The sequence below is a fragment of the Dromiciops gliroides genome, chromosome 4 (genome assembly GCF_019393635.1).
Source record: "Dromiciops gliroides isolate mDroGli1 chromosome 4, mDroGli1.pri, whole genome shotgun sequence".
NCBI classification, from domain to species: Eukaryota; Metazoa; Chordata; class Mammalia; order Microbiotheria; family Microbiotheriidae; genus Dromiciops; species Dromiciops gliroides.
Window position 1 is genome coordinate 387,940,802 of NC_057864.1, and position 564,962 is coordinate 388,505,763.

At 38.8% G+C, this 564,962-nt stretch overlaps 2 protein-coding genes and 1 non-coding gene across 8 annotated transcripts; 2 read left to right on the plus strand and 1 right to left on the minus strand.

The window, feature by feature from the left end:
* The first annotated feature begins 229,004 nt into the window (after positions 1-229,004).
* On the plus strand, positions 229,005-465,757 carry SASH1 (SAM and SH3 domain containing 1). Of its 6 annotated transcripts, none has more exons than XM_044000447.1 (20): positions 229,005-229,909; positions 289,802-289,930; positions 343,594-343,644; positions 343,771-343,820; positions 375,087-375,127; positions 376,950-377,036; positions 381,512-381,624; positions 383,814-383,915; positions 413,262-413,394; positions 420,830-421,665; positions 428,187-428,261; positions 430,484-430,627; positions 436,199-436,334; positions 438,757-438,926; positions 439,890-440,099; positions 441,440-441,590; positions 451,215-451,328; positions 456,081-457,210; positions 459,034-459,165; positions 462,146-465,757. In XM_044000447.1, the coding sequence occupies exons 1-20, from the start codon at positions 229,802-229,804 to the stop codon at positions 462,407-462,409; spliced, it is 4,176 nt and encodes a 1,391-aa protein (XP_043856382.1). In that variant the 5' UTR covers positions 229,005-229,801; the 3' UTR covers positions 462,410-465,757. The 6 variants fall into 6 exon arrangements, with proteins under 6 accessions (XP_043856382.1, XP_043856385.1, XP_043856383.1 ...); XM_044000450.1 differs by having other exon boundaries at positions 420,830-421,176; XM_044000448.1 differs by lacking the exon at positions 229,005-229,909 and adding an exon at positions 288,478-288,592.
* Positions 308,562-309,331, minus strand: LOC122753210 (myosin light chain 1/3, skeletal muscle isoform-like). Its single transcript, XM_044000454.1, has one exon. It carries the CDS (start codon positions 309,278-309,280, stop codon positions 308,828-308,830), a length of 453 nt encoding a protein of 150 aa, XP_043856389.1. The 5' UTR covers positions 309,281-309,331; the 3' UTR covers positions 308,562-308,827.
* LOC122727116 lies at positions 444,635-444,775 on the plus strand. The gene has a single exon (XR_006353070.1). It is a non-coding gene; the product is annotated as a small nucleolar RNA SNORA42/SNORA80 family (small nucleolar RNA).
* Positions 465,758-564,962: the final 99,205 nt, after the last annotated feature.

The window sequence follows — 564,962 nt, forward strand, 5'->3', positions numbered from 1 at the left end:
AACTAGATCTCCTTTCACATTTGAAGAATACATGCATACAAATACACGTACATTTATGGATGGATATGCATATATATGTATGTATATATTATGTATTACAAATATTTATACTTATTTATGTAAACAGCTTGGTCCTGTATCCTTTGTTCTCACCAAATCTCCTTTTTAGATTCTATATTTTCTCGATATTTTCATGACACTTCTTACCTACAAATCATCCTCTGGTAATATACCTTCTTACTCCCACACTTTCCCTTTGAGGCATCCAAAACTGTGGTCTTTTATTGATTATGGTATTTCATGATTCACAGCCTCAGATTATCACTTGGAAGTTATAGATGTTTAACATGACAAACAAAACATTTCTTGTTTTATACTTTGCCTGATATTGTTCATAAGGATCACTAAACAGTTTATCTATAATCTATGTATCTGTTTATATACATACATACATACATACATACATACATACATATATATAAAGGAATCTCATATGATCTCTACATATGCATGGGAGACATATTACTGGAAGACAGCCTTTAAGGTTATGGTTTACTCTATTGAGTCAAGTACTTTTGGTGCAAATGTGATTCCAATGACATCACTGACAAAAATAGATTGCTAAAGAAACTCTGGCAAAGCAATTCCATTTTCTGTCTTGCATCTCAGGCCTAGCTTTCCAAAGACTTGGTTTTACCTTTATTGTTTCTGAAGTTTTGTCCATCAATCAATAAGCATTTATTAATCTCCTACTGCATGGCAGGCACTGTGCTAAGCGATGAGGTTACAAAAAGAGGCAAAGACAGTCCCTGTCCTCAAGGAATTCACAATCTAGTGATTTGGGAAGGTTTGACCTTTGTTACAGTGGAAACAAGTAATATGACTATCTGTATAACCTTAGGTAAATCACCCGACTTCTCTATTCTTCAGTTTCCTCATCTGTCAAATAGGAAGTTGGACTAGATGTCTTCTGAGGTCACATCCAGTTCTAAATCGGTGGCCCTAATGTTCCACAATATTTCTCTATAATTAGTTGCAAATTAGGTTGTATTCTAAACTATTATTATCATTGACCACCACATCTCTCCCTGGCAAGATGATTAAGTGTTTGCTGGTTGAGGCAGTGTCTGGGCCGTTTTGGCCTCCACATTGTGGATTTTTTTTTATGTTCATTAAACTTCTCTTACTAAAGTAATATATCCAGTATTGGATACATACTTTTTATCCATTTTTCAAGATTTTTTTCAAGATTATCAACATATTTTAATAAGCTAAGTTGCAGCAGCATTTTCTAATCTTCACCCTTTGTTCTGATTTGATAAAGATTTTGGCTTTGTGCTTATGGTCTGATTGTACACACAGAAACTAATTCAGCAATGACTCCTAAGTAATCTCTTGTTCCTATCTATTAAGATATAATCACTTTCATTTTTCCCTGATGTTGTTTGGTCTTTATCATGCCCAGTTCCTTCCAGCTCTCTTCTTAAAGAGAACATTCCTGACATGCAAATTTGAGAGTTCTCAGTAGTTGCTAAGCCATTTGACCTTTTCAGATTTCTTTATTCTAAACCATATTTCCCGACCTGTTTTACCATCTCAGCTGTGCCCCTTTTGCTGTGAAGTCACCAAATACTGAGGTATATGTTGATTTTGTTTGGAGGCTCTTGTCAGTTTCTCCATAGAATTTCAAGGTATAAGAGCCGTGCTTCTGTGGAACTTGAATCTCCTGTTGTCTTTTTGGATTGACCTAAATATGAATGTATATATCTAGTAAAATTGGGGAGGACAAGGGGACACTGTGGTACTGGCTATAAAATGCCAGCACTAGGATCCAACACCTCATTATGTAGCCCCTGCCATACTGACACAGTTGGACCCCTCTGCCTGTGGATTTAAGAAATTGCAGATGTGGGAACAGTACATTCTTAAGTAAATGTATTTGGATGACATGCTTTATCATAAAACACATCTGTCATTCACAATTTTTAGGGCCTGTTTTACTGGTCTTCTGGAACCCCAAATTCAGAATTGCATTCTTACTGTGAACGTTTTAGAGACAATAATTTCATGTAATACAATCCTGACTCTGCCTTCTTGTGTGAGATCTCAATAGCCCTGGAAGCAGAGAGAGATGCAGTTCTTCCATTTTAAGGATTTGAAAGGTAATTAAAGAACCTTTTTAGACACTTGGTCTTAAAATATTTTATTGTAATTTATTTTATAACTGAAGATAAAACAGTAGGCCAGATGCTGTGGGAAATAAATTATATGGTAGCATGGAATTGAGGACAAGACAGGTCTGCCTCCAACCTCATCCACAGCGGTTTATTACAGACTTGTTTTAGTAGTTTAACTGTTTCATAGGTTCAAACTTAAGAAGAATGCTATAGGAAGTGATAATCTGAAAGCCCATGTAGCCTTCTCAAAAGGGTTTATTTCATAACTTTATACCTACTCACAATCTACAAATAAAAATTTCAGAATTTTCTTTCAAATAAATGTTATTTTAAGATAAATATATTAACCCTCAGTATATGTTATTAATCCCCCCCAAAAAAGAGTTCTTTCTTTAATAGGCAGCTAGATGGTACAGGGTGGAGATTAATATCAGGCAGCCTGAGTTTGAATTATGGCCTTACATACTTACCATCTGTATGTTCTTGGGCAAATCACTTTAACTTTTGGCCTCAATTTCTTCATCTGTAAAACAGAGGCAGTAGAGACCCAAATCCATAGGGCTATTGTGAGAATCAAATGAAATAACCTTGGGCAAGTTACTTCGATTCTCTAAGCTTCAGATTCTTTGTCTGCAAAATAAAGAACTATACTAGATGACTTTTAAGGTCCTTTCCATCTCCAAATCTATGATCATTCACTGCATTGAGTATGTCTTGTTGTTCTTGTTGTTCTTGTTGTTGCTGAATTGCGTCCAACTCTTCATGACCCCATGGATCACAGCAAGCCAGGCCTTTCTATCCTTCATTATTTCTAGAGGTCTGTCCAAGTTCCTGTTCATTGATTCCAGGACACCCATCTCATTCCCTGCTGTCCCCTTTTCCTTTTGCCTTCAATCTTTCCCAACATCAAGGTCTTTTCCAATGAGTCCAGTCTTCTCATTATGTGGCCAAAGTATTTGAGCGTCAACTTCCATATTTGTCCATCCAGTGAATAGTCTGAATTGATTTCTTTAAGTATTGACTCATTTGATTGCCTTGCTGCTCAAAAGGGACTCTCAGAAGTCTGGCAGTACCACAATTTGAAAGCATCAATTCTGTGGTGCTCAGCTTTCCAACTCTCACACCCATACACCACTACTGGAAAAACCATAGCTTTGACTCCAAGGACCTTTATTGGCAAGGTGATGTCTCTGCATTTCAGTACGCTGTAGTAAGAGCTTACTATTTGCCAAATGCTATTGTAGGTGCTGGAGAAACACACACACACAAAAATAGAAGTCCCAGTCCTTTAAGGCTCTTAGTACATTCTCCCTGGGTAGAACGGTATTTATTTAGACTTGGTCTAAAGTGATTGAATTGATTGTTTTTAAATGTCTTCTGCAGTGTTTTAAGTGTTAACTAATATGAAGTCCAATGTACTCTGAACATGTTTTGATTAAAAATGAAAAATTTGTGTTGTTTTCTTAGATTAAAGAAAGCCAGAGAACTGTGCTTGATGTGAGGAGGGCAGTTTTTAACTTTTAGTATCTATATGTTTAAAGAATAATTCATATATTAAAAATCTAAGATTCTACTATTTGTATTTCATCATGTGGATTTTGCTGAAAAAATTAAGGATATCAATCCATAGCTTCCCTCTCATATCTTAGGATCCTATTGTTTATAGATAGTGATCAGGAAGAGAATAGCATGAAATTCTCTTAACATCATTGTTATTCTCTGTTTTGAATAAACTTTGTGACAGATAATAAATATGCAGGAAATTTGATGTCTTTAAATTTCATTTCCTCTCCCTCTTCCTCCTAACTTTCTTAATGGAAGTGCAAAGGGAACAGAAATGAAGTAAAAGTACCACCAATTCTTGCTTCTAAAACTGAGAGTGAAACACATCCCCCTCCTCTTGGCATAGGGGAAAGAGCACTGGATTTGGATTCAAGGGACATAGATTCAAATTCCAGCTCTGACACTAACTACCACTGTTACCAGAACAAGCTATGTGTCATCTCTGTGCCTCAGTTTCCCCAATTGTAAAGTGAGAAGATGGGGACAGACTATTTCAAAGGTCCCTTCTAACTCAAAATCTATGATTCCATGATTCAGGTGAGACCTGGGTCCTAATGCTGCCTCAGATACTTATGACTCTCTCAGCCTCAGTTTCTTCATTTATCAAAATGGGTATAATGCTTCTTTTATAAGCCTGTTTGGAGGATCAAATGAGGCAGTATATGTGAAATTCTATGAAGTTGTGAGCTATTATTACCCCTGCTTTGGAGGTAAATCAAATTCTCGACTACTGAAGCAATAGATAAATGTGCTAGTATTGAAGAGTTTATATATATATATATATATATATATATATATATATATATCTTAAAATAACATTTATTTGAAAGAAAATTCTGAAATTTTTATTTGTAGATTGTATATTTATGTATATGTATGTATGTAGTTATTATTGTATTAGTGTTTATTAGTATGTATATTAGTGTTTGCAAAAGTTTCTAATAATAAACTTTCAAGACTTTCAAAATGTTTTTACACATATTAACTCATTTAATTCTTATGACCACTCTGTGAGATGGGTACTTTTATTAACTTTATTTTACATGTGAAGAAACTGAGGCACAGAGAAGTCAAGTGACTTTCCTAGGGTCATACAACTTGGGAGTGACTGAATCAGAATCTGATCTCAGGTCTTCTTGATTCCTATGACTGTACTCTATTTGATGAACTACCTAGCTCCTTTCAATAAAAAATAAATAAATAAAATTTACTTTAAAAAGAAGAAACACTATGGTTCCAGATTACTTATTATATGACCTCTATCACTTTGGGCCAATCACACCCTCTCTGGGCTTTCAGTTCCTCATTTGTAAAAAGAAGCATTTCAAATTGATGGTTTCTAAGGGCTGTTCTAGCTCCAGATTCTATGGTTGGACAGTCAACTCCAAGGCTTGTTTATGAATGATAATAGGCAAATATTTCCATTGCCATTTTTAAAGCTAGGAAGGATTCTTTGTTGCTAATTTTCTAACTGAATGGTTACTAAGCTTTTTGGCCTGGGGATTATTTTTGTCATGTGACAAAATTTTGTTGATGCCTTTGCATTTATTTTCAACAGTCTTACTCTCCTCTCTTATGCATTAGGCCAGTGTCTCAATATCTTCACCCTCTCCTTTACTTTCATTACACCTTGGACAAGTCATTTATCTCTTCTAGGCTTCAATTTCCTTCAATACAATAAAATGAGGTCAGTCTTAAGTGATCTCTTCAGTCCCTTTGGCTCTAAAGGTTATGATCCCATGATTATGTCGTGACTTATGAATGGAAACCATAATGTATATATGCACACCTTTGTTTCAGAATGATTATATTGGCAGTGTGTCTTTTTTGTATCATATTTCTATTTCTAATTGGGTTTTTTTTCCCTGAAACTCATTTTAACAAATAATTTGCTTTTTTGGAGCACATACAGAACAGAGGAAGATGAAGAGAGAAGGTAATTAGCTCAAAGTTAGGTTGAATGAATAGCTGGGAGAAACCAATCCAAGATTAAAACTTTGCTTCAGTTCCCCATGCAAATAACTGAGCTAATTCCAGACATCCATTTGTCTCCTTAACTTCTCTCCCAAGAAACAACTTTCTTGGGCTGCTTTCCCTATGGAATATTCATTACCCTTCCTTACTTCACCTAACTTGAATACCTCATCAGCATCTATAATACAAGAACATCATTTATTATTATACAACCCATAGCTCTAGGGTTAGTACTGATAGATGAAATTGGACTGAATTTCAGTGAGTTAAAACGAGAAATCCTCAAGGTTGTCTTTTTGAAAACAGCCCCTGATATCATCTTGTTCACTTGGCAAACAATATTCGTTCACAGTATCATAGATTTAGAGCTGCTGGGCTATCAAATCTAACCCCCTCATTTTACAGATAAGGAAACCAAGGTTGAAAATAAGGAAGTGGTTTGCCAATGGGATTAGTGGCAGAACCAGGTTTCAAACTGAGGTCCTTTTATTCCAAATCCAATACCCTTGCCTCTCTCTTTTGTCATTTCTCAGTAAAGGAGAGGGGAGAGTGTAGATAGAAGGAAGAGGAAAAGAAAGATTGGGAGTTCTCGTTATTTGAGCCATATTCTTGTGTGAAAACCCTAGAATTGTCTGTATCTTTCAATAAGATCAGTTACACATGCATGATACGTTCCTTTGTCTGCCTTTTTAAGGGAGATTGAGAAAGCACTGGGAGATGAGCACTGATCCATCACCAATACTAGGCAAACAAATCCAAAAATATCTGCCCTGATCCTGATGAGTCAGAAACAGTATCTTTGTATGTAGGGGGCATATGTTTCATCTTAGTTACTGGTGTTACATTTAATAAACCTCTTCCAACACCTCTTAATAATGTCACACATGCAGAACACCACATACTTCAGAGAAAAGAGAAAATATCATGGCAATATCATGGTCGATGTTGAGATAATTGAGCTAAACCTTTAAAATAAATGTCAACATTCCTGTTAAATTGGTGGCTAAAAAAATTGAAATTGTTTTAAAAACACAACATGTTTTGGGGTAATTATTAGACAGGGAATCTAATATTCTGTCTACCTCTCCTGACTAACCATGTCGATTTTTAGGTGAGCCATTTTGTCCTATGCAATAGGACCAAATCTTATCAACAGAGATGATATAGTCCATGCTAACATATATCGTCATTAATACTTAGTTTAAAATATTCCAAATGACTCTAATAATCCTGAATTTGTTTGTAAATATAAGTGTAAAATCTACATTCAAAAAGAATAGGAATTAGCAAATGGTTTTTTTTTTTTTTGCCTGCATTTATTTATTCACAACAAATAGCTTCAGGTTAATATGGTAGAAACTCATCAAACTTTGACTGCCATCTAGTGGACAGACACAAAGTAGCCCTAAGAGGAACAAGAGTTTTGAGTGCCTCTCTGAGCATGCTCTTCCCAAAAGTGGCATGATTAACCCAAAGGAAATGGCTCATTCATTAATTAAGCTACATACTAGGGAAGTGGTCAGCCACAGTCAGTCAAGCCTCAGTTAATTGTTCTTTATCTTTGCAGAGCACTAAAATGCTTGTCAGAATTATGCATATAAATGATCTTAATTTTCTCCTTCCTAATACCCGGGGTGGGTTATGTCAGAGAAAATTGCCTGGGTGGTTTTAAAAAGCTCTGTCTCCTGAAGTGTAAAAATCTAAGAGCTGTTTTAATTAATGCACTGGCAATTAGCAGTTTATCCCCAAAGTACACAATTTTCTGTTGACAGCAGCCCACTGTATTGCTCAGAAATAAGGTGCCAGTTCTGTAGGTGTATATCTATTTTTGTGCATTATTATATAGTTAGTATGACAAAGGAGAAAATTGCCCAAAGATCATCTCATTTTCACTTAAATATTTGGATGTAGATTAGGCGATATGAAATCAAGTCAAGAAGTAGGGGGAGGGAAATAAAACACAAAGCAGAATGAATCTCCTCGAATTCCTTCAGAGAAGAACATCCCTCTGCATGGCATCCTTTCTATTTTCTTTTTTATACTGTGTTAAACCCAGTGAAATGAACTCCCACTTCAGATTTAGAATGCATACAATCTGAATCATATAAGCACTCAAAAGATTTCCCTTCTCTATAGAGCCCCATCCTTATTCAAACAGCTCTGCTGTCACTGAACCTGGCATGCAAGCATAAGCACACTGTGTTGTTCTTGACCAATACTCCCATCTTGCCTGTTAATACAGAACCATAAAGAAATGGAGTGTACAAAAGACATCACACTATGGGATGGACCTGTCTTAACAATCAGACATTTTGAAGCAAGCTTGTCCTGGTAACATCAAGTCCATGGTAATAAATATAATAAATATATGTTGGATAGATGGATGGATGGATGGAAGGAAGGAAAGAAAGAAGGAAAGATGGATGAATGGATGGAAGGAAAGAAGGAAGGATGGATGGATGGATGGATGGATGGATGGATGGATGGATGGATGGATGGATGGATGGATGGATAGAAGGAAGAAAGGAAGGATGGAAGGAAGGATGGAAGGGTGGGTGGGTGGATGGATGGATGGATGGGATGGGATGGGATGGGATGGATGGATAAATGATAATTCAGGAAGCCAGGATAAGCCACAGAACAAGTCTGATTCCTGTTGGTGACATTTTTGCAGTTCATTTCTACCTCTATTCTCTCCCCATCTTAACTCTCTAGGTCTTCCTAATTTCCTCTTAAATTCATTCCCCTCCCCTTTTTCTAGTCTGCCTGTCTCTGTTAGCCCCTGTGCAAAGCTTCTATTTGGAAAAAGCAGCCAGATCTGGGCATGCCCAGTAGCTATGAAAGAAACTACAACTCCCCCACTTATAGTCTCTTCATTATCAACATGACAGTAATTAAATGCATCTGCAAGCAGATCAGGTAGAAATCTCCCCTGCTGTGCATTAACAGACATTTAAAAAACACATTCCAAGGGAACCTTACAAATTCCTCTTCCTATCATTTCTTTTCTGCTGTTGCCATTACGTCTCAACTTGAGTCATTCTATCAGAGATGACCCCAAACTCTCGTAGACTGTGGCCAATCAATCAGCAAGCATTTGTTCAGTGTTTGCCACTTATAAGGCATGATGGTAGGCACTGGGCAAACAAAGACAAAATATTAAAGTCCTTGCCTTCAAGGAGCTTATGTCATGTGATGGAAGACAATGTGTGCACATATAAGTAAATGTAAAATAAATAAAGGGTAATTAGGGGGAGGCAGTAGCAGTTGGGCAAATCAAGAAGAGGTTCATGTAGGAGGTAGCCCTTGAACTAAGCTTTGAAAGAAATTAAGGATTACAAATGGCATTGAAACAAGGGGTATAGATGGTACAAAGATTGCAGATGGAGAAGTGGGTCCAGAACAGTTTAGGTTCCCATCTACAGTTAGGGGCATGATATGGGTGATAAGTAAAGGAAACTGAAAAGAAGCAGTCAGGAAGATTGAAGAAAACCAAGAGATCCCTGTGTTACAAAAACATAGAATTGGTTTCTCCCAGTGGATTGCAAGACAAATAAGAGAGACCCATAGAAATGTATCAGATTCCCCCTCTCCTTTATGCTACCCCTTTCATTGCTATTATAACTAATCAGTCAAGGAATGTGCCAGGCATTGTGCTGAGTGATAGAAATACAAAGAAAGGCAAAAACAGTCCTTTGTTTTCAAGGAGCTTACATTCTAATGGAAGGGGAAGGACAGTATATAAATAGATAGGTAATACTATATGGATGGAAGGTCACCTTAGAGGGAAAGGCTCAAAAAATATTCACATATGGAAAGCGTTTCAAGTATGGTATAAAGAAACTTTGACAGACCCCTGTACTCCAAGATCTTATGATTTGTCAGAAGACAAAGATTGAAATGAAGAACTCTTATTTCAAAGAGCATTAAACAGGGGCAGCTAGGTGGCGCAGTGGATAGAGCACCGGCCCTGGAGTCAGGAGTACCTGAGTTCAAATCCAGCTTCAGACACTTAACACTTACTAGCTGTGTGAGCCTGGGCAAATCACTTAACCCCAATCGCCTCACTAAAAAGACAAAAAAAAAAACAAAAAAAAAACCAAAGAGCATTAAACAATGGAGTCTTTCTTAAGCCCTGTCTAATGATGACATATAGTAAATATCTTCACAATATCTCTTGCATCTATCCCTTGTTGCAATAGAAAAACTACTAAACTTGTAGGGCAAAACTGGACATCATTTTACCTAAGTCTAAATCCCAGCTCTTCCGCTTACTACTTGTGTTCCTTGAACAAGTCATGTAACCATTCTTGGCCTCCATCTCTTCATCTGTAAAATGACAGGGCTAGGCCATATGGCCTCTAAATTCCCTTCTATCTCTAGATCCATGATGCCCTTCTCTACATTCCCACAGCCACTGCTCTAGTTGAAGCTGTAATGACCATTCACATGGACTATTGCATTAGCCTAATTAATTTTTCCAGCCTCTAACCTTTCCCCACTGCACAGCTGCCAGAGATTTTCCAAAAGCACTAGTCTGATCATGTTACTCCTTTGCTGAAGAATCTTCCATGGCTCCCTATTGCCTAAAATATTGATTCTGTTGCCATTCCAAGCCCTTCAGTCTGCCTTGATGGATTTAGTGCATGTTATTCTGTTTCACATACTCTACTTTCCAGTCTAACTAGGACTTCTTCCTCATGCATAGGATTCTATCACTGTCTTTGTCTAAGCTCTCATTCTTTCCTGGGTTGCATGCCCCTCATCTCATCTCTCCCTCTTAGGATCAACTCAAGCACTATCCTCCAATAAGAAGCCCATTTGTTAGTACCCTTCCCAACCCTAAAATGACTTTGTATTTATGGAGGATGCATTTTTTGTGCCTGTGTACATATTTCCCCTCTAGTAGAATATACATTCTTTGAATGGAGATGGTTTCATTTTGGTCTTTGTATCTCCAGTACCTAACACAGTACCTGGTATAACACAGGCACTTAATAAATGCTCATGGGATTAAATAAATTATGTTATCTATGGCTGGCTATTGTCTGAGACCAGCCTAAATAAGTTTGTAGGGAATTATCACTAGGTTGGCCACAGGGTGATCAGTTTTTTCAATCATACCAACTCTTGAAGATGATGTGCTAAATCAAAGAAGAAGATGAATAGGTGGCATTTATATAGCACTTTAAGGTTTGCAATACACTTTACAAATATTACTTCATTTTACCCTCACAACCATATGTCATGAGCCATAATATTGGTGCCATTATTATCCCCTTCTTTTTGTTTTTGTTCAGTCATTTCAGTCATATCTGACTCTTCCTGACCCCCACTTGGGATTTTCTTGCCAAAGATCCTGTAATGGTTTGCCATTTCCTTCTCCAGCTCACCTGATATAAGAGGAAAATGAGCCAAACAGGGTTAAGGGACTTGCTCAGGGTCACACAACTAATAAGGGTCCAAAGGCAGATTTAAACTCAGATCTTCTGGCTCTGGGCCTGGTGCTCTACCCACTGCGCTACCTATCTGTTCCTTCCCCCCATCTTACAGATAAGGAAAATGAGGTAGACAGTGGCTAAGTAACTTGACCAGGGTCACACAATGTGTGCGTCTAAAATAGAATTGAACTGAGGTCTTCCTGACACCTGTGACAACACTTTATCCACTGTACCACCTAGCTACTTTAGAAGAAGACGTGGAGGCTATATCATTGGAGTAAGTTCTAATATGGAGGAAATTTCATATCTTTGAAGTACTGAAGTGAAAATGAGCATCCTAGAGAGAAATAGCAAGAAGCAGTCAGCAGAGTACAGGATTTAGAGTGAGGAAAGAACATTGTCTATGACTCTTGCTAATTTCATGACCATTTCTAAGCCAGTTAACTTAAGTCTCAGTGTCTTCATCTAAACAATAAGTAATAATATTAGTACCTGTAGTTCCTAAGTCAGAAAGACACAATGCATATAAAGTGATTATGAGAGTCTCAGATCCCTATATAAATATCAACTATTATTTCATTTCTTATTAGTTACTTCTTAGCTTACACACACAAATTCTACAGAGCTCACTGGTGGGCTTTGTCATACCTTTTGTCAAATGGCAGTTTGGTTCAGACTTAGTGATTGCATCGCTTCTTATGGGATAACAGCATGATTCATCTACTGCCAACACTATCTGGAAATCAGTGGCTAGGCTGGATTTTAAAAAAAAATTTGCAGCATGATAAGCACATAGCATTCCTCCAGTTTAAATTGCTTGTCAAACTTTAGCTCACCATGATATAAAAGTCATTTAGGCATTGTGTTGTCTCCGGTCACTTTCATGTTTCTAGTAAAAGTAAGTTATGACAAGCAGCATTTCAGTTCTACTGGTGTGACTCTCCAAGATCTCAGTATCAGTGACCTGGGCTTATCCCACATAAACTGTGTTTATTTGCTGTAGACTAAGAATTAACTCAGTGCTTTGCCTTTTTCTGGCTTAACCAAGGCATCTCTTATAACTTGTGTATAAAGGAGGACAATATAGACATGTAAGTGGGTCTCACATAGTCTACAACCCACTGGAGTATGGTTTAATTGTTTTATAGTCTTAGAATTAGGTTGAGAAAACAAAGGAGGAATTGGTAATGATATAGAGTTGAAAGGTGAATAGGGAAGTAAAAAGTAAGGAAAATGCTGAAGGTATAGATAGCAATACTTACTGATCGAGTGTTATTAGAACATTCTAGAAACAAGTAGAACAAGTGGAGCAAAAGCACTTTCCATTGTCCTAGCTAGAGACAGCATTATTTCCCACAGGAACACATTTCCCCATTGTTTCTTTATATAAGAAATACCTCACCTATTCATAGGCCTTTGCAACAATGTCAAGCTTTCTAGACGAGTAAGAAAATAAAACAGGTCCAAGTATCTTGATTCTACTCTGTTTTTTTTTTATTTTGTTGGAGATCGAATTAGAAAATGATGATGATGATGGTGATAAATACTGTATCATTCCTGATGATATGTTGAAGATAGAGTCCACTGCTAATTATAATTATTGTATTTTGAAGAATCACAAAATCATAGAAATTCAGAGTTGAAAGGATCCTCAGTTCCCATGTAGTACATACTCCAGCCCCCCAGATAACTCCCACTACAACAGACTCAACAAACGTTTATTTAGCCTCTGCTCAGAGACCGGCTTTAAGACACCTACTACCTGCCCAGGCTGCCCATTTGACTTTTGAATGGCTATAATTGATAGGAAGTTTTTTCCTTATAGTAAGCCTAAATTTGTATCTTTTCAATTTCCACAGATTATTCCTGATTCTGTCCCATGGGGCCAAAATAGAATGAATCAAATTCCTCTTCAATTGGTATCTTCTTCAAATACTTGAAGACACTTTACATATCCATCCCCTACCCCCAAGTTTCCTCTTCTCCACTCTAAATATCCCCCAGTTATTGGACTGATACTCATATAGCATCAATTCAAGTTCCTAGACCACTCTTGTGTACTCTCCCCTGGACATTATCCATTTTATCAACATTCTTCCTCAACTGTGGGTCCCAGACTGGATGTAATACTTCAGATGGGACCTAACCAGGGCAAAGTACATGAAGACTATCACATCCTTATTGCTGGAACCTGTGCTTCCCTTAATGCAGTCCAAGATGACATTAGCTTTTTGAGCTACCTGATTCATATAGTTTCCATTCCATTAACACCCCTAGCTCTTTTTTAGATGAACTTGTGTCTAAGTAAACTTCTGTCCTCTTTCTTCCCCAAGTTGTTTTTTTTTTTAGCCAAAGAGAAATGTTTTATATTTATCCAAGTTGAAATTCATCTTATTAGATTTTGTCCAATGATCTAACCCATCAAAGCATTTGAGTTGTTTTGTTTTGTTTTGGGTTTTTTGAGGGGGCAATGAGGGTTAACTGATTTGCCCCAGATCACACAGCTAGTAAGTGTCAAGTGTCTGAAGCCGGATTTGAACTCAAGTCCTCCTGAATCCATGGTCGGTGCTTTATCCACTGCACCACATAGCTGCCCCCAAATTGTTTTCCAATTTGATAGCATGCCTTCCTAGTCATTATTCAAAAATGTCAAACAGTACCCAACCAAGTACAGACTGATCCTTGAGACACTCACTGGAGAATGCCTTCCAAGCTGGCATCTGAGACTACCCTCAGTCAGGCCAGTGAACTAGTTTTTGAATTCATCTATCTGTGCTCTCATTTTACCCATATTTCTTCATCCTTTCCATAAAAAATAACATGACATTTATCAAATGTTTGCCTTCAGGGTAGAGAAGCCAAATCCACAGCAATCTCCTGGTCTGTCAGTTTAATAACCTTGTTCAAAAAAAGAAATAAAGTAGTCTGAGAGGATATGTTGAATTTTTTTATATCAAATCTTTGATTTAGTTGATAGAGTGAACACCCAGTGAAGAAACACCACCTACCAGTGATGGTTGGTACCTGCTCTCCAACTTTAGTGTCTTAAACAGTTGTCTGAGCCACAGAAAAGTTGCATGACTTACCCAGGATCACACACCCAAAATATATCAGGAGTGAACTTGAACCAGGTCTTCCTGACTCTGAGGATGACTCTCTATCCTTTCTAGGGGTTTTTAACCAGGTGACTATAAATTGGTTTTGTTTTAATACATTGATCGCTGTATTTCAATAGAATTGGTCTTCTTTTTAATCTTATGTAGTTTACTGTATACATTTCAAGTAGTATTCTGAAAAGGAATCCATAGGCTTCATTAACCTGCCAAAGGAATCGATAACACACACATACACACACACACACACACACACACACACACACACACACACACACACACTCAAAAGCAATAGGCACCCTGCTGCCTCCCCATGTTGAAAGCCAAAATAAAATTTTTGACATGTTCTCTAGTCTTTTGCTGTAGTAGAAAGAACATTAGATTTGGGGGCAGCTAGGTGGCGCAGTGAATAGAGCACCAGCCCTGGATTCAGGAGTACCTGAGTTCAAATCCGGCCTCAGACACTTGACACTTACTAGCTGTGTGACCTTGGGCAAGTCACTTAACCCCCATTGCCCCGCAAACAAAACAAAACAAAACAAAAAAAGAACATTAGATTTGATATGAGGACCTTATTCAAATCCCAGCTTGGCCACTTGCTAACCCGTGTGACTATGAAAGTCCTTTCCTCTTTGGGGACCTCAGTTTCCTCATTTATAAAATTGGGGGGGTGGTTAAAGTACAATATAAGTTTTCTTTCAGCTTAAATATAAAATCCTATGTTCTCTAAGGTTTTTTCCAGTTTTAAATTTTATAAAAAATCATTTATACAAAGGAAAATGTGTAGCAGTCCATTAAGCAGGATTTTTGCCACATTTTCTTTGTATAAAAGTCCTGGACAATATCTTGAAGTTTCAAAGTAACAAGCAGTCTTGCATAGATATGCTAAATTAGTTATTTAAAAATTAATCCCATAAACCAAAACCATTTTCTTTGGGTAAAAGTAGTGGGAAGAGAGCAATCATAGTAGCAGTCAAGAACAGTGGTTTAGAGATTTGTTTATTTATAATGGGAAACTATTTTATTCTTCAGGGCTTCATGTATTATCAACTGTTACTCCTTCATAGAACTCATAATAAGCCAGCTTAGTCTAAGCTTTACCAGAGTGTAATATGCCTATTGCATAGAGGTCACCTTTAGGGGTGAGTGGATGGTTCATGTGAGATGGCCTATTCGTTCTGTCTTTAGCACAGATGCTGTGATTGCTAATTATTTTGATGCTAATATATATGTATATCCCTTTTAATGTAGATGCCAGATTATGAAAAATTGGATAGAGACCAATAACCAACAGATGGCAGTGATTTCAAACCACAACCATCCTGGGCCAAATTTTCACCAGTAGCCAAAAATATAAATGCTCAATTTACCTAGTACCTCCACCTCTTCCCCAAAATCATCCCTCATCCTCTCCCCAAATCTCTTATGTATTGTCTATAATCACTTTTTCTACATGGGAAAACATTTCCCAATTTGCTTCATATCACTATCTCAAAGCAAAGAAAGAATAGACTCAGTATATAGTTTTAAAATTTTTATGGCAATTCCTGTATTTAAGTCAATTCTTAGATGATAATAATAGAATTTAGATAAGCATTTAGGATGCTTCTGGGGAGAAGAGTTGGGAAGAAGGACACCAGATCTCTGATTTAATTGGTAGGAGGAACTCTCTGTGAGTAAATTCTTCCTATCAATGGAGATTATGGCTTGCTCTGTGACTTATATCCTTAGAAAGTTGCCTAGGGGGGCAGCTAGGTGGTGGATAGAGCACCAGCCCTGGAGTCAGGAGGACCTGAGTTCAAATCTGGCCTCAGACATTTAACACTTACTAGCTGTGTGACCCTGGGCAAGTCACTTAACCCCAATTGCCTCACCAAAAAAAGAAAGAAAGTTGCCTAGGACACTGAGAGTTACTTGCTCAGAAGTCAGATAGTATGTGTCAAGTGGGACTTGAACTGTGGTCTTCCTAACTTTAATGCCAACTTTCCATCTATCACATTACTCTGCTTCTAAGTCCTCTAAGGATCACAATGCACTTTATATACACTACCTTATTTTAAGCTCACAAAAAACCTCTGAAGAAGGAAGGAATGGAGAGAGGGAGGGAGGGAGGGAGCAAGGAAGGAAGGAAGGAAGGAAGGAAGGAAGGAAGGAAGGAAGGAAGGAAGGAAGGAAGGAAGGAAGGAAGGAAGGAAGGAAGGAAGGAAGGAAGGAAAGAAAGAGAAAGGAAGAAAGAAAGAGAAAGAAAGGAGGAAGGGAAGGAAGGAAGGAAAGAAGGAAGGAAGGAAGGAAGGAAGGAAGGAAGGAAGGAAGGAAGGAAGGAAGGAAAGAAGGAGAGAAAAAGGAAAGGAGGAAAAGAGGAAGGAAAGAAGGAATAAACATTTATCAAGCACCTATTCTTTGCCAGGCACTATGCTAAGTGCTTTGCAAATATTATCTCATTATACAAGTATAATTTTCCCCATTCTACAGATGAGGAAACTAATACTCAAAGATGGTAAATGAATTGTTCAGGGTCATACAACTTGCAGATGTTGTCAACAAGGTTGAAAATCACATCTTCCCAACTAAAAGACGACACAGTCCTTTTTTTCATAACTGAAGAACCACTGTAGATGAGTCTATATTCAATTCACCAACCCACAGGATCTTATGGTTTGCATTCAAACTTTCCAGCTTGGTAAAACCTTCCAGAACTTGTCTTCCTCTTGGAATAGCCCTTAAGAACCCAGAATCATCTTGGAGGAGACACCCAGTCAGTCAGTGGAAGGCTATTGCATCTATATCCTGATGTATACTTATATATATACATGTATAGGTATGTTGATAGATGCCTAAGTCGACTATGAATCCACTTTTCCTTTGGGGCAGACATTTGTGTCATTTACTTCTTGTTTCTGTAGGATAAACACTGCATTTCATTGATTGTTGTGTAGGAGACAGGCTGGTATTTTGCCAGCTTTCTAACTGTTGGTGGGTTTCTGTAATAGCACCTTGGTGAGAGGCTTTTTAGAATCCAGAAACTCCAGCCTCAACCCCTGTCTATTAACTACCAAACCCTGAATAACCCTCCATATGGTGCTGCCCCAGAGTTTGATAAATATCTTGCTGATTATTTATATGACTTTCAGCATATTTTGACAGGTTGATCACATTAGTCCCTCCTGTAAACCTGCAGCTTTTGTTGTCACTATTTTCCCATGGTTCTCTATTGCCACGTTAAGTGATCACACTGAGTTTCTGCCACAGTGGATTGAGGAAAGGGGGGGAAATGAAAGTAATAGAAAAAACAATGCTCAAAGGCAGGAAAGGGGCAAAACCTCTATTTAGTAGAGATCTCCGTGAATGTGTTTATGCCTTCTGTCAGCATGCTGCCTGACTGTAAACTGCCTGACTACTTAGATCAATAAAGGGCAGAGCCTAGGGATAGTAATTATGCTAATTGGTAGGAGTGACTAGAAACCAGGCACTGCACTGGATAAGCAGTGTCTCAGTCTTAACAGGCACATTCCTGAAGGTGGCTGAGGGCTGATACCAGCACTAGAGCTGTTCATATTAGCATGATTCTGAGAAATGTCAAAAGGGCTGGTGGACAGTCTTTGAGAGGTAGTGGGGAGGAGCAGGAAGAGCATTAATCTGAAGAGCTGGGTTTGAATACTGGTGTCTACACAGTAGTAGGTAATTATGGATCCCAAAGAGTTGCTGGGAGGTACGTGCTTTTTGAACCTTAAAGCATTAGATGAATATACTGCTGGCTTATTATTATTATTGTTGTTGTTGCTATTATTATTATTATTAATCAGTTTATTGACTTAGTTATTCATTCATTCATTCACTCTTTGTTTTGTTGTTTTTTTTTTTTATTGCAGGTAAGTGACACATTGGCTAGAGTTCTAGACCTGGAGTCAGAAAGACCTAAGTTCAAATTTGGCCTCAGATACTATCTAGCTGTGGGACTCTGGGCAAGTCAAATTACTTAATTGCTATCTGACTCAGTCTCCTCATCCATAAAATAGGGATCAAAATAGCACCTACCTCCCAGGATTCTGGTGAGAATCAAATGGGATAATATTTTTAAAGTGCTTCGTATAGTGCCTAGCACTTAGTAGGCACTTCATAGCTTGTTTCCTTTCTTCTTTATGATATTATAATAACATTACTACGGGTAAAGACAAGTGAAAATCAATTCCATTTATTCGGTTAAGACTTGCTGTATTTGGTAAAAGAAGAAATGCAGAGGGCAGCTAGGTAGCACAGTAGATAAAGCACTGGCCCTGGATTCAAGAGGACCTGAGTTCAAATCTGACTTCAGACACTTGACATTTACTAGTGTAAAGAATTAATTGTTATTTAAGGTTTTTATGACCCCATATTTTGGCTAGAATTTTTTTAAAAAGCCTAGGTGTGCACTGGCCTGGGGCTCCACAAACAGCACGGTGTTCCACCCACTGGTTGTAGCCATCACCATGGCGCTGGCACCTCATGTGATCACCACTCGCCTACACCTACATGGGCCTAGCAAAATTATAATGATTGGAAGCCTAGTGAGGGCAGTCATGTGACTGTCAGAGCAGCCAGCCAGTTGGTTGGGGGCTGCTGGGGTTTGCTAGGAGTGGGGAGGAGAATTCACCATTTTAGCTTGAAGCTGGAAGGCGACAGGAGCGGGGCTGTGTATTCTCAACTGATTCCTGGGTGGTGGTATTTTTTCAGGTTGTATAATTTCCCTTTCCCCATTTTATTTCCTTTCCCTTGATCCTACTGATCCTGTTTGTGTTTTGGTTTTTTTTAAGTTCATTCTTGTCAAAATAAATCCTGTTCTGTTTTGAGGGAGGCTGCAGGTCTCCTTCCTTTCCCCAATATTGCAGTGAGCCACTTAGCTAACACTCCCCAATTAAAAATTGTTCCCCACACTAGCCTTGTGACCCTGGGCAAGTCACTTAACCCAAAACAAAAAACAAAAGAAAAGAAAAAGAAGAAGAAGAAACATAATTCCCCTCCAAAAACAAAACAAAACAAAACACTTTTGTACCTGAATCAAGCTTACAACCTGTAGAAAGAACAAAGGCACAAACTTAAAAAAAAAAAAAAAGCTGAAGACGAAAGCAGCTAGGTGATTCAGTGGATAAAGCATCAGACCTGGATTCAGGAGGACCTGAGTTCAAATCCGGCCTCAGACACTTGACACTTACTAGCTGTGTGACCTTGTACAAGTCACTTAACCCTCATTGCCCCACACAAAAAAACAAACAAAAAAAACCCCTGAAGAGCAGTTCCCAGTGGAAAATGTCACCAAGCACAAATCCATTTAGTGCACATTGACAACAAAAAATTCTGAAGTGGAGGCAAGTCAAGGAGTGAGCAGTCAGATGGAGGCTGTCACAGGAATTTCCTTTGGGGCATTTATTCGATGGCTAGAAAGGCAAGAGAGATTGAACTGACCACAAGAGAAATAATGAATTACAGGTAGAAAAACATTGCTTCATATCAATGGAAACTAAGAATTCATGTCAAAATATTTCATTTGAAAATATAAAATAACTCTCAAAAATCGGTTTCAGGAAAAACAGGTCACAGGGGATGTCTCCAGAGGCCCTGAACCTGTCCTCAAACTTGAAAAGAAAAAGGAAGGAAGGAAGGAAGGAAGGGAAAGAGAGAGAGAGAAACTATATAAACAGCTTTTGATAAAAACAAAAACAAAATACCAGCTGAGGCATTTTATTTATCATAGGATATGAGAGCTAGAAGAGACCTTTGATATTACCTAGAACAGATTCATCATTTTACAAATAAGAAAACAGAGGCCCAGGGAGATAGTGACTTGCCCACATCATACAGTGGCAAAGCCAGTATCCAATTGCATGCCCTGTAAATCCAAATATAGGGTTATTTGTTGTTGTTTTTGCCACTTCGCTATCAATCCCTCCTCTTTAGTCATACATAGTCTGATAAGTACATTGTATTTAATCTAGACCATGCAGCCTTTATTTTTTAAATTTTATTTTTATTTGTGATATATAATTATATTTATACATATATCAAATATAGATATAATATATACATACACACATCGATGACATATATAATAATAACAAACACCAATTATAGAAAGCAGCTTCCATCTGGAGTGAGGAAATACCTTCAAATCCTAGTTGTAGCCTTATTATACAAGTCACTTTCTCTGGGTCTATTTCCCCAGAGGAGTTATATTAATTTATCTCTAAGTCTCTAATAACATCATCCCCAGCTTTTCTCTCCTTTCAGTCATCTCCCATATCTAAGGTTCAATCAGGTTTAAATTAGGCAGGTATCATAGTGGATAGAGTATAAGGCATAAATAGAATCAAGAAGACCTGAGTCCAAACCCTACCTCAGATGCTTACTTGGTTCTGTGACCCTGGATAAATCACTTCATCTTTTTCCACCTCAGTTTCCTCATATGAAAAAATGAGGAGAATAATAACACCTATTTGGGTTATTGTGAGGATCAAATAAGCAAACAGCTGTTGAGTGCTTTGCTTAAAGTGCTATATAAATGCTAGCTATTGTGTAATTTAAGATTCTAAATGTGGATTCTAATCTGTTCCCCCAGTTTGGGGGAAACTGACTAAAAATCACTGATAAAACGAGTTTAGGTTTTTAAGGGTTTATTGGAAAATAGAAAGAAAAAGATTGAGAACAGAATTTTAACAGCCTGGCATTCCTATCTTTCCTCAAATTTCCTGTGAAGGCCTCTGCCACCACCACCATCAAGTCAGGAAGCCCCAAAAGCCCCAGCGCTCTCTGCGCAGGCTCCCTTTCCTCCTTCCTGTCTCCTCCCAGACCATAGGAGGCTCCTCAAGTTGATTGGCTGGTAGCCTTGATAGACAGCACCCATGAGCAAACATCATTTCCTGACGCCAAGGAAAAGCCACAATGCCTCTGAGGCATTTTCCTCATGGCGGAGCTTTCCCACAGCAAGTCTCCAGTAGGTGGCGTCATTCCAATCATTACACTATTAATAAAAATGATAACAATTACCTAAGTACATAAACAAATCAATATATAGAGATGTTGTTGATGTTGTTGTTGTTGTGTCTGAATCTTCATGACCCCATTTGGGGATTTCTTGGCAGAGATACTAGAGTGGTTTGCCATTTCCTTCTCCAACTCATTTTCCAGAAGAGGAAATTGAGGCAAACAGGATTAAATGACTTGTCCAGGGTCACACAGCTAGTGTTTAAGGCCAGTTTTCAACTCCAGACTTCCTGACTCCAAGCCATAATCTACTCTGCTTCCTAGCTGCCTCTATAGGGATCATGGAACCCTGGAAAATTACCACATCTCACAAAAAGGCCTTGTCTGACTCCTCCAGTTAGTGATTTCAGCTTTTCTTTTTCTTTTTTCTTTGTATATTTGCGAGGCAGCTAGGCGACACAGTGGATAGAGTACTGGCCCTGGATTCAGGAGGACCTGAGTTCAAATCCGGCCTCAGACACTTAACACTAGCTGTGTGACCTTGGGCAAGTCACTTAACCCCAATTGCCTCACAAAAAAATAAAAATTGTATATTTGCATTTGAAGTGTGTTACAATATAAGTCTATAAAATATATAATTGCCTAACTAATAAATAAAATTAAGAGAGCTGGACTAGATAATCTTTAAATTCCTTTTGGGCTTTAAAGTACTGTTTGAAATAGGAGCTTCTAAGTTATCAGGTTTCCTGGGTTGTATATCTCTCTGTTACAGAAGCCCCATACTGGTTAGATAAAAACTAATTCTTGCATTTTCTTTCTTTTCTTATTGTTCAGTCATTTCAGTCACATCTGACTATTTGTGACCCCATTTGGAGTTTTCTTGGTAAAGATACTGAAGTATTTTGCCATTTCCTTTTCCAGCTCCTTTTACAGATAAGGAACTGAGGCCAACAGGGTCAAGTGACTTTCCCAGGGTCACATAGCTAGTAAGTATGTGAGGCCAGATTTGAACTCAGTAAGATGACTCTTCCTGACTTTGGGCCTAGCACTCTATCTACTGTACCACCAAGCTTCTTACTAATATGAATAAGAGAAGAAAGCCAAAGTACCAAAAACCATATAGGACATATATTATAAAAACATTTGTACATACATATGACTCTATTTATAGGTACATCTATACATTGGTCTATATGTGTAGATAGATAGATGGATGGATGGATGGATAGATAGATGATAGATGGACACTTACTCCACAACCTTCTTACATCTCTGATCCTCAATTTCTTTATCTCTCGAGTGAAAGCTTGATAGTATCTTTAATAGTATCTAAGATCCTTTCCATTTCTAAATCCTGTGATCATATACTTCACAGATACATTTATTGGCTATATTTTAAAGTTTCCTTTAACTGTTGTTGTTATTGTTTTGTCTTAATGTTCTGATTTTTCTAGTTTGGGGAAGAACAACTTTGTATGATAGTTTGAGAAATCTGACAGTACTGGCACATGAATCTGTCATGAGGTAGAATTTAAAATGGAAAGAAGAAGTCCTGGACTGTAACTGTAAGGTACTAAGAGTTTTTCTTTCTGAGTGCTTACCAGAGAACATAAAGCAGCCTAATTGTTAAAAGGTTATATTTCTGTATTTCCCTTAATGTCTACCATGGATGGAGAACATAACGCATGAATAGCCCCAGCTCCTCACCTCATTTTATAGCCCCATATCAGAAAGCACGATTAATTTTTAGAACGGTTTCATACTTGCTTAATTGAAAAAAATGATGGGAAGACTTTCATTCATTTAAATAGTATTTGTGTTTGCCCGAGATAAATATAAACATTTAATTCAGATTATACTTTGGACTTTTGTGTTGGAAATAAATATTTGTCTGAAAACTAAAGATCACTTTTACACATAATAAAATATTTAGAGGAGTTTCTAACTAGAATTGCATAATCTAATTAACAAAGAGGGCTGTTTCCCAGGTCCTGCAGCAATCCTGGAGGTGGGAACTACTTGTAGGAAAAGTGTCTTCCTCCCTTCTCCTTCTCTTTTCTGCCCTTTACCTGCTCTTGCTCCTTCTTTTTGCCATTGCTGCCTCCTCAGTACGCATCCTTTGAATCATAGAATCTAGATATAAAACTGGAAGGGCGACCAATGACATTTAATTTTCTGCCTTCATTTTACAGATGAGGAAATAGAGGCCAAAAGAAGTTAGCCACTATAAGGGGCTAAAATTCTAGCTAGTCTGTCTAAAATATCTAATGAGTAGTCGCCAATAAATTATAAGCTTTAGCAAGAGTTAGACTTTTAAGCGTTTATTAAGGAGAATAAGAATTTGGTGAAGAGAAAGAGAAAGGCCTAGATTCATCTATCTATCAAAGGGAGAGCGCATTCCTAGCTCCACTCTCCACCAGAGTCCTGACGAAAGAGAGTGAGAGAGCCAGCCTCACCCCTTCTTCCTTCCACAAGCAAATGTCACTTCCTGACGCCAAAGAAAAGCCACATGGCTTGCCCTCAGGCACCTTCTCCTCCTGGTGGAGCTTTCCTACAGTAGCTCTCCAGCAAGTGGTGTCATTCCAATCGTTACAACACCTTGCCCAAGGTCACAAGGTGATAAGTAGCAAAATCAGGATTAGAACTCAAGTTGTCTGACTTCAGATACATCACTTTCTCTATTATACCATTCCTTGTGTCTTCTAACTCATAAAAGCAGTAGTTACAAGCTTGATCTGCCAGAGGAAATCGTGACGATCATGATTTTCCCTCTGCTGCTTTATTCAGGGAGAAGGAATCAGAGCCGAGAGCTTTTCCCATACCCTTCTGTCTCTTCAGTTCCTTAGAAGGATGGAGGTGGGATAAGAAGAATTTGATGAGGTGCAATAATCAATCAATTATTATTTTTGACTATCAATCTGTCAAGTATTCATTATATATCTGCTATGTGCCTGATGCTATCCTAAGTGCCAGGGATGCAAGGAGAAACAATGATAGTCCCTACTTAAGATGAGCTTACATTCTAATTGAAGAGATAAGTGCCCATATAACGATATGCTGCATAAACATAAAATTAATAAATATATACATATATGTGTATATTTACATACAAGGTAGTTGAGGAAGAACAACACTAATTGCTGGAGGGGATCAGGAAAGGTTTCGTGCAGATGATGGTACTGGTTCCTGAGCTACTTCTTTTTTTTGTTTGGTTTTTTGGTTTTTTGGGGTTTTTTGCAGGCAATGGGGGTTAAGTGACTTGCCCAGGGTCACACAGCTAGTAAGTGTCAAGTGTCTGAGGACGGATTTGAACTCAGGTACTCCTGAATTCAGGGCCAGTGCTTTAACCACTGCGCCATCTAGCTGCCCCCCTGAGCTACTTCTTAAAGGAAAAGAGGGACTTTATAAGGTGGTAATGCATTCCAAAGATGTAGGATGGCAAGTGCAAAGGCATGGAGATAGGATATCAAGTGTCACATGTGAGGAACATAGAGATGGCTAGTTTAACTGTATCACAGAATATGGGTACCAGGTTGTTTCTGGATTTAAAAACTAAGCAGGAGATTTTGTATTTTATACTAGAGGGAACAGGAAACTACAAGAGTTAGTGAATAGAGGAAGTGAAATAGATCTGTGCTTAATGAAACTTTGGTAACAGTATATAGGATGGAATGATTAGTAAGACACTTGAGGCAAAGAGACTGATTTAGGAAGTGGCTACAATCACTGTGGTAATAGATTATGAGAACTTCAACTAAGGAGGTAATTGTGTGTGTGGAGAGGATAGATGCTAGAGTTTTGTGAATATGGGGATGGCAAGATTTGGAAACTTGTTGGCAATGTAGAGTAAGATACAGTGAGAAGTCCAAGATATCAAGATTGAATACCTGGGAGACTGGAAGAATGGTGATGCCCTAAACAGAAAAAGAGAAAATTGGAAGAGAAATAAATTAGAGGGAAAGATAATTAGTTCAGTTTTAGAAATGTTGACTTTAAGATCTCTCTTAGTCATCCAGTATGAGATGTCCAAAAGGCAACTGGGGATGCAGGCTTGAAACTCAGGGGACAGTCTGGGGATCAATAAATATGATCTCCAAGTCATCTGCATAGAGAAAATACCCAATAAACCCATGGAAGCTGGTGAGGTTACCAAGAGAGAAAGTGTAGAGGACAAAGTAAAGAAGGTACAAAATGGAAGCTTGGGGGAACTCCCGCACTTAGGGGTCATAATGTGGATGATGAGCCTGCAAAGGAGACTGAGAAGGAGCAATCAGGTGGTTGTTAATGACCAGGAAAGGGTAGAGTTCCATCTATACTTGAGTCACTATGAAATGCAAAAGAAATATGACAAATATGACAAATCCTTGCCTAAGAGGAGCTTACCATCTGGCTGGGGAGATGAGATATATGCATGTAAAATAATTACTGGACAAGAATGCTTCCTTACATACAACTTGTCCCACATATTGCCCAGGAAACGTAATTCTGTTGAAGATTCATTTTTTTCTTTTTTTTTTCTTTTTACGAGGCAATGAGGGTTATGTGACTTGCCCAGGGTTACACAGCTAGTAAGTGTCAAATGTGTGAGGACAGATTTGAACTCAGGTCCTCCTGAATTCAGGGCTGGTGTTTTATTCACTGTGTCACCTAGCTGCCCCCTGTTGTAAGATTCTTAATACATAATATCTAATCCCTATTGTAGCATCCCACAGCAAATGACCTATTCATAAAATAGTTCATATAAAATGGACTGCACCCTGTGACATTATTGTACTTAATACAACAGTTTTCAGAACTAATTAACAATATCAACTGGAATATGCCTCCGATGAAATTATGTCAATATGTGATAAAGTTCTAAATTGTGGAATGTCAAAAGTAAATGTGAAAGGAATTAGAAAAGAGAGATTCACGAAGGTCAGTGTCAACAAGGAAGGTTTTGTAGAAGGGATGGGACTCAAGTTGGGCTTTGAGTAATGGGATATAAATAAGTGAAAAGGTAGAAGACAGGCATTCCATAGAGGGAATGGAGTATGAAATAAGGCATTCAGATGGGAGTACACAATAATGGAAGACTTGTGGAGAGTAGTAAGTAAAAGATGGTGAATGGAGATTTCATGTTGATAATTAGAAGGTAGCTTAATGGAGCCAAATTGTGGAGGCTTTGAAAACCATGCAAATTCAAGCTTAATTCAATAGAGTAGCTGTGATCTGGGTTTTTAAGAGAATTTTCTTCCTCCTGAGATCTTTTGTGGTTGTGGTCTTTTTTTTTCCCTTATATTCCCATGTGATTCATTTTTTTTACTCCACCTCCTTTGATGTTAGATTCACCCCTGGGGCTGGACCTCAATGCTGTTTCAGCTGACTATGACATTGGGGAATTTATTCTCTTTTTTGTATTTTAAAAAAGTTAACAATGTCCTTATTATATCAGGACATAATTTATTTTATCTCCCTTCCACTCCCCTTACCCCATTGGGAAAAAAAGAAAAGAAAAGAAAAACAAAATCCTCAGAACAATTATGAGGTTAAGCAAAACCAATTCATGGCTTGCCAAAAATATGCCTCATCTGCACTCTGAGTATGTGACCATTTTGGTAAAGAGGTGAGTAAGTAGTAGGCATCATCATTGGTCCTTGGAATTGTAGTTGGTCATTGTGGTGATCAAAGTTAAGTTTTTCAAAGCTATTTCTCTTTCAACGTTGTTGTTCATGTATAAATTATTCTTCTAATCTTTCTCACTTTTCCTAGCTTAACTTCATGCTGGTTTTCCCAGGCATCTCTGAAATTATCCCTTTTATCATTTCTTCTAGCACAATAGTATTGCATTACATTATTATACCATAATTTGTTTAGCTATTCCCTACTTAATGGGTACTCCTTTAATTCCAGTTCTGTGTCACCACAGAAGAAGAGCTGCTATGAATATTTTTGTTCAAATGGGTCTTTTTCCTCTTTCTTTAATCTCACCGAGGTATGGGCCTAGTAGTAACACCACTCCATCAAAGAGTACAGGGATTTGGCAATTAAGAGATTATTGGCAACTTTAGAGGGAGCAGTTTCAGTTAAATAATAAGGCAAGAAGCTGGACTGTAGGGAGTTAAGAAGAGAATGAGGAGAAAGGAAGTGGAGGCGTCAATTGTAGATGGCCTTCCAAAGGAATTTAGCTATAAAAGGGACGAGAGATATGGATTGATAGCTGGTGGTGATGAATGGATCAAGTGAGGAGTTTTTGAGGATGTGGAAGATATGAACGTATTTGGAAGCAATAGGGAAGCAGGCAATAGACTGAGATCAAAGATAAGTGAGAGAGCATAGATGATAGACGGAGCAATTTGTTAGAAAAGACAAGATGGAAATGGGATCATTCATGTATGCAGAGGGTTTTGCCTTGGCAGGGAAAAAGACCACCTTATCACATGCAACAGGGATGAAGAATGGTAGAAGGCATCTGAGTAATATGAAATACAGAGAAGGTGAGAAGAGGAAGCTCACGGTGAATGGCCTCAATTTTTCAGTGAAATTTGAAGCAAGGTTCTTTACTGAGAGAGTGATAGAAGAGAGACGCTATGGGAGGTTAGGGAAAGGATGAAAAAGTTTAGAAAAGCCAATGTGGTGAGTGAAATAGTGAGTCAATTAGGGACATGTAGAAGAATTGCTTTGCTGCAGTGAGCACCCAATTGAGATTGTACAAAACAAATCTGTAGTGAAGCCAGTCAGCACAGTTTTGTGATTTTTTTCCAGCTCTATTTAGTAGCACATGAGTCAGTGCAAAGGCAGTGGATATTGGGAATAATTCCAAGCTCAGGCTCATCAGAGCAAGATCAGTGATAGGATCAGGGAACATAGGATAGGATGGAATTGTGGCATATGGGAAGAGTATACAAACATGTTCGAAGGAATGGGAGAGTGGGCAGCAGATGAACCTCACTCTTGTCCGAAGTGAACAGAAGAGAGTTAGATGCACACATTTTGTCGTAGCAGTACATCAAACTCAACAGGAAAATAGTCATGCATAAGAAGAAGTAAGGTAAAAAAAGGAGGAAAGAAAACTAAGAAAATACCAAAGAAGGAAAAGTCCAAACCAACACAAACTTCCTCATCTTGTAGGGTGCATTAAAATAGAAAATCAAAGAATTATAACATAAGGGGGTAGTAATCCCTTGGGGAATGATTTAACAAATTATGGCATATTTAAAGAATGGAGAAAATGAGGAAGAAATAATTTCAGAGAATCCTGGGTAATATGAATAGATGCAGGATGAAATGAGCAAACACAGGATAATCATTCATACAAGGACAGCAAAATTGCATAAAAAAACTTTCAAGATGTGAGAAATGATCAACACAATAAATAACTATATCTCCAAAGGACCTATATGGAGAATGTTACCTACTTCCCTACAGAGAAGTGAGGTAGAGAGGCATATATATTTTTTTTAGACTTGGCCATTCTATGTATTAATTTTTTTTTTTGGTGGGGCAATGAGAGTTAAGTGACTTGAGGGTCGCACAGCTAGTGTCAAGTGCCTGAGGTCGGATTTGAACTCAGGTCCTCTTGAATCCAGGACCAATGCTTTATCCACTGCTCCACCTAGCTGCCCCCCTCTATGTATTAATTTTGCTTGACTGTGCTTCAAGATTCCTCCCCTTTTCACACTTCACTTTGGGAGGGGGAGGTTAATAATAGTAATGTCCCCCAAAAGACTACTGAAAGATTTTTAAAATACAGAAGGGAATGAAAGGAGCCTTTCCAGATCCTCTCTAATCCTAATACTTTCACTTTGATGATCATCCCCAATTTATTTCATATAAATGTTCTGTCTATACCGAAGTACTTTTTTATATCCTTAACACTTTGCACAGTTTCTGGAACATAATAGGTCCTTAATCAATACTAGTTGACTGAACAGAAGGAAATTCAGAAGAAAGCACAGATAAGAAGACATTTTTGAGAACATATGGAAATACATCAATGAACATATAGGTGCATATATATACATACTTTAGAAAGCAATCAGTATGAAATACAGCTCATTTTCCTTATAATACTCTGAAAGCAATGTATATGGAAATGTTCTTTTTTGGTGTTTCAGTTTAGAATAAAAATTTAAAATTAAGTTAAAAAGATTTAGTTTGAATTCAGATGTTGAATTTTAGACAGCAGTTCTGCAAAGTAGAAATATGCTACTGGAAATTGGAAGTGGAGAACTGAAGCTCAAATGAGAGATTGAAGCTATACATTTAAAGCAGTGAGTCATCAGTGTGGCCTTTATGGGAGGAATCAAGAAAAAGGGTAATTTTCTCAATGGAATGAGTGTAGGAAGATGAAAAATAAAGTCTGAGGTGTAGGAGAATTGAATGAATTGGTGAAGAGGAGCAAGCAAATGAAACAAGAAGAGTAAGAGGCAAACTATATAGTATCTATAATATCACTGAGAAAAGGCCTTTGGGTTTGGCCAGCAGGTGGCTTATTAGTAGCCTACAAGTACAATTTTCATATAGTGGTAAAGACAGAAGCAAATTTTTTGAAGTGTTCCAAAGGAAATGGATGTAATAGGTACAGTAGGAAATATAGGATGGTTTTTTATTTGCTTGGTTTGGGGGTGGGGCGAGGATGGTGGTGGTGGTTTTTGGATAGGTAGAAAACTTAGCATGGTGGTATGCCCATAATATGGATGGGGAGGATAAGAGCACCTACCTCTTTCCAGGGTTGCTATGAGGACCAATCGTTTTTACACAGAGCTTGGCATATAGCAGCAATAAATGCTTGTTTCCTCCCTTCTTTAAAATAGGAGGTATGGCTCTGCTGACATTAAGGATCAGAAAGGCAACATATTACTTGTCATGGTCTAACCTCTTCTTAATACATGATTGTGAACTAAGGCTTAGGGCTGAGATTTCTGTGTCAGAATGTAAATATAGACCATAAGTATTTTAAATGTCTGAAGGGAAAACACTGGGAACTTTCCAGGTTTGCTTGATTCAACTCTTGTTAATTTAATATGTCCTGATTCAGCCAAGTAAGCAGATGATGTGCCAGGAATGGAAAATTAAGATTAAATAGCAAAAGGATAGACAGGAAAACAGAAGAAAATATTGAGTGCAAGGTCTTGGAAAGATCTTGAGGGCAGAGCCCAGATGCAGTTGTGGGGCCAAGTTAACACGTCAATAATTACCATAACAACCTTTTTTAAAAATTGCTCTTTTTCTTTTTTGCATGTGAAGTTCACAACCTCTAATGACTGCAAACATTTCGATACACTAAAAAAATAAGAAAAATGTTTGCATTAGAAAGCATATACTTCTGTCGTGAACAGTTTATATTTTGAGAAGTATAAATTTATTAAATTGAATAGGGCAATAGTGACAACATATTTAACTAAAACAACATGGAGCCAATCCTGGGATGGAAATTGAAAAGAACTTTGCAGCTCAGTGAACAAGAGAGTCCTAAATGAAATAGCTTATCCTAAAAAAAGAAGTATAACAAAGATTTTTTTAAAAGAGTAGACTAATAGGAAGAGCCATGGTTTTGATGGTTGGGGAATTTGGGAGGGTCCAAATCTATGATTTCCTACATATCAGGAATTCAAGGTTTGTCCACACATATCACTAGCAGTTCTGCAACTTCTCATCTTAGCCTGGTACAGAGAAGTTTTATTATTTGTCCAGGGACATATAGCTAGTGCATTTCAGACATGGATTATTCATACCTGACCAGTGGTAGAGCCTTCTGAACTAGCATAGGTCTGATCAGTCACAGCTGGACACACTGTACCTTGACCCCAACATAGTGATGTCATTTTGGTCCTCTTTCAATATGAAGGATAACATCCAACATGTCAGGGACAAGATTTGAACACAGGTCTTCCTGGCTTTGAGAATAACCTTCTTACCACTACACCATGCTGCCACTCTCTAATAGAAATATTGGTTATTAATCTGGAGAAGAAAATGACAGGTCACTCTGGGATCTTTGTCAAGAAAACCACAAAGAGTTGGACACAACTGAAAACAACTGAACAACAAGAACTTAGTAATTATAGCAATAATATTATGGTATTAGTTCCTGACAGAGTGAAGACTTGAACACAGCTCTTCTTGACTTCTGGGTTGGCACTCTACTGCATCAGTTTTGAAGTTTAAAGCCAAGAATAAAGATCTAAGGCCCCAAATGTAAATATGATGGGAAGCGTGAGAAGAGAGGTTTACTTAAAACTTGCGCTAGCTACAGAAGAAACCTGGGCCTGCTTGTGAATTACCCGAATGGTCTGCACCCCCATTTTCCCTCACAATTGGGATAACACTTAGTTGTGTGACTCATTAGGTTCTGACCTGTGTTGTGACTTCCAGTTTGACATTAGCCTTTGCTCATCCAGACCCTGGGCCAGCCAAACCCTGGGAGCCCATCCTTAACTTCTGCCACAGCAGAAAGAAATATCCCCTTTTCTCTCAGAAGCAGACTTTTTCTCTGGTCCAAGGTTCTGTTGTATCTTGTTCCTTCTCCCCCTGTTATCCTGGCTGTTTGCTTGGCTCCTACGTCCACGCTCACTTCCTGCACAGTCCCTAATTCTTGGATGCCTGCTCCATTCTCTGCCTCCACCTTGGCCTGACAGCTCCCAAAGTCCTGGGCTTTGAACTTGAAGGGCTTCTATAGATGGCTCTGGTGATTATCAAATCTTCAACATGGGCTACACTGCAGAGGACAGAAATGGGAAAGAGATGCTATTCAGATTAGGGGACTGATGGAAAGCAAAGTCCATTAAGCCTCTCCTAAAGCCCCAGCTTCTAGTGTCTCCACAAAAAGAGCCCACATTCATTGTGTCTGTATTCTTTATATACTTACAGATGCGTGTGTCTTCTCCTCCATTGGACAATAAGTTCCTTGATGGAAGGAGCTGTTTCCCTTTGTCTTTGTATTTCCAGCACTTTAACATAGTGTCTAGTATATAATAGATATTTAATAAATGTTTGTTGATTGACTGGAGATAGATAATCAACTACAGTGTAATATGTGGGTACAATGAGTAACATCATTAATATGAGTTTTGTTTAATATTATATTTATTTAATGGCAAAAATTCTACTTTTCACATCACACAGGTAATTTATTTTATGATGCCTTTCCTGACTACCCTAGTCATTAGATCTTTTTCTTGGCCCAGAAATTTTTATTTATTTTGAATACATTTTATATTTCCTTATTTGTTCCCCCCGCCCCCAAATGTAAATTCCTAGAGGTCAAGGATTGCTTTTTGTTTTGGCATCCTCAGCACCTAGCACAGCCCTTGTCACACTAGAGGCACTAAATAAATGCTTGTTGAATTTGTTGGGTGTGACTGAATGCATACTAGATCTGGAGTCGAGATGTCAGTTCAAATCTCGTTTCTTCCACTTACTACTTATAAAATCTTCTCTAGACTTCAGCTTCCTCTACTCTAAAATGAGGGCCTTGAACCAGGTAACTTCAAGACCTCTTCTAGTTCTAAATCTATGATCCTTTGCATAATAAATCATGCATGCTATGTATGGTAGGCATGGGGCAGCTAGGTGGGGCAACGGATAGAGTGCCTGGACTAGACTCAGGAAGACTTCCTGGGTTCAAATTTGGCCTCAGACACTTAATTAGTCATATGGCCCTGGACAAGTCACTTCATCCTGTTTGATTCAGTTTCCTCATCTGTAAAATGAGCCAGAGAAGGAAATGGTGAACCACTCCAGTATGCTTGCCAAGAAACCCCAAATGTAGTCACAAAGAGTCAGACACAAAAGAAACAGCCCAGCAATAGAGAATAATGAAATCTCAAATGCAGAGTAAAAAAACTTCCTTTTTTGGAGGAAAATTGCGTTTGTATTTTTCAGCATCTGCCTAATGCATCCACATTTCTCCTCCTTGTTCTGATATTTTAAAATTATTTCTCTCCTTTTTTCTTCCTTCCATAAGTTTTTTTTTAATGTGAAAAACAAAATAAAATTTTTAAAAACTGGTACAGGTACAGGGAAAGACAAGCACAGAAGAAAGGGTGGATGCCAGCATTAAAATTGCCATCAATTCTACTCTTAGGTATCAAGAGCAAAGATGGCAATTGAACTCTTTCTCTGGATGGGATAGGATAGAGACTAGCCCATTTGGTCACAGTATGTCCTCCCCGTCCCCCGCCAACTGAAGATTCTGTGTCTGCCCAGGAACCACAAAGTCAGGTGACAAGAGTGAGAAACAACCATGATGAGGAATGACCAAGTGAAGAGGCAAGCCTTCATCAGGAGCTGGAGGTCCACATCTAGCATCTCAGGAGACCTTCTAGGCTCACACCCTGGGCTGATCCATTCTGTGGGATACTGGTACATGACTGAGAGAAAGGAGTAGGAGAAGGGGCACTGATAACAGAGGCTAATCAGTCTCTGCCCCTCCATTTTGTAGGGAAGAGTGTAGAGCATCTATTATTTTTATCAAATTCTACCCCTCTCATACATCTTAGGGAAGGAACATCTGCCCTTAGGTTTGACAGCAAAAACAAACAAACAAACAAAAAACTTACTAATAAGAGTAAAAACACATTACAGCAGGAATCTCTCACCTTTTTTGCATCATGGATCTCCTGGGCAGTTTGATGAAGCCTATGATTCCCTTCTCAGGAAAAGCTTTCAAATATATAAAATAATATTCGGAGGATGATGAAGGAAACCAATGATATCAAAATACAGTTTGTCAAAACATTTTTAAACAAGATCAAAACCCCCTGCTACATGGATAGTACTTTATTCTTCAAAGTATCTTTACACATCTGGAATGAGGTTCAGGACTGTTCCATGAGAGATAAGATAGTACAGCTTGCTTTATCCTCATTTCACAGATGAGAAAACTGAAACAGACACAGAGAAATTACTAGTCTTGCCTGTGGTTATGTGACTTACTACAACTCCCAAAGCTAAAACCAGAATCCACACCTCCTGACTTATTTACTAATCCGATGACCCCCTCCACTACACTGCATGGCCAGCTCCATTTTATTTTTTACCTAAGACCCGCCATTGTTTTCAGGAGGCCCCAAAACATTAAAGTTTGTGCTTCTGTTCTTTAAAGATACTTTGAAAAAGTGAAGACAAGTCTCTGTTGGCAATAATGATACAAATTTTCATTCTGGAACACAGCATGTCTATCACTGAAATAATTCAAAAAGCTATTTTTGTGGGTATCTTTTTGTGTGGTAAAAACAGTCATTTTGGCTGACTTTAAAGGATGCATCCCTTTCTAAATTCATGCAGTATGTTGTATCATACTAGTTAGATTTTATGTCTTCTACCCAGAATATATAGATGACCCTGATTCAGGCTAGAGGAAGAACAAATAAATAAAGTTACCATTTTATAGAAGAGATCTTCATTATTAAATTATTTTGGTAGGTTTTGTAACTGCGAAAAACCAATTTGCAACTAATACCCCTCCTGTGTCACTTATCCTATATTTATCTCCTCAAGCTGACTATGAGAGAATAAGAAAGCCGAGGTTTACATCCCTACCATCAATTTAAAGAATAAGCTTTTTTTGCCTTACTGTGAAATTACTTTTCTTATAAATTGCCTAGGGTTGATGCCTCATGGAGGAAGTATCAAAATTCTTGATGCATAGGTGTCTGCCTGGGTCAACAAATGATTCTCTCCTTTTGATTTTCTTAAGGAACAATACATGTGGTGTCACAATGGTAGGGAGAGGGAAAGAAGGCAGGAAGGCAGGAAGAGTGGGAGGAAGAGAGGGAGAAAGAGTGGGAGGAAAATAGGGAGAAAGAAAGGGAGGAGGAGAGGGAGGAAAGAATAAAGGAAAGGAAAGAAGGAAAGGTAATAAGGAAGGGAAGGAAAGGAAAGAAATAAGGAAGGAAAGATCAGGAGGAAGAAAAGCAAAGAAGAAATGAAAGCAGGGAAGGAAAGAAAGGAAAGAAGGAAAAAGGAAGGAAGAAAGGAAAGAAGGAAAAAGGAAGGGAGTAAAGGAAGGAATAGATGGAGGCTGGAAGAAAAGGAAATAAAAAGAAGGAAGGAAAGGAAGGAAGAAAGAGTGGGAGGAAGAGAAGGAGGAAGGGAGGAAGGAAAGTAAGAAGGAAAGGTAATAAGGAAGGGAATGAGGAAAATAAGGAAGGGAAGGAAGAAAGAAGGAAGGAAGGAAAGGAAGGAAGAGCAGGAAGAAGAAAAGCAAAGAAGAAAGGAAAGAAAGGAAAGAAGTAAAAAGGCAGGAAAGCAGTAAGGAAGAAAATAAGGAAGAAAGAAAGGGAAGGAAAGGAAGAGTGGAAGGAAGAGATAGAGAAAGAAAGGTAGGAAGAGAGGGAGGGAGGGAGGGAGGAAGGGAAAGAGGGAAATAAGGAAGGAAAGGAAAAAAGGAAATAAATAAGGAAGGAAGGAAGAGTGGGAGGAAGAGAGGGAGAAAGAAAGGGAGGAGAGGGAGGAAAGAAAGAAGGAAAGGGAATAAGGAAGGGAATGAAGGAAATAAGGAAGAGAAGGAAAAAGGAAAGAAATAAGGAAGGAAGAAAGAACAGGAGGAAGAAAAGGGAAGGAAAGAGGGAAAATGAAGGAAGAAGGGAAAGAAGGATGGAAGAAAGGAAGAAAAGGAAGGGAGTAAAGGAAGAGAGGGAGGCTGGAAGAAAAGGAAAAAAAGAAGGAAGGAAGAGTGGGAAGAAGAGAGGGAGGAAGGAAGGAAAGGAAAGAAGGAAAGGTAATAAGGAAGGGAATGAAGGAAATAAGGAAGAGAAGGAAAAAAGGAAAGAAATAAGGAAAGGAAGGAAGGAAGAGCAGGAGGAAGAAAAGCAAAGAAGAAAGGAAAGCAAGGAAGGAAAGAAAGGAAAGAAGTAAAAAGGAAGGAAGGAAGGAAGGAAGGAAGGAAGGAAGGAAGGAAGGAAGGAAGGAAGGAAGGAAGGAAGGAAGGAAGGAAGGAAGGAAGGAAGGAAGGGAGGGAGGGAGGGAGGAAGGGAGGGAGGGAGGGCAGGGAGGGAAGGGAGTACCAGAGCAAATATACTTTATTACTAATACTGCTAATTCATGCTCCAGCTTAGCAGTTGTGCTCAATAGGTCACTTAGCTTGCAAGTAGATGAAGCCAGACTATTTTTTTTGCCAGTCTCCAGATAAATGTTGTTATGGAACCTGTTCAGTAAGAAAGTTCTGCTGTCCCGCTTGCAGCACAGATGGCTGAAGAGCTGGCATCCACACCAAGAGAACGCTGCGCTCAGCGACAAGGTCAGAAGGAGCCATTATCATCCGCTTCCAGAGATACCTCGCTCCCCAGCTGGATAAGAGCCCTTGAGCTTAAACTCACTGAATTCTCTGGAACTTTTCACTTGAGTCACTTGGCTTAGTAGAACTAGTCCACTGCATACATCCTCAAGTCCTGGAGGGATTAAATGTGTGTGTGTGTGTTACCTATGACTCATTGACTGGATTGTTCAAAGAGTTGTGATTTTACTAGAAATCTTTTAAGTTAGAAATCTAATCGAATCACCTGAAAATTTTACCAACGATGCTAAAGAAGAAGTGCTAAAGTACCATCATCTTAGCTAATTTTCAATTTATCACCACGTTATGCTACAAAAATAAATATACAGATAATCCATGTATTTTGTTCATTGAATGCTAAAGTTACTATAGACTAGACCAACCACAAGATCATAAATTTAGAGTTGGCGTGGATCTCAGAGGCCATTTACTGTAAATCCCCTCACTTTACTGTTTAGGAAACTGAGGCCCAGGGCGCTTAAGTTACTTTCTCAAGGTCACGCAAGGCAAGATCCATGTGTGTAGTTTTTTTTCTTTTTTTTTTTTTTACTGAGGCAATTGGGGTTAAGTGACTTGCCCAGGGTCACACAGCTAGTAATTGTCAAGTGTCTGAGGCCGGATTTGAACTCAGGTACTCCTGAATCCAGGGCCGGTGCTCTATCCACTGTGCCACCTAGCTGCCCCTGTGTAGTTTTATTATATACTCAATTTGCCCTGTATATGTTCTATATGAGATAATTCTTAATGCCACTTTTTATATACCATAAACATTTTTGGCCTCAGTTTCTTCATCTTTAATATGAGGAGGTTGGATTCAATGACTTCCAAGATGACAGACATAGCAAAACAACAACCTGAATGCTAGACTTGAAGTCAAGAAAATTTGGGTTTGAATCTTGCTTCAGCTATGTATTATGTGACCATGAGCAAGAGACCCAATCCCTCGAAGTCTGTTTTCTCATCTATAAATGGGGGATAATAACAACTGTAGCACTTATATTAATAAGGTTCAAACAAACATAATAATTTTAAAGTGTTTTCTACCAGTAGTTACTGTATTAATATTATAACTCTAATACAGCTAAAGTTCTTTTTTTTTAATTGGCAACAAATTCCTACAGTTCCAAGCTATCTAGAACCACGCAAAATGACTAACTTTGCTTCTTTATTTTATTTCATTTTTTTGCAGGGCAATGGGGGTTAAGTGACTTGCCCAGGGCCACACAGCTAGTATGTGTCAAGTGTCTGAAGCCAGATTTGAACTTAGGTCCTCCTGAATCCAGGACTGGTGCTCTATCCATTGCACCACCTAGCTGCCCCTGCTTTATTTTTATTTATGCTCCCTGGTTTTACTAGAAAAATGTCCTTTTTTCACACAACGAAACACAGAAAATAGTATCAACCCAAATAACCCAGTTATGGGTAAGAAATACTGAATTAGCTGTCAGGTCAAAATGTTTAAATGACCATTTCCTGGAGGATCAATATAAAGATACTTTATGACCAGTGCATATAGATGATTTAGCCTTCACCTTTTCTTGGTTTTCCACCCCCCCCCAAAAAATGTAATTGAACTTCAAACTGTTCTCTGAATTATTTGGCTTCTTGCTAAGCTCAGAGAGAAAGAGAGAGATTTTGATGGATGTTGATTATTATAGGCCTGATAGAAGATCCGGGTGCCTCATCATGAAACTTCAGGTTATGAGGCTTTGGAAGTATTACAATAGTTTTTCATGGGCAGGCTTGGTTTTGCCTTCCTTGGTGCAGCTGGGTTGCTGAAGGTGTCATTGTGAAGTTACAGGTTGAATGTCTCCAATTTAGTTTCTCTCCCTTTGACAGGGAACCTGAGTGAGTTAGTGGACACCACAGACAAAACTTTGATTTTGCCCTATGGTCTAGAGGTATCAACAACTTTACAAGGAAAGAATTCATGACAATTCATTCACTTTATTCTCCATTCTCTAACCCTGTTGTTGTTGTTGTTGTTGAGTCATTTCAGTTGTGTCTGACTCTTTGTGATCCCATTTTGAGGTTTTCTTGGCAAAGGTACTGGAGGGATTTGCCATTTCCTTCTCCAGCTCATCTTACAGATGAGGAAAGTGAAGCAAATGGGATTAAGTGACTCATCCAGGGTAACACAGCTAGTTAAGTATCTGAGATCAGATTTGAATTTATGAAGATCAGTCTTCATGATTCTAAGCCCAGTGCTCCATCAACTGCACCACCTCACTACCCCTTCTCTAACCTAGGTTGTTCCTAATGTAGGTTGATGAAGTATCTACTTGATCATTTTTCCAAAAAAGGAAAAGTGTTTTTGTTTTGTTTATATAATTAGGCCTGGTATATTTTTATACTTTTTTCTTTTAAAAAAAAAATCTTTTGGGGCGGCTAGGTGGCATGGTGGATAAAGCACCGACCCTGGAGTCAGGAGTACTTGAGTTCAAATCCGGCCTCAGACACTTAACACTTACTAGCTGTGTGACCCTGGGCGAGTCACTTAACCCCAATTGCCTCACTAAAAAAAAAAAATCTTTTTCAATTAACAAAAATCTATTTTCTTTCTCTCCTACCACAACCTTTATATTTACACTTTTTCCAAGGCCTAAATATCCCCCAAACAGTTGTCTAGGCCTCCTAAACTTCACAAAATTGGTAGTTGAATTGCAAACACCCTGGTAACCATATTCAAGTGTTTGTATGAGTGGATTAAAGGCAACCAGGGCTCAGTGGATAGAGCACTGAGACTGGAGTCAGGAAGACCTGAGTTCAAATCCAGATTCAGACATTTCCTAGCTGTGTGACCCTGGGCAACTTGTTTAACCTGTTTGCCTTAACCCTCTGGAGAAAGAAGTGGCAAACCACTTCAGTATCTTTGCATATTGGGGGGGGGTTGGATTTTTTTGGGGGGGGGAATGAGAGTTGAGTAACTTATCCAGGGTCACACAGCTAGTAAGTATCAAGTGCCTGAGTCCAGATTTGAATTCGGGTCCTCCTGAATCTAGGGCTGGTGTTTTATCCACTGTGCCTAGCTGTTCCCTGGATATTTTGTTTTTTAATATTTTAATTAATATTAATTAATTAAAATATTAATAAATTAATGATATTAGTGAATATAATTATTAATTAACCATTAATATTTTAATATTTTAAAAATTATTTTTCCAATTACATGTAAAGATTTTTTTTGAGTTCCAGATTTTTCTCCAACCCTTCCTTCTCTCCCCTCTCCCAAGGACAGAAAGCACTTTGATATAGATTATACATTACAATCATGTTAAGCATATTTCCACATTAGTCATGTTGTAAGAGAAGAATCAGAACAAAAGGGAAAAACACAAGAAAGAATAAACAAGAACAATAACAAAAAAGTAACAACAAAAGTGAAAATAGTACACTTCAATCTGCATTCAGACTTCATAGTTCTTTTTCTGAATGTGGAGAGCATTTTCTACCAGAAGCCCTTTGTCATTGTCTTGGATCATTGCATTGCTGAGAAGAGTTAAGTCTATCATAGATGATCATCACACAATGTTGTTGATACTGTGTACAATGTTCTCTTGGCTCTACTCATTTCACTTAGTCTCAATTCATGTGAGTCCAGGTTTTTCTGAAATCCATCTGCTTATCATTTCTTACAGCACAATAGTATTCCATTAAATTCATATACAGCAACTTGTTTAGCCATTCCCCAATTAATGGGCATCCCCTCAATTTCCAATTCTTTGCTCCTACAAAAAGAGCTGCTATAAATATTTTTGTATATGTGGGTCCTTTTCCCTTTTTATGATCTCTTTGTGATATAGACCTAGTAGTGGTATTGCTGGGTCAAAAAGTATACACAATTTTATCAAAATGGATGGATCAGTTCACAGCTCTACCAGCAGTGCATTAGTGTTCCAATTTGCCCACATGGAGGTGGTAGGAGAGTCAAGACTCCTTCCAGGACCATGAAGCAAATTAGTAATGACCAAGATATGATGTTCAGTTGTTTCAGTTGTGTCCAACTCTTCATGATCCCATTTGTTGTTTCCTTGGTAAAAACACTGGAGTGATTTGTCATTTCCTTCTCCAGTTCATTTTACAGATGAGGAAACTGAGGCAAAGAAGGTTAAATGACTTGCCCTGGGTCACACAGCTAATAAGTGCCTGAGATTGGATTTGAACTCAGGTTTTCCTGATTACAGGCCCAGTAATCTATATACTGTGCCACCTAGTTTCTCAGTAACCAATATATGATATATAATAATCAATAAATACACACACATGTATGTATATATACACACAAATGTATGTATACATATACATACAAAAGCCATTCCAGTAGTCTTAATGCAGTTTTAATCTATTAAAACTTAAAGCTTAAAATGTAATTTTGTTCAGTTGTTTTCAGTTGTGTCTGACTCTTCATGAACCCATGTACAGTTTTCTTGGCAAAGATATTAGAGTGGTTTGCCATTTCCTTCTCCAACTCATTTTACAGATGAGGAAACTGAGACAAACAGCATTAAATGACTTTCCCAAGGTCACACAATAGTAAGTATCTGAGGCCAGATTTGAACTCAGAAAGAGGAATCTTTTGACACCAAGCCCGACACTTTATCTAATGTACCACCTCACTGCCCAAGCTTAAACACATATGGGTATTTCTCTGTGTGTGCATGTATGGGTGTATTATACATATACTTATATTTATATTTATACATATACATGTGTATAAATATATGCCTATATACTTATATGTATGTGTATATATGTATGAGTGTGTATATACATATATATACATATACATGCACATGTATATACTATGTGTGTAAATGTATTGACACATGTGAATGCATAGCACTTTAAAATTTACCCAACTGGGTGGGGGGGCAGGGCAATGAGGGTTAAGTGACTTGCCCAGGGTCACATAGCCAGTAAGTGTCAAGTGTCTGAGGCCAGATTTGAACTCAGTTCCATGTGAATCCAGGGCCAGTGCTTTATCCACTGTGCCACCTAACTGCCCCCATATGAGTTTGCCCCCTTGCCCAATTTTTTCTGCATATTTTCTCAACTAAGGCTCACAGAAATCTTTGAAGTAGTCACTACCAATATTATTATTCCCCTTTTATAGATGAGAAAATGAAGGCTCAGAGAGGTTAGATTATTTATTTATGGACATCCAGAAAGTATGTGTCACAACCAAGATTTCAGCCTGTGTCTCCCTGATTCAAAGCCCACTACTCTATCCACTCACTCTACCATAGTGCCTCTTTGTAGCATGCAATGTAAGGAAAGAAAACAATGGTTTGTTCCTCTGCAATTCCAGTTCAAATGCTGGTACAAGCTGAGGAAAATCTGCTTCAACCTCACAGTATACATGCTGGATACAGAGCCAGAGGACCTGGCATCAAATGCTGGCTCTACCACTTACCACCTGTGTGACCTTTAGCAAGTCACTCTTGGTTCCTCATCTGTAAAATGAACCAAATGGTCCCTTGTATCTCTAAATCTATGACTATGGGAAATAGTGGGTGAGCTAGGACATCTGGAATAGCTCTGGGCTGTCCCTATTCAAAGGACACTGTGATATTTGCTGCTACTTTTATAGGTATAGATTCTTAAGGTCCCCAAGACTATTTCCTCCTAAAGTGTATGCAAACCAAGGAAAGCCACCTCAAAGTGGGTTATGGAACCTGAATTGGCATCCAGGGGTTTTATAGGAATCAATAACAGAGTGAGGATTTCAAACAATTCCCTACTCATGCATAATTTTTAAAAGGGGAAAGGAAGCAGTGTCTATTAAAATGATTGAATGTAACAAAAAGCTCATTGTATATTTTTAAAGATAATGCACAATTTAAAGACAGTGTGACCTAGATGATAGAGTTCCAGGATTGAAGTAAGGGTGGACTGGGCCAGCCTCTCTCACACACTGACTGTGTGAGTCTGGACAAATCACTTAAACTCTTAGTTCTTCAGGTAGGTTAGACTCTACGTTACCAAGAACCTTGGCAGAGCTCTCTTACTCACCACAGAGTTCACTATACCACTGAAATCACAGCTCCTAACCCTTCAAAAGAATATAAACCAGTAACTACACTTTGTTAGCTTTCTCAGTCATCTTCAACTATTATCTACTACTGCATAATTTAACCATCATCCTGTCTTCTGGATTTCCTGGGACGATCTGCCCTGATTTGTTATTTCTTGAACCCAGAATCTCTGAGGCTTATTCACGGTTCCCGGATACTCTGAGGCTTCAGGGTATCTTCCTATCAAAAGCCTTTTGAAAATATCACTTCTTCAGTCTTTAATATTCAATATGAGGAAAGAGACCAGATTATTCCCAATTTAATTAGAGAAAAGGACCTTAAATTGCCTTGCTTGGCCATTCTAGTTTGTCTTCTTTAAGCACAACCTCTGGGGACCTTGCTTCATTCCTTTCTCCGATGTAAATCTGCTGACCACCCCAGAAGTTCCTCAGGGGTTTTCTTCCAATTCATGCTAAAGAGTTAAAAGGGTTTCTTCTTCCTCCTGTAGCTGTGCCTCACAACTTATCATCTCCCACTGTAGAGAGAAAGACTTTCTGGGCTTGTTGTGATGCCAATAAGAACAGCTCTGGGAAAGAGGGCAGAAATATTTTTGTCAGTAGAAGCATTAAGTTTCCCATAGACAGACTGAAACAGGACACAAGTCTCTTTCCAGCAGAAGCATAGCAATTGTGGTTTTCTACCCATATTTAGAAATGAGCAAAAAAGAATCCATGAAAATGAATGGACAGATCACTGCCTTATCCATTTTTACTCTTCCAAGAGCCATCTTTGCCACATATTATCCTCCCTGAGAGTCAACGTATTTTCTTTGTGTTCTAAGTACCTTCTTCCCAGGGAGCAAAATAATTTGCCACTTCTGACAACCTATGTGTATTTGGCTGCAGGGCCGGGTTTTTTATATTTTATATCAGATTGTTTGTGTTCATTAAATGATTGCTATGTTTTATCCATGCATGTATCCATAGATCATTTTAGGGAAAGATGGAGAATGTTTTGTTTTATTTTGTTAGCTAGGTTTCAAACCATAATGGCAGAGGCTAGCTTATTTTGTAAATATTATATCTGTAATTGGGCCCAGAAGCTATTTGGTGATGGGTACTTGCAGTAAATATAATGACTATCCGGTGGCTGTTATCCTTACGTTGGAAAAGCACAGACAAGTCCAAATTTATGACTGGGGCAACTGCCCCAGGTCTATAGTCTCGAGGGAGACTTGGATCATTGATGGATCTCTTCCTCTGCCCATAGAATTTTATTTGATCAGAAAGTACCCTATATCTTTTATAGCCCCAAAAGCTAAAATTATGCTTTGAACACTGGTCATGTTCAACTATAACTACACATATTTTAGAAATTCTACCATCTGTTGTTTCACTCAGTGTCCCACATGTTACATTCTAGCTTCCCCAGTCACGTTCTGTCCCTCCTTTCGTGCCTTTTTACAGAACATTGCCCATCTCTGCAAAGGATTCCTTCGACATTCCCAATTTCCTTTCATTGTAGAATCTGTTCAGGGGTTACCATTTCCATGTATTCCCTGATTCCTCTGACCATAAGAGATCCTTTCATCCCCAATGGGTCACACTTTTTCCGTGGGTTATTTTTTCTATCCTTTAGTCTCATTTGAATTTTCATTTGTGTATTTATCTAATTCTCCTGGTAAATTGGGGGCTCTGAGAGCAGAGGCTGCATAACTTTCCACAAATATTTATTGGATGAATGAATAAGTGAGCATCACATTTTGGAATACCAATTCCTATAGAAGCAAAAAAAAAAAATTGAAACAGTGATTTCCTGCTGACTTTGTGTTCCAAAAGGCAGAATGATAAACAATTTTAGACCCCCCCCCCTCAATTAGAGTCTAGGAATATACTTTCTATGAGCTAAATATAAGATGAGTTAAGAGATGGCTTTTCTGGTCATGTGGTGAAGTGAGTGATGTCTGAAAGATAAGACTGAATAAAGCTAGGTCCCAGTAAGTATAAATAATGAATTCCCTGAACACTATTTGAAATTGTGAAGATATGGTTATGGGTTCCAACCCAATGGAAACATCTTATGTAAATTTGAATAAAGGCACCCAATCCAGGTAATACATTATTCACATTAATCTGAACGCGGCTTTATTGCCTTAGCATGCTTTTGATGTCAAGAGAACTTGAGGAAAGTGTTTAGGACATTAGATGTAATGAACTCCTCTGATAAACTTACAACAAGAAGGACAAATGCCAAATAGTGGATGATGAGCTGTGCCATGGAAGACATTACTATGGTAGTCTCTGAGATCAGAGATTCACTGAATTATTTTGAGTATCCCCAGGACCAGTACAATTCCTTGCATGCAGTATATTCTTAAGAAATGTTCCTCATGGGGCAGCTAAGTAGCACAGTGGATAAAGCATTGGCCCTGGATTCAGGAGGACCTGAGTTCAAATCTGACCTCAGACATTTGATACTTACTAACCGTGTGACCCTGGGCAAGTCACTTAACCCCAATTTCCTCACCCCCCCAAAAAATGTTCCTCAAATTTCATTCAAATTGAATAAAATCAAGTTAGTTGACATAGATGGAAATGATTATTTTATTATATATTTCAAAGGAATAAAAAGTTGCATATAATTTGCAGTTTCATGCACATTCATCTTTTCTTATACTAAGGAAATGCTTTATTTATTTCACAAATTTAAAACAAAATAAATATTTTGTTTAAATAAAGAAAGAAAGGGGGCAGCTAGGTGGCGCAGTGGATAAAGCACCAGCCCTGGATTCAGGAGGACCTAAGTTCAAATCTGGCCTCAGACACTTGACACTTACTAGCTGTGTGACCCTGGGCAAGTCACTTAACCCTCATTGCCCCTCAAAAACAAAAGAAAGAAAGAAGGAAAGAAAGAAAGAAAGAAAGAAAGAAAGAAAGAAAGAAAGAAAGAAAGAAAGAAAGAAAGAAAGAAAGAAAGAAAGAAAGAAAGAAAGAAAGAAAAATGCTAGCCGCTCATGAATCTCCAAACCCTTTATTTCTACAGACAGGGACTTCATACTAAAATGTGCTAGATAAAAAATAAACATATTAATAATCCTGGATTCAATGTAAAGTTCTTACCTTCTCTTCATGGTCCTACAAAGAAAATTCACTCAGATCTTTCTACTCCTCCACCAAACCGATTCTTCTCCTTAGTTTCCTTCAGAGATTTCTAGCTGGCTCGGTAGATACAGTGCTAGACTGTGGCAGGAAGGTCTGAGTTCAGTTTCAGGAACTTACTAGCTGTATGTCCCTGGACAAATCACTTAACCTTTCCATGCTTCAGTTTCCATGTCAGTTTTTCAAGTCTTCAATTTCCATTAGCATTTCCCATATTAAATCTGTATCCAGTAAAATAGATTTAATAATAGCACCTGCCTCATGGGGTTGTTGTGAGGATCAAATGAGATTAAAGTAAAGCCCTTTGCAAGCCCCTAACTGCTACATAGCTACTAGCTATTATTATGTTTTCGGGATCTTGGTGCTTTTGTTCCACTAATTGATTTTTGACCTCCTAACCTTAAAATCATTTTACTCTGAGTGGAGATTTTGTTATTTAATCATGTCCTTTTCTTCCTATAATTTATTCCATAATTGAAAGAAATACTTTCATAGTACCACAAAATGCTTTCATAATTTCACTCCAAAGAGAGCTGAAGTTTATCAACAAAATGAGCTTAGTGCTCTAATGACACCATTTGAGACTCTTGGCAAACCAAAATGTGATTTCCCCATGCTTCCCTGTAAGGAAATCCAATGAATGAATCAATTTAACAAAATAGTTTCTTCAGACAGTAGGTTTTTCAAAAGTATTCATTGCTTTAGAGAGACTGCACATGGTAGTAGAAAGAGGCAAGGGTGTGCTGGTATATATTTAACAACCAGGTCTCAGGAGGAAAAAAAAAAAACCTACACATGACACACTTTTAGATTTAATTATTTAAATTTACTTAATTATTAACATTTTCTCCATCACTTTCTTAAGTGTAGACAATCAACATAACAATAAATCAAACCCTGGATTGTAGCATTTTCCCATTTCTGAGGTGTGAATGCTCACACTGAAAATTTAACAAGTGGGTCTTCTGATCTAGTATGAACTGGCCCCAACAGATTCCAAAATAGAGGCCTGGCCTTTAAGTAAGGAACATCTAGTTTTGGATACTTCTTTTGGTACATATTTGTTGGATGACTAGGGATCATAAATTTAAAGTTGGAAGGAATCCAGGTAATGTAATCCAACCTCATTCATTTTACAGATAAGGAAACTGAGTCCCAGAGAAGAGAAGTGACTTGCCCTAGGTCACACAGGTAGTATGTAAAGAACTCAAATTCAAACCCAAATGCATTGACTTCAGATGCTACACTCTCTCCTCCATACTTCACTGTCTCCATGAGCAACTCACTTAACCTCTGAGTGTGAGGTATTTTTACACAGGAATTGTGCCACACAGATGAAATCACAAGTTGTCATAGTAGCAATATTTCCAACCCCTTCCTCCGTGTAAGGTAGCCTGTTTTCCTCAAAACATATTGAAACTATCCTCAATATTTGATTGTTTCTGGATACTAAAGGGTCAGGCTGTTGACATCACTTTCTGGTTGCCTTAGCACAAATAGCCGTGAGAAGCTTCAGACATTCTGATGCTTGTCTGTGGCTCCCTCAAGCCAGGGAACTTCATTCACTTGAATTGACTTGAAGTATCCTCAGTGCACCTCCTTAGTGAATATCCTACTCCTTCCATGACTATGTAATTCTCCTTTTGTTAACTGTTGAAAGATGAAAAGGCCAAACCAACACGAGTCTCTTTGCCAAGAAAACCCCAAATGGGATCATGAAGAAGCAGACATGACTGAAACAATTGAACAAGAAGAACAAGAATGACCTTTAAGTGTCTCATTTCATTCCAATATTGAGTAGAGGAGGCCAGGGGACTGGCCTGAGCCAATTTCAGCTCAGAATACAGATCCAGACCCAAAAAACAAAACCAAATCCACAAACCAATAAATTCTACTGAATTATTACAAAGCCTCATCATGGTTTGAAAGTGACCCCTGGGGGGCAGCTAGGTGGCACAGTGGATAGAGCACCAGCCCTGGATTCAGGAGGACCTGAGTTCAAATCCAGCCTCAGACACTTGACACTTACTAGCTGTATGACCTTGGGCAAGTCACTTAACCCTCATTGTCCTGCAAAAAACAACAAAAAAAGAAAGAAAAGAAAGTTACCCCTGCATTCACAACATGGCTCTGACTTGCCTTTCCAGCCTTAATATGTGTTACTCTCCTTCATAAATTTTTTAGACTAGCCAAACTGGCTTTTTGTTCTTCCTTATGCACAACATTCCATCTCCTATCTGTGGGTCCTTGTACAAGCTTTCCCACATGCCTAAATTGCACTCTCTCCTCACCTCTACTTCTGAGGAACTCTATTATCCATAAAAGTTCATCTTCCTATATGAAATCTTCCCCGGTCTTCCCAGCTGCTAATGCACTCTTGAAAATTATCTTATTTTTTTGTATGTATTTTGAATATATAGTTAGGGCTCAGTTGGTACAAATAATGAATCCTATAAAGTGTTGGTATTATTAGAATTCAAACTGCATATTTCCAGTGGGATGGAACCAATTTCCTATTTTACATAATTATAACTTTAAATAATATGAATTTGAATATATGAATATTGAATCTATTCAGCATATTCAATCTGTGAATATAAGTGACCACTTTCCAGGATTAATTGTTCAAACTTATTGGGATTTGTATTGGTTGTTTAATATAAATTATTTTGTATATACTTATACATCTATATATTATCTCCCAATAGAGTATAAGCTCAAAAAGCAAGAGCTTTTTTTCCTTTTTAATCCTCAGAGCCTAACACATTCTAGGTGCTTAATAAATGCTTGTTGATTGAATGACCAATTCTTGAGGTCTGTGCTAGCAGAGAACAAGCTGTGTCAGATCTTACCAATCTTCAACGGCATGGACTCATGTCAGGCTTCTCCCAGAGGACCAGCAAGGCTAAAAGTATATAAATTCAATCATGGGAAGTTAGTCCACCAGGTGATGAATTCTTTGGCCATGGTAACCCATAAAACCGACTCGTAAGCCATGGAGGAGTCCCTCTCTACGTCAGTGGAAAGAAGAGAATGCATGCCTATCAAATTGTAACCCTCTTGAAGGAATGAAGTACTCTTTACTTTCTAAAAGGATTCACTTCAGAGATCCTTTAAGGGCCAAGATCTCCCAAGCACATTTGAAAGATGGCCTAGGTGAGGAGAATTGGATTTTGACACAGCTTTTCCAAACCTCATCTCTTGTGTGAAGATGTTCTCTAAATAAACAGCACAACAGTGAGTTGGGAATTTTAAGATTTCTCTAGCACATGAGAGAGTGAAGCTATCAGGAGACATTAAATATTTCCTTCAAAGGGTTGCATAGTATGAAAAGCCAATGACTCACTCTTTTGACTCACCACGACAACAGCAGCCTGCGTCGGGGAGCAGGTAGCACATGCCCAACAGGTTCTGAAGCCTCAAAGTGGTTAATTGTGTGATGATACTAAGCATAGTTGTGATCACAGCTCCTGGGGAAGAAAAGCAGATATCCACTTTAGTTTCCCTTTACCTTCCCCCACCGAAAAAAAAGAGTTTTATTCTAAAAACTTATTCTTGTCTTTGATCAAGCTTCTCTTTATCTACCATCCCTCCTGGTGGATTTGTTGGCTTTCAGCATTATTCTTGGTAAGCTCGAGCTCAATGTGGAGTGACCCCACTGTGGGGGGAGAAATGCATCAGACATAAATATCTGCATTCTGTGGCATGGCTTTCTAAAACTTAGCATTGTGGGAAACCAAGCCATATTTAGCTGGACAGGGACCACTGGCACTAATATTTTCTGAAGGGAAATACTTGTGGAAGAAAATCCTTTCAAACTAGAGTACTATCCCATCAACTTCCCATGTTCCAGGCATGATTTGTGAGGCTAACTTAGGTGTATCAGGAGGGAGACTTACAATTATATTTTCAATAAAGACCCCTCATTCAGCCCTGTGCAATTAAAAGAGGACAAAGCAAAGGAAACATCACCAGATCACTTCAGGCAGTATTTATTAAAGAATATGTGTAAATACACATCTGTCTTGACTTTGAATGTGATTTCTCATCTGGTGTCTGTTAGGCTTTGACAGCTTCACTGGCTCTGAACATAAGGGCAGTTGACTGAAAGCTTCAAAGGTCATGTAAGCGCAAGAAAGAAATTACCAATATTCCTTTGGGACTCTCTACCAGCAGCCTCTAACTAGATTGCCTCTAAAACTATGCTCCTCTGTCCTTTCATCTGTCTCTAAGATTGAACTCTGAAACCAATTCCCTAAGATATATTTAACAAGAGTGTATTAAGTTCCTACTATGTGCCAACCATTGTACTTGGTTCTGGGGATACAGAGACCAAAATGAAAACGTCCCTGCGCTCAAGGAGCTTACATTCTATTAGGAGGAGAGGAGAGGACAACTTATTCCTAGATAAGTCAAGTTTGAAACCATACAAAATAATTTGAGTGGGAGTCAGGGGACACTAGGAACTGGAGCAAGGTTCAGGAAAGTCCTGGGGGTGTGGGAATGTGGTTGCATGAGCTAGGAATTCTAAGAGGTGGCGGAGAGGAGGTGCTGTATTCCCAGTGTGAGAAGCAAAGTCCCAGAGATAAGAGATGAAGTTTCAAGTAGAAGGAACAGCAGGTAAGCCAAACTGGCCAGAGTACATAAAGGGGATGAATAAGCAATAAACCTGCAAAGGTAGTCAAAAGCCAGATGTGTTGTGTACCATATTTCTTCTTTCTCTCATTAGAATGCTGTTTGTGATCAGTCAGCAGCAATAATCAGTAGGCATTTGTGGCACTGTGCTGAAGTATCTCTCGACCTCAGAAGTTCAGCTCTGGTTTTAGCATCGTCTATCCACAGTGCCACAAACAGGATGGGTAATTTGGTGGCAGTCTTAGCAAATGTTGTAGGTGGGAATGCCAGAAGTTATTTTCTTACACTTGAAACTCTATACAGCATTTCCATTCCAGATGTCTATTTGTGTGTCGCTGCACACACCTTAAAGTAAAGAGAGAGGTTTGTAATTACAAGAGTCAGCCCTGAAAAGGAGCCCGAAGGTGCACACGCCTCCCACAACAAGATTGTTCTTGGCATCATTTGCAAGGTGGGGCTCAGCTGTACAGGGGAACAGGAGTTGTCATTTCATAAATGGTAATAATGCTAGAGGACACTCGAGTTCTTTGAGTTATGTTATTATCTCCTTGAATGAGACATATCTCAGTTTTGAATCATGAGTGTGGGAAATGCCACCACCCAGCTCACTCTAAAGTATGCAAATTCCATTTTGGCCCAGACTCTTGGCTATAGGAGAAGCCACAACATTCAATATCATGGAAGCTGCTGGTTTGGAAATGTTTTCCTTTCTGTGCTCAGTCAGTTGAACAGTTCAAGTGACATATTTGACAAGGCAGAACAAGGAATTTATCTCTTCAGTGGCTATGGAACATTTTGCCAGCGAGGAGGAGTTTTGGAAAAAACTAATGGTAAGTGGAATGAAGAATTTAAATATAGAGGCTATCTTTCTGTGATTTTTCCTCAAGGCTTTTTATAAAATTAAGATGAAAGTGGAATAGATATCCAAAGATTACAGAATTGCTCATGACTTTGCAGTGAAACATACCTGCTACCTACAAAAGGGTATTAGTGACAAGTCTCTTTGAATGTAAATTCTCTGAATTTCACTGACAGAGCAATATTGCACTCTTCACTGGCTTGCCAACCATTTATGTCCTTGTTAAAGTAAAATGTGTAACTAATGAATGAAAAAGATTTTAAAATTTCAGCTAGATTTGTATCACAAGTGAGGGCATATTTTCCCAAGCTTTTACAGCCTTCCTTTGTAATTTTAAAAGATTCCTTTTCTAAGATTTGTCAAAATTCTGTTTTAACCTCTAGATAAAACAATATTGTCCCTGTGGTCAAATAGGCACAAGAAATATTTGTATGTATAATTAATGACTTTCTAGGATGCCTCATATAAAAATTTTGCTTTGGAATTGTGTAGAGGTGCCATTTCACTGATGTACCAGAGGGTTTAGGATAGATTGTCAATTTCAACTGAAATTAGAATCATTGGATTCAGTCTGAGAGACACCATCTAGTACAACCTCCCCATTTTATAGATGAGGGAAGTACCAGGAGCTTGGAATGCTGCTGAAGTGGGGGTGGGGAAGAGATAGATAGAGTTGTTGGCCCTTCTAAGGATAGAGTCCTCCCCCATTTCCCACAGTTGCCGAGGAAGCTTTCTCTGATTTGAGTTCTGGCTGAAGTGTTTAGGAGTGTTAGGAAATAGGTGGAGATGGGTATACTTGTATGTGATTTTGAAGGCTTAGAAGCTAGTCTAAGCATGATGAATGTCGAAATGTGTGGAAGGAGAGAAGTAGTGGTGTCCTGGCTCGACCTGGGAGGAGAAAAGTGAGTGGAGCTGAGTTCAGGATCTGTGCGTGTGCAGGAGGGAGCGGAGTGTAGGGGTGTGTCTGGAGCTTGTAACCTGCGTTCTTGTTGCTAGCATCCCCTAAATAGTATATACCAATCTGGAACAAATGGTAATGAAAACAGAAAGATTGAGTTTTACCTCATACAACATACAAGCAACTCTTTGACCCTAGGGAAAGGAAACCCTGTTAGACTGAACTTTTCAATTCAGACCTCTACCTCCACTGCTAAGACCTTTTCAAGAACAGAGAATGAACAAAATACTGATTGGGCTGGCTCTCTGCATGATTTAATCTTCTAAAAAGGAGAGCAGAGAGGATGACCAACAGAAAGGATATCAGGAAGGTGGTGTCCAAGAAAGATCTCAAGAAAACAAACAACAAAAACAAAAAATCTTTTCTATGGAGACCCATCATTTCTCCAGAAAATATCAAAAACAGATACCTGGTTCTCTTAGTGAGAAGGGAACTTTGAAAGGGATAAACAGCTTCATCTTTGGTCATATAGAAAAGCAGGATCACTTCCTTATTTCCCATGGAGAAGAGGATAAGAATGTGTCTTGAGTGGAATGGTGCCTAACACATAGTAGATGACTAATAAATGCTTATTGAGTGAATGAATGAATGAATGAATGAATGAATGAATGAATGAATGAATGAATGAATGAATATCCAAAGCTTGGGGCAAGAAGGACAGAGAGGGACAGACATAGTTATGTCCCCTTCCACAATAACATTTTCTTTCTATCTGGAAGGGTCCTGTTCTTTCCTAATTTAAATTTTAGCTCTGTTAGAGATTGTAGAGGGAAACATAAAATAAAATGATATACTACTATCTTCTCTTTAAGGAGCAAGGATTAGACTCACATGTCCTATTTCTATAATCTCAAGGCTAGACCTTCTTTGGGTTAGAGGGTTTGGGGGTAGGTTGGTCTGGATCATTGGTATATGGAACTCATGGTGGATAGAGGGATGGCCTTGGGGTCAGAACGAAATGAGTTCAAGTCTCTTCCTATCACTTGTGTGACCCTGGGTCAGTTGACCTTTTGGTGCTCCAGGTGGTTCTCTTAAATGAGGAATTGAATAAAAAAGTTACTAATCTACATTGGTAGAAAATCATGGGATAATAAATAAAATCATAAGATGAAGGAAGATTTCAGAGAAAATTTAAATGGTCTTTTTAGAGATGAATTTTTATGCATTGAAGAATATTCAGCATTTAGATATTCTGTAAGTCTTCATATGTTCTATCTGTGCTTGTGAGGCAAGGTACCATGAACATTCATTCTTAAGAGAAGAGGTAAAACCAATGGGATATGCCAAAACAATTAAACATAATTTTCAAGGTTGTCCAAAAGTCAAAGAATCAGATACTGTCAGAGCTTTCAATAAGCTGAAGACCTGAATCAGACACAAAATTGCCTTATTATGGGATCCTTTGGGTTCCATAAGTAACTAAATCCTTAAAAGTAAAGTAGAAGATACATCTTATGCTGTATTCGGTATGCTCCTCTACAGAAAACAAATGGAATACAATGACTAGGAGATTTTCTTTCTTTAGAAGCCTTTAAGCAGATGTTAGATAGACAGGTATTCTGTGTCATAGTGAGTTATAATGAAATAACTTTCCTATTCCCTTGGCAACAACAATAGCAAACAGCATTTTAACACAGTAGTAGAAATTGTGTCTACTAGATATTACTGTAAATTTAAGGCATTTTGTTATTATAAGGCTACAATGATAGGATTTTGGAAAACCACTGCAACAGGCTTGGGGAGGTAGGGCCTAGAGTGGTAAGTCATCAGAGAAAACCTGGAGAAGGGGGAAAGCCTAGTAATCTAAACTGAGAAAGACTTGATTAGTTATTAGGTTAAGAGTCATTGCTATGGTGCTAGTGAGAGACTCAGACAGAAAACAAAAATTAAATGGGTGGTCCAAATGGGAACCCGGACTTTAAAATAGAAGGGGGGCAGCTAGGTGGCACAGTGGATAAAGCACCAGCCCTGGATTCAGGAGGACCTGAGTTCAAATCCAGCCTCAGACACTTGATACTTACTAGCTGTGTGACTCTGGGCAAGTCACTTAACCCCCATTGCCCTGCAAAAATAAAATAAATAAATGAAATAAAATAAAATGGAAGGGGCCAAAGAACTTGCTTCTGAACTCTAGAAAGACCAAGACAGTACAGAAGTTATTTAGGTAGAGATGATCTCCATTATCCAGGCCAAATGACTACAAGCAATGCTAGCACAAAACAACAGGTCTTCATTTCCACCTAACCTCACTGAAAGAGAAAACAGTCTTAGCACCTAGTAAGGAAGGAAGTAAACTTCATTAAGTGCCTAGTATGTGTCAGGCACCGTGATAAACATTTTACAAATATCTATTATCTCAACTATCTTGGGAATATGCTTCAGACCAATAGAAGCAGGTCAAAGAGAACCAGATTAGGAGTATTTATACAACTTCCTGGGAGCTGAAGCCATATAAAGCTTGAGGAATAGGGAGAAGAAGATAACCAGAAAACCAATGAAAGATGGACTGAAGCCCATGGGAGGACTCTTCAAGGCTTGTGCCTTCCTCCTTCAGGGAGCCAGGGATTCAAATGTTGTTTCCAGGTTTATACAAAAACATGAGGGAATTTGATTGACTAGAATAGAAAAAAAAATCCGACACCAAGACTAACTTTTTATACTTATTTCATATAACTCTCCTTCACACACTACATGTTCCAGACAAACTGAACCTTTCAAGATCTGGCCTCCATCATACCTAAGCAGCTCTATTGCCCACTACTCTCCAACATGTATTCTCTGCTTTATTCAGGATCCATATGTTTATCACCCTTTCACACAGGTTCATTTTATACATTCTACTCATTTCTGCCTTGTTCTCTTCTCATCCAGAATCTTCTCTCTCCCTATCCAAATCCTCCTTATCCTTCAATACCCAGTTTAAGCTCTACTGTTGAAGCCTTTCCTTACTAAGTCAAACTTCTCAACATTTCTCTCCTCTGAGCTATAGCACTGATCTGTGCCACCCAGCTTTAGCATCAAAGTACACATAATCTCACATAGTCCTTTAATTATTTCCTTTGTGTCCATTTATTTTTCCAATTAGAATGTGAACTTCTTGAGGGCAGAGACCACATCATCTACTGATTCTCTCAATTCTAAAGCACTTGGCCCAATGAGGAGCATATAGTCAATGCTCCTATACATGTTATTGTTGTTAATCGATTGTAGTCTAAACATCCGACTGAGTGACAGGTCAGGTGGTTCACTATAGTAGAAGAGCATTGAGGGGAGCTAGGGAAAGATCTGCATTCTCAAGGCAGCTGCAAAAGGGAGGAAGCCCCTGTTTAACAATGTTTGGACAGTGGCATCAGACAAAACCAGTGATGAATGTTGGGATTCTTTTCTTTATACATAACTCTGGCCATATATTATATACAAGCTATTCCATGATATGTATTTATCCCTGAGTTTGTTATATCATTAAAGGCACACATTTAACCAATGGTTCTTCCCAGAACAATCAAAACATCATGATATAAACAAAGACCAGTAGTACAATATACTGGAATTTAACAGAAAAACTGATCTTGACCTCAACTACTCAGATAAAGATGGAGCGTGGCTCATTTTGTTGGATGAATTCCTTTGTTGTCAATCTTAGACTATAAGTTCCCACTGGGCACATACCAGGTGTGTATAGGCTTATTATGCATTGAAACATAGATATGGAACTCAGAGAGATCTGAGTAGTCATCTGATCCAAATCCCTCATTTTGCAGATCATAGAAACTGAGGTTCTGCCCAAGGTCACACAGATAGTAAACATCAGAGGCAGGATTTGAGCCTAGGGCAATGCTTTTTCCAATGTACTCTACTCCCTGTGTACAGTACATTCCACAGTGACATGTGCATATCAGTACTGAATAATTAATTTTTATAATGATTAATTGATCCAAAATGGCAGTCACCCAGGTAATGTATTTGAATCAAGAATTTGGATTTTTAATGCATTGGTGCCACTGCTATTTTACTTGGCAAGGGATCATTCTATACACCCATTCTTCCCCAGATAAAGTACAGAATCCTAAGTTCTACTGTCATAGACCCAATACCCTTTCCCCTTAACTCACTGGGTTGCCCCAAGCTAGTCACTTAACTTCTGTGTCTGATAAGCCTCATCAATATAATTAAGATAACAGCACTGATGACTGTAGTTTATTGTTGCATGGAGTAATTTTAAAAGGATTGCTGGATTATTATTGCTTCTCACAGGCCACCTAGCAACAATCATACCATAATTTGTTTTAGTCACTTCTGACCTGGGTTGCACTCAACCCTGAAGATTGAAGGTGACAGGTGGTACAAATAGCTTCAAAAACACCTGATTTCTCTCTTTAGTTCTACTCTCTTTCTGCCCTAATCCCTAGCTAAACTCATTCTTTCCCAACCCCTCCTTAGTTTTTTTTTTTAACATTCTTTTTTGGGGGGCAGAGGGAATAGGGCAAAGAGGGTTAAGTGACTAGCCTAGGGTCACACAGCTAGTAAGTGTTCAGTGTCTGAGGCCGTATTTGAACTCAGGTCTTCCTGAATCCAGGGCTGGTGCTTTATCCACTGTACCACCTACCTGCCCCCTGCCCTCCCTAGTTCTTGAGTCAAGCAACTCCTTTCTGAAAAGTTCTCCAGGCATATCTACCACCAAAACTACTCTCCCAAGCAGCATTCTTGAAATCAAGAGCCAGGCACTGTCTCAGAAAAACTCCTCACTTGTTTCTGGTTACTTGATTACACAGATAACCTTCTAGCTTCTCTCTCACCTCCTTAATTCTATTCTCATTCAATACCCTCTCACCTTCCAGACCCCTTTGTCATATGATCAAAAAAGATTTCTGCCCCATTTTTGTTTTGTCAGCTGTCTTTCCATCCCTAATTCATTATAAATTAGAGATAGTATAGTTATACACTCACATTTCACATTTGGCTCCTGTCTATACACAAGAGATACTCATAATTAACATTTAGTTAAGAAGGGGATGACTTATCAAAAAGTTGAGGGATTGATGGTACTTGGTATATGATTGGACAGAATGAAGGTAAGGGTTAAGTCGAGGCACTCCCCAAATGAAAGAAGAGAGGTTAGCAGCCTGAAAAGAGGGGATAATATTTAAATTGTAGGCCTATAATGTGGGAACATAGTGATCAAACACAAAGAGAATTAAATAGGTTTTCCTGCAAGTGTGAACATCACGCAATTTAAGCCAATTAATCCAGAGATACATGTCACCGACCTGGAGGGAAAATTGTATTTCTCAGTTAGGAACCGCAGATTTATTTTCCTACATCCATTTGATATTTAGTCATTAATAATTCTCCAAAAGAATTTATGGGAAGGAAAAAATCTTTGCTAACTTAAAAAATATAATCAGCTTATGGAATTTGGGGGATCAATTGAGAAAAGGAGAATCAATTTTTAATTTGTTTTTCCCATAATTTGGAAGGAGAATGAGACGGTAGGTGTCAGAAGGTATCCCAGCAAATATGGCTCTTACTGGGTGACATATTTGGGGCCAGTGGAATTTATCCTAAGATTGTCCAAACCTAGATGCAAAATGTAGGGATGGAAATTTCCGTCTCCTTTCTCTTTCCCATTTACTTCTTCATTACTTAGTTTCATCCTTTCCCCCACAGGCCTGGCCTGTTAGCTTAGGTACAGTCTCATTCTCAAATACATTTGCATGACATTTGCATTTGGCACAGAGCCCTGTGACAGCGCCTCTTCCCACTAACCCAGCAGGTTCTGAGATGCCAGCCAGCTCAGAGTGAGAAGAGGGGACATGATGAAGCTGCTCACAATCCCTGATGCTGTCTCAGTGACCTCTGCTGTATCTCTGTCCAGTGTGGTTTTGGAAGCTATTCAAAAACCACCTGCTGAAATACTTGCAAGAGGCCCATGTGCTATGCCAACTTGAAGTGATTGGCATCACTCTGAAAGAACATGAAGGTCACCCTTTTGCCTTGTATTTTATTTCTTTTTGTTTCATTTCATACAAGAGCAAGAACTCTGAAATTTTATAGAGAGCAGGTCCAAGTTGGCAATGGAGTTTACTGCCTACATTCCTTTATTGTTACCTGCTATCCAAATAACCTTTTATCTAAAAAAAGAAAAGTTTGTGGGTGACTTGGAGGCGAAGGATAATCACTAGAGGTCGTGAGTTCTGTGACTTTAAAAAACACAACTTTTTTATTCTTCTTTTCTCATTTCTTATGTGAGTTCAGTGCAAATCCAGTCCCCAGGTTCATATTTCTTTTTTCAAAAGTTTTAATTGATTCTGGCCTCGGAAACACGATCCATTTGCTCTCAGTGGGACTTGGATGAAACTATTTCAACAAAGCTACTCTTGGTACTGTTCTCTTTTGATTCTTGGGTCTTCCTGCTAAGCTTAAAATATATGCAAACAGTTGGGAATAAAGAGAAGAGCCAAGAGATGTATCTATATCCAGGAGAACTCGAAGTCCTAAAAATAAATCTGAACAGTGTTCAAATTGAACAAACATTTGTTAAGCACCTGCTCTGTGCAAAGCACTGTGCTAGACAGTGGAGGAAATATGAAGTTAGATAAGGCACAGCCCTTTTCCTCATAGAGCTTACAGTATAATAGCCTAGGTACAAAGAGATAAGCATAAAACACACTGTTATATGATAAGTGAATTTGAGAACTATGGAAGAAGATGAAGGAAGAGAAGGAGAGGGAGGAGAAGGAAGGAAGAGGAGAATGAGGTGGAGGAGGTGGAGGAGGAAGAGGAGGAGAAGAAGAAGAAGAAGAAGAAGAAGAAGAAGAAGAAGAAGAAGAAGAAGAAGAAGAAGAGGAGGAGGAGGAGGAGGAGGAGGAAGAAGAAGAAGAATGTATAAACTATAGGGGCAGCTAGGTGGCACAGTGGATAAAGCACCGGTCCTGGATTCAGGAGGACCTGAGTTCAAATTTGGCCTCAGACACTTGACATTTACTAGCTGTGTGACCCTGGGCAAGTCACTTACCCTCATTGCCCCACAAAAAACCCAAACCATATAGTCATCACAAATAAATAATAAAGAAACATGTATAAACTATATCAAATTGCTTGCCTTCTCAATGAGGGGGTAAGGAGAGAGGAAGGGAAAGAATTTGGAACACAAAGTTTTAAAGATAAATGTTAAAAATTGTTTTTACATGTAATTGGGGAGAAAATAAAATATAAATAAGAAGGAGGAAGAGGAAGAGGAGGAGGAAGAAGAAGAAAGAAGCAGGAGAGGATGATAGTGAAGATTCAAGGAGAAAGTGATTACCCACTGGGGCAGAGGGGGGGAGGGGTGGAATTCAAAAATGCTTCATTTAGGAGGCAAAATTTTAGAAGAGCTTTGAAAGATGGGCAAGAATTTAACAGAATGCAATTATAATGATGAATATTGACCCCAAAGAAGAGATGAGAAAACGTACCTCCCTCCCTTCTTTACAGAAGATGTGGTGCTATAGCTGTGCGATGTCACATGTACTTGTCAGATTCAGTTGATGTGTTTACTGAACTGTTTTTTCTTTCTTTCTTATTCTTTGTTACCAGAGATGGCTTTCTGGGTAGGGAAGGAGGAGGGATATATCTGGAAACCAGGAGGATGTAAAAACAAAATAAATCAAGTTTTTTTTAATTAACAGAGAATAGGAAACAATGTGAGCAATGTGTCCTTTTTTCCAAGTCTCCCTCAACAAAACACAGAAATATTTTTCAGAGTCAGAGAGGGGCAAATCATCTTTTCTTCATCAGTTTTACAAGTTCTTCAGTTAGACTTGTACCTGACTGCCTCCTGATAATTCAATGATGACCACCATGAGGCTAACTGCATCACTGTGCTCCTTGGTCTATGTTGGCCAAACAGAGGCTTTTCTCCAGATACTGAAACCTATGGCTAGCCATAAAGCGGAGTGAGGAGCTAGTCATATTACCAATGCTGTCTTCTCCCTCCTCCCTCCGCAGTGAACCAGGCATTTTCTGATATAAGAAGTTTCCCAAGGAGAAGGACATTCAAGGAGAATGACTGATCACAGGGCTCCTCTGCTGACCCATAGCTGAAAGATCCTTTCCTTTTTCCACTTCTCTTTCTTCCCCTCCAAAGTCGAGAGTACTTCTTTCCCTGAATTTGTAATAGCCTCCTCTGCTCTGCCTGTGGGGAAGAGTTGAGCTCAATATTAAGTGTGTTTATTAAGCTTATCCAGTGCTGGACATTGACAGAGCTGCTGGGGACTCAGGAAGCTTAGCAAAAATTTGAAAGTTTTAGTTGCTTGGAGGGGAGAGATGATTTAACAAGATTTAGCAAGAGGGAAGAACAGGGAAAGATGGCACAGATACAAAGAAGTAATGAGATGGAATTAAGGAAAGGGAAATCTAGTCTGAAGATCAGGAGAACTTCTCTGACAGTGATGGAAGCCCTGTCCTTGAGATATTTCATGCGAGACTAAAGCAGGGATTAGAAAGGATGCTGGAGTAAGGAAATCCTTCACTGACAGAGCTCAATGGCATGACTGGGTTTTTTCCATCTCTAATTTCAGTGATTAGTTTGTATCCATGTGACATTATTGATCCTTCTTCAGGCACACAGCAGCCTCACATATCAAGAGCTCTGGAGGGGATTGATATCTATCAGTACAGTTAAGAGCAGCATTCTTCTCCCCTACCCCCCCCACACACACACCTTCTTTATATCCTCCTTTTTGTGCATCTTTGTATTTGTCCTTTATCTCATTGCAGTGGTGCCAAGCACAGATACAGAAATAGAATTTGGAGGATAGATGGGGTATATGGCTGCTTATTCTTGTAATAACATTGGCAGGTAATTTTCCACATCTTAGAGTAAGTCGTTTTCTTATAGCTGAGATTGAAAGTTCTTCTCTTCCCAAGAGAAAAGACACTTATATTGACATGTTTATGCTTTGGAATAATAATATTTGTCCATGTGAAAATATGTGTGATTCCTTTCTGCCACACCATATGGCTTATTACTATTCATAATCCAAACAGTAGCAGCTGCTGCAGAGTGTGCGAATGAGTTTCCTTAAAGTAGGAATGGGCTGGTCATTGGATACCAGATGTAGTTTCTGCAGCATCACAAAGTTACCCACAAACAACTTTAGATATCAGGCCTTTGGGTTAACCCCTTCACCCCTTCGGTAATACTATCTGAGGAACTAACTGATTGTCCTCTTCTTTCTAACTAAGTCTTGCAGGAAGCATCCCCCCGAAAGGTCACTCATTCTACATGAGTAGGATAAACCATCTTTTCCAAAACAGTTGGCAACAAAAGCCAGTTTTTTAGACCAATGACAGATGGCAGAAAATTACACTGAATTTTTGTCCTAATTCCCTGTTGTGACTTTTTTCCAGTCTTGATCTGCCTTACATATTTTTATCTAACTATACACATGAGGGTAATGTATCAGCTAATGATTCACCCTAGACTCCTTTGTAAGAAGCTAAGGACTATCTGGTGACTCTGATAGTAAATTAGAAGATACTGTGAACCTTCCTTATGGGGTGACCATGGTACAATTTGCAGAGACCTCCTGTGACTTCAGTACATAAGGATTTGAAGAAAAACTACCAAATGCCATATTTATTCATATGTATTCAGCAATATTTACCTAAATAGCATATTTCAGGAGCAGAGAAGCATCCCTTATGCCATGTCTTCCACGTACCAAGTTGAACATTTCCACATGTTATGATCCTCTGAAAGCTGTCACGTTTAATTACTTTGATATTTACTGAACTTGAAATCATGAAGTTCTAGCCTTTGATCTAACTTCATATACTAATTCAGCTCTGAGGAAAAATAAGTCCTGATTTCTTCATAAGTGGGTTTATTAAGATCTCCCTCACAAGTCTACGATCAGCCTCAAATGTGATATGCATATAAAATATTACATAAATGTCAGCTATTATTATTATACTTTGATGGATATGCGATGTCATTAGTAATAATAATAGCTAGAATTAATATAATACTTTTAAAAGTATCTCATTTGATCCTCACTACACTGAGAGTTAGTTTCTATTATCATCCCCATTTTTTAGATGAAGAAACTCATGAACAGACATTTTAAGTGACTTGCCCAGGATCAAACAACTAGTAAGCATATAAGGTTAGATTTGAACTCAGGGTTTCCTGACTCCAAGTCTAATGCTCTATCACTATGAAAATGGAAATCCTTGTGTAATATTTCATTCTACTCAATGATCTTCTACATCTTTCTTCTATAGATGGTCCATCCAAAACACCTTCCTTGAGTTTCTTTCTCATATATGTGTGTGTATTATATGTATGGTATATATGTGTATGAATGTATATATCTATATTTGTATGTGTGTACATGTGTATGTGTATGGTTTGTATTGTGTATTTATGTATGTTTATATGTATATGTGTATGCATACATATACACACACATATATCACTAGAGGACCTATGTAGCATTTAGACCATCCATCCGTTAACTCTCATTGTCTCTAAATGATTGATACCTCTCCTTTTCCAGTCATACATGCCCTGGACAATTTTCCTTTACACTATTTTAGGGAGCAAAATAAGATATTTTGTCCAACACAATGGAAATTATAGAATATTCTGTCCATCGCAATAGAAATTATCAGTTCCCAAAGTGTTTTTTACCATATGATCAGATATTTTTCCTTCTTTGAATCATAGAGACAATTCCCTCCATTTCCTAGTTCAGTTTGTATGATCAGAATGATATCTTATATTTATATAATACTTGTACTAGTTTTCAATGTGCTTTATATAGGGCAGGGATTCTTAACCCAGAAAGGAAGGGAGAAGGAAACAAGCATTGACTAAGCCCCTGTTATGTCCCAGATGTTACACTAAATGCTTTACAAATAATCTCATCTGATCCTCACAGCAATAATGGGGGGGGGAGGTTCTATTATGATGCAGACATAAGTTAAGTCATTTGCCCAGGATTGTTCAGGTAGGAAATATGTGAAAATAGAGTTCAACTTAGATCTTCCTGACTCCAGGCCCAGTGTTCTATTCAAGGTACTACCTATCTGCTCAGGATATATTATTTTTGAATGATAATTGTATTTCAAAAAAATTATTTCCTTTGAAATCCTAATTTATTTTCTGCATTTAGAAACATTATTCTGGGAAAGGATCCTTAAGAGTCACCAGACTTCCAAACTGGTCAATTTCACAGACACACAGACACAAACACACGATTAATCCGTGATATAGAGTCTTTGTAACTGAGACCTTTTTTAAAAAAAGTAGATCGTCTGGTGACCTATCAATGAACACACATGAAATCTGGGGTATTGTCACTGTGATTCTTGGGTGTCTGATACACTCTGTCCTTCTCTCCTCACAAATGGTCTCACTAATTTCCAACTTTGGGTCCACTGTTTCCTTGAAGCTATCTGTCTTTTTCAGATGTCTATTGGTCACTTCTCTAAGTACCTGCTGCTTTTATCACAAGTTATAATAGGATGATTTATCAATGTCAGTCACCTTATTCAGTAGCAAGAATCCAACTACACGATATTAAAGAATCCGCCCGTATACCTGGCCTTTAGTCGCTCTTCTCTGATTCAAAATGGCATTTATACCTTTGTCATCCCAACACTTGTCAAGAGGTCTTGGGAGCCAATCTTCGCTAGTGTGAGAGCTTAGTTACTCCTATGTGTTCCCTTTCAAGATGAATTAGACAATTGCTTTGTAAACTTTCTTTTTCCTGGAAAAAAAAAAACCCTTTTAAACATCTGACAATGCCAGGGCACCTCTTTAGGTATCTAACTATATTTGTTACTAGGGACAAAGAAGGTGCTTTTCCATTTGGATGCCTACATCCCTGCTTCCTTTATATGAACCCAAGACCTGGTTCTACACAGGGCCAGAGATTTAGAACTGAACAGGGTCACAAGGTTTATCTCATTCAATAGATCTCATTTTACAGATGCCTGAGACCCAAAGAAATCAAGAGATTTGTCCAAGGCCACATTTGTAATGTGTCAGAGTTGAGACTTGAACCCCTGTTCTCTAACTCTAAATCCCAAACTCCTTCCACTTTCACACATTAGCTCAGATAAGTAGTACTTTTCTTTTAATACTGGTTGTCATAAATGTATCTGTGAATTACCTTACGTGTTTTCTACCAACCTATACAGGTACATTTTGTCTTTCTTAGCTACATTGTAAGCGTCTTGAGGTCAAGGACCACATTACTTTTGACCGTATGTTCTCAGTGCCCGGCACAGTGCCTAATAGATGCTTGTGGAATGGTTTATTGATGATTAATTAATTGATGATTATAGCTATCATTTATATAGCACTTACTATGTGCCTGACACAGTACCAAGCACTTGACATATATTATCTCATTTGATCTCCACAATAACCCTGGGAGGTAGATGTTATTAATATCCTAATTTTATAGTCCAGGAAACTGAGGCAAATGGAGGTTAAGGGACTTGTCCAAGGGTTACCTAGCTAGTAAGTATCTGTAGTCAATTTTTTTTTAATTTTTTTTTTAGTGAGGCGATTGGGGTTAAGTGACTTGCCCAAGGTCACACAGCTAGTGTTAAGTGTCTGAGGCCGGATTTGAACTCAGGTATTCCTGACTCCAGGGCCGGTGCTCTATCCACTTCGCCACCTAGCTGCCCCTGTAGTCAATTTTGAACTCAGAGATTCCTGACTCCAGGCCTGGCATTCTATGCACTGTGCCACCTAGCTTCCTAGAGTGATTTTAAACCAGGAAAGTTCCTTCAAAATACCCTCTCCATTCAACATTACCCCCTCTTTCTTTGTTAGGGGCAGCTAGGTGGCACAGTGGATAGAATGCTAAGCCTAGAGTCAGGAAGACACTGACTAGCTATGTGACCCTAGGCAAGTCACTTGATCCCACTTACTTCCATTTTCTCATCTGTAAAATGAACTGGAGAAGGAAACAGCAACTCAGTCCAGAATCTTTGCCAAGAAAATCCCAAATTGGGTCACAAAGAGTCAGACATGATTGAATCAACTGAACATGCTATGTTAGCTGATGTCTGAAATTCTACAATCAGTGCTTCAGCCCTTGTTATTGTCAGGCCCAGATTCTTATCAAAAATATATCCCTGGTGGGGCTGCTAAATAGCTCAGTAGATAAAGCACTGGCCCTGAATTCAGGAGGACCTGAGTTCAAATTTGGCCTCAGACACTTGACACTTACTAGCTGTGTGACCCTGGGCAAGTCACTTTTTTTTTTTTAATTTTAGTAAATAAGGGACCAAGAATAGGTTTCAATCATGAGAAAAGGGGGAAATAGTACTAAGCCTAATGCACAAAAGAGGGAAATGGAAAATATCACAAGTAGGAAAGTTAACTGCCCAACTCTTCCTTACATCATCATTTTAATAAGGGTCACCTTGGCCTATAGGCAGATTTTTGTTTAGATTTTTACTGTCATAACTATCAGTTGCTTTTCCACCTTCCTTTTCTCCCTTGAAAAATAATTCCTGGGGCAGCTAGGTGGTGCAGTGGATAAAGCACCGGCCCTGGATTCAGGAGTACCTGAGTTCAAATCCGGCCTCAGACACTTAACACTTACTAGCTGTGTGACCCTGGGCAAGTCACTTAACCCCAATTGCCTTACCAAAAAAAAGAAAAATAATTCCTAATTAGAATGAATGCCTCTGATTCCATTCTGTCTGCCTGATCACTATATAAATTAATTACAACTCGGTGGCCCAGAAACAACCAGAGAACCAGCCTTAGAAGCAGCCCCTCACAGGCCACAGAGAACTCTAATTGGCAGGCTGATTCTAAACCACAGAGATCCCATTCAGAATAGACAAAGCCCCAGATGCTCCAGTGAATTCCTAGGAAGCTTTGGATAGCACTGAATTAGATCTCTGGGGATTGTGCTTGTGTGTATTTGAATTTACCTGTGAATACCAGGTTTAAAAAATAAATGTGGAAGATGGTTTGTATACATAACAGCACATTTCAATTGTAGCATGCACCTTGCCTCCTAATTGGACCTGATGCTCTTGTCCTTTATAATTCTTTGCCAGAATATGAGGTCAACCAAGTTTACTGTTCTCTTGTGGATACAAGAAATTATGCCCCTTGACGCATATTATTGTGTGAACTTCTGTGGTACCTCAGCTTTCCTTAGCTTTCTGAGTAATTTTGGGCAAACCAAATAACCCTTCTTGCCTACTTCCTCACTTGAGATATTGGGGGGGGGGGAAATAATGGCCACTTGTTTTTGTTTTTTGGTATTTTTTTTCAAATGATATGATACAGTTTACCCATGATAAATGACTAAAAAATAGTTGCATGGAAAAATAAGTAAATAATAACAATACTATGATCAATTTCTGGTGTTTTGTTGTTATTGATATTGGATTCAGAGTCTGAAGAAAATGTGTAGGTCATCAAATCTAACCCTCCCATTTTACAGTTGAGAAAAACTGAGGCCTATAGAGATTCTAAGAGACAGTTTCTCAGGGTCACACATAAGTATTAAGTGACAAAAGTGGGATTTGAACCAACACCATCTCACTCTACATCAGGGTTCTTTCCACTGTGCCACACTTCTTAAAGTGTCTTTAGCTAAAACTATGAAATTTCATAAAGTTTATTTTTGCATTCCCAATGCATAGTACCCAGAAAGTGTTTAATAAGTGCTTAATGAACTGAATTAAATTAAACATATTATTTAATAAGCAATATCCTGCTTCTCTTGAGGACATCTAAAATAATAATTGTCTTATCCCTAAAACAGAGACCTTTTGTGAGCTTCACTCTACTAATGTGCAGTGTTGAGATACATGAATAATTCCCATTAATGCTAATAGGACTTAATGTGCTTATATAAATCACCTGGATTTTGATGATAGAATATACTCAGGATAAATCTGATGGTTGATGAATAGACATAGACTCACAAAGGACATTTGGCTGGAAGCAGTTTATTAATATGACTTCATCCCAGTGCTGAATTCCTATCATGTGTCTGAAATATTCATAAAAAGTCATTTCTTCCTGCAATCTCTATGCCACCTCCCATCCATCAACAGAGATGAAGTAGATGTGGATCGTATGTGTGTTTGTATTTGATGGTGCACGTCTATCTGGTTTAAATTTCAAAGTTGGGTTTGAAAAAATACAAAATATTATGGAAGGGAGAACAGTTGTACAAAACGGAGAGGAGCCATACAATGGCTACCCATTTTCTCATGTTTCATGCCTGTCGGGTCATCTTTATCAGCTGCAGCCATGGGGTCAAGTAGGCCAAGTATAAGAAATTCAGCGATCCTCATTCCCCTCCCTCATTGTTCGTAGAAATTGTCTGCTGAATTGGGTAAAAATTGCATTCCATTACCCATCTAAATATCACAGCACAAGACAGCCATTCTGACTTTTACCTTTAGGGCAATTCTGTGTAACACATAAGATCAGTGGAAGAATTGCATTAGAATACTTATCAAAGTCACTAAATCACTTTCCAAGTAAGATTTCCTGCTCCCTACACTTATCCAACATCTTGGAGTGCTATTCTCATTACACTTCAGGTGGCCTGTACTTTTCAACTTTCTGCTGCTCTTCAGGAAAATAATTTTTTCACAAAATTGCCTTTGCTCATCCTATGGTGAAAATCGGGGGATTTAGCAAAAAAATAGATAGGAAAACTAAGGTGGAGTTTTTTGTTGGTTTTGTTGTTGTTTTGATAGAAAGCTTGATGGGGCAGGGTTGATAAAAAAGTTATTTTTCCCCTGTCATTACAAATAAAAAAAGGGAGAATGTAGATAATAAACTAATCCCCATGTTCCTCTCATTTTATTGCTAGGCTGATGAATCTTTTATTCCTTGGAACAGCTTATATTTGCTATATTACTTTATTGAATATCATGTTTTCTTAAAGCTCATTTTAAACAAAAATAAACAATAAGAACAAAAACATCAATTGTTTAAAGAACAAGAAAAAATTCTGTTTTTTGATTTTGTGTCACCAATGATTATTGCAGTCATTTTTTTTTTTGGATCTTCATAATTTCCTTTCTCGTTGTTCAGTCATTTCAGTTATGTCTGATTCTTTGTGACCTCATTTGGAGTTTTCTTTGCAAAGATCCTGGAATGGTTTGCCATTTCCTTCTCTAGCTCATTTTACAGATGAGGAAACTGAGGCAAACAGGGTTAAGTGACTTACTCAAGGTCACATAGCTAGGAAGTGTCTGAAGCCACATTTGAACTCTTATCTTCTTCAATCCAGGCCCAGCATTCTATCCACTGTGCCACATAGCTGCCCCTCTCTTGGGAGAAGGGAGTTGTGAAAAGATGAAAGATGAGCAGTGGGTTAGAGAACAGAGCAGCTTGATTTTTGAAAAGAAGACAAAGTGAGGGGTTACAAGGGAACCAGGTTTCTCATATTCTTTCCAACCACTCAAAAATATTGAGAGAAATCCCTGAAAAGAATCCTATTTCTAGAAGTATTTTGAGAAAAGTTTTTTTTTAAGACTCTAAGGGCATTCTGAAGAGCAGTTCCAATACAGTGGGATGATGATTGATTGATTGATTGATTGATTGGTGATGGTGACGATCATATAAAGACGAGAAAAACCTGGGAGGAAACCAAGAATGTTAAAGTGGCAAAGAAACAAAATGGAAAAATCAGTGGAAGATAGTACTCAAATGGATCATACATAAATTGAAGAAATTAGAGAGAAAAACAGAAAAACAAAGTCACAAGAGTCATTAAGTAAAGACATTAAAATACCTAAGAAATTCTGAAACAAAGAAAGAAATATCAGAAGGCAATAATAGGGAAATTTAATAGAAAGGAAAGGCGCCTAGAAAATGTGAAAATTTAATAATATATAACCCATACCATGATTTATGCAATGGAACACAAAACAACAGGTAACTCAACTCAAGTGAAAACAGGTTCAGAAAATTGCCCAGCTGGAAAAAATATTTGGAAGCAATGCAGATAAAAAAAATGGGGGAGAGATCAAGAAGAGGAAACCTCAGTATTACTGAGGCCCTGGGAAATAGAAAAAGAGACAATAACCTGATCACCCTATTTTAAGGAAATTATTCAAGAGAAATTCCCAATGCTAACAGTCAAAAATAAATTGTACTACAGAAGTAGAAAATGCACAGAGAATTCTAATGTGGAGAAATTTAAAATTTAACTTACTCAGATTTTAAAACCACAATGATAAATGTTAAATGCTTCAAATCATCATAAATAAAAGAGAATACATGTCAAAAAAACATTCAACCAGAAACTCCAATGGATTTTTCTACATAAACCAGAAACGACTGACTATAGCTTATTAAAAACTTAAGCATGGGCTTCAATCCTAGAATTAGTTTCTCAGATAATCTCAACAGTCACTTTGAATATCAATCCAAAATGAACATTTAAAAACTAAAATGACCTCAAAGATTCCATGGAGAAAAACCTGACTTTAATAGGTTTTTGGAGGGGGCAGCTAGGTGCTACAGTGGATAGAGCACTGGCCCTGGAGTCAGGAGGACCTGAGTTCAAATCCGGCCTCAAAAATTTGGCACTTACTAGCTGTGTAACCCTGGGCAAGTCACTTAACCCTCATAGCCCTGAAAAAAAAAAAAAGAGGTCTTTGGAATTGAGCTAGAAAATTACCCCCAGACAGTTAACTGTTTAGAACTGATACTTTCCAACTGCAATTAACTAGTTATCTTCATTTAAAACCCTACATTGAGAGAGAAAAACAACTGTAGTATAATATTAAAATAACATTTAGTTTAATAATAGTCAGACCTGAAAAGGAGTACAAAATGATGACTGAAAGGCAAAAGAAAACTAATGAAATGAGTATCAGTCAATAAACATTTACTAAGTACCTACTATGTGCTAATCACAGTGCTAAACGCTGGCAGAACACACACACACACACACACACACACACACACACACACGAAAAAGACTGTCCCTGCCCGGAAGGAGCTTCCAATCTATTGCATATATCATTAAAAGGATATAATTAAGTATATAAGCTCTCATTCTTCCTCCAAAAGAGAAAAATAACAGGACAAAGATGGTCAGAGGAATTATTATCATCAATCCCAAAGGAAAATTCCAATCCATAACAGAAAGAGGTTTCAAATTTTATAGTTATTTGTAGATATTATAGCCTAAAATATAGGAATTGTTTTGGGGGTTATGTTTGAATTAGTTATAAAAATAATAAATGGATAACACTTTAACAAAGAACAGAAAAAAGTCAGATCAAACTAATATTCAATGTAAATTAATTACATCACAAAAAGACAAAGAAGCTAACAATGGATTTTTTTTAAAAAGATCTAATATTATATTGTCATAATATTTTGTGAAGATATGAATACATTTAACTGAAAGGGTGGGTAAAAGCTATCATACTCAAGAAAACCTCAGTTTGCTTCAATGATATCTGAAAAAGTGAAATTTGAACCAGAAATCCTTGAAAGATCAACAATGCAAAATATGTGTGTATGTTTAAAGATAGAGGAAATAATCAAGTTTCTAGGTATGCCTTATAATATTTAGTTATAAAGTTATATTTAGTTATATTTAGTTATAAAGGGGAAGCTCAACTTTGTTAAAGACATAGAAAATTCATGAGTAGATTTCAGCTATCAGAATGTGATAAATCAATTTTTTAAAAAATTAAATAGAAATATTTTATATACCTGAACAGTGTTGGGTGAAAAAAAAACACACCTGGATTAGGCAAATATATGGAAAGAGTTTGAAGGCTGGGATAGTAGGGTTACATAGGAGAACTGGCCCTGGAGTCAGAAAGATTACAGTTCTAGTCCTAACTCTGACACATAACTACCTTTAGGCCATTCAAGAAGCCACTTTACTTCCCAGTGCTCCCAATAATTCTGCCAAACTATAAATTCAAGGTGAATCACCAGTCTGCATGAGGGAGAGGGCATAGTTTTCCCACAACCTATTCCCTATTCAAATGAAATTATAGATCCATACCTCCAAAAAAAGAAAGAACTTAATGAGAAAAAGTCATCTTGGTACAGAAACAAAAACTGAGTCTCTTCTTGGTCATAGAAAAGATCTAGGTAAATTCAGGAAGCCAAGAATTCTCTATGTTCTGCTTATAGACTACATCAGAATAAAGCTAAAGTTTAAAAATAATAATATGAAAAAATAATATTATGATTAAAATGTGCAGGTTTATATTGACCTGTTAGTTTAACAATGCCTAGACTAAAGAAGGGGGCAGCTAGGTGGTTCAGTGGGCAGAGCTCCAGGCCTTGAGTCAGGAAAACCTGAGCTCAAATCTGGCCTCAGACACTTGCTAGCTGTGTGACCCTGGGCAAGTCACTTAACCCTGTTTGCCTCAGTTTCCTCACCTGTAAAATGAGCTGGAGAAGGAAACGGCAAACCACTCCTGTATCTTTGCCAACAAAACCCCAAATGGGGATCACAAAAGCTTGGCTATGACCAAAACAACTGAACAATAACAACAAAGCTAAGGAAGAAAATGCAAAATTGCAGAAATTTAAATAAATATAAATCTATAAAATAGAGCTACACATATACTCAGAGACAAATTTATTGTGAAGGATGCCTATATTAATACATTTAAAGAAATTAGACAAGAACAAAGTAACATAGTAATGGAATGAAGTCAAAAAAATAAAATAAAATAGAAAGCAAAAGAACAGTTGAAATTATAAACAAAATGAAAGCTTGTCTCTTAAGGCCCAATAAAGCTGATAAATGGAGATTGTAATCTTTAAAAGGACAGAGAAAAATACAAATTAATAAAATACAAATGAGAGAGGATAGATCCTAATGGATACAAAAAAGAAAAGAACATTAACAACAATTTAATAGAATTGTAGAGCTGGAAAGGGCAATCCATCATCTAGTCCCCATCTCAAAACACAGCTTTATGGTAATGAAATTCAAAACTTAAAAGACATGAATTAATATCTATAAAAATATAAAACTGAAAAATATATAAACTGAAGAGAAACAGAAAATCGATTTCCTACATAGACCAATCTCAGAGAAAATAAGACAGGCAATGAATAACCTGCTCTGTAAAGGTACACAGGAAGCAGATGGACAAATAAGTGATTTTTTTTTCAAAATTTCAAAGAACAGGTACCATGTAGTCCCAGAGAAACAGTGTGGGCTAGTTGTCAAAGTGCTAGGCTTTGATACCTGGATTTCAATAAGAGCCCTCACTCATTTTAGCTATTTAACCCTAGACAAGTCACTCTTCTGAGATTCAATTCCTTCACCCATGACCCTCTTTTTAAGCCCGTTGGATCACCTGATTGATTGATAAGCATTCAGGTTCCAATTACAAGATGCCATATAGTGACCCTGGGCAAGTCACTTAACCCCAATTGCCTCACTAAAAAAAAAAAAAAAAAAATGCCATATAAAAGGTAGACACAATTATAAGACTAGGGATATTTATGAAATGATCATAAGAGCATGGATTCAGAGCTGGAAGATACGTCAGAGGCCATTTTGTTCAACCTTTTCATTTTACAGATGAAGAAACTGTGGACCAGGAAAACTGGACCACTTGACCAAGGTCCATGAGTAGTATCAGAGGTAGGATTTAAATCTAGGCTGTAAATCTCAGGATTCCAGCAACATAATTACCAGCCTATATCAGATTTCTACTACCTCAATCCCTGAGATAGAAATTAGCCTGGCTGGCTACATGCCTCCAGCTTCCAGCACGCTGGGGCTCAGTAGAGTCCTGCCTCACTAGTCAAAGTTATATGGCAACAAGTTGACATTACCCCAACTCTTTTTTTTGGTGTTAGAGAGGTTTTATGTTCCAAATACAGGTTTCTTAAGCTATTAAACTCTTCAAGAGCAAGGATAGCCTTTATTCCATAATTATAGTCATAATCATGATAATAACTGACATTTCTATAGGGAGTTAAAGTCTGCAAAGCCCTTGACATACTCTATATCACTATAGCCTTATGAAGTCAGTATTATAGATACTTTCCTCATTTTGCAGATGAAAAAACTGTGGCTCCAAGAAGTTAAGTAAGTTGTCTTTGTGTTCCTAGTGTCCATTCTTGGCACGTATCATAAACACAAGTATTTAACTGGTGATTGTTGATTGATTGATTGATTGATTGCCCACAGCAATATAGTTAATAAAAATAGAAGATGCATTGAATTCAAATCTTCCTGATTTTTATGGAGGAAAGGAGAAAGTAGCTTTAAAACTCTTGTTTAATAAAGACTGAGAAGTTATTGCACTTTTGATAGAAATATAGGTTGTTGTGATCTTTTTGGAGAACAATCTAGCAACAAAATGCAATTTAAAATTTGATCTTATCCTTTGATACAGTGAGCCTACTGCTGAACTGCTAGAATATCCCTAAGGATATTATTGAAAGGGGAAATAGACATAACTAACTCATTTATGGATTAAATGGAGAAACAGCTTAAATTTTAAGAAATTATCTAATCTTATAATTTATTTATATCAAAAGAAAGGATGTAGTCAGGACAGGTGCCAGTCTATGACTCAGCCACCTTGAATCTCATTTGTCTTGATCTTGAGCTATACCACAGTATATATATTTAATCTAGTATCCACCCAGCTGTTCTCAGACAGAAAAATACTAGTGGCCCATTACAGCCACTCCCTACAACTCTAGCCCTAGAAGTATATTCTAGGCAATCAACATACTGATAAATGCACCAACTAAAAGTAAGGCACATAAGAATGCCTACCTGGGTTGGTAACAGTTTCTTTGGTGGTTAAATAGATTCATCAGTCTCTTTTGTTCTTTCTGTCATTATGTTCCAACTCAGCAACATTCCCCTATGAGAAAAAGGTCAAGTCTGACCAGCCTGTCAATGAAAAGAGTTTCCACACTTCACTTCCCCTATAGTGATAAAAATCACAGTTCCTTTGTCTATTTTGAGTATTTTTTAAATTGATACACTAGACTACAATAATGATTATTAAATGAGGAATCTTCCTATGATAAACTAGGTTTATATCACTTTTTTAAGTTCAAGATAGTTCTGAAAAGCTATCTCTGCTTCTAAATGCTGTAAAAAATGTTTTTTGTGGGTGGTGTTGTGGTGCAAAGCAAAGCATGGTTGGGAAAGAAGAGTTAATAAATAGATTAATTTTATACAGATTTAAGAAAAATATCTTCTTGAGAATTTGAAGCTTAGAGCCAGTTAGAAGTTGACTATTTGGGGAAACATTTATTGGGAAAATAAAGTCATCATGCTATATTTTAATTTTCCCATTAATACCTGCTTACAAGGAATCATATAAAAGTCAGCTACAATACGAATTGTGAGTGCTAAGAAAGCAAATTCATTACATTTTCTTTCTGATTAAATTGGAAATAGTTGTGTCTCTTTCTTACTATACAAAAAATACAAAGCCAAATAGAAGGCTGTATGAAATTTCTTTTGATGCCAAGAAGCTCTGGAACCTAGCAGCTACATATATGCTCTGCATAGGGTTTGTTGCACTGAAAATTTTCAAAGTGAGTTAGATAATTGTATGATATTCAGTCTCCTACTCCTCCTCCCCTCCAAAAGCCAGGATTAAATTAAGCAAAGATTAGTAGCCATTGAGGATTGTTGTGAAAGATCCTGAATTATGTATCCAGCTAATTTTTTTATTGTCCGATTTTTATCTTCAATTGTATGGGATGATGTGAACAAGAATATTATAAGATAAAAAGGCATCAATTTTTAAATTTTAATATTTTAAAAAAGAAAGGGCATGTATGAGTTGTATTCTGTATCTACTGAAGTGAGAACATAGATTCACTGAAATGTTAAATACATTTAAATCACATGATCCTTTTAAATATAATGTAATGGTAATCCTGGCTATTTGGTTCTGTTGAACATTCTTTCAAAAATTTGGTAAGCATTTGTTAAGTTCCTAGCACAATTTCTATAAAACAAAAGCTTTATTGATTTATTTCAAGATTGTATGCATTTATTACACATGCCTATGAAAGGCATAACCATTGGAACACAGTATTATAGATAGATCAGTCACCATGAGCTGCTTGGTGGTAGTGCAATTTAATGGCTTGTACCTGGAATTTAGGGAGACTAAACAGCTTCATTCCTTTTAGTCTTGAAAACCCAAATTTATCAAGATGATGATAAATATTACAATACCCATCCATAATACCCAAATTTTGTGATATTGATGGATTGTGACAGCTGTGTATTAACTCTGACAGTTAAGAACCCATTTCTATTATTTACCTTGCCTTTTATGTTGCTCTTGGACTACAAATTCTCAGAATACTATGATACAGAAGAGGTTAGCAAAAGGAAGGATTCCTAACTCATGGGCAGTGAAAGGTACTCCTGAAATGGAGCTAAGGAATTTCTCCTCTTACTTGTGGGTGAAGAACAATTCTCACCAATGAGCTAAATATCTTGTCTGTTAGCAATTCTGGTTTTTCTTTGAAGAAAATGATTGAGGAGATTAGCTAAACAGAGCCAGGCACTGGAAACAGAAAGTTGTGGCAAGAGGGAGCTCCTCCTCCGGTTTCAGCAATATACAAATTACTCCCCAACAAAAGGGGGGAAATTGGCCAGAGAGACAGTTTAGGAAGTGAAATACATTGCTAAACTGAGAGCTAATCAAATGAACTTGAAGGGAGAAGAAATTGGTGACTTGTATTATTTCAGTTAGACTGTGGATGTCAGCAGAGATGCTGTGAGAACATTGTTAAAAGGATGAGCCAAAGTCGTTGGCTCAGAACACAACTTGATGTGCTCGAGACATCACTGAAAGTGGTAACTGGCAAGTCTACGGAAAACTGATACTCCAGTTCTCATCTCTGTACTTTTGTGCTGGCTTTTCCCCATGGCTAAAAGGTTCTCCCTCTTCTCCGCCACCTCTTGAGACCCCTGGCTTTCTTCAAAATTAATCTCTAAAACCGCCTCCAATATCAGAAGTTTTTAAACTGAGGTATATGAAATTGCATGATTTTCTTTAATATTTTTGATAACTATTTCAATGTTATAGCTTTCCTTTGTCATCCTGTTATTTAATTTTTATGCATTAAAAACATTATTCTGAGAAAGAGTCCAATAGACTTCACCAGACCACCAAAGGAGCCCATAACACACATACACACACACACACACACACACACACACACACACACAGAGTTAAGAACCCTAATTCTATATAAAGCTTTTAATGATACCCGACCCCTACCCAAGCTGCTAAGGCCCCCCTTCCAAAACTACCTTGGAATTGTCTCATTTAATAGCAATTTTGTATATATTTACATGCTGTCTCCTTAAGAATGTAACCTCAAGAGCAGAAATTATTTGATTTTTGTCTTTGTCCTTTGCCAAGCAAAATTCTTGGCACAGGGTAGGTAGGTAGATAGGTAGACCATTAATAAATGCTTGTTTGCTGGCTGATTAATTGCTTAGGTTATAAGATAGCAGTTTCCAAGGAATCCAGCCCTGTTGCCAAAGTTCCTCTGGAAATATGATAGCTCCCCTGACTCATCTCCTGCGTGTGTCCTTGCCATCAGAGCAATTCAAGAGATAGCAGCAAGAGCTGTCCAGCCACCACAGATTTCAAAGGGTCTAGATGGCAAAGCCAACCTCACAGAACCAGGCATAAAGACAAGTGTTTGTGAGAAGAACACCGTAGACAGCAAGTTGAATATAGTTTCTTGAATGCTCCCCTTTTGTTTAACTTGGTAGTTCCATCATTTGAAGAGATATGTAATCTAGCATTTTCCAGAATTCTCGACCACTTTTGTTTGTCATCTCATCTTGATTACAAAATTTTTGTTTCAACTCTGGACACTGTTATCCCCTGCTAGCCTCTTTGCTCAGCGACTTCCCTTCTCCGGTTTGCCACGTGGTACTTCTGGCCCAGACGATGTGGAACCATCCCAACTGTTGCCTTATTCCCAATGGAGGAGTTTCAACCTCCTCCTTGGACAAAGGTTCCACTCAGCATCATTTGATGGTAGGTCCCTTCCTCAACCCCACTCAGCTTCTTCAAACTGTCCCTTGGACTCTGCACCTGTGACCATGGACAGTGGTAGATAAGCTTTCACCTTATGTTGCCCACAACCATGTCCCTATATCATCTCCATGCCATTTCCAAGCCAGCCTGCCTTGTGCTTCCTCCCCATTCCTCCTTTTGTAGTTAGTTATCCATCATATGGTGATCTTCCCCTATTAAAATACTCTTCAAGGGCAGGATTTTACTTGCTTGAATTTGCACCATGCCTCATGCCTCAAACATAACAAGCATTCAATAAGTGACATATCATTTATTCACATCCAAAGTTGTTGGGTTTTTGTTAGCAAATTCCTCCTGGCCTTGAGCTTATGATCAGCATAGATTCAAGCGTTCTTGAAAGCAGAAAGATGCATTAAGATTCTTCTTGAACCCATGCTTCCTCCAGCTAGATTAAAGAACATTTGTGGTTAGAGAAAAATGTATATATCTTTTTATCATGAAAATAATAAGAAGCAGCCAACTTCAAATACAGTAGTTCCTATGCTGGGTTACAGGGTTTTCATTTCATTGTTATTCAGCTTTGTGAAACAGCCAAGTTGTGATAATTTAAAGAAAACTGAGTCTTCAAAACCAAAGAGAAGATAAACTGAACTTTCTTCCCAGGACTGTTATTGAAACATGTATTCTAGATCTTTCTGTATTGACTTTACTGTCCTTAACTGTAGAATAACTGACAGGAGTCTAAAAACATCACCCATTTCACATTGCCTGAAAAGTCGTGCCTACAAACTTGCGGTTGGATTAGATCACCTCTTGAGGATCCTCTGGTTCTAGGACACTCTAAGATTTATTGTTTTCGTTGTTGATGTTGTTGTTGTTGTTTGTTTGTTTGTTTGTTTGTTTTGTCTGTTATGGTCTATTTTTAAGGTATTGGACAAACTTACTTTCATCATCCCCAAAACTAATCATGCAGAGCACTGTGGACACCCAAGTCTAAAAGCATTTCCACCAGGTGCATTAAGTTTCTAGTTTATGTTTCCCCTTGTTCTGATGATTTACTAGGTTTCTGAACCATTATTTTCCAAAACTAAATGTTTCCTACTTTTAAAAATATCTATCTTGGGTATAGTAGCTAATGATCAATGACTCCCAAGAGTCAGAAAGTGAAAATGATGAATAGGAGAAATGTGTTGGTTATTAGTCATTGCAGGAGATGATTTTCTCTCAGAAATTCAGGAAGTCGATGATGGCAGATTTTGGTTTTTTAGATGATTACCCTCATGACAGATCTGTCACTGTATCACAAGTACAATGCATTCTGCCTTATTTTTTTCTTTGACAGGAGAACTCATAGCTCATGCCACTAAGTTGGAAAGTATTTCTGATTTGCAAATTTGGTAATTGATGTAAATTGACAGTGCATTTATTTCCAGGTGGTATATATTTTTTAAAGGAAGCCACTAGGTATGTCTTGACATGTAAAAAGCTTGCAAGGATATCACTGTTCCCCATTTTTTGATAAACCAGGTGAAAAAGCAAGGTGAATGTGCCATTTACAATCTTTTTTGTTGTTCTTTGTATATTGAAATGCTCATATTTATTGCTAAATTCATAATCAAAAACAATTTTTAAAAAATCAAATTGAAGAATATAGCAGTTTTCTTATTTACCTGAATTGATTATATCCAGTTGTCCTTGGACCTAAATGCTATCTAGTCCTAAAAATGGTTAATCTAGATATCTGTTCATTCTTCCCAACTTTGAGTAGTCAAACAAGTAATGGGAATATAGGAGAAAGATTAGAAGGGAGGAAAACAGAGGCTCTGCTTATCTAATCTACCAAATCTATGTCTCTTTAAGATATATATATATAGAGAGAGAGACAGAGACAGAGAGACAGAGAGGCAGAGAAAATATTTAGTTCCTTGGCCAGAAAAATATTTTCACCTGAAAGTGAGAGAAAAACTCCTTAGTGTTCTTTAATTTGATGTAGTAGCTGGAAAGTTGAACTTGGAATCAGGAAGCCTTGGGTTCAAGTCCTGCCCTTCCCCACTAAATGTTAGTGTATGACTTGGCAAGTTCCTTAACTTGTCTATGCTTCAAACAACTCTCTAAAATTATACATTAAAGAAAATATGCTGCATTATTAGAGAGGATTTCCATAAATAGGCATTCCTTCCAACTCTTCATGACCCCACTTGGGGTTTTCTTGGACACTGGAATGGTTTGCCTTCTCCCGCTCATTTTACAAATGAGGAAACTGAGTCAAATAGGGTTAAGTGACTTGCTCAGGGTCACACAGCTAGTAAGTATCTGAGGTCAGATTTGAACTCAGGAAGATGAATCTTCTGGATTCCAAGCCCAGTGGAATCCAGTGGAATCCAAGCACCACCTAGCTGCCTGTATTGAAAGACACAGATGATCACAATTAATATGAAAAAAATCCTCTAGTCAGGGATGAAGTAGTCTTGGCAAGGAAATGCAAGCCCAAAGGGAAATCTCTTTCTTTTTATCTCCACCTGCTGGTGTTTTGTTTCCCCAAGTTACAAAGTATTAGAGCCACTGGTATTCTAATCTAATTTTTTAAAATTAACATTCCCTTCTGCCAAAAATGATATTTATAGATTTCTGCCATTTAATACCTTCATGCTCTCATCCCTCTGAACAAGGAATAACCTACTTTTGCAAAGGCCTCAGCAATATCAACTTGCTCAGTTCCAAATTTGTTGTGTATGGTATGACCATCTGCGGTAATGTGTTAACATGCTGTTTGTCACCAGCTCTTTTTTTCCCCTTCCTCTTTAAATTTTTGCCTGCCAGAAGTGTTTGGTAGGGAGTTTGGATGTAGCAAAACAAAGAAATTTCAAACAGATGTTTTCAAAAGGCTCCTTCCCACTTGATTGTTGAATAGAGTGTGCATGGCATTCTCTCAGTGCTGCCATGATCATGAGACCAGCTTGCTCCATAGCGTTGGCTGTTGTCCTAAATGAAATAAACTGGGAAAAGTTTTCTCATAAGAGATTTTTTAATCCATTCCTGATTTTTTTATTATATACTAATTAGAGGGAATGTGGAATAATGAGAAAAAAAGTACTAGGCTTGGAATCAAGAATCTAGTTTCTGGCTCAATTCATCCACTTGCCTGAGACCTCCAACTGAACCACACTGGGCCCAAATTTGGTTCTATAAAATGAGGGGTTAGCCTAGATGAGACATCCACATTTAGTGTATAATGTCCTACCTGAGTCTAGGACTCTGTGACCCATACATAGCATCACTGAATGTATCTTAGAAGGATTCAAAATAAATATATAGTATCCTTAAGGAAAACTGAGTTCAATTTATTCTTAAATTTGTGTCGGTTTTGTCTCTCTCTTAATATGTTTGTTGAAAGGAATTATGTCCTTTAGAATCTTGTATCTCCCACAGCTGTCCCTTTCTAGTCTAATCTCCCACTATTCATCCACCTAAACAGCCCAAAGAGCACTGACTCTAAAAGTCAAGGTCATGGGTTCAAGTCCTGACTCTTGGGCATAGTATCTGTGTAACCCTGGGCAAAATCATCCAACCTCCCTCTGTCTCATGTTTGCTTACCTATAATTTGACTAAAGGATCTCTTTTATCTCTTTAAAGCTCTTGCTTTCTGGTCCTTTAACTTGACATGATTCCTCACACTCCAGGACCTGGACACAGGGGAGACAACCTGAGTTGAAATCTCACCTTAGACACTAGCTGTGTGACCATAGACAAGTCACTTAATCTCACAGAGATTCTGTTTACCTATTTCTAAAATGGAAATAGTAATACCTAGAGCACCCATCTTACAGGCAAGGATCAAATTAAAGTTATTTCTAGCCCTTAAAGCATTTATTAAATGTCCACTATTATATGGGTGCTCAGTAAAAATTGACGTTGGATCAATAAATAAATGAATCAATAAATAAGTCTTCTTAAAAAAAGGTCCTAGGCTAGAAGTGTTTTAAAAAATGGGTTTGCATATTGCTTTTTAAAAAATGTTTTAGCTATACATGAGAAATCATGCAAAACATTTCCACATTAGCCAGGTTGTGAAAGAAAACAGACAAAAACAAAACTTCAGATAAAGGAACTAAAAACAAAAACAAAAAAATGCTTCAATCTGTATTCAGACACCATCAGATCTCTCTCTGTAGATGGACTGCATTTTTCATATGACCTTCAGAGTTGTCTTGGATCATTGCATTGCCGAAAATACGCAAGTCATTCACAGCAGATCATCTTACAGTATTGCTGTTATTTTGTATATTGGATATTGCTTTTTAAAGGAACTACATTTCTTCATATTTGAAAAAAACCAAGAATAATTGTAGGGAATTTTTTTTCAGATAGAAGTTGGGCCAAATACCATCTAAGACAGTGGTGTGGAATTCACAATTGCTTCAAAACTCCCAACTGTTGCTAGATTAAAATGTAATTGAAAAATGGTTATCAAAATAAATTAAAACATAATACAACATAAATAATGTTACTTTGTGGTTTTCTAAGTCAATCTGTATCCCATAGGCAGGATTGCTATTTGAGTTTGACACCACTGATTTGGCACAACCCAAATCTGAGACTCTGATTCTGTGGAAGCATCCTACTTGTACTTGGCTCCTCCCACTCCACTCCTCATGTCCATTTACCAAATTATTGGATCATAGACTTAGAGCTGGAGGGGAATCTAAAGTCCATCAAATCCAATCCCCACCCCCCATTTTACAGATGAGAAAAAGATTAAGTTACTGGTCCAAGGTCCCACAGCTGGTAAATGTAAGGGGTTTGAACTAAGGTCTCCCTGACTCAAAGTCCAGTGCTCTATCTACTGTGCCACCCAGATGCCTCTATTCCTCTCAAGTCTTCCCTGACCCCAACTGCACCTTCCTTTCCTTTTCCATTGCTGATGACTTTCTTCAGTCTCTAATTACCTCATTCTTGGAGTAGACTCCTAATCAATCTCCCTGACTATAGTTAAATCAAATAGTATTCAATGAACACCTACTATGTGCCAGGCACTGAACTAAACATTAGACTCTCAGCAATGGTATATCCTGTACATTATTCTTATATTAACATTCCTAAAGATCACTCTAACCTTATGACTCCCCCTATTCAAAACTTTTCTGCATCTCTCCACTGCCTGTTCAGATTCCTTTGGCCGACAAACATGAGCCCTGGCAGTGTAGTCCCAAACTACCTTTCTAGCCTCATCCCCCACTATTATTAACATACACAAACCCTCTACTCCAGCCAAGCCAGTGTCCCCTGAACATATCTCATGCTTTCTCGTCTCTGTACCATTTCCCTAGCCTGGAAAATATTCAGCCTATTGAAATTCTACTCAGGCTCCAAAGCCAAGTTTAAATCACACCTCCTTCCTCCTTGGAGGCTTTCCTAATCCTTCCAGCCGGAACAGACCCTTCCTTCTGCTGAACTCCTATAGCATTTTCTGACTATAACATTCATAAGAAACATGATATCTTTTAGTTTTTTGTGTGCAAGTCTCATAAACTCACCTAAATTGTAAACTACTGGAGGGTGAGGACCAGGTCACCTGCTTTTTTGTATGTCTTGGCCTCTAGAAGTTATGGGTGGCATCCCAAGAATACTCTTCATTCAGTCAGTCAATAAACATTTATAAAATGCCTACTATATGTCAGACCCTATGCTAAATGCTGAAGATAAGACAAAAGCCAGTTCCTCTTCTCAAGGAACCCACGATCTAATGAGAGAGGCAACATGAAAACAACCATGGACAAAGACTGATACAGGATCAATTGGAAACAATCAATAAATGGAAGGTACTAACATTAAGGGAGATCAGGAAAGGCTTCCTACAGAAGATGTTATTTTAGCTGGAACTCAAAGAAAGCCAGGGAAACCAGCAGTTAGAGATAAGGAGAGCTTTCTATATACAGGGAACAGCCAATGGGGATGCCCAGAGTCTGAAGATAGTGATGAACAACACGGAGACCACTTAGAATCAGAAGACCTACATTAAAGTCATGGCTTTAATAACTTGCTACCTATGTGATCCTGAGAAAGTCTGTACCTCAGTTTCCACGTTTGGGAAAATAGAATGAATCATACTTAGACTATCTAAACTATAGAGATGTTATAAAAAATCTGAAAATCTTAAAACTGTATAAATGCAGGGGGACTAGGTGATGCAGTGGATAAAGCACTAGCCCTGAAGTCAGGAGGACCTGAGTTCAAATCCAGCCTCAGACATTTGACATTTACTAGCTGTGTGACCCTGGGCAAGTCACTTAACCCCAACTGCCTCACCAAAAGAATTTTTTTAATTAAATTAATTTTTTTAAAAAACTATGTAAATGGGGCAGCTAGGTGGCACAGTGGATAGAGCACTGGCCCTGGAGTCTGGAGGACCTGAGTTCAAATCCGGCCTCAGACACTTAACACTTACTGCCTGTGTGACCCTGCGCAAGTCACTTAACCCCAATTGCCTCACTAAAAAACAACAACAACAACAACAAAATAAAACTGTGTAAATGATTATTTTTAGAATGAAAGACAGTCCATGTAGACAGAAGAATAGAAGAAGCTACTGAACAGAAAGAAATCAAGATAGATCATTCTTGCAAGGTGTTATATTTCTTTAAAAGAGTCAACCCATTTCCAAGGAAGAATGTGCAAATGCTTCAAAAAGCACTTTTGCATTGCCCTCAGATTTTACTTACATGTAGGATCAAGGATTTTAAACTCTTGAAGGAACAGGATTATTTTGATCTTCTCAACTTAAAGCAAGGCAGGAACTTGCCTCAATTTTACAGATGTACTGAGTAATATCCCTCATAACAGTATTATTACAGTTGTCATTGTTGTTGGAAACCCTGGTGTCCTTCAGTACTCTGTGTAAAGGAGTGAAATGCTCCTATTTATTGATGTTTGTCATGTTCGCAATAACATAAATGGAAAAAATTTAAACTGCTCATCACACCTACTATGGAGCACTTTCTGACTGTCCCCCATTGCTAGGATACCCCAAATTACCTTGGATTTATTTTGTCCATGTTTTCTCTACACTAATTTATGTAAATATTGCTGATTTAGTCAAATGAATGCTCCTTGAAGGCAGGGGCAGCTAGGGGGCACAGTGGATAGAGTGCTAGATCAGGAATCAGGAAGACCTGAATTCAAATTTGACCTCAGATACTCTCTTGCTGTGTGACCCTGGACAAGTCACTTAACCTCTGTCTTTCTCATCTTCCTCATAATATTAGATCTACCTCTCGGAGTTGTTTTGAAGATGAAATGATATAATATTTGTAAAGCGCTTTGCAAACTTCTAAGTGCTATGTAAATATTAGCTATCATTATTATTGTATTTATATTTCCATTGCTCGGCTAACTAGTGCAAATTAGGTATTTAATAAATATTTGTTTATTGATTGTCTGATTGAACTTATGCTCATCTCTATCGCTATTATCACAGTGCTGATTGGATGGAAAAAAGAAATACATATGTCTTTCCAGTGTTTAAATTTAAAAGTTTGTCCCTAAAGCAAAGTCATCACAGATAGAATGAATTGGCAAGATTAGGATGAAGTCATCAAGCTTCATTGTATTTGGGTCAGTTGCTTTAAAAATGCCCACTAGAAATGATATCATAAGGAAATCATTTTTAAAGAAAATATTTCTATTTTTGATTCAGTAACACAGGAGTCTTCCCAACATGTGAATTTAATTTTCTTTTTAGTTAAGGAACTACTTTCCAGTCTTTGAATAGGCTTTTCAAGTGTTCATTCCATTTTTATATTCTCAATCAATTTCATCCAGCATTCCCCAAAGCCTCCCTATAGATTGAATGGCTTGCTAAACTTGAAAGAGATCGATAAATAGCAGCAAAAACTACAGACAGTCATTTAAATGATTATTTTATTAGCAGACCCAATAAATCTGAGCCCATTTTATTCAAATAAATCAGCTGGAAATCAAAAATTGCTTTTGGGTGAAGAAACCAATTTAGTGGACCCAACCTAAAAATAAACTTTTCTTTTCATCTTCAACTGGCATTAACATGACAAAGCCTCAACAAAGCTTGCTTAATACAAGCTATATTGTTGCCATTTACCCACATTATCTTTCTGCATGGTTATGGAAAAGTGAAGGTATGGAATTTGTAACTATGGACCCGGTGAAACTGAGAAGCTCATTGCGTTCGAAGGTTGTGAGCCACACATTAAAATTCTGATTTCAGATGAAATCTTCATATTGGCATTTCGGGTTTTTTTTTCTGCCTGCAAATGATCTGAGTCTCACAGTATTCACCTAGCCTACCTAAGGCAAAAGGACGGTGCCCCCAGCCCCTGGGCCTGATCTAGCTTGAATTCATCCAGCCATGGGGTGATATTACTTTGGTCACACACCAGAAAGTAATTTTCCACTTTGTGGGCTACTGTGGTTACTGCATGCAGAGCAGAGTCTCTGAGCTGTAGATAGTGGTTAGTCAGCTAATCAGAATTGCAAAGGGCAGAATAACCAGTGAACAGAAGCAGGTGACAAGAACAGTTTTCTTCCATTAAAACTCATTTCAGAACCTACTCAGCCCTCTCTCTCCTGGACTTCCTTCCCTTCCTCTCCCCCCCCCCCACTTCTTTCAAATGCCTTTCTCTCTCTGCCTCCATCCTTTGTGTATTTCTCCTTCCTCTATAATATCTGTTTATGTCTGCCGTCTTTGGATAAGCTCTCTCATCTTCCTGCTGTTTCTTCTCCCCTATCTTGGCTTTTCCTTCCTTTAAAATGCTTTTCCTCTTTCACTTCCTCTCCCTTTCCACAAATCTCCTGAAAGGAATCATTCTAGAAGGCTGATATTTATTTTTAGCATGTCTTCTATTTATTGAATCAAGCCTCGTGTTTTCTCTTCTTAAATCTGAAAACAGTTGAATTAAACTTTTTTTCTCCTAAAAAAACCCACCACAATATAAACTAAATTCAGTTGCTTTTTACTTGTTCGAAGACCTGAATTGATTTTTCCCCCTTCCATCTGGGTTATTGGCCTACAATAAGAAAACAAAAAAGATTACCTACCTTTAACCAAAGGGACTAGGAAGCTTGGAGTGGAGATATTTCACACACATAAAATCATCCATAAAATTTCATAAGATTTTGCTTTTTTAGCATGATGAAAAATAGCAGATATTTTTTTATTTTGATGGAAGTTAGTGAAAGGCAGTATGTGATGATGAATTTATATTCAGAGGACCAGGATTCTAGTCCTTACTTTGTCACTTCTGTGTAATTTTGAATAATAGCAGCAGCAGTAGCAGCAGCAGCTGTAGTACTAGTAATAGTACTGGTAGTAATAGCTCACATTTATATAGCACTTACAGTGTTCCAGGCACTGTGCTAAGCATTTTACAATTATTATCCCATTTGAGGTGAGTGCTGTTATTATCCTCATTTTACAGATGAGGAAACTGAGACAAGCAGAGGTTAGTGACTTGATTAGGAGCACTCAGCTTATACATAAGGAAGAATGAGCCACGGAACCCAAACTAGATGTCATTTTCATCTGCAAAATGAGGGGGTTAGACCAGATAATCTCTAAGGTCCCTTCTGGGTCTAAATCTTAAGAATGACATTTCTAAATGATTCTAGTACTTTTAAAAATCTACATGTTAGGGACACAGTAATTTGTCAGCAAATAAAGTTGCGAGCACAAAACCAGGTGGGCTTCATATCATTTGGAGCTACTTAACTTGCAAGGGGGAAAAATAATATGTTTCATGCCTTTGATGAGAGGTGCCAAGGCCACTTGACTCTTAATATACACTTAAACTTGTTTGGTCCTGCAGAGCAGCAAGGTACAAGATGATGCGCCAAGTGGAGCCCCATTAACTGATAGTTTATTGAAAGATTTGCAACTGGTTTGTCAAGTAAGAAACTGGCCTCAAGGCCAGACTTGAACTAGAACCATCACTGATACCTCTTTTACAAAAGCAAAAAATATAAATCCAATAAAATAAACTTATACCTGGGTTTAGAGCTAACACTTAGGGATGATCCATGTTCTCAATGACACTGACATTATGAAGTTTTAGACCATCCAGATTCAACATAGCTTTGTCCTCTAGCACCATAGACATGTTCATTCATTACCCTTCACATTTTAAGGAAAGACTAGCCACGTTTTTTTCTCTCTGGGCCTCAGTTTCCTAAACTGTAAAATGGCATTGGGAAAAGTGTTGGCCTAGAAAGTACTGTCTTTGGAATCAGAGAAACTGGGTTCAAATCGTAATTTTGACACTTATGTGACATAAAGCAACTTGCTTAAGTAGTTACCTAATTAGGCCTGTTTCCTCATATTTGAAATTGAGGAATTTTGACTAAATGGCCTCCAGGATCCGTTCCAGATTTAAATCTGGACCATCCATTCACAGATTTTGATTTGGAAGGGACCTTAAAAACCGTCTATCCCAACCCCTTTATTTTACAGATGAAGAAACTGAGGCCCACAAAAGTTGACTTGCCCAGAGTCAAACACATGTATGTATGTATGTATGTATGTATGTATGTATGTATGTATGTATGTGTATGTATGTGTATGTATGTGTATATGTATGCATATAACACATATGAAGATATGTAGCTATTTTGTCTATATGGAATCTTTCATTTTTACATCATCTCCATTTCCAATGGTAATTCAATGGTAATAAATAAATAGAATAACAAATAAGACTCCAAACCCAGCACACATTCCATGTCCTATTGCTTCCTTGATTCTATGTTCTCTGTGGTTCTTTCCAGATCTAATATTCTATGATGCTATGATAATACCTATACCCCTTTTCTTCCTCAGCCTCCGCAGTTCACTGGTAGCGAACCAATAGAGTATAGGCTTGGCGATGTTTATTTACTTTTTCTTGTTTTATTTTTCCCCTCCCTCCATAAAATTAATGTCATCTGCTCAGATCTCTTTTGCGATATGAATCATCATAGGGCAGTAGCCCTGTCTTGTAATTAGAACACAGAGCTAGGGGCTTCCTCTTCCAACTTTATCTCTGATACCTTGTATGATATGGACTCCCACTTACCTACCTGCTTTGTTCCTCCTTGCCCTATCTACACAATAGACATAATAATACTGTTGTACGCAAACAGATCATTAGATGAAAAGTGGTATGTGAGTCCTAGATGTTATGTCATCACCATCATCAAGAAATGAGCACTGAACATTTGCTGAGAATGCTGCTTCAAAGAAGCAAGCACCAATATAAGTCCAGTAGTACTGAATAATCAATCATCTTCCCCATCCCCACTCCCCCACCCTTAAAGACTTGAGTTTCTAAAAGACAACTTCTTGGTCATTTATTGTTTCTGGAACATTCCCCTCTTTCTACAAGGATTTTGCTACAACTCTTGGCAAGGGTAAACATGGGCAACTATGGACCCAGAACCACAGAAAGTCAGAGGGACCTTAGAGTCCCAGCTAAAATCCCACCTTTTCAGGAAGCCTTTCTCAATCTCTCTTAATTTTACTGTCTCCCCTGTTGCTTTTTTCCTGTTTATCTAGTATGTTTAGCTTGTTTGCACATAGTTGTTCCCATGTTTTCTCCCTCATTAGATTGTAAACTCCTTGAGGGCAGGGACTGTCTTTGGCCCTTCTTTGTATCCTCAGTGCTTAGCACAGCATCTGGCACATAGTAGACACTTAATAAATGTTTATTGATTAACTGATGAATGTTGGGGGTTCATAGGATCGTAGCATCCTAAGATCTTGTAGGCCATCTTACCCAACTTTCCCAAGTTACAGATAAGAAAAGTCAGACCCAGCACTCTCTCTCTTTCCCATCTAAGCTCACCAAATGTAAATAGAAGGAATCCTCTCCTACTGGCTCCTATCTCTTTTTCTTCCTCCTCAGAGCTAGAAAATGGGTATAGGCTCCCACTGTGGGTGGGGATTTAAAAATGTAGGCAGGATTGCCATGAACAGAACAGAGTAAAAGAGAACAGGAAGAAATGGATGGGAAAGAATGTATGGAGAAAAACGTAGAGCCCGTGGGTCCCCTTCTGTGGACCCAAATGAACTCAGGTTTGGGTCATGGGAACTTTAATATATAGAGATAGAGATGTTTGACATCTTTTTTTATATCACTTCTATTTCCAAATCTTTTTCAATGTCCTGTCCTCTTCACCCCCAACGAACCATCCCTTATAACAAAAAATAAAAAGAGATAGTTAAACCCTAACTAAAATGCCAGCCTAGACTAACCAAAAAGCAATATTGTGCATCCATAGTTGTCTCCCACCCTTAACCCACCTCTGCAAAGAAAAACAGGTACATGTCCTCCTCTTCTCATAAGTACCAGGCTTGATCATAATAATTTTGTAGTATCAGATTTTTTTTGTTCTTTACATTTACACTGTTTTCATCATTGTGTATAGATTGTTTTCCTGGTTCTACTTATGTCGCTTTGTATCACTTCATGAAATTCTTTTCAATGGTAATTGTCTTCATGGATCCACCCAATCTCCAAATTGGCGACTTCTTAAATTAACATTGGCCTAGGTTTTCAACAGCTGATTGAACTGGCAGATCCAGGCAAACCAGAGACAGCAAGGATTTAATCAACATAGAAACAAATAGTAAAGTTAACAAAATAGTATCAGTCACATTCCTGAGTGTTTCCACTCCTCCCTCTCCAGCCAGCCCTACTCCATTCCTCCAAAATGGTTTGTAAACTGTACAGGAGGTGGATAGAACTGATAAGCTTATACTCCTCCAAACTCACTATTTTTTTTTTTGCGGGGCAGTGGGGGTTAAGTGACTTGCCCAGGGTCACACAGCTAGTAAGTGTTGAGTGTCTGAGGCTGGATTTGAACTCAGGTACTCCTGACTACAGGGCCAGTGCTTTATCCACTACGCCACCTAGCCACCCCTAAACTCACTATTTTGAAAGGTAAAAGTATAGGCTTTTCCCTTGTTGCTGTTTTTCAGTCAATTAGTTATGTCTGACTCTGTGTGACCCCATTTGGAGATTTCTTGCCAAAGATACTAGAGTCATTTGCCATTTCCTTCTTCAGCTCATTTCACAGATGAGAAAACTGAGTTAAGTAACATAGCCAGGGTCACACACAGCTAGTAAGTGCCTGAAGCTAGATTTGAACTCAGGTCATTCTGATTCCCAGGGTGACACTCTATCCACTGCACCACTCTGCCATCTGGTTTAGTCTCTACATCCCATCTATTTCCACATAGCTTCTAGTTGTGCCATCCTTATATGGTCTCGGGCTCGTATCTTTTCCCCCTATGTCCATTACTCCTACCACATGGCTGGCAAAATTTCCTCCTTTTATTTCATCAAGGGGAGAGCCAAAAGCAAAGTCTCTTCAGTATTGGTGGGAAAGGCTAGTTCAATACCCTCTCCCCACATCTTCCACCATTCATGCATGGTGAACTCTATCCCTCCAGACAGAAATGGAGAAATGAGAGAAAAAGTGAGCTATACTTAATCTGGCCCAACAAGGGAGCCAACAGGTACATTGGAGAGTGAATAGTACAAAGAACAAAGATAATCATCCTTTGTGCTCAGCATCAGTCAGAAACCTCTGGAGTATTTTGTTCAGTTCTGAATGCTATATTTTAAGATAGATATTGATAAACTGTCAAGGAGTTTGACTGGAAAGATAGGGTCTAGAACATGAGTCAGAGAAGGAAAAATCAGCTGTGTTTAAGTGGACCGGGCTAGAGAATTCATTCTAAAGAATGGAAGACTTAGGGTAGATATGTAGGATTGGTTTTCAAATAGTTGAAGGTGACAACAGATTGGAGTTATTCTATGATGATCCAGGGGACAGAACTAAAGACGAGTAGGGGGTAGATTTCAGATCAATGCAAGGAACTTTCTAATACTTAGAGCTAAGACTGAATGGGTTGCCTCATGACATGGTGAGTAAGCTCTGGAAGATTTCAGGCAAAGACTGACATTTCATGAAAGCTGACACTGGGTCTCAGGTGCCTCATGAAGAGTATCCCTGCTTTGGAGAGGTAATGGGTTGCACCCTCTGACCTCTAAGATCATGCCTAATCATTAAGAAGCTAGGGTCTAAGACAACAGCAAAACCAATGGCCTGAGGGTCCTTAAAGTTCCAGTAGGGCTGTTGTCACAAATCTTGTACTCTGTTGTGTTTTTGTAGTGTGGACATTCAAAGACTCTGTGATCTATGCATTCTGCTCACTTGCTGTTAGTAGAATATGACACTTCCATCTCCTGACTCAATGCCTTGGCACTGTCTGTCCTACATGCCTATAATGTTCTCTCTCCTCACATCTGCCTTAGTTTCCCTGGCTTCCTTCAAGTCAGCTCAAAACTCACCTTCTACAAGATGCTGTTCCTAGTCCCTTCAACTTACTAGCCCATTCTACACCCTGATTTTACCTTCCATCTATTTCATATACTATCTCATATATACCTAGTTATTTACTTATTGTCTCCATCATTAGAATATGATTTTAGATATGTTTTAGCTTTCTTTTTATGCCTAGCATTTAGCACAGTGCCTGGCACCTGTGGTTGTTGTTCAGTCATTTTCAGTTGTGCCCAACTCTTTGCGACCCTATTTGGGGTTTTCTTGGAAAAGATACTGGAATGGTTTGTCATTTCCTTCTCCAGCTCATTTTACAGATGAGGAACTGAGGCAAACAGGGTTAAGTGATTTGCCCAGGGTCACACATCTAGTATCTCATACAAGATTTGAACCCATAAACATGAGTATTCCTCATTCCAAGTCCAGCGCTCTGTCTGCTGGTCCACCTAGCCACCCCATTGCCTTAGCTACATAGGTGGCTTATTCAATGTGCTCACACATGTTCACTGTCTTTTGAATAAAAGTTATATCTCTTCTCCCAGCAGAAATATACTAAAGGTTACTAATCAAGCACTTTTAGTAGGAACTTTATGAAGGCCATATTTCAGGATTATTACAGATGTATGGCCTTTCCAGGCTTACATTAAAAATGTGAGAATTACAACACTTAAAAATATTGCCCAATGAGCTTGATTGCTGCTTTTGTGATCTTCCTGAATAGCAGATTTTGAAAATATTCCAAAGATTCCCCCCGCCTATTTATGTGGAAGTGACTGATAGGCCATTGCAGATGAAAAATAGAAAAGCGTCAAAGGCCTATTGGCATTTCATTTCAAGGAAAGCTATTTTCTGCCAACAGCATTTTAGCTACTTTATTTTCATTTTCCCTCTAAGTGGAGGGCCTAGGAAAATTACATTTTAGAAGGAAGAACTGTATGAAAGGGAGTCCAGCCCCCACCCCAAATCTCTCCTCCATACATAATGTATGCCTCTTGCAGCATTCTCTGGGGAACAAATGGGCGATTGATTTCAATGACTTCTCCATTTGTTCAAGTGATAAAGTGAAAAACTGAACTTTATGTCAGATGTTATAGTGAAGCACTCAAAGCACCCCTTGGTGTCACTTTTTAACAGTTGAAGAAAAGTCTTGCATTTATATAGTTTTATGCAAAAACATGGGATTATTTTTAAATAGATCTCTTTTTGTCACAATAAAATTTAGCACACCGATTTGTATCCCTCAAAATAATGGTTGACTGATGTGCCCTTTTAATTGACAATGTATACATGTATACCATACAGAGAATCATAGAACAGAGAGACAAAACAGACCTTAGGAATTATTTGAGAGAGAGAGAGATCATTTGTTCCTGCTCCTTCATTTTCAAGATGGGGAAATCGGGGCTCAGAAAAACTTATGATGTATGACAAACTAGTCAATAGCAATGGCTATTAACTAGACCTGAATTTTGATTCTGAATCCAGTTTGCTTTCTACTTCCTGAGATGGAAAAAATGGCTCTCTTACATTTTGCCAAATAGTCTTTGAATGCCCACTCTATGAAAATACAACTAACTCTGTGTACTTGTGAACCTTTATCTAAAGCTGATATATTCCTTACAGAGAAATCTGGTTTTTGTTGTTGTTGTTTCAGCTGTGCCTGACTCTTTATGACCCCGTTTAGGGTTTTCTTGGCAAAGATAGTGGAGAGGTTTGCCATTTCTGTCTCCAGTTCATTTTAAAAACTAAAGCAAACAGGGTTAAGTGACTTGCCCACACAGTCACACAGCTAGGAAGTGTTTGAGGCCAGATTTAAACTCAGGAAGATGAGTCTTTCTGACTCCAGGCTTAGCACTCTATCCACTGTGCCACCTAGCTACCCTGATAAAATGAGTATAGACATATGTGAAATAAATATATACAAAATAAATTCAAAGTAATTTAGGAATGGGACACTAGCAGATCAGGAAAGGCTTTATCTAGGAGTAAGTATTCAAACTGAGCTTTAAAAGAAATTGTGGAATCTAAGATCCTAAGAAGTTAAAGTAGATTTGTTCATTGAATTAATGTTTATTGAACACCTTTTAAAGAATCATTTTGGTATAAGGGAAAGAGTACTTAAGCATTAGGCAGGATTCAGGTGTAAATACTCTGGGGCTGGATGTACAAACTTGGGTCAGTGATTCACCACCCCTGAGCCTCTACTTCCTCATCTGTAAAATGGAAAGAATGATACTGGTTTGGGGTTAGGTAAACTGAGCAGCTGACATGGGTCTTCTCCTTGAGAAGACACACCTTGAAGCAAGAGAGATAAGTCCATTAGGCATAGCTGCTGCCTTTGTGGCACCAGAGGGAAGGAGATGGGAGCTGCCTCTCGTCCAACTTCCCCCAGCTACCACCAGTGGGGGATGATACTACCTCGGGTGATCACCCCCAACAAGGAAACTTTCCACTGTCAGATGATCACCCCATCTAGTCCCTCTACCATTGGTCCTCTATACAAGTATTTATCTTTCTCCTGCTCAAGGAGATTGGTATCTCAGAGAACCACCTCTTTGGAACTATCTCCCCTTGAGAAGAAGTCCAAGGACTTCTCTCTTGGTTTCCTTTCTCTAACGCCCAAATAAAATATTATTTTATTCTAATTGGATCTGTGTGTGAGAGGGTGTAATTCTTTAAAGAGGAATTCCTAAGGAACCCCACACCCCTACCCCAAACCCCACACCAACCATTACCCCCATAGCATAATTGGTGCCCAATGTAGGGCATCAGTAAGATATGCAGCACCCATCCACATCTTGTATATCATCTTGAAGACCTTGATATTGCTTATCAGCATTCTGGGGTTATGTCCTGCCATACCTCATACCTGAGGTGCTTTTTCCTCAGAAAAGTTTTAAGGATTTCTTGGGGGTCGGGATCTTTAGGTTTCTTGGGGTTCCACTGCATTCCCATAATAATACTACTTGTACCTTTATGAATCTCCAATGAAATAAGGGCCTTAACAGATTTTGAAAACCTTCAGATCCTTAAGTCTTTCATTCTAGGTGTGAGCAAGGAGGATATAACCATCTATAGGATCATTTCTACTCCAAAGGATATACTTGGGAGAGAAGCCACATATTTAAGCATCTACTAGGTACCAAGCACTCAGCTAGGCAATGGTCATATAAGTATAATGAATGAAACAATCCCTACCTACAATGAGCTTACATTCTAATGAAGGAGAAGAGTATATATAAAAATATTAACATCATCCATATAAAGTTAATGAATAAATATATATGTCAGGGTACTTTAAAACAAGATAGATTGGTAGAGAGGGTCCTAGCAGTTGGTTTGATATTTTTAATAGATTCATGCAGAAAATGATACCTGAATTACATTTAAAGGAAGAGATGGATTCTATAAAGCAGAAGTAGGGAGAGAGTACACTCCAAACATTGTGAATGAACTGTACAAAGGTGTGTAGGTAAGAGATGAGGCATCATAATTGAAGAAACAAAGAGGAAGTGAGTTTGACTAGATTATAGAATATGAAAGGAGGAGTAATGTTTAATGAGTTTGTGTAAGGGGCTAAAATTCTAGCTAGTCTGTCTAAAATATCTAACGAGTGGTCAACAATAAATCATAAGCTTTAGCAAGAGTTTAGACTTTTAAGCATTTATTAAGGAGAATAAGAATTTGGTGAAGAGAGAGAGAAAGGCCTAGATTCATCTATCTATCTCAGGGAGCTACAGTTCTCCTGCTCCACTCTCCACAAGAGTCCTGGCGAAAAAGAGAGAGAGAACCAGCCTCGCCCCCTCTTCCTCCCACAAGCAAACATCGCTTCCTGATGCCAAAGAAAAGCTGCATGGCTTGCCCTCAGATGCCTTCTCCTCATGGTGGAGCTTTCCTACAGTAAGTCTCCAGCAGGTGGCATCATTCCAATCATTACATTTGGAAAGGTAGGTTGGGGTCCAATTTATATAACTTTAAAATCTAAGCACAGAAATTTACATTTTATTCTAGAATCAATAGAAAATCACTAGAGTTGGTTAAGTAAATTAGTCACATGGACTCAAGAGTGTGCTCAAGCCAGCTCCTCTTGGGAACTGATTGTTAAATTTTCAGTGCAAGTATTTACACCTTTAAAATTGGAAATTGCTATAAATCAAGGTTTGGTATATTGTCTTGATGCTTTCTAGACCTAAGATAGTGATGAAGGAAATGTTGATAATGTAGATTAACCTTAAAAGCATGTTGTTCATACATTCCTCCCCCCCCCAAGATTCAATTATTAAATATTTCCAGGAGCATGTAGGAGATGCAGTGGATAGATCACTAGCCCTGAAGTCAGGAGGACCTCAGATCAAATCCAGTCTCAGACACTTACTAGCTGTGTGACCTTGGGCAAGTAACTTAATCCTGATTGCCTCTAAATGAATGAATGAATGAATATAAATTAAACATTTGCAGCATACCTTTGCACATGGTCCTTTCTGTGCTTAAGGGAAAATATTTTGGCATTTCAATTTATTTAGATAAAAGACTACTACACGTGACACTATTTAGGGTAATTGTGGGACACGAACTACCAGGATTCTGGGAATCATGATGGAGGGATGGGGAATGGAGAACATCAGGAAGGTCTAGATAAGACTTCTTCAAAGAGGTAGGTTTTAAATATGTAGGCTATGGATAAATGAAAGGGAGAAGAAAGACAATCTTGGACAGGGATGGAGAAACATGAGGAATGGGAGAGGCAGGAATGAGCCAGGCAACAGAGAGAGAAGTAGCTTGACTTCAACAGTGCTGGAATGCAGTAGTGGATATAAGTCTTGATGGGAAAAGTGAAGCAAAATCACTTTGAAAGTCAGGCAGAGGGGCAGCTAGGTGGCACAGTAGATAGAGCAATGGCCCTGGAGTCATGAGGACCCGAGTTCAAATTTGACCTCAGACACTTAACACTTACTAGCTGTGTGACCCTGGGCAAGTCACTTAACCCCAATTGCCTCACCAAAAAAAAAAAAAAAAAGAAAGAAAGTCAGGCAGAGAATTTCAGACTAGATATGATGGGAACTAGGAAAACACTGAAGGTTCTTCTTGGGTGAGGTTGGTGAAAGCAATATTTAAATACAATTGGACTGTCAGAGGTAAATACTATATGGGAAACTAGGTTTAGGAAAGGATACTAGCAAGGATCGATGATGGTAATCTGGGCATGACATAATAATGGCCAGGACTACATAGCCAGAGATAAGAATGGGAAAAGAGTGAATACAAAAGACATGGGGGAGAGGGAAGAAGAAAAAATGCGGCAACTGAATGATGAATTCTGGCAAGGAATAGGGTCAAAGAATTCTCCACAATTTCTGACCTGTGTGAATGCAAGGTTGGTGATGCCATGGGGAGGTGGAGAGAGGAAGAGAAAAAGGAGAGCTGCTTGGAATATGCTCAATGTGAGGTGATACTTCCAAGTGGATATGACCATTGAAGAGTTAAAGCATAGGAACAGATCTCAGATTAGGGTGTGGGATTGAATGTATGGGTGATTAAAAAATCCTCAAGGAAAGACAGTTGAAGATGAGAATTTCTAAGCTTTCTGAGGGAGAAGGAGGAGAGTACAGGAGAGAGACAGAAAGACAGAGAGAGACAGAGACAGAGGGACAGAAACAGAGACAACAGAGAGAGAGAGAGAGACAGAGAGACAGAGACAGAGACAGAGACAGAGACAGACAGAGAGACAGAACAGAGAAAGACAACAGAGATCCCAGAACTGAGCATGGGCTCACAGTAACTTGACTGAAGTTCAGAGAACGCCCAGGCATTAGAGGTATGTACACGAATAAGTGAAGCAAGCTTCCAGGGCACTCCTTTGTAAGAGTGCAATCTTCCTGAAGAAGTGAATAGAAATGAAGGGCCTTCTCTGAACCTCACCCCACTCCCAAGATGCATTTTTTTAAAAATCAGAGCATTAGCATTGGTGGAACAAAGTAAAACAGAAAACCAACCTGTCACAGCAAGGATTTTTGTTTTTAAGAACCAATAAATCCAGTGAGACCAACTAGATTTCTCTTTGAAATTATCGTTCTGTAAAACAACCCCTTAAAAAAGGCTCCGAAACCCACACCAAATCTTTTATTTTGACTGACTCATGGTGCTTGTGGGTCTGGATTTCATTGTCTTGTTTATTTCAAAATTTTTGGCACTCCATTATTGCCTTCTTACCAGCTAAGATTTTTTAAGGTTTGAGGGTTTTATATAATAACTTTTCTTTTCTAAAGTGTTTTAGAAATAAGTGAGTTTGGGTCTCAAATAAACTTGTGTATCAGTGTTGGTGAAAGGTATAAGAGCATAATTAATCTTCGGAAGTGGAGGTTAAGTAAATATCACATTAGCCTGTGTTTCCTCACCTAACTCCTCCATAACCTGTGTTTTAGACCCTATCCTATAGATAGGAATGTAGTTCTAACCTCAGGGGCCATTATGCTGATGAGACATAGGTTAGTTTCAATTGGAAGGGACAAGTCCTATGATTTTGCTGGTTCAGGGAGCATCCATTGAGGAAGCTCCCTTTTATTTATGGGCTTTGGCACCTTTTCTGTAATTTATGGTCCTAGGCAGTTGACTGGTACATTGAGAGATCAAGTGACTTGCTTAGCATTCCACAGTTAGTATAAGAGACAGGACTTTTCCCCAGGTCATCCTGGCTCTGGGAATGGCTCTCTAGCCTTTACACCATGAGGCTTCTCATCATTTTCACTGCTTTAGTGAAGGCATTTACCATCGGGCAGAAAAATAATATCCAACAGTGGTAGAATTCAATTGAAGACAAATAAATAGGATCTGGATGCTAACCTTAGGTTATCATGTGCCCCATTCTAGCAAATGCAAGCAAATCAGTGGGAGGGGGATAAAAGCAGATTCAGAAAGAACCTAAAAGGTTTAACTTAGAATGTGGTTCTTCCTATGCATCTGTTTTTTCTCTTTTATTCTTACTGACATATGTTCATGACGAAGAATTTATTACTATTATTATTTCCCCAGTCAGATTATTTTCCATGCAACATCCCATGTTAAATTGATTAGGTACTGTATAATTTTAAAAGTAGGCATTAGTACTTGGTTTTATATATCTAGGTTGTACACTAACTCAGCAATTTCCAGGATATAATAACATGTCCCAAAACCCCATGGTCGGCTCTTTTATATTGTAATGAGTCAACTTCACAACTGCTCATTTTCAGCCCACTTATCCAAAGGGACTAGTACAAACATATGTTTCTAGCAATTACAATCAGTAAAGAATGATAAATGCAAATGGTAAGAAGAAAAATCAAGAGTCAAGGGTTGAACTGCAGAAGAACTCATCATCTTTGTCGACCCAGTCAGAAAGGGGTCTTGGCTTTCCTTACTAATCTTGTTACAGAGTTGTGCCAGACACTCTATCTTAAATTAGCAGATAGATTGAGTCAGGCAAAATCTGAAATGGCTCCTAGCCAGACTCAGTGAAAACGTGAGAGATATACTGTGAGGCTCTCCTTGCTTTTCCTATTTTAAGATTCCATTCGTGAAGACAGAAGCTGTGGAAGACATAGTGCAAACATTGTGAATACCAAAGTTCATGGAATGAGGTGCCTTCTGGGATGGCCAAATATTTAAGATAATTGGCACCTGAATGGTACTTTGAGCTTCACACTTGCGTGGCATGAGTTTGGAGAGAGTATACAGTGTCATTTCTGGCCCGAACTCTGATTTCCACACTTAGCAAGGCAATGGAAAACCACAGAATCCCATAACGTAAAAGTTGGAAGAGACCTTAGAATAGCAGCATGAGATATCAGGCATGGAATCAGAAAAACCTTGGCTCAAATCCTTCTTTAAACTAACTAGCTGCATGACTATGGATAAGTCACTTATTTTCTTCAAACCTCAGTTTCCTTTTCTGTAAAAGGAGAATGATAATAGCACCTACATCATATGGTTGTGAGGACCAAATGCAATAATATATATATGCAGGGGGCAGCTAGGTGGTGCAGTGGATAAAGCACCGGCCTTGGATTCAGGAGGACCTGAGTTCAAATCCAGCCTCAGAAATTTAACAGTTACTAGTTGTGTGACCTTGAACAAGTCACTTAACCTCATTGCCTAGTAATAATAATAATAATAGTCTGCAAAGGGCTTTGGGAACCTTAAAGGTGTTATTGTTTAATGATAATAATAGCTAACATTTACATGACACTTACTATATGCCAAGCACTCTGAAAAGAAGGTGCTATTATTATCCCCACTTTACATATAAGGAAACTGAGGCAAACAGAGGTTAGATGACTTGCCCCAGGTCACATAGCTAATAAATATCTGAGGTCAGATTTGAGAAGTCTTCCCGACTTCAGGCTCTGCAATCTATCCATTGCACCATCTGGCTGCCCCCTAGAATCCCTTCAGTTTCCAGAAATGAAAAATTTATGAAACTGAGGAAACTGAGACCAAAGGAGGTAAGATGACTTGAACAAGATCATACAGCTAACAGAAGACCAGACTGTGAAATAAATATACAATTTTCTATCTCCTGGCTATCAAACCCAAATAATAAAGGGAGAATCTACCACCAACATGAAAACAGTAAAATAGTCTTGTCAAAGTTTGTGGCCTTGTCCATACAAGAAGTTAATAGTGCCTATTAATTAAAGACTGGGCCTAACTGAAAATTGCTTGTATCATTGAAATAGCCTGATGGACTCTCCTTACCTTTCTATACAGCTGCTTTACCACCAGCCTTTTCATCCTCTGCCCACCTGATTGTGATGTCACCAACCAACCAGGCTTTCTTAGCTTCTGTCCTGGCCCCTGGCATGTGCCAACAGGTTGAAGACAAACAATTCAACAGCTGACAGTGAGGAGAGGGGCAGAATTCAAAAAGATTAGACAGAAACAACAGTGCAAATCAAAATTCCATAATACAGGTTTGGAGACCGATGGATTTGGGGTCCCCAGTGATAGCACACTGGCTGTTACTATTGGGTTTACATCATTCACTCAACAAGCAATTATAGGGGCAGCTAGATGGCGCAGTGGATAGAGCACCGGCCCTGGAGTCAGGAGTACCTGAGTTCAAATTCGACCTCAGACACTTAACACTTACTAGCTGTGTGACCCTGGGCAAGTCACTTAACTCCAACTGCCTCACTAAAAAAAAAAAAAAAAAAAAAAAACCAAGCAATTATAAAGAATCCATTAGGTACTATGTGCCGCTGGAAGTGATGAGGATACAAAATCAAAACCAAAATAACCCATGTCTTAAAAGAACTTACATTTTGCAGGAGGAAAATAACATATACACAGGCAAAGACAATACAAAATAAATGCAAGTTCCCTTTACTGCCTGAGTCACCTTGGATAAGTCACTTATAATCTCTGGGCCTCAGTTTCCTCCCTTACAAAATGAGAGGGTCGGACTACATGATCTCAAAGGTTCCTTGTATCTCTTAATCTATCACCTTATAATTGTGGTCAATTAGAATCCAGAGGAAGGTTGCTCTCCACTTGGGGGGAATCAAGAAAGGACTTGTATAAGAGTTGGCAATCGACTTGAACCTTAAAGGAAGCTAAGGATTCTAAAAGATGGAAATAAGGAAGGAGTAAACCTCAGGAATGAGGCATAGCAGATGCAAAGGCATGGAGGTGGGAAGCAGAATTTCATTTACAGGGCATCCCAAGAAAACTAGTTTGCCTGTAACACCAAGGACATGAGGAGTAACTGATTGCAACAACATATTTCTATATTCATGGGTTAGAATGGTAAAAAAAAAATCATCATCTAACGAGCTGCCCTCTTGTAATCTTTGTCATTCAGAGATGAAAAGAATGGATCAGGGAGAAGTGTGTAACGAATCTTTTTTTTCCACCTGATCCTCCTTTGATTATCTCAGATCTTTGGAACAGCTTGACACTCTGCTTCTCAGTTGACTTCCTGAAGTAGCCTTTGCTGACCAAGGCAAGCAGGGTGCTCAGATGGTATATCTGGTTGAGGGTGGAGTGTTTTTGCAAGAGGGAGAGAGAAAGGCAATACATCTGTCCTCGTCTACAACAGAACAGAATGATTAGATAAAGCTGGAGTGACCTTTTTCAGTGCCCTTGTCACACTGACACTGAGAAGCAACAACAACAACATGCTATCATTGAACTATGAAGGCAATGCTGCTGAGCCAAGCAGTGTGGAATGTACTTGGAGTTGTTTCTCCAGTAACAGTGATGGCTCAAATCCAGACTACCCAGTATCTCTTGTGCAGGCCCCAGGAAGACCAGGGACAAGCATTTTCAAGAAAGCTGGCTATCTAGGTAATCCTACTTCAGTAACATAATCTTCACAGCAACTAATTGTGGCACAGTGGGAAAAAGTCAATGGCACCAGAGTCTAAGGGGCAGCTAGGTGGCACCACAGTGCATAGAACACTGGGCCTGGTGTCAGGAAGACTCGTCTTCCTGAGTTCAAATCTGGCCTCGGACACTTACAAGTTGTATAATCCTGGGCAAGTCACTTAACCCTGTTTGCCTCAGTTTCCTCACCTGAAAAACAACCTGGAGAAGGAAATGGCAAACCACTTCAGTTATCTCTGCCAAGAAAACTCCAAATGGAGTCACAGAGAATCAGACATGACTGAAATAACCAAAAACAGAGGACTGGGGTACAGATCTCACCTTGCTACCTTACCTTTACCTTGGGTGAACCACTTAACATTCCTCCATCTCAGTTTCCCTGTCTGTAAGCTAAGGTGGTTGGACTAGGCGGTTTGTATGGATCCTTCTAGGTCTAGTCCTAGGATCTTCCCTACTGAGTGTTGCTGGTACATCTTCTCATCAGGTGGGGAGACATTTGCTAACTGCCCCTCCTGAGGGCAAAGCAGAAAGAAAAGCAGGATTGACAGAGGAGCTTTTAGGACAAGAAGAATTACAGGAGCAAACATACAATATCCCCCCTCTTCTGCTTCCTTTCTGACAGCAGCTCTCCTCAGGTGATGGTGGTCTTTCTCACACAAGGTCTCCCAAGGCTTGCATATGAATGCATAGGCTCCCAATCTGAAAGGTGGCTGGCTGGCTGATGCCTAGGAATGATCAACTGAAAATCATATTCAACCTTTATTTTGACTGTGCTGGCCAGAGCTCCAACTTGAGGGTACAGGGGGAGCGGAGAAAGAGAGAGACAGACAGAGAGACAGACACAGAGAGACAGAGGTGGGGGAGACAGAGAGACAAACTATCTCTTAAGCAAAATATTAATTTTTGCTAATTGTGAGACATGAGAGACAGTATGGCATAGCAGATAGAGTACCAAGCTTAGAGTCAAGATGACCTGGGTTCTAGTTTCACCTCTGCATGATTATGGTCAATTTGATTGAACTCTCAGTGTCCTAGGCAGCTTCCTAAGAAGAGCAATCACAGAGGAGTTGTCGGTTTAGACTGGATAGAGGGAATTCCTATATGGTAAACTCTTTGAATGGTTCTGTGGTTGGAGAGAGAAACAGGGAGACAGAGAGAGAGAGAGAGGGAGAGAGAGAGAGAGAGGGAGAGAGAGAGAGAGGGAGAGAGAGAGAGAGAGAGAGAGAGAGAGAGAGAGAGAGAGAGAGAGAGAGAGAGATTATAGCTAAGCTATGTGGGATGCTTTCAGGCTATGTGATTTGCCTAGAATTGCATAGTCAGTATGTGTCAGAGGTAAGACTTAAAGCCAGGTTAACCTGACTCCGAGGGCAGTTTACTATCCACTAGCCTATGCTACTATCTATCTATCTATCTATCTATCTATCTATCTATCTATCTATCTATCTATCTTTTACCTATTTATCTATCTTATCTATCATCTATCTATCCACACATATATATACATATAGGCACATATATTTAAAGAGGAGAGAAGGAAGAAAGAACAGCATATATATTTTTATTCCATATATATGCATATAAAGATAAATATACAAATGTATATATAATTTTTTTCTAGGCCCAAATCCATTAGTGAGAAAGATACATAGATATACAGTGTGTCACAAAAGTTTTAACACAGTTTAAAGCTCAAGACTTTTGGGATACCCTGTATATTGTACCTATCTATGGTTCTCACTAACGGAACTTAGAATTGCATATTAGCTTTTCTCACACACACACAAATATACCTAATGCATGACAATGTACAGCTTAAGTGATTTGAAGACCTAGACAAAACTAGCAACGTAGAAGCAACATCATAGAGCAGAAAAGGCCACTGCCCTTGTAGTGGAAAGATTTGGGTTTGTTTCTTGGTTTCCATGACTTACTAACTGTATGACCTTGGACAAGTCATTGATAATTACTGCTGATGATTCTCAGATCTCCGTCTCTCCTACTCCAATCCATCCTCCAACCAAACCAGAGTGGTTTTCCTAAAGCACAGGTCCAACCATATCACCCCTACCCCAAACACACAGACACACACACACACACACACATACACACACACACACACACACACACACACACACGCATTCTCTCTCTCTCTCTCTCTCTCTCTCTCTCTCTCTCTCTCTCTCTCTCTCTCTCTCTCTCTCTCTCTCTCTCTCTCTCTCCAAACTCCAGTGGCTCCCTATTACCTCCTGGATCAGTTAGAAAACCTCTGGTGTTCAAAGCCCTTCATAACCTAGCACCTACCCAACCTTCTCAGCCTTCTTACACCTTAATCTCCAAGGGTCAGTGACACTGGTCTCCTGGCTGCTCCACAAACAAGACTCTTCCATCTCTCAGCTCTGGGCATTTTCTCTGGCTTTCTCCCTGCCTGGAGTGCTCTCCTTCAACTCTGCCTACTGCCTTCCCTGGCTTCCCTTCAAGTCCCAAATGAAATCCAGTTTTCTACAGGAAGCCCTTCTGACCTGCCCCCTCACCCTAGTGCTTCCCTTTTTAAAATTATCCCCCATTTATACTTCTTATACTTTTGTGTAGATATTCTTTGCTATTAGGTCAGGAGCCCCTTCAGGATAGGCACTGTCTTTTGTCTCTTTTTGTATCCCTAGAACTTAGCACAGTGCCTGGCTCATAGTAGGAACTTGATGAAAGTTTATTGACTGACTGGCTACAACAAAGTAACCCCTACAGGGTTCTAAGGAAAGTCCTTTGGAAAATGTTAAGCACTCCATAAAATGAGCCATATTAAAAATTCTCAGAGTGAGTTAAAGCTAGAATGGAGATATGTGGCATAGTGGCTAGAGACTTGACCTCAAAGCCAGGATAACTGAGTTCAAGCCCTGTCTCTGAGATATACTGCTCATGTGACTCTGGACAACCTTAACCTTTCAATGCTCTAGTCTAGGTTAGCTCTTTGAGACTCTTTAAGTTTCAGGAAAGGTACCCACCTGTGCTGGTAGGGCAGGTTCCTAGGTGGGGGAGGGGGAGGAAAAGGATGTCCCAATACTAACAAAACCGCAAATCCACTCCTATCCCTATCCTAAGCATAGGATCAAGTCCAATCCATAAGTAATGTTTTCATATAGTAATTGCTCATTAAGATAATCATGTTCAAATGTAATTTGCTTCATTTACAAGCTGGCAGGGATGAAGAAAGCAAATTTTTCTTGGAATGGGCTAGAACATGGTTATTAGGGTGAGGTCATTGATTTACAGTTAAGTCATGTTTTTTGCAGTTATAATAATAAGGGAACACAGAATCTTGTAGCTGACTCTTTGGCAACAAGGAGACTGGACAGATTCTCAGGGTTTAAGACTCTTTTCCTTGTCCCAGGAACACTTTCCCACACCAGAGGCCACCAGTGGGTGATGGCCTTCTTCATACCATATGCATTACTCCTTGAGTCAGGGCTTCAGATCCTGGAAAAATCTTCCAGAATGTCAGCCTCTCCCTTAGAAGTGGCCTTCCAATGTGACTGAAGGGGAAAGTATGTAAATTCAAATCCTAGGTTGGATGCTGGCTCAATTGATCTTCCCTGGGATAACAGGAGGAGAAACCAGCCTTCAAAGGAAGAAGGAAAGGCAACCAGCTAGTTGTGCTGTTGGAGGGGGTCAGGAAAAACTACCTGCTTCATACCCCTGGGTGTAAAGTTTAATTACCCATATCATTATATTGCTTGTATAGGTGCACTTTTGGGGGGTTCCCTTTTTATCTTCCTTCTTCCTCTTGCAGACACAGCAAATAAGAGTCTTTAAGATATTTCCTTGCTGAGCTTAAAAGCAAGCAAACCTTCAAATATATAGAAACTGTGACAAAAATGAAATCCTTTACTTCGATAAAAAATCCTATTTAAGTTCTTATTATGTGCAGCAGGGGCAACTAGGTGGCATAGTGGATAGAGCTTCTGGCCTGGAGTCAGGAAGACCTGAGTTCAAATCTGGAATCAGATCTTTCCTAACTGTGTGACTCTGGGAAAATCACTTAACCCTGTTTGCCTCAGTTTCCTCATCTGTAAAATGAGTTAGAGAAGGAAATGGTAAACCACTCCAGTATCTTTGCTGAGAAAACCCCAAATGGGGTCACATAGAGTCAGACACAGCTAATCAACTAAACAATAGCATAGAATGCTTAGTGGAGAATAATGTATAATGTGTTAAAGGTTAAGATTAGGATGGAGGTCAGGGTTAAAATCCCAACATTTTAGGTGATCATGAAAATTCTCTTGTGCCTTTCAATTGCTTTCTCTCTGTTCTTGTTCAGGAAGATAAAGAAATAGATGGTTGCATATGCGCTTGTATTCACAGGCATGTTGGCTCCCTCTCTTAATTTGCCTCAGGTGCATTTCTTCATTTCTGCCAAAGGGAGGAAACATATTGCACCTTCTACTTTAGAGGAAGCTCAATGGCTTCCTGGATCTATTTGACTTTCAGCTAAGTCTTAGAAATGTGCCCCATGTAAGGTCTCAATGTATACAGCATGCTGTAAGATCCTTGAGGCAAGGGGCTGTTTTTCCTCATGTCATTGTATGGGGAAATGGAGGTTTTTCAGTTGTCGAAATACAATGTCATAGGTGTTCTGTCTCCATCACCCAGCAACTAACAGAGTGTCTGATTTTTATTCCACAAGCATCCATTGTATGCCAAACACTGTGCAAGGTACAGGGACTACAAAGACAAAAATTAAACAGCCAATACCTTCAAGGAGCTTACCTTCTGCTAGAGAAAAGCACATGTATGCAGACATATAAATATAGAATATATTTTCAAAATCAAAGGAATATAATTTCAGGTGTGGGGAGCACTAATGAGGCAGGGATGTGGGGGAGGGAGTTCATGCCTGTCAAAAAAAATTGTTTAAATTTTTTCAACATAAACTTTTCTTCAAGAAAACCAAGATATTCTTCCAAAAAGATACTAAATTAAAATGTCTCACACACCGCCTTAAATATTACTAAACAGAGATTTGGGCATAAGATGAAGAGAAGCAATATCTTCCCCTGGAATAAAATCTTGAATATTTCTCCTTTCATCTCAGATCAGATAGGAAGAATTTAATGAAATAGCTGTACCCTAGCAACCATTTATTCCTATAACTTTGACTCTCAAAATGCCTTAGTCCCTTTTACAGAGAGAGATTTTTGACAGTGCATGACAATCAATAATTAAGTATAAGAATGCAAAGTGATGCCCAGTCATCACTGTGCAATTAATCAGCAAGTGAATGATGGGGCCTGGTCAGAGATCAATGATTAATGGAGAAAGAAAAAAAAATTGCACATCTCTTTTTTTCCCCCAAGGCTTCTCCCTGATCTGTGGCCATCTGAACTACTAGCTTCCCATGTGAATTTCCAGCTGAAATTAAAGTCACTCCAGTTAGTAGCTCATTTCCTATGCCTAAATAAAGCATATGTGTATATGTTCATCTCTCTCTCTCTCTCTCTCCCCCCACCCCTAACAAGGTCCAATAGTTATTTTCTATTTTGCAATACTTTCATCTGCAAGGTGATCCACAAGTTAAGAGATCCCAATACCACAAGTCATTTCTCTGAAAAGTAGTACATGTCACAATTTAGAATTTGCATTAAATTTCAGTCTTGGATTTTTTTTCATTTTGGTCACCTCTTTCAATTTCAGTCTGATATTTCCCATCTTGGGTGTGTATGTATGTGTGTGTGTGTGTGTGTGTGTTTGTATGTAAAATGCCTATTTATTTTTAATATAAATTGTCTTTATTATGAACTTAATACAAACATTTCACCATACCAATAATACAAAAGAGAATTATATATAAAACAGTAAACTTCTATTCATACCATTTGAAGAATCCTAAGTGTACATTAAATCTAACACTCCAGATATTTTCAATACTGAATTCAGTTTCTATTCAGATTCAGTTCAGTTCAGTCAGTAAGGTTTAAAGATGTATTTACTATATACCAAGTTTTGAGCTAGGCACTTGAATTACAAAGACAACAACTAAACAGTTCCTGTCTTTAAAAATCTTTCATTTAAGATGTATAATGGGGGTGGGGGGATGAAGAACAGTAGAGCAAGCCAATGAGTAAATGCAAAATAAGACAAAATAAATAACAAAGTAATGGAAGAGTGAGTAATTAAAAACTGGGGGAATCAGGAAACCCTTGAAAGAGGAGAGATGTTTTTCAGCCATTTTCCAGTCATGTCTGACTCTTCATGACCCCATTTGATTTGGGGGAGTTTTTTTTTGGGGGGGCAGATACTGGAGTAGTTTGCCATTTCCTTCTCCAGTTCATTTTACAGTTGAGGAAACTAAGGCTAATGGGATTAAGTGACTTGCCCAGGGTCACACAGCTAGTGTCTGAGTTGAGTGTTAAAGAGAACTAGAGACTCCAGGAGTTAGTTGTGAGGCAAAAACATTCCAAATCTAGAAGTGGGAGAAATGTCCTAACTAGGGAATAAGAAGTAGGCTAGTTTTCTCATGAACCTGCATGAATGTGTGCACACACACACACACAGAAATGTTTGCTCTTGTAAAGAAAGACAATGGATAGGAACCAAATGTTGTATAAATGTGTTTTCTGTAGGCCTTGGGTACTCAATATATGTTACTCTTACTTTCACTGTGATCTAAATTCCTTATGACAGCTGAGCTCAAAAGACATAGCATTTCAAATACCACATGTGAAGGGAAAATCAAAGGCCTTCAAATGACTTGAGGTAACAGAGCAATTAGGACATCTTAGTTGCACAGTGGTTAGAGTTCCAGGCCTAGAGCAGAAAGACTCATCTTTCTGAGTTCAAGTCTGTGCTCAGGCACTTACTAGCTATGAAACCCTGGGCAAGTCACAACCCCATTTGCTTCAGTTTCCTCATCTGTGAAATGAGCAGGAGAAAGAAATGGCAAACCACTTCAGTATTTTTGCCAAGAAAACCCCAAATGGGGTCACAAAGAGTCAGACACAACCTGAAAAATGACTGAACAACAAATGGAGCAATTCCTGGAACACCCTGACATGTTTATGACACCCCAAAGAAGGGTTTTGATGTTTCATCTGATAAGCAGAAATGAAAACCATTTTGAGAAACTGTCAACATGTGGGAATCCACATGGGACAGAGGAAGAGACCCAATTTTTCCATGCGAACATGAGTTCAAATCCCCAAATCCCCCACTTATTCTCAGTATGACCTTGATAGAGCAAATCACTGCACCTATTTCTGCCTCAGTTTCTTCTTCTGTAAAATGAAAGGGAGTTGGAGTAGATGACCTCTAAGATCTTGTCTGCTCCTGATCCTATCACTGTAGACATCAATGTCATTATTGCTCTATTTGAGGGGATGGAATAGGGAACACAAATGAGGTACTTGGAATGGTAGTCACATACAACTGCTCCCATGGGCCTCCCAGTAACTCCAACCAGAACAAAGCAAAGTGTAGAACAGGTGGAAGACCAGATCTTAATGTGTTTGGAGCAGGTATGATTTACATGTCTTCTGGGGGTATTCCGATATTTTACTGACAGTATTTTGCAAAAAGACAAGGTTGTTGTTTTTGTTGTTGTTGTTCTTGGGGTTACATTTCTGTGGCTGTTGTTTCCAAGCAGCTGCAGCCACGGGACGATGTGTCACAGCTGTGCTCCTGCCAAGGCCTGGCCCCCTTCCACCCACTTCATATGTGCCTGCGTGGCCCCTGGAGGGGCTGCTCAGTGCAGGGCTCCACCACTTGACAGAAGGAGTCACTGTATTCCCACTTTGCCTTTCCCTAGGATGGGGGAAAAGAAAGAAAGTAGCCCAGGGTTCAGCAGCTCAAGGACTTGGAAAGTTGTTAAATAAAGGCCTGGGGGCTCTGTGTGTGTCTGTGATTACAAGCTGTGTCCTGGCATTCCTTCTGCAAGCCCACATTCCATCATCCCACATTCAGCTCAGTTGTCTTCCAGGAACCTTCCCAAGAGAAACAGCTGCCTGATGCTTTAAAGAGGAAATATTGAAAACTCTTGAGGCTTAGAATTTTAGAATCTGCAGGGTTGAGAAGTTCTTCTCCCTCCTCTCGCTTCCACAAACATTAACTCCTCTCTTTCCAAAGGCAGAGAACACAATGGAGTGGGAGGTCACTTCACAGGTACCCAAGGATCTTTCCTCTCTTCCTGGCTCAGTTTCAAGTGAGCCAATAACGATGATATCATATAGCCCCTAATTAAATAGTTGATATTGTTGTTAAAAGCCTCTCGTTTTATTAATGGGGTTGTTTATCATTGTTCCCTGTTTGCCAAGTGATCAAAGGAAAGGGAATGGATAACTCCTAAGAGAGATTGGAAAACTGAGTCTTTCACCAGAGATTCCCTGAATTCTAACTGAATCTCTTGCAGATTTGGATGTGTGAATCATGCTTTGAGAGCTATTTATTTGTCCAGGTAAAAAGAACTGGTGACATTCTCAGAATTGGCTCTATGGTAAAACAGGATCTGGGACCATGGGTACCACACCTACTAATGGAAATATGGCGCTTGTTTTTTACATAGGTCAGGGGTGGAGTGTTTTGTTTGGGGGTTGGTAACAACAGTTGAGTAACCATTGGATAATAGGGTTGCTTTCTCTCCTTTCTCCATCTCTCCCTCACCTGCTCTTCATCTTTCTCCTCTCACTTTGTCATTTAACCTTCTCCCTCTCTCAGTTTCCCTGGTTCTCCTTCACCCTTTCTCTTTTTCTCCTTCTTCTTTCCATTTCTGTTTTTCTTCCCTGTCCTCAGTCCATCTTCCTCTCTCACTTCCCCTTTCTCTACCACTCCTTTTCTCTCTCTTCCTTTCTCACTTTCTCTCCTTTTCTCTCCTCTCCCTCTGTCTGCCTTGGTCTCCCTCCTTTCCCAAATGGATTATGAAACAATAAAAAGAGCAGTAAGAAAGTTAATAAGGCTGAGTCTGTGGTCTTAGCTATGAAGAAGCAAAGCACTTTCTTTATTCCTTTCATCTTTATTCATTTTGCATATTCTCCCACTCCCTGCCATTTCCCCCTTTTTTATAATAGAAATATATTTCTATTTGGAACTTTCTTCTGAACTGGAACTTGGTATTATTTTTAATGAGAGTATGCACATTTAAAGGAAACAGTGGGTTTTTCAATTTGCAGAAAATGATCTTCAATGACATGAACATCATTTACTTGTAGTCTTCTGCATTTTCTTTAGTAAAATGATTTATCCTAATATTAGTTGGGTCTTAAAATATCTCAAGTGTCTTTTAATCTCTAGGTTTTAATCCAATGGAGGAACGATTTCTGATCCCTTCCCCACAAATAGTATTTGCATATTTAAGAGAAAGGACCTAATTAAGCACCCCCACCTCTCTATGTACACATGTACAGAGAAAATAAGCTTTCTTTGTGGAGGTGTTTTGCCATAGACTGTACAAAGTTATACTGTGTGATGTGCCATTTAGACAACTCCAGTGATAAGATTGTCTTCTCTTTGTTACCAATTACATGCTTGGTGTTCTGTGAATATGATCATACTGTTCAAGGAGGGTTTTTTTTAATACTTTTAAAATGTTTTCCATTGAAAAGAAGACAAAACTAATTAAACCTTAATTTGGTCCTCCCACTCACTTCTCAACACCTTGTAATCAAGGTTCCAGTATCATCATTGAACTAAACATGTTCCCTCTGCAGTTACCAATGATCTACTAAATTGAATCCATCATTGGAGTTTGTGAACCTCTTTTTGGGGGGCAATGAGGGTTAAGTCACTTGACCAGGGTCAAACAGCTAGTGTCAAGTGTCTTAGGTCAGATTTGAATTCAGGTCCTCTTGAATCTAGGGCTGGTGCTTTATCCACTGTGCCACCTAGCTGCCCCCAAGTTTGTGAACTTTAAAAAAAAAATTTGATAACTCTATTTCAATATCATTGGTTTCCTTTGGGATCCTATGTATTTTATTTTAAGCACTTAGAAACATCCTGAGAAAGGGTGCATTGGCTTCATCATACTTCTAAATGGATCCATGACATAGAAAAGGTTAAGAACTTCCTGCTTTAAACTCTTTCTTGGTGATATCATCAACCCCCACCCCACAGCACAACTAACTATTGGACATCACTGCCTGTATGTCCCAATGACATCTCAAACTCAGCATGTCCAAAACTGACCTTGTTCCTCATTCCATCTGCCTTTCCTCCAAACTTCCCCATTTAAGTTTGAGAGTACAGCAGCCTTCTTGTCACACAAATTCACCCCCTAGAAGACATTCTTGGTTCTTCCTTCCTTCATAGACTCCCTATGGCCAATCACCAGCTAGTTTTTGTTGATTCTACTGCCACAATATTTCACATTCAATCCTTCTCTCTGCTCACAAAACCTCTTACCCAGTTCAGGCCCTTATTACCTCTCACTTGGATTATTAAAGTAGTCTCCTAATTAGTGTCTATGCTTCCAGAGTCTCCTTTCTCTAATCTGTCCCCCATGGGGGGGGCAGAAAAAACTTTGGTGGCTTCCTGTTGCCTCTAGGATAAAATACAAATTCTTAACTTTGCCATATAAAACCCCTCACAATCTGGCTCTTGCTTTGCTTTCCAGACTTATCATACATTATTGCCTTTAATATACTCTATTTTCCAGCCAAACAGGCTATTTGTTGTTCCTAAATTCAGTGTGCCATAGCCTACCTTTATACAGGTTGTCCATCCTGTCTGGAATACATTTCTCTCTTCAGCTACACCTCTTAGATTCTCAGCTTCCCTCGAGACAGCTTAAGCATCACCTCTTATTGTTAACACTCTTTCCATTCCTAAATTATATATGTGTGTGTGTGTGTGTGTGTGTGTGTGTATGTATGTATGTATGTATCTGTCTATCTATCTATCTTATATTCCCTTATATATAAAGTCCTCAAGGGCAGAAACCATTTCATTTTTATCTCAGTTTCCCCTTCATGGAACACAGAACCTTGCACACAATGATTAATGAATCTTTGTTGAGTTGAAATGAATTGATTATCAAAGCTAGCAAAAGGTGCCAATTTGGGACAGGAATAAGTAGGCCTAGGCAGTTCAAAAGGTATTTCCATAGAGTAGTAGAAAAACCTAGAAAGGGTTTTCTCCTGGTCTTATTCAAAACAATCGTTCTTATTGAAAACCACTTAAGGTCAAAGACTTTATATTACACATGTTAGATGAATGTCCTCATAGGAGACCTCTAGTGGCCATTACCATTACAAATTTCAATTTCAGAATTCACAGACTTGAGTGACTATCCCAGAAAACCTTTCAGCATAACTGCAATATCTGACTGAGTGCCAAATTTGGCAGAGAAGCTAATGGGCAGCACCACAAAACATGGAAATGTCCACATGAGAGAGCTGTCTTTGATGACACTACCTAGGTGTCATAATAAAAGGTGGTGTTTTTTTAAATATCCCTGTCTGTGAGGTCTTTGTCCAGTCCTTGTAAGTCAAAAGGAATCATAGTCCCTCCTCCTCTTCTTCCCATGAAACATGCAAATTGGGAGACAATGTGAGAATTTGACAACCAACAATGTTGTTATGTTGTTTGTCCTTTGTTTTCAAAGAGGACCATGACATTGGGGTGATGTCATGACTTGCAGTAAATTGGATTTAAGTGAGGAAGGGCTGTGTAAGGTTACTAACCTCACTCTCTCCTCCAGAGCCATCTGTGTCCAGTGGCAAGATATATATCAGGAAGACTAGAGGTGGCTCTGGATGCTTAAGGCAATTGGGGTTAAGTGACTTGCCCAGGGTCACACAGCTAGTAAGTGTCTGAGGCAAGATTTGAACTCAGGTCCTCCCAACCTTAGGTCCAGTGCTCTATCTACTGTGCCACCTAGCTGCCCCAACCAACAATACTATGTTGTGATATGCCAACAAAGCCCATTTAAGTAGAATGGTCATAATTCAGTTTTTAAAAAATCCCACAGTTTTCACCCCATCTCATGTTAAAAAAAAGTTTTACTTCTCTATACTTTTTTACTTTATAAGACGTAAAGTTGAGGTGAATCTAAGATGGCATTTAATTCAATTCAACAAACATTTATCTCATAAAATGATATATTTGACTCAGTTCAATTCAGCAAACATTAAGTGCCTCTCTGTGGCAGGCACTAGGAATACAAAGACAAAAAATAAAATTGTTTCCTGCTCTCAAGGATCTTACATTCCACTGGAGAGAGGGGAAGTACAAGAGGTATACATACAGATCAGTAAAACACATGTGTGTGTGCATGGACGTGCGTGTGCGCACGCTCAAAGTAATGAGGCAGCTAAGTATGGATAATAATAACAAGCATCTGCCTTGCAGGGTTGTTGTAAGGATCAAAAGAGATAATATTTGTAAAACAGTTTAGCACAATGCCTGGCTCCCGTTCCTAATAAAAGTTACATTAAGGAAGTAAATAGCACTGACAACAAGAGACTATCAAGAAAACCCTTGTTTAGGGGATATCATCTGTTCTGTGTTTTAAAAAGAAGCTAAAGATGCTACCAAGTGGCAGCGAGGAGGGAGTATACCCCAGAAATGGGGTGTTCAGGCCACTGAGTTCAGTGGGGTAGCCCTGGAGTTCAAAATATCAATTATTTTTACTAAAAACATATTACATTACCCTCAATTAAAAACAATTCCAAAGGCAGTTAAAAGTAGCTTAGGAAGATCAAAACAGATAAAAACCACAGACAAAGAAATAGCAGTTAGTCAAGAGAGAGAGGTTGGCAAGAAAATTGCTTAGGGGTCTTAGGAGTTCCCCCACTAAAGTCTACAACACATATTATTTTTGCCCAAAGGGCTGACAGCTGTATTGCAGATCAGTCCACCTGGGGGTAAAATTAACCTAAATTGCCCTATATCTGTTTCACAGCTTCCTTGCTTGAAACAGTCCTGACTAGTGTGCACATTGGGTTGGGGTGGAGTGAGGGGAATTCATACCTCCTCATTTTTTTCACTATCTTCTCCCATTGCTTTGGGAATCCCTGAGACAAAGACCCAGAGGTTGGAATTGCAATATCATGGATGAGGAACAGCTCGTGGGCCAGTTTGACTAGAACAGAGAGCAAAGAACTTGAGGCAATGTGAAGAGGTTGAAGAAAGGTCAATTTAGGTTCCATTTTTGGAAAACCTTAACAATTCAAGCTATCCATAAAATATATGAGGGCAAGTCCTATAAAATAAGACTTAAAAGGTAGGTAAGACTCGTGGTGGAAAGTTTTAAATGTCAAGCTGATAAATGTATATGTTATCCTGTAAACAATAGGGAAAGAATGAAGTTTTCTAGAAATGTACTGACACATCTGTAGGGCTTTTTCTTCTTTTTTTTCCACATAAGGAATTCCTGATGAGGTACTCCATCTACTAATGCACATTGGTGGTCTCTCCAATACCTGTAGTCTTAGAGAATTTTCTAGAACACAGAGTGTTCTGTGACATACCCAGAATCACAAGGCTAGTATATGTTAGAAGTAGGATTTGCACCCAAGTCTTCCTGAGTGAGTCTAGATTTCTATCCACAGTGCAGCACTAGTTCTCTTGGTAGCTTTTGGAAGATGAGGTAGAGCTTCCTTTCCAGTCTTATTTCATATCATTCCCTTCACATACTCTCCTTTCCAGTTAAAATAGCCTGTTAGCTGTTCCCTGTACATTACATTTCATCTCTCACCTCATGCTGGGGGCCACCCAAGGGAGAATAAATGTAACATCTCACAAGAAGGTTCAATAAATCAACTTCACAAATATAAGATGGGGGTGATGTATCTAGAAAGCAGTTCCTCTAAAACAGATCTGGGCCATCTGGAGAACTGTCAGTGAAATAGGAATTAAGAATGTGACATGGTGATCAGAAAAATCTTAGAAATCAGAGGCTGCATTGATAGGGATAGTGTCTAGTAATGGTAAGATGCTGTACTGTGCAGAACTCAGGCCACGTTTAGAGTATTGCATTCATTTACAGATACCGCATTTTTGAAAGGACATTAATAATCTGAGAATGGCCAGAATGGTGAGAGAACCTGGGAAAGGAGGATGGAAAACAACATGGGGGCAGCTAGGTGGCGCAGTGGATAGAGCACTTGCCCTGGATTCAGGAGGACCTGAGTTCAAATCCAGCCTCAGACCCTTGACACTTACTAGCTGTGTGACCCTGGGCAAGTCACTTAACACCAATTGCCTTACAAAACAAAACAAAACATGGTTCCTGCCCTCAGGAGTTTACAATCTAATCAAGAAGGGACACTAGGACCCATACCCAGATAAGTGTGATACAGAGTAAAATGTGACAAGAGGCATCAAAGAAAATCTGAGGAAAGAGAGAAATAACTTTAACCTGAGATAATCAGGGAAGCCTGAAGGAAAGGATCCCCAAATTGGACCCTGAGGAAGATTTCCTTTTTACAATTAATTAATTGCTTACAATCAATTAATTGCTTATAATTAATTACAATCAATTCTTACAATCAATTGCCTACAAGTTATTTCAATTCAATTCAAAAAGTATTTGTTAAACCAATTCTCTTAAACAAACATTTGTCAAGTGCATACTCTGTGCCAGACCCTTTGGTAGTCTTCTGGGGATACAGAGACAAAAAGTCAAATAAAATAGGAGCCTCAGTTTCCTTATAAGTAAAATGGGAAGTTTGGACTAGAAGATCTTTAAGGTCCCTTAGAGCTCCAGATCTAAGATTTCATAATCCAATCTACAGACAAATAAATAAAAGCTCAGAGAGAGAAAGTGATTGACCCAAGGTCAGTGAGATCTAAATCCAGGTTTACAGTCTCCAAATCTTGTGGTCTTTCTTGAGAGAGGCTGAGATCATGGAAACTAGTTAGAAGCTATTAATAGTATAGGAAAGAGGTAGCAAGAGTCTGAAATGGTGCAGTACCATTGGGAATGGAGAGCAGGACATGAATGTTGAGATATTGACAAAGCAGAATCAATAAGACTTAGCAGTTGATTGGACATGAGGAATTGAGAGAGATTGGCGGGGGCGGGGGGGGCGCGCGGGATCTGTCTTCATGTGTGTTTTAATGACTTGGAGGCTTTGAGCTTTAAGAATGATGATGTCATATATTGAAACTGGACGGTTGGGGAGAGGAATAAGTTTAAGGGAGATTATGGTTTCAGTTATGAAAATGTCTCATTTGAGATGTCAGGCAAACTAATTAGAGAATCTAGCATGAACATAGAAATATAGGACTTGAGCCCAGGAGAGACATTAGGACAGGATATATAGATTTATAAGTCATCCATGAAGAGGTGATTACTGAAGGCATGAGGGTATCATGGGATGGTCATGGGAAATAGGTTACAATAAGAGAAGAGAGCTGAAGACAGAGGCTTAGTAGTCACTCATATTGAAGGGATGATGTACCATAAATAGGAGGCCAAAAGTGTGTAATACATGTACAAAATGATAAATAGTTCAGGTGGGCAGGAACTTAAAGTACATGGAAGTTGTGATGAAGCAGGAAAAGCAGGGTGGCCTTTTACTATGGAGTAACTGGGATATCAGACTAAAAAATGTGGATATATTTTTGCTAAGTAATGGGGAAACACTGAAAAGTTTGGAGCAGAGGAATGAAGTGACCAGATCTGTACATAAGAAAGATTAATCTAGGAGCTGCTAGGTGGCACAGTGGATAAAGCACCGGCCCTGGATTCAGGAAAACCTGAGTTCAAATCCAGCCTCAGACACTTGACACTTACTAGCTGTGTGACCCTGGGAAAGTTACTTAACCCTTATTGCCCTGCAAAAAAAAAAGGGAAGGAAGGAAGAAAAGAAGGAAGGAAGGAAGGAAGGAAGGAAGGAAGGAAGGAAGGAAGGAAGGAAGGAAGGAAGGAAGGAAGGAAGGAAGGAAGGAAGGAAGGAAGGAAGGGAAAGAAAGAAAGAGATAGATGGATAGATAGATTCGATTAGATTAGATTAATCTAGCAGCAATATGAAGGATAGGGTGGAGGATAAAGAAAGAAAAGGTAGGAACTCTGGTTAGGAATAATCTTTTCCAGTGCCCTCATTTTAAAGATGAGTAAAATGAAACCTGGGCAACTACAGTGGATAGGGTGCTGGGCCTGAAGTCAGGAACATTCATCTCCCTGAGTTCAAATCTGGCCACAGATACTGACTAGATGTGTGACCTTAGGCAAGTCACTTAACCCCATTTGCCTCAGCTTCCTCATCTACCAAATGAGCCAGAGAAGGAAATAGCAAACCACTCCAGTATCTTTGCCAAGTAAACCCCAAATGGGGTCATGAAGAGTTGAACATGAGTGAATCAAATGAACAGCAGCAGCAAAATGAGACCCAGAGAGGGATAGGGGCAAGCACAAAGTACCATAGCCAGCGGTGACCGAGTAGGTTCTAGAATGGAAGACTGTTGGCTCCCATTCAGGTATACTTCTAACAAAACTGGGGGGTGTGGGGGGGTAGATTTGACTAGCTGTTAGTAGTTTGGAACTATTTAATGAGTGGGTGGGCCTTATTTGGGTGGTTGGGGGAGTGAGGAGGACAGGAAGAGTTGAGAAAATATCTATTTTGATTCATAATTAATATATTCTGGAAATTATAGAGAATAGCAGTCCTGGAACTTGGGCCAGATTAGGAAAAGCTGGTGAAAATGTGAGCAACAAGTGACCAAGAATTGTAATTAAAATGTTGACGAGCCATCCTGCAATGGAGTGCTAATGCAGCACAGCATCATGCTAATTGCCATCGTGTGCCTTGTGCCCCTGCCACTGCCAAGAGGGCAGGACTTTGAATTTTTTTTTCCTTTGAACCTGAATTAGTATGCCTTGTGACTATGGGCTCCCATGTTGCAAGAATGGATAATGCTAATGAACTGACTCATTGCTGAATTCCATGTAGCTTTGCAGTTACTTGATGTGGCTAAACATTGGTAGAAACACTTTAAAAATTGACATATTACCCAGAATTGGGGCTGCTTCTGTAACTTCATCCCAGTTTCCAAAGGACATTTGTGTCTTCTTGTAACAAAGAATTATTCACAAAGTGTGCCCAGCATGCAGATTGCATCCTTTATTTGAAACTATGAAAGAGTCATCTACAATGGCTGGTGGAAAAAAAACTAGGCTAGCAAAATTTAAAAGGCTGGGAGGGTGGGGGTCAGAAGGAAGGGGAAGGGAGAGTCACCAGTCACCTTCTTGGTAAATAATTGCATCATTGAAACATCAAGTAAGCCTTTGGGTTTCTGTGGTTGTGCCATTGTGTTCTCTGGCTGTGGATGTACTGTAATTCATAGGAGAGCAATGACAAGATTCTGTTGGTTCTCCAAATATTGTCCACCAGACAGGGAAATGATGGCTTGCAAGCAAATGACCAAGAACTGTGGTTGCTTTCATTCTTTGTGGGAAAACTGTATTGAGAATGATTTAGCAGCTTTCCAACTTCCCCTCTACCCTTTTGCCCCCATCAGAGTTTTCCCAGTTTTTAAAATATGTTTGTAAGGTTATCATGTGTCTACTTCCAGTTTTCCTGGACTCGCAGAACCAGGTGTGTATGAATGCCTGTTTTCCAGGTCATGCCAAGGTTTCTGAGGATATGAAATTATTTATCAGGGCTCCTCCTGGGATGAGAAGATGCACTAAAGAGATTCTGGGCTTTAGTGCCCCTTGCTGGTCAGCTTGAGGAAAAACTCACATTAGTGATATAGTCTAGCCCTTGATTTGTGCTAATTGGGTAACATCTGATTCTCTATGTGTGACAAGTTCTATTTAGGTAGATTAGAAGCCAACTGATGGAGGCAGCTAGGTGGCGCAGTGGATAAAGCACTGGCCCTGGAGTCAGGAGGACCTGAGTTCAAATACGGTCTCAGACACTTAACACTTACTAGCTGTGTGACCCTGGGCAAGTCACTTAACCCCAATTGCCTCAAAAAAAAAAAAAGCCATGGGATGAATTGACACCTACCTTTAGTTTCTGAAAGAGCCTGTGTCGAAAGAGTGATTGGGAAGATGAGGTGCCATTTTAAGAAGTCCCTTGACTTCTTAGGTCTAGTTTTGTGTTTTTACTGTGCAAGGGAATTTCAGGTCGGGGAACTCTCTCCACAAATACAGATCAGCAATTTCTCTGCTACTTATTGTCTTGGAGAACTGACCAGGGTGATGAGAGACCAGGGCCACACAACCAATAGGTGTTAGAAATAGCCCTTGAACCCAGGTCTTCCTGACACTGAGACGCTATCAACTATGGCATGCTGCTTCCTGTAGGAAACAGGATCTATCTTAAAAAGTATTCGTATAAGAAGAATACTGGGGGCAGCTAGGTGGCACAGTGGATAGAGCACCGGCCCTGGATTCAGGAGGACCTGAGTTCAAATTTGACCTCAGACACTTGAAACTTACTAGCTGTGTGACCCCGGGCAAGTCACTTAACCCCAACTGCCTCACCAAGAAGAAGGAGAAGGAGGAGAAGAATACTGGGAAAACTAAAACCCAGAATGGGCTGAAGTTTGCAATAATTCCCAACAACAACAAAAAGATCTTTAAAAAAAAACTACGGTGGGGGCCAAATGAAGACAGAGGCTTGGACAGGGCCATTGTTCAGGACAGATGAGACAGTGATGAAGTTTGACAGAAAGAAAGTGTAATGACTCAACTCCAGTTTTGCTGGGTCTTTTTTTTTCTCTCTCTCTCACAAGGAAAAACTAAGACAAATATAATTGTGCTGAACACATAGAGAGTTGAGCTAAGATCTCAGTAGTCAGTCCCTTGATCAAAGTTTGAGTCTCTATGAATCATAATAACATCTGACATTTGTATTTTGCTTTACAACTTACAAATGATCTTACCTTCCTTCTTTTCTTTGATCCTCATGACAACCCTACAAGGTACGGAGTAGATGATGAAAGTGAAACACAGGTAGGTTGAATGACTTGCCCAAGGTCACATAGCTAATAAGCAGAAGAACCAGTATTTGAATCCAGACCTTCTAACTGTGAATCTGTTGTTCTTTCCATTACATCAGAAAGTCATGGAATGAATTGATCTCAGGAAAAACAGAATAATGCACAAAGCTCACACATTTTGGGGATAGTCATTTAAAAATTCTCAGATATATGCTGCTAGTCCTGTCTTAAAGCTTCACCTGAATTATTTGCAGCAGGACAGTTCCTGCCACTTTCCATGGCATTATTGAGGAAATAGCTGTCTCTAAGCACCGGAGGATAAGAGCAAAGATGTCTAATGAGGAGCTGAGCCCAAGATAAGTGAGAAGAGTAGCCAGATTCTTTAAATTCTAAGGTAATAAAATAATTGAGGGATATGATTGCTCAACTCTGTCAGTGAGGTGCCATCAGGACTAGGAGGAGCCTCACTCAGTGCTTTCCCACACTGGAGGAACTTCCACCTCAAGGCACTGATGCTCTGATTTGTGACCACTTCTCCCAGACCAATATCTCTGAAAAGCTCCAGCCATGATGTTTCACTTCACTTCCTACTCTCCAGAACTCTCTCTTATAGCTGTGGCCACCAACTTGCCATTGGGCATGTACTTTCTTTACTGCCTCCTTTTCTGAAACCATTAAACCATTTTTTAAAAATTTATTTAGTTTCCCATTTTTCAGTGATGAATTGTGTCTCTCTAATTTCCTATGGTCCTGCTCACCAACCTGTGTCTTTCTGGACCAAAATGCTCCTCCCTGGTCACCCCTTGATTATGTGTGATGTCTCTTCATTAGAGTATAAACTCCCAGGGGTCTTTCCTTCTTATCCCCAGCACTCAGTACATAGTAAGCCCTGAATAAATATTTTTTACATTCATACATCTTTGTGAAATTGTGGAAAATGGGAAAGATGGAGGACAGCAAATATTCCATTTTTCAAAAAAGAGTAAGAAAGGTAATGTTTCAAATAACAGGCGATGAGATTGAAAGCTAATTACTGGTAATTTGAGCATAGATTAATAACTAAGTGGGTTTGGAGTGCTTGAAGGGAAAGAGGTGATGACTAGGAAACAGCATGGACTCATTAAAAAAAGTTTTATGGTAAATTATTCTCATTTTCTTTCATGAAGAACCTTGAACTACAGACATGGGATACTTGTATTTCAATAATATATCACAATTTATCCTAGCTGGAAAATGTGGAGAAATGTACTGGTGTTTGGTGACTTTAGAACTGGTTTATTCACTGCACCAAAGGATATTTACTAATTGTAAAATGCCCTTAGAGCTGAAAGGAGACTGGGAGATCCTGCTTGTTTTCTTATGAAGCTACTAAGGCCAAGTATCTAATTCTAAGTTATTTAAGGAGTAAGTAGCAAAGGTAGGATTCAAACCCAGGTCTATAAGATACAAATCCAATATGCCTTACTCTGCCCTGTTACCTCTCAACAGAGAAAAAAGTCTTGGTGAGTGCTATAGGGGCCTGTCATTGAGTTGTTTCAATTGCATTCAACTCTCCATGACCCCATTTGGGGTTTTCTTGGTAAAGATACTGGAGTGAGGAGCAGCGAGGTGGAACAGGGGATAGAGCACTTGCCCTGGAGTCAGAAGGACCCAAGTTCAAATCTGGCCTCAGTCACTTACTAGCAGTGTGGCCCTAGGCAAGTCATTTAACTGAGATTGCCAATGGATGGATGGATGGATGGATGGATGGATGGATGGATGGATGGATGGATGGATGGATGGATGGATGGATGGATGGATGGATGGATGGATGGATGGATGGATGGATGGATGAGTGTGTGGGTGGGTGGATGGATGGATGGGAATAAAGATACTGGGGTGGTTTGTCATTTCTTTCTCTAGTTCATTTTATAGATAAGGAAACTGAAGCAGGTCTGGTGCTCTATCCTCTGCACCAACTAGCAGCCCCTACTACAAATATAAAATTGACTAATAATAATAGTTAGCATTTATATGTAATTTAAAGTTTGCAAAACACTTTGCATATGTTAATTCATTTGGTCTTCACAACCACCCTGTGATATAAGTGCTATTATCCCTATTTTACTAATGAAGAAACTGAGGTACAAAGAGGTTATATGACTTACAGAGGGTCACAGAGCTGGTAAGTGTCTGAATCAGGTTTAGAACTTGGGTTTCACTGGCTCCAACTTCTGTGCTTTATCCATAATACCACCTAGCTGCCTGTTCAATATAAAATAAGTCTCATTCTTTGGATGTAATTGAATTTTATTAGACTGTATTTATTGTTCCAAAAGAAGTGGTTCTGCAAAAACTTGGCTATTCTCGTGTTTGTTTTCATGGGATTCTACCTGTAATAAGAAGACAAAGGAGATGGAAGCAAAAGAGTAAAAAATGAGTGTGATATAATGACAAAATGCAATTTATTTAAATAAATACAACATTAAGGAGAAAAACAGATAAGGTAGAGACACTCATACAAAACTGACAAATAATGGTTGTTTTTGCCAAATCTTAAATCCATAATTCTAATCAGGGTATTGCTAGTGCATTTAAAATCTAACCCTTTGAATATCTTTCTAATATTGAGCAGTAAGTAGCAATTTAAGTAAACTTACTATTAAGTAGACTTTATTAAGTATTAAGTAGTACTATTAAGTAGACTATGTCTAATGTAAAGCTTGTATAAGATTTAACTAGATAGGGACATAAAATAAGACCAGAATGACCTAATGAAGGTCATGAATATAACTATGTCAACCAGAAGGTATCAAGATACAAGTTCACATCAATTAACCCTTCTAAAAAGCCTCAGGTACCTACTTTGATACTTAGGTGGACCTGTGATGTCATGTATGTGAATAATCCTTCCAAAAACGGAGATCTATCCATGAATCCAAGAACTTATTCATGATCACCCATCCTGGTGACTCTTAACTACAGTTATCTTCAACATTGCATGGATACTCATGGAACATGGATCTTGCCACTACTGAATTTCTTATATTTGCAGAATTCTTCTACCCTGGTAATATGGTAACTCTAAGTTTTTTCTCATGATTCTAGTTTATTAGTAGAGCCTACAACAATTACTTATATGTTCCATAAAGATGAAAAGTTATTGCAAACTCAAGTTTTGGCTTAAAACTCAAGATAATATAGGTAGGTCTTCATTAGTAGGAATAATGAGTCACATGGTAGTGACATGGATTCAAATTTGTTCTATTCAAAGTCAGAATGTAAAATAGGGTCATTGTTTCCAGCCCAGTGAAGATATGTGATTCAGATTCAAATAATGAGACCACTTCCTTGTTCACACTAATTGGGACCTAACTGTATTTGGCTTTAGAGCAGCATATAGCAACATAGAGGGAAAAGAGAATCTAAAGACAGGGAGAGGTCCACCACAAAGCAGACTTAGTAAACTCCCCAGATACTAAGCTGACAATTAAAATTTCTAGGAACATCCCCTGTTGCTCTCTACCTCATAACTCAGTAGCAGAGTCCTTCCTATCAGGAGTTGGGGATGATAGGCTTGTGGATAGAGAGTTCCAATTTATTTGGAATTTTTACCTCCTTATGATTTTGGTTTCAAGCTATTTCTCCATTCTGACTGGGTCACCTACCATGAGTAGGTGAACACTTTGCTTTGGCTTTTCTTAGTTTCCTTCAAAACAAACATTTTTATCTTATTTCAATTAGAAAGAATTGATTTTCTCTCCCATTTCTTCTTCTTTGATTTCTCCTGGAATTATGAGAATATTCATGGGATAATGCATGCTTTAAAAGGTTAAGGGGCAGGGGCAGCTATGTGGCACAGTAGATAGAGCACCAGCCCTGGATTCAGGAGGACCTGAGTTCAAATCCAGCCTCAGACACTTTGCACACTTACTAGCTGTGTGACCCTGGGCAAGTCACTTAACCCCCACTGCCCCACAAAAAACAAACAAACAAAACAAAAAAAAAGGTTATGGGGCAGCTAGGTGGTACAGTGGATAAAGCACCAGTCCTGGATTCAGGAGGACCTGAGTTCAAATCCGGCCTCAGACACTTGACACTTACTAGCTGTGTGACCTTGGGCAAGTCACTTAACCCACCATTGCCCCACACAAAACAAAGCAAAATCAAAAACAAACAAAAACCAAAAGGTTAAGACATTTAGCATAAAACAAATCCTTGCAAAGCTTAATTGTTCATTTTATTCTTTTCATGGTTTGCTACTGTAACTTCCGCTATAACTGCTATGCTGCTTGAATAGAGGGGGTTTGGGGGGGTTATTTCTTTGTTTTGTTGGGGTTTTTTAGGACAATGAGGGTTAAGTGACTTGCCCAGGGTTACACAGCTAGTAGGTGTCAAGTGTCTGAGTCTGGATTTGAACTCAGGTCCTCCTGAATCCAGGACTGGTGCTTTATCCACTGCACCACCTAGCTGCCCCGCTTAAGTAGAGTATTAAGAATGATAGTTTTCATTTTCTTCAAAAGATAATAAATAAGATTTGGAAATATAAGAACACAGACCACATATTCCTATCCTCATAACTTTCCTTTTAGTTTAGTTTTGCTTCCATCTTATTATTTTTGTGGTTTAAATACATTGTATTGCTATATTTTGTTTTCCCATAACCATAATTTCTCCCAATATCCCTTCCCTAACCCCTTTCACAGAACCATCCCACATAACAAATAATATTTTAAAAGAGAAAATAAGCAAAATCAATCCATCTTAAAACATGTGTGATATACCATTCCTGCCGACCTCTCACTTCTGGAAAGGAGTGTTATGAGGGCGTCTTCTCCTATCTCTTCTTTGGGGCCATGTATGTTCCTTTGTTGTTTTTCAGCCTTTGCTTTTTAATATTTTAGGGGTTTTTTATTTACATTGTTATGGGTATATTGTTAAGGGCACATGATTTCTTTTCGCGCAAAACTCACTCTACATCAGATAGTGTAAACCTTTCCATGCTTCTCTGTGATCATTAAATTTATCATTTCTTGTCAATACATTCATTTACCACAATTTGTTTAGTCATTCCCTCAATCAATGGGTATCCACTTTGTTTACAATTTTTTGCTATCACACAAAACGCTACCACAAATATTTTGGTGGATATGAGGACTTTCTTGACTTCTTTGGAGTATAAGCCTAGTGGTGGAATCTCTGAGATATTCCTCTTACTTTAAATGAAATTTTAAGCTTTTTTTTAATGAAACATTTCATTGGACAAAATGTTTATTTTAAGCCTAATATAATAACTTCAGATTTCAATAGATACTTAATTTACTCTCCTTTACCTGTTCTCTACAGAAATCTTAAGATACAGCTTACCCATTTTTTTGGATATTTATACACATTGCAATCAACTCCAAGTTTTCTGCTTGCCTTGTCTTTTGTATGAATAACATTTAGGTGAGCTTCTAAAAATGCCTCCCTAGAGATTAATGCATCGTGTACATTTTCTACCACTGAAGTTGTTGTCAGGAATCTTTCTGTCTACCATTCAGGTTAAAATAAGTCAGTAGCAACTCCCTAGATAAAAAACCAGTCCATGCATTCCTGTATTTCTTCTAACCTCAGATTCTCCTTGATATGACATGCTGAAACAACCATAGTCTTTCATGTGATCTGGTCCTTTGAGGAGTCTGGCATATCAATTTAGCATTTATTTTCTTTTATCATCTGTTTGGTCCCTTAATTTCTGGCCTTTCTCCTGCTTATAAAACATGTGTCTGTCTGCTTAGGGAAAAAAAAAACGAGAGGTGATCAGAATAGTTTAAGCATCAAAGAGAAACAAAATCAGGGCAATGTTCAGTAAGTGAAAGACATCAGGAAAGTTAAAATAGGAAGAAAAGAGGAGATTGGGCACATTTAGCAGTTAGCAAAGAATTTTCAGTTACAGGTGACTGAAGCAAATTGCCTGTCAAGAGATTCATTTCATAACTAGACCAGCCATGTAGAACAGCAGTCGCCCAGTGAACATCCATGCCGCTGGACCATATCTTGAATGGCCCCTGAGCCAGGCTTCAGGAATGACAGTATTCCACTCTCAAGCAACATTCACATCCTTTGGGAATGACAGACAAAGGAGGTTAACTCCACTTGCCACCCCTTCACATTGTCACATCCAAACCATCCGTCAAAACACTGAATTGAAAAGGAATAATGGAGGTTGGGAAGAAACTGAAGGCGGTAGCTTCTGGGGGATAATTGGGAAGGGGAGATTCGATTTATCTTCAGTATCTTTTCTGCAATAGTTGGTTAAAATCCAAATTGAGAATAATGAGAAGAAGAACTGATACAGAAACCATGAATTCATCATTCTCTACTAAGGAGTCAGCCTTTTGAATTAGGAAGTCCAAGAGAGTACCCTTGGAAAGTAAGCCACCACCATCCTTGTGAGCCCACATGAGTGGAAAACAAATATTCTGATAGTCCATCCTCTTTGTTACTTAATCAGGTTTCTACTTGATCTCTCTTTGCAGCAGCTACTATTTGAATGGTGAGCTGAACCTCACCCTAACTTAATAGTAACTCTATACATGGAATATTCTCTCAAAATCAGGATAAATTCTACATACTTTCCCTTATGCTGTTGAAGGGCCATGTCTCATTGACCCAAGGGTTCCTATGGAGCATGTCATTGTGTGATCAATGGCCCTCACAATGAGAATAGATATGGAAGTGATGTCCTTAATGGGCACTGTGAGATTAAAAGCAGAAGCAGGGTCCTTAATGGGCACTATGAACAGAAGCAAAAACCTACTAAATTTCCTGTTCCACTTGACCCTCTCCATACCACTAATAGTCTGTACCCCCCCCCCAAAACATCAAAGAGAGAATAGAAAAACCCATTTGTAAAAAATATTTATAGTATCTCTTTTTGAGGTGTCAAAGAACTGGAAACAAGGGTACCCATCAATTGGGTAATGACTAAACGAATTATGTTATATTCATTTAATGGAATATTATGACATTATAAGAAATTATGAAGGGGATAGTTTCAAAGAAACCTTGAAGGCTTATGTGAAATGATGGAGAGTGAAGTGAGCATAAAGAAAATAACACTTTTTATAATAACATTTATTAATAAGGTTTATTATTTTTTACTTTTCAAGTCATATGCATTTTTAAAAATTAATCTGTCCTTCCCATTCTCCATCCCCTCCACTGGGCAAATTTGTTTTAAAACCTTCAAAATATATACACTTAGTCTGAAAAAAAATTCCCATATTTATCATATCTGCAAATATATGTCTCTTTCTGCATCTTAAAAGCATCAACTCTATCAGGAGCTCAGGGTTATGTTTCATCTTTATTCTTTTGCACTGATGGTTTCATTGCTATGATGAGTTCTCAAGTCTTCCAAAGTTGTTTTTCTCTGTAATGTTATCATTATATAAGTTGTCCTCTTAGGTCTACTCACTTCACTCTGTATCAGTTCATAAAGTTCTCAGTTTCCTCTGAAATTTACCATTTCAACATTTCTTATTACATAATAATATTCCATTACCTCTATATTACATATTTTCTTTAGGCATTCCCCAAAAGGAGGATGCCCACATAATTTCCAGTTTGGGGATACCTTGGAAAGAACTGCTCAAAATATTTCTATACATATAGATCCTTTTCCTTTTTCAAAAAAACTTCTTTTAGCGGCAGCTAGGTGGCGCGGTGGATAAAGCACTAGCCCTGGATTCAGTAAGACCTGAATTCAAATCCCACCTCAGACACTTGACACTTGCTAGCTGTGTGACCCTGGGCAAGTCACTTAGCCCTCTTTGCCCTGCAAAAACAAAACAAAACAAACAAACAAACAAAAAAACTTCTTTGAGTCATAGGCCTACTAGTAGTGATATACTTGCATAGTCTGGTAACTTTCTGAACATAGCTCCATACTGTTTTCTAGAATGACTGTACCAATTCACAGTTCCACCAGCAATGCACTAGTTCCCAAAGCCCCTACAACATTGGTCATTGGTTTCTTCTTTCATTATTTTTGGCAGTCTGTGAGGCAGGTATGAATTGGGACCTCAAAGTGGCTTTAATTTGTATATGTCTAATTATTAGTTATTTAATGCATTTTATCATGATTTTTGATAGCTTGGATTTCTTCCTTTGAAATCTGTCTGTTTGGACAGATGTTATTGTGGCCCATTGACTATAATAACAACATTGTAAGGAAAAACAACTTTGAAAGTATTAAAACTCTGATCAGTGCAATGTCAACCATGATCCCAAAGGACTCCTGATGGGTAACTCATGTTACTAAGGGGGTAAATGAGACATATTTTTTGAACATGGATAATTTGGTAATTTTTTTTGCTTGACTGTGTATATTCATTACAAGGGTTCTATTTTTCTTTATTTCTCCTACTAATTGGAAGGATAAGGGAAATGGAAGGGGGAGAAAATAGGTTGAAAAAGGTCATTGAAAAAACATAATTTAATTTTAAGAGAATAGAGTCAAAAGCAATAGTTTTAATGAGCACTGTGATTCATTTCCAACCCAATTCTCAAACCCAGGCATTGATTCTGATATGGTCTTGCTCAGCCTAGGCCATTGTCTGGTATGGAGAGCCTAAGCCTGCAGGCTCTATGGCAAATCCAACCTCCAGCTAAATGGATTCCAGTGACAAAAACTGTCTAACAATAAGCTCAGTGAATGGTATTTGTGTGTTGCTGCGGTTGCAGGTTTGGGGGGGGGGGAATAGGAGGGACCATCCATAAGCCAGGGATGAAGTCACTGGATAAACTGCCAAGTCTATAGAAAAAAAATTAGCACTCCAACTAAGAAGGAAAGAAAGGAAAGAAAAAGTGTGGTTTTTAGAGACTAGAAAGACAAGACATGAAACAGGAGAAGAATCATTCTAAGCTCCTTCATCGCAAGGACTGTGTCTTATTCTTCTCTGTAGGATTCTCAGCACCCAGCAAAGAGTGCTTACCTACTCATGGTAGGTGTTTGCAAAGGTGTTTGAATGAATGGATGAATGAATGAAGATGCAAACAAATAAGCAAATTATCATACATCGATTTGGTCTTGTCCTGCAAAAAAAAAAAAAAAAAAGGAAGGAAGGAAGGAAGGAAGGAGGAAAGAAAGAAAGAAAGAAAGAAAGAAAGAAAGAAAGAAAGAAAGAAAGAAAGAAAGAAAGAAAGAAAGAAAGAAAGAAAGAAAGAAAGAAAGAAAGAAAGAAAGAAAGAAAGAAAGAAAGAAAGAAGAGGGAAAGAGAGGGAGAGAGGGGGGAGAGGGAGAGAAAGGGAAGGAGAGAGGGAAGAAAGGAAGGAAGGAAGGAAGGAAGGAAGGAAGGAAGGAAGGAAGGAAGGAAGGAAGGAAGGAAGGAAGGAAGGAAGGAAGAGAAAGGAAAGAAAGGACAGAAAGAAAGTTAGTTTGTTAGGTGTATTTAGGGGCTTTAAAAAAAATCATTTACCTGCCTTTGGCATGTCCAGCTTTCTTGCATTCTTAAGCTCATTTTCTAAATGGTCGTGTCCTGGGGCACCAGAAGGCAGTACTCAGGTTCACTGAACTGGAACAGCATCTTGATACAAACAGACTGGGGACCTGCTGAAAGAGTTATGCACTTGGCAATAACAACACCTCCAGTTCAGACAGAAAGCACATCTGTGCCTCATTGATAATGTAATAACCTACATTACACTTTTGGCGGAGAACACCTGTGCACAGCCCAACGCGTCAGCCCTGGGCAACCATTTTGATGGAGGTGATATTAACAGCTCTCATTAAAACTGATGACTATGGCCGTGCCCAATAGCACTGCTGTAGTGAGGCGTCTGTCAGCATTTTCATTACAGCCCTTGATTTTTAAGAGTTTATAATTCAACCATCAAAACCAGCTTTTCATTGAACTGAAACATGGGGGAGGGGGGTGAAGAACCCACCTCCTAATGTTGGGAGTTGGTTTAAGTTTTTTGAGTTATAAAACTAGGTGGTTGCATATGCACATATCTCTAATGTACATCTTTGTATGTGGGACATTATTATTTCTTGGTCCCAACTTCGACAATTTAAATTAAAATAAATGTGTCAGTGTATCCATTTTGTTAAGTTTTATTTACATTTGCTTAGCTATTCTGGAAGGTGTGGTGTAGATTGAGAAGCAACATGACTACAGGGAAGATGACTGGCCATGTTGTCAAGAAGACCTGGATTCAAATCCTTCCTTTCATACTTACTGGCTGTGTGACCTCTGGCAAATAGCATCTCAGTGTTCTCAAGCAATTCCCTAAACCTAGATTTTGGAACCTATGCCAATCTGTTTGAGTGGAGGGAGTTTCCACACTGGAAGTATTCAAGTGGGCATCTTTTTTTCTTCAAACCAGACCTGTGTTTTCATCAGTAAGTTGCTCCTGGTGAGGGGGCAGTTAGGTAGCAATGTGAATAGAACACTGGCCTTGGAGTCTGGAGGACCTGAGTTCAAATCTCCCCTCAGACACTTACTAGCTATTGTGATCATGGGCAAGTCACTTAACCCGAATCACCTTAAACAACTGAGGCCATCTCCAGTCATCCTGATGTATATCTTGCCGTTGGACCCAGATGGCTCTAGAGGAGAGAGTGAGGTTGGTGACCTTGCACAGCCCTCCCTCACTTAAATACAATTTAGTGCAAGTTATGACATCACCCTGAAGTCATGGTCTTTTAAGAGAATGAAGGACAAAGAACAGCAACTCCTGTTGAGGAATTCCATCTATTAATGCAAATCTATGCCAATTCTGAAACCTATAGTCTTAGAAAATTACCTAGAGTACCAAGAAGTTAAGTCATTTATTTGTGATCTTTCTGACTCTATTAATTCAACAATACGGTCTCTCTTTTGTCTCTTGCTTCTGCTAAACCAAAGTAAAGAGAGAGCCTAAAGTTCCTAGTGTTACAAATAGCTCTGATGAGCTCATGGCTATAAGAATTTCTCATGCTTTCCATAACACCTATATCTTGATGAAAAGAAAGATACAGGGTTGCAAATAATCTATTATCTTTGGTTTTACACAGAACCCTGATATTGTGAAATGTAGTCCTAGCACAAGCTAAGCCTGGCTGTCTACATTTCAGTAATTATTTTTCCCTTGAATATGCTTCCTCCCTTTAATTACTACTATAACCTAAATGTCTATTTCTCCCACAAGAATGCTTTGAAAAGAGGGCGGCTAGGTGGCACAGTGGATAAAGCACCAGCCCTGGATTCAGGAGTTCCTGAGTTCAAATCCGGCCTCAGACACTTGACACTTACTAGCTGTGTGACCCTGGGCAAGTCACTTAACCCCCATTGCCCTGGAAAAAAAAAAAAGAATGCTTAGAAAATACAAAACACTTTCTCTAGACTATAGCTATAACTGTTATTTGTAAGAATTCTGGTTTGGTTGGGTGTACTGGAACCAAAAAGACCTGAGTTCAAATCCTACCTCTGATGTATATTAGTTCTATGACCATTGGCAAATTACTTGGCCTTCTTCTGAGCAAAACTCAGCCAGAGAAATAGCAAAGAATAGATTGGCCTGAATTGCTGCAGGGAGGTCCTCACCAATGAAATCACATATCAGATCCGTATCTCTACTACTAGTTTGGAGAAGGATGACTCCAGTAGATCTTAGATATAAGCCTACGTGCACCTCTGAAACGTTCTTAATGGTGCTCTACAGCACAAATACTCTTTATAGAGTAGTTATGACTATTGCTTCTTAGTTCTCAAATAATGCCGTTCTTTCCAGTGTTATTCTCCTAATGATGGTCCTGGGGATAGGGCTGGTGAAGAAGAAAGTATCATTAAGGCCATAGCCCTAGAGTTGGAAGGTATTTCAGAGACCATCTCGTCAACCCCCTCATTTTTTAATAAACATTTTTATTTAAAGTTTTAAGGTTTAAGTCAATCCCCTCATTTTACAGATAAAGAAACTGAGACCCACAGTGATTAAGTGATTTGCCCAAGTTCACCCTGTTAGGAAGGTAATAGAGGCAAAATTTGAACCTGGTAAAGGAAGTAAAAAATGAAGAGAGCACACCAAGACAAATGTCACCTACTTCAAAGTTCTGAGAGTAGGCCCTGTGTGTGTGTGTGTGCGTGTGTGTGTGTGTGTGTGTGTGTACACATCTATCCATTTTAACTTACTGAATGATGTTTCTATTTAAGAAGCATTATCTATGAATTCTGTGAAAAGAAGGTGAATATATGTTAATGACTTGATGAAAAATGAACAATCAAATGAATAATTCATTAGTCAAAGAGTCAAATTCAGAATGTGTCAAGTTAATGCAATGGGGCATTATATTGTCATTAAGAATGACAAGTATGAGGAATTTGCCAAAATATAAAGAGGTCCATCCAAAGTCACTCAAAGTGAAAAGCAGATTTTAAGATTATGTGCGAACACTGAATTATGTAAAAGGTTTGTTTGCATCATAAGGATAAGAAAAGGCTGTACAGTTTGTTCGTTGATGCTTTTGATGTTTACAGATGTTTCCCTTTTGCTGATGATAATACTGATTAAATTCACACTAAAATTGCCCTTGTAAAATAGGTAAGCTTCTTTAGAGCAAAGTTGGCTTTTCCTTTTGTGTTTATATCCCCAGTGTCAAGTACCTTGCTTTGCAGCTGCTTGGTAGGATCATAGATGTAGAGATGGAAGGGCCTTCAGTGGACATCTTGTTCAATCCCCTCATTTTACAGATGGGAAAAGTGAGGCCTAAGGAAATTAAATGACTTAGCCACGACTATGCAAGTAGTGAGCACAGGCCAGAGGCAAAATGTGAGCCCACGTTCTCTGTCACTCTAGAGCCAATATTCTTTCCACTCTACCTTGATGCTTGTTAGATTTGATTCATATATAAACTAGAATCTGTCGCTTCAATTTAGGCAGTCTTCACTGATGGACCAATAACCTGAGAATAACCTTTCAATGCTTTAAAAAGAGTGGTATGCAGTTGCTTTGAGACTGAGCCATAACTAGCAAAATGTTCACCTGGGACAAGTGCTAAGGGGAAGGGAAGTCTGGAGTAGGTGCTCTTAGGAAGAAGCCCATCCCAAACTGAAATCAGTGTAGCTATAGGGACAGAGTAGACCAGGAAGAACACATATTCTGAATTTCTGGTGCTTAGGCAAAGCCCCAGTTGCTGCACCTTAGTTTTAGCTGTTTTAAAATGTTAACAGATGTTTCAGATGGACAATCAGTTGATTCACTGAAGAAGTCAATTAAAAATCATTGAAGAAAAGTTAATTATATACCTCCCCTCCCCCCCCACCAAGTGTTCTCTATAGGGCACACGCACATAAAAATCTTAATTCCCAAACCCAAAGGCATATAAAATAATTATATAAAGTCTAAGATATTCATTGCAGTCCTCATGAAAGAGTTAGGTGGATCAGATGTAATGAAAATAACATAAATAACATATGTAGTGAAAAAGGGCCTGGCGGAGAGATTGAAAAATGGATCAGCTGCTGCTTCTCTGGTTGCTAAATTTGGCCAAATTGTGGTTGTGGATGGCAGCAAATGTTTCTGTTTCCTCCTTACTAACTATTCTTCAAATCACTGATATCTATTTTCCATTGGAAAAGTCTGTCTTTGAAAAGTTGTTTCTTGAGGCCACATCACAAGATCGTTAGACCATACATTCCCTAACTGGGTGACTTGACTTGAAAAGTCTAATTCTATTTTGCTTCTTCATTATCTTGAATTCAAATCAAGATTATTCTTTTTAACTAAGGCCTCTTCTCATTTTGGTTTTGGGTCTAGACTTTGTAGTTTTTCTAAAAGCAAAATTACATCTAAACTTTCCCAGAAGAATCCTCATATGGATTAAATTCTAAAAGGATATAATTTCAGAGAAATTTCATCCTATTCACAAATGAATTTCATTTATTATGTCCTTTCATATTCTACCTAAGCCTAGTATCAGAGAAAATGTCTCGAACTTGAAGTCAGAAAAGCTGGAACTGAGTCTTAGTTAATAACATAGGAATTGTGTGACCTTGGGAAAATTGCTTAACCTGCGCTCAATTTCTTCATTTATAAAATGAGGAAAATACTTGGATTAGCTACAAGTTATTGTTTGAATCAAATGAAGTAATATGGGCAAAGCAATTGATACCCAGAAGGTTTTATTGAATAGGGAACAAAGAGAGAATCTATGGTTTTACTCATATAGAGAACTCTCTGGTGAGGAAATTGTCTCTCCCACTTCAGATTGGCATTTTCTTACAACTTACAGTCTTAGAAAATTGCTTAGGTCACTGAGAGGTTAATGAAGTAACTTTCCCATGATCACATAGCCAGTATCAGAAGTAAGACTTGGACCCAAGGTTCACCTCTAGCCATATACCATGCCTCCATTCTCTCTGAAATACAAAATGTAAGTTATAAATAATCATATTAATATCATGGCAATAATGACTGGTTTCTTTTAACATGATCCTTCCTTTGCTGAATTCTGTCCTTTAAAAATTCTCATTTAATGTCATTATTTCAGTGTTTTATAAGTTTCTTCTTTGCTTCTAACCTTTAGCATTCCCATTCATGTTTTAAAGCTTTACTTAGCCTAAATGGGATTTTCAAGAGGGAAATCTATTTGGTCTGCGGTTTTACTGTGCCGTTTTCAAGGCTTAGGATGGAAAAACAGAATTTGTAATGAAAAAGACTAGGAAAAAACAGTTCTGATGACACATGCCGGTGCTTTAAGAAAAAAAAGTTAAATCAGGTTTTGTGGTCTCATCATTATGTGAACCTCCTAGTAAGGAAACTTAATCCAGTGATGCAGGTCAGTAAAAACATAAAGTGCTAGCCTTTTCATTAGAACGATTTGGACTATGGGCATCAGTTTTCTCATCTGTAAAATGGAGATACTAATAGTACCTACTTCAAATCGTCCTGAGGATAAGCTGAGAGAATGTGTTAAAATTCTTTGTATACCCTGAAATGCCATATAAATGAGTTCGTGTCATTTATTGTTAGTTTTATTTATTTTTATTTTTTTTATTTTTTGTTTTGTTTTTTGGGGTTTTTTGTGGGGCAATGGGGGTTAAGTGACTTGCCCAGGGTCACACAGCTAGTAAGTGTCAAGTGTCTGAGGCCAGATTTGAACTCAGGTCCTCCTGAATCCAGGGCTGGTGCTTTATCTACTGCGCCACCTAGCCACCCCCTGTTAGTTTTATTAATATCATTCTTATCTTTTATCTCAATGGCATTCAGATAGAAATGCTCCAGGAAGAGTCACTAGTTGGCTGGTTTTGTTTATTTTATTTGCTTATTATGTAGATTGCAGCATATTGAATATTATATTGTATATTATTATATGCTTATTATATTTTATGTTCTATAGACTGATACATGTGGAAAAGATAACTGCCTTTTTGAAACTGAATAGAAGTATTAGAATATCTTCTGTGGGTTCCCTAGAAGCCTCTTTAAGTCAAGTCCAGTAGCAAACAATATGATGAGCTTGAATATGTACCTGATGTTGAATATGATTTTGATTTCTTCAACTATGTCTCTATTTTTTCATTAGACGAAGCTTAGAGACTATTCTGGAATAGCAATTTCTATTAAAATAGCAGATCAGACTTTATTCTTGTTGTTCTTGTTGTTTTTATACACCTTGCCCAGGATCACACTGCTTGTATGTGCTAGAAGCAGCTTTTGAACCTAGGTCTCCTTGACTCCATAACCAGCCATCTATCTATCAACTTACTTTGAATAATGCATACTTTGAAATTCAGGCGTGATACCATTATTACAAATGTCAGGAGATCCTCATATTGTTTTGTTCTAGTGAAATGTTGCTACAGTAAATTACATTGCAATACTTACCTACCTTCATTGCAGAGATGAAGACTGTGGTCACTGAATATTGCATACACTGTTAGATTCAGTCAATATATTAGGTGGCTTTGATTAAACATTTTTCTTTGTTTTTTTCATCTTTGTTACAAGGGAAAGCTCATTGAGTTTGAAGGAATAAGAATGTACTTGGTATAAATGCAAAGCTTAAAAAAGCATTCATTTGGGGCAGCTAGGTGGTGCAGTGGGTGGAGCACCGGCCCTGGAGTCAGGAGTACCTGAGTTCAAATCTGGCCTCAGACACTTACTAGCTGTGTGACCCTGGGTAAGTCACTTAATCCCAATTGCCTCACCAAAAAAACAAAAAACAAACAAACAAAAAAAAGCATTAATTTAAAATTAAAGACAATTATCACCTTGCTAATGATCACTGGAATTTATCTAGCCCTTTAACATTTATAAATAATTTCATATGCATTATTTTATTTGAACCTCACAAAACCCCATGAGAGTACTATATATTGTCCCTACCTTACAGATGTGGACTGAGGCTCAAAGAGATGAAGTCATTTGCTTCTAAGTCCACAGCTAGTAAATTTCTGAGACAAGATTTTAACTTGGGTATTCCTGCTTCAACGTCATATTCTCCTATTGGAGGACTCTAAATCTATCAGTATTGATATTCTTGAGATAAATGAAAACCAGAAGATGTAAGGAAACTGCAGCTGGATTGGATAGAAGCATATCTTACATGTTGACCTCTGTAGAAAGGCAAATAAAGGAAAGGGCAGATTTAGTTTCTTAGCATTTTCAAAGACAACAAAAAAATAACCCTTTATGGGACATTTGTTCATTTTGTCTTTGTAGTATTCACCTAGAAAAGCAAAAAGATCATCATGAAGATCATTATAGCACATACATCATCATCAACTGTTCCAAAAAGACAAAGCAGTAGAGAAAGTATATGAAGATCTTCACAAAATGCTCTGGGTAGAATTCCAACAATGTCAGAAAATATAGTTCAAGGTTAACAAAAGAAAGAGGCAAAAAAGACTCGTAACTCACTCAAAACTCTTACACCTACATCATATGTATGATTCCTTCTGGCTAAGAAGAGAGTAAAAATATGTCGAACATATTAAGCACCCATCAATAGGATACACATGCAAAAGAAATTGACTGTTTTAACAGAAAGAAAGTGACTGGTTAGCAATGTGACATTTTCCCCCAAGTCAGTTGTTTCTGTGAAGTCAGATAATCAAAGGTCAAATTCACAACCAAATTAGGATAAGCATGAGAAGATAATGGGGGCTATTAGGACAATTCCAATATGACCTATTTAATGAAGTAATTTTATATGGATAATGGAAAAAATATCTATATATGAACTATCACCATTTTTGACAACTATCAAAGATGTCACATGTAAAATGATATGTGGTTGCCCTATTATTGTCCCAAGTTTAGGGAAAATTAGCTGGAGTTTATCATATATTTGTTACTTAGAAATTAAAGGCTACTGCATCAGTTTGGGGGCATTGAGCATTTATTAAAGCATATAAAATATTAGTAAAGAGAGCATACCTGTCTCTGAAAGATAGGAAAGCCCAGCTAGGATCTAAGGGAAGAGAGAGAGAGAATGGGGAACCATAGTGGACTGCGTCAGCTCTCACCAAGCTCCAGGGCCAAGTGAGAGAGATCAGCAAGCATAATCTCTCTGAGGGAAGGATGAGAGACAGCCCTCACACACTGCTTAAAGCTAATTGGCTAGCATCATTCAAATCTATTGGTTCATTGGATTTGAGGGTGGTTCGGCACAGTCGTGCTGAGGTCAAAGTTCAGAGAACAGATCCTCTGGCAGGAACAAGGCTTTCAGGTGGGTGTGGTTTTGAATGAGGTAACTTCCTAACTCTGGGCTGGCCTTAAGAAAGGTCAGGCCAGGCTCTCTCAGTGGGGGCCTCTGGGAGTCCCAAAACCCCTATTATTAATAATTTTCTCACACAGATAAAATTTGTTATTGTTGAGTTGTGACGGACTATGACCCCATGGACTATACTGTCCATTGAGTTTTCTTGACAAAGATAATAGAGTGATTTCCATTTCCTTCTACAGTGGATTAAGGTAAACAGAGGTTAAGTGACTTGCCCAGGATCACATAGCTAGTAAGTGTCTGGGCTGGATTTGAACTCGGTTTTTCCTGACTCCAGACCCAGCACTGAGCCATCTAGCTGCCCTATCACATATATAAAGTTGTCACCAAAATGAAGAGTACAATGGAACCTAGAAAACACCTCAACTAGCAATCTTTTTGACAAGTAGAGACATGGCCAGGAAGGGCAACACAGGTTTAGAATGTAAATTCATTTGCCCCCCCAAAAAAACTGAAAAGAATGGAGGGGGGAGAGGGAGGGAGAAGAGGCAGCATAATTCAGCCACATGCATGAAAGGCTATTTTGCACTAATCATGTCACCAAAATAAGTACTTTAAGAAAAAACATTAAATCAGACTAACTAATGGATATGAACTGAAAATCATGAGGGAGAAGCACACCGGTGGGGGACTCATGAACAATAGCATTAGAAAACTACCTCGGGGGCAGCTAGGTGGCTCAGTGGATAAAGCACCGACCCTGGATTCGGGAGGACCTGAGTTCAAATTCGACCTCTGACACTTGACACTTACCAGCTGTGTGACCCTGGGCAAGTCACTTAACCCTCACTGCCCTACAAAAACCCCAAAAAACAAAAACATAAAACTGCCTCTAATCTTCCCTGGAATCCTAAAGAAAGATGTAGTAGCTACCCTCTGAGTAGCACTGAGGAACTAACGTATCAATGCAAGTAGGGCTTGGGAGAGTAGCTCCCCAGCATGTGCTATGGAAACAGTGTTTTCTTCTTTAGGAAGATGATTGGAGGATCCAATTCCTATGGATTATGTGGTTTAAAACCTGTTTTCAGAGTTATTCAATTCCATGTAATACTTTCAGCCATGGTTAGTGTTTGTTTGGGTTTTTTAATGAGTAGAATTCTGAAACAAAACTCATCTTTCTTTTTAAACTGAATATCTGAAGAATTGAAGCTAAGGCTCACTGAAAAAGGCAATGGAGAGGTGCTACCTGGACACGAACAGGCAGCCATAGCTAAACAAGGAATGGCTCAGGAAAAGGGATGATTGGGGAAAAAAAGGTTGCACCAATCACATGGTGAGAGCAAGAGATTGCTGATGGAGAGGAAGCCTGAACGCTTTGTGGCTTATTTAGTTCCAAAGGATAGCCCCCCTACATGTTGAATGGATCCCCTGTATTGGGTTTATGGGAGGATGTGGACAAGAGGTTCTTAGGATGGATGAGTTACAATTTTCCTTGTTAGAGAGAGTGTCCAAGTCAGTGAGATCAAAGTACAAACTCTCATTACATATACCAAACTTACACCGTTGATCCCAGCAGAGAAAGAACTCTTTGAGAACTGGACAGTCATGCGTTTACAAACACTAATGTAAGAACATTAGGCCTATCATGTTAAATTAGTTTCTGAACATTACTATGAGGAAGTCTTGGAATAGTCTGCCTTTAGTCCTCCTTGAGCCAAGAAAACAATGAACCAGAACAACATTATTTTAATTTGGAGACTAACTATACTCAATTAATCAAGCACACCACTGGGGCTGGTTCGGATGAAGGAAATTTTTAATCACTTCTTAACATTTTTAACAAGATTTAATTTTATTTTTAAACTCTCTGGGATGTATCTCCCAGCATTGATTTAAAGCCTGAGAACCTAAGGGGGAAAAAATGCCTTTTTCTGTCAAGGGATTATATTGTACATTAAGCATTTGGAATGAACCCCAGATAGGCCTCAGGAAGCAGTTACTGCATCTCGACTTATCATCCCAAAAGCGATTTGTTTTTAAAGTTGATAATCCCCAGGGCTATAATAGTGTCCCACATCTGCCGTGAATTGAAAACAGATCCACATTAAAAAGCATTACATCAGTATTGTAGATTCATTAGGACTGAGTCAGATGGGAAGTTGAAGTACATTTCTACGTATGGCCTGATAGCAACACAAGCGATTCATTTCATGGAGGAGCAAGATTGCCCGGTATGTCGGTTTTACATTTTCATTTTTAACACTGCTCTCTGCCTGGCCTTTTTGACATTTTAACAGGAATGTCCAGAATTGGGGCTACCCTGGGACACAGGTATGAAAGTATGCATATCTAAGGGTCTCTTTGGACCACTGATAGATCAAAATCCAGAGAGAGACAGAGACAGACACAGACACAGACACAGAGAGAGACACAGAGAGACTGACTGACTTGGTCTTAAGTCACAGTCAATCAGTGGTACCTGTTGCTGCATTATCATAATGGCTTGTAGGTTTTCAACATTCTTTGCACCCAAGAAAATGCTTATTTTAATTAATTATACAATGCATTTTCCAAGCGATGGAAATGTTCAGGTAAGCCAAGAAAAAGCATTCCATTGTTAAAGATCAAAGCTTCTATACCTTCTGCTACGTATGGACTTCTTTTAATCCATTTCCACATTTTCTAGCAACTTTGTGTGTATCTAGACCAATGAATTTAAGGACGTGAGCCAGGAGAGGAGTGGTGTTAAATGATTTGTATTCTCTATTAACCAGCAAAAATGGTTTTCTTAAATGGTTTCTGGACACTTCTGTTTGCATCTCCACCGTGTTTGAAATGTGTTTTCAAATAATACAATTACAGTGATCTATTAAAAAAAAAAAAAGGAAAAACATTTACAGAAAATTAAGTTAAAGGGACTCCTGAAGGAAATCTGGAGCCTCATAAAAGATATTAAGCAGTGTGAGCTCTAAACTAACTGAGAAAGAGTTAGTAGTTCTGGTGCCCTCTTTCCTCCAGGATACCTGTGATATTGTAGAGATTGTGCTGGACTTGGAATCTAGAAAACCTGAGTTCAAATCATGCCTCGGACATTTAGCTTTGTGATACTGAGCAGTTTATTAGTCTCACAGGGTTCTAGTTTCTTCATCTATAAAATAGAGATAGCATGCACCCCCAGGAATTGTTGAAAAGATCAGCAGAAAAAAAAAAGTATGAGCTTTGTACATATTTAATTACTACTCTATCCATTAGAGTAACTTCCAGGGCTAGGGATTAGACACACAGGTAGCTTGGCTCATTTAGAATCAAGCTGTTGTACCGGATGAGGAAGAATTTCCAACCTTAGCAATACTGTCTAAAGTTCGTCGGTCCCTTGCTGTGGTGTTAATGACAGCCAAAATATTATTCTGAAATGTGAACTTTTAGTGATAACAGGTCAGCCCAAGAGAGTCTTGAGAAATCCCAGAAAAGCTCATATAGGAAACGTATCTCCTTAATCTTTCTCAGAGCCTTTTCATTTTGTGTGGATGTGGTTATCAAAAAAAAATAAAAAATTCTAACAGCACAAAGACTGTTCTTACTACACGTGCTTCCCTTGGTTTCAGAGGGGGAAAAATACATTCAGAGTCAGAGCAGCACTTTTGGCTGGTAACATTTTCAGTCCAAGTGCCAAAATGCGGTTCTGTCTTGACTGGTTGCCCACGGTTCTTGAAAGAGGGAAGATTTTTCAGATGCCAAGATCTGACTCCACGCTGTGTCATGGGACGCTGCCCTCTTAATCCCAACAAGAAAGAGGTTTCTTTTGGAAAGGAAAGTAGCACATTTCTGTTTTCCCAGCTAGAGGATGAAATGAGATTCATTGATCGATTTAAACAGGAGAGAGAAACTGGAGACATCAACAGCCCAGGTCCTCTTAAGAATAGGACCTTGGGATATCCTGTCCTAGGTGAGATGGGTGTTTGAGTCTTGAACTCAGAAGACATAAGCATTAGTGTTGACTGGTATCCAGATTGGGAAATATGTGTAAATACATCTGTACATTACTATGGCTATAATATACCCATTACTCCTCTTTCCCTTGTCATCAGAAATGGTCTTTTCATTTAAAAAAGGCATCTTGTGCCTCTCAACAATTTTACTGCTCATTCTATTTTGTTGAATACTTATTTGGTTATGTGTTTTATGTTCCTGGCTAGATTGTAAATTCTTCTAGGTCCTGATTTTTTCTTTACCTCTGTATCTCCCTCTGTGACATACTAGCTGCTTACTTAATGCTTAATAGATTTGAATTTGGTATTTGTTGAATTTTTTATTAGTTGCAAAATAAATAGCTTTCTACTAGGGAAGAACACTCTTTCCATTCCTGAAATATTTGGGTTACTTAAACAGTTTTATATCTATGAATACTAGTGGAAAGTGAACTAGGGAGACCTAGGTTCGAATTCTACCTCAGACACTAACTTTGTGATTATGGGCAAGTCTCTGAGTCTCAGTTTCCTAATCTTTAAAATGGGATTTATAATATCTGTGTTAACAGCATAGTTATAGCTTTGTTGTCAGAATCAAATGAGGCCACTAAGTGGATAGAGCTTTAGACCTGGAATCATCAGGAAGACCTGATTTCAAATTCAGCCTCAGAGACTTGGTGGTTGTATGACCTTGGGCTAGGTCATTTAACCTCATTTCTGTCTTCTGTAAAATGAGGATAAGAATAGCACCTAGTAGGGGCAGCTAGATGGCACAGTGGATAAAGCACTGGCCCTGGATTCAGGAGGACCTGAGTTCAAATCCAGCCACAGACACTTGACACTTACTAGCTGTGTGACCCTAGGCAAGTCACTTAACCCTTATTGCCCCGCAAAAAAAAAAAAAAAAAGAAAGAAAGAATAGCAAAGAATAGCACCTACCTCTCAGAGTTGTTATCAGAACAAAATGAGAAAAGTGCTTTGGAAACTTTAAAGTGCCATATTAATGTTAGCTATATGTGAAAAATTTATCACAAGTGGTGAATAGCTACAAGTGGTAAATATCTATGTCAATGTCTACTATCAGCATTACATGATCACAGAATCGTGAATTTAAAGCCGGAGTGGGGATGGAGGGTACTAAAGGCAGTCCCAGTTCCTTTTTATACAGTTGAGAAAACAGAGTGGGGTGAGTTGACTTCCTCAATGTCATACAGGTAATAAGTGGAAAAGAAAGCTATGGAACACAGGTCGTCAAACTCCGATGCTCTTTCTACTGTACCTTGCTGCCTCCAGATATCTTATTATTGAGAGGTATCATAACATTGTTGATGGAGGGCTAGCCTTGGAGTCAGGAAACCTTTTGTTCAAGTCTTGTCTCTGACACACACTTGCTGTTGGGTGGTGATCAAATCACTTAACCTCTCAGAGCTCTAGGTAAATCTCTAAGATGGAAAAGTTGTAGTTCTAGATTCAGAAAAGGAGCTTTCATACCAGACATGCAAAAAGACAAACCAAGCCAAACCAAACAAAAGAACATTATTTCTTGGTATTAAGAAGAACACCAAAAAAAATATAAAGATGGATAGGTAGGTAGATAGATAGATAGATGAATAGATGAATAAATAAATGAATGAATAAATAAATAAATGAGTGAATGAATAAAGAGGAACACCATGATGATCCTCTTAATACTTTTCCCCATGAAAAGTTCATAATTTACCAGTGGATTATATTATAACCCAACCAAAAGATGTTACTGTGTAACATAGTAGAAATACTTTCAGTGGTAAAAAAAAAATACTGTATAATACTAGCAATTAAACAAAATAAATATTAATCATCATGTTAATGTTGTATTTATCTCTAATGCTGGTGCTTGAAGAGAAGTAGGTTTACTTTTGATGAGCAGGTGACAGATTGTTATTTTTGAGGCTAGCACAGTTTGTGGTAAAAAGTAAATAGATACTTAATAAGTGCTTATGACAAATAGTTGAAATCTATGAAGTTACTGCAGGAGATTTCTGGATTAATTTCACAGGCATCAGAGGTTGGTAACACAAAGGGCCTGAGTACAATATGTTGTATTTTTATTTATAGCTGCTCTTTTTATGGCAAATTACCAGAAAGTAAGGGGGTGCCTGTCAGTTGGGGAATTGCTGAACCAATTGTTGTGTGTAAATATGAAGAAATATTATTGTGCTGTAAAAAATGATGAAAGGGGTGGCTTCAGAAAAACCTGGGAAGGTATGCATATATGAGCTGATGAAGAATGAATTGAGCAGAATTAGGAGAACAAATTCTATAATAATACTGTAAAGACACACAACTTTGAAAGATTTAAGAACTCTGATCATCACTGTAACAACCAGCCATGATTCAAGAGGACCCATGATGAATCATGCTACCCACCATCTAACAAAGACTTGGCAAACTCAGAACAGAAAGAAACATATTTTTTTAAAAGTTAAAATGGGAAATCCTTATACTCGACAATAAGCATGTTTGTTGCAAAGGTTTTGTTTTTCTTTGTTTCTATTCCAATCAGGATAGAAGAATGCATGGAGGAAAGTAAAATATTTTTTCACTGAAAATGTAAAGATTAATTTTTTAAAATTCACAGTATTTCTCCCCTCTCTGGCCCATAGCATAATGGAGAAAATATGAAAATAGTTAAGTATTTGGCTTTACCCATTGTAATTATCACTAACAGTTCACAAAACTCAAAGAAATAGAATTCACGGGTTTCATGAAAAATAAAGATATCTTCCCAAGAGAACTCTCTCATCAGAGACTTCTCCATTGCCTTTGTCATTTGCCACTTTCCACTTAGATCAGGCATGGCTTCCCTCAGTTCCTGGGTAGGTCACTACTCTTGTTATTTCACACTGCTTCCAGCAGGGGACATTGGTATCACTATTTCTGTTGCTCTCACATAGTGTATTTCTCTCCTGAAGTAATACCATGTATGCATGATTCCTTTGCCAGGGAAAACAACTTTGCCTTCAGGCACCCTGTCCTGTTACTGAGCAGGAGAGAATTTCAGAGCTTCTCACTCTTGGCAGAACATGTGGTTCTCTCTCCTCAAGCCATATCTCTAGTCCAATGCCAGAAAAGGGACCTCTGCTACAGAGATTTCCCCTGATGTTATGGTTCTTTGGGACCTCTGGCCTCACAGAAGTTGGCCAGGGATTCAGAACATGCTGTCTCTCTTATCTCTTCAGATCACTGGTGCTACATTCCCATATGGTGATTTTACACAAAATCCGAAGTCCTCTCTTTTGGACACGGGAGGAGGTGGTCTATCTCCTGTCCAAGTCCACATGTCTCCCCAACTATGTCCCTGGAGTCAACTAGATGAGATTATTCAAATTATCCTAAACCTACATACAGGTCAGAGGCTATCTCACCTCTGTCCTTAAGAGTTCTCCACCATCCCCACCAAAGCATAGTACCATCACGTACAGATAGAGAGGATAAAGTGAACAGAAAAGAAAAAAAAACAACTATTCCTTCCTCACTGTGAAAATATTCTTTATTAAGAAAAGAAATCTATATTTTAAACTTTTTATTGATGTCTTTTGTTTTTGTTTTTTACTGTAAAATAGTTTTCTAATAAACTGCCCTACATTGAATCCTTCCCTGGAACAGAGAAAAACAGTTAAACAAAACTGACCAACAAAGGACCATATCTGATGGTATATGCAGTATTCTCCTCCAATAGTTCTTCATCCCTATCCCTATGCTCTACGGTGAGCAGGAAAGTGGGTTTTATCACCTGTTCCTTGGGACCTCCAAGATTGCCCATTGCAACTAATCTGAGTTCAGCTACACCTTAATCTTCTTTTCATTTATATTATTGTGCTCGTTGTGTTTATTATTGCTGTCTTTCATTCTAATGGCACTTTCTCAGAATTCCTCACATACATCATTTCTTATGATACAATTGTTTCCCATTACATTTGTATGCCCATTTGTTCCACCTTTCCTAATCGCTGGGCACCAATTTTGTTTCCAAATTTTTGCTATAAAAAAAATGTGCTACAAGCAATGTTTTTGTGTATGATATGTATAGACATAGATTTCTATCCATGGAGCTACAGCTATTGTTGTAAATATAAATAGAAATGACTTATTTCCCTTCCTTTGATCTCCTTGGGGAATATGGTGAATAGTAGGATCACATGGTGAAAGGATATGAACAACTTGGTGGTTTTTTCCACATTTTGAAAAAATATTTTTAAAATATATTTTTGCAATCTCGGTGCATCTCATTTTACTTGAGAGAAGGAGAATAAAGAAGTTCAAATATACCATTCATTACTCACTTCATTCCAATAAACTGTTACTAAACAACTATTGTTTACATAGCACTGTGCTAGGTGCTGGGGCAAATAGAAAATTTCTCATAGAATTTTGGAGCAGGAAGAGAATTTAAAGTTCATAGAATTATACATCTAGAGCTGGAAAGGACCTCAAAAGTCAATCAACTTTAACATTTAATATTAAGTACCTACTATGTGCCAGGAATTATGCTAGTCCAACTGCTTCATTTACAGAAGAGGAAACTGAGGATCAAAAAAGTTAAATGACTTGCCCAAAGTCACACGGTTAAGGGACAGAATTGGGATTTGAACTCAGGTTCACTGACTCCAAAGCCATTGCTTCTTCTACTACAACACTAGTCATCCAGGTATTAGAGTCTTGGGCTTTTTGATGAATGTCACAACATGATGAGGTAGCAGGACCAAGTAGAGATATATGGGCCAAACAAATAGTCCTTGGTAGTATGTAGGTAATCAGAGAGAAAAGTCATGAACTGAGACAAAAGGATTAAACCAGTAACTGGGCTTCAAGAAACCTGGAATTGCTTATAGGAACCATTGGAGGTCATTAGCAGCAAGTGCTTGAATGTTTCTCTTACCATTTATGCAGCAAAGAACGACCTGCTCTTCCCACCCTTATCTAGTCATCTCTTCTGAGTTTAGAGGGCTTTACTTTTTCTATGACTAGAAGCTCTCATTTTCTGTGTAAACTAGATATGTCCTCAAGGATGTCTGAACTACCTTGACATTTGTAGAAGGCCCTGGGCCTTCTGCTCATCCATTTCCTGTTTTTCTAAGGGCTGAACATAATTGAGGCTCAGAGAAATGAAGTGAATTATCTAATATCAAACATCTAGTGACTTGCAGTGTCAAGACCAGCATCCAGCTCAGCCTAAAGTCCTTTGTGTATAATTTTTTTTTGCAGGGGGGGGCAATGAGGGTTAAGTAACTTGCCCAGGGTCACACAGCTAGTGTCAAGTGTCTGAGGTCGGATTTGAACTCGAATTCAGGGCCGTTGCTCTATCCACTGTGCTATCTAGTTGCTCCCCCCTTTGTGTATAATTTTTAAAAATTAAATCAAATTAAATACTCTAATAGAGGTTACTTTTTGTTGCTGTTGTTGTTGTTGTCGTCGTTGTTGTTGTTGTTGTTGTTGTTTTAGAGGCAATGAGGGTTCAGTGACTTTCCCAGGGTCACACAGCTAATAAGTGTCAAGTGTCTGAGGCCAGATTTGAACTCAGATCCTCCTGAATCCAGGACTGGTGCTTTATCCACTGCACCACCTAGCTGCCCCCTGGAGGTTATTTTTTAAAGGAAGCTTGTGAAAAATAAATCCTTTGAGTAAAGCAAATATACCTTAGGATATGAATAATCAATCGCCAATGTACAGGCATACCTCATTTATATGCACTTTACTTTATTGCACTTTGCAGATATTGCATTTTTTACAAATTGGAGGTCTATGGCAACCCAGTAATGAACTAGTCTGTTGGCACCATTTTTTCCAACAGCTCACATCATGTCTCATTGTCACATTTTGGTAATTCTCACACTATTTTAAACATTTTCATTATTATTATATCTGTTGTGGTGATCTGTGATCAGTGATCTTTGATGTTATGATATTAATTGTTTTGGGACTCCACAACCACGCCCACATAAGAAAGCAAACTCAATTGATAAATGTTGTGTGTGTTCCAAATGCTCCACTAACTAGTCACCCCTCTCTCCCAGTCTCTGGGCCTTCCTATTCCCTGAAACACAATGATATTGAAATTAGGCTGGTGAATAACCCTACAATAGCCTCAAAATATTCAAGTGAAAGGCAGAGTCAACTGATGTGGCAAACTTCATTGTTGTCTTATTTTAAGAAACCGCCACAATCACCATCCTGACTAGTCAGCAGCCATCAACATCAAGGCAAGCCCCTACACCAGCAAGAAGACTACAACTTGCTGAAAGCTCAGATGATGGCTAGCATTTTTTTAGCAATAAAATATTTTTAAGTCAGGGCAGCTAGGTGGCGAAGTGGATAGAGCACTGGCCCTGGAGTCAGGAGTACCTGAGTTCAAATCTGGCATCAGACACTTAACACTTACTAGCTGTGTGACCCTGGGCAAGTCACTTAACCCCAATTGCCTCACTAAAAAAAAAAAAATTTAAGTCAAAGCATGTACTTTTTTTAGACATAACACTTAATAGACTACAGTATAGTGCAAACATTACTTTTATATGCACTGGGAAACCAAAAATTCATGTGACTTGGTTTATTGCAGCAGTCTGGAATTGAACCACCAACATCTCTGAGGTATGCCTGTAGCAGCTCTGTAGATTTCTGATTTTCTTAAAGCGAGGCACACCCATGGAACCCATAAATGCCTTGTGTCCTTGAGAGAAGCTCTGGTGGTCCCCACTGTACTGAAATAAACAAGAAGACATTTTTAGATCATGAATATTTGGAATAGGAATAATGATCCACCAAATGAAAAACTCTTTCAAGTAAGGAATGAAACAAACCAGGTAAAGAATGCCTTAAGAAATCTCATTTTAGGGCAGCTAGATGGTGCAGTGGATAGAGCACTGGCCCTGGATTCAGGAATACCTGAGTTCAAATCTGGCCTCAGACACTTAACACTTACTAGCTGTGTGACCCTCAGCAAGTCACTTAACCCCAATTGCCTCACTAAAAAAAAAAAAAAAAATCTCATTTTACAGGACTTTTACTTACCGAGTATAAAACAAAAAAATAAAACGGCATTGGATAAAAGTAGGTGCAATTCTAAGAGGAACATATAGAAATGCTTCCTGGAGATTGAATGTGATATTCCTAGGTAAAATTTGACCTTCAGTAAGCCCTCAACCTGACTTAACTTACCTGCCTCAGTTTCTTCATCATGATATTAAAATGTTAATATTTCTTTCTTTCTTTTACTAAATTCTGTAAAGAATATATGGTAAAAAATAGATTAGAGGGGCAGCTAGGTGGCGCAGTGGATAGAGCACTGGCCCTGGATTCAGGAGGACTTGAGTTCAAATCTAACTTCAGAACCTTGACACTTACTAGCTGTGTGACCCTGGGCAAGTCACTTAACCCCCATTGCCTTACCAAAAAAAAAAGATTAGACTGCCTCAACCCTGACCATATTTTCCAAACCTTTAAGCATTTCAAGCTTTGAGATAGACAGGGAAAGAGAGAGAAAAGAGAAACAGGAGAGCATTGCAGATAAATGTAGCCTGTACCTAAGTGAGGAAGTAAGAACAGGAAGAATCACTTACTTCATCTCCCTGGTCACCATTGTCTTCACCTTGCTCTTTCCCCTACTGTACTTTTCTGAACTTTTCCAGCTTCTTCAATTTAATACATGTACTTGAAATTTTCATCAGGACACCTAAACCTCTTGGTTATCTAGAAAACTTAATGAACACTTTCTCTAATCCATTTATAACATATAATTTTTTTTAAGTGTGAACTCGAATCATGTTCAGGACCAACTCTGGTTGAATTACTCTCTATGTTATTTTACAGCGCTGAATCTATGATCCTTCTATCTTCTTGGTATGCTCGCCTTCTAAGACCGACTTTAACCACTGATTCTTTGGGAATGAGCCAGTCTATTAATAATAATAATAATAGCTAGTAAATATATAGTACTTTGGGGTTTGAAAAGTGCTTTATATATTATCTCATATTAATGTGTCATGTTTTTCTTCCAGAAATATATATATATATACATATATATGTGTGTGTGTGTCTGTATGTGTCTATGTGTATACATGTTGTATATATGTGTATATATATATATGTGCATGCACAAATATATATGTGAGTGTGTGTGTACCACATCTGCTATTCTTTTTTTTTTTTAAGTGAGGCAATTGGGGTTAAGTGACTTGCCCAGGGTCACACAGCTAGTAAGTGTTAAGTGTCTGAGGCCAGATTTGAACTCAGGTACTCCTGACTCCAGGGCCGGTGCTCTATCCACTGCGCCACCTAGCTGCCCCCAACATCTGCTATTCTTAATGCTTACAAATTTTTAAAAAGATATTCCAATATTTTACAGGTATGGCAATCAATTGGAATAGAATTTTCCAGTCCATCCATTTACTCTTTTTTCAAAAGAGATATTTTGACAACTTTTCCCATTCTTGGATCCTCCATAAGTTGTCTTTTATAATTCTAGACTTTAATATCACTCTATCTTGCCTGCTCCTAATTCTAAATTTTCAGTTCTCTGAAATAGTTTGGTAGTTCTAGAGATCATTATATTTCTTCCTAGAAAAAAAAAAAAAGAAGAGAATTTCTAGGAGGCAGTGTGGCATTGTGGGAAAAGCATTACATTTGAAGCCCGGAAGTCAGATCCCAGCTCTCACACTCATTAACTGTAATTTCTTCAAGCCTCAGTTACTTCATTTGGAAAATGAGAATAACATTTATGTAACCTATTTCACAGGGCTTTCATATAAAAAAATTACTTTAAAATCTTAAAACACTTTACAGGGAATTTCAAAAGTCTTGTAGATTTAAGTTATTGTGGCTTATTTTTTATTTAATAGCTATTCAAACTGAAATCTGCAACTAGACTTTTGGAACACTCTATATGACTATGAAGTGTTTAAAACAAATTTAATGCCTTACAAAATGACAAATGCAGTTCAGTTGTACCTACTGAGTTTAAATTAATGACATGAACTCTACTATTTGTACCTCCTTGAATTAATATCAGCAGGTTGTCTTTCTTCCAAGCCAATGGATAGAAGGGGCACTAACCTTGCAAGGCAAAAATCTAAATGAGTTCAGACTTGACTTACTGTGTGATGTTGCTAGATGTGTGACCATGGATGCATTACTTAGCCTCAGTTTGCTATTCTGTAAATGAAAATAATAATATTTGTACATCCTATATCACCAGACTGTTGTAAAAAAAAAATTGTTTTACAGCCTCCAAAGGCCTTGTAATGGTGAGTTCTGTTGTCTCAGATCATTACTGCTAAGTTTGATCCCTTAGGGGGGAAAAAAGATCTACACATAGCCTTTATAAGGGGCAGTGAGGTAGGACAGTGGATAGAACACCAAGCCTGGAGTCAGGAAGACATGAATGAAAATTCAGTCTTAAACACTTACTGGCTGTGTGACCCTGGGCAAGTCCCTTAACCCTGTTTGCCTCAGTTTCCTCTTCTGTAAAATGAGCTGAAGAAAAAAAAGAGAGAGAAAGACCTGTGTGTACAAAAATATCTATAGCAGCTCTTTTTATGATAGCTAAGAAATGGAAATCAAAGGAATGCCCATCAATTGAGGAATGGCTAAACAAGCTGTGGTATATGGTGGTGATGGAATGTTATTGCGCTATAAGAAATGACAAGCAGGATGATTTCAGAAAAGCCTGGAAAGACTTGTCTGAACTGATGTATAGTGAAGTGAGCAAAACCAGGAGAACCATTGTGCACAATGACAGAAATATTGTTTGATGAAGAACTGCGAATGACTTGACTTTTCTCAACAGTACAATGATCTAAGGCAATCCCAAAGGACTATTAATAAAATATACTATCCACCTCGAAAGAAAGAACTGATATTGATGGAACAGACTGAAGCATGCTATTTTTTACTTTCTTTTTTTTCTTTTATTCAAGTTTTCTTGTACAAAATGACTAATATGGTAATGTTTTACATAATTACACATGTATAACCTATATCTGATTGCTTACCACCTCAGGAGGGGGGACGGAAAGGAGGGAAGCAAGGATAGAATTTGGAACTCAAAACTTTAAAATGTTAATTTTTTTAAAGCATTTTTAAAAAGAGAGAAAAATGAGCTGGAGAAGGAAATGGCAAACAACTCCAGTATCTTTGTCAAAAAGGGCCCAAATGAGGTCATGAAGAGTCAGACATGACTGAAACAACTGAACAACAGCAGCCTTTATAAATTCTAGGGACCCTTATCTCAACTCCCACCATTAGTGGCAAGTTGGATCACAGAGCAAGACCAGCTAGAAACTCTAGAGGGTTCTTTATCCTCACTTCCACTCTCATGGGAAAGTCTAGTTCCCAAAGGGTTGTGTTCTTAAACTTACAAAACTATGGTGACTGCCCCCTGAGGGTTTGTGTTCTCTTTCAGTTCATGCTGTCAGTTCAGGCCCCCATTCTGATATATTTTCTGCATCATCAATTATCAGTTATAGTTAGTTTCTCCCTTACACCATTGATTGACCCAGTGATAAGCAGTCCAGTGTAAGGTAACTAATTAGCATCCCTTAGCCATTGCAAAGCAATATTTACTGAGAAGATATAACAAGAATAGAAGTAAAACACAGACACGCATATTTGAACCAAGGACATACTCTCTTTTTAACACCTCTGTCCCTGAGAAGACTGATGCTACAATGCATCCATCCCTCTAATTTCATTTTTTAATTCAGCAGACCCAGTGGACCAAGTTGCTCCCTTACTTGTAGAAACCAGCTGGTCCACTGCTGGAATGGGTCAAGTAATTTATTTGCAACTTCATTGCTAACTGAGCCCAAACTGGATAGACTCTCCCAACCTTTCAAAGTTCATGAAGTCACAGCCTTGTCCATTCTATCTCTAGTCCTCCATCACCTAAAGCAGGAAAGATTAGACTCAGTAGGGACAGAATCAACAGCAGGCTGGCCATATGCTCATGGATATTGCATTGACCTGGGAGGGGAGATGTGAAACTGGCAGCAGGAAGCTGCCAATAGATGCCACCACTGCTACTACCTCTCTCTGTACAGTAGTCCTTGCCTTGTCACTGTAATGCATTCAGTAATGAAAAAGAAAAGGAGAATAAGGTTAAAACATTGGCCTTGTCTCTATACCCAGTGTGGTTCAGAAACCAATTGAAAACCCTTTCTTCACCTTTCATCAAGGGGACTAGAAACAGCCTCAGAATACCTGCTCATGCTCTGAAGTTCATTGAGAGAATGCATCAGACCAAGCAGCCTGTACCCATCCAAATGGAACCCTCATTAATAATAATGAATAATTATAGAATAATCTTGGCTCTTTCCTTACTCCCCCTCTCCTTCATCTCTTGTATTCAATATTCAAATTCTCAAATAGGTCCATGATCTTACTGATTTGGGTGTTGCCTCCAGTGATATCAACTCAAGCTATCCATGCCATGTGACTTTTGCAGATTCTCCCATATCTCTGATATGTACTCTTGAGGGTATTAATCAAGCTGTCTGGTGATCCACTTATCATCCCCTGCTCTTGCAACCTAACCAGTCCATCTTCTCTTTTTATCATCCAGTTCCTTGATAACTTCTTAACTCAGGTTCTTCAGAGACCTTCATTTTTTAAATGTGGCATCCTCTCACAGGATCACAAGATCATAAGATGCCCTTAGAGGTCATCAAATCCAACACCCTCATTTTATAGATGAGGAAACAGGGGTGATCAAATGACTTGCCCAGGGTCCCAAAGAAAGTATCTGAGATAGGTTTTGAACTCATCTCTTCCTGATCCCTAAGCCCAGAAAACTATCCATTGTGCCACGTAGCTATCTCTGTGTTACTCCATTGCTCTTTGTGTAATGCTCATGCTTTATTTCTTTTGAAATAGCACTCACTACCATACAGCAACACTGACAAAAAAAATGCCTATATTGAAAAGATGGAGAGCAGCTAGGTGGCACAGTGGATAGAGTACAGGTCCTGGATTCAGGAGGACCTAAGTTCAAATCCTGCCTCAGACACTTAACACTCACTAGCTGTGTGACCCTGGGCAAGTCACTTAACCCCAAATGCCTCACCAAAAAAGAAAGAAAGAAAGAAAGAAAGAAAGAAAGAAAGAAAGAAAGAAAGAAAGAAAGAAAGAAAGAAAAAAGGAAGGAAGGAAAAAAGAAAAGATGGTCCTTTGAAATTATGGGAGGCTTTGGAGCAGGAGAATTGCCTTGTGGTTTCCCACAATCACCCTCTTGTACAGAAATCTCATGTGTGAATAAAGAGTAGATGGTTGGGTCATGTTGGCAATGTTGGATTGATTTTAGAGTTGTCATACAACTTTGAGTATACCAAAACATTTGCTCTATCAGCCTCAGTTAGAAGGTATTCTTACCATTAGAGATATCACTTTAGCATTGAGGTCTTCTTTTAGAAATGTTTATGTTATCTAGGAGCGACATATTAACCTATTAAACACCATTAAAGCCTTTACATGGGTTCATTCATCAAGTTATCTGTCACATAGCAAAGAGTAAGGCTAGAGGAAATAGAATTCAGACTGTAGTTAGAAGACAAGGATAGAAAAGGGGAATTGGGGATAGAAAGCAAGAAAAGTCCAGAGTATGGAAGCCTGGCAAACACGGCATATTACTCTAAATGGGATACCATAAGTCCCAGGAGTGGGGGAAGAGGACAGTGAATACCTCCAGAAAGTGCACTGAACCAAAGAGGATGTGCTTAAAACATGGGATTTCCCAGTTTTACCTACAACTGACCCTGGAGGGAAATGTTGACTATATTCTGCCCTACAAATTACACGCTAAAGATCTATATCTTCTCTAGACTCTCACAGTCACAGCAGACTAAGATGGTCTGGACCTTTAAAAAAATAAAAAATAGATCTAAGACAGATGAAGTATTTGGTGACTTACTGTCCTCTCTCCCCCTCCGCCCTCTATTGCCAACTGTGGCAAGCTGCCCTGGAAGCATCTGGGGTAGCAGGAGCAGCTGGTCCTGTGGCCCCCCCTGGATTCTTGCCACATGCCTTCATTCCAGGGGGCACGTGCCAAATGGAATGTAGACAGGGACACTGTGAACGGTATGTGTGTGAGTGTGCACATATGTCCATAAAAGATGCTACTGGGGAGTAGTAAACATATCATAAGGTTGCATAATCAGGTTGGGGATGGAAGGGATCAAGATTTTCCCTTCTCAATCAAAACCGTGCGTGTGAGAGAGAGACAGAGAGAGAGGGAAACAGAGAGGGAGAGAAAGAGAGAGGAGGGAGAGAGAGAGAGAGAGAGAGAGAGAGAGAGAGAGAGAGAGAGAATAGGTATCTTCATATGGAAAAGCTGATAGAAATTCCACCTCATGTAAAGATTAAATGGGGCAATCCAAGGGTATTTTTAAAAGGGTGACTTATTCCTTATATAAGGAAGACAGGACCTCTCAAAATACAGAAACCAGTGGAAAAATGCCTTTATACACAAGAGGTACTGTTGGTCTCTGGAGGAAATGAAAGTCCCTGAATTTCCAACAGTGACTGTATTCTGGCTCAGGAAGGGCAATAGAAAACTCAGGAACTTTGGGTCAAGGGTTGAGGACGGTCACAATTATTTTTGTAAGGGATTTTCAATTTAAGCATTAAGAGTCTGATTTTTAAAAGGCAGCATTTTTGAGGGCTTGGGATCTTCCTAGGAGACAATGGAAAATTTATAGCCAATGATAAAAGATAGTGGCAATAGCAGTGGTGGAGAGCCGGAAAAGTCTTTGTAAAGTTTGACCCTGAGGTCTGGCATTTAAACAACCACTCTGAGCTGTTTTCCCTACTAGTCTGTGCTAGGCTATCCATACTCCTTTTGAGGAAGAAAGGAGTTAATCTTGTTATTTATCATAATTGGGATTTTGAGAAGAGTATGCAAATATGGAAGAAGGAATAAAGGGTGCAAGCATCAGATGAACTTTGCTCTTCTTTGAAACCAATAAAAGACAGATTAACAGACATACACATACACACACCCACACACGCAGAGGGTTTGGTGTACAAATTCACAAAATAAATTCAAGGTAAGGCATGGGTGTGGCACTAGCAGCTGATGACTCAGAAAAGACGTCCAGTGGTGACCAAGTTAAAATTTTAAGAAAGTGAGGCACTCCAAAAGGTGGAGGTGAGAAGAAGGTGCATTTCAGGTATAAGGGGGAAAAGCCTATGCAAAGAAAGAGTCAAGAGATGAAATATAATATGGGAGGATAAATATGTAGGCCAGTTTGAACTATAGAGTGTGAAGGGGAACAATATATAATAAGCTATATATACACATTGTATAATTAAGATGATATGATCTCCCAAGTAGGCAGAACACTTGAAATTTTGATTACTTGTATGAATGAGCAGGTATCTTTTTTCTTTTTTTTAATTTAATTTTTTTCAATATTCATTTTCATAAGATTTAGAGTTCCAAATTTTTCTCCCTCCCTTTCCTTCCCCCTCCACAAGATTGCAACCAGGTTATATATGTACAATCCACAAGTGCTCTTTTTATCAGTTCTTTCTATGGGGGTGCATAGTAAGCTTCCTCAATAGTTCCTTGGGATTGTCTTAGATCATTGCATTGCTGAGAGTAGTTAAGTCATTCACAATTGCTCATTGAACAATAGTGCTGTCACTATGCACAATGTCCTCCCAGCTCTGCTCACTTCACTATACATCAATGTTCATTAGTCTTTCCAGGTTTTTCGGGAATCATCCTGTTTGTCATTTCCTGTAGCACAAGACCATTCCGCTACAATCATATAACATAGCTTTTTCCATCATTTCTCAATTGGTGGACGTTCCCTTGATTCTCAATTCTTAGCCTCCACCAAGAGTTGCTATAAATATTTTTTGTACAATTTTTCCCCCTTTTCTCTTTTTCATGATTGCTATTGTTAACTGTTTCCCTTCCATCCTATTCCCTTCCCCGTGATATTTATTCTGTTATCCATCTTCTTTCATCCTAATGAGCAGGTATCTTAGACTTATCTTAGTTATACAGAATTTCCATGACTTAATCCAAACACATCATTTTATAAAAGAGGAAACTGAGGCCTAGAAAGGTTAAGAAACTTGCCCTATTTTTTAATGGTAGGTACAGGACTCGAACCTAGGTTTCTCCTGTCCACTGGGTTCTCCGCTATACTACCTACTCAATACTTGTTTTTAGTGCGCCATCTTGGAGCTAAGACAAAATTCTGACCTGACAGTAGCAGCTCTTGATTTCAAGGTCGAAACCAGTGGCTTTCTTTGCTGTTAGTGCTATAGTCCACTTTGGTATAGAGAAAAGATCTTAGATTTAGAGCTAGATGGGACCTTAACAGCAAACCAATCCAACCTTCTTTTACAAAAAGGGGACTGAGACCCAGAGAGGTCAAGTGAGATGCCCTAGGTCATAAAGGTAGTAAGTAGCAGAGTTGTAATTCTAATCTAGGTCTCTTCTAATACCTCTTCCAAAAGTCAGATTTTTCCTCCCTATTAGTTATCCAGAATGTTTATGGACTATCCCAAATGAAAACATCTTAAAAATCAGGTCACTTTATACATAAAATATAAGAGAGTTTGTTGTTGTTTGGTCATTTTTCATTTGTGTCCAACTCTCCATGACCCCATTTGGGGTTTTCTTGGCAGATACCAAAGTGGTGTTCCATTTTCCTCTCCAGCTCATTTCACAGATTATGAAACTGGGGCAAATGGACATAGCTCATGTCTGAGGCCAGATTTGAACTCAGGAAGATGAGTCTTCCTGACTCCAGGCCTGCCATCCCTGTGCCACCTAGCTGCTGGGGCCTATTTCTTAAAGTATCTTTTTTTTTTTTAACCAGACACAACTAAACTAGATTCTCTGGGGTAAACATCACTAAATAAAATAATTATTATGGATCTGGTCACATGATGCCAGTTATTACTTGAAATAGTTTGTTTCCCAGTTAGCTTGGATACCTGTGTCCTGTCTTCCCAATCTGCTTGTTTCTCTCTGGTTCCTAGCACTCTCCATGCGGCTATAGGCAGGGGGCTAGCAATAACACCCCCCAGCTCCTCCCACCACTACCACACATCAGCACCAATCTTTCCCCTTTTCCACAATGCCATCTAATGGCATTCATTAGAGACTGCTACTGAATTATAACTAGCTTCAGTCAGCAGTAATTCTAAACTAATGCTCTCTCTGAACCTCTGCATTTAAGATTTGTTTTCCTTAGGTCAATTAGCCTCTGTTTTCCGAGTTGAATCTCATTTTATTTCCTGCTTTTATTTTTAGTCGCTAGTCCCTTGAGGGTATCTTTTTTATCCTTCTCTCTTCCCTGCTGTTTGCAACACCTCCCAATTGGATATCATTTGTAAATTTAGTTAATGAGCATTTTAACACATTCCCTTTAATGAAGCTGTTAAATCTGAGCTCTGTGCTGGCATCCCACCAGATGCCTCCCTGAAATCCTAACCCATTCTTGTTTACCCTTTGTCAACCACTTATTTATGGTTCCTTATTTGTTGGCACAATATCAAGCTAACCTTTGGAACTGGCATTCTCACTAGGAAAAAAAAAGTAGGTGTCTGTGTGTTTTGTAAGCAAATGCTTGACTCTGTAGCTGAAACCAGGCTGTTTTCCTGGCAAGCTTTTTTTTGCCAAACAAAATAAATGGCAGACAGAACAAACATTTCATAATTATCCTAACTAGTCGTGCATGTGGCACCTCAACATCAGAGATGGCTGTCGGCTTCTGCGAGAACAAATACCAAGGTCCAAACCTGCTGGCTACAGCTGTCTGGGAGTTTTCCTGTGTTTAATTATAACTTGATCCCTAAAGAGGGCATAGAACTGTCAAGTGTGCTTTTCAATCACTTACTTAGAGGAAGCAGAATTTATGGTGGGATGCCCCTTAGATTTTCCTATGGGATAAGCCCCTGGTTACAATATAGTCATAGAATTTAGAGCTGAATCTAATGATCCAGCAGATTTTGAGGGAACAGTGAGGCATGAGATAGAGGGCTGGGTATAGAGACAGGAAGACCCCGAATTCAAAACTTACCTCAAAAGCTTACTAGCTTTGGGATCCTGGGCAAGTCCCTTTAACTCCCTGTGCCTCAGTTTCCTTATGTGTAAAATGAAGGGGTCTCTGAGATCCTTTTTAGTTCTAAATCTATGGTCATCTACTGTAAACCATCACTCTTGTTTCACTGACAGGAAAAGGGGGCCTACAGAAGGAGTGGCTTACCCAAGGTTGTTCAGCTTCCATCCCACCACACCTGCCTAAGTAACTAAAATCATATCAGAGTAGTAACTAGCAGGGCACTAATATGAGAGAAGGAACTAGTTTTGCCCCACTGCAGTTGTAATTCCATATTTCCTAGGCAGGTTTCTCCTCTGATTACTCTCTGGCTCCAAAGGTAGCCTCTCTGAGGGTTACCTGATGATCTCTATCCAGCCTATGACCAGACTGTGCCCTTCACCACACCCCCAAAAAGTATTCCAGGGGCTCTTATGGTTAGTTACCATTCTGAATCCCACAGATCATCAATAACGATCACCATTCACAAGAGGATAATGCACAGCCTCTCAACTCATTGTTATTCCTTTGAAGCCAAAAAGCACATCTTCCAAACAAATTCCTGTGTTTGCAATCTGTGGGTCAAACCCAAGAACCATCCCCTAGGCCTTGTGATATCTGGACTCTTCTTCCATTTTATCATCTGATGTGTGTATACTTCTCCCTCTGTTTTGTTTTTTGTTGTTGTTGTTGTTGTTGTTTTGTTTTTGCAGGGCAGTGGGGGTTAAGTGACTTGCCCAGGGTCACACAGCTATTAAGTGTCAAGCGTCTGAGGTCGGATTTGAACTCAGGTCCTCCTGAATCCAGGGCCGGTCCTTTATCCACTGCACCACCTAGCTGCTGCCTTCTCCCTCTGTTTTTCAAGGCAGCAGTCCTCATCTTTTCTTACCTCCAAAGCTAACTGCTGAAACAGAATTTGCTGCCCCTCTGGCTCCACCTTTTCTTTGGTCCCTCCCCAAACAACCACACTCTGCATGTACCCTACAAGGCCACTTCCAGGGCAGAGGAAGCATTTGTCTTGTCCTGCCATCAGGGAGATTAAGATTCTCATCCTAGTGCCCAGCAGCTGGCACCAGAAGCTATAATTTTTTTCAGTGCTAACCCATCCCACTGACCAGGTCATTGTATCCAAGTCTGGTTACAAAAAAAAGGAAGGACGAGTAAGCCCTAGCCTTCAAACCTTTTCAGTTATTAGCTGAGGGAGTAAAGACAGCAATTGTCAAACTTCATCTCACAGAGCATCTGAGGACAATGTATAATTTCTGGACAAGGTCTTTAAAATATATTTCTTTTTCCCATGGAGTAAAGGCATAATGTGAGGGCAGTCTCAAAGAATTATTTTATGTTAAGTCATTTCCTACATCATCTACATGGCAAATCCATGGGTTTTAGTTCTGTTGCTGACATCTCTTAAACATCTCTTAACTGCCTTTGAATTCTAGGAATATGTTGTTACTTTTCTTCTTCATATTAAGAGCTTAGAAGTAAAAGAGGAAAGAGAGGTTTTTTTTTTTCCAACTTTAAAATGCTTATTTAAAAGTTTAAATTTGTTTTCTTCTTTTGTGGAATATAAACTCCTTGAAGGCAGATACTGATCTTTTTTGTTTGGATCGGTTTTTTTCTTCACATCTACAGGGCTCATCATAGTGCCTGGCATATAATAGACAGTTATTAAGTATTTAATTGATAAATCTACTTTGTCTAATTCCTTCCCTATTCCACCCTCTTCATTTTTATGTTCCTCTAGGAATAAAGACAAGTATGGTATAATGGATAAAGTACCAGCTTTGTAGTCCTGGCTTCAACTATTGTTTCTAACATTTGCTAGATGTGTGATCATTGGCATGTCACTTACTGTCTCTGAATCTCAGTTTCCTCATATGTAAAATGAGGATAACCATAGCATCTACCACACAGAGTGAGGCTGCCAACCTTTGGATTTCTCCATCATGCCCCATCAACGGCTACCTTCCACGTGTAATGTACCTGTCTATGTACGTTTATCCTTTTGCACATGGATTGGACTAGAAGGTCAATGACTTCTTTTCCAGTTGTCCAATTCTCTGATTCTGTGAGTCTGTGTGGTCATGTATTTTATAAACCTTAAGGCACTATTTAAGTGTCAGTTCTTACTAAGTCCGATAGCAAAAGTATATGTCACCCACTTAAAAAAAAGTTCAGAGAGGTTATAATTTAAAGTAGGTGAAATAACCATGTCAGTAATACAGATGGTCATAGAGGGTTTTTTTACTCAAATTTTGTTCTCAGGACATCATTTGATCTATGACCTCACTCTCTAAAGGAAGGAAACAAGCATTAAGTATCTGCTAAGTGCCAGGCACCATGATTTACTAATATTGTCTCATTTGACTCAAAATGAGGCTGGAGGGGGCAGCTAGGTGGCACAGTGGATAAAGCACCCACCCTGCATTCAGGAGGACCTGAGTTCAAATTTGGCCTCAGACACTTGACACTTACTAGCTGTGTGACCCTGGGCAAGTCACTTAACCCCCATTATCCTGGAAAAAAAAATGAGGCTGGAAGGCTGGTGCTATTATCACCCCCATTTTACAGATGAGGAAACCGAGGCAAACAGAAGTAAAGTAACTTCTCCACAGTCACACAGCAAGTTGTGTCTGCAGCTGGATCTGAACTCAGGTCTTCCTGGGTAGAGGCCCTGTGTTCTATCCACTCTACCACCTGGCACTTTATGTGTTTTAAGTTGAAGGATGAACATCATAAAGATACAGATAATCTAGTTTTAGATTCTCAAGTTATCTAGCTGCAGTCTGAAGATCTTATCTTCAGAATATCCCAAAGCATCTTGGGTTTTCAGAGCTAGAAAAAAAACTAGAAAAGGTGGCTATGCCCTCCCAGGCAATTATGCAACCTACTGAAAGAAGATTGAGATTTCTTAAACTGGGGAGACTAATGTATAGAGCCATAACTAGGGTAGGTGGACAAGGCCTTTGTCCCAGGATACAGAATTTAAAGAGCTTCAAATCTAGAAGACATTAACAGCACTTGTACTCCTCCAGTTCCTTAGACTGGGGTCCTCTCCTATCCCACCTAGTTCTCCTATTCCTGATGTAGGCTTCTTCCAGAGTGGTTTCATATCTTAGAATCTTTCCCTTTACCCTACCCTTCACCAAGTTTCATGTCTCTTACCCCAGACATGGTTTCTGGTGCTTGCTGCATTTACAAAAATTACTAGCTACAACTCTTCTAATATGCCAGTGTTCACCCTGTAGTACTTGAAAAAAAAATTGTTTCTGTGCCTTTAGAGATCATTAAAGAAAACCCAAAGCTTAGACCATTTCCCATAGCATCAGCCTGAATTGTTTGGGTTTTTTTTTTTTAAGAAAAGCATGGATTACATCAAGAGAGTGAGGGAAAAAAGTGTTTTCCCCTAGAAATGTCAAGGTATTTGCTATGAATGAGAACTGATGAACACTTCATCTGTCATGGTTTATGCTTGACTTCTACTGTCTAGCTTGAAATGTAACCCAGTTGGGCAGGGATTTCAGTCTGCTGAGAATTCCCAACTAACAATAAATATTAATTAGAGGAAAACTTTGAGTTTCTTCACTAAGCTAAGAGCAAACAGATTAGTAATTAAAAAAAATGCCTTACCCGACAGTTTCCAGTAAGGTCAGTGTGTTGATCAATTTGTCTGGGGACAGATGAAAATAAACAGGACTGGCCAAAAGGAAATTTGCAAAACTTGGCCAAGTTTCTCTTTGATGTCTCCTGCCTCACCTATTGGCTCTCTTGGTTCGTGCACACCCTGCCCTGAAATGCTTTCCTGCTTTTTAGTCCCTTATCCCATCAAAGGAGAAAAGGCTGCAAGAACAAGCATTTACACTTTTACTGAAACCCATTCACACTGATGAGTTACTCCTCCCCGGGGTATTTGTAGTTTTGGTCTTTTATTTCTAATTAGCCCGCCAACAAATATTTCTTAAATGCTTACTATGTGCCAAGCTGGCTATCCAAAGAGAGGACAAAATGCTGCTCCTACTTTTGAGAAGTTCCCATTCTAATGGAGGAGAGAGCACGGATTGTACATCCAAGAGCTATCATCTAATGTAAATGGAAAGGGAATTTCTGAGGGAATGAACAGATTTCTCTGCAGATTCAGGAATTTCAGGCAAAGTCAAACAAATGAGGGGAGCTGGTGGGAGGGAAGGGAGGTTGGAGGAACCACCTCCTTGGTCCAAAAGTCTTGGTAGGTTGCCTACTTCCCCCCTCTGCATCCCTCCTCTTTCTCTTCATCCTAATCGCTAGCTCCTTTTTGAAGTCAATTTTCCTTTCCCTTGTGCAGGCAGTCCTACTTTGAGATTCTTCCTCCTTCCTATGACCTTTTCTTTGCATCCTCAACACCAGCCTGGTGATATTGCTGTTGACCTTTGGCTGGGCAATTGGCAGAGTTTCTGTTGTTTCAAGTCCTCCAACACCAAGGAAAATCCTGAATGAAGCAAAATCCAGGAATAGCTGCAGAGATGGAGGTGGTATAGAGAGTTTGTAGAGGGAAGGAGAAGAGGAAGGGGAGGGAAGAATAAAAGAATGTTGGGGTTTGGGGTTTTTTTTTCCACTTTCTTTTTCTTGTGTTTTCTTTGGCATCATGACTAATATGAAAGTATGCTTTGCATGACTTCACATGTAGAATTGATATCATATTACTAGCCTTCTCCATGGGTATAAAAGGAACTGAAGAGAAGAGAATTCTTTTTTTTTCTTTTTTTCTTTTTCTTTGGGGGGGGGGGCAGGGCAGTGAGGGTTAAGTGACTTGCCCAGGGTCACACAGCTAGTAAGTTTCAATTGTCTGAGACAGGATTTGAACTCAGATCCTCCTGAATCCATGACTGGTGTTTTATCCACTGCACCACCCAGCTGCCCCTGAGGAGAGAATCCTTAACTCAATTTTTAAAAATTTAATGTTAGAAATTAATTAATTAGGGGTAACTAGATAGAGCACCGGCCCTGGAGTCAGGGGAACTTGAGTTCAAATCCGGCCTTAGATACTTAATACTTACTACCTGTGTGACCCTAGGCAAGTCACTTAACCCCAATTGCCTCACCAAGAAAGAAAAAGAAAAAATTAATTAAAGAAAGAAAAACGTTGGAATAGGAGTCTCAGATAGGGAATGACATAGGGAATGTCAGTTCTGAGGTAGGTGGGGAGGGTGGGGCAAGGGAAACTTTTGGAGAATTGAGACTTATGAATGAAAATGTTGGTAATTTTATGCCATTCCTTTATTTATTCATTCATTCAAAAAATTGATTAATAATCTATTATTTAGTACATAATGTTTGAGAACTTGAAAGAGATATGTTGTTGTTTGTCCTTCATTCTCTCTCTTTTTTTTTTTTGCAAGGCATTGAGGGGTTAAGTGACTTTCCCAGGGTCACAAAGCTAGTAAGAGTCAAGTGTCTGAGACTGGATTTGAACTCAGGTACTTCTGAATTCAGGGCCAGTGCTTTATCCACTGTGCCACCTAGCTGCCCCATTTGTCCTTCATTCTCAAAGAGGACCATGATGTCAGGGTGATGTCATGACTTGCACTAAATTGGATTTAAGCAAGGAAGGGCTGTGAAAGGTCACCAACTTCACTCTCTTCTCCAGAGCTATCTGGGTCCAGTGGCAAGATATACATCAGGACAGCTGGAGAGGGCCCCAGATGTTTATGACAATCGGCATTAAGTGACTTGCCCAGGATCACATAGCTAATAAGTGTCTGAGATGAAATTTGAACTCATGTCCTCCTGACTTCAGGGCCAGTGCTCTATCCACTGCACCGCTTAGATGCCTGGGAAGAGATAGAAGTTTTAGAAAATACTCATAAACAGTTTAATAGTAACTACCTCTAGTAAGAGCTCATATTACGAGAGAGAGAGAGAGAGAGAGAGAGAGAGAGAGAGAGAGAGAGAGAGAGAGAGAGAGAGAGAGAGAGAGATTGGGCCTGTGATTTCAATTGGTGTAGGGAATTCTTCGATGAAGAAACTCCTTTCACCAAAACAGACTGTCACCTTGCCAGAACCTCATAGTCTCAGAGAGTTGCCTAGTGCATTGAGATGTTATGTGATGTGCCTAGGACCACACAGGCAATGTGTGTCAGAGGTAGAATTTTAATCCTGGTCTTCTCAGCCCCTAGACTAGCTCTGTCCACTCTACAATGAGGCCTCTCATTGAACAAATATAACTGAATTTTATCTCTCTTGGAAAAATTCAATTAGATCTCATATGTTAATGAGTGGCAGTCATCCAGGAATGATGTCCTACTTCTGGGCTCTTTATGTAGTACCCAGAAAGTGGGGGAGAATTTCCTTAGTTCAAAAGGGAAAGAAGGGAAATAAGAGAAGAAAAAGAAAGAGAAAAATAGTATTCTTACAGTCTTTAAAAGGGACTAGCCCAGAGTAGTGGATTGAAAACCAATCTTATAATTAAAATGACCTGGAATCAAGTCCTGTTTCTGACACAGACTTGGCTGTGTGAAACCCTAAACAAATCAATTAATTTCTCAGGGACCTAAACAACTTTCCAAAACTAAGTTTAAAAATAATCTGCAAGGGGCAGCTAGGTGGTGCAGTGGATAGAGCACCGGCCCTGAAGTCAGGAGTACCTGAGTTCAAATCTGGCCTCAGACACTTAACACTTACTAGCTGTGTGACCCTGGGCAAGTCACTTAACCCCAATTGCCTCATTTAAAAAACAAACAAACAAAACTATAAATATAAATAAAAGTAATCTACAGGGCAGGCAGCTAGGTGGATAAAGTGGATTCAGGAGGACCTGAATTAAAATTTGACCTCAGACACTTGATATTTACTAGCTGTGTGACCCTGGGCAAGTCACTTAACCCTCGTTGCCCACACACACAAAAAAATAATCTATAGGTCTGCATTACTAAAAGAAGTTGTCTTACCAGTAATTCCCTATACCAATGAAAAATAGAAACAAAAACTTAACTCTTGGAGATTTTCTTGGGACACCGAGAAGTTAAGTAACTTGAGGATAGAACATACATATGACTGATGCACAATGAGATAAGCATTTTCATCTAGAGGCACAATATCTGACTTGCAGAGTTTTAATAGAAGTGATAATAAATCTATAATTATTTCAATAAAATTTCTTATTAATGGAATTATGTGTAATTAGTGAGTAAAATGTTACCAAATGTATAGTATGTGTGTTGAGAATATTAATGTTTTACTGAACAGCTGATGCAATTTCATGAACTGTTCTGATTGTAATTAGAGTGTGATTTGGAATTTTACGAGGAAAATGTCCATTAAGGAATATGTCATCCAAAGGAAATCACATAATGTAGAAATATTACCAAAAAAATATCATCATCATTCGAAAGGTATTTTAATGGTCAGTTGTATGCCTAGCTCTAATCCCACTGCCTTTTTAGTTCAGATTTGATGTTGGGATGAAATAAGACCCTGTAGTCATTGAATGAAAGGTGTTTACTTTGTCCAAACAAGCAAGGGTACATAGCAAGAATACAGTGGCACTTTAGTTTCTCTGGACAAGGTTCCCCTTCTTCTTCAACTGGAAACTTATCTGGTCAATATGTCATTAGGCTATAGCTGCTAGAATAGTCTCAGGCACCCACCAAGTCTGAGAGACCCCAACTATACAGCATAGGCCAGGAAACTGCATCAGGGAAGTTGGGATCAATCAGGATTCCTACAGGAAGGAAATCAGGGAAATTAGGGAAACTGAGTCAGGAAAACCTTGGCCCTATCACACAATAGTAATATGTATAGCATGTAGAGAATTGATCTAGTATCATAAGATCCTAAATTTAGAGCTAGAAGGAGCCAGAGAGGTCATCTAGCTCCATCCCCATACTTTTACACATGTGGAAAGTAAGTCCAAAATAGGTCAGGTGACTTACCTAAGATCACATAAGTAGGATTGGTACCCAGGTCCTCTGACTCCCCAAACCAATTTTCTTTCCATTCTTTCATGTTGTCGATAGATACTCTTCTCTTTTTTTTTTTTTAAGGCAGTTGGGGTTAAGTGACTTGCCCAGGGTCACAGAGCTAGTAAGTGTTAAGTGTCTGAGGCTGAATCTGAACTCAGGTCCTCCTGACTCCAGGGCTGGTGCTCTATCCACTGCACCACCTAGCTGCCCCCTGATACTCTTCTCTTAAAAATATAAATCTAATAAGAAATGGGAGTAAAGAGAAGGGAAATTGTTTGATGGGCAATGCAAAGTTTTATTAAGCTTGTGTGGGAGTGAAAGAAGGGAGAAGGGACAAGATAGCCCTGCTTTTTGCTGGGAGGTTATTTGAAGTAGAGGTAAAGAAGAGCAGAAAAAGTGCTAAAAATTTGGTTGAGGACGAGGGACTAAGAGAAAATAGTCACAGAATTTCATTAAATATTTTTTGAGAATTTAGTTACCTTAAGCCCCTGACTACCAAAATAGAAGTGGCTTACCCAGTATCAAACAGCTAATAAGTATTAAGGAGAAATTTGTGTGTGTGTGTGTGTGTGTGTGTGTGTGTGAGGAATCTTTATTTTTTAAAATTCTGAATTTAATAAATACCAAATGAACTTTTTTATAAGAAAAATAGAAACAAAAATGAATTGTAGGGAGCAGCTAGGTGGCACAGTGGATAGAATACCAGCCCTGGAGTCAGGAGTACTTGAGTTCAAATCCGGCTTCAGACACTTAACAGTTACTAGCTGTGTGACCCTGGGCAAGTCACTTAACCCCAATTGCCTCACTTTAAAAAAAAAAAAAAGAATTGTACATTTACCATAATTCCTTTGTAAGCACTGCTTGACTTTCCTGTGAGGCAGAATTTAATTCTGTATCATCCCACTTCCAGCATAGTTTTTTGTACCCTATACCATTCTGCCTTGAGGAAACTGAGGCTGAAAGTGTTATGACTTGACTTACCATAGCTAATAAGTGACAGATCCAAAAAACAAAAGAAAAGAGAGTTTTGGGGTTGTTTGTTTTATCCAGTTGTTATGTCGGTGAACTTTTCTCCTGCTGAAAACTTTGGCAACTCAGAAATTCAATGCCACATCATTTCTATGTCCTCCTTTCTACAAGCAGAACAGTATGTAAGCAATATAGCATATCTGAGGAAATGCCTTCTTTACATACCAAGAAGTACATGCAATTTCTAATACTTAGTTCCAAAAACTTTCAGTGAGTAATTAGAAGAAAACCATGGAATGTATAATCTACAAACTTTTAATCTCTCCAAACTTTTAACAGAGGGGTTATTTTTTTAATCAAAACTCTGCCTTGGAAGCTCTGGTCCCTTCCCACTATATCAGTCCATTGTAACAGAGCCAAGTGTAGAAAGCTGAAGTCATTCCCTATTCATCTAACCCATCATGGGTTTAGAAGATCCTAAGCCAAGCCCAGGGAGGTCGGGTTGTATTAGGAGCAATCCTGGGCGGTATGGATCAGTGTAAGGGTACTGTACAGTGGGACTGCTGGTGTTTGCTTCCATGCCATATGCTTAGAATCGTGCTAGATCTGCCCCCCAAAAGAGATCAGGGATCTCCAGAACTGCCCTAGGAATGACCTAGGACTAGTCTAGCCCCTCAGGGTCATTTTTCTGGAAGCAAAAGAACTACAGTAGAACAGAAACCAGGCAGGACTAGCTTGGTTTTCACAGTCCTTTACATTCTGGCTCTAGACTACCTTTGAAGGCTAATTACACATATTATATGCTTTATACATGCTACAGTCCAACAATAGTGTATTTCTCACTCTTCCCCATACATGACAGTCCGTATTTCATCTTTGTGCCTTTGCGGATGCTGTTTTCCTCTGTGGCTAGAATGCACTCATTCCTCACCTCTGCCTCATAGGATTCCCAGCTTCCTTCAAAGTTCTGTTGAAGTGCTACCTCCTACAGGAAGCTTACCTTGGATCCCCAGCTGCTCTTCTACTGAAAACCACTTTTCATCTAATTTATGTGTATTTTATATTAAGTGATCCTGTGCATGTTGTGTTCTCTCCCCTCTCCCACCTTGAACATAGGGAGCTTTTGTCTTTTTTATTTGAGGGGGGGGCTTGTCCCTAGCACAGTGCCTGATACTCTCAAGGTCACCCTGAATAACTCTGAAATAGATTGTAAGACATGGGAGACATTGGCACAGGACCACCCAGCATGGCATGCCCACATCAAAGAAGGTGCTGTGCTATGTAAGCAAAGCAGAATTGTAGTAACTTAAAAGGAACAAGAGATGTACAAATTCACAAACATTTCCACTCCAAATGTTCATATGGACTATTTGTACCCAACCTGTGGTAGAGCCTTCCAAGCTCATGTTGGTCTGATCAGCCACAGTCGGACACACTGCACCTTGACCCCAACATAGTGATGCAATTTTGGTCCTCTTAGAGGACAAAAGACAAACAACCATCTAAAAGTACCTGACAAATAATAGGTATTTAATACATGCTTTTGAATGAATGAATGGCTAGTCCACTCCCAGACAGATATGCCAGTAACTTTTCATTTGATTCCCTAACACCTTACATAAAATAATGATACCTCTGAGGTCAGCAGGAAATCAGTGACCCAGGAAATGTTCTGGGTACTAAAAATCTTGGATACCAATCATGTACTCGTGGCAAAGGATGATAAAGTACTCAAGAAAGTTTGACGGCACAAACAATAGATTACTAGGCTTGGAATAAGAAAGACTTCAATTCTTGGCAAAGCATTGGAAATTAAGGGAATGCTCATCAATTGAGGAATGGCTAAACAAGTTCTAGTACATGAATGTAATGGAATGCTATTGTGCTGTAAGAAACGATGAGCAGGAGGATTTCAGGGAAACCTGGAAGGACTTACATGAACTGATGCTGATGATGAGCAGAACCAGAACATTGTACACAGTAACAGCAACATTGTGTGGTGATCAACTATGATAGACTTGGCTCTTCTCAGCAGTGCAATTATCCAAAACAATTTCAAAGAACTCATGATAGATAATGTTCTCCACATCCAGAAAAAAGAACTGTGGATTCCTGAATGCAGATTGAACCATACTGCTTCTACTTTTTTGGTTTTTTTTTTTGTTTTTTTTGAGGTTCTTACCTTGTGTTCTGCTTCTTTCAAAATATAAATAATGCAGAAATATGTGTAATGTGATTGGACGGTAATGTTTAAAAATCTAATGTGTGTCCTTACCTGCCCCCTCCCCCAGTTTGGGAGGAAGGGAACTAGCTAAGATTTACTAATAAATTCAGCAACAATTTAGGCTTTTAAGCATTTATTAAAGCATATTAGGGGTTAGCAAAGAGAGAGAGAGAAAGCCACCTTTACCTAGCTATCCAAGAGAGAAAGTTAGGAAATCTGGATACCCTGCCTGCTTCTGCCACCATGTGCTTGTTCCCAAAAGAAAGAGAGCAATCCTCCATCTCCCCAGCGGAAGCTCCCTGCCAGACAGGAAGAGGAGTAGTCCCCACACACAGCTCCAAGCTAATTGGCTGGTAGCATTCAAGTTCATTGATTGACATGACTTAAAGGTGGTCTTTGAATAGAGGCAACTTCCGGGTCACCAGGCAGCTTCCAGATGCCAGGATGTCCTTTAGAAAACGTCATCTCACAATGTCTTTCTCGGCAAGGGGGTGGCACACTGGTTCTCACAGTACATATTTAATATATATCAGATTGCTTTCTGTCTTGGGGAGGGGGGAGAGAGTGAAGGGTGGGAGAAAAAAATCCTATGAAAACAAATGTTGAAAATTATCTTTACATGTAACTGGAAAATAATAAAATACTCTTATGATCAAAAAAAATAAAAAGAAAGAAAGAAAGGAAGAGAGAGAGAAAGAAAGGAGGAAAGAAGAAAAGAAAGATAGATTTCAATTCTAACCCAGCCTTAGACATTTACTAGCTGTGTGATCCCAGGCAAGTCCTTAACCCCTCTCAGCCTTAGTTTCCTTCTGTGTAAAATGAGAATAATAATAGCACCTTCCTCAGGGTTATTATTGTGAAAAGATAAATATAAGTAAAACACTTTGTAAGCCTTTAAGCATTATATAAATGCTAGCTTTTATATTTTCTTCCCTTTTTCGAAATAGAGAAGCAGTTCTTATTATTAGAGACCTTCCAACACGGCAGTGAACTTCTATTCAGCTTATCTGGCTCTGGATACAGTGAACTACTGAGAAAGGATGCCTAGCAGTACAATGTACCCTGGCAACATAAGCCTTCCTTTGCAGCTGCTATTTACAAGACAGCATCTACAGAGAGGCAGCCCTGGAATACAGGATGGGTCTGAGAAATGTCACCACTTTCCTATGATATGAGTTGTTATTTTGCAAAAATCAATATAACTCCACCCAGCAGCCTGGCCCAAGAGTTGGAGTAGTAAAGAAACAGTTTTCTTTCTGAAGAGTTGCAAGGACTTGAAACAGAGCCATGTTCAGTATTAACACTTTATGCTTAGTACAATATCTACCCCAGGAGAAAGTAAAACTGAGTGTCAAAGACAAGGAATTAATTATACTGTTCTTTATGACTTTTAACATATACTATGTCTCTGTGAGCATTAATACCAACCACAAATAAGACAGACACTGGTTGCCATGATCATTTGGGTAACAAGGTTGTTCCTGCCACAGAGAATCCTGTGGATTTTTCTAGATCAATGATCAGGGATTTGGGCAGGCAATTGGGGAAAAGGGTTTCAACTCTTTAAACTATGACATCATATGTATTTCTAATATAGCCAAGATAGCTCAGTTCATACCAATGGGAGGACAATTGCTCATTTGATACCTATATGCCACAAAGAGCTTTGCATAGAGCATGGATGGACACCTTAAAGATATTTTACAAATGTGTCTCTTGACTACAATGTGAATTGGGAGAGACTATGATGAAAAGTTCATTGTAACTAGAAAAAGTGAATAGATGCCCCAAATCAGAGCTCAACAGAGCTTGAGTATTAAGTTATCATGAAAATGAGAAACTTTAACCTTGCCTCTCTTGAATGGGCTTTACCTCCCATGTGGGCCTCCTAAGAGTTTTCCATAACCAATGTTAGATGGGCTATAGAAAGACAGGCACTCTGATGCATTGTTGACAGAACTGTGAATGGGTACAACCATCCTGGAAAACAATTTTGAATCATACAAATAAAGTAACTAAAATGCCTAAACCCTTTGATAGAGATTCACTGATCGGTACACACATACCCCGAGGTGGGCAGTGACAAAAAGAAAGACCTGTGGAAATTTATTTTGATTTGGGGACCCTACCTTTGGGCTGATATTAGAAAGCTACAACAATTTAAAAGGAAAAAACAGCTGCCACAAAAAATTGAAAATGAATGTTGCAAAATTGAAAAGAAGCAGGGGGCAGTTAGGTGGCACAGTGGATAAAGCACAGGCCCTGGATTCAAGAATACCTAAGTTCAAATCCAGCCTCAGACACTTACTAGCTGTGTGACCTTGGGCAAGTCACTTAACTCCCATTGCCCCACCCAAAAAAATTGAAAAAGAGATAAAAGATACCTTCCCTGACTCCTTTACAGAGGTAGAGGGGTCTGCAGGTGTGGCACAGTCTATGTAATATCAGATTTATTTAAATGTATTGATACATTTAGAGGCAGCTAGGTGGCACAGTGGATAAAGCACCAGCCCTGGATTCAGGAGAACCTGAGTTCAAATCTGGCCTCAGGCACTTGACATTTACTGGCTGTATGACCCTGGGCAAGTCACTTAACCCTCATTGCCCTGCCCCCCCCCAAAAAAAAAGTATTGATACATTTTAAAAATGGTTTTTCTTTAAAAAAGTTTCTTTGCCATAAGAGATGGCTCTCTAAGAAGGGAAAGGGGAGGGATATGGGGGAAAATTTTGGTGATGTATAAAATAAAAGCTATCAATACAATTTTTAAGTCTTCCATGTCACCTACAAGATGCAAAATTGTAGGCCCAGGTTCAGGTGAGATAATCAACTGTAGGAACAAAATAATAATAACAACAAATATATATCTTGTGCTTTAAGATTTGCAAAGTGGCATACAAATATTATCTCATTCAATCCTCTTAATATCCCTGGGAGAGAGATAGTGTCACCATCTCAATCTTATGGATGAAGAAACTGAGGATCAGAGATGTAAAGTGACATCTAAAGTTAAAAACAATTTCCAAAGCCGAATTCAGACCAAGGTCTTCCTGACTTCAGGTCCAATGTTTGCCTGCTATGCTATGTATGCTACACTTCCTTGTTCCCATGTTAAATTAGAATCCCTAAAGCTCTACTACAGACAAGACATGTCCAGAAGTGTGCCAGTGAAATCACTGGCAGTAACTGATCAGCAGGATACAAGGGCAAGGCAGAATCAGCAGTCAAGAGCCAAAGCAACCGGAAACAGAGCGTGGCAGGGGAACTGTCCAAGCTTATGCAAGGAATCTGCCATAATTGGTTATGCTCAGTGAGCTGGGAACACTTGTGGGTTGAAACCTGGGATACATGGGGCTAGTTTTGCCTGCCAGATCTTCTAATGGGCTGTCACCGTCGGGGACTCAGATTCATCTCTACGTCCTCCATAATGGGAAACAGCTGTCTTGGGAATGTTCAGGAGTAATCACTACTGGTCACCATGACAACCTTACCTGATAGAAGGACATCCAATCAATCGACTAATCAATCAACAAGGATTTATAAACTACCAAACAACATCCTAGGCACTGGGGGAAAACAGCTAAAAATGAAACAGTCCCTGCCCTCAAGGAGCTTATAATCTATTAGTGGAAGCACTTAGGACACAGATAAGTGTGAAATGTATATACATACATGTATATGTGTGTGCATATAGACATGCACATGTAAGTAAATATATTTATGTATATTGTATAATTATGTGTAATATTGTATTTTGTGTATTACATTGCCTACATATTTAATACATTTAAGTAAATGTATTTTGCTTATATATCTATGTGTGTGAATACACAGAGAGAGAGTAATCGGGGAATGGTGGTATTAGCAACTGGTTTGGATCAAGGAAAACCTAGGTAGTAGGTAGCACTTGATCTAGGCTTTGATAAGAACTAGGGATTCCAAGAGGCAGCCCTAGATGAGAAAAATGAGCTTTCCAGGCAAAAGGTACGGCCCAGACAATAACACAGAAAAAGGAGATGGAATGTTACACTATATAAGATGAACAATTAGGAAGTTTGGCTGGATTATAAAGGATAGTAATGTGTAATAACAAAGTCTGGCAAGGTAGCCTGTGAAGGGCTTTAAAGGCCGAGCCAAAGAGTTTGTGTTTTTTCCTCAAGGCAGAAGGGAACCATGAAAGGTTTACAAGCAAGGCAGTGGCATGGTCAATGGTATGACTTAAGATGGTCACTTTGGCAGCTGTAGGACAGAGGGATTGGAGAGGGGAGAAACTTGAGATTGGGAGAATAATTAGGAGACCATGGCAATAATCCAGGAAGGAAATGATGAAGATATCAATTAAGGTGGTGGCCGTGGGAATTGAGAGAAGGGGAAATGTGTGAGAAATGGTATAGAGGTAGAATCAACAAGATTTAAGGATGGCTGTATATGAGAGAGAGGAAGAGTCGAAGATGATTCTGAGCCTGCACACCTGGTGTATGGCATAATACAAGTGCTCTCAACAAAAATAGGAGTACCTACTTCTTCCTGAGGCATGGTAGATGATGAAGTAGAAATAGTGGAGGTACTTCAAAGTTATACTGTCAGATAAGAGCTGAATTAACTTAGTCTGGTGAAAATCCTTGCAATACAACCAAGTCCAACTCAGCACTTTTTTCTTTCTACCTACTGATGGATACAAACATATAGCCCCTATAAAAGATCCTTGCTTTGCCAGGGAACCCCCAGATTGGACAGTGTTCCAGAAACCAAGAACTGAAGGGGAAGGTTTTAGGGAAGATACAAAAAGCCACTAAAGGAAGGGATACCAATACTACATGAAAGAAGGTTCCTGTTTCCCCATGGTTCTTTGAGCATTCCATCTGTGAAGTTCAACAACATTTCTCAACAGTCATTTGTTTTTATTACTCTTCAGAGGCATGTACTCAGGTTGATAACTAGCACTGGGGTGTTCCTGCTATTGACAAGTATATAATCGAGTGCCTTAAGGAAAAACAGGGAGAAGCAGCAAGGAAGGATAAGCTTTTTTCAAGTACTTTACTCCTATTCTTACTGTTCCTCTCATTCTTTGCCTGTATCTTTGTACTTTTTTTCATCATGCTATATTTCAACAACCTCCTGGGAACCTTTATAAGGGCTCCTGACTTCTGGTAAGCACATAGTTGTCTTTACTAACTATAAACCACTTAGGTGTCTGCATCAATGGGACATGCCAGTGATATACTCTGGCACTTAAAACTATAGAAGTTTTCTTTATACAAGCATATTCATGATTTGACAGCATATTAATAATAATAGCATCATTTGTTCAGTTGTTTTTCAGTCATGTCCAAATCTTTATGATTTCATTTGGGATTTTCTTGGCAGAGATAATGGAGTGGTTTGCCATTTCCTTCTCTAGCTTATTTTAAATATGAGGAAACTGAGGCAAACAGGGTTAAGTAATTTGCTCAGTTAGTGTCTGAGGCCAGATTTGAACTCAAGAGGATGAGTCTTCCTGACTCTAGGCTTGGCATTCTATCCACTGTACCACCTAGCCACCCCAATAGCATAATAACTAATAATGGATGCTAAGTAGGTTGTGCAGGCGGATAGAGTCCTGGGCCTTCAGTCAGGAAGACCTAAGTTCAAATCTGGCCTCAGACATTTACCATCTATGTGATTCTGGGCAAGTCACAACCTCTGTCTATCTCAGTTTCCTCATCTGTGAAAAAGGGGGGGTGATAATAGCATCTACTTCACTAGGTTGTTGTGAAATATCAATGAAATGATATTTGCAAAGAGCTTATCATTTAGTGTTTGACCAAGAGTAGGTACTTAATAAATGCTTATTTCCTTTCCTCCCTCCCCTCAAAGTAACTTTAAGCCTACAACAATGTGTATGTATAAATGAATGAATAAGTGAATGAATGAAATAGCATTGATTGAGAGTTTACTAAATGCCAAATATTGTGCGAAACTCTGGGGATACAAAGAGAAAAATCAAAACATTCCCTGGACTCAAGAAGCTCCCTCTCTAACTGGACAGAGGAGATAACATATCTAAGAAAGTTTAGTCAAAGGGTGGATGGCAAAGCTTGGGCATCTTTAGAGTACATCAGCAGGTTAGGTGACAGTGCTTGGAAGTCTGGAGGATAAAGCATCCCATCATGATGGTAAGGCCCCTAGGTTCTTAGTGGCAGGACAGTTAGTGAGGCTTGTTGGTCCCCATTCTCATTAGAAGGATTGTAGTTGGCAATTCCTGATTCATCTAAGCAATGTGAGAATCCATGCTGCTCTTGCCTCTCTGGTGACCCAAATGGCCTGGGGTTGGTGAAAAGGGAAGGAGAAGACAGAGCAGAAGAATGCTCCTGCTGGCAGTTCCCCCAGTCTCAATAGTAGTGGAAACCTATTTAGAGACTTCTCAGGATAATTAATCACCATCAATTCTGCTCTAAATAGTTCAAATTCCTGTCAATACTAAGAGTGAAGGGAAGGGGCAGCTAGATGGCGCAGTGGATAGAGCACCGGCCCTGGAGTCAGGAGTACCTGAGTTCAAATCCAGCCTCAGAGACTTAACACTTACTAGCTGTGTGACCCTGGGCAAGTCACTTAACCCCAATTGCCTCACTGAAAAAAAAAATTAAAAAAAAAAAAGAGTGAAGGGAAATGAAAATATATGGAGTACGGGAAGAAGAGGAAAATTACTTGGCATTGACCATGAGGACTTCCTCTTACATACATACAGTCATATACACATACATGCATATGCATCCACACACACATATGTGTATACATTACAAATATATTATATGTCTGTATTTAAACCCTGTATACAAACTGCCTCTTTGAGGGTTCTTTCAAAATCTTCTATGGACCCTTAGTGACCCTAATTTGGATCTCAACATAAGGTTAAAAACTAATATCTTATGGCAAAACAATGCTCTCGTTCTCTCTGTCTTTCTGATTCTGTCTCCTAGGAAAGCTTTCCATATCTGTTGCTGAAACTTTTGTTTTCAAAAGAATTTTTTTATTCAGTATATTTTAAAGTATTAGCTGCAGTCTCCTCCCACCAATGGATTACAAAAGATATAGGTCAATCCAGCAGTTTAAGTTTTCAGAGTTAGTCAACAATTTACCAGGAAGGGCATGAACACTGACTTGGTCTCCAGAATCGAAATATTGTGATTAATCTTTGCCAGGGGTCACAGCTACTAGTTCAGCCATTAGAATGAACCATCTAAAGATCTATGCCACCACTCACAAACAAGGAATGTCTAGGGCAAAGAAAATGGGCACTTTGCCTCCTAGTAGAAGGGCTGACCCCTAATCTTATGATTTCTAGTCCATTGTCCTCAATAAATCAGAGAAACACACAGGCTGTTAAAACAGAAATGAAACTTACAGGTCCAGTGTCAAACTCAAGTGGCAACAGGGTCTCTAATCCATATATAAAGATCTCTATGGACCATATATTGATTTTGCCTTAAAATGTAATATCTATGTTTTATTGTATTTTTACTTATTTTTTTTAATTCCCCAATTACATTTTTATTTGTTTCCACTGCGTTCAGGAGTGTTGCATGTTTAACATTTCTGAGACCAATCCCCTTCTTTTACAAAGGAAGGAACTAATATCCAGTAAGTCAAGGTGACTTGATTTTCTGCAGGGATGTGTTGTCTCCTGCTTTAGAATATAAGCCCCTCCAGGGTAAGGACTAATTTTTTAAATTTTCTATAGATTCTCAGTGTTTCTCACATTGCCTGGAACAAGGTAGGCATTTAATAAGTGTTCATTGATTGATCAATTGATTGCCCAAGGTCACACAGCTAGGTAGCAACTTAAGGAATACAAGAAACGGGGTCCCCTAACTCTCAGTTCAGAATTTTTTTTTTAATAGCTTAGATGCAGCTTCAAAAAAAGCTTTCTCTGCTTTGCCAGGGTTGTCAGGTATTCAGCATGACCTCAAACCTCTACTTTGCTGCTACAAAGGCAGAGAGACCCCACAGAGAAAGGAGCTCTGTGCTGTGTTCACAAGCTCTTCCCAACCTTTTGCTTTGTTCCCAGGGCTCTGATGCGAGCCCTGCAGAAGAGTAGTTGCAGTAAACAAATCAACAATCACTGCATTTTTTTTAAACAGAATAGAACCATTATTCTCTGGGTGAGCAGAATCCAGATTTTGATTTCTAGTCACAGCTCCTCTTAAAAGAGGGGAAGGGGGAGGGGTGGGGTGGGAAGGCAGACAAAAGGAGAGAGAAAAGAGAAATAAATACAGTAGGAAATTAAAACAACTAATAATAAGTGGTATTTATGTAGCACTCTACATACATTATCTCTTCATTGTTGGTGTTTAGCTGCTTTTCAGCCCTGTCTGACTTTTTGGGACCTCTTTTGGAGGATTTTCTTGGTAAAGATACTGGAGCTGGTTGACATTTCTTTCTCCAGATAGTTTTACAGAGAAGGAAACTGAGTCAAAGAGGATTAAGTGACTTGCCCCAGATCACACAGCTAGGAAGTTTCTAAGGCAAGATTTGAATTTTTTTTTGGGGGGGGGGTGAGGCAATTGGGGTTAAGTGACTTGCCTAGGGTCACACAGCTTGTAAGTATTAAGTGTCTGAGGTTGGATTTGAACTCAGGTACTCCTGACTCCAGGGCGGGTGCTCTATCCACTGCGCCACCTAGCTGCTCTGTTAAAGCAAGATTTCAGCTCAGGAAGATGAGTCATCCTGACTCCAGATCCAGCAGCCAAACCACCTAACCACCACTGTCTTATGTTATCTCCTCAACAACCCTGTAATATAAGCGAGACATGTGTCATTATTATTCCCATTCATAGATAAGGAAAATGAAGGTTAGAGAGAGTCAGTGTTCTGTTCAGGATCACACAGGTCAGTGACTGAACCAGGATTCAGGATTCAAATCTCAGTCTTCTAAAGTCAAAGCCAGTATTCTTTTACATATAAAGCAGCCGCCCAATGACAGCACTGCTGTCCTTTTTAGGAGAAAGATGCAGTGTATCACAATACCAAAGAGGTGGAACATGTCTTCCGTGGCCTGTGGCAGGTGTGGCAGGTGTGGTAGGCGTGGCAAGTGCCAGAGGTGTTTTTGTGACAAAGGTTGGCTTTGGACGGGCCGGTGAAGGAGAGTGAGCTTGAGAAAGGAGAGTTCACCACTGATCTCAGGTCCTAGCACAGTCAAGGTTCCTTGATGACCTGGGCAGTATGTGCTCACCCTCTGAGCTGTGGCAATATGATTCAGGCATGGGCCCATGTGTGTGCTAGCGGCAGCAGTAAGGCCTGAAGTGGCATTGAATTCTGATTTTCAGAGTTCACACTTTTCCAGACCAGGGAAAGGAATTCTTTTTTTTTAATCATGAAAGTATTTTATTATTTTCCAGTTACATGTAAAGATAGTTTTCAATATTTGTTTTTATAAAACTTTTAGTTCCAAATTTTCCTCCCTCCCTCCTTTCCCTTCCCCCTCTCCAAGACAGAAAGCAATTTGATATAGATTATATACGTATAGTCACATTAAACTTATTTCTGCATTAGTCATGTGAAAAAAGAATCAGAACAAAAGGGAAAAACGTCAAAAAACAAAAACAAAAAAAGAAGAAACAGTATGGCTCAATCTGCATTCAGATTCCACAGTTCTTTTTTTCTGGATGTGGACAGCATTTTCCATCAAGAGTCCTTTGGAATTATCTTGGATCATTGTATTGCTGGGAAAAGCTAAGTCTATCACAGTTGATCATTGGACAGTGTAGCTGTTACTGCGTACAATGTTCTCCTGGTTCTGCTCATTTTACTCAGCATCAGTCTAGGGAAAGGAATTCTGAGAGGAAATCCCTGCTCCTTCCTAGAGGCAGCATGGTGCAGTGACAGAAACTCTGAGGGTCTTCCTCTCCCAGACTGATTCTTTTGTGAAGGCAAACTAAGCCGTCTTCTGCCTCCATTCTTACCTAGCCTTTAACTACTGAATGGACATTGCCTCAAACAAACCGAGACCTAGGAAAGAGCTTATAAAGGCCAAGGTCTCCCCCTGAATCTGGGGCCATCTCCAGTCATCCTGACCTATGACTTGTCACTGGACTCTGATGACTCTTGAGGAGAGAATGATGCTGATGACTCTGTACCGCTCTGCCTCACTTAAATCCAATTCACTTGTAAGTCAAGACATCACCCTCATGATGTCATTGGTCCTCTTTGAGAATAAAGGATGAATAACAACAATGACACATGGGGTGTAAAGATTTCAGAACTTCAAATCCCAGTTTGCTACTTAAATTCCTTTGTGTCCTTAGGCAAGTCACCAATTTTCTGAGCCTCGGTTTCCTCATTTGTAAAATTAAGGAGTTGGACATATTTTCCCCACCTCCATACCTTTCAACTAGCTTAGCCCAGTCTCTGGCACATAATAACTATATAATAAATGTGTATCTTTGACTTTGACTTTGACTTCTTAGCTTGTCTGTCCTCCATGCCTGGAATGTACTTCCTCCCAACCTTTGCCTCATAGAATCCCAGGTTTCTTCAAGACTCAGCTCATAGATGGCGCAGTGGATAAAGCACCAGCCCTGGATTCAGGAGTACCTGAGTTCAAATTTGGCCTCAGACACTTGATACTTACTAGCTATGTGACTCTGGGCAAGTCACTTAACCCTCATTGCCCTGAAAAAAACAAAACAAAACAAAACAAAAAGACAGATCAAAAATAACCTTTTACCTAATGTATTTCTCCAGCTGTGGGTGCCCTTCTTCCCCAAAACTACCTTCTTCCTCATCCAGAAGTTCCCCATACCAATGAAATCACAAGTCTGCAGATTTCCCCTATCCTCTATGACCTAGTCCCTCTCCCTTAACCCCTTTCTTAACTCTGTTCCCACAATATACACAATTGAGAGGCAGCCTAGGATAGTCCATAGAGAACTAGCCTTGGAACCAAGAAGACCTGGGTTCAAGTCCTTCAACCTAATTATGTGACCTTGGATAAGTGATTTAACCTCCAAGTCTATAAAGTGATTTAACCTCTAAGTCTATAAATTGCAAAGATGGAGCAGACTTCCACTGGTAGGAGTTTCCTCATCTGATGGTTCTATGTAACAATGAAATCATAGACCCAGTCCCTATACCTGAATGCATCTATTTCAATATCTCCTCCATTAGAATGAACACCCCTTGAGGAATGTTTAATCTAGTGCTTAGTATAATTCCTGGCACAAAGCAAAATAAATGCTTGCTGATTTACTAATTTAAGTGACCCGCTAAGGTCATTCTCAGCTCAAAAAGAATGATCCCACGATCATATCCTCATCCTTCAAAACCTTGTGCCCACCCAATAACTGCATGGTGAGAAGCATCAAAACATATAAGAAATATTGATGAAACACCTAAATTATTGCTACTCGTTAGCTTTTTTACCTTGGGAAAGTAACTTAGGTCATTCAGTTTCCTCATCGTTTCCTAAAAATCCTTCTCTGGATCCTGCCACCACCTCAAACTATTTTCTGTCATCCCTCCCGCTTACTGCCAAAACTCCAGAAAGAATAGTTTATCCTCATTACTTCCAATTCCTTAAACACCCATGCTGTTGCAATGTAGTTGTCATCTTTGACTTCTCTCTCTCTGTCTCTCTCTGTGTCTCTGTCTCTCTCTCTCTGTCTCTCTCTCTCCCCTCTCTCTCTCCCTAGATCTAATCTTTTGCCTGATCCTGCTGGCTTTACCTCCCAACCATCTCTCCTATTTAATCCCTTTTCTCCTCTGACACTGCCACCACCCCAGTGCAGGCCCTCATCACCTCATGCTTGGATTATTGAAATGAGCCAGCTCGTTAGTGTTTCTGTCACAAGTGCCCTCACTCCATCCAGTTCACCCTTCACTGAGCTGTCAAAGTGATCTTCTTAAGGTGCAGGTCTGATCATGTCACTGTTTGACTCAGTAAACTTCAATGGCTCCTTATCACCTCCAGGATCAAATATAAAATCCTCTGCTTGACATTCAAAGCCCTTCATAAACTGGTCCCTCCCCCAGCCTTTCCAATATTACATGTTATTCCTTGCCACATACTGTGGTCTCTGATGCTTTGTGAACAAGACACTATCTCCTGGTTGTGAGCATTTTCTCTGGCTACCTCACATGCCAAGGTTGCTCTTCCCCCTCATCTTCACCTCCTGATCCCTTTAAGTCCCAGCTAAAATCCTACCTTCTACAGGAAGCCTTTGCCAGCCCCTCTTAGTTGTAATGACTTTCCTCTGTTAATTATTTCCTATTTATCTTATATGTAGTTTGTTTATTTATACTTGTTTGTTGTCTCACTTATTAGACCATGTGTTTCTTGAAAGCAAAGATTGTCTTTATCTTCTTTTAGCAAACCTCTTAGCATGGTGCCTGGCACATGGTAGGTACTTAATAACTGTTGAGATGAATAAAAAGTCTGAGAAATAGTTAATAATCACTTTATTAATTAGGCTAGCAAATAATCAGTAAATTGATCATCAGTGGCTTATCTCGGTAACTAAAGATGAACCATCAAGATCATCAAATGCTTAAATACCTTTGGAAAAGTTTATTATTGATTGTAATTGTGTTTTGCATGTCTCTACTCGACTGTATAATTTATATACATATATACATGTATACATATAACCTGTGTATTCTAGGTTAAAATGCTATCTATGATATATTAATTACAAATTCCTTGCATTGCTAGTACTGTATCTTGTTTTAGATTTCTGTATCCTAGCAATGGCCTTAATAAATATTTGTTGAACTAAATTGTTTTATTGAATGCCGATAAACTCACTAATCATCGGTTTGTTCAGAGTTCATAGATGGTTATTTATTTTTCACCACTTACTGGGACTGGGTCACAGGGAACAGCATGGGTATTTATTAAGTCCTTACTTTGTGCTAGGCACAGTGCTAAGCACATTACAAATATCTCATTTTAATCTTCACAACAACTCTTTGAAGTCAATGCAGTTATTATCTTTACTTTATAGTTGAGGGAACTGAGGTAGACAGGTAAGCTTGTAAGTGTCTGAGACCAGACCGATTCATTCTGCATCTACCTCTAGTTAAACTGTTTCTTTTTAAAAGTTCTCTATTCAGCATTTCTTCCATAATAGTCGAATTTCAGAGGCAGTCTGAAAAGAGCCCATTAAAACTGCATGGAGGGCAGCTAGGTGGCACAGTGGATAAAGCACCGACCCTGGATTCAGGAGGACCTGAGTTCAACTCTGACCTCAGACACTTGACACTTACTAGCTGTGTGATCCTAGGTAAGTCACTTAACCCTCATTGTCTCACCAAAAAAAAAAAAAGACAAGAAAACTGCATGGGAAGTCGAGGCAGAGTGGCCCACAATTTCAATCCCTACTGTTAAGGAAGCCTGAAACTGGTGGATCTCTTGACTAGAAGTTCTGAGCTGCAGTAGGGTCTTATTGTTTACACTGGCTCAAATATGTTGAGTCCCTAGCAGAGGTGAACCACTAGGCTGCCTAAGGAGAGAAAAACTAGCCTAGAATAAAGAGAGAGAGAATATTAAGCCTCCATCCCATTTTTGGGTGTTATCAGACACTTGAAAAGCCTGTACAATTCCAGCCAGGGTAAGATAGGGAAACTCAATCTCAAAACAAACAAATACTGCATGTGAATAGCCCAAGACACAAAATAGCAATTCAGGGTGTTAACTTTTATGAACTCAAAGTTTCAGTTCTTGAGTCAGAATAAATTGACTTCCTCAGTCTTTCCTTTGCCAAATGGGCGGAGGTTTAGAAGAATTTAGTTGAGATGTTCAAGCAATAGCTCTGGGCATACAGCCTGTTTCAGTGATGCATAGATATCTGTACAGCAACACCTTGTACAACTACCTCTCCACTGGAGCCGAAGTAAATTGCTTTTTTTCCCCCTCCCTCCAGGGGGAAGTGGATTAACTCTTTTGTGCCACTCTACTCCTATCTAGATACTGAAAGAGGTAATTTAGTAAAATCTTCCTGCCCTCAAGGAGTTAATACATCTCCAAGAAGGGAGTTCATGTGGTATTCCTATATGATTTCATTTACTGAGATCACCATGATCCACCTAAGCAAATGATCTTTTGGTAGTCTAAAAACCAGCCTTAGCATCTTGAAGGGACTCAGGTACCACTCAACAAACGAACTGCTCTGTCTGGCTCCTTTCTCCGATGTAGGCTCAGTATACAGGATCAGACCAGTTTTTGGCTTTGTTTTGTCCTGAATAGCCAATAGAGAATAAAGAACATTCTCTTTTCCCTGAAGGAACAGAGAAAGTCTAGTAAAAGTATGCTCTGAAGGTTTTATAGGTCTCTAAACAAATACCTGCCCTTTCAATCAGTCTTCCCAATTCAACCAGTCACTTGTCTGCCCACACATTCCTGATTAAAATAGACTTTTCATAAAAAAAAAAAAAAATAGACTTTTCAGAGTTGGAAAGTACTTCAAGGATCTGAGGCCCAGAGAGATCAAGGGACTGGCAGAATGTAGCACAGACTAAAACATGGATCTCCTTACCCCCAGTGCTGTGCATTCTTTCCTTCAATAATCTTTTGTCACCTCCAACTTGTTGAAGGTTTCCTTACCTCCAGCAGGGTATATGCTTTCAGATTTATTATTTGGGTTTTTTTTTGTTGTTGTTGAGGCAATTAGGGTTAAGTGACTTGCCTAGGGTCACACAGCTAGTAAGTGTTAAGTGTTTGAGGTCAGATTTGAACTCAGGTCCTCCTGAATCCAGGGCCAGTGCTCTATCCACTGTGCCATCTAGCTGCCCATATAGATAGATAGATACACACACACACACATGTATATTTATATACATATATATATACACACATGCATATATACATATATATGTATTGTGTATGTATATATGTATTGTGTATGTGTGTATGTATATATGTAACCTCAACCTACCACCACCTATAGCACCTAGCAGAGAGCTAAGACAACAGCAGGTGCTCTCAATTTTAATTATTCAAATAAATTAAATCTAAATTAACTAAATTGAAAACCTAATGAACTAAACACACGAGGAAGAGACCATGCAAATGAAAAGTCTCTGGTTTACTAAGGAGAAGAAGTACTACATTTTCAAGTTGAACTTTAAGGTACACACCTTCCTAAAAGTATTATTGTAGACCTTATTGTTACAGAAATACTTGAATATTTTTTCTGCTACTGACTCACTGAAGTATTTTAATTGGAGTTAGGTTAAAATGATTTTTACTTTGACAATTCTATGTGTAATTTTATCACACCCCTTGATATGACTAATGACTTTGGTGTGAGGAAGCCTGGGAAGGAAATCATCACAGCTAACCATTGCCAATGCTAGGGCCAGGTGGCAACAATGATGGCTCTCTAATGTTCCATTATGACCCAAGAACACCACCTCCTTCCTGTTAGGTATTTTACCTTTTCCCTTTATACAACTTTATACAACTTAACCTTGTACTTATTTTCCCCTGCCTGGTATTTGATTATAGAGATTTCTTACTATTTTTATTTAGATTTAATGTGGGTTTTTTTTCAAGTTTGGCTTCCTTTATAAGCTATACATGAGCATCACAATCTGCCTGCCTACCATAGATTTTAAGCTCTTCAGAGGGCAGAGACTCTCTGTGTAACTCCATACAGCACCAAACATAAGCAATTGCAATTAGGCATTTACTAAATACTTCTGATCACCCTTCTTTCTCTTTATTTTTAGTGAGTAAATAAGAAATCCAACCAATCATGATAGAGTTTTTGGGGTGTGTGTGTGTGTGTGTGTGTGTGTGTGTGTGAGAGAGAGAGAGAGAGAGAGAGAGAGAGAGAGAGAGAGAGAGAGAGAGAGAGATTTCCTATCCTGAATCTATTTTTTAGTGAAAATGCTAAAGGACCCACCAAGCTTTTTTATAGTACTTGGGGCCAGGTATGATTGTGAAAAAATACAATGGATTCTCTGTATGACTTGTGGAATTATTCTCAATACTTGATGGTTAAACCTTAGCCAGTATGATGTGGAATTTGGTGACTAACTACATAGTATGTATGGAATTAGTAAAGAAGAATAAGGGGACTGACTATAGGAAAGGGGAGAAAAGTTTCACAAGGTGTTATAAAGTCACAGCTCTGAACTAGCTACCAACAGTGGGCTTCTCTAATCTTCATATTTTAAAGAGAAACTGATGCCTTGTCTTTTTGGTCTTAGTGTTGGGATGCATAAATGAACGTGTGCTCAATAGAGTTGTCTGGACTATTTGGTGCTTTGATGTGTTACCTTTTGTTTTCCCAGGTTGCAAGTTCACATTTCTGGTGTTAGTTAAATCAAATAAACATTATTGCAAAATCAGACAAATTTAACATATATTCATTATAGACAAAGGCAATATTTGTGTGGTTTATGGCTTTGTAGGAAAGTGTGTAGGTATAAAGAGAATCCAAGAATCTAAGCACTTAGAAGGGACTTCTGAGATAATTTAGGACAAAGTGAATGAAAATCCCCTCTACAACATAACTACAAGTGGTCATACAGCCCTTTGTCTGGAGACCTCCAAGGAGAAGGGATGGATTTCTTCCTAAGGAACCCAATTCTATTTTTGACAACATGTAAGAAAATTTTTAGTTCTCTGTGCCAAATTTTATACTCTGTCTAATTCATACATCTTAACAATTAGAAGTCTTTCTTTGCATCAAGCCTGAATCTGGCCATGTTCTAATTTGTTGATATCTTTCCTAAAATGTGATGTCCTGAACTGAACAATAGTCCAGATGTGGTTTGACCACAGCAACCACAACCTTGTTAATTGTGAATGCTGTGTCTCTCTTAAAGCAGTCTGAAAGAGCATTAACTCTTTTGATTACCATGCTACTCCACTGACTCATGTATAGCCTGCAATTTATTAAAAACCCACTTCCTTTTTTAAAGGAAGTATTGCCAATTCACACCTCCCTCTTTTGTATTTATGAAACTGATTTTTTAATCTATGTAGAACTTTATATTTGTCCCTGTTAAGTCTTATTTTTTTATCCCAGTCCATAAAACTCTTTTTGCTCTGTTATTGACAATGTTAACTATTCTTCCAAGCTTCCTGTCATCTGCAAATTTGACAAGCATTTCTTCCAGATTTTCATCCAAATCACTAAGAAATATGTTAGGCAACATAGTACCAAGGACAGATCCCTGGGGCACTCATTAGAAACTTCCTCCAAGTTGACATCGGCTTTTTAATGACTACTTTTTGGATCTGATCACTCAACCATTTGCAACTCCAATCACATATACTATGTTCTATCCCTTATCCTTTCATCTCGTAAGCAGAGCATGTCATGAAGAAGTTTGCCAAATGCTTTGTTAAAATTTAAATGTGAGGGGCAACTAGGTGGTGTAATGGATAGAGCACCGGCCCTGGATTCATGAGGACCTGAGTTCAAATCTAACCTCAGACACTTGACACTTACTAGCTGTGTGACCCTGGGCAAGTCACTTAACCCCAAATTGCCTCACAATAACAAAACAAAAAATCTAAATATGCACTTCCTAGATCTACCCATCTAGAATTAGGAATTCATTTATTGATTTGTTTGTTTTATAGGGTTGTGGTTTTTTTTTTTTTTGAGACCAGACCCGTACATTTCATAGATATAGAAAATCCTGAATGAAGATTGAATTCCCTCCTACCAACACAGGTCTGCACTTCTCTGCAGTGTCTGGGGACATGGAGGAGTGAAGTGACTTGTCTGGGGCACCCAGCAAGTCTGTGTCAGAGGCAAAACTTGAACCACCTCTTCCTGACTCCAAGACCTGATCTTTTTCACTATTACTATCTCCGTCACTATCATTGGCATTTGATGATTACTGCTTTTCTTTTCAAGTACTACTAATACCAATGTGCTCAAACTCTCACACAGGACTTCACAAGTGCCCCCAGAACTAGGAGCACTTTACCACAGTCTATGGTACCAAGTGAGTATGACTGCCATTCAGTACTTCCTCCAGAATGAGAAGTTCTTATCTTTGTTGAATTGAATCTCTTAGATAATAGGACAGATCTAGGAAAAGCTTCTCCATCTCTTTCAAATCATAGGACAGAGTTCCTTTTTCTACCTCCTCCTGTTTGACTGTCAAATTTTTTACTAAAAGTTCATCAGAATTCATGGTTTTGATAATACTCTAATAAGGGACTGTGATAACTCCCGATTATATGTGGATCCCCATTCAATGTGAATTTTTTCTATAGACATAAGTTAATTTTACAGATATCATGGGCTGTATGAGGTATGACTAAAAATAATGAAGCTGTGTTTATGTGTGACTTGTAGAATGGGTCTCATTACTCTATGGTCACACTTCCTATGATGTGTGAACTTGACTTGGTATGTAATTTGGTATATAATGAGCTAGAAGTTGCCTGGCAGGGTGAGATAATAGGAGAGTGAAATGAATTGGTACCAGAAGAGCTAGAAACCAGAAAATGTTCTTCTGGCTGGGATTTGTGGGTGGGAAGAGAGGCAAAGTGAGATAAAGAATAGGATTAAAAAGAAGAGTCTTGAGATAAGATGTATTGTACCAAAAGTATTAACTAGTGAGTATCAGAAGTTGCGAAATGAATACAGACTAAAAGAAAGCTAAAGGGAACCTGTGAGAGGTGGGTAAAGGAATCATTTTGTAGAAACTAATGTAGAAAGGGAGAGCCCTAGAAAATGGACTTGGTAAAAAGATGCTATAAATATAATTCAGGAGCATAGTGTTCCCTCTGATTGTTGTTGTTTTTTCAAGTAATGAAAGGATGAGGAGAGTAGATGAACAACAAACTTTAGTGGACAAAATCATGAATAATAATAATTACATTTACATACTGCTTTAACAAATCTATTCAAAGCATAAACCAAGGCCATGTAGAATCATGGAAACACAAGACTAAAGCCAGGAGAGAGCCAGCTCCAGTTCTTACTATCAATATGACTGTAGACATGCCACTTTAACACTCTGACCCTCAGTTTCTTCCTCTAGAAATTGGTAATGGGGGGGGGGGCAGCTAGGTGGTACAGTAGATAAATCACTGGCTCTGGATTCAGGAGGACCTGAGTTCAAATCCAGCCTCAGACACTTAACACTTACTAGCTGTGTGACCCTAGGCAAGTCACTTAACCTTTATTGCCCCCCAAAAGAAAGAAAGAAAGAAAGAAAGAAAGAAAGAAAGAAAAAATTGGTAATGATGATGTTTATGTTAAATCTTCTAGCTGTTATGAGAAAAATTCTTGATAAACCTTAAAGTTCTATAGAATTGTAGCTATTATTAGTATTTTTAGTGAGAGAAGAATACTGTGTTGGTAGCCCAAGTAATTGGAATTTCCAACTCTGTTACCAAAAGACATTTGCTTTAATTTAAGGGCTACAACCCAAGATAGGGAATAGAGTCAATGATGGCTCTTCTTAGGGGAGTCCTGGTCTGGGTCACTCAACAAATTTTAGCTTCAGAAACAGCCACTGAATTGAAGATCACTAAGCTGTAAGCCAAACCCTCAGAAGTACAAAGGAAAAAGTTGAGGTTGGGTTTTAGAAAGGAAGAGTAGAGGTGGAATTATGGAAGCATTTTAAGGATGAGGTTGGAAGAGATGAGGGAATAAGGCAGAAGAGAAAGAGGCTCTGGAGACCTTCTGAAGGTCATTGTGTCTATATGCTTATCCATGTGGCCTGGGTTTCCTGCTTTTCTAGCAGGAGACATTCCTGGCTCAAATATTCTAAAATTCACTTCTCCCAGTTATTTGCTTACATACATGCACCCAAGTTTTGGAAATTAGAATGGAGTGGTGGGAACTTTGCTGGAATCCCCAGATCATTCTTGAATTATAGAAGAAGACCTTCCCCTGTGTAGTGGAAGTTGCTTCGACATATTGAGGGACAAATTAGATGAATCTGATCTTTTTTTTCTAATACTTTCTGAAATGAAAGGCATGGAAGAAATAGTTGTTATGTTGGAGCCACAGAGAGGGGAATTAGTAGAGCCTACTAAGTAGTAGACATTGTGCTTAGTACTTGGGATCCAAATACAAAGAATTGATCAATGCAGGCTCTCAAGGAGCTTACATGAATTGGATGCATGTTGGACTTGATGCAGTGGATAGCTAATTGGACTTGGAATCAGGAAAGAGCAGAGTTCAAATCATATCTCAGACATTTACTAGCTGCATGATTCCAGACAAGACACTTCCTCACCTTGGTTTCTCCAGCCATAAAATGTAAATAATAATAGCACTTACCACAGAGAGTTGTTGTGGAGATCTTCTTGTAAAGATCAAATGAAATAATATATTAAAAAAAACCCAGGGCAGCTAGGTGACACAGTGGATAGAGCACTGGCCCTGGAGTCGGGAGGACCTGAGTTCAAATCCGGCCTCAGACACTTGACACATTCTAACTGTGTGACCCTGGGCAAGTCACTTAACCCTAATTGCCTCACCCAAAAATAAATAAATACATAAATACATAAATGAATGAATTAATTAATAAATGAATGAATGAATAAATAAATAGATAAATGAATTAATTAATTAATTTATTTTATTTTATTTTAAAACCTCTGCAACTATATAAATGCTAGCTATTTTTATCAAGGAAGAAAACATGGACATATATAAATAAATGCAGAATAAATACAAACAAGATTATAATAACTACATTTACATAGAGCTTTATGGTTTGCAAAGGACTTTATATATGTGATTTTAATTACTCTTTCACCTAGCCAGCAGTCTAGGTGAGAGCTTCTTAAACTTTTTCTACTTGCCACCCCTTTTTGCCAGAGAAATTTTTACATGATCCTGGATATATATACATATATAAAATAGATATACATAACTTTTTACTGTTGCCAAATTTTTTTGTGATCCCCCACATTGAGGTACATGAGGTTGTGTACCCACAGTTTAAGTTGATCTAGGCAAGAGAGAAAAAAGTTGGAAAACTTTGGAAGAAGGCAAGGAATGACAGATGTCCACAATGGGAATCTTTGGGCAGCCAGAAGGCACTGTTGAAGACACTGAAGTCTAGAGGAGAAAAGGAAAGAAAGGAACAGAAAGAGAGGTAGATGAATGTAAATACAAAATTTGCCTCTACTGGATTTGCACTGAGGTCTGACCCTGTATATATCCTTTCATACTCCCAAAGACCAGATAGAAAAAACTGCTCTCCACCATTACTACCCCATGGTATGTGAATGCCAGCCAAGCATAGTTGTAATTGAATTCTTATTAGGTCTCTACCTACTTCTCTTTGTTGTAAATAATCAGGACCTAATATGGCCCTACCCCAACTTCCCCTCTGAGCCAATGTTTCTTCCCCTCTACTCAATCAATCAATCCACAAGCATTTTGTAAATGCTCATGTGCCAGATATTAATTCACCTTGAAAATTATCTAATCCTGCTTTCCTATTGCTTCTGCCTTTGAAGTATAAACCTGGGGGATATTTCACAAGGTTGACTTGTATATACTAGTATGTATTTTTACAGAAAATTGTGGTAAGCAGCTAGCTCAGGGCTCAGGCTTTATGAATAAACAGTTTGGGCTTTGATTATATCTGGAGCCCAGACAGAAATGTATTGGTTTAGCCAGGACCAAGGGTAAGAAGTGTCCAGGGAGCCTTAGAGATTAGAAATTAAGAAGCTAAATTTGTTTTAAAGGAAAATAAGTAGAATCTTGGCCCAAGGACAAAGAGTAAAAAATATGGGATTTGTGATGGCTTTTAAAAAACAAATCCAACCCAAAGGCCTTTTCCTTTTTATCTTTTGCAGTTGTATATCAGATAATTGAAGTGACTAGTTTGATACCCGAATAAATTGAGAAATTGCAGGTTTTTCTTGTTTGTTTGTTTGTTTGTTTGTTTGTTTGTTTAAAAATGAGTTAGTTAAGGGGCAGCTAGGTGGCACAGTGGATAAAGCACTGGCCTTGGATTCAAGAGTACTTGAATTCAAATCCGGCCTCAGACACTTGAAACTTACTAGCTGTGTGACCCTGGGCAAATCACTTAACCCCCATTGCCCCACAAAAAAAAAAAAAAGAGTTAGTCGTCTAGTAGTTACTCATTTCTGAATGCATCAATTCTGAATTCTGGAATCATTTACGAACTTTAAAGGAGGAGCATTACAAAAGCTCAAAACAACTTAATGCTTTTGTGTTACTTATTTGTGATATTTTTTAAAAGTCTATCCCCTGTATAAGATCTAAATATTACCCATCAGTAAGGATGAAATAATTTTTATTCATATAGTCAACAACTAAGTCAACAAGTCAACAACTAAGGTGAAATTTGGCTTAGTTTCTAAAATACTTTCAAAATGTGGATCAAAAATGTTGCCACTTTTCTGTTGTAGAAACTGTGGGTACTGTATATTATCGTTCAGTTGTTTTCAGTTGTGTCAAACTCTTCATGACCCTGATGTGGCCTGGAATTTGGGGGTCTAATTGATTGTGAGTTATCCCAAAAGAATTATAAGACTCAGTGACTCAGTTTCCTAAGTTTTATTGCAACACTGTGGGTAACCACAGGGAGAGAACCAGAATATTGGAAAGGTATCTCTCAATTAAGGAAAGGAAAGACAGTTATATTTATACTATGGATAAATTGATTATCAGTCTCATTATAATAATCTCCACCTTGGGGAGGTACAGGGGAGGGCCTGTCCTTCTCATTATAATATTCTCCACCTATAGGGGAGGGTTTATCTTAATTTGGAGTTCCTGGGGCCCTAAGCCAACCCCCGAGGCGGGTACCGTTTTCAGTGGAGGTGTGTTTTGGGGGTTTACATGTCATAAGGTGAATCTGGGGACAAATTTGGCCTTTTTTTGTGCATGTCCCTTTCTGATTTCCATGGCTAGTTTCAAAACATCTCCATTTTTCATTAGAATTTCTATAGGTTGTCTTTTTCCTTTATTGTTATTTTGACCTGACCTGTTCTGGTCCGATATGGATGTTGATCACTATGGGTATGAGAACCTAACATAAGTTATCCATTAACTGGGATCTGACTCCCTTTTAGAGCTAATATCTGTACTAGAGCTTGGGTCTTAGGTTTTTCTATTAACCCTTTTTTGCCTCCTACATCAACCCCATTTAGGGTTTTCTTGGCAAAGGTACTAGAGTGGTTTGCCTTTTCCTTCTCCAGCCCATTTTATAGCTGAGAAAACTGAGGCAAAGAGGGTTAAGTGACTTAGCCCTGGTCACACAGCTAGTAAGTATCTGAAACCAGATTGGAACTCAGAAAGATGAGTCTTCCTAACTCCAGGTCTGGGAGTCTCTCCACTTTGTCACCTCACTGCCCCTGTGTACTGTATAGTCAAACAAATAATTTCTGCGAAAAATAACAACTACTTGCCATTTGTTTTTCACCAGCAAAAAAGTGGGTGGGCTTCAAATAACTGCTAGAAACACTGAGTAATATTTAATTTACTGTGTCTGAGAAATCAGCAATGGAAGAGAAATGAAATGGAAGAGCCACTGGCAAGAGTCAGCATGAAGTGGTATAGATAGCTAGGTGGTCCAGTGGATAGAGTGTAGGGCTCAGAATCAGGAAGACCTGAGTTCAAATTCTGCCTTAGACCCCTGACCAAGTCACTTAACTAACTTCTCCTTGCCTCAGTTGCTTTATAATAGAACCTACCCTACAAAGTTGTTTTGAGGATCAAATGGATCAACTAACACATGTAAAAACACATTGCCAGGTTTAAATAAATGTTAGCTATTATTTGAAAGAACACTGAATTTGGAGCCTGGTGACATGAATTCAAACCCCACCTCTCTCATTTGTTATTTGTATGACACTGAACAAGTTACTTTACTCTCTGGGACTTGTAAAATGAGGAGGACTGGACTCCATGATCGTCAAGGTTTCTTCTAAATCTAAGATCCTCATGACTCCCTGAATAGCATTGTGTCCAATGGGAACCTAGAGAAAAAGGATGCACTTGGGAAGGATGGTTTTGCTTAGTTCCTCCCCCAGAATCAATCCCCTCTTAAACCAAGCACATTTAGTCTTCAGAAGAACCTCAACCTATGGTTAATCCCAAACTGGCCACTCCCTTCCAATTATCCTCTGAAAGGGTTGCAAAGGAGGTTATATTCTAAGGATGAGGAAGACTAGTTAAACTGTTCAATCCTGTTTGAACAGGATGTGTGTGAGCCCTGTTCTCTGAAGGTCTTAGAGGAGCCAAAATGCTTGCTACATTCCAGTTGAATATATTACTTAACCCACCCACTTGACTTAGATTTCATAGGCCTGTCGATGGTTTTTGCAGCCCTGCCAAAGTGGCTTGTCATCCCCTTCATGTTTCCAAGAGTGGGATGCAGTGGTCAGATGCTTTTTGTTTTGATTATTACTGAAATTCTTTGAACATTATCTTGGTCAACATATATATATTTTTAATCATACCTTTAGCAAATTCAGATTGAAAACAAATTCACAAAACATTGTTTAAATGGCCACTAACTCAGAAGTTGTCACTGTGAGGGCCAAAATTTGATATACGGAGCATTATTTGGGTGACTCACCTTAATATTGGGGTCCCGGAAATATGAGGGACCTTTTAGGTTTAACCTCCCCTCTGAACTGTCCTTTTTAGATATTTCTCCCAGGCCAATAAGAAAGGAGCCTCTAAGCTTTAGTTCACAAAAGGATCAGATTTTATTACTTGGGAATTGATTAAACAACAAAGGTGAAACTAATAAAAATCAAAGATAAGGAAATAGGAAAATAGAAATACAGATAGATATTCTTAACTCTAAGCTTTACCTATTCACTGCCCAGACCCACTACGGATCCCAACTGCTACCACCCAAGGAACTCTGTTGCCACTTAGAGAAAACAGTGACCTTAAAGAATGATTCTAATAGTATATAACATACCCAAAATAGCAACAAGGAAAACAAAAAGACAAAAAGGACCCATCTTCCTGTGTTCAAATCTGACCTTAGGTACTGATTAGCTATGTTTTCCCCTGATCAAGTCACTGAACCAGAGTCCCGAAGAGTGAGACATGACTGAACAACCACAAAACAAAAAGAATTTGCCCACACTAGCTTTTTTAGTTAGGTTGAGTCAAGTCCCGAACAAATCTCAGGTAAACTAGAATTAAATTTTTCCCTCTGCCACACATACATGCACCCACCATCTCTGACTCCAGAGAGCCTCTAGTTTATGAGCCAGGGCAGACTGGTGAATAATCACATCCCAGAACAAACAGGGCAGGCTTGTGCCATGGCCCAGAAGGTAAAAGTCATTATGTTACAGGTAGAGGGCTTACTTGTGTCATTCTGCCAACTCAGTCATTTTTGCTTCAAAAATAAGGCTAGTAAACCTTGTTTGCTTGGTACACAGGTGAGAACTAATTCAACAGCATCTATAGAACAGGGACAGACAGGTTGCTTCTCTTTTCAAAAACAAGGAAAACCCAAGTATTGATCAATTGACCAGTTTTATTATTTTATTTTCTGTTTAAACAATCGATCAGGTTTTTTTACTGATCCTGAACCAGATTAAAATGTAAATGGTAGGGGCAGCTAGGTGGCGCAGTGGATAGAGCACCAGCCCTGAAGTCAGAAGGACCTGAGTTCAAATATGGCCTCAGACACTTAACACTTACTAGCTGTGTGACCCTAGGCAAGTCACTTAACCCCAATTGTCTCTCACACACACACAAAAAATGTAATTGGTAAATGTTTAACAAAATAAATGAAAATACAATATGATGAAGATAATGTTAATTTGTAAATTTCCAAGTCAAAATGCTGCTCTCAGGGATTTGTTTCTATTTGAGTCTGATATCACTGATAGGAGATAGTTATATAGCAAGTGATCCCTGCCCTCAGGGAGCTTACCAAGCAGGTATAGAAATGAGTGCTATTACCCCTTGGAAGGTAGCTAACTGGACAAGGAAGTGATCAATGATCTCACCAGTGGAATAGTGGGACCCCAAAATCTCCAATTTTGTTTTATATTTATAGCACTCATCTTTTTAACACCCCTAGCTACATCTTTCTACTCTCAAAGATTTCTTAATGTGATTACACATATGTCTGAACAAAGGGCTAGAGGACTATACTTAGGGCAGAAGCCGGCCTTTTCTGTGGTTTTGAGATCCTTGCTAATGAAAGCTCAGTAGGTAGGAGTAATCAGGCAGTAATTCACCAAAGAAGAAGGCTATGATCAGGGCCTTGAAGGATGGCTAGAAGGAGAACAGGCAGAGTAGAAGAGAAAATACCTGAGCAAAAATTGAGATGTAGAGAGGCAAAAATGTTTTTCATAGAATTAAAATGGCATTGACAATTCTTTTTAAAGGTTAGTTCATTTCAAATTCTTTCACAGAAGGGAGTCTATGACTCCCCTCTGTCCTCTCTTCAGTGCACAAGACCTTTCACCCTGAGGAAATTAAACTTCAAGTCTACCTTAAATCTTTCATGCTTCAGTTTATCAGTTCTCTAATATTGCAAACCACTCCAGTATCTTTGCGAAGAAAACCTCAAATGCAGTCATGAAGAGTCAGCTACAACTGAAACAATTTAACAACAACAAATATTCAAGAGTTGTTGGTAATGTTGGAAGACAGCTAAAGAATGGGTTTGGACCTTTTGTTCCTATGTCTTAAAAGGTTTCTCTCCTTTCCTCTCCTTGCCATTTTTCCTCTCTCCTTTCTCCCTGCCCTTCTCCCTCTCCTCTCTTTTCCTTTGTCTTCCTCCTTCTCTCCCCCAGCCCTTTCCCCCACCCCTTCCTAACTTTCCTCTTTGCCCTCTTCCTTTTATTAATTTGCCAGTGGTTCTCAAGAGGAATGGTATTTTAAAAATTCTTTTTAACTCTCTGGGTACAAAATGTTACACCAAAACTATTCCACTGTGACAGAGATTTCTTAAGGGCGGAGACTGAGTACAGTATAGGGGAACCTAAAAACAAGTGATTCTTTGTTTTGTATATCTAAACCTATGCGGAGATGATGTATTCTACTCTACCACTCCCTCTAGACCACCCATCCCCCTAACAGGTGCCACAAATTCTTTGACATTTTTAGAGCAGATGGGGTGTCATTTTAATATGGCATCAAATTGACAAGATCCTTGGTGGTTAAGGCGTTCTCTGCTACATGTCTAGGATAGTGTGAGCAATGGAATCAGAAATCACTTCCTGCTCTTTTGGGCAGAAAAGTGGCATCAGTTATTGCGTTAACTAGTTGGAGCACATCATATTATCTTTTGACCGATGGGGCCTGTTATGCTAGTTTAATTTTCCTAAGCTTTCTAGCCTTTCTCTCTCCCACGACCACCACTGCCTTCCCCCTACTATTGCAATCCTGGATTTTGGACAATATTTGAACAAGGACCCCATAGAAAAATCCTGTGAAATTCCCTACAACACAAGCCTAATGTTTTCCTGTCCAGATTTTCATAAGCTACTCAGCTCGTGTTAGATTTACACTGGAAGAGAGACTGTGCTTGTCTAAAATAGGGCAGTGAGGAAGCCAAAATTGAGGAGAAAGTAGCTTAAGTAATCCTTAGAGTCTAACAGGTATTCTAATCAGAGTATAAACAACAGGAAAGCCAGAAGCCCTGTCCCTGAGCAGCTGTAATTTATGCGTCTCTGTTTTATAGGCCAGATGGTGAATAGATGCAGGTTTCAGACCCTCTAGTTCCTTATAAGCCTTGGAGGCCACCTCAGAAAGTAACCTACAGTGACCAAGCTAATATTACCTGTGTCCACCTTCAGAGAACTGAAGTGGTAATACAGATCCTACCTACACAGTTGGGTTTTTTTAAGTGTGAAAATTCTATTTGGCCATTTAAAGAATGAATTTTAAAAGTTCAGCATCTCCTTCTTTAACCTAGTTTTTCTTTTCTTTTCTTTTCTTTCTTTCTTTCTTGGTTAAGTGACTTGCCCAGGGTCACACAACTAGTAAGTGTGAAGTGTTTGAGGCCAAATTTGAACTCAGGCCCTCCTGAATCCAGGGCCAGTGCTTTATCCACTGTGCCACCTAGTTGCCCCCCATCTAATTTCTTAAGGGGAAAAATACTCCATTTGTTAGTCATGTCTCTTGATCACTGGCTTAGGAAAGAAATATATATTGTAGAATCTTTTTGATGATTAGCTGGGCCTAATTTTGGGGGCACTAAACTGTGGATGACTAATCTGGGAACTTTTGACTGTTTGGCTATCTGACTGCTGTTAATTTAATGTGGGCCGCTTATAAAGTTCCACCACACTGCTCCACTCCCAAATTGATAAGTAAAATATTAAGAAGCCTCTTAACTAAATAATCAAAGCAGAGTTTATTTATGAGATACTATTTAAAATTAGGAATACAGGGAAATCAAATGTACAACCTGACTGCTTTCCTGCAGTCTCTTTCTACTGAGTCTCTTTCCCACCTGCTGCACTTCACACTTTTTTAATACAATAAGGGCCTTAGCCACCTCTGGCCTCAGGCATATTACACTCTCCCTTGTTTGTAATAAGGCCTGTAACCTTTTTAATACAGTAAGGGCCTTAGCTGCACCTTGCCTCAGGGCACTACTCGGGTCCTTTATTCTAACTCCTAGCCCCTTTCACTTTGTAAATCCCCCTGCTTCTAACTTTCCTCTCCTTACTGCCACTGCTGAACCCCTGTGTTTCTCTCTCACCGACCTTCTGTCTGTCAGCTCCATCAGTCTGCCTTTTGGCCTCTCTTTTCCCTGCTCCTAGTCCTTCTTGTCTTCTCCTGCATCCTTGTAGCCCCATCTCTAGTCTCCAATCTTTGCCATCTCCTCAGCTGCCTCTTGACCTCTTCTTGTCCATTGGAACCTCTTCTCAGCCTCTCTCATCCACCCCCCACCCGACCAAACCCCCGCTGTCTAACCCCCAGGTCTATATATGCCTTTCTTATCTCCACTCAAATCTCTGGGCTTTTTGTGCCCCCAAAGACCAAGCTAATCCACCAGCTAGAGCTGCGGTGCTCGCTCGTGCCTCAGCACAGGCTATCTGGGATCTTTCGGATAGCTCTGCTCAGGTTGGAGGGAACTGGGGGCTTTTTTTCCCCCCAGCTGTCTGACCTGGCGTCTTGTACAGCCCATGGGGCTTTTTGGCTCAGCTGAAGCTGAGGAGGAGGGGCACCAGCCCCTCCCACACAGAAGAGACCCTGAGGGCCTAAGGCTTTCCAATCTCAGCCCAAAGGTAGGGTCCCCAAATCAAAATAAATTTCCACAATACCAAGGAAGACTTTTGTATATGAAGATGGTAGAGGGGTTTAGTGTGTTCTTTTATTCGGATAAAAATTGTGTTTAAGATGACTGGGCTTGTCCCTTAAAAGAAAAAAAGTAGACCTTCTGATGACTATCTAGATTGGGGCACTTTAGACATAGGGAAGAAGAAACTATAGACAAAAAGAACAGAAACAGCCTGAGTGATAGATAAATCCATAAGTACCAAAGCATTCATACCAAACTGGCTTAGTATACTCATGATTAAAGCCTGCTAATATAGCTTGTTCACTTTTAAGTAGAAAGGAATGTGGAAGAGGGGAAGAACTAGGCTTCTCATGGCCAATATTAAGTGATGGGAAGAGCTGGCCACCTCCCTGATGGAACCTCACAATGCAAGGGCATATCCCAGAATCAGGCAAAAGGTTGGGACCTAATGGTAGCTAGGTCATTGAATGCACCATATGCATTTTTATGCAGAAGCTTTATTTTAAATGTACCTTTATTTTGAGATCAGTAAATCATAGTCAAGTACTTTCCTGAATGTGAGCTTTATCTCTATCTGCAAATTTCACCAAACAGATATTCAGAAAGGGGCTTGCTTTACAGCTGCCTTCCTTTTTCTCTTTTCCACCTCAAATATCCTTACCAATAGTTAGGCAGCTAGATGGTACAATGGATAGAGCATTGGACTTGCAATGTGTGTGTGTGTGTGTGTGTGTGTGTGTGTGTGTGTGTGATGCTTGGCAAACCTTGAAAAGGTTTGCAAATAGCTAGCATTTATATAACTTTATATGGTTGGCAAAATGCTTTACAAATATTATCTCATTTTGACTTCACAACAAGCTTAGGTGATAGTTACTATTATTATTCCCATTTTATAGATGATGAAACTGGAGCTAATTACTTCAGACCTTGGGAGATAAGTTTGCTCTTGAGCTGTGATAGCCACCTGAGCCTTTAAAACCTTCTCTTATTCAATTATGTTAATTTCATAGTTGAAACAAACAAAAAAAAAGAGAGAGCTAGATTCACTGACTAAATGCATTTTTTTTTAAGGAGGAAACAGGGGTTAAGTAACTTGCCCAGGGTCACATAGCCAGTAGGTGTTTGAGGCCATATTTGAACTCAGGTCCTTCTGACCAATGAACAACATAACTGCCCCTACATGTTATTCTTTTTTTTTTAGTTTTGAACAGAATTTTATTTTCTAAAACATATGTAAAAAACAAAATTTTGACATCAATTTTTTTAAAAAGCTTTGTGTTCCAACTTCTCTTTCCCCCTCCATTTGTACTCCCCATCCACAAGAACTCAAGCAATTCAAAATAAGCTATACATGAGTAGTCATGGAAAAATTCCTATATTAGCTAGTTGTGAGAGAAAACAGTCAAAAAAACCGAAACTTCAGATTAAGGAATTGTCAAAGAAGAAAAGAAAAAAAAATTTTAAATGTGTTTCCATCTGTTTTCAGATACTATCAGTTCTTTTTCTGCAGATGGGCTGCAATCTTCATAAGTCTTTCAGGGTTATATTGGATCATTGCCTTGCTGAAAATAACCATATGCTTCCCAGCAGATCATCCCCCACTATTGCTGTTATTTTGTATACAGTACATTTCACTCTGCTTCAGTTCATGTAGGTCTTTCCAGGTTTTTCTGATAGTATCCTGTTCATCATAACCTGTATATAGTACCTTAAGCTTGACAGAGAATTTTCTTCATAAAAGCCCAGCAAAGTAGGTACCATATGTTTTGCCATTATAATCAATCATCATAACTATTTCCCTCTATCCCACTCCCTTCCCATGACATTTACTCTATCTTCTTTTTACCTATTCCTCCTCAGAAGTGTTTTACTTCTGACTGTCCTCTCGCTCATTCTGCACTCCCTTTTTTCACCCTTCCTTCCTTATCCTCTTGCCCTCCTATTTTCCTGCAGGGTTAAATAGATTACTCCTCCCAATTGGTTATGAAAGCTATTCCCTCCATGAGCCCACTCCAATGAGATCAGGGTCCCTGAGCTAATTCTGTGTTCTAAATTTTTCTTCCTCCCTCCCTCCTCAACCCTCCCTATGAGATCAAGCAATTCAATATGTCATACTGGTGCAGTAATGCAGAACATCTTCATCTTCCTTGAAAGTGTTTAGCTTTAGGGGCAGCTAGGTGGCGCAGTGGATAGAGCACTGGCCCTGGATTCAGGAGGACCTGAGTTCAAATATGACCTCAGACACTTGACACTTGCTAGCTGTGTGACCCTGGGGAGTCACTTAACCCCAGTTCCCTCACCAAAAAAAAAAAAAAAAGAAAGAAAGAAAGAACTACACTCTCTTACACAAACCAATTAGAATCAGTCATCTTTTTTGGTGCAAGGGAGAATGACCCAGTGGGAAGTCAAAGACTATCCCTGGGGAGGAAGGCTTAGAAACATTCTCATCCTTAAACAGAGGGAAGGGAAAAGCTTCTATAGAGTATAGATGGGGTGTCCACTTGAAAACCGAAAAGTTCCCTTTTAGGGTGGGGTGGGGTGGGGAAAGCCTGGATGCTTGTCATATTCCTGAGAGTAGAGGGGGATTTTTTTTTAATGATGCTCCTGACTTTTGGGATTCTATCTGTCTCCTAACTACAGTCAGGTAGTAGCCACACCTAACTGACTCTCCTGCTATAGAATTTTATCTCCCCATACTTCTTAGGTATGTCTGTCCTTATATCTAGTTGGCCAGTCTAAACTTTAATAGTTCCTTGATTCCTCCATGTCTGTCCTGTTATCTGGTCATCTTTGGTTTTGCTTCTCACAGGAGAAACTTCTGATTTATTCCAAGCCCATGTCATTAATCAATAAGCATTTATTAAAGCAAGCATTGTCCTTGGTGCTAAAGATATGAATACAAAGTGAGAGATGAATCTGCCATTTGGCACCTATTTTTGGTGTCCCAGTTTAGGAGGTCTTGGACCTCCTCCCCCATATACCCACACCCAATGCACAGCCTGACCCCACAGTGCAGCTACATACTCCTGGCCAAAGTCTCCTGTGGCTACAGACTTCCCTTTGCCAACCCAGGATAGAAAAATGATTCATTATGAATTTTTCTTGGATTTCTCCAACAAGATTCAGTCTGGTACATTTTCTAGTTCTGTTTGGAAGACTGTTGTGAATGATATTAAGTACCGCTTCCTGCCACTCCACCATCTTCTAATTTTTGTTTTTGTTTTTGTTTTTTCTAATACAGTAATGGAGGAGGGTTTTTTCAGAGTCCAAGGCACTCACCTGATCCCCTTGATAGGATACATCTGCAAAACATTTGGCTAAGGTTAGGGGCACAATCTTTGGTCGTGTAAAGCAGGATTTTTTGTTCTTGGTAGAAAGCACACTGGAACATGAATCCATTCGCTCAGTTTCATTTGCCAGCTTCAACAGCTGGGGGGGGGGGGGAGGGAGTAGGAGAGGAATTCTGTCAAAGGCACCATAAACACTAGTTCTCCAGAACTGACTTTGAATAAACTGGTAAGCAGGATCTAGCCTACTAAGGGAGAATGGGTTCTCTGGGACAGAGCAACAAGTAGTTAATGATCTGTAAACAAACTCTCAAAGGCTCAAGTGGAGCTGCTCCTGAAAGCAAACCTTTGGTGAATTTTTTTTTTTTAAACAGATGTTCTCTCATGGAAATAATAACATCCTAATTTATCTGTTTTCAAAGTTGACATTTTTTTAATATATTTCCAAGCACATTCTTTAGTCACAAAACTGAGAATAACTCAAAATCACATTGCCTTTATAATCATACTGACCTACTAAATACCTGAAGTTTAGACTTCCAGAACCGTGATGCTGATGCTAATGTTGTTATTTGGGCCAGGGCTCCAACATTCTTCCCACTCATACCACCAAGGACACAATAATCCTTCTGTTCAATGACTTCCTGAAGCATCAATTTTTAGAATAGTTTCAACAGAGCCGGAGCATCTCTTGTGCTTGTCTCGACTTGTTTTATTTTTTTTTCTTCCAGTGAAATCTTTAAAACAACTGATTTAAAACTCACTTTGACCAAAGTCTTCTCACTTTAATTGCTGAAAGACACCTGGACTTTGGGAATAAGTTTTTCCAACTGTAAGCTGTTTTTTCTAAATTACTGTCCCCCATCTCAACCCCTAACCTTCAAATGATCCCCCTCCCTAGTTTCTCTCCAATCCGATTCAAACATCCTACATAAACAACCTTTGTGCTTGATGGTGACCCACTAGAGTCAGAACAGTGGGGTTTGGGAAAGATAGACCTCTTTATTTTAAATTCACTGGATGTGAAGGAAGCTACTTTATAGCTGTTTTCAGTCTAGACAGGATATGATAATAATAGCACAAATAAAAGTTTATGTATTTTAGCCAGGAACAAATTAAGTGGGTACAAGGCATAGATATATGTCATGGTGTTGCTGTCCTATAGCACATGACCCACTTCAGGGCATGGTGCCCAGATTAATTGGCTTACTCAGAATGCAGTTCGGATTCAGAAGGAGTTCTGTACAGTGTGCATTCAGAAGAGTGACTTCACTGAGAGTACAATTGGCACAGTAGTTAACCTGGTGAACTGAGATTCAGGAAGTCCTGGATTCAAATCCTACTTCTGATATTTAATAACTATGTGACTCTGGGAAAGTCACAAACTCTCTAAGCCTCAGTTTCCTTACCTGTAAAATAGAGGTGATACTAAAACCACCATTACATAGAGTTGTTGTGGATCAAATGGGATAATATATGTAACATGCTTTAGAAATATGAGCTAATTGGGGCAGCTAGGTGGCACAGTAGATAAAGCACGGGCCCTGGATTCAGGAGGACCTGAATTCAAATCTGACCTCAGACACTTGACACTTACTACCTGTGTGACCCTGGGCAAGTCACTTAATCCTTATTGCCCCACAAAAAAAAAGAAAGGAAGGAAGGAAGGAAGAAAGAAAAGGAAATATGAGCTAATCAATTACAAACAGTTATTAAGCCTTTGGGGCTACAAATTAAAAAATGAAATAGTCCCAACCTTCAAAGAGCAGGTATTCTATTGGGAGAGATAACATGTATGCGTATAAATAAATAAACAAACAAAAGGTTATCATTCCTCAATGTGGTGATACTTTCCACTGAAGCATTAATAATGGCAATAAATATTTCTGAAGATTAACAAATTTTCATCTTTTTAGATGGTAGAGATAGTCTATTCATTGACTGATCTATCCAGTTGGTAGTGGTTTTTCCCAACTAAAATAACATTGTACTTTGTACTTTTCAGACAGTTACGGGTTTGTTTGGTTTTTGTATTATACTTATTTGTTTTTGTGTCACATCCCTCTATTAGACTAAGCAACATGAAGTTAGATATCTTGTCTTAATCTTTGTCACTTCCCTAAGACTGTGCTCTATGTGTAGTAGACTTTAATAAATGCTGGATAAATGAATTAACGAATGAGTGAATGAAGTGCTCAGCACAGTTTATAATTTTGTGATAGACATTTCAGTTTGGGGCATCTGTATAAAAGTTTAGATGGAAATTCTTTAACTTGTCTAAAGTACTGCAATAAAGTACATCCTGAGATATTTGTGGTAGAAAGGGATGTAATATGGGAGTGGAGGTGGTACCCTAGTGAACAAAAATATCACCTTCTTGACTTTGACTACTATTCTGGCTGAGCTAGGGGGTGAAATAGCAGATGGAGGAATCAAGGGCAATGGCCAAAGTGCATAGGGCAACTTCAAAAGCAGCCTCTCTGTGGGAAAGCTGGGGATCAACAGTAAAGGAGGTCAAATCTGTGTTCAAGAATAATCTAGAGAGAAAGAGAGAATGTGTGTGCTCCCACTTGCTACTGACTAAAGGCTAAATTCTTCCCTTCTTTGCATAAAAGCAGTTTGCACTGATTTCCCCAGAACCTGTGCATGCATAAATCAAAGGCAAAGTTTGGCTGAGTAAGAACTCAGGGATGTCTGTGACACTATGTTTGCATAAAGAAAGAAACGTCCAGAAAGTTAAATGTTGAGAGTTTGTCAAAAGGCAGACTACATAAACATAAAGTACTCACTGTGATTAGGGATGTTTGAGTTAAAGTTGGAGAAAAAAACATCTTTTTAAGTGGCTCCCAAATACTCTTGAAAAATATTGTAAAGATTCCACCTTTTTTGTTTTTGTTTTCGCTAGATGCTTAGACTTCAACCATTCAGCTTTCATTAGCACAATATTTGCCAGCTTCTAAACAGTACACTCCTGTTCTTTTTCTGGAAACAGCATGCAAAATCTTAGAAATACAACATTCCATCTCTAAACAACTAGGGATTGAAAAAATAGCATGTGCCTGGGCAGAAATGAACGTTCTCAAAATATGTTTGGGTTAGAACTTGTATTTTTTCTTCTGGTCTACTGACCTTAGGAAGTCAACCATTTCAATTTTGGTAATTATTTCCATAATAAGTAAAGAACCAGGGCAGCTAGATGGCACAGTGGATAAAGCACCGACCCTGGAGTCAGGAGGACCTGAGTTCAAATCCAACCTCAGAAGCTTGACACTAGCTGTGTGACCCTGGGCAAGTCACTTAACCCCAATTGCCTCACCAAAAAATGACAACAACATAAGTAAGTAAAGAACCTATATTAAGGATTAAAAAGGGCTACTTCTATGAGAAAGGTATAAGGCTATTTTATCTAAAAGTAGAATCAAAAGCATTAACAAATGCTTTTGTTAATTATTTCTCCATAGCATTTATTATTTTATTGTCATATTTATTTTGTTATTACTTTGTCATTACATTTTATTATTTATTAATAGCACTTACTAATGCTGTGTGTCAGGCACTGTGCTAAGGACTGGGAATACAAGGAAAAGCCAAAAATAATCCCACCTCTGAAAGGAACTCACAGTCAGTGTAATGAGAAAGACCATATGCAAACAACTATGTACAAACCAAATACATTTAGGATAAATTGGAGATGCTCTCAGACAGAAGGCACTAAGAGTGAGGAGAATCAGAAGGAAAAAACTCTTGAATAAGTGAGATTTTAGCTGAGACTTGGGAAGCCAAGAGATGGTAGAAATGAGGAGGGAAAGAATTCTAGGCATGAATGGAAGACAGCTAGTGAAAATGTCCAGAATTGGAAGATGGGGTGTATTATTTGAGGAGCAGCAAATAGGCCAGTGCCACTCGATTACAAAGTATGTGGAAGAGATTTAAGGTATAAAAATACTGGAGAGATAGAAAGGTGCCTATTTATAAAGGGCTTTGAATGCCAAACTTTTTTTTTTTAATCCTGGAGGTAAAGGGGAGTCACTAGAGTTTATTGAATATGATGTGTCAAGGTCGTATCTGAGCTTTAGGAAGAACAATTGGAGAGCTAAGGAGAATGGACTGGAATGGGGAGAGAATTTCGGACAGGAAGATCAACCCAATGGCTACTGAGATAGTTCAAGGATGAAGTAATGAGAACCTTCACTATGATTCAGTCAGTGTCAGAAGAGAGAAGGGAACAAATTGGAGAGATGTTATGAAGGAACCATCGATAGGACTTGTAAACTGATTTGATGGGAGTGGGAGGTGAGAGCAAAGAAAGAGTTGAGGATAACAGCTAGATTATGAGACTGAGTGAATTAGAAGATGGCCCTTAGAATGAATAGGTAAGTTGGTGGGGGGAATAGTTTAAGTAGAAAGATAAATTTCAGTTTTGAATGTTGAATTTTAGTGTATACAGGATGCCCAATAGGTAGTTAGAGATGCAAGACTGGAGGTCAATAGGGCTGGACAATACATCTGAATATCATCTGCATAAAGATAATTGAATTCATGGGAGTGGATGAGATCAAGTAAAATAGCACAGAGGGAGAATAGAAGAAGGCTTAGGACAGACTTGAAGATCCATCAAAGGAGACTGAGAAGTAGTCAGATATGTTGGAGAACCAGAAGAGAATAGTGTTGCAAAAGCTAGAGAGAAGTGAGTACAAAGAAGAGGTTAGTCACTAGTAAAAAAAAAGGCTGCAGAGAAGTCAAGTATGAGGATTGAGAAAAGTCCATTAGATTTTATAATTAAGATTTTACTAGTGTCACTGCTAAGGGTCTACCCAATTCTTCATTCATTCATTCATTAATTCATTCATTCATCTATCCATTCATTCATTTAAGAAACATTTATTGGGCAACTGCTGCATGCAAAACTATGAGCTAAGCACTGTGAAGATAAACAAAGATATATAAAACAAGGTTCCTTAATTTAGAGTTTATAATCTAGTTATAGTTGAAGTGTATGTGTGTGTTGGGGGGGGGTAATTAATCAAATTGATTGTGAGACATCCCAAAGAATTACAAGACTCAGTGACTCAGTTTCCCAAGCTTTATTGCAATACTGTGAGTGACCACAGGGAGACCACCAGGGAGGTGTCTCAAATAGGGGGAAGAAGAATAATTATATTTATAGTGAGAAAAAGTAGGTAATCTCCTCATTATCTTAATCTCCTCCTTGTGGGAGGTTCATGGGAGGATTTATCCTAATTTGGACTTCCTGGGGTCCTAAGACAACCTCCAAGGAGGATACTTTTTTCCTTGGAGGTGTGTTTTGGGGGTTTACACATCATAAGGTAAACCCAAGGACACATTTGGTCCTTTCTGCACATGTCCCTAAGGACATGCTTAAACTTGTCAAAGCCAGTTTTTGGTATCTCTTTACTTAAGATTGGGTTTCTAGGTGTCCTGTCATCTGAGAATATTAATAGCTATTAATGGTTAATGATCCCTAGTAACTGTCTCTGTTGATGATAAGGGTTGATAGGGACGAACCCTCTTGGTTATTGTAAGAACACAAACCTAAGTTTCTCTGTTAACCCTTTTAGGTACTATTAATAAGGACTCAAGCCTCAGTTTATCTGTTAACTCCTTTTTGCCTCCTCTATCATAGTGAGCTAAAATATATGTACAATATGAGGCCGAGAAGGATTCCTGGGTGACCTTGGGCAAATCACTTCTCTGGGCCTCAGTTTTTTTCCTTATTTAATGAGGGGATTGGACTAGATGACCTTTATGATTACTTCTGCTTCTTTTTTTCCCTTTTTGGTAGTATATTCTTTTTTTTTTCAAGTACTTTTTTAAGTTAACCTGTCCCCCAAAAAGAAGGAAAAAAAATTACTTGCCCCTCCCATTCTTCCTCTCCCCACAATGAGCAAATTGAAAACAACTTGAAAATCAAATCCTTCAATACATAGTTATACAGTCAAGCAAAAGAAATTTCCATGTTAGCCATGTGTGAAAATATATGTGTCTACATGTTATGAAGATCTTTACCTCTCTGTCAGGAAGTAGGTGGCATTTTTCTTCTCAGTTCTTTGGGACTCATGGTTTATCATTGAATCGATCGGTTCTTAAGTCTTCTAAAGTTCTTTTTCTCTATAATGTTGTATTTTATTCTCTTTGGTCTGATAAATCTGCTCTTCATCAGTTCATAAAGATCTTCCCAGTTTCCTCTAAAACTGTCCATTTCATCATTTCTTATGGTATGATATTCCATTATATTCACATACCACAATTTAACCATTCCCCAATAGGAGAAACCGCCCGCCCCCTTAGTTTCCAATTTCTGTCTACCATGAAAAGAAAAGTTATAAATATTTTACATACATATAGATCTTTTTCTTTTCTTTGGTCCTTTTGGGTATAAGCCCTATAATGTTAGGTTAAAGGGTATGAACAATTTGATAAGTATCTAGGTATAGTTCCAAATTGCTTTCTAAAATGTCTAAACCAATTCACAGATCCATCAACAATACCCCAGTGTTGCCATTTTACCTCAGCTCCTACATTTGTCAATTACCTTTTCTGTCATCTTTGCCAGTTTGGTAGTTGTGAGGTGTATCATTTCCATTTCTAAATTGTATGATCGTTTTTGGCTAGAGTAATCATTAAGGAAGAAAAAGATGGACAGAATTTAAAGTGGTCTAAGAGATTCCAGCCACAAGATAGAACTATATGGGGAGCACTTAAAATGAAAGAAACAGGATAAGCAAAGGTGTTAAGGTGTGGAGGCTCAACAGATGCTCAAAGAAAATCAGCCATACTAGTGTCACTGGAGCAGAGGGATTCTCTAAGGCAACAGAGCAAAATAAGGCAGGAAAGATAGTCAGAATCTAAGCTATGGAGTTTGGGCTTTTACTAAGTCTGTAATAGGAAAGAATGAATGATTCTGTTTATTTCTTGCCTTTTTTTTCACTTCATAAAAACTATTCTGGTTTCAGTATTCAGGGTAGAGGGGTTCAGTGGAGAGCCTAGAGGTAGAGATAACAGTTGGAGAGAGAACAGAACAAGAAATAAAGTTATTCCAATAATACAAGCTTTGAGCTAGGATGATGTTAGTACTGGAAAGGAGAGGATGAAAGCCAGAGAGATTAGATAGAGTAAACAGGACTTAGGACAAAGGAAAGTGAAGAATCAAAAGTATCTGAACTGAACTGACAAGAACAGACACAGGGAAGTCAAGAGAAGAAAGAGCTAGTTAGAATGGCAAGATAAGTAGCATTGTAGATAAATTGAGTTTAAAGGCAATAGGATATCCAACTGAAAATGCTTAAAAGGCAGGAGGAAAACCAAGTAAGAATTGAGCTTGAGAAAGAGAAAGAGAGAGAGAGAGAGAGAGAGGTCAGAACCTATAGGAGAGATAGGATATATCTGAGAGACATTTGAGGAAGATTTACCCCTTTCCAATTCTGGATGACTCAATTCTTTAAACTACTTTCTCCTTTTTTCTATTCATATTCTCTGATTGTCCTTTTTTATTTTATTTTTTATTTATTTAGTCGGGCAATGAGGGTTAAGTGACTTGCCCAGGGTCACACAGCTAGCAAGTGTCAAGTGTCTGAGGTCAGATTTGAACTCAGGTACTCCTGAATCCAGGGCTGGTGCTTTATCCACTACACCACCTAGCTGCCCCTGATTGTCCTTTTAAAATTGTATGATACATCCTTTTTTTTTTTTTGAAGGGTAAATCTAATATTGGATTAATTTAAATGCATTCATGTTCAGTTTTACAATGAAATTATAATTGATACTATGTTTATTTTTGCATATGTCACATCTCCTAATCTGAGGGTAAGCATCATGAGGACAAGGAGCATATTTAATATTTCAATATCTCCCAGTGCCTGCTACAATTGCCCATATTGATTAATAATAAAATGTTTTAAAATTAATTTTGTAATTAAGTATCAGAATTGTTTGTTGGTTCCTACCACTTGTTCAGTCTTCAATATCATTGTTATAAAGATAACTTTGTAATCCAGCATGGGGTAGTAGATAAAGTGTTGTGTTCAGAGTTAGGAAAACCTTTGTTCAAATCCTCCCTCAACCACTCACTATCTTTGTGACCATGAACTAGTCACATAACGCATTAAGACTTATCTACTAAGTTGTAATTACCTGAAATACATTCCCCCTTTACCTCCCTATCTCTTTCCCAAACCTCCACAACACAATCCCTGGGTATTGTTAAAGGTGCTTTATAAATCTTCATTAAAATGTTCCACTTTAATGATTTGATTTTTCTTGGACAAATATGAAACTTCTTGGGGCCTGAGGACACAGCCAAAGGATAAGGTATAATAAATTGCATGACAGAATTGGGATCCGAAAACATTTCAGCAAACTAAAATAATAAGCAATATTTCATAAGATGAAGTTCAATAGGGACAAATGTAAAAGCGTGTCCTTGAGTTAAAAAAACAATTCAAGGGGATAAGGAAATATGACTATGGTTTATTTGAAAAATACCTGTACATTTCTGTGGACAGCAAGCTTAATATGCAAAATGATATGGCAGCCTCCCCCCCCCCAAAGCCAAAATCTTAGGTTACATCAGTAGAATTATAGTATCCAGAAGGAATGAATAGATGGTTCCATACTCCTTTCCTCTGCTCTGACTACATATAGTATATTGTGGTTAATTCTCCTTGGTACAGTGCAAAGATCTTTGGAGTTGCAATCAGAGAACTTGGATTCAAAATCTGCTTCTGTCAATAACTTCCTCTGTCCCCTTTGCCAAGTTACTTAACCTCTCTGGGCCTAGCTCATGTTCCCCACTTGTAAAACAAGGAGGTTGGATTAGATGGCTTATGATTCTTGAAATTTATGATTCCATAACAATGCTAAGTTAGAGACTGTTCAGAGAAGGACCCAGTTGGGCAAGGGATTTGAAATCATGTAGTATGAAATTCAGCTGAATGAACTGGGAAAGACAAATGGGGGTTGAATGCAATCATAACTTCTTTAAAGTATCTAAAGTGCTGATATATGAAGGAGATATTAGACTTCTTTTACTCAGTTTCAAGGTAGAATTAGAAGAAATGAATGGAAGTTGCAGTGAGATAGATTTTGCCTTGATGTAAGGAAAAACTTCCTAATAAGTAGAAATGTCTCAAAGTGATGTGAGCTTGCTTACATAGGGAGTAGGTTCTCTGTCACTAGGGGTCTTTAAGCAGAGGTAGCATGACCCACTTGTTCAGTTGTAGGGGAGAGTCAGTATGGTTTGAATTAGATGATCTGACATTTTATTTCAAATTACTTAGTTTTACAAATATTTATTAGCTCATCCTTTCTCTTCCTCTTCCCCTATTGAATAGTGAAAGAAAGAAAGAAAGAAAAGAAAAGAAAAGAAAAAGAAAACCCTCATAATGAACAAAGTCCAGCCAAACAAATCCCTATGTCTAAAAATATGTCTCATTGTGCATTTTAAATTCATCATCTCTACTGTAGGAGGTGGGTGATCTGTTTCATCTTCAGTCCAATGGACATATGGTTTATCATTGCATTGATCAGAGTTCTAAAGGCTTTTCAAATGTTTTTTTCTTTATAATGTCAATGTATAAATTATTTTCCTAGTGCTGTTCTCTTCACTCTGTATCAGCTCATAGAAGTCTTCCTAGTTTACTTTGAAACTGACCATTTCAGATGACCTGAGATAATGTAATTGAGTGAGAGAAACATATAAAAGTAAAATTCCCTTCATTTGCCTTCCCTGGGTGTCAAGAGCTATGTGAAGTCCAAATTAGTTCCAGATATGGCAAGGGGCAGAGCATGGACCTCTTTCCTCTAAGGATACCTCTCTGATCATAACCTAGACTGGGTATATCTTCATTTTTTTATGATAATGCTTAACATTTTTATCAGTGACTTGAATAAAGCAAGAGGTGATATCCTTGTCGAATCTGCAAATGGCAAAGCTGTGAAGAATATTTGTCACAGTAGAGAAGAGTAGGATCCAAAAAGGACTCAACAGGATGATGTATTGAGTTGAATCCAATACGATGAAATGTATTAGGGATAAATATAAACTTAGATCTTGGGCTCAAAAAAAATCTACAAGTACAAGATGAGGGAAGCATAGTTAGATAGCACTTTTGTCTGTTAAGAGCTGGAGATTTTAGTGACTTCAAAGCTCATGATGAACCAATAGTGTGATATGACAGCCAAAAAAAAAAATCCAAAAAACAAAACAAAAAAACCACCAGGATTTGGGGATGAAAAGTGAACAGCATAGTTTCCATTAGTAGAGAAGTAATAGTTCACCTGGAATCTACCCTGGTCATGTGACATTTGAACTGTTATTCTGGAAATGATAGTTTAGGAAAGATGCTGATCAGACAGAGAATAACAACAACAACAACATTTGCTAAGCACTTCCTATGTGCCAAGTATTGTGCTAAGCACCAGGTATAGGGATAGGCAAAAGACAGTCCCTGTCCTCAATATGCTTACAATCTAATTAGGAAAGAAAAAACACAACATACAACTGAAAAGAGAAGATGGTATCAGTACTGAGGGATGATGGAGACATCTAGGAAACCCTCCTTAAAAATAGAGGTTATGAGAGGAGCTCTTCATTTCCAATCAGAGAGAGGGAAGGATTTCAGGAACAGAGGACACTGAAGAGGCGTAAGATCCAGGGCTTAAATGATCTTATAGGATGAAGAGGTTGGCACATAGTTCTGACTTAATAAGTGATGATGGATTCTTTGAAGGAACTAGGAATGTTTAATCTGGAGAGAAGACAAGGAGTGGGGGAGGGTTGGAATGATAGTTGCCTTCAAGTACATGGTTGTTTAGGGGAATAATAAAATTAGGAACACTGAGTCGAAGTTGCAAAGAGGCAACATCAGCTGAATGTAAGGAAAACCCATTAGAGTTCACTTCTAGAAGTGAAATGGGCTTGGGGAGAGAAATGATCTCCTTCATTGGAGGTCTTGAAACAATGGCTAGATGGCCATTCTTATGATATATTATAGTAAGGAATCTTTTGGGGGTTTAGACTGAATGGGTACTGAAGTCCCATTATACTCTGCAATTTTGATTCTGTGAATCTATATAAGTAAAAGATTATAGTTTTCATAGGGGAAATAATAATAATATGGATTAACAGAGAAAATAATAACTACTTTATGTACCTCATTAAGTTGTTAAAGAGATTGAAAAAATATCAAAATATATGGGGAAAATAATTTTTTTTTTTGGTGAGGCAATTGGGATTAAGTGACTTGACCAGAGTCACACAGCTAGTAAGTGTCAAGTGTCTGAGGCTGGATTTTGAACTCAGGACCTCCTAAATCCAGAGCCGGTGCTCTATCCACTTCACCACCTACCTGCCCCCAGGGAAAGGAAATTTAAAGTGATATTCAAAAATGAGGTGTCATTATTATTACTTTTCAGAAGTCTGATAAGATTATATAACAATTTAAACTTAAATCTATCTCACTATATGCTGGGATTTGCTCTTTCATTCCTGGTATGATCATAGAATCCCAAAATAATTAGAACCGAGAGGGACCTTAAGAATCACTCACTCTGGGGTCAGCTAAGTGGCACAGTGGATAAAGCACTGGCCCTGGATTCAGGAGGATCTGAGTTCAAATCCAGCTTCAGACACTTGAAACTTACTTGCTGTGTGACTCTGGGCAAGTCACTTAACCCTCATTGCCCTGCAAAAAAAGAAAAAGAAAGAAAAGAAAGAAAAGGAAAAAAGAATCACTCACTTCCAAGCCCCTTATATTTTATAGACCCAAAGAGGTTATATGAGCTGTTCATAGTCGTACAAGGCATTATGGAAACCAAGTCTTTTGGCTCAGGTTCTTGGGGTAAGTAGTTGTATTAATATCATTTTCCTTAATTTCCATATGAGGAAACTGGGGTCCAAAGAGATTAAATGCTTAAGGTCATAGAGATAGTTATTAGAACAAAATCTTTTTTTTTTTTTTGGTGGGGCAATGGGGATTAAGTGACTTGCCCAGGGTCACACAGCTAGTAAGTGTCAAGTGTCTAAGGCCAAATTTGAACTCAGGTACTCCTGAATCCAAGGCCAGTGCTTTATCCACGAAATCTTTTGAGTAGAAGTGACATGTGCTGCTATGATATATCTAGAGGGGAAAAAAGAAAGAGAGTTAGGGGCAGCTAGGTGGTGCAGTGGATAGAGCACCGGCCCTGGAGTCAGGAGTACCTGAGTTCAAATCTGGCCTCAGACACTTAACACTTAACTAGCTGTGTGACCCTGGGCAAGTCACTTAACCCCAATTGCCTCACTAAAAAAAAAAAAACCCCAAAAAAAACCTTTGGAAAAAAAAAAAGAAAGAGAGTGAGTGGTAAGGAAGGAGGATCTTTTGCCTTTAATTGATACATAAGTACAATATGATATTAATACTCATTTATATGCAAGTGGTACTAATAAATAACTCTAAAAGTTAGCTTTCTTTAGTAGGTAACCAACCATTCCTTCCCCTAGTTTTATTTATACTCCTTCATTCCAGCCTCAATTAAAATATCAAGAACTATTACATCCCTTTGTTGTCAGCCTCTTATAAGCCCCTAAAGAAAATTTAGTGTTACCATTGTGAAAAGGAGGCAAATAGTGAGCTATTGATGATTTTCTTTTAGTTATTCCCATTGCCAAGGGATTTCCTTTTGAAGGATTGATACTTGTGTATGTGTTTATATATATATATAAATTTCAGTAAAAATTTCCCCTCTTTTTAATTCTTTTTTCCTTTCATGTGTCTCCCATTAGATCAGGAAATTGACATTTCAATCTAGTAGACTCACACCAGATGTTACTCTGCTGGTTGAAAGAATGATTTCCTGCCCTAATAGGTGACCCTTATAAGCAAAATAAGCTTTTTCTTAATGGACTAGACTGTCCAAATGACCTCATCTCTAGGACAAGAGACCTTTGTGAAGGTCCCTTTTTAGTGCTGAGATCAACATCATTTCTGATTCCTGCCCTCCCCCCCCCAAAGAATCTTTACTGAATAAAGAAGGGTACCTAACTGTCTTATTCCTGAACTATGGAGGAATTGGGATTTAGAGTCTATTTGTTTGTTTTCCCCCTGGTTAGGCAGTTTATTATTTACTTCTTTCAAATGAGTGTGTTTACTTTATTTCACAGTAGGACAAGGGTAAAGTGGTCCAAATAACTTGCTTTCATTTCTTTCCTCTTTCATGACCTCAAACCTAGCATATGCCACTTGATTATGTAGCACATTATTAAGTCCTTCCTTAAGCAGCATTTACTGTACTAGGTCATTCCTACAACTATTTCAGGATGAAGCTAAGAACCTTCCAAGTCCTGCCTATCTCCACATGTAAGAATCTTATTGTGTTGTTCTCATGGTACCACCTCTCTTGATGACTTCTATACTGAGGTCATTTATTTTTGTCTCCAATTGTATAATGACAGCTCAGAAAATCCTAGATAACCGTGTCTTTGTGTTTGTGTGTGTATGTGTCACAGGAAATAAGCAATTTTAAAAAGCACCACGAAGGAAATAATTGCCTAAAGTGACTGAAAGAAGAAAGTTGCTGAAAAACATGAAAAGGGAGAAGTTAGATGACATAAGAAGGAAGATTATTAAAAAAAATATATATATATATATATGTATATGTGTGTGTGCACGTGTATTTAGGTGTGTATACACACACACACATATCCATATCCCTAGGAATATTTTAGAAGACTGGGAATGATCAGTTCAATGTGTTCTAAGTGTCCAAAGGGAGAATTGCACTTCTACAAAAATCACATTTCCACATGATTTCAAAATATTGAATCTTCTAACAGAGAGATGGAAAGGAGAGAATTGGGGATATTGTTAGGGATTATTATGTTTCCCACATTCAGGAGCCATTCTGATGTCAGAATGCAGAAAACACCCAATGCTACTGTCAGGAAGTTTGCAGAATCATTCAGTTTCAAGGTCTTTGTTCAGGGAACTGAGGATATTACCATTTCCTTTCTTTGAATGAGTAGATATTTATCTTTCCCAAAATATTACAATGGTCAGTGTGATCTTTGTATCTTTTTTTCCTCAAAGAGTGAGTCAGATGCTAGAATTTATTATTCACCAGTTAAATAAATAGATGATAGATACATACGTACATACATACATATATACATAGGGATATGAACAGATAAAACTCTTCACCAAAACTTTCTTGGCCTTAAGAGTATTCCAAATTTATGGATGCATCTGCATCATCTTATGTTTACAAATTTATTACTGTAATTTTCTAGAGTGATCTTCATGGAAAATTCTGTGTATCTAATAATATGTAAATAGAACTTTAAGGTTTGCAAAGGATTTTGCATATATTATCTCATTTGATTCTCACCAGGGTTCTATGAGATGAGTGCTATTATTAACCTGTTTACATAAGGGGAAACTGAGGCTGAGAGAAGTTAAGTGACTTGCCCAAGGGTCACCATAGCTAGTAAGTGTCTGAGCCATGAAACCTTACTTCACACCTAGGCAAGTCAGTTAACTTCTTTTTTTGGGGGGGGGGGGGTGCGGCGTTTGTTTTTTTGCACGGCAATAAGGGTTAAGTGACTTGCCCAGGGTCACACAGCTAGTAAGTGTCAAGTGTCTGAGGTCGGATTTGAACTCAGGTCTTTTTGAATCCAGAGCCGGTGCCTTATCCACTGTGCCATCTAGCTGCCCCCAAGTCAGTTAACTTCTGACCAGTTTCCTAAGCAATTAAGATGAGAATAATATCTGTCTTGAAGGTAGTTGTGAGGATCAAATGAGAGAATATATGTCAAACACTTTGCAAGTTTTTAAATGTTATATAAATGTTAAGTGACGGTGATGGTGATGATCATCATGATGATGGAGAAGAAAGAGAAGAGGGAGAAGGAGGGGAGGGTTCTGGGGAAGGAGGAAGAAGAATAGAAGGAGGAACAGGAAGAGGAGGAAAAGGAGGAGGAGGAGAAGTAGGTGGGGAAAGGGAAAAGAAAGGAGAGGAGGAGAAGGAATTTCATTGATATGTTTTGTTTTGTTTTGTTTTGTTTTGTTTTGTTTTGTTTTGTTTTGTTTTGTTTTTTAGTGGGGCAATTGGGGTTAAGTGAATTGCCCAGGGTCACACAGCTAGTAAGTGTTAAGTGTGTGAGGCGGGATTTGAATTCAGGTACTCCTGACTCCAGGGTCGGTGCTCTATCCAGGAATTTCATTGATATGTAAAACTCCCTGATAAAGTAACTCCCTCTGTTAACATAGATCATCACCTTCTCTGCAATGTAGAGACCCTCAACTTCTAACCAATCACTACGTGTGACAGCATTGCTATGTTTTATCAGGGAAGATCAGCACCTTTTCTGCAATTTAAAGAGTTGCCTACACACAAAACCCTTGAACAATGAGTGGTTAAGTGACTAGACTAGTGTGTCAGAGGCAGTACTGGAATCCGAGTACTCTGGAGTACAGTTCTCTATCTACTACCCCCCCCCTCCCCCGACATTGCCTCTCAGTTTGAATAGAATATATAGCTGTCATGCCTTCATGCTTGATGAAAGAATTTCCAGGCAAAACCACAATATTCAGTTTAGGACAGCCTTCTAAGGGCTCCTATCATTCCCTTAAGATCCAAGAGACTTCACCTGGAATTCAGAGTCAGTGAATTCCCAGGAAAGAAAGGGTAAGGAGAGCCTAGTGTCTTCCTTCCCTGTCTTGTCCTACCCCAGACAATACTTTTTCACTTCTTCCCGAAACCTACATCTTCCTTTTTCCCCCCCTTACTCTCTTTCTATCTCCCTTATCCTTGCCCCTAAATTCAGGGGCTAATGATACTAGAAATCAGGCATGTTTACTTTTGTAAACTTAATTTTTTATTTATTTATTTTTTGTGGGGCAATGAGGGTTAGGTGACTTGCCCAGGGTCACACAGCTGGTGTCAAGTGTCTGAGGCTGGATTTGAACTCGGGTCCTCCTGAATCCAAGACCAGTGCTTTATCCACTGAGCCACCTAGCTGCCCCGGAATGTTTACTTTTAAGGGAGCCACGGACATTCCAGGCTCTCTCTGTATTTGCATCCCTCTAGGCACTGTGGATTACATTCCTCCTCCCACTTTAGGTCTTCCATACTGATTCCAAGAAAGAATGAAATGGATACCTGTTTTCTTTACTCAGCCTAAGAGAGGCACACACACAATATGTCAAAAACAAATTAGAATTTGTTTTCATTTTACTCCCTATCCAGGCATATGCTATTAATTAAAATAAAGGGAAAGTGTGGTGGTACCTTTTTTCCCCCACCTTAAAGCATAATTTTAAAAAGACATATTCTAAAGAGTTATGCAATTTCTATAGCTTCTTTGTTGTCCTTACTTAATTGCTTACTGTTTCAAAAAATCTTTTATATATGATCCAGAGATCATTCAGTCACATGAACACGACTTTTTTTTTTTAAATCAACATACTCTTTATTTATTAAGTCTGCTTATTCTAACCAACCTTACCTAAGTGTGGGGATCCTTAAGTATTCATCAATAAAGAATTACACGCTCACACACACTCCAATTAGAATTAAAAAGGTCTTTTATTTGGCACTAGAGAAAGTAAGAAATCGAAGACTTTTAGAAACAACCTCCTACCAGAACAAAAGGAAGGCAAAAGCTTTTATAGAGGATAGATGGGGTGTCCTCCTGAAAAAATGGAGAGTTCCTTTTTGGGGTGGGGTGGGGAAAACCTGGATGTTTGTCATATTCCTGACTGCTGAGGGGGATTTTTTTGAAATGAAGATCCTGACCTTTAGGGTTATCTCTCTCTCCTTGCTTGGTTGAGGTGGTAGCCACACCTAATTGATTTTCCTGCTATAGAATTTTATCTCCCCTTACTTCTTAGGTGTGTCCATCCTGATATCTAGTTGGTCAATCTAAACTTTTATAATCCTTTGTTTCCGCCACGTGTCTGCCCTGTTATCTTGATGTGGGATGGAAATAGGGTCAAATTGATAGTGATAGAGGTTAATTTACTTCTCTAAGTACATATTTAATAAAGCATATGGGGCAGAGCAGAGATTTGAATCCAAATCTTGTCTCCAAATCTACTCCTCTTCCTAATATAACACATCTGCCTCCTAACTAGATGAACTGTCTTTTGAGGCACAGACTTGGGACTTTAGGATTATGAGACTAGTATATTGTTAATAACACTAAGATGATACCACTAAGTGAAGCTAAGTGGGGCAGTGGATAGAGCACTGGCCCTGAAGTAAGAAGTACCTGAGTTCAAATCTTACCTCAGACACTATTAGCTGTGTGACCCTGGACAAGTCACTTAACCCCCAATTGCCTTAACCATTCAGGGCCATCTCTAGTCATCCTGATATATATCTTGCCACTGGACCCAGATAGCTCTGGAGGAGAGAGTGAGGTTGGTGACCTTGCACACCAAGTTATGACATCACCCTGATGTCATGATCCTCTTCTAGAATGAGGGACAAACAACAAGTATATACCAAACACATGGGAATACAAATAAAGACAAAAACAAAAACAAAGGACAAACAACAAAAAGATACCATAAAATAGTATCAGTTCTAAATTATTTTCCCCTCATTCCCAGATATTTGCATTTTTGCTTGTCCTTCACTTTTTGCTCGCAGTAAAAATGACAAAGAATAGGGTTATAAGTAATGCCTAACTGCTCTAAGCCCGCCAGAATCTACTAGAATCTAACTTCCACTCTTCAGTTTTCAACAGGTCTATCCTAGGACCTTGGCAATTGTTTAATATTTTTAATTGAGTATTCCTGGTGACCTCATGTTAAACAAATACATCCTATTAAAAGCATTTAAGTTTTGTTTTAAAATAATATTTTACTGATATCCTTTGTTTTAAAATCATCTTAATTTCTAAATGCATCCCTCCAGTCTAATTAGTCATCTATTCAAACAAAGGAGAGATAGAGACAAAGAAGGAGATGGACAGACAGAGGGGATAGAGACAGAGAGACTGGGGGGAGGGGAGGAAAGAAAGAGGTATGGAGGGGAGAGAGAAGGAGGGAAGAGGAGTAAAGACAGGGAGAGAGAGAGAGGAGAGAGAGGGAGGGAGGGAGAGAGAGAGAGAGAGAGGAGAGAGAGAGAGAGAGAGAGAGAGAGAGAGAGAGAGAGAGAGAGAGAGAGAGAGAGGAAGCAGTTCAGCAAAACCAACCAATACAGTAACTATGACAGTATATGCAATATTCTATATCTATAGTCCCCTGACTCTGCAAAGAAGAGAGGGACATGTGCTTTTTCTTAACTCTTTTCCAAGCTTGTGATCCTAATTATACAGTATTCAGTTTTGTTTTGATCTTTCTGTTTGTATTGCTGTGGTCACTGTCTATGTTATTGTCCTGCTTCACTCTGTATTAGCTCATAAAAATCTTCCCATGGTTCTCTGAATTTTTCCTATTCATTGTTTCTTACCCTGAAGGAATATGCTATTAAATTTGTGGGCCACAATTTATTTATCCCATCTGTAATCAATGGCATCTACTTTAAAACAAATGCTTTCAACTGGTAATAAAAATATAATAACACCAATTAATCAGTTTATTAAAAGGTTGATTCCTGCTTATTAACATTAGGCCACAATATGTCATGCTACCTATACTGGCAATCACTTCACTATAACATCATTTTATAGTAGAATTTGTTTTAAGGTGTATTTTTGTTTCATCCAAGCTGTTGAGTTTTATTTATACTTCCATTGTCATAATTAATAATTTTTGTTTCAATTTGTCATTTGCTTTTTTATAATCACTAATGTTTATCAGCAAGAGATACCTTTGAAATTCTTTAAGGACATTAGAATTTCATACCTTTTAGATTTTTTAGCCTGGAGAGTTACTGCATCAATATTTTCATATGCAATCACAAACAATGAAGGCACCTAGTCTTAGTTAATTCCAATAGTAGTATATGAAGAAATTTGATTTATAAATTTATTAATTATCCTTATTGTGGAATTTAGCTGAAATTTCATATTTATTATCAAATTGTACATATATACACATTCATTTAACTCACACACAGAGGCTGCTCTGATAGTCTTGGTGAAGTTGTAAGCCTTTTTAACTAGTGGTTTAATGGAAGAAGTAAAAGCCTGAGAATCAATCAGAAGACCTGAGTTCAAAAACCAGCCTTGAAGCTAACTTTATGACATTATGAGCCTGGTAATAGTTGTACAATGCACTTCAAAACCTCAAAATCCATCATGATTATTTGAGAAAGGTACTTTACAAACAAAACCATAATATAAATATGAGTTATTTTTATTCTTTAGTAGATCATGGGAAGTATATAACAACAGCAACAACAATAAATTTACACATCATAGAAACTTCTGTCTCTTAAGAATCTAAACTGTGGGTAACCCAAAGAGTAATAGCAAAATGTATTGTAAAGGTAAATTGGTTGCAGAAAAAAAGAATGAAAAGAGTATCACTGAAACAATCTTGAAAAATACAGAAGAGAATACAATGATCCAATACAATTTCAAGACTCATGATGGAAAATGTTATCCATATCCAGAGAAAGAACTATGGGGGGCAGCTAGGTGGCGCAGTGGATAAAGCACCGGGCCTGGATTCAGGAGGACCTGAGTTCAAATCTGTCATCAGACACTTGATACTTACTAGCTGTGTGACCCTGGGCAAGTCACTTAACCCTCATTGCCCTGCCAAAAAAAAAGACAGAAAAAAAACCCAACTATGGAGTCTGAATGTAGATTGAGGCTTCCTATTTTCTCTTTGGGGGTGTTTTTTGTTTTTTCTTTCTTGTGGTTTTTCCCTTTCATTCTGATTTTTCTTTCACAACATGACTAATGTGGAAATATGTTTTAAAAATAATGAATAAAGGGATGAAAGGACATGAAAAAATACAGAAGAGAGCAAGAGGTGGTTCAGAATTGTATTACATGGTACTACCATGTTCAATTTTATATATACTTTAGAAAATTAGCTATATGTGGTAAATATAAAATGTGATTTTATATGCAATACTCTTTTCTGTCTTTTGTTCATTAAATGTCAGTGTTTGTTGGCTGTCAAGTTCATAAGAAAATGATTAAAAATAAATAGACTGCAGGACATCATCTAAGAGATAGTGGCTATTGGAGTAGGAAGAGCAGCCATGTATCAAGGAGGGAGATTAGCATAGACACTGCACTGATACCCAGGTAATGATAACATATCTACAAGAAGGCTTTTCCTTTCCTTTTGGAAGATTTATGGTAGGATATAGCCAAGAATTACAGAATGAGAAGGGATGGTTGGATAGTGATCTGCACTTTTGGAGACAATGCTCATATCAGTGAGATCATGGAGTTTTTGGAGTTCCGAAGTAGGTATTATATACTAAGGACTAGAAATTTTTAACATAAAGAGAATATGATTCTTTAAGCCACTTAGTTTTTTTACACTTCATTTTCTTCATCTATAAAATGAGAAGTAACCCCTTTTATGATAAAGTCATAGATTTTTTTCATTAGATGAAACTTAGGGTGGCTTCCAATTCTAACAGTATTATTCTGTGGTTCTGTATTTTATTATCATAATCATATAGGAAGAAAAATCTACAAATGACTCATTTATTTTATATATAAGCCACTGGGTTATATTCTGGGGAAATCAAAGATGACTAAGACATAGTTCTTACCTTCAAAGTTCTTAAAAATCCAGGAGGATTGAAAACCTTAAAGAAGTATCAAGAAGGGGCAGCTAGGTGGCACAGTGGATAAAGCAGTGGCCCTGGATTCAGGAGGATATGTGTTCGAATCTCACCTCAGACACTTGACACTTACTTGCTGTGTGACCCTGGGAAAGTCACTTAACCCTCATTGCCCTGCCCCCCCCCCAAAAAAAGAAGTGTCAAGTTGACATTGACTACAGAGAGACAAATCTTACATGTAGCAGAGACAAAATGATTCACTTCAGTTAAAGCATCATGCAATCCATGAGTAAAATGATGGGAGTGATAATTAAGAAGAGCCAACTAGCTTATTCATATAGCCATTGTAGAAAGGATCACATTTATATTTCAGATAGTAACCCCATAGGCATTAGTATTTTGAAATTGTATACAGTTATACCAGCTCATTAATGATTTATTAGATGATCCCAAATCACAGGTCAAGAACATAATCAGTAGATTGTCTCTGCACACCTTTCTTCTTGCCACAATCCTGCTATGATGGCCCCCACACATAATATCACTTCTAAAGAAGTAGGAGGCAATTACTTGAGCTTGCCTCATCACATAGATGGGGAAACTGGAGAACAGAAAGGTTAAATCTTTTGCCTGAGGTCACAAGAGTCAGAAAGAAGCAGAAACAGCATTAGGGTTCAGGATTTCCAAATCCCAGTTGAGTGCTCCAGACCCAGATGTTGGCACCCAGCCTATAATATGGTATTACTATATCTATGAGACTTCATCTTTGAAGTCAAACTGTTTTGCTTGCTATTTCCCCTACCTTTTATTTCCCATCTTTTTACCTCTGCTCAGGCTGCTACTCATTCCAGAAATATAGTCCCTATTCATCTCTACCTCATGGAATCTGTGGATAATTTCAAAGCTGAGCTTGTACCCCCCTCCCCATATTAGAAACTTCTCCTGCTCTCACTTCCCTCCTCCCCCAATTGCTAACACCCTTTTTCCAGAAATGATTTTGTAAATATTTTCTAATTGTTTGTCATGTAAATTTTGTTTCTGGCCAATAGAATTTAAGTTCCTTGACGACAAATGCTATATTTTTTCTCTTTGGAGCCCCAAGGTCTATTTAATGCTGGGCATATTTTAGATCATTACTGTGATTTTATTGGTAGAAGGCACTTCACCTACAAAAAAAAAAAAGAGTATCAGGGGCAGCTAGGTGGCACAGTGGATAAAGCACCGGTCTTGGATTCAGGAGGACCTGAGTTCAAATTCCGATTCAGACACTTGACACTTACTAGTTGTATGACCCTGGGCAAGTCACTTAACCCTCATCGCCCCGCCAAAAAAAAAAAAAGTATCAAATACTCTTGACACTTAGAATCTTAAGAGAATTACCAGGAAGCACTGAATGCTTAAGACCCTTGCCCAGGGTTACAAAGCTGGTATGTGTCAGGCAGGACTAAAACCTGGCTCTTCTTAGCTCCAAGTCCAACTCTATCACTATGGCAATCTGGCTATCAAGAAACATTCATCAAATATAAAATAACCTGATATTTGTAAAGTGCTTTGCAAATCTTAAGCTATATAAATGCTAGCTGCTATTATTATTTCTATTGTTATTGTTATTATTATTATATATTGTTATTATTATTATATGCAAAGTTCTGTGCTAGGATTTTGAATGGGAAATATTTCTCTTTCTCTTCCACTCCAAAATATAAGACCATATATTTCTGCCAGCAATTGCTACTGAGCCAGGGAGGAAAAACCAACTTTAATATAATGCTATAGATTTACAAAACTATTGTTTTAAATCTACATTTGATTCTTTCTTTCTTTCTTTCTTTCTTTCTTTCTTTCTTTCTTTCTTTCTTTCTTTCTTTCTTTCTTTCTTTCTTTCTTTCTTTCTTTCTTTCTTTCTTTCTTTCTTTCTTTTGTAAGGCAATTGGGGTTAAATGACTTGCCCTGGGTCACACAGCTAGTAAGTGTTGTGTCTGAGGCTGGATTTGAACTCAGGTCCTCCTGACTCCAGGGCTGGTGCTCTATCCATAGCTGCCCCCATTTGATACTTTCTTATAGAGCATTTTAAAGGTGGTGGTTTTGATAGGCCCTCTGAAGTACTAGTATCTGCTAAAGAAGTTTAGTATCTATCTTTTCATTCTTTGTTTCTAAGGGAACCATGGAAGAAGGCATGCTAAAGGAGAAAACATAACCAAAACTTTTCAGTCTTTCTGAGTTGAATCTCTGTAAAAACCCATGTTAGGATTACTGTCCACTGAAAGGCCTATAAGCATTTAAATGGTAGGAAGGCATCAAGAAGATCTTTAATACTTTGCCACCAAAAGTGGTCTTTGATAGGACCAGTGTTTACCCAGTTTCTTTTCTCCCTCCCACATTATGGCGAAGCTTCACGAAAAAGTAGACCAAGATGTTCCCAGGGCCTGATTGCCTCTGACTTCCTTGATTTAGCTTCATTCTCCTTCTACCCTAAGCCATTATGGGGTAGGACCAGGACAAGCTTGCCCCTGGGATCTGACTGGCCCTGACTTCCCCGATTCAACTTCCTGGTCATGTAAGGACATTAAAAAGTCCCAGCCATACCGTGACTGTGCCCTTCAGATGCTGCAGATTTCTGAAACCTACAAAAATCATTTTGGCTTTTCCCTGCTGATCAGATGCTTTTTCATAGTGACGGAAGGAAGGGGTTGCAGGCATAGAAGCTAAATACTTTCTTAAACTTTTGTCGCATACCTTCATGTGTTAGATAAAATAAACTTTCTAGTGTTAAATGTTCAATGATTCATTTCATCCTAACACCAAGTCTGGACTAAGAAAGTACTGCTGTTATAACTGCACCTCTGACAATTATATTTTCTTAACCCTAAAGCTCTCTTTATCTGCATTCAAGGCCCTCTACAATCTCATTGCTCCCTACCTTTTGAGCCTTAGTTCATTGTACAACTCCCTTACCTCTTGCAATCTAGCAAAATTGGACTCTCCCTATCTTAAAGGTCATGAACTTAATGGTTTTTCCTCCCATTCGCTTAAGCTGTCCTACATGTCTGAAATGTCCCCTCTCTGATTATTTATTGAATTCTTACTCATTTTTAAAAGCCTGACTCATAAGCTGCCTCCTCCAAGAAGTCTTCCTTGATCTTTTACCTCAGTAGGATGACAGTGTCTGTTCTTCCAGACTTTACATTTTTTTTGTACTTTATTTTCACCTTCCTAATGTTATGGGGGAAATTGATGGGGTGGGGGGTTGGGGTAGGGGGTTCTTAGGAATTCCTCTTTAAAGAATTACTCCCTCTTGCACACAAATCCAATTAGAATAAAATAGTTTATTTAGGCGCTAGGGAAAGGAAACCAAAAGAGAAGTCTTTGGACTTCTTCTTATGGGGAGATGGCATGGCACAGAGGTGTGGCTCTCCAGAGATACCTTACTCCTTGAGCAGGAGACAGGCAGATACTTTTTTTTTTTTTGGGCAAGGCAATGAGGATTAAGTGACTTGCTCAGGGTCACACAGCTAGTAAGTGTCAAGTGTCTGAGGCCCAAATTTGAACTCAGGTCCTCTTGAATCCAGGGCTGGTGCTTTATCCACTGTGCTACCAAGCTGCCCCCAGGCAGATTCTTTTATAGAGGATTGATGGTGGCCCAAGGAGTGATCATCTGACTGTGGAAAATCCCCTTATTGGATGGTGGGTTGGAAGCAGTCTGGTGAGCAGTGGTTATTCTGTCCCCTCCTGCTATTTTGGCAGCAGCCATGCCTGCCTGATAGGATTATCTCCTCAAGGGGTGGGGGAGACTGGAATAAAGGGTGATGTCCTGGAGCTAACTCAGTCCTGATCTGGTGCCACTTATGTCTTTAGATGTTTCTGTCCTTTGGTTTAGTTTCTCAAGGAGAAGGTTCTTTGATTTACCCCCAGAAAATTTCTGAGGTACTTCGGGCCCATAATACTAAGCACCTATAATAATTTTAATTTCAGGGCAGCTAGGTGGTGCAGTGGGTGGAGCACCAGCCCTGGATTCAGGAGGACCTGAGTTCAAATATGGCCTCACACACTTGACACTTACTAGCTGTGTGACCCTGGGCAAGTCACTTAACCCCAATTGCCTCACCAAAAAAATAAATAATTTTAATTTCCCTACAATATGCTTAATAAATGCTTGTTTCCATTTTCATAAACATACTATGAGATTGGGAAGAATGACTAGGTTTTGTTGCAGAATATAAGATTCTAGAAGAAAGGGACTGTCTCCTTTTTTTTTTCTTTTGTACCGTACTGTCAGGGCCTAGCATAGTACTGAGCACACAGTAGGCTCTTAGTAAGACTTGAACTGAGCTTTTGCTAATTGTGGCTCCTCTTGTTCCTCCTCATCTTCCCCTGCTAGTAGCATCCCTAGTTGTTTTTTGTTTTTTTTTCAAAGCCCTGCTCAGGTGTGACCTCTTAAGAGCTCTTTCTTCATTCCCCCAGTTGTTAATGGGTGTGTCCTCCTCTGGAAATTACTTTGCATTTACTTACTTTCTAGCATGTTGTAGCCTGTCAGTAGAGTGTACATTCCTTGAGGGCAGAGACGGTTTCTTTTTGAATCCCCAGGGCCTAGCAAGGTGCTGGCAACAAAATAAATGCTTGTTAAATTGAATTGGTCCTCTGCATCAAAGGTAATAATACTCTTGGGAGGCCAGTTAAGTGCCCCCCCCCCAATTCATTTTTACTTTTCAAAGAATCACGAAGAAACAAATCTTTCTCTAGGGTTCCTCCCTGGCTAAAACCGATCAGTCACGAATCCTTCCCCTTTGGAAAACCCGTACAGGTGTGTCTGTCGACTGTGTTACCATCATAACACGTGGTGTTAAAACAGCCGGTCCTCCTGCTACTTAATATAAAGGCACCACAGATATCCCAAAGTCCTTTTCCTGCCGGGGTTAGGGGCTTGGAGACGTAGTGGTGGAGGCTTGGGTGGTAGCGCTACTACGAACGAAAAGGGAGGGCTCATGCCCAAGCTTTTTCCACTTGTTTTTATTCCCAAGTCTTGCCCAACAGGGGCAGGGCTGAAATTCCTCAAGTTGTTGGGCTCCGCCGCGGAAAGGTAGAGAGACTAAAGACCCTTGAAGCCCTGGTCAAGTCCGCAGGCAGGGCTAGTTTAAAGATTAACTTTCTCCAGGTTCGGGCAAGCAAAGCAGAGAAGCGGGTTTTGGTTTTTTTTTCCTCCCCCTCCCCCTCCCAAGAAGAAGAGCAGGCTTGGGAAGTTGAGGGCAGCCTAGCAGCAGCAGTAGCCTTGGCGCCGGGAGCTCCGCGGGGCCGCTCTTTCAACAGGCGGTTTGTTCTCCCTTTTGGTGGCTCATTTCCATGCGAAGAGCCTGACATCAGAGCACCTTTTGTTGCTAAAAAGCTTTCTTAGGCTTGGGGGGTGGGAGGGAAGATAGACTGAGCGAGCAGTCATGTGAAACTGGAAGAGCTCATTCGGGACAGAGGGGGCCTGGGGTTTGCCTGCAAACTTGAACGAGAGCGGGCCAACTCCGACCGGGCCGGGGCTGGCCGGACGGGCGGAAGAGAGGAGGCGCGGGCCGGACAGGGCGCGGGCTGGTCTCCGGCTCCGGGAGAAACGCCTTCTCCATCGGGCGGATTGCGTCGGTGCTGGAGGGAATCCCCATTGGGACGCCCAGTGGTGTGAGCGAGCTGAGCCTTGGGCTCCCCTGGGGCTGGCTGGAGCTCCCGCAGGAAAGTTTGCGGAGGCATGTCCGCGCTCCAGCCCTGCCTGGTGCCGGGAAGAGTTGTGCACCGGGACCGACTGGAGCGAGGGGAGAGCTGCAGATCTTAAGCACGGTTTGGGCATCGGATCTGGCTGGGAGGACGCTGCCCCCGCCCCCTCTTCCTCCTTGGGGCATGCACTGAGGAAGCTGTCTGTACTCCACACTGGTGACCAGGAGGAAGGCATGGTGAAGCAGTTCGGCCGGGCTGGAGAAGTGTTTACTGTTGGAGTCGTGTGGTGGAGGGCAGGCGCATCGCCACCCACCAGTGGCTCTGGTGAAGCTCGGGTGAGGTAGAGGGCACGGCCATGGAGCAGGATCAAGCCGCGTGTCCCGAGCCAGAGGCAGAAGCGGAGCCAGACAGCATCATGTCTGATGCTTTCTCCAGGCTCTGGACAGATGTCATGGGGATACTGGTGAGTTACCTGGGAAACTTAGAGAGGAAGGATGAGTGAAGACCTTCGAGAGCAGATCGGAGCCCATCTGTGAAAGTGGTGCTCGAGCTTAATACTCTCCGTTGGGCATCCTCATTCAGAGGTGTAGCCATTGTCTTGTTCTATTTATAAAAGTAGATCTGTTGCTTGGGGGTTAAACACACTTGGGAATCGGGTTTCACTCCCCCTATGAAAATGGATCGCCATCACATCAGTTCCTTGGTCTCTGGAGATTATTGTTTGGAAAAGTTTTCTCTTGGGCACCTGCTGAAAAGTTGGTGGAGAGAAGGCAAAGGTGTCACTGAGAGAGATTGAGTGCCAAGGAAGAGTGCTTCCTGTTGGATCCAATAGAACATTTGTTTGTGGCCCCTGCTTGTATTTGTCTCTTTGTTGTCTGACCTTCATAGGAACACAACCATTACTTTACTCAGAATTGCCTCAAAGTAGATTACACTGTTTTCGGTTTTTTCAGCTTGTAGGTTGGTTGCTCAGATTTTTATGGACCCAAATGCAATTTTTGTTGTGAATTCTACGTTGCCATGCCATTTAAAATGTTTGATAACAAAATATCTCTTGGACTGGGTATTATGAAGCTTTCCCCAAGTATGCAGAGGATTAGGCTTCAACCTGAACCAATCTTTAATAACTCTGGGAATGAGTAGGGTTTTTTGTTTGTTTTTAGAGTGGGTTAGTGTGTGTGTGTGTGTGTGTGTGTGTGTGTGTGTGTGTGTGTGTGTGAGAGAGAGAGAGAGAGAGAGAGAGAGAGAGAGAGAGAGAGAGAGAGAGATGGAGATGGAGAGAGAGATGGAGGCAGGCAAGATAGAGGTTATCTCAATCCATGTCCAAAATATAGTAGCAGATCCAGAAAATTATGCATTGCTTCTATCATACAGTACATCTGTAGTGTTGTATTCATTCATAAGACTTGTTTGAAAAGACTGATTGGATGATGATTGATACACAGTAGACATTTTTCAAGTAGACAAATTACTCTTCTTCCCTGTCCTTCCCCCTAATTCATCCACCAGTTATTCAATTTGTTTCTATTGGTTGTTTTGTCACTGGTGTTGCATCTAAAGAATTAGGAAAAGATAAGTAATAGATTTCTTATTTTTCCTCTTATATTTTAAGAATCTTAATTTTGGACTGGAAGAAACACCTGTTTTGGGGTTCGTTGGTTTTTTAAAACTGTTTTACATTAATGTTCATGGTTTTTCCCTAAGAACTTTTTTCAAGTGCCATTAGATTGGTTGAACTATGTTGGTAGGTTGTTTTGAAAACTTCTCTAAAACAGGAAAAATGCCTTATAATTTCTACTTCCCCCAAAATATTCATTCCTACTTAGAAACTTACAAAAATGGGAAATTCAGTTCTGTAACATCCTATTATAGCCACTATATTTTGATTAATGCCTCCAATGAAAGAATGGGATCAGAGTTAATGGGGTTGGAGGTAGGGGAAGAAAGGGGAGGAGATAGGAGGGCGGCAGGAAGGGAGCTGGTCATGAAGTAGGCTGGCATTTACTGAAGAGCTGTTTTCTCTCCCCTGGCAGGTTTTAGCACTGTGTTTGGCCAGTTACAGCAAAGTCTTGTTTGGCTGACTTAGAGATGGGTGGGGCAGAAGGAGATCAAACCTGTTATTCAATGGGCAGATTCAGGAGGGAAGAAAACATGTACTTCTTTCAAAACTAATAGCATGGGCTAAGGTTGGAAAGTATGGAAAGTCTGCCATAAACAGGTTGTTTTCACATGTGTTTTACCACCCTTCTATAGCTTGTCTTCCTTTAGGGTACATTTAGCTCGTTGAATGCTTTCCTTAGCAAAACTATGTAGTAATTTAACCTAGAAAGGACATGTCTTACCCCTTTTGTGAACATGCCTACAGGAAAGAGTCCAGATTTAGAGCAGAAGAGTATGACATTTCACCTTGACTGCAAAAATGTAAAACCTTATAATGGAGTTATTGCTGTTCTGAATGTCAGAAACTTATTCTACTTACTTTGAGTCTCTTTTCTAGTGCTGCTTCTGGGATATTATCAAAGAACAGAGAATGTCATGTTTTTCACCTACAGCTGAGTTAACTTTTCTTGTTAAGTGATTTGCACAGGGTCATACAGCTAGTATGTCCGAATTTGAATTCAGGTCTTACTGACTCCAGGCCCAGCTTGCTATCCATGGAGCCATCTACCTGCCAAGCTTTTCTTATTCGTATTGGGGGGTGGGGGGGAGAGAGAAGCCTTTTAACTCCTTTATTTTATACTGATAGTGAAATCTGAGCATGGCTATATTATAATGATAGTGGTTTTCTGTCCTTGTTTCAACTGATCCTGGCAAAATATTGTGAAGCAGACTGAATATGTTTTATTGTTGCCACTTCACAGATAAGGAAGCTGAGGTGTCTGGTCCAAGGTAATAGAACTGGAGAGTGGAACCCAGATTTTTAGTGCTGTTTCCATTTCAGCAGGACTATCCTTCTAATACTTGCCACCTCAAATTAACTTGATAGCAATGTGAAAAGATTCTTTTTTAATCTTAGAACAACTCATATTAGCACCTAACATTTAGGTAATCTAAATATTAGATTTTTAAGCTAAAAATCTAACTTCAAAGTTAACAGATAACAATAACACATTTATTAGGTGTGTTTAGGTTTACAAAACACTATTACACCACAAGTTTGTAAGTTAGGTAGTACAAAGTATAATTTATTTCCCTTTTCAGATAAGGAAACCAAGGTTGAGAGAGGTTCATAATATAGTCCTACAATTCTCAGAGTTAGGATTTGAAAATTGCTTACAGAATAATTCCATGGGAATATTAAAGTGAAATAGCAATATGATATTATTGGCCATGGTAGAATGTCAGGGCCTTCAATGCTGATAACTTGCATAAATCCTTTCTAATGGGAGTCTACCCAGAATGCTTGAGTTTTTTGATACCGAGGGCCTACTTCCTTTTCCATTCATAACCGCTTTTTTTTTTGGGGGGGGGGTGAGGCAATTGGGGTTAAGTGACTTGCCCAGGGTCACACAGCTAGTAAGTGTTAAGTGTCTGAGTCTGGATTTGAACTCAGGTCCTCCTGACTCCAGGACCAGTGCTCTATCCACTGTGCCACCTAGCTGCCCCTGTTTGATAGAGATTTAAAAAAAACTTATTTGTTAGCAAGGTAGCCAATTCAACCCCACCATCCATGGCTCCATTGACTTTAGTTAATAGGCATCGAATAAATATGTAATCATTTACATATTTGAATGAGTCCTTGAATTCAATGGTAGGTGAAAAATACATGCTCATAGCATGAAGTAGGCACACTAATAAATATTTGTGAGCAAATGGATCTGTACTAGCACAGAATAGTTGTACCGGTGCCCAATTAGTTGTTAAATAAAGGATTTTTGGTTATGACTTTACCACTGTAATTTTAAAGAAATGACACAATTCATGTTTTCATCAAAAAGACCCCTTCATCCTGAGCTCTGCTCAGCTTCTAATAAATTTTTGGTTTTTTACCATAAATGCTAAAAATAAAAGTAATAATAGAAGTGTAAATGGAGAGAAATGGAAAGTCCAAGAGGAAACTAAGCTTCTTGAGGGGCAGGGGGCAGATCTAAATCTATCTGCAAATACTTGTGGACTTATTAACCAAATGTTGTGGGGTTTTTTTTTGGTTGCTGGTGTTTTTTTTCCTCTCAGGGTAATGAGGGGTAAGTGACTTGCCCAGGGTCACACAGCTAGTAAGTGTCTGAGATCAGATTTGAATTCAGGTCACCTGAATCCATAGGTGGTGCTTTATCCACTGCACCACCTAGCTGCCCCCCAAATGCTGTTTTAATAGATTCTTGATGCCAACTGAAACATGTTTGCGACTTATGAAATCACTGTAAGGTTTGTATAATTAAAACTTCTTCATAGGAAGCATGCTATGCAATAACTCTGAAACATTCACTCTGAGTTCCTAAGAGTACATGGCATTTTCCATTATGGAATGAGGCTTCTGCTGAGAAGTATTATGAAAGTGAGAATAGTGTGTGATTTTAGCCCTTTACTACCTTTCATTCAGTAGGTAAATGGTTCCAGATGTTCCTTATTCTTTGGGCAGTCACTTTGAAAATAGTATTAGCTGGTAAATATTTGGTTTGTTATAAATAGCGGACCCTTAATTACTCATGATCTTATTATCCAGTGAGTGGATTATCAATATGGTGAGTCTGTTTCTCAATGCAAAAATTAGGGTTCATGCTTTAAAAATGTAATTTTCTTTTGTTTCCTTTAAAAATAAACCTCCTTTTAGGGGCAGCTAGATGGCGCAGTGGATAAAGCACCGGCCTTGTATTCAGGAGTACCCGAGTTCAAGTCTGGCTTCAGACACTTGACACTTACTAGCTGTGTAACTAGGCAAGTCACTTTACCCTCATCGCCCCACAATAAATAAATAAATAAACAAACGTCCTTTCCTTGGTGTCTTGAGGAGAATCATGGTCACAGTAAGCATTGAAGGTCTCTATCTAGACTAGAGTTTTCCCTTTCCCCTTTTGGGCCTGCTAGAATATGGGAAGGGGGAAAAATTCAACTACCCTCAGTTTTGCCACTTTAGCAGCTTGTGTTTGGGAAGAAAGTTATAAGCAGTTCTCATTGACCTTATCTTTGAATTTCTGTCACTTCCCCTCCACACTTTACTGTTACTCGTATGCTGGTTCCTGCAATTTACACCCAGCAGTTAGAAAAACTTAGTAAATAGCTGCCCCCCCCCAATGAATTTATGTAGGATAGAAGTGTGCTCTAGTTGGGGGGAGGGGTAATGAAATTAATGCTATCTGGTTATATCTCAGATTCTCCTGCCCTGACTTGATAAGTGGGATAATTGTAAAGGATTGTCTTATCATTCTAGGTAAAGTAAGCCATTTCCCTCCCTATGAGAGAATCAGCTAAAGATCAAGAGATCTACACTGTCTTTCACAGGGATCACCCACCTTTCAGAGACCTTGAGCCTTGTTCATTTATTCACCCTCAGTATCTGGAGTGAGTCACTCAAATTTCCCTATTATCCCTCTTTATAGTTCAAGTAGATGGGGGAAGGGCTGTTTGAGTTGGCTTTGAGTTCTATGGAAATCTTAGTTTTCTTTAAAATGCTAGTACATGTAGGTTGAGCTCAAGGTTTCCAAAGGCTGAAGAGTCATACTGTAAGCCTGGGGTTGGCTTACAGGGACCATCCTAATTCTTTCTTAACCTTTTAAGTCTTTCCCAGCATGCTCTATGTGAGGTGAAGGTAAGGTATTTGGAAGGAGAAAAGAAAGCATTATTGATATCACTTAGAACTGGATAAAGACAATTAGTACTTTTGCCCATCCCTTACCAAGATCTATCCTAGTTTACAAAGCAGAAGGTGACAGAATAGAGCCCAAGTCAAACATCTCTCCTGCCAAAGGTTCTACTCCTCTCAGCCTTGCTTTAACGGCCTTAACAGTGATTGATAATATGTCTGCCTTTTCTTTTCTGCTGTTCTCTACCTGCCCTACTTAGGTCCCAGAATCCTCTTTTCACCTTCTCTCTCTGATTGACTCCAATGACTCTCAACCTTCCCTAGTCCTTCCTTTGCAACTCCCATTTGACCTTCCCCAACTACCTCTTTGTCTTTTTTTTTAACTTTTTTTAAATTTTTAGTGAGGCAATTGGGGGTTAAGTGACTTGCCCAGGGTCACACAGCTAGTAAGTGTTAAGTGTCTGAGACCGGATTTGAACTCAGGTACTCCTGACTCCAGGGTCGGTGCTCTATTCACTGCGCCACCTAGCTGCCCCTACCTCTTTGTCTTTTGCTTTTATTAGATAGAAGTCTCTTAGTCCATGTTTTCTTCTTTTTCTTTATATAAGCTTGATGACGTCACGGCCTGTATCTCTTATTCAAATCCCACGTACATGTTTCCTAAGTATTATCAGTTGTTTGTCCTTTCTATTTCCTGTCCCTTGCCCACTGCCCCAACCTTTTCTCCTTGCCTCAAATAATCTGAGGGCTAGGGCTATATTATACTTTCCCACTTAAATTTTTTCTTTCAGCTTTGGGGACATATTGCTTAACTCTACCTCGACTATTTCTAGGAAGTTTAAGGATGTCAGACTTTTAGAACAAGGTATTCTAAGATTACATGTTAACAAAGGACACATAAACACTCATAACACATATGAACACTTTAAAACAGCTGTTTTCGGGGCAGCTAGGTGGCGCAGTGGATAAAGCACCGGCCCTGGAGTCAGGAGTACCTGAGTTCAAATGTGGCCTCAGACACTTACTAACACTTACTAGCTGTGTGACCCTGGGCAAGTCACTTAACCCCAATTGCCTCACTTAAAAAAAACAAACAAACAAAACAAAACAGCTGTTTTCCTCCAAAGAAAACTAAATGACTTTGCAATTTATCTATTAAAAGCTTTTTGTAATCTTGGGCAATTAACTTCTGTATTCTGGGCCTCAGTTTCTTTATTTGCAAAAAGAGATCACACTAGATCATCATCTTTTAGAGAACTAAATCCTGTGATCCTATAAACTATGATTTAGAATGAAGTGAAGCTAGAAGTAACTATTTAAATCCTTAAGCAGGTCAGTAATAGAAAACATAATAAAAATAATGGAATTATGTTTCTTGAAAGGTAAAATGTATGATGTAGATAAAGAACTATATTTAGCTTTTTTTTCCCCTATGGATATAATAATCATAGAGAACTTAAAGGCCGCTAGTTATTTATAGTCAAAGTTTATCTCATCAGCCAAAGGTTGAATCAGATTTTTGGTGTTTAATGAAGAAGAAATGGCTACTACAAATTCATGAAGTTTCTCTATAAAGGCAGTAAGTAGTTGCAATCTGAATTGGATATTAATGAAATTACAGAACATGATGGACAGCTAGGTGTTGCCGTGGCTAGAGTGAAGGCCTGGAGTCAGGAAGGCTTATCTTTCTGAGTTCAGATCCAGTCTCAGACGCTTCCTACCTCTGTGAACCTGGACAAGTCACTTAAGCCTGTTTGCCTCAGTTTCCTCATTTGTAAAATTAACTGGAGAAGAAAATGGCACTCCAGTATCATTGCCATGAAAACCCCAATGGAATTGAAAAGTTGGAAATGACTGAACAACAACAAATTGTATTTTTATTTATTTAGTCAAACATTTTCCAATTATAGGAGGGGTCCCTATTATATTGCAGGCCACAAGTCCCAGATTGCTATTTTGGCACTCTGTTTTAGATTATATAATATGTAGTATGTTTGTGTAGTAATACTATGTAGCAAAGATCATTGGATTTTAAAACTAGAAAGGAATTTAGAGGAGGAACATGCAAATTTATAGATGGTGATCTAGCATCTAGTTTGGTTATCTAGTTGTAGTGATGTAAAATGGTATTTTTGAAAATCATATAGGGAAACCTCACTTGGCAAATTTTTTCCCCTTTCAATAATTGACCAAAATGGTGATCAGTGTAGAGGTGAGTAACAAAGCTTCTTCTGTGTATCTTAGCTATTTGGTATCCTTTCTGTTTCTTAAGTGTTACACAGGGGAACAATTCTTTATCAAGAAAGTAGACTCAGAGTATCTTTTTGTTACACACCAGAGCCCTCAATATAGATGTCTTTTTCAAAGGGTCAATGTTTTGAAGAATCTTGGTATTTAGGAGATCCGCAGACAAAAACTCCTAAGACTGGTAGTCTCTCTTCTCTGTTCAATGTATTGTTTAAAGATATTGACTTCTCAAATGTCTTTTCTTATTTCCAGATTATTTATACATTTCTATTTCTTTTCTTTTCTTTTCTTTTTTGTGGAATATGGGGGTTAAGTTATTTGCCCAGGGTCACACAGCTAGTAAGTGTCAAGTGTCTGAGGCTGGATTTGAACTCAGGTACTCCTGAATCCAGGGCTGGTGCTTTATCCACTGTGCCACCTAGGTGCCCCAACATTTCTATTTTTAATGAAATATAAATTAGCTTTATGACCTTAGGAAAATCACTTAACCTTTCTCAAATTTCTTTTCAGCATCTGTAAAATGAGGATAATAATAGCACTTACCTCCTAGGGTTGTTGTAAGACACATGTATGCACATGCCTGCACATGCACATACACAAGTATACACACACACACATACATATGAGAGAGTATTGTCTAGTTTGTTTCAATCCTGTCTGACCCTTTGTGACCCCATTTGGGGTTTTCATGGGGAAAGATACTGTAGTGGTTTGCACTTCCCTTCTCCAACTCATTTTATGAATGAGGAAACTGAAGCAATTAGGGTTATGTTACTTGTCCATGGTCATGAGGACTATTAACTGTCTGCGGCCAGATTTGAACTCAGGAAGATGTCTTTACTGCAGGTTCATTTTCTCTACCTACTGTACCATCTAGGTGCCTCTTAAACCTTAAAGCGCTACATAAATGCTGGCTATCACAAACAACAATAATTAGAAGAATAAATAATGATAATGTAGTATATAGTGTTCTAATTGTCCTCTTGGACATTTTGGCTGCAGACCATAACTTTAATTGTCCTTGAGGCCAACCCTTTTTCTTCTTTAAAAAGTCCTTTTTTAATGAGGTTCTTTGGCAACTCTCATATCAAGACAGCCCATATCTTATACCAAATGTTTGTTTTCTAGCCAACAGTAGTGTTTGAAATTCCAGTGGAACTGTTTGATTCTTTCCACCCATCTCTTTTTAGTCTTTCACTAGACTAGTCAAGTCCTGCTTTCTATGGTAAGGCAGTGAAAGTAAAGGAGTAAAAAGAAATGTAAATTACAACTTTATGAGGATAAGTCTGGCACCAGTAAGCAGCCAAGGTCATATATGCAAATTCAATGGGTATGCTAATATAAATAAGTGTTAATGAAAAATACAAATAGGTATCTATAATCCTTGATTTATTTTTTAATAAACCCTTGGAAACCACCAAAACCATAGCTCTTTTCTTTTCTCAGCATGGTATTACCTTATGGGAATTAATAGAGACAAAGCAAGTAGTATATATTTTTTTCTTGCTACAGTTACATAAGACTGGGTTTTCCTACGTAATATGCACACATATACATATGTGTGTATAAACACATTTATTGTTGTTGTTTTAATTATTATTGTTATTGTTACTGTTATACCATCTGTGGTATAAGAGGAATATCCCAAACTAAGAATAAGATTTTGTGGAGAGAACTGTAGGAAATTGCATATGGTTCCTAAAATTCTTTCACCTAATTTATAAAATAAACATGAGAGGAAAACACCCTTGCAGTTTCCTTTGATTGGATCGATATCAAAGCTAAAGATCCTAAGTTTAGAAGGGACAAGAGTATTAGATTTTAGAAACTTGGCTGCTTAAAATTTTGATTTGAAAATCAAAGTACAGAATTTAAACTCTGGACAAATATATATACTTTGCAAGGCAGTGTTTATTTGAAATATGTTAGTTCTAAAAAATTATCTTTTTTCAGAAACTGTAATTTCTTTTCACTTTGTGTTTTAAAATATAGGATTGGTATCTGCTTTTGGCTTCTCAGCCAAGGGGTCACTTAATTTTGAATATGTACATCTAATTTTATTTTGGCTCTTTGCCTTTTAAAAAAATCTTTCAAATAACACTTATGTTGGAGGATATGTGCAAGAGAAGTTTTTCTCACTCCTAGAGATAGGCAGAATTAATCATTTAAAACACCCAAGCTCTTCACGGTAGAGGAAGGATCAAGAAGGTATTTGGGGATTTTTTTTTTGTTTGTTTATTTGTTGTATTTTGCCTGCAAGGAGGGTTAAGTAACTTGCCCAGGGTCACACAGCTAGGAATTGTCAAGTGTCTGAGGCTGGATTTGAATTCAGGTCCTCCTGAATCCAGGGCCAGTGCTTTATCCACTGCACCACCTAGTTGCCCCCTAAGAAGGTATTTGTAATGGAACATCATTTCCCATTAAAAATGCTATCTAAATTGTTACCTAAAATGTTATTTGAGCCTAAAAATTCAGTGTATTTAGTGGAACCATGGTAATTAAGAGTTTGTTTTGGATTATTTTTTTCATCTTCCAATTAACAAGAATTTATTTTGTCTAACTCATGCCTCCCTCAATCTCAGAAGAAAAAAAAAAACCTCGATACAAATATGCATGCATAATTCAAGCAAACAAATTTCCACATTCTCCATGTCCTGAAACATATCTTTGTATCATAAGTTCATCCCCTACCAGGAGGTTGGTAGCATGCTTTATCTGTGGTTCTCTGGAATCATGGTTAGTCATTGCTTTGATCAGAATTCTTAAGTTTCAAAGTTGATGGTCTTTAACAAGGTTGCTGTTATGTAAATTATCCCCCTGGTTCTGCTCACTTCAGTCTGCATCAGTTCTTACAAGTCTTCCCAGTCTACACCAAACTATCAATTTTTCATTTCTTATGGCACAATGATTTTCTATTTCATTACATTCATATGCCATGATTTGTTCAGTCATTCCTCACTTTATGAGCACCCCCCTTAAGTTTCCAGTTGCTTTCCACTGTTAAAAAATAAAGTTACTATAAATATTTCTGTATGTTGATTTGCTAGTAAATATCAAAGTAGCACTCAAACTGATGATTCCAGTTTTATAATTTTATCCATTCTTTGTGAACATACTGTCTAGTTTGGTTTTCTTAAATTTTGCCTGTAAAATTTCCCATGTTTTGTTAATAGCTGTTTCTTTAAAAGCTCCAAATCATTTTGATTTTTGAATTCTAGTGAGGGAAGTTCTAGTCACCAAATGGGAAGTAATTAGCCCTAAAACAAGGAAAAGTTGCTTTCGGTCCTATTTCAAGTCTAAAGAAGCAGAAAATTTAACTCATTTGCTTGTTTTTGCAATGTTATTGACAGGCTGGTAAATGGAAACCACCCCCTCATTAGTGGGGTGGTGTCTTGAAAGAATTATGAATAGGGTATTAGACAGGTTCAAATTCTGGCTTTTCTACTTACTACCTGTGGGGAGCAGGTAGTTACCTCACTCAGATCCTCTGTTTCCTCTTTATAAAAATGAGGAGTTTGGATTAGATGAACTCTAAGGTCTCATTCAACTCCACCATTGAATAAATCTATGAAATTGCTGTGTCTAGTCATTGAAAAGGAATGAGATGTCATGATTATTATTCATCTAGTCCAAGGGTTCTTAACCATTTTGTGTATGTGTTGTTGATCATTTTGGCATCTCCTGGTGAAACCTATGAACCCCTTCTTAGAATTTTTGTTGTTGCTGCTCAGTGACCCTATTTGGAGTTTTTTTTGGCAGAGATACTGTAGTGGTTTGCCATTTCCTTTGCCAGCTCATTTTACAGATGAGGAAACTGAGGCAGACAGGATTAAGTGACTTCCCTGGGGTCACCCAGCTAGTTAGTGTCCGAGACCAAATTTGAACTCAGGAAGAATGATTCTTCTGACTGAGCCACCTAGCTTTCCCCCATCCTGCACTATTACCAAAGAATAAAAAGCTAGGTTGTACCAAAATCCACACCACATCTATGCAACCAGAATTAGCAAACACAGGACTCCTCAGCCTCTTGCTTCACTTCAGTGAGGGGAGGTTGGGAAGTGGTGCAATCCTAGCTGGTGTTTCTTTGTAATAAAGCCCTTAGAGGAACAGGGACCATAGAAAGAGTTGAGATGGTATGGAGATAAATAGCCTTAATATTCTTGATATCATCAAGGCTCATCTCTTTGAAATATAAGTGATTTTATTGAACATGTTCTATTTCTGGTTCTGTAGAATGAGCTCTTCTTTTAAGGGGTGGGGTGGTAGGGGGAGGGCACTGAGGAGTAAGAGAACCTCTCAAGGAATTCTCAGCACTGTCTCCATCCTCCCTACCCCTATAACCACTCTTGATAATGGTCACCTATTCTTCATCAACTCTTTGTAATTTGAGATTTGTGTTCCATGGCTCAAACCTGCATCCCTGGCATATTTTAACTTCACTAGTTGTGTGCTGGGGACTGCAAATTCCAGACTGCCAGCCTAGTTTATTCAGGTTCATTTACTTGAGTTCAAGGTGAAGTAAGGACATGCACTTAGAAAGTATTTCACCCGGAGGAAGCACCTCTGTCTCATAGTCCGGGGCTGGCGTCTGCTTTAACCAAGGGCATGTGGAAAGATGGGGGTTGATGAGAGGTTGCTCTCTGTGAGAACCCTCCTTATCATGAAGATACTCAATACCATGCTTACTGAATCTGACTAGTTGGAATTATAAAATTTAAAAGGGGAAGGTACTTAGAAGCCACCTAGTCTAAAACGGAAGCCTAGAGAGGTGAAATGAAGTATTATTCACTACATTGGTAGTAAATAACAGTGCTGAGGTTTGAACGAGATTGCTGATTCAAATCTAGTGCCTTTTCCTTTTGGCTATGAGTCCTTTATAAGTCTGCTACTTCCTTCATACCCTGGTGGAGTTCAGTATGATGGAACCCCAAAATACAGTTCAGTCACCATTTAGTGATCATCTCTCCTTGAAAGGCACTGTGTTAGGTTCTGGGTGCAAAGAAATAAAAAGTGGAGCAGCTAGGTGGCGCAGTGGATAAAGCACCAGCCCTGGATTCAGGAGTACCTGAGTTCAAATCTGGCCTCAGACACTTGACACTTACTAGTTGTGTGACCCTGGCAAGTCACTTAACCCACAATGCCTACACAAAAAAACCTCCAAATACAAAACCTAATACAAAAAAAAAAACCAAAAACAAAGGTATTGATGGAAATCTAATACTGTATATTGAGAATAGCTAGTGGGTTTGACTAGTATCATTTGTTTGTTTTGGTCTTTTTTTTGGGGGGGGGGCAATGAGGGTTAAGTGACTTGCCCAGGGTCACACAGCTAGTAAGTGTCAAGTGTCTGAGGTTCAAATTTGAACTCTGGGTCCTCCTGAATCCAGGTGCCAGTTGCTTTAGCCACTGCGTCACCTAGCTGCCCCCTGCCATTTTGAATAGTATGGAGAGTAAATGAAGAGGATTAACAAGAACTATAACTGGAAAAGTAGATGTGAATTGTATTATGAAAGGGTTTACTAATATTTACTATTATAAAGATAAAAGAACAGTCTCTGGCCATAGGGAGCTTAAATATTATTGGAGGCAAACATCCACATAGTTAAGTATATAAAAAAATAAGGAGAAAGTCAAACTGGGGAGAAGGCACTAACATCTATGGTAATCTGCAGAAGTCTCACATAGGAGATGGTCATTGGGATTTTAAGAGTTGGTGGGGAGGAGGAAGTACAATCCAGGTATGAATGAATAGTCTATACAAAGACACTGTTGGAATGTCACCTGTGAGGATGAGCAAGCAGGCAGCCTTGCTGCACCCTAGAATTAATGGGGGAGTGTCATATGCTGTAAGCCTGGAAAATTAGGCTGAGGAAAGATTGTGCAAGTTTTCAAGTACCAAAGAAAGTATTTTATATCTTAAATCCTAGAAAATTACTCCATGTTTTTGAACCAGGGGAATGAAGGGATGAATGTGGTCATCAACAAAGATGGGGAAATCATCAAAGAGGGAGTTTTATTTATATGATATGAGTTTTATTTTGGACAATTTTGAGTTTAAGGTGCCTGTGGGAAATCCCAGTGGAATGACCAGTAGGCAGTTGATACGTAGTGTGGAAATCAGGAGAAAGATTAGAGTCAGAATATCAATTTGGAAACCATGCACACATATGATAATTGAATCTGTGGAACCCAAGAGATCACAAAAGGAGAAAGTATAAAGAAGAGAAGATGACCTTGGACAATAGAATTGAAGGCAACTTACACATGTGGACATGAGGTAAAGATGATTTTCACAAAGATTGAGGAGGAAATCAGACAAGATGGAGAATCAACGAGAAGGCATTGTCACACAAGCGGAGGGAAGCAAGAACGTTTAGGAGGAAGATGTGGTTTTGACTGCCAGAAAGCTCAAGGGGTAGAACTGAGGAAGTCATTGGATTTTTTACAATTAAAGGTCCCGCGATAATTTGAAAAGAGTATTTTCAGTTGAGTGGTGGAGGTGAAACGTATTGTGTAAATGGGTGGGAGATGCACAAGGGATGTAGATAATGCTTTGAAATGGAATTTGACTGTTAAAGGAAAAAGACCCAGTGAGTGATGACTTAAGGAAGAAGAGCTAGGGAGTGATGGCATGAGGGTGGCCTCAGGCTCAAATAAAAAGGTTTTTTTGGTTTTGGTTTTGTTCTTAGAATGGGGGACACCTGATTGTGTTGTAAATAGAATGTGAGAACCACTAGACACAGATTGAAGGTGATAAAGTCATGGTTCAGGGAGATGAGATGGGAAGAAGGTATTGGATCAAGAGGTCAAATGGAGGAATTAGCACTCGCATGGAGAAGGATCACCTCTTTCTCCTTGACACTGGATAAAAAGAGCGAGATGATGAAGGAAGATTTTAAGGTATGGAGCGAAGGGGAAATGGGAGTTTTCTCCTCTGTTTCTCAATACAGTGGGAAGCACAGGCCTAGGCTGAGATGGAATAAGGAAGAAATGGTATAAGAGGTGTGAGGAAACGGATTTGGAGCCAACACTGTTTACAGTCTGTCAGGCAAGAATCAAAGGATTAATGGATAGCACTGAGGGCACAACCGAGGTGACCCAGCTGGCATGGTTGTGCTTTTTTTTTCCCCATGAGCATTCAATTCTGTAAACATTTAAGCAGCATTATGGACAGACAGTACTTAAGGACGCAAAAGGACAAATCCGCCCACAAGAAGTTCACATTCTAATGAGAGACAACAAGCAAACAAATCTATAAAGAAGTTATCCACAGGAAAATCTAAGAAATAATAAAAAGATGATTAAGTCACTTGAGAGGTTTAGAGAAGGCTTTCTTTAAAGATGAATATTTAATTAGATCTTGAAGGAAGTCGGTAGGCAGAGATGAGGAGGGAGAGCATTCCAGGCATGAAAGAAAGGCAAGAAAAAAAAAATGCCCAGAGACTAGAGGCAGCTAGGTGGTGTAGTGGATAAAGCACCAGCCCTGGATTCAGGAGGACCTGAGTTCAAATCTGGCCTCAGACACTTGACCCTTACTAGCTGTGTGACCCTGGGCAAGTCACTTAACCCTCATTGCCCCACAAAACCAAACATAAAAAACCCAAATATACAAAAAACAAACAAATAAACAAATGACCACAATCCCTCCCCCCCCCCCCCATCCTTCTGAGTTCTGTATCATAGAGGTGGAACAGTCATCAATGATGATACTCAGATCCAGTATATGATCCTTCCTGTGTAGGATTAAAAAGGAGTAGAGGGATACTGGGAGTTTTGGAGGTTGAATTAATGAATGAATAAAGCATTTGTTAATCTCTTCATATAGACTAAGCACTGTGCTGAGCTTGAGGAATATTAATATAAAAGTCAAGGCAGAATGGAAGCTTACATTCTAATGGGGGAAACAAGGCACAGAAATGTGGTGATTCAGGAACTGGAAGCGAATGGGAGTGGGAGGGTGGTAAGGAGGAATTGTTGGGGAGACACTGAAAAGGTGTCCCAAGGGAAAGGACTGAACTAAGGCATGGCTGGAACTTTCCTAAAATACTGTCGGGGGAAGGGGTAGGGGAAGTCACAAGAAGGGCCAGGGCTTGGTCTCTGGAGGTAGCAGCAAGCCACATGGTGTGTAGGATGTGGCCAGAGAAGAGGAAGATGCTCCAATTATCTCCCACTTCTGTGGTTTTTAAAGAGGTAGATGTGGTTTTTGGAGCACAGAATTTCCTTGGCTATTGCTTCCACAGGGAAGAATGGATGCTACCTAGCTTCATTTATTTATTTATTCTTAAAGATGAAAGCACATGAGCTTTTCCAGTCCTTTTAGAAAAGGCAAAAATACTTGCCCAGGACCAATCAATTTGTCAGTTAATATTTATTAAGCACCTACTCTGTACCAGGCACTCTGCTAAGCAATTGGGATACAAATAATGAAAAAAAAGAAACATTCCCTCAGGGAGGTATCTTTTAAATAGGAAATTGACAATTTGTGTTGAATTCTTCTGTATAATGGCAGGGATTGGGGTGGAGAGGACTGAGAGCCAAGGACTGACCTCATTGAGAAAGGAGAATGAATGACCTGGATAAAAGTAGCTGACTGGGACAAGGACAACTGAGGTGAACCCAGCTGGCATGGTTGTGGACTGCGTGATACATTTAGTACAACTCAAGAGAGGTTGTTTGTTTACTGATGGCAAAGTTTTGAAGGTGAAGTTATCCTTTTCCTCTGCTTGGCCCTGTGTTTGGTTGAGGTTGGATGGTCATCAGGGAAAGAGCATCTAGTACATGATAGGGTGGCTAGGAATGTTGTTTTCTGGCATGGACTATGTTTTCCTTTGTCATAAGAATATTAAAGATAGTCCTGAGGCAAATGGAAGATTGAGTTCCTATAAGCCTTCACATTGGTAGCTAGGTGGTACACTGGATAGGGTGCCAGGTTTGGAGTCAGGAAGGCTCATCTTCCTGAGTTCAATTCTGACCTTAGTCACTTAGTAGATGTGTGACCCTGGGCAAGTCATTTAGCCCTGTTTGCCTCAGTTTCCTCATCAGTCAAATGAGCTGGAGAAAGAAATGGCAAACCACTCAAGTTATCTTTACCAAGAAAACTGTAAGGGCCTAAAATTCTAGCTATGATGTCTAAAATCTAATGAGTGGTCACCTTAAATTAGAAGCTTTAGCAACAGTTAGACTTTTAAGTATTTATTAAAGTGCATCAGAAGTTAGTGAAGAGAGAGAGGGGGGGCGGGAGGGTAAAAAGCAAACTTCATCTAACTATCTAAGAGACCCCAGCATCTCACCCGCCAAGCCCAAGTCAGGAATGGAAAAGGCCTCGCTCCTCCCTCCTTCTCCCAGAAGCCTCCTGTCAAAAAGGAAGCCAGGCCATCCTCACACACAGCTCCAAGCTAATTGGCTGGTAACTTCCAGACACTAAGTCACACATGGATGCCAAGTCACATGCTTTTTCTCATGGCCTGAGCTTCCCTGCAATTTCTTTTTTCAGCAAGTTGGTAGCACTCTAATTTCTCACAGCCCCCCCGCCCCCTCCTCCCTCCCCGGTGCTTCATGTAAAGAAACAGCGTTTCCTCATGTGAAGCAATAACATTACAGAAACTTATGACTAGTAAAGGGAATGAAAGAGAAAAAAAAGAACTCAAGCAACGCATTGACAAAGGCTAAAGGGGGCACTCTCCTATTTTCAGGTGGACATTACAAACAGAAAACCTAAAGGGGGCACTCCCCTTTAGTAAGTGGACATTATGAAGTGTAAGGGGCTAAAATTCTAGCTAGTCTGTCTAAAATATCTAATGAGTGGTCGCCAATAAATTAGAAGCGTTAGCAAGAGTTTAGACTTTTAAGCATTTATTAAGGAGAATAAAGAATTTGGTGAAGAGAGAGAGAGAGGCCTAGATTCCTATCTATTAAAGGGAGAGTGCATTTCTAGCTCCCTTCTCCACCCGAGTCCTCAGGAAAGAGTGAGAGCGCCAGCCTTGCCCCCTCTTCTTCCCACAAGCAAATGTCGCGCCAAAGAGCAACATCTTGCCTCAGGCGCCTTCCCCTCATGGCAGAGCTTTGCTACAGTAAGTCTCCAGCCAGGTGGCGTCATTCCAATTGTTACAAAACAGGTGTATACAATGTGGAAAAGGAAAACAGGAAAATGTCCACTTAAGTCTTTGGAAGTCTTTTCTCAGATGATTCTTGAGATGTCCTCTGGTGTAGTCATAGAATGCCAGTCTTTTCAGGTGTTCAGACAGATGAATAGAACAAAATACACATGGAAGAATAAAGACAATGAAATTCAAACTGTAGAAAATCTAAATGAATATGAACTTAATATTAATGAGTATTACAAAATATAAATTTAATCACATGAATATAAAATGCTTTTGCAAATATTCCTCTTTTTTAAAGCTAAGTATAAAACGCAATCTTAAAAGCATGAAAATCTCTATGAAAATAAACCCATACTATTAATTTCAAAATGTAGATGTCATAGCATAGAAATCCTTATATAACCATTGAACTAACATTATTTCTCTGATGTGATTTTGAACATTTTTGATTTCTATATCTAAAATCCCCAACTCTCACATTAATACCTAGCAGTTTACTTCTACATTTCTGTAAAAATATGTCCCTGTTTATGGCAGCAGAAGCAGATTCTTGAAATATGATGATTGTCTTTTACATTTTTATTCAGTTTAAGTTTCTCTTGTTTTTCTTTAACCCCTTTATTTTCTCTGTTGGTCCTTTCCTATACAATGCTTTATAAGGTTACTAATTAAAGACAAAAGCAGATTAACAAAATGAGCATATCTGGAATTTAAAAGATTTTCTAAGGTTGGTTTGGGAGAATTACAGCAGGTTGAGTCACGAATTACAGCTTGGCTGGGTTAGGGCTGAGGCTGGTTGTTCTGGTAACTGAGTAGAAGCTGGGAGTGCAGTAGAGGAGGCTTTGCAAGCACAAACTTCAGGACCTGAGGAGGTGGATTAGGTCTAGGGAGGATCAAGGGGCATGGCCATGGGAGGAGTAGGAGGTGGGGTCCTGAGAGGAAGGGGCAGGACCATTTCTTCCATGTGCTGCACAGCCGAAGCACTTACACTCAAACATGTTGGCTCAGCTGGGGAGGGACCAGGGCAATTTGAATCAGCCTTGGATTCGAACTCAGGCCTGGACTCCCCTTTCCCCAACTGCCAGGGGGACAAAGGCTTTTAGAGGCTGGGTCATTCCTCCAGGCATGCATAGTTAGAGAAATGCTTAGTGTTAGAATCTGAAAAAAACTGATGTCTCCTCCTGTATAAGATCCTTGCTCCCTTTATTCCATAGTTCCCAATAAATTACATCTTTGGGGGACTCCAAGTATAGGATTATTTGTAGAGTTTTCAGAGTGAAGTGGTCAAAAGATCCATTCTCTAATCATTTGTTTTCCAGTAAACTAAAATATTTTTTATGTCACATAAAACACAGTTTGATCAGCCTTGCTTTTGTCATGCCTGGCTGAATCAGGTAGCTTTTAAGAGTCCCACGCTGAGATTATTTTCTCAAGGGGGGAGCCTCAAATGATACGAAATGTAATATCATCATTCCCCTTTCTATAATTCAAAAATGTCCTCACTATAACACAAAGAAAAGTAAGAATAAAAATAAAAATAGGAATAGAACATTTGAATTCATAAGGACCAAGCATACACACAGGTCAAATCCTGGCTTGGGTGAATAGCCACAAAAAGCAAATTTACAAGGCTAAAATTTAGAAGGTTTTTTTGATCCATTGAAAATAGGAGCTTAAAATTAGAAAAAGGCCTACTTAAGAGTTAAAGAGATATGCTTAACAACTAATTTAATAACTTAGATGACAGCACATGGGGAAATCAGGGGGGAAATCCTTACTCAATTGAAGATCAGAAGATTCACAGGATTCGGCATTCTCCTTGTGGTCACCCAATCTGTAAGGGCCTTAAAATTCTAGCTATGGTGTCTAATAATCTAATGAGTGGTCACCTTAATTAGAAGCTTTAGCAAGAGTTTAGACTTTTAAGTATATATTAAAGTGCACCAGAAGTTAGTGAAGAGAGAGAGAGGTGTAAAAAGCAAACTTCATCTAACTATCTAAGAGAGCCCAACAGCTGCTCCTCCTAGAAAGCTGAGGTCCCAAAAGGAAAGGCCTCACTCCTCCCAGAAGCCTCTTGTGGAACAGGAAACAGTGACATCCACACACACACAGGCTCCAAGCTAATTGGTTGGTAGCTCTGATTGACAGTACCCATGGCGGCAAACATCACTTCCTGACACCTATCTGATCTTCAAAACCCCAGAAAAGGTCACTTCTGGATGCTAAAGTCACATGGTTTCTTTTCAGTCCAGAGCGCAACATCCCTCCCAGCAGACAGTGTCATTCCAATTCTCACAAAACCCTAAATGGGGTCATGAAGAATAGGACATAACTGAAAAATAACAACAAAACCTTACTATTATGGGAACAAGAGCCTTATGGTTCTTGCTGGTTTAATCCATAGGTGAATACCACCTTTAGTACCTCTAGAATTACCTAATTCAAGCCCTAGAGCTGGAAGGTTCTTAGAAGCCATGTAGTCTACTTCCTTCCTCCCTCCCCTCCTCTCATTTCTTTTTTCTTTTCTTTCTTTTTTTTTTTTTGTGGGCCAATGATGGTTAAGTGACTTGCCCAGGGTCACACAGCTAGTAAGTGTTAAGTATCTGAGGCTGGATTTGAACTCAGGTCCTCCTGAATCCAGGGCTAGTGCTTTATCCACTGTGCCACCTAGCTGCCCCACCCTCACCTCATTTCACAGATGATGAACCTGAAGCCAGGGGACACAGAGGAATTTACTTATAGTTACCCAGAGATTGAACCTAAGTCCTCTGACTTCAACATTATCCTTATTTTCCTGAAATTAAGTTGTGTTTCTACAAGATGAGGGCAAGTCAGAGCCCAAGGAACCCGTTCACAAACAGGTAGTTTTGGTTTTTTTTTTTTTGACTCTTATTTTTCACCATCCAAAGTCCTAGTGACCCAGAAACAAGGCAGAAAGATTTTGAAGAGCACATTTAGAAGAAATTGGTCATATTTATAGAATCTTGGATCTGGAAGTTACCCAAAGAATCATGGAGATGCCTGGTTAGAATTGGCAATGTGCAGACAAGTTACAACTGCTTTTTTCAGTTCCTACGCTTTAAGGTAGAGATATAAGTCATGCTTCCTTAAGGGGAAGAAGTTAATCTCATTGTATCAGCAAAAGACCAAGTGAACAAGCCAAAGCAAGATTGGTTTGAATCCTGAATTTGCTAGTCTGGTCAAGATAAATACTGTATTTATGCAACTTAGTTGGCAGGCTGAATTGATCAGGCAGCCAGAGTTGTTTTGGTTGAGCATAATTGAGCAAAATAGAAAGAACAACCTCTTCTTTTGTCAGGAACAAATCCAAATCTAGCCTTGTTTTTGTTGTTGTTAAGTCATTTCAGTTGTATCACTATTCATGACCCCATTTAGGTTGTTTTGTGTTTTGTTTTTTGGCAAAGATACTGGAGTGGGTTTGCCATTTCCTTTTCCAGAATTTTATTTTGGGGGGTCTGGTCAATGAGAGTTAAGTGACTTGCCCAGGGTCACACAGCTAGTAAGTGTCAAGTGTCTGAGGCCGGATTTGAACTCAGGTCCTCCTGAATCCAGGGCTGATGCTTTATCCATTGCACCACCTATATGCCCCTCCAGTTTTTTGTTTGTTTGTTTTTATTTTTTTGAACATGAAGACTCAGCAAACAGGGTTAAGTGACTTGCCCAGGATCACACAGCTAGTAAGTGTCTGAGGCCAGGTTTAAATTTACAAAGGTGAGGCTTCCTGACTGCAGGCCCTGCACTTTATTCACCTAGCTGTCCATGTTTTTATCAGTGAAGAGAAAAAGTAATTTTGAGGTTGTTTAAGTGACTCTTTGCTTTCAAGTGAAGCTAACTTTCCTGCACAGGGGGGCTGCATCTGGTCTCTTGATATCAACTCAAACATCTCTTCTTCCAAAGGAAGTCTTTGCTGGACTTTTTCAATTCTAGTGCCTTCTCTCTATGGATTCTCTAATTTATCCTGTGTGGATTTTGTTCACACATACATAGTTGATATAAATTTCATACATAGAACATATATCTATACTCTCTCCTCCATTAAATTGTGAGCTTCCTGAGAGCAGGGACTGTCTTTTGCCTTTCTTTGTATCCTCTGCACTTCACAAAGTGCTTGGCACATAATAATAGGTGTTTAATTGAAGTTTGCTGTCAATCCTTCCCTGTTTTCACCCCCCTCCCCACAATCAGATTTACTTAGCACTTTGTTTTGTGACTTGCTAATGTATTTATTCTACCCCATTAGGGTTTTAGAGATATTTGCATCTATGTCACTCCATGACTAGACTGGATAAAGGTCCTAGGCCCTGTCAAATTTAGGGTAAAACATAATGCTGGTGCATATTAGGTGCTTAATAAATCATTCCCCCTAGGTGTTTTCTGAAACATACTGTGGGACTGTGGGACTATGCTGATGAATTCTGCTGTAGAATTGAAGCTCATTGACAGCAGGAAATCTCTCCTCTTCATTCCTTTGCATTCTCAGTGCCAAGCACAGTGCTTGGCATAGAGTAAGCACAATGCTTTATGGTTGATATTGCTTAACATTTATAAAGTAGCCCATCCAAGTAAACGGAAAGTTTCTTTTCTTTCTTCTTTTTGGAGGGGGATAGGGGAGTTGTAAGAAACTTTTTTATTTTCAGCAATGGTAAAAGTATCTAGGGTAGTATTTAAAACTACTTTTTGTTACTTCCTCCCCATTCAGTAGCTTTTGATTTTCTAATACTCTTTGGGTACATGTTGTTCTTTCCCATATGTCCCTTTAAAATTCCTTTTATGCAGGTAAAATGGAGGGGTGGGGTAGAAAACTTCCTTGCAAACCAGAAAACTAGGAATTTCCATCATCAGCACATTATGATGATCAGCCCTTTGTGGTGATTATTTTTTTCCTTGCATTCCACACTTTCTTGATGTTTCAGAGCTTAGCCTTAAAGCTCTCCTTTAAAGAAGGAAGGCTATCCACATTGGTAGAAGATGGCAAGTGACCTGCTATTCATTGTCTGACTACTTTATTTATTTCTTGAGAGTCTTGTTAAATAGTAGATTGCTTTGTGGTTATTTTAATATTTTTCTGATGATTCATCACTAGTGTAAAAAAATAGGATAGACATTTTTCTAGAGGCTTACAATCTGGGGTAGCTTGGTGCCTTGTTGGGACAGATTGCCTCAAAAGTCTTTGGCTGGTGAGAGAAAGAAGGGGAAAAAAAAGGACAATAGGAATGTGAGATGGCTTGTTCCCACCCAGCCTAATTCCTTGGTGGATGGAGAAACAAAACTGAGAATCTTTAGATGTTCTGGTTGCTATGTACATTAAGGATGGTATAAAGGAATTCCTAATTCTAGAGAGGAGATCCTGGTCTGTGTTATTAGCATAAAGGCAAATAAAGAAGAGGAAGAAAGGATAGGAGGTATGGATGCTCCAGAATGTTTTTGTACTTGATAGAACTGGTAGAGTTGAATGAGAGAGCTCACAAAATAACCATTTAGAAATACTAGCAATTGCTAGGTAGGAAGAAAATTTCTCTCTCCCCCCTTTCTCTCTCCCCCTCTCTTTCTCTCAGTCTCTCAACCCTCCCCCCCCTTTCTCTCTCTCTCTCTCTCTCCCCTCCCTTCTCCCTCGTCTTATGGTTTTTTTTTTTCATGTCCAGCAAAGACCCAATGATTTACACAGAATAGGGGCTTCATCAATGTGAATTGAACTGAATTTCTGTAAAGTGGGGTTCAAAGCAGACCTTTGGTGTTCTGGAAATGATGGCCAAAGAAAGGAAAACGAACCTCCTTTTCATTTACTTTCGAATTCAGACTTTTAAAAAAACCTTTGTGTCAGGGTGGGCTTTGGGAGGGAGCTGCTAGTAAAGGAATGATGTGGGGCCCAGAGTGGTGGATAGATGAAAACGTTAGATAACGCACTGCCTGAGACTCCTTTATTATAACCGGGGCACCATCCCTGTCGAACCTTTCACAGCCCCATTAGGAAGCAGAGATGTTATTTAGAACGCTATTGAGCATCCTAGGTAAGTCAGAGATAAGCAGCTATACCTTCCACCCTTTCTCACTAGAGGCCCGGAGAAGTAAAAAGTGGTAGAGGGTAAAGAGAAAATTAGTAATACTTACAATGCTGAAGCGCTTTATATGCTCTTAGGGCTTTGTGCCATGCATTATTTTACTCGACTTCAGATTTTTTTGGGGGATAGTGGTAGTATTTTGTTTTGCTACGGGACAGGATGGATGGATTGCTTTTATTTTGTATCTTTTATAAGAATCAAAAAGCTTTCAGAGAAACTATATTATAAGCTAAGATGGAAGTGGAAACTTAAAAAAAACCCCACATCTTATTAATCATCCCTATCCCATTCTGTTAAGAGGACTGCTCCCCACTGAGTGTTTATCCATGAATTTTTCAGCATGATTTAAGTGACTCAAGCAAAAACTTCATCACTTCCCTTTGGGAGACCATTACACACGTCACACAGACATCCTTATTAAGAAAACTTTTCCCAATTTGCTGAGGAAAAGGAAGGTTTTAAATTAAAATTTCACTGGGGAAATGATTCATTGACCCAAAGGAGAAAGGGCCTCAGAAGCTTTTAAAGAGATCATTGCTTCTCTCTCGCCCATAGCAGGACACACATATCCCATATGACAATATTGACAGTTTCACCAATGTTGTGGGAGTGGGAGGAAGGTAGTTTTTAGATTTATATAACTTAAAAGAAACCTCAGAAGTCTTGGAGAGTGAAAGCAGGATAAGTAATTTGAAACTGGTAAATAAGAAGGTGAATGACTGGTGGAAGTTGGATGGAGAAGCAAAAATATTATTTGCTCTCATCATTCAGGGCCTCCTAGACTTTAAGGAAATCATAAAACTGGAAATTGCAATAGTTGGGGCAAGAAATGACTCATCTAGAATAAAATTTTCCACAGATACAAGTCCAAAGGTAAAAACATTCTGAATATTGTTGCTTGTACAGGAAGAGTTGTATTTGCATCAGGGTCCCTATGAATATCTTCCTTAATGTGCTTCTGGTGAGCAGTGAATAGAGGTCAAATGGTTCTACAACGGCCCAGAGTTGTTGTAAGGCATAATGTTGGAGAACTAGCCTTGAAAAAACAGAAAGAACTGGGTCCAAGTCCTACTTTTGTCACATCCTACTCTGTGACTTTGGATAGACTAACTTAAACCTCTCAGTGTTTCTGGCTCACCTGCCGTAAGACTGTGAGTAGACTGAGAGTTTTCCTCATATAGCATTAAAAAAAATGCTATATACATGGGGCAGCTAGGTGGGTGCAGTGGATAAAGCACCAGCCCTGGAGTCAGGAGTACCTGAGTTCAATTCCAGCCTCAGACACTTGACACTTACTGGCTGTGATGACCCTGGGCAAAGTCACTTGACCCTCATTGCCCCACCCCAAAAAATGCTACATAACGTTTTTTTTGTGTGTGTGAGGCAATTGGGGTTAAGTAAAAATAAAAAAGTGAGGTCAGGGACTCTCACTTTTGCCTTTATCATCTATCGTGGCACAATTCTTTGGCACATCATTGATTAATTAAGGCTTATTGATTGCTTATATGAACCCCAGCAAAGAATTTAATCTCTTAGTACTTCACATCGAAAATCAATTTAAGGTGAGCAAATGTTCTAGATCCTAAGCTGATAGACTAATTATGGGAGGGAAGGGCTAGGACCTCAACTCCAGGTGGTATCCCACATTAATACCCAAAAGAGATTTGGGTTAAGCTTCACTTTGGGTTTGCAAATGCTTGATTAACTTTATTTGGAAGAATAAGGGGGGTTAATTTTGGAGGTCAGGGAGCTGGTGTAGGCGAAATTGTGAGAGTTTCAAATCATGAAGGCATTGTGATGGTACTTTATGTCTGAGTGAGAGAGGTTGGGAAGAAGTATGTTTACTTTGAAATTTTACATAGGACCCTCGATGGTGACTAGTAATGTGGGGGAGTTCAAGATCAAGGTGAATACTTGGAATATTAGGAATTCAGGTCCTGGCTTTACTTTTTTAAACTTTAAATAAGTTAGAAAAAATCATCATTTAACTGTCATCAACCATATGAATATTTCCAAAATGCAAAGAACAGAAAAGAGGCTGGACTACAAAACCCTGAATCTACTGTGTACATTTTTTTTTTCCATACATAATGAAAAAAAAAAAGGGCATGCATCAGACTGAGAAAGGCAGCATGACATAGTTGATAGCTGACTTCGGGGCTAGAAAGGCCTGGGTTTCAAATTTCACCTTTGAACCATTACTGACTTTGTGACCTTATGTGAATCGCTTACTCTCTCAGTCCTCTAGACAAACTCTCTAAATAGCAGAGAAGGTGACAATCTGCATTGGTAGGAGGGGTGCTTTTCCTCATTCTGGGAATTTCTAATATCAATGAAATCTCAAATTCAGTCTTATCTCTATCAAATTTTCATGGTGGAACTAACACTGGTCTATGTTGCCCTCCTCCCCATGTGTTGTCCATAGTAGGATTCATTAGAACCCTACAGGTTGTTATTGTTGTGGTATTGATAGTGGTGTCCTTTCAGTCATATCCTATTCTTCATGACCCTATTTGGGGGTTTTCTTGGTAAGATAAGTGAGTGGTTTGCCATTTCCTTCCTCCACCTCATTTTACAGATGAGGAAACTGAAGTAAACAGGGTTAAGTGACTTGCCCGGGGTCACACACAGCTATTGTCCAAGTCAGAGTTGAACTCAGGTCTTTCTGATTTCATGCTCTAGTCACTGTGCCACCTAGCTTCCCCACGTCTTATGAGATTGTATTCCTTTTAGTCAGGGAATTTTATAACTTAAGTCTTTCACAATGCTTAGGGTCTTCTGTACTCCCTAGTATTATTATTTATTCACTGTGTATTTCTTATATCTTCAAATAAGTTATATCTTCAAATAAGTTGGAGAAGAGAACATGCCTTAATTCTGTTTTAGGGCCAGTCGCAAGTAACACAATACTTTTCATGTAGGTGCTAAATAAACATTCCTTGGTTGGTTGTTGTTAATTAGAATGGTAAAGGAGACTTTCAGAAAAGAGAAGCTAGAGCAGCATAGCCCAGTGGAAAGAATGTTGGCTACGGTGTTATAGGAAGCTGGTTCAATTCCTGGCCCCTGCCCTAGTTTCTGTGACCATGGATGTCACTTTCTAGGTAGCTTCTGTTAAACAAGGAGGACGGACTAGATGATTCCTGAAGTCTGTTGCAGCTCTAAATCTATGATCTTATGAAGTTCAACTTGGTCTTGAAAGGTGGGTACAATTTGGATATATCAAAAGAAATCAGGGTAAGGCTTTAGAAAGGGGGTGGTGGAATCCAAGGAGACTGAAAAGGACAGAAGGTAAACAATAAATTTGGAAAGATAGATGGGGAGAATATCATGAAGAGTTTTGGATGTCAGCATAATGAGTTTGAAATTGGTTTTGGCCATCCAATTGGACCAGGATGCTGTAACGACTGGAATGATGCCACCTCCTGGAGACTTACTGTAGGAAAGCTCCACTATGAGGAGAAGGCGCCTGAGGGCAAGACATGTGGCGTTTCTTTGGCGTCAGGAAGTGACTTTTGCTTGTGGGAGGAAGAGGGAGCAAGGCTGGCACTCTAGCTCTCTTTTGTCAGGACTCTGGTGGAGAGTGGAGCTAGAAATGCACTCTCCCTTTAATAGATAGATGAATCTAGGCCTTTCTCTCTCTCTCTTTACCAAATTCTTATTCTCCTTAATAAATGCTTAAAAGTCTAACTCTTGCTAAAGGTTACAATTTATTGGTGACCACTCATTAGATATTTTAGACAGTATAGCTAGAATTTTAGCTCCTTACAATGCCATCCTTGGAAAATGTTGTGCCTGTCATTTTTCTACTAAAATCTGTTTCTTTGATTAGTCTTTGGTTATGTGGACCTGTCATATGTCTAAGTCCACATAGAGCAATGATTCACTGCTTTTTGCTCAAGAAGACACACTGATTTGCCATGTGAAAGGCATCACGATGCCTAGAAATGGAGGAAATATGCATTGCAGTGGTTTTTTTAAACTTTTTTGGTGTTAGGACCCCGTTATCCTTTTAAAAATTATATTTATTGATAGTTACATTATTACAAATCAAAACATTTTAATATTATTATTAAAAAATTGACCTTGGGGCAGCTAGGTGGCGCAGTGGATAGAGCACCGGCCCTGGATTCAGGAGGACCTGAGTTCAAATCCGGCCTCGGACACTTAACACTTACTAGCTGTGTGACCCTGGGCAAGTCACTTAACCCCAACTGCCTCACTAAAAAAAAAAATACCTCCTCATGTTCTCATGTTCCTTCATGTTCTTTCTATTTATAATTTATGTCACATCACATCCATATACCATAATTTGTTTGAGTTTTTCTATGTGTACTATTCTTGTAACTTTTAAACTTGCTTCCCTAATTGGAAAGGGCCTCCGGTGCCTTTGGCCTTTTTTAAGTTGTTGTAACTGATCCCATGTTTTCCCAATGAACATATTTCCTTAAGGTGATCTTGCTAATCCTGCAGTGACCCTTCCTCAGGGAATTGTGGCCACGGTCATGAAATCAAAGCCGTGTACAAGATTGTTATGAACTGATGGAGAATGCTAAGCCTCTCAGTTTCATTAGAAGACACTTGATTGAGTATAATGGAAGAATAGCCAGCCTCCTGTGAAAATGTAATGCTAGCTAAAGAGACAAGTAGCTGCCATGAATGAGAGCAATAAATTCCAGACTCCAAAGGTTTATTAACTGACAAAAAGAGAGAACTTTTATTACCAATTTGATATCTCTAATTGATATAAAGGGAACGACCCATGGAGTCTCTGATGCTTAAAATATATGCATCTAAATAATATTTAAATAGTCTTGTGTTTTAAGGACTCCCTGGGGGGTAACTGTGTTTGACTTAGATTAAATTAATATAGAATCCCCCAATAACTCTCTATTAATGTATAAGAGTAAAAATATCCTCTATACACCAGCTTGGTAGGACTTCATCAAGACATAAAAAGCCACAGCCTCCTCTCTCATGAAGTTTTTGCAGGTTTTGATATTCAGCTCACTTTTCTGCCACCTCAGAAGAGGAAAAATATGTTCTGCTGTTCTAGGAGGACATTTCCTCAGATGGGAGCTTAACAGCTTAAAACACATGCAAGCTGTCCCTCTGCCCAGTTATTAGGTTTTCATTCTATTAAAAGGGAAGAAAAGAAGGAAAGGAGACACAGGCAGGCACCTGGGCTGAGTGGTGAGTATCTTCTGAGTTCTGAAATCATGGGGCGCAAGTGTGGTGAAACTGAAAGGATATTGGGTTTGGAGACAAAAGACCAGAGTTTGAATTCTGACTCTGCTAGTTACTTCCTATGTGACCTTGGGTAAGTCATTTAATTTTTTTTGAGTTTCAGTCTCCTCTCCTGTAAAATGATGGAATTGGACTAGATAACCTGAGGATGATTTTAGAGATCCTATGGGAAAGCACCTACTATGAACTGTCTCTTGACCTTGTATTTGATAGTAAAGGGAGATACTAGAACATCAAGAAATGAGAATTGGATTGTTCATATGTCATAACATTTTTAACAACCTGCCTGAGTTAATTGAGATCATGAAAACACATTAGGGTAGAGTTGAGAAAACAAAACCAAACAAAATCCTTCCTTTCCTCTTCCTTTCCTCTTCCTTTCCTCTTCCTTTCCTCTTCCTTTCCTCTTCCTTTCCTCTTCCTTTCCTCTTCCTTTCCTCTTCCTTTCCTCTTCCTTTCCTCTTCCTTTCCTCTTCCTTTCCTCTTCCTTTCCTCTTCCTTTCCTCTTCCTTTCCTCTTCCTTTCCTCTTCCTTTCCTCTTCCTTTCCTCTTCCTTTCCCCTCCCCTCCCCTCCCCTCCCCTCCCCTCCCCTCCCTCTTTCTCTCTCTCTCTCTCTCTCTCTCTTTCTTCAGAAATTGCTTTGCGGTGGAGTAAATAAGAAGTATCTATGTTACCCCTCAGGGCATTTATTAGCCAATATTAGCAAATCAGATTATCCTTCTTACAAATGGTACAGGCTAAAAATTTTAAAAGCATTTTGAGATTTTTTTTTATAAGAATGAAGTTTAAGTGTGGTAAATTTGCTATTAGATTTTTATCATCATCATTATTAGCTTTTATGACAATAGACAATTTGAGAATGCCACTGCCTTTACATAATTTATCTATCCTCTGTGGAATTGGATCGTGTGAATTCCTAACATAAAAATGCTGCAGCTTTATCAGCTAAAGCTCAGTCCTGGCTTTTTAATTGCACCACTGCCAAAAATTGTTTAGCAAAGTCCCTACTCTGGTCTTTTGGGACATAAAACAAAACAGACTGTTACTGTTTACATCCTCTCCCCAGAGCCACCCATTTTTCTGTAGAAGTCAGGATTTCCTCAGGAAGCTTTCTTAGTGTAGGGTGGACCAAGTTGCATCAGGATGTGATACATGCATCTCCCCACACCGCCCTCAACTTCCCAGACCGAGGACTGGTGTAGAACCTTCTATTCAGGTTTACCTTGACTGGTATTAAGTGTACCTTAAGAGAAACACACTACAATTGACACCCAAATTCTCTGAGGTATTGAGGGGCATGGCCGAGGACTTCTCCTTCCATTGTGGTCACTTTTCTCCTCATGTCATTACTTGTAATAGTAGAGTAAAAAAAGAGCCAATGAGGTCTTCACATTTTAAAACTGGTCTTCAGCTAAGGGTGTTATTAGAAGCTTTAGTTATAACAAAAGTAATAGTTTTAGAATTTGAGTTCCAGGCATTTCTCACAATTCCCAAAGAAGTTACTAGTGATCAAAGATTAATGGTAAGTTAAAACTTGAGCAAGTAATCATGGCAAGAACTCTTTGACCACTTGTTTGGTCTGACCATGCATACTCAAGTGTACAATCCTTCCTATGTGAAGTAGATCATTTTTGTGTGGGGGGTATTCAGGGAGGACTAACTGACCTCTGGTGTGAGGGCTTGCTGAACCCTTTTCAGGTTTGTTCATCTCCCTTTGTTGTCTGCCTGTCACTCAGCTCTCACCTGTGGCTGCAAGAAGCTGTAGCATGTGCAGCCACACCCTAGTAAACCACCTTGACAGATGGACTAAACCAGGTGGAGGGTAAGTGACAGGCTTCAAACCCATAGATGAGTTAGGGGGGTGTCTACCCCAAGCATATGGAGACTTCTCCTTGTGGAATGGACAGATGAGAGCAATTTATTTCAATGGCATGAAGGTAATTGAAGCAAGTACTGTGGAACACGTAGAGCCTGGTCAGGCATTGAAGACATCAAGGTCATCCATTGCATTCTGGGCCACTTCCAGTCATCTTGACTTTTGTCCTCACACTGTATTTGATGACTCCGGAAGAGAAAGACTGAAGATGACTTGGTGCAGCTCTGCCTCCCTTAAATCTAATTCATGCTCAGGTCAAGACTTCACCTTGTGATGTCATTAGTCCCTCTTTGAAAACAAAGGATAAATTACAACAAGATCATTTTTAAACTACATGTATTTCAAAGTCAAATTTTCTATTCACTTCAGGTCTTTTCATCTTGAATGCCTGAAAAGGTCCTCTTTTCATTGAAGTTCCATTTTTTCCTCTGAAAGATTATACTCATTTTCGCTGGTACATGATTCTTGGCTGTAGTCCCAGTTCCTTTGCCCTCTGGAATATCATATTCCATGCCCTCCGGTCCTTTAATGTAGATGCTGCTAGATCTTGTTTTGGTCCTTACTGTAGCTCCACAGTATTTGAATTCCTTTTTTCTAGCCTGCTTGCAATATTTTCTCCTTGGTCTGGATCTCTGGAATTTGATATAATATTCCTGTAAGTTTACCTTTTGGAATCTCTTTCAAGAGGTGATTGGTGATTCTTTCAATTTCTATTTTACCTTCTGCTTCTAGAATACCAGGGCAATTTTCCCAGATAATTTCTTGAAGATGATGTCTAGGCTCTGTTTAAACTACATGGGTATCCTGGAAGAACAAATAAAGCACAAAGCTTTTACTTTGGGTTTGATTTAACTGGATAGTTTAAGTGACTAGAATTAGGCTTAAATTTATCACCTACCTGAGTGAGTGCAGTGCCTTAATGATACAACTAATCCTAAATATTTTCTGTCTGTCATCTGTTAAATGAGGGAGTTGGACCAAATGAGGTTCAAAGTCCCCTCCTGCTCTGGATCTTATATTCTGTGTTATGTATATTATCAATATATAGTTATTAAATCCCAGAACTGTTAACTTCCATGACTACCCTATAAATGACCCAACCAACTTTCTTGAAGACCCTCAATCAGGGAGAAACTCTTACTTCCCTACAACCATTCCAGTTTTCTATAGCTCTAATTATTAGTTAAGTTTTTCTTCTGTTGGACCCAAATTTTTGTTTGTGTTACTTTTACCTATTGTTCCAACTTTGGTGGTCTGAGCCCAACAAACTCTATTAAATTCTTTTTTTTTTTTTTTTTTTTTTTTTTTTAGTGAGGCAGTTGGTGTTAAGTGACTTGCCCAGGGTCACACAGCTAGTAAATGTTAAGTGTCTGAGGCCGGATTTGAACTCAAGTACTCCTGACTCCAGGGCCGGTGCTCTATCCACTGTGCCACCTAGCCACCCCTTATTAAATTCTTACTGTGCCAACTTCTGTGGTTTAGTACTGGGAATAGAAATCGAAAGTGAGGCTCTGTCCCTGCCCCCAGGGAATTTATATTCTGTCAATCAGTAAGTAATTATTGAGAGAGGAGAGAGTGTATTTGTGTATACATACATATTATGCATTGTAGATAAATATAGATAGATGTATTTAACGTTGTTAAGGGCTAAAATTCTAGCTAGTCTGTCTAAAATATCTAATGAGTGGTCGCCAATAAATTATAAGCTTTAGCAAGAGTTAGACTTTTAAGCGTTTATTAAGGAAAACAAGAATTTGGGTAAAGAGAAGAGAGAAAGGCCTAGATGCCTATCCTGTTAAAGGAGAGCACATTTCTAGCTCCGCTCTCCACCAGAGTGCAAAGGAAAGAGAGTGAGACCGAGCGCCAGTCACTTCCTTCCTTCTCCTCCCACTAGCCCGCGTCACTTCCTGACGCCAAAGAAAAGACTCTGGTCTTGCCCTCAAAGACCTTCGCTTCATGGGCAGAACTCTCTACAGTAAGTTTCCAGCAGGTGGCGTCATTCCAATCGTTACACAAACGTGAAATACAATTACAGAGAGAGGGGGGAATGGGGGATCGTGTGTGTGTGTGTGTGTGTGTGTGTGTGTGTGTGTGTGTGTGTTTTCTGGAAAATAACATAACAGCAATGGTTATGGGAGTCTTAGAAAATGTTTGTAGTAGAAAAAGTGGTGAATTTGGAGTCAGGAAGGTCTGACATACAATCTTAGACACTTACTTTATAACCTTGGTCAAGTCACTTAACCTTTCCTGGCCTCAGTTTCCACATCTGCAAAATTAGAGGATTGGAGTAGATGACCTCTAATATCCCTGTTATCTTTAAATATTTGATCTTATTTCTTTCCAAGTGCAGGCAACCCTTCAAATATCAAAGGACAATTGTCAATTTCCAACACAAATTGTCTCTTCTCCAGTTTAAATGTTATTTTCTTCAACCAGGTTTTATGGGGCCCTTCACCATCCTAGTGAAAGCCTGGAAGAGGCCCTGATCCTCTCCTTGAACATCTATGCTGCATAGCAGAGCCCAGAAGAAAGACTAAGCATTTATCAAATATGCCTCACCTTATGAATGGTGATATGGAGAATAGATGCCAAAGAAGCTCCTGTCCTAGAAGTACTTTTGATTCTATTGGGAAGATAGTTTTCTAGATCTGAATAGTAGAGGGATGTGCCTCAGGGGTATACCTGAAAGACATCAGAACAAGGGAAATTTTACTGTGGGGTTGAAGTGTCCCTAAAGACAGTGATTAAGTAAGATTAGCGAAATGGCTACCCTGAGAGCCAGGAGCTTCCCAGTCTCTAGGAGATAACTAAAGGCCCACCTATGCAAAGAATACATGTGTTCTACTGGACTTGTTCTTGAATTTGTTTTACACTTGTTGTATACATCATAATCATTTCTGCTTTACCTAACTTTAAGAATATTTTTTTCAGGGGGCAGCTAGGTGGTGGCAGTGGATAGAAACACCGGCCTTGGATTCAGGAGGACTCTGAGTTCAAATTTGGCCTCAGATACTTGACACTTCCTGGTTGTGTGACCCTGGGCAAGTCACTTAGCGCTCATTTCCCTGCCCCCCAAAAAAGTTATTATTATTTTTTTTTCTGAAAGATGTTGTGATGCTTGTTATGGGTGATTAAGGAGAATTCTTTGTGAGTGTGGTTTTTTTTCCCCCCTTAAGAATTGTGAAATATAAGATGTGGTGGGAAAAAATGCTGTATTTGGTGTTTGTTGGCCTGTGTGACCTTGGGCAAATCATTTAATCACTTTGGACTTTGTTTTTTCTCATCTATAAAATCAAACGGATGGAGTGGATGACCTATAGTCCCTTCCAGTTCCAAATGATCATATGTTTGTTCCTAGAGAGTCAGGATTGTCATTTAAAGAAAATAGTAACCTCAGTGCCTAATACTTTACTCTTTGGGTGTGGACAGGTGATTCTGTCAGTATGGAGAACTCCTACCAATACAAATCAGCACTTTATCTGCCTTAGGAGTCTTAAGAGTTGCCCAGAGTACTGAGAAGTTAACTGATCTGTCCAGTGTCACATAGTTAATAAGTGATATCAGAATTTGATCCATGTCTTTTGGCACAAGGTCATTCTTCTACCTATTAAGGCCTACCTCTCATACAATATGAAATTCACACATAGTAAGTACCAAATAAGTGTTATAATTGAACTGAAACCTCCCCAACATGCATCCTAGATATCTATGAAAATGCTAAGAACATACTTGTGTTATATTACTCGGAGAAAATGTGTTCCGTTAGGAAGATGGCAGTAGAACCAGTGATGGGTGGGAGGAGAGGAGAAGAGAATAAGCAAGATGCTCTTTTGGAGGCCATTTACATATTATTCTGTGGATCTATGAATATCTCTTGGAGATCTTTGATAAGAAAAGCAATTGTTAAATATGGTCAAAATCTAAGACAATTAAAATGAGACTGATTTTTTAAAAAATTCATATATTTTGGAATTGAAGGTATATACATATTTGTAATAAGTTCTAGAAACTATGCAAATCATAAGATAATTAGACCCAACATCCTTTTGTCTGTCTTCTACATTCTATAGATAAACACATTGTACTGGATTATTATTATTTTTTTAGGCTTTGCCATATCTTGTGTTTGGGCAGTGCCATCTTGCCTTTACCTTGTGGTGTGACTGTTAAATTAAATTGTGTTTTTTTGGGGGGGGGCTGTTTTTTTTAAGTTTTATTTTCAAGAGCACAACACCTTCTAAGGAAATATAATTGGCAGATGGTTAAGGTCAAATATAGTATATGATTTTGTTGCTCAGTTGTTTCAATCATGTATGACTCTCCATGACCCCCATTTTGGGTTTTTTCTTGATTTCAACTGATTTGCCATTTCCTTCTCCAGCGCATTTTACAGATGAGAAAACTGAGACAAACAGGATTAAGTGATATGTCTAGGTTCATACAGCTAGTAAGTGTCTGAGGCCAGATTTGAACTCAGGAAGATGAATCATCGTGATTCTAAACCCCATGCTTTAACTACTGTGTCACCTAGCTGCCCATCATATGTGGCTGTTGTTTTTTTTTTTAAAGAGTTGGATATCAGGATTGGCCATACTTTTTATGTTTTATGAAATAAAGCATATTATCAAAAAGCATTAGCAAATTTATTATTATTACTATTATTTTATTTATTGTTTTGGTGGGGCAATGAGAGTTAAGTGACTTGCCCAGGGTTATACAGCTGGGTAAGTGTCAAGTGTCTGAGGTCAGATTTGAACTCAGGTCCTCCTGAATACAGGGCCAGTGCTTTATCCACTGTACCACCGAGCTGCCCTCTCAATTTGTTATTCTTTTATCTAGGTTAACCTCATGGACAATGTTACACATTATTATCCTTGCCCAATCCACTCATTGTTCAAGAACTTGGTGAGCTGAGTCTGGGTGTTTGTGTTTCTCTCCCTCCTCCTACTCACCTTGGGTCATTTAAAAGTTCCTCTAGAGAACAGTTAGGAGGGGGAATGAAGTCTGTTCAATTCAGCAGTACCATTAAGCATCTTGCTGCATGGAAACTTCTGTCCTAGACTCTGGAAATGCAAAGACATTAAATGTCACTCTCTTCCATAAAGGAGCTTACATATTACTGGGAAGAGGAGGACAGAATTTGAATACATAAGTAAGGTACACAAACTTGAGAGGTTCTAACAACGAGAGGGGATCAGGAAAGGTTTCCTAAGAAGGTGGCATTAGAATTCAGATAGATGGTGGTGAGAAGATCAAGTGTTGCCTGGCATAATTGTGGAGACCGGACAAAGGTATCTCATTAAGGTGGAAGATGGAATGCAGTGTTTGGGGGAACAACAAGAGGACCAGTTTGGCTTAATTGTAAGAGTAGGTAAAAAAAGGTATAATATGAAGTAATTCTGGAAGGATAGACTGGGAGGCTGACTTTTAAATGTCAAGCTGAGAATTTTGTATTTTATCCTGGAGGCAAAGGAAACTGCTTAAAATTTTTTGAGTAAGAAAGTAACACGGTCAGTCTGTGTCTGTAGTAATCATAATTGCGAGATTCTAGAATGGCTTTATACATCCTTTAATCACTTTTTAAAAATAGAATATTGCAACTGTCTCCTAATTAGTTTGAAATTTCATTTGGCAATGAAGCTTTTTAGGTTTTCAACAAGACATTTATGATTTAAAGAGGAACTACATCACCCTGCCATAAATGCAGAAATTCTACATATAAAAATCTGTTTTGAGCTATTTTGATTTTTCACTTTTAGATGTAAAAAGTAGAGTTAGTGTTTAAAAAAACAAACTGCTGTACTCTACAGTGTAATCATTTTCCTGTTGTATGAAATATATTTTCCAAAGTTGTGCTTTTTGGATTCAACTTTTCTCTGCAGTTATAAAACAAATAAACTACACATATTTAAAAAGTGCTAAGTGTAGAACTTAACACCTCCAGTCCTATGTTTTTAATAAGCCTACATAATTAACACCTTGAACTTTATCCTATTTGCTTCTTTGAAAATATACAAAGCAGGTAGGATGATGCACATAATGGTGGCACCAGCAGTATAATATTTGCTTTTTAATTTTTAATATTAAATCACTAATGTTTTTAGATGTTAAAGCTTGGCAACTACTTTTAAATCTCAGCACTGAAGAGCAAAGCCAGTGTATGTTATATAGAGAGAAGGTTTAAAATATGAAGCAATACATATTTGAGGCTTACATATGCATATATTTTTAAAGTGCTACCTATTGTGAATGGAGAAAACAACATTTCCAACAGAGAAGATGATGTCAGCATCTTTTATTAACTAATTAAGTCAACCTTTTTGGTCTTAGGTGAGTCCTTTATATACTTAAAAAATTAATGAGAGTCCCCAAATATTTTTGTTATATGGGTAATTAACTATATTTATAATATTCAAAATTATAATGACTTGTTAGTATTAGGAAAATATTTTTTTACATTTTGGATCCTTTGAAAGGGTCTCAGGGATCCTTGTAGGTCTTCTCACTATACTTTGAGAACCATTGAATTAAACAAACCCCAAGGAAACTTAATTACATGCTTAGTTTTGCTTTGTAAACTTTTTCCCCATGTAGCAAAAGATTAATATGAAAATACCTTTTTAAAAAATCCACATCATAGGGTAACAAGTGAAATTACCTTTTTTATAGGCAATTGAAAGATATATAGAAAAAAGTTGGAGGTGTAGCATTCCTGGGTTTTTTTGTTTTTTTTTTTTTACTAGACCATTTCCTTTTATAAGATGGTTTCTTTGTAAATCCAAAAGCATGGATGGGAAGAAAAGGAACATCTAGAGCAGACAGATTGGTCACGGTGGTAAAATTATTCATATGAAAGTCGTATGGGCTGGTTATTTGATAAATATATTATTTCTTTGAGATTCAAACAGAGCTTTTTTTTTTTTATATTTTTGCTTTTGTGCTACTTTGAACAAATATATACTGTTGAGGTGTTGGAATTTTTAAAAGACTGGTCCTGGGAGAGTGAGCTACAGCTCTTGTAAATTCTCAGCTTGGGAGGAGGAAGCTTGGAAAAAGAACTACTGTAATTCTTATGGTAATTTAGATCATTCAACTGACCTGTGAATTTATCTTGTAGTTTTTTGTTGTTTTAGGTCTAATGGGAAATGACCATCAGGTTTACATTATAACCTGAACAGTTTAGTGGGTAGGGTAAAAGGTTCGCTATGCTAAGCTCTCAGATGGTTTTTAATCTACAAGTAAGATGAATCCATGTGCTTTAGGACACTTCTGCAGAGATGCTTCATTTTATATTCTTGGCAAAAGGGAAAAAAATGTTTTATGATGAAAATTGAGATCATCTTGAGAGGAAATGATGTAGCTTGAAAAGAACTTTTCAGAAGAAATTGAAATGAAAGAATATGTGCAATTTACATATATACTTATATAAATGTACATACATATGCATTATATGTTATACAGATATGTGATACATATATCATCTCCATATATGTGTGTTCCTGAATATACATATGGAAAGGGTGGGGATGTCCAATACTATAAACAGTGATTCCTGTTGTAGAAAATGATTTTCTGTAAATCTGATTTTTCTTGTATGTTTACGGAACCACAATGCGGTACTACAGGGAACTAATATATAGTACAAAAAGTTGACAATTACCCAAGGAGATTTTTTTATGGGGTGGTGGGTGGGTGGAGTAAGATTATTAATGTGGCATCGCACAAATCTGTATAAACATAGGAATGATGGTGAAGGATGGAGATATAAAGGATTTGGTTAGAATAGTATTTCTGAATATTAGATGTTGAAGAAGCTTGGATACAGGCGTTTAATGAGTAAGCATTCTTGGTGGTTTGCTTTTTCTAAGGCAGTAGACAAGCTAGATTCTTTCTCTTTGACCTTTGAAAGAAATACAGAAGTGGTGAACACTGCACATGGATGAAATACTCTTGAACAAAGTAATTTTTTTTAAAAAAGTGAATAAACAAGCCACCTCTTGAGATTCAGGCACATGGATCTTTACATTTTTCTGCTGTTACCTGGAATAACCTGATTTGCTATGGAGCAGTTGTTACCTTTACAAATGTATTCTTCAGGATTCAAACCTGAAATGTTAATTCTGTGAAGGATAGCATTCTGTGGCTGTTTTTTTACAGGCCTTCCTGACAAGCCCCAAGGACCAAAGATAGTTGTTCCTACATAGAATAAGCTTTTTCATAACGCTTTTTTGAACTAAAGAAGTATTAACTAGATTTCTCTACAATAAAATATGTAGAGAAAAATGAGAGAGAGAGGGTCCTTTATCCTTTGGACCCTAAGCAAATATATATCCATGTTAATTTAAGTGCGAAGTTCCCCTTCCTTCCCTTCTTACCCCTTTTTCTGGCCTAAATCTTCCATTTCTAGTTTGAAGGCTACAATAATTCCTACAAAAAATAGATTTATTTATCCACCATCCTCTGGCCCAATAAGATAGTTGATACCATAGCCCTGTACATTATGTTGACATGTAGTCATATTCTTTTTTTTTTTTTTTAAGTGAGGCAATTGGGGTTAAGTGACTTGCCAGGGTCACACAGCTAGTAAGTAACAAGTGTCTTGGGTCACATTTGAACTCAGTACTCCCTGATTCCAGGCCGTGCTTATTGACTGCGCCACCTACTGCCCCAGACATGTAGTCATATTCAATAGAACCTTCTCTGTAACACCATTTATTTAACCTTGGCCCCAGAGAAGGACCCATCTGAGGTACAGCAGCCCAATTCGTGTACTCTTCTTGTAGGCTAGCCCTCTTCTATGTAGTGTCTTCTCATTGGGTAACTACTGCCACACTAATGGAGTAAATGTTTTGGTGTGGAGACTCCACAATGTAGAAACTGAACTCTAGCAAATGTAGCTTAATAAAATCTTCTCCCCTCCCCTTCCTTCTCAAATTATTTCTATTGAAGGGCCATATTGCCTTCCCCTTTCTTACCTCCACCAGCAGTGCAAGCGACATAACAAACTCCTGGCCCTGCTCTGGAGGGTCTCAGGAAAGGCATCATGTAGAGAGGGTGGGCACTTGAATCCAGTCTGGAAGGAAACAAATGATTCCTGGAGGTAAGACAGAAGTGATGGGGGGGAATGCTTTTCCAGGCATGAAGGATGGCCATTAGAAAATCATGGAGGGGGCAGCTAGGTGGTCCAGTGGATAGAATACCGGCCCTGGATTCAGGAGGACCTAAGTTCAAATCCGGCCTCAGATACTTAATGATTACTAGCTGTGTGACCCTGGGCAAGTCACTTAACCCCAATTGTGTCACCAAAAAAAAAGAAAAAAGAAAAGCATGGAGATGGGCAGTGGGATATATGAAGAATAACAATGACAATCCAACCAGGAGGAAAGGAACCAGAGAGAACAAAGCTGACAAAAGAGAGGGGCTGAGTGTGTAGATCCTTATCATGTAGTAATTGTGTATTACAATTCTGTCTTATCTTCCTATTAGACACAAATTTTCAGAAAGGCAGGGAACCTGCCTAGTTTAAATTTTGTATCTTCCCTTAGGGCACACAATAGCTGCTTAATAAAGGTTGGATTGAATTCTATGTGCTGATTCCCTAAGGTATCATCCATGTCTACCACACTGTGAAACAATGTTTCCTGGGACTAGAGTGAATAAAGCCTAGGGGAATTAGAGGGTATCTTAGTTCAATAAAGACGTACAGAATACATGCTTGGTGTTCCCAGCAACATAGTGTTAGGGAATGGGCTACAGGCTAAAGCTCAAGTCATGGTCCCTGCCTATAAGAAGCAGCTGGTCTAGTTGGAGAGAAGAGACTTCTGTACACAAGACATTTAATGACAATATGTGATAGAATATAATGAAGTGGTTGAATTTGTGGCATGAGTTTTTTCCTTTATAATAACAACAATATAATGGTAGCTACTGCTTATATAGTTCTTTTTTTTTTCCTTCAGGCAAAAAAGGTTAAGTGACTTGCCCAGGGTCACACAGCTAGTAAATGCAAATGTCTGAGGCTGAATTTGAACTCAGGTCCTCCTGAATCCAGGGCCGGTGCTTTATCCACTGCTCCACCTAGCTGCCCCTCGCTTATATAGTTCTGAAAGGTTTACAAAGCCCTTAACAAATATCTCATGTTATCTTCATAACAACCCTAGGGAAGAGGTGCAGTTATGATCCCCATTCTATCGATAAAGAAACAGAGGTCAAGTGACTTGCCCAGGGTCAAATAGCTAGTAAAATGTCTGAGTCTGGATTTGAAATCAGAGCTTCCTAACACTAGTCCAGCATTCTATATCCACTTTGCCATTTAGCTACATCTATTCAATGGTGAATTGGTGCTAGATGATTCCAGTGGACTCTTCCACCTCCAACACTTGTCCCCATGACTCTGATTTTCATGGGAGGTCATGTCAGGAGGGGGAGAGACTCTTGTGGACTGAGTTTGCAAGGAAGATTTCATTTAAAAGGTGGGATTGAAGATGTGTCTAGAACAATGGGTAAGATTTTGATAAGTCGAAAGAGCATTTTAGGCTGTCTTTTTGTCGATCTGATCTATCTACATTTATAGTAGAGGCAGCTACATGGCAATAGTCAATAGAACCCTGGGCCTAGAGCCAGAAAATTCAGCCCCATGCACTAAGTCACTTAACTAATCTGCCTGTTTTCCCCATCTTTAGAATGGGGACAGTAAGAACATCTACTTCACAGGGTTGCTATGAGGATCAAATGAGATATTTATAAATCCCTTAGCATGATGCTTGACTCATAGTAGGCACTAAATAAATGCTTGTTTCCCTTTCCCTTTTATAGCTTGTACAAAGTCACATTTACTGAAAAGTTATAGCAGGCATGGAAGTTAAAAACATTTCTCCTCGATATTTGGAGGCACAATGTCCCCTTTACTGTACTGAATCCTAAGGATAGTAAGCCAATTTCTACATAAAGCAATTTCTATATCCATTCAGTATGTAATTTCTATATATCATTCAGTCCATCAAGGTTTACTTCCCAATGCTACAGCTGCTAGATGCTAGCTGCATCCTAATCTCAGCTGCCATTGGCTTCAAATGTTGGCTGCAACATTTGGCATTGCCACTGGCTTCTCAGCTTTATGGTTTTGTTCTACCAACCTTTCATAGCCCTCCAGATTGGAGCCATCTCAATCTCCCTCTAAAAGAAAGGAAGAAAAGAAGAAAATCAATGTGTCTTTTTTGTTTGTTTGTTTTTGTGAGGCAATTGGGTTAAGTGACTTGCCCAGGTCACACAGCTAGTAAGTCAACGTGTCAAAGAACAGAGGGTTGTATTCATAGGCCACATGTTGGTGGCCATGAAAGGGGAGGTCTTTGAGGTCTTTCCCTATCCAGAGGTTTACTGCATTGTCTCTCTCTCAAATGCCCCCATAGAAGAAGAGAACAAGAGCTAGCTGAAGCCATTGTTATATTGCCTTTCATAGATTCAAATGTGCTACTTTAGTGGACATTATTTGATTTATAATAAGATGGTCAAGAGTTTATTGGGAACACCTAGTGATACACTGCCCTTTTTCCCAGTTCAGTTTTGTAGTTTTCTGGTCCTTCTAGTCTTAAAGCATTACCTGGATCACTGAAGTTGTGACTTAACCAGCATCTCACAGCCATTATTTGCCTGTCCACTCTTTCACATTGGCATCTCTTTTTTAATTCATCTATATCTCTATCTCCAGAGATCTCTATATACAAATATCTATTCATATGCACACACATACACATATGCTTGAGAATGGTTCTTTGCCCATCTAGTGCATATGCCCATTTACCCATAGTCCTGTTAGGCACTCTGTTCCACTCTGTTATAGTTCTTCCAGAGTTTATCAGAATACACATGGCCAGAATCTTGTCATTACTGACCCTCATCTTAATCCAACACATTAATTTGGGAAGACAGTAGCCCATAGCTCAAGAACCACTTAAAATCCATTATTTCCAAGGGTCCTGCTCTCTAAGGTTCAGGGTACTTTGATTTTCAGTACCATTTTATTACAGGTGACAACGTTTAAAAAGTTCTTGGAAGTAAGTGACATAGTATAGGGGAAAAAACAGTGGATTTAGAACCAGAGTTGGGTTTGAATCCTATTTTCTTTTTTCTTTTTTTTTTACATATAAGGTATTTTATTTTTTCCATTACATGTAAAGATAGTTCTCAACTTTTGTTTATACAAGCTTTACAATTTCAGATTTTTCTCCTCCCTCCCCTCCCTCCCCCCTCCCCTAGACCAGCAGGTAATCTGATATAGGTTATATCTATATATCTATATATCTATATACATATACATATACAATATATACACACACATATATATATATATATACACACATAATAACATTAATCCTATTTCTGCATTAATCCTGTTATAAGAGAAAAAATCAGAGCAGTAATCATAAACCTCAAAATAGGAAAAAGAAAAAACCAACAGCACCCAAAACAAAAGAAATAGTATGGTTCAATCAGCATCTATACTCCACAGTTATTTTTTTTTTCTTCTTGGATTTGGAGATCCTCTTCTATCACGAGTTCCCTGGAACTCTTCTTACCATTGCATTGGTGAGAAGAATATATTCCATCACAGTAGGTCAACACTCAATGTTGATGATACTGTGTACAATGTTCTTCTGGTTCTGCTCATCTCACTCATCATCATCATCACGTAAGACCCTCCAGGTTTCTCTGAACTCCTCCTGCTCATCATTTCTTACAGCACAATAGTATTCCATTGTTGAATCCTATTTTCAATGTTGCTTCGCTGTGTGGATCTTGGGCAAGTCACTTCATCTCCTTTGCATTCTATTATCGTCATCTATAAAGTGAAGGGGTGGGAATAGATATCTCTGAAGTCCCTTCTAGTTTTAAAATCCTGATTTTTTGTTTACATGTTTCTTGAGTGATTTCACCTGAAAAACAAGTGAGTCCTAAATAATGAAACTCTATATCCTATTCCTGAAAAAGAATGGGTAACAGAAGCAGTAACAATAACAGTAATAAAAACTCACATTTCTGTAGTGCATCACTGTTTTCAAAGTGAGTCTTTACCATTTTATTTTATTTTCCATCCATTTTAAATGCATCATAGGCTAAAAATTCCTCTGTTTGGCAAAGTGATTTACATAAATTTCTTCTCACTTGGTCTCTATATGTGAGTGGGTAATTTTCAAGAATACAGTAAGGGGAAGTGAAGGCATAGAGAAAGAATCTTAGCATTTTGCCACAATTGTAGAAATATGTGCATTTACTCGGGTTTGTGCACTTTCATTCAGAGTTCAAACTGAATCATTACAAACCATGTGACTATGAAATGGCTGAAAAATACCTTTCATAGAAGGGCTGCAATTTTTAAAATTTTATTTTAGAAATTTATTTTCCCAAATTACATGTAAATACAGATTTTGACATCAAAATTTTTAAAAGACTTTGTGTTCCAAATTCTCTTCCTCCCTCCTTCCCTCCTTCCTACCCCCCCAAGAACTCAAGCAATTCAATATAAGTTATACTTGAGCAGTCATGTAAAACATTTCCACATTAGCCAAGTTGTGAAAGAAAACAGACAAAAACAAAACTTCAGATAAAGGAACTAACAACATTGGGCTGTAGTTTGACAAAAATGAAATTCCTTATGAGCAAAAATCAGACTGGGTGGGGGGGCAGCTAGGTGGCGCAGTGGATAGAGCACCGGCCCTGGAGTCAGGAGTACCTGAGTTCAAATCCGGCCTCAGACACTTAACACACACTTACTAGCTGTGTGACCCTGGGCAAGTCACTTAACCCCAATTGCCTCACTAAAAAAAAAAAAAATCAGACTGGGTGGAAAGAAGATAGTAAAGAAGAATTAAGATTTCTGATAGGAAAGGAATTAAGAAATTTTAAAATTGTGAATTGGAATGTGTATGGAGAAGGAATATAATACTAGAGAAAATGTTGGGAATAATCTGTTGATTTTTGAGAATGAGGGTAATAAAATGTGTAGGAGTACAGAGTCACAAAGTTGAAAGGGTCTTCAAAGGTTAATATGTTCAACCTATACCTGACTATGAATCACTCCCCTCTATGAATCCCATAGAAGTGGTCACCCAGTTTTTACCAAAATAATTCCAGAGAGTGAGCCATGGTAGAATGGAAGAAACACTGGCTTTTGGAGTCAAAAGATCATGCTTCAAATACCTCCCTCCTCTGTCACTTATTCCCTGTGTGACTTTGGGTATATCATTTAAGCACATAGCCTCAGTTTCCTCATCTGTAAATGAGAAGGTTGGAATAGATGGCTTGCTTCTACAAGTCCTTTGAGCTGTTCAGGCTGTGATTCTATGACCCTACGGTCTAAGTCAGCCCGGTATACTTTTGGAGAGTTTAATTGTTAGGAAAGCTTCTTTATCTCGAAATGTATGTATAAAATGTAAAGGAGGCGTGCTTAGAAAAAAAGGAATGACAAGATGGCCTCTCATGTTGTGACTGACTAAGCTTTTTATGTGAGTAAAGTGGAAGGCTGTTATGGAGGGATGGGGGTGGGTAGGGCAGAGACATTTTGGTATTCCCTTCAGGCCTTCCTTGCCTGGAGAATCTTATAAGTTTCTCTTGCGTGTATGTGCATGCGCGCGTGTGCGCGCACGCACACACACACACACTATTGTGTGGGGATTTTTCCCCCATGGCAGCCGTGACAGACTGTGTCCTCTGCTCTGTAACCATCTGCAAGGGAATTGAGCATAACATTTTTGAGAGAGAATTGCAAATCAATTACTATATGTTTTATGAAATTCTTTCCTTGAAAAGCTTTGGTAGCATGGTACAATACAGCTGTTACAAACATCTTTGATTGAAGTCTAGAACTAATTAAATGAGTTTTGAACAAGGAAATTAGAGTTGGTTATCTGCTTAAATTCCTTTACATGCCATGTGTAAGTCTGTCTGAAAGATTTTGGTAAGTTTCGATCACCTCCACATCTTTAAACATGCCCCCTTAGGGATGCAAACACTGTTAAGGTTTCTCTGTATTTTAATATTTTATATTTAGAGCTACATCTAGATGATACAGATAAGAGAATCTGCTTGGACAAGTAATGCAGTGAGTCAGTGAAAGACAGACCAGTAGAATGTATTTCCTTCCTTCTGTCCACTCTTGGGACCCTCCCTGCCTTTGCTCTTTGGGGGCTCCTCTTATTCTCCTCAAGTTTTCCCTTTGGGCCCTCACATGGATAGAGATATAACATAAGAGGTCCATATGCATTTCCATATATTATTAACATTTAATTTACATATTCACTTTTTGCAGTGCCTTCTGATTAACCATAGTTGTTCGCATTTCTTCTTTCTGTTTTTTTTTTTCCCCATACATATTAATGACCTACCTGCACTAGGGTCCAACCTTACTGACCCACCTGCACTAAGCCAGAAATGTACTGCTCAGAGAGCAGGGAAATTCAAAATAATAATAATAACAATAATACTGTATGTTTTTATAGTCCTTTGCGGTTTGAATCCTCTCAGCAGTCTTTTGAGGGTAGGCAGGGCAGATTTATGAATGAGGTTCAGAGAGTCAAAGGACCTATGTTTTCACAATTTGCTAAGTGATAGAACCTGAGTGGGAATTCTTCCCTCTTGATTTCCTAGATCAGTGTCTTTTGCTACTAGACCATGTTGTTCAAGACTGGGACAGCAGAAGGATGGGCCTGACCAGGTAGGTGACCTTTACCTGATCTGGATGAGTGGCCCATATTTCACAGTAGGGAACATCCAGTTCTCCCTCTCCCCCATTCCCTGCATCCTTTTATGTATTACTTTCCACCAATGATGTAAGCTCCTTGAAGGCAGAGACTGTCTTGCCTTCTTATATTTGTATCCCACAGTTCCTGTGGCACATTGTAAGTGCTTAATAAACGTTTCCTCCCTCTCTCTTTCCTCCCTTTTCCCCTAGGTGGAGGAAGCACCTAGTCAATCCATGTATTTTATAGTGAGAAACCCGAAGCCTATAACCCACTTCCTGTGGCTTAACTAAGAAACAGTGTGTTGAAGATGGAATGAGTGCTCGCTAGAAGACAGAAATCTGTGTTCAAGTTGTCCATAGAAATAAAATTCATACTGTAATCTGCATAGACATAAGTCAACTAAAATCAGATTTTCTTCATTTGGGGGAAAGTCTGGAAATGGTTTTAAGCTGGAGAAAATATTTTCAATTAAACTCAAAAGGAAGTTGTTTTTAAAAAACCTGCTTCCATGGTAATCCTAACTCTGACATGCACTAGTTGTGACCTTAACTAAATCCACTTCACTCTGAATTTCAGTTTCTCCTCTCTAAAGTGAAGGGGGGTGAAATTGGTTGATGATTAAGGCTTATGTCATCTCGAAAATGCTGAGATTCTATAATAATGCCTTCTTCTCATCACCTCACTAGCTATCAGCATATACTTTAGCCCAAGTATAGCTTGATATTTACTATATTATGTCAGTTGTTTTCAGTCATGTCTGACTCTTTAATGACCCCATTTGGGTTTTCTTGGCAAAGATACTTGAGTGGTTTGTCATTTCCTTCTTCAGTTCATTTCACAGATGAGGAAACTGAGGACAAAACAGGTTGATGTGACTTGCCCAGGATCTCGCAGCTTGCAAGGTGTCTGAGTTTGGATTCGGACCCAGGCATTCCTGACTCTGGGCCTAGCATGCTATCCAGTGAACTACCTATTTGCCAATACTTACTCTACCTGACTCTAATGCCTTGTATTTCCTAGAAACTAAAAGTGGTGACAAATGGCACACTAAAAATTTTGAGTCTCCATCATACTTTTGGTGCTCATATCTTTATTTCTTTGCACCATATTTTATGCTTAAAAATAAGGCTTTGTAGTTTGCTATCTACAGTGTCATGTGAAGAGGTCTGATTTAGAGATGGAAGACGACCTAGGTTTGAATCTTGACTATTATTATTTTAATTGTGGGGGGCAGCTAGGTGGCGCAGTGGAGAAAGCACCAGCCCTGGATTCAGGGACTCTCCCTGAGTTCAAAGCTGCCTCAGACACTTGACACTTAACTAGCTGTGTGACCCTGGGCAAGTCACTTAACCCTCATTGCCCTGCAAAAAAATAATAATAATAATAATTTAATGTGGTAGCTTTGGGCAAACATTTACTATCTGGAACCACAGACTTCTTTCTCTGTTAAAACGGGGATAAGAATTCATGCCCTATCTACCTCATGTTAATGTTGTAAGTCAAATGAATTCCTGCACACATAGGCCTTTGTCACCAGAAAATATTATATAAATGTCAGTTATTAAAACATGAACTCTACAAGATATTTCTATATGATACTTGAGTCTATAACATTTCATTTTTCATCATGTCAATTGGGGAATACTAGTTACCTGTAAAATCAGAAAAAGCCACTGAGCACTTGACCAAAAGTGGGATTCATGTGTGTGTTTTTAAATGGGTGATACGAAACTATGTTAAAGATAATCTGACTTCGGTTATTTCACTACCACAAAAAAATGAAACTTCTTGTGGGAAATTCACTTCATGTTCCAAAACTTGAACTAACATTAGTAAAGTGACATGAGGAGAAAGGGGTTGAATGAAGAGGAAATGAAACTAATCAGGCTAGAGTTCTATGGTACGTACGCTAGACCCAAAGTTCATTGATTCATGAACTCTCAAAGTCAAAGGACTTCAAAGGGCTTCATCTAGTCAACTTCTTCCTGAGGAAGGATCCCCTTCGAGCATACCTACCATATGGTTGATCTATCCTTAGCTTGAAAATCTCTAGTGAAGTGGAAGTCACTACCTTCCAAGGCAGCCCATTCCAATTTGGACCATTATTGTTGGGATTTTTTTTTCCATCTGTTGTGGCCAAGCAGATATGTCCTCTTCTCTTTTCCATATTATATTCTTTAGATGCCAGAAGGACTGGTGTGAAGGATTCTGAATTTTCTCAGCAGGATAACATCCTTAGGTTCTTTCCAACTGATCTTTATGCAGTAGAATTTTAGGGCTCTTAACTCTCTTGACTGCTCTCCTTTCAGGAGCTTTATAGCTTATTAATATTCCCTCCTAAATTTGACATGTGAAATAGAGTATTATGCTCTAGATATTGTATGATCAGGGCAGACTCCAGTGACTATCACCTCCCTCGCTTGCACAGGAATATGCTTTAAGATCACATTAGGTTGATTTTTTTTTTTTACACGGGGCAATGGGGTTAAGTGACTTGCCCAGGGTCACACAGCCAGTAAGTGTCAAGTGTCTGAGGCCGGACTTGAACTCAGGAACTCCTGAATCCAGGGCCGGTGCTTTATCCACTGCGCCACCTAGCCGCCCCTGATTTTTTTTTTTTTGCTGCTGTATCATATTGTGGGATCAAAGCACATTTGTATTCTGCCTAACCATCAGGCTTTTTTCAGAAAACTATTTTTGAATTCTCCTTAAAGAAAATCAGATAATTTTTTTTAATGTTTCAATAACCACAGTAGTTGTAAATAAAGTGAAGAAAATCTAAAGGTAAGTTTGATAGAAGTGACTTTTACATTCCATGAATGTTGTTAACTTTACTAGAGTTAACATATAGGATTGTGGCAGAGGTGGAATCCTTTGCTGCAGAAGAAAAATGTCCTAGGTGTGGTGTTATTAAGGACATCAATGTTGGCAGATACCTCATTTAACTACAAAGTAATGTTACAAATATTTTAGGTGGATCCAGATATTTTCATTTGTTAGTTCTTGTAAGAACAGGCTGGGTAAGAATGGTGTAACCTATTTAGCAATCCTGAAAAATGTAGGGATTTAGATCTGATAAAACCAAGTAAAACTTTTTTTTTTTTTGGTTGCTCTGTGCTCCCATGTGATGGGGGCCGTAATAGACTCTTTACAGGGGTAGCAGACAGGGCATGCTTCTCTGTAATAGTCATTTTCCTTTTTTTGTTTGCCTTTTTAAGCACTTAAATCACCAAGACTTAATGTGACATGGTAATTATAGGCATTTATTTCACATCTGGAGAAAGCATAAGGCAGATGTGCCACCCCCTCCCAAATTATTATTTGCTGAACATAAAATGGGGGTGGATATTGCTGGGTGTGAAATGTTTGCTGTCTTTGGCTGGGGTTGAATTATGCAGCTGTGTGTGTGTGTTGGGTTTTTTTTTTCCATCTGCAACTGAGATAATTTCCAGACCCCCAAATTACGGGGAGTTGTGTGGATGGTTGTGTGGGAGTAAGGGATAAATAATTAAGAGAAACTCTTCACTACCAGAAAGAATTAAAAAAACACACAACCAAACTAAACTAGCAACCTTTTCTCAGTTCCTCAGAAACTGTAGCCTGAAGAGTCCACTTAGATGCAAAGAATTTCCTGGGATCTGGCAATGGCAGAATAGATAGGAGTAACAGCAGTCCAACTGTATGAACTATTGTTTGTGACTTCAGGTGAAGGCATTTCCCTTAATTGTTCAAAGGAAATAGGCCCCTTCTAGGAAGCCTTTAAGAGTGGAGAATGTTTCATGAGCAAAGACTTTTGATATTTGCGGAAGCGCTGAAGTTTGAGCTTGCAATTTGACATTCTCAGTGTTTTCTGTGGAGTAAGGAAGTAGGTGACCACTCAAGTGTGCTGAGGCCCAGAGGAAACATGGACAAGTGTGCAAATGTCATCTCACTAGGAAATGAACTCAGATATTGTACGATTTTGATTCCTGGCATGTTTGTGAAGTCACTAAGATGGACAGAGCCACAGGGCATTTTCTTCTCTAGTCATCTTCGTACTAGTAAAAATGGACATATATTATTTCATTTTATTACAACCAACAGCCTGGTGAAATAGGTGCTGTTATGATCATGCCCAATTTACAGGTGAGGAAACTGAGGCTGAGGGGGGTTAAGTGACTCGCCCAGGGTCACACAGCAAGTACACATTTGAGACAATGTTTCAACTTGGTTCTTCCCAACTCCTAGTCTGGTACTCTACTGACCGCCACCTAACCATGTATCTGCTATAACTAAGGGGAAAAACAAGACAAAACAAATCCCAATTCCTTGTCCTCCTGTCTTAAATTTCAGGCTCTGGATTTATTCAAACTGACCCCTTGCTCCTTGGAGGGAGCAGACAATACTGCCATAGTCATAGTAATTAACTAATGCTCTAAAATATGATGAGTGAGATCATCACCAGTCCCCCTCCCTCCCCAGTCTTCCAAAATGATTGATTTTTCTCTTCAGTTACAAGCTTTCCTTGAGACATCTTCTGGGGAAGAGCACTGGAATTGAGAACCGGTATGATCAAATCTAAGGGATATTGGTGGTAGAGGCCTGGTTTTCTGCATGCTGACCTAAACTGTTATCAGAAGGTGTCCCAGATTGAAGCACATCTGACCTGGGCTTTATTTTGCCTTTATTGAAGTGGCATACTGAAACAACAGAAGGTGATGTGGTGCATCTTAATAACAAAGGATGATGTGGGTTATGAAGTCAGGCTTCAGTTTTAATAAAGAATAATCATATGGCTTCCCTTTTTTCCTATTAATTTTCTGTGGTGTTTGCTGAGCAAAATTCTTTCCTAGCATCTGTGAGAGGGGTTCTCTCCCCACCCCCATTATTTAATATGGGGGCACTGTTTCATTTAATTAGACATCAGGCCAATGAAGGCAAGGCATTTGGGGGAAATGGTCTTTTCTCTATCCACCTGCCATTCTCTAGTGTTTTCCCTTTTTATCAAAATCTACTCTTTGGTACCTGAGTCGGCTTGAAAGAAGATCCAAGTTTTTCTGACAAATAGAGCAGAAAATGGCTTAAATACAAGTAGATAAGAGAATAAGGAACTAAGCTGTGAGCCAAATAATAGACTGGAATCTTCCCCTATTCCCAAGGGTTTAATTAATTTATCTTTCTCTGTAGAATGGAGATAAAAAAAAAAAACTTTAAAAACAAACAAAAGGACCTTCCAAAAGGAAAAGTCTGGGAAACTCTACTGATAGAAAGACTTACTATTGACTGAATCATATCTGGTATCTCTAGGGTCAAGGTTGCCTAGACCCATATGTGGAAAAACAAAAGTTGGGACCTTGTATTTTTTTTAGCCTGAATGGTAAAGCAGTAGGGGCTACTAGGGCCCCACTAACACAATGACACACATTCTTTCACTCACCCCATCAAGCTTGTCCAGTTGTCTTGTATGTCCCAAACAGAATATTTTACTTTGCAATGGTGATATGACTCTTTTCAGCAGTAGAAAACCAATCTTTTCCCAAATAGAGTTTCTAGTTAGTTGACATTCTTAATACTTTTAGCTTCATTCCTGCCAATATTTAAAAATTCAAATACTTTTTCACTGTCAGTTCTTAAAAGTGATTTTTAATATATTTGAAAAGTATTTTAGAGAGGTAGCAAGATAATGGGTTATCTTATTCTAATAAGTCACACCCAATTAGCCCAGCTGTGTGCTAGACTCCCCTCAAGTAGCTTATTGATTGTGTGAGCCATACAGGTTACAAGTATGTTGTGTTTTGTTGTTGTTTGTTTGTTTTTAAGAGACAGACAGACAGACAATGAGAGACTGAGCAAGCAAGAAAGACACATAAGCTAAAAAGGCAGGTTGGAAGGAAGTTGTGAAGATTACAACCAACAGAGGAGTTTACATTTGATCTTAGAGATTCTAAGGAGCCCCTAGATTTTATTGAATAAAGGATATGGTCAGATCTGTGCTTTAGAAAAGTAATTTTTGTAGCTGTGTGGTGATTGCATTATTGGAGAGGGAGAGAGATTTGATGCAGAGATCAATTTGGAGGTTGTTTCGATAGACCAAGAGAGGTGATGGGGATGTGAACTGGGATGGTGTCTGTGTGAGTGGACAGAGGGGGTGATGGGTGTACTCTTCCTGATGTAAGACTGAGGGAGTTTTAGCAATATATGGACATACTAGAGAATGCATATTTTTCAAACTCTCCCATTTAAAAAATCAGTCTCATTTAGACTGTAAACTTAAGATGTTCGATATGGTATCATGGATCATGACATCTTCCCTGATCTTTTAACCCTTTTTCTCCTACTGAAAGTACTAATCTCTCCTTCCTCCTATTGCCTTAAGGCAATTATACTTAGAGTAGTCTTATCATTTGTTGTTGTTGTTGTTATAGTGTCATATCTGATTCTTCATGACCGCAGATACCATATAGCCCTTGGTGTTTTCTGGACAAAGATACTGAAAGGTTTGCCATTTCCTTCTCCAGTGGATTACAACAAGCAGAGGTTGTGACTTGCCCAGGGTCACATAGCTAGTCTGAGGCCATATTTGAACTCGGGTCTTCCTAACTCCAGGCCCAGTGTTCTATTCACCCAGCCACTTAGATTCCTCCCCCTTAACATAGTCTACTTTTTTTCCTCTTATTTATCTACTCATGTCATATCTTTTGTTATGTTAAAGCTCCTTAAGGTCAAGGCCTGTTTAGATATTTTTGCTTTTGTATTCCCCACCTACTGGAGCCTAGTACACTCTTCTGTGCATGGGAGGAGACAAATAAGAATTTGAATTGCCTTGGTAGGTAAGTTTTTTTGTGAGCAAAGGACAATTATTTATTTATTTATTTTTTTTTTTTGCAGGGCCATAAGGGTTAAGTGATTGGCCCAGGGTCACACAGCTAGTAAGTGTCAAGTGTCTGAGGCTGGATTTGAACTCGGGTCCTCCTGAATCCAGGGCCAGTGCTTTATCCACTGAGCCACCTAGCTGCCCTGCAAAGGACAATTCTTAAGATTACCCTTTAATTCATTTCAAACTATATAGGAGGCCTACATTAAGATATCTTTGAAACTTAAACTTTATCCTCTTTTTTTCCTCACCGTGCCCCTTGGTTGGGATAAGTGACATTTTATACATTTCTCCTTTCTTCCAAATGGATTTACTAAAAGAAGCAAATGAAAAGCAGAGAGGAATGTTCTCTCAGTATCCATAACCTGTATAAACTTTGCTAGGGATTGAACAAGAATTATTTCTCAGCACTTAAGAAAAAAAAAAGAAAAAAAATTAAAGATGGTAAGTCTCGTCCCTTTGACTGTGTCTAGTCGGCTCGTGGGCTAAGCATAAATTGTTATCATACAGTGAGGACTTTTGTTGTGACATGTTGCAGGATTCCGCTGATCTCATTTCGTAATTAATAGTTCATTCATGTTCTCCCTTACCTGCAAGGGGCAGGGACACCATATGCACATACATACACACATATATATACACACACACACACACATACATTTATATACATATACACACATATATATGAAGAGAAATACATACACATTTTCTTTGTAATAGAGATATGTGTATATATACATATATGTATACATAAATACATACACACACACTAAAAACAAATACAAAGACTCAAAAAGACTAGGGAACGCTGCTGAAAAGGGCCATGTGGTACCAATCAAATAATATCAGGCATTTCTTGGCTCTCTGGGATCAATGGTGGCTAGAACAGTATTTGGGGAAAAAAACACTTGGTATTTTGGCTTTAAGCTCACTAGTTGGATCACATCGGTACAATGCTTCTAACCATCACTCTCCCATTGGTCTCTTAAACTAGTGCAGGTTACCTCTTTCTTAGGCCTGAACTTTTTAAATAGAAAGTTGTTTCCTTTGAAGGTGATGTGATTTTTTTGCTAACAATACTTTTTCTAATTAGAGATGCCATAATCTAAGTATCATAATATAATAATAACAATAAAAACAGTGATAAAAATGGTAGCAAACACTAATATATGGCTTTAAGGTTTGTAAAGTGCTTTTCAAATTTTATCTCATAATCATCAGTTCTTCATATTCTTCCTCTCCAGACCTGAGAAATTTTGGGTCTTTTCTCTTGAAGTTCATAATTTAAAATTTGTGGGTTCTATTTGTACATGTATATAATTGTTAGCCACTAAGAAGTGGTAGGTTTAGCTGATGTCTAAAGTTCCTTCTCTTTTTAAAATGCTGATCTCTTGTTTCTAAAGGGAGAAGTAAGGAATATAGGGAAAGATTTTTTTTCCTTTTTGTTTGTTTCGGTTTCCCCTATTCCTTGATTATTTGTAAAAAGAAAAATATAGAAGACTGAGGCTAGTTTTTATTTACACTCCACTAAATACTGGTACTTTCCAATACCTGCTGACTACAGTCTTTCAGGAGTATAACATCTATCTTTTTAAAGGTCAGCTAGTGAAAGCCTCCATTTACAATTAAGAATCCATAGTGAATGTTAGGCATGCTATATGTTTGTCATACCACAGGATCATGTCTAACATAAGTTTCCTGAAAAGCTAGTTAAATTTTTTTTAAGTTAGTTAATGTTCCATGAAAATCCCCCCAATACCCTGACCTAACTATGGGAATGACACACTTTAAAATTATGTTTGTATCTTTCCAATTGACTTTAATTCTTTACATTGAGATGGGTATGGGATAGGTCTCTGTTTGTTTTATATTGAATGTTAACCATCCTTTCAACAGGATGTTCTTAGGATGATACATTCAAAGCTAGAAAGGACTGATTAAAGAAGGGTCACCTAGCACAACCCCATTTTACAGAAGAGGGAAACTAAGGCCTAGGAAATATAAAGCAGGAGTTCTTAACCTAGTGGTTATGAACTTTAAGATATATAGATATATATAGGAGGCAGCTAGGTGGCACAGTGGATAAAGCACCAGCCCTGGATTCAGGAGAACCTGAGTTCAAATCCAGTCCTACATACTTGACACTTACTAGCTGTGTGACCCTGGGCAAGTCATTTAACCCCCATTGCCCTGCCCCCCCCACCAAATATATATATACATACACATATATATGTGTGTGTGTGTGTAAATATGTATGTATGCGTGTGTGTATGTAAATATACATATAGTAAAATATTATATCTAAAAACATAATATATATAGTAATATATAGTAAAATATTATATCTAAAAAATACTGTATTTCAGCATAATTGATTTCCTTTATAATCCTATGTGGTTTTTCCCATACATTTAAACATATTCTGAGAAGAGGTTTATAGGCATTGCTAAGTTGCCAAAAGAGTCCATCACACACACACACACCCCACACACAAAAGGTTAGGAACCCTTTGATTAAGGAATGATATTGGCCCCAAACTAAAAATGTAGGCTATTAGTAGAACATTAGATCAACATATTTATGTATTAAGACATAACAAAGGGGCAGCTAGGTGGCACAATGGATAGAGCACTGGCCTTGGAGTCAGTAGTACCTGAGTTCAAATCCAGTCCTACATACTTGACACTTACTAGCTGTGTGACCCTGGGCAAGTCACTTAACCCCAATTGCCTCACCAAAAAAAAAAAAAAAGGACATAACAAAAAGAATGATTAAATTGACTTTTATTTAATATTTTAAAATTAAAGTGTTATCAATACTCCCATTTAAAAATGTATTATTATTTTGCAGTTATTCAGCAATATGGCAAGTTCTGATAGTTTCTACAGTTTGTAGACCAAATGTCCCTCACTTCTTCAAAGAAAGGTCGGGGATGAATTTCCTCATTGCTTCAGAAACAAACTTGGTCATTATACTTATACAGTGTTAGGTTTTGTTGTTGTTTTTCCTCATATTAGTGCATAAACTTATTCCCACCCATTTGCTATTCCCTAATCAATGATAGCTATTCAATTTTTAGTTCTCTGCTACCTCAAAAAATGCTGCTTGTGTATATTTTGGCATCTTTTCAATCTTCTGTCTCCTTGTGGTGTATGCCCACCAGGGAAATTTCTTTTTTCTTTCTTCTTTTTTTGGGGGGGGCGGGGCAGCAATGAGGGCTAAATGACTTGCCCAGTGTCACAGAGCTAGTAAGTGTCAAGTGTCTGAGTCTGGATTTGAACTCAGGTCCTTCTGAATCCAGGGCTGGTGCTTTATCCACTGCCCCACCTAGCTGTCGCAGGGAAATTTCTAAGTCGAAAGATAAAGACATCTTAGTCACCTTCTTACTGAAATCCAAATACTACCCACAGTGGTTGGACCAATTCAAGTTCCACCAATAATCTCTTGATATGCTAATGTTTAATCCTTCCAGCAGTCTGCCAGTTTGTTGCACATAAAGTGAAACTTCAGAATAGTTTTCATTTGGCTTTTTCTTATTATTAATGATTTGGAACAATCTATCCTATGATTGTTAATCGATGCAGTTATTTTGAGAACTTATCTTATCCTCTAACTACTTATCCATAGGGAATGATTCGTGGTCTTATACAATTTTATTATCTCCCTATATTTAACATCTTTCCTTGTTATTTTAATTTGCGTTATTGTGGTCATTGTAAAAGTTCTTGATCTGCTCTCTTCAGTTTGCATCAGTCCTTAGAAATATTCCCTAGTTTCCCAGAATTCTTTACCTTTGTTATATCTTATAGTGTAGTAAAATATTATATTATACTCATATACCACTGTTTGTTCAACCTTTCCCCAATTGATAAGTACCCATTTTGTTCCTAGTTCTTTGAATCTTCAAAAAATTTTGCTATAGATGTTTTGGATCTATGAGACCTGTCCCTCTCTGTCTTGGTCTACTTTGATAGATATACCTAATATTGAGTGGTCAGTCATTTTCAGTCATGTCAGACTCTTCATGACCCCTTTTGGTGTTTTCTTGATAAAGATCCAGGAGTGATTTGCTATTTCCTTCTCCAGTTTATTTTAGAGATGAGGAAACTAAGGCAAACAAAGTAACATGACTTGCTTAGGATCATGCAACTAGTATCCGAAGTCAAATTTGAACTCAGTTCTTTTTGATTCTAGGCCCAGTGCTCTAATGTGCCATTAGCTTTTTAATACTTTTCTGTTGGGGCAGTGGCCCTTTTCCATGTATGTGCATGTGCACACATATGTGTTTTTATGTTATACATGCATGCATGTACACAATATGCAGGCAGCCGGATGGCATATTGGTTGGAATGGTCAGTTTGGAGTCAGATCAAAGTTCAAATGATGTCTCAGACACTTACTGGCTAGTTAAACCTGGGCAAGTCTTTTAAACCTATTTATAAAACGGGGATAATAATCATAGTTACCTCACAGGATTGTTGTGAAGATCAAATTGAGATAACATATGTGAAGCTATTTGCAAACTTGCAATTGCTTTATGAATGTTAGTTGTTATTGTTATTTGATCTTTTATTTACATCAGTAGTCTTTTTTTTCAAAGATATATGCTTTGATGATCCCCTCCCCCCCAAAACCCTGATTAGCAGGTTGTCTTATTTTAGTTGCATTGATTTTTCTCTTGAAGAAGCTTTAAAATTTTATATAATAAAAATGGTCTCTCTTATCTTTTAAGATCCTCTAGATTCCTTGTTTGCTTAAGAATTCTTCCTGTAGCCATGGTAACACCAAGTACCCCCTTCCATTTTCCTATACGGCAATGGTTTAATTTACATCTATTTGCAGCAGTCATATATATCCCCTTTCAATCTCTATTTCTACACACATGATTAAAAATTTCTTCAATACTGCAATGCCCCATCTGGCACTGGGCCAGAATTTGGTGAGGAAATTGGTTGTGCCTTCTCTTGTCCCAAGAAGGGAGGGGGAGGGAGGGAAAAAGTAACAGAGAAATTGTTGTTCAAATTCAGTTTGGGCATGCCATTCAATTACATTACACAAGTATTCATTATGCAATGAGCTTATGCGGAGACAAGTGTCCTGGGTATTAAGCTGGAAAAGGCCAGAGGCAGAAGACAGTCATCTTAACCAGAGGCTCATATAATGTCTGAGAAAAGATTGACAAAAGGCAAAGAAGTCCAGGCTTTACTACTTCTGAGTTTAGTGCTGAGTGATGAAAAAGAGATAAAGGCAGACAGTTTACTAGGAGGTACCTCAGCCATTCACTAACCCATTGCATGGTCAAATGTGAATGTTTAGCACAGCCTTATGTCTTCTGTCCTGTCCTCCCCATTTGTTATCTGGGGCGGGGTGGGGTGGGGTGGGGGAACCTTCCTGTCTTTGTTGCCCTCCTTATCTTTCATTGAATTTGTAGGTCACAGGTTTACCAGCACCTTTGTTGAGTTTTCTCTGTTCTATTGTCACCCCTTATTACCCTCCAAGGAACTCATAGGATGGTAAAATACCATTAATGTTAAAAATGAATTACTGGGGCAGCTAGGTGGCACAGTGGATAGAGCACGGACCCTGGATTCAGGAAGACCTGAGTTCAAATCTGGCCTCGGACACTTAACACTTACTAGCCGTGTGACCCTGGGCAAGTCACTTAACCCCAACTGCCTTACCAAAAAAACAAAACAAAACGTTAATGGTGATGTTGGTGCTCAGGCTCCTTGCTGTACATGCCCCCCCCCCCCCCGCCCTTTTTGTTTTTGGTTAAGGATATCCTAGAAATAGCACTGTACAATTAAGTTTTTTGTTGTTGTTTTTGTTTTTTGGTGAAGCAGTTGGGGTTAAATGACTTGTCCAGGGTCACACAGCTAGTAAGTGTCAAGTGTCTGAGGCCAGATTTGAACTCAGGTACCCCTGAATCCAGGGCCGGTGCTCTATCTGCTGTGCCACCTAACTGCCCCAAGTTTTTAAGTTAATATGTGCTGTATCCATAAATTTTAATTCAGTGAGATTCATTTAATGAATGAATGCTCATAAAGTAGCCCACTGTTGACTACTTGGATCTTAACTTTTCTAGATGTGTGTACTGTGAAGTTAGGGGAAATGACTTTTAGGTTTTTCAATTGATTATAGATTATGTTAACTTTCTTGATGTTGCAACCAGTTGTGGTATATTGGTTAAAAATTCTAGATTGGGAACGAGTATGCTTTGGTTTACATCCTAGCTCTGCAATTCAATAGCTATAGGCTTTTGGACAAACCACATGACCTCTTACTGTGCTAGGTCTCTTGATGGAAATGCTATTTGTGTTCCCTGATTCCCAGAGCTATCAGAAGACATGAGATAGTGAATGCAGGAGTTTGGTGAACTGTTAAGTGATAAAGAAGTGGTAGCTATTTTTGTTGCTGTCATTATTGGGAATGAACTCCTTTGTTTCTCTGTGCTCTTTCTTTCCTTTGCCTCCAGGATGGTTCATTGGGAAACATCGATGACCTGGCACAACAATATGCAGATTATTATAATACCTGCTTTACAGATGTATGTGAAAGAATGGAAGAGCTGCGGAAAAGAAGGGTTTCTCAAGACCTTGATTTGGTGAGTGAGCTGCTACAACTAATCTCTTTTTGGTTGTAGTTAATTTAATGGTATTTTTTTTTTCTTATTACATGTAAAGACAATCAATGTTCAACATTCATCTTTTTTTTTTTTTGGTGGAGCAATGATGGTTAAGTAACTTGCCCAGGGTCACACAGCTAGTAAGTGTCAAGTGTCTGAGGCCGGATTTGAACTCAGGTCCTCCTGAATCCACAGCTGGTGCTTCATCCACTGCGCCACCTATCTGCCACCTCAGCATTCATCTTTTATGAGATTTTTTATATTATTATATTATATTTTTATAAGATTTTAAAGTTCCAAATTTTTCTTCTTCCCCACCTCTCCCTGCTCTCTTCCCAAGACAGCAAGCAATCTGATATAGGCTATACATGAACAATCATGTAAAACAGATTTCCACATTAGTCATGTTGTAAAAGAAGAAACAGAACGAAAGAAAAAACACAAAATATCCCCCAAAAGTGAAAATAGTATGCTTCGATCTGCATTCAGAATCCCATCAGTTCTTTCTCTGGATATGGGTAGCATTTTCCATCATGAGTTTTTTGAAATTATCTTGGATGAGAAGAGCTAAGTCAATCATTGTTGATCATTGCACAGTGTTACTGTTGCTATGTACAATGTTCTCCTAGTTCTGCTCACTTTATTCAGCATCAGTTCATGTAAGTCTTTCCAGGTGTTTTTGTTTGTTTGCTTTTGGAAATCCACCTACTCATCATTTCTTATAGCACAAAAGTATTCCATTACATTCATATACCCCAATTTGTTCAGCCATTCCCCAATTGATGGGCCTCCAGAGTGGCCATAAATATTTTTGTGCATATAGGTCCATTTCCCTTTTTTTTATGATTTCTTTGGGATACAGACCTAGTAGTGTTATTGCTAGATAAAAGGGTTTGTCTTCTGATCCATCAAACAAGAGAGTTGTAACTCCCAGGTATAACCTGAGTAATTGATAACCACAAGCAGTGCTTCAGATAAACTCCTAGGGTCCTCATTGTTCACAATGACATATGAAGCTGAAAGAGCAAACTGGAAGGTGGTTACAGAGATGAGAGCTTATATTTTTAATTATATTTTAAAGGATCAATTCAGGTTTTGTAGGAACATAAATTGAATAAATTACAGGGAGTGGAAATCAGTTCATACCTCCTAAGCTAATATTTTTTATACAAGATATTATTAATTCTATTAGCACTTTAAAATAGAGATTTCTCATTTTTCTTCTCCTAAAGTGTCATGCTTTAGAATGGAAAGTTTGTAATTACAGTTGGAAAGGACTTTCAATATCATCTCTAATCCCATGATTTTATGGATAAGAAACTGATGTCTGAAGGGGTCAGGTACTTGTCCAAGGAAACGTAGGAAGTAAGAAGCAGAGCTGGGTTTGAACCAGGCCCCAGGAATCAAGTTCAGGGCTCTTTCTACAGTTTTAATGCCAAGTCTTGTAACTAATGGAGTGTTTGGAATTCTTTGTATGAATATTGAATGTTTATATGGCTTTCTATAGATGTACAAGCATTTCTATGGTAAACCTTAATAAGCAAATATTTAAATAAGAGTAATAGTCAAGTTTACTAAATTGTGATGTTTCCCTTCAGTCATCTCTTAATTAATTTATCTTATTGCTTTTTTTCTTTTAAATTAAAAAAATACTTTGTATTGTAGGGTTTTTTTTATATTAGTCATTTCCAGGTCTCTGTAAATCCACCTTCTTGTGATGAAAAAAAAATTAACTTTGTTTGACAGTGTTCCCAACATTTGATCCCCACCTTTTTCCCATGTGGGAAGATTCTTCCCTTCTCTATCCTAGAAGAGATGGGGAAAAGATAATTAAATAAAAACAGGTTGTCAGGAGTATTAATTGGTTGCTCCTTTGTTTACATAGAAAGGTACAGTTGTATAATAGAAGTAAATCAATAAATACTTTAAAAAAATTTAAATAAACACTTTTAAATTTGCTCTTAGACTTGAGTTCAGGGAAGGTCTGAGATCAAATCTTGCCTCTCAGGGAGAAGTCATGCAATATTTCTGGGTCTCAGTGTCCATGGCAGTAAAATCAAATCATAATGGCACTTACATTATAGAATCATGCTAAGGTCAGTTGAGATAATATGTGTAAAGTGTTTTGCAAAATGTAACTTTATGAAAATGCTACCATTTACTAATGATTATTTTTGCATCTACGTTCTTTATCTTTTTACCTATTTACACTGCTTTACATGTCTTTAGATTACAGTTATGTTAAGTAGCTGAAAATTCATTTATTAAAAAATGTCAACTTGTTTGTTTAATAGAACAATCGACCTTAAGTATAGTTGAATGAAGTTTTCTTGGATCTGGAGTAAGGTTATTTCAGGGTTGTCAGTTATAAATTGATTCTTCTTCCTTTCATTCATAGCTTTAGTAGCGAGCTGGGCAGTCATACTTTAATAGAATAAATTTTTTATCCTTAGAAGCATCTAGTGGGAGATAAAATATGTGTGTGTTTGGATCATGACCCCGTGCCACTCGAGCAGCTATTGCCCAAGGGGTTTCTTTCCTACTGACTTTGTTTTATAGCACATGTGAATGATGGGAGTCCTTTCTCCCTTTTAAAAATGTAACCTCATGTAGCAGAAGACTCCAGTGCTTGGTTAAAATTAACATAGTGCCTCCTATTGGGGCATTTTTAATGAGAAAATATTTCTTCTTTTGATGGCTTAGAGCTATATAACAACTTAAGTGTTGTATCAAAAGGATTGCTGTTGATTTGAACTTGAAAGATTATCTGGGGGCTTCATTGAACATGCCCCCAGGGCAGAGAAACTTTTTCTACAAATGGAGCAGCCTTGTTTTGGTTTTTTAAAATGTAAAATTGAACACCATTCTTAACAATTACCTAATTACTTGTCCAGATAAGAGTTGGGTATAATGCAGTCATCTCCACAGCATTGGGGAATTTTAGAAGGCAGCTTCTGTTCAGGGTAACGAAGCATGGCTTATGATGGGAAGGAACTCGGTTCCATTTAGACAGATGGGCTTAATTTGGTGTGCTCTGTTCCAGAGCTGCAAAAGACAGTCTGGGGAAAAAAACCACATGAGCTTAATTAGTTCACATCAAAGGTGCAAGAACTTGGTGGTGGGTTAAATTGATGGGAGCTAATTTGAGCCAGACTTGTGATTCAACTGTTCATCCTCCCAACTACACTCTCAGTTAGGAAAGCAACTCCATCAAATTGGCAACTTGGATCTCAGTCTCTGTTTTGTGCAATCCAGTCAGCCTGGCTAAGTTTGCCAAGACAAAGGGGAGGTCTCTCATTTCCGTAACCACCTTCCAGTTTGCTCTTTCAGCTTCATATGTCATTGTGAACAATGAGGATCCTAGGAGTTTATCTGAAGCATTCTTTGTGGTTATCAATTACTCAGGTTATACCTGAGAGTTACAACTCTCTTGTTTGATGGATCGGAAGACAGAGATCCAAGGAAATTAGTGAGGTTTCCAAGGCTACCCATTCACTTGATAACAGATCTGCTGGATTGAAACCAAGACTGGATCTCAGCACTGCTACTACTTAAAAGAGGCCTGCTTTTGAGTACCCACAAGCTCACTAGCACAGGTTATATCAAACTTCTTGGGAATACAAGTGAAAGCAAAAATTGTGATTCTTTGTATCCGTCGATGAAGGAAAAATTAATACTGTATTCTGTGTCATAAGTACAAGCCATGCCAGAAACTTTTTAAAAAAAGCAATTTGTGGGGGGCAGCTAGGTGGTGCAGTGGATAAAGCACTGGCCCTGGATTCAGGAGGACCTCAGTTCAAATCTGGCCTCAGACACTTGACACTTATTAGCTGTGTGACCCTGGGTAAGTCATTTGACCTTCATGGCCCCACAAAAAAAACAAAAAGAAAGAAAAAAAATCAATTTGTGATTATCTGATATCTAAGCCTTTTTCTGCTTGGAGAGAGAAATGTTCTCACTGACAGTCTCCTCTTGCCCCTGGCCAGGGCTCTAATACAAGGCATTTTGAAGTCTCAACAGATGAGATTCTTGAACAAGAAATATTTCACAGTATGGTAAAATGAAGTTAGAGAACTCAGAGCAAGGTAAAAGTTCAGCAAATAGTCTGTTTCATCAAATAGAACAGTAGTCATTTAAATTTTGGCACACTTAGAGTCACATTTTCCCCCAAATCAGTTGCTTCTTCTTTGACTACTTGCTTCAAGGATTTGCCTTTCCTGCTGATCGGCACCTCCCTACCTTCTACTCAAAAAGACTTCTTGCTTCACTTAGTCTAATTATCTGAATCTAGTGGTTTCAGAATTGGTTTCTCTTTTATATCAGTCCAAAGACAAAGAGCATTCAATGCATCATAGATTTAGGGTTAGAAGGAGGCTTAGAGGCTGTCTATCTAGTCTGACCCCACCTACTCCTGTTTTATAGAGAGGGACCCAAGACCTGGAGAGTTGAATTGCCTGGGTCTGGGATAGTAAAAAGGCTTCAGAATTTCCCCTTTTACAACTCTGATTCATGACATGGATAGAGCTATAGCTTGGTGAAATTTCTCAGATGCTGACTGAATTTAGCGGTGTGAAATAATATGTAGATGCTAGTTCCTAGTTTCAGATAAATAGAAGAGAAGCCTTGTCACTTAGACCCAATTACATATTAACTACAGAAGAATAAGTGGCACTTTTATCATTGCTATCCAACATACAAAGTAACTTCATTTATTTATTTAGGGGGAAAGGGTTTTTTTTTTTTTTAAAGTAAGGCAATTGGGGTTAAGTGACTTGCCCAGGGTCACACAGCTAGTAAGTGTTAAGTGTCTGAGGCCGGATTTGAACTCAGGTACTCCTGAATCCAGGGCCGGTGCTCTATCCACTGCTCCATCTAGCTGCCCTTTAGGGGGAAAGTTTTGATAAGCATGTCACATGTTTCTCTCAGTAATTAACTTTCTGAATTGGTTGGACAACTTAGTGCTATTCTGGTCTAGTTGCTTTGACCCAGACAGGAATAAAATATTGGATCTGATGGCATCAGAGCCAGATATTTTACATGGTGGCAACTATAGCTATGTACAGATGGGTTAAAAAAATAGCAACATAAAGATGCATTATTTTTCAAAATCATAGTGATGGCAAGGATTTTTATTTAGTCCCCAAATGAACCCTAAAGCCCTTTTGAATTTGGAGTTAGGCCTTTGCCTGGGCTGAAGATTAAGGCATTAGTTTCTGTGAACAGCAGGGGAGTCCCCCACGTTCCTCAACATTTGGCTCATCCCCATGCGCCATGTGTTTTTTTGGCTGGGAAAAACCACAATCAGAAATGGCAACAGTTTTCCAAGTCCATAATGGACCCATCTCTGGTGATATTAAGTGTGACATCTGTCAAACTGACACTGGCCAGAAAAGGGAGTCCCAAAAGGTGGCCGCCTATTACTGCCTATTTTCTGTTTCCTCTGCACCTTTGACATGGAATTGGTTTGGTGTTTGGCAGAAACAAGTTTGTATCGCTGGCAGTTGAGCATCATGGCAATGATGTATAGCCCAGGGGTTACAAGCTGTACTCTTCTTCTTACACATCCCTCACAAGCCAAATCACTGCTCCAGTTTGGTTATGGGCTTATTCATTTGTATGTTCAAAATGGAAGAATTCCAGGTTGAGATGGACACTCGATTGTTCTTTAGGGGCTATAAAGGTAGGGGGAAAAAAACCATTTAGCTAGAGGAGATGTTTAAAAAAGGAATGCAAAGCCACACTAGACAGCAGATAGAGAATAACAGTATAGCACTGAGGTAATTGAAGTTTCATTCATTCAGTAGACATGTACTGAATGCCCTGGTCTAGAGGAGGCAGGGATGCAAAGATGAATAAGAGTCTATCTCTGCCTTCAAAGCACTTACCATCAAGAAAGGAGGAAAAGAAATAGAGAATGTAGTAGAGCTTGCAAAATGGAAAAGAAGTGAGATTTCAGAGGAAGGAGAAATAGCTTTTGGTACATGGAAAAGGAAACATTTGAACTAGGTTTTGATGGGTGGGTATGATTTCAATGGGCAGCTGGGTGGTGCAGTACATAGAGTGCCAAGCCCGAAATCAGGAAGACTCATCTTCCTGAGTTCAAATCTGGCCTCAGAAACTTAACTATCTATGTGACTGGACAAATCACTTAACCCCTTTTTGCCTCAGTTTACTCATCTGTAAAATGAGCTGGAGAAGGAAATGGCAAACTATTCTACCCAAGAAAATCCCGAATGGAGCAGGGAAGAATCAGATGTGACTGAAAAAAGTCTCAACAACAACAAATGATTTCAATAAGCCAAGCGGGTGGAGGCAAGGGCATAGAGGTGATAATTCATGAGGTATGTTCTGCCAAGGTGAATTATCCAATTTGGCTGAAACATGAGGGTATGAGAAGGGAATCAGTGTAAGATAAAGTTGTAAAGGTAGGCTAGAACCATGTTGTGGAAAGCTTTCAAAGCTTACGTAAGGATCTTTGATTTTATTCAGTGGGTAATGGAGGAGATATTGAATATTGTTAATAGGAGTCTGACAGGATCTGAGTAGTACATTGGGAAGACTAATTTCACAGAGTTGTGCAGGATTGATTTTAAGTGGCTCTGAAGTCACTTTGGGCACACTACAAGTTCAGCAATAAACTTGTGTATATGTCCTCAAAAGGATCTAAGATTTTATCAGCATTCACTAATGCAGAACATAATCTTCTTCCACCTCTGGATTGTGAATGGCTAGGGATCAAAAAAAAAAAAGTGATCTTTTTCTGGTTCACTTTGTGCTGATAAGTCCCTCCAAACTTAGTTAGGCTGCCTTATCCTTAGCTGGTGACCTGTTATTGGGCATGTATTGGAGGCCTTCTGCCTTGAAAGGACCTGTCCAGGCTTGTGCTTCATTGATGTGGCCTTTGGAAACCCAGGAGAAGCTCCATTACATGATTGAAATAGAAGTTTAGCAATGGAATATCTGATGTAGCCTTTGAAAGTTATATGAGAAGCTCATTTTACCTTAGCCTCTTTCTTACCTCATCTTAGCCTCTTTATTCTTTTCTTTTCTTTTTTTTTTTTTTTAGTGAGGCAATTGGGGGTTAAGTGACTTGCCCATGGTCACACAGCTAGTAAGTGCTAAGTGTCTGAGGCCAGATTTGAACTCAGGTACTCCTGAATCCAGGGCCCCCGGTGCTCTATCCACTGGGCCACCTAGTTGCCCCACCTTAGCCTCTTTATTAATGACATTAAAAGGCTCTTACAGGATATTCTCTTTTAACCGAATTCCCTTTACAAGGGGAAAAAATGTTATTTTATTGTTCAAGTTGGAGTGGTTCAAGCTGGACTTTGTTTTGTGAGACGTTATTAGACTGTATTAGAGAGTCACTCAAAATGGTGCTTTCTGTTTCTCTGTCTCTGTTTCTCTCCTCCTCATTACCTGCTCCTTGTCCCATCTCTGTGTGTCTAATTTGCTGTAAACATGAACTGTGTGGACAGTATGATTTGTGTATATCCTTAACTGTTCAAGAGGCTCAGATGCAGAAATAAATAATTTTGATTGCCTGTCTCAGCCCCTCCCTTGGTTTTGAGAGATTACTAAATTTCAGCTGGGGGTAGGCATGGTGGTAGTGGTAAAGTTAGCACACAGAACAGCCTTCCATTGTGTGATCTTGGTACCTCATTGCTAGTATTTTCTCAAATTCTTCCTGTTTTTGTTTTAGAACTGGAGAGGATAAGGGTAAGCATTGTTTTTTTCAAGTTGTCTTGAGTTTAAATGCTCTTCTGTTGCTTTCTTGTACATGTATGTTGGTGCATGTGAGGGGAGAGGGGTTCTTACTTTTCAAGAAGCCTCCTTGGCTTTGGGGTCTTACTGGATTTTCAGATTGGTCCTTAGCACTGAGCATCAAATAGGGATTCTGAGCTCTGGCCTGCTGTGGCCTGCCATTTAAACACAAGACAAATGAAGCCTCTGTAGCACTGGCTGTAGAGCTTGCCAGATGCTAAGAAGTTTCTGTGCCTGGCCCCCCTTCTGACAATGCTACACTTGTAATTAAATGTCTGATCCAAACCTATTCAGCACGTCTGTACATCCCACTGCCATCAATGCATAAAGAAATAGATCATTTTGCCACCGAATTTTATGACAAGATGCTCTCATATTCAGGACCATTCTGCTTATCCTGTCTTTTAATTTAGCAAGAATTTTTCTTTGAACCTGAGATGCATTTCAATGTTCTTTCTCTCTGCTGGGAGGAGGACCTGAAGAGACTGACTGCATAATTAAGGAAACCAATAAATTAGGTCTGTGTGTGAAGTGTGGGGTATAATATCCTGAGAATTCGGAAGGTCTTCATCAAATTATACAAATATTGATGAATAACTTCAGTAGCATTTCTATTGTTTTTTTTTTTTTTCTGCTCCTGGCCACTGTGAAAATGACTTTTTTTTTTTTGTCCATGGGAAGATCATCCAGTTAATTTTGTTTTGAATATTGTAATGTACTTGGAAAGATAAATAATTGAGAGTGTGTTGCTTGAAATGTAGGTATCTTCCAAAGATAAATGTTTGCTTTGTTTTTCCCATATTGCATATTGGAATCATGACTTTGCCATTGTCACAGTGAATAAGAGTATCTAAAGCAATATTTGAATCCAAATCTTATGCTTTTTTCAGTGCATCTAGAAAATTAACACCAGCACAAGTACTACTCAATCAGGTGCAGGTATACCAAAAGAAAACTGCTAATGCGGTGGCCAAATGGAGGTTGGTCATACAACTTAGAGCTATAAGGGACTTTGTAGATAATATCATCCAATCTCCTCATATTTCTCTTGAGAAAACAGATGATCCATAAGAGGTTGGCTATTGTATTTCTGTTCAGGTGTGGTTTAGGCTACTTTGAAGATCCTTTCAAACATGGAGCTTCTGTGAAGTTAAATGACTTATCCAAAATGGCTCCAGACAATAGTGATCCTGTTGTTTATTTTGCGTCTGATTTTTATACTATTCTGTGCCTTGCTATTTTGTTTTGCTAGTTTGTATGCCTGCTTATCATAAAAATAATAATAGCTGGAATTCATATAATATTTTTAGGTTTGCAAAGTACTTTACAAATGTTAACTCATTTGATACAACAAAAGTTAGAATTTGGTGCTGTTATCCCCATTTTATAGATGAAGAAACCAAGGCTGTGATTTTCCTAGCATCACAAAGCTAGTAGGTGTGAAGAGTCCAGATTTGAACTCATATCTTTTTCATTTTTAAGTTCCATACTCTCCTGACGTAACAGACCTTTCGCCTTCTTATTTGCCACTTCTAATATGTTCTTGGCTTGTGTAAACTAAGAGCAAATAGGATTTAAAGCTGAGAGAGAATTTAGAAATAATCTAATCCCACACCCTCACTTTATAGTTGAAGATATAGAAACCCAGAGATATAAGTGATATAACCACATTCAATAGATAATAAGTAGCAGAACAGGGTTTTAATCCAGGTCCTAAGAGTGCAAACCTTTTCAATTCTAAGTCCTATAATTAATTTAGGTGAATATTCTGGCAGTTCCATTGTCATTTGAAAATAACTACTCTCACTTAAAATGCATAGTTTTCTTTATTCCTTCTCTTTGTGTTGACCTGGTGATTTTGTCAAATGACTATGTGAGCAAAAAAGAATTCAAGTTGGCCTGTGTTCAGGATGAGGGATGATCAATTAATAGCCAGTGTGATCTGGTATTTTTGCAATATTAGGAGATAATAAGGAAGACGCTTAGAGAAATGAAATCACAGATCTATTTTTTTTTTGCATTGGAATTACAAAAAATTTCTTTCCTTTTTAAAAAACCCCAAATCATCATATGTGTGTTTTTGACACTAATTAAAATTTTTTTGAGTTCTGCATTCTTTCCTTCCTTTCTGCCCCTCTCCCACTCATTGAGAAAGCAAGAAATATGATATCAATTACACATGTAAAGTCACATAAAACATGTTTCCATATTAGCCATGTTGCAAAAAAAGCAAGAAAAACAAAGTGAAAAATAATGCTTCAGTCGGTACTCAGATTTCATCAATTGTTTCTATAGAGGTAGAGAGCATTTTTCCTCATAAGTCCTTCAGAATTGGCTTGGATCGTTGTATTGATCAGAATAGGCAATTCATTCCCAGTTGATCATAGTATGATACTGTTATTACTCTGTGCAGTGTTCTGGTTCTGCTTATTTCGCTTAATCAAGTCATGTGAGTCTTTCCAGGTTTTTCTGAAACCATCCTGTTCACCATTTCTTCTAGCATAATCGTATTCCATCACAATCATACACTACAGCTTGTTCAGCCATTCCCCAATTGATGGACATCCCCATAATTTCTAATTCTTGGCCATCACAAAAAGAAATGTTATAAATATTTTGTACATATAGGTCCTTTTCCTTTTCTTTTTAATCTCTTTGATATATAGACCTAGTAGTGGTATTGCTGGGTATACACAGTTGTTTAATATGCCTTCAGGAATAGTTCTAAATTGTTCTTCAGAATGGTTGGAACAGAATGCACAAACAGTGTATTAATATCCCATTTTTTCCAGATTCCCTCAAACATTTGTCATTTTATTTTTCTGTCATATTTTCCATCTGAGGTGGTGCCTCAGAGTTATTTTAATTTGAATTTCTCTAATCAGTAGTGGTTTAGAGCATTTCCCCATATGATTATGGATAGATTTGGTTTTTCCTTTTGAAAACTGCTTGTTCATATTCCTAGAATGTTTATCAATTGGGGAATGATTTGTATGTTTATAAATTTGACTCTGTTCTCTATGTAGTTGAGAAATGAGGTCTTTTTTAGAGAAACTTGCTGCAATCCCCCCCTCCCCGCCCCCGTTTTCTGTTTTCCATAGTTCCATTTGATATTGGAGGATGTAATTTATTAACTCTGATTTTTTCTAACCATTCTCTAGCTTCAATAAACAGTGGATTGGATCAAAGTGAATATGACAGCATTTTGGGAAAATGTGATTCAGTATCCTCCTGCCTCAGATGTTCTCCAGAAAACTGTATCTAGCTCTGAAAGCCTTACATCAGAAAAGTGAGCCAGAAAGCTAAGATTCATAAATAAAGCAATTACATTGCATTACAGATTAGGAAATAATCTTTTGTTTGAGATTTTGCAAGGTTTGTGTGTAAAATAACTATCACAAGGAATGGCTTAGGTAGAGCCTTAGCGATTAGTAAGATACACCCCATTCTGAGCAGTTGCAAAGACATCAATCTCATGGGCCACAGAAGAAGCTGATGGGACTTAATAAAAAATAAATCAAGAGCAAGTCTCGACCAAACTGGAAGCACATCATGAATATTCGTGAACATCTGGATGTTTGTGTATATGAGCATTTTTTTCTTTTGATACAGACAAGGATTCTTAACAAAGATGCCAAAAGGAAGACAGATTTCCATCTGTGATATCAAAGAGTTGTTTTCTTTTGTTTCTTTGTGTATATCCTTTCTCCTCGGGGTGTGGGTTTTTCTTCTCTACAGATCTTCCTTTGATCTCTTTCATCTCTCTGTCTCTATTTGGTGTTTTATCTGATTTCCCCATTAGAATCAGTAACTCAAATGATGAAGAATAAACTGCCCCCAAAGAGAAAGTGATCTCTCTCTTTTTTTTTTAGTTGAGCAGAAATTTGATGTTCTGAATTATTTTTTTTACATGCAAGAAATTTTATAATTGTTAATTTAGGTATTTCTTAGTACAGCTTTATTTCGATATCATGCCTTATCTTACAAAAAAATTCCTTTAATCACCCCAAGTTTCCATTTAAACAAAGGCCCATCTTTTTAATACCATTATTTTACCATGCTACATGACAGTGAGACATGAAATACAACACTCTAGAGAATAAAAAATTATTATGACAAAGTATAGGAATGTAGGAGCACACATACATGATAGGTGTGATCAGGCTGTGAAATATAATCAGTGAGGAACTGTGAAGATTAAGAGTAAAGATATTATCAAGGAAATATACAATAAGAAAAGAAGATGGGTTGGTCATATGCTCAGGCTACTACTTAATAGTTGGAGTGCTCCATTGGTACCTTCTCAAAACTAGGGGAAAACAAGGAAGAACTTGCTCATTGTTGGATGGACAACCTGCAGTGAATTTATGGGAAGACATATGCAAGAGTCATACAGGATGGGCAGACAAGGATAGATTTCAACTTCAACCTCAATTGTAGGAAACTCAAAAACTGATGTGACCATAGATTTATTTGAGAGTAGTAGTGTTCCTATTTGAAACTTAACTCATTGATGTATCTACCTATCTTGAAGCATAGCCAAGATCTGAGAAGTAAAATAGACCTTACCTGCCTAAAGAGATGTCCCCAAATCTAAACTCTAAAGCCAATAATCTAATATTTAGAGCAGTGGGAGGTTTTTGCTTATTGCAGCCTATTTGTTCTTGATTTGCACACTGTTTTAATAAGTATGTCATTTGGTTTCCATGCCAACAGCCTGTTACAGATAGCCAAATTAGAAGCAGAAGCCTTCTTGGCTTCACACCATATTCTATCCACCATACCAGGTGCTTTCCCTGAAAATTATTTTTTGTTATGCATTCCCTCCTAATGTAATGCAGATCCTGATAATGCTTATTTTCAGGCATTTAGCTATATTGATTTCTCTTTTCCAGGGCAGATGATGCTCAGAGTACCTTATTCAGAGCATGCACATAAATACTTAATAAAATCATTAATTATGATCACATATCTAAAAAATATTGATAATTTTGTGTTTAATCTTAATATATAAACAATATCATTTCCTCTTTCTTCTCTAGTAAACCAACCCATGTAGCAATTGAATAAAAAAGTAAAGGGGGTGGGGGTGGGAAGGAATGACCCAACACACCAACTAAGTATGGCAGTATATGCAATGTAATAATGCCCATAGTCCTCAATCCCTTCAAATAAGGGGAAGAAATTGCATTTTCTCCCCTTTTTTTGAGGGGGGTGGGGGTAAACTTGATAATTATATTGTAAAACATTCCATTTATTTTTATTCTTTTCCTTTATATTATTGCAGTTATCTTGTGTTTTATTTCCTTGTTCTGTTTACTTCACTTTGCATCAGTTCATGTATGTTCTTCTTATGCTACTCTTTTCTTTATATTATTGATGGGTACGTCTCCATGATGACAATAAATCTCTAACTCATGCTATAAGAATGGTAGGATTTCTTCATCCTTGCCTAGCAAGACCAACTAGCTTGAGAAAAATATGATGATTAAAAAAATCGAGCCAAAAGTTTCTGTAAAGCATTACTTTCTCCTTCCTGAACTTCAGTTTCCTCATCTCTTAGATATAAAAGGGTTAGACTAAATCATGTTTAAAAAGTCCCTTGCAACTCTAAATCCTATGAAACTAATCTGCAGTGACTTGAAAGAAAAATACCTTTATTGTGGATTGGAATTAAAGGCTCAATAAGTTAAAAAATGGCTACTACCATGTATAGACTTACTAATTGGGGGTCAAGAAAGATCTCCCTTCAATCTCATTTGAAAATCAAATAAACCTTTCCCCACTCCCACCCACTATGTAGTGTTTTCCCAAAAGAATAACAGCTGTATGAGGATGCTGGCCTGAAATGAGTGTCAGAAGGAAAAACCCAGGAGCCAACAAGGACAGGCCACTAACAAACCAACATACAAAGCCCGGCTTCTTTGGAGTCTTCATGGGTTTGCAACTCGCCTTAGGCCCCAGCTCCTCTGTGGCTGTTTGTGCTGTCTCCTGCTCTGGACTGACTGTACCATCTGAGACTCAATCCCTCAAAGGCAGAGCTTTGTGCTTTGTTGCCCCAGTTTGCCTTATTGTTTAGTCTCATGAAACCACGGAACAGCAGAGAGATAGCAATAATACAAGCATTTGAAGCATGGTGCTGTTATGATGAAGTGAATAACCCTATAAAAGCTATTTGTAGTCTAGGAAATGATGACTGGGAAGGTTTTGTGCCTGTAATGAAACTTTCCAGAAAACCATGTGTATGGTGAGACATTCCCCAGCTTACATTATAGGGAAATAAGTCACTCTAGGAGTTCTTGCTTTTCTTCTCCCTGCCCCACTCCTTGCTCTTTGCCCACACTCCTCTTCCTCTCCCCAGGCTTCAGTTTCTGCTTTCTCACTTTGTCCTAGTATCTGTGGCAGTCATGGGGGGTTGGTGTCTCTGGGGGCAGTGTAGAGAAGAGAAACAAAGGGAGAACAGACTTCATCTTATCATTGCACCCCTGCTGCTTTCTTTAAAAAATGGTATCACCCCTTCAGCTACTGTTTTTCTTTCTGCCCTCTTCCCTAGAGGGAAAGAAAGGGAAGGAAGGAAGGATGGGTTTAGAAATGAACAATTCTTCTGCTTCCACTCATCATGTTTTGACTTTCTCAACCTTACTTCAAAGATTACCTCAGCCCCTCCTTGTCTTCTATCCCTGTACTCCCTCTGATTTCTCTCTACCCAGAGTCCTTCTTTCCCTGTGCCACCATCTCAGCCTCCTACAACATAGACTTCTCACCTCAGTTCCAAAATGCTCCTTACCTCCATTTACAGTTTGCTCTGCTACCACCATCCTGTTTCTCTTTACCTGGACCAATACCTTCAACAACCTTCATGGTCTGTATTTCTGGGCAGGTTAATCCACTTTGGAATGCCTGTCTTTAATTGAGAAGGGCAAGAGAAACAGGGGTGTGTGGGGGTGGGGGCGGTGTGCACGTGCATACTAATTATTAAGTACTTGCTATGTGCTAGCCTTTGTACTAAATGCCTTACAAATATTATCTCATTTAGTCTTCACAACAATCCCCGGAAGGTAGGTGCTGTTCTGAGATTGCCATTTTACAGTTGAGGAAACTGAGGCAGGCAGAGGTGGTGACTTGGCCAGGGTTATACAGCTGTTAAGTGTCTTGAGACCAGATCTCTGGTATTCCTGACTCCAGGCTCAGTGCTCTATCCTAGCTGCTGATTGGATACTGAGGAAATAGAAATTACTTAGCCTACTTCATCTTGCTGGCCTCAGGCCAACAGGCTTTGAGGTTTTGTAAAACACTTTACTTGTATTATCTCGTTTTATGCTCATGACAACCCTGGGAGGTAGGTGCTATTATTATCCTCATTTTACAGATAAAGTAACCGAGGGTAGGGAGGTTAAATGATTTTCTCAGGGTCCCTCAATGAATAACTGTCTATCGCAGAATTTCTTAGGTCGCCCCAACTTCAAGTCCCAAACTCTATCCACTGTGCCTCTTATATGATACATATGTGACAGTAAAATTGCCTAATACTATGACTGCTATCTTTGAAGTATATTATTGTATGTTATCTGCACAGATATATGCATATATATTTATATGTATGTATACATTGACACCTATGTATGGTGTTAGAGTCAATGTGGCTGCATGGTATACCAAATAGAAAGCCAGCCTCCAAATGAGGAAGACCCAGGTTCAAATCTTGTGTCTTGATCAATAAAGTCACAACCTCTCAGTGCCTCAGGGGACTTTTTAAAACCGTAAGTTTTTTATCTTGATCAAGATATGTTCCTCTCCAGAAGTTTCTTAACACCAGAGAAATTATAGATCAGATCCCAAATATATACAAATGTGTATGTGAAGTGTGTGAGTGCGGGGGGGGGGGGGGGGCAGGGAGGAGATCTGTCCTGGGAATTCACACTTAAACAATTTTTTTTAATGACTTATATTGTTTCTGGGGTAATGCACATCCATTGTTCCATATATAACCATTTTGGAGGAAGTTTTGGAACATCTTTCCATGAATTGGAAAATGCCTATGATCTTGCAGACATTTTTCTTCCAACAGAGTCATGCAGCTAGGCCATGATCCCACTGATGTTTTTGAGTTGTGGTCCTAGGCAAAGTGACAAACTACCAAACAGATGAGAGGGGCTTAGCTTTCATTGATGAGTTGCTGGTTAACCATTATTTCTCACAAGGTGTTTCATACTTAATGTAAGATAGAATGACAGGTTTTTGTTTTTTTTAATTGTATGAGGTATTTTATTTTTTCCGTTACATGTAAAGACAGTTCTCAACTTTTGTTTATACATGCTTTACAATTTCAGATTTTTCTCCCTCCCTCCCCTCCCTCCCCCCTCCCCTAGACAGCAGGTAATCTGATATAGGTTATATCTATATATCTCTATACATATACATATAGATATATATATATACACACACATATATATACACATAATACATTAATCCTATTTCTGCATTAATCCTGTTACAAGAGAAAGAATCAGAGCAGTGATGCAAAACCTCAAAATAGAAAAAAAAAACAGCACCCAAAAACAAAAGAAATAATATGGTTCAATCAGCATCTATACTCCACAGTTCTTTCTTTCTTTTTTTTTCTTGGATTTGGAGATCCTCTTCTATCATGAGTTCCCTGGAACTCTTCTGTACCATTGCATTGGTGAGAAGAATATAGTCCATCACAGTAGGTCAACACTCAATGTTGATGATACTGTGTACAATGTTCTTCTGGTTCTGCTCATCTCACTCATCATCAGCTCACGTAAGACCCTCCAGGTTTCTCTGAACTCTTCCTGCTCATCATTTCTTACAGCACAATAGTATTCCATTGTATTCATATACCACAACTTGTCCAGCCATTCCCCAATTGATGGGCACCCCCTCAACTTCCAATTCCTTGCTACCACGTAAAGAGCAGCTATAAATATTTTTGTACATGTGGGAAATGACAGGTTTTTTTAAAGAAATAAGCATGGGGGCGGCTAGGTGGCGCAGTGGATAAGCACCAGCCCTGGATTCAGGAGTACCTGAGTTCAAATCCGGCCTCAGACACTTGACACTTACTAGCTGTGTGACCCTGGGCAAGTCACTTAACCCCCATTGCCCTGCAAAAAAAAAAAAAAAGTAATAAGCATGTTTATTTATAGTTTTGAGTTCCAATCTTTATACTTCCTTCCCTTCCTCCCTTCCCCCTCCCTGAGACAGTAAACAATCAGATATGAGTTATGCATGTATGATTATGTAAAACATTACCATATTAGTCATTTTGTACAAGAAAACTTGAATAAAAATTTTAAAAAATGGAAAGTGAAAAATAGCATGCTTCAGTCTGTTCCATCAATATCAGTTCTTTCTTTGGAAGTGGATAGTATGTTTCATCAATAGTCCTTTGGAATTGTCTTGTATCATTGTACTGTTGAGAATAGTTGTCAAGGAACACATACTTCTCAAAAGAACACTAGTATCTCTTAGTTTTTTTTAATATCTATTTTTATCATTTATTTTGCCTGATGTATCTCTTCCTGAGAGAGATATCCCTTATAACAAAGACACACACGCAAAAAGTTTTGTGTGTGGGAAACGGTTCAGCATAAACCAGCCAACACGTGGGAAAAACCCAACATGGCAGCATGACATAGCTGTACCCCAGATGCACCCTGGCTATGTGAACCTGGGGGAGTCACCTAACATTAATTCCCTAGGCAGCTTTCTAATACTAGAGAATTTTACCAATATGCATTGGCAGAAGTTTCTTACTGAGGATTTCCTACACTGATGAAATCATAGACCTGATTAAAAAAAAAATTCCAACATTATCTATGGTATTCTAAAGCCACAGTCCCCCACATCTGTAGAATGGTGGGGGGGGTGGGGGATCTACTTATCTCTCTTCTTTGGGGTAAGCTTGACCAATATAATTTATGAGCATTCAGATTTTGTGGTTTTGTTGTTGTTCTTTCCTTTCACATTGTTGTAGTCACCGTGTATATTATTTTCTTGGTTCATGCTCATTTCTTTTTATATTAGTGGTTCCATGCTTCCTTGTAGTCATCATATTCAAGGTCTGGCATAGTGATATTCCATCACATACATGTAAAAATAGCTTACATTTATATAGCTATTTAAAAATATACAGAGTACTTTACAAATATTATCTTATCCTTACAACAACCCTGGGAAGGTAAGTGCTATTATTATCACCTTCATTTTATAGATGGGAAATTAAGGCCAACAGAAGTTTGGTGAGTTGCCTAGAGTAACTGTCTGAGGCCAGATTTGAATTTGGGTCTTCCTGACTCTAAATTTTTCATTTTCTACTGTTTTGCCTCTCTCCACTATGAAAATCTGTTTAGCCTTTCCTCAGTTGATAGACATTTACCTTTGTAATTCTTTGTTACACACAAAAAATCAAGCTACAACATCTTGAATTTGGTCAAACTAATTTAGACAATCTTTTTTTTTTTGGTGGGAGGAGGGAGGGGAAGGAAGGTAGTTGGGGAGAGGAAGCTAAAATTTTTACTATATGAATAAGACTTCAGTGAAGGATGTTACTTTTGTTTGTTGTTGTGGGGCAGTGAGGGTTAATTTAAGTGACTTGTCCAGGGTGATACAGCTAGTAAGTGTCAAGTGTCTGAGGCTGGATTTGAACTCAGGTCCTCCTGAATCCAGGGATGATGCTTTATCTACTGCTCCAACTAGCTGCCCCAAGGATATTACTTTTTTCTTTTTTGACTGACCAAAGTGATTTATTGATTGTTAGATTCTTTCAAGGGTATACATTTACCCAGGGTGGATAACATGGAAAGAGAGATAACTTCGACTGGAGACTTGTAGAAACTTTGTCCAGGATGTTTGCTTCTGCAAACATTTGACTTGTGTAGTAGAAACATAACTTGAGGATTCAGAAGGAAAACTAAAAAGGTACCTAAAAAATTGGGGAGGCCTTCAGTATAGTATAGTCCAAATTCCTTTGTTTTTTCCTGCCTTGTTGGTCAACTGATCTGGAGAGTTGAATATGAATGTTCCTAAAGTTCATGGCTTAGTTTCCAGTCAGTCTTCACAGAGATCACTTGTTCTTGAGACTTCCATTTATATGGACGTGATGTGTTTGACAAAGGCTTCGTAATTGATGCAGCCATTGGAGTCTTCTTGACCTGCCATCAGGGCTTCCACCTCCTCTTCCTTCATCTTTTCACCCAGGGTAGCTAGCACGTGGCGAAGCTCAGCGCCCATGACTGTGCCATTGCCCTCCTTGTCAAACACACATAGCCCCTCAACAAAGTCTTCATAACTTCCCTGGTCCTTATTGTTGGAAATAGCCTGCATCATGGGCAGGAACTGCTCAAACTCAATTTTCTTAGCATTCATCTCTTCATTGCTGGGGTTTCCCAGAACCTTCTTGACCTCTGCATTGGTTGGGTTGGTACCCAGGGCACGCAGGACATCACCAACCTGGCTTAATGTGATCTTGCTCTCGCCAGTCCTGTCAAAGAGGAGGAAGGCCTCCTTGAGGTCAGCAATCTGGTCAGCACTGAAGGACATGATGGAGATGTTGAGAAGCTGGCAAAGTGAGCTGAGGGCTGCTCCTGTCCCTGAGTGGAGTCAGGATATTACTTTTAATATACTTTAGTATTAATAATCTGCAAGGTCCTTAATGAAATAAAACAGTATGTAGTAAAGGAAAGATCAATGGAGTTAGAAGACATGGGTTTGAAGTCCAAATTTGGAATCAGTTAACCTAAGTCTTAGCTTCTGCATTTGTAAAATAGCCCTACTACTCCTACTCTTCGTTGTGAGAAAAGTGCTTCATTATAACAGGTAGCATCTGATATCACTTTAAAATCAGCACAGTATACACCATGTTCATTATCTCATGTGATCCTCAAAACAACCTTGGCAGGTGGATGTTATTAGTATCATGTCTATTTTACAGAGTTGGACATTGAAGCTGCCAGAATTTAAGTGACCTGACCAAAGTCACACAATTAGTATCTGATACAAGATTGGAACCCCTGAGTCCAAATTTGTTTCTTTATCTACTACATTACACCATCTCTTCATAAAGGCTAAAGTCATCATTCCTGCTAGAAATGAGGGAAAGCTTTAAAGAGCTTTAGGGGAATTAATGTCTCTGGACTGTCTCCACTTATATAATTTGAGAGGCAATGGAGAGACTATTATACTTGGAGTCAGAAGACCATTCATGAGCAAGACTTTTTTTATTTTTATTTTTTTACCCTCTTTGAGCCTATCTGTAGAAGGAGGATTATGATACCTAAAAGTAATTATTCTCTCCCTTCCCCCATCATGAACATGACAAATATCAACAAAGATAGTTATTTCTCCATATAAAAAACAGAAAAGAGGACTATTTATGAAACTATCAATCTCTGTAATGTTTTTCAAAAAGTATAGTTAAAAATTCCCATGGTGGGTCCATGGCTGCCCTGCTTGTCTCTCTCCACTTCTCCACTTCCTTCTGCTCTCTTCTGTGTATTTTTTCATAATTCGTTGGTAGTTAATTCCTTTTTTTAGATATCACATGAAATCAGATAATATTTGTAAAGCACTTAGCAAGGTACCTGACTCATGATAGTCATTTGATAAATGCTTTGTTGCTTTCATTTTCCGCTCTACCCCTCTCATTTTCCCCTATAATTTCTCTCCCCATAAAAAAAGCTCTCCCTTATAAGTTGAATCAAGCAAAAGAAATACACGTATTGGCTAAGTTTGAAAATACTATTTCATGGTACCTCTTATACATCACTTCTTTGTCAGGAAGTGGGGAACATGATTTATCATAGAACTCATTTTTTTTTTTTTAATCAAAGAACTCTTTACAGAGCTGTTTTTAGAATCAAATGAGCTAACATATATAAATTAAAGGGTTAAGTCAATATCAGCTTTCCTTGTGTTTTTTTTTTAAAGGTCTAGGACTAAAGAGAAAGCCTAGCTCTGTGTTTTGCACATAGTAGGTGCTTAATAATGTTTATAAATGAAAGCCATTGCAATATGCTTAATGTTTCTTTAATTAAAAGAATTCTTATTTGTTAGTTGGTTTTTTGTTTTTTACTTTCAGTGCTTCTGCTTTCTTCTGTTGGCATTTTGAACCTAATTTCTTTCTTTCTTTTTTTTTTTAAGTGAGGCAGTTGGGGTTAAGTGACTTGCCCAGGGTCACACAGCTAGTAAGTGTCAAGTGTCTGAGGTCAGATTTGAACTCAGGTCCTCCTGAATCCAGGGCCGGTGCTCTATCCACAGCACCACCTAGCTGCCCCTTAGTTAACTTTTAAAGTCACTTTTTTCTTTGTGTATTTGAAAGCAGAACATCACATATTGAGACTTTGGCTGGGTTTTGGTGGGCAGAGCTTAACTGGAAAAATAGTCTGGTAGGGAAGGTCTCATATATACAAAACTATATTTATAGCATGTGTTTTGTCACAGCAAAGAAGGAGGAAAGGTATTGCCCATCAACTGAGAAAAAGCTAAATAAATTATGGCTTTGGAAAGCAATGGTTTCTTATGCTTCATAAGAAATAACAAGTTTGGAGAATTTAGAAGCTTGAGAAGTTTGTATGAACTGATGCAGGGTGAAGTGAGAAAAAGCAGAACAATTTATATGGTAGGCATTCATACTGTGAAAGAAGCAGTATTGAAAAACTTTAGCACTCTAATCATTGTAGAATCCAGTCATGATTTCTGAGGATTAATAGTAAGCATGCCTCCTGCTTCTCAGCAGAGCTGGTAGATCAGAGGTGTAGAATGAGACATCTATTTTTAGACCTAGGTAATATTTTGATTTGTTTTACACGACTACTTTTTGGTCACTAAAGAAAGGAAACAGGGACACCAGGGTGGGCCAATCATTGGGAAACACCAGTGATGCCCCCCCCCCCCCACCAGGGCATTAATGAAACATTTTTCAAAAGGATAAAGTCCATTTTTTTTGGTGACCAAACACGAAGTAGACACAAAGTGCTAGACATTTGTTTCTATGTTATTTACAACACTCTGTATTTTGACAACTTGTCACACACCTGAGGCTTTTAGGAAAATTGAAAGAACTGCTTATCAAAGCCCAGACATTTAGTTAGTTTGACTATTGTCTGTCATTGTATGTCTGTGCCAGACCAGTGTACTGGTGAAAAGAAGCTGGGACCAGGAGATCTAGCTAAGCTAACTGATAAAAACATCAAGTCTAGGAAAACCCCTCAGGTAGGGAGGATCCAGGTTTCAGAGCACCTCCATGATTCAGCATTTAGATGGACAGAATTGACAGGAGGGACATTGGTGTACAAAATTGACTCTGATCTTAGCAGAAAGCTTGCATTCTGCTTGCAGTGTGTATTTCCTTAGAAATGTGGGTTGCACTGTGCCCAAGGTTAAAGATTTATAGACAGAGTTGGTCCAAGGCATTCAGATGAAACCTGCCTCTTGTTGAGGCTGGGTGAAAGATATGTTAGTTTGTATGCTAGAGATTGGCCATAATTGATCTTTGGCAGTAATGTATATTTAACATAAAGTACATATATAACTGTATATCAAAGTGGCTTTCCTTTTTATTTACTAGGGATTATAGAAAAGTGTGTAATTTAAAATTCTAAATGTGGGTTCTAATCTGTCCCCCTAGTTTTGGGGGGAAACTGACTAAAATCACTGATAAACAAGTTTAGGTTTTTAAAGGTTTGTTGAAAGATAGTAAAAGAAAGAGAAAGATTGAGAACAGATTTCTTATAGCCTGGAAATCCTCGCCTTCCTAAACCTCTCACTTCTGAAGTCCTTTGCCACCATGCTGAAGTCTCGCACCAAAAGAGGAAGAAGCCTCTCCCCATCTGCTTCCTGTTCCCCTCCCAGAAATGGGAGGTTGTTCAAGCTAATTGGCTAGTGTCATTCAAATTCATTGGTTCACTGGACCCCAAGGTGGTCTCAATGTAAAGTTCAAAGTTTTTAGCTTCTGAGAATAATGCCTTCTTAAGTACCCGCAGATATGCTTACAATCTAGTAATCTCCAGGTGGGCCCCTGAGTATCTGCTAAATCTCATCTATCACATTCCATTATTTTGACACAAAAGAGAACTATCAAATGAATTATTGTGTCTTGAATCCGATTTATTTAATTTAACCATCATTATATAGTTGTAGCCCGAGGCCCTCGGTAAAATAGAGATGTGACAGTTTGGGAGGAAAGTAGAAAATTTTGGGGGCCGGAGGACAGATTTCTGCTGAATATTTGTTTATTTCCTCTAGGATTTTTTTCTCTCACCTCCCATCTGGAAAAATGGAAAATTGTTCAATTATGATTTTTTTAGAAATACTTAAAAAATTAAAAGTATTTTAATAAGGTTTCCATCAATTGCAGACCTTTGCTCTAAAATAACTAAATTATAAAGTACAAAGCTATTTCTTACCAAATAGCCTAGATGACTTCACCATTTTGGAAAATCAGTTTCTACTTACAAGTCCAAAAGAGAGTCATGGGAAAAGAAAAATTCCCATGCTGATGATTTTTGTGTTTTCAAATTATGCTCTTATATGATTTTAAGAGCAAAAGCCAGGAACCTGAAAGTCATGATTGTATCATGAAGACATTTGACTGGATTACAAAACAGCTGTATATTTTGGACATGAATTTACAAGGGTGGGGCTAGATTTTGGAGGACACAGAGCATCCTCAGGTGTCTTCTGGTCCAGGCATGTTATAGAGGTATTGGCCAGTGCTTATTGTCTCCTTTTCCTTCCTGCTTGCTTCTTATTTCTTCCATCTTCTACAGCATTTGGAAGGACCATTTTGATGTGTTTAGAACCATGCCAGATCAGGAATAAGTTAACATGTAAAAGGGTAGAGATAGTTGTCTCAAGCTGGGGAAATAAATTTTTTTTTAGAAGTCCATAAAAATAGTATCTGAAGAAGCTGAAACTTCTAATAGTAGCAGTTCACTAAATGAGTATTGTTTGAGCAAATTCCTTATGGCAGAAGTTGTATTCAACTTGCTTTCTTGATTTATCATCTTCCTCTCCCCACTCTTTCCTTGTTTTCTGACAGATGACTACTATCCCATTAAGAGGGCAGTTTTAGATGACACAGTAGATAGAGTGGCAGGCCTGGAGTCAGGAAAACTCATTTTTCTGAATTCAAATCTAGCTTCAGATACTTCTAGCTGTGTGACCCTGGGCAAGTCACTTAAGCCTGTTTGCTTCAATTTGCTCATTCTTAAAATGAACTGGAGAAGGAAATGGGAAACCACTCCAGTATCTCTGTCAAAAGCCCAAAAGGGGTCATGAAGAGTTGGACATGATTGAAACAAATGAACAACAACAACATCTCATTAAGAATCTAAACATTTTCATTTTAACTAGTTTTGAAAGAAAAAAATCCAAAATATATATTTCCCTTAAGTAGAGGTTAAATAAAATTAATTCTTTCCTTGATGACTAAGTTTTCATTATGAACATCCATAATTGAACGAATGGATGAATAAAAAAGCTAGACAGAGATTATAAAGGATATTTCATAACCTATAATAACTATGAACTATTGGGGTCAAGGAACAAATATTGAATGGCAAAAATCTGGCCCATTCAATCTATTGAAGGTTATACCTTCAAACCATTTGAATTTGAAGTTGGAATAACGAAGTCAACTCCTGTTTGAAAATGCTATCCTGGCAAATTGAACTTCAGATTATTAGAGAGTAGAATTGTAGCAACACCTCCCCCAATATTTCAGTTGATTTCAGATATGTTTGTTGTTATTTCAGTCATGTCCAACTCTTCATAAAGCCATCTGGCGTATTCTTGGCAGAGCTAGTGGAGTGATTTGACATTTCCTTCTTCAGCCCATTTTATAGATGAGGAAACTAAGGCAAATAGGGTTAACTGACCTGCGCAGGGTCACAGAATTTCTAACGCAGGTCTTCCTGACTCCAGGCCTGGCACTCTATCCAGTGAGCCTCCTAGCTGCCCAATTTCAGATATATACATAGCCTCTTATTAAGCGGGAACCAAAAGTTGAGTGGGCCAAATTAAGATAATGACAATAACAGATCTTATTCATTGATTGGCATGCTTTGTCTTGACATAGTAGGTAATTTAGTAAAATTACCTACTGTAGTGAAAGCCTCTGGGTTTAGATCATTCCTATGACACTTTGAGAGACCTTGTTTAATTTCTCAGGGCCTCAGTTTCCCCAGCTGTAAAATTAGCTAGTTTAACTAGTTAGCCTCTCAGATTCTTTCTTAGATCTTCTTTTAAACTTAAGATTGTATGATCCGTGACTGGATACTTCTCAACAAACATCAATTAATCAATAAATATTTATTAAGGGAATAATATCCAAATAAGCCCTCCCTTTCTCCCCCCCCCCAAAATTCATTCCAACAAAGCAAGTAAACAAAACTGCCCAATATTATGAATGCCCCTGATAGTAGCATATAAAAAATAGTAGGATTCAAGCTATTTGAGAGCAGCTTTTTATTTTTGGAACTTCGGTTCCTTACAAAATACCTATTAGTAAATTTTTGCTGATTTAATTTAATTGATAGACATTATCTGCTTTTGAACTTTGCTGATAACAGATGGAAAGGAAATATACTTAAATTTTGATAGTGTGGTTCCGACATTATCCTTGTCCTTCATTGGGGGAATTTAAAAATGGTACTAAAGAGGACTGCCCATAAGGGGGGAAAATTAGTAAGCATTTGATATATATTATTATGTCATCATGTAACCCTGACCAAAATCACCTGAAAGTAATGTGACTGCTATATTACAGACTCATTTCACTGTAACCTCATCCCGTGAAACATGAATTGGATTATTGGTGATCTAAACTCTTGTTGAACTCTAGAAATTGTTCGTTTATCTCATCATTCTGTTTAAAATAATATTATTTACTGGGTATTTACAAATATTATCCCTAAAAATTTACTGTCCCTCTAATATTGTTCTATGTAGTATCATATTTTAATGGACTCAGTTAATGACATTAAATATTATTTTTCAAGTTTAAAATTTCTGCTTATGTATGTATATGTGTATATATACAGATGTGTATATGTGTGTGTACATTGAGATATATACATGCACAGAGGGTGTCCCAAACATCATAGTGCAATTTTAATAAGACTTTTGAAACACACAATATACACATATTATTGTAGCATGTAAGAAGAGTTGGATTTAAGCTCCTTAATGTCAGGGACTATATTGGGTTTATCTTTGAAAGCCCACTTGTTAAAAGTGCCTTTAAGTAGATGTTCATTAATTGATTTTAATTGGTAGTATATATCACTTTCTGCTTTTGGTATTTGTTCTTATAGGAAGGAAAGGAAATATACTTTAATTTTGATAGTATGGTAACAACATTGTCCTTTCATTTGATAAGGGAGCTTTAAAAAAAGTGATGCTAAGGAGGATTGATCTTAAGGGGGAAAATTGCTGAATATTTGATAGGTAACTTTTAATTAGTTAAAAGAGATGTGAACTGCAGGAGTTGTCCCCACTCTGATGAAATGGCCTTTGAGAATTGCCATGGCTGAAAACTGCATCATCTAGTGGTTGATCTGGCTTTTCTGATCTTAGCAAGGCTGGCTTTTAGGCTATGTTTGTGTGATACTCTATGCTTTTCCAACTTGGTAGGCCTGCCAGAATTTTGCTCTGGATGGAATAGTCTTCCAGAGTGTAGGGTCATTTCCATTCCATAGTAAGATAGTCGGAAAAAAAAAAAAAGGACTTTAGTGGAAAACTCATACACACAGATCAATATCTGTATACCCATTGATAGTGATATAACATTTTACATAATGACCTATCACATCACAAAGAGGGCTTTAAAATATTATTTTAAAAAACCATTAAGTGGCTACTATTTTTGTCATTGTTGAGTCATTTCTGTCATGTCCAACTCTTTGTGATCTCCTTTGGGGTTTTCTTCTTAAAGATATTGGAGTGGTTTTCCATTTCCTTCTCTAGCTTATTTTCACAGATGAAGAAACCGAGGCAAACAAGGGTAAGTGATTTGCCCTAGGTCACACAGCTAGAAAGTGCCTGAGGTCAAATTTGAATTCAGGTCTTCCTGACTCTAGGGCTGATGCTCTCTCTATCCACTGCCCTATCTGCAATGCCAATACTGGTAGAAATACAATAAATAAGAGGTAGTCTTTCCCCTCATGAACATACAACCTAGTAGATATTTTCTTAACTCAGAAAACTCTTGAAACCTTCTATAATAGGTTATGAAAGACTCTCTTTCCCTGAAGTGGCAACTCTTCCTATTAGTAATGCATTTCTTTTGGATCCCTCATTTATGGGTGGCATTAAATTATCCTCTCCTCTTTTTCAGACCCTCACTAAAATAAACAAATGAAGAGATGAAATTAAAGGCAGCATATCTTTCTAGCATTCTGCCTGAGAAAATTCAGTTGCCAAAAAGCCCTCATCATAAATCAATATCATTATGATATTATGCTGTCTATTATTACAGGTTCTCAAACCATGTTTGATCCCTGATCACTGTAGTACAAAAAAATTGTGCCAGCACCGACAGGGGCAGGGGATCACCATTTCTTTTCAACTTAATCCTAAAAGTATCTTTTAAATATAAGCATTGTTATAATTAACAAGAATCCAAAAATATGATGTTACTGCTCAATCAGTCAAGTATATTGTATATTACCATGTTCTTGGCATGTTGGGTAAATAAACTCCCTGTGGAGGATTTCATGGAAATAGTTTGGATGTGTTGGAATCAGTACCTATGGAGGGAGTGCCCATATCAAGGAGAGATCATGTCTTTCATCATGAGTTTTTTTTTTTTTTTTTTTTTTTTTTTTTTTAGTGAGGCAATTGGGGTTAAGTGACTTGCTCAGGGTCACACAGCTAGTAAGTGTTAAGTGTCTGAGGCCAGATTTGAACTCAGGTACTCCTGACTCCAGGGCTGGTGCTCTATCCACTGCACCACCTAGCCACCCCCATCATGAGTTTTGAAGTACATTCCCAGCCCTGGTGGAAGGGTACAAAGAAGTATTACACGAGGTTTCTTATACTATGTTAAAAAAAATGTTATCGTTTAAGGGAAGGGTTTGTGAGGATAGAAGACTGTGAGTAAGCATTTTTCTTATAGGACCCCATAGTAAAGGTGTGAAACTTCATTATATCCAGTCTCCCATTTATAATATTGAAACTGTCTCTTGTAAAATTATTTTGCTTAACATCAAGATTTTGCAAAACCAGTTAACAGCCTTAGACAGGGTGTGCCTGTACAGTAAAGTATGAAATTAAACCACAGACAATTAGAATATGCTATGTACATAAGAAGTTGCTAATTGTGCCCTACAGACAGAAAGTAGAAAAAAAGGAAAAGATTTGGTTAATGTATTTTCATGCCATAGTAAATTCATATTTTCATATTTAAGTTGATTAAAATGGGAGCTACATCAGGAGGAATTGTTTAGCTACTCAACTATTAAAATAAAAGAAATCTTCTGGTAAAAATAGTAATATTTATTGTTTTGCAAAGGTCTACCCAATCTCTATTCATCTCAGTTTTCTCATCATTTTTGCTGATACTTGACATTCTTTCATTTTTTCCCTATTTTGCTTAATAATTTTTCTGATATTACGTTCTCCTTTGTGTAACATTAAGTAAAATTCAAATAGCTCTACTTCCAAAGTTTTGTAACCTGCATTAGAGATTTTATGGAAACATTTTTCAGTGGTTACAATATTTCATTAAAAGTACTTATGTGACCTAAGGTTTGATTTAAGGAATCAAAAAAAATTGTCTTTTCTCTAAGAAATTATTTTTAAAAATCATCTGGACTTATGATTCCATTGGGTAGGAAATTCCCAGTGTCAAAAAGCCACCTCCCCACCCCCAAGAAAATCTGCAACTTATTTGCAATTTATAGCCTCAGATAGTTGCTTAGAGAAGTGACATTGTTACTTGTCAGAGTCACTTAGCAAAAGTATGTGTCACTTGTGCAACTTGAATCCAGGTCTTTCTTACTCTTAGGCAATGTGGTTTCTATCCATTATGATTTCTTCCCAAATGATTTTCTATTTTGTCTTTGTCTTTGTTCCTAAAAGCAACACCCAGAGGAAGATGCTTCTCTCTACATTACAGATAGAATTAAGCATATAAATGAGTAGACTATATACAGTACTAAAAATAGCCAGCATTTAATGATCACTAGTATGTATGGAGTGCTTTAATTTTTGCAAATATTTTTTACAGGTATTAGCTCATTTGATTCTCACATTAATCCTGCTATTATTACTGGCATTTTACAAATGAGGAAACTGAGGCAGGCCAAGGCTAAATGACTTGCTCAGGGTTATTCATCTAGTAAGTGTCTAAGGCCAGATTTAACTAAGAACTTCTTTCCTTCAGATTCCAATTTAACCAGTTGCCTCTCATAGGACAGACCACTTTGTCATTTATCCTTTAAAGTATCATATTGTGTGCATTAATTCATTTACATGGCAGTTGTCCTCCACTGATCAAACACTTCTATAGGTAGATTGTTGTTGTAGAAAGAAGGCAAGAAATTAATAGGAAAACAAATCATTAGAGCCCAAACTGAACAAGACTTGACTCTGTAAATCTCTACTTGTAGCATGTGTGTTTTTAACACAGCAAAGTGTGTGTATGGCAAATAGTTGTTTTTATTGCTGGAATTCTGTTACTCAGCTTTTTTGGATACATGCATATGTATGCTATCATATCCCTCTCTCCCCTGATTTTGAGGAATCAATGCATGATACATTTCTTCTCTTCCCTCCCTCTTTTTCTTTCCCTTTCTTTGCTGGCAATTCTAGAGGTGGTTTGGAAGCCTTGGTAGCAGCAATTGCGGTGGCATTATACTGTTATTACCTTTTTCTTATTGATGCTCTTTGCTTTCACATTGCATTTGTTTCCAAAAAGTATCCATCTATCTTTTTTCCCTACCAAGCCATTCCTTATTAGCATTTTTTTTTAAAAAAAGGACAAAAGCTCAGTAAAAACAACCAGCATATCCACCATGTCTGACAGCATATACAATATTCCACACCCATAGTCCCCTAGCTCTGCAATGAATATTAAGATCATGATGGAACAAAATGATAACAACACAGACACCCATTTCTACATTGTTTTAAGATTTGAAGAACTCTTACTTTATAATACTCCTGTACAGTACCAGATAAAAGAAAAAAATATATAAAGTAGATTGACATTACAGTAGTCCTCAGACTTGTCCAATGTCAGCCAACCCCTCCTTTCCTCTCCTATTTATCAGCATGCTATTTTCAAGGAACAGTGATGAATCACCTGAATAATTTGTTTTAAGACACCAGCATGGTATAGCATTCAGTTATAAGCCCTGGTTAGAGGGAATTGTGTGGAAGGAATTACTATTTTATTTCTTCTAGTGCAGTGTATGGTACCTTGCACATAGGAGGTCCTTAATAAATGTCAAATTAAATTTGGCATATGAATTTGAGCAACTTTTTTTTCTGTGTAGACATTATGTTTTAGTTCATTAAATGACTCCTAAGAAAAACCAAAACTTGTTCATGTATTCCAGAAAACAGAGATGGGAATAAAAACTTTCCTTATGTCTAAATAATTATTGAAAATCTAGGCTTTCCATTGGCAAATAGATTTGGAAGTTGGGGTACTTTTGTTGTTTGGTAGATTTGTGATCTCATGCTTGTGATGATGTGAGTGAGCAAGCATGCTGTCCTATTCTTGTCCATGTTCTCCCATAAGTCTTTCACAAGTCCACCCAACGCTTTAGGAGCCTTTATTTTCTTTAATATTCAAAGGATACTAGGGAAACACACTAGCTATCTGTTGATTACCCCTTCTCTTGCCACATTTTTGACCTACCTTCTTTTCCAGGCATGCTTTTCTCTGATGACATCTTTTACACCTTTATCATCTTTTGAAATTCATGGTAGTATGTTGTATCTTACTTATATTCATTGGCTACTTCTCCTCTGGCACTGGGTGATGACCTTCAATCTTATTCCTTTGGGAACTGGTATTCCTTGAATTGAAACCATGATGTGTTATTGGGGGGAAAAATTGTCCAAAAAATGGGCCTTTGTTTTAGGGAGGAGCTTGGGGTCACTTAAAGCCCTACATAGTTCTCCAAAGGCATTCCAGCCCACTTTTTTTTCCTTCCTTGTTCAATTCTTTGTTCATGTAGTGTCTCTGTAAGATATATCTATTGATACCAATTCTGTTGCTTTGCCATCCAACTGTAGAAGTAAGCCACACATTCTTCATCTACTTTATCTAGTTTGAATAGTCAGGGTGAACCGTTGTGAGCAATTATGGGTCATATTTAAAAGGCTTTGCAATGCTCTGAAGCTTGTTGAAATCAGCACATTATCCTCGCTCAATAGAAGCATTTGTACCTATATGGAATCCATCTTCCTTCAAACTGTTTATTAGTCATTTTCCACAATGGTGGCAAAATACCTGTGGCAAAGCTATAGCTTTCCATTTAGTCATCGCTTGATATCTATAATGTTTCCAGAAAATCATGATTTTAAAAAATTAATTTATGGAAGAAGTTTGATTTGATCACATGCATTTCATTGAAATAATTTAGATTCTGACTTTGTTCTGTGAAGTTTGGAATTGCTTGAAGTCTTGGAAATATTGAATCCTATAATAAACTTTATTATTTAAGTTTCTAAATGTGTATCAGTACTTGATTTTCATCTTCTATCTAGATTAAACACTGCAGAAAAGCAACTTCCTCTGATGGCTCCACCCAAAATAAATATTACTGTCTCGCTAGCAGTTTTCTCACTGATAGTTTTGCTAAAGCTTACTAGTTTCCTTCCTTATCTGACGGGTAAAATTAGAATTAAGAAATATATAATGCATTGGTTTTATAACAAATATACTACAGCAGATAGAAACAGAATTTCCTTTTTCCCACAAAATTATTTTATTATTTTCCAGTTATATGTAGAGATAGTTTGAAACATTTGTTTTTTTATAAGATTTCTAGTTTCAATTTTTTTCTCCCTCCCTTCCCCCTCTCCAAGACAGCAAGCCATCCAATGTAGGTTATATATGTACAACACATTTCTGCATTAGTCATGCTGTGCAAGAAGACTCATAGCAAAAAGGAAAAAACTTCAAAAAAGTAAAACAAAAAAATATATAGTATGGTTCAGTCTGCATCTAGATTCCATATTTTTTTTTCTGGATTTGGAGAGCATTTTCCATCATGAGTCCTTTGGAACTATCTTGGACCATTGTATTGCTGAGAAGAATCAAGTCTATCACAGTTGATCAACACAATGTTGTTGATACTGTGTACAATGTTCTCCTGGTTCTGCTTATCTCAGTCAGCATCAGTTTGTGTAAGTCTTCCAGCTTTCTCTGAAATCCACCTGCTCGTTGAGAAACAGAATTTCTAAGCTTGCAGGGAGTACAGAGAACATCTCATCCAATTTGCCTGTTTTGTACATGAAACACATGTAGTTAAATGACTTGACCAAGTCACAGAGTAGAACAAAACCCAGGTTTCTTGACTCATGGTTTATTTCTCCTTCTACGACATTTATAGTATTTTTTAAAAAACATTAGAGACTGTTTTGGTTTACATTCCCTTGTTTGATCCTCCAAACAATGATGCAAAGCAGATAGTACAAGGAGAGTTTCCCCTATTTTACAGATGAGGGAAATAAGCCTTAGTTATTACAGCTGGCTGTATTAGGTTTCTCCTGACATGAGTAGAGCTAGGATTCAAGTGAGGGTCTTCTCTTGCCATCTCCAGTATTATCATTACATCATCCTGCTACTTAGAAAATGCTAGTGACATTTCACTAATAGAATGAATTAAAACATGATTTTTTAAATATGTAATGCTTTAAAATTTCTGTTGATCCTTGATTGCTCTAGTCTTTAATATTCCACTCACTGATATAGCTCCGAGATCCACACACACCTCAGGAGATGAGGGAGCGAACAATAAAGCATTTAATAAGCCCTTACTATATTTTGGTCACCATGCATGCTAAACATAAGGGATAAAAATGCAAATGCAAAAGAGAGCAGGTCTTTGTCCTCAATGAACTTAACATTTTAATAGGAAGGGACAACTTTAGGAGTGATAACCTGTTTTGGTATGGGAAGTCACTGAAAGGCTGAGTGAAATTAGGACCATTGATTGACACTCATGCCCTTTCCAGAAGCAATGATACAGTCATTTGGTTATAGTTCCTAGAGATAAGATGGGGAGTGGGATGAGATATGCAGGCGTGGCAGGAATATGTCTGAGAAAATATAGTCAACCAGTCAGGGTAGCAGCCAAAAGTCAAGTCGGAAAGGGTACAGTGGTTTGCCAAGTTTCTGTGGACAGAAAGAGTAAATTGGGAATCATGAAATGAGGAGTCTCTCGGGACTTATTAGGGAGGCTAAACTTGGGTAACAATGTGTTGCTAGTACTCTTCTTGAAGCCTTTTCAGCTTGGTAGGACCTTTGAGAGCTTGTCTTCTCAACAAAATGCCTGAGAGCCCAAGGCTGTAGTCATGCCACTGTGGAGCAGGAACAGATCAAGCCAAGATAAATTTGTTGATTAAAACCAATGAGGTTGACTCAGATCGGAGATAGGAAAAATGGCAAACAGAAATAGGCCTGAAAACATGCTATAGCTTGTGCACCTAGAAGGAAACAAACAGCTTCACATATGGGAGACTGTGGTACAGAGGAAAGAAACAATGACTGGAATCCAGGGACCTGAGTTCAACTTCTCCCCTTCTCACTTGGTTCTTAGGTGAATGTGGCCAAGTTATGCAATTTCTCTGAGCCTCTGTTTCCTCATCTGAAAAACGAGGTGGGGGAGGGTGTGTACTAAATGTCCTGTAAGATTTCTCCCAGCTGTAAATCTGAGAGTCTTAGGGGGCTGCTCCGTCCCTGTCTAGCCCTAAATATACAATTTTCTGACTTCTAAAATGTCTTTCAACTTTGAAATCAATGATCTACAAACACATAGGTCTATAAAGTAAAAGCTCAGATATAAAAGTGAGCAAAGTTCAGTTAAAAAAAAGGCGTATTCATTGAAAGGACTACAGCTGTTCTTGGGAACTTCTCTCCAACACCTTAGTCAAAGGAAGTTAATTAAGCCTACCCATTTATTAGTAGGGTTCCCCTTTGGCACAAAGACAGCTTCCTCAGCAAAGAAGGAATTACCAGCCTTCCTTCATTAACTCAAATTCTCCCCCCCCTCCTCCCCCTTGAAGCCAGAAAAGCTTTTTTGTAATTATAGCCTGTAAAGGTAAGAGAGATCCCACACTGGCTTACCCCAGTCGAACCCCTCTGCATTACCTGCCTGAGCAGGCCGTGCAGGATTTTAGGAAGCCTGCCTTTTGTTTTGACAGACTTATTTTTCAGCTCAGAAGCCTTTCACATTTCACTAATGTGTCTGTTGGGCCTAGCAGGGCTTTGAGTCATCTCACACACTGGCAAGTACCTTCTGCACAGGCAAGAAGCAATTTGTTCCTGGGCCTTTTCTACCTCAGTAACTTAGTTTTTTAAAAAAGAAGACGAAGCAGCTGGTTCTTTTGAGGTTTTCCTAGGTTTTGACTAGTATTTTGGGGAGGAAAAACGATCTTTTGTATCTTATTCCATAAATTTCACTCATTGTGTGCTCCTTCTGTAGTATTCTCAATAAAAGTAATAGATAGGTTTATAGCCAACTATTACCTGTATTGAGTTTTCTAAGTTCAGCCCAACCTGTACTTATTATCTTTTATATGGGTGTGAGTTTTTCTAAAGGTCAGTGTCACATATGGGTCACAGGGTTAACATGCTTAATGATTTTTTTTTCAAAGTCTGACACAAATGTTTGTCAATTTAAGGCTTATGACTTCTAGCAAAGTCAAACTTTGTAAGAAACAAGGTCACAGGGAACTGTTGCCCAGACCCTCTGCCATGTTGGAAAATTTCTTTTGAATGTTTGTACATAACCTTTTAGAGGTGGCTATGTGGCACAGTGGATAGTGTAATAGACTTGAAGTGAGGAAAACCCAAGTTCTTCTGACTATGTCACCTTGGGCAAGTCACTTAACCTCTCTTCCTCAGCTGAAATTGGAAAAATGATGATAATAATGGTACCTACCTCCCAGAGTTGTTGTGAGCACCAAATGAGATAATAATTGATGTCTGACACATAGTAAGTGCTATATAAATGTTAGCTGTTTAATAATAATAATAATAATAATAATAATAATAATAATAATAATATTGACCCTGGAACCAGGAAGATGAGTTCAAATATGTCCTCACACCCTCACTATCTCTGTGACTATGAGAAAGTCATTCAACCATTGTCTGACTTAGTTTCATCAACTGTAAAATTTCCCCTCTTGTATCCTACTTTTCCTGCAGGTTAATAATTTTTTTTTATATTGGCACCATTTGCTCAGATTTAACAATTTCCTTAACTGTGCTCTTAAAAGTCCTCCAAAGAATTTTAAGTAATTTTCTATCTTGTAATGCAAGGTAAAATACTTGAAGAATCCTTTCCCTTATCAATTGAATCCAGTAACTATTTATTAAGCACTTATTAAGTGATAGATACTGCTATAAGATTCTATTGATTAAAATGACACAGTTCCTGACCTCATAGACCTTTCATTCTAATGAAGGAGTGTGATATATGCATAAATAAGTGTGGTTCAAGGTAAAATGGGATAGGGGTAAAAGAGAGAGCAAGATAAATTGCTCCAAGAAAGTTTGTTAGTGCAGGGGAGATGTTGACAAGCAAAGCAATTTATGAGGTTATAGGAGGAATTCATTCTTCACTGGAGGAAATTGGGGGTTCTATTTTTTTTTCAATTAAGGCGTTTATTTTCTTTACCTCTCACTCTTCCCCCATTGGAGAAAAAGAAAAATGAAAAAAATCCTTATCACAAATGTGCACAATCAAGCAAAACAAACTTCCACATTGGCCAAGTCCAAAAATCTGTCTTGTTCACCTTGAGTCTATCACTTCTCTTTTAGGAAATGGGTAGCATTCTTTATCATCAGCCCTCTGGAATGCACATTGATCAATAAATTGATGAGAGTTCTTCCAAGTTTCACCAAGTGGTTTTTCTTTATGTAGGTTCTGACACCTGAGATGAGCCTTGAAGAAAAGGATTCCACCTGGGATAGTTGAGTGGGAAAGCCTTCTATGCCTGAGAGATGATGGGCTTCACGAATGTCTGGGCATAGGGAAGGGCAGATAGCATTTTGGGACATCTAGTCCTCTGGTTTGGAATGTGTCTAAGGGATGTAGTTTGAATTAAGGTTGGAAAGCACAGTGCTCTATTCTTGTGTAGAAACCTGATTGTGTCATGTAACATTTTTTTTTATCCATTGATTCTCTAAAAATATAACCTAAATCCTTTAAATAGTCCTTTCAGTTTTTATATTCACGTGCAGCTCTTGGGACATATTCTATCTTGTTTTTCCATTCTCTAAGCTCATAACTCCTTACCAGTAAATCAAGCATTTATTAAATACTTACTCAGTGTTAAGACACTGCTAAGTACTAGAGATAGAAATCCCAAAGTGAGATAGTTCCTGCCCTCAATGTGCTTACATTCAAAGAGGGTCAGGGAGGGGGGCACAACACTACAGATTCACCACTTTTATCTTTAATTCAAGGCTTCACTACTGTAGATACTATGAAAGTATCATACATCTGCTTATTGACCTTAGAGACTAGGTCCCACTATATTTCCTGTTCCATTTTGTTTCCTGTTTGCATTCTCCAGAGTTTCTTGTTTGTGTTCCTTGAGCAAAACACTGTCAAGGAAAAGAAAAACTGGCTTCAGCCAGTGTTTGTATAATACAAGTTTTAACTGCATAGGTCATGCCATGCTCAATGAAAAATACAAAAATTGCTTTTTGCAGTTGATACTCTAGATAGCCAAAAAAATCATTTTAAAATTCTTTTTCTAACTAAGATGATTTTACTTGAGTGAAGAATGAAAAGGGAAAAAAGAAGGAAACCTTTTTTTGTGGGCAAACTCCCACATCCCCTCTACTAAATAAAACCTAAAACTATTGTTTTTCCTTAGTTTCATATAATACTTTTTTAATATGCCAGGAGTCTAGCAGTATTTTAAAGCCTGCCTTCAGATGAAGCATGGAGTGGAAGTGGAAGGACACTTTAGATCTCTACAATTCCTTGGTTCCCTGTAATTTTTGGAACTGCTGCTCTCCTCTCCTCTCCTCTTCTCTCCTCTCCTCTTCCCTGCCCTCTTTCATGTAAGGAATCTTAGGACCCCATATAAAGAATCTTATGATAAAGGCAACACCACTAAAGTATGATATTAAAGAGAGGTTTGCTGGCCTTTCAGGCCAGTCTTCCTGCAATGACTGCTCTCTGGTGAGTTCATCTTAGGTCAAAGGTCTGGTCCTTTTTTTTCATGGCCTCAGCAACTTGATTTTGTTGTTGTTGTTCAGACTCCTCAGAGGGAATCTGTTCCTGGGGAAATGATCTCAGGCCAACCAGACTTAAGAGCCCTGATTTCTAAACCAGAATGCTCTCTTAATAATTTACACTGGGAGATATCTTAGATTTGGTAATAATGACCACTAGCTTTAAAGCCTGCAGAGAACCGCAAAAATATTTTCTCATTTAATCCTCACGGAAACCCTGTGAGGTAGGTGCTGTCATCTCCATTTTACAGAATAGGGAGAAGAGGCAGCTGTAGGTTAAATCCCATGGTTAACAATTGTCTAAGGCTGGATTTGAGCTCAGATCTCACTCCGCCCCCTCCCAGGCAATGAGGGTTAAGTGACTTGCCCAGGGTGACACAGGTAGTAAGTGTCAAGTGTCTGAGGCTGGATTTAAACTCGGTTCCTCCTGAGTCCAGGGCTGGTGCTTTATCCACTGAGCTCAGGACTTTTTGACTGAATCTAGCACTCTATCCATTGTACCACCTAATTGTCTCTGAGTTGGATTGGCTATTTTCATAGGATTTTCCTTCTTGATGAGAAAATCTACTCAGGAGCTAAAATTGTAGATCATAAGGTTGCTTCATAATCATAGAATTGTAACCAAGGAATGTAAATCTTCTCAGGGTACATATTTTGTCAAGGTATAGAGACCTGCAGGGCTCAGAGATAGGCCTTCTAACCACTCTCTGGACCTGTCCCCTCCCTCATACCTAATGGGGCTGTGAGCCTAGAAAAGGCTTTTGATCTCTTTGTACCCCCATGTAATTTACTTAAGTTGCAGAACAGGTACTGATCTTCATTGGTTGATGGATTCTTGTCACTCGGGAATTTCCTAGAACAATAAAACTGCAGGTCTGGATATCACCTCTATCTATCTACATCCTGGAAGGGAGGAAGGAAGGAACTAAGGAAGACGGACTCATGACTTGGCCTTGGTTCAGGATATATCTGTCTAGATAACTCAAGTAAAGATTTGCATCAGAGTATAAGGTGCTAGAGACATGACAAATTGTTACCCTCTAACCCTCCCTTTTCTAGATTTATTGGAAATGACTGTTGTCATTGATGTGATAGCACTGATTGCAGTATTGCGTTATTTCAGTGATGTACCACTTTTTGTGACACCATTTGGTCTTTTCTTGGCAAAGATACTGGAATGGTTTGCCATTTCCTTCTCCATTTCATTTTACAGATGAGGAAACTGAGGCAAACAGAGTTAAATGATTTGCCCAGGGTCACACAACCAGAAGTATCTAAGGCTGGGTTTGAACTCAGGAAGATGAATCTTCTTGACTTCCGGCCTGGTACTCTAACGTTTGTGCCACCTAGCTGCCCTTGTGATAGAATTACAATTAGTTGAATCATGAGTTATCTTTTGTTAGATGAATTTTAGTCTCCTTGGTGGTTTTTGGGAGTTAGCCTTGATCTCCTTGGTTGCTCAAGGAAGATATCCCATCTCAATCTCATTTCCTGAGCACTTACAAGATCTATCTTAGAGCTAGTTGCTTCCACACATTTCTAATCTCTTCTATTTATATCGATTCTTCTTATCTAATAGTGCCATTGGTTGACCTTCAACCCAAAGTCTGTAGAAGTATCTTTCCTTGGACTTACCGACTGACTATATAAGAGTTTTGTTTTTCCTTGAAATCAAGATTTGCTTTCTTCTCATTTGTTTTTATCTTTGGCCACACCATCTACATGAGGTTCATTGGAAGGTATTGAGAAAAAGACACTGTCCCAATGCCCCAGCCAAGTTCTATGCATGCAAGACTGAGAGAGAAGAGGTGTCCTTGTCTCTTGATGACTGGCTTTTTTCCAACCATAAGATCAGTGACAGATGAGGACAATAGGAATGGTGACTTTTCTGACAGCAACTGAGCAGTGAAGCTGCATCAGCTACAGACCAGTCCTACAGAGGTGGCTGTCACTGTTGCTATCTCTCAGCCTAAGTGATATAGTAGTTGTGGTGTGGCAGAAAGGGAACCACTTAGAATTAAAAGACCTGCTAAGTTCAAATAACCCACTTCACCCCTTTATTTAAGCCTAGGCAATAGTGCACACATTTATTGTAGCCCCTTGTAGTTTTCAAAGTGTCTTCCCCATGAAACAGTATAAGGGAGGTAGGGCATGTGTTTTTCTCCCCATTTTATAGATGAGGAAACTGAGCCTGAGTTCAAGTGACTTACTCACAGAAACACTGGTTACTAAGTAGTTGAGCTAGAACTCAAGTCCTCATCGTCTGATTTAACATTCAGTGCCTCTCTCTAGTGGTTACCCCTCTAATCTTTTAATCATTTGTAAAATGGGATAAGAATGTTTGTACTGTCTTCACCACTGTGTCTTGTGAATGAGGCCCTTTGTAAACTTTAAAACTATAAATGGGAGCGATCGATTATTCTTCTTCCCTGAAATCCCAGTAATTGCTATAGGGGGAGAGTGAATGTGCATAAGACTTCCAGGGAATGGTCTTTCATTGTGATCTTCCTCATTATATGTGACCTAAAGCAAAATAGGTTTTGCCTGTTGCCTATTTTAATCTCTTTTAGCATTATAAAACTTCATTGGGATCTACCTTAGGACTACAATGAGAGAAGGCTAGGAGCTTCTATGTTAGATGAATAAGCAATATACAAACAAATTGCTGGTGTTTTAAATAGAGATATAAACCAAGCAGGCTTTTCAGATTTTAACTAAAAAAAAAAAAAACAAAAAACAAAAAAACCCCAGAGTAAACAATGCAAAGAGGCAATAACTTGGTACAATGAGCTGCAGTTAATACAATACAAATGGGTCGGCTGACAAATCACAGCAATTTCAACATGGCAGTTTTGCCATCTATTAAATGGGTACTTTAGATTTCATTTAGCTAGTGAACTAGGTTCAGTAATTTGGAGAGGAGGTCATTGAACGATTAATTCTCAGAAAGAAAATCACCATGTAATGGTGTAAACACATCACTTATGTATATTATGTCGCCAGTGTTTCCATTATCAACCTCATTTTGCAAGCAGTTATGATACTGCTATAAAAAGTTAGCTCTAGGCTAAAATTTGCCATTTGCTTTAGAAGGAAAATTGAAATCTTAGGTGCTTTTCTTTCTAGATAGTCTGTGACAACTATCAATTTAGAATTTTTAAAATATTCCCTGTGGTGGGCAAGACTATTTACTCAAAAATGAATTTCATATTTAGATTAAAATATTATTAGTGATTGTTCCAAATGTATTGAGTTATCATTAGGTCTGGCACAGTGGGCGATAATTCCTATTTCATAAAAGACTGACCAGAAAGGGTGGTGACATGTCATGATGTCATAACATGGTTATGCTATGGAGTAATATACTTCTTTACATGCCATAATGTGAGCTAACATAAAAGGGAAAATTAAACTGAGACATTTCAGATGACTTTGTTTACCTCCATTATTTTATTAAAAAACATGCTTACAGGGTCGGCTAGATAGCACAGTGGATAAAGCACCGGCCCTGGATTTAGGAGTACCTGAGTTCAAACCCGGCCTCGGCCTCGGACACTTGACACTTACTAGCTGTGTGACCCTGGGCAAGTCACTTAACCCCCATTGCCCTGAAAAAAAAAAAACCCATGCTTACATATCCTGTTCACATGCTAATTTACTCAAATATTTTAAAGCTCCATCCATTCACTCCACTTACCTTCTATGGACTGGGCACTATCTTAGGTGCTGGAAGAAGATAGGAAGCTTAAATAAGATGGGGCCTGCTTAGAGATTAAATTCTCATGGGTGATAAGATATAAGCACATAATAGCACAAGAAAGGCTCAAAGCAGTGCTATAAGGGGGACTTAACATGCACAAAAGCTTTTTTGTTTTTGTTCAAATTCAAGAATCCTCTAGTTAAGAAGCCATTATGTTCCCAAAACTTGAAAAAGTTATTTGGAAATTGTAATACATTTTCCCCTAGACACAGTATTCTAAACAATAATTAGGTTTCTAAGTCAGCCCACTACAGCCTGTTTAACTTATAATGTAGCAATTCAATAGTACCAAAATAGAGACTATTTGAGTTGAAAAGGAACTTAGAAGTCTTCTTGTCCTGTTCCACAGCGCTTCTTGGCCAACATTCCACCCAATATAAGCATTACTGACTGAAAGTTACTCTTTGAATATGACTAAATATGAAATTGCTGGGATGTACAGCCCAGAATCTTGAAGAGGGAGTAATCTGGGGTAATGAGCACGGGATTTAGTGAGAGCAGGCCTTCCTAAACTTTTTCCACTAATGACCCTTTTTTAGCTGAGACATTTTTGTGACCTCGGGCATAGAGGTATATAAAATAGGTACACATAATCGTTTACAGTTGCCAAACTTTTTTATGACCCCAAAGGGGGTTGTGACCCACAGTTAAAGAAACTTTTTTTTATTTTGGGTGGGGCAGTGAGGGTTAAGTGACTTGCTCAGGGTCACACAGCTAGTAAGTGTCAAGTGTTTGAGGCTGGATTTGAACTTGGGTCCTCCTGAATCCAGGGCTAGTACTTTATACAGTGCTCCACCTAATTGCCCTGGTCATCTAATCTTCTGGCCACACTCCCTCCTTCTGTTGTTAGGCAGCTTTTGCTGTTAGAAAGTTCATTCTAATGCTGTGGAGTTGAAATTTTGGCTCCCTATGTCTTCAAATCCATTGGTTCTGTGACTTCTAGAACAGAGAACACGTCACTTTTTAGCACTTCTTTGGGGTGCAGAATGGGCTGCTTGTCATAGTCTAAGATGGTTGGCTTGGGTAATGCAGAAAAATAGAGTACTTTGATCAAGTACCGTTGTTAGGACCAAGAGCTGCTTAGAATTCTAAATGATGACATTTAGATTATGCTTCCAGGTTTGCAATGTACTTGATATATCCTATCTTATTTTATCCTCATGGAAACCTGTAGCAGTGCTATTATTATTCCTATTCATTGATGAAGAATTTGAGGTTCAGAAGTGGTCATTTGCCGGGGGTCTATCAACAGATGCCATAGTGCTAGTCTACCTGAGACTCTCTTGAAGTCTGCAGCAGCCAAAGACCCAGAAAGGAAAGTTCTTGGTACTCTCAGATGGTTCTGTTTTGATATCAGAAACGAATAATATTTTTATCAGTGGAAATAACATTAAAGGAAAAGCACTACTATCTGCATTTCCATTTCTCCATTAGGACAGAAGGGTTTTGCCACCTGACTTGGAGCTGAAACCTTCTACATGTGTTCTCTCCCTCATTAGAATATGAGCTCCCTGAGGGCAGGGACTGTTTTGTTTTTCTGTTTGAACCCCCAGTGACATTGCACAATGTGTGCAAAAGCAAGACTAAAATAACAAACAATAAATAATGAATTTAGTTAAACAAAAATAATAAATCAATAAATCACAAATAAATGAATGAATGAATGACCAAATAAATAAATGATGAAGGCTTCATTCGGTCACTTATTCATTTAACATGCTTCCCATGAAGTAGGCACACAGTGTAGTAGAAAGAACCCAGGATCTTTTGCACCTTGGCTCATCTATTGACTATCTGCATAAACTTGATTAAGTGACTTCTATTTTCCAGACCCAGCTAGTAAGTGTCTGCAGTGGGCTTTGAACCCAGATCTTGCCACTATCCACATTGCTACACAGCTTAAGCAGAAGAGTGGCACTGCCTTTTCTGAGAGGAATACATGTAGATGGATGCTGACTATTAGAAGTGGCTATGGAGCCCTACCTTGCTCATCCTATACAGTCACTCTTTCATGGTGATGGCTACTTTGGACCTATGTAGCAGGGTATCTTGTCAAGCCCTTATAGTCACTTTGAATTAATTATTTTAAATTCCTTCTCCCCACTCCCACCCACAACATATACAGTGATCCAGTTCTTCAGAAGGCAGTTAGATGGCTCAGTGGATAGAGCACTGGATCTGGAGTCAGCAAGACTCGAGTTGAACTCAGGCACTTACTAGCTATGTGAATGAGCAAGTCACAACTTCCGTTTGCCTCTATTTCCTCATCTGTAATATTAGGAAAAATAATAGTATCTATCTACCTTGCAGAATTTTTGAAAGGATTGAATGGGATAGTAATTATAAGATGCTTAGAACAGTGCTTGACATATAGTAGGCACTAAATAAAAGTGATTGTTATTAATGTGACCCTGGGCAAATAATTTAACCCCTATTTACCTTAGTTTCCTCATCTGTAAAACTGGAGATCATAATAATACCTGTCTCACAATTGTTGTGAGGATCAAATAAAATTATATATGTATGTATTTATGTACTTGGGTGTGTGTGTGTGTGTGTGTGTGTGTGTGAGAGAGAGAGAGAGAGAGAGAGAGAGAGAGAGAGAGAGAGAGAGAGAGAGAGAGAAAGAAAGAACACGACCAAGTGTGAGGGCAAGTAAGCATAGTGCCTGGCATATTGTAGGCACAATATAAACGTTAGTTTTTATTATTATTAACTTCTAGTTAGTATTGCAAGTTCTTTGTATCATGCCATTGACCTAAGTTGGTTACTGTTGCCTTGAGGTAAACAGGTCTTTGTCTTCTGTGTTTGCTGTAGGTTGCAGTCATTTATAACACCCTCTGTTACTGAGGACTCTAGGCAGCCTGGGCCAGCTTCTACAGTAGTTGAGCCATTGGAATGTCATTAGCCTGGGGGCAAGTCATTATATTCATCTATTCCTAGACTTCTGGTAGAAGCATTTTGCCACCCTACTCTATCCATCATTAGTGAGAAGATTGGGATGGTTATTGATGGTGAGCACAGTTTATCACATTATTTCATCTTCCTATCAGCTTTTCAAACATGACAGCTATCATTTCTCTCATTCGTCTTCTTTTCTTCAAGCTCAGCTTCCTAAGTTGCTTCACTCTTTCCTCATTGCTTTTTAAAATCTTCATTATTTTGGGCTCACTTATGGAAACTGTCTAGTTTATCAGTGTCTCCCTCAAAATGTAGCATCCCTAAACTGAATACCTTATTTCACGCCATTTCAAACTGGTTCAGAATAGAATAGCACCATTACCTTTCTTGGTCTAGTGCAAAGAGCCCGGTAGTGGCACTAGAAAGACCCTAGCCCTAGGGCCTGCCTCTGACCATAAGTAGCTGTGCTGCATTGGGCAAAGCTCAAGACATGCTTCCTCTGTATGAAAAACTATGAGGAATCATCTCTGAGACAGGTGGTACAGTGAATAAAATAGTGGACTTGGAGTTAGGAGGTCGTGATTTAAGATACTTATTAGTTGTGTGACCCTGGGTATGTCATTTAACTTATTTCTGCCTAAATTTCTTCATCTGTAAAATGGATTAATGCTTGTATCGCCCTTGGAGGATTGCTGTGAGGATCTCATGAGATACCAGAGCTATGAGTATCTTAAAGTGCTATATAAATGCTAGCAGTTATCATTATTAAATTATTGCTATTGTTTTTATTAAATGTTAGGGAACTAGGTGTTGCAGTAGATAGTGCACTGGGCTTGAAATCAGGAAGACTCATCTTCATAAGTTCAAATCTGACCTCAGACACTTAGTCGCTGTGAGCAAGTCACTTAACTATTTCCCTCAGTTTCCCCATTTGTAAAATGAGCTGGAGAAAGAAATAACAAATCATTCCAGTATCTAAAACCCAAAACGGGGTCACAAAGCATTGGACACTACTAAAAAATGACTGAATTACTAAATGATAGTGTTAGAATAGATGTTCTTTACCATTTTATGATTCTGTGAGGTATGAGTATAAAGTAATGAGATGGATTTTCTTGGATGACTCATGGAACCAATCTCATTTTTCTGCCATACAATATTTAATGCATCCTAAGATTGCATTCTTTTTTTTTCTTTCTGGTGAGGGGAGAAGCAGTCACATCTCACTGTTGTATCATGTTAAGCTTGTAGCAACGCTGTGAGTTCAGTATAATGCATATGTGAAAAAGATTTTTTTAAATTGAAATGTGAGACTTCTATTTTATTCCTTATTACATTTCATCTTGCTAGTTTCTGTCTAGTGTTCCAGCCTGCTGAAATAATTTTGAATTGCTTTTCGGTCATCTATTCTGTTTGACTTTGTTTCATCTGAAAACTTGATGGTCGTGTCTCCTAGGTTTTCTTCTAAGGACTGGATTAAAAATGTTGTGCAGGACAGAACCAATCCTGTGACATTCCACCTGTGTTCCTTCCAGTTTGATTCTGAGTCGTAGTAATTCTTGGTACGGCTGTTCAACTAGCTTTGAATCCTACCAAATGGTGTAATCATCCACCCTTTATTTCTCCCTCTTGACCTTGAAAACATCTTGACAACATTGTTCATGTGTTACCTCAGCTGGATAGGTGAAAATATACATTACTTCCTTGATCACTAAGCTAACAGCACTTTGAAAAAAAGGAAGTAAAGTTAGTTCTTCACATGTTCTGAGAAAAATATTTTTCTTAAATCTTTCCTACAGTCATGGTGATAGCCAGCATTTTTGTTTGTTTGGTTTTTCTTTTTGTTTTGTTTTGTTTTTTTCAGGGCAATGAGGGTTAAGTGACTTGCGCAGGGTCACACAGCTAGTGTCACGTTTCTGAGGCTGGGCTGGATTTGGGCTCAGGTCCTCCTGAATCCAGTGCTGGTGCTTTATAGACTGTCCCACCTAGCTGCCCCTAATAGCCAGCAATCATATAGTGCTTTGCAAAGTACTTTATATGTGTCATCTCATTTTGGTCCTCCCAGTCAACCCTGTGAGGTGCTGTTAGTGTCCCCACTTTATGGATGAGAGACACTGATTGACTTGCACAGCTAGAATGTGTTTGGGACTGGATTTGAACTCAGGTCTTCCTGACTCCAGACTTAGCAGTAAATCCATTGAATCATCCAGCTGCCTATCAGAAATGTCATGAAGTAGTGGAAAGAACACTGGTCTTATTCAGAAAACCAGGGTGTTTTTCAGAGCTCTATTACCAGCTTTTAGCCCTGGGTAAATCACTTATGTCTCTGAACCTCTAGTCCATCACTAAAATAATCACACAAATAATCCTTGTTCTGCTTATTTTATAGGGTGGTTCTGAGGATCAAATGAAAAGGCTTTTAAAACCATAAAGCACCATACACTTAAAAGGTATTAGGACTAACTGAGATTTGTTGGTGGTGAATGTAATGATCACAAGCTTATATGTTTCTAGATTTCTCAAATTTATTTGAAAGACATTTTGTAATTCAAAAAATTCTACTGCCATAAGTTCTACAAATGTTAAATGATTAGCCTGTTACTGAGAAGAGTGGCTGTTGGATACATCTCATTGCTAACCATATCTGATATTAACCTGTAAGAATAATGATTTTTCCATATAAAGGATAAAAGTAATGGAGCAAGGAGACACAGTTATTCTATCCCAGTACAAAAGTGGGCTAAACAGGGACACAGAATTCAGTCTAACTAAAAGAACTACAAATTTGCTAATCAGCTCAATCCCCATATATTTATGAGGGTGTAAAAATGAAAAGCATAACAATTCACATTTATATGTATTATAATAGACACAGCGCTGGACTTGGAGTAGAGCTTCAGAATCTCACTAGCTGTTTGACTCTAGGCAAGTCACTTAACTGTCTGCCTTAGTTTCCTTATTTTTTTTTTTTGTGGGGCAATGAGTGTTAAGTGACTTGCCCAAGGTCACACAGCTAGTAAGTGTCAAGTGTCTGAGGCTGGATTTGAACTCAGGTCCTCCTGAATCCAAGGCCAGTGCTTTATCCACTGTGCCACCTAGCTGCTCCTTGCCTCAGTTTCCTTAACCATAATATAGGGATAATATAGCAACTACCTGTTAGGGTTGTCATGAGGATCAAATGAGACAGCATTTATAAAGTGCTTACTATAGTGTTTGGCACATTGCAGATGCTTGCTTAATAAATGCCTTTCCTTTCCTTTCTACCTTATAAAGGCCCTTCAGGTTTGTAAAGTGCTTTCTTCACATTGACTTTTGCCTCAGTGGAATGGCTACTGGAAAAGTCTGCTGTTCCCCCCACCAAAAATGCAATGCCTGACTTAAAAATAATTTATTATTATTTCTTTATTTCTTCAGCTCTTCCATTTTTTATGGTATTTGAATATTTGCTCATTCTCTTTATATGATCTAAAAATATTTCTCAGGTGCCATGTTCTTCTGCTTTATGAATTCTATATCTTATAATACAGTGCTAAGCTCTCAGCAGACCCAGCAAATTTTCCTCTTAGTGTTAATTGGAAAAATTGAGGCATGAGGTTTCCTGAACATTGAAGTTAGTTAGGGTTGGGAATATGCTCCACTCATGCATGGTGTTTGTTTGTTTGTTTTTATGTTTTGTTTTAAACAGGAGGGAATTATAACAAATTGCTTTGAAGTTTTTATAGTCATAATTAAGCAGGAGAGATGTAAAGTTCTTTGTTGACATTGCTCATTATTTGTTGTTTACTTTTCAAAAGGCCTTTCTTACTTTCCAAGTCGAAGCTTCCATTGAATCAAAAAACTTTTAATTACATATTCCAATTTACAGATTTTATGAACCATAATGCTGAGAAAAGACAATTTGACTAAGTATAAATTAATTTATATTTATTGAGTTCACATTACTCATTAGGAAATAGATATTGTGAGCCCTACAAAAAAGACCCTGTCTTGGCTTCAGGGAGTTTGCAACATACTGGTGGAGGTAGAGAAAATATATATAAACTCATGAAAGTTAAATAACAACCAAAGATGTAAATCGCATTTAAGGACAAAAAAGGAAGAGAGATTGCAAATGATGATTGTATACAGTTGACTTTTAGTAGAAAAGTTCAGAAGGAGAGATCACTTTAAGCAGAATTTTTCTAGAAGTGGTAAGATTTTTGAATTGGATTTTTAAAATTTGGGGGGTTAATTAAAAATAATTTTCCTCTTTCACCCTTCCCCAACATGCAGAGTGGGGGAGGTAGGAGAAAAACAAACACTTTGTAGCAAATATCCACTGTCAAGGAAAACAAGTTGACACATTTTTAGGTATATCCAGAATCTCATTTTGGACTTTGGGTAGATCACCTCTCTGCCTGGAGGTATGGATAGCATGTTTCATCATTGCTTCTCTGGAATCATGGTTGGACATTACATTGATCAGAATTCTTGAGTCCTTCAGAGTTGTTTCTTTATAATGTCACTATATAAACTGTTCCATTTCTGCTCACTTCACTCTGCATCAGTTCCTGCAGATCTTAACAGTTTTTTCTGAAACCATACCTTTATTTTTTTGTAAGGCACTATAGTATTCCATTATATTCATATGTTAGAATGTGTTCAACTATTCCCTAAATGATGGACAGAGCATTAAGAGGTTGTATAAGTCATAAAAGATGGGCAACATTTGGATAGGCAGAAAGGAAAAAATAACATCTTCTAGATAGGTGGAACAACATAATGAAGAGTTATTGTTCGTCCTTCAGTTTTGATGAGGACCAATGACATCAGGGGTGTTGTCTTCATGTGCATAAACTGGATTTAAGTGAAGCAGAGTAGCACAAAGTTGTCAGCCTCAGTCTTTGAAAAAATGACTCAAAAATAATTTCTTACAGCATAGTAGTACGCTATCATGATCATATACTACACCCTATTCAGCTATTCCCCAGTTGATGGTCATCCCCTCTATTTCCAGTTCTTTGACACCACAAAGAGAGCTGTTATGACTGTTTTAGAAGCTATTAGGGCATAATTTCAGATTATTCTCCAAAATGGTTAGATCAGTTCACAGTTCTACCAACAGTGTATTCAGTATTCCAGTTTTTCCATATCCCCTCCCACATTTGTCATTTAAACCTTCTATCATTTGTCTATCTAATATGAGTGAGATGGCATCTCAAAAATGTTTTAATTTGCATATTCTAATCAATAGAGTTAGAGCATTTTTTTCATATGACTATATATAGTTTTGATTTTTTCTTCCCAAAATTACCTGTTCATTTCCTTTGACCATTTATGAATTGGGGAATGATTCATATTCTCATAAGTTTGACAAAATTCTCTGTATATTTGAGATATGAGGCCTTTATTGGAAAAACTGTCTATATAATCCCACCTTCTCCTGCCAATTTTTGGCTTTCCTTCTAATCTTGGCTACATTGGTTTTATTTGTACAAATCACTTTTAATTTAATGTAATCAAAATTATCTGTTTTACATCTCACAATGCTCTCTCTTATTCATAAATTCTTCTCCCATCCATAAATCTAATAGGTAATAACATTCCCTGTTCTTCTAATCATGGAATCTTCCTTTATGTCTTGGTCATGTATCCATTTTGACCTTATCTTGGTAAATGGTATAAGATATTGGTCTATACCTAATTTCTACCATACTGCTTTCCTGTTTTCCCAACTTTTTTTTTTTAACCAAATAGAGAACTCTTAAGTGGGATAGCCTTCTTGATTACTCCCATTAGGACTTCACAATTGCACATGAAATATAGTGAATTCTCAGAACATGTTCGTGTGCAAATACCAACCATGGAATGTATGGCATTACAACAAATAAAGTTGCCCCCCCCCCTTTTTTTTGGTACCTTCTGTTTCGAATTACCTAGAAACCTGTTCTTGGCACAGATGACTAAGAATCTATAGCTACCTAATATTCCTATGTCCAAATAGTACAACTCTCTTTTTCTATCTGGAAGGCAATAGATTCATTAAGACGTAAGGGAGGGGGCAGCTAGGTGGTACAGTGGATAGAGCACTGGCCCTGGAGTCAGGAGGACCTGAGTTCAAATCCAGCCTCACACACTTGACACTTCCTAGCTGTGTGACCTTGGGCAAGTCACTTAACCCTCATTGCTCCATCAAACAAACAAAACAAAACAAAACAAAACACACACAAAAAAAGACTTAAGGGAAAGTCAGGGAAATATTAAGTAAGAAATATTAATACTGGGAACAGAACACATTTAAAATAGAGCTTGTTTTTAATGAGAGTTAATATTATTTAATTACTCTTTAAAAGTTTTCTGCCTAGATAATCTGTCATTTCCTTATACCTAATACCAGAGAATATAGCATTATAGCCTACTAAAATCAATAACAGTCAGATGAGAGGTGTTGTGCTGTGGTGAATAAGAGTGGACCTGAAGTTAGAAAGATCTGGGCTCAAATCCTGATTTAGCCACTTCCTAGCTGTGTGATCCTGAGCAAGTCACTTAATTGTTCTGTTTCTAAAGTTCCCTCTAGTTCCAAATCTCTGATTCTATGACTTTTCACCCTACCAACCTCACGGAGCATCCCTTTAATACGTTCATCATGTATTTGTTTTTGATTTTTGTTTGTTTTTGTTTCTGTGGGGCAATGAGGCTTACGGGACTTGCCCAGGGTCACACAGCTACTAAGTGTCAAGCTTTTGAGGCAGGATTTGACCTTAGGTCCTCCGGAATCTGAATCGAGGGCTAGTGCTTTATCCACTCCACCACCCAACTTCCCCCTACATTCATCATGTATTAACTGGTACTTTTGTTATCAGTTTATATGTTTGATCTTCCTAATTGCAGGAAGTCAATAAACTGTACCATCCTTCCCCTCCTCTCTCCATTGTATAGCACAGTGCTCTGCCTATATACTCTGAGCAAATCTATAACACATATTTCTGGAATTGGATTGACTGCATAGAAGATATTTAATTCCAGTAGCAACTTTCCCAAGTAAATAGGATTTCCAGATAATAGTACAGAGACTTTGAGCTGAAAGGTCATCTGATCATGCCCCTTCATTTTATGAATGAGGAAAATGAGACTGAGAGAAAGGAGTTACCTGATGTAGTAGAGAGGTTTGCTCAATTTTTCTGATTGGATGCATTTGAATTTTTAGCTCAATGCAAGCAGCTTCCAGTCACAACACATAAAAATCTTGCTCTGTCTTTGTTTTGCGTCCTCCTTCCTCTAGAAGAGAGAAGTTGGCCTTGAACTGGGTAGGTAGGTACCTGGTGTCCTCCCTTCCTTTGGGCTTTTGGGTGAATAGAAGATTTTATCCCTCCTGCCTCTCCAGCTGTAAAATTCATTTAGCTTCTTTCTACTAATGGTAACAGTAAGTAAGGAAGAGAGGGAGGTAGAATCTCACAAAAAAAAAAAAGTGGAAACAAAGTGGGAGGGAAGAATTGCTTTTCCAGGACCTTGCTCCTCCCCATAGGCTTTGATTTTTGACTCTGGTACATTTGTAGAGGCAAAGGATTGGTTTTCCCTGTAAATGATTTTAATTAGTTGCTGAGCTCTACTTTTGTCATTTGGCCTGTGACCTGGGTGGGGATATAACTTGTAGCAAGCTTTTTATGGAAGCTTTTCTTCTTTGCTTCTTAGATTTTTTTTTTAAATGAACCAGAAAATGCTAACATTTTTGAGAGATATGGTCTCTAGAAATGGGCCCCAAGTTTATAGAAAATGGATTTTGTGCCATCATTTTCCGTGATTTCTGGCAGTTTTGATAGATTTGTTTAACCTCTGCTGAAATAGAATCTATCATTCAAAATATGTGCCAAGCACATATTGATTCACTTGATTTTCTACTAAGATGCTTCAGACTAAAGGTCATCTATGAGTTCCCTTCTTTGATGTGTTAAAATAAGACTATAGTTACCAACACCCCCCTCCCCCCATGAAATGTTTTCCTAAAGCCACTTTTCACATGATGTGGTGAGAGCATTTAAAAAAAATGTCATGGTCATCTCATAGATTTAGTAAATGTTTACAATCTGAAATTATCATGTCAAGTTCATAACATCGTAGATTTAGAGTTGGAAGGGACTCCAGATGCCATTTAGGCCAATCTCTTCATTTTACAGACGAAGGAACCGAAGCCCAGGGAAGTTAAATGACTTTTCTAATGTCATTCAGGTAGTACCTGTCAGAGACAAGATTTTAAATTGGGTCCGCTGACTCCCCGTGACAGTGATCTTTCTACTACTGCATTGCGCCTGCTCACTTCAATTTAAAGCTGTCTTTACAAAAAGAGGTTGGCACTTCCAACAGTGGAAACTTCCAAGGTAGAAGCTACAGTCTGAATTGCCAAATGTTTTAGTGCTGAAAGGAGCAAAACAATTTATTATATTCTTTTCATGTTTGGTATTTAGAATATCCCCTGTCTTTTTCCCCCTTTAAGAAGGGTAGGACCTCTTCCTCTTCTGTAAACTGAGAGATTCTATGGTATTGAATCACCCTTACTTCCGTCTAAATCTGTGATGCTCTAGTAAATTATCAAGATTCTCACCCAATAGTATAAGTTTACACTCCATTTATCTGACTTTTATATAATCGATATTGACATTTTCTTTGAATGAGCTTCTGTGCCAATTATTTTATCTTCACAGCAATGGTTTCCAAAGACACATAGGTCATGGAATCATAGAATGTTGGATTTGCAATGGTCTCTTGGATGTCAGTCCAACTCATCCATTTTACAGATGAAAAAATTTACAGATGACCAGAGAAGGGAAATGACATGACTTAAAGCCATTAAAAGAGCCTAGATTTAAAGGCAGACCTTCTGACTCTGATGTCCAGCATTCTTCCAAATTTCCGTTGAATATAAAGATTTCTTAGTTACCTTTTTTTTTCTTCAGGGCAATGAGGGTTAAGTGACTTGCCCAGGGTCACACAGCTAATGTCAAGTTGTCTGAGGCCAGATTTTAACTCAGGCCCTCCTGAATCTAGGGCCAGTGCTTTATCCACTGCGCCATCTAGCTGCCCCCTCTAAGTTATCTTAGATGATAGGAGATTGGTGGGAATAGACTTTAGGGATCATCTCACATAACATTCACATCTCAAATGAAGAAACAGATGCAGGAAGGTTAAGTGACCGGCCCATAGTCAAATAGATAAATTGATAGGTCCAGTGCCCAATCATGCAGATTATGGCATCTTCTTATTTAACTTGTTTTATAGTTGTTTTTTTATTACTGTGGGTCTTCAACCCTAATGCCATCATTCTGACTGAGGTCTCTGAATTTAAGAACTTTCAAATGAGTTGGGGTCATATAAAAACCCAAAGCAGACCCAAGTGAATCTGAAATAAATTCATTGTCCTGCTAACTAGCACATCCTGCTCCTGAGAATTTTGCAAGCCCATCATTTAGGTTACCGGTGTTTCTCAAAATGTTCCTCTGTCTCCATGTATTCTCTAAGGATTGTGCTTCTTTCATTCCCTTCAGTAGTTCTATCAGCATTGATAAGTCGAGTAATTGGAGCATCAGCCCCCTTTTTGACGAGACCAGAGCTCTCATTTAGGGAGTGCATTAGGTTTTCCAGAACTTCTGTTGATCACTCCCATCTCCTCCCACTCAGCACTAACCTTTCCCCAAACCATTCCCATCCCTCCCTGCTCTTCTATTTGCCATTCTGTTGTGTGCCACGTTTGGATGTCTCATTAAACCCGCATCTGTTCTGTTTTAGGAGAAACCTGATGCCAGCCCCACGTCACTACAGCTGCGATCCCAGATTGAAGTAAGCACAATGACTTTAATCAGCTATTTTTGTTTCTGCCTTTTTTTTTTCAATTTGATATTCTACACAAGTCAGATGAAGCCCTCTGCTCTGCTTACACTTACAGACATGAATCTTCTCTTATAGGAATCGCTTGGCTTCAGTAGTACGCTGTCAACCCCAGAAACGGAAAGAAAGTAAGTTTGCTCCCCTCCTTCTCCCCACCCCCACCCCCAGCTCCCCAAGAAAGAAATGAGAAGTAGGAGTCCTGTTTGCCCAAATTTGTTTTATTTATTAATTTTTTTGCATTTCCACATTGGAAATCCTTTTGATGAAAATGAAATCGACCATGGTGTGCATGTGTGCGATAGAGACTAATGTCAAAGCTCTTCACACCCTTGTGTGGTTATGTTTGTGTATCTAGCTGATGTAGTTGAGGGTATATTTTGTTATTCAAATGGAGCTGCCTGAAGATTCTAGGCAAAGGTATGGATTTCACACTTTGCTGGGTGAGCGAATCCCAGATAAGGATTTGGAAGTAAATGCACCAAAAATGGGAAGGGCAGATAAGTCTTTTTAATTCCCTTTCCCTTATGTAGCTACCACAACCTCACCCCCATGAAAGAAATTAACCTTGTATTGGTGTGCTGAGTTCTCTGCTATAGTACCATAACTAAAATGCTATTCCCCCGTTCCCCTAAACAAACAACAACAAAACTGAAGTCCAACTTAACCTTCCAAAATTTGCTTTTATAATACGAATGTGTGATGTATGTAGATGGCAGTAAAGTATATATGGATAGCAGCGTGGTAACCCTTTCTGCTAAAAAAAAATGTTTTGACTTTTGTAAACATCCCATTTTAACTTGGGATCTGTAATTCCTACTCTCAACATCAGTAATTACAGGCTATATTTCATATTTCTAGTAGTGCCATTGGTGTGGGGGAAGAAGGGGAGGGTCATTTTTCATTAAGCGACCTTCCACTTTCCTTCTCTCATAATTACCCTAAAGTGTTCAATGCATGAACCTTTTTGAGGTAAAGCAGCCTCCAAAGAAGAAACTACACATCTGAATCTCCATACAGTGTCGTCTTGGCAGAGGGCCACTTGGATTCTTTCATGCCGAGAGAAGCATATAAGTGGTTTAGAAACAAAGTATTTTAGGAATGAAAAGCCCACGTTGAAAGAGTGTTTGTATGTGTGAGTGTGCTTTACAGGGCAGCTCAGGCTTAATCCAGCCACGTGTGTGTGCTGTTGGCACAGAGACAGTTCTGTATCAAGAAAGCTTGCAAGGCCAGAGAGGCCACATGCTAGCCTTCAAGGTCTGATTCAAGACAGAAAGATGTTAAAAGTAATGATTGTTGTTGACTTGTTTTTCAGCCCTGTCTATCTCTCTCTGACCCCATTTGTGTCACACTTCAAATATACTGGAGTGGTTTGTCATTTCCTTCTCCAGCTCATTTTACAGATGGAGAAACTGAGGCAAACAGGGTTAGATGACTTGCTCAAGGTAACACAGCTAGTAAGTATCTGGAACCAGGTTTGAACTAGGGAAGATGAGTCTTCTTGACTTCAGTCCTGGTGCTCTATCGACTGCCACTTACCACCATGCAAAAAAAAAAGAAGAGGTCTACACCCATCCAAGGTGAATGAGGATAAATACAACTGAAGTTAGAACTTCCTTCCATGTTAGTTTTGTAGCATCTCATGAATGCTACAAAATGTCATCATGACCATCAAAATAATAGTGGATCACTACTGCACGGTTTCAGAGGTGAAGAAAGCAGGGATTATGAAGAAACATTGAACAACTGTTTAGTTTCTTCCAAACTGGATAAGATTTTATGTTATTGATTAAGGCCCTTTAACCTCCCCAAATCCTCCAAACAACAACTAGTGTGTTTATCCTTGGTCCCCAGAGGAAATGACTCACTGACATTGGGCTAATCCAAAAGTGGGGTTTGGGTGTTTTTCCCATCCCACAATTGTGGGCAGTCATTCTTTCCTTGTTTATGGCCTCTTACTTAGTGAAACTGGACTGGATCTTGTGGCCAGAAAGGAGACTGACAGCCTCCTCAGAGATTACCACCAATTTTAGATGACACATACACATTTTTGACACTCCCTTTTTTTTCATAATATGTGCATTTTCTCCTTGCTTTTCTAAACAGGATTCTTAAGCCATTGTATTGTTTATGGGCACTTGGGGGAAAAAATCGTCTCATTTTGTTTTCTCAGTTTTCCCATTTAAAATATTGGTGTATTTATCTAGATCCTGACATTTGTGGTGACTAAGAATTCCATAAGATAAAGAATCTTTATAAGAAATAAAATGTTACCCCTGATGTCCAGGGTTAGTCTAATAAAGTAAATATGTTCTGGCTACCTAAGTCCCACTAAAGCTGTAACTCTTTTTTTTTTTTTAACATAAGCTATTATGTGACATGGAATGGTTTTAAATGCAGATTGTTCTCATTCAAGAAGTGATTTGTTTTGGTTTTAAATTCTGTGTTTCCTCAACAATGCATATAGGGTTTGGTTGCCACATTTAACACACACACACACACACACACACACACACACACACACCCCACTTTGGTATCTTTAAATGAAAGCAAGAGGGTAAAATACAGGGACTAAGAATGCAGATTGCATTAGCAGAGGAAGAACTGTCAGCCTGGTTGTTTTTCTTAAACAGAGCTTAATTTTGAGTGGGTCAGCTTTTCTATTTGGCAGCCAAAATTTTTAAATTAAATATTTGAAGATTTCACATAGCAAGTAAATTTAGCATTCAAATTCCAGGTAGAACAAAAACTGACTATAACTCTGCTTCCATAAGTACCGAGCAAGAACCCCATACTTTCTATCTCCTGCTTGGTGATATTCTCTGTCCATTTTTCCTCAGGTCCCCTGTCCCCACTTGTGATTTTTTTCCCCCCTTATTATTGTTTTCCTATCTCCCTTTATCAAAACCTGCCCTTGTGAAAATCTCTAAAAACCATTCATAATAAGATATTTGTAACTAAAAACAGCTTTTAACATAACCTCAGCTGTGGGATTTTTTCTTTTTCTTTTTCTTTTTCTTTTTCTTTTTCTTTTTCTTTTTTTTTTAATACTTTGAATGTTCTAGTTTTTTACAATGTGGCTTCTCCCTGAGGAAGGTCCGACCCCTGCTACATGATGGTAGGAATTTTTGGTGTGTAACGATTGGAATGACACCACCTGCTGGAGACTTACTGTAGCAAAGCTCCGCCATGAGGAGAAGGCGTCTGAGGGCAAGATATCCGGCTCTTTGGTGTCAGGAAGTGACATTTGCTTGTGGGAGGAAGAGGGGGCGAGGTGGGTGCTCTAGCTCTCTTTCCTCAGGACTCGGGTGGAGAAGGGAGCTAGAAATGTGCTCTCCCTTTAATATATAGATGAATCTGGGCCTTTCTCTCTCTCTTTACCAAATTCTTATTCTCCTTAATAAATGCTTAAAAGTCTAACTCTTGCTAAAGCTTCTAATTTATTGGCGACCACTCATTAGATATTTTAGACAGTATAGCTACAATTTTAGCCCCTTACAGGTGATTTGCTATAGCCAGTCTTCTTGCTGATGAGTCTCTTCCAACTTAGCTGGACTGACACTCAGATGGCAGACTCACAGTCCATTCCTAAGCCCTTACTTGAAGCCTTCCTTAGTAGAGGACCTGTCAAAGCTGGTGCTTTCATGATGTGAGTCCTTATGAAACCCGGTGTTACAGCCACACCACAGGGAGGCCTCAGAGTGGCATTTCAGTAGAGGACTTACACCCTAATAGGAATGAAAGCCTTCAAAGGGATTGATGGGTTAGGCTTTAGAGATCATCTAGCACAACCTCATTTCAGGAGAATGAGGCCTAAGGGGTGAAATGACTTATCCAGGATCACACAGGTGACTAAGTAACAGAGCCAAAGTTGAAGGAATAAAGCTCTAACTAGCAGCCTATAGAAGAAATGGTTGGTTTTTGTTGTTGTTCTTGCTTTGGTGGACATTGCAGAAGCCAAGCATACACTGAAGCTATATTATAAGCAGGTGTGTGTGTGTGTGTGTGTGTATCTCTTTCTCTCTACATACATACATATGTATCTTCTCTATGTATATATATATGTGTGTGTGTGTGTGTGTATTGTAAAGAGCTAAAATTCTAGCTATACTATCTAAAATATAATGAGTGGTTGCCACTAAATTATAAGCTTTAGTAAGAGTTAGACTTTTTTTTTTTTTAATAAGGCAATTGGGGTTAAGTGATTTGCCCAGGGTCACACAGCTAGTGTTAAGTGTCTGAGGCCGGATTTGAACTCAGGTACTCCTGACTCCAGGGCCAGTGCTGTATCTACTGCACCACCTAGCTGCCCTAAGAGTTAGACTTTTAAACATTTATTAAGGAGAATAAGAATTTGGTGAAGAGAGAAAGGCCTAGATTCATCTATCTATCTCAGGGAGCTACAGTTCTCCTGCTCCACTCACCCCAAGAGTCCTGGAGAAAAGAGCAAGAGCGCCAGCCTCGCCCCCCTCTTCCTCCCACAAGCAAATGTCACTTCCTGATGCTAAAGAGCCGCATGTCTTGCCCTCAGATGCCTTCTCCTCATGGCAGAGCCCTTCCACAGTAAGTCTCCAGCGGGTGGCATCATTCCAGTCATTACAGTGTGTGTGTGTGTGTGTGTGTGTGTGTGTGTGTGTGTGTGTGTGTGTGTAAATGGGAGACACACACACACACACACACACACAAAGGAGATCTATAGATATAAAGATGTATGTATAGATATATATCTATATAGTAGATATATCTATATAGATATATATCTACTGAATAAGTCCTGTCAATCCACCTGCTCCTAATGAAGAAGCAAGGCCTGTGTCTGAGGGGGTGGCCACAAGTCACTGATTAGCTTCTTCTGTTAATGTCATTTGTTTTGTTGTCACTCCCTATTCTATAATTACAGAAAATTTGTGTTTGTCAAGGCAGTAAGTATTAAGTGCCAACTATGTGCCAAGCACTGTGCTAAGTGCTAGGCATACAAAAAAAGGGGAAAAATAAGTCTTCTTCTCAAGGAGCCCCCAGACTAATGGGGGACGGTGGTACGGGACAGCATGCAAACAACCATGTACGATGAAGCCATATGCAGGATGATGAGATAATCTCGAAGGGAACACTAAGATCGACACCTAGAAAAGAACGTAGATTCTATCTGGGTCCAGAGGGCAGAACTAGGGGTAATGAGTGGAAGTTTTGGAGAGGCAGATCTTGGTCTGGGGTAAGGAGAAACTTCCTAGCAATTAAAGACCTGCAAAATGGAGTAGCCTGGCTAGGGGAGGGTAGTGCCTTCCTCATCCCTGGAGATCTCCAAGTGGAGACTGAATGAGCATTATTGTTTATGTGGTAGGGGAGCATTCCTAATCATATGTGCATTAGCATAGATGGCCTCCGAGGTCCTGGCCAGCTCAAAGATTTAAGGTTCTGTATAGTTTTTGATTAAAAAAAATCAACACTAGGTAGGTATTCAAGGCAGCTAAGTGGCATAGTGGATAGAGTGCTGGACCTGGAGTCAGGAAGACCTGAGTTCAAATCCATCCTCAAATACTTACTGTGTGACCCTGGGCAAGTCACTTAAGCCTGTTTGCCTCATCTCTAAAATGAGCTGTAGAAGGAAATGGCAAACCATTCTAGTATCTTTGTCAAGAAGACCCAAAATGGGGTCATGAAGAGTTGGACGTGACTGAAATGACTGAACAAAAACAAAGTTAGGTATTAATTAGATCATAAGATTTTGGAATTAGAAACCTAGAAGTCATAAGCTATTTCAAGAACATTAGAGAAGAAAAGGTATTTGTTAAGAAAAATGTCTTTTTTTTTTTCCAGGGGGGAGATGGTAAGGAAAATATCCTGAGGGTGTCAGTTAAACTAATTTGTACTCTAAAGGGGTAACTTTGACAATTGAATTAAATGCCAAATGATACAACCTTATAGCAACATATCAGCATGCTTTATTATTCAGGCTGTCAAATGGAATTGAACACACCTATTTATCTCTAAGAGAGAATGCTACAGACCACTGTTACTGTACTTGTTATAGGAATTGAAAATTAGGCTAGAAAAAGAATGACTAAGTCCTCATAGGACAAAAATCCCCACCACTAACAACATACCCTAGCATGTGGTGACAATTTTCTTATGATTTTTTAGTTATGCATATGGAATTTTTAAAGGCACCTTACAGTTATTACCATTAATTAAAAAGGAATAATTAAAACCCAAGGTTTATCAGTTCTTATTGTAATGGGGGGGAAATGGTGCCCACTCATCCAAATAAGCTTGGATGGGCCTTTCTCCCCCCTGCTTTTTTAATGCCTCTTTTCAGTTATCCACACTAAGGGGCAATGGATTAAAACACGTAGAGAAAATCCAAAATTCTTCAAAATCTTTATTCACTAGTGGTAGGAACATTTTTCTTCTGTCTTGAGCCCTCATGAAGCTTTTGATCAGAACTCCAAATGTACTCAGATGAATTTTCTCATGTTTTCCTTCCTTTCCTTTGTATGTCCTTCTAAAGAGGTGTATATCTAGCATAGGAAAAGAAGGTGGGTGAGAACTCAAACAATAATGATTTACCTCTTGTGTATTTTGGAATCAAGTGTGCAATCTTTCCATTGCAATCGTAGTTGTAGAGTATAAGATCACTGAGGGCAGGGACTGTTTTCATTTTTGTCTGCGTATCCCCAGTACCTAGCACAGTGGATAGTAAGTGTCAAAGAGGACAGGAAGCCCTTAATAAATTATTGTTGAATTACATTATATTGAAATGAACAAAATATAATGAGAAAGTGCTTTTTTTTGGCCTAAGTCATGGTTTCCTATTTCAAATTATATTAAATTGAAACAGTTTCAGTGTAGAATTCTAATAGATCTTTTGAATTTTAGGCAGTGAGGTGGTATAGTGGATAGGACACCAGACTTTGTAGCTGGAAAATTTCAGTTCAAATCCAGTTTCAGACACTTATTATCTGTGTGACCATGGACAAATCACTTAACCTCTCTCTGCCTTAGTTTTCTTATTTATAAAGTGGTGATAATAGTGCACCTACCTCATAGGTGAGGATCCACTGAGATAACATATTGAAAATACTTTGCAAACCCTAAAGGAATATATAATCCCTAGCTGTTGTGGTGGTCGTTACTGTTGTTACTTTGAATATAACTCCCAGCCCTTGAGCATGCTTGGAGTCATGCGGCGTAAACTGGGTTGCCTGTTCCTAAAACAGGTAGCAGGGGCAGCTAGGTAGTGCAGTGGGGCAGCTAGATGGTGCAGTGGATAAAGCACCAGCCCTGGATTTAGGAGGATCTGATTTCAAATCCAGCCTCAGACACTTGACACTTACTAGCTGTGTGACTGGACAAGCTGCTTAACCCTCATTGCCCCACAAAAAAACAAACAAACAAATAAATAAAATAAAACTGGTAGAAAGGAAGGCCTGTTTCTCGTTATTGTCTATCAACTGACCTCTATTTACCTATCTTTCTCACCCCAGCAGTAAAGTTGAAACTCTGAGGTTCCTCCTTGGAAAGTTGTTTGAAGAATGACTGTTCACATTTCTCTGTTGCTTAAGGTTTATCAACCTCTTCCCCCTTGTGGCATAATTATTGTTATTTATATATTACAAAAGAGGGAGCTTCGTTCCAGAGAAGTAAAGACTTGCTCGGAGTCCAACAGCTGATAAATTTCACATTTTCTCAATCAAAGATCTTTCATCTTTTCATTTTACCACTAAAAAGTAACATAAGGGAAGCTGATGAAATTTACTGGCTGGAGAAATGGACTCTTTGTCCAAAGTCTAAGTCTATGGTTAGACGACTCCTGTGGCCCTGTGATCTGGTTTCCTATATCTATAGTTTCCTTATCCATAAAAAGATTATTGATTACCTGAATTTTGTCCTTACCTAAAAGTACCCCCATGAAATAATATAGCTCTATTCAATACTACATTTTCTTTGTTTAATTTAATTTTTAAATACTATTTTATATTTTCCAATTACATGTAAAGATGATTTTCAACACTCATCTAAAAATAATTGAGTTCAAAATTTAACCCCTCACTAAAACAGCAAGCAGTTTGATATAGGTTACATATGCGCAATCTACATTTTGTTTATAAAGCTTTTAAAAACCTAAATGTGATCAGAAGTTGTATTTTAAAAGTGAAAACTACTTCAGTCATACATAATTTCTTTTGTTATGACTGTGAAAAATTGAACTTTGAATTCAGTCTCCACTGCCCCCAGGATCACTGGCTATAGAAAGGTACTTCTTATTTAAATTTTTTTTTTTTTTTAGGCAATGGGGGTTAAGCGACTTGCCCACAACACAGCTAGTAAGTGTCAAGTGTCTGAGGCCGGATTTGAACTCAGGTACTCCTGAATCCAGGGCCGGTGCTTTAACCACTGCACCATCTAGCTGCCCCCTAATTTTTTTTTTTTTAATTAAGTGAGGCAATTGGGGTTAAGTGACTTGTCCAGGGTCACACAGCTAGTAAGTATCAAGTGTCTGAGGCTGGATTTGAACTCAGGTACTCTTGACTCCAGGACGGGTGCTTTATTCACTGCACCACGTAGCTGCCCCTAGGAAGGTACTTCTGCTGTCTTTAACATGGTGCTGCCTTTCACTGATCGTGCAGTATTTACACCAGTATTCTTTCTCTAAGGTTGCTGCGCACTGAGGATACAGATGGACGGTAGGACAGACCAGGATGTAGGGAAAGAGGAGGCTCAGGTCCAATCACTGTAAACCCATAACAATGCAAACCCACTTGGCTCTCTGGCGGCTGTTTCCCCTATGCAAGCAGATGGGCCTCAGTGACAAGTCTGAGGAGCTCTGCATTTTTACCAGGATATCCAGGTCAAGCCTAATCCCCAAAACTGAGCCTGCTGTATCCTGTCTCCTATCCTGTTTGTCACAAGGATGTTGGAAGGGAGTGAGGAGTCGTTCCAGTGAGAGAGAGTAGAGTGTGTGTGTTCGTGCATGTGTGTGTCGTTTCTATCTCGTTTGGAATCCTCTGTACTTATCTGATGAGGGTGTGCCTTTGATATCTACCTCGAGGGTCTTTGACAGTCTAGCAGAAAGAACAGTGGGCTGGGGGAGTCAAGTGACTGGATTTTAGTCGTGGTTCCACAACTAATCGGCTGTGCCATCTTTGGCATGTCACTTCCTTTCTGTAGGTCCTATTTCCTCATTGATAAAACAAGAGGGTCAGACTAGATGATCTTTGAAAGTTTGTTCCAGCTACTAGATTCTGTGACTCATTGTGCAGTGTGACCTAGATCGACTATGTAGTGGAAAACTGGTTTGGGGGGCCAGAGACCTGATCTTGAATTTTGGCCTTACTACTGTATGACCTTGGGTAAGTTACTTAATGTCTCTGACTCTGTTTCCTCATCTGTAAATAAGGGGATTGGATTAGATGATCTCTAAGGTTCCTTCTATTTCTAACCCAATCTGCCAGTCTGTGTTTGATTAGCATTTATGGCAGCAAGTGGCAGTGATGAGGCCAAGGTCTGAAGTGCCATCCTGTATTCATACCACTGGAGTTTGCATAGAGAAAGATCCTTCCTAAGGCATGTGGGATAGATAATTGAATCATTGCAAGATGATGGGTTATCCAAAGGATGGTGCAGAAGTCTGTGGTGAGGATGACTGGCCTAAAAATGTATTATTAGTTGAGAGGTTAACATAGAGAGAGCTTGAGAGAGCTGTGGGGTTAATCAGTTATGGAACTGAGCTGTCTTGAGAACCAGAGTGTGGTCACTGGCCATTCCATGTGCTCTCTTGGTACCTACACAAATTAAAATATTAGAGTCAAGCCTTTAGCATGTTGAGCGGCAGCTTTATGGGAGGATATATGGAAGAGTTTCGTCAAAGGTAGTGTCAACATCTATGAAATCTCAGATCCACTGAAGTATTTAAAAAGTCATTGAAAAGAATCCTTTTTCTCAGGAGCTATTTGTTTCTGCTGTGATACTACCATAGAATTGAGTAAGAGTGATCTCTTCAACAGAAACCATTCAGGAAACTGAGAGAGTGAGTGAGTGAGAGAGAGAGAGAGAGAGAGAGAGAGAGAGAGAGAGAGAGAGAGAGAGAGAGAGGGGAAGGAAAGGAGAGAGTGTGCTCACACGCACGTGTGTGTGTGTGTGTGTGTGTGTGTATGTGTGTGTTCTCCATCATGCTTAATATCTGAAGGGCTCAACATTCCAGATTGCACGGGCCCCCAGTAGTCTGAGCAGCTGTGAGCTAGAATCCTCTAGTTCAGCTGTTCCTAAGTTAACACACTATTGCATTAAGCTATGTCTGCTTTGCAAGTCACCAGCTGACCCACTCATAGTTCCAGCCCACATGCCTCGACTATGTTATTGGCCTGTAACAAGAAGTACTCATCCCTGTTGGGAGTTAGGAGCTGCCTTGCAGGTTGAGTTACTATAGTTTCTTATTCTCTCTCTAGCATTTGATAAGAGCACAGCATCAAACAAATTGGGAAAATGGCCTAGAAACTTTTTTTTTTTTTTACTGCCTTCTACCCCACCCCTCCTCTACTCAGAAATTTCTAAAGCAAACTTCAAACCGTCCCAAGTTAAAGAACTGAACTTTTGAAGCTACTGGCAGGGAGACACAAAGACAGATGGAGTTGAGAGACACCTGTGGAGAAGACAGTGGACATCAGAAATGGAAAAGACTTTGCTTTGTTTTTTTTTTAATTTCTTATTTTAATCTTTGAAAAATCTTTAGTTTTGACAGTGTGGGTACTCCCTCTATTTTTTTAAATCATAAAAGTATTTTATTATTTTCTAGTTACATGTAGAGATAGTTTTCAACATTTGTTTTTATAAGATTTCTAGTTCCAAATTTTTCTCTCTCTCCCCTCCCCAAGACAGCAAGCAATCTGATATAGGTTTTATATGTACAATCACATTAAACATATTTCTGCATTAGACATGCTGTGAAAGAAGAATCAGAACAAAAAGGAAAAATCTCAAAAAAGAAAAACAACAAAAAAGTAGAAACAGTATAGTTCAATTTGCATCTAGATTCCACAGTTCTTTTTTTCTGAATTTGGAGAGCATTTTCCCTCATGAGTCCTTTGGAACTATCTTGGACCATTGTATTGCTGACAAGAGTCAAGTCTATCACAGTTGATCAACACACGATGTTGTTGATACTGTGTACAATGTTCTCCTGGTTCTGCTCATCTCACTCAGAATCAGTTCATGTAAGTCCCTCAAGGTTTCTCTGAAATCTGCCTGCTCATTGTTTCTTACAGCACAATAGTATTCCATTACATTCATATACCACAACTTGTTCAGCCATTCCCCAATTGATGGGCATCCCCTCAATTTTCAATTCCTTGTCACCACAAAAAGTTAGTCTAGTTTCTTTTCTTTTTTTTTTTTCTCAGTGCAATGAGGGTTAAGTGACTTGCCCAGGGTCACACAGCTAGTAAGTGTCACGTGTCTGAGAGCGGATTTGAACTCAGGTTCTCCTGAATCCACAGCCAGTGCTTTATACATGGTGCCACCTAGCTGCCCTTTGCTTAGGTTTTAGAGAAAATTGAGCTCATTCCTTCTTCCCCTAAAAAAAAAAAAATCTATTTTTCTTTTGGATATTGCAAAACCTCCTAGCTACTTCAAACTAAGAGTATTGTAACCTGAGTTTTAACTTACTCAGTAATTTTTGTTGAAATCTTTCAGCTTTTTTAGGGGGTGGGGATAGGAGAAGAAAAGAAAGAGTGATTCTGTAGGACTCAGAATTGACCACCAGGTCTCCAAGATGCTCCATTGGCTGTCAGCAGTAACATCATCTGACAGTATTTGAGTTAATGCAGTGATAAAATGTTCTAGAAAATGCACCAGGGGAATGATCTCCAAAGTTAGGCCTACTAGCAAAAGTCCCACCATTACTCAGAGTGATAAAACTTAGAAGTTCTAGGTCACTTCACCATCATGGTGACTCAAATTCTGTCATAGCTGATTCCAGCAACTCTTCATGTGTTCCCAAATCATCTGTGCTAGGTGTTGATGAGGTCATCTGCAGTAAAACATGAGTGTTAATGTCCAGAGGATATGAAGCAATTAATTAGAGGGCAAGACACAAGCACAACGAGCGGAAAAATGGAAAAGAACTTGGAATGGCCGAAGCAGCAAGTACAAACAGAGTAGATTGATAGCAGTTTTTAACAAGATATTAAAAATGAGTCTTTCTAAAAAGGAAGATTGAGAAATGATTTAAGCTTCAAGATTTTCACAGCGTTTATAATAGAAATCCACCGTCATCTGTTCCTGAGGAATCAAAGGATCTCCACAAAAGCGGGTATGACACTGTGCCCGGTTAGTTGTTAGAGCTCAGATTCACAGGAAGCCAAATTATTCATGCTGCCTGACAGAAAGCATCCCCCTAAGAGAAGTAGGGCAGGAAACTCCCACAGTAATACTCACAATGGGGCAGGCAGCCTGCTAACCTCGGTCTCCAGCATGTGATGAGCCGGACCAGTGTGAGTCTCTTAGGTGGGTGGGGGAAGGGGCCTCCCTGCTAATAATATACCAATGCCCAGAGTCAGATGAGCTAAACCAGAGCTCTCTCAGTAGACATGTGTGAGAGTGATATGTGTGTGTGTTTATGGACAGGGTACTGGGAGTATACAGAGGAGCCCAGTGACTGCTTGAGATTGGCTCCTGGCTGTGGAAAGAGCATTTAGCTTTTTTAGGGGTTGTTTGACACCAATATCCCCTCCTCCTCCTTGGAGCAGCTGAAGCCAAGAAAGGCTCTGTCGCTCTTGCTCCTATACATCTCTTTCCTGGTTCAACTGGGCTCCAACAGTGCCAGCAGCCAACATGGCCGTCCCTGTTTGGCTGACGTTGAATGAGAACCGGTGTTTGTTTCCACTGAGAAAGTTTTGACCTGCTTAAAGAGCTATTGCTATGGAAACGTAATGAGGAGATAATTGAATGGAGCCTCTTTTCCTCCCATCTCCCCCCTCTGTCTTTCCCCCATTCTCAAGCTGATGCCAGTAAGGTCAGGGCTCTTGCAGCCCTGCCTTCCCTTTGGGCTCATGCAAATTTGATAAGAATACTAAAGGCCCATTTTCTTCCCTGTGCCAAATTCTGTTGAGATAAATTATCCCATATTCACCCTGTAACAGTTATAGTGGCAGGCAGTTTTCACACCAATTATGGAGCTGGGTCCTGCATCAGGCATACAGATAATCAAATGGCCTTCCAAAGGAGCATGCAAATGTTTTTTAGATTGCTTCATTCATAGCTTTGCAACTGAGCAGCATTTTCTTGTACAAAAGCCCTTCGTGAACTATTCATTGTGCACATGCAGTAAATTCTGGAGAGAGGTAGAAAAAAGGAGGGTTTTCAGATCCATTTGTAGGATAACTCAAGTCCATTTAAAAATGTAAACAATGTTAAAACAAAACAAAACAAAAATGCTTGCATAGCATTTAAAAGGGCACACAAAACCCCCTATTGACTAAGTCTTACTTTTTGGCTTCTGGATTAGGTTTAACATCTTAAATGACCTTTAGAATGCCCACAATCATGAAAGCCAAATTTGCTTACATTTCCACCCCTTCTCCCTTATGGCAATAGATCCATAGCATTTTAGATACAAAGGGTCTTGTTATCCCTTAATAGGAGTTAAAGGATTGGATCTATATTTGTATCGGTGTAAGGAACTCCCCAGATAAGCAAACTCCATTTACCAAAGCAAGTGGGGACTTTACAATTTGTGGTCTTAAAAAAATTGCTTGAAGGGACTGAGAGGTTAAGTGATTTGTCCAGCATCACACAATCAGTATGTGTCAGAAATAGAATTTGAACTCAGAACCTTTGAGGATATCTCACTATTTATGTGATATGCTGTAGTATCTTATAAAATCTTTAGTGAGCACATAGGGAAAAATCAACACCACTGCCAACAACAACAACAACAACTGTGATTACCTGCAATGAAGACTGAAATGAATAAAGACTTAGGCTAAGATCATCAGGGCTAAAGCAAAAAGACTTTTAAAAAAAAAATTTCTGAAGCTTTGGTTGTTCCTTTATACAAGAAACAGCCAGATTCTATGATCTGGTCTCCATTGCCATCATACTCTGAAACAGTTTTCTCCACAGTCACCAATGACCTATTAATTTCAAAATCCAATAAGCTTTTTCACTTCTTACTCTTTGACCTTTCTGAAATATAAATGATCACCACACCTTCTTGTTAACTCTCCTCTTCCATGATACCACCTTCTCTTGGTTTTCCTGTTTAACTATGTCTTCTTTGTCTCCTTGGTTCATCCTTCTCTTTCTTTCCCCCCAAATATGAGTGTTCCCCAATGCACTCTTCTCTGTCCTCTTTTTCTTTTTTACATTCATTCCCATTGCTAGCTCATATGCCCTGATGGCTTCAATTTTCATCTATATGCTAGTGATGCCCAAATTATATATCTAAGCTGATCTCTCCCGATTTCCAACCTGTCTGCTGAATATCTCCATGTGGTTGTCCCATTGGTGCCTAAAATTCAACATTTTCAAAGGTGATCTTGTCATCTTCCTCCTAAAGCTTCTTCCCCTTGGAGAGCTAGGTGGTGCAGTGGATAAAACACCTGCCCTGAATTCAGGAGGACCTGAGTTAAAATATGGGCTCAGGTACTTGACACTTACTAGTTGTGTGACCCTGGGCAAGTCACTTAACCCTCATTGCCCCGCCCAAAACCAACCAAACAAACAAACAAACAAAAACCCAAAACTTCTTCCCCTTCTCCCAACTTCCTTATTTCCAATGAAGGCATGATTTCCCAAATCTTCCTATAATTAAATAGCTATTATGATAGCAACATCTACTACAGTATTCTTCTTCTGGTGACATACTGGCACCTGATGGTACCATGAGTTGTCAAAGGCCATGCCAGTAGAACACAAACTCTGTCAGGTACTATCAAAGTAATTAGGCTCTGGGTGCAAATGGAGCATCATCTGAAGACTTGCTTAGCTAGGTTAGAAGAGACTTATCCTCAGGTTGGCTGCAAGGTCATGAATTTTCCAGCCACATCAATTCTCAAAATCCATTTCCCAAGTTATAGGAGATTGGGATTTACATCAGCAGAAGGAACAACCATACTGAAAAAATACCACATGCTTTAAGTATTGAAAAAGAAACCATTGGTCATGTTAAAGATAATACTTCTTGTTTCTACTTCTTAGACCTATAAAGAAACCCATGATATCCCAAGTGAAGACAGCTACAACCCACAGTTAGGAAATGGGAAAGCCACTGGGATAGGTTTGGAAACTTTGTAAGATGACTACAGTAGACCATAAATTTGATTTTCCCCACCCTGTCTGGGTCTACACCCACATATCTCTCCAGCTGTGTGTTCATGCAGTCCTTAGAGATGTAGTCCTAATGAAGCTATGTATCGGAGCACAGGAAAATCAAGGGGTCTGTGCAGAGAAGTAATGTCATTTGGCTGCCTTTCAGACACGCAGCTCTTAAACTTCTGCCAAGTGTCACTGCATCATTAACTTTCAGTACAAGTTATCAGGCTATGAATGGAAGAACACAAATCACTTTCAATGCCCTATTTGTGAAAGAGTTTCAGATTCAACGAATGTTAGAGCAACACAGTTGGCATATCAAATTTGTGGTCCATTCAGTGATCCCATAGAATCAGCCCACCATATGTCCAGAAATTGAACCATCTTTTTTACTGACCATCATGAGAAGTTTGCAAGTCCAAAGGTGTCTACTAGCATGTGATAGGGGAGTCATCATTTTTCTTCTTTGAAACATTCCTGGGGCAGCTAGATAGCACAGTGGTAAAGCACTGGCCCTGGATTCAGGAGTACCTGAGTTCAAATCCGGCCTCAGACACTTGACACTTACTAGCTGTGTGACCCTGGGCAAGTCACTTAACCCTCATTGCCCTACAAAAAAAAAAAAAAGAAAGAAACATTCCTAGTTATTTCAGCTTCTACTTCTAGTCTCTTTGGGACACCAAAAAGATCTTTACCATCTCCAATAAGCAACAAACAAAAGAAAATGAGGTTAAAGTATAGCAGAGAAGATAGATAGAAATAGTTGACATGTATATGGATAGGAACTGGACCTATGATTTAATAGGTTTGAAGAACTATTGGTGGAGGTATCACCCCTGACTAGTACAGGTCAGCACCTTCTCTGCAACTTAGAGTCAGAGAGTTATCTTGAGCTTTTCAGTCATTTCAGTCATCCCTGACTCTTCATGACCCCATTTGGGTTTTGGTGGGTTTTTTTTTTTTGACAAAGATACTTGAATGGTTTGACATTTCCTTCTCCACCTCATTTTATAGATGAGGAAACTGAGGTAAACAGAATTATGTGACTTACCCAGGGTCACACAGCTAGTAAGTGTCTGAAGCCAGATTTGAAAACAGGAAGATGAGTCTTCCTGACTCCAGGCCTGGTACCCTATCCACTGTGCCACCTACTTGCCCTTGAGCACTTTGTTAAATGATTTTCTCAGGGTCATACCACCAATATGTATCAAATTAGGGGTAACATATATTTAGCAGACGGAATCCTTCAAAGGTAGCACAAAATCTAAGAATAGCATCCTAGAATAAGCCCCTCTAGCAAGCTGGACAAGTCCTCTGTGAAGAACTATGAAAGAAAATGGACAAGAATGGAATAGTTTGAGGAAAAACTACACTGACTGTGATCTACACCAGTGAAGAGAGTGACTCCATCAGTGAATTCACAGACCTACAGAATCTTAGCATTGAAAGATACCTAAGCAACCAACCCATACCTGAATGAGAATCCCCTATACATTTACCCTCCAAGTTGCCATTCTAGTCTTTGCTTAACAATGTCTAGGGAAAAGGAAACCCATTTCCTCCTTAGGTAGTCCATTTGATTTTGTAATAGTTCTAATTATTAGAAATTTTAATTGATATCAAACCTCAACTTGCTTCTTTGCACTTTCTATCCATTGATCTTAGTTTCTGCTCTCTAGGGCCAGGAAGAACAAGTCCAGTCCCTATCTCATGTAACAACCCTTTAAATGTTTGAAGGCAGTTGTCAACTTTCCATCTACCCTTCCCCCAGTCAAGTCTTCTCCAGCTTAAACATCTCCACAAACTATCCCTATATGACATAATTTTAGGGTCCTTTACCATCCTGGGCACCCCCCTCTAGAACTTTTCTTGCTGACCAATGCCCGTCCTAAAATGTGGCACTTGGAACTGAGTGCAACATTACAGATGTGTGTCACTGTTAAAAATTAAATTTGCCTTTTCAGATTGTAACTTATATTTCTTGGCATTTGAGAATGTGAGGAATACCTAAAATGATTTAATTGTGGTCCTAATATGACCAGGACTAATCACTTCAACATTTCCTAGTCCTATGTTATTTGTTTGTTTGTTCATTCATTCATTCATTCATTCATTCATTCATTCATTCATTCATTCATTCATTCATTCATTTGCGGGGCAATGAGGGTTAAGTGACTTGCCCAGGGTCACACAGCTAGTAAGTGTCAAGTGTCTGAAGTCAGATTTGAACTCAGGTCCTCCTGAATCCAGGGCCGTTGCTCTATCCACTGTACCACCTAGCTGTCCCACTATGTTATATTATTATTATTTTTTTTAAAGACAGGTTTAAAAATGCTTTAGAGACACAGTTGAAAATGGTCACCTTTGATTTTAAGGATCTTCTTGCCACTTCATAGGTGTATTTTTGTATATACATATATCTGTAATGTACATATATATACACATACTTGTTTAAGTGCATATTCATGTTGTAGGAAGATATTTGTCTCGAAATTGGTATTCTTTAAAATAAATTTTATTGATATCTTTTGTTTTTTATCAACTAAATTTCTCCCATCATCCCTCTACTTCCCAGAGAGCTATCCTTACAACAAAGAAAATTTTTTAAAGAAAAAAAGGAATAAGAGAAAAATAAATCAGCAAAGCCATCAATGTGTTGAAAGAAATCTGGCAATATATGCAGTAATTCCTATGCATGGACACTCTCACCTCTGCAAAGGAGTAGAGGGGGGTGTCTTCCTTTATTTGTTTTTTAGGGCCGTGCTTGTTCTTTGTAATTTTCTGATATTCACTTCTGATTATTTTGTGGTTGTTCTTTCCACTTACATTATTGTAATCAGTGTGTGTGTGTGTGTGTGTGTGTGTGTGTGTGTGTGTATGTGTTTTTCCCCCCGCTTTGGCTCTAACTACTTCATTCTGCATCAGTTCATGTAAGTCTTTTTATTCTGCTCCACATTCATCATACCTGTTATTTCTTAAAGTACAATAATATTCATCTACTACAATTGCATCGCCATTCCCCTAAATCAATAGGAATTTACTTTGTTTTAAATCTGTTTTAGATTGGATTGTTATCTAATCTATCTACTCTGTTCTCTAAATCTGAGAACCCTGGTACTGAGTGGCTTATGGATCATTACTGATGGGCAGGTGCAGTCCATTTTTTTGTTTGTTTTTGTGGGGCAATGGGGGTTAAATGACTTGCCCAGGGTCACATAGCTAGTAAGTACCAAGTGTATGACGCTGGATTTGAACTCAGGTATTCCTGAATTCAGGGTCAGCGCTTTATCCACTGTACTACCTAGCTGCCACCCCCCATTTTTTTTAATGAAGTGTAGCATCCATATCAAAATGCTCATCATTCAGAAGTAGCTCTTAGAGATAAGACCTGGAATTCACTATAAAAATGGTCAAAGAATATGAACAAAGAATTCTTAAAAGAATTGCAAAGTATCAACTGTCATATGAAATAATGCTCCAAATCACTAATAATAAGATAAATACAAATCAAAATAAACATGAGGTTTTACCTCCCAACTTACAAATTGATAAAGATGACAAATATGACAATCAGTTTTGGCGTAGTCATGGGAAAATAGATAATGACGTATTTTTAGTCAAGCTGTGAAATAGCAAAACAATTTTGGAATGTTATGCAAATGAAGTAAGTAAAATGTTACTACTCTTTGACTCAGAGAGTCCATTACTAGATTTATACCCCAATAGTGCCATTAATAGAAGAACGTGTCCATATACACCCAAATATTTATAGCAACACTTTTTATGATAGTAAAGAATTGAAAACAAAACAGATGGCCATGAGTTGGGGAATGACAGAACAAATTGGAGTACATGGATATAATGGAATATTACTGTGGTACAAAAAGTGATGAATGTGCTGAATCCAGAGAAGCACTGAAAGGTCTACATAAACTGATGTAGAGTGAAGTAAGCACAGACAAATAAACAATAGAGACAATGACTACAACAATGTAAATGGAAAGAACTATCAAACACCCCAAATTCAAAAACCAGCATGACAAAATTTAAAAGATGAAGAATGACCCAAATGAAGATATGTAAAGGACATGCAATTTGCCCCTTTGTGGAGGTGGGAAGTTCACATGTCTATTGCACATATTTTTGGACTTTTTCAGCATATTAATTGATTGTGCTGATTTTTTTCCTTTTTTTTTCTTGAAAAAACTATAACTTTTTTATGAAATAATTTTCTGGAAGGAAAGAGGGAGGAATGTGGTGTTAAATTATGATGATGTGAAAAAAAGACATCAATAAAAAGTTATTTTTAATAAAAAGAAGACCTCAGTTTGAGTCTTGCCTTTGACACATGCTAGTTGCATGGCCATTGGCAAACCACTTGACCTCTCAGTGCTTGAGACATGATTAAAGATTATCAGCACTGGGGGAGGTTTTATGCTCTCTGAGCATGTTTTACCTGAGTTTCCCACCCAAATGAAATCAAAGTCCAGATCAAGCAAGGGAGGGAGCAAAGGGGAGAGGGAGAGACAGACAGTTATCAGCATGAAATTACAACTTAACCATCAAACACACAACACTGTGCTGGACAAAGTTAGAGTAAGGTCCTTGTCCTCCAGGAACAAGATGAATAATGATAGGAACAAATGCCTGTAAAGATAAAATAGGCAGCAGTACAGTGAGAAGAACAGTATGTTGTTAAAAATAAATTAGATTAAAAAATAGTTACACAGTATACAGACTTCACTGTCTTTTATAAGCATTTTTATGGAAAGGATATATGGGGATTAGGAATTGAAGGAATCTCTAGGTTATTTGTAGTTGATTACAGGAATTTTGTGAAGAAAAACAAAAATTTGAGTAAATCCAGAGAATTGGGCAATTTCATGAATTTGGGTATGACCTGAAAGATGGCATGGAATCAATCAAGAGGAACTGATTAAGTTCTTATTCTGTGACAGTTCTTATACTGTATCAAGTGCTGGAAATACTAATAGAAAGGTGAGATCATTCTGGCCCTCAAGAAGTTTACATTTTAATAGTATTCCACTAGTCAAGAAAGAGAAAATCATGCAAAATGAATGAAAAGTGGTTTTGCTTTAGTGTAGTGGTCATGTGGGTATATGAAGGAGAAAAGGGATATGCATTTGCTTGGGCAGATATGCAGTGAAGGATTTAATTTTTTATCAAAGTTTTAAAAGTTTATTGACACTTTTAAAATTTTATATTGTAAAAATCTGTCACTATTCCAACCACGAACCAATGAAAAATAGATAAGTAAAACCAACCAGAGAAGTGACTAACAGTGTATGCAACATTCTGTACTTGTCATCCCTCACTTCTCTGTTGAAAGGAGGGAAGGTACATTTCTTTATCTCTTCTCTAGTATCAAGTTGTCAGTGAAAAACAGTGCAATTGAGTATGGTTCTTAAGTACCTTGGTTACCCACTTTTAAAAAGCAAGCAGAGAATCTGAATAATTTTTTTACTCATAAAAATAACTATTTTTAAAAATACATGAACACACAAAAAAATGGGCAGTGAAGTAAGATCATGAGAAACTACTTTTACCATGATGAAGATACTTGCCATCAAAAGCCAATCTTTTATCAATAAGAGATGACCCTTTTTTTTTTAAAGTACAAATATTCTCCTGGGGATGATATATGTTTATAAGTAATCGAAGATTGTGTTCTCAAAAGAATAAAAAAAAAGCTGGTACTCAAAAGGACAATGGAAAGATACAGGGTGAATGTAAATTGTTGAGTCATTTTTCAGTTGTGTAAAATTCTGTGACCTCATTGGGGTTTTCTTGGCAAAGATACCAGAGTGGTTTACTATTTCCTTCTCCAGCTTATTTTACAGATGAGGAAACTGAGAGTTAAGTGACTTGCCCAGGGTCACACAGCTAGTAAGTGTCTGAGGCCAGATTTGAACTCAGAAGGATAAGTCTTTGACTCCAGGCTCAGCACTGCCCATTATGTCACCTACTTGCCAAATGTAAGTGGGTTGTACCATACTGTCAGACAGTTTTGCACGTAAGACACCATATAAACAAAACATGTTTAGCTAAAACAGGACTGGGTTGGTCATGAATGAAAAACAGTAAATGACTGACCAAAGACTTACAGTAGTATCCATGAAACCAGCCAGTCATCTGGGTAGGTCATGTAGGACAGGGATTCTACCCCTTTGGCAGTCTGCTGAGAACTCTGGTCCTATTTCCAGAATATTGTTTTTAATGCATAACATAAACATATGTAGGATTTCAAAGGAAACCAATTATATTGAAATACTCATCATTTTTTAAAAAATTGCATCCCAGCTTAAGAACCCTTGATTGAGACAATATTTGAGCAAGTCATAACTAAGTGTGAAATGGAAGAAGCTATGGATGAGTTATGAACTGATTTAGGGGAGGAGATAACCACAGTACCATGAAATAACAGTTCCATTAAAGTATTTATGATAAACACCTTCATTAACAAAAGGGTAGAACTCCTTGGGAAACATTTCAGTTCTCTTTCAGTGTACTTATGAGCCAAATAAATATAAAATTCTGCTCGATGAAAGAGGGAACAGTGCAGAACATGTCTTCCTGGTAGAAACTGAATGGTTTCTCATAAAACAAAATATTGTCAATTGCAGTCCATTTCCTTACTGATTTTCATTATGTCTGGAGAAAGATGGGTTTTATTTTGTAGAAGGAGCACACAACTTAGCTGGGGAAACTTGGATTCTAAAGAATAACAAAATGACATTTTAATAATGTATCAAACTATAATTCTGCAACACTAATAACAGTATACTCTATAGGCTTCAAGTAAAATGGATTATTTTTTTCACAACATATAAATTCTCTTAAAAAAAGCACAGAATCTGAGTGAAAGTAGGCAAACTTATAATTATTTGGCATGGAATCCAAAAGGTAGGAAGGCAAAAGAACACTTGTAGTTTAACTCAATTGAAGAGTCAACTCTTCAGCTTTTATCAAATCTTTTCCACAGGATTATAGAAGAGGATGACAGATCTTTCTGGCTGCTAAGATCCTGTTTTCACACTCTGTGGAGGTTCTGTGGCTTGCAGAAATAAAGTAATTTGGGGTGAAAGAAGGAAGAGACAACAGGAAATAAACAAATGGGGAAGTTAATGTAGTTGAGAACTAACAATTTCAAAACACTTTGTGTTTTCCAGTAACAGAGAATCTTTTCTTTAACTTTTAAATTACTTCAATACTTTAAAAGCTTGTAATTTTTTCATGTTGCCTGTTGCTTCTCTCTACCGACATGGGCTTAGACAGTTGATATGACTAAGAAATTGATTATCTTGTGGCAAACCTATTGATGAGCTAACCTAGAGGCAGTTGGTAGCTTGGTGGTTAGAGTGCTGAACTTAGAGACAGACCAAAGTTCAAACTTTGCCTCAGACGCTATCTGTGTGACACTGAGACAGTAGTCACGGAACCTTTCTCAGCCTTTTAAGTTAATTTTTTTCAATTAAAAATTATATTCTCTCCCTTCTTTCCCTCTCCCAGAAAAAGAAAAGAAAAAAACAAACATACCTAATCAAGCAAAATAAGTTTCTTTATTGTCCACGTCCAAAAATTGTATGTGTCGCCTTTTTACCCTGAGTCCATCACCTTTCTCTGAAATGAGTCACCTGCTAGAAGGAAGGAAGAAAGAAAAGAAGGAAGGATTTATGAAGGGCTTGCTATATGCAAAGCACTGTGCACCTAGAAAAGTGAGACAACCCATTCTTCTTTGGGAGCTCACGTTCAAATTGGGGAGACAACAGATGCAAGGCATTCCTTACCTGTAAACTGTTCATGATAATAGCAGAGAATAATAGCATCTACCTCCTAGGATTGTTGGGGGGATAGAATGAGATCATGAATGTAAAGTGCTTTGTAAACCTTAACGTGCTATGTTAATTGTGGTGGTTGTTGTTAACCTCTTCAAATTTAGCTAGGCTGGTCTTGATAACAAAAAGCATGGAGTCCATCATGTGGCCCAGACTCGAAACCTTTCTACCAGGACTTGACCTATCAGATCTTGTGTTTTCTTCAAGCACGGACTTTGAAAAGTATCAAAGTACATCTTCTTTTTCTATCATATGTTTCTTTGATGACATTCTTTTTTCTACTTTTTCTATACAATGACTTGTTCATACTGTGCTTTAGCCAACTTATACACATTGTCTACCAAGCCTTTTATTTTTATTTTATTTTTTTGAGGCAATTGGGGTTAAGTGACTTGCTCAGGGTTACACAGCTAGTAAGTGTCAAGTGTCTGAGGCCAAATTTGAACTCAGGTGCTCCTGACTCTAAGGCCGGTGCTTTATCCACTACACCACCTAGCTGCCCCTACCAAGCTTTTTTAAACATTTAATTTATTCTGAATTTAATGACCACCAAAAAAGTACATTTCCATATGCAAAGTATAACAGAAAAGAGTATTATATAAAAAATGAATCTTTATTATGTATAGCTTTTTAAAAAAATTATTTTGGTGAGGCAATTGGGGTTAAGTGACTTGCCCAGGGTCACACAGCTAGTAAGTGTTAAGTGTCTGAGGCCGGATTTGAACTCAGGTCCTCCTGGATCCAGGCTCGGTGCTTTATCTACTGTACCACATAGCTGCCCCCAGCTTTTTTAAAAAGTATATAATTCTACATTAATTTTAAAACTTTCTTGTACTTAGTCTTTTTATATATTTTTATATACATATATATGGAAAATGGAAGCTTCAGATGAAATAATAATACTTGCTATATTAAAACTAAAATCAGTTTTAGACTTAACCTTGCTTTTTTAAAAAAAGAGATCCTCTTGACCAAAGTCTTCACTTAAAAAACCCCACAGTATAGATATATTTTGGTGGGGATTTTTTTGATCACTTTCATTTCCCATTTTATCATTCTTCTTCCTTTTCCAAGAGAGCCATTTCTTGTAATAACAACAAAAAGGGGAAAACAAAATAACTCAATAAAATTAACCAACATATATAGTCCCCTCCACCTGCCTCTGCAGTGTTACATTTCCACAAACCAACCTCTGTAAAGAAGGGAAGGAGGGACATTCTCTTCATTTTTCTTCAGGTCAATCAATGGGTATTAGAAACATGGCCTCCAGTTCTAATTGTTATTGTACATTTTCATTTGTAGCATTGTGTAATCATTGTGAATGTTGTTTCCCTGTTTCTTCTTATTTTTCTTTGTATTTGTTCATGTAAGTATTCTCCTGCCTCCCTGTAGACTGTTCATAATCCTCCTAACTCCTTATTATATAAAGACACTGAGGGGGCAGCTAGATGGTGCAGTAGATAAAGCACCAGCCCTGGATTCAGGAGGACCTGAGTTCAAATCTGGCCTCAGACACCTGACACTTACTAGCTGTGTGACCCTGAGCAAGTCACTTAACCCTCATTGTCCCGCAAATAACTAACTAAATGAATGAATGAATGAATGAATGGATTGATGCAGAGGTGAAATAAATTGTGGAAATAAAAGTGTTTCAGAAAGATTTAATCCTTCTGCCCCCAGCCATCTAACAGAGGGTCTTACCCATTGCAGGCTTTCAAAAAGGATCTCTGGGACTCACTCATGAACCAAAAGGCAAAGTGAGAACAGCATAGAGATTAGAAGAACATGAAGACATTTAGATGTAGGGGAAGGGAGCAAGCATTTATTAAGGGCCTACTATGTCCTTGTTACTCTTAAGTGCTTTACAAATATCTCATTTGATCCTTGGAACAACCCTGGGAGGTTGTTATAAATTATGTTTTGCAGTTGAGGAAACTGAGACAGAAATTAAGTGACTTGCCCAAGGTCACATACCTAGAAAGGGTCTTGGGCCAAATTTGAACTCGAGACTTCTTGACTCCAGATTTGATATCCTTTCGATTGTTCCACCTAGCCCTGTGAGGGGTTAAGGGGTTGACTAGGTGACCTTTGGATATACTTTTAGGCCCTCTGCTCCTGTGAGGGTTTTCTTTGTTTGATGATAGATTAAGTTTGAAGGGAAAAAAAAAAAACAAAGCTAATACCATGTACAATTTAAGATAATTATCGAACTCCAATGAGAGGCAGGATAGTTGAGTGCAGGGGTTCTTGACTTTTTTTGTCTCATGGGCTCCTTTAGCCATCTGGTGAAGTCAGTGGGCCTCTTCTCAGAGTTGTGGTGTTTTGTTTTGTTTTTTTAATAAATGAAGGAAATACTTAATTTTAGTTAAAGAAAATTAAAATAAAGATGAGGTTTTTTTTTCCATCTAAGTTCATGGATCTCCTGACATCTGTCCACTGATCCTTTGAAAATACAAATATCCGGCCTTAATGTAAGGAAGATTTGGGTTCAAACCTTGTCTCTGACATATGCTGGCTGTGTGACCATGGGCAAGTCATTTAATCTATCAGCGCCTTATGAACTTTTCTAAGACTGTAAAATGAGTTGCCCATATGCTTAAGTGGAGGAAGTTTCCACACTAGGAGTTCCTTATACTGGCAGAATCACAGATCTGGAACCACCTGCTGCCTCCAAAATGAATTCTATGAAACCGATCTTAATATAATTGTAGGCAGGGTGCTTCCAAATGACTATAGCAAGTTAGAAAGGGGATACTTTCTTTTGGTTGAATTTTGGTTGCAGTTGTTATTGTACAGATTTCATTGGTTGCCAATGTCCTTCCAAAAATGTGGCACCCAGACATGAATGGATGGATCCAAATGTAGTCTGCTAAGAGCAGAAGTATCATCCATCTTCTTTTGGAGACTTCCTTTGCTCATACTAAAGGCTTCCCCTGGGGAGCAAACAGCTATTGATCCATAACTCTCAGGAAAGTATTAGATTGTCCTGAAGCTTATGGTTCGGTTGTTTAACTGAGAGATTATAATTATCCAAGAAATACTGTTCATGGCTGCTTGTACAATAGGGTCCTACTAGCCTAGCTTCTAACTATTAACACCTTTAATCTTGGTAGTCACAGTCTTTCCACCTTCTCCTTCTCTTTCTCTCTCTCTCTCTCTCTCTGACTTTTCTCCTCACCTTTGTCCTTTTCATTAATTTTAATCATATTTCACCCCTATAAAAATTTAATCAGGGAGGCTCTGAACAGCATGATCTGCCTCAGGCTACAGGGCTTCATAAGTATTGTGTAAATCTAGGAACTACTGCTCCTTAAGTGAATCTGTAATCTAAGTCAGAAATTATTTGTTAATTTCTGTTCAGTGTACTTTATTAAAGAAAGGGCTAATCTGTATAAAGTGCTTCAACAATTTTCGAGGGAGATTTTAAAAGATTTTTTAAAAATACATCTGGGGGGGCAGCTAGGTGGCACAGTGGATAAAGCACCAGCCTTGGATTCAGAAGAACCTGAGTTCAAATCTGACCTCAGACACTTGACACTTAGTAGCTGTGTGACCCTGGGCAAGTCACTTAACCCTCATTGCCCTGCAAAAACAAAACAAAACAAAAGTATATCTGAAAGTGGACACAAGGAACAGTGTGACACAGTGGATAAATAAGCTGGCTTAGGAATAAGGAAGACCTGGGTTTCATGCCCCCTTTCTCCAACATATTGTTTGTGACCCTGGGCAAATCACTTAACATTTCTCCATCTTTGGCAAATGACTGAGATCAGGGATCAGGTTGGGGCTCTTCATTGTTAGAGGGAGTTTTCTCATCTGGAGGAAAAGACATGCCAAAGAAAATCTAGGCATGGTTAAAAAAAAAAAAAGTGGAAACAGCATGATATAGTGGAAGACGCCCAAGACTTGCAATTAAGTGTCCTGGATCCTAGTCTCATCCCTTCAATTTGTGTGACCTTGGGCAAGTCAGGGTCATTTCTATGAACCTCAATTTCTTGATATCTAAAAACAGTGATTGAACTAATTGATCTCTAAGGTCCCTTCCAGTTCTAAAATTCTATGACTATCATAGTACTGATGACTATGGTAATTAAAATCATTTGCTTATGGACAATTTTGTTAATGATAAATTTTTATCTAGATTTTCGGGGATATTTTATTTTTATTGATCCATTTTGTTTTTATATCACATCCATTCCTGATTACCCACTTTCTCTCTCCTAGTGTGTTATCTCTTATTACAATGATTTCTTTTTAAAACTAAAAAAAAAAAAACCCAACAATTTGAGAAAAATAGCCAACAGATGGACTTTGACAATCCAGCATGTTCATTTTCCCATACCTCTAGTTTTCTACCTTTATAATAAATGAGGGGTCTATCCATAGATTTTAAGTTAAATCCTTGGCATATAATAGGCAGTCAATAAAGACTTATTGAATTGCTTTTAAAACATTTAACAGTAGGTCAATTATTCCTTCCCAGCTACTGAAAATTCAACCTTTATAATAATACTGTTACTTACTTTTTATATTCCATTGAAGCAGTAAGGACAAAATGTACTGTGAAAACCTGGCTCCAGGGCACATTGTTCCATGTCCTGGATGAGAACATGGCATTTGGCAGAAGGGAAGATGCACAGTTAGGTGGTCAGTTCGCTTCCCATGAACCTGTGCTTCAAAGCATTAACTTTGGTCCACCTGGGGATCGGTCAATGGCCCCTTCCACCTGGTACAGTCCAAATCTAGGATTTGGTCACATCAGTTGATTATCTGTTCATGCCAGATTAAATTTCTAATCAGTCTCAACAAGGAAATCTATGGCATTTCACATGACTGCTGTGCCAGCTTCTGTTTGCCTGGACAATTTACAGAATCAAAATTAAACTTCATACTGTGTCATTTCCCCCTTTGCAAATTGATGAGAGGGGTTTTCCTTGCTTATAAAATATTGGCTTATATAATTGCTTGGCTAGCATATAGACTGTGAACTAGACAGAAAAGGGAAATAGTTGCTACTTCCCCCACCACCACCACCACCCCAGTTTTTCTAAAATGAATAAAGGAACTCTAGTGTCCTCTGCTGATCAACTCGGGAAATGCAGGTGATATTACCCAAGTGCCTGAATCCCTTCTCCTATTAGAATTTAAAAGCAGGACTAATTAATAGAAAGGGATAAACATCAGTATGTGTGAAAACTTATCTAAAATAGGTAAGGTAACTGAAAGTTTGAAGGTCAGTATTGTACCTGAGTTGTAGTTTCCTTAGGATAATAATAGTGATGAGATGCTCATTTAAACTCTTAAATGTTTTCTTTGGCTTGAAGACGGACCATAAGGAGCTAGGAAAACTACTACCACCTAGACAATGCAAATGAAGGATAATGAGAATGTATAAATATCGACTTTCAAGAATAAGCTATCAATAATTATATATTGTCTTTAAGTATCATCATTATAGCACATTGTTTGAGCCAGCCTCACCATGTACTCTTTTAGAAAAGAAAGTCTTCTTTTAGAAAGAGCAAAGTATTTTAAAAATTTGGTTATGATAAAAATATCCATGTAAGTCAGTAGTTAAAGACAGCTTTGGTACAAAGTTGCTTTAGTAATCCTATCAGGCTATAGGAAAGTTCTAGACTGTAAGAAAATAAATTTGGAATCTTTGTTTTTTGTGGACAGCTATGAAAAGCTTGTGTTGTCCAACTGGGTTGAACATGGCCAATAAAAATAAACTGACTTGACACATTTTATGATAACCTTTGAGAAGTCCTAACACAGTCAATGGAGGGGGAAAATATTTTTACTGGGATAATATCTGGAAAAGCTGCTTCCCAGCAACCTCCTGATACCAGCAATTACTTTTTTAAATGTTAAGGTCATTTTGTTTTGCTTTAGTAGATCCCAAATCACTTAGGGCTGGAAAATAATATTAATTGTATTCTTAAAAAAATAAAATTCTATTTTGAGTGTGAACTTAAAGATCAAACATTTAATGTATAACTAATAATAATGGCTATAATTATAGTTTTAGTCTTAGAAAGTGCTTTACATGTTATGTTATTTGATCCTCACAGCAGTCATGAGGTGCTATCATCGTCATCATTATTACTATTATTATTATTATCATCCCCATTTTGCAGATGAGGAAACTGATGCTTTTTGAGATGGTGGCTTTCCTAGGATTCCAAAGTTAGTAAGTATTTGAGGCAGGATTAAAAATGAGGCTCTTCTAATTTCAAGGTATATACTCTGTCCCTCGGCTTCCTTCAAAAAAGAACAAGAAATTTAGAGTGTAGGAATTTATTTCACTATGTTGTGTACATCTTAAATTATAAAAAGGATAAACAAGTTGTTTCCAAATCCAGTTATCCCAGAATGCTCACGTTTTAATTATTCCTTTAGTGGGTCCATTCCTAGCTCATTCTCTTTCCCCTAGTTGATCATGGTTATCTCTCAAATTTTTATTCAGACATTCTGCTCTCTTTCCCACCATTCCTCAAAGAAATGCTATCTGCTGTTATGCTTTGAGTGGAGTACCATCTGACTTTCAGGGAGTGCATTCACGAATAGTGCCCAGCACTCAGCCAAGAGTCAGTTGAGCCCATCAAAGCAGGGTGTCAATTTGCTTTATATGGTTAAGAGCTGAAAGTCCTTTGTCTTCCTGGACACTTTGGCTTTGGGGACTTAAAAAGGCATCAGACTCATCACATGGTAGGATCACAGGTTCAGCGGTTTTAGAGCTGGAAGGTAACTTGAAAGGATGTCAAGTCTAATCCCTTCACTTTGTAATGAGGGAACTGGGACACAGAGAGGATAAGTGACCTGCCCAGAGTCATACAGCTATTATATGAGGCAGTGTTTAAACCCAGCTGTCCATTTGACCACACTCTCTTTCATAGTTTTCACCATTTTTTTCTTAATTTTCTTTCTTTCGTATACCCTGACACCTTCAAATTCGACCTTCTCCATAACAGTTGATGAACTTTATCATCATCAGGCATAACCCCCCCCATAAAGCCTTTGGATTTACATTAAATATCTCTCTCTCTCTCTTTCTGTCCTGTCCCTCCACCGCCTTGTCCCTTTCAGTGGTTACTGGAAGGCTAGTGTTCTTGTGCTGTGGGTTCCTTCTTATCCTGTGTGATGAAAGACCTTGTGTTCAGTCGACCTTTATCCCTCTTTTTTTAGGCATAATCAAATTTTCCCTCTCCTTTGTTTTGCTACCCTTTCACATGTCTCTGTAGTTCTATAGAAATTGTTGAATAATCCCACTGATCCTTTACATACCGGTTATAGTTTTCTATTATTTGCATTCATGTATATTTCCATTTGTATTTGACTTCTTTCTAATAGGCAGGTTGTTTTTTCAGGCTAAAAACTATGTTTTTTACAGCTTCTTATTCAAAAATCTTAGAACTGGAAGGGGTTCTTGAGATCATCTAGCCTAACTACCTTCTTTATTTAAAAAAAAAATTTTGTTTTAAATCCAGCAAACATTTTTCCACATTTTATCACTTCTCTTTTATTTTTTTTTTGTTTTTTGGGGGGGAGGGGTGTTATTTTTTGCAGAGCAATGAGGGTTAAGTGACTTGCCCAGGGTCACACAGCTAGTAAGTGTGTCAAATGTCTGAGGCCAGATTTGAACTCAGGTCCTCCTGAATCCAGAGCTGGTGCTTTATTTACTGTGCCACCTAGCTGCCCCTTCTCTTTTATTTTTAAATATATTTTATTTTTTCACCAATTATATGTTAAAATAATTTTAAATATTTTTTGAAGCTTTGTATTCCCACTTATATTGAATTACCTCCCTCTCTTCCTTCCCCCCTCCCTGAGACAGTAAGCAATCAGATATAGGTTATACATGTGCAATCATGTAAAATATTTTTATATTAGTCATTTTGAACAAGAAGACTCGATTAAAATTAAAAGAAAGTGAAAAATAGCATGCTTCAGTCTGTAGCCAAACAATATCATTTCTTTCTCTAGAGGCAGATAGTTTGCTTCATCATTAATTCATTGCCAATCACTTTCTTTAATATTGCACCTTGTGCCCAGTGGGCACTCAATGAACATTGACTGACCATGGAAACACTGTGCAATCATTGGTAATGATTTTCATGACTTTGAAAAGGGTAAAGATGATGGGGCAAACTAACCAATGTGACTTTTCACTTCTCGCGATGGGTAAGGATCCCTGTTAATCAACCTGTTTTCTTTTTGTGTGTGTTCTAGGCTTCCTCTTCACAAATCAAATTCAGAAGACGGCTCTATAGGTCAGTATCACTTGCTTGCTTTGATTCTGGCTATTGGTATTTGCTTTGCACATGGTCTGTTTGGGCAACTTCCATTGCAGTTGTTGCTTTGCTTTAAAATATTAGAATGTTGCATGTTATGTCCTTTAACCTTTAAGAAGAGCCCTGAATATTCACAGACCCTCCCGCTAAACTACCTCCAGTTTCACTCACCTAGTCTGGTGGGGAGGGAGGAAGGGAGAAGATGAGTTGCAACCTAAAAAAGGGTCTTCTATTTAGACAACTGTTTTGCCCTTTCTAGCAGAGGGGCGGGCTGGTAAGGGTGCGCCACTGTCTGTTTCCTGCATGTTATGTGTCATTGCCAGTCTAGCCTCTGTGAAAAAAAGCAAGGCTGTAATCTCTGGGTTTGTGGAGCATTTGTATTGCACTGATTGCAGAGGCACTGGGACATAAGATCAGAAATCTTCCCCCTTGCTGCTTTGGTCATGGCATGTAACTGCAGCATCCAAGTGGCATTTTTCCCCCTACGATGAGTAATAGGCTGCTTCAAACCCACTCTCTTACCACCCATATTTTCCCTTTTCTATTTTCTATTAGTAATACCTAGAATGGATTACTGGCTTCTTCTCATCTGTTAAAAATGGCATGTTTGGATAGGGCGTTTAAAAAAAAAAACTATTCTAAAGTCACAAATTTTAATGCAAAACTTGTAGAACAGGACCAGGGTTCTGGGGAATCCCATTTTGAGATGGTTTGATCCCCCTAGGACATCATTCTCTTTGTATCACAGTAACCAGCCTATTGGCCATCCTCCAGCTAGTGGTTATGTGTTCCAAATAGATTGAGAGCATGCCCTGTTTGTGGTACAGATGAGAACAAGTTCCTTGAACCTACTCAGACCCAGGCTTCAAGAACCAGTCTAAGATCTCACATGAGGGTCAGGAACACAGACCAGTAAAAACAATTGGTCTTCTTAGTTGGTCCATAAAATGTGTGCCATTTTTTTCCTACTTACTTAACAGCAAGGAGTCAATGACAGTAATTAGAGACTTCATCATTGGAGTCATGCATTCAGATCAACTATAAGAGAGAGGAAAAAAAAAGAGAAAGAAAACAAAATTAGCCTCCTTCTTCTCTCTTCCTTCCTCCCTTTTCCCTCTTCCCTCCTTCCTCCTCCCTCCTTTTTCCTCCCTCCTCCCTTCTCCCCATCTCCCTCCCCTGCTCCCTCCCCTCTTCCCTTTCCTTCCTTCTTTCCCCCTCTCTTTTCCCTCTTCTTTCCCTCCCTCTCTTCCCCCCTCTCTTCTCTTTTCACCCTTTCCTGTCCTTTCTTCCTTTCTCCCCTTCTTCCTCCTTTCTTTTCTCCCTCCCTCCTTCCATCCCTCCTTCCTTTCCTCCTTCCTTTCCTCCTTCCTTCCTTCCTTCCTTCCTTCCTTCCTTCCTTCCTTCCTTCCTTCCTTCCTTCCTTCCTTCCGGGTTTAATCTAAATAACTGTGGCCAAGTTCAAAAGGGGAAAAATATAGCACAGTCAAGACCTGGTTAGACATGCTATCTAAACAAATTTTTAGGTAGATGGAAAAGACTATTCATGTGAACAAATATAATGTCTCTTCATATACTAGTTTAACTCTCTGGACTTTATCTTATTTCCAGACAAGTTTAATTTCCTTTAAACTTTTGTGTATTCACTTACCAGTGTTTTTTCATTTCAAAATTACAGGGGGAAATCAATATTCTTCTCCTTTTTTTAATCAAAGTAATTTTTGCAAGTTTTTAATTGTAATGAAGCTATTTTTCATTTTCATTTTCATGTACCTATGGCTTGTATCTTTTTTTATCCTTTTAGGAAAAGGGGATTGGAAAAAGAAAAATAAATATTTCTGGCAGAACTTCCGCAAGAACCAGAAAGGAATAATGAGGCAGACTTCCAAAGGTACTATTGCATAAGTAGTTTTTTTTCTTCCTCTCTCAGACATTGAGAGATTTATTCCATAAGTTAAAATGGATGTTATGAATTGTATTGCTCATTACCTGCACCCAGAAAAATAAGTTAAAACTCTACTTCATTTACTATTATTGCTCTAAGACTTGGGCTCTGTATAACTGGAATAAAATGGGATAAAAAGGGTCAAAATTCTTAATATTTCAGAGGATATTAATTCAAACACTGTGCTGAGGATCTTATAAATATTATCTCATTTGATCCTCCCAACAACATGGGGGAGGTAAGTGTTATTAGGCTGTTATTTTTTGGGGGGGGAACGGGGCAATGAGGGTTAAGTGACTTACCCAGGGTCACACAGCTAGTAAGTGTCAAGTGTCTAAGGTAGGATTTGAACTTAATTCCTCCTGAATCCAGGGCTAGTGCTTTGTCCACTATGCCACCTAGCTGCCCCCCCATAAGTGTTATTGTTATTCCCATTTTACTGTCAAGAGAACTGAGTCAAACAGAGATTAAGCAATTTGCCCATGGTCACAAAGCTAGTAAGTATCTCAGGCCAGACTGAAGCCCAGGTTGATTCCAGGCCAGCATCCTATTTACCACATCACCCTAAACTGCTTCAAGAGAGGAGTAGTGAGTTATCCAAAGTCCCATAAGATTGTAAGAGGAAAAACTAAAACTTGAATCCAGTTCCTTGGACTCTAGATGCAATCTTCTTTCCAGGAAGTAAACTGCTTCCTCCTGTTGATTTAGATATTAGATGCTTTCCCAGCATTGGCTTACCGTAGAAGACAATCAGCTATTTTCCTGATGGTTCATGAGACCACCTGCACTTTTGACATTTTCCTGGGAAAGGGAATAACTTATAGCCTGTTGCCTCTGGGAACTGTCTAAATACCTTACACCATGGGGATTTTCCCAGCCTGCCTTGTAAAGGCAGCCCCACCTCCATTCTTTGTTTTATCTTGTCATTCCCATAGTAAATACTCCATTTTGGCTTTGTTGTGTTATGCCTTGCTAGCACTACATGAAACTACTTTTCAAAATCCAGCACAGCTGACTTGTGGGCAGCTCTGGTTAAAGTCAAATGAAAATTTGAGCCTCATACTGTTTATGTGCCCACAGTTTTCACTTTCAGGTAGGAACCATGGAGCCTTGGGTACACCAATCTGCTCAGAGCACTTTTTCGATAATAAAATGAAGGGGAGTGGGAAAGCACACACCAACAGCATGGCTTTGTGGACCAGCACACCTGCATTACTTTGTTTTGTTTTTGTTTTTGTTTTTTTTTTGGGGGGAGCAATGAGGGTTAAGTGACTTGCCCAGGGTCACACAGCTAGTGTCAAGTGTCTGAGGCTGGATTTGAACTCAGGTCCTCCTGAATCCAGGGGGTGCTTTATCCACTGCGCCACCTAGCTGCCCAACACCTGTATTTACTGACTGTGTTTGGCATGGTATATTTTTGAGGTTGGCTTATGTTTGTAGGAGTCATTCTTATTCCAGACTTGGAGGAAGGCTTGAACCATCAAGCCTTCTCTTTGAAGCACCTGCCTAGAATTATTCAAGAGTAAAAAATCAATCTCAGATCTGACCACCCCATTATAGATAAATAGTAAAAACTTACCAGACCACATAGATTAAAAACAACCACCACTACCACAAAGCCAGCCCAGGTCCTTGTCTCTTTTTAGCCCCACCCCCTCCCCAATAAAGTGAGTAGTAAAATAAACATCAATTCTTCACCATTCCCTCTCTGTGTTTAAGTAGATGGGGAACAGAGTACTTGGGCCATAGCTGTGTACTGATTGAGAGCAAAATGGAAATGACAAAGGAAGACATAGGGGGAGTTGGCTGGAATTTTTCCCTACAAGTCTAAAACCAAACTCTTTCAGATTACCTCTCTGCAGCAAGGGCAGGCCATAGCTGAGAATCTTAATGACATAAGAAGTCAGTAAAGGGGGCAGCTAGATGGCGCAGTGGATAGAGAACCGGCCCTGGATTCAGGAGTTCCTGAGTTCAAATCCGGCCTCAGACACTTGACACTTACTGGCTGTGTGACCCTGGGCAAGTCACTTAACCCCCATTGCCCCGCAAAAAATAAATAAATAAATATTAAAAAAAAAAAAGTCAGTAAAGGATGTATGCGAAAGACAGGACATGGAGAGAAAGATGTGTGAGTACAATGCACACTTATTCCCAGTGTGTTTGTCAAAGCCAAGCACACTTTAACAGATGGATCCTTTCCCACAATTCTAACTAAAGATACAGCCCTTGCTAACATGGTTCAAATATATTAAAGATGACAGGAATCTGTTTGTAACGTAGGAAAGCTCTTTAAAAGTAACCTAATGAGGGGATTTGTTTTCAGCTGCAATTCTGGCTGCTTTCAATGCTGAGTTGGAAGCACCTAGCCTGTTATAATTCAGAACATTGTTTGTAATAATAATGCCATTGGGGGCAGCTAGGTGGCGCAGTGGATTCAGGAGTACCTGAGTTCAAATCCGGCCTCACACTTGGCACTTACTAGCTGTGTGACCCTGGGCAAGTCACTTAACCCCCATTGCCCTGCAAAAAAACCCAAACAAACAAAAAATAATGCCATTTATGTTTATATACTTATCAGTGTGTTGGGTTGTACATACATGTATGGCATTATCGTGGTAAAACTACAGCTGCTAATTGTGTGTGTGTGTGTGTGTACGTGTACGTACGTGTACGTGTACGTACGTGTACGTGTACGTACGTGTACGTGTACGTACGTGTACGTGTACGTACGTGTACGTGTACGTACGTGTACGTGTACATTCTGGGGGTGGTGGGCAAGTGAGGCTTATCTAGTAACTGGCACATAGTAGGTGCCTGATTTATATTAATTGAATGGTATGGGGGAAACTCCTGGTAAGGAAGCTCCCTCTACCAATGAAAATCAGTAACTGTTCTGTAACTTAGTTTTAGGGATTGCCTAAGGTCACACTGCCAGTGTTTATTGCAAGCAGCTTTGGAATCCAGGGGTAGCTCTCTAGCCACTGTACTGTGAGCCTTTCATATTGTGTATACACACACTGTGAGCCTTTCATATCATATAAATATCACATGAATATATAAAAATAAATATACAATAAATTTATATATCATACCTAAATATATATATATATTTGTATGTTATGTACTTATATATCATACATAAAAATATGTAAAATTTATATATGGTGTATAAATAGAAATTTATTTCATAAACATTCATTTAAATAAATAAACTATATAAAAGACTCAATGTATATGTACATATACACGCACATATTCAACATATATTCATACATATATGAATTATGTGTGTATATGTATATTTATATGCATATATACATATATGCATCCTTATATTGTCGACAATAATTGACATTAATATGTCGCTTTATAGTGGGGCTTGGATGTGGCCCCAAGTGCTCAGGTACCAGAATAAAATGTAATTGAAAAACATTCAGCAAAATAAAAATATGATACAACACAGATAATGCTAATTTGTTGTTTTCTAAGTCAAAATGTGGCCTGAAGGAATCTATCTCTATTTGAGCGTGACATCAATCATTGCTTTAGAAAATATAAAACACATCACCTGCAACTTCTCTTTTGAGGCTCACAATAATCCTGTGAAGTAGACATTATAGGTGTTATTATCTCCATTTAAAAGATGGTGGAACAGAGGTTCAGAGAGGCTAAGTGACTTTCCCATTAATAGAGCACTATTAAGTATTGGAAGCAGGATTTGAAGCAAAATCTTGTGATCTCCTATCTAGTACCCTAGACATTACACTGTACTGAGTTTGTGTGTGTTTATGTTTGCAAACATCTAAATTGTTATAAAAACAGACCTTTTGGTGAATGAAAAAATGGATCATCTGTATGATTTCCCTTATTTTCCTTTATCCCATGAAGAAGCTATATTTAATGAATAAAATAACTCATTAGCCTCATTTGATGGTTACAAGGTTTTATTTTTGTTCTATCATTTACCCTGGTACCAAGTCCTTTTATTATGCCAGAACTTTCCTGTAGTTTCTGGGTAATATCATTTGTCTCGTAGATATCAAAGTAAAAGAAAACATGGTAACTCTAGACCATTTTGGAATACTTCCATAATTTTTTTTGGGGGGGGGGACTATAGTCCCACTGGCAAATAAAAACTCCCTCTATCCTTGACTCTGAAACTATCCTGGTGAGCCTCCCTTACAAAAGTTTCCAACAGCTTAGAGGAACCCTTCTTGTTTCATTTCTGTTTTCACTTTGTTCCCAGGTTGTGATGTGATGTTATTAAATTGTAACACAATGCTGCCACCTTACTGTCCCATTGATACAATGCAGAGGGAGGCCACTCCACTACATGGTTACCGCTGTGAGATTAACTTTTAGGTCTTTTGGCCATCTGTGATCTCAGACTGATTTTTCTCCCTCTCCTTTCTTATATCCAGGAGAAGATGTTGGTTATGTGGCAAGTGAAATAACAATGAGTGATGAAGAACGCATCCAGCTGATGATGATGGTCAAAGAAAAGATGATCACTATTGAGGAAGCCCTTGCCAGGGTGAGATATTAGAGAAATGTGACTTAACACTTCTATTACTTGGCTTGCCCTACTTTGAATTGCCTTTGAATACTGAAGGGAATAGTGATGTGTTGGTCAAGGTGGCATTTTGTTGACATTTTGGTGGTATCCAAGACCACTAATCTTTTTTTTTTCTTTGAATAATTTTCCCCAATTATATGTAAAAACCATTTGTAAGGGGCAGCTAGGTGATGTAGTGGATAAAGCACCGGCCCTGGATTCAGGAGGACTTGAGTTCAAATCTGGCCTCAGACAGTTGACACTTACTAGCTGTGTGACCCTGGGCAAGTCATTTAACCCTCTTTGCCCCACCCCCCCAAATTAACATTTATTTTTTTTTTAATTTTGAGTTTCAAATTCTCTCCCTCCCTCTTTCCCTTTCCTCCTCCTTGAGATGGTAAGCAATTTGATGTATTAAGATCACTATTCTTTTTTTTTTTTTTTTGGTGGGACAATTTAACACTTGAGAAAACTGAGGCACACAGAAGTTAAGTGATTGCCCAGGGTCATATGACTGGTAAGTAGGTTGAGGCTGGATCTGAACTTAGGTCTTCCTGATTCCACATCTAGCACTCTGTCCAATGTGCCACCTGACTGCCAAGTATTTATTAACCATCTCAAAATGCAAAAAATGAAGCAATCCCTAGGATCACAGATTGAGAATTGGAAGGGATATATTAGGGGTTATTTAGTCAAATCTCATTTTATAGGAAACTAAGGCCCAGGAAGAGCCACTAAGGCCCTTTGATTCCAGTGTTCCATATTTCTACTACAGTGCCTTTCTCCTGTACTTCAAAAAACTCTGTGATTTCTGATTTGATCAGCATGGGTATTGCTACAGATTGAAATTTTTGCACAGCTCTAGGAAATAGTTTTTTTTAATGAGTTTGGAGGTCTCCCTTTTACTTTTCCTTTTTCCCCTAAAATAAAGTCTTTGCCTGATAGCCAGCTTCCCAGTGTTGAACCTCTCCAAACCTTGCTAGGCTGATCCTCTTAACAGTTGGCGGCAAAGCCTGCCTTCAAGCATCCCGACTGTGGTAGGATCTGCTACAGCTTGCACTTACAGCCTTTGAGAATGCAGAGTCACTACCACACCCCAGTGGCATGTCAGAGGAAGACTTCAATAGAAGAGCAGTCTTCTGTGTGCACTCATGATAAGTAGCAGGGTTGAATTTCCATTACTGTTCCACAGCAGCATGCATGAAACTTTGCAGACACATTATACCAAAAGATCTTGTGTTTAATGCAAAATTGTTTATCTAATTTGCCAAGGTATGTATGTATGTATGTATGTATGTATGTATGTATGTATGTATGTATGTATGTATGTGTGTGTATATATATACATATATTTACACACACACACACACACACACACACACACACATATATATATATAAATAAAATTTTTTTAGTGAGGCAATTGGGGTTAAGTGACTTGCCCAGGGTCACACAGCTAGTAAGTGTTAAGTGTCTAAGGACGGATTTGAACTCAGGTACTCCAGGGCCGGTGCTCTATCCACTGCGACACCCAGCTGTCCCTCTTTCTTTATATTTCAAGCAAGTCATGTAAGGAAGCTATTTGATGGCTTGAAAGGTATGCTCCATATTTTTCAGTAAAGTTATGTCCTTTCTCGAACTCATTGTCTTCTAATAAAAATGCTTAAAGTTGATTATGCAATTATACTGAACTGGTGACCTGGAGTTTAAACCAGGAAGAAAAAAAAGATTTTTGAAATATATTTCAGGATTCCATCTTTGTTGTACAGATTACTGTGGAATGCTAGGCAGTGTCTGTTTACAAATGGAGTGTGTGTGACTTGCGTGGGCCGTGGTCACTCCCAGGCCAGACTGTAGCCTGTTTCTGAATTGCTGCAGATTTTGTCTGGCCTTGTTATTGAACTTGAAAAGAAGTTTTGATGTTGGAAATCAGAAAATAATGGGAAAGGAAATGAAGAACTTTCAGAGAACACAGACATTTCTCTATACCTATCAGTCCGGTTTAGATTATGTCCCACTGGGCAGGGAATGTAGCTTCCTCTGTTTTCAAAACCACGTCCTGTGTTGCTATTTAGTAAATAACAGTAGCATGAGAAAGGAGACCCAAAGTAATTAGTTTGTGACTTGTTAGTGTATTGGAACTTGTTTTAAGCATCTTTTCATTGCAGCTCAAGGAATATGAGGCCCAGCACAGGCAGTCAGGCACCTTGGATCCCGCAGACTGGCCAGATGGCTCTTATCCGTCATTCGAGGGCTCCTCGAACTGTAATGTAAGTACCCTGACCTCTTTGAACACTTTGATCATTTTTGACAGGACAAGGGGAAATTATACATGGCAAGACTTTTAAACTATTATTGCATTATTGATTTGCTTGTGATTTTTGGAAAGTAAGACAGAGTGCTGGACTTGGAATCAGGGAGAGTTTGAATGCTGCCACTGCTACATATAGCTGCGTGATGATGGATAGAACATTTAGTTTTTCAAATTAATTTTTCTGTAATTAATTTTCATCTGTAAAGTGGATACAGTCCCTACCTCATGGAGTTGTGCCGAAGCTCAAATGAGATAATATATGTAAATTGTTTGCAGCATTACGGTGCTGTCCTCCTTTCTTCTCTTCAGTTGTTGAATTACTATTGTTCAGTCATTTTTCAGTTGTGTCCAACCCTTTGTGACCCCATTCAGAGTTTTCTTGGCAAAGATACTGGAGAGGTTTGCCATTTCCTTCTCCAACTCATTTTACAAATGAGAAAACTGAGGCAAACAGATAAGTGACTTTCCCAGGGTCACACAGCTAGTAAGTGTCTGAGCCAGACTTGAACTCAGATCTAGGGCCAGTGCTCTATCCATGGTGCCACCTAGCTGCCTCTCTTCTGTTTTTTCTTCCTGTATGTTCCTTCCTAATCTCTTGCTGGTTCATCTTCCATTTCCTAATTGTGGATATCCCTCAAGGCTTCTTTTTAGTCTCAGTCTCTCTCTCTCTCTCTCTCTCTCTCTCTCTCTCTCTCTCTCTCTCTCTCTCTCTCTCTCTGCCTTTATGCTCTATGCCATTGTAATTTCAGTCACTTCCATTGACTCAGTCTGTGCAGAAAACTCCTAAATCTGTAATCCATCCCTTATCTCTATCCTGTTCTATTTGGTCCACTGTGAGCTCCCCCAGCATCCCCTTTTTCCACCTTAGCACTTCTCATGTGGAACATATCCACTTGGGTGTTATCTCTAGTAATTAAACTCATTCAGACACAACCTAAAATAGATCCATGTTATTCTGAATTGTGGCCTCCTCTATCTTAGTGAGCTTCTAAAGATGAAGTCATCAAAACTGCTTATCTTTTGTTCTGTAAGTCATATTGGCTAGCTGGAGAAGTAATATACCTTATGCTTCATTTTTTATGTAAGTTGACATTAATCCCATTAGATGCCACATTCTCTTTGAAAACAGGATAGGCATAACAAATGATTTTCAACAGCCACTCAGTTATACATAGTATCTTTGGGGAATTTTTGGTATTTAATCATGTTGTTAGTAGCACACAAATAGAAGGTCACTCATTCATTTCCATTCCATAAATACATACTGAGCATTCACTTTGTATTGGATAATGTGCTGGTTTTGGGGCATTATAAAAAGAAGTTAGTATAAAAGAACTTGCCTTTCTCGATTAAGGATTTTAATTTAGCAAGTTTTCAGGTGCTCTTTTTCAAAGGAGAGTGGAATTTCTTGGAGTCTTCTTTTTTTTTTTTTCCAGCCTCCCACACTCCCAAACTCCCAAACTTGGACTACCACCAAAACCCATCCATCTGAGATTTCAGGGAAGCCAGGTTAAAATCTGACTTAATGAGTAGGAAATCTGAGAAATTCTGTCTTCCTTGATTTGTTTATTCTAAACTTTAAAAGTCATGTTTATTTGGTTTAGTTTTAGTTAGAAAAGAGAATGTTTGAGATCAGGTAACAAGTGTGTACTGTAAACTTCTATTGGAAAGCTCTTCCTAATACTCAAGGCACAAAGCTTCTCATTTCAGCTATCCACTAGCACTGTAACAATCTGGACCTCATCTTCAACCAGACCTTCTCTACCACTAAGATCTCATCCTGGGGAGATTTTGAATGGGGGCAGCTAGGTGGCACAGTGGATAGAGCACTGGCCATGGAGTCCAGAGGACCTGAGTTTAAATTTCACTTTAGACACTTACTTGCTCTCTGACCCTGGGCAAGTCACTTAACCACAATTGCCTTAAACATCCAGGGCTATCTCCTGATACATATCTTGCCAATGGACTCAGATGGCTTTGGAGGAGAGAGTGAAGTTGGTGACCTTGCACAGCCCTGCCTCACTTAAATCCAATTCAGTGCAAGTCATGACATTGTCTCCTTCAGGTATGAAGAACAAACAACAACCACTAAGATCTCTGAAGTGGAAGTCCACTCTTTGATTCCTATATCCTTTCTTCCATTCTACTTCTGTTTCTTCTCTTGTATTGAATATGATCTTATCTTCCTCATCCTGACTTCCACTTCTTCCTTCTTTTCTTTTTTTTCTAATTTCATCAATATCCCCACCCTTTTCTTACTTCATTATTTTCCCTTCTGAAGATTTCCTTGATGTTCTCACTAAGACTTTATCAATTCTTTCTTCTTGATCCTTGGTTAAGCAATACTAGAAGAAAAAATCGTGACATTCTGCAGAATGGGTCCACCACAAATTCATACTGTCTAATCTCAGATGGACCCTCTGTTCTTTTTATTTATCTTTTGTTCACTCAGCATATGAAATTCTCCAACAGTGGTTATAATAAGGCTTTTCTGCTCTTCTCAAACTCCAGTACAGATCTCCTCCCCACTCCCCATCTGTACTCCTGCCATGATGATCTCAATTTCACATTATTGAAAAGTTTGAAGCCACAAAATGTGAGCTCCCCCAACATCCACTTTTCCCACCTTAGCACTTCTCATATTCAGCCATCTTTTCTTTCCCATGTTTTAACAAGTGTCCCCTTGACAAGATTAAACTTTCCACCTGAGATCTTGGTCACTTCTGCTCCCACCTCTTGCAAGACTTTACTATAATGATCATTTGTTTTCTCTTGCATCCTCATTTTCTCCTTCAACACTGGCTCTTGATTCTCTACCAACAAACACCTTCAGCCAGTCCTCTCCTGTTCAAAACATTTTCCCCTCTACTCTGGTTTCTCCCATCAGCTACTCTCATAGGTCTTTTATTCCCTGTAGGGTACTGTATATACTCTTTGTCCCCACATGTTCATCACATACTCAGTTTTGCTCCTTTCCACACACTATGGAAACAGTTATCAAAGTCACCAGTGATCTCTTTTTCAGTCCCCATCCTTCTTTAACTTTGTAATATTTGGTACTGTGAACCAATTTCTCTTTACTACTGTCTCCTCTCCTGGTTCCTGTGACACTCTAATATAGTGGCTTTCTTCCTTATTATTCCTCATTCAAGATGTTTGGAATGCTCTCCCTCCTCATCCTGGCTCCCTTTAAATCAAGCTAAAATCCCACTGCTTGCAAGAAGCCTTTACCAGTCCTTCTTAATCTTAGTGTCTTTCCTCTGTTAGTTGTTGATTTTTGTCCTTCATGATTTGGCAGGAATTTACCTTTTCATTCTAATCTCCTATAACTCCTCATGTGCAATGTCCCTATTTGTCTACTTAACCAAATTTGCTTCTAATTATTCTCCAACATACCCCATGATTTCCCATGGATCTATCTTTGTTTATGCTGTTCTCTTCACAAATAATGTCCTAACTCCCAATTCTACCCATTTAAATCCTATCCATCATTTGAGGACTTAGCTCAGATGACACCTTCTCCATGAAAGAAATATTCTATCTTCCCTGCATTTGGATGTGTTGTGCATCTCCTTTACTACTATAGTTCTTTTTTTTGTACCTGTTTTAAGGCCATTACCATATTTTTCTGATATTAAAGCTATTTATGTACTTGTAGTCTTCTCTAAAGTACTGTACTACCTTGACTTTAGAGACAGTGTCTTATTTATCACTGTATTGCTCACCATCTTGACTTTTCTCTCTATTAAAAAAAAATTCTAAACTACAATGTATTCTAGTCCCTCTGGGGAAGATCGAGGTCATTCCCTTGTTTTCCCATTAGACTTGAACAGAGGATCATGAATTCTCTCACTTGTGAACGGATGAAGAAATAATAGCTGTATGTCACACAGGCTTTTGCTCATTTAGCTTCTAGACTTCTATTAACTTCTTTATTTACTTCAATTTCTCTAGTAGGAAATTTATAGTTAAATCTTGTAACCAGGAATATTTGCCTGACATTAACAGGTAATTAAGATTTTCATGGAAGTCCAACCCTTCTATCTTGTAGATGAGGAAACTGAGGCTCGAACAAGTTGGGAATTGCCCAACATCTTAGAATGACCTCAGGCTTTAATAACTGGATTTCCCCTTTTACCTGTCTAAAGTTATCCATTTAATTTAACTTTTATTTCATCCTTTAAAATTAATAATCATTTGTTTTCTCTCCCTTCCACTTCCCTACCCACACCATTTGAAAATGAAGAAAAGAAAAATATAATCCTTGTAACAAATATGTGTGGTTAAGCAAAACAACCCCCCATGTTGTCCACATAGAAAATGTGTGTCTAATTCTGCATCTTCATTCTGTCACCTCTGTTATGAGGAGGTAGATCTCATATTTCATCTATTCTTCCAAATTATGGATTGATCCTTGCATTGATCAGAGTTATGTCTTTCAAAATTGTCTTTACAAGTCATTCTCCTGGTTCTGTTCCCTTCACTATGCATCAGTTCATGTTTTTTCAAGTTCCTGTGAAACTCTCTAATCATTTCTTTTTTTTTTTTTTGGTGAGGCAATTGGGGTTAAGTGACTTGCCCAGGGTCACACAGCTAGTAAGTGTTAAGTGTCTGAGGCTGGATTTGAACTCAGGTACTCTTGACTCCAAGGCCGGTGCTCTATCTACTGCGCCACCTAGCTGCCCCTCTCTAATAATTTCTGAAGTTACAGTAATATTTTATTAAATTCATATGCCATAATTTGTTCAGCTGTTCCCCAGTTAAGTAAGATCCATGTAGTTTTTAATTCTTTCCCATTTGCAGGAAGAGAGCTGCTATAAATGTTTTTCCATATGGTACCTTTTGTTTTTTCTTTGATATGGGTCTGGTAGTTGTATTATTGGGTCAAAGGGTATCCAGATTGGTGACTTCTTGAGGCATAGCTCCAGAATTTTTAGAACAATTGGCAGAAGAAAAAGTGATAATATGTAACAGAATAATTGTAACAGAATGATAGTAATAGTAAGAGAATTTCAACCATTGTGCTATATTTGGAATATGTAATGCTTCTTTATTTTGTAAGGATGTCTTGTGCTGTTTGCTATACCTTAATTCAGCATTTTCCTCTAGTTAAATTTGTGATATAAATAGTAGTTTGTCAGAGGCCATCACAAACTGCCCCAGTTTCTTTTCTTCCCGGTCTTCCTGTACATACTCAATAGGGTACCCTTCCCTTTGTTGCTGTAAAGGATTGTTAACTTGCAAGTCTTCATTGGTTCCCCTTGTGTAAAGGAGTCTAAGATCTTAGCATTTGTATTAATAAATGTGTCAGATACTAGCCAGCAACATGTCTCAGGACTGTGAAAGTCATCAAATGAAATGTGTCCATAATTTTCAATATGCTTATTGAGTCATTTAACCCTGATCCTCAAAATACAATATATTGTAAACCCAGAACTTAAAGAAAATCATAATGTAGGGTGAGTATAGTAATTTAGGACAAACAACAATTACACCTGGCTAGAAAAAGAAAATGAGGGTGAGATTGTCCATATTGGGGCTTTTCATTCCAGTCTCCTAGTTTCCATCTAGATGACATTGTCTCCTGTGTGAGCCCAGCAGTTTTGTCCCCACTAAGATTTACATCACCAGTTCAGGCTCCTGGGAGGAAGACTAATCTGATTCAATAAGAAGTTCAAATCACAGATATACTTTGGGGGGGGGGGCAATGAGAGTTAAGTGACTTGCCCAGGGTCACACAGCTAGTAAGTGTCAAGTGTCTGAGGCTGGATTTGAACTCAGATCCTCCTGAATCCAGGGCTGGCTGCTTTATCCACTGTGCCACCTAGCTGCCCCATGTAGATGTACTTTAAAAGAAAGATGATATGCTTAACTAGGGCTTATCAAGATGCTTCCAAGTAGCCTCCTGATTGTAACTGCTTTAAAGGAACAGTCATGACGTTCAGTGTGTTGATAATCAACACATTAGTTGTTTGAGTGCAAATAAATGTTCCCTAAATGTTTTTAAATTATTTTATTTAACACATACCCATGAAAACATCTGTGAAAAGTACTTTATGTTATCAGTTAGTTTAGCAAACACTTCTTAAGTTCAAACTTGAATTCCTTTCTTTATCCCCACCCCAAACTATTCCTTCTTCCTAATTTCCCTATTATTATTATTTCCCAGTCAGCCAGGCTTACAATTTAGGTGTTGTGTCATTGTTGGCTCCTTATTGTTGTTTCTACGTTCATAAGATCTCTCTGTCTCTGTGTCTCTCTCTGTGTATCTCTGTGTCTCTCTGTGTCTCTGTGTCTCTGTGTCTCTCTCTCTCTCTCTCTCTCTCTCTCTCACACACACACACACACACACACACACACACACACACACACACACACACACACACCCCTCCCTCTTCTCCTCCGACACTGCCACCATGTCTTGGTGAAGGCTCTCATGCCTCCAGCACTTCAATAATTCTGTTGGTTGGTCTCCTTGTCCCCAGGTGCTCTCCATTCCAGTATATCCCCCACTCTACTGCCAAAATAATCTTCTTACAATGCAGACCTAACTTTGCCCACCCCAACTCCCACATACACACGTATACTCCACAAACTAGTGATTCCCTATCTTCAGAGTCAAGTATACAATCTTCTGTTTGGCTTTCAAAGCCCCTTGTTACCTGGCCACTTAGGACCTTTCCTGTCTTCTTATACCTTACTCCCTCCCATATACTCTACAATCCACTAACACTGGTCTCTTTGCTGTTTCTCAAATTTGCTATTCTATCTACAAATTCTTAGTGTTTTCACTGGCCATCCACTATACCTGTGATCGATCCTCTTCCTTCTAGCTCCCCTAACCTTCAGTGGTAGAAGTCCCAGCTAAAGTCTGACCTGCAAGGAACCTTTCCCAATACCCTTAATCGTAGTGCTTTACTTCTGAGATCACTCCCAGTTTTTCCTAGCTATGCCTTGATTGTATATAGTTGTTCCACGTTATTTCCTGCTTTAGACTGTGCATTGTTGTCCTTATTTATATCCCCAGTTTTTAGCACAATGCCTAAAATATAATAGGCCCTTAATAAACACAAGTTGACAGTCTAGTACAAAGACCAACCTCAGCTATCTTTGCTTTAATTACCCAAAGGTACTAGTGAGTAAAACCCTTTTTTGACAAGCATCATAGCATTAAGACAGGAGGGACAGCAGTGAGAAGAAGGATGTCTAAAGCAGACATATACAGACTACATTACTTTAATCAAAATTCTCAGTACACACTTACATGTGTACATGTTAGTGTGCTCACATGGGTACTTACACACACATACACACACACACAACACTAAAGCCATGATTTGTTTTTCAGAAAAGAAAACTGGCCACCCAAGTCAGTTTGCTTGAACACCGTTTTTTTTTTTTTCTAAAGTACATGAGGCTTTGCTATAATTTTTTAACCATGCCCCAGTGTGTGTTTTTATTTTAATTGTTGTTTTCTTTTCCCTCTCCTTCTTCTTTAGGCTTAGTAAGAGTCCTAACCTTTTTTTTTTTTAGTTCTCACAATTGCAGATTTTCTCTCCTTCATTGCCAATTAATTTTTAGCTAATCCCCATTGTTTTTTGCCTTGTCTGGGTCACAGAAGAGACCCTTGGAGGCTCTACTCTTCAGAGGCCAGATCTTTTAAATTTCCTGTCTCAGGCTATGAAGATACTGTGCTTTAAATAGTTGACTGTCTATATAGAAAGGAGTTGTGAAGTCATCTAGGTTCAAGGAACCAAGAAAGCCTTTGTCACCAAGTCTCAATGTGTATATTGATGCATGTTGTGCATAGAGATTTAATTTACACTGATTTCTTCTCTGTCCCTAACCCCCTCACTGACATGAGATAATTGTGTCTTGTTTAACAATAAATCTATATTCACATTTCTGGTTCTCTAGAGAATTAAGTCCTGGAGATAGTTATGAAGGCAAGTGAAAAATAGTTTTTCCCTCTGCCTGGAGAACATTTGCCCTCTGTTGGTATTTAGTTAATGGTAGCCTTGTGTTTAGAATTTTGAATTTTTCTAAGAGTTTGTTACTGGTCTAGTGTGGAGTTATCTTGATTCCTTGTTAAATCTCTGAAGGTATTTGTGGATTGTATTAGTTATAAGAGGGATGGTGGTATAGTAGAAAGGGAGGGAAATAGAGAGTCAGAAGACCCATATTAACATCTTAGTTCTATTATTTAACTACTCATGTGACCTTAGGTAAGTCATAGAACCATTCTGACCCTCTTTTTCCTCACTGAAAGAATTAGGAAACATTTCAAGCAGGTGTTGTTGCATTAGCACTTTTTAAAAAAAACAGGATTCTAAGATATGGGAGCATATCCCAAGCTTTGGGGGCAGTCATGGTCAAGGCTTGGAGATGTGTGAGGAAGAGCCGGAAAGCCAGAAGAATAATGTATAAGAAGATGGGAAGGGTAGATTGGAGCTGGGTTAGAAATGAGGTTTAAAAACTGAACAGAGGCACAGATATAGGACCCTAAGCTTTTAGAGCTTATTGAGTAGGAAAATGGCATGGTTAGACTCAACCACTTTGACTGGCTGGAGGTAAGATTGGAGAAGGGAGACATTGGAAGGAGACATACCAGTGAAGGAATTAATGCAGTTTTCTTGTCCAGTGGGTTGAAGGTGTAAACTAGGCTAATGGCTGTGTGAATGGAGAGGAGATACTGTGATAAGATTTGGCAATGGGAATGTCCTACTCTAATAAAAATCCCTCTCTCTATTTACATGGTTTTGTTTTGTTTTGTTTGTGGGGCAATGGGGGTTAAGTGACTTGTCCAGGGTCACACAGCTAGTGTCTGAGACTGGATTTGAACTCAGGTACTCCTGAATTCAGGGCCGGTGCCTAGCCACCCCCTCTCTATTTACATGTTTTAAAGTCCCTCTCTCTATTTACATATATGTCTTAGCAATTTACCACTGTATCATTGTTGAGGTATATGGGAGAGGTTTATAGAGGAATGATCCCCAAACATTGCCTATTAGGTAAGAGAGACAATGTGGCCATCGGCTTCAGTTCTCCTACATCACAGTGACGTTTAAACTTTTCCTCAAACAAGTTCCATTCAAAAGATCCCATACAAGATGTCTTTTGTACCACTGAGCAACACTATTTTTTTTTTTTGCAGGGCAATGAAGGTTAAGTGACTTGTCCAGGGTCACACAGCTACTAAGTGTCAAGTGTCTAAGGCTATATTTGAACTCAGATTCTCCTGAATCCAGGGTTGGTGCTTTTATCCACTGTGCTACCTAGCTGCCCCTGAGCAACACTATTATAAGAATTGGGTGTGGGGAGGACTTGCTAAACATGTAACCCAAAAGCCATCATGTTCTTTGCTCATGCTCAACAGTCAATAAACATTCATTAAATGCCTACTATGTGCCAGGCACCATGCTAAGCACTAGGGATACCAAAAGAGTCAAAAGACAGTCACTGGGGCAGCTAGGTGGTGCAGTGGATAGAGCACCAGCCCTGGAGTCAGGAGGACCTGAGTTCAAATCCGGCCTCAGACACTTAACACCTATGAGCTGTGTGACCCTGGGCAAGTCACTTAGCCCCAATTGCCTCACTAAAAAAAAAAAAAAAGACAGTGACTGCTCTTCGAGGAGCTCACAACCCAATGGGGGAGAGAAGTGTGTACAAACCACATACAGGAAATATCAGTCAATGGACTGTATTCTCTTAAGTCTGAGGACCCATTCCATATACATCAGTGACTTGTATTAAAGTCATATTAGAGGCAGAAGATTCATGTTTTTCAAAGAAACTTTTTGGTGGTCACTGCTATTATTTTCACTGGGATGTTTCTCAAAGGTCATTTAATAATTCTGCCTCAAAATGAAGCTAGTGCAGAGCAAGAGTCACTTGAACATTTTGTCATTTTTCAGTTGTCCTTGTGGTGGGTGACTTTATTTCTATAATAGAAAAGTGACGGATGGCCATTTAATCATTTTATTAGACTGTTGATCGTGCAGCCTAGTAATAGCTCGATGAAGCCTACTCAATAGCCTGAACTGTGATTCACTCAGGGAACAAAGCTGCCATGTGCTCCTGCTAGTCAGAAGGCCATCGATCCACTCACTGCTTATTTAAAAAAATATATATATATTACTCTGAGCTAAAAAAAGTGGTGATTGGTTCAGATCCTTTTAAATATATATTTTTAAAAGGCTCCCCCCTTGAAATTGTTTTTTATGTTTGTCTTTAGATTTGTTCTCCTCCCCCCCACCAGGGCATTGAGGGTTAAATGACTTGCCCAGGGTGACACAGCTAGTAAGTGTCAAGTGTCTGAGGCTGGATTTGAACTAAGGTCCTCCTGAATCCAGGGCAACTGCTTTATTTACTGTGCCACCTAGCTGCCCCCGTAAGTCTTTAGATTTGTAAAGTTGTGTGCCTGCTAATTTTAGACCCCATTAGAAATGTACATAGTTTAAAATATAGTGGAAGTTTACATGTGAAAGAAGAGATATCAGAAGTAGGATTATCATTTAGCATAGCCAACAATAAATGAGATCCCTCTTTTTTTGTTTGTTTGTTTGTTTGTTTTGGTTTTTGTGGGGCAATTGGGGTTAAGTGACTTGCCCAGGGTCACACAGCTAGTAAGTGTTAAGTGTCTGAGGCCGGATTTGAACTCAGGTCCTTCTGACTTCAGGGCCGGTGCTCTATCCACTGTGCCACCTAGTTGCCCCGAGATCCCTCTTTTTTATGGAAGGAACTGACGTTTTTTCCAATTCCAGAAAGCCACTAACAAATTCAAAAGAGAGATTTTTCAACATTCTGGAAGTTCATTCTCGTGTGGGTGCCACTTTAGATGGTATAACACATAGCAACAACAACAAAAGCAGTTTACATTTACATAGTGGACTTGGAGGAGCAGCTAGGTGGTACGGTGGATAAAGTACCCGGTCTGGTGTCAGGAAGACTTATCTTCCTGAGTTCAAATCTGGCCTCAGACACTTACTAGCTGTGTGAAAGTGGGCAAGTTATTTAACCCTGTTTCCCTCGGTTTCCTCACCTGGAAAATGAGCTGGGAAGGAAATGGCAAACTATTGCAGTGTCTGCCAAGAAAACCCCAAATTGGGGTCACATGAGTCAGGCATGACCAGAATGGCTGAACAACAAAAATGGACTTGAAATGTGGGAAACCTGAATTCAAATCCTACCTCAAGACACTCACTGGCTGATTGGCTCAGGGAAAGTTATCTAGCCTCAGTCTGCCTCCGTTTTCTAATCTGTAAGTGGAATAATCAAAGGACTTATCTCATAGGGTCCTTTTGGGGATCAAAAGATATAAAACCTGAATAGTACTTTTCATACTATAAATGCTATAGTAATGGATGTAATTTAATCCTCACCAAAGCCCTGGTGACTTCTGTAGTACAAGTTTTATTCTCATTTTATAGCTAGAGGGCACCTACTAGGTCAAAAGAGGCTAACCACAGACTAGATAGCATAGTGTAGGTCCCAGTAGCCAGCAGATAGCCAGAGCTGGGAGCAGAACGCAGCTTTTCTGATTCCAAGGCCAATACTCCTCTCATTGTACCATGCTGCACGGCCGAGAAGAATTTCTACTTTGTTTCTGCTGCCTTTATGGTCTTTTTGTTATCATGTTTCTTAATAGGAGCAAACTCTCAAAGAAAATGGAATTTTATTGGAACAATAACAACATTACTGTAAAAACGATCCTTCTTTCTGCTTGTGTTTCTTTTCTTTCTTTTTTTTTTTTCTGGAGGATGTTTAAAACTTTCAATAACCCTGCACATGTGGCTTCTGATTTCTTCTTTAGGGGCACATCATCACATTATTTTTTCTTCTGATTTGTAGCTAAGACCTTGTTCTCCCTGTGTTAGTACTCATGGCTTGTCAAGCTAAACCATAAATTCAGGAGGTTAAGATTTGCATTTGTGCCCCTTACTCATAGAATATTCAGGGAGACTTTCTCAATCACTGAACCATTTTAGCCAGGATAAAAGGAGATGAAAAATGCAGAGTAACAATTTGCCCAAGTGCAATTATGCGCCATAGCCTTGGAATAGTTATAGCAGCAGTTAAATGCACCCACTTTTTTGAGGGGAAAAAAGTCTTTCTTGATTTGAGCCTTTTAATAATATATGCTTGAAACCTCCAACTGATGGTTCAGGTGATTATGGGTAATTTGTTAGAATCTATATTGTTTGAATGGAGGTGGGGAGGAAATAAATTGTCCTAATTTTAAATAATGTAATGATTTGGAAACTAAAAAGACATTGATTTGTCTGTGAATATCACAGAACTATATTTAATAGTATTAAAAGCCACAAATCTCTCACTCAGCATTTTGTGGTTAAGAAGAAGAGGTAAAAATCATAGCACAGTAGGTGGGGAAAAGGTATGGACAGAATGAACAATTAGAAATTGGATTTTTTCTTTTGTAGTGGCCCAGCTTAAGTAAAAAGAGAGAATATGAACATTCTCAGGCTGTGTTCTTGGAAATGGAAATGGGGTAATTACCAACCTCTTGCTTCCAAGTACCTCAAATTCTCCTTTCTGTTACTGCTACTGCTCTTCTCCACCTACCCAAGTCATCTTTGGAAACAAAAATCTTTAAATATTACTATATTGGTGTTTTTATTTTGTACTTTGATTTGAGAAATACTTGGATCCCTCGAGGTAATAATCTTTATAGACATAGACATAGACATTGTGTGTGTGTGTGTGTGTGTGTGTGTGTGTGTGTGTGTGTGTGTGTGTGTATATATAGATGGATGGATGGATGGATGGGGGTGTTCAGGGAGGACTAGCACCTCTGGTCTGAGGGTTTGCAGAGCCCTTTTTAGGGCTGCTTTGGGGTCCACCTGTAACCCAGCTCTCACCTATGACTCCAAGAAGCTGCAGCATGTGCAGTGGACATACCCCAGGAAAACCCTCTGGGCAGGCATGCTAAACTAGGTTAAGTTTGGTAAATTAGGGGAATGTCTACCCCAAGCATGTGAAGACTTCCCCTATTGGAATGGGCAGATGAGAACAACAGCCGTGAAGGTGGCTGAAATAGGTGCTGTGGAGGGCTTAGAGCTTAATCAGACACTGAAGAAGCCAAAATCAACTATCGCATCCCAGGCCCTTGCCAGTTGTCCTGCTTTTTGTCTTGCCAGGGGACTTCAGTGACCCTGGAAGAGGGTGAGGCTGACAGTTTTGTGCAGCTCTGCCTCACTTAAACCCAATCAATGCACAAGTCAAGACATCACCCTGTGATGTCACTGGTCCTCTTCAAGACAAGGGACAAACAAGAATGCCACGCACTGCTAAGTGCTGAGAATAAAAATACAGGCAAAAACACTAAGATTGTCCCTGCCCTCAAGGAGCTCACATTCTAATGGGAGAGAACAACGCATCAAAGGGAACTGAATGGGGTGAAGAAAAGGTTCCCTAGGGAGGAATGAGAATTCAGGAAGTAGTCAGGGAATCATGGGTCCATCCAGGTTTGGAGTCAGGATGCCCAGCATAGGTACTTCCTAAATGGAGGTTCTGGGTAAAAATTCAGCAGTCAGAGGAGGATACCACAGTGATGGTACAGAGATCGCACCTCAAAGTTTGTTATGACCCTTTGCATGAAAGAAGCTCTGGCTTTCCTGAAGACTAAGTTGTAGGTATGTAACTGCAGCTTCAGTCTTATTGAGAAAGAATTAAGAAGTAGCCTGCCTGAGTGGAGAGAGTCCCAGACTTGGAATTGGGAGACAATTGAGTTTCAATGGCACCTTCAACTCTTGCTAAGCTGTGTGACTGTGGGCATTTTTCTCTCTTTGGGCGAGTTTCCTGATCTTTGAAATGGGAATAATTATATCTCTAGTACTTCACTCACATATGAGGATCAAATGAAATCATCCAAGTCACATGCTTTGTAAAGTGCTAAATAAATATCAGCTGTTATGCATACTAGCTTTGTAGTGTTGAGCAAGTAAAAACTAACCTCCCTCGACCTTAGTTAGACTCCTCATCCGTATGAAGAGGTTTGTTTAGATGATCTGCGAGGTCCCTTCTACCTCCAAATTTATGATCCTAATTTTATTAGTTCGGTTCAACCAGCATTTACTGCCTGTTCTTTCCATTTACATTGTTGCAGCCATTGTTTATATTGTTATCTTAGCTTTGCTTACTTTATCCTACATCAGTTCATGGAAGTCTTCTCACGTTGCTCTATGGTTATCATTTTTGTCCTTTCTAAAAGCATAGTCATATTTCATTACATTCAGGTCCCACAGTTTGTTTAGCTGTTTCCCAACTGATAAACTGTTAAACTGCTTTGTTTTCAATTCTTTGTTATCACAAAAAGTGTTACTATAAATATTTAGGCATCTGTGGGAACTTTTTTTTCCCTTCTCTATGACCTCCTTGGGGGTCTTTGCCTAGTAGGATACCCATTTCAAAGGATGTGGGCGTTTCAGTTACTTTATTTGCAAAATTCCAAATTATTTTCCCAAACTATTGTACTGAATTACAGCTTCACCATCAAATCACAAAGTGTTCCTTAAAGAAATTTTTAAAAAATGACAAATAGCTGGAAATATACTAGATCCTCATGGCCGGGACATAATGATACAATACTAAAAATACACGATAAAAATAATAATCTCAAAATTAATTTGTAGTTTTAATGCTATACTGGTCAAATTATTAAAGGGATATTTTCTGGAACCCGATAAAACATTTTTTTAAAAAATCATTAGGAAAACTGCAAAGGACAAAGAAAAGATCTGAATATCAAGGGAAATAATGAAAAGGGGTAAGAATAAAAGAATAGCATTTTGTGTCCTCAAGCTATATCATAAAGCAGCAGTCATAAAAGTCATTTGCATTGGTTTAAAAATAGAGAAGTAGATCAATGGAAACACTCAACAAAGGAGAACTGGGAACATTGGGATTCAAATGACTGATAAACCTGAAAGCATAAATTGCTTCTTTTTTTTTTTTAAAGCTCCATATTTGATAACAGCTGCCAAGAAAACTAGAAAGCAGTCTGGCAGAAATTAGGCTTAGACCAACATTTTATATTGTATTCCAAAGTAGATTAAAAATGGATGTGGGGGCAGCTAGGTGGCGCAGTGGATAGAGCACCGGCCCTGGATTCAAGAAGACCTGAGTTCAAATCCAGCCTCAGATGCTTGACACTTACTAGCTGTGTGACCCTGGGCAAGTCACTTAACCCCAATTGCCTCACACACACAAAAAAAGCAATTAAAAAAATGGATGTGACCTTATATTAAAAATGATAGTATAAAAATTAGAAATAGATTATATACTTTTTATAGCTTTGGTAGAGAATGAATTCTTAGCCAAATAAGGAATAAAGGCAGTAACAAAAGCTTAAAAAAAATTTTTGATTACAAAATGAAAAGCTGTACAGATTAAATTAATACACCTACATAAGAAGGGATGTGGTAGAACAGGGGGAGGAATCTTTATATTAGATATATTACATTATATTAGATTTTTATATTAGATTTCTCAGATAAGGGTTTGGTATCCAAGGAACATAGACAACAAGCTTGATTGCCCTACTTGCCACATGGACATGTTTGAAAATCATGCCAAATTTTATGCTCTATAAGGGGGAAAGCTAAGCATCCATTACTCTCTAGCCCTACCTACCATGACTCATGTTCTAGAGGTGTACTAAAGACTTTCGTCCACGAATAACTTTTTTTTTGTTGTTTACAGGGCAATGAGGGTTGTGACTTGCCCAGGGTCACTTAGCTAGTAAATGTCAAGTGTTTGAGGCTGGATTTGAACTCAGGTCCTCCTGAATCCAGGGCCAGTGCTTTATCCACTGTGCCACCTAGCTGCTCCCCGGGAGAACATTTTAAACCCATTTAGCTATCATTAGAACAGCTGAATTGTTACTTGGCCTCCACTTGTCCTGCCTCTGTGTATTTAAGGGGTCACTCTCCACATTTGTAATTTATTGCCTCCTTGGCTCTACCCATTAAATTCCTTTTCTTTTTTAAAGATTGAACTCAATTGCCACCTCTCTGAATCCTCCCTGGTCTTCTCCAGCTGAAAGTGTTCTTTCCCTTCTCAAATTTCCCTTAGAACATTTTGGATTTTTCCTTTGCCCTGTTGTATTCTTATTTTGGACATACCTGGGCATATGTAAGACTTCCACCCCCACTGGATTGTATGTTCTTTAAGGACTGGGTCAGAAGACACTTAATTATTGAATTAAGTATATGGTTCTGCCCCCCAAAACCTTTTTTACTTCCAAGAAAACAGCTATAATTTTTGGAAAGATTGTTGAATTAGGGATTAAGAAACAGGCATTCCAGTTCCTTTTATGCAAGTGTATGACCCATGCTGGTCATGTAACTTCTCTGGGCCTCAGTTTCCCTAGTTGTAAAATGAGAGTATTAGACTAGATGATCTCTGGAGACTCTTCCAGTTTGGTTACAGTTCTGTTTCTGTGATCCGTTAGAGCTTTAAACAGGATTCTGATTCTCAATAAGAATTGACACTGTGCTCCTCATGAACTGAGTTTTAAATTTCCATTCAACTTGCTTAGTACTAATCCTGGAAGCATTTCAGGAATTCTGTTAAAGGCAAGGAAAGAATCCGAGGATAGAAAGTTGCCAGTTATCATTCACTCCTCTTTACTATCTCTCTGACAAATGACTACCAATGTTTTGAAGGTACAGTAGGAGATTGCTTTATAGAAGTGAGCTTTGTAGGGGCTGCAGTGGATAAAGCACCAGCCTTGGATTCAGGAGGATCTGGATTCAAATTCGGCCTCAGATACTTGGCACTTACTAGCTGTGTGACCCTGGGCAAGTCACTTGACCCTCATTGGCCAGTGGGGGGAGGCGGAAAAAAATAAAAAGAAGCGAGCTTTGTGAATACAACTAGAATGCCTCTGGCTGCCATTTAGCACTGTTCAGTTTCCATTTTTCCACATCCACTTTTGGCTAGACAAGGACATTTCACAGCATCGACTGAGTAGCCCATCGTGTCTACTCAATGAATCAGCCAGTCAGGGAGACCATAAAAGTTATGTGGCTTTCCTGCCACTCACTACCCAGTCCCCTCTGAGACCTATTGCTTCTGGGACAAAGCCTTCATCATCCCCAGAAATGAAGAGCCTCAAACATTGCTTGCTCTGTAATTGCCCTACTTGGCAGCCACTTTCTGAATCATCCTTTTTTTTTAATATGGCACAGTGCAGTGCTAGAATCTAATTTGTCTCTTTATTCTCTTGGGAATAATAATAATGACTTAACGTTTACATAGCACTTTAAGGTTAGCAAAACCTTCCTCATAACAACCTTGTGAGTGAGATATTATTATGATTGTCATTTTGCTGGTGAGAAAACTGAGATGCAGAGTAGTTGATTGACTTGTCCATGATTGTACAGCTAATATAAGCATCTCTGGAAGGAGCTGAACAAAGGTTTCCTGGCTCCATGTCTGTCATTTTTATCAGCTACATCATTGGTAGGTGTGGGGAGGAGAGAGGGAGAGAGGGAGAGAGAGGGAGAGGGCGAGGGGGAAGGGGAAGAGGGAGGAGGGAGAGGGAGAGGGAGAGGGAGAGAGAGAGAGAGAGAGAGAGAGAGAGAGAGAGAGAGAGAGAGAGAGAGAGAGAGAGAGAGAATATGATAATATTTTTTAGCTTTCTTAAGATTTATTTTTCTTTCAACAACTCTTTTGTACCCTCAATTAAGAGTTCTTTGGGCTGCACTCAGTTTCCCACTATGTCTTCTAGTTGCTTTAAGACACTTATATAATTCCCAAAACTCCATCTGGCACATGGATGGGAACCTAGGTTGAGGTAAGCTCATGTGGAAGAGATTTCTGAAGATTTCCATAGGATTTGAAGACTTTGATTCCTTTTTCTCTCAAACTTTCCCTTTCTCTCTCTGCCATAGAAAATGAAGACATAGCCAGGCCTTTGCCTTGGCCTTCCCTTAGGGCAGGAATGCACCCTTACCCTAGCTCTGCTTCTTAGAATCTCTAGTTTCCATCAAAACTCAGCTGGAGTACCGCCTCTTATATGAGGCTTTTTCTGATCCTCTCAGGTGCTAGTGGGACCATCCCCCAACTTGCTTTGGATTTGTTTTATATATACTTTATATGTACATGCTTTATGAACTATCCATGTTATCTCAACCTTGAGAATATAAACTCCTTGAGGGCAGGTGTTTCTTAATTTTTTGCCTTTATATTCTCAGTGCCTAGCACAGTGCCTGGTATATAGTAGGTACTCAATAAATGCATTTTGATTGCTTGAGTATGGATCCCATTAACAAATGATGGGAAGTCCAGGCACACACCCAAGCTGATCAAGAGAGAGTTGTGAACTGGAGGGACTCTCCTGTCATCAAGGTTACAGGATATGGTTCTTCACCACAGGACTTCTGAAAGTATGGGAGCTGGGGACTACTTTTCAAGGCCTCATTTAAAATAATTGGCTTTCTAAGACTTTATATGGCACCTGGGGGAGCTCTGAAGATGAACATTTTTATTCTTTGCCCCTGTCCCTTACGGGGATAAAGGAATATACATATTGAGAAGGATAAAACATTGAAGGCTTATGAGTTCAAGTGGGCAGGAGGCATTATTGCTATATGTCACATGGTGTGAATCCATTTATTCTTTTGGTTATATGGTTAATATTATAAATTGTCATAAGTGTATTCAGGGATGGCAAACCCTTTCCTGAAGGAGATTATAGTTATTTTCTCTGTCTTCTTTTTAGATTTTGCTATAACTAGTTAAACTTTGAAACTGCCTAAGAGATTGTTTCAGAGTTAACACTGCACCCCTGGGAGAAGAATGGAATCTCATCTTTTTTCCATACAGCTAACAAAAAAAATCTCCCTCTAATTTCAGAGGGCAATGATGTCACCACCTAATGAGCAAAATATTTCTTACTAAATCGACTTGAATCCTTTCCTGACTGCTTTGTGAAAAAAACACAATGTGTTTCAGATTTTCTATAGTTACTTCTGGCAACTCATAAACACGTTTTCTACGATACTAATTTACTTAAATGGTGGGGCTTATTTTTCTTATAAACATCAAGCATCATACATTAATTCTATTCCTATTCCCGGAAAGCCCCTGCCATAGTAGTATGCTATACTACTGACAAATCCGTTTGGGAAAGCCATAATGTTCCCATGTTTTTAAGACCTGGTCATGTGGTGAGACAGAAGCCAATATATCGCCTCCAAGGTAGGGAGTGACCTTGGATGAGAGATCACTCCTTTGGACCATTGGTGATTAGGCATGTTCAAGAGATTATGAAATCGATCTTGGAGCAAAAAAGGAAGGCCACAAGGCGGCTGTTGATTCATGTCACATGCTATTTACCAAGGACAATACCATCAGCAGTAGTCAGCTTCAGTGTATCTCTGGTCTGGTTTGTATTTTGCTTTTGGTCAGAAGGAGAAAGTTGCCAGACTGTGAGGAATTTGGGGTCCCCCTTAGATGGGTGCCACATATCTTCTGATTTCTCTGTTTTTACTTTTGCTTAGTGATGCTGTTTTGAATTCCCATTCCTTACTTAAGTTAAAGATATAAGTTAGACTTTGACTAATAGGTGACTTGCTTAACCTAGACAGATACAACATGAACTTCTTAGGTTTATTTTTTTTAATGTTTTATTTTATTTTTTTGAGGCAATTGGGGTTAAGTGACTTGCCCAGGGTCACACAGCTAGTAAGTGTCAAGTGTCTGAGGTCGGATTTGAACTCAGGTCCTCCTGATTCCAGGGCCAGTGCTCTATCCACTGTGCCACCTAGCTGCCCTTTAATGTTTTATTAATGCATTTATTTAAACATCCTAATTACTTCCCACTTTACCTTGCCTTGCCTAGGATCTTCTTGTTTTACAACAACAAAAGCTATAGCAATCTTGACTAATAGCCCACCACCATTCTACCGAAAGGAAGCATCTTTTAACATTAGTCATCTGGAGCCCATAATGATCTTTGTACTTAATCTGGCTTCTCTTATTTTTCCAGTGTTGTCTTCATTTGCATAATAATAGCCATTGTGTGGGAGGTATTATGGTATACAGGGGATAGAGTGTTTATCTGGGAGTTAGGATGACTTGAGTTCAAGTCCCATCTCTCACATATAATAGAGGCAAATCACTTAATCTTTCAGTGTCCCAGGGAATTTTCTAAGACCAGGAGTTTTACAGAGCAGTTGTTATTCTGCATTAAGAGGTTCTTTGCTGGATGTTCCCAGTATCAGTGAAAATACAAGTTCAGATTAGTTATATATTATTCATGTGATTCTACTTTCTTCTGCATCACTTCATGCAAGTCTTCCTATGCTCTTCTCAATGTGTCATATTTAACATTCCTTTAAGTACAATATTTTAAGACATTTAATATGGTACAATTGGAGTACCCAGTTAATGAGCACCTACTTTGTTTCTAGTTGTGTCTCTTTTTATTACAAAATACATTACTACCTACTTTAGTGTGGATTTTTCTTTCATTTACCTCTTTGTGGAATAGTTCCTGAATAATTCCACATTCATTTCCACAAAGATTGAACCATTTCACAGTTCTACCAATAATGTCTAAGTATTCCCATCTTCCCATGGCCCTTCCAACACTTATTGTTTTAGTCTTTTATTATCTTTGATAATTTAATTATGGTTGAGTAATTGGGTATTATTTCAAATTCAGTTATTTTGATGGTGTGTTTCTCTTATTAATGAATGACTTGGAAGTTTTTTTTCTTTTTATGTGTTTGTTAATAGATTTAGAGGTAAAAGGGACTATTGAGGTCAACTATTCCAACCTTCTCATTTTACAATTGAGGAAATTGAGTTCCCGAGAAGTTAAGTGATGTCCCACCCCCCAGTGTTGTGCTAGCAGCAATTAAGTGGTAGTGCCCATCTTTTGAATCTCATGGCCTCTGACTTGGAGTTTAGTGTTCTTTCCACTATATTACACCTCTCTTATTTTGTAAACTCTTGGTTCAGATCCCTTGGGCCACTTTCTAATTCACAGCTTTTCAAAAGCTTCTAAGAGCAATAACTTAAGAGGTGTACTCACCTACAGTGGTGAGCCTCTGCTACCATTTTGTCACTCAGGTGTGGAAATTGAAGCTTTCTGTCCTTTGGAAGAAGTGGGTCAGAAGTGGAACATAGGATAGATTATTAGACTTGGTGTTGGGTAGATGTGGCTGAGAGTCTTATATCAATCACTTATTGGCAGGGGAGGTGGGGAGAAAAAGAGAGACAGAGATTACTTGATCAATCCTGGGCTTCTCACAACCTCTTCAGTCCTCAGGTTTCCTATCTGTGAAATCAGAGGGACTGAACTCGATAGCCTATATCCTCCTACTCTAAATCTGTCGTTCTGTGAGACTCTGTGTTCTCTAGCTGCTCCTTTCTTGTTTTATGGCCATGGCCACCACCTTTCATTCTGATTGTCCTCTCTATTGTTAGGCTCCCAACCCAGACATTCACTGAATCTGCCCTAGATGTACTTTTGGCTATTGATATTTAATGTGTGTTCAAATGGGGGAACAGAGTGTCAAGAAACTGGTACCTCTAGAACCCAACCAAGTCTTCAGTCCCACAGGATCCAAACACATGTTTTTCTATATAATACTTCAAAGATTAGGAGACGAATCATTCCCTGCTTCTTCATTCCACATACAAATATGACTGAACATATTTCACAACTTCAGTTGGTCTAATGAACACACCTGTAAGGCCTCATCAAATGCATATTGCTCAAGAATTTTTTACATCTTCATTTGCTTTAATGTAGGAAATATGTATCTATCCCTGCTGTATCTATAGTCATTGATACACCGGTATTTTGTGGGCATGTTCACAAAGATGCTTATGAACAAACATGCAGTATTTAATGACAGAGTACCAGATAAGACCAGATACCCCGAGACTTGCAAGTCAGATTTCTTGGGCATACCATGCTCACCGAAAGGTGGCCTTATATGTCGGACATTGGTACTTGTTACTTAACTATGTTCTAAACTCATTGGAGTTTATATTCAGGGGTTCTTAACTTGAGGCCCATGAATTTTTCTTTTAATATTTTGATAATTGCATTTCAACATGATTTGGTTTCCATTGTAATACCACATATTTTATTTTGATTAATTAACATTGAGACTGAGTCTCCTCATCTGTTGTGGTGGTGGTCATGGTGTTTTTGTTTGTCCTTCATTCTTGAAGAGGGCCATGACAGCAGGGTGATATCATGACTTGCACTGGATTAGATTTCAGTGAGGGAAGTCTGTGCAAGGTCACCAACTTCAATATGTGTATATCAGGACAACTGGAAATGGTCCTGGATGTTTTAAGGCAATTGGGGTTAAATTACTTACCCAGGGCCACACAACTAGTACATGTCTGAGATGAGATTTGAACTCAGGTTCTCCCAGCTTCAGGTCCAGGAAGTAAAATGCCAACTAAGAATTTTTGGTTGTATGACACCCTCCAGAGAATTTTTTGGGAGTGATGGGTACAGGATTATGAGAGAAAAGCTTTGCAGTTAGGAGTTATCCAGCCCTTCACAGGTGCGATAAACTACCTGCCTAACTGAAAAGAGTCCGGTTCCATACAGTACTTCAAAACCTTTTGATGCTTTCTGTATAATTAAAGTCAGGAAGATTTTGTGGGTTTTGTTGGTGAAAGTTCAGTGCTGTCTTGTTTATACCGTTTTCTGTTAAAATAACAGCATGTGCTTGGGTCTCCCTGGGGACCTTTGAGAAAATGAACTGACCATCCTGTGACACAGGCTTCATGTGCATGGTTCACCATGGAAGGAGAGCTCAGCTGGGCCGAAATTAGGAGCAGCAGAACAATTAGAGAGTGTCTGAGGCACCAAAGAAGGTGAAACCACCAAAGTTATTTTTATAGTAGTTAAAACAGAAAGTGTGGGTGAGTGCCTAGAGGTGTAGGGCAAGGTATGAAAAAGCAACAACTGCTCAGGGAAACCAAAATCATAAGTTTTCATTCTGGCTTTCTCAAAAATAACCTAGAAAGCAGCTATTTTCAAGAGCGATGCCTCCCTTTACAGGGGGTTCTTTGGGGGAATGTTTGAAGAGGGGGTCTTTTTAAAACTCGGACTCTATTTCCTCTATGCCCTGGCTTCACAATCTTTTTTTTTTTTTTGAGCCAGTCCTAATTCTGGATCCGAACACATTCTCTATTTCTTCTTCTTTTCTTTTACTGAAATTCCATAGACAGTAATTAAGGAACTGGAGGCCAGCAAGAGGTCACGGAGCCTTCGTCAGTGAAAACAGGGATTGTTTGCCATCTACAACACTCCCTTTTTTCCTTGTGGTGAATAGAAGATTTGCTTAGAGCTGATGACTTATGCCTTTCTTACAAGTTATGCAGTTAGCAAGAAACTGGGGAATCAGTCAGGCAACAGAAAGAAGCTAATTGAACCCAGGATCTCCCCCCCCCCTTTTTTTTTCTTTCTTCATCTTAAACTGTGACACTGGAACCTATTTGATAATGTAATTTGTGAGAGAGGCAGGTTCACCGAGTGCCTAATCTTCTGTTTGAGACCGTGGACCTGACAGAACAGAAATTAAGAAATCCTTGGACTTGGGGAAGGGGGGGGTGGGAGAGGGGGAGACGGGGAGAAGTCCAGATCTGTGCCTCAGGCCTACTAAATGCCTAAGCCGGTAAGTCCTTAATTGTGTAGCATGAAATGAAAAGATATGCTTCTTATCTCTGTGAGAGAAAAGGCTTCCTGATTGCTTTTCCTCATTCCACTCTTTTTTTTCTTTGTCTATTCTCCTATATTTTATTGTTTTCAGAGAATTACTACTTGTCTACGGTTTCCTCCATCCTCATCTTCTTTTCCTAGTAGATTTATGTGTAACTGATTTGGACTGGTGTTTTTGTTGTTGGTTAGCTAACTGTGAGGATTATTTTGAGTAAAGAGAGAGAAAGTCTATGGAAACTTTAGCAGACTGGGAAAGGCTTCTTAACCTTGGAGACACAGAAAGATTAGCCCTTGGACATTGCTTTTGATTAAAACTGTAAATTAATTTTGTTTCTGAGAACTTTTGTCTTTTTTATCCCTAGCCCTAGCAAAGTGTCTGATGCATAGGAGGCACTTAATAAATGCTAGTTGATCTATTGCTTATATTAAAATGTATCCAAGTGTTTGAAGTGTATATCTGATTTATAGTATTTACTTTTTTTTAATTGCTGTTGAAAGTAAATGTCAGGTTTAAAAGTCATTTCCAGTATGTTTTAGTTCAGAACTTTTTTTTGGTGCTGTGGATCCTACCAGCAATTCAATGAAGTCCCTGGATGTCTTCTCAGAAAATTATTTTTAGAGGCATAAAATATAACACATAGAATTATAGAGGAGATGAATTATATTGAAAGAATCAATTATCTTATTATCAAAATATTTTTATAAACAAGCTCACAGAGCCCAAGTTAAGAACCTTGCTTTCAGTATTTTATAGTGGTTTTATTTTTCCTCCTTAGACCTAGATATTAAGTTAATTTAACCTATACATTGCAAGTGGCGCTTCTTTTCCTTGGAGGAAAGATAGCAAACTCAGAAGTTACATTTCAGCCAAGGATATCCTTGTGGTTCCCATCTGTCATGGAGGAGCAGGAGTTGCTACTTCCAGGGTCATTTCCACATCTGTTATAGAGCATTCTTTATATATATGAGCAGAGCTGCTGTGCCCATAGTTTTTGGAGAAGGCATTTTCTGTGGCATAGTGGTTGCAGGAATCATTTAACATCACTTGGAGTGAAGACACTGTTACCAACCCGGCAGTAACAGGCCGGAGGAGTTGAGCAGTAAGGGGGATGGGACCACTTTGAGTTTACTCTGTCCTCCCAACCTCAGCCTTTACAGATGCTGTTAATTTGGTTCCTGTTTCCCTGTAGTCCTTTATGTGGTTGTGTAATAAAAAGTTCTCCAAGCTGGCTCAATGTCTTTGCTATTAGAACATTGCAGATGTGTCAAGGATGCACTTGTTCCAAATGAAGCTGAGAAGGAAGGAGGCCCCGCCCTCCTCTGCCTGCCAAATCGGCCCCTTAGGTTCCTCATTCAACGCCCTGGCCCCTTGAATGGCGTGCTATCTCTTTAAAGCAACTAGTTTTGTGTATTGGCTTGGTCAATTTGTTATGGTTTAAAACTGTGGAGCCAGCTGTCTGCAATCTGATGTAATGTTGCTATGGAAACTAGAAATGAAACACTTAAGCATTTACCACAGAATTACTACATATAGCATTAGCCAAAATAATTAAAAGTTGAGCCATATGGGCTTTCTGGTGGAAAAATCTGCAGCAGCAAAGCTGGAAAGGAGTTATGTTTCTATTTACAGTGCTGTAAACCCATTTTTTCTCATCACTTAGCATAGGCAAGTTGCTCTTTGAGGAGACAAGAAGTTGAGGATACAGCTGAACTTTCACGGGTTAGGAATGATGGAACAATGGTAAAATTCATGGTAATTTAGTAACCTCAATTTCATTTTGTCAGGCGGTTACAGAATATGCCTTGACCTCCAACAGTTACACTTATGATGTTGAAATTTACATGTACATGTCTGTCTACATAGGGAGATGTTATATAGTAGGTATTTAAGCATTGCTCTTTTCCAACTCTTGTGAAACTTTTTTTGACAGGAAGTCATTCGTTACCCTTTGCAGATTTTCTTTTATTCCCTAAAAAGTTGCTTCACACAGGAAGTTTTCAGTGTTGTTTTTTTCTATACGTACATTTTTTCCCCTGTCTATGGTCATATATTTCTGAAATTAGGAGACACAGTAGGAAATAGGCAATATTTTGAGAATCTGTGTAAGTCCTCCTGGCAAATGCCCATATTGAAGCAACTGACACGGTTAAGTGGCACAGTGGAGAGAGTGCCTCTCTTGGAGTCAGGAAGACTCATCTTCCTGAATTCAACTCTGTCTTCAGACACTTACTAGCTGGATGACCCTGGGCAAGTCAATTAACCCTTATTTGCATTAGTTTTCTCATCTGTAAAATGAGCTAGAGAAGAAAATGGCAAATCACTGCAGTATCTTTGCCAAGAAAACCCCAAATGGGGTCACAAAGAATTGGACACGACTGAAAAATGACTGAACAATATGGATTTAGGGGTATGTGTTCATTTCCTCAATGGAAAAGATCACCTGTAGTTTTAGACAGAAAGCTGGTCTTAGCTATCTTTGTGATCACTTTGCTGCTAGTGGAATACTCTTGCCCACAGTGGGTATTAATAAATGCCTGTAGGATTGTCTTACTATTGAAACCACTGGGGAGAGCACTTTCTTTTCTTCTCTTCTTTCCTGTTTTCCTTTCCCTCCTTCCTTTCTTTTCTTTCTTCCCTTCTTTCTTTCTTCCCTACTTTATGCAAAGGCAACTTTTAAAATTTTGTTTTTTATCAAGTATTCATTCTCTGAGACCAAATTTTTTTCAGTGAGGAGGAAGTAAGAAGTCATCACCCTCCCAGTAAAGAGCATCCCTCAGATTTATTTTGGAACCAAAGTGACTTGTAAGCTGTCAAGAGAGACCTTTCCAGAAATAAGCTTCTCCCCCACCCCCCCCAATGACTTTGCTTTCATTTAGTGTTTTTAATCTCTTGGCTAGTAGGATAGCTGCTCCATAATGAGCACTTCCAACTGGATCTATCTTGTCTAGTTTCCAACAGAAAGTTCTTGACTTCCTTGAGTTGAGGCTTGGTATGCTATACACCTCCAGAACCTTCTTGCTCTAAGAAAGTAAAAATAGCTTTGGTTCAAAGTCCTAAAAAGCTCAAGTTTCTCAAAAATAGATGGAGCATGTGAAAGCAATTAACAAGTACCTGGAATATATTATTTTCCTACAAAATGAAGCTGGGCGTAGGAAACTAGGCCCTCAGAAGAGCCTTCGCCATTCATTCTGTCGTCATGCTTTAACTAGATCTGATTTCTCTGGAGGCTTTGCAGTGATGGAATGCCATTCTAGCAGATGCTTTTGTGTCGAGAACTGAAGATTGTTTCTGGAGCTTTCTACATCCTATCACTTTTTGCCTTTGTTGCTTCACACTGCAAAAACTTAGATCACAGGTACTCTCACGTCAGTAATCGCCTTGAATGACCAGGGACTGTGTCTTGATTTGAAACAAACTATTGCCAATTCATTTGGAATAGATGCGACCAACCTAGTTCACATGCTTATCCCATGCCTCTATATTTATATGTTATGGGCTTATAATTCTGAGCCTATGTTAGAAGAACTTTTGTTCTGTGTTAAATAGAGTGCATGGATAGTTATATTGTTGTTCAGTCATTTTCCAGTTGTGTCTAACTCTTCATGACCCCATTTGGGGTTTTCTTGGCAAAGATACTGCAGTAGTTTGCCATTTCCTTCTCTAGCTCATTTTACAGATGGGAAAACTGAGATAAACAGAGTTAAGGGACTTGCCCAAAGCCACACAGCTGGTAAGTGTCCAAGGCTAGCTTTGAACTCAGGAGTATAATGAATCTTTTTGACTCTGGGACCAGCCCTATATCTGTAACACCACCTATCTGCCCCAATTGCTTCAATATGGGCATCTGCCAGGAGGTCTTCTCTTATCGGATAGAGGCAACTTGAGATTTTGAAGGGGCTGCTTAATCAGATTAATAATTTATCCTCCCTTAGCTAACCGATTTGTGGCCATTTTATTGCCCATCAGCAAATTCAGCCCGCATGAATAAAGGAAAACATGAAACCAAACTAGTCATTGTTCGTACCTGTTAGAAATTTTAAAGAAGCTGAACCTATTGGCTACAGTGAGGGTATTCTAATTCAATCTCGGTCATGAGATTGCTAGTAACCCAAAATTCACCCATTTCACTGATACAGAAGTTGAGGCCAAGATAACCACCAAACACCCAGATTCATTCCCAGACCAGTGGTTTGTTCATAGTTGGAATGCCATCAATAAATGATGATTGATGAATTGTCAAAAGGGATTTATTCTTGGTCCTGCAGGATGTCAGAGAGAATGAAATATACTACCTTTCCTTTACAGATGTTCAATTCTTCTCCCATACCATTCTTTGCAAACTGCCGCTTTTTTCTGTTGTTAGTCTTATGATTAGTCATTTATAAGATTGTTGTGCAGTTTTGCACGTGCCTAGTTAGATTGTACTTTGAAAAGTCTTTTTTGTTCTAATTAAATGGAAAAGTGAGAGTTGAAAGAGTTACTTGCTAGGAAGTGGAATCAGCATGGCAGCTTGGGAAAGATGTGCAGGATTAGCCCAGGCTGAGCCAGAGAGGTATCCTGTGCTTGCGTGCCTTGGTCCAGCTGTGCTCTGCCTTTGCTCCTTTGGAATGCACTTGTGCATCGGGGCCAGTGCTTTGCTGTCATTTTAAGGGAAACTCCTTTCTTTTTTTCCCTAAGCTTTCTGAGCAGATAGAACAGAGGAAATAACATATTGAATGTGGGAGCTGGCTCGAAAATGAAGCCCTCAGCCCGTTCACAAGGAAAGGATTGTTTTAGCTTGTGTCACTGCTGCTGGAGAGTGAATTTTTTTTGTCTCTGTAATGTTTGATACTTGAGGGAAAACAGCTGGGACTGAGCATACTTGATCCGATGCGAAACGAAATGGGATGCTGGGGAATATGGACTGTACTGTATAGCTGGAAAAGGTCAGAATTTTCCCTTGGTCATTGTCGGAGGAATGCTGGGTCTGTCCTCATGCTAGCCTTCAGAAAAGGGGCTGGAGAGGGACGAGGGCTGGCTGCAATGTGGCAGGGTGTTGTTCCTCACAGATGGGATATGCGGGCTTTCGCATCTCTTCCTCCTTCCTGCCCGGCTGGTTTTGATTTTCTGGGAGGATTGGAAAAAGTCAACAGATTTTCGGTTGGGGAAGAAGTAGTTGGTGACCACGTTCAGCAGCTAGTTCTGACGGGCTAGACAGATGAGTGCCTGACCCAAACCACAGCAGCATAACTGGAATTACAAGAAGAGCCCTGGAGAGGAGAGTCCTGCCTGAGTTACACTAAAAGCGGACATGAAAGTAGTTGAGATCAAATACATGAAACTCAATCCAAGGTCAAGAATGTATATTTGGGGGCATAGGACCTGATTTTACACTGAATTAGTCGTTAAGATGGTAGGTGCAGCTTTGTGCAGCCAGTCTATATTCTGGGGTGGTTTTTTTTTTTAAATGAACCTTTTACTTGGTACCACAGATTCCATCATAGAATTGCCTAAATTCAGATGGGTGGTGAGGTGGGGTTAAACTGGGAGTAAGCCATGAAGCAATTATTTGATTAACTTTTCTTTTGTTTCTTTGCCAGTCAAGAGAACAATCGGATGATGAAACAGAGGAGTCGGTGAAGTTTAAGAGGTTACACAAGCTGGTAAACTCTACCCGAAGAGTCAGAAAGAAACTCATTAGGGTGGAAGAAATGAAAAAACCCAGCACTGAAGGTAAAAAGCAAACTACACCCTAGTTATTCCAAAGTAAATCAGATTTTCAATTTAAAGGGCTGTTTTTAAGTTGGAATCATACTTTGAGTTCTGGGAAAGGGTTGGTGGAAAGAAGTATGTCTGTAAGTTACTAAGACAGTGTTCTAAAAATAGTCCAGTAAAGTATCCTATATGATCATGTAATTTTAGCGTCCCCATATAGTTTGATAGTGACAAAAGGGGGCATGGTCACTATACACTGATGCGTTTATAGTCCCCATTTTTAAGAGCTATCATCAAGTTTGGCACTGCTGTCATTTTTTTTTTCCATCTGCTTCATACTTTCTTACTATTGCTGTTACATAATGTACTGAGTGTCAAAACTGAGTAAGATAGACCATAAAGAAAAAAGAATGGGCCATGACTCCTGCCCAGTGAACTCAGATCTTAGTTTGACAGACATATCTTGAGCAATAATTTTAGCTGGCAACATAATTGGAGTATCTTTAGTGCCCCTTCAGATTTCCCATGTGATTTGTGGGTTTTGTTTTCTTTTTCTTTCTTTCTTCCTTCTTCTCTCTCTCTCTCTCTCTCTCTCTCTTTCGAAAGCCCAGTAAACACATTCAGGCTTATGTTAAGTGGTTCTTTTAAGAACATCAAATTCTAATGGGCCCTTAAAGGGATTCTGTTGTCCCACAAAGTTATTAGGCTAAAAAAAAATAGTAGCTAGGGAGAGGTCAGCTTCTGTCATTGTAGCAAGTATAGTTTGCAGCTTCAGAACTGACTTTATGATTTTGTTGATGGTATGCATTTATAGGACTTTTGACCTTGTGAGAGTCTTTTTAAAAATAATGTCATATAAGAATACGGTTTCTCATGTGGAGCAGGTACTGTAAATAAGGAGACTGATTGCTCAGATCATTTAGTTTGAGTGCCTCACTTGGTAAAATGTGGTACTTAAGTTTTTGTCCAGTGAGGATGAAAACTTGGGGCTAATCAATTGTTTTCCTTGTCTTTGTGAGGCTTTTCATTGCACAACTGAAGCTCAAGTAAGGAAGAAAAAGAAATTTCCACTTTGTGGATAGGATGAGGGCTTCCTGTTGATTGTTTTGGTTCAAATTCCCCAGAGACATCTTGAAAGGGAAAGAAGGGAGAAGCAGAAAGACAGGAGGGATGTGAGAGAAAGTACAGGGGGAAAGACAGAGACTGAGAAAGAGACAAAGATTTGTTTTTATGGACAGGTTCAAAAGCATAGAGCTATTTTTAAAAATTGATTTTGTTTAAATTTTTATTTCAATTCCTATTGCTTCAGACCCAGTGTAGATTTTAACTACAGGGGCAGGCCTAAGTGTCAGTTATGTCTTTTCACTATATTCCTATCTACCTGCACTGTGGCAGATATTATTCTGATAGGCAGGTGAAAATATATTATGGTGCAGGGAACATTTCGAAGCCTGTCTGCTTTTATGTAACCAACTTTTTTGTTGTTGTTTGTTTTGAATATACTGTTGTGCATAAATTAACTGGAGTATATAGAATGTTTCTTAAAGGCAAAATAAAGAAAAGAGAAAAAAAATTATATATACTTGAAGAGACAGAGTTTCATTTTAAAGGCAAATGACCTTCCCCTGTTCCTCATTGGCCTGAAAATTACTCTCGATATCTTTATATGCAATAGCTATTGTTAATGTGAACCCAAACTGTCTTTTCAACCATATTGTGATGTGGGGCCATGGGGTCATTGGAGTCTGGTTCTTTGTTCTATTACATTGATGAGGGGAGACCCCGCGTATGCTTCCAAAGAGCCTTGTTGCAATAGTAGTGTTACAGGGGAATGTCAGCCTGGGCCAAGAGCCACGTGTAGCCAAGGAAGAGAAAGGGACAGAGTAAGCAAAGGAACCATGAGAATGTCTCTAACAGAAAGTCTTGAATTCTACCCTTGTATTATAGAGGTTCCTGGTAACTTAACAAGAATTCTAAATTTTAATGCATGGATTTACCAAAACTATAAGGAATCCTAATGCTTATATTGAGTATAGCAAGATGAACATCCATGTGATTTATTATATGTATATGGTTCAGAATCAGCTTAAATCAGGAACTTTGATTTAAGATCATGGCTTCATAGACTTAAAAATGGTGGGGACTTTAGAAGTTGGGTACACCAACCCTCTCATTTTATAGATGAAGGAAACCAAGCCTCTGAGGGGTTAAGTCACTTGCTGAGTGTCCTCCAGGTAAAAAGTGGTTGAGCAGAGATCTTGTGGCTCCCAATTCATCACTGTACCAGTAGGTGGTGATAGATATGCCATGCAAGAGTCAGGAAGAGTTGGAATCAAATTTTGCCTTTGTCATTCACTAACTATGAGACTACAGACAAATCACTTAACCTGCCTGAGCTTTAGAGCTATCGGAGACAGATCTCTGAGCTTTCTCTACTAAATCAAGGACAGGTTGTGATTGGGGTTGGTGGAGAGAGAGATGCCACATCCAAAAATTCACAGATCCTTGAAGTGTTGCTGAATGTAATCTTGTTCAGTGTGGAAATCAGGGGCAAAAGTAAGGTTTGGGGGGCAGCTAGGTGACACAGTGGATAAAGCACTGGCCCTGGATTCAGGAGAACCTGAGTTCAAATTCGGCCTCAGACACTTGACACTTAATAGCTGTGTGACCTTGGGCAAGTTACTTAACCCCCATTGCCCTGCCAAACAAACAAACAAAAAAAGTAAGGGATGTAGGGTTCTTAGTGTTTTGAATTATTTCTGATTTCTAGGACTCTGGAGGTGACAGTTATAGTTGGTCCCCAGAAGTTTCTGGGTCACAGGTGATATGAAATTGGTACCCTTTTATTTTTGTTGTTTTGATGCTTTTCTGCTGTCACCTTTGCTTCCAGTTACCGAGTATCCTGATCATCGTGGCCACAGCAGAAAACAGTAAAGCACAATAAAAATGTCAGCTGCTATTATCATCGTGGCTATTGTTATTATTAGTAAACTTGCCTCTCTAGCTCAGTGCCCCATGTTTCAAAACCCACTCTTCTCTCTCTTCACCTTGGAACTCCAATTTTCCAAGTAGCTTGAACTCTTATAGTCTTTTTTTAAAACATTAATTTTTTAAAAATAATTAATATATCCATCCATTAAAATCAGATAGGAACTACGTTTTAATCTGGTTCTGGCTGTACCGGTGGGCCATCTATTCTTGTAAGAAGGTAATCTGACAAATTAGTTTTCATTGTTTTCATTCATTGGTGTTAATGATTGTAACTAATTAATATGCTATCTCTTTTAAAGTATATTTGCATTTTCAAATACCGAGGCTAGGACAGGTAATACCAAAGATGCCCAAGTGTCTGATAGTAAAATTTCAGGCATTTAGGGACACAGAACCTTTATGTCAAGCCAGCCATCATGGCTGTATTTGGTTACAGTTGCCAGTTTTCAGTTGGATTGACTTACCAGATTAGGAATTTCTGGAAATAGAAGTCATGTATGACATATACATATGCCTGCCACCTGATTTCAGAACCAAATTACAAAACTGCATGGGCTGAGGCAATTCTATAGTTTAGAGAAGCCTTGATTTTGGTCTTGGGACCTCTGAAGAGTAGCATAGATATTTAGGAGACATCTTCCACAGGTCTGGCTGCTCCATGTCCCTTGGACCGTTTTAGACAAAGTTAAGTCCCAAACCATTCACCTTTCTATAAATGGCACCTCTTTTATCTTATTTCTGTCCCTAAGGTTCCAGCAGTGTTTCTTCACAGCTGGCTAAAATCCTTGGGCTGGTGACTTCATCTCTCTAAAAAGAATTCTGGCTGCATCCATGAGCACTAAAATCTTCATTCTTTCAATGTTCATTTACTGAAGGAATCAATGAACCAACATTAAGTGCCTACTATATGTCAGGTACACAGGTATATAAACACAAAAGGGAGACCATCTCTGTCCTCAGAAGAGTTTGCATTTCTAGTTAAGTCAAGAAGAGTTTATGTGCCAGCCACTATGCTAAGTCCTGAGGATACAAATATAGGCAAAAGAAGAACAGCCCCATCTCTCCAAGAACTTATATTCTAATCTTTTGGGGGGGGGGGCAAGGCAATGAGGGTTAAGTGACTTGACCAGGGTCACACAGCTAGTAAGTGTCAAGTGTCTGAGGCTGAATTTGAACTCAGGTCCTCCTGAATCCAGGGACGGTGCTTTATCCACTATGCCACCAAGCTGCCCCAAAGAACTTACATTCTAATGGGAGAAGACAACTTATAAAAAGGAGCTAAAAAGCAAGGGTAGGGGAAATTGGGAGAAGGAATAGTGATGGAGTCCTGAGAATCAGGGGAAGAGTAAGGAGAAGAGTAAAGGATGACTGGTCTGGGAAATTCCTCAAAGAGAGCTTCTGGGAGGAACTCACCAGTGGAAGGCAGGAACTGTAGAAGTAGAGGGAACTTCCAGGGTAAGAAGGCAACTGGTGAATGATGGAGCAATCCAGAGACTTGGAAATGGAGTTAAGGGATACAACACATAGGAAATCATGGTCCAGGGAAAGAAATTTTGGCTAGGGGAGTCACAGGGATTGAACGTATTTGCTTGTCACATCATTTCCAATAACAATGGTAAGTGTGATTAGTGCTCCTAGTGCAAGACCAAGAGATAGAAATTGGTGGGGGCCATATAGGGTGGAGCAAATAAAAGGATATTTGTATGTCCAAGCAGTTAATAAAATGCTTGCACTTGGTAGACTTTGGGGTTTTTCTGGATGACCGTATGGGAGGTAAAGCATGGTTTAGGGCCACCAAAATATAATGAGGGTGTTTTTCTGTTTTTCGTTTTTTTTTAGTGAGGCAATTGGGGTTAAGTGACTTGCCCAGGGTCACACAGCTAGTAAGTGTCAAGTGTCTGAAGCCGGATTTGAACTCAGGTACTCCTGACTCCAGGGCTGGTGCTTTATCCACTGAGCCACCTAGCTGCCCCAATATAATGAGTTTTTGAAACTCTTTCACACTCATCATGCAGGATAGCTCATCTTGAGAGCTGAAGGTATTAACTTCTTATGGGTAGGGTTGATCTCCAAAAATCCAGTCAGAGTCTGGAGGGTAGTATCTACTATGGATCAGGCATTGCACTAAGTACACGTATTCAAAGACAAAAATAAAGCAGTCCCTTCCCTGATTTTCTGAAGGGCAGGGGGATAAAAATGTATGACTATTATAATATATGATCGATTATATCACATTATATATATATATATATATATATATATATAAACATATCATATATGTGATGTATGATATATATGTGGTATACCGTATATCACATGTATACGTATACACAGACACATTTATATTGCATACACAGAGTACATACAAACTTTTTAGGGGAGGACCAGGCATCAGGAGGATCAGGATAGGCCTTGTGTTGGATATGGTGTTGAAACAGACTCTTAGAAGGATACTGAGAGACTGGCAGTGGGGAGAGTCTGTGCAAGAGCATAGAGGCAAACATTGTCTCCTGCCAGGGAGCAGCAGGTTGGCTAGTTTGGCTTAAACGAGAATGCTGAAAAATAGCACGGAAATATACCTTTCATAACATAAGGCTGGGGCCCTGAAGTTCAGCGATGCTCTGTTTCAGCATCCAGGTAACCAGGAGAGTGACTGTAAAGTGTCTGTTATCCTTCCTGGTTTGGAAGATTCAGAAGTCTAACCTTAAACTGTATTTTGGCATTCACTTTGTGCCAGGAAGCTGCACTAAGATCCATCTCCATGGAATCGTTTAGATAATAGTCCTCGGAAGAGGGATCCCATTACACCAAGAAGCTACCAAATTGAGGCTTGTACTCCTTTGGTTAAAGGGATCCCAAGGGTTGCAGAAAACCAAAGTTGCCAAAAATCAATCCCATCTGCCTGAATGTTCATTATAGCAAATGGAGCTGGACTCTAGGTCAGAAAGAACTTGTGACTTCAGGCATACGAGCACTTGTTAATCTCCTTTTCTTTAACTCATTATAAGACAGCTCTTTGGTCGTATTCCTGGGTGACATTTTCTCATCCTATATTCTGAGGCTAAAATCTTAGCATATAAAAAGGCTTTTTAACAATTAACGGCTTTGTTATGATCTTGGTCACTCATCTCCAGTGAAAGCTTCTCCCTTTTAACTCCCACGTCTAGTTTCTCACCAATGCCCTTAGCCCAGCTGTTATATTTAGTGCCGTTCCTCTGTTCCAAGAAGCTTTTTGCTTTTTTCCTCTTTAAAAATTCAGCTGGTGGAAAGCTGTGGTGTTAGAAAATTTCCTTCGCGTAATTAGAGGGACACAGCCAGGCTTGGTACACCCACAATTTGACCTACTTCTTTTCTTACATCTGTTCATATAAGACACACAGAAAAGGACTCAAGTGAACCCACAGCCCCATCCCCCCTGCCAGCAAGTCCAGACCTTTCCACTGGATTCTGCGAAACTTAACTAGATACCTGGCAATGCTGAACACTTAGGGCAGGGACACGAGTTGGAATCCTTGAAATCAAATAGAATGCTGGATGCGTCTGCTTGCACGTCAGTGCCCCAAATGCTCTCCTGACTCAGTGACTTCACTGGTATTTATGGCAACATTTGGCTGAGCTCATTGGGGATACTGGGTACTGTGTGTTTGGCCTGTCAACTAGAGACTATGTATTAATTGCATTCACAAAACACAACCCTTTATGGCACTCCCCACCAACCCCCCCCCCCCAGTCAGGGATTTAGCTGCTCAGACCTCAAGCACACTAATAAAAATTCAGTGCCAGCCACCTGGCATTCATCAACCACCCCACAGTAGCCAGTTGGAATGAATATAGAATGGGGCAAAGGATGGTGTAGGAAAAGGATTGATTCTAAATGCTGCCTTCTGAAGACTAAGCGAGGGAGGAAAACTACCTTTAAATGCTAAGCAATAAGTTGATAACAGCTAGCCTTGTAATTTGGAAATGGCAATTTTTAATTGAGCTATTACTTATTTTTAGTTCTATAGAAAGGACCAGATTTAAAATAGGACCAAACCTCTATGTCCAAACCAAGTTTTGTATAAATCCATTCATTCAATTACATGGTAAGGTAATATTCATTCTTTCTTTCTTTCTCTCTTTCTTTCTTTTCTTTTTTTTTCTTTCTCTTCTTTTTTCTTTTTCTTTTTCTTTTTTACTTTCAATGTATGTTGGGCATATAGAGTAAAAAGAAGAGCCAGGGGTTGGAGTAAAAGAGAGTTTTGCACAGTACAGTTTGCAGAAGAGCCAGTTGTCAGTTGATCAAAAAGCAATTATTAAGTACTTACTGTATACCAGGTACAAAGAAAGACAAAAATAGCCTTTGCCCTCAAGAAGCTCTAATAGCAGATACAACATGAAAATAACCAAAGTGGTAATGAATGCAGATGGTGTATTTGTAAGAAGCATATCGATCATGCATGCTATTTTGTTCCCCATCCAGGTGTGGAGGACCATCCGATTGCCAGCTCCCCAATTCTGGACGAAAGATCAGCTCTCTACTCTGGAGTTCACAAGAAGCCATTCTACTTTGATGGCTCCATTGAGAAGCCCCCAGAGGATGACTCCGACTCCTTTACCACCTCTCCTTCATCCAGCAGCCTGGACACCTGGGGTGCTGGCCGCAAACTGGTTAAAACCTTTAGCAAAGGAGATGGCCGTGGCCTGATAAAGCCTCCTAAAAAGATGGGGACATTCTTCTCCTATCCAGAGGAAGAGAAGACCCAGAAGGTCTGCCGCTCCCTCACCGATGGGGAGATGAAGAAAGGTCTCAGCTCCTTAAGTCACGGGGTAAGTACTGAAAGCGTTTGCTTTTACGACAGCAGTCGACATAAGCATCACCTTCTGGTGTCCCTAGAGGAGGTCCAGAGTGTCAGGAAGCAAATCCGGTTGAAGAAAATGGATACTAATTATTCCTGTTCCCGAGCTTTTCTCTGCCAGCGGCCCTCTAGAAAGGGCCTAAGTGCTACCACTTGCGACCTGCAGCTGCTCCGGCAGAAAGCCAAAGGGGGAGGCAGCTGCGGCTTCCCCAGTAGAAGGCTGCGAGGGCGCACCTCAGTCAGCGAGTTCAATATCACCTATGTGGTGGAGCGGAGCCTGTATAGCCACCTCAACCTGACCCAGCTGGTGCGGCCTGTCACAGACAGGACCCTAAGTAAAGCCGACAAGCAGGACCTGAGGCGGTGTTTGCTCGAGGAGGAGGAAGAGGCTCACAGGAAGTGGGCCGCCACGGTGGACCGCTGTACAAAACGGGTTCTCTTGAGAATCCACCAGAAGTCTGTGAGTCAAAGGAGCTGGTCGTTCAGATGGCCTTGTAATGCCTGTGAGGTTGCAGTGAAGTACCATGGAATCTCATCTGCCCAGTTTCTCTTCCTTCTTTTCTTCTCTCTTTCACCCTTCATGTCTACGTCCTTTCTACCATCCCCTCAGAACAGCCACCCTCCTTTTCATTTAGGAATAGTGCCCCCTTTTTAAGTTTTTATTTTGTCTCCTGGACACCTGAGGTTGTCAGGTTTTAAATCAAAGCTAAACATAGAGAGATCCAGGGAGGGAATTATGGTCACTGTGGTAGTCCTTTGCCATCCGGATCTCCTGATTCTTTCTGGGTAGCTGTTTTTGTTTTGAAAACTTGATGTCATTAGATCTTCTTATAGAACTATTCTCTAAATAAGGTATATCACCAAAAAAAAAAGATTTTAAAATTTTTATACACACACACACATATATACATACATACATACATACATACATATATATAAATTCGGGGGGGGGGGCAGGGCAATGAGAGTTAAGTGACTTGCCCAGGGTTACACAACCAGTAAATGTCAAGTGTCTGAGGTCAGATTTGAACTCAGGTCTTCCTGAATCCAGGGCTGGTGCTTTATCCACTGCACCACCTAGCTGCCCCAATTTTTAAATATTTTTAAAAATAAATACTTGGGTCTTTAGTAAATCAGAGGAAATGAATACTATGAAAGCTTTCACTTAAAAAGAACATTGTAAAGTACGGATATTTTAGGGCAAAAGGAAAAAATCTTGACTATAAAAGCAAAAGAAACTGCTGGGCCCTGCTTTAGTCTACCTAGATCTCTCAAAGGCTGAATGTTTTCTCATAAAAGAAAAAATAAAGATAGACATCTCTGCCCTCATAGAGGCTTTGAGATCTGCTGAGGGTGGGGAAAAGATTAATTTGAAGGCACTAGATTGTGTATCATGGCACTTAGTGTTCTCCAGCATCTCTGTACATATCATTTAGGCCAAACCCTTTAAAATACTGAGATGTGATCTGCACAAGGTAGCAAAGGAAAGAACCCAGAGTTCTAACCCAGTTCACCTGCCTCCAAATTCCACGCCCTTCCTACCACATCAGCTTATTTCAGGGAACTATATGATTAAGTTTATGTGCATATGTAACTTCATTCATATAGAGAAAAAAATTTCTACCAATCATCTTAGAGACCTTAGAGTCCTACAGTTTGGGACCACTGAGAAGCCAAGCGACTTGACCAGGATCACATAGCCGGTATGTGTCAAAGTTGATCCAGGTTGTGTGACTCAAAGACTGGCTCTCTGTTTACTATGCCAACCTACCTCTGATTATGTTAAGAGACTTTAACATTTATTTTTAGCATTCCCGTCTTGGCTCTCCTATGACAATTGACTTGTAACTCTGGACTTCAGTTTCCTCATACAGTCCTCTTCTTTAAAATTGGGAATTTAGATCTCTAAAATCCCTTAAAAGTTCAAAGATTCTGTGACTCTTTTCTACAATGTTCATTTACTCATGTACCTAGGTTATAAGGTAGTCTCTTATGCCATGAGATGGGGCAGCTAGGTGGTACAGTGGATAGAGCACTGGCCCTGAGGTTGGGAGGATCGGAGTTCAAATTTCACCTCAGACATGTACTAGCTATGTAACCGTGGGCAAGTCACTTAACCCCAGTTGCCTTGAAAAAACATCTGGGGCCATCTCCAATCATCCTGATGTATATCTTGCCATTGGATCCAGATGGCTCTAGAGGAGAGAGTGAGGTTGGTGACTTTGTACAGCCCTCCCTCGCTTAAATCCAATTCACTGAAAGTCATGACATCACCTCCTGATGTCATGGTCCTCTTCAAAAATGAAAAACAACAAACAACAACAATGCCATGAGTTGCCCAGTGCTATATAAATTCCTTCCAATCCCAGCTAAAATCCTTTCCCTTTATTTATTTTTTGTTTTTTTGTTTTGGGGTTTTTTTTGGTGAGGCAATTGGGGTTAAGTGACTTGCCTAGGGTCACACAGCTAGTAATTAAGTGTCTGAGGCTGAATTTGAACTCAGGTCCCCCTGAATTCCAGGGCTGGTGCTCTATCCACTGTACCACCTAGCTGCCTCCTTTCCCTTTATTTATAAAGTGCTTTCCCTTTACTGATCATTTCCAATCTCTCCTGGATATAGTTTGTTAGTATGCTGCCTCTCCTGTTAGACTGTGAGATCCTCAAGAGAGCAGAGACTGTCTTATGCCTTCCTTTGTACTCCATAGCTTACTTTACACGGTTCCTGGCACATAGTAAAGTGCTTTTAAAAGAAATGTTTGCTGAACGAATGAAGGACAAAGCACTATGCTAAAATGCTGGGAGTACTAATAGAAAACGAAGATTCTCCCTAGTCTCAAAGAGCTCACATTCTAACAAGGGAAGGAAAATATAGATAGGTAGCTAGACAGTCACAAGTAGATTAATTTTATTTCTTCTCCATATACCACCACTCTTTGTAGATTTTCCATTAACCTTAAGTGAAAAAAATCATCTACATATAATCCGGTTCTTCTCCATTAACCAGGTAATCACCCTACAGAATAAAATTTGATCACTTAATGATGAAAACAAACACCCAGAATGAATAGTTTGGAGCCATAGTGGCTTTGTTCTGTTATATTGTCATGATAAATGGTGTTATGCCTCAAGAAAACTCTCCCTGGTCATTACTATCAGTTCATTAATGGAGTTTTCCCTGACATTGAAATGGACATCCTGGAAAGTAGCTTACAGTGGAAAGAGCACTGGCTCTGGAGTTCGAGGATCTAGGTTCAAATCCTCTTGTTGTTGTTGCTTACTGGCCTTAGGTAGATCACTTAACTCCTTGGGGCCTCAGTTTCATCTGTAAAATGAGAGGGTTGGAGTAGATGGTCTCAAAGATTCTTTCCATTACTAGATTTGTGATTATCTATGAAAGTATCTTTTCAATGGCAGGATGTTTCATAAAGTTGGTATGAATTTTTTTTTTTTTACTTTATATGCCAACAATACCAGTATGAGGCTAGCTAGTTGCAGCTTATCTACCATTCCGTAGGGGTTGTGTTGGATGGTTCTGGATATGTTCACTGATAAATTAGTAATGGGAGTAAGGGAGAATGACATTTTGTGTTTCTACCCTCCCCTCTTCCCACAGACTAAGGGACAACTCTATGTTGCTCAAAGAAATGCAAGTGGGCCCCTCTTTTTTTTTTTTCTGAATAGAAGGCACAAGTTCATATTCTTTGCATCTTCTTTTAAGGAGTTCATGACATTCACCATTTCATATACTTCTCCTTTCTTGCCCCAAAGTCCTGCAGCTTTCTATGATTTTTCAACCTTGAATTTTGTATCTTTTCCAAATGCCAAATTTGCTTATTGCAACCTCAGGGCAATGACAATGCCTTTGTTTTCAGTGGAAGTGGTCACCTGTCTTGCCTTTAATTTAGCCATTTAATTTTGGTTTTGATGGTACAAGCATGCATGAAATTTGAAAATCTTGTCAAGTTTTTTTGGTTTTGCTTTTTTCTCTCTTGGTGGTTGTTTTTTTGCATATAATAATAAAACATTTCAATTGCATGACCATTCCATGGAAAAGCCCTCCTCACTCAGGGGTTTAAACATTTTCAGAATTATAAAGAGATTTACATGAGAGATTTAAGAATTATAAAGAGATTTAGAAATTGTCAACTATGAGTCATTTATTCATAATGTCCAAGTATGATTCTGTCAGATTTTACATTTTTTTAAAAGAAAAGATTTACCAGTTACATATTTTCTCTATTCAGCAAGTACTGCTTTAAATAAATTTGGTATTTTACAGACCAAATATGAGATTACATCTAAAAAATTTTGCTTTTACACTGTAGGTTGATGTATTTCTGTAAAGAAAAAGCTTATTCCAGGCTTCTTAGCTCATCAGGGGTTAAGAATAAGAGAAATAATGTTATATTTCATAGTTGAGAATCACTCCCATCCTCTAACTTGTGGTTTGAAAGTGTGACCTAAAATCCTTTTATTATCTATTATCTACCTGAATATATATTTGGACAATAGCAGTGCCTGCTTTGGTAGTCTTTGGAAGATGCCAAAAGAAAAAAGGAATATTATAACTCATACACTAACCAGGCCCATAAAAATTTAAATAAGCCTTTAATTTATTGCAGTCATCGTTTTACTCCCAGATTCTTTGGAAATTATTTCATTTGCATTAGAAATGACATGCTGGGTCTTGGTGTCTGCAGTAGCTTACTCTGGCTTAAAGCAGGATGTTGCAAAACCATAAACTAATGAGGCATCTGTAAGGCATCCTGTGTCTAGGAAGCAGTAAAGGCAAGGGAAGGACCACCAGAGCTCAAGAAAATGTCTTTTCTATCATCAAGAAAGTCTTTTTGACAACATAAGGAGAAGGAGAATTCATATTAAAGATTAGCCTTGTTGAGTCCAATCATACAATTGTTTGCCTAATTAAGTGACTTAGTGAATGTTTTTTTGCAAACATTGTATCCCTCAATCATTTTATAACATTGATGCATCCCAGCCAAGTTAGCTCTAAAGTTGATTCTATTTCTCCAACCACTCATTAAGAAATTGGGGAAATGGGGATGGGTATGAATCTCTATATTGGCTGAGTAATACATATACATATACATATACATATACATATACATATACATATACATATACATATACATATACATATACATATACATATACATATACATATACATATACATATACATATATGTAGGCAAGGGGAGAGTGGTGGGAGTGGTGGCAGAGTCTATGACATTGCATTATTAGTCCTGAGAGTGCTTATAGAAATATATCAGCCTAAGGCATAAAAGTAAAATTATCTTTGACAAAATCTCACATTTGGTCTGTAAAATACCAATCACTACAGCTCTTTTGTCATTCTGGCACCTCCGTTCTGCCACATCTCATTCTCCCCAAGGCCACAAGAATTTGTCACATTCCTCAGAGCCCAATGAAACCAGCCATGACTAAGGATCCCAGAACTTATTTCCCCAACTTAGGTTATTTTCACTTTTTAATAAAGATAGACCTCCACTCCACTATTTGCCAGTATGTGTGACAGTGTTCTCAACATAGCCTGCAGGCTTTAGGTTCTCAAAACAAATTAATGCCCAATTCAATAAACTTTAAAACTTTAGAATTTTAATTTACTTACAATGAGGCATATTGGGAAGCATCTTTATGTATTTCTGCAAACATGTTTTCTTCCAAATGGCCACAACTATTAGTAAAATGCTCTTGAAAAGTATTGAGTACAAATCTGTTTTTGGATTTTTCATTTTGCCCACACTAAAGAATATGATATTCTCTTCCTTTTTTCCTGAACAACAGTTAGGTGTTGTTTTTTTTTTTCTCTTAGAAAAAGAACATGTGATACAAAGCAAGCTTAGGAAATGTAAAGTCATTTTTCTTAACCAGCTCACTGAAGTATCTTTCCCTAAGAGGCAGTTCAAAAGTTTCCTCTTTTGCTCCATTTGAATGGCTGTAATAGGAGAGGTTGGACAAGATGATCTCAAAGATCACTTCCAGCTCCAAAGTTCTGTGGTTTTCACTCTGTCCTGTAAAGACAACAATGTTTTGTCATTGACCTTAAAGGACTGGTCCACAATAATGCTTATCATTCAAAAACATTTTTTTTTCCTTTGGTCTTGGGACTATATGGATTTTATTTGTTGATGGGATTGCTAAAACCCATGTGCTTTGGGGAAAGAAGTAATGTTATCACTAATTTAATTGTAGTTATTACCTTATGATCTTGGGCAATTTAGTTAACCTCTTTGTGCCTTAGTATTTTCATCTGTAAAACACAGTGGGTTGGACTAGGTTTCAGTAGGGTCCCTTCCAACACTACCTCTGTGATCCTATGATCTTCATGTTATTAGGGCTTTTGGCTGGAACATACAACAATGAGTAAGTTATCCTAATATCCCAATTGGGCCATTGTAAACATCACCTATTTTCCCTTCCCATTTGGAGTTTATGCCCCTAAAAAAATTAAAAATAGCAAGTTGAGGAAGACTAGAACTCATGGTCTCTTAGAGTAACCCCCACAAGTGTCCCTAACGCCCTTGTCGCAGTTTCTGGATCTCCCTGTAAATATTCATAAGTTTTCCATTACTGCATTTGGCCAATCTGAGGGGGTAGTTCAGGGTTGGATGTTGAAATTTGGTTGCCCAGAGACTGGAACTCTTACTACGTGGAATAATTGGAGATCTTCAAACCAGATGATTTTAGCATATTAAGGAGATCCTGAACTTTAGAAAACTCTGGGTCTCAACAAGTTTCAGTGTCCTGTGAAAAGGGCAAGATGAACTGGGTTTCTTCACCACATGAATCATAAGGTTTCTCATCATTCCTCATTCCTGCTACCATCCCATACAGCCATTTGTGATCCAGTGGTGTTCTGCAAATGGGAAATGTATTGACTGTGGGGTTTGTTCTGCCTTTCTGCCTCTGTTTAATCTGTGCCTTACCTTGTCGTTTCCACAGAGGACCTGCAGTTTTGGAGGATTTGACTTAACAAATCGTTCCCTGCACATTGGGAATAATCATTCTGACCCAATGGTGAGTGCAAGATGGGGGAAAACAAATTATTTAGTTTCAAGTGATGTCGCTGCAGAGAAAGTTTCAGATTTAAAATCTCTAAGAATTTATATGGTATGGTATTCTGTTTTGTTTTGGGTTTTTTCCTCTTGCAGGGAGCCTAAATCTTCTTTTGAAAGAGGGCTCTATATCAGCAAACTTAATGCTTTCTACTGTACCATAGAAAATGAATAATGATCCTCTATGGCCTCTGTTCATCTTTCCTTCTGGTAGTTTAGAGTAGGACAAATCTTTGATGTCTTTATTACTATGTTATTTTGTTATTGTTATTATTAAAGTCAGAAGTAACAGAAGTATTTTGCTTCTTTAGATTTAGCTATTTGTGTATCCACAGAATTCTTCAGGACCAGTTTGAAGTACCTGAAACACATACACATGGGGAGATGGCAGACACTAGATCATAGGGAGGAAAATAATTATTGGGATCCCTAGAGCAAGAACTTGTGGCCTCTCTAGAGCAGCAGAAACCTTGGCTCCATTTGGAATGCTCAGTCTCTAGCTGGAAGGCCTTTCTCCGTGTCTCTGCCCCAATTCATTTATGAGTATTCTCCAAAAGTATTTTTGGAACCTCACAGGGGCAGAACAACTCCTGTGTTTGAGGCTGCCTCTAGCCTTGTAGCTATAAATCCAAGGGTCAGCTCTGTTACAGGACAAAAGCACATAACCCACAAGAGCTGTTGACTCTAGGGCATCTTGGCATGAAAGGTCCTAAAATAGACCGAGTCTCACTAGGACCAAACCAAGATAGGCTCTCTAAGGCCATTGTAGACCACTGAGGGGCATCCGAGACATCTTGGGTGTATTGACATTCCCTGGAAAGAACCAGGTTACAGGATTAGGGCATAGAAATGTTCTCTCTAAATTGTATTTTGTTTCAGTCTTAATAAGATAATTTTATAGTGGTTTGTTGTTATTCCTAATAATTTTGATATGAAAATACTTTATACTTATTTTTGAAATTAAGTTAATTTAAAAAAGTAACAAGCATTTATTTTCTCCCCCTCCATCCTCCCATTTAAAAACGAAAAAAGAAGGAAAAATATGCATAGTCAATGTTTTCTCTTCCCACTAGCATGAATCAATGAAAATATCCATAAAAAATTTTTTGATTTTTTGATGGAAGAATTAAATTGTTATATTTGGGGAGGAGGATGGAGTAGGGGGTGGCAGGGAGGGAGGGAGAGAGAGAGAGAGAGAGAGAGAGAGAGAATGAGAGAATGAATATGAGAATATATCCTCTTTATTTAGTTTTTGTAGCATTGATTCAAATAAAATAGATTGAGAGGTAGCTTCAGTATAACTTAGAGGAGAAAATTTGAGTCGATCTCTCAGAATAGGTTGATATGAACTCAGTCTGGTGTTAATGTTGGGCTAAATTTGTTGGTGTAGCTTTTAAAAAATTCTTAATTCTCCAATTGTTAATTCCTGCTTTGATGATGCCATTATACCTCTACCTACGGATAGCATCACAAAACAGTAACACAGCTTTTTTTCTCATTTCTTTTTTTTTACATACCTAATAATCATCAATATGAACAAAAGATTAGATGTGAAACCCTCCCCCACTCCAAAAAAATTATATTTTGTGGAGCTGAAAGGAATCTTAAAGATAATTTTTTCTAGCCCTTTCATCTTCCAGATGAAATCATTGAGGTCCAGACATTGTGAGTTGCTCAAGTCATACAGTTAATAAGAGCCAAGATTCAAACCTAGATCCTTGATGAGTCCAAATATGATGCTCTTCTCACTTTACTAGAATTGTTTTCTACTGAAATGTGACCGTCTTTAAGATGGAAAATAGCAGCAAAAAGACTATGATAAAACATTTACTTTGTGCTTACTATATGTCAGGCATCGTGCTAAGTACAAGATAGTAAAATAGTTCCTACCCTCTTGGTGCTTACATTATAATGTGGGAAGATAAGACATGTAGAATTACTGAAACAAAGGAGGAAGGAGACAGGTTGATATGCAGTAGCTTGGTTTGGGAAGAATAGCTAGGAGCTATCCTATAGTGCCCACCATGTACTAAATTCTTTACAAGTATTATTTTCATTTGTTCCTCACCAACAATAGAAGGGATACTCCAGAATTATTACTCCAATAAACCGAACTCAGAGAACCAGTATGTTTCTCTTTTAATTTTATAAGATTAATTTTATTTCTAATACTTTTCTCTGCAGGGTAAAGAGGGGGATTTTGTGTATAAAGATGTCATCAAGTCACCTACTGCCTCCCGTATCTCTCTTGGAAAAAAAGTGAAATCAGTGAAAGAGACAATGAGGAAAAGAATGTCTAAGAAATACAGCACTTCTGTTTCCGAGCAGGTATGTAACTGAAAAGCAGACCAGCATCTATGGCAACATCACAAAAGAGCAGAATTCTCAATGCATGATCTGTTATAGAATAAAGCTTTATGTTTTCTTCAGGATCAACCAGTGTCATCCATTCTTCACAAAGTCCAACTTAACTTCCTATTGTATCTCTCACTAGAAAGCAGGTAGCTGGTATTGAAGAGAGGCCCAAATAGGGGGGAAAAAATACTAGCCCTAGGGAAGGCAGAGGAAGTGGGTTCAAATCCCTTATTTGCTGTTACCTCTTTGTTTGATCTTGGACAGATTATTTGTTCCCTTCTGTGAAAAATGAAGGTATTAGATTAGATATCCTCTGCTATTGCCCTTTACTTCCAGATCTGAGATCCTAAGAATCTGATTTTTTAGGAGCCAACAAAATGGAATCTTGAAAAGACAGTCCGTTGTTTTCTTGTGTTCTTATATTCCAGGTATGTAGAACAAATTTAGTTGCTCAAGAAATACACAATAAGATAGGGGACCTAAGCCTACTAAGAATTAAATAGTATTCGTGTTTTTACAAATTGACCTAACACATAAACCATTAAGGTAACATAGAATTGATTTTCTTTTCTTTCTCCTATGATTCAGTCCCTTAGGAACATGACCAATTCTCGCCTTTAATTGCAGTGGGAGAGAGATTAATGGATAAGTAAATAAATGCTGTCTTAAATCTGGGCTTTGGGCTAATTCTGACCATTTTTTTCCCCCAAGAAGGCCATTTTTGGCAGTCTTCACTCATTTCTGTTGGGTGGGTTGTCAGAATATCTTACATGTTGTGTGTATGCACATGCGTACACTGGCTTTTAAAATTAATCAGTTTTTCCACTTGAAATATGTAAGCAATCACTCAGAAACTGCCAAATAAAACAGCTGAGAAAACAAACATTTTTGGTCTGATAGATATCGCCCTCTTGTGGACCATTGGAGGAAAAAGATAACCTGTGATGAGACTTCTGTAATCAGCATGAACATAGCTTAGTGAGCCTGGTGTAGTGGAAACTTGGTCAGTAAACATATATTAAATGCCTACTATATGCCAGGAACTGTGCTGAGCACTGGGGATTTAAAAAAAAAAAAAGAATACCCCTGCTCTAGAGAAGCTCACAGCCTAATAAGGGACACTGCATGCAAACAAGTATGTGCGAGCAAGTTATCTACAGGATAAACTGTGTGTGGGAGGGGGGAAGTCAGTAGAGGGAAGGCACAGAACTAAAGGAGAATTTTGTAAAGGCTTCCTATAGAAGTTGGGATTTTAGCAGGGTGTTGAAGGAAGCCAAAGCAGAAGTGAGGAAGGGGAAGAATATTCCAGGGATGAGACAACCAGTGAAAATACTTGAGTTGGGGCAGCTAGGTGGCACAGTGGATAGAGCATCAGCCCTGGAGTCAGGAGGACCTGAGTTCAAATCCAGCCTCAGATACTTAACAATTACTAGCTGTATGACCCTAGGCAAGTCACTTAACCCCAATTGCCTCACCAAAAAAAAAAAGAAAATGCTTGAGTTAGGAGATGGACAGTTTTGTCCAAAGAAGAACAAGGAGGCCAATGTCACTAGATAGTAAAGCAGCTGGGAGTGGGGAGGTATAAAGTGTAAGAAGACTGTGAGGTAAAGGGGGCAGGTTATAAAGTTTTAAATGCTAAAAAGGATTTTATATTAAATCTTAAAGGAAATGGGGAACCACTAGAGTTTTGTGTGGGGGTGACATGGTTAGACTTGTGCATTAGAAAGATCACGGACAGCTGAATGAAGGATGGACAAAAGCATGGAGAGACTTGCGGCCAGGAGGACAACCAGTAGGCTAATGCAATGATACAGATGTGCGATGATGAAGATTTGTGCCAAGGTTCTTGCAACATCAAAGGAGAGAAGGATACATATGAGAGAGATTTTATGAAGTCAGAGGAATTTAGTTTGAACCCTGGCTCTCCCACTTAATAGCTGTGTGATGATGGTCAAATCACAGAACCACAATGAGCCTCAGTTTCCTCATCAGGAAAACAAGGGGTTAATGGTCTCTGAGGTCCCTTCCAGCTCTAAATTTACATTCCCATTGTGCTGTGATCTATAGCATCTTGCAGTTCAAAAATAACTTCAAAAACATTATTTAGCATTAGTTTTGGATGACCTCAGGCTAAATTTATTATTATTCTAGTCTGTGGTCTTCACCTGTAGGGGAAGGGGATCCTTTTGTTTTCTCTTGCTTTTATTGTTTTCATATACTTGGCTCTATTGGCTTCAGGTATGGTAGGTATTCTGTCCTCCTGTCTAGCTGTGAAGCATTTGCTGTGTATGTCTTTTTTAAGAAAGCCTGCTGTTATGCCAATGAAAATGAGAGCCTTCAATTTGAAGTCACTTCATTAATGGATCCTATGTCTCAATAAACTGTAACAGCCCCAAAGTTCATGTGAACTTAATATCCTGGGTTTATGAATATATTAATTATGAACACAAATATATAAAATATGAATGGAAAATAAATACATGTGTAGAATATGAATATACCAAAATGAGACAGAGATATGTGAAATTATGAGTACAACTTTAAGGTCACTTTGATAACTTTACTATAATTTGATTAATGTACAGATAGCTTATTTTGTTTTTGTTTTTGTTTTTTGTTTTTTGTTTTAGTGAGGCAATTGGGGTTAAGTGACTTGCCCAGGGTCACACAGCTAGTAAATGTTAAGTGTCTGAGGCCAGATTTGAACTCAGGTCCTCCTGACTCCAGGGCTGGTGCTCTATCCACTGTGCCACCTAGCTGCCCCTATTTTTTTTTTCAGATAGCTTATTTAGTAAACAATTCCAAGCCTTAAGTTTGCTTTTGTTTAGTAACTTGTGATGATTTTCCCTTCTGTCACTTGTGAAAGGTAGGGTTGGTATTTTGGATTGATTGGGGCTGGGGTTGTACTATTTGATTACTTGATGAGAAACACAAAAGTCCATTTGCCACATGGTATTATGCATTTTCTTTCTTTATGATACATTTCAAACCTAATAAAGTCCAAACTGTTTAACCTACCACATAGCATCCTCTACAGTCTGGCTCCATCAGCTTCTGTGGCCTTATTTCATACTATTCCGCTCCCACATTCTAGCTGAACTGAACTGATCCCTATACCATGAGTGGAAGGTGAGCTTTCCCACCTCCATGTCTTTGTTCTGTTATTTATTTCCATGCTCTGCATACCAACTCCTCCATGAAGCTTTCCCCTGATCCTCCTGAATTAGAAGTAACATTGCCTCCCTCACCTCCAGAGGAAAAAAACAACAATCTTCTCATAGCACTTGGTGTCCCTTACATAATCATACTATTTTTGTCTGTTTTATAATTACCTCAGTCATATCTTCCCTACATGGTCCTTGAGCACAGAGACCCTATATCTCTAGGAGTACACCAGACTGTGTTTGTTTTCCAATGTTCCTCAGTGCTTAAAACAATGTATTTTACTGATGTTTGTTGAATGCATACGATAAAGGAAATTTAATGTAGGAATCATTTTTTCTCCCATGTCATAGGAAGAATGATTTTTTTCAGGGCTTTAAAATTTGGAACCTCAAGGACCTTCTCATATTACATTTGTTTTTATTAATACTTGCCTCTTTGTGTTTTCTAGAAGCAAAGTATGAATTTACATTCAATCAAAAGGTCCTGTTACTATTGACCTTAAATGTTTGCATGGCCTGCACAATCCCATATTTTGCAGATAATTTTTGATGAATCTGCACCATGTAAATAATAGGTTTCAGTTCTGATGGTTTCATGTTCACATGCCCATAAACAGATCGTGCCAAATGTTTTGTCCTTTCTGTATTAAAAAAGAAGTTTTGCAGTTTACTTTGAAGTCTTCCATTAATTTTCTTTACAGCATTTATTTCCCCAAATAAGGTGCTGGACAATGTATAGCAGCAAATGACTGTCCAAAATGGAATGGATAGCATCTTTTCTCATAGGCTGAAATTGACTGTCAGCATTCTGATACAGACAAGACTTTACAGAATGGCTCTAAAGTTGGAAGGAATGAAAATACGGAAAAATCAAACCATGCTGTTACATGTGGGGGAAAAAAGTATTATTAAATTCCCTGAAAAATAACAACTTTACTGTCTACATGATTTGTTAGCCAGCTTAGACATATCATCCTAAGTGAAAACACAAGAATCCAGTGAGTTAGGTTTTTTTCTACCAGGCATAACATTTTGTTTCAGTAAAAAATTTTGCTTCTTAAAGCAGCATAATTATTCTATGATGATAGCTCCAGATCTGTATTCCTATTCACTAGGCTCTATTTGGATCATTTTTGAAAGTTACACCTTTTACTGAGACTGTTTAAAATGCTAGAGACCTCTTGGGGGTTTTAGCTAAACATTTTGAGAAAACATTCATTTATCTCACTTAGAATTCTTGAGGAAAATCTAAAGTTGTTCATGAAATACTTATAGGACAGGGTGAAAAATAGTTGTATGAACCACAACTTAAAAAAAAAACACAAGACGTACAGTCAGTCAATAAGTGGTTTTATTTATTAAGCACTTACTATGTGACAAGTACTGTGTTAAGGACTGGAGATACAAAAAAAGGGCAAAAACAGTCCCCATCTCAGGGAAAGAGGAAGATAATCTGGAACTCAAAATTTTAAAAGAAAACCCACTGTTAACAATTGCTTTTTATATGTAATTGGCGGGGGGGAATGAAACATTAAAATAATTTTAAAAGCCAGTGGGGGTGGTGCAGCTAGGGGGTGAAATGGATAAAGCATTGGATTCAGGAGGACCTGAGTTCAAATCCAGCCTCAGACAAACAAGCTATATAAAGTATATCTATCTATACATATATACATATATGATTATCAACAGAAGGAAGGTGCTAGCATTAAGGGGGCTCAGGAAAGGCTTCCTGTAGAAGATAGGATTTTCACTGGGACTTGCAGCCAAGAGGCAAAGTTAAGGAGGGAGAGCATTCCAGTCATGGGAGAAAACTGGTGAAAATATCTGGTCTAGGGGGCAGCTAGGTGGTACAGGGTGAAAGCACTGGTCCTGGATTCAGGAGGACCTGAATTCAAATTCGACCTCAGACACTTGACATTTACTAGCTGTGTGACCCTGAGCAAGTCACTTAAGCCTCATTGCCCCACAAAAACAAAAAACCAAACAAAAAACCAGTCCCTGTCTCATGTGGCACACATTCCAGTGGAAGCAGTAGTAATAATAGCTGGTATTTATATAGCAGGTACTATGTGCTAAGTGATTTACAAATGTAATCTCATTTGATCCTTGCAGTGACCCTACGAGGTAATTACTACTTTATCTCCATTTGACCCTTGAGGAGACAAACCTGAAAACACATAGGTAGACACTGAAGTAGATGCAAGGCAACCTCAGAGAGTAGTAGTGGGAAGGCCTTCTGAAGAAGCCTAGGATTAGATACATGTTACAGAATAAAATATAAACATTAAGGAAATTTTGAAGTTAGTTACGGACCAGAATGAAAGAAGGACAACTTTTCGCCAACACAGTGAAATTTATTTTTGTCGTAACCTCTTTCCAGGACTCCAACCCTGATGGAATACCGGGGTCTCCCCAGTCACCTCAGCCTGATAAAGAGTCTTTGGATAAACCTAAACTGAAAGCTGGTGGGTCTGTGGAGAGTCTGAGGAGTTCCCTCAGTGGTCAGAGCTCAATGAGTAAGTTGAATACCTAACTTTGATGTTTGTCTTTGTATGTGATGACCAAGTGCCTTGGGACAAGGCACTGGAAGAGTTGTCCCCAACTGCGATTCAAAAAAAAATGTTTGAATGTCAGTGGATTTTATACTGTAAACATTATAATAGCAGAAAGTTTGGTAATAATGTTTACAGACCTGCCATTGAGAGCCCCAAACCCCTTACAATAGTGTTATGTTTAAAATCTAAATGTGTGACTAAAAATCTAATGTGTGGTCATCTTAAATTAGAAGCTTTAGCACCAGTCTTTGGACGTTAAGCATTTATTAAAGCATACCAAATATTAGTAAAAAGAGAACACATGGTGTTCAGAAAGTTAGATCTGTCTACTCTGCCTGCCCCTCCTGCCACTGCAAGCTTGTCCCAGCAACCCAAAAAGAGTTTCCCATTCGTTTGAGTGGAAGCTTCCTGTGGGACTGGAAGAGGGGCGGGTCCCCACATGCAGCTCCCAGCTAATTGGCTGGTAGCATTGATTGACATGACTTAAAGGCGGTTCTATAAATAGTGATGACTTCCAAATGCCAAGCCACATGTTTGCTAGGGGGTGGGGTCCTGATTCTCATAAGAGTTTTCACACCAGTCATGGGAAAACCCACTTTATTTCATTGGGAAAGAATGTTCTCAAGCATTGGTAAAATTATGAAAGATTTGAGTTGGTCATCAGTATTTCTTACCCCTCTTAAGGTACTTTCCTTGGGACTTACCCAGGAAGCAGCATAGAATAGTGGAAAGAGAACAGGATTTGGGGTCAGAAGCCCAAGGTTCAAATTCAGGCTCTGCCTCTTCTTATGTTACCTTGAGCAAGAGGTTTTCTTTGCATGATAAAATTAATTGGTAAAATTAAGAGGTCTGGGTTTAATGACGTTTAATGACAACCTCTAAGCTCCCTTCCAGTTCTAAATCAACGATCCTATGATCCCATGACCCTTCTTAGTCTAATGACTCATAGTGCTTCCTAGAACCACTGGGAAATTTTCTCTGCCATGTTCCTTTCGCCCTACTAAGGTAAGTGAGAGTGCCTTGAGCATTGGACTTAGGATCAGAAAGACTCAAATTTGGATGCCACCTCAGACACCAGTTGTTTGGCCCTAGACAAGTCACTTAACCTCTGTCAGCCTCAGTTTCTTAATATGTAAAATGGAGGTGATAATAGCACCTGCCTCCTAGGATTGCTGGGAGGATCAAGTTACATTATATTTAAAATGCTTTGCAAAAACCTTCAAGTGCTAGTAAATGCTACTTTTTTTTAAATCATTTTCATTAGAAGATGTACAGTTTATTTGTCCTGCATCTCATTCCCTAAATATTCCCTGGGTGATAACTAAGTAATCTGATACAGTGGGCTGACTTCATGTACTAATAAGAGAGTTACCTATGTCCATAGCTGCCATCCAGCTGTGGAGGCCAGTCTCCTCCCTCTTTCACATCCAGGATAACCAGAGGGAGGAATGGCATCATGGAGGCCAGAAGGAGAAATGTGTTTGTAAAGCTAATGCTTCAGTGCTTCCTCAGAGCATACCACAATGATGGCATCTTGTATTTCCTAGTCCAAACCCTGGGTGAAGGAAATGATCTTCAGAGCTTTCTTGGAACTACTTTTCTCTGGTTTTTATAAGTGACATATTTCTAGTGACTAAGCCAGTGTCTACTGAAATACTCATTCTCCCTACCCATGATGGAGAACTGAGTGTTACTAATATGCATGCTATCCTATTATATGTATTCACTTATATAACTTTTTTACTGCCTTAAAATGAGGGGAATAAAGGGAGGGAAATGATCATTGCAAGGTTTTTTGTCTTCTGAATTTTAATAGATGACATTTTTTAGAAAAAGTCTCTGTCAAAGTAATAAAGAGCTCTGTAATTAGTGTTTGACATTTCTAGGACCAGAAAGTCTTGCATTTGTACAATGGAAAACTTCCCCAGAGTTGTACTGTTTTCTCTTCCATCATCTCTTTTCCCTGATGCTCAGTGTAGGAGAAGTGTTCCTTTAAAAAAAAATAGTGAGGGGCAGCCAGGTGGTGCCGTGGATAGAGTACTGGCCCTGAAGTCAGGAGGATCTGAGTTCAAATCTGGCCTCAGACACTTGACACTTACTAGCTATGTGACCCTGGGCAAGTCACTTAACCCCAATTGCCTCACCAAAAAATAAAATAAAGTAAAATAAAATAGTGATATATGTAGGTACTGTGGCACAAGAGCATTGACTCTGGAGTTAGAGGATCAGAATTCAAATCCTGCCTCTAGTGATTGCCGTCTGTATGACCTGGCCAAGCCAGTACATCTTAGTGGGCCCACAAAGGGCCTAAGAATTTTGGAGATAAGGAATGGGACTCTTGCTAGGTTTACTCAAACTTACTCTTGCTATTTTCCCCACCGAGGTGGTCAGACGGTGAGTACGACTGATTCCTCAACCAGTAACAGGGAGAGTGTCAAATCTGAAGATGGTGATGATGAAGAGCCTCCTTATCGAGGGCCTTTCTGTGGGAGAGCAAGGGTTCACACTGACTTCACACCTAGTCCTTATGATACAGACTCCCTCAAGCTCAAGGTATACCCTGTCATTTTGTTCATATAACGCACATTTTGTTTGCATAACATGCATTTTGTTGGCTTGCTTTTGCAAATGTTTAAAAGGATTCTTCCCTTCCTGATTTTTGCATGCCTAATACCTTGCTAAACTTCTCTCTCTTACAGCAAGAAATGGGACAGTCTAGCTAGATTTAAAAAGCCGGGAGTTATTATAATCACTCTACTCTTGCCATCCACTAACTTGGGTTTCCCTCTAGAATAGGATTTCTTAACCATGGGTCTGTGAACTACCTTAATAGATAACTATTTCAGTATAATTTACTTCCTTTGTAATCCTGTATGTGTTTATGCATTTAAAAACATTCTGAGAAGAGGTCACCTTTACCAGACTTCAAAGAGGGTGAATGATATAAGAAAGGTTAAGAACACCTGTTTTAGAATTTTCATTTTCCATCTTGAGGTTCTGTTCTATATATACAAACCCTAGTTGCAAATTTAGTTTTTGCAACAACAGTTTAACTGAATTGTCTGGTCAAGGGGAGGACAAGAAACGGTTTTCTCAAAATGGGATTTAAGAGCTTGTTAAATGATGGGGAAGAATATTGGAAGGCTTTGAAGTAATGAGTTTACTCTCCTATGAGCCATAGCATCAGGGTCAGTCACTTGCTGCTTTCAGTGCTGGGATGTGGCCTGGTGTATGAATGAGGGAGAATATGGCAGAGTTCAATCTTTCATTCCTAAGCTTCTGTTAAAAGCACTGTAGGACCCAAATCAACTGATTGACAGGTTTAGGAGTAGAGCTAAGCACATGGAGATGTCCCTATCTCTGTGCTACAAGTTAGCATGAGAAAATGTGACGCAGCAAGTGTAATGTCTGAGCCCTAGTTACAGCAATCTCAGTTTATTTTTTGACATCTGAATCAATTATTTATAGAAATGTCCTTGATAGAAAGATTCTAATGGAAAGTTCTTTGATCCACAGAAAGGTGATATTATTGATATAATTAGCAAGCCTCCGATGGGCACCTGGATGGGACTGTTGAACAACAAAGTTGGTACTTTCAAATTTATCTATGTGGATGTGTTAAATGAAGAGGAAGAGAAACCCAAGCGCCCCACCAGGAGGAGGAGAAAAGGAAGACCACCACAGCCCAAATCTGTAGAGGATCTTCTCGATAGGATCAACCTAAAAGTCAGTTATTTCTCTCATCTGACATTTCTTAGTTTTAGGATAAATAAGGAAAGTTGGGGCAGTTTCACTGAGGGTTGGTTTAACTGATTTAATTTAAGCACCTTTATAAGTAATCAATGGCAGAGATATAGATACTATTGCAATGCTGCTTATTATTACTTGAGTATTACAAGACACTTCCTGTTAGAGTGGATTGAGGGCTGGAATCAGAGTGAGGACAAACTGGCTTTAAGTCCTGCCTCTCCTGCCTCTGAGACATTGTCTGAGTGGACCAAATTTCTCGGTACAATACCCTAAGCCAGAGGTGTCAAACATGACAAAAATGTGGCCCACAACACTCCCGAGTAGGCTCAAACCAGACTAAAAGATAATTGGGAAATAAATAAAATAAATAAGTAAAAATACCGTAAAATAACAATCATATTTTTAAATTTTTCAATTAAGTCAATATGTAGCCCCAAGGAATCATTATGTATGGATTAGTGGGCCCCGTTTCTATTTGAGTTTGACACCACTGTCTTCAGCAGCTTTCTAAAGACTAAAGTCATCAAAAAAAGTTTGCTAATCTGTATTGAGTGTGTGTGTGTGTGTGTGTGTGGTGGGGGGTGGGGGCAGGAATTTCCTTTCCTGCAGCTTTTTACACTGATGGAATAAGAGGTCTGTTCTCTCTCTCCTCCCCCAGCTGGCCAAAACAAACAAACAAAAACAAAAACAAAAACACAAATCAATTATATTTAGATCCTAATTACTGGAAACCATGAATAGTGTGAAGTGGTCACAGGTATTTGAATTCAAACTATTAAAAGTTATAATTCTGTAAAATATGGTAATTGTTTCTTGCTCAATGGAAATATTCGGTGAAAATTCAGATACAGCTGCTTCCCAGGGATTCCTTATTCCCACTGATTAGTGGAACCTAGATGTATTTAATTGTCTAACACCCACTGACTGAAGATAACTGATGGTTACGTGTATGTCTCGGAATGAACACATGTGAATGCGCTAGCAATGCTGCATCAAAGTCATCTAGGAGGCTTTGTTCAGATGCTACAGGAGTAGGGAGAAACATTAAGACCCTAAATTGGTCTTCTCCTGATTTTGAAAAGTCATTTCCTGAGACAGATCAATAGTTTAACCAATTGAGGATATCTACCAGGTGGAAAAGCTAGGTCTCAATTTCCTGGGAAAAAGTTTTCAACTATCTTTCCCTGCAAAAATCCAAAGGAGTTCCCTTTTTCCTCCAAGGCACTAATGGCTTTATGTAGCCTGGTGAACTATATTGTATATAGTAGGCACTCATTAGTGGTTCAACTGTATAAATTTTTTTCTTTCCATGGTAGGAGCACATGCCCACCTTTCTGTTTAATGGGTATGAGGACCTGGACACTTTCAAGCTCCTGGAAGAAGAAGACTTGGATGAGCTAAACATCAGGGATCCAGAGCACAGAGCTGTGCTCTTGACTGCAGTGGAATTGTTACAGGAATATGACAGTGAGTGTTGTGTGTGTCAGTGCTGACGATTTCTGGAGGCCTTCGGGATGAAAGGTAGCCAATAATTCAATGGAAATACTTAAATTTTCACCCAATGACTATTTTCCTTAAGTTGGTATAAGAGTAAACTATGTTTTGAGTAAAAGACAGGCCTACCCTAAATGAGATCGACAACATGGTACGCTACTAAGTTCATTGGTTTAGGGATCAGGAGGCCTAGGCCCTCCACATTAGGTGTATGATTAGGATCAATTCATTTCACCCCTTTGAGTGTAACCTACAAAATAGGAAAGCTGGATAGCAACAAGAACCCTCCCAGTTCTGACCCTTCTTTGTCTCCATGAGTCCCCCTGAAGTCACATATTTTACTGTATTGTTTCCATTGTCAATATTTCTACTAATAAATGGGAGAAGACGGTACAAACTCTGCAACCAACATTTATTAAGCAACTTCTGTGTCTAAGCCACTGTGCTATCTACTAGCGCTACAAAGCAGAAAAAATCAACAACAACAAAATATCAATGATCCCAGATTCCACATTCTATTAGGGAAATACAACATGTACCTAAAATAATACAAAGGGTTTTCTTTACAAAGTTAATCTCAGGAGGAAGAGAGTAATAAGAACTGGGAAGGTATCTGGCTGGCAGGCTAGAGTGTTGGACTTGGAGTAAGGAAGTCCTGAGTTCAAATCCAGCCTCGGACATTTACTAGTTCTTTTTCCCTGGGCAAGTCACTTGATCTCTGTTTGCCCAAATTTCCTTGTGTAAAAGGAGAATAACACTAGTGCCTGCTTTGTAACCCTTAAAATGCTATATAAATGCTGGTTACTGTTGTTATATCAAAAAAGATCTTATGTAGGAAGTGCTTAGAAGGAAGCCAGCCATTCTGAAGGGAATAGGTAGAAGGAAAAGCATTCTAGAATTGGGAAATGCCAAATGAGGAAGAATTAACAGCCCAGGTTGACAGGGAGAGAGAGAGGGAGTTACATCATATGAAATTCGACTGGATTTGGATTTGGGAACCTTGAAGAATGTTTCAAATGACAGAGCAAACGAAGATTTGGACTTTTGTCTCTGAAGCAAGAGGTAGCCACTAAAGGTTTTTGAGTAGAGGAAAAGGGGTAGTGCCCTCCACAAAAATGGGGAAGTTTTAGGGGAGAACGAGTTCTCCTTTAGACATGCTGAATTTGAGGAATCCATGTAATGTACGACTGGCAATTGAGAGAGAGAGAGAGAAGAGATTTGGGAATCGGCTACATCGATACTTGAATTCATGGACATTTGGTTCAAAACACATTTATTCATTCATTGGGTAGTGTTACTGACAAAATAGTGGTCCTCAGGAGAGGCAGTTTGAATATGAAATTCAGTTTGGGGCATGCTGGGTTTGAAGTGCCAGTGCAACATCCAGGTTGAGATGCTTAGTAGGCAAGAGAACATCTACATCTGGCATTTAGAAGAGAGGCCAGGGTTGGAGATGTAAATTTTGTAGCCATCTATGTGGATGTAATTCAGCAGTATCAAAGTCAAATAGAAACAGGGCCACTAAACCATACATAAGGATCCCTTTGGGATGCATATTAAAATGACATTTTCTAAGGCAATATTATCTGTATCTTAATGTATTTTTATTCATTTTGTTAAATATTTTCCAATTTCATTATAATCTGGTTAGAGTTACAAGCAGCTCATGTGTTTGACGTCACTATTGCTACTGTCATAGCTCTAGGAGTGAATGAAAATGTTGAGAGAGAAAACAGCAGAGAAGGGAAAAAACAAATCAAGGACAGCAACTTAAGGAATGCCCAAATCAAAGGATTAGTAATGTCAAGGCATGGAAACCATGAAGGAGAGAAGTGGTTAAAAGTATAGGGTGAGCACCAGATTGGCTCATCTCTGAAGTGAAGGGAAGAGAGTCTCTTCAAGGAGATGGTTGTCAACGAAAGGTCAAAGAAGCCACCGGATTTTGAAATTACAATTAATCAAAGGGGCAGCTAGGTGGCACAGTGGATAAAGCACAGGCCCTCAATTCAGGAGGACCTGAGTTCAAATTCGGCCTCAGACACTTGACACTTTCTAGCTGTGTGACCTTGGGCAAGTCACTTAACACTCACTGCCCCACCAAAAAAAAAAAAAAAAAGAATTAATCAGCAAGTACTTTTTAAAGAACCTACTCTGTGCCAGGCGCACTGTGCTACATCCTAGCAATACAAATACATATATAGGAAGTAACCAAATCAAAGGTAGTTTTGGAGGGAGGGCACAAAGCTTCATGCAGAAGAGGATACTTAAGCTGTGTACCCCAAAGGAAGAGGACTCTGTGAGGCAGAGCTAAAGAGGGTATTCAGCAAAGGCATGGACAAGGGGGTATTGTGTGTGAGAAACAGGGAGAAAGATGGGGAAGTTATGTCCAATAAATTGGGACCAGGTTGGGTAGGACTTTAAAGCCTACATGGAGGAGGTCATATTTTATCTTAGAACTAAGGGGGCAAGGCAGCTAGGTGGCACAGTGGATAAAGCACTGGCCCTGGAGTCAGCAAGACCTGAGTTCAAATCTGGCTTCAGACACTTGACACGTACTAGCTGTGTGACCCTGGGTAAGTCACTTAACCCCAATTGCCTCACCCCCCCAAAAAACAAAAACAAACAAACAAAAAACGAATGGAAAGTCACTAGAGTAAAGGAGTCACATGGCCAGGTCTACAAAAAATTGCTTTGTCAGTTGCATGTGAAGTGTCCTAGAGTGGGGAAAATCAAGGCAAGATCGGTTAGGAGGCTGTTGTAAAAGTCTGGGTGAAAATTTTTGAGGCCCTAAACTAAGCAGGTGGCTTTGTGAGTAGAGAGAAAAAGTTCAGATACAAAAGATGTTGGGCAGAAAGATTTGGTGGCTGATTAGCTATATGGTAGAAGGGTCTAAGGGATATTGTTTTTAGGATTGTGAAGCCCCCCGCTATGTTTGTGGGCAGATGGAAAGGAGTCTGAAAAGAGAGGGATTCGAGATGATAGAAGCAAAAAGATGGTATCAAAAATACAGGTAGCGTGCATGGCTTTGGATTTATGAAAAACCCTTCCAAAAACAGGGTTTCTCATAGTGTATTCCATGCTAGAGAAATTGACTACCCTGAACCATTGCCTCTCCTCCTCCTCTGTAGGCCTTAGGCACTGAAGTGGGTAGAACAGGGTGTTGTAGACATATTTTCTTCTCTCCTGCCTCACCCTTCTAGGTCTAGCTCATATGATAACGGGAAATTTAGCCTGTGCTAGCACTTACTTTCCTTCCCCTCCCGCCCTCCCTTCCCCCCCCCCCCCTCTCTTTTAGAGCCACTTCACTCAGTGGGGTGAAATGCAAATAGGGATCTATTTTGTTTTGGTTGTCGTAAAATACAGATAGCAAATAATAATAATAATAAACATTTATATCAGGACAGCTAGGTGGCACAGTGGATAAAGCACTGACCCTGGATTCAGGAGTACCTGAGTTCAAATCCGGTTTCAGACATTTGACACTTACTAGCTGTGTGACCCTGGGCAAGTCACTTAACCCTCATTGCCCCAGGGGGGAAAATACAGGGAGCAGCAGAACTCCTTATAAAAGATTAGCACAGATACAACCATTTTTTTCCCTTGAACCTCTGGGGTAGGTGTACTTAGTCCTCTGATACATAAGGGGAGGACAACAGAATATGTAATAATGTAGATGATTTTTGAGGAGGAGAACCGAATGTTGAAGAAGGCCAAAGTCATCTGTTGCAAGTGTTTAGGGTTACAGATTTGGTTGTGGACTTACAGAGAAAGGGAGTAATTATCATCAGAAGAGAAGCACCATCAATATATAGTGGATGTCTGTCTCTCACTCACACACACACACAGATGAGTTCAGTAAGCTCACTTATCCCTTCTCCATTTTCCCAGGCTTAAGTCATCTTATATTAGGGCTCATCCTCTAAGACATCATCTAAAATATTCCTAAAATTGCTCAATTGCTAAAATGAAATCCCTTTTGTTATTGAATTTAAATGCTTTTTCCTTCAATCCTCCTGCTCCAGTGGGATGAGTTTTTCCCGGCAGTGTGTTCATTGCCAACAGCAGACATGCCAAAAAATAGAGTTAAGCTAATGGTCGGAGTATTATTATATATTGCTGCAGCATTTTGGTCCCAAGGGAGCAGCAATCAACTTATTCAAGACAGCAAAATTCAATCCTGTGGAATCGGGCATTTCCTCTAAAAGAGCTAACAATATTGGGACATACAAAATTTCATAAAGCTAAAAAAAAATGACCCTTTAATGTCTTGCAGAAGAGACCACCTTAAAAGAAGAACTTTCAGAAGCTAAATCCATAAGAAGAGCAATGAGGTCTGAGACCCATTGTTCTCAGTTCTTATCCATTCATGGATGAATAGGAACAATGGTGATTGTGACCTTGCCATGACCACATCTCCTCTGTACTATCTCAACAGCTCATGAAAATGGGTCTACATACTTATTTGCTCCTGCCCCTGATGAGAGTGCACACATTCTCTATCTTGGATATTTTAGCTATCAGCAGCCTTTGACTTCTTATATCAGCTCTCCATGACTCTACCACTGATACATTGGTTGGTGGTTGTCCTTCGTTCTCAAAGAGGACCAAAATGACATCACCATGTTAGAGTCAAGTTACGGTGTGTCTGACTGTGGCTGATCAGACCCATATGAGCTCAGAATGCTCTACCACAGGTTAATAATTGGGGTGGATTCTCTAAATTTGCATATCCGGAGTGTCTTTTGAGCTTCTTTGATTCTCCACTGATACATACAGAAGTTAAAGTGATGGGAATCACAGAGTTTGAGCTGGAAGGGACTTTGGAGACTACTTCATCCAACCCTTTCATTTTAGAGATGAGGACACTGAAGCCCAGAGTTGTTAAAATGACTTGTCTGAAGTCTTAGGAGTAGGAAGTACCAGACCCAGGATTTGAACCTCTGTCCTTAAATCCAAATCCAGTCCCCCCCACCTTTTTCCACTGTACCATACCACTTCCCTTTATGTCATAGTAAATGGTCTTCCTTAGTAGCCCAGTTCACTAAATGGGTCCTCCGGTGGCAGACATTTATCACAGTCTGTCATCACCACATCATGATGAGGCACCAGAGTAGTAAACTAGTAGACTCGGTTAAAAGTAAAAGCTAAACAGAGAGTATATGATTTGCTATCCATGCCAGGGACTTGAGAAATGTGATAAAAGGCCAGATCCCTTATTGTTCCAGCCAAAAGTCTGCTTATGTCAATGGTTTCAAAGGACATTTTATGGGACAGACTGTCTTCCATTACCAACTTCAAAAGGTTAGAATCACAAACATACCTAGCTTCTTTTACAAAATAATCTAATTTTCATTGATAGCTTTTGTTGAAATATCACATTCATATCCAGATATGTATTCTCCCCATACAAATACCTAGTGAGCTATCTCTTGTAAAAATTGAACAAACTCAGTTCGGCAAAAGCACTCACGTGTGACAACATAAACAATAATATTCCACATCTTCGGTAATGAAAAGAAGGAGACATGTTTTGGGGTGTTTTCTTTCCCAATCTTTTTCCAGGACTAAGCTTTGTCCCCAGCTTCTTATTAAATTATGTTATGGAATTATCATCCATGAACCTTTTTCCACACTCCTTTAGTCTCAAATAATCTTTTCAGGCTGTGCTCCCAGTTTTACGTTCCACATCTGTGAAAAATAGAAGTGCCTTTTATTGGTCCGCAAAATCCATCTTCCACACATTAAGGGGTCCCCCTGGTTTTGACATCCTCAAATTGAGTCAACATGGATTTGTTCATATACTCTATCATCTCTTCCTTTCTTCCATCCCTCCCCCCCCCCCCCCCGCCTTTTTTCTCGAGATGGGAAGAACAGAACGAGAAGACACGTAGTGATTATCTTTGGAAGGGTAGGATAACATCTCCTGTTTTGTTTTCAGTGCTCAGCACTTTAACTGTTTTAACCATGGGAGCAGTTGGGTTTCTGTCCTCAGGGGCAAGTTACAACTCTGAAATCCCTTTCCTGGGTCTTGACTGATAGCTTAGAGCCCATCATTTTGTAAGTATAGTGTGGATTATTTTCCCAAATAATAGGTTAGGCTAAAATAGGGACCACAGAGAACCATGGGTTCTCACATACAATGAGGCCATCACTTCAGAATTTCTCTTTTTCAGCAGTCATAGGCATTTTCTTTTGGAGGTATACTCTCTGGCATGCAATTATTTAATTCTGCATCAATCACTTTAAAATAATACTTTTAATGTTAATTCTAATTTGAAGTCTTTTTTGGTCTTTATTTTTTTTTTTGATGATTTCCATGTGAGAAAGGCAAACAGGAACTGGTGGAGGATAAACAATAGGAACAGCTGGAGCAGATGTGGTAGCCCTCTTAAAGTCAATATTTTTATTTTGATGACCTGAAAATTGGCATCATATTGATGGTTTCTTGATTTCTTTGAAGAAGAAAAAAAAATAAAAGGAACATGAATTAAAGCCGTTCATCCTGCAACTGATTATTTTGTGTAAAGAAAAGGATTGGTTTCCGTTTTACGTTTTATTTGATCAAACATTTACTCTATATAATAACATATTTTGTGTATAAACTGAGTTGCCTGTGTAGGGCTTCCATCTGCCTTAGGAAAGCATGTCATATAACCTTTCAGCCCAAGTTTCTTGCCTCTAAGGTGAAGGTAATAATAGTTCCTTCCTACCACCCACTTCTCGGGGGTATCGTGAAGATCAAATAAGAGAATATATAGGAAGCACTTTGCAGTTTTTAAGTGTCATGTAAATGTTAGAGGCTATTATTACTTACATGTAACTACTTCTGCTATTGGAATGTTTAAACAGAAATTGGTGTTCTCCTCTCCCCCCCCCCCCCCCCCCCCCCCCCCGCCACCCGCTTCAGTTTAGGAACCTACAGATGTCAGTAGTCACTCCCATATTCTGGTAGGGGATGAGAGATCTCTCACCAGGCTGAAACATTTGAAATTTGCTGTGAAAACTTTTTTTTTAAATGAATCCATTCAACATTTTTTTATCTGAATATCAGCTATACAATTGATCCCAGGCCAGCCTCTCCCAGCAACTTGGTAGACTTGGGCTCTGTCTCACTTATTAATTGGCATACATTCCAAGTAGGCAAACCAGTGTTTATGTTGACTCAAGACTAAGTGAACTTGGAAGGTAAAGTCATTTAGTCAAGCAACAAGAACTATCTCCTATGTGTTCAAGATTCCAAAACTAAAATCAAATAACCCCTTTCCATTGGAAGCTCATATCCATCATAGTAGAAAATATCATTCCACAAACATTTATTGTTTACTCTTCACCAGAGACTTTTCTAAACACTAAAGGTATAAGGCAAAGGTCGTCTTTTCCCTCAGGTAGCTTGGATTCTAATGGGAGAGACAACATCCAGCTTTGAATAGAGTTCTATATAAGATACATATGAAGTAGATACAAGGGAACCTCGGAGGAGAGGATACTAGCAGATAGGGAAAGGCTTCCTGAAGAAGAGACATGTAGAGGTGAGGTGGGAGAGCATTGCAGGTGTGGGGAATAGTCATTGCAAAGGCACAGAGGGAGTATGTGGAGTGATGTGTGTAAGAAACAGGAGGTAGGCGAGTATGGCTGGACCATAGAGTATGGGGAGGGGAGGCCCTAATAGGCCATCAGGAAACCCCAGATATTAGGTGCCTAGGCAAAAAGACACAAGAAAGACTAATCATATATAAAGCACATACCAAAATCCAGTAGAGATGCAATTTTTATTACTCATTCTTTGCTACCTTTTGACCACTCAATTTGCAATGGTTTAACTCTAAACCTATCTGAAAAATTAAATAAAAACACCCACAATTATTTTATCAAGTGCTAATGTTCCAAAGATGGAATTCTAGTGCTGGGCCTGGAGTCAGGAAGAGTTTAAATTTGGTTTCAGACACTGACTAGCTGGGTGACCCTGGGCAAGTCACTTAACCCTATTTGTCTCAGTTTCCTTATCTGTAAAATGAGCTGGAGAAGGAAAAAGCAAACAATTCCAGTATTTTTGCCAGGAAAACTGCAAATGGGGTCACGAAGAGTCAGACACAACTATAAAAGGACTGAACAACAACAATGTTCCTTTAGTTCTAGTAAAAATTGATTTTCTACATGAACATCTCCTTGTACTTCCTCTTAATAGCTGGGAGGGAAAGTTTGAAATTTGACTCATTTTTGAGCCATTAGAAAGATCTATGGTGTCATGGATAAAAGCAAGTCTTTCAAGCTAGTCCTGCCATTGATTAGCTGTATGAACCTGCCTGGGTCTCTGTTTCTTCATTTGTAAAGCCAGGACAATAGTAGAGTTGTAATTGTACCAATCACACGGAGTTGGGAGAAGCAAATGAGATGAGGGCTCCTTGAATCACAAAGTTCTAGAATACTGTGAACTGTTATTATTACAGCTCCCCCCTATTTTGAAATTTTGTAATGGCCTAATTTTTTTTTAAGGAACATCCATGGTGGGACAAAAGGCTGTAAAAGCAGAGCATGGTATAAGTTAAGTCATCCAGTGAAAAGGAGAAGACTACACTATGCTTTAAATTTCCCTCCTTCAATAACTTCCATACTAAACTCAAACAGTTATAGCTTTAGACTGAGAAGACATCTTGGAAGTTATTTAGTTCAAATCTTTCATTTTACTTCAGAAGGTGAAATTGAGGCCTAGCAAGAGGTGAAGTATCTTTCCCAAGGCCATACAGGTAGTAAGTGATCAAGTCAGGAATTACAGTCAGATCCTCAGATGCCAAATCTAATGCTCTTTCCACTTTCACATTATCAACAATCACTTAATAAAGGGGCAGCTAGGCAGCACAGTGGATAAAGCACTGATCCTGGATTCAGGAGGACCTGAGTTCAAATCCGACCTCAGACACTTGACACTTAACTAGCTGTGTGACCTTGGGCAAGTCACTTAACCCCAATTGCCTCACCAAAAAAAAAAAATCAGTTAATAAGCATTTATTAAGCACCCACCATATGTTAGGTAATTTACTAAATACTGGGGACAGAATACAAAAACGAAGAATCCCTTTGCTCTCAAAGACCTTATATTCTATTATAAACAAAGAGTTTACATCCAAACTTCTAAGGATTACTTCTTTTAGTCCCTGGACTTACTCCATGTACTATTTCTATGCAGAGTCTAAACCTGAGACCTTCAGCGTGTGAATGTGTTTTTAGTCTCACTAATAAGTATAATATTTCTCAAAAGAGACTGTCTCACTTTTTCTTTTTTAGTGAGGCAATTGGGGTTAAGTGACTTGGCCAGGGTCACACAGCTAGTAAGTGTTAAGTGTCTGAGGCCCGATTTGAACTCAGGTACTCCTGACTCCAGGGCCGGTGCTCTATCCACTGCGCCACCTAGCTGCCCCTGTCTCACTTTTAATATCCAATGCACTCATCTTATTTTCTCTTCAGGATGGTAATAAACCCTTCTCCAAAAGCCCTCACCCTAGGAATTACAGCACAGAATAATACAAAGGGAAAAGTAAGGATTTAGGGGATTACTTCATTTTTCTCTAATTTTCCTATCTATTTTTTTGCTTTCTTTAGGTAATAGTGACCAGTCAGGATCTCAGGAGAAACTTCTCATCGAGAGCCAAGGCCTGAGCGGATGCTCCCCAAGAGACTCAGGCTGCTATGAAGGCAGTGAAAATCTGGAGAATGGTAATAATGTAAAAGGGAACCACCAGTGCTTAATTCTCTGCAAACAACTCTGTATCTTTTCTTCCTCTGTCCTTCAGCTGGTTGAAACTGCTTCATACTTGACTTTCTTGCCACCTCACCTTCAGTTCCTCTTTCTGTCTGAATCACTGCTTTAAACAGCATGCATCCTCTCTCTCCCTCTCCCTCTTTCTCTTTCTCCCTCTCTCTTCTCCTGCACCCTTTTGTTCTGTGTTAGTAAAGGCAGTTTTCATACAAGGAACTCTTACACTGATGAAGTCATGGTTCCAGTTCTTGTCCTCACTCCCCAACCCTGGCTTGTTTTAGATTTCAAGCTTACTCCCTCCTAGAATTAAAAGGCACTATCTGGTAGAATCTGGTGAAATATTTGTGATGAACATAAGATGAGTGGTGAAAGGGTTAAGTATACATTAACCATTCAAAGGAGCTGTGATATATAATTGGTGCAATTTGTACCTCCATCGGTACAGATCACAACCCTTTCTGTGGCTAAAAAAACCTAGCTAGGCTACTCTGCAGGTGATCCTGCACAGTTAATATTTAGAAACATACTTGGAACCTTCATAATTTATTAGGACCTGCCAGAGTTTGGGTTCTTTAATGGATGTTTGGATGGATCAAGGGGGGGAGAAAATAGTAAGCTCTTATTAAATGCTAAGAACTGTGCTAAGCTCTAGGAATTCAATTACAAAAACCAAACTCTGCCCTCAAGGGGCTTACATTCTAACATAAGCTAGTTAAGTGTTGGCCAAGGAGAAGCATTTGGCCCTTGAAAGTTATAGGGATGGTATGGAGAGCCATAGGGAAGCGATTGATATATGTCCTCCCTTTTCAGTAGAAACAGCAATTTGTTTTTGAATATGGTTTTACAGTTGGGACATGGCGTTAGGAATAGTGAACACATGAACTTTGCAAGGTGGTTGTTGAGAGATGGCTGAGAAGGATAGAAATTGACTGAAAGTTTTATCTTATAGTACCAGTCCTAAGCAATCAGTCAACAAACATTTATTAAGCACCTACTATGTGCCAGTGCTGAGGATACAAAGAAAGGCAAAAAACAGTCCCTCTTCTCAAGTAGCTCATAGTCTGTTGGGGAAGACAACATGTAAACGACTATGTACAAATGTGATACAGACAGTATAATTTAGAGATAATAAATATAGGCAAAGGATTAGTGTTAAGCTATTTTAACCAGATACAGTCATGGAATTGTGAAGTTAGAAGAGACTTCAAAGCTAGTTAGTATGATCTATATCTGAAGTTTTTTTCTATGATGTACTTAACAAGATTCCATGTGGCCTTTGTTTGAAGACCTCTAGTAGGAAGGGGACCCACTCCCTATTTCTTAAAGCAGTCCACTCTACTTTGGCCCAACTCAAATTATGTTTGTCCTCATATCAAATATAAACTGCTTCTATGCAACTTTAGTTAGGTTACATGGGTGAGAAGGAATTATTCTACTCTTTTTTGGAAGTCAACTGAATTACTAAGGATAATGCTTTTTATTCTTTCTAATATTCCAGGGGATCTGTGCTCTCCTCAGTGTGGGTACTCCCTCCAGCTGTGTGAATCACAACCTCTCCATGTCCTCCCATAAATACACCATAAGGAAATCCACCCAACATGCTGAGAGTTTTCCTTGAACTCTTAATATAACAAGAATACCAGTGGAGTATGCCAGCTGTCCATTTATTATCCTTTGCCCTTGTTATAAGACTGGCCCATTTTTTCATCATACATTTCTCATATTTTTTTGATCATGGCCTTCGTCCCACTTTATATGAATAATTGTTTGTAATATATTGTAGCCGGCTCATGGGCACTTTGTTCCTCTCCTTTGGGTGATCCTCAACTTATAGAATATTAAGTATATAACATAGATCTTTGATTTAGGGAGAAGATTGAGGTCATTTTAAAAAAAAAAGACTTTGAGATTTCCCAAAGATAATCCATCTTGCTTCTCTTCCTGTTTGTAGCATCTGTCCAAGATATATAGATATAGATATAGATAAAAATACTCTATAGTTTGTCTGTCCAATCACATGTCACAGTACTAGTAAATGACAAATCAAACTACTTGGGGGGAGAGGACTCTATTTTATGTTTAACCTAGGGGGCAGGAGGAGACACATAAGGTTGGGACCTTTGAATTGAATTGAAAATGAGCAGAGAAACAGAATCTTTTAAGCATATTGAAAATCTGCAGAAAAATGAGCTGTGAAATTGTATAGACAATAACAAAAACATCTAAGGTACTTAAAAACTATATACAATGAACATTTAAAAATGTATAAATATGTTCAATTCCTCCCTGCTGACTTTGGCAAGATGGTAATTGAAGTACACAATTCTTTACCCCACCTTATTTATTCAAATATTGATCAAACTTTATAATACATTTATGAATCTCACTCAGGGAAAAAACCCAAACATTTCTATCAATTAATGACACTAAAGCAGAGGAGAACATAGGGAAGCCAGCAGTTTTTAGACCATGGGTTGGGCAAACTAGCTTTCTGGGCCAAATCTGATCTGCCACCTGGTTTTGTAAGGCCCTCAAACTCAGAATGGTCTTTTCATTTTTTTTTTCCAATAAAGATTCATTGCATTTAAATGTGCAAAAACCATTCTTAGCACTAGGCCCAAGGTTTTGGCCCTCAGGCCATGGTTTGCCATGAACTCATTCAGAGCTTCTGGGTCTTACTGCATCCTTTAAAGACTGGAACATGATCAGCAAAGACTTTTATAATCATTATTAGTCTGAGAATGATCTTTTCCTTACTAAAACTTCCCCTTTGCTCTAGTTAGTCTCCTTGCACAGTGTTTTCTTCCCGGCTTGCTAAGTCAGGCTAATATATACATCGCAAAACACTTGCAGCTGAAGAACATAAATTGTCTCCTGTGTCTTTTTAAATATAATGCACACCAATGTTAGAGTTTGGGGAGCTATTAAAACCATGAGGAAAAACAATTTGCCCGGTAGATAATATATTATCAGGCTCAAACAAGCAGGGTGTCTTCCAAGTATTAAGCTTGACCACAAGGTTAGAGAAATAAAGGCAATGATAGGCTCCAGAATATGAAATGTCTCCCCTTCGTCCCTTCCTTTTTACTTAATGAGTTATTTATTGGACAAAGAAACAATGGATAACCCATTTCTGATCATTTTCTTTTGTAAACTCCCACTTAAGGAGAGGAAATATTAAAAGATATTACTTGGACATTGAGTTACATACACATACACACCTCAGTTAAATCTTGGGAGACAAGTTTAAAATCTATAGAGTCAGCATTTTAAAATATTGCAATTACATTCATTGATTCAAATGCTTGTTGATTAGGAGCACAGTCAAGTGGGTTGAATGCTGGTTTGGGGTTTGAATCCTAGCTACAACATCGTTCCTTGAACAATCACTTAATGTCTCCAGTTTCTTCATCTGCAAAATAAGGAGAATGCTTACACTTATCTTGTAAGGTCACGAGAAAATTATTTTGTATACTATGCAGCACTTTCTACATGTAAATCATTATAATTATTGTCATGGAGTACCTACTGTCACATCATACTAAGTTTTCTAGGAATTACAAAGTACTACAGGTGATCACTCCCCTGACAGAGCTTGAAATCCATTTAAAAATGCAGTAGTCACTGCAAAGCCAGAATTTTCAAATATAATCCAAATAAAACCCCAAATGCAAAACAAGAAATTAGAATGAAATAAAAATTCACCAAGAAAATAATTTGACTTGTATTCAACAAGTCACATTTTTAGTTGTCTGCAAGTAGGGAATTCTCCCTAATGTGATATTGATGTAAAGGTCTAGAATGAAACTCAGTACCATCTCGTGCCATGCTTAGTTCAGAGAAAATACTTACATTCTTTAGTTGAGGTACTTACTCCTAGAGGCAGAAATTTATTTGAATTTTGGGCAAAAGTAATAGGTTAGAAAAATCAGATATGTTATGAACGATGATCATTTTGTGAGGGGGTGGTCTACTGAACCCTTTTAAGAAATCACACTTTTAGGAACAATCAGTTGCCTGTGGAATATACACAATTTCCTATTCTGGGTAATTTAAAAAAATAGGTGGTATAGAGCTTGGGATGAGTCGACTAGGAACAACCCATTTATGAGCACTGAAAATAAGATAATTCATAAATTAACACATTCTTTGTTTCATTCTCAACTTGTTGACTGAGTTGTTTACTCTTATTAAGCAGTCTAGTAAGCTTTGTAGAAGCAAAGACTGTCTCTTTTATATTTGTTTCTCTAGCACATAGCACAAATCTTGGCACATAGTAGGCTCTCAACTAATGCTTGTTGATTGATTCATAGTCTATCAAGTTAAAAACTATTAGCTTATGAACAAAAGAGTAAAAACTATAACTGATGGGTACCAGCCAAAATATTGCTACATTTATCTTTGGAGTAAGGGTTGAAGGGTTACAGGTCTTCTGAAAAGTGCTGACTGTCCATGATCCAGTATCATTTTTCCAAGTTGGGCTAAGACTGGGGGGATGGGGGTGGGGGAGGTAAAATTTGACTGAGAAAAATCTGACAGATTTAAAAAAAAAAACAAACTACTTTTGCTTCTTTCTGCTCATAACAAGAACCTCCTCCCCCACAAAATAAAAGCCTTTTCACTCTCTATACATTCAGATTTTGTAATATTAAATTGGGAATTTTAACTTATTTTGTGTATATCCTAGAAACCTATTCTTTCTTTTCCAGGTAAGACTCGGAAGACTGTACCTACTAAGTCAACCCTAGATCCCCACTTTAAGGATTTCAACAGAAATCAGCTGGCCAACTACCCAACACTGCCTTTAACTAAATCAGTAGAAGGTTTGAAGGAGGGAAAGAAGGAGGCTCGGCTTATCAGTATCCACACTCCTCACACTTCTGACATCAGTGGTGAGCCAAGTGTGACCAACTCCAAGACGAACCGAAGAAGCCTACCAGTTTCTATCTGTCGGAGCTGCGAGACTCTGGAGGGCACAGAAGCGGCAGAGACTTGGCCAAGGTCCCATTCCCTGGATGACCTTCAAGGAGAGCCTAATGCTAAACAAGATGTGCCTAAAAAGGAAACAGAATCATCCTCTCAGAATGTACCAGAAGTGCCCCAAAAGACAACTGTTTGCAACCTGAAGGCAAAAACTCCCTCAGATGTCTCTTCTGTACAAGACCCACTGCTATTGACCCAAAGCATTCGATTTTCTGATCCTCAGAAAATTAAAACTAAAACATCAGACTGCCCATCCACAATCTCTTCACATGGAACAATTCCTTGTTTGCCTAAAAATTACGAAGCTCAGCCTGCCTCAGTTAAACAGACTTTAACAAGGACTCCTCTAGAGGGTCACAAAAAGGGGTATGATCTTGAAGGAACAAATAACCCTCCAGTCACCAAAGAAGGGGTCGAAGTGGATCAGAGGGTCACTGAGGCAAGAGCACAGCCAAAAATTCCTTCACAGCCTCCACCTGTCCCTGCCAAAAAGAGCAGAGAACGCCTCACTAATGGACTACACCATGCTTCTGTTGCCCATGGTGGTGCCTTCTCTAATCCAGATGTTCCATGCTTGCCAGTTAAAAAGAATAGCCCCATTAGCCCTAGTGACTGTCATACAATAACAGTTTGTAGGTCTTCCCCAGAACAAGAACCTGGCAGCCCCCCAACCACACGGCCACCATGGCTTTCTGAACTCCCAGAATCCACTAGTATTCAACAGCATGGAGTCAAGCTGGGCCCTCCTTTGACAAGGAAGATCTCCTGCGCCAGAGGGGTAGATCTGGACATGCTGGTAGAGAACAAGTTGCAAGCTGAAGGTATCGATCTCACTGAGGAACCGTATTCCGATAAGGTATGAAGGTCCACAATCTCTCACCGGCTTTTTTTTTTTGAAACTCGGGTTGCCCTACGATGGGCAGCCAAGTCAGTCAGGGGATGAAAGTCCCAACTGAACCTGAGCATCCTTCCCTGTGAGGCCATTCATTACAAGCTGGAATGGAAATCTCAATGGTCCATGGATGGATGCTCTGTGGTCATTTGTAGAATTCTGAATGTTAATAATTTATTAGGAAAACAGTGATGCTAAATGGAAGGGTCTCAACAGCTGAAATCCGAACTTACTGGTATGATTTAACCTGTTCATCCAGGTGAAGGGAGCCTAAGGCTTTCTTCCCCCCACTTTGGCAGCTGGACCTCATAGGTGTTGAAAGGTGGTCTAGGCAACTCTCCAAAGATATAACTTGCAGAGAGGAAGTGCTAGCCTTCGTGGCTAGAGGGAGGTTCCCTATAGCAGTGAAAATAGAGCTCTTACCTCATCTTTGACATCTACTGTGTCTTAATTTCATATGTAAAGTTGGATAAATCATACCTGCCTTACCTCACACAAGTATTAGAAGGAGCCAATACTATAATATCAAGTAATACAAATTTTAAGGCATTATTTGTTTTTAAGTATATTGAGAACCTTTCATAGGGATGTGGCAGTAACGTGATAAAGGAAGAATTAAAAAGAACAAAAAGTGTTCATAGGAAGCTGCCATCCCTTCCCCCAGTGGTCCATGTATGATATGAGAAATACATAGAAATTTAACACTTCATTGCCCGTTTTCTGCCAGGCTAGGAGTTGGAGATACAAGAACCAAAACTGAATATAGTTCCTGCTCTCAAGGGACATTTGGGAAAAGTAGACGTTTGAAAACTCTTTAAGAATAGCAATGATGGCCCTTTTGGTAAAAAAAAAAAAAATAGCATCATTGTAAAGAATACTAGTTCTACAAATCCCACTCCTGCCATTTACTACCTGTGTGAGCCTGGGTAAGCTGCTTAGTGTCTCAGGACTCAGTGTCCTCATCTCTAAAATGATGGGGCGAGATCACCTTTCAGCTCCTTTCTGACCCCAAATCGATGATCCTTCTAATTAAAGGAAACATGGTTAGTACTTATTCTGCCTTGTTAATTTGCAGTGTGTCCATGTGCTGGGTCATCTTAGGGGAAAGAATACTTTATAATGCAGTTCTTTTGGTACTTCAGTAATGAAATTCATTGAGAGAATCAAGAGGGGACCTACTACACCCTATTTTTACTTTATAACGAATAGTATTATAGAAAAGTTGAGCTGTCAAATACTAAGAATGAATTTGTGCTTTTGTTTTAAAAAACCAATAACGCTCATGAAGTTTAAAAACCTTTGGACTCACACACAGGAAGTACATTTGAGAAAAAAAATAATTGGAGTGTTATGCAGTAATGCATAGTTTTTCAAAGAATTTCCCTAGAAAATGCAGTTATTTGAAAGATAAAGAAGTAATTTCCTAATAAAAATCTGTCCAAAACAACCAATTCGCAATGAAAAATAATGGGGTTTTTTTTTTTTTTTAAAAAGCTTTCAGTGATATTTGATAGCATTTGTAGGTTACTCCGTTATCCTGGGTTTGTTATATTTTGGGAGGAAATGTATGGTTTAATTTGATAGATGGGTAGATTGGTATAATAAATAGAGCACTATAAGAGAGAAGATAGGAGTCAGATGTCTTAGATTTCAGTCTGTTCTAATGCAACAGCATGACCATGGGCAAATCATTTGATATCTCTGGGCCTCCGTTTCCTCTCCTGTCAGCTGAGGAATTTGGACTAGGTGACTGCTAAAGTTCCTTGTGATTCTTCCTTGCATTACAGCATGGCCGTTGTGGGATTCCTGAAGCTCTAGTGCAGAGATATGCTGAAGATCTGGTTCAGCAGGAGAAGGAGGTTGCTGTGAAGATGGACCAGATCCGGGTGAAGCAGCTCAGGAAGCAGCACCGGATGGCGGTAAGTTCAGGTGGCATGCTTCAGGCTTCTTTTGAGTCTCTTCCAAGTGACCTCAACCTTCATTCTTATTTCCAGACTATAGAAGTAGACTGACAGATAGCTAAGGAGGGCTGCAGGAGATGGGTGGGGATCAAGTACATGGCTGTAATGTCCATAGCTCCTACTGCACCAGAAAATATACATTAAATATGGAACTATTCCTTGGAAAAGACCTAAAGTTTCCCTATAGAAGTGGGCATGGGAAGGTTTGAAGCTTTTGAGTTATGGAGAAGCAATGTGGTATCTACATTCTAGCTGTTTCTGGAGGATGACATTGAACTTAGCACAAAATTCAAATTACAGTCAGTGTTCCCTAATGTATCAATTGCATTGGGACAAATGTTATAGCAGAATTGATTGTATATATACATATGTGTGTGTGTAAAGAATACATATAGACACACACACACGCACATATATATATATATACACACACACACACACACACACCTATACTCTCTTAATTTTAGTACATACTCAAACTTGTCATGTAAAGTATAACAAACATTTTATGCACATCTTCAGCTAATTAGAATTTTGTGGTATCCCATCATCCCACCCACAGGGTAGTGTAAAGGACTTTTTTTTCTTTTGGTGAGGTAATTGGGGTTAAGTGACTTGCCTAGGGCCACACAGCTAGCAAGTGTTAAGTGTCTGAGGCCAAATTTAAACTCACATCCTCCCAACTCCAGGGCCAGTGCTCTTTCCACTGCACCACCTAGCTGCCCCAAGGACTTAATTGTTTATCCAGAGACCATATTTTGAGAATCCTTGACTCACAAGGAACACAAGACAACAGCAATAGATACAAAACGTGTGAATGATTGGGCAGTCAGAACACATAACTGGCCTTTGATTCTATTTCATATACTTTCTGCAGTGTAACAGCTACCAAGATGATTGATGCCTTCATCTGGAGGTAAACATGGCTCCCTCATTCATTATGCTTGTCTTGACATTTGAAGCCTCAGTGCTATCTCCTTCAAATTGTAATTGGAGCCATTTATAGAGCACTATTTACCTTTAAAATGCCATCATACAAACACAGCCTGGACCAGCCTTAAAAGCTGGCACCCATGAGGAAAATCCCCCCTCCCTAATATATGCCCTTTTCCCACTCAACCCTATCCTTAATCTCAAATGGCTGATCCCTTACATTCCACATTAAATGTTTATGCTTTTTCCTCTTGCTCAACTAGAGATATCCCTAGGAAAAGTAATATTTTAAGGCATCAGTCACATATGCATTGGTGTGAATGACTTAAGCAGATGCTTTCTGAAATCAAGTTTTTAATAGGTGGTAATATAGAAACAGAATAACAGGAGGCAGCTAGGTGGCACAGTAGATAAAGTACCGACCCTGGATTCAGGAGGACCTGAGTTCAAATCCATCCTCAGACACTTGACCTTTACTAGCTGTGTGCCCCAGGGCAAGTCACTTAACCCTCATTGCCCCACAAAAGAAAGAAGGAAAGAAAGAAAGAAGGAAAGAAAGAAAGAAGGAAAGAAAGAAAGAAAAATAGCTAATTCAGATTAATTATTAAGTACCTGCTGTGTGCAAACAAAAGAGGCAGGAGATGCTATCCAATAGGAAAAATTATGCAGAATGGTAGGTTAGGCTCTGAATAAATAAAACTTTACCTTCTTTATAAGCTCTTTTGAGAGGAATGTTTTAAATTTCTCTGTATCTTCTATATCCCTTGCATGCAGGAAGCATTCAGTAATTATTTGTTCATTGATTTATAATGTTGCCTGATGCCAGCCCAGTATGAGGTTTTAGTAGAAAGAAAATTGTCTGAGGAATCAAAAGGAATCCTCTCTGAGTCCTCAGATCTCTCTCCCCTTCTCTCATACACACACACACACACACACACACACACACACACACACGCATGCATGCATATATAACTTTTGTATTACATAAATATGCAATTTGTATCGCTAATATATATATATATAGATTATTATATATGGATTTTGTTGTATTTATATAAAAGATTAATAATAATAATAATAACCTGTCCTACCTATTTCTTATAAAGAAATAGGTCACGGAGTTTCATAGCATATCTGAACTGGAAAGGACCTCGGAGATCATTTAATCTAAGCCCCTCATTTTACAGCTGAGTAAACTGAGGCTCCAAAAAGTAAAATGACCTGCCCAAGGTCATTTGGATAGTTAGTGAGAGAGCCAGAACTAAAAGCCAGCTTTCTTACTTTTCACTTTTCACCCAATACCATTTCTATTAGATCATTCCACATCCCAAGTGAAACAATATATATATGAAAGCACATAGTTCACGGCCTTAGAGTTAGGAAGACACAGGTTTCAGTTCTACCTCTGACACATACTGGCTATGTCACCTTGAACAAGTTATTTAACCTCATAGAGCCCTGGTCAGTCCTCTAGTACAAGTTGCATAGTTAATTTGCACTGATAGAGGGAATTTCCTCACCAGAAATTCTTCAAAGCAATGACATTACTAGTCTGGTTTCTGCTCCTTATTCAAAAAAATTTTTTTTCTTCTTTCTTTTTTTTTCCTTTTTTTATTTTTTATTTTTTGCAGGGCAGTGAGGGTCAAGTGACTTGCCCAGGGTCACACAGCTAGTAAGTGTCAAGTATCTGAGGTTGGATTTGAACTCAGGTCCTGCTGGATCCAGGGCTGGTGCTTTATCCACTGTGCCACCTAGCTGTTCCCCCTTTTTTCCCCCCTTCTTTTTAAATACAATGTAATGATAGGTAGGAGTTTCACCAAATTTAGACAGTGGATAAACTGTACATGACATGAGCAAATGATCTTAACCTTCTAGGGTCATGGAAAAGCATGACTCAAAGAACAGCAGTAGGCTTGTCATAAGAAATCAAAATGGAGGAGACCACTGGTAAGTGACAACAAGTGCAGTGATAGAATTCACAGCATCCTCCTCTCTCTTTATCTAGATCCCAAGTGGAGGACTCACAGAAATCTGCAGAAAACCCCTTTCCCCAGGATGTGTAACCTCGGTCTCTGACTGGCTGATTTCCATTGGTCTGCCCATGTATACCAGCATCCTCACGGAAGCAGGATTCAACACACTGAGCCAAGTACCTTCTCTGTCACAGACTTCCCTTCAGGATGTTGGCATCACAGAGGAGAGACACATAAGTAAGCTTGTCACGGCAGCCAGACTCTTCAAACCACCCCTGAACCCGGAAGCCATGTAACCGAGAGTGGGCATATCCCTTTAACAACCACTACCCTTTCTTTCACTGTGCTCAATAATACCCGTGCAATTTCTACAGATGGCCTGCAGAAGGTCAGGGCCAGCCTTGGGCTTGGGCTCAAACACAGCCCAGTGAAAGCTTGACCAAGAACTGGAACCTTTCTTCTCAGTGAAGACAAGTAACCAGGGCCATCCTCTTTATCCACCCCCCACCCCCGCCCCACCCCCAAAGGAAAGTCCGAGAAGGATTTTCATTTTGAAAGTTGCTGGGAGCCAACGTACAAACCTGTGACAGATGCCATTTGCCAATCTGTCCTTTTAGGGTAGGGTAAGAGTGGGTGAGTTGTTTGAGGGAGCTAAACCAGTTCCCCAGTGTACCCGAACATCATTCTCCTTCCTATTGCTCTGTCGAAATGCAGGTTTTAGCTAGGCCAAAGTAACAGACTCTGGAGTTAGTTTACGGTGTCGCCCGTTTTCAGTTACTCATGAGCAATTAAATGAGACTGGTACCAGGAACAAGAAAAGTCTTGTTTTGGTTTGGTTTTGGGTTTTCTTCCCCTTTGATAAAGCGAGTCATTTTATAATAATGACTTTCTAGCATTCAGCTTTTTATTTGCCTTAATATAAGCTCTTAAGCAGTATCGTAACTAGTGTCCAGTCACCTGTAACCATATTTCCAGACCTTCAGCTTAGACTGCCATCTAACGTCCTGCGATGTTTCTGGACAAAAATTAAAACAAACAAAAAAAAACTGGCTTTTTTTTTTTTATAAACATCTCACTTTCAGATGGCCAAGGTAGGGCTGTTTTTCAGGCGTTCATCTTGGGTTTCAGTTGTTAGACTAACAAACTCAGTAAATATGTCTACAATTGACAGAGCTATTTCTTCTTGTGTGTGTATATGTGTGTGCGTGTGCGTGCGTGTGCAGTAACTGCCTTTCATTTTAATCATTTTTAATATTGTTACTGTGTCAATCATACTCCAGCATCAACTTGGTATTGTGACCACAACCATTCCAGACTTTTTTTTATCAGCTCATCAGTCATCTCTGTAAAAGCCATTAAAGAGACTGAACTGTTCAGGAAGAGGTTTCAAGGAAAGAAGCAAGCTCATAGGTTGTTTTTGTGGAGAGTTAAGGTGTTGTTTATATTGCATTTTTTTTTAAAAGTTGCTTTTTCTTTTCTGGATGCTTCTTGTATTTCAAAGAAAGTTTCATTTATGGAGGGTTGGACAAATGATCTTAGCCATATCCGTTAAGGATTTACATGTATTCACAAACTGATGTAAAATATTTTAACAAATTCCATCTTTTTGCAGCTTAATATCTTGTTTTCTAGCAGATGCTGAATTCAAAGAACTGACCCATTAGGGCAGGGTTATACTATATCCCCTCCAATAACATCTTGTTTTTAACTTCTTATTACAAGCACTCATTTGTACAATAGATGTCACAGTCACAATTTTGATAACTTTGGACGGACACCGGGCTTTGCTTAGTCAATAGTTACAAATACTTTGATTTAACCATGAAATTCCCTGTGAAAATTATTTCATTATGTCCAAAGTTTCTTTTCCTATACTTTCTATCACTGCCAGCAGGTCTGTGAGGTAAAAAGAGAGAATCTTTATGGTGACATTTTTTTAGTGAGAAAATTAGGCATGACTGAATGCTTTGGTCAGTGGCAAGACTTTCATTTAAAAAAAAAAAGCAACCACTATATTAGACTTATTTTTTTTTTTTGCAATTTTATTTTTAATGATTTGTTTCTCAGTAATATTCAGTTTTTCCAAGATCTGATGTAAAGGAGTTGCTGGGACACAGCCTAAGAACAGTTAAAGCTGTCCACTTTATATTGAACCCTAATTAGCATGTCATTTGATCCCAGTTAAGCACTTGCATTCATGTCTCCCTTCATGTTGATGGAAACATGGTTTATAGTTAGGGTGCCCAGAGGTTGGGGGTTGGTGATATGACCAAATTCTTTAAAAATCTTTCAGGAGGTTCATCGTGAGGTGGGAAGTGGGCTCTCTTTCTCCTTTAGCAAATGGAAGAATAAGTCAGAAGACCCTCTTTGGAAGGTCTCAGCAAAACACCAAAAAGATGGCAGTTTGAAGCACTGACACCTGGATCACAGATGAGAAATTCCATTTGACAAACCCCAGGGAAGGAAATTTTATCTAAATTACTGAATTTTCCCTCCAATAGATATTTTATTTACTAGAATCAGGAGAAATAGAAACTTTTGAGCATTTCAGAATCAGGCTAGACTACCTTTGAAATGAGGATTACATTGGGGAGGCAGGGGAGTTTTGAACCAAATCTAGGAACCATCTATAATTTTAAGAAGCTGGGGGGTGGGGAGGGGCTGTGCCAATTTGAGTAATCTGGGAAATGTGTGTTTTCAAGACTGCCTTTTATGTGGTTTTATAATTTGTTTTCTGTTTGATCTCCTTTCGCTTTATACTTTTAACTCGATCCTAGAGAAAGCCTTAAGTTTCTGTGTGTGGTTGTCAGCTGAGGTTTGAGTGGTCAGCCTATACACTTCATCTGACAGGTGGGAGGTTTCAGCCATATCAAATGTTTAATTAATTCTCTGTCAGGAGGCAATTCTGAGCAAAAGTTAAGCTTGTTGACTTGTTGGAAAGCACAAAAGAAATCTACTGAGCAAGCTCTGGCTCTGGCAGATAACTTGTTACATGTCCACTGTGTGTAATTTTTTAACTTCAAAAGTTGTCTGGCAGGAGCCAGCCCCAAATACTGTTTACATTCCCAGATGATTTAGCTAACACATAACCTTTCTCCAAATGCCCTGTTCTCCTTCTCTATCTAAGTTTGGGTGAAATCATAAGGTTGTTTTATTGGAAAACAGTTCCTTTTCCTAAGCACAGCAGGAGAGGTCAGTTCACCATGATGATGTTGGTGGCACACTGTTCTGTCTCATTCGCAAGGGGAAAAAAAAAAAAAGATTGTACTCTGGGTCCAAGTTACCTTGATTCACATTTGTCATATTTAGGGGAAACAAAAAACTGTCAGGCAAGTGACATAACAACTAACAATGTTGCACTTTCTGTATATGAAATCAATATTTAAATAACTTATTTTTCTCCATTGCTGTTCTTAAACAATGTAAGTAGCTGTAAGATACCAGTACCGATATGTTCTTGCAATTTGCTTCAGCCCAAGAAAGCGGTGTATTGTTAAAAAAAAAAAAGTGTAAAAAGTTATTGTGCTGTTTCATTTAGCAAAAAAAAAAAAAAGTGGACAAAAGGGTTTTCCTGTGTATCAAAACTTGTCTATAATTATGTCATTTCTGTTGATAGAAAAAAGTAAATAAATTTCTTCAACTGAGTATGTCTGTTTTCTTTCAACTCATATATCAAAAGTGAAGAATGTATTATTAGAAATTCCTTTTAAAAATATAAATGATTGTTAGATCATAAATTATGTATTTATCAACACTCATTGTGTTAAGGGATCTCCTTTATTATGGAAGTTACTCTTTGCTCCTCTTATTGATTGAGGTTCAGAACAACTTATGTTCATCTAAATTCACTCGTTTACTGAGATTATTCTTTTCAGTTAAGTTTTACTTTCTCTTCATCTTAAAGTATACTTTAATATCATGGAATGTGATGAATGCCATGAAAAAAAAAAAGTCTGTTGTAAGAGAAACTGAGGCCAAATCACTTAGAAAATTCTTATGGCCAAACAGGGACTAAAATCCAGAATGAAGAAGGAGAAAAGAATTAAAGAATTCAAATAAGAGAACCTAGACTTATTGTGGAAACATTTAGAATATTGGTGTGACAACACAAAATATGGGGTCATAAATGTCTGTTTAAGTATTAGATTTTAAATAGACTAGCACAGTTCACTGTTCACTGGAGTGAATCCAGTGAAAGACACTCTGTCAAACCCTTTTGAAAAACTTAGGAACACTGATCAATACAATAGTCAACCACCATTCCAGAGGACTGAGGGTGAAGCATGCTACATCCCTCCTAAAAGAGATGGACTCAAGAGGCAGAATGAGCTATACATTGTAGACTTGGCCAAGACTGTAGGTGTGTGTGGGAGATTTGTTTCTCTTGATTATGCAGATTTGTTCCTATTCAAAGTAGGAGATGGGAGAGAGAAAGAAAATAAATACTTGTTAATTGAAATAAAAAGTTTAAACACAGTCTGAAACAATGGAAAGCGTGTTGGTGTCAGAATGTTGCTCAGTCGTTTCAGTCATGTCCAACTCTGTGAAAAACCCATTTGGTTTGGGGTTTGTTTGTTTTTTGTTTTGTTTTTTTTTGGCAAAGATACCAAAGTGGTTTGCCATTCTCTCTTATTTTTACAGATGAGGAATTGATGCAAACAGGGTTAAATGACTCACCCGGGGTTACATGTCTAATAATTGTCTGAGACCAGACTTGAACTTGGGAAGATTAATCTTCCTCACTCCAGGCCTGGCACTCTATCCATTCTACCACCTTGCTGCCCCCAGAGTGAGGATGCCTGGGTTCAAATCCCAGTTCTACATTACTAATGAAGACCCAACATTGGGTAAATCGATTAACTTCTCTGGGACTCCTTTCCTTTTCTGAAATGAAGTTGGATTAGATGGTCCCTAAAATCCCTTCTGGCTCTATATCTATGATCCTCTTGTAATGCAAATAATGTCATTGATTTGGCTTATAGGAACAAATTTTTCACATTTAGTTTTAATCTGGTGCACCTCTGTTCAAGTTGAGAGTTGAAAAAAAAAATCTGATTTTAAATCTTAGTCCACAGCGCAGATCAGAGGGTCCAAAGAATGCAGCTTCTAATTTCTGGAAAGCCTCCAGTAGATACAAAATTTGTTCCTGGTCTTAGTACACAGTATATTTTGCGTCTTCTGCAAGAAACTATACATTTAGCAGCAATGGGGCATGTGATTTAGTCAGAGAGTCTGTATTTAGTTCCCAGTTTTGCTTCATATGGCCTATGTAACTTTGGGTGAGTCAAACCTTCCCAACCTTGCTCTTCATCTGTAAAATAGAATGGAATAGGTTGGACCAGAAGGCCTAGGGGTCCCTTCCAATTCTTGATCTATGATCCTAATTCCATTAACAATTTATTAAGGAACTAGCTAGGTGGCCCAGTGGATAAAGTTCTGGGCCTGGAATCAGGAAGACTCCTTTTTCTTAGTTCAAATCTGGCCTCAGACTCTTACTAGCTGTGTTACCCTGGGCAAGTCACTTCACCCTGTTTGCTGGAGAAGGAAAAGGCCAACTACTCCAGGATCTTTGCCAAGAAAACCTCAAATGGTATGGAAGTGTTGGAAACGACTGAACAACATGGTTATTGTATGCCTGCCTCTCTCCTTTTTCTATCACCAACTCACTTCTGAGCCCTTATTGAAATCATGACCTGTTTCAGTTGAAACCAAAGTATAATGAGCAAATACCTGCATAGGCTTGCAGCTTAAACAGCATCAAAAGATGGTAGAGCTATTCAACTTTTCTTTTTGACTCCTCTCTGTATGGAGGAATAATTTAAAGAGGCTCAAATTAGGAGCAAACCAAAACCTCCAAATGTTTGAGTATCTGTTCCACAAAGTGACTGGTTTAATACAACAGATTTATTTATTAATAATAATAATAGCTAACATTTATATAGCACTTACTACGTGCCAAGCACTGTGTTGAGCACTTTACAATAATTATATCATTTGATCCTCGCTTCAACCCAGGAAGGTAGGTACTATTATTATACCCATTAGATACCAACAGATGAGGAAACTGAGGCAAACAGAGGTTAAATGACATGCTTACACCTATCGAGTGTCTGATACCAGATTGGAACTCAGGGCTTTTTGAGTCCAATACTTTATTTACTCTATCCACTGCACCACACACCAGGTGCTAGAGATACAAAGACAAAATGAAGAACTGATTAAAGAAAATGAGGTTAAAAGGGTTAAGTGACTTGCCCAGGGTCACACAGTTTTTATTCTAAGTGAATTCTGACTTTCTTGCTATTCCACACAGAGGACTCTCTATCTCCTGACTGTGCCTTTTTACAGGGCTGCCCCTCAAGCTCTGAATGTTCTTCCTCCTCATCTCTATTTCCTGGTTTCAAAATTCATTTCAATCCCTTCCTTCTGCAAGGGGCCTTTCCCAGTCACTCCCACTGCCAGTGCCTTCCCTTTGGCATAAATCTTGTTTATATGTGCAGTTATCCCACATTATGTCTTTCTCCATTGAGGTTTCAATATATCTTGGGTTGGCATGAGAAACTAAATGGGGATTTTGGGGGGAATTTTGAGGAATCCACAGATGACACACAAAAACCATGAAACAAAAAAAGTTTAGGAACTCAAATGCATAAAATAAATATATGTATAGTATTGCATAGCTTCAACATATTTTATCTTTTAATACCATAATCGGATTTCTTCTCTGGTACAAAGGGAGAGCCAAAAAATTTATGCCATTTTTTCTGATCACTGGGCACTGCACCCCTGACTGTGGAAAGGATGATTGTAGCCGTTTGAATGTTTTCTTCCCTAATGGAACTCAAGTTCCTTGAGACCAGGACTATGTTTGCACTTAGTGCAGTGCCTAATATGTAGGAAGTGTTTAATAAATGTTTGTTGGCTCAAAGGCATGATGGTTTGTGATGGTTCTGAGCAAGGGCTAAATAATAATAATAATAATAACAATAAAAACAATAACTATATACAACAAAGTCATTCGATATCATTTGCTCTTTGGAAAATGGCATTTTAACCAAACTCCTTAGAATTACCCTTTATTCCACCTCTCCTCTTTTTATGGATGGGCCCAGAGGTTAAATAACTTAGCCAGCATCACACAGGTAAAAGTAAGCATTAGAGGTAGAATTTGAACTTACCTCTTCTGACTCCAGAGCCTGTTTTTTTTTTAAACTATATCACACTTTGTACATATATAACCTATATTAGATTGCTTTCTGTCTTGGGGAGGGAAAGGAGAAAGGGAGAAAAATTTGGAACTAACAATCTTATGAAAACAAGTGTTGAAAACTATCTTTAAATGTAACTGGAAATAAAATACTTTTATGATTTAAAAACAAAGAAAAAACTATATCACACTGTCTACTTTAGCATTAGTGCTGTTCTCTAGGCTGCTGCTGTCTTTTGCTATCATTATAGAGTACCTCCATATCACTGCTACCTGTGAAACCAATAACAAGTGGATACCATAGTTAAAAAAGAAAATCCAATTTGTCAGACTAAATTATTTGTTTTGTTTTGGTTTTTGTGTTCACCAAAAGTCAACCAACCCATGAAATGAGATGTCAAGACCAGTAACTACCATCAACCCCCTTAAAAGTGCACTGAACAATCTCCAATAACTTCCAACTATAAAACGCAAGGATTCTAATCAGAAAATTACAAGACAGTCCACTTCAAAATAATGTGCACCAGAGGGCACTGCTCTGCTAGCCTGAAACTAGGGAGGGAAGGTGCTTATGGCCAGCCTTGGGGGAAGCTTTAGCTAACAGCCAAACAGAATTAAGAGCAATGCCGTCAATGGAAGCAATGATAGAAACTGACTTGGTATGACACCCGCCCTCTGCAGCTGGAAGAACAGATGCTTTGCCCTCCACCCCATCCCCGAACAAGAGCAACCAGCTGCAAAGCTGAGCAATTGGGGGTGGGAGGAATGCGTACAGATGTCATAGAGCAGAAGAGCCCCAGCCGTCAGCATCCTATTAAAGTTTTGTGATCTGAAAACACAACTCCCCACCACCAAGTTGCCTATTCAGATTTCTCTTGGAAGTTGAATCAAGGACAGAGGGTGGGTTAATATAAGAGGGGGTGAAATTGCAGAAGCCTCCATCTGCTCCAGTTGACAGGAGCTTATCTGTCCTCACCCCCTGGTGGTCCTGTAGCAGCTAAGAGCTAGGGATACTTCCTCTTTTTCTTCTCATGGGAGTCTGAATAATTGGCAGCTGTGAGGAAACAGTATCAGATTCCAGAAGGGGTGATCTCCTTTGAATCATGGAGGGAGGCTTTACATTCCAGAAAGGGAAAGGGGCAGAAAGGGAGGACCTGACCCTGTTTCAATACAAAGAGTGGTTCATTGCTTGTGACAGAGATGGGAGACACTCCCAAATGGACCCAGCAGGAGGTTTGGAATCCAGAAAGTAGAAGTAAATGGTCAGGACATTCTTAGGTAGGATTGCCCAAACAGATGGTCCAGCATTTATACTGAAGTGCTCACTTACAGTAGTGCTTTATGTTAACCTTTCATCTCATCTATCTTTGGGCCTCATCTGGAAAAGCCATCAGTTGACAAGCAGTTAGGTGGCTCAGTGGATGGAGCACCAGCCTTGGAATCAGGAAGACCTCAGTTCAAATCTAGCTTCAGATAGTTCCTAGCTTTGTGACCCTGGGAAAGTCACTAACCCCTGTTTGCTTCAGTTTCCTCATCTGTAAAATGAGCTGGGGAAGGAAATGGCAAACCATTCCAGTATCTTTGCCATGAAAACCCCATGGACAGTTGTTCATGGATTTAAACCCAGGTCTTTCTGATTATGAGCAACTAGATGGCACAATTGATAGAGTGCCAGGCCTGGAGGCAAAAAGACTCAATGACTTCCTGAATTCAAATCTGGCCTCAGACACTTACTAGATGTGTGACCCTGGGCAAGTCACTTAACCTTGTCTGTGCCTCAGTTTCCTCATCTGTAAAATGAGCTGGAGAAGGAAATTGCAAACCCCTCCAGTATCTTTGCCAAGAAAACCCCAAAATGGGACCACAAAGAATGACATGATATCATGACTGATATGATGAACATTAACAAAACTTTCTGAGTATCTACTGTGCCAAGTACATTCAGCTATGAAACTTATTCATAGGGGTACAATTGTTGCTGATGGCACTATATCCAATGTAAAATGTTCTAGGACCATCAGTTTTTGAGCTGCAAGGGACCTTGGAGGCAATCTAATCCAAACTTTTGATTTTAACATCTAGGAAACGAAGTACCAGAGAGGCTTAGTAATTTGCCCAACATCACACAGGCATGAAGTGGTAAAACTGGGGTTTGAATTTCTTTTTTTTTTTTTCCCTCTCTCTTGCCAAGACCAACCTACTTCCCATTTCCCCTCCTCTGATGCTCTGGTACTGAAAGAGAACATCATCTACTGAGAGGTCCTTCTCTGGCTGTCAGGGTGGTAGGGAAGGAGTGGCCATCCATTCACTTTATTTCAGGGACTTAGTCATTTGGTTTTGTGCATGAAAAAGAGAGGAAAAATGATGGTGGTCACTTAGCTCTTCTCTATCCCTCCATTTTATACCGTCTAGATCTTTCTTCCTCAGTACCCTATAAACTGAATGCTTCCAATCAAGCACTTTCAAGAGATAGTTGAAGTCAGCAAGACCTGAGTTTTAATCCCACTTAAAACAGCTTACCAGCTAAGTGATCCCTGGCAAAACATTAAATCCATCCCAAATAAGATAAGGCAATTACAAGCCTTAAACAATATGTGAATATGATCCATTGACATAATCTTACTTTGATGTTTATGGAGTGCTATGGATCTACTGTGTTATCTCATTTTAATAAGAATAGAGGTAAGGAATAGTATTAACAACAGTAAAATCCTTTCTTCTCCATTCAGTAGGCTCACAAGAGAACAAGAGGCTTTCAATAACTTCAAGCTGATTGAGAAACAACGAAGTTCTGGATGAATTCCTTGTTTAGGGAAGGCAAAATCCAACATTTTTTTCCCAATTTAATTTAATCTGTGTGCTCTGATGGAGTGGTATCAGAATTCCTCTTATGCACAAATGTCCTGTACTTGAAATTCCCATCATTGTCACTGGGATCAATAATCACACATTTATTAAGCAGCTATTTTGTTCTAGTCACCATGCTAGGGGCTGAAGAAGTAAAATTCTATTGTTGTTCAGCCATGTCCAACTCTTCCTAACCCCATTCAGGGTTTTCTTGGCAAAGATACTGGAGTGCTTTGCCATTTCCTTCTCCAGCTCATTGTAGAGATGAGGAAACTGAGGCAAAGTTAAATGGCTTGCCCAGGGTTAAACAGCTAGCACATGTCTGAGAGTCCTACATTCTACTCTGAAAGATGATTTAAGGCATCAAGGGTGCCATTAAAATAAAATTCTTCATTGGAGCATGTTGAGTTTCAGAAGAATGACACATTCGAAAGGGTCTCTGGGAGTCTTGGTTTAAATCCTAATGCTACTTCCTATGTATTATTGGGCAAATCACTTAATCTCATGAGAAGTTTGTATTAGACAGAGAATTAGATAAAGCATTTATTAAGCATCAACTGTGTGCTAGATATCATACTAATCAAAGCAAAAATACCAACAACAACATCAAAATAAAAACTGGAAAGTACCTGCCCTCAAGGAATTTACATTCCAGTGTAGGGAAGAGATCTATATAAAGGGGTAGAAAGGGTGAAGGGAGACTAAGGCCACTGAAGAAGAAGTAGATAACTCTGAAGGGTACAGAGTGGAGCCAGAAATGACAGGATTATGCACTAGGAACCCTGTGAAATGGTGGTCTTGGCCAAAGACTTATCAATTAGAAGAAATGACTACAGTGTGAGGATCTCTCTAAGATTGCTGAGAAGGCTGCTGTCAAGGATGGTCTTGGTGGCTCTAGATTCCGGTTCACAATTTAATTATCTGTTAGCACAACAATTCAAATTTGTTCATCAAATTGACTAGGTAGAGAGTAGAATCTTATTTTATTTATTTTATTTTTTTTTGCGAGGCAATGAGGGTTAAGTGACTTGCCCAGGGTCACACAGCTAGGAAGCGTCAAGTGTCTGAGGTCAGATTTTAACTCAGGTCCTCCTGAAGCCAGGGCCAGTGCTCTATCACTGCACCACCTACCTGCCCCTAAGAGTAGAATCTTAAGGGACTGGACACCAAAGTCTTGAAGGCACTCTGCTTAAAGAGGGGGCAGCAGCCAGAGGCCAACGTAAGGACATTGAATATTTAGAAAGATCCATGCCAAGAGAAAGAAGGAGAGTTATTAAAAATGTGATGGGAGCTTGTGAAAATAACCCCAGCTTTGCCCAGAACTGACTCTGTATATAACCAGTATTAAAAATAAAAATAAATATTGAACAGCTCAGTCCTTCGTCTTCTGTTCTTTTTTTTTCTAAACTCTCCTTCTTTGTGATCTCATGAACCTTTCCAGTTTCAACAAGGGACAGGCTTCCAAATTCGCAGCTCCAGCCCTGAATTCCAGCCTCCAAATCAATTCTATAGAGTACACAGGCTCTGAAGTTAGAAGCAGTTGTAATGACTGAGTATACACAATCAGAAACTGTTTCCAGAACAGGAAGGAGATCAGCCATCACCTTCAAAAGGCCTCTGTGAGAGGGACTAAATTATAGGTATATGGGAAATATCTGTCTCTGTCTTACCCTACTACTCCTCAGAGTTGGGGAGTAACAGTTCTTCTTAGGATAAATTTTCTTTTTTCTTTCTTTTTTCTTTTTTTTCTTTTTCTTTCTTTCTTTCTTTTGCGGGGTAATGAGGGTTAAGTGACTTGCCCAGGGTCACACAGGTAGTAAGTGTCAAGTGTCTGAGCTCAGATTTGAATTCAGGTCCTCCTGAATCCAGGGCCAGTGCTTTATCCACTGCACCACCTAGCTGCCCACTTAGGATAAATTTTCAAGCAAGTACCCATTTAGACTTTCAGCAAATTTGGAAATCTTAAGGGGCAAATGGAGAGATAAATGTAAGATGAAATGTAAGGCTAAGGGTGTTTCAGGTAAAAATGACGCATTTGACAAACAACTTGGAGGTCAGATTGAACTGAGGTCTTCCTCACTCTAGGTCTGGAACTCTATCCACTGAGATACCCAGCTGCCTCTTAGGCAAACAGGGGTTAAGTAATTTGGCAAAGGTCACATGTCTGAGCCCAGATTTGAAATCGGGTGTTTCTGACTCCAGGCCAAACATTCTGTCCATTGCCACACCTGCTATTTAGGACAAATGGGAAGGTGCCAGGTTGAGAAGGACTTTAAGTGGCAATTAGAGGATTTTATATGCAGTCCTGAAGGTAATAGGGAACCTCTTGAGTTTATTGAGCACAGTGCTGATGTGGTCATACCTGTACTTTAGTAAATTTACTTTGGTAATTGAATTGAGAATGGATTGGAGCAGGGAGAGATTTCAGGTAGGGAGATCATTTAAGATGATTATTGCAACATAACCAACAAAATGGAGGATTAGAGAAACTATGATCTTCATGACTTTTAAAATATCTCTAAAATAGATATTCTGTATAAAAGCTAAAGCAATTTCAGCTCTCTCCACGGTGCAAGACACCAAGAATCCTAAGAAAGTAAAAACCCAATAAACTAACTGTAGGGAAAGCTAATTCCCAGCCCCTAACTTGCTCACTCAGCACCCCTTCTCTCACTGGCTAACACATTCTGCAGGGCTGCACAATCTGACTCCTGGCTTACAATAGCACTTGATTCTACATTTCTTCTTCCTGTGCCACAAAAACCAAAATGCATAAGCTTGTTCCATCTGCTCACATCCTCCTTTCCTGTATCAGAGAAAAGCAAAAGATGAATGTTTGCTCTGGAATTATGTCATGGAAGGAACTAAGGTATAATACCAGTATATGTGGTAGTCTACCAGACCTGAGGGAAAAGGGACTAGCATATAGCTGGGGCCAGTTCCGTCCTCCTAGAAATCACTGGGGGCAGAGACCAAAGCTGGTGACTCATGAATTTTCCATATTGGGAGAAGTCTGAGACAGTTTTGAAGTCCAGTCCCCTGAGGTAGCCACCATCAAAGGAGAAAGAGTCAGGAAGTGAGACAAACAGGGCAATGTAAGGGAAAAAAATACATAAATAATCAAAGATCTCATGAAGAAGAAAACTCAGCTAAAGACCTTGAAAATGAACAAATAAACCAACAAGGAAGAGATTAAATAATAGAAAGAAATATGACCTCTAGCTCAAGATATTTTTTTTAAGTGAGACAATTGGGGTTAAGTGACTTGCCCAGGGTCACACAGCTAGTACGTGTTAAGTGTCTGAGGCTGGATTTGAACTCAGGTACTCCTGACTCCAGGGTCAGTGCTCTATCCACTGTGCCACCTAGCTGCCCCTAGCTCAGGATATTGAGTCAAGAATTCCAACAATAAATATTGTAAGATAAGATAAAGATGATGAGAAGCTAGGTAGTGCAGTGGATAGAGTGCCAGGCCTGGAGTCAGAAAGACTCAATGACTTCCTGAACTCAAATCTGGCCTCAGACACTTACTAGCAGTGTGATTCTGGGCAAGTCACTTAACCTTGTTTACCTCAATTTCCTTATCTATAAAATGAGCTGGAGAAGGAAATGACAAAACACTGTAGTATATTTGCCAAGAAAATCCCAAATGGCATCACAAAGAGTTGGACATGACTAAAACAACTGAATGATAACAAAAAAGATAAAAAGAAAATGAGCATCTGAGGAGACAAAGGACCCTGTGGATTCCCAAGAGAGCATGGAAACACAGTGGAATTTTCCTAAATGGTTTAAAAGAGACATAAGATTTTTGGATGCAGAATTTATGACTTGAAGAGCAGAAATAAATATTAAAATTTTTTTTAAATGAATCCATGATGGTATACTTCACCAAAGAAACCAAAAAGGAAACAACCAATTGGGAATGCAATTGCACAGAAATAAATGCCATTTGGGAAGAAAAGCAAAAGACAATAACATTAATAGAAAAAAATCATCTCCATATAAGCAAAATATATTGATCTTGAAGACAGACTGTGTCAAAGATAACTTAAAGATTATAGTTTTCCTAAAAGAACATGTCACATCAAAAAACCTGAACAGTGCAAGAAATACAAGAAAACTAAATTCTGAGCACAGAAAATAAAGTGCAAATCAACAAAATCCACAAATCACCTACAGAAAGGGGGGGAAAAGAATCCAGTCCTGTGATGTAGACACCAAAATACACAGTTAGTAAGTTTAACAATTCCAATGACAAACAACAAAATTTACAAGCAACCAGGATATATAATATAATATAATATAATATAATATAATATAATATAATATAATATAATATAATATAATATAATATAATATAATATAATATAATATAATATAATATAATATAATATATAATAATAATATATTATAATAATAATATATAATAATAATATAATATAAATATAAAGGAAAAGAAATTCCAATAATAAGACTATTCTTCACCTACTAGAAACTGCAGGAGAGACCAGAATAATGGGATCTAAAAAGCAAAGAAGATTAAGATGAAAAACAAGGTGACAATCTGCAAACTTTAGGCTAACCATTAATGAAAAGATGGATGTTCAATGAAAAGGGGCAAGTGAAGCTCCCTATTAGAGCCCTTTACGTCTAAACTAAGGAAAAATGAGGGCAAAGAGAACTATAAACCAATGTCAATAATGAATATCAATTCAAAAATTTTCAATGTAATGCTGTCCAACAGACTAAAACAATTAATTCAAGATATCATTCATCGAGACCAAGTAGGATTTAACTGGGGATGCAAGAGTGGTTCAGCATAACAAAAATAATCAATATAATTATTACATTAAAAAATCCAAAACCACATGAGGATTTTAATACTTTCAGGGAGTGTTTGACAAAGTACAACACTCATTTGTGCTAAAACAAAACACACACCAAAAAACCCAACTCTAGTAAGTATTAGCATAGGGGGATATTTTTAAGTACCACAAAAATATACATCTAAAACCAAAAGCAAGCATCATGCTCAATTGAGATACACTAAGCTTTCCCAATAGACACAGAAGTAAGGCAAGAATGCACTTTTCCCCACTTTGATTTAGTTCTGGAAATGCTAGAAATAGCAGTAAGACAAGAATTTGAAATTAAAGATAGGTAAAGATAAGATAACCCTATTCCTCTTTGCTGGTGACATGATAATCCAATAACTGTAAAATCCTTAGGATTAAGCAAAGATAATGGTTTCAGCAAAGTTATAGGCTACAAAATAAATTCTCAAAAATAAAAAATCATCTTTTTATAATAATGACAAAATCCAAGAAGCAATAATAGAAAGGGAAATCCTATTCCAAATAACTACATGATACACAAAATTCTGGAAATTAGTAAACCAAGGCACACAAAATTTTTTATCAGATTAAATTACGAAAAGTTCATAAAAGAAATAAATAATCTAAATAGCTGGAGAAATATTCGGTGCTTGTGGCTGGGCTGGAGCAATGAGATAAAAATGACAATAGTACCAAAATTAATGTACAATCTTGCTAATCAATAACTTAACTTGTTAATCATATTATCAATAAGATATTTTATAAAATCAGACAAAATCACAAAATCCATTTTTAAAAAAACAAAAGATCTAGAATATCAAGGGAAATATTGAAAAGATTTAGGGATTAAGGTGGAGGAAGAATACTTCCAGAACTCAAAAGACATTATAAAGCAACAATCATCAAAACCATCTGGTATTGGTTTAAAATAGAGATATAAATCAATGAAACAGATTAGACAAGGAAGAATCAGAAATTATGAAACAATAAACCAGTGTTGGATAAAATGAAAAAAAAAACATAAATTACTTTAAAAGAAACTCCCTAGTTGGTAAAAACTTCTGGAAAATTGGAAAGCAGCCTGGCAGAAATTAAGCTTAGTCTAATACCTTATGCAATATTTTATAGTACAAGGTAAATGGATATGTGACCTTGCTACACAAAAAAAATATAGTAAAGAAGCAGATCATCTACCTTTCACAGCTCAAGTTAGATGTATTTTTTTTAAAAAGTCAAACAAGGGGGGCAGCTAGGTGGTGCAGTGGATAAAACACTGGCCTTGGATTCAGGAGGACCTGAGTTCAAATCCAGCCTCAGACACTTGACACTTATTAGCTGTGTGACCCTGAGCAAGTCACTTAACCCTCATTGCCCAGCCAAAAAAAAAAACGTCAAACAAGGCATTGAGGTAATTATGAAACATAAAACAGATAATTTTCATTAGTTGAAACTGAAAACAACTGCACAGAGAACACAAGTGTGTGACCTTGGTCAAGTCAATTAACCTTTCTGGGCCTTAGATTCCTTACCAGACCTCTTCTCGACACCCCACACAGTTATATGACCTACTGAAGTAATCTACGAACCTTTGGGCCTGCTATATAGCTTATGACTATACCCATAACACTTTCAAATGCTACCATCAGCTTTCCAGCTCAGCTTGCATTACACATAGTATATACTTAAATGCTTTTTCATTCATTTATTTAAATCATTCATTCATAATCCATAGAGTGGTCTCTGCTATCTCTCTTTTAGCTTAGGGCTTAGAAGTTCAGCTCTTTCAGGGAGACTTGTCATTCACATAACCAGTCATAGTAAGTGTAACATGAGTAGAATTCTTCAAGAACTACTAAAACCCTCAGGGGTGTCCCCCACCCCCTACCCCAAGCAGAACGTGTCAGTTCTTAAGAGTGCTGGATGTCATCAGCTTTCATTTTTCTGTATAATGGTTACATAGGATGGTTACCCACATAATAACATCTCAACTTAGATGGGCATATGGACACTAATTTCTGGCTTAGCTGGCTCACTCTAACCTTCTCTCACAATGGCAGATCTAGGTTTCCAGAGAAGGACTACCACCACACAGTTACATGCAAATTTCTCAAGCGCCTAGAAGCAACCTCATTGAAAAGAAATATATATCCTCTACTCATCACTCTGGCTTTTGAGCCCCTACTGATGTGTGTGTGTGTGTGTGTGTGTGTGTTGTTTTTTTTAATACAACCAACCAGGGGCAGCTAGGTAGCGTAGTTGTGGCCTTAGATTCAGGAGGACCTGAGTTGAAATCCGGCCTTAGACACTTAACACTTACTAGCTGTGTGACCCTGGGCAAGTCACTTAACCCCAATTGCCTCACCCCCCCAAAAAAACAAAACAAAACAAAACAAAAACAAACAAAAAACCCCACAACCAACCACTCACAATAATGATACTTTTAGATTTTCAAACATAACCATTTACTTAAAAAGCAAATAAATAATAATATCTTAAGTTTTCACTTATCAAAGCAAGAACATGAAAAATAAAAAGATAATAACCCACACATGACTTCCCACCAGTACACTGAGTATCTGGTGGGGGGGTGGGGTAGCACATAGAAACCTGCTAAAGAAACAAAACTTATGTTGTCAGGGGCACTCATCATTGTACATTTCAGTGACATCTTTATATCTCAAGAACTGTCAAAATAGTCCCTTGTCCAATGGAGTAGATGTATTGAATAGATGCTTCCTTTTTAAAGTATTGAATGGTATTTAAAGTATTGATGGTTTTCACCATCAGGCTGAATTGATCTATATTATGATGGACGAATACCTCACTGGGCAAGATGTCTCAGCCAAACTATTCAATCTGCTAAATGGCAACTCTAATTCTCTGCTTCCAGTGTGTCCCTTTCCTCAACTGAATTTACTCAACAACAGCTATCATAACTACCATGTCTAAATTCGAGCTTAGCTGATGCACTTCTGAATTGGTTCTTTCATCTCTCTCTCTCTCTCTCAGCCTTTATCTTTATGGGTTTAGACTACAACCGGTTCCACCATAGTTCCTGATTATTCATTACATTTTCATCTTTTATCTATAATCAGACAAGTTACATTTGTACCACAATCATTACAATAGTTCTGAAGCCTATATATAAACAGCTTGTCATATTCAAAATCAGCAACTGCTTATCTCAGAACTTTCAATCAGACTCAACTCTCCCATCTCTCAGGATAACTTGTCTCAGAACTTTGAGCAGAATTCAATTAGCAACAATCCTTAAAGGAATAGTACATTATATACAGAAAGAGAATCTCTGCTTCCAGGAAACTTTTTAAGAACATAGCCAAGTAATATCTGAAGTCAAGAAGTCTGTTTCTTGCCCTTATCACACTCAGAAGAAATCAAATTTCTGTACTTAACCTCTACCTGATTTAAGATGACAAGATCCTGGGGGCAGTTAGGTGGCACAGTGGATAAAGCACTGGCCCTGGATTCAGAAGGACCTGAATTCAAATCCGACCTCAGACACTTGACACTTATTAGCTGTGTGACCTTGGGCAAGTCACTTAACCCTCACTGCCCTGCCAAAAAAACAAAAACAAAATAAAACAAAACAAAAAGTTTGGAAGCTAGGTGGCGCAGTGGATAAAGCACCGGCCCTAGATTCAGGAGGACCCGAGTTCAAACCTGAGCTCAGACACTTCACACTTACTAGCTGTGTGACCCTGGGCAAGTCACTTAATCCTCATTGCCCCACAAAAAAAAAATGACAAGATCCTTCTAACTTAATTTCTGATTACTATAATTCACCACTTCAAACCATTTCAGGGGTTCCACTTTAAACAAATTGTAAAGGGCTATTTGTGTTGGAGACCCTCCAGCTTTCTCAACCCTGAGATTGTTTTTGGTATCCTTAGAATGAAGTTGTTTTGTTTGTCTTTTGTTCTCAAAGAGGACCATGACATCAGGAGGTGATGCCATAACTTGCAGTGAATTGGATTGAAGTGAGAGAGGGCTGTTCAAAGTCACCAGCCTCACTCTCTCCTCTGGAGCCATCTGGGTCCAGTGGCAAGATGATAAACAGATGAGAGAGATATGTGTGTGTGTGTGTGTGTGTGTGTGTGTGTGTGTGTATGTGTGTGTATATCTATATAGATCTATGTAAACAGATCTCAGGATGACTGGAGATTGCCCCAGATGATTGAGATAATCAGGGTTAAGTTACTTGCCCAGGGTCACACAGCCAGTAAGTGTCAAGTATCAAGTGTCAAGTGTCTGAGGTCAGATTTGAACTCAGATCCTCCTTACTCCAGGGCCAGTGCTCTATCCACTGCACCACCTAGCTGCCCTGTCTCGAAAACGAATGAGAAATGGGAGGGCAAAAAACAAAAATCTCCTGGTAGAGAATCTTGAAGGTGTTTTTGTCTACCATCCTTTATTCCACATTCCTACCTTTATTAGGAACAAGTGAACAGCAACACACTGCTGTACACAACAAAATAATTAAGGGGGGGGGAGTAAGGGAAGGGAATAAGCATTTATATAGTACCTACTATGTGCCAGGCACTGTGCTAATTGCTTTTACAAATGTCTCAGTTGACCCTCACAACAAGTGGGGGAGGTAGGTGCCCATTATTATCCTGATTTGATAGTTGAATAAACTGAGACAGGCAGTAAAGTGACTTGTCCAGGATCACACAACTAGTAATTGTATGAACTCAGGTCTTCCTTATTCCAGGCCCAGCACCATAACTTCCAGCTGCTTCTAATTAAAGTCAATAACTAATTGTTCTGAACTCCACTCACTTTCCTTTATCTGTAAAATGAGAGGCTGGACTAAGCCAGCAAATCTAGAGTATATGGCAGATAGATAAAACATCTGAATTATCTACCTTAGACTTTCTATCTGTCCTCTCCAGTCCAGGTCAGAGGTGGGGCACAGAAGACAGTGACCGGGAACCATGAAGCATAATGGAGTCACTTTTTATAGTGGCAAAGAACTGTGCTACTATATGAGTGCCCATTAGTTGGGAATTTGTCGAACAAATTATGGTATATAAATGTAATGTCATAATAGAAATCTGGGAAAACTTGTTTGAACTGATGCAGAATGAAATGAGCAGGACCAGGAAAACAATTTATATAATAACAACATTATAAAGACAGCTTTGAAAGATTTATGGATTCTATTTAATACAATTACCAACCATGATTTCAGAAAACTGATGATGAACCATGCCACCCACCTCATGAGAGAAAAAAAATGGACTCAAGATGCAGCTTGAGATGTATTTTTGGACATAGCAAATTTGGGAATTTATTTTGTTCAGCTTTGCATGTTTATCATAAGGTGTTTTTTTTCTTTTTTTTAATGCCCCAGATGAATATAAATTTTTACTAATTAAAATATTAAAAGAAGGAAGCAAGATACAGGGGGAGAGGAAGAGTAGCCATTTTTAAAAGTTTATACACATTTCGGAAGTAAAGGTTATTTGTAGAAAAAGTTCTGTGGACATACGGTGACAAAGCATTTGACGAGATGATTTTTAAACTTCTTGTTTATAGTCTGACTTTCTGTGATTCTGTGATTCCACTGATCAAGTTTGCAACTGGGGGACGTTGTGACAGGGACTTAGGAATTGTCTTCTCTGTGTACAATGGCTGTAGTAGAACCATTTTAGGAAGGAATTTCTGGTGCTGAGCCCAGGTCTCAATGTAAATGTTGCTCTCTCATCATTGTTTCTGTATTATTTAGTTAAATCCCCAAGAGAAACATGTACTCTAGCAAGAGCTGGCAGCATGGGAATTGGCTAGAGGAGCTCTCTTAGCTTGTCACATTGTTTATGCTGGAAATGCTAAGTGAAAGGAATCTTCCATGGTGTCTAATTCCTGTCCTGATAGAGCCAATAGAATCTTGATTTATAGAGATCTGTTCTTATCCTCTCTGCATGAAGTGGGAGAGTATCTCTATCTGGCCTTCTGGCCCCAAGCACAATGGATCCCTTTTATAGCACTGAAGTACTTCACATATTTTGAGTGTAGAAGCAATAAAATAACCAGCACAGGCATAGGCCGGCTCTTCATTTCCTGTTCCTTTCCTCCCACTATCAGGTAAGGGTGAGGGATGCATCTGATTTGTAAATTTGTAGATAGCATCAAGAGCAAAGCCAGTCTTCTTTTCTTTCTTATTAAGTTGGCTTCAGTGGAGCTGATACAAAGAATCAGCCTTAAGTAATCTTTATTTCAGGACTAGAAAAAGGGCGGGAAAAATCCACATTCTTTTTGGATAGTCCTAAACTGAAAACCATTCATCCTCTCTCATTTGGGATCTTCTTAACCTTCTCCTTTTCTCCTTATTCTTATAAACAAGCCATAAAACCTGAGCAGGAATCGTGCCTCTCTCCATATCCTATCCCAGATGCACAAACAAAACAATACTGTCACTCCTCTGATTGCAAGGAAGCTGCCACATCTCTGGGGTGTAGGGAAGCTTTGCAAGTATATCTTTCTGTAAAAGACTTATTCCATATGCTCCAACGTGATCAGTTAAATGGGAAGAGCTCAGAGGCCAAGGTATGAGGGAAGGGTCCATTTGAAAGTCTTAAGAGAACTCACCCAGGAAGATGGAACAAATTCAAACAAACAGATGTATCTAAAATTGGGGTCCTTGGGGGCAGCTAGGTGGCACAGTGGATAAAGCACTGACCCTGATTCGGGGGGATCTGAGTTCAAATCCAGCCTCAGACACTTGACAGTTACTAGCTGTGTGACCCTGGGCAAGTCACTTAAGCCTCATTGCCCCACAAAAAAATAAAAATAAAATTGGGGTCCTCTACAGCAGTTGTGTAGAGCTCAAATGGAAATGGGGGCTACTAAACTGTACATAAGGACCCCTGAAGGCCTCATATTGAGGAAGAAAACCACATATTAACATCATCTATGTTTTGTTAAATTTTTATTTATTTTGTGAAATATTTCTCAATTACCTTTTAACCTTGTTCAGCTATACTCTTAAGTGTTGTGGGCCTGTTTGACACCTGTTCTGGAGCAGTGGATATCAAACTTTTTAAATTTTTTTTTTTGTTTGATGCAACCTAGTTTGTCCTCCGTAGCTAATTACAATCTGTCTCTTCACCATGTGGTTAGCAGAGAAGACCAGTTATAGAATGTCTTTGCATGCTCCAAATTGGGGAGCAGGATCTCCTAATAATGTCCCAAAGCAGGACCCCAAGGCTCTTAAATATGGAGGTTGCATCAAACAAAGCCGAGTATGTTCACCAGTTCTCCCAGTATTTACCCCCACAGTAAAGATCAAAGAAAGGGAGGTTTATCCTAGGTCCTAAGTATTATATTCCTCATCTGTCAGCAAATAGGTAACATATATGTTGTACTCTAAGATTTGCAAAGCACTTTGCATTGTTATCCGATTTGATTGTGGATCCTTCCCCCCTCCCCCCCCCAAATGAGGGTAAGTGACTTGCCCAGGGTCACACAGCTAGTAAGTGTCAAGTGTCTGAGGTCAGATTTGAACTGAGGTCCTCCTGAATGCAGGGCTGGTACTCTATCCACTGTACCACCTAGCTGCCCCCCTGTGGATCCTTTTTACACTATTAGGTGCTATTAGTAGCATCATTTTACAGATAAGGAAACTGAGGCTGAGAGGGGTTAAAGTGACATGTTCAGGGTCACATAGGTAGTAAGTGCCTGAGGGAGGATTTAAACTTGTCTTCCTGAGTCCAATACTCTATCCACTGAGCCACCTATCTACCTATTTACTAGACAGAAATAATTCTATACCTCTATAAAATTCAACACCTCTCTTGGAGATCAAGCCCCTGGCGTGGCCTTCCCCCTCCTCCCTGAAGAGTTAGAAATCAAAATCTTTCTCAGAGAGAGGATGAGCCCAATTTCTGATCTCATCAGCACCTATGGATTGAATTATATCTCTAAGCTGATGATTTTCAAATCTACCTTTCCTGCCCCAACCTCTCTGCTGAGCTCCAGTTTTGCATTTTCAACTGCCTCTCCAACATCTTGAACTGGATATTTCAGTAGACATATTCAACTCAATTTGCTCCAAACAGTGATTATTATCTTTTCCCCTAAACCCTCCCCACTCCCACCTTCCCTATTACTATAGAGGTGTAACACTATTCTCCTAGTCCTTTAGGTTCCCAACCTAGAAGTCATCCTTCATTCCTCACTCTCACCCCCTGTATTCAATCTATTGCCAAGGCCTGTTGAATTAACCTCTGAACATCTATAAGACATGTCCCCTTCTTTCCTCTGACACTGCCACCATTTTGGTGCAAGTCCTCATCACCTCATTCCTTTACTATTGCAATAGCCTGTCAGTGGGTCTGCCTACCTCAAGTCTCTCTTCACTCCAATCCATCCTCCATTCAGCCACCAAAGTGATTTTCCTAAAGTACAAATCTAACCATGTCATTTTCCTACTCAAACTCCAATGACTTCCTATCACCTCCAGGCTCAAATAAAAAAATGCTGTGCTTGGCATTCAAAGCTATTTACAACCTAGCTCCCTCCTACCTTTTCAGTCTTCTTACTTTGAGCCAGTGACACTGGCCTCTTTGGTTGTTTCACAAACAAGACATTCCATCTCTTCAATCCAGACATTTTCCATGCCTGTTCCCCCTTGCCTGAACTACTCTACCTATTGATTTCCTTGGCTTTCTCGGCTAAAATCCCACCATGCATAGGAATTCTTCTCTCTTAATTCCTGTGCCCTCTCTCTGTTAATTATTTTCTATTTATCCTGTATATAGTTTACTTTGCATATATTTGTTAACACGTTGTCTCCTCCATTCAATTTTAAACTTCTTGAGGGCAGGAACTATTTTTTGCTTACCACCTCAGGGAATGGGGAGGGGAAGGACATAAGGAGAGATAAAAATTGAAACTCTTTTGAGTTTCATATAAATAAAATGTTTATTGCTTAAAAAAAGAATGCTCCCTTGATTTTCCAGCAGGACTAGTCTTGCAAACCCAGGAAACTCGACAATTGGCAGTAACACATCTTGGTAAATTACACCTTAATAAATCACTCATCTATGCAGTTTTATTCTTGAAAATACCAGTCTGTTTAACATATAAGACTCAGTAATTCCTTGATTATTCAGGAGAAATTTTAGCTCAAATTCATACATGTATAGTGATCTACCAAATAACTTCTTTTCATGGAGAATTGTAGCTTTACTACAAAATCCTAATCAATTCACCCAAGCATGTATACAAAATAATTGGTCTCGGAAGAAGTCCTGATGGATCTATTCAGATACATGGCCAATAAGGCTAGAATCACCTCTGGGAAGCCATGATACTTGAGCAAGAGTTGGTTTCATGAGGACCTAGAAGCATCCAGGTCCTAAGGGTTCTCTTTGACTAAGAAGATTTAAATTCAACCCATGTTGTAGAGCTTTGTTAACCTCCTTCATTCTTCCAATATTCAGGTTCTTTTTTGTGCCCCAGAGGCCTCTATCTGTCTGGTTCTGGCCCAGGACTTCCAGTTCACTAAAGGTTATAACATCTCTAATTTTGAATGTAAATCTGTTCTGCTCTACATCTGCTCCCTAGGGAGAGATTGGAAAATGTCTCTGATACTTCACATCAATTCAGGTGTCTTTTGTGCTATATCCACTTCTTCCTTGAGGATGGGAGACAAATGATAATGCTTCATATTCCCTCCCAGACTCTCTAATTTCTTGGTAGAGCTTAGAAAAACATATTCTCACTGGGATTCACAGAAAGTCATACCTCCACAAGGCCTTTTTTCTTTCCTGAGCCTTTTTTCACACTTAGAAAATCCCCCCTGAATATACCAATAAGAAACTGGGATATAAAATTATTAACAGTTGTTGAGTCAGGAATAGAGGTGGGCAGAGACTCATCAGAAGGTGGGAAAGGGGGGCGGAGCCAAGATGGCAGAGGAAAGATACTAAACGCACAGAGCTCCTGATACAATTACCCCAAAAATAGCAATAAAAGAACCCTTGGAGAAGAAAAACACACAAAAATATGGGCTGAGAGTTTTCTCCAGCTATAGATAGATTTCAGGGGGTTGTGCTGGACCACGAATAAAGCCTAACCCCACAATCAGGCCAACACACCAGACACCCGCCTGAGGAATTTACCCCAGAGCCTCTGAATCGGCTGCAGCACTGGTGTCTTCTGGAACTGAGCGTGCCATCAGGTTAAATGGCTGGCTGGGACAGGGTAAGTGCAGGGGTACCAATGGACTGGGGAGAAGAATTCAACTGTCCTATCCCAGCAAGGAACCAGGAAGAAATCCTGAGCTTTGGGAGGCCCAGGTGGGAGAGGGGGGAGGGGAGCAGGGGAGCAGGCTTGTTGAAGCTAAGAACCACACCACAGAAAGCTTTGCTGGTTGGTTGTTTAGTAAGTAGGCTTGAGGTTATCTCCAGACCAGAGAACAGGCCAGGTGAGATCAAAACCTGCCCACCCTCAAACCAAAACACCTGTGACCCTCTGAATCTGGGAACAGGAGCAAAGCTGAGAAGCAGCCCCCGCCCCCCGCCCCCCCCCCCCCCCCCGCCCCCCCCCCCCCCGCCCCCCCCCCCCCCGCCCCCAGGGGAGAGGTTAAAATCAAATAAAATCGAGGCCAGGCAGGCTGAGAAGAAGCCCAATCATCCCCCAGGCCATGCTGTAACTCGAACAGTGTGTCCTGGAAGCAGCGCTACACTTTAAGAAGGAATTAAAAGCCAAGAAATAGTAAGCCAGGATGAGTAGGCAGAGAAAGCAGAAGACCATCAAAAACTTCTTTGGGTGAAAGGTAGACCACAATACAACCTAAGAAGAAGATAATAACAGTGTCGAAGCTCCAACATCCAAAGCTTCCAAGAAAAATATGAACTGGTCTCAGGCCATGGATGCTCTCAAAAGGGACTTTAAAGAAAAAGTAGGAGAACTAAAAGGAAGATGTAGAGAAAGGGAGGAAAGAATGGAAAGAGAAATGAGAGCGATGCAGGAAAGTCATGAGAAAAAAGTCAACAGTTTGAAAAGCCAAATGGAAAAGGAGATTAAAAACTGTCTGATGAAAATAACTACCTAAGAATTAGGATTGAACAAATGGAAGCTAGTGACCTTATGAGAAACCAAGACACAGTAAAGCAAATCCAATTGAATGAAAAAATAGAGGGCAATGTGAAATATCTTCTTTGAAAAACAGCTGACCTGGAAAATAAATCTAGGAGAGATCATTTGAAAATCACTGGACTACCTGAAAACCATGACCAAAACAAAAGCTTTGACACCATCCTCCAAGAGATTGTGAGGGGAAATTACCCTGATATTCTAGAAGCAGAAACTAAAATAGAAATCAAAAGAATCCACTGATTACCTCCTGAAAGAAATCCCAAAAGGAAAACCTCCAGGAATATCATAACCAAATTCCAGAACTCCCAGGTCAAGGAGAAAATATTGCAAGCAACTAGAAAAAAAGGAATTCAAATACTATGGAGTTCCAATAAGGATAAAGCAAGATCTAGCAGCTTCTACATTAAAGGACCATAGGGCATGGAATATGATATTACAAAGGGCAAAGGAACTGGGACTACAGCCAAAAATCACATACCCAGCAAAACTCATTATATTCTTTCAAAGGAAAAAATGGGATTTCAATGAAAAAGAGGTCTTTCAGGCATTTGTGATGAAAAAACCTGAACCGGAAAGAAAACTTGACTTTCAAATACAAGACCCTGGAGAAGCATAAAAAGGTAAACAGGAAAAAGGCTTCATGAGGGATATTAAAAGATCAAACTGTTTACATTACTACATGGGAAGATAATACTTCTAACTCATAAGAACTATCTCAGTAAGAAATTTACAGAAGACACATGTCTAAACTGAATATGAAGGGATGATATCTGTAAAGCATTTATGTTTTGTTCTTTGTGGGGCAGACAGGGTGGGGTGTTTTATGTCTGGGGCCGGATTTGGGCTTGGGGCCTCCTGGGTCTAGGGCTGGTGCTTTGTCCACTGTGCCACCTAACTAACCCATGATGACATCTTTAAAATAGGGTTGAGGTGTAAGAGGAATAGACTGGGGGAGGGGTCTGGGGAAAGGTAGTTCACATGAAGGAAACAAGAAAAAAGTTTATGGAGGGGAGGGGAAGAGGGGGAAGGAGTTGGGGAGTAAGTGAACCTTAATATCATCAGAATTGGCTCAAAGAAGGACTAACATACATACTCAGGTAGGTATAGTAATATATTTTTGCCCTGAGGGAGGGGAGGGAGATGGGGGGGGTGAAGAAGGGAAGGAGGGAAGGGCAAATTGGGGGAAGAGAGCAGTAAAAAGCAAAACACTTTCGAGGAAGGTGAAAACATTCTGCATTCCTACACAAGTTTGACATATTGAATTGCTTGATCTCATAGGGAGGGTTGAGAAGGGAGTGAGGAAGAAAAATTTAGAACACAGAATTAGCTCAAAGACCTTAATCTCATCAGAGTGAGCTCATGGAGGGAATAACATTCATACCCAATTGGGGGGAGTAATCTATTTAACCCTACAGGAAAGTAAGAGGGAAAGAAGATAAGGAAGGAAGGGTGAAAAAAAGGAGTGCAGAGCCAGGGAGAGTCAGAAGTAAAATACTTTTGAGGAGGAATAGGTAAAAAGAAGATAGAAAATAGAGTAAATATTGTGGGAAGGGAATAGGATGGAGGGAAATAGTTATGATTCATTATAATGGCAAAACATATGGTACCTACTTGCTGAGCTATTATGAAGAAAATTCTCTGTCAAGTTTAAGATACTATATATAGGTTATGATGAACAGGATTACTATCAGAAAAACCTGGAAAGACCTATATGAACTGAAGCAGAGTGAAATGTACCGTATACAAAATAACAGCAATAGTGTAAGATGATCTGCCGGGAAGCATGTGGTTATTTTCAGCAAGGCAATGATTCAATATAACCCTGAAGGACTTATAAAAATTGCAACCCACCTACAGAGAAAGAACTGATAGTATCTGAAAACAGATGGAAACACATTAAAAAAATTTTTTTTCCTCTTTGACAATTCCTTAATCTGAAGTTTTGTTTTTTTTGACTGTTTTCTCTCACAACCTAGCTAATATGGGAATGTTTTCCATGACTATTGATGTATAACTTATTTTGAATTGCTTGAGTTCTTGTGGGTGGGGGGTGGGAATGGAGGGAGGAAGGGAAGTTGGAACACAAAGTTTTAAAAAATTGATGTTAAAATTTGTTTTTACATATATCTTGGAAAATAAGATTCTATTTAGAAGGTGGCAAAAAAACAATTAACAATTCAACATTCAGCAGGAAGATTGCCAACAGAGGCATTAGGAACACATCTTTTCCCACATTTGCTGTCATGAACTTGCAGCATGATATGTATGGTGGGAAGGGAAGGAGAATAGGAATAAATATTTATATAGCACCTATGATGTGCCAGGCACTGTGCTCGGTTTTTTAAAAAACAAATATAATCTTATTTGCTCATTACAACAACCCTGTGAGGTAGGTCTTGTTATTATCCCCATTTTTCATTTGAAGAAACAGAGTAAAACAGATGTCAAGCAATTTTCCCAGGGTCACACAGCTAGTAAGTGTCTGAGGCTGAATTTGAACACATATGTCTTCTTGAGTCCAGGTCCATGGTCTCTCCAATGTGTCAGCAGCTACCTCTAAGACCAGTAAATGGTCTTGGAGTCTCAAGATCTGGGTTCAAGCCTCAGCTCTGCTCCTTACTGACTGTGAGACCTTGGACAGATCACAACTTCTATTGGCCTCAATATTGTCATTTATAAAATGAGTGAAATATGGCTAAAGATCCTTCAAAGCTACAACATTCTATATGCCTATGATCTACCCACCGCAAGAAGAGACTAGAGAACACAGCAGCCCTGGAAACATGTTTCCTGAACCCATGATATGAGGTAGTATAGCACTATTGTTCCCGGACTCTGGGGTCTACTTGATAGTAATTACCATATTTAAAGGCCAAGTGATAGAGACAATGGGTTAAGGTCACACTTTACATTTCACATCTGGGAAAGTTGAAGATAAAAGATCAGCTGATATTCTCAGCAATACAATGATCCAAGACCATCCCCAAGGACTAATGATGAAGCATACTTTCCACCTCCAAAGAAAGAACTGATATTGATTGATCACAGACTGAAACAGGCTATTTTCACTTTCTTTCATTTTTTCTTTTATTCAAGTTTTCTTGTACAAAATGACTAATATGGTCATGTTTTACATAATTGCACATGTATAACCTATATCTGATTGCTTACTGCCTCAGGGAGGAAAGAGAAGGAGGAGGGAGGGAAGGGGGATAGAATTTGGAACTCAAAACTGTAAAAATGCTTATTATTTTTTTTAAAAAGATCAGTTGATTTATGCAGGATAGTGCTATATAGACGGGCTTAATCCTTATGCATGGTTTTTCTAATTTCAATGAGAAAAAGACCTGCTCTGGAAAGTGAAGTATGGCATTTAGTCTTTGACATATTTCCAACAATGGATGCCCCAGATATATTCTTCTCTCCTCAAACTTTTATTTCTCCCTTTTTTTTGTTCAATCATTTCAGCTGTGTCCAACTCTTTGTGACCCCATTGGGGATTGTCTTAGCAAAGATACTGGAGTGGTCTGCCATTTCCTTCTCCAACTCATTTAACAGATGAGGAAACTGAGTCAAATAGGATTAAATGATTTGCCCAGGGTCAAAAATAAGTGTCTGAGGACAGATTTGAACTCAGGTCTTCCAGACTCTGGGCCCTGTGCTCTATCCAGCCTTTCATCAGAGCACCTCATCTTGGAAAATAGAGGTCATTTGCCTTGATCTTTCTCTTTTCCCCTTCTCTTCACCTTAAAACTCTTTCACATTATGCACTATACTCTCATCTTTTATTGTGCTCTTTCATGAAGGGGTGACCCTATTCACCAAAACCAACTCCTCTACACGAATGCTTACTCCCATTCCCTCCCATATCCTCTGACATTTTGCTTAGCCAATCATTCCCCATCCTATTTTATCTCTTTCTCTTTCTACTTATTAATTACCTGCTTCCCACAAAGGTGTCCAGGTCTCCCCCATCATTTAAAAAAATCCCTCACTTGGCCCAATCAATGAATCAATCTACAAGCATATATTAAGTACCCACTAAATGCCAGACATTGGGAGTACAGATACAAGTAATGAAACAATATCCATAAAGACTTTACATTTTGAGGAAGGATAAGTGCATACAGAATAAAAGTAAAGAGAATAATTCAGATGAATACAAAATAGTTAAAAAATAAAATAGGTCGGGGAGGGAGCAGCTAGGTGGTGCAGTGGATAGAGCACTGGCCCTGGATTCAGGAGGACCTGAGTTCAAATCTGACCTCAGACACTTGCCACTTACTAGCTGTGTGACCCTGGTCAAGTCACTTAACCCTCATTTCCCTGAAAAAACAAAACAAAAAAACCAAAACAAAAACCAAACAAAAGCAATTCCTTAAAATAAAGTAGGTGGAGAGGGAAGCCACTGACATACTCTCAAGCTATTGTCCTACATCATTGACAATGCACTGTCCAAAGATACTACTGAGCTCCTACTTACCAAGTCTAATGGCCATTTCTCTGCTCTCATCCTTCTGGAATTCTCTGAAGTATTTGACCTTGTTGACCATCCTCTTTTCCTTATACTCGCTCCTCTCCGAGTTTCTCTGACACTGTTCTCTCTTCGTTCTTATTTATCTCTTTTGTTGGATCACCCTAACTGTGGGTGGGACCCAAGTACTGTCACAGAGCCTTTTCTCCGCTCTCTACTCTCTTTCTTTTGGTGATCTCATAGACTCCCATGGATCTTATGATCTCTAACTCCCAGACCTAGGTATCCAAACCTAGTCTCTCTCCTGACCTCCAGATTCATACACCAACTACTTATCGGACATATTATGCTGGGATTCTTGTAGACATCTAAAACTCAACATGCCCAAAATAGAACTCATGATCTTTCCCCTCAAAGACATATATTTACCAAAATTCCCCATTTCTGTTTTAGGGTACTACTGCTTTTCCAGTCACCCAGGATATTTAAAGGAGTATAAAAGAGAGCTGAGCTTGGATCACAATCATTTAATTATGTTACTATATCCATCTACTTATTCTACTACTAATTATTTATGTGACCTTGGATAAGTTATGTAGCCATCTGAGGTCTTCTTCCTCATATGTAAAAGGGAAGACTATATCTTTAAGGTCTCTTTTTCTCCCCAAGTGAAAATTTATAAATAAAAACAAATAAGTAAAATTTCTATTATTTTGTCCAATTATATGTAAAAACAACATTCATGTTTTAAATTTTAAAATTCAAATATTCTCCCTCTCCCCCCTTTGAGAAGGCAAGCAACTTGATACAGATTATAAATGCACAGTAATACAAAACAGGTTTTTAGATTAGTCATGTTGTGAAAGAAAGCATAGACAAAAAAATAATAAAGAAAGTAAATAGCAATATTCTTCAGTCTGCATTCAGACTCCAGCTCCTTCTCTGGAGGCAAATAGCATTATTCATCATAAGTTCTTGAGAATTGTCTTGGATTATTGCCTTGCTGAGAATAACTAAATCATTCACAGTTGATCATCATACAATATTGTTATTACTGTGTATACCATTTTCCTGGTTTGTGAATGCACAGATATTCTGTAACTGGTTCTTTCTGCTAACCACATGGTGAAGAGCCTGTGTGAAGATTGGCTATGGAGCCCCAACTGGGCTGCATTTTTTTTTAAAAAGACAATTTTTTGGTTACTTTTTTTTTTTTGGCGGGGCAATGATGGTTAAGTAACTTGCCCAGGGTCACACAGCTAGTAAGTGTCAAGAGTCTGAGGCAGAATTTGAACTCAGTTCTTCCTGAATCTAGGGCAGGTGCTTTATCCACTATGCCACCTAGCTGCCCCCCCCCAAAAGATAATTTAAAAAATTTGACAACCACTGTTCTAAAAGCAGGCATGAAACAGGCATACAATACAAGCATAGCTGAACTATGTTAAAATATACTTGAGAAATATTTAGCAAATTAAAAAACAATAAAAATATAGATATTAATCTGTGGTTTTCTAGGTCAATATGCAACCAGAAGGAATGCTTATCTAAAATTTAGTGGCCCCATTTCCATTTGAGTTTTACATGACTTCTCTAGGGGACCCCAAATTTAGATGACTTTGTCTGAATTTGTTTGATGGACTAGTATAATGTCTGACATAGTAAGTGCTTAATGTGGATTAAGAACCAATTTAAGACTAACCCATTACCACCATCATTCAACGGCCTCTCCTTTTTTAAGGTTCATTCCATTCATGCCCAGATCCTTGTGACAGGTATCTCTTGGTCTCCAGATCATACTTTTTCTCCTCTTTCTATCTTTCTTTCTTCCTACCTACCTCAAAAGAAGTCAATGTATAGCCCATAGTCTCTCTCTCTCCACCAGAGCTCCTACCTTCATACTTGAAATCTTCAAAATACATCTCCAAGTCAATTACCATAGTCTATATCTTCACACCATAGCCATGGCTATCAATCTATCAACCAACATTTATTAATTGCCTACTATCAACCTATAACTGTTACCGCCATGGTCCAGAACTTTGAAAATTTCCTCTTTAATCATAACCTCATATTCTTCTATCTTTCCCTTTGCCTCACGACTTCTAAGCCTCTTCCTTGTTCTCCTTTTTCCCTGTAGTGCCTCTGCCTGTACTTTTCATACTTTATTACCCTTGTTCTGACCTAATTTTCCTCCATTCAGTTGACCCTAAAATCGATTAATTCATTTTTATACCCTTCTCTACCCATGGCTCCTTGTCCCTTTGTACTATCACCAGTCATGACTTGCCAAACTCCAATCCTGTGTTACACCGCCTCCCTCATCTTCCTTTCCTTCTCTTCACTAGACACTGCTGGAGAAATTCAAGCAACTTTACCAGCTGGGTCAACCACAAATTTTTCAACTAATCTTAACTGGGATTTCACTGGCATATGGTCATCCTTTTATTCTTCCCTGACTGACTCTCTATTAAGCTTTCTACTCTGGGTATTTTAAATCTTAACTCCTTAAACTCCTTCCCAAGGCCAATTCTTACCTTACATCTTTTCCTTTCTTCTTTTTTTTTTTTTTAGGACAATGAGGGTTAACACAGCTAGGGTCACAGAGCTAGTAAGTGTCAAGTGTCTGAGGCCAGATTTGAACTCAGGTCCTCCTGACTCCAGGGCCAGTGATTTAACCACTGTGCCACCTAGCTGCCCCCATCCTTACATATTTTGATTCCATCCTGTTTTATCTCCTTTAGGAACTTGATCATGCCATCATTGTCTATCTTCAACTTTTCTTGTTTACTAGTTCTTTACCTGCCACCCACATACATGCTTAAGTCTCCCCTATTATTGTTTTTGCAGGGCAATGAGGGTTAAGTGACTTGCCCAGGGTCACACAGCTAGTCAGTGTTGTGTCTGAGGCTGGATTTGAACTCAGGTCCTCCTGAATCCAGGGCTGGTGCTCTACTCACTGTGCCACCTAGCTGCCCCCTCCCCTATTCTTAAAAAAAAAACAACACCTTCATTCAACCCTTCCAGTTCCTAAGGCTATCATCTCTGTGAGTAATCACTCATTACTCCATTTTCTCCCTTCTCATTTACTTCTCCAAAAACTACTTTGTAGGTGATCAGCCTAGGAGAGAAAGATAAGGAGAAGACAAGCTACATCTATCCAGCAGGATTCTTACTACTTGAGCAGCATATACCCCCGAGAGATTTCTGAGAGCCCCCCGCCATCACTTCCAAGTTTTATAGAAAACTTTTTTCTTTGTTTTTCTTTTCTTTTTTTTGGGGGGGGGGGAGCAATAAGGGTTAAGTGACTTGTCCAGGGTCACACAGCTAGTTAAGTGTCAAGTGTCTGAGGCCGGATTTGATCTCAGTTTCTCCTGAATCCAGTGAAGGTGCTTTATCCACTGTGCAACCTAGCTGCCCCCTAGAAAACTTTTTTCAAAAGAAAACTTTATAGAAAAGGTGACTGAGGTTATAGATTATAAGGAATTATTGATTTACCTGGATGACCTCGCCATATATGGGAAGCCGTGGGAGACTGGCAGTCAAGTTAGACCACAGTGAAGTTAGTATGAACCAATTAAGAACTACTCCAGGAAAATGACCTAAGGCATAGGTACAGGATTCCCAATCCTCAGATAGGGAGGGGCCCTCCCAAGTGGCAGGTAAAGCCTTCCCTACATATTCCTCTTTAGCTCTTTAGACTTAGACTCTAGGTGGGCTGCCTGCACCTGGAAACTCTGAATGCCAGTTGAACAAGAAGCCCAATTAGAAGCTGTGCTCATACATGTAAGCCTATCTTGGTACTACTTGAGTACTATATTCTTTGCAACACAACTACTTCCTTGTACCGTATGTCTAGACTCTTCAAGTGTTTCATTGTGCGAGAGTTGATCAAATTCTGAAACAAATGGCCTGTAAGCAAGTGATTGTAACTAGTGCCATGGTCATAGTTCAGAAAAGGTCATAGGAGGACAAAAACCATCCCTCCTCCAGTTCTGGTGAGCACCTGGTATCTGGTTGTACAAGAAGTGGGATAAACCTCAACAGTATCACTAGAAAGATGCCTTGTTGAACCAAGGGACATAGCCTGATGGACCCATATGTAGAGGAACCAAGAGAGTTTAGGTACTTCAGGGGTTACTATTGCCTATTCCTTATGACAATAGAGAAGAAATTTATAGAAATAACCTGACTTCACCAGGACATGAGGAAACAGATGGAACAGGGAGAACATTTGGTCTATGGGTAGAGTAGGAGGATCTACCTCCAACTCCCTATGAATTTGAGCTTATTAGAGCTAAGATTGGGTAACCATCAGAACTGAATTATTAGATGGGCATTCAGTATCCATTGAGTAGATTATTAGATTACAAACATAGGGCACCATGGAACTTCCCTCCTGACAGTTGCCATGAACGAGAAGGATTTGGGGTGGCTCAAGTTTGGCAGGTTGGATTACATCTCACTGCTGCATAGCCCTTCCCCTGAGGGGATGGGAAAAAGCATGGCCAATGACTTTCACCAGGTCAACCCACAGAGTGAGATAGGCATTAGTCAAAGTGGGAGAAGCAATAAAATATCACCAAGGAATGAGGTCAATTTCAAACCAAATTTCAACAGCAGTCAGGAGAGAAGCTTCTCGCTTGTCTTCTTTGGTTATAGATTAAGTCAGGTAAACCAGAACCAGAGTGAGTTTAATTGTTTTTGGAGCAAGAAAACCTTATTTAAGTGTTTTGGAACCAAGAAAAGTTTATTGGAAGGAATGGCTGAACAAACTGTGGTATTCAATTATGATGGAATGCTATTATTGTGCTATAAGAAACGATGAGCAAGATACTCTCAGAAAAACCTGGAAATATATGAGCTGATGCAAAGTGAAACGTACTGTGTACAAAGTATCAGCAATACTGTAAGATGATCAGACGTGAATGACTCGGCTATTCTCAACAATGCAATGATCTAAGACAACTCTGAAGGTTTTATGATGAAAAATGCTATCCATCCCCAGAGAAAGAACTGATGGTGTCTGAATATGGATTGAAGCATACTTTTAAAATTTTTTTTCTTGAATTTTTTGTCTGTTTTTTAGTGTGTTTATGACTGTGTGTATTTGTAGCTATTAGCATGGATGTAATCAGAAGAGACCTCAGGGATCATTTAGTTTCTAGTCCAACCCCTTCATTTTGCAACCAAGGCCCATAGAAGTAGGATGATTTGCCCAATATATTACACACCTAGCAAGCAGCAAGAGTAGTATTTGAACCCCAAAGTAGGAGAAATGGGTGGAAGTTGCAAAGAGGCAAGTTTAGGGTCGATAAGAAAACATTTACTAAAAGCTGGAGCTGTCCCAGAAAGTGGAATGAACTGCTTTTGTGGGCCCCTTCTCATCTTAATTATAAGGGCTAGGAGGGACAGAATGTTACTCCAGGACCCTGAAATTTACATGGCACTGATAGCAGTTGTATTCTATCAGGTAGAAAGAACTGAATCTACCAACTAGCAAGAACATAGTGAAAATAGGAAGCTAGTGGATAGTTTGTTTCTTCTGCTGGCAGCCGAGCACCTGGTGGGGTCCTTCCCAGCCCTGTACTGTCCTGCCCTGATCTACTTCCTTCTTTGGAGACAGTCTCTTCCCAGCAGCCTGGGAGTATTCTTAGGACTATCTCCACACAGGGCCCCATATACCAGAGTTTCTGTCACCTCCACCCTCACCCCGCTCTGACCAGTTGAACCTTGTGTCCCAAAGCATGTGGAGTCTCACTGAGGTTTACCACTTCCCCTTTGAATTTGTCTCATGAAGGTAATTTGAGGGCTTCTTTCATGTTGCTTGTCTAAGGCACCAGAATTTCTAGTTATGGCCCTGCTTCTCACTGGAGGTTTTTCAAGGAAAGTGTGGGTGACTACTTTTTAGAAATGATGCAGAGAGGATTCTTACTCAAGGGAGCCCTGGAGGGTCCTTCTGAGTTTCCATGACTCCAAATCTAGTGCTTCCAATACACCATGACCTCCACAGTTGATTTTCTCTCCTCTCCTTCCATCCCTCTACACTCTGTGGCTTCCACAAATCCAGTGTTTCATAGACTGGAAATGATTGAGAAACAGTGAAAAGGAAGGAGTCTGTGTTTTCCTTCACAACATGACTAATATGGAAATGTTTTGCATGACTACGCATGTATAACCTATATCAAATTGCTTGCCTTCTGAATGGGGTGGGGAGAGGGGAAGGAAGAAAGGAGATCATTTGGAACTCAAAGTTTTAAAAATGAATGTTAAAATTGTTGTTTTTTACATGTAATTGGGGAAAAATACTAATTTTTTTGTGTGTGTGAGACAATTGGGGGTAAGTGACCTGCCCAGGGTCACACAGCTAGTAAGTGTTAACTGTCTGAGGCTGGATTTGAACTCAGGTCCTCCTGAATCCAAGACCAGTGCTCTATCCACTGCACCACCTAGCTGCCCCAATACTAAAAAATTTTTAAAAGCTTATTGGAAATCACAATCCATACACCAACTTCTCTTGCTTGGTACATTTACTCCCACAAGCAGTGATCACATTGGATATTAGAGCCATTGCCTATTGATTTCTCCAATGCCACCCAAAGATGGTACTACGGATGATGGAATGGAAGAAGAGCTCAGTAGATATCTTTGGCCATTCAATACAACATATCTTTCTTCCTTAGACTGGCTACCATTGGATCCACAGGTTTGGATCTGGTAGTGCCCAAAGAGAGAAGAGCAATCTATATGTGGACATATGACAAGAATTGAAGAAGAGTGGTAGAAGGGAGCAAAGGGTGATATGGCTAAGAGTCTCTCAGACTTTTTGGAGACCGCTAGAATGATCAATTGAATTGGGCTTTTAAAGTTTCGATTAGTAACCTTGCACATGTCTTAGTGTTGACTTTTGAAGATCCAAAAAAGTAATTTGTGAGACCCTCTGATGCCAACATAGGTGACTTGGATGAAATCTCATGCCAAGAAAAGCCATGACTACCAGAAACCTATTACATTGCTGGTAGAAGACCCAATAGGATTTATTATTTAATTTGTAAATGGGATTCCAAGTCTTAGTGTGGGATGTCACTGAAAAGTTTGAATAATATGTATTTGTTTTAAGATTTCAAATGCACTTTAAGTGTACCAAGTGAAAAATGAAAGGACTGAGGAAAACAAAGGTTTGATCTTCTGAACATATTGATTTATTAAGCAGTGTGTGCCAATTGCCTAATAAAGTGGGACTCCTCAGCTTAGTCCTGGACTCACAATACAAGGGGAGAAAGGCTTTTATACATTAAAAAATTAATCAAACAAAGCCAATTAATTAAAGGGAAACAATACAACATTAGGTAATCTGATTTCTAACTAGAGGAAAGACTAGGTACTTTCCAAGTTGGGAAGGGGAGAACAAACGGATGCAATTCCTTGAATTCAGAGAAAGAAGTTGTCCACTCTTCAAAGTATCTGTAATCAAAGGAACACAGGAACAAAAACATATGGGTTGCTTGAGATGTACAATTGTGAGAAAACTTGCATCAGTAATTGGATCTGAGTATCTGGTAAACATAACCCAGGTCCTTAATTACAGGTCTCTAAGCAGTAGGGAGTAGTGGTCCACTTTCCTGGGCATGGTGGATAGGTTCAAACAGTGCAATAAAGTTTTCTCTCGGTTCTCCCAATTGAAGAACATTTTCTCACAGGACTGAAGTCGGATGAGACCCATAATTGAATAGAAAGAATTAAAGTACCTCCAAAACTGAGTCACAAGATGGAGTCGGTGTATTTCACTCAATTCCCACAATTAACCACTTGCTACCCTAATTCCCTCAATTTTCCCTCATAAGCATGGGCAGATAACCACCCAGACACCTGTGTTTTAACAATCGCCACAATGGGCGCCACCATCAAGAGATAAATAGCGTTTCTGAAAAACAAGTTTATGAATTATGAGTCAATAAGTATGCAGATTTCCTGATCATGGGCCTTGTGAATCAGAGAGTATGCTGTTTCAACAAGGAAATCAAGGCTCTGCATTATAGGCTTGGAATATTGCTCACATAAGAGTGTCATTAAATATTTTAAGACTGGGGCAGCTAGGTGACGCAGTAGATAGAGCACCGGCCCTGGAGTCAGGAGGACCCGAGTTCAAATCTGGCCTCAGACACTTAACACTTACTAGCTGTGTGACCCTGGGCAAGTCACTTAACCCCAATTGCCTCACTTAAAAATATATATATATTTTAAGACCTCTGCCAATTAATTGACTGCAAGAACATTTTGTATCAGAACCAATTTTGCCTGCTCAAATGAAAAATAATGAATTATTAATAAACACTAAGTTTCTACTATGTACCAGGCACTGTACCATGTTCTGGGGATACAAAAAAGAGGGGGGAAAACAAGTCCCTGTCCTCAGTTTACAATATAATGGGAGAGATGACATACAAATAAATACATCTGGGGGGGGGCAGCTAGGTGGTGCAGTGGATAAAGCACCAGCCCTAGATTCAGGAGGACCTGAGTTAAAATCCAGCCTCAGACACTTGACACTTAATAGCTGTGTGGCCCTGGGAAAGTCACTTAAGCCTCATCACACCACCAAAAAAACAAACAAAAAACCCATATAAATACATATCAAGCAAGCTATATGCAGGATAAATAGGTAATCAACAGAAGTTATGACACTAGAAATAAGAGGGGTTGGGAAAGGTTAACTGTTGTTTTTTTTTTAAGTGGGATTTTAGTTGGGACTTAATAGGAACCAGAGAAGTCAGTAGGTGGAGTTGAGACAGAAGAGCATTCCAGGCATGGGGGAAAACCAGGGAAACTTTGTGGAAAGGAGAAGTGGGGTGTCTTATTCATGGAAAAGCCAGGAGGCCAGTGGCAATGGATTGAAGAGTATATGTAGAGGAGGAAGGTGTAAGTGGACAAGAAAGCTAAGAGGAGGTTAGGTTATAAATACCTTTGTATGTCAAGCAAAGCATTTTGTATTTGATCCTAGAGACAATGGGGAACCACAGGAGTTTATCCAACAGGGTGGTGACATAGTAGGACTTGCACTTTAGGAAAATCACTTTGGTGACTGAATAAAAGATGGATTGTAGAGAAGAGAGACTTTGGGCAGGAAGACCCACCACAAGGATACTGCAATAGTCCAGGAATGATGTGATGAGGTCCTACACCAGAGTGGTGTCAGTGTCATAGAAGAGAAAGGGACTTATTTGAGAGATGTTGCAGAGGAAAAAAAAATTGTTAGACCTTGGCAACAGATTAGAAGTGAGGACTGAGAGAAAGTGAGGAACGCAATTTGTTTAAGTCAAGTATTCACCCGGGCTTTGTCTTGGTACATAGTGTGAATTGCAGTCTCTACCTAACTTCTGCCAGACTGCTTTCCCATTTTCTTAGTAGGTTTTGTTGAATAGTGAGTGCTCAACACAGGAGAAGGGGTATTGGGTTTTACTAAATACTATGCTACTGTGTTTGTCTGGTTTTGCATGTTTTTGCACTTAATTTATTTCACTGACTGAATTCCATTTCTATTTAAGACACTTTTACCTTTCTAATTACCAAACTTCAGATCCTTGAGGTTATCCCCGATTCTTCTCCTTCAACTCGTATCCAATCGGATGCCAAATCTGATTCATTCTAACTCCATAACATCTCTTTCACCTATTCCCCTTCTCCCAATTCATACAACCATTACCCTAATTCAGACCCTTATCTTTTACCCAAACTATCAATCATTAAACAATCACCTACCCAGCATCTGTTATGCCCTTAGTAGTCAGGCACTGAGATAAAAGACAAAAATGAATCAGACTTCTCTCAAGGAGCCTATATTCTAATAATATTTAGAATTTTATTTCCCCAAATTACATGTAAAATACAAATTTTGACATCAATTTTTTAAAACTTTGTGTTCCAAATTCCCTTCCTCCCTCCCTCCCCACCCTCCCAAGAACTCAAGCAATTCTATAGAAGCTATACATGAGCAGTCATGCAAAACAGAGCCTATATTCTATCAAAGGAGACAACACACTCACATATAAGCAGATAGAAAATAAATATATGCAGACAAATACAAAATAAACAAAAGGTAATTTAAAAAACAATGTAGTTATGAAGGACACTAAAAGACAGAGGGATCAGTTGGGAGACTATTGCAATTGCATTCTATTTGGTCATCCAATTAGAATCTCTTCTCTAATCCATCCTCTACCGAGCGCTCCTAGAGCAAAGACTTGACCATGGTACTTTTTTTTTTCTCAAAAAATCTTTCCTGAAGCCCTACTACTTCTAGGATAAAAGACAAGTCCATTCATCCTGACATTTAAAGCCCTCCCCAATTTGCCTACCAACCACTTCCCTTTCAATTTCATATTACTCCCTTCCACTCCTAGAGACTTATACAAAACAACAAAATCAAAAACAAAAGCAACAATCAAAATGGCCACTAACAATGAAACAACCATGGATTCCATATATGAACTTCAAGTATTATAGAATAAGATGGACTTGCCCTCTTTGAGATAAAAGTAAGGTGGAAAGGTTTGGAACAAAGGGATTTTTGGTTGACAGCTAAGGCAACAGACATCAGAGTAAGTCATTAGTGCTGTTCATTTCCGTATGAGAGGTTCCAAAGTAAACGTCTAGATTTCTTTGTCCTTCTAAAAATGTTTTCATCATTTCAAAGAGAAGCAAACATTTCAAACAAAGAAATCTGAAAAATAAAAACAGGCAAGATTTTTCTAGGTTGGAAAGGATGGCTCTAAACCCAGGGTTCTCAACGTTTTTGTTAATGACTCTTTTGGCAGCCATGGTAAAGCCCATAGATCTCTTCTCAGAACAATATTTTTAGATACATTGAATAAAAGGTATAGAAATACAAAGGACACCAATTGAAATACAGTTATTGAAACATATGTTCTTTTTAAAAAAGTTCATGGACTCTGGGTTAAACTCTACAAAACTAGAGAGATTTTTAAATGGAAAATGAGAATAGGTAATAATTTTCTCTGTTGTCTACTGGCCAAGTGAACAGTGTGGTGTGTGACAGGAGCAGTTTACCAATAATTAACATAACACTTCAGGACCTTCTGAACTCCTCTCACCACCTAGTTTTTAGCTTCTCTCTTCTTCTGTTCTCTCTTTTACCTTTGTTGCCTTTGTGGTTTTTAAATTGTTTCTAGCCTTTTTCTACTTTTATCTTTTCCACTCTATCACTCATATTATGATGTAGAACTCTAATATATTTGTCATAGTTGCCATATAGCTTTCTAATCATAGAGCACTATGATTCACAGGTCACAGGGCAATGAAGAAATGAAAAACAGGAGGAAGCCTATTGACAACAATGACTTGTGTGCAAGAAATGACGTAATGTAGCATTGGAAGGAGAGGTGGGCTATTCATGAACCAAAATCAAGATAAAGATTAAAGACAGCCCAAGTGTTGCAATGGTGGCCTGTGAATGTTCAAAGACTTACAGGCTTCCAGAAAGATTGTTTATAGACTTGTGGGAGGACATGGACAGCAACTACACAGAATGAAAAAGCTTGGATGGATAGTGATATGCAAAAGGGAAGAGAGTATTACCCTCCAGGAGTCCATAGATTCATCCAAGTACATTGTATTCATCAAATAAAGATGTTTCCCATTATTAAATCTTAAAGAGGGAACACTTTATGTTTCTCCAAAAATAGGAGATCAAAATGTGACTTTGCACAGATTGCTTGACCTCTTAGTTTTTTCATCTGGAGAATGCAGGGGTGGAAAGATGGACTAGATGAGCTATAAAGTTCTTTCCAACTCTGGCCACATCTACAGTTAGAATTCTGTTTTTTATTTGTGAGTCTCTCTCAGTTGATTCCTCTCTCTTTTCCACGTTAGACAATGGCCTTAAATAGGGAGGAAGACAGTGTAGTATTGTAAAAAGACCTCTGATCTATTCATAGAAACCCAGACTTTCAGGCCAAAAGGGAACTTGGAGGTCATTAGTCCATTTTATATATAAGAGAACCTCTGTTCCTGGAGAAGTTGTGAGTGTACAAAATTGTACAAGCATAAATTAGCATGGTCAGGATTTGATTCAGGTACTCTGAGTGTATCTAGCACCATATTCATTACATGCATCACAGAGTCATTGTTGTTGTTTGTCCTTCATTCTCAAAGAGGACCATGACATCGGGGTGATATCATGACTTGCACTGAATTGGATTTAAGTGAGGGAGGGCTGTGCAAGGTCACCAACCTTACTCTCTCCACCAGAGCCATCTGGGTCCAATGGCAAGATATATATCAGGACAACTGGAGATGGTCCTGTATGTTTAAGGCAATTGGGGTTAAGTGACTTGCCCAGGCTCACACAACTAGTGTCCGAGGTGAGATTTGAACTCAGGTCCTCCCAATTTCAGGGCTAGTGCTCTATCCACTGCATCACCTAGCTGCCCCATCACAGAGTCGGAGGTGGGGGGATTGAATAATGACCCTGCTACTTGCCACCTGTGCAACCTAGGGCCTCTCTCAGCCTCAGTTTTCTCAGAGGCTGTTTCATTTCTGTTTTCATATTCACAGTGCCCCACACAGATCCTGGAACGTCGTAGGTTCTTAATGATGGCTTTATTGGAAAAAGAGCAGATTGAACTAGATGACTTTTAGGGGTTCCTTTCAACTCCAAACCTAGGATCTTAACCAGTGACTCACAAGTTACTGTTTCAGTTTTAAGAAAACCTAACATGCAAAACTTGCAAGTTATGTAACAAACATGTGGAGAAAAGGAGGGCAAATACACACATTTCCAAATATGCAAAAGTATTCACTAAAAGGTCCCGGTAAAAAGGAATACTGCCATCGATTCCACGCTGTAACTTTCCCCTTTGTGGTTTTGATATATGAAGGGTCAGCATAAGAAATTAAATGGGGAAAAGCTGGGCAGCTTTGATACAATGCATAGTATTTATGATATCAGTTTTCTTTTTTTTTAATTAAATTAAATTTGTGATACATAATTAAATTTATGTATATATCAAACAGATATAATATACATATACACACATATGACATTTATAATGTATATTTTCTACATTATTACATTTAGATATACTTAGATATATTCTAGTACATATAACTTAGTATTTCAAATCCTTCCGCTTCCTTTTTTTTTTTTCATAAACAGGCAGGTTTTCTTGAAATGGAAATTTATTGTTTTATATTGAATCCTCTATTATGTTCTACTGTGTACATGGCAACTTTTTTTTTCTTTTCTCATTTTGTATTTAAGTCTAAAATAAATTTTAAAATTTATGAAAAAAATACTACTACTAAATTTTTTTAAAAGGGAAAAAAAGAAATTAAATGGGAATTTTCGGGAGAGTTTTACAGAAGCAGGTGACATGTGAAGGCCAGAAGGCAACACAGAAAAAAAGTTTAGAAACTCAGAAATGCATAAAATTCATGTAGATAAAATAAAATACATGTATATTATCCACACCCCATAAAAGAAAAATAAAAAATTCAGACTACTTCTTTGGTACAAAGGGAGGGCCAAAAAATTTTATGTGAATTTTCTAGATCTGGGAGAGGGGCAGGGCACTGTGCCCCTAACTGCTGAGATGTGGAAGGGATAACTATTTCCCTGAGTCTCTTTTTTTAATAGTATTTTTCATTAATTTATTTATATATTTAATCCACTCATTCATTCATATATTCATTTATTTACTTGTTTATCTGTCTGTCTGTTTTCCCCCTGAGGGTCTTTATAAAAAAATTTACAAATATTCAATCTGCCCATAAGTTTTCTGGAAATCATGGATTGCATGTAGTGAGGCTGGCTTGCTATTTTGGCAATCCCATCAACTGGGCCATGTCACTTTTGAAAGAAAGGCTAGCTTGAAAGAACGCAAAGGCTGAAACAAGCTATATGTGAATTCAGAACAAGAGGCATGGGGCTCCCTTCATGGGCCAGCAGATGGCTGAACTGACAGCATCTGACCACACTGGGGAGCTGACTGCCTGTGCCTACCGCCCAGATCAGCTAGTGGAGCCTCACATGCTTCTTCAGTCTTTAATGGAGGGAGGCTGGTCCAGAATCCAGACCAAAGACAGGCAGGCTGAGATAATGAGGGAGCCATAAACTAGCTGGCTATCACGGCTGCCTCCAGGGTTGCCCTGCCAGTCTGTCCCAAAGAATAGAGACACTTAATGTTCTACAAACACGGATTTGGCCTCAAAGCAGCACATGAGGCCTCAATTAACTCTGCCTTTATTGGTTAATGCTTATTGAACTCCAGGCTACCTTCCCTCTCTTCCTAACAAATAACAAATAATCACAAACACAGAAAAGCATGTAAATTTAGCTGATAATAGATTCCTTCCTATTTCTCTCCTGAGTTTTATGGGAATACTAGCCTGTGAGGGTCTGTGCCCTTTCCTTAACTCTTCCCTCAATGGTCTGCTGCCTCCTATCTTCTTCTCTGGCCTGCCTCATTTTAGTGACAATCACTGAAACACGCACAGGCACACATGCGTAGGCACACACACGCAGGCACACACACGCATTTAAGGTCTTAGAGCTGGAAGGTGACAATAATTATAGCGAGCATTTCATCTAGCTCTTTTAAGTTTGTTAAAAGGTTTGCAAAGCATTTCACATGTGTTATGCCATTTGAGCGTCACAACCACCCCACAAGGTAGATAGCCCATTTTACAAATGAGGAAACTGAGGTTGAGAGGATTGAAGCGACATGTCCTGGGTCACACAACTAGGAAGCGGCTCAGGCCAGATTTGAAGCCAGGTTTCTCCTTCCCCAAGTACAACACTTAACTAGCTATACTGCCTAACTGCCTGGTGCCTTACAGCCTCTCAATTCAACTTCCTCATTTAGGAATCTGAGACTCCAGAAGGTCACAACTGGCAGAGCTGGGGTTTGTATTCTGGGCATCTGTGGCCAAATCCAGAAGTTTCTGTATTTGTCTAGTCTGTCTTAGACATCTCCCTGGTCCTGCTGCAGCCCGGCATCCCAACCCTTATCCCTCCCCACCATGGTTCTATGAACTGTCCTCCATCTGCCCTTCCCATAAAAGGGTAGAGAACTGCTGAAGCCCAGGATGGATTGACTCCTGGATCAGCCAGGGCTGCCTTAGGCTTTAGCCCTAAGAGTTACAGGCTAGAGGGCAGCAAAGTGGCTGAGTGGATAGAGGACTGGGCCTGGGGTCAGGAAGACCCATCTTCCTGAGTTCAAATCTGATCTCAGACACTGGGTGTGACCCTGGGTATGTCACTTAACTCTGCCTCAGTTTCCTCATCTGTTAAATGAACTGAAGAAGGAAATGACAAACTACTCCAGTACTTTTGCCAAGAAAACCCCAAGTAGGTTCACAAAGAGTCAAATACCGCTGGAATGACTGAACAACAAACATGCCTGGGTGACGCTAGCAAACATAAGGCAGGGGAGGAGAGAAAGAGAACAAAATATCCAAGGAGAGGAATAGTAGATGAGTAATAAGAAAAGCACATGGATTAAAAAAGTGGCAAGCACTACCCATAATTGCTTCAGATGGGCCAGAGATGACTAAATCCTGGAAGCAGATCCTATGGCTTTTGACATATAAGTGCAGAGAATTTAAAGCTAGAAGCTCCCTTAGTCATCATCTAGCTTAACCCCTTCCTTTTTCCAGGTAATAACCGAGGCTGAGAAACAGTAACTTGCTCAAATTCCACAGGTAGCAAGAAACAGGGGTAGGATTTGAACCCAAATCCTCTGACTCCAGATTCAGCATTCTTCCTTCTGTGCTGTGTTGTTGCCTCTTGCAGAAGGCTTGCTGAGTCTGGAGTCAGGGGATGGAGGTTCAGATAAAGGAAAGGGTCCCTGACTCAAAGAAATTTCCGTTACACTAGGAAGATATCATGGCATGTATAGAAGTATTATTACAGAAATAATATAAAAAGGAATGAGTTCTAAGAACTGGGGTGGGGGTGGGGGGTGAGGAGCAGGGAAAGCCTTCTGCAGGTGTTATTTGAAGGGAGTAAGGGTTCTATGAGGTAAGGGTGAGGAGCAAGTATATTCCAGACATAGATGAGCACTTTTGAAGTGTCCCCCCAAATTGGAATGAATGGTCCCTAACACCTTTTAATTCCAGTGCTTTTTCCTCTCAACTATTTCCTATTTATCCTGTATATAGCTTTGTGTATGTTTATTTGCAGGTTCCCTCCTCTTCCCAATTAGATTGTAAGTTCCTTGAGAGCAGAGGCTGTCTTTTGCCTCTTTTTGTATCCACAGGGCTTGGTACATAGGCGTTTTTTTTTTGTTTTTTTTTTTGTTGTTGTTGTTGTTGTTGTTTTTTAGTGAGGCAATTGGGGTTAAGTGACTTGCCCAGGGTCACACAGCTAGTAAGTGTTAAGTGTCTGAGGCCCGATTTGAACTCAGGTACTCCTGACTCCAGGGCCGGTGCTCTATCCACTGCTCCACCTAGCTGCCCTGGTACATAGGTGTTTAATAAATGTTTTCTGAATTGAATTGACCCTAAGCTCTTTTTAGGGAGAAGAGTTTTTAGTGCTGATGCCCTTAGTAGCTATGCCTCTTAGGAATGTAGGGAAGTAATTCAGAAATCATTTAAGGATTAAGCTTTTAATGACCTTAGTACATCTTTTATGACAGCCTGATCCCTTAGGTATAAACATGCTGAGGGCAGCAAATATGAATGGTCAAAGACAGATGGTCACCCCAGGGATACAGAGGCCAAAGCTCTTCTGGCTGCCATTCCCAGAGGGAATAATCAAAATGCCTATAATCTGAACAAGAGGAAGAGACCCAGGGACCTGAGACAATCCTATCCATAAGATTCACCTGGCTTCTCAAAAGCAAACTATTCTAACTAAGTAATTATGCTGAGCAACTTTTTCAAACTATACCAGCCGTGCTTGTTCTCCTTATAGCCATTCTGGCCTTTAAAAAAAGGGCCGTTCAATCACTAGTCATTCGGCCTATCAGTAGTCACTCTGCCCTAGCTGCTACAAGGCCTAGAACAGGTGGAAGCATTCAAGTCTCTTATTTCTAGTTTCTGCCTATATTCTCTCAATTCCATACCTTCTTAGCCCTCCTTCCTTGTTATACTAACAATAAACATATGCGATTCATTGATATATCTTTGACAGTGTAAGTTTTAATCTCTAATGGAAGGTATTATTTCTCTAGAGTTGGGTGCTAGAGGAAACATAGGACGGGGGAAGGCCACTCAACCAGGAGTCAGAAGCCCCAGGTTACAGGTCCAGTCAAGTCAATGGATAATTAGTTATATGATTTGGGGCAAATTATTTAAACTTGGTTTTGTCATCAGAAAAATGGAAATGATAGTTCTTACCCTGACTGCCTCATGAGATTTAGCAAAGCATGTGTGAAAATGCTTTGTTGTAACTATTAGGCATGATACAAAGGAAGTATACTCTAATCCTTATGTTATGGGCCCACAGCACCCCAGAAGTTCTCTCGGGCACATCAAAGAACCTTCTCCTTGAGAAACTAATCCAAAGGACAGACACACCTAAAGAGATAAGTGGAACCAGATCGGACTGAGCTAGCTCCAGGACCCCCACCCTTCATTCTAGTCTCCTTTACCCCCGTGGAGGTAAATTTGGGTGTGGCTGATGCCTTTGCGTCCTGAGGAGAGATGGCTTGAGAGATCTGCAGCCACCCCTCACCCAACCCCTCCAGCCACCACCAGTGCAGGATGGTCCTTCCTCACTAAGGGAACTTCCCACAGTCAGATGGTCACCCCCATCAGTCCTCTATAAAAGTACCTGCCTGTCTCCTGCTCAAGGAGATTGGTATCTCGGAGCCATGCTCTGTGCCATGCCTTTCTCCCCATGAGAAGTCCAATGATTTCTCTCTTGGTTTCCCTTCCCCTCCCTTGCCCCTCAATAAACTACTATCTTCTTCTAATTGCTTTTGTGTGCAAGAGGGTGTAATTCTTTAAAGAGGAATTCCCAAGGACCCCAAACCCCAACTCCTCTCCCTAAACCCTTACCCCATTTTCCCCATATCATTTAATGGGGACATTTTTTATCAAGGTTCAACATTTAACATTCTGGAAATATCTTTGGGACCTGAAGTCATATTACCAAATACTACAACACCACCACCAACAAACCTAATTCTCATTAATATAGCAACATGGGAGAATCAAAACTATGTTTCTTTTTTTCACATTTATTTAATTCCCCCCCCCCTTAGTTACATGTAAAAACAAATTTTAACACTGATTTTTAAGTTGTGTTCCAAATTCTCTTCCTCCCTCCCTCCCTCCCTCCCCACTCTTTAAGAACTCAAGCAATTCAATGTTATACATGTTCAGTCATGCAAACACATTTCCATATTAGTCAGGTTTAAACTGTGTTTCAATGGTGGAAATGGAACAATGATCCCCACAGGCTGTTTTTTGGGGAGGAAGGTTGTTTTTTTTGTTTTTTTGCCTTCTCTGCACAGGATAAAAATTGTTCTTTGCATAGAAAAGGGTCAGATTAAAAACACTTTCTGTTTGAGAAAGTCGAGCCCTGGAGATATTTGCCTAGACAAGGTGGGTTTGATAATACCTAAGAATTAAAATCAGTTTCTGATCATAAATCAGATAATAGCAGAACTGAGAGACTCAGGACGGTCATGAACAAGCAAAGTAGTTCCTAGAAAAAATAAAAGGTCGGTTTAGGAAGAAGTCAAACAGGAGAGTGCTAAGAGCAAACTCCCTCTGAGGTGGACTGCCTACCTTCCATCGCAGAGAACTTCCCAGTCACTGGCTGAGAAGAAAGAGGTTGAAGGGAATTTCAAAGAGGGCTGATTGAGGAGGGGGCACTTTCTTTGGGGAAAAAGCTTCCTGAAGATAACACCTCAGCTGAGGGTGATAGATAAAGCACAGTAAGAGGCTGAGACAGCGTGCTGACAGAGCCTAGCCCCCCCCCCCCCAAGGGGACGGGCTCATTAATTAAAGCCCAGCCAGACACCTGTTGGATGGGGCTATTGGCAAAACTGCGATTAGGGTCAGGTGATCAGCACATCACCTCAGCGGTGTCCTATGTAGAGTATGCTGAAGTTATGGGTTCTCACGGTATTTGTGAGCCTTTAGCAGTTTAGTTAACAAGAATAAGATGGCAGGCTGGGATGAACTCCTCTCCCTATGTATAACTTCTTGCTCCAAGAGACCTGGCAGCCTCCTCAGCAGTAGCCAGAATGTCTTATCTACTACTGACCCATTGTGCTGGCACCACTTTCACTGGATTCAATGTATGGTACTTGCCCTAGACTCAAAAATTCCTAGCTACAGCTCTGGATATTGGTGATCCTTAAGATGGTTGGATAGATAAAAAAGCAGCAACAACTGTGATGTCTAGTAGTAAGCAGCATAGATGTAATGTCCAGTGAGGAACTGCTGAGACACAATGTCCAGCAGGGAGTAGAAGAGAGCCACGCCTGGCAGGGAGCATGCAGGTCCAATAGAGAGCAATTATACGTTTGACACTACCAGAAGATGTTGTTGGCTCTGAAGCTTTGGAAGAGGGATTTTCCTCTCCATTATGTGCTCTAGACACATATTCCCATCTGAATATTCCTTCATGGGAGTATCATGGGAGTATCTCCAGGAATAACGGAAGTAGGACAGACAGTATCAGCCTGGACTCATATTTCTCTTTACCCTAAGCTCCTGATTAAGTTCAAATCATAATTATCTTCTAAGTGTCATTTTGAGAACTCACTTGTGTTGTACTTTTTAAGGTACCAGACCTCCTCATGGAATACCACAATCTCTAAAGAATCAGAGTTACAGATTACCCAAAGAACAATGGAAAGTCATATGGTGCTCACAATGAGGCACCAGTTCCAGTCCTATAATCCTATACCAACAAAGAATTATGAAGGAAAAGTGGCAGTTTTATTTTCCAAGAGATGTGCTGGGAAAAAATGTCAGTTAAGTAGCAAGAGAGAGGTAGATGATTGACAATCCATATGCTCTAATGCTATCCAAGCAACATCAAGAGAGCTGGAAGGGAGGGGCAGCTAGGTGGTGCAGTGGATAGAGCACCACCTTGGAGTCAGGAGTACCTGAGTTCAAATCCTGCCTCAGACACTTAACACTTACTAGCTGTGTGACCCTGGGCAAGTCACTTAACCCCAATTGCAGAGAGAGAGAGAGCTGGAAGGTGATCTTGACCACAATAAGTGGATCCCCTGTGGAAGGACTTAGACCTTCACAGATCCACGGAAGGATTAAGCCCTCCTCATTCTCCTACAATGCTCTCTGCAGCCAGTTAATGTATTTTAACCAATTTCTGGCACAGGGGTATGATGTTCCTTGGAGCCAAAACCAAGCAAAGCTGCTGATGGAAAATGGAGAGTTACCTACAAAGGTAGAATCTGAGGCTTCTCTAAGTGAAAGCTTTAGGAAGAGTTTATTGCTCCACCCTCCAGTTCTCCAATCAGAAAGCAGAGGCAAATGAGAGAGTTTGAGAAGTGTTAAGTTTCCAAAACTCCTTTAAAGTCAAAATTTTTTAAATTTTAAAAATTATTCCAGAACCTGTGGACATAGCAACTTTGTGGATCCCTCTCAATCGAACAAAGCACAAAATCTCATTGGCTCAATAAGAAACTAACCCCTCAAATTCAACTTGGTTAATTACTAATTTTTAGCTATCAGTTATACAGAAAAATGCTTTCTATAAGCATGTTGCTATGAGAAAGACAAAAATAAATATTTACTTAAATGTTTGGACCAAGCAGTCATTTCCTGCTGCTATGGTTTATTTCACCAAAACAACATGAAAAATACATTTTTGATTAATTTTTGACTCAAGGACAAGCTTTTCCTTAACAATCTTCCCATTTAAAAAAGTCAGCTTCCTTGGGACAAAAAAAGGAATTATCTGTTTTCTTGGGTCAATTTGGAGTGGATGCCTTGGCTGATAGAGGTAAAACCCCAATACTCCCATCATTCTACAAAAAAAGCAAATGTTGGGCCATCAGGGTTGGGTTGTAGACAGCTTTATTTATATTTTTTGCATTGGCTATGGATACATTTGGATATTTTCACATCAACACATGTCCCCCCTTTTTTCCATTAGTCATCTGAGGTCACAGGAACTGCATTCTCAACACAGACATGATATAGAATCATCTACATTTTAGTAATCAATGAAATGTGTAGATTTTCTTTTTTATTTTCTTTCTTTTTTTTAATCTTTATATCACCTTCATTTCTCAATGTATTCCATCCTGCCTCATACCCATTAAGTCATCCCTTGTAACAAAGAATAAAAAAAGAGAAAGTTCAGCAAAATTAGCACACCCATCACTTCTGACAGTCAATGTAATGCTACACACCTGTAGTCTCTGACTTTTGCGAAGAAGGGAAAGAAGTGAACCTTCTCAATTCTTCCCCAGAGCTATTTTAATCACATATATTCAGTTTTTAAAAATTTTCATAGGATTTTTTGGTTGTTTTTGGTGGTGTTTTTTTCATAAAATGAAATAAAATAAGAACCGAAATACATATAGCATTTATACTATACTAAGTGCTTTATTAATATTGTCTTATTTGATCCTTACAGTAATCCTAGGAGGTAAGTGATCTTCATTTTATAGTTGAGAAAACTGAGATAAAGAGAAGTTAAGTGACTTGTCCAAGATCACATAGCTAGTAAATATCTGAAAACAGATCTGAACTCTAGTCTCTCTGATTTCAGGTCCATCTATCCACTGTACCACCTACTTGCCTGAGTGTACATTTTCAAAACATAAATATATTGGACCATGAGGCAGGCTGAAAAGGATAATGTCAATCAAGGGCCAACCTCTGCTGTGTGCATGATACTGAAGAAGGTAGTACCAGGATGTTATTTGAGTCATTACTGGGAAAATCGACATCATTTGGCCCAAAATTATTTTATAGTTTATGAGTATAAAAAGAAGGTACAGGGGCAGCTAGGTGGCACAGTGGTTAGAGCACCAGCCCTGGAGTCAGGAGGACCTGAGTTCAAATTCGGCCTCAGACACTTGACACTTACTGTCTGTGTGTGACCCTGGGCAAGTCACTTAATCCTCATTGCCCCACAAAAAGAAAAAAAAGAAGGTACTTAACTTGGAATAAAGGCAGGGTTGTTGTAAGGATCAAGTGAGTTAATATTTATAAAGTATTTAGCACAATTCCTGGCACACAGTAGGTGCTTAGTGCTTGTTCCCTTCTCCCATTCCATAGTAAATAACACAAAGTTCTAATTAAAGACTATTTGGAAAGAAATGCAAATATTACTTTTATATAAAGGAGAGCTCTTTTCATTTTTAATCACTTGAAGATTATTTATAATCTAAGAGAAGTCATTTAAGTGATTTGAAAAATACTTAAAATGCCTTCCTTCTTGGCTCCCAATCCAATTTTTTTTTTAAAGCTACCATTACACTCTCTAGGCTAAATATGTTCCTCAATTTTTTTATATCACTAAATTACTTAGTGAATGCTTTTTCCCCTTCTCCATAGATAATAAAATGGGTAGACTCCAGCCTATTATAAAACTAAATCACTGTGCTAATTACAAAAATGGTGTTACTAATTAGAAGACATGTCAGATTTTTTCAAAAGCATATCCTGGCTTCTCCCTACTACTCCAACTTCAAACTGGATTTTTGCTTGATTGAAAAATGCTCTGAAATCACATGTTGTTGTTGTTGTTGTTTTGTTGTTATTCCTCAGTCATGTTTCAGCGATGTCTGACTCTTTATGACCCCATTTTGGGTTTTAATGGCTAAGATATTGGAATGGTTTTCTATTTCATTCTCATTTTACAAATGAGGAAATGGAAGCAAATAGGGTTAAGTAACTTGCCCAGGGTCACACAGCTACTAAGTGTCTGGGGCTAGATTTGAATTCAGGAAGATGAGTATTCCTGACTCCAGGACTGGTACGACCCTATCCACTGTGACACCTACCTGCCCAAATTCACATATTTTCTTTGTGTTGTTATTTTTTGCAGGGCAATGAGGGTTAAGTGACCTGCCCAGGGTCACACAGCTAGTAAGTGTCAAGTGTTTGAGAACAGATTTGAACTCAGGTCCTCCTGAATCCAGGGCTGGTACTTTATCTACTGTGCCACCTAGCTGCCCGCCCCCTTCTTGTCAAAATTCTCACAACTGGCCAATTAATGGGAGCCTGATTCAGGTTTTACTCTCTAGACTTGTGATTTCAATAGTATTAGAAAATCTCAGCTGACGAAACTCCTGCTAACAATGTAAGTTGGCATCTTCTCTTCAATTTACAATCTTAGACAATTGCTAAGGCAAGGAGATATGTAGTTCATAGGAACATTGCTCTGGAGCTGGAAGGGACTTTATAGGTTGTTGAGTTCAAATTCTGAATTTTATAGCTAAAAAAGTGAACCCCACAGAGGTTAAATTATTTATTTAGAGCACATAGCCAGTAAGAGGTAGGACCTAAATCCAAGTCTTCCTGACTGTGAGGCCAGCTCAATAAGCACTACACCATACTGCCTTTCTCTTATTTTCTAAAGGCATCTAAAGTCACAGGTGTGTGTGTGTGTGTGTGTGTGTGTGTGTGTGCATGTGTTACATTGACATGATTTGGAGGCATCTATACTTTTTTTAGACTACTGATCAGTGTCTTAGTATGATCAGAGAGTAGGCTACATTGGAGGGGAATGCAGATAGGAGCATGGCTGAAAAACAGAAGCCTGTTGGCTTTCAGCCTTGGCTATCACCACCATAATAAAGTTTGGGATTCTCTCTTGTGACTTTCCTTCAATAAGTGCCTCATAAAAAGTCATCACAACAATAATATTCTCTTATTCTTCTCAAGTGCACTAGAAATTGTCTAACATAAGCATAATGTAAGGGATAATATAAGCAGAAACTCTTTATGGTATACACGGAGAGTCTAACTTTGTTCAGCTTTGGAATGAGTTCTCACCAAACTCTCTTCTGGATATCCCTTTTTCCAATGCTCCCCTGCACTTTATCCAGTTTCCTAGTCAAGTAATTCTTAATTTAGGGTCTCTTTGGCTTGACACCCAGAGGTTTGTATTTTTCTCATCTAAAATGAACCAGAGTCCAAATCCCTTCCTTCCATACTAAGTTTGAGCTGCTATAAATGTTTTTGTACATACAGGACATTTTCCTCTTTCTTTGGGCAGGGTATGCCTAGTAGTGGAATTACTGGGTCAAAGGGTACACATAATTTAGTAATTATGGGGCACAATTCTAGATTGCCTTCTAGAATGACTATACTGTACCACTGTATTTGGTAGTACACTCACCTGATTCTCCTCCCCTCCCCCTTGCCCTACCCTGCTGTCCCCATACTGCTAGTGCCCTCCCTCTCAACTGTCATATTTAACTATTTTATATTTATTTTTACATGCAAATATATGAACTCATTCTTTCCCCCATTAGAATATAAATTCCTCGTGAGTAGGGATTGTTTCATTTTTTGTATTTGTGTCCCTTGTGCAGATTCAATACTTTGATTAATTTCTGGTTTTCTCCGTATGATTATGCTCTCCAACACAATGTGAACCCTCTACATCTTAGTAGACATTTCAGCAATGTGCTGGGACCGAGACATTTGATCACCTGATGGCCAACCTTCTGGTAATAAGGCATTATTGGTTTGGTTGGTCCTGGGATTTTATATATATCTATATGTATGAATGTATATGTGTGTATATGTGTATGTATGTGTCCATAACTGAGTGAGGACTCAATTTTCTGACCTTTTAATACCAGAGCTTCCACACTGCTTGAAGAGTTTTCTAAAACCCAAGGTTTCTTCTGTACTTTGATGAAATATTAAAGTAGGATACAAATGTCATAAATTCCTCTTTCAAAATCCCTCTCATATCTATTTTTTTACATACTCTCTCCATTTCACCACCATCATTGTAGTCCGGATCTTTCTTAATTCAATGCTTGGATTATTCCAATAGCTTTCTGGTTGGTCTCCTTAACTGTACCCTCTTACCTCTCCAAATCATATTGTTCACTGGTCAGGCTAATTTTTCTTTAGCCATTTTCTTTTTTTTTCCCTTCCCCCTGCCCCAGTGCAATCCTCTCACCCTTCAACTTTACCCTAAGGATGTCATCATGGGGCAGCTAGGTGACACAGTGGACAAAGCATCCATCCTGGACTCAGGAGGACCCTATCCAAAACCTGGCCTCAGACACAAGACATTCACCCACTGCATGACCCCAGGTATGTCCCCCAACTCCAATTTTTTATGGTTCTCTAGGGTCTTGTATTTGAAAGTCAAATTTTCAATTCAGTTCAGGTCTTTTCATCACAAATACCTGAAAGTCCTCTTTTTCATTGCAGTCCCATTTTTTCCTCTGAAAGATTAAAATCAGTTTTGCTGGATAGGTGATTCTTGGTTGTAATCCCAATTCCTTTGCCCTCTGGAATATCATATCCCATGCCCTCCAATCTTTTAACATATAAGCTGCTAGATCTTGTGATATCATGACTGGGGCTCCACAGTACTTGAATTCTTTCTTTTTGACAGCTTGGGATATTTTCTCCTTGACCTGGGAGCTCTAGAATTTGGCTGTAATATTCCTTGGATTATTCCTTTTGGGATCTCTTTCCAGAGGTTATTGGTGGATTCTTTCAATTTCTATTTTACCTTCTGCTTCTAGAATATCAACACAATTTTCCCTGACAATTTCTTGGAAGATGATGTGTAAGCTCTTTCCTTGATCATGGTTTTCAGGTGCTCCAATAATTTTCAAATTATATCTCCTGATCTATTTTCCAGGTCAGCAGTTTTTCCAAGTAGATATTTCACATTGCCCTCTATTTTTTTTATTCATTTGGATTTGCATTATTGTGTCTTAGTTTCTCATAAAGTCACTGGCTTCCATTTTTTCAGTCCTAATTCTTTAGGCAATTATTTTCGTCAGAGAGCTTTTGTATCTCCTTTTCCATTTGGCTTTTCAAGCTATTGACTTTTTTCTCATGTCTTTCCTGCATCATCCTCATTTCTCTTTCCATTTTTTCCTCTACCTCTCTAATGTTATCTTCAAAGTCCTTTTTGAGTGCCTCTATGGCCTGAGACCTATTTGTATTTTTCTTGGAAGCTTTAGATATAGGGGCCCTGATGTTGACATCTTCCTCTGAGGGTGCACCTCAATCTTCCTTGTCACTAAAGAAACTTTCTATGGCCTTCACCTTTCTCTGTCTGCTCATCTTGCCTTTCTTTTACATGACTTTTAGCTCCTTAAAGTGGGACACTATTTCCAAGCTGCACTGTCCCAAGTCTCAGGAGGTCCTAGGTGGTATGATTTAAGGAAGATCAGGTTCTTCACTTGCCTGGCCTGTTCCCTGGTCCATAGATAACCCCAGACCAACTTGCTAATAAGCCAGCTTTATGTATTATGGTTTTCAGCTCCAACGAGCCTGTGCCCCTCCCCAACCAGGGCCACTGCTACTCAAGTCTACCTCCTGGTTCCCAGAAGGGGTAAAAAACCCAAGTTCTGCCTCAGCTCCAGCAGAGACCACCTGTAATCTCCCCCCTGCCCAAGGCTCAGCCCTCTCACCCGACTGTGAGCTTAGTTCCAAACAATATTGGTGCTGCAGCTGATTCAGAGGCTCTGGGTTCTCTTTCTCTAGTGAGGCCTTCATGGAACTGGATCTATGTCAGCACAACTGTGGGGTGGGGCTCCATTCCTTTCTCAGCACAGCAACTCCCTCCTTCCAACCTTCCAAGCTGTCCTTGGTTGGAAAATGATCTCAGCATATTCTTTTGTGGATTTTGCTGCTCCAGGAATTGTCCTATGGCATCATTTGGGTGTTTTTTGGAGTGACTGTGTCATGAGTTCAAGAGCTCACTCTAGCCATTTTCTTTTTATCCTTCCTTTGTGCAAAAGTCTACCATCGCATCTTATTACATCAAGTCTAAACTCTTCTGACTGACTATCTAGGCTCTTAGTAATCTTTCTTCTTATTTCTGGGACACACCAAGTTAATTTCTATTGGTAGATCTTTTCTCATGATGAGCTTTCTATTTGGAATGCCCTTTTCCACCTTCCCCCTTTAAGTCTTACCCATCTTTCTAGAATTACTTTATGACTGCCCTTCTCCAAGAAGTTTAGAGAGTTGAATTTGGAGTCAGGAAGAACTGAGTTCAAATCTCTGTCTCTGAAACTTAGTAGCTGTGTAATAGTGGGTAAGTCACAGTCAGCCTCAGTGTCCTCATCTGTAATATGGGGATAATAATAGCACCTACTTAATAGGGTTATCATGAAGACCAAATGGGAAAATGTATCTGAACAATTTCCAAACCTTTTCAAATTACATAAATATTTATTATTGTTGTTGTTCCATGTCACAGTGACTTCCCCCATTTTCTGAAATCCTAAAGAACTTACAACACGTGTTATAGAATTGATTATAATCGTATATCTTATATTATCTGCGAGTCATGTTTTGTGAATTAACTAAGATGACAAATTCTTTGAGGGCAAATACTTTCTTATATTTCTTCAGTGTTCCTTCCTTAAATTGTAGTACAAAATTTAAAACAGCAGAGTACGGTGGGATAGAATAGGGGCTTGAGAACTGATTGGTACCCTGACCTTTGTAGTTCAAAGGGATAAACATTCTCTCTCAACACTTAGTGTGATTTGAAACTTACGTGATCTTTGAGCTGAAAGAAAGAATTGAATCATGCTCTGGAGTTATAAAAAAGACAGACACAACCCCTGAGAGTCATACTGAGAGGAGCAAAGAAAACTTCAAGAGCTGAGCTAGAAAGAATCAATGGCAAAGGGGCAATAGGAAAAAGGAGATAGAGAAAGTAGAACTGAGCTATTGCAGAGAGGGAGAAATTGGAGGGCTGTCAGCCTCTACCAGAATTTCAAAGCAGAAGACCTGAACTTAAGCTGCCATTTGTATTTTTATTCCAACTTCTCCAGGAGGAGGGGTGGGGAGGAGAAAAATAGTTTTCTCTTCTCCTAACTTCCCCTCCCATGCTTAACTATTGACACTATAATATATTCTACTTGTTTCCTTACCTTGTTTCCAGAAAACCATATCAACTATAAAGAGGCCAGGTGTTAGAAATAAGCATATATTTAAATTAAACCAGAAAATCAAATCTCTGTCTTAATGTTAAGAATTTTTGTAACTGGGGGCTCTGAGCTATTATATTTGTGCTCCTGACTTTTTGTTTAGTATAAACTCCATAAAGCAGCAGGGGAAGGAATAAGGTGGACCAGAAGAGAGTGTATATGGCTCCCCAAGTTAAGAATTTTGTACTATTTGTTATAACAGGGCATGACTAATTACAACCCCAGAAAGAGAGGGGATAGGGAGAAAAAATGGGGTTATTAGCTGGACAATCTCACCTTCCATAGCAACTACTACTGAGTATTACAAGAGTATTACCAGTAATATACTGAGTATTACAATGTAATTAGCAATACAATGAGTATTACCAGAAAGATTTGGGCAGGGGGAGGGTGAGTGTGCTTTTACTGGTATGATTTATAACCAATGTGAAAATCCCTCTCTAAGGATGCAAATCAGCAACTCACAAGTACAGGAAGTAGACACTCAATAAATATTTGTCAAGGGAATGAACAACTTGTTCATGAGAAAGAATAGATGAATGGAAGACCAGTTTAGGGTTTTGATAGACTCTGAAAATGCTTTCTAAGCCTCAGTATCATCACAATCCCTATATTCCTCTTGGAAAACTGATATACTCTATTTAATAAGAAAAAAGTCAGGAGGTCACCTACATACAATGAGCTTCTAATATTTGGCTCTTATTGATCCACAGGAGAGGAAATTAAGACAATATGGGCCATAAAAGTTGTAGGGTTGATTGTCCAAAAGAAAATGACGGCACCTTCCACCCCCACAAGTGCCATGTCATTTTTCCATGAACTGGGCCTGCAGTGATGAAGTATGTGTGCTCCAGAGTGCTTTCCAAGTGTTTGAGCAATCCATCTGGCAGAAGCATTTAACACGATGGGATTTGTTATTGTGGCACTCCACCAAGAGCCAAGACTTATTTAATTGCATTAGTCATCAAGCACGGTGCCACTAAGCTAGGAACTCTTTGAGTGGTGTCTGGCTGGTGAGTTTGAAAGACCAAACAAACAAGGTAGAACTACAGAGCTCTGAAAATGTTCAGATATTGAGGAAGAGCTTATCTCTATCACCTCTCTCTCTAGAGTGTATCAGTCAACTCAGCCCCTAGATGTAGGTGGTAAAGGCCTACCATGGGAAATCTGAGGGCCACTGAAAGGTTGAACCAGCTCCAGACATCTTTTACCTACTCACTTGCCTTTAACTTAAATTCCTACTTTGAGAACAATATTAATTTCTGATAAGGATCATAGGACTGTAGATTAGAGCTGGAAAGAACCTCAGGCATCATCTAATTTAACTCCCTCATTTTACAGACTAGGACAGTAAAGAACAGAGGTCAAATGACTTGGCCAAGTTCATTCAGATAAGTGGCAGAACTTGCATTCAAACCTGTGCCTTCAAAGCCAGCTCTTTTGCTCTTTCCAGTTTACCACATGTTCAGTGAAGTGTTTCTCAACATCCAAATGTGATATCTTGAAGAGAATAATAGACCAACCTCTTAATTTTCATGATCACAGTAGCAACTGGAGAAATTATAGACAGGACAGTTAATTTTGAAAGGTACAACATGGAGTAGGAAAGATCGTGAGCATGGGCTGCTGCCTGAGAAAGACTGGTGGAGATCAGGATTCTCTGGGCAGTTAATGGGGGTCTGAGGTAGCATTAGTGTACTGGGTATTTAGAGAGAGAACTTTCAGAGAAGGAAAGCATCTCCCAAAGGGTAGTGAAGACAAGCTTGCTCCTTCATAATTTTGCCCAGGGCTGAGCTTTACCAACTGCAAATGTTAGCCAAGAGGTGTGAGTCCTAGTTTTAAAGCTCTTTTACCTTGTAAATTGACATTAGAAATTATTCCCAACATTAAAAGACGCCAGAAGGCAAAATTGGGATTGAAGGGAAATTGTTTAAAAGTCTATTTCCTTCTCTCTTGAAAATGTCCCTTATTCTACGGTAATGATTCTTAAATGTTTTATGTATGAATTTCCTGTTCTAAACTTTCTCTGCTACCCTCTGTACCACCTATGAGATTAATGAATTAATTTCATTAAATTAATTTCATTCATCAATAGTAATAGTAATAATAATAGTAATGACAATAACAATAAATAATGATGATGATTAATGGTGGTGGCAGTGGTAATAACAACAACATTATAATCAGCCCAGGACCACTTGCCTCCATACCAAGCCATATGGATCAGTAAAAACTGATGAGTAAGAATTAAGGGGAAAGAGAATGGAGATCTGGGAGAAGAACTGTTAGAAACAGGCATGTGCTGCTCAGAAGAGAGGAAAAGGTAGTCTTAATGATGCCAAGAAACTCCATTGTCGTGAGCTCTCCAGTTAGAAAAATGTTGCTTTTGCCACAGGAATTAAATTCTCTTTCAGCTCACTGAAGAGAAAAATAATAAATGACATTTATAAGTGCTTTAAGGTTTGCAATTTACTTTATACATAGTATTTTATTGGATCCTAGGGTTTTTTAGAGGGGGTCTGGTCCTGTAATATTGTAGAAGTACGTAAATTCTAATGTAGAAACTTCCTTCCCTAATTCAAATCCATAGCTCCTCTGTAATTTCAGTCTTTTTGCCCTTAGGTTACCTTAGCAGTTACTCTCTGACTTTTTCCCCTCTGTCCACAGCTTCTCCAAAGGCTGGACCTTAAAGCCATATCAGTCTTTTCCTACATTGAGGAATTTATTTTTCACCAGTCTCAGACCCTGTCCTAAATGACTTCTAGGGGGGTGGGTCAGAACTGGCCCAAAACATATACCATTCCTCTTTTCTTCAGACCTCATACATGCTGTTACCCTGCCCCAATTTCTTCACAAGACTCTTCGAGGTCTGTAGCATGTTGCCACAGAATTCTGGGGTAAGGGCAAAGGCAGGATGTGCTGGTGGAGACTGCAGAAGGAGGTAAGGAAGGCAACAAGCATTTATTAATCCCTTACTGTATATGAAGCAGTGTTATTAAGCACCAGGGATACAAATACAAGCAAAAAAAAATAGTCCCTGCCCTCAAGAGGCTTACATTCTAATGGGGGAAAGGTAACACAAAAAAGGAAGCAACAAGGAAGTATGCTGATTGGATCCCAGAACATCAGCCCTTGGCTGGGGTGTGTTGCCCTGCCAGAGTTAAGAAGTTTTTGAGGGAGGGCATCCTGAGTGGGAGGATGGGGATTAAGGATTAGCCTTCTCTCCTCTTATTTCACCAGGCTGTCACCTCATTACATCTTGTCTTTACCTTTGAGACAATTTCTTTGTTTCTTGTCCTTAATTCTTATATTGAGGAATTTTGAGAATCTATAAGAATTGGAGAAGTATATAGTCCTCCATCTTGTTGATCGTGCTCAGCAGTTCCTCTGTAGTATATTCTATTAGAAATCTGCCAGGGCTGGAGGGGGAGGGGGGGTGGGATCAGTGACTCACCCATGATCCACAGCTAGTATGTGTTGGAGGAAGAACTTCAGTTTTGGTATTCTTTACTTCAAGCTAACCTCCTATTTACTCTGCCATAATGGTCTTCTTTTGAGGTCGGTACTATAGGTATTAGCCCCAATTGGCAGAGGAAGATGAATGGTATGTTCACTGTCACACAATTAGTAATATTAAAGGTGAAATTTAACCATAGCTCTGCCTTTATTTAATTACAGCATATCTCCTACTACTCTAAACTTTATACACAAATTAGCTAATTATATATGTCAATTAATTATGTAGTTAATTCATCTGATTTTAAGACATCTAAAGTACAAAGGGAATAAATACCTATCACCATATGGGAAGTATGCAAGATTGGGAGTTAGGTGGCCTGGCTTCTAGTCCTACCTCTTATAAGTATTTTGACGCCTGTTGTTGGGCAAGTCCCTTCACCTTTCTCAGCCTCAATTTGCTCATCTGTAAAATGAGGGAGTTGGGTTTTTTGGTCTGATTTCTTTCACAACATGACTAATATGGAAATGTTTGTATGACTGCACATTGATACCTATATTAAGTTGTTTGCCTTCTCAAGGAAGAAGAGGGAAGGGATGGAGGGAGAGATTTTGGAACTTACATTTTTTTTTTTAGTGAGGCAATTAGGGTTAAGTGACTTGCCCAGGGTCACATAGCTAGTAAGTGTTAAGTGTCTGAGGCTGGATTTGAACTCAGGTACTCCTGACTCCAGGGCCAGTACTCTCTCCACTGCACCACCTAGCTGCCCCCCAGAACTTACATTTTTTTAAAATGAATTCTAAAATTTGTTTTTATATTTAATTGGAAATTTTCAACTGGAAATTGTTTTACATGTAATTGGAAAAAATATATATTTTTAAATGAGGAAATTGGGCTTGATGATCTCTAAGATCCTTTCTAGTTCTGATATTTTCTATTTCCATATTGCTACCCATGTTTTCACCTGAGTTATTAAAATAGATTTTCCCATTAAGATTCTGTGAGGAAAACAGTCAAAAGGCCAAGTCCCAGAAGGAATCAAAGTTTCTGCTCATTTTTCAAAATGAAAATTGGTGTGAACTCCGTCAGCAGAATGTTCCAGAGGTACATAGACTGAGTGCTCTACTCTTAGATACTCATACAACCTCAATTTCTTTAGCCATCTTTTTTCTCCATAATGCTGGCAGCTGTCATGTCCTCATCTGTCACATCCCTGTTGTATTCTGCTAGCCCATCTATCCCCCCTAGAGCAGAAGGGACAGACTCATTGCAGCTGGCACAAGGTAGAGTCATTCACCCATTTGGGTACAGCTGCCAAATACTAGTCTAAATCTCCAGGCCCTTCCTGCCTTTCCCTAAAGATTTTGTCCAGAAACCAACACTTTATCCTTTATCAAGATGGTCCTGGATCAACTGGAGCCTGCATACCTACAGAATGAGAGAAGCATTTGTTTCTCAACTTTGGTTCTCCTTGGCAGCTAAGTGCACTTAAGTTCAATTCAGGACTTACAGTGGCCGACCAATGGAGACAAAACACTTTTGGTTATATTGGACTGGAGCAGATCTCTGGTTTTCAAAGAAAGGGTCAATGCCTTGCTTGGCTAGATTTTCAAAGCACAAAAGAAACTGAGGGGTGGTGGTGGAAGGCAGGGAGGGAGTGGCAAGATGAAATATTAAATAGTGGATAGAGACGAGACAGTTGAGAAGGACAAAATGAATATGAAAATTATCGGGATTATGAGCTAATTTCTCTCCCCTGCCTATCCTGCCACACCTAATTTCTATTCTCATTTTCCAAATTAAAGAGTTTTTGAGGAGATGATGAGTGAGGAAAGAGTTCAAGGAAGGCAGAAGAAAGATATATTTTTAGTGTTTCTATTTCTAGGGTTATTGATGGCTATTAAGAACTGGATCTAGGGCACCTAGGTGACACAGTGGATAAAGCACCAGGTCTGCATTCAGGAGTACTTGAGTTCAAATCCGGCCTCAGACACTTGACACTTACTAGTGGTGTGACCCTGGGCAAGTCACTTAACCCTCATTGCCCCACACAAAAAAAGAACTGGATCTATACAGACCACCCTAATTTACCAACATATTCACTTCCCTATTAGTGTTCCATTACATACTCAGCCATCTACTCCTAGTCCCATCAGCCTTTTCCAAGACATACACATGCATAACACCTCTCAAAATTCAAAGCCTTTCTTTCTATGCCCACTGAAAGTTCCCTAGATTCTATCTCACTTCAGCTTGGCCAATGGGGATTGGAGCTGTAATTCCATTGGCACTTTGGAATTTATAATCTAAGAGAATTTTCTGGGAGTACTGAAAGGTCAAACAACTTGACCAGGGTCTCACAACTAACTTGTATAAGAGAGTATTTGAACTCAGGTCTTCTTGAATTTAAGGCTAATTATCCATCTACTCACTATACCATGCTCTCAGCCTGGCCAATCTTGTGTATCTTTATTCTGACTCAGAAGTTGTGTTATTTAGTCCTGCCTTTATGTCAAAGGAATGTCTCAAGTTCTTCCCTTTTTTCTCCCTTCATGGGTTGTCCCATTACTCATAGAATTTTCAAGGCAGGGACTAAACCTTGATAAGTTTCCTGCTAACGCCTACAATCTTCCTACAGTAATCTTCCTTCTTTGGTTATGTGATATAATAACTGACCAATTCTGCATTAATCAGAAAACCCAACTCTTCTATAGGTACCCAAATCTTGTTGTGTGGTAAAGTTTTGTAGTCCAGTCATTTCAGTGATTTCTGAGTTTCTGTGACCCCATTTGGACTTTTCTTTACAAAGATTCTAGAGTGGTTTGCCATTTGCTTTTTGAGTTCATTTGACAGCTGAGAAAACTGAGGCAAACAGAGTTAAGTGACTTGCCCAGGGTCTCACAGCTAGTAAGTGTCTGAGACTAGATTTGAACTCATGAATATGAGTCTTCCTAGTTTGCTTCCAGTGCTTCCAGTATATTTCCAAGTGCTCTATCCACTGTGCCACTTAGCTTCCCTGGTAAAGTTTAGACAAAACTAAAGAATCAACTGCCTTTTCCTACAGTATCTAGGATATCCTAGAACATATAATGCTGAAACTCACTTTTGCCCAATAAACCAATCTTTATTTGAGAAGGCTTGAGTTGTCCTGACATACCAGGGACATCTCTACATTGAATTACATATACAGTGCCAGTTGAAAAATCCAGCTGATGGCAATGAATCCTTGATCACATACTCAGGAAATGAATGGAGGGGATGGAACTGTACCCTTCTTTAGCTATTCAACTCTAATGCTTTACTTCCCTTTCCTATATTCAATCTCTCTTTTCTGCCCTCTACTTCCTTGGAATTTTTGAAACTTGTCCCTGGTGCAGCTAAGGTCCCGTGGCCTAGGTTCACAAGTGAGATTTGTGGGCCTCTCAGGACTAGTGCTGACAACTCAGTCTAAGAGAGATTATGTGCAGCTGAGCATCAGGCTTCAGAAAGATTACACATGGGGAATGGGGAACAGAGGAGAATGAGCAAAGAAAGAAGTCTTTATAGGCAACATATAATAGAGAATAGATACTAGAGACTTAGCTTTCAATTCTGCCTCAAACAATCACTAGCTGTGTAATCCCGGTCCAATTATTTGAATCTGAAGGGCCTCAGTTTCATCACCTATAAAATTACTTCTAATATCCCAACTATTTCTAAACCTATGATCCCATCAACCTTAAAGTACTTAGCCAACTGCTGAGACTCTTCCAGTTCTGGCCAGCCCCCTTGGGTCCAAGTTAGGGGCATCCCGCCTTGAACTTCGAAGTCAGCAGATATACTGATGAATCCAGATCACTGTGAGTGAATTTCAGGGAGAAGAGATCGACTTGGGAACCCTCTTCATGAGTTCAGAATCATTATCTAGCATTCCCAGAAATAGCAGACCAAATAGCATGACTTTCTGGAGAACAATTTCCCTGTGGCTCAGAACAAGCCAGTTCTCTCTAAGATGCCCAGAAATTGGAGTATGGAGGCCGATCCTAAAGCCAGGGCCTGAAGAAAGTAAAAGCGAAGTTATCCTCACTTTCCCTGTTTCCTGGAACCCTCAGTTCACCTAAGAAGGTACAAATTCAGAAGGACAGTGAGACAAAAAGCATTTGCTGAGTTTGGCTTCCTATTGATCACCAGCCTGTCCTCTGAGAAAAGGAGACAGGGAAGGGGAAAAGTATTGGCCTTCATACTAATCCAACTGGGGAGCCAATATACAAATAGTCAATGTACAAACAAGATATATACATGATCAGCTGGGGATAAGCCATAGAGGGAAGGCACTAAGATTAATGAGGACAAGGAAAGCTCATAGAAAGCTCATAGAAGGTGGGTTTTTTTTGCTGCAATTTGAAGGAAGCTAAGGAAGATTGGAGAGATAGATAAGTATCCTGAGTCTCACCATAGCTCAGTGATCAAGTCCCTATTTTAATAAACCTTGAGTTATCCTGAGATCATAGGATCATAGATTTAAAACTAATAGGGACCACAGAGGCCATTGCATCCTTATTTTACAAGTAAAGAAACTGAGGCTGAGGGAGGTTGGTTTACCCATTGTCACACCCAGTTGATATATGCTTTTACAGGGAGAATTTCAAGTCTGATCTTTCTGACTTCAACTCCAGCACACATGTTGAGGACAAATCTCTATTGGTCAGGTCATAGTTCATACTGAAAAGGCAGCTGGTGACAATGACTCCCTGGTCACAGATGTGTGAGAGGAATGAGGGGGGAGGGGGGATCTGGTAGAAACAAGTAGTACATCTGGCTGAGGAATTTGGATTTCCTCTTTTACTCACTTCCAGTTCAAAGAGTCGTTGCATAACCCCTTACAATTAGTCGGGCTCCTTGGAAGTGAAGCCAATTTATCACTGTGTCGGTCAACATTTCTTCCTCAAGATTCTTTGCAATTTGAAGGCCATGGTGGAACAAAGAAAAGAAGAAGGAGGAGATGAGGAGAAGAAATTAATTCAATAAAATCCAAGTACCTTGAAGGAATATTTATAAACATTATCTGGAACTCCCTATAGCTAGAAGTTGGGAATTTCCTCAATAATTCACCAAGGACAAAAATAACATATATCATGTTTGATAATTATTTAATGAATACCATTAGCTTTTGTGGGGGGCAGGGCAATGAGGGTTAAATGACTTGCCCAAGGTCAAGTGTCTGAGGCTAGATTTGAACTCAGGTCCTCCTGAATCCAGATTATCTACTGCACCACCTAGCTGCCCAATGAATGTCATTAGTGAGCTCAGTTCTCAGAAGAAAAATAAAAGCAGTAGATAGATGTAAGAGTTAACACTATACATTTCAGTGATAGAAAATACACTACATTTTAGCTAGTTGCTAAAATGTGCAGCTTCCACATCATATTAATTATGAACTGCAATGCATCTGCTCTGTAGTTGTCTTCTTTCCCCATTTGTGCGTATTCTATACATATGAACAAGATTGCTTACAATGCCCTAACCCCACCCAAAAGCTACTGCCTATTGTCCTTGCTCTCACTCCAGGAAAACAAAAAACTAAACAAATCCCTGGCAATTGATGGTACCCACTAATCACCAAGGTTGGGGAATTGTCTGACCCAACATTCTCTTGGGTCTTTGTCCTTTCTTTCCCTTTAGGAGGATCAAATGTGGATCTTGCTACCTACCTTTCCTCTTACTCCTCATCTCCCAGTTAATTCAATTTCAAAAAATCTCTTTCATTTTTAGACATACATTTTTAAAATTCTCATTCCCTTAGCTCTTCCTGTTTATGCCTGGTTATCTCTCTGAGTTATCTCTGTCAAATCTGGCTTTCTTTATGTCTCCTGCATGTATTAGCACATGATATTGTGCTTATTACCCTAGACCTGCCCTTTCCTGGTCTTTGACTCATGCCCCGAATTAGACAATGCCATCTCCAAATTTAATGAAATCCAACAATTTGATGTGGCTATTGAAATATAATTAAGGTCTTAAGGTATGTTAATAAGAGTAGAATGTAAGGGGGCAGCAAGCTGGCACAGTGGATAAAGCACTGGCCCTGGATTCAGGAAGACCTGAGTTCAAATGTGTCCTCAGACACTTGACACTTACTAGCTGTGTGACCCTGGGGAAGTCACTTAACCCTCATTGCCCCACCAAAACAAAACAAAGAGTAGAATGTCCAGATCATCAGTGGCAATAAACTCATTGTGGCAAGTGCTAGTTATTTCTCATCTGGAGCTCCATTTTGGCAGTCACTTTGTAATAGGGAAATTAGTATGAACTCAGAGGAAATCAGTGATAGAATTTTAGAACTGGAAGGGGCCATACAAGTCATTCAGTATAACACTTTCATTTTATGGATGATTTAACTGAGACCCAGAGAAGTACTATAACTTCTCCAAGGTCACACAGTTAGCAAGAGGAAGGACAGGCACTAGAACTGAGACTCCTGATTTTCAAGTTCAGTGTTCTTCCCATTACCCCAGTCTGTCCCTAAATCAGGCCATACCAACAGTGGAAGAAAAGAAGGCTAAGATTAAACATGATAGCTGTCTTCAAATATTTAAAGGACTGTCAAGATCCTGCAACCTTTAATGGTAAGGGTGCCACAACTGCTGACATTGACATGCCTCAGGGACGATGGCATCACTCAGAAGGTGCCATCAAAGATGCAGCTATTGCTGACCCTGTGACACAGTTTTATTACCAGAGATCCCTCTGGTATTCTCTGTGCCTCAGAACACAGACAGCTGAGCAGCATGGTCTAGCATACAAGTAGCCCCCTCCCTAGGAATTCACAGAGCACAAGAACACACCCACAGAGGGCAAGGCACTTAGTTATACCCAAAAGGTCCTAAATGCCTCCTTTCTCCTTCTTTCAGTGCTTCAAGGTTTTATGTAAAGAGTTTGATCAGGTTTTGTCTCAAATAGCAGTAGTGAAGCCCTACTTTTCCCTGCCTTTAAGCTCTGGCTCAAGTGAAGGATAGGGGCTTCTTTTTGAAGGCAAGAAATGTTTTTGCCTTTCTTTGTACTACAGTGACAGGCTGACGCATAGTAGGTACTTGATAAATGCTTGTTCATTTGACTTTCTTTCAAATTATTGCTTAGAGAGGCTGCCTTTCTGCCCCCGAAGCTCAGTTGCCTTGCCTTCCTTATGCCAATGAGGGCTATCATGCAGCTGAGGGAAAAGGCTTTATTCTGTGTTGTTCCAAAAGGCCAAAGTTGGACTAGTGGGTGAAAAGTTACTTAGAAATAGATTTTGCCTCAATATGAGACAGATATTTTTTAACAACTTGAGCTGTCAATAAAATTGCTACTTAATGAGCTTCTTGTTACTTCTAATATTAAAGCAGAGGCTGTAAAACCATTAATCCAGCAAGGAATTTAGCAAAGAAACTGATTGAGATAATAAATAGTTTCAGTAAAGTAGCAGGATACAAAATAACACCCCCCCCCCCCCCCCCCCGCCAAATCAACCTTTCTATATAGCAATGATGAAACCCAAGTCAAAAATAATAGAAAAGGAGGTCCCACTCAGAGTAACTACAAAATGCACAAAATATCTGGGAGTCAATCTGACAAGGCATACTTAAAAGATCTAGATAAAATGATATAAACATTAGAGATAAAATGATTTAAAAAACACTCTCTAAAATAAAGAGATGGTATAAAAGTGATTCTTTGGAGGTTGGACCAGATCTATCTTTCCAGACTTATTGACAATTCTTCTCTTCCTACAATCCAGCCAAACCAGCTTTCTCTTTCCCACACACTTGCCCTAGAAGCAGGACAGGTGCTCTAGAGGGTTACTATTCCCCATGGGTCCTGTGCTTATCTGATGATTGAAGCAGTTAGCAGTATCCTCTTCTGTACCACCAACTCTTTTATGAACTTAGACACCAATGAGGAAAATTTCATATTGAAATTTAACTAAAGTAAATCAGGAGCCATAACATAGAGAACACAAGAACCTAGAAACCACCCCAGCTAGAAGACACAATATCATTGGCAGAGGTGTGTGGTCACCACAAAGTGGCTTCGAATACAAACTCATTAACAAAACTTTAAAGAAAAATATGGTGGAAGATTATGAGCAATTTTAATTAGAGAGAAGGAATAGAAGGGAAAACAATTTTAAAGGAAGGTTGGCAACAGACCTAATGCTTTAGGACATTTATTCCTCTTCCCTGTACTTCGATCCAGTGACCAGCCTTCTTGCCGTTTCTCAAACACTACACTCCATTTTCTGACTCTGGGCATTTCTGTGGCTATTTGGCTTCTGATTTCTACCTCCTGGCTTCCTTCAAATCCTATATTCTTAGTGTCTTCCCTCTCAGATTTTTCTCTCACTTATCCAGTCAATAGCTTGTTCTTACATAACTGTTTGCCGGTTGCATCTTCTATTACACTGAACAGCTTGACAGCATGGATTGCTTTCTATCCTTCTTTGGAACTCCTGGATTTAGCACAGCACCTGATACATAGTAAGCACCTATTATATGCTTGTTTACTTGATCCTATAGCAATGAAAGCATAGACCTGAGATTCCCCTCTCAAAAAAGAGATGAAAAAAAAAAAGTTGATGTTACCTTTAGGTGACAGAAAGTGTTCTGAAAAAGGAAAAATGAACATTTTTCAGACATGGAATTTCTCAAGATTTTCTTTTAAATAGACAGATGGAAGATAGATCAATCAATTGATCAATAGATAACAGAGACAAATTGATGAATGGATAAATCAGTCTATCAATCAATAGATTTTTAGATTGACAGACAGATAGATAGATAGATAGACAGACAGACAGACAGACAGACAGACAGACAGACAGACAGACAGACAGACAGATAGATAGATAGATAGATAGATAGATAGATAGATAGATAGATAGATAGATAGACAGATAGATAGAAAATAGGTGCATGATAGAAAGAGAGGTGAGTTCTTAGTCTTGCTGGCTCATGATATCTTCCCTTTGCAATACACCCTCAATTAGCTGTTGCCTGCCAAATTCCTCTTTTCACATGCTGTCTGCCTTCAGCTATTCTTGGTAAAGATAAGTGTTTGATATTTTTCTAAAGAGAGCTATTTCCTTTGCAAAACAAACCTGCATAATTCCCCTCAAATTGATGTGACTCAATCTTTCCAGATCATTTGGATAATGTTAGACAGTATTTTCCTAGTACATTTTCAACTTTATTTCTTGTCATTCATTTTTTTTTTAAATGAAGATGTCATAGCAAATGCAGGCTTACCATTTTACAGAAGTTTATTTTGGCTGACAACTGTCCAAATTGTTTAATTACAAAGAAGATGATGTAGTCTCAGGGGAAAATGTAGTTGATATATGCTCTTTAGGAGATTTTTTTTGTTACAGTGTTTCTAAATCTTCAACGATAACGAGAAGAGTATAACATTACTAAAGCATTTTTCCTTATCATTCTGGGTTCAAAATAATTATAGCAGAATTCCTAAGTTATTTTATCTCTCAGGTAATAAATTTTAAAAACAATGTAAAAAGTTGATGTGATTAAAAAAGATTTATTAAATATGAATTTTCTATTAAAGGTAAAAATTATCATACTTGATTCACTTATTTGTAATGTATACACGTCAGGCTGGTCATAACTTCCCCTGAGGATATTAGGAGTAACTGAAGAGTTAGTGTCTCTTTTCTAATTCCTTTATCTTAAGCACCCACTGGTTGTATTCTCCTGATTGTTGTTAGCCATCAGGAATTAGTATCTTAGCTCCATATAACCAATTAACATCAATTAACATTAAAAAACATTTATTTTGAAGATGTGATAGGGACAAACATAAATACTTCTGCCTGAACCTGAGGCGCACACTTTCCCTATGCTACCTTTGTCTCTGGGGAAAGTGGGCTCAGATATAACCTGATTTTTACATAGCATTGCTCCCACTGTGTTCACACCCAAAGCATCCATGACTACCAGAGAACCTCTATCTCTGTAACTTATGGGCTGAATGAGCCCCAAAGGTTACTTTATGCTTCTTGGAAAATCAATGTTCAGCTAGCTAAAAAACAAAAACAAAAACAAAAAATCTAGCTTGGACTCCCAAACTTCCAATTTCCCCAAAGTCAGATCCTTGGTAGTTTGATTACTTGATGATCCAATATATTTCTTGCCATCCTTGTCTTTTCCCACCTTTGTATTAAAGTCATTGAACACAATATTATCATCATATTATTACAGTTCTTTAAAGTTTGCAAAGCACTTTATCAAGATCATCTCATTTTATCCTTATAACAACCCTGGGAGGCAGGTGATATCATTATTATTTCTTTTTATAGATGAAGAAATTGAGGCAAACAGAGGTTAAGTGATAGATTTGAATTCCAGGTTTTCATGACTCAAAGTCCAATGCTCTAGCCACTGTACCACTTAGCTGCTTAAGTATAGCTTGGTTTCATTTGAAGGTCTTGTCAAGTTCTTGATAACATTTCTCTTTCTTGTCACCATCTCTAAAAGATGTTGGTACAGAAATCGCCATTATTTTAATTTTAGTCTTTTTGAAAACACAGGATGGGAACTTCCAGATTAATTTCCTTCACCTAAAACAAAAGAACATTGTTATTGTTCACCCTTCATTCTTCTTCTTCTTCTTCTTCTTCTTTGCAGGGGGCAATGAGGGTTGAGTGACTTGCCCAGGGTCACACAGCTAGTTAAGTGTCAAGTGTCTGAGGCCTGATTTGAACTCAGGTCCTCCTGAATCCAGGGCCAGTGCTCTATCCACTGCACCACCTAGCTGCCTTTTTAAAAATAAATGTTTGTTGATTGTATGTTTATTATTTTATTTATTTTTTTTTTAGTGAGGCAATTGGGGTTAAGTGACTTGCCCAGGGTCACACAGCTAGTAAGTGCTCACCCTTCATTCTTTTGGTTTTTTTTTTTTTTTGGTTTGGTTTGGTTTGGTTTTTAGTGAGGCAATTGGGGTTAAGTGACTTGCCCAGGGTCACACAGCTAGTAAGTGTTAAGTGTCTGAGGCCGGATTTGAACTCAGGTACTCCTGACTCCAGGGCCAGTGCTCTATCCACTGTGCTACCTAGCTGCCCCTCACCCTTCATTTTTAAAGAGGACCGACCAATGACATCAGGAGGGTGCTGTCTTGACTTGCAAGTGAATTGGATTTAAATGAGGCAGAGCTGTGCAAAATCATCAGCCTCATTCTCTCCTCCAGAGTCATCAGAGTCCAGTAGCAAGACATAGGTCAAGATGACTAATGATAGCCCTGGATGCAGTGGGAGGCCTTGACTTTTTTAATCTAAGGCCATTCACCAGCCTCAATTTGTCTGAGGCAACACCTATTCAGTACTTAAAGGCTAGGTAAGAATTGAGACAAAAGATGACCCAGTTTACCTTCATAAAAAATCAGTCTGAGAAGGGAAGACCCTCCAAAATAAAAGAACAAATGGTCAGGTAAAGTACTGAGACATTTTTATGGACCTACATGTTGGTCTTGGAAAGAGAGGTCCCATTGTCTCTAATTGGATACATTTAGTGAAGGAGTCAAAACCTTGAGAATAGCTACTTGGAAGAGAGAGGCAGATGCTGATGAACACCCTTCTAAATGCCTGTGCTCAAAGAGCTACTCAAAGCACCAGTTGACAAATGTCTACACATTTACCAAAGTTTCCCCAAAGCATGTCATCATGACTTTCCTGGAGGCAAACTCGCTGGTCCCTTCTACATGAGCAGTTTTAACAGTGGCACTCTATGCATAATCCAGTTCTGTTACACATTCTACAATTATTTGTTCATTCTCAACTATATCATGGACTTTTCAAGCCTCATTTTTCACATTCAATTCACAGATTTTTTTAGATGCAAATTCTCTTTTCCATCTATATTTAATGTATTTTCTATTAAGGTCATATCCCAGTCCTTATAGAAACAACAAATGGAATGACTGGGATTTGCCATAGGGAACAGTCCATGTACACCTTTAGTTGATTAGAAGGAGAAAATGGGAATGTGAGTTTGGGATGGGAAAAATTGTTCTGTGCTTGATTTACTTCTTCAGAGACTCCCCCCCGCCCCCATCGGTTTTCCTCAGGTAGTGCTGGTGACAGTGTGGTGTGAGGACAGTGACCTATGTTCTGTGAACAACCCTCTCACTTTCTTAGTCTATTTCATGACAAAATCTCCAATCTGCCCTGTCCTCTCCCCTTTATCCTTTCCAGAGAGATAAACCTCTCTCCTGCAAGCAATGATGTTTTCCTCCAGTTAGTATGAACAGTCCTCATGCTACCTTCTCTTCCCTTCTTTGTGGAAGAGAATCTCACCAAATTCTTACTGGTGAGATGAAAAGAGCATGCATAAAACCCCAAATCCTATGGATTTGACTGGACGACCTCCAAAAGCCCTTGTAACTCTGAGATTCTATCCTCCAAGGTATTTTTGTTGTTGTTCAGTTGTGTTTGACAATTTGTGATCTTGTAAACTATAATGTTCATGAGGTTTTCTTGGCAAAGATACTGAAATGGTTTGCTATTTCCTTCTCCAGTGGATTAAGGCAAAGAGAGGTTAAGTGACTTGCCCAGGGTCACACAGCTAGTAAGTATGTGAGGTCAGATTTGAACTCAGGTCTTCCTGACTCCAGGCCCAGTGCTCTATCCATTGAGCCATCTAGCTGCCCCTTCCAAGGCATAATACTACCCAGTTTTCCCTACTGCTAAATTGTATTTTTTGTTTGTTTTGTTTTGTTTTGCAGGGCAATGAGGGTTAAGTGACTTGCCCAGGGCCACACAGCTAGGAAGTGTCAAGTGTCTGAGGTCAGATTTGAACTCAGGTCCTCCTGAAGCCAGGGCCAGTGCTTTATCCACTGTGCCACCTAGCTGCCCCCAAATTGTATTTGTTTTAAGTACTTATTGGGTAAGATTCATATAGTTTTTAGACAGTCTAAAAATTTCACTTAGCTCTTGCCACTCCAATTGTTAGATTCTTGGCCAATGAGTGAAGACAGAACATATTCCTGGAGGAATTGAATCATATTGATTCTGACATTCTCACTTTAAACAAAACAAGAAGTAGCAGCAAAATGAAAATAAAGTTCACATATTCTCATTGGAGAAACAAATAAGAGTTGATAGAGTTGGGTTTTTTTTGTGTGTCCCATGACTCAGAGAATAATAATGATATCACCTGCTTCCCAGGGTTGTTATGAGGATAAAGTGAGATGATATTGATAAAAATGCTTTGCAAACTTTAACAAACTATAATAAATACAATTTTGATGATGATGATATGCTCAATGACTTTAAGGCAATGTTGGCAAGAAATATATTGAAAAATATGGTTTAGGAATTAGGAATGGGAGAGTCTAAGGCCTTGCAGACTAGTTAGAAGCCTCATGCCTTTAATGCATTTTTAAAAAGGGATTAGAAAGTACCAGAAATTAATATCACACAATTAAACTAATTCTATTTTACAGGACAGAAAATGCCTTCTAACTGATATGGGAGTCATTTCACAAATTCAGTCAGACCATTGGTCATAATTAGTATAAAGCTAGAAGAAGAAAGTGAGGACTTGTTATGGTATGCAAGCAAAACAACTCCATTATGACCTATTTAAATAAATCATTTACAATGAGAAATGGGATAGGGGTAGAATAAAGGACATGGACATCAATTACAACAACTTCAAATGCAAATTTAACTACTGTAAATCAATTGCCACAACAAGGAGAATAAAAGAGCTTTGAAAAAGCAATCTAGTTAGCAAGCTCTTAAACTTTACGTGGCACGTGGAGAGATATATCAGCCAAGGACAACACTAGTTTACAATATGCACTCATTTGTAAAGTTTTACAGAGACGGATGATGGAAGATTATGAGCAACATCATCTTATAAAACAAAAAAAGAAAGGCTGGAGAGAAACCCAACCAAGAAAAGTCATTCTGAAAGTATTTAAAGATGAAAACAAAGGGAGAAAAGTAGCTGTAAAGATTTGGAAGAAAAAAATCCTAGTTTTTTGTTTTTGTTTTGTTTTTTGTTTAGTGAGGCAATTGGGGTTAAGTGACTTGCCCAGGGTCACACAGCTAGTAAGTGTTAAGTGTCTGAGGCCGGATTTGAACTCAGGTACTCCTGACTCCAGGGCCAGTGCTCTATCCACTGCGCCACGTAGCTTCCCCCCAAATCCTAGTTTTTTACACATCATCAAGGATGATGGAGTCAACACATTTGAACATTAATATCCCATTCCTAAATAAGTGAATGAATGGAAGAAAACATTTATTAGGAACTTGCTATGTGCAAAGCACTACATTAAGTGCTAGAGATACAAATAAATAGACAGTTCTTGTTGTCAAAGAACCCTTATAAATGTGGAGGAGAGCTAACACATATAAGGGAGTTCAACTGGAGGATAGAGGGGAAGGCACAGTGGACCTTGGGATATAGAAGCAAGGAAGATTGTGATGCTCATTCTTTAGTGTCGTTTCCATCGATAAAACCATGTTTTGTTTGTTTGATTGTTTGATTGTTGAACCATTAGGTAGTGCTGAAGACTTTACTTTGGGAAATTTTCCCCTTAGATGAGATTAAGGAGCAATTCCCATAGTTTCTATAGAATCAAGCTGGAAATCAGGGTCATATTAAAGAATCAGCTTTCCCCCACATGTCTGCCTTCCAAAGTTTGTTTTCTTTCACAAGTTTCTTCCTAAAGAAAGTCTGGAACCAACAATGACTTCTCTAGAAGAAAGAAGATCTCTCATCTCCACAGCTCTTCATACATCTCCTCTTCTCACATAGGAACTCAGCTTTGAGTCATTATTCTTTCCATCCATCATGAGGAAAGACAAATGTTCCATCTATGTATGTATGTATCTATCATCATCCATCCATCAATCCGTCTGCCTGTCTATTTATCTGCCAGCCTGCCTACCTATGGTAGATACTGGACCCCAAATTAACTGGAGGTATAGACTAGATGGGATGGTCTTCAGAAAATTATAAAGCTCCTTTAATGACTTTGAATTTGTTCCAGAGCAAAAGGTCTATCTTTTTGTTATCAATAACGTACTGATGTTGTTAAATGGATATGAATCTGGGAACAACTCAGCATCAGAAGAATTAAAATGAGTATTATTCAGAAGGCAATGGATTGGTGCATTGTAGTTCTGAGTAAGCTAAAACACACATAAGAAATTATAAAGAAGAGCCAGGATAAAGGATGTCAATAACAATGAAAAATCCATGATACGTGGTCTAAAAGAAGATGGTCTAGTCACAGGTATCTCATTTTGCTTGCCTTGCTCCAGATGCCAAAATTGCTCCTAAGATTTCATTATAACCAAGAGGAACTCCTCTCAAAGGTAAAATGCCAGTTCTGACTGGCCCTGCCAAGCTGTGGAATATACTCGTTCTCCAATAACTAGCTGAACAAAATGTAGAGAGGTTCCTGTTAAGAAAAATAGTTACAAGGCAATGATTCTTTTTTTGGCCAGAGCAACTGATGAAGGCTATTAGTAAGCTGTGGAGGATTTGTCCATGAAGAAGTATTCACATTGTTAAAACCATAAATCTTTTAGGGAGCTAGGTGACACAGTGGATTAAGTGCTGAACTTTGAGTCAGGAAGGTTTCAATTCAAATGCTGCCTCACACACTAGCTCAGTGCCCTGTGAAAATCATTTAACTTCTTGGATTCTCAGTTTCCTCATCTATAAAATGGGAATAATAGTAACACTTAACCAATAAGGTTGTGGTGAGGATCAACTGAGATAAAATGTAAAGTGCTTTGCAAAACTCAAAATATTATATATATATATATATATATATATACATACTAGCTGTTATTAATTTGGAGAGGGAAATGGCTTATCACCCCAGTATTTTTACCAAGAAAGTTCCAAATGGGGTCATGAAGAGTTGGACGTGACTGAACAACAAAAATTATTAGTTTTAAATACTTTACAATGTAAAATATATCCCATATATAATTCAAAGAATTCAACAAGAACTTTCTAGATGTTTTATTGTCTTCTATTTTCATCTCATAACTATATCTGTGTTATCCAGTGATTCCAACACAATGTTTACTATTTTACCTGCATAAACCTGAATAAATGATTTGTTGTTGTGAATAGAGATTTATAGTTAAAATCATATTTTGGCAGTTCTAGTCCTTCAAAATGCTTTAAAAGGTACTTAGTATCTACCTTCTGGTCCATATACCTGTGTGTCCTTAACTTTGATAGCTAAGGAAAGAGAAGAAGCATTATTTTAAATTCATACTATGCTTTCAGGCATTGTGTTAAGCCCATTACAAATATTATCTCATTTTATCCTCAAAACAACCCTTTGGGGTAGGTACTATTATGATCGTCATTTTATAGGTAAGGAAGCTGAGGCAGATAGAGGTTAAACAATTTGTCCAGCATCACACAACTAGTAATTATCAGAGCCTGGATTTGAACACAGATCTTTCTAAATTGAAGCTGAGGGGGCAGCTAGGTGGTGCAGTGGATAGAGCTCTGGCCCTGTAGTCAGGAGTACCTGAGTTCAAATCCGGCCTCAGACACTTAACACTTACTAGCTGTGTGACCCTGGGCAAGTCACTTAACCCCAATTGCCTTACTAATAAATAAATAAATAAATTGAAGCTGAGCACTCTGTCCACTGTACCACTCAGCTGATTGTTAAAAGGTCCTTGAGACAATGTGGCATATGCGATAATAATGTTCTGATTTCTGAAGGGCCAGTTCCAGTTTGTGAAGCCAAGGAGGCTGTTAGAACATTTTCTAATTTATAAGTAATAGCAGCATCATCCCCATGATGAACTGCAAGCGCTGTTTATTTTGTCTTCATTAGGGAGAGCTGACAAGAAACCCAGTTTTTCAAGGCTTAGGAGGGAATCCATTTTGATTAACTTGAAAGTTTCTTCTTTACTTTAACTTCAGTTAAATACTAATCTTGGCCCCTCTACTCTTGAGTGACTTTCCTTTCAAAAGCAGGCCTTTAGGGAAGGTGTGTGTGTGTGTAGGGGTGTGGGGGGGAATTGTATATCCATGTCAATATCATCCAGTTGTGTTTGTGAGCTTCAGTCACTGCCTCTGATTCATTTGCCTAGAGAACTTGCTGGAATACATACACACATACATAAACACACATTTATTTGTTTACATATAATATCTTGTTCCACAACTAACAATTGCTTTTTAGTGTCATCAACAAAGAGATCAACGAACTTTTTTAAAAAGTTAGTCTTTATAATGTAGATGTGATCTTGCCAAATGGAGACAGAAAGACATACTAGAAATCATAGTGATGGCCTGTTGCTAGAGAGAGAATTGATTAAAGAGAAGGAAAGGATTCAGGGAAGCTGGGTCTCTGTCTCTCTGTCTCTGTCTCTGCCTTTGTCTCTTCTGTCTCCCTGTCTCTCTCTGTCTCTGTCTCTTTTTTCTGTCTCTGCCTATCTCCCTCTTTCTGTCTCTGTCTCTCTCTGTGTCTCTCTGCTCTCTCTCTGCCTCTGTGTCTCTGTCTGTCTCTTTCTCTCTTTGTCTCTGTCTCTCTGTCTTGTCTATGTCTGTCTGTCTCTCTGTCTCTGTCTCTGTCTCTCTCTCATCTACGTTATGACTCTTTAGGCCAGAATAATGATTAACCTCAACCTGAAAGGTAGTCTGGTATAATGAACATAGATCAGGCTGGTCAGGAAGACCAGGGTTTAAATCCTCTTTGCCCCTTCCTGACACAGGTTGGTTGTGAAACCCTGTGCACAGTGCACTGGGTTCCTGGTAGCTCTCTGAAACTATATGTTATAGAGCAGGCACCTTTATAAAGGAAATTTCCTTATGCCAATGAAATCATAGGTCAAGTAAAAACCTTGCCTTTACCAAAACAAAAACTTTGAAGCTAGCTTGGGGATGTTTACAAAGTGGTGACTTTTGGGGGGGAATGGAGGAGGGTGTAGGAAATTGAATTAACTAACTATTTTGGGACATAGACTTAACTGTTTTTCTTTGCAAATCAATCCTTCCATCCACAAATATGTTTTGAGCACCTGCCAAGTCCCCATTATGGTGTTAGATGCTTCAAGGAATATGGAATTAATTTAAGGCATGGTCCACAAACTCCCCTTTACAGATGGAAGGGCTTCAAAAGGTTATTTAGTCAACCCACAGTTCTGATGATAAGTCTCACCTACAACATTCACATCATCTTTGAAGATGTTCTGAGATAATCCATTCCATTTTGGAATAACAATTATTATTAGGAAATGTTTCCGTATAGTGAGCTTCTATCTTCCTACTTATTTCTTTCTTTGAATTATAGAGCCACAGAATTTCAGCACTGGAAAGAACTTCAGTCACCATGTAGTCCATGCCCTATCCCATAAAAGATCTTACACTATGACATACCCAACAGCTGGCCATCCAGCCTCTTCTTGAAGACCTCCAATGAGGAAGACTTCATAAAGTAACCCATTGTACTCTTGAATAGTTTGAATGGTTAGCAAATTATCTATACATTTGCCCCTTTGCAGTGGCTACCCCTTGTTTCTGCTCTCCCTTGTGGGGCTAATTGGGATAAATCTCATTCCTTTCCAAGTATGGCCCTTCAAATCCTTGAAGATAGCTCCTATGTTTCTCCTCCCAAGAACAGTTCCTCAGCTGACAAACATTCAGAACTTACTATGTGCCAGCTAAGTTCTGGGGCTTGAAACAAAAAGCAAGAGCATGGTCAAGGCTTTCAAATAGTTAACATTCTAATGGCGTGACAACATGCAAATAATCCTCTATATACATACACAACATATACAGTGTAATTGGAAGATCATTTCAGATGGAAGGTTCTAGCAATGGGAGAAGGCAGAATTGGAAGTGAGTTTTGAAGGAAGCCAGGGAAATTAAGATGTGGTCTCTATGAACAGCTTGTTGTTGTTTTCCTTCATTGTTGAAAAGGACCATGACATCAAGAGGTGATGTCATGACTTTTAGTGAATTGGATTTAAGTGAGGGAGAGCTGTGCAAGGTTGCTAATCTTACTCTCTCCTCCCGAGCCATCTGGATACAGTGGCAAGATATATATCAGGATGACTGGAGATGGTCCTAAATGTTTTATGGCAATTGAGGTTAAGTGACTTGCCCTGGGTCACACAGCTAGTAAGTGTCTGAGGTGACATTTGAACTCAGGTTTCCCCAGCTTCCGGACCAGTGCTCTATCCACTTTGCCACCTTGCTGCCCCAAGTGCAGCTTAACAGAGTTAGAGGAATTAACAAAACTGAACTGACTAGGTATGTAACATAATTATGATCTGTGCCCTCACTGTAGCAAGGAAATTCTTGTATTCATCTCAAAATGATTCCCTATCCCATGTCTCACTGAAGCTGTTACCAGCCTTCTCTCATCAAGCCTTCTGTACTTCTTATCCCCCCCCCCAATCAACTAAGGCCCTCTCTTCTAACAATGGGGAGAAAATTGAGGCAATTTACTGTGAACTTGGGGCAGCTAGGTAGTGCAGTGGATAGAGTGCTAGGCCTGGAGTCAGGAAGACTCATCTCCCTGATCTCAAATCTGGCATCAGGCACTTACTAGCTGTATGACCCCGGGCAAGTCACTTAACCTAGATTGCTTCAGTTTCCTCATCTGCAAACAAAATCTCAAGAAGGAAATGGCTAACCACTCCAGTATCTTTACCAAGAAAACCCCAAATGGGACCACAAAGAGTCAGGCAAAGCTGAAAAGTGACACAACAGTTGTGAGCTCTCCTTTTTTTCTCTTCATCTCAAAACTTCTTATCATTTTCTCCCACTATCTACCTCTTTCTTTTGTCTCTGATAATGAAGTAGCAAGTCTCTTTGCCAAGTTCAGTCCCTTTACAGGTACCCTTCATCCCTATCTTCTCTAGCATATTCTCCTTTTCCTTATATTCATCCCCCTTCTCTCTGATCCGTGAGCTCTCCCTATCTATTGGTTCCTTTCCTACTGCCTTACAATACATCTAAATCTCCTCAATCCTTAAAAAATACTTTCCTGGTTTTTCCCATTCCCATCAGTTATCCTTCCTATATCTCTCCTTCCATTCTTGCCAAAACTCAGAGAAAACACTGTCTCTATCCATTGCTTCTACTTTCACTCCTCCTTCACCCTTTGCATTCTGGCTTCCAACTTCCTTCATCATTCCACTACAACTGCTCACCAAAGTTTCCAACAATCAGTTACCAGACCTAATGAGCTTTATCTCAGTCCTCATCCTTCTTGACCTCTCACTTGCCTTTGACACTACTGACTATCCTCTCCTCCTGGATGCAGCCTCATTTCAAGATTTTGTTTATACCACCCTCTCCTGGTTCTCTTTTTACTTTATGACAATTCTTCCTCTGCCTCATTTGCTAGCTCATTCTCCATATCAACCCCTTTACCTGTGGATATTCCTCAATTCTATCCCAAGCCATCTTTTCTCCTCTCTCTATACTTTCTTCACTTCATCAGCTTCTGTGAATTTATTTATCATTCCTGTTTAGATGACTCCCAGATTTTTTGCTGTTGTTGTTGAGTTGTTTCAGTCATGTCCAACGCTTTGTGAACTCATTTGGGGCTTTCTTGGCAAAGATACTGGAGTGGTTTGCCATTTCCTTCTCTGGTTCATTTAACAGGGGAGGAAACTGAGACAAACTAGGTTAAGTGACCTGGCCCAGGGTCCTACAGCTAGTAAGTATCTGAGACTGGATTTGAACTCAGGTCTTCCTGACTCCAGGTAGCCACTGAGTCACCTAGCTGCCAAGGGATCTATGTACAGATCTAATCTACCCTAAATAGGAATCCTGAACTCTAGCCCCACATCACCAATTGACTGTTTCAAAGTAAATGTCCCCTAGACATCTTAAACTCAATATATCCAAAAGAGAACTCATTACCTTTTCTCCAAGACCCAGCCCTCTACCATACTTTTTTATTTCTGTCAAGTGCCCTACTCTTTTCACAGAACCTGGATATTATTGTTGACTCCTCACTCTTCCTCACTTCCCCTTAATATCTAAGCAGCCACCAAATCTTTTCTATCTCCATATCTCTCCAACATCATCCCTTCTCTTTACTAACACAGACAGTATTATATGCTCTTTTTTACTTCTTCCCTGAAATCCTGCAGTGGTCTCCTAATTAACTTCCTTGCCTCAAATTTCTTCCTACTTCAACCTCTCCATCTTCATCACAGCTGCCAAAATAATTTTTCTTACATGCTGATCTGACCATGTCACTTCCCTACTAGAAATTGGTTTTCCTGTTGCCTCCAGGATTAAATGTAAACTTCTATTTGTTTGGTCCCAATTCATCTTTCTAGTGTCATTATATTTTATTTTCTCTCCTATATTCTGTGGTAAAATAATGGAATTTGGCAGACTGATTGGGATGGGCCACACCTGGCCTGTCCTGAGTGAGTATGCTGCTGATGTCAGCAGGAGAAACCACTCTCCACAGGCAGTTTGAAAGACCTCCCCTTTTGGGGGAGGGAGAGTAAACGCTCCCTGAGGGGAGCTCACTCTCTTTCCGGTGTCAGTCTTTTTCCAGTTGGGTGAGCTGGTGGGAGCAGACGAAAGAGAGGTTTTTCCTGGAAGTTTTGTCCTATGGGCCCTGACTGTAGAGCTGTTTCCCATTGAAGCTACGGACCCCAGGTGGTGAGTTAACATATGAGTCCTGCTCTTTTGAATTAGCTGAACTGGAAGCAAGTTTGGGGATTTACAGACTTAGGTTAGAGTTAGGAGGATTATCCATTTTTCTTTTTCCCTATTCCCTTGTCTTTGACTTTATTAATTTCCACTTTGCTGTGTATTTTATTCCTATTAATAAAACCTGATTCGTTTGTAGAAAAGAGTCTATTAAGCTCCTTTCTTATTAGCCTGGGAGAAATATCCAAAAAGGCAGTTTGGAGGGGAGGGAGTTTCAGACCTAGAGGTCCTTCATTATTTTCTGAACCCCAATATTAAGGTGAGCCACACAATTAACTCTCTACATATTAAATTTGGTCCCCTCAATTCTTTGGTCTTGAAATGAGGGATTCTGTTAGGCAGAAGTGATGTGGGACTGAATTCCAGGCATATAGGATGAGTAGGCAAAGGCTGGGAAATAGGAGATGAATAATTAGAAGAGACTTTAAGAAGAAGATGAGACTCAAATGGGGCCTCATCAGGCAAATAGGTATATGGAAGCAGTGTCATTTTGTACTTTTGCGCTCAAAGATCACTGTAGATAGCAACTATAGCCATGAAATTAAAAGACTCTTGCTCCTTGGAAGTAAAACTATGATAAATCTGGACAGCAAACTAAAAAGCAGAGATATTCCATATCATATAGTTGAAGCTATGGTTTTACCTTTTGTATTGTATGACTGTGAGAGTTGGACTACAAGGAAAGCTGAGCGCCCCAGACTGAATGAACACTTTTGAATTGTGTTGCTGGAGAAGACTTTTGAGAGTCCCTTAGACAATAAGGAGATCAAATCCATCAATACTTAAAGAAATTAATTCAAACTATTCAGTGGAAAGTCAAATACTGAAGCTTAAATACTTTAGCCACATAATGAGCAGACCCTGATGTTGGGAAATATTGAAAGCAGAAAAGAAGAAAGCAGAGGATGAGGTGGATAGATTGTATCATAGCAGCAATGAACATGAAGTTAGACACACTTAGGGAGATAATTGAGGATAGGTCTTGGCATGCTATAGTCCACAGGGGTCACAAAGAGTTGGATACAAGGACTGAACAACAACAACATCAAGAGTTTGGAGGAGGGAGAAGAGTAAAAGTGAAGAGCCTTTCCCATGTGAGAGATAAGAAGTAAGGCCAGGGAGGCCAGGATTAGTTTGGCAAGTTAATTTAATTACTAAAATATTTTTGGGTCATTTCCAAAAGTTACATAATTGACATTTAAGAATTTAAAGGTTACAAATTATTTTATCTATAAAGTCATTTAAACAATGACTTGATGCCTTCTGAAACCAGAGATTTTTTTTTTTTATTCATTCACTTTCTGAAGAATAAGATCTAAACACCCCTGACAGTTTTTTGAGACAGTGTGTATGATGGAGGAAGTTTGAGACTTGGAGCCTGGAAGACCTAGATTTGAATTATCCATTAAACACTTAGTCTCTCAGTGCTTCAATTTCTTCATCTGGTAAATGGGGATAAAAATAGCACCTGCTTCATGGGGCCCTTGGGAAGATTAAATAAGATATTGTTAAACTCTTTGCAAACCTTAAAATCGATCTAAATGCAAGTTGCTGTTGTTGTTATTATTATTATTAGTAGTAGTAGTAGTAGTAGTAGTAGTAGTAGTATTAAATATTAGTATTTTAGGACTGAGAAAAATTAAGATGTTGTTAATTAGCCTACTCCTCTGTAGGAAACTCATGGCTTCAGAACAAGAGGAAGTCTTAGTTTGGCTGAACATACTGGCCATTTTTCTTTTTTGGTGAAAGCTTTTTACAAAAACAAAATTATCTAATTTCTCTTCTACAGCAAATCTTAATAGGCCTTTTATAGTCAAAGGAAAGTGACCTTCAGGGACATGATTGTCCAAAGAAATGCTTAGCTTTAATTTTAGCAGCCAACCAAGAAAATGTTTTTCCATCAAACCTCTGCTCACATGGCTAAGCATCGAAAAGAACATTAATGAGTTGCTTGGTATCCTTCTCCAGAAAGCAAGGCTTGATGATATTAGATGGATGAGACTACAAATTTTCAGGCACTTTTAGAAAAATCAAGGCTTACCCAAGTCCATTCATAATAAACTTCACAAGTCCACATTCACCTTAAATGCTTAAAATGTGCTTCTCCTCCATAAATTACTATGATTTCCCTGTTAGGGGAGGCCATTACTGACAAGAGACCTGGGCCAAATTAATTAGTTATCATAAATCAAAATAATTACTGGTCGGCGAATCCCCTGACACATCAGAGGAATGCAGAGCAGTTGGTTTGTTTACTTAATTTTACCAGGAAACTTGTGTGAGGTTTTGCTAAAGAGTCGATTAGGAGCCAAGAAGCAGACTGATAGCCAAGAACTCCTGTGTTCCAATTGCCTCTCTGAGGGAAAGTCAGAAAGTTTTTATGCTTTCCAAGTTTCTTCACCTTGGCTATGGCTAATAACAATCCTGAGGGCTTGTTGAAGGGTAAAGTAAAACCCTGTTTAGTCCTATATTCTATCATTTAATGTTCATATTCTTCAAAGTCAGAAATATATTGATAATAGCCACGTTGATATGTCTCTCATCTATGTATACTTCTAAGTTCCAGGTATTTTCAAATTTGAACTATCTTATCCTTGAACCATACAACTGGAAAGGATCTCAAGTGACCAACTAATCCACTCCATACCTAGATTTTCCCCAAATTGAAAAAAAAAATACTTTGGTAATTTAGAAGGTCCTCAGAAAACCAGACTGACCCCTCCTCCCCATTACTTCTTCTCCCAGGTCATCATCCTCAAATAACCTATTAAAATGTTCAGCCAACATTAGTGCTAAAAACTTCTTTCTTATGTTAGGTGGAACATTTATTCAGAATCTTGAAATGCTCCTTTAGATATAGATCCTTCCAAGCAAGTTCATTGTAAGTAGAAGTGTAGAATTCTGGGATATAGAGCTGGAAAGGACCTTAGAATACATCTAGTACAATCCTTTCATTTTGTAGATAAGAACACTAAGAAGAACAGCTCGCATCTAAATTGTCCTTTGATTTTTACAAAAAGCTTTATCACATTTTATCTTCAAAACAACCCAAGGAGATAGGTACTGTTATTGTCTCCATTTTTCAGGTGAAAAAACCAAGGCAGAGTTTGAGTGACTTGGCCAGAGTTACATACTCTGAGGCCAGTTTTGAACACAGGTCTTCCTGACTCCAGGACCTGTACTCTATCTACTGTGCCACACAGCTGAGAGGCTCAGTAGGTAGGTCATTTTTAGTTCAAATGAAGAAAGTAGCTTTACTTTTACTTTGATATTTTGAATTCTATCTCAGTGCTGATGATCCATTGATAAAGATTTCAATTACCCCCATGCCTTCTCATACTGTGCATCTTCTGTCCATATTTCTGTGGGCAAACTCCCATTTTACAAACTGCCCAACATACTAGAAAATTTCATTTCTTTAATATCTCTGGGATACCAGTGCATGAATCAGGTTCTCAATATCTTTGCTCTTATTCTCAGTAAATGGTTGACCCATGTCTTTTTCTGATCATACTTTTAAAAACTAGCATCTTTTATACAACTTATTGTCTAGAAATCCTCTTTGGTAATATATTATGGCTTCCATTATGTATCTTGCCAATGTTCTTTGTGTAATTGTAATTTTGATTCTTCTGAGGTTGTAGTAGGAGTCATAGACATATGGCATCACCAGGAGAATATTGATTTATTTTTTTTTTAGTGAGGCAATTGGGGTTAAGTGACTTGCCCAGGATCACACAGCTAATAAGTGTTAAGTGTCTGAGGCCAGATTTGAACTCAGGTACTCCTGACTCCAGGGCTAGTGCTCTATCCACTGTGCCACCTAGCCGCCCTGAGAATATTGATCTTAATACAATGGACTTTGCAGCAGTTAGGTGATCATTGAAAATACTGCTAAGTTTTCCATATTTAACACAACCTAATATGTTATTCCTGCTCAGTTATGGATGCTGCTCATTATCCATCTGTAGCACTTGTCCAAAATACCCTTTTATGCCAAAGGTTTTATACTGTATTTAACATATTCATAACAATAATTCAGTGCCCTACCCATTTAGCAACATCATAATCTAAGCAGCATGTGCTTTCATCCACTTGATCCTGAAATTAGTTCAGTTCTAGGTCCCAAGGATTAGAAAAAAAATCTTATGCTCTAAATATAACCCTAGGGGTTTATTAATAATGAATAAACCAACAGTGGCCTCCACAAAAAGATGACAAGGATATATTATTTCCCACCTGGCTGCGCTTCTGGACTTCTTCTTTGTCTCCAGAAACCCATCTCCTCATCATCTCCATCTTCTTGCAAGACAAAATAAACTCGGAAACTCACATTGCCTCAGTATTCCTATTCCTTAGAGCCCTGCCCCCTCTCTGACTGGAGAGGGTGAAGGGTAGAAATGAATTTAGGAGACCTCCTCCCAGATCCTCAACTTAAGGAAGGTGCTTCGGGGTACCTTACCTTTGACCTTTCCCCTTATCCTTTTCAGCTTTTAATAAATGTGTTATCTTTCCTTCACTGTAGTCAGAAAGAGTCAAACATGACTGAAACACCTGAACAACAAAACCCCCATTAAATTGTGAGCTCCATGAGGGCAGGGACTATTTGGAGTACTCCCATTTTCATCATCAAATGGTCTTGGCACTACTTCGCTTAGTTGGATATCTGGTGAGGTTTTCTTTAAATTGATTTCATCCTCTACTATTTCTATCTGCTTTATGAGATGATACTGCTCCCAGTAATCACTCATCCTTCTTTGTAAGATTTTACAAATGAGTTTATATTCAAACCTCATGTTGACTTTGGCAGTCTCCTCTTAATATCTGTCAAGGAAGTTAGATGTTTGCTGACCAAGGTCTGACTAGTCTCTGCAATGGCAATTAATTTGTTTTGATTAAACTTCTGATTGAAAATATAATTGATGTCAATGTAATTTCCATTGTCTATTTCCCATTTTTGCCTTTCATTATTTAAAAAATAATTCCAAATTAAATTATTTCAGTGATGTGCCATAATACTTTTTCTTATTTGTTTTCTTCTTATTTCTTCCTCATTCTTATCTTATCTATGTATGGTCTGACTATACACAGGTGACTTAGGAATAATTCTCCCATAAATATCAAGTCTTTTACTGTCTATTAAAATACAGCATTGGGGCAGCTAGATGTCGCAGTGGATAGAGCACTGGCCCTGTAGTCAGGAGGACCTGAGTTCAAATCCGGCCTCAGACACTTAACACATACTAGCTGTGTGACCCTGGGCAAGTCACTTAACCTCAATTGCCTTACTTAAAAACAAAACAAAACAAAACAAATACAGCATTTTGGGGTCTTTATGGTGTTAGTGCTCAGTTCCTTTTTCAATGAAAGTGTTAATTATATAGATGTGAGACTTCTATGTAATAAAAACCTCTTTGACCTATCTTTTCCCTTTCTTCTGAACTGAACTTTCCCATGCATCTCTCCTCATTCTCACCTTTCCCATTTTTTTGCAAGAATGTCATCAAATATTAATGTGCATTTTAATTGGATTCAGAGAATTTTATCCAGTTCCTAGAATTTGTCTACTACTTCATCCTCAACAAGAGGTTATAGATAGTATATCAATTGCCATTATCTTTATGGAGATCCTTTGTGAATACTCTTAGTCTATAACATGTAATCACCAAATATCCCATGAAATAATCAATTAATAATAATTATTATAATAACAATAATAATTAGCATTTATATAGTACTTTAAGGTTTGAAATCACTACTATATCTGTGTATATTTTATATATAAACATATAATTAAAATATGTAATATATGATATAAACAATTTTACTTATCCTCAAACTACCCTATGAGGTAGGTGACATTGTTATCCCCATCTTACAGGTGAAGAAACTGAGGCTGAGCAAGTTTAAGTGTGAGTTGCCCAGGGTCACACCACTAGCATGTGTCTTGTGGAGGAATTTGAACACAAGTCTCCCTGAATCTAAGTCCAGTTCTTGGATTAGTTAACATTTAACTAACCTTCCTGCCTCAATAGTGTTTCTTATTCTTGCTAGATGAATAATGAAACTCACTTGGCCAATGAGAGAAGTGATTATTTTTCTATTATATCAATAACCAGTTATTAATATTAGGATCCAGGGGATTTTCCCCCTCTATTTATTTCCTCATTCATAGCCTAGCCCCTGTGGGTCAGTCTCTAAAGAATACTTCTGATAGATGAGACTGCCCAGGAATCCTCCCATCCAGAGAATCTAGTCTAGGAAAATTCCAGCTCTAAAAAAAAAAAATTAGGCTCACACTCTTTACCCCCCTCCCCACCTCCTTTCCCCCTCCCCTCCCCTGCCCCAACTCACACTGTTTAACTTGAGTGGTCTGGGCGGAGATTGATGCTTTTGTCTGCTAAATCTGATATTCAAGCCATTTTCTCAGCAGGAGGAGCTGAGGGCTTTCAGCCCACCCCCTCATTAGAAAATCTGCCCACTCATTAAGTGTTAACCAGCCAAGGTTGATTTTCACCTGTCAGGAGCAACCCCTTTTCCAAAGGTATTGAAGCATTCAGTGATCTCCATGCCTTTATTACCAAGACTACTGATCATCATTTTATTGATTATGTGCTAGCCTAATTAATAAATTGATTATCAATCGCCCAGAAACTATGTCTCTTGGGCTTTTTATTCATTTCACCAACTCTTTTGTTTCTCTCTCCAAGGAATAATTGTGAGATATTTTGTTCGTTTAGTTGTAATTTCCTTTTTTCTTAGCAAAAATGTCAGGATTGATGTGATTCAGATCCTCTCACAATACATCCACTCATTGGTCATTGGATAAACACTTTATATTTATTTTTTATAAGGTTTCCAATTTCAAATTTTTCTCCCTCCCTTCCCCTCTCCCCAAGACAGCAGGTAATCTGATATAGGTTATATATGTACAATAACATTAAACATATTTCTGCATTAGTCATGTTATAAGCCTCAAAAAAAGAAAAACAACAGTGCCCAAAACAAAAGAAATAGTATGGTTTAATCAGCATCCATATTCCACAGTTCTTTTTTTTTTTTCCTGGATTTGGAGAGCATTTTCCATCATGAGTCCTTTAGAACTTTCTTGTACCATTGTATTCGTGAGAAGAAGCTAGTCTATTACAGTTGATCAACACATAATGTTGATGATACTGTGTACAATGTTCTGGTTCTGCTCATCTCACTCATCTTCAGTTCATGCAAGTCCTTCCAGGTTTCTCTGAACTCCTCCTGCTCATCATTTTTTACAGCACAATAGAATTCCATTACATTCATATACCATTCCCCAATTGATGGGCAGCTCCTCGATCTCCGATTCCTTGCTACCACAAAAAGAGCAGCTATAAATATTTGTAACACTTTATATTTAGATTAGCTACATTCAAACAAAAGTGATTTGAGGGTCTAAAATACATGATTCTTAGCTCAGCGCTCCCTTTCTCACCACTCAATCACCACTAACACAGTTCCATTCAGAACTAAGGACCTTTAAAAATTTTTTTTCTTTAATTTATAAGTTGCCACAGCTTTAAAAGAATCATTACCAGGTGACCACCCTACTTGTTGGGTATAAGGGATAGAACAATGTCATTTACAAATGACAAATTTGTGATGTCTCTTTCTAAAATTAAGTTGATCTTCAGAAAACATATTCTGTTTGTTAATAGAACCTTACTTTGGAGCCTTTCCAGCATGGTATAATCTAACAGAAATTGCATTGTACTGGCTTAGCCTCCAGTAACCCCAGTTCAACTCCAACCCAGGAAGCAGCATTGGAGCAGAACTAATTAGAGGGATATCAGTAACTCAATGAAAATGTAATACTTCATTTTTATCCCATGAAATAATGTTTTTGTTCCCCCTTGTGTATAATAAAACACTTATTATGAAACAGTTAGCATTCTCTTAATTATCCTTCCCAATCATAACCAAATGAAGGAGTTGAACAAGATGGTCCTTGAGGTCCCTTCCAGCTCTAGAGCAATGAGCCTACAAGTTTGTGAATTGTCCAAATTAATTGAGGGAGCTTCCAGGATGAAGAGATTTCTGGGGGTACAATAGAGAAAGTCTGGGGTGCAGCCTTTGGTAATAAGTTGATTATCTCTGCACTCCATAATTTTCTCCATGTTTGGTGTCTTTTGTTGCTCAATCCTTTGGGTAGTTGCTTCTAATGTTGTTCTCTATTGTGTCTACCATCCAGGATGTATAGAACATGGTCCAGAACACTTATATGTAGAACATGGTCTAGAAACCAGTAGATACTCATACCTCTTTGTGCTTCTATTGTTCCTTAATCCTGAAGGTAACTTTGATATATACAGTGTCAAAGTCTGAGCTCTGTTGCTGCTGCTACTCCTACCTCCCAGATTCCTACATCTGCCAGTCCCTAGAGGAGCCCCCAGAGTCCTGTTCCCAGCATTCTCAATTCATCTCCAATATCTCTGAGGTTCTGAGACTCTCTCTAAGGTGGGAGAGTTATTCTGTACTTCAGAGATGAGCTGAGCAGTGGGTCATATTACTATTAATGAACACTAGTTTCTCATTTTCAAGGATTAAAAAAATCATGGGATCATAGAATCATGAATACTAGTATCTTAAAGGTCATTTAGTCCAACACTCATGTTTTATAAATGGGGGGAAAGAGGCAAAGAGAAGTGTTTTGTCCAACATCATATAAGTGGTAAGTTGCACATACTATGACTTTGTATACAGCACTTTCTTCTGGAAAATGAGATTTTAAAGTTAAAGGGAACTTAGAGGTAATTTAATCCAAATGTCTCATTTTACAGATCAGGAAATTGAGGCACAGAAAGATTATTACAATTGTATATCATTTATTTTGGTTGTTCCACATTCCTTTTCCATCAGAAAAGTCCTTTATGGCTCAACAAACCCCAACACTCAAGTTTGGCATTGAGTGCCCGAAGTACAGCCCAGCTTGGCAGAGAAAAGTAGTTGAGATAATTCATTTAGGCATGAGCCCATGAACCACAAAAAATCTAATTTTAAGCCTATAATCCTTAACAGTGTCCTCTCAGAGAATTTTGGGGCATTTTCAATCAATGGCCTTGGACTTGCCACCATACCTCTTACAAAGCACTATTTCTTTGGCTCCATCTTAGAAGGAAGAGAACTATGCATAAGGTTTTCAGGTTTTATTATTATTATTATTATAAACTAGAATAAAATGAGAAATAGCTGATCTAATGGTATGAGGTTTGAAATTGCACATTTCTTCTTTGAAAAAAAAGTTATCTGGCAGTACTCAAATGTTATTATCCTAAATGTTTTAAAGAATATGCCATAGTGTTTTCCTGGCTTATTTTTACTTTTAATTAAACAAACTTGTTTTTTAGAAATTCTAGTCTTATCTCACGATTTAAAATGCTCTCTGCATCCAGAGAACTATGGAGTCTGAATGCAGATCAAAGCATACTATTTTCACTTTTTTGTTGTTTTTTTTTTCTTTCTCAGGGTTCCTGCTTTTGTTCTGATTTTTCTTTCACAACATGATTAATGTGGAAATGTGTTTAACATGATTGTACATGTATAACCTATATCAGAAGACTTGCTGTCTTAGGGAAGAGGGAAGGGAAGGATAATTTGCAGCTCAGAATCTTATTAAAATGAATGTTTAAAACTATCTTTACATGTAATTGGAAAAAATAAAAATACTATTAAGTAAAAAAGAAAGAATAAAAAATTCTGATCTAAGAATTAGATACTAACAATTAGCAGCTAGAGTGTGTGAACCTATGTAACTATTTCCAATGTAGTGAACAGAAAAAATTGTATACTTGGTCTTGTCATTAATTAGCCATATGAACTGGATGGCCTTGCTAAAGTTATTTAACCTCTTTGGGCTTCAGTTTCTTTATCTGTAAAAGGAAGGAGTTGTATCAGATAATCTTTAAGGACCCCTTCAACTTTAAACATTTTAAGTCTAAAGTTGTGGTTTTATTTTTTGTAATGACACATACAGATATAGTTTAATGGTTGAGTTATGGCTTAATAGTTTAAGTAATAATTAAATTCATAGTATAATATGGAATCTTTAGTGCAAGGACAAGATGTAGTCTCCTTAGACTGTAGTTATAGTTCAAAGATTGGATTTTAATATAAGCATGCTTTAAATGAATGTGTGAGTGCTGATGAGATGAAGACTATTTTTATTCAACTTTCCAGTCCTATAAGGCCCATTAAAATTTTCGTTTGTGCTTACATCAGTAAATAACGTGGTAACATGTTTGGATTAGCATCACAATCTTAACAAATGCAAATACCTTATTTGCAGAAGGGAAAATTTCAAGGAAATACTTCCTGGGCATCTGTAACCAGATATTTAAAATGAAATGTGATTTTATTGTTCAGTGACTAGAGGCAATGTCTAAACCAACAACTGTAAGGGAGGAATGTAGGAAATTATCTAGATGGTTATGGGGAAAACAAAATAAGTAACTTAGGTAAAAGCAATCTTTTTAAAGTGATTGATTTATTTCAGGCATCATCAAGTCTGTAGGAGAGATATTTCCTTAAACAACTAGATATTCCACATGCTTTTGAAACTGCAGCATAGATAGATAGGCATCTACTCCACCTGGCCCTAGTAGGTATCCAGAAGTCTAGTTTAGCCAGTGATAAACAGTATTCAGAGGGGTTTTGTATTCTAACTGGGGGAACTGTCCCAGAATTCACAAGGAATCCAATTAAGCCTCAGGTTGAAAAGAAGGTTCTATAAAAAATATCAGTTGTTTTATGCAGTGTGAAATTGTAAGCTCATATCCTGATTCCAGCAACAACTCTTCTAGTGATGTTAGGTAAAATATTTAATTTCTCTCAGTCTCAGTTACTGCTTCTGTAAAGTGGGGTTAGAAATATTTCAGGTGGTGAGGGTCAAATGAGATAATAAACCTAAAGAATTTTGCTAACCTCAAAGTACTATATAAATTCTAGCTATTATTTGATAAATCATTTTTCAGTCATATCCAACTCTTAGTGACCCCATTTGGGGTTTCCTTGGCTTAGACACTGGAGTAGTTTGTTATTTCCTTCTTCAGTTCATTTTACAGATAAGGAAACTGAGGCAAACATAGTTAAGTGACTAGTTCAGGGTCACACAGCTAGTGAGTATTTGAGGCCAGATTTGAACTCTGATCTTCCTGATTCAGGCCTGCTACTCTATCTACCGTGTCACCTACCTGCCCCTAATGCTATCATTAGTTATTAATAATGCCTATGAAAAAAATTTATAAACTGCAAAGTGCTATGCAAATATATGTTATTATTATTGTTATATTGCTATTATTGCTATCTGGAAAAACAGATGATGGATGAGCAAGATAGTACTTTATTGATATACAACCAGACTAGGTTAATCTCATCCTAAAATCACCAGAGTCTTCAAACCATAGGACTTTAGGAGAGCTCAAAAACTAATATCCAAACATAGAATAGTGATACTATGTCCAAAAACAGAGTGTATAGGACAGTACAGGGATGTGTGTATATTGAAGGCGAGAGTGAGCATCTGTCCTGGAAAACTGGAATATTCTGGAGCTAGAAAGCTACTGGGGGTGGAGAAAGGGAAGACTGTCAAGACAGATGGATTTAGCATTTGCTGAGGTAGAAGTTATAAAATTAGGAGTCAGGGGAGTCTTTGACTCTCTTTTAAAAATTGCTGCTTTTGGGGGGGCAGTTAGGTGGAGCAGTGGATAAAGCACTGGCCTTGGATTGAGGAGGACCTGAGTTCAAATCAGACCTCAGACACTTGACACTTACTGGCTGTATGATCCTGGGCAAGTCACTTAACCCCCATTGCCCTGCGAAAAACAAAACAAAACAAAAATTGCTGCTTTTGATTTTTCTGAAGTCTTATGATTAATTATTGGTCTTGTTAAAGGGTGTTCAAGTCATTGGCGTAGGAGCCCTACTACATACTCTCTGAGCCACCCTACCCACCTTCCCTGTTGGGACTAATAGAAAACAAATGAGAAGCATGGAGATGAAAAAGAAAATGCTAAAGAAATGAGCTTTGTACTGATTCCTGATCAACACAAGTTTGAATATTGAATTGATGGAGAATCCTGTTCTAGGATATAGGGAAATATGTTATGGCTAAGAGTGGTTGGTCAAATGATTTATGATGCTCGAGAGGTATGTGAGGTAGAGAGCCAAGAAATTAAGGTGGTGAAGGAAAAACCCAGAAGGTCAAATGGTAGCAGGTAGCTAATGGACCACTACATTTTCCCATTTTCTCCAGAATTTCCAAAACTTCCTCTACCATGACTCAATGTCTTCTCCAGAGGTCTCATATCAATCCTGGAATTCACACATTGAAAGTACACTGCGGGGAGGGGGGGGGGCGGGGGGGGGGGCCTGCCAAACAAACAAAAAAAAGAAAGTACACTGGGAGGTGAGGGAGGGCCTCTCCTCTTAATTGGATGGCTCCTCTCAGAAACCTGATTTAAGGAGTGAACTCAAGCCAGGTATATTTATTTCATTCTTCTACAGGCTGCATTCAGGATTTCCTCTACCATGTCCCAGTCCTAGAAACCATTTACCTGAGATCAAATCCTACCTCAGACACCTATTAACTATATAGCCCTGTCCAAGTCAACCTCTCATTCTTGATGCCCTCACCTATAAAATGGAGATAATAATAGCAACTGCCTTACAAGTTGTTGTGAGGATCCAATGAGATATTTGCAAAATGCTTTGCAAACATTAAAGCGTTATATAAATGCTAGCTGTTACTGTGAAAAAGGAACCACTCCCTTTCCTAGACATCTTCTGGTAGGTAATAAAATGATGACATAGCCATTCATTTCTGGATTTAAGGAACACATAGTTCAGACTCACAGTGAACTTATCTAGTTATTATTTATTGATGAAAAGAAAAAAGCCAGGTTCTAGCTTGTGATATAGCCCCCCTAGAACATTCCATGACATATGTGAAGGCCAACCTAGAGCCAGTCAGCTCCACCAAGACTGTAGACTAATCTGGGGACTCCAGAGCATTGATGCTTATGCTATTTTGTGCTCAGGAATAAACCAAAGAAGCCATCTTCCTTTAAAAGGGCACCAATCAAGGATGAGCAGAACCCCAGCACTTTCAGATATAATTATCATGAGTAAGCTAAATAGTAATAAAAAATGAGGTTGGTGTTCATGTTCAATGGTTCTACTTATGAATTCATCAGTCATTTTGGCTATTTTGCTTTTTGTTTTCTCTGGGTGTATTCCCTCCTACCTCAAGGGTAAAGGACTAGAATAACCAGAATGTCTTATGTGATTTATTGTGTGTGTGTGTGTGTGTGTGTGTGTGTATGTGTGTGTGTGTTTTGGTCAAGATCTATAATTTCTTGGTTGTAGGAAACTCCTTGTGTGGAAACTGTCCAGTGAGGAGGATTAGCATCTACACGCTTCATTTACAGTCTTAGAGAGTTTCCTGGAGCATTGAGAGGCAATGAGAATAGTTCCAGGTCATATCGCCATTATGTGTCAGAGGCAGGATTTGAATCATTCAAGGCCAGCTCTTTATTCACTACTCATGGTGTAGTGGCTGTCTTTCCATATCATTTAAAAAAATTTTTTTTGGTGGGGCAATGAAGGTTAAGTGACTTGCCCAAGGTCACACAGCTAGTGTCGAGTGTCTGAGGTCTGATTTGAACTCAGGACCTCCTGAATCCAAGGTTGGTGCCTCAATATTTGGCATATTGCCATATAGAGGGAAAAATGTTTAGAAAAGGAAATTGGTTGGGGGCGGCTAGGTGGCGCAGTAGATAGAGTACTGGCCCTGGAGTCAGGAATACCTGAGTTCAAATCCGGCCTCAGACACTTAACACTTACTAGCTGTGTGACCCTGGGCAAGTCACTTAACCCCAATTGCCTCACTAAAAAAAAAAAGAAAAGAAAAGAAAAGGAAATTGGTTAACAGCAGAATTCTTGCAAGATGCAACAATTTTAGGGGCCGCTGGGTGGCGCAATGGATAGAGCACCAGCCCTGGATTTAGGAGGACCTGAGTTCAAATCCGACCTCAGACACTTGACACTAGCTATGTGACCCTGGGCAAATCACTTAACCCCAATTGCCTCACCAAAAAAAAAAAAAAAAAGCAACAGTTTTGAACTTGCTGAACCTTAATTCCTTTAGGACATAAAGTTAAAGGAAATAATGGATAAATATGAAACATTCATATACCAATGATCTACACTACCTCATGGATGTGACCCTGGTATCTTGGAGGCTATGTCAGCAGAACACGTGAGCTTTTGAACAAGGGATCTCAAATCGTTCAGTCTCAGGACTCTTTTATACTTTAGAAAATTAATGAGACCCCCCCCCCCCCCCGCCCAAAGAAGCACTCTTTATGGCTCACTTTAGTATTTTAAATACTTTTGACCTCCCAGATCTGCTGAAATCACCTCAGGAACCACTCCCCTCTCAGGTCAACATAGCACCATTTGAGAACTGCTGGCTTAGAGCAAAGCTTCTTAAACTGTGGTGTCACGTAACTGAATATGGAGGTCACAAAAATTTGGCAACAGTAAAAGCCTATGTATACCTATTTTATATACCTATATCCCCAGGATATGGTAAAAATTTCTTGGGTGAAAAGGTGTCATGAGTGGAAAAAAGTTTAAAAATCCCTGGCCTAGAGTAGGGCCCAATCAGAGACATACGCACACACACGTATATGTATATGTATATGTATATGTATAGTATATGTGTATATATATATATATATATATATATACATAGGCATATATACATATACACATACAAACACACACACACATATATATCTTCTTGACCACTCTATGATATATATATTTTTTTTAATTTTAAAAAATTTTTTAATTTTTTGCAGGGCAATGGGGGTTAAGTGACTTGCCCAGGGTCACACAGCTAGTAAATGTCAAGTGTCTGAGGCCAGATTTGAACTCAGGTCCTCCTGAATCCAGGGCCAGTGCTTTATCCTCTGTGCCACCTAGCTGTCCCCCCCACTATGATTTTTGACACTGTTCCCTTTCCTGTTCCACCACATTCCCACTTCTACCCCAGCCCTCTAGTGCTCCTCTTCCCTATTCCCTTCCATTTACTCTGTATTGTTTTCATGGCATTTCTCTCATTAGAATATGAGCTCCTTGAGAGCAGAGGCATTTTTTTGAATCCCAAGAGTTTAGCACAGTGCCTGACAGTAAGTACTTAATAAATGCTTCTTGGTTGATTAACTGTTGGTGGCTTCCAGTTCCTGTATACTCTTTCAATCTACCCCCATGCAGTCACCACCTGAGTCAGGTCCTCATCACCTCCACCTCAATCACCTCTTACCCAGTCTACCACAATGGCTTCCTAATTGGTACCCTACTACTAGTCTTTCATCTCTTTAATCTATCCTCCACATGGCTGCAAAAATAATCTTCCTAAAGCAAAGATCTGAGAATGTCATTCCACTGCTCAAGGATATTTAATGACCATTGCTGCTAGGACAAATGTATTTTCTATTTAAAGTCCTCCTACATTTCCAGACATTTCACCTTCACACACACAGAGCACAAGCCCTGGAGTCAAGAAGACCTGAGTTCAAATCTCACCTTAGACACTTACTATCTGTGTGACCCTGGGCAAGTCACTTAAACCCAACTGCCTTAAATATCCAGGGCCATCTCCAGTCATCCTGATGTATGTCTTCTCACTGGACCCAGATAGTGGTTAGATTTCCTATTCAAAAGAGTCCATTTGCTTCCTTGGTACAAAACTCTGCACAGCCTAGCTCCCAATGCTTTCATCCCTCACCTCCACCTCTTTGAATTCCTATATTCCTTCAAGGATCAACTCAAGTGCTGCTTCCTACACAAGATATTTCCCAGTTTCTTACTTGCTAGTCTTCCCCTCCCCCAAATACTTCATACTTAAATATTTTGCATAAATTACTCATCTATACATGGTACCCATGTAGTAGAATGTAAAATCTTTGAAGTCAGGGACTCCTTCCTCTCTCTTTTCTTTCTATCTCTATTCTTTTCCTTTTTCTACCTTCTCTTACTTCCTTTTCTCTTGCCTTTCCCTTCTTTCTATCTCTCTTTCCCCTTTCTTTTCATCTCTCCCTTCCTCTCTCCCTCATCTTTTTTACTCCTAGCACCTACCACATAGTAGATCCTCAATAAATATTTGTTCAATTGAATTTTGCGTAAGTTTCAGAGCTAGTTTTGTTGGTTTAAAAAGATACTTCCAAAATTTGAGAAGCATGAAGACTTGCGTTGGCAGTGACAAAGTTGACTGGGAACTGATAAAAGCTGAACTTTTCTCAAGGCCAGTGAATTCCCTGGAGCTAGCCAAACCTCATCACTCCCAACCTTTAATTATTTTGAAATCTCCTACTTGCAGCTTGGTCATTCTCTCTTCCTTAATACCTTACATAAATCCTGGGAATTAGATATAATTCCCAGTCCCCTACTCAGGTACCCCAGCACTTGCTGTGTGGCACACCAAGCTTCAACTCATTTGCCCCAATTAAACACTTCAATTTTGCTATATTGACTGTTTTCTCTTGAACTCAGATGGACAGCATTAATGGACCTTATTTCACCAGTCTTACTCAATTAAAACCCCCATTAACCTTGTTCCTTGCCAGAGTAAAGGCAGAAGAGTTGGATGCACAGAGAATGATTTTCTGAAGCAACACGTTTTCATCCTTAACACACTTCAGTCCTTAGATATTGGACTAGTTTAAAATGACTTTTCAGGTCTCGATGCTTCAAGGAACCAATAATGAGTTTTTAAAGTTCTACTTTCCTGCTTACTGATTTCACTGTAGCCAAAATTGGTGTGCTGACTACAGCCATTTCACTTTAATGATTGTAAAGTAGGAGAAGAATTTTAATTCATTTTCTAATGAACATGGATCTACAGTCCAGCAGACGACAACTCCTTTGATTCCGATTTGTCTACTTACAGACTTTAACAATTCAGGCCTGGGTTTCTCTGGAGATCAACCTTATTGACCCACACATACTAATCAAGGTTCACTTAGAAAAATATCTGACATCATTGGGCTTTAAGGTCTGCAAAGCCCTATACATTCATTATCTCATACTCACAAGAACCCTCAGAGGTAGGAACTATATATATTTTTTAATTTAAATTTTGTTGTTGCTGTTATTCTGAGCCTGGCAAATTACAACAACACACGAACATTTACATATACAAAGAACAGAAAAAGAGGATTGTGCACGAAATTAAATTGCTATCACAAACACTTATTCTTTTAAAGTAGATATTAAAGTCAACACATTAGTTCTAAAGCAGCTCTTCTTGTCTGTCACCCTCTGAACAAACTTCTATATTTGCTGTAGTTTTTTTGATGCTTTATTCATATTCTTTTCTTTCTCTTTTGACTTTTGGGAGTTGCTGTCATTACTACCTTTATCATCCCTAATTCCCACCCTTGTAAAAGAAAAACAAAATCCTTCCCTTGTAACAAATAAACATAGTAAAATAAAACAAATATACGTTATTGGCCAGGCTGAAAACTGTGTTCTCATCTGAACTGGTGAAATAAGACCTTTCTAGTTCATTACCTCTCTGTCAAGAAGCAGGAAGCATGCTTTATCATCAGTCTTCTGGAGTTGTAGTTGAATATTGTATTGGTCAACATTCATAAGTCTTTTGAAGTTGTGTTTCTTTATAATATTTTAGTCATATAAATTGTTGTCCTGGTTATTCTCACTTCACTCCAGATCCATTCCTAACATTCTTCCCAGATTTCTCTAAATCCTCATCTTGTTTTTCATTTCTTATGGCACAGTAACAGTCCATTATGTTCATATACCATAATCTGTACAACTATCACATAGTATATTGGGATCCTCTTAATTTCCATATCTTTGTGTGTTTTTTAAATGGGGCAGTGAGGGTTAAGTGACTTGCCCAGTGTCACACAGCTAGTAAGTGTCAAGTGTCTGAGGCTGGAATTGACCTTGGGTCCTCCCGAATCCAGGGCTGGTGCTTTATCCACTGCACCACCTAGCTGCCCCCATATCTTTGTTAAAGCAAAAAGGCTCACTTCCACTTGACACTATCTGGACATTTCTCCTTCCTATCAACTGTTTTCTAACCCTGGAGAAAATTCTGCTCTGAGGTTCACTGTCCCAGTTGTTGACTTCCTAGCCAGAACCACTATTTAATGAGTGGATCCAGGTTTGCTCCCTTTGCTTCCAGTGAACTCACTGAAAAACTCAGTAAAGAATGAACTCACTCTTTAGATTTCTCTTCATTCTCACTATTCATCTGGAGAAATATCTGCCAACACCTACTTGCCATTGGATTTGTCAAATGTAACTGAAAGTGGTTTACCTTAAGATGAAGCCTATGAAGTAACTAAGCTTCCTCAAACTGGCTCACAACAGTTTCTTTTAAATGAATCAGGTAAAAGTTGTATGGACCTACCCCAGTTATGCAGCCCAGAAAGACATGCAGGCTCTTGGTTAATGGTTCAGTAATTGCACAATATGGATTGCCCAAAGGTTCAATTCTTATGTGTTACACAATGTATAAGGACAAATAAGGGAATCCCATTAGTCAAGTTCAGACAGTGGTCACTAAATCTCTAAAACCAAGAGAGGTCCTTTGTTCAACCTGCATGTTCTTGCATGAAAAAATTCTCCCATAGCCAAGCTTTCCTCAAAGTTTCTCTTATAGACCTCCAAATGAACTTAATCAACAATAGTTCAAGAAAAGAGAGTTGAACAAAAAGCAGAATCATTCAGAATCATTTCTAGAGAAAGATTTATAACGACAATTGAAGATCAGGTAATAGTTACCAGAAGTTATAGAAGAATTATGTTTAAGGATTCCAGACTTGGAAACAAACATGAATATATCACTTCAAGTTGTAAAAAAAATTAGCACCAAAAAATACTTAGCAAGATACTACCTATTCTAGGGAGCTAGAATTATACACCAGAAAATCATCATCTTTTAGAAATTAATTAAAAACTAATCCCTATCTTACAAATAAAGTGGATGCAATGCTCCTGAGTGAAAGAAATAGATAGGGCAGCATA

What these genes read in the sequence shown, in the direction of transcription:
- LOC122753210 (XM_044000454.1), bottom strand. Translation starts at nt 309,280, where the DNA reads ATGTCCTTCAGTGCTGACCAGATTGCTGACCTCAAGGAGGCCTTCCTC.
- SASH1 (XM_044000447.1), top strand. Translation starts at nt 229,802, where the DNA reads ATGGAGCAGGATCAAGCCGCGTGTCCCGAGCCAGAGGCAGAAGCGGAG. An exon ending in GCACTTCTGTTTCCGAGCAG is followed by an intron (nt 430,628 to 436,198) that starts GTATGTAACTGA and finishes ACCTCTTTCCAG; the next exon opens with GACTCCAACCCTGATGGAAT. An exon ending in CAGTGAAAATCTGGAGAATG is followed by an intron (nt 451,329 to 456,080) that starts GTAATAATGTAA and finishes TTTCTTTTCCAG; the next exon opens with GTAAGACTCGGAAGACTGTA.